The following is a 576,716-nucleotide window of genomic DNA, read 5'->3' as shown; positions in this document are numbered from 1 at the left end:
TGTTGGGCCTGAGAATTATGGTATCATGAATAAGTAACTAAATGCCCAGACCAAAGGCCTCTACACTGGCCAAATAAAATGTTTTAATGAAAATCAAAGGTTTTGCTTACTTGGCAATGTCCGGCCCTAATGCTCCGGATCTGTTCTTCATGAAGTGCAGGAACATCTCTATCAGGGCTGCCACTGATTCCAATTTGGCAACCAACAAATTCAGGGCAGAATTCCTCTGCCTGTGCAGATTAACCAGGTTGGGTCTCCATGGCTCGAGACCAGATAATGTAATACCTGCGCTATCCTGATGGAGATTTTATCAAAGTAATGGCTGGTTGTGACAATGACATCTACTCAACCTGGATAACTTGTAGTGTGATGCCAAATCTAAAACATACCTTCCTGAATGTCAATAGCCTTTTTTATGGAATATTGTGTGGATGGTCAAAAACCAGTACAAACAGTAAAAGAACAACTTTAAATTAATAATGAGGAATTAATTATTGAGGGTCTAAGTCAAAAAAAGTTATAAGTATAATGTTATAAATAGGTGCATATTTTTATATGCTATAATAAAATGTATATATGTAAAAAAAAAAAAGAAAGAAAGAAAATCCTGATCATAAACACATTAGCCTGTGGAACAATGTCTGTACCTTTTGATATGGCATACCAAGGCCTCCAGAGTCCTGTTTCTAATTTTCTATTTTCATCAATTCCTTTGTACCACCCTCCCAGCCACCAATTTAACCCGCCTCCACTTTTACACATTCTTACACCCCAATACAGTCAGTGAACCAGCCCACTGTTTGCACATGAGGTCACTTCAAGAGAATGCCTTTCACTCACAGGGTTCTTTCTCCATTCTCCATGCCCTCTTACCTCCACCCACCCATCACCTCTCATGTTGCAAGGCTTAGCTAAGAGATCACCATCTATTGGAAGTGTTTCCTGGCCCCTCAATTAGAATTGTGCAGTGCTGAGGTTTCAGGGATCATGGCGGACGGGATCCAGGACTAGATTGCATCTCCCACTCAGATGGACAGAGCAGCGTGTGGAGGCTCATATCTTGAATTTTTGCTCCAGAACAACTGCAGGAATAAATCAGAAAACCTGAGAAGGCTCACAGATCCCCTGAAGGAAGGCTATTGCTACTGCAGGACCCAGGAGACACCCCAAATACTGTGAGTACCCATACTGTGGAAGTGGGAAAGGGAGATCATCCATTGCTGAACACATACCCCCACTGGGAAAACTGAAGGCCTAGATTACAGGAGAACATTTTGACCTTACCTGGAGCTGAGTCCATTTAGAGAGCTGAGAGAAATAAAGGGGTTAGAGAAAGGAGCAGGAAAAGTCCTGGGAGCTCTCTGTGTTCCCTATCAAGCAGGTTTTGCCTGGCCTCACGGGGGTCCTTTGAGAGGGCGGCCACAGGGTCTGAGAAAAGGCCAAAGGGCAAAGGCAGTTTCCTGGTGAACTTTGTAACAATTTGAACTGACTGAGAAGTATCCTAGCCAGAACTTGCGGGAGGGCGTGAATCCAGTGTGCAGACTCCACAGGTCGGGGAAGAAGGAAAGCCATATTTGCTTTTGCAACTGGAAGGCAGGTAGCCTGGGGCAAATAGTCAGCCCTGCTCACCCACTACCTGGAAATAGATTTGATGCTGTTGGGGGTGGCATGGTGAGAGTGACTGACCCTTCGGATTGCATGGGAGCTGGGTGAGGCCTGTGACTGCCAGCTTTCCCCCACTTCCCTGACAACCTGCATGACACAGGAGAGACAGTCATAATCTTCCTAGGAACATAACTCCATTGACCTAGGAACCTCACCCCCATCTCCCACAACAGCCTCAGTAAGACCTACCCAAGGAGAGTCTGAGCTTAGCCATGCCTAGCTCTGCCCTCACCCAGTGGTCTTTCCCCACCCAGCCTGGTAACTGAAGACAAAGGGCAGATACTCTTGGGAGTTCTAGGGACCTGCCCACTGCCTGTTCCTCCCCATACTACCACAGCTGATGTTCTCTGGAAAGTGCCACCTCCAGGCAGGAGGCCAACCAACACAAAAATAGTGCATTAAACCATGAAAGCTAAGAACCCTCACAGAGTTCATTTCACCCCTCTGCCACCTCCACCAGAACAGGTGCTGGTATCCATGGCCGAGAGATGCACAGACAGTTCACATCACAGGACTCTATGCAGACAACCTCCAGTACCAGCCCGGAGCTGGACAGACTTGCTGGGTGGCTAGATCCAGTATAGAGATAGCAAGCACTACAGCTCAGCTCTCAGGAAGCCACAACCATGGGAAAATGGGGAGAGTATGACATCAAGGGAACATCCCATGGGACAAAAGAATCTGAACAACCTGCAGCCCTAGACGTTCCCTCTGACAGAGCCTACCCAAATGAAGAGGAACCAGAAATTCAACTCTGGTAATGTGACAAAACAATGTTATCTAGCACCTCCAAAAAATCACACCAGCTCACCAGCAGTGAACCCAAACCAAGAAGAAATCCTTGATTTACATGAAAAATGATTCGGGAGGTTAGGTATTAAGCTAATCACAGAGGCACAAGAGAAAGGCAAAGCCCAGTGTAAGAAAATCCAAAAAATGATACAAGAAGTGAAGGCAGAACTATTCAAGGTAATAGATAGCATAAATAAAAACAATCAAAATTTCAGGAAACAATGGCCACACTTACAGAAATGCAAAATGCCCTGGAAAGTCTCAGCAATAGAATGAAACAAATGGAAGAAAGAAATTCAGAGTTTGAAGACAAAGTCTTCAAATTAACCCAGTCCAACAAAGACAAAGAAAAAAGAATAAGAAAATATGAACAAAGCCTCCAAGAATTCTGGGATTATGTTAAATGACCAAACCTAAAAATGTTTGGTATTACTGAGAAAGAAGAGAAATCTGTAAGTTTAGAAAACACATTTGGGGGAATAATCGAGGAAAACTTCCCTGGCCTTGCTAGAGACCTAGACATCCAAATACAAGAAGCACAAAGAACACCTGGGAAATTCATCACAAAAAGATCATCGCCTCAGCACACTATCATCAGGTTATCTAAAGTTAAGAGAAAGGAAAGAATCTTAAGAGCTGTGGGACAAAAGCACCAGGTAACCTATAAAAGAAAACCTATGAGATTAACAGCAGATTTCTCAGCAGAAACCCTACAAGCTAGAAGGGATTGGGGTCCTATCTTCACCCTCCTCAAACAAAACAATTATCAACCAAGAATTTTGTATCCAGTGAAACTAAGCTTCATATATAAAGAAAAGATGCAGTCTTCTTCAGACAAACAAATACTGAGAGAATCCGCCACTACCAAGCCACCACTACAAGAACTGCTAAAAGAAGCTCTAAATCTCGAAACAAATCGTGCCAATACATTAAAATGAACCTCTTTAAAGCATAAATGTCACCAGACCTATAAAATTGTTTTTAAATACAATTTAAAAAAAGGAAAACAAAAAACCAAGGTATACAGGCAACAAATAGTAGGATGAATTGAATGGTACCTCAACTGTCAATACTAACATTGAATGTAAATGGCCTAAATGCTCCACTTATAATACACAGAATTGCAGAATGGATAAGAAATCACCAACCATCTCCTGCATTTGAGAGACTCACCTAAAACATAAGGACTCACACAAACTTAAGGTAAAGGAGTGGAAAATGTATTTCAGGTAAATGGGCACCAAAAGTGAGCAGGAGTAGCTATTTTTATATCAGACAAAACAAGCTTTAAAGCAACAGCAGTAAACAAAAAAATAAAGAGGGACATTATATAATGATAAAAGACTTGTCCAACAGGAAAATATCACAATGCTAAATATATATGCACCTAACACTGGAATTTCCAAATGTATAAAACAATTACTAATAGACCTAAGATATGAGATACACAGCAACACAATAATAGTGGGGGACTTTAATACTCCACTGACAGCACTAGACAGGTCATCAACACAGAAAGTCAACAAACAAACAATGAATTTAAACTGCGCCCAGGAACAAATGGAGTTAACAGATATATACAGAACTTTCTATCCAACAACCACAGAATATACATTCTATTCAACAGCACATGGAACTTTCTGCAAGATGGACCATATGATAGGCCACAGGATGAGCCTCAACAAATTCAAGAAAATTGACATTTTATCAAGCACTCTCTCAGACCACAGTGGAATAAAACTGGAAATCAACTCCATAAGGAACCTATAAAACCAGGCAAATACATGGAAATTAAATAACCTGCTCATGAATGATCATTGGGTCAAAAATGAAAGCAAGATGGAAATTAAAAAATTATTTGAACTGAATGGCAATAAGTGACACAACCTATCAAAACTTCTGGGATACAGCAAAGGCGGTGGTGCTAAGAGGAAAGTTCATAGCCCTAAATGCCTACATCATCAAAAAGTCTGAGAGAGCACAAACAATCTAAGGTCATATCTCAAGGAACTAGAGAAACAAGAACACACCAAACCCAAACCCAGCAGAATAAAGGAAATAACCAAGATTAGAGAAGAACTAAATGAAATTGAAACAGAAAGATACGAAAGATAAATAAAACAAAAAGCTGGTTCTTTCAAAAGATAAATACAACTGACAGACCAACATTGTGAATCAACATTGTGAAAATGAACACACTGCCAAAAGCAATCTACAAATTCAATGCAATTCTCATCAAAATACACTATCATTCTTCAAGGAATTAGAAAAAAAGAATTCTAAAATTCATATAGAGCCAAAAAAAAAAAAGCAAGACTAACCAAGAAGAACAAACCTGGAGGCATCACATTATTTGATTTCAAACTATACTGTAAGGCCATAGTCACCCAAACAGCATGGTAAAGGTATAAAAATAGGCACAGAGACCAATGGAACAGAATAGACAACCCAGAAATAAACGCAAATATCTACATCCAACTGATCTTTGACAAAGCAAACAAAAATTTAAAATGGGAAAGGACGTCCTATTCAACAAATGGTCCTGAAATAATTGGCTAGCCACACATAGAAGAATGAAACTGGATCCTCATCTCTCACATTATACAAAAATTAACTCAAGATGGATTAAGAACTTAAATCTAAGACATGAAACTGTAAAAATTCTAGAAAATAACATTGGAAAACCCCTTCTAGATATTGACTTAAGAAAGGATTTCATGACCGAGAACTCAAAAGCAAATGCCTTCAAAATGAGGATAAAGTGTTGGGACTTAATTAAACTAAGGAGTTTTTGCATGGCAAAAGGAACAGTCAGCAGAGTAAACAGGCAACCCACAGAGTGGAAACATATCTTCACAATCTCTACGTACGACAAAGGACTAATATCCAGAATCTACAATGAACTCAAACAAATCAATCAGAAAAAAAACAAACAGTTCCATCAAAAAGTGGCCTAAGGTCATGAATAGACAGTTCTCAAAAGAAGATATACAAATGGTCAACAAACATATGAAAAAATACTCAACATCACTAATGATCAGGGAAATGCAAATCAAAACCACAATGCGATACTAGCCTACACCTGGTAGAAAGGCCATAATCCAAAAATAGTAGATGTTGGTGTGGATGCAGTGAACATGAAACACTTCTACACTGCTGGTGGGAATGAACATAGACTAGGACAACCACTATAGGAAACAGTGTAGAGATTCCTTAAATAATGAGAAGTAGAATTACCATTTGATCCAGCAATCCCACTACTGGATAGATACCCAGAGGAAAAGTCATTATATGAAAAAGATACTTGCACACATGTTTATAGCAGCACTATTCATAATTACGCACATGTGGAACCAACCCATATGCTCATCAATCAACAAGTGGATAAAGAAATTGTGGTGTGTGTGTGTGTGTGCGCATTTATATGTATGTGTGTATGTGTGTGTATATATATATATATATGTATATGTGTATGATGGAATACTACTCAGTCATAAAAAGGAGTAAATTAATGGCATTCACAGTAACCTGGATGTGAGATTAGAGACTATTATTCTAAGTGAAGGAACTCAGGAGTAGAAAATCAAACATTGTATGTTCTCACTCATAAGTGGGAGCTAAGCTATGAGAATGCAAAGGTGTAAGAATGACACAATGGATTTTGGGGACTCAGGGGGAAAGGAAAGAAAGGGAGTGAGGAATGAAAAACTACAAATAGAGTGCAGTGCATACTGCTCAGGTGATTGGTACACCAAAATCTCACACATCACCACTAAAGAGCTTACTCATATAACCAAACACATAAAGTAACACTTAATCAAACAATAACATAGGTTATTGTTCTCCAATAACCTATGAAGGAGGAAAAAAAAAAAAGAATTGTGCAGTAACTTACCACACTGTACTAGACACCTTCTAAGGCAATGTCTATAAAATTGTATTGTATTATGTATTTATTAATAACTAGTTTATTTAAAATATGATAAATTTTAAAATATATATGATAAATTTTAACAACACAGAATAATATAAAGAAGCAAATAACAAGCATCTATATTCCTTTCATCCACAATTCATCACATTTGAATTTTTAATTTATTTGTTTTAATCTTTTTGGTTTTAATCTTTTTTAAAGAAAATTGCTTTTGTGTAAAAATAAATTCTGCTTATTGTAAATATTTCAAATAGTGCTGAACATCATGGAGATAAATGTTTTAAAAAATTCAAAATTCTATTACGTGGAAATGAGCCCTATCATACAAAGTATATATATCTAGATAGGATGAGGAAGCTAAGTAGGCTGACATTTTATTAAAATGGGATCATATTATACATATTATTTACGTGATTTTAACAGAAGAAAAGAAACTAAAGAACACCTGAAGGAACTACTTAACTTCCAGTAAGTTGTTCCTCAAGATGAGAATAATTTCATCTAAAAGAATTCTACATTTACAAAACAAGTTTACAGAAAGCATTAAGACACTGGACTCAGACTGGTTCTTTCACAAGTACATTTAAATTTTAAATGACTTTATCTTCCTGCTATGGAATATGAAGACCTCAATATCTTTATACTTCAATCTATTTTTCCACTCTACCTTTCTTTTTCTATTTTTTGTAGGGATGGGGTCTCACTATGTTGCCTAGGCTGGTCTCAAACTCCTGGCCTCAAGTCATCCTCTCACTACAGCCTCTCAAAGTACTGGGATCAATGTGTAAGCCACCACACTTGACCTACCTATCTATTTTTAAAATTATATTATTAATTTAATATTGTCCAAGTTTTAATATTTACTTTTCTCTTTTAACTTTTATTTTGATATAATTTCAGACCTACAAAGAAGTACCAGGAATTCCAATTTACCCTATTATCTACAGTCTTCAAATGTTACATTTTACTATACTTTTTAAAAATAATTTTATCTCTCTAGTTTTTTTCTGAAATACATGAGAGTAAGCCCTCATGCAAACATAAGCTCCCTTTACTTCTAAATTTTTCAGTGTATACATCTGAAAAGCAGAGATGCTTTCTTATGTAAGCATAGTGCAATTATCAAAATGAGAAAATTAACATTGATGCAATAGTTAAGACTTCATTCAGATTTCATCAGTTATCTCACCAATGTCTTTTTCTGTTCCAGGACAATCTAGGATCCTTCATTTAATTCAGTTGTTACGTAATTTTATTCTTCTTTAAACGTTAACAGATTCTTAGTCTTTGTCTTTCATAACCATTATCTTTTGGAAGCTCACAGGTCAGTAATTTTGTGGCCTGTCCCAGCAGTAGTTCTGTATGTTAATGGGTGCACAGAAGATTTTCCAAATTTTTGCCTCTCTATTATCTTTCTTTTGATTCAGGAATGGATAAGTTTCCCTGAGTTTTCTCATTTGTGAGATTAATACCTTGGCTGTGGTTGGGTTCGGTAGGGTGGCGTGGGGGGCAGTTACATTTTCTTTTCCTTAGACCAGTAATTCTCAATCTGTTGTATATCAACTTGTTGGTATCAACTAGGTAGCCTTCTCGACTGGATGGTTCTTGTTCCATCTAAAATTTTGCAGTCTGAGGGGAGAAGAGAATAAAGGTCAGTTGAGCTAGCTTTGTACTCTTGGTCGGAATGCTTGGACTTTATCTTCTCTCAGATTTTGTTAAATACACTATACTAGAACTCACTCCATCTACTCAGGTCAGAGAGTATCCTGTACTTTGGATTATTCCTCCAACTGGTTATGCAGCTGTGGAGCCTTCATTTTCTTAAGAAATATCCAGTCTAGCCCAGTCTCTCAATTTTACTTATTTCTTTCCAATGCTGTTTTTACGGCTTTCCAGTAAGAAGAATAAAAAGATGCAGATATCCACTTATTTGCTTTTTCCCAACTTTGGGGGCATTAGCGAAAATCCACAATATAGCATTTTGTTGGTTTACCTATATTATTTAAGGCTATATTAAGTCTTCCTGTTCCACTCCAGAATCTTCTTTTCTTTCATCAGGGCCAGTTTTCAGTTATTGCACTAGTTTATGCTAATTTCCTTATTTGGTTTCTGTTGATTATTTTTGTTGTTGTTGTTGCAGTTTACATGTTCCATATTGTGAGGTGTAGAGGAAGGGGAAAAATTCTAGGGTGGAATTTCAACCCATTTTAACCTGAAGCAGCAGTTATTCATTTATACATCTGTCTTTTTCTAATTGATTATAAACCCCGGAAAGGCAGGTTATTATTTTAGTTGACTCAGGCACTGGCAGAGTGTCTGACACATGATAAACACTCAGTAAATGCTTTTTAGAGTGATTGTTTTAGGTATAATGAGAAAACAGATGGGGGAACACCAAAAAGTTATTAATTTAATCAAAATCTAGACTCTTCACCCACGGTGTGTATTACCATATGCTTAAACGTCAGGTAAACAGTTCATAATTTCATGCATTATCCAATTATTTCTGATATCATTTCAACATTTGCTGAACTAAAATCTTGCATTTTCCTAGGATTTTTCCAAACTGTTCATTTCTCAGCCCGATGGATATAAAGTAGTGTTCAAAGGCTCACTAATTTATCAGGTATCCTTCCACTCGCTTGGTAATTATAGTCACATCCTTTTATTCTTCTCAGAAAGATCTCTTAAAATTCACACCATCACCACCTCCCTAAACAAATCAAAATACCTTCAGCATCTGAACATTGTAAGAATAGCCAATTCCTTTATTTTTGTAAAAATTTCTTCCTTGACAAGACAATAAACAAGATCCTGCTCCTAATCTGTACCACAGTGTCTCTTTATGAAGCATTAATTATTATCATAGGTTGATCCACTGTAAAGTAACAAAACTACTTGTTCTTTTTCTGTGTAGTTTTTTGGGAATTTAAAGAAGATCTTAAAGTTTCACTAATGGACGTATAAATGACATGAACCTAGAGTCACACTCACCCCTGATATGAGCACCAACACAATGCCTCTGCCATTTGTTATTCAACCTAGATTTGTTATCCCACAGCCTCAAACCATTCTGTCATTTTGGAAATGTATTTATTGACATCTTTTAAAACCTACTTTTCATTTAGCTCTGAAGTTTATGTTACATTTTCTCTCTGGCAGTTTTTAAAGACATTGCTTTCTTATATGCATTTAAAATCAATATATTAACTAAGAAGCCTTGATAAAATTAACTAAATGTATAAACATAAAGTCTCTAGAAAAGAAGAGATGAGCCAGGGGCAGTGCCCACACCTATAATCCCAGCTACTTGGGAGACTCAGACAAGGGAATGTCTAGAGTCCAGGAGTTTGAGACCAGCCTGAGCAACATAGAGAGACCTATCTCTACAAATAATAATAATAATAATATTTGTTTAGGTGGGAACAGTGGCTATTGCCTGCTGTCCCAGCTACTGAGGAGGCTCAGGCAAGAGGAGTTCTTGAGATCAGGAGTGTAAGGCTTCAGTGAGCTATGACTGTAACACTGCACTCCAGCCTGGAGAACAGAGGGAGACCCCATATCTTAAAACAAAAGAAGAGAGAGTGAAAGAGATGAATGCAAAACAACTAAAGATAAGTGTTTTATACTGTTTTTAAAATTATAAAAAGGCAATTAATCCAACTCTTGGCTGTAGAAAATGGTTTCAAGGATGACAAGACAGTAAAGTGGACGACACCCAGTAAACTTACCAGACCATAATAATTATGCACAAATAGATGGACTGCTTTAACTAATTAATTTATATTTCAAAAATATTGTTTTTATGTTACTTAAAATAGTACTATTCAACAGATGAAAATGAAGGATTGGATAAAATGAGGGTAGCATACAATAAAATACAAAAAATAGCATTTGTTGTAGTAGACAAAATAATGATCTGGCAAAGGTGTCAACATTCTAATCTCTAGAGCCTGTGAATGTGTTACTTTATATGGCAGAATAAATTTTGTTGATGTGATTAAATTAAGGATCTTGAGATGAGGAGATTATTCTGGATTATCTTAGTGTGCTCAACATAATCACAAGGGTCCAGATAGCAGGGAGGCAAGAGGCTCCAAGTGAGAAAAGTCAATGATGGAAGCAGAGGTTGGAGTAACGTAGCCATGAATCAAAGAATGCTGGTAGCCTGTAGAAGCTGGAAGAAGCAAAGAACGAATTTTCCTTAAAACCTCTGGAAAAAACTAGACCTGCCAACCAGTCCTGCCCAAGTCAGTCTGATTTCAAACTTTGATCCCTAAATCTCTAAGATAATATGTTTGTGTTGTTTTAAGTCACCAAATGTGTGGTAATTTGTTATCACAGCAATAAAAACTAATGCAGGATTTAAAATGCATTCCATAAAGGCTTTTACAGTATCTAGTAGAAAGCTCTAAAGGCTGGATTACAAAGGCAAAGGTGGAATGCTTTCTTTGTTGGATTTCTTAAAATATGTGACAAAACTAGTTCTTACTATCATTTTGTAAGGTTTGGGTAGTATCCAACATTAGAATGGTTTCATACTACTGTTTAAAGTTCTGTGTGTGGATGCACACAAATGTGAAATTCCCCATAGCCCTCTGAAGCATAAATTCATTTTGTTGGTATTTTTTAAAATAATACCTCTAATGTAATTACATCCTATTGGCTTTATAAAATAAGGCCCCATGATTGTGAAAGCAGGGATGTTATTTGAAATGTTAGTCTCTGTGATCAAGATATTTGCTACATCAAGAAAAACCACCAATTCCCAGAAGGTTTTCACACCTGAAAATTAACCCAATTTATTTTGTAAATCTGTGTTATGTAAATTAAAAAATCAATCACTTAGAAGTCTTTTAACAAAGGATTTTCCAAAAGAAATACAAATTCCCTACACAAGTCAGTTCTTTAATTGTCCCTCAATACAAATGCATACATTCATAGTCTGTTGTGAGACTAGTTACTTAACAAATGCCACACTATCGAATAAATGTTGAATTATTTGCCTGACGTGGTAGAATATTCTGCAAAATATGTTATAACAGAATTGTCTTTTATTTTTTCTTAAAGAGTATAGATTTTGTGTTTGTAGAGTTCTTTGGGCAAATGTCATGGTTAACTGTACAGACTCTGGAGTCAGACTGCTGGATTGAATCCCAGCTCTGCCACTTGTGACCTGAGGTTAATTACTTAATCTCTCTCTGCTTCATTAGGAAAATGAAGAAAATGATAACACCTAGTTTGTTTGATTGTTTTGAAGGTTAAATATGTCAAAGCATGTAAAGTATTTATTGATAGAATGAGGCCTTGTACAAACAAGCCCTCATTAAAGTCAAGAAAATAAAATAATAGTTAATCAATCTCATAAATACATATGTAGCTCCCATTATGTAGTCAGCAAATATTTATTAGGGTCTCCTAAGTTGTAGGCAGCATCATTCCTCATGAAATGAATCTCCCTCTTAAGCCTAGTTGATAGCTTATGGGGAGCTCTCGAAGACCTCTCCAGAGCTAAACATATTTTAAGTATATGAAACATTAGAGTCGTAGAGTTTAACACTAAGAGGTTCAGGGTTAATGGCTGAGAAGAGTATATCATGATCCAAACACAGCAAAGTTAATCTTAATTCTGATTGTGAGCTCACAAGCCTTAGGATCACAAAATCTTTCTTAGAGAACACATGGAGGAAATTTTTAAAAAGAGGGAAAATGGTGAAAAGCTTGATAAAAAAAAATTGAGGAGAGTATAGAAAAAGGGATAGAATTATAACATTATATTCTTAATTTTCAGTGTAGGGGTACTTGATGATTGAGTAGAATTTTAAGCAGTCACAGCAAAAGAAAAGAAAAAGCCAAAAGTCAACTTTTCAGCCCTATTCACTTGTATGGGATACAGCATATTTGACAAAAACATTATGATCAAATGCAAACATATGTTTAATTAATAACCACCCAGAGGTACCTTGACCATTGTAGTGGGTATTAATTTACAACTAAGTTTCAAGGAAAAGTCTAGAAATTTTATAATTGTTAATTTAAAAAATTAACCTAAATTTGATTAGATCACTCCCAGCTGGGTTTCAGTAGCAGTCATATTAAGGTATTTATTCCCATCGAGCCCTCCATACTTAACTCCATAGTGTTTGCTGTTAAATGCTCACAATCAAAGTCAGAACAGTCCATTGATGTCTTCTGGCTCTGCTACTCCCTTGCCGTGCTTAGGGTTCGGGAACCTCCCTGTGGGAACTGGAGGGTCAAGCGTTCTGCAACCTGTCTGAATAGGGGCAGCTATTCCTTCCTGAGATCTTCCACTTCTATTCCTACTGCAATCAGGTGGAGGAAAACTCAAGAATCAGGTGGGGACTGTGGCAGAGACTTCTGTCTCCTGATAGAAATTCTCTCCTTCTTCCTTTTAGTGATGTAGAAATTCCCATATTTATCTGACATGCAAGCACCTACTAGAGAATGTATGTCCCGGCTTCTTTAGAGTTAGATGTCACCATGTTGAGGGATGTTAGAATCTCTCTCTCTCTCTCTCTCTCTCTCTCTCTCTATATATATATATATATATATATATATAACTTTTAGGTATATAACTTTAACAAAAGGAGTTGGTTAGCTAAGCTGATTTTGTGGAGATCATTTAATAAATGTGAGTTGAAAGGCTTAAAAATCTGTCTAGATTGAATCTTTGGTTTGGGGCACTAATATGAAATTTGCTAGAAGCAAAGAGGTTCTGAAGGGATTACACTATCAAAAGAAGCACAGCCTGGCCTACCAAAACCTGTGTGTGTGTGTGTGTGTGTGTGTTTTACCTTTAAATAAGCCCTAAAGCAAATCCCTAGTCTCCAAAACCTTACCGGCAGAAAATGGTCGTTCCAAAACCCTAGAGAATCGTCGAACAAGAAGAAAAAGAGAACCTGGGTCCCTGAATGACATGGAGAGAAAATGCTTACATGTTCTGCTGGCAAATAAGAGAGAAATACATTTCAAATTGTATATGACTCACTGTATTGGTTTCTTTTTCTTTTCTTTTTTTTTTTTTTTTTGAGATGGAGTCTCACTCTGTCACCCAGGCTGGAGTGCACTAGTGCAATCTGGGCTCACTACAAGTTCCGCCCCCAAGGTTCACGCCATTCTCTGCCTCAGCCCCCCAAGTAGCTGGGACTACAGGTGCCTGCCACCATGCCTAACTAATTTTTTTTTGTATTTTTAATAGAGTCAGGGTTTCACCATGTTAGCCAGGATGATCTCAATCTCCTGACCTTGTGATCCTCCTGCCTTGGCCTCCCAAAGTGCTGGGACTACAGGCATGAGCCATCATGCCCTGCCTATTTTTTTTATTATTTTATTTTATTTTATTTTATTTTTTTGTGGAGACTGGGTCTCGTGATATTGCTGAAAGTGGTCTTGAACTCCTGGGATCAAGTGATCCTCCAGCCTTGACCTCCCAAAGTGCTGGGATTACAGGTGTGAGCCACTGCAACTGGCCATTTACCTCTTTTATTTCTGATGCTGTCATTTGTATCTTCTCCTTTTTTATTATTCTGCAGTCTTGATGAAGCTGTATCAATTTTACTGACTTTCCAATGACTGTATTTTAACTTTCTATATTTTTACTGATTTAAATTTTATTTCTATTCTTTATTATCTCCTTCCTTCTGCTAAATTGGTTTTATTTTGTTGTTGTTTGTCTTCAGTTTCTTAATGTGGAAATCTACAGTATTGATTTGAGATTTTGTTTTAGGATTAAGTACTGAATTTATAACCAGCTATAAATTTCCCCCTAAACACTGATTTGGCTGCGTCCAACAAGTTTTAATATATTGTATTTTCATTTTCACTTAGTCCAAATTTTTTTCTTATTTTTCTTGAGACTTTTTTGACCTTGAATTAATTAAAAATACAGATGATAATTATTAATCTATCTTCAAATTCACTAGCCTCACTGTTACTTCCATTCTACTGTTAAGTTTTTATTTTCGTTTATTGTATATTTTAGATCTAAATTTTTCACTGAGTTTTTCTTTATATTTTCTATTTATCTGTTGAGATTTTCTATCTATCCACTTATTTCAAGAGTACTCACAATTACTTGGTGCAGCATTCATTTTGATAATAGGTCCTTTACATTTTTTGTCAAATAATTTCAAAATCTGTTTTATGTTAGAGTTCGCATCTGTTTATAGCCTTTTTCATTGTGAGCTAAGATATTCCTGATTCTTCAAATGCTGAGTAACTTTGTACTCTATCTTAGACATTTTCAATATTTTGTTTGAGCCCTTGTGTCTTGTTTATATCTTGTTAAACAGGGGAAATGTTGACATTTTCGATTGGGTGGGCAATTAACAAGATTATGTTCAGATCTTTGATGCGTGTGCTGTGATTTTAATATCAGTTCAGGTTTGAAGTCATTGCAATGCTATTAAGAACTATCCTATGTGAATACCACTCAGTTGCCTGTCTGGGAATAACAATACTCTCTCCATGAGATCAGTTATCAAAGTCTTTGGCATGCTTTTGAGCGCAGGGGATCATAAACAAATTCGTAAAGTTACTTTCCCCAGCTCCTTCTACTCCATTATCTCTGCTGCACTTTCCAGTTCCCTGAAGTTCCCCTTTTTTGTGCTTTTTCCTCAAAGCTGGATGTTCAATTATATTTTAGCCTGAAGAAATTCTAAGCCAGGGTACAGAGGCATAAAAGACACAGGTTACCAAAAAAATTCTCAAGAAATTAATACTTTTAGTATCTGAAAGTTTTCATAGTAAGAAAACCCTTTTATTATTCACTTGAATGGCAAACGTTTCATAATGAGAATACCAGGTTATGGACATATACACAATTATATGCTAGCCTTTGTAATTTGCAGTTTTCACATATTAGGACAAATCTAAAATTTTTAAACAAGATGATTGACCTTAAATAAAATTTGGGTATATTTTACATTTGGTGCTTCTAACATTCTTTTCTCCTGTCCATTGTTCTCACCTTCTACCTCTAACGTCTATTCTGTGCTTCTCTTCTTCTCTCACCTGCAGTTAACTAATTGCTTAAAAAATCAGCAGATTACATTTTAAAATGTTATTTCTCCCAGGAATATTTGCATTTCAATAAGTTTCCCTTGTAGTTTAAATCTTCGAGACCCAAAGGAATAAGTCTTTAATGATGAAAATGGCAGGTCAAGGGGTGAAGCATTTAGTTGTATAAGCCCTTTATGCTCTCCTGTATACCTGCTCTTTTCAGGGAAATCCTTTCATTCATCTCACATGGGAATGAAATTAAAGAGACAAATAAGGAAAAACACAAATGCAAGTACAAGTTACATGCGGTGTTTCTAGATATCTTCCCTAAAAGTTATTACTCAAGCAGTTATTTTTCATATAAGTAGGTGAAAAGGTGAAGAAATTTGAATATCATTTTATTACTTCATTAACTATAACTGCAACAGTGTGAAATGTAAAGTAAATGTGAGAATTCTGGAAAAGTACTTAAAGTATAATGCAATGCATCTACATGTTTCTATCTACATTTATGATTATTTAATATAATCAATGAATTCTGTTTAATATGAATATATTATATAATTTTCCTATATACAAATTGTCAGATCAAATTTAAGGCTATTTATTGAAAAAAATACAGTACCTTGTAAAACAAGGGCCAAAATTTAATATATACATTTGCCAGTGTGCAATCCATTTTTTAAAACTCTCATATGAAGATGGCCAAATAGGAAAAGCTCCAGCCTCTAGGTCCCGGCGTGAATGACACAGAAGACGGGTGATTTCTGCATTTTCAACTGAAGTGCAGACCAACACCTCACACCTCACACGGCTGGGTACATTTCTGTGACGAAGATTCCAGAGCAAGAATCAGACAGCAACACTCGCTGTTCAGCAATATTCTATCTTCTGCAGGCTCCACTGCTGATACCCAGGCAAACGGTCTGGAGTGGACCTCAAACGAACTCCAACAGACCTGCAGCTTAGAGTCCTGACTGTTAGAAGGAAAACTAACAAACAGAAAGGACACCTACACCAAAACCCCATCAGTGTGTCACCATCATCAAAGACCAAAGGCAGATAAAACCACAAAGATGGGGAAAAAGCAGTGCAGAAAAGCTGGAAATTCAAAAATTCAGAGCACATCTCCCCCTCCAGAGGAACACAGCTGATCACCAGCAACGGAACAAAGCTGGACGGAGAATGACTTTGATGAGTTGAGAGAAGAAGTCTTCAGTCGATCAAGCTTCTCAGAGCTAAAGGAGGAACTACATACCCAGCACAAAGAAACGAAAAACCTTGTCGATCAACTGGAAGAAAGAATATCAGTGACTGAAGATCAAGTGAATGAAATGAAGTGAGAAGAGAAGTGTACAGAAAAAGGAGGAAAAAGAAATGAACAAAGCCTCCAAGAAATATGGGATTATGTGAAAAGACCAAATCTATGTCTGATTGGTGTGCCTGAAAGCAATGGGGAAAATGGAACCAAGGTGGAAAACATTCTGCAGGATATCATCCAGGAGAACTTCCCCAATCTAGTAAGGCAGGCCAACATTCAAATTCAGGAAATACAGACAACGCCACAAAGATATTCCTCGAGAAGAGCAACTGCAAGACACATAATTGTCAGATTCACCAAAGTCAAAATGAAGGAAAAAATGTTAAGGGCAGCCAGAAAGAAAGGTCGGGTTACCCATAAAGGGAAGCCCATTAGAATAACAGCAGATCTCTCGGCAGAAACTCTACAAGCCAGAAGAGAGTGGGGGTCAATATTCAACATTCTTAAAGAAAAGAATTTTCAACCCAGAATTTAATACCCAGCCAAACTAAGTTTCATATGTGAAGGAGAAATAAAATCCTTTACAGACAAGCAAATGCTTAGAGATTTTGTCACCACCAGGCCTGCCCTACAAGAGATCCTGAAGGAAGTACTAACCATGGAAATGAAAAAATGGTACCAGCCATTGCAAAAACATACCAAAATGTAAAGACCATTGATGCTAGGAAAAAACTGCATCAACTAGCAAGCAAAATAACCAGCTGATATAATGACAGGATCAAGTTCACACATAACAATATTAACCTTAAATGTAAATGGACTAAATGGTCCAATTAAAAGACACAGACTGGCAAATTGGATAAAGAGTCAAGACCCATCAGTTTGCTGTATTCAGGAGACCCATCTCACATGCACAGACACACATAGGCTCAAAATAAAGGGATGGAGTAAGATCTACCAAGCAAATGGAAAAAAAAAAAAAAAAAAGCAGGATTTGCAATCCTAGTCTCTGATAAAACAGACTTTAAACCATCAAAGATCAAAAGAGACAAAGAAGACCATTACATGATGGTAAAGGGATCAATTCATCAGAAAGAGCTAACTATCCTAAATATATATGCACCCAATACAGGAGCACCCAGATTCATAAAGCAAGTCCTTAGAGACTTACAAAGAGACTTAGACACCCATACAATAATAATGGGAGACTTTAACACTCCACTGTCAACATTAGACAGATTGACAAGACAGAAAGTTAACAAGGATATCCGGGAATTGAGCTCAACTCTGCACCAAGCAGACCTGATAGACATCTACAGAACCCTCCACCCCAAATCAACAGAATACACATTCTTCTCTGCACCACATCACACTTATTCCAAAATTGACCACATAATTGGAAGTAAAGCACTCCTCAGCAAATGTACAAGAACAGAAATTATAACAAACTGTTTCTCAGACCATGGTGCAATCAAATTAGAACTCAGGACTAAGAAAATCAAAACCGCTCAATTACATGGAAACTGAACAACCTGCTCCTGAATGACTACTGGGTACATAACGAAATGAAGGCAGAAATAAAGATGTTCTTTGAAACCAATGAGAACAAAGATACAACATACCAGAATCTCTGGGACACATTTCAAGCAGTGTGTAGAGGGAAATTTACAGCACTAAATGCCCACAAGAGAAAGCAGGAAAGATCTAAAATTGACACCCTAACATCACAATTAAAAGAACTAGAGAAGCAAGAGCAAACACATTCAAAAGCTAGCAGAAGGCAAGAAATAACTAAGATCAGAGCAGAACTGAAGGAGATAGAGACACAAAAAACTCTCCAAAAAATCAATGAATCCAGGAGCTGGTTTTTTGAAAAGATCAACAAAATTGATAGACTGCTAGCAAGACTAATAAAGAAGCAAACAGAGAAGAATCAAACAGATGCAATAAAACATGATAAAGGGGATATTACCACCTAACCCACAGAAATACAAACTATCATCAGAGAATACTATAAACACCTCTACGCAAATAAACTAGAAAACCTAGAAGAAATGGATAATTTCCTGGACACTTACACTCTCCCAAGACTAAACCAGGAAGAAGTTGAACCCCCAAATAGACCAATAGTAGGCTCTGAAATTGAGGCAATAATTAATAGCTTACCAACCAAAAAAAACTCCAGGGCCAGACGGATTCACAGCCAAATTCTACCAGAGGTACAAGGAGGAGCTGCTACCATTCCTACTGAAACTATTCCAATCAATAGAAAAAGAGGGAATCCTCCCTAACTCATTTTATGAGGCCAACATCATCCTGATACCAAAGCCTGGCAGAGACACAACAAGAAAAGAAAATTTTAGACCAATATCCCTGATGAACATCGATGCAAAAATCCTCAATAAAATACTGGCAAACTGAATCCAGCAACACATCAAAAAGCTTATCCACCATGATCAAGTGGGCTTCATCCCTGGGATGCAAGGCTGGTTCAACATACAGAAATCAACAAACGTAATCCAGCATATAAACAGAACCAAAGACAAAAACCATATGATTATCTCAATAGATGCAGAAAAGGCCTTTGACAAAATTCAACAGCCCTTCAAGCTAAAAACTCTCAATAAATTCTGTATTGATGGGATCTATCTCAAAATAGTGAGAGCTATTTATGACAAACCCACAGCCAGTATCACACTGAATGGCCAAAAACTGGAAGCATTCCCTTTGAAAACTGGCACAAGACAGGGATGCCCTCTCTCACCACTCCTATTCAACATAGTGTTGGAAGTTCTGGCTAGGGGAATCAGGCAAGAGAAAGAAATAAATGGTATTCAGTTAGGAAAAGAAGAAGTCAAATTGCCCCTGTTTTCAGATGACATGACTGTATATTTAGAAAACTCCATCATCTCAGCCCAAAATCTGCTTAAGCTGATAAGCAACTTCAGCAAAGTCTCAGGATACAAAATTAATGTGCAAAAATCCCAAGCATTCTTATACACCAGCAACAGACAAACAGAGAGCCAAATCCTGAGTGAACTCCCATTCACAACTGCTTCAAAGAGAATAAAATATCTAGGAATTCAACTTATGAGGGATGTGAAGGACCTCTTCAAGGAGAACTACAAACCACTGCTCAATGAAATAAAGGAGGACACAAACAAATAGAAGAACATGCCATGCTCATGGAAAGGAAGAATCAATATTGTGAAAATGGCATACTGCCCAAGGTAATTTATAGATTCAATGCCATCATCATTAAGCTACCAATGAGTTTCTTCACAGAATTGGAAAAAACTGCTTTAAAGTTCATATGGAACCAAAAAAGAGCCTGCATTGCCAAGGCAATCCTAAGCCAAAAGATCAAAGCTGGAGGCATCACGCTACCTGACTTCAAACTATACTACAAGGCTACAGTAACCAAAAGAGCATGGTAATTGTACCAAAACAGAGATATAGACCAATGGAACAGAACAGAGGCCCTCAGAAGTAATAACACACATCTAAGACCATCTGATCTTTGACAAACCTGAGAAAAACAAGAAATGGGGAAAGGATTACCTCTTTAATAAATGGTGCTGGGAAAATTGGCTAGCCATAAGTAGAAAACTGAAACTGGATCCTTTCCTTACTTCTTATATGAAAATTAATTCAAGATGGATTGGAGTCTTAAATGTTAGACCTAAAACCATAAAAACCCCAGAAGAAAACCTGGGTAATACCATTCAGAACATAGGCATGGGCAAGGACTTCATGTCTAAAACACCAAAAGCAATAGCAACAAAAGCCAAAATTGACAAATGGGATCTAACTAAAGTAAAGAGCCACTGCACAGCAAAAGAAACTACCATCAGAGTGAACAGGCAACCTACAGAATGGGAGAAAATTTTTGCAATCTGCTCATCTGACAAAAGGCTAATATCCAGAACCTACAAGAACCCAAACAAATTTACAAGAAAAAAACAAACAACCCCATCAAAAAGTGGGCAAAGAATATGAACAGACACTTCTCAAAAGAAGACATTCATACAGCCAACAGACACATGAAAAAATGCTTACCATCACTCACCATCAGAGAAATGCAAATCAAAACCACAATGAGATACCATCTCACACCAGTTAGAATGGCAATCATTAAAAAGTCAGGAAACAACAGGTGCTGAAATAGGAACACTTTTACACTGTTGATGGGACTGTAAACTAGTTCAACCATCGTGGAAAATAGTGTGGCGATTCCTCAAGGATCTAGAACTAGAAATATCATTTGACCCAGCCATCCCATTACTGGGTATATACCCAAAGGATTATAAATCATGCTACTATAAAGACACATGCACACGTATGTTTATTGCAGCACTATTCACAATAGCAAAGACTTGGAATTGACCCAAATGTCCATCAGTAACAGACTGGATTGAGAAAATGTGGCACATATACACCATGGAATACTATGCAGCCACAAAAAAAGATGAGCTCGTGTCCTTTGTAGGGACATGGATGCAGCTGGAAACCATCATTCTCAGCAAACTATCACAAGAACAGAAAACCAAACACCGCATGTTCTCACTCATAGGTGGGAATTGAACAGTGAGATCACTTGGTCACAGGCACGGGAACATCACACACCGGGGCTTATTGTGGGGAGGGGGTAGGGGGGAGGGATAGCATTAGGAGATATACCTAATGTAAATGACGAGTTATTGGGTGCAGCACACCAACATGGCACATGTATACCTATGTAGCAAACCTGCACGTTGTGCACATGCACCCTAGAACTTAAGCAAGTATAATAAAAAAAATAAATAAACAAATAAAACCAGGAAAGGATATTACATTATCTCTTCATGGTACCGTGGGGTGAAGAAAAAGTAAAAATAAAAAATAACACCATCTCACAAAAAAAAAAACTCTCATATTATATCACTTTAAATCCCACATAAGTATGTATATGTGTATATGTACATATTTCAATATATAGTTTGTTTTATATAAAATGTAAAGGATTATACAAATACACCGCAGCACCTCCATTAAAATTAAGATTTTTATTATAATTTCAGCATACAGAATTGACAAAGTCATAAACATTCACAAAGCAAAAATTTAGAAAAACTCAACCATACGGTGAACTTGGGGTTTTACTATATCTGAAAACTGGCATGAGCCTTCTAAGTAATTTGACCTGCACATGTATCCAACATCTCCAACATAAAATCATTAAATCATTTCTATCAATAATCCTCACTTTTGCATCATTAGATTTTGTTTTGTTGTTATCCTCATACCCGTGTTCTAATTATACTCATACAGAACTAATTTCATTGGAGTGGTAACCTTAGATGCTTGCTATCTGTTGACATAAAGGAAAAAACTGAAACAAACTTAAAAAATTAGAGAATTTATTCAGGTTGGAGTGGTATCCTTAGCTGCTTGCTACCTGTTGACCTAAAGGTAAAAACTGAAGCAAACTTAAAAAATTAGAATTTATTTGGGTAATGTTTGAGATTTACAACCAAGCAGCAAAGATTCAAGTTGTCTGATAAGCAGAAGTTACAATTATTATTATTTAGTATTTGTTTTTCTGTTTTAAAATTTTCATTGATGTTTACTAATACATTTTATTTTATTTTTTATTTTTATATATTTAGGCAGTACAAGTGCAGGTTTCCTACATGCACATACTGCATAGTGGTGAAGTCTGGGCTTTTAGTGTGCCCATCAACCAAAGAGTGAGCATTGTACCCCATAAGTAGCTTTCCAACTCTCACTCCCATCCCACCCTATCTGTAATTTCCAGTGTCTAGTACTTCACTCTGCATATGCATGCCTACCCATTGTTTAGTTCCCACTTATAAGTAAGAACATAAGGTATTTGACTTTCTCTTTCTGAGTTATTTCACTTAGGATAATGGCCTGCATTTCCTCCATGTAGCTGCAAAATACATGATTTCATTCTTTTCTATGGCTGAGTAGTATAAATAGTATAAATATGTATTACATCTTCTTCACCCAGTCCTTGATTGATAGACAACTAGGTTGATTCTGCATCTTTGCTATTGTGAATAATGCTGTGATAAATACATGAGTGCAGGTATGTTTTTGATATAATGATTTCTTTCTCTTTGAATATACACCCAGTAGTGAGATTGCTGAATTGATTATTAATTCTATTTTTCATTTATTAGAGAAATCTCCCTAGTATTTGTAAGGTTCTTGTATAGGTTCAAACCCCGAGAGTGTGCCAACAGAAAACATGAGGCAGTGTGGAGCAACATGCTGTTTTAATGAGCACCTGGGTGCAGATGGGCTGAGGCCTAAAATGATGTCAGCACCAAATGAGGACAGGGCAGGGGTTTTACGGTCTCCTGTAAACAGGAAGTGTCCCAGTCTGACGTGACTGCTAAATAGTACCCAGACAGCCTCTTTCTCAATCTTCAGGGGTACGTGTCTTCCGGCAAGAGTAGGTGTCTTCCAGCAGGCTCTCTTCCTGCTTCTGCTATCTTGCTGGCACATGCTGCTGGCACAAGTAGCCTTGCACCTTGGGACTGAGTCTGAGAAGGGAGGAGTTACTCATCCCTTCAAGCTTTCAGCCCTGGGGAGAATCTTCCATTCCTGTCTATTTGGTTATAGACAAAAGGGAAAAGGGGCGACTTTCTTAATAACTACTTCGGGCGTGACATAGAGGTGGTGTGGGCACCTTGGAAAAAGAAAATCTTAATTTTGGGGGGTATTCTTGAGAGATGGGTTGGTATTAATTGTGTCATTGTAGTAGGAGCATCGTCTGGATTGTCTGGCAGTTAACTGTAGTTTCAACAAGAGTTTTAATGACTTTTATTATTAGTGGAATAATACAGGGGAGAAATAGGAGGAACCCAATGATGAAAACTACCATCCTTACCAGGGTTTTAAATTCTCCTAAATTAAAGAACCCCCATCCTAGAAGGTTTGTTGGGTTCCACCCCTTCCAGGTTTGGACTGGTATATAGGCTACTTTTCTGATGTTTGAAGCGATTTCTAGTACTGCTTCTCCATTATTATCTATGTAAAGACAACAATTGGAGATACTAAACTTGACACAGGCCCCACCCTCTTCTGCTAATAAGCAGTCTAGTGCTAGCCTGTTTTGATAAAATTGCTGCACGCATTTGGTTTTGTTGTTGTGTGAGCATTTCCAGGGCTAAGGTGGTTTGGTTAGTGATTATCTCTAGAACAGCCTGTAATCTAATTATTCTATCTAGCATATATATAGGAAGGTGATAACCCCATGAACCATCCTCAGCCCAAGAGACAGGACTGTAATATTCAGTGATCCATTGCAGAGGCCATTTGTCCTCTTGCCATCTTTGGCTTCCTCCTACCTTTAAGGATCATTTTTCTTTGTTTAGGTTATTATATGCAGGGACTCCGAGGGTGTTGCCTGCTGTTAATGTTTTGGAGGAAGTAGTAGCCTTGGGGGTGAGCTTGACCCTGGTGCAACGGACCCAGTTGGGGAGTCCGTGGACTCTCACTGCAGTTGGTGTGCTGAGCATCACAGTGTAGGGGCCTATCCACTTTGGTTGTAGTTTTTGGTGAGGGTCGGGTTGGCAGATAAACAAGTCTGTGCCTGCAAGACAGTTACGTTGAGAGGACAAGGAGGTGTCGACAGGGAGAGGCATGGTCTCATTTGCTGCTTCACAAATGAAAGACCGTGTCTGGATTAAGGAGGGGAGGTAATTCCCGAGTGGCTCGGAGTCTGGTAAGGGTGGAGGCCCTAAGACAAAATTTCAACCATACATGATTTTAAAGGGATTATAAAAAGAGGGTGCTTTTGGTGTTGCACGGAGTCTTATGAGGGTGAAAAGGAGATGTTTTGTCCATGACTGACGGGTTTCTAGAGCCAGCCAGCTTGGTGAGTTGTGCTTTAAAGAGAGAGTTAATTTTGTCAACTTTGCCTGAAGACTGAGGCCTATAGGGTGTGTGGAAAACTCATTTTATTCCTAAGCATGTAGAGACGCCTTGGGTAATTTGGCTGATAAAGGTGGGCCCTTTATTGGACATGATGGATGCTGGGAGTCCAAAACGGGGAATTATATGCATGATGAGAGTTTGTGTGAGGATAGTTGCACCTTCTGAAGTTGCTGGGAATGCTTCTACCGACCTGAAGAAAGTACAGACAAAGACTAGAAGACAGCGGAGCCGTTTATCGGGCAGCATGGGAGTGAAATCTACTTGCCAATCTTGCACAGGTACCTGGCCCTGGGCTTGGTGGGTAGGAAAAGGCTGAAGCTGGAGGAAGCCCTGGGGTGACACTGAGTGGCAGATAGAGCAGGACTGGGTAATTTCTCGAACATGGCTGGAAAAGTGAGGACAAGTGAGAATAAGGCAGAGAAGTTACAGGAGAGGTTTGTAACTGACATAGAAAGAGTTGTGAAGGCTTTGGAGGATAGAGATTGTTTGAGAGTGAGGAAGAATGAAGCACCATTCCTTGACATAACATGGTCCCTGCCTTTGAAGGTTTTGGGCTTGGAAGTCCTCCTTTTCTTCTGAGGAGTAAAACAGAGAGAACAAGGACAGAGACAGAAACTGACCTTGCATGGGTTGTAGGGCTACTTGTTTAGCTACCTGATCTGCTAGTGCATTTCCAGCCAATATAGAATGGTCTGGGGTTTGGTGGTCCCTGCAATGAATGATGGCAACTTTCTGTGGGAGCCTGGCAGTTTGAAGGAGCTTGCTAATGAGAGAGCCATTTATGAAACAACTGTCTTTTGCAATTAGAAAACCCTGTTCTTTCAGGATGGATGAGTGTGAGTGCACTACATGGAATGCATAATGAGAATCTGAATATATGTTGATCTGTTGTCTGGCTGCTAAAGTGAGAGCTCAAGTGAGGGCAGTGAGTTCAGCTTTTTTGGAGGTGGTGCCTAGGAGAAGCAGATTGGCTCCAATAGTGTGGGGGAGTGACACTATAGCCTAGCCAGCATGTCAGTGTCCTTGATGTAGGATGGACCTGCAATCTACAAACCAAGTAAAGGAGACATCTGGAAGGCTATAAGAAGGTATGTATAAGAAGGGTTTGAACAGTGTTCACACAAAAGTGTGTAGGGTCTTGGGTGGTTGTAGCTTCAGGTAAGAGCATGGCTGGGTTTAGACAGGAGCTGGTTAGCATGGTGATGTGGGGAATTTCTATGAATAGAGCATACAGCTGGAGGAACCATGGGGCAGAGATGAGACTTAGTACACTGTGGTGAGCTAGCATGTCTTTGATGTTATGGGTTGAATAAACTGCTAAGTTGTCATGGAGAGATAGTGTTAGGCTTTCAAGGGTGAGGACAGCAGCTGCTGCCAATGCTCAGAGCCTGGCAGGCCATCCAAGAACTGTGGCTTCAACCTCTTTAGAGAAGTAGGCAATAACCTGGAGGATGGGTCCCTTACACTGGGTTAGAACACCTAGTGCCACTCCATGCTATTTGTAGGTATATAGAGAGAAAGGTTTGGTGAGGTCTGGGAGAGTGAGGAGGGGGCCTGAGATGAGAGCCTTTTGGAGTAGATAGAAAAGTTGGGTAATGGGCTGTGCAGGTTTTAAAGGCTCATGGAGAGGGCCTTTAGCAGCTTCGTATAATGGTTTGGCAAGTAGAGCGAAGGAGGGAACCCAGAGCTTAAAAAGAGAGAATTTCTTATTTAGTTTGAAGAGGCAGGAGGGACTGGAGGAGGGATATGTGGTTGGTTGTGAGCCCTTGGGTTTGTGGGGTAAGAGCTAGGCCTAGATAGGTGACTGAGGTGACTGAGGGAGTGAATATTTGTGCTTTCTTAGGGGAGACCCAATACCCCCATTCTGCCAAGAAGTTTAAAAGAGAGATAGTATGGGTGTTGCAGTCTCTTTAAGAGGGGCTACACAGGAGCAAATCATCAACATATTGAAGGAGAGTGGGCAGTTTTAGGGATAATGTACAGAGGTCATGAGCAAGGGCCTTCCCAAAAGGCTGGGAGCTGTCTCTGAAACCTTGAGGTAGTACACACCAGGTGAGCTAATGTGAAAGGTGGGTATCAGGGTTTTCCCATGTAAAGACAAGGAGGTCTTTGGAATCAGGGTGTAAAGGAATTGTGGGGGAAAAAAGCATCCTTTAGGTTTAGAATAGAATAACGGGTGGTACTGGAGGGAATTGTGGAAAGGAAAGTATATGGGTTAGGAACCACTGACATACTGGGAGTATAGTTTGGTTAATGAGCCTGAGGTCCTGAACTAAGTAAGTTCCATCTGGCTTTTTAATATGTAGAACTGGTATGTTGAAAGGGGAGTTTGTTGGGCAGAGTAGGTGACTTGCAAGGAGGCGAAAAATGATAGGCTTTAGGTCTGTGAGAGCAGCTTGGGATACTGCTTGAGATACTGCTTCTGTGATAGGAACTGGGTGGGCTCTTTAAGGTTAATGCAGATGGGGTGTGGTGTTCTGCGACTGAGCGTGTGAAAGTATCCTAAACAGTGGGGTTAACTATGGATGGGGGATAAGGAAAAGTTGCATGTTTTAAGGTGGGACGTTGGAGGAGTAGAAGAAAGTTAGATGCCCCGGAGGGGTCTGGGTTGATGCGTAGGGTACTATGGGGAACATGGAAGTGGAGAATAGTTTGGAGTTTTGAAAGGATGTCTCTGCCTAGGAGTGGAGTTGGTAATGAGGGCAGGACTAAGAAAGAGTGAGTGAAAGAAAAGGTGTGAAGGGAGCAGAAAAGTGGAGGGGTGGCTCAGGGTTTAGAGACTGGTCCATCAATTCCCACAACAGAGACTTGGGAGGATGGGATGGGTCCCGAAAAATTAGGTAAAGTAGAGTAGTTTTCCCTGGTATTAATTAAAAAATATACTGGCCTACTTGCCACCATCAGAGTTACCTTTGGCTCGGATGAAGAGATGGTAGTTGCTGGGGCATCCATTCCAGGGCACCATCAGTCTTCAGCAGCAAGTCCGATGAGATCCAAGTAGGAGGTTTTGGCGGGCCCAGGAAGGGATGGGGGCAGTCCTTGAGGGGGCCACTCACAGTTTGACTTCCAGTGGGGTTCTCCGCAGAGGGGGCATGGCCTGATGGGCTTACCTTGGTTTGGGCATTGTCTGGACCAGTGGCCTTCATTGCCACACTTGAAACAGGTGCCAGGTGGGGGTGGATTGCTAGGAGGCTTCTGTGTGGAGCTGCGGCCCCATGGGCCTGCAGGGCCCCGATGGCGAAGGCAAGCGTTTGTAACTCCGCCTGTTTTTGCCTTTTACTTTCATCATCATGATTGTTAAAGACTTTGAAGGCTAAATTAAGAATGTCTCATTGTGGGTTTTGAGGGCTGTTGTCAAGCCTCTGAAGCTTGTGCCAGATATGGGGGTTAGTTGGGAGATGAACCAAAAGTTTAAGGTAGTGGTTCCTTCTGAGCTGGCTGGTATACTTTATTATGACTTCAGTTAAATGAGAGAGAAAAAAGGCTGGGTTTTTGTCAGGACCTTGGATGATTTCTGAAAGTTTTTCATAGTTTACTGCTTTATGGGCACCGTTTTTGAGTCCTGCAAGGAGATACATAATCATGTGGTCTCAAGGTGGCATCCAGAGGCCCTGTCTTGATAATCCCAGTGGCGGTCCTGGTTGGGGACAGCCTCTGTGCCAGTAGGCTGGGCAGGAGTTTGGTGATGAATTATATCAGCATGTGCCTAAGCTAGAGTCCAGATACAATCCTGGTCTTCTGGGATGAGGGTGGAAGACAGGATAACATAGAGGCCATGCCAGGTTAGTTCATAAGACTGGGTAAGGTACTGAAACTCCCTAATATAAGAGGTAGGATCTTCTGGATGTGAACTGAATCTTTTGTTAATTTGACAGAGGTAAGTGAGGGAGAAGGAAATATGAACTCTAACAATAACTTCAGTTCCTGCTACTTCCTGAAGGGGGCATGGGCCAAAGATGGCGCATGAGAGAGTATGGGTGGGAGAGAAGGAAGAAGCCAGAAGTGGTTGCTCTTGAGGGTTTGAAGGGAGAAGAGGGGTTAACAAGCAGTGGAGGATAGATAGGGGCGTAAGGTGGTGGGATGGGTTTACAAGCCTCAGGAGAGGGTGGTGGGGGAGGAGAATGGGTACAGACAATACTAGAATTGTCCTGAGGAGAGAACAGTGTAGGAAAAGAGATGGATACTGCTGACTGGGAAGATGGTGGCTGGAAAGATGGCAACTGAGAAGATGGCAACTGGGAAGATGACTGAGAAGATGGCAGCAGAGAAGATAAAGAGGAGGCTTGGTGGGTTAAGGAAGACAGTTGAGAGGGAGATGTAGGGGCTGGGAGGGGTGGACAGCAGTCTACTAGATCCAAGGAGGAAAGAAAGGTAGGGTTGGGAGGAGAAAGGCAATCAGGGCGGTGAGAATGCAGGGAAATGATTAGAACAGGTGAGCAAGAATTGCAGAGGTTGGGCTGTGATCTGACTGCAAAAAGCCTGGACATAAGGAGTTTCTCCCCATTTCTCCTTTCATTGGCAATAATTGCTTAAATCCGTTAAAATTGTAAAGTCGAATGTTCCATTTGCGGGCCATTTGGACCCATTATCCAATTCGTATTGTGGCCAGACTGAATTGCAAAAATAGACAAAGCACTTAGGGTGGATATCTTGCCTGAAGCCTAAGGTTTGCAGGTTTGCAGGTTTTTATGAGGCAGCCTAGAAGGCTGTCCTTTGGAATGGAAGACTGGGAATTTCCCATAATGGAGGGTAAACTCAGGAGAACAGGGAAACCGAGACCGTCCTGGATGCCGGAGGGAGATGATAAAAGGAGTGATTGTCACTACTGTCTTTTTCGTTCCTGGAATGGGATTAATGGCTTAGAGGTGTTCCCCTAAGACCAGATGATTAGCAAGTGCCTGGCACATGCTGGAGCCTTCTTGAACCAACGTTGGATTTTCAGACGAGAAACCGAGAGAGGCCATGTGGATTTTTCCCTGTTAACGGGGTTCCTGGGAAACTTACCAGTAGGCGAGATCAGTGACCCATGTGCATGCACAAAAAGGCGACTGGAGGCTGAGGAGCTTCCATTGTCTGGCTGCTGTGGCCTGCTCTCCAGGATGGAGGGGTAGGTCCACAGGGCATGCAGACCTGAGCCCCTCCTGGGTTTCTGCACCAGAAGTAAGGTTGTTGTATTGGTTCAAACCCCACGAGTGCTCAGGTAGACAACACGAGGCAGTGTGGAGGAACATTTTTTTCGGGGGAGGAACAGAGTCTCGGTCTGTCTCCCAGGCTGGAGTGCAGTGGCATGATCTCAGCTCACTGCAACCTCTGCCTCCATGGTTCAGGTGATTCTCCTGCCTCAGCCTCCTGAGTAGCTGGGATTACAGGTGTGTGCCACCATGCCTGGCTATTTTTTGTATTTTTAGTAGCGATGATGTTTCACCGTGTTAGCCAGGATGGTCTCAATCTCCTGACCTCATGATCCGCCTGCCTTGGCCTCCCAAAGTGCTGAGATTACAGGTGTGAGCCAACACCCTCAGCTCAGCAACAGGTTGTTTTAATGAGCACCTGGGTGCAGATGGGCTGAGGCCTAAAATGGCGCCAGCACCAAATGAGGAGGAAGTAGGGGTTTTAGGGTGGTCTCCTGTAAACAGGAAGTGTCCCAGTCTGACGTGACTGCTACTTAGTACCCAGAAGGCCTCTTTCTCAATCTTCAGGCGTACGTGTCTTCCGGCAAGAGTAGGTGTCTTCTGGCCAGCTCACTTCCTGCTTCTGCTATCTTGCTGGCACATGCTGCTGGTACAAGTAGCCTTGCACCTTGGGACTGGGCCTAAGAATGGAGGAATTACTCATCCCTTCAAGCTTTCAGGCCCTGGGGAGAATCTTTCAGTATTCTCCATAAATGTTATACTAATTTACATTCCCATCAACACTGTATAAGCATTCCCTTTTCTGCACATCCTTACCAACATCTGTTATTTTTAGACTTTTTAGTGATAGCCATTCTGACTGGTGTAAGATGGCTCAAATTTTGGTTTTAATTTGCATTTCTCTGATGTTTATTGATGTTAAGCACTTTTCATGCGTTTGTTGGCCGATTGTATATCTCCTTCTGAAAAATGTCTGTTTATGTTCTTTGCTTGTTTTTAATGGGGTTATTTGTTCTTTTCCTGTTAAGTTGTTTGGCTTCCTTGTGAATTCTGTGTATTAGCCCTTGTTGGATGCATTAATTGCAAATACTTTTTCCCATTCTGTAGACTGTCTGTTTACTCTGTTGATTATTTCTTATGCTGTGCAGAAGGTTTTCATTTAATTAAGTCTCATTTGTCTATTTTTGTTGTTTTTACTTTTGAGAATGCAAAACTCCTCAACAAAATATTAGCAAATATAATTCAATAGAACATCAAAAAGATAACACACTATGATCAGGTGGGATTTATCCCAGGTATACAAGGATGGCTCAACGTACACAAATCAATAAACATGACACATAAAGTAAACAGAATTAAGCATAAAAACCACATGATCTTCTCAACAGATGCAGAAAAAACATTCAATAGAATTCAGCATTTCTTCATCATAAAAATCCTCAAGAAACTAGGCATAGAAGGAACATGCCTCAACATAATAAACACCATATATGACAAACCCACAGCCAACGTTATGCTTAATGGAAAAAGCTGAAAGCATTCCCCCTAAGAATTGGAACAAGACAAGGATGCCTATTTTCTCCACTCTTTTTTTTTTTTTTTTTTTGAGACGGAGTCTTGCTCTGTCGCCGGGGCTGGAGTGCAGTGGCCGGATCTCAGCTCACTGCAAGCTCCGACTCCCGGGTTCACGCCATTCTCCTGCCTCAGCCTCCCGAGTAGCTGGGACTACAGACGCCCGCCACCTCGCCCGGCTAGTTTTTTGTATTTTTTAGTAGAGACGGGGTTTCACAGTGTTCACCAGGATGGTCTCGATCTCCTGACCTCGTGATCCGCCCGTCTCGGCCTCCCAAAGTGCTGGGATTACAGGTTTTCTCCACTCTTGTACAGAGTCCTGACCAGAGAAATCAAGCAAAAGAGAAAAAGAAACATCTAAATCGGAAAAAGAAAGTCAAATTTTCTCTGTTCACTGACAATATGATCCCATATCGAGAAAACCCTAAAGACTCTACCAAAAAAACTCTCAGATTTGATAAATGAATTCAGTAAAGTTTCATGATATAAAATTAACATCAGAAATCAGTAGCATTTTTATATACCAATAATAATCTAGCTGAGGACCAAATCAAGAAGGCAATTTACAAAGCTACCAAAAAAGTAAAATGCCTAGGAATATATTTAACCAAGAAGGTGAAAGGTCTCTATAAGACCTATAAAACACTGAATAAAGAAATCATAGATGACACAAATAAAAACAAAAGAATCCAATGCTCATGATTGGAAGAATCAATATCATTAAAATGACCATATTGCCCAAAGCAATCTAAGATTCAATGCAATCGCTGTCAAATTACCAATGTCATTTCTTACAGAATTAGAAAAAGCATTTCTAAAATTCATATAGAACCAAAAAGAGCCTAAATAGCCAAAGCAGTTCTCAGCAAAAAGAACAAAGCTGGAGGCATCGCATTACCTGACTTCAAATTACATTACAAGGCTACACTAACCCAAACAAGATGATACTAATATAAAAGTAGACACATAGATGAACAGAATAGAATAGAGAACCCAGACATAAAGTCACATACCTACAACCAACTGATTTTTAACAAAGTCAATAAAAATATACACTGGAGAATTGGCACCATATTCAATAAATGGTGCTGGGAAAATTGGATAGCCACATGCAGAAGAATGAAACTGAACCCACACCTCTCACAATACATAAAAATTAACTTAAAAATTAACTTGAGATGAATTAAAGACCTAAATGTAAAACCCGAAACTATGAAAATCCTAGAAGAAAACCTGAGAAAAACTCTTTTGGACCCTGGCCTAGACAAGTGGATTTTTAAAGGAAAAGAAGAGGCAGTTCCTACATTGTTTCCTAAGAATTTACATGAAAACAACAAGCTATTGATTGGCTATACATTATTCTTTGTATCATAAATTCTGGAAATATAAAGATAATGGCTGAGGCAACTAGTCAGGAATGAAATGTTTTTAAACAATTGTCCCCAGGCATGAGTGTAGAGGGCATAACTAAAGTCCCATATTCATGTTTCTCTTGGTCTGATAAAGTTTGGATATCTCACATAACTCTCAGATTGTTCTGAGCCAGTTTTCTTTTTCATGACCCTCTGTTGGTTAAAAAATCTTCCCATAGAAGCATTGATGATCACCCTCTGCTGAGATTAGAGTAATAGATACTTTTCATCCCTCAGTTCTGGGGAGGCTCATTCCTCAGTAGTCCACAGTCACTGAATTTTTTAACAGTTATCATTTTTTAATCATCTCTAGTCTACAAAATTTCACAATTTTTGTTTTCTTGGAAGAAATAAAACAATGACAGATAAAAACCTATTCCTTTGAGAAGTCAACTAAAAACTATAATTACACTGAGGCCCTTCTTTATAGACTTGCTATGGCAGGAAATAATTCAGGATTCTGTCCAAATTGTAAGAAAATAATGAAAACTCAAAAACAATGGTCAGGGCTAGAATTTAACAACAGGTGTAGTATAGTTGTCTTCTGAAACCTACTTTTCTTCTGTCTCACATGTCCCTTTTCTACCAAAAGAGAAATCAGAGTAAGACCAATTTATTGTTGAAATAAGTTCTAGACTTATGATACTTAGTCTGATTATTTGCATGAAGTTCAACGAAAATAGTGATTGACCATATAGGCTCCTTTTAAATTGGCTTTGCTAGAACCTTTTCATAAGGAATCTCAGATTAGACTTTTTTAAACCTTTTGAAACTAATAAGCCAAGGCAACAATTCACCAGACTGTGCCTGTAATAGCTGTACAGAAGTAGAAGAGGATATTAATGCTTCTTTTGGATTTATTTACAATTCTGATTCTGGATCTCTTTATACAAGCACACTCATTCGAAGAGAAAATAATTTGATTCTGTGTCACTCTGCAACTAGAACCTAAGTCCTTAATTGGCTGAAACTGTTGCATACACTGGGGTAGAAAAATGGGCTTGTGAGCATGTAAGTCCAGTGCATAATATTGAACCCCAACAAACTCGAATGATTTAGATATTTTAACATTTATTTGGAGATAATGCTGAGCACAATGAGAGAAAGGGATATAGAGGAAAGAGCACTTTCTTAATGTTACCAGGAAGTGAAGGATCCTTGCTTCTTGTCTTCTTGAAGGAAATAATACAGTCAAGAGACCAATTAGTAAAGGAGACAAAAAGGTTTATTAAGGAAATAAAGGTACACTCCAAGAGAGGATCAGGCTCACATGGCTAGGAACAGTCCTGAGAGTTCGGTGTTGAAGTTTTTATTATGTTAGACTTTTTCTTTAAGTTCCCACTTCTGTCTTAAGTCTCTGCCTTTTTCTTGTTTCCTGCTTCTGTCTTAAGTCTCTGCCTTTGTTATCCTCTAGTTCCTGCCCAGGTTTGTTGGATTCTCCCTTGCTGTCAGTAGATGTGCATGTGTGGGGCCTAATGATCAATATGAATCGCACCTAATGGTAGTGTTGCTAATTACTGCCACCCCAGGAAGGTCATATAGTGGTCAAATCTGTACTTATTGTGCCTGTATATATTTCAGGAATTTTCCTTTTGTCCCTTGTCCCTTCTTATCAGCATGTAGCTAGCTGTATTCTGACAGCTCAATCACAGAATAATTACTGGGTGTCTTAAGGAGTGTTCTGTTCTGCATAGGTATTTCCCTTCTCTCTCAGCATGCATGTTCGGGGTGGTCTCTGGGATGCAAGACTTTCTAGAGCCTTGTCCCCTGGGAGCTCCCTTTCCTGCTCATGTCTGTCTGCCTACTCTAACAGTAATGCTTAGTTTGCCTTCTATTTCCCTGAAAAATACAACTTTGGTGAAAAAGTCTCAAACCATCATTCATTAAAGAAAATAAAAAGTTTTTGGCTAACCAGGCCCACCTTCCTTAGAGGCAGTGTATGGATTATCTATTGCTATCACGCCCACCTCTTGCAATCCCACCTTCAGCTCCAAGTGGCTCATCAAAATATTTTCATGTTTGTATTCTACCTGTACCAGACCAGGTCCACAAATATACTTTTGCTCATTTCATAATATTATAATATTTCTAGTGCTTTAAAAGTGTTCCATCCTTGCTGCACCTCTGGAAGTTGCCCAGCAACATTTGTTATAGTGCCCATTCAGACTGATACTTCTCCTGCCTTCTCTGTTGAAGTCCCTGTGTTGTATTATTTGGGGAACACAGCTTCAACCATCCCCTTCCACATACGTGTATATGAAACATACATAGTAATCCACAAAGTATCAATTTAATCTATGAAATACAGTTTTCTATATAGCATCTATTATTCAGGTCTGTGACTTAGGAGGCACAAAATAAACATGAAGACTGATTATTGCCTTTACTACACAGTCCATTATGCACTCTTCTAAAAGGTACTTATATTGGGAAAATTTAATTTTTAAAAGTAACAATGAATATGTTTTAAATCCACCATGTACTAGAATATGTTTTAAACTTCTGTGTCTTATAAGAACTGTGAGTTTTATTCCTAGCTGTACGTAGACAGAGAAGATGAGGGGCAATGAAATGGCCTACATATGTAACAAAAAACTACATAACCAACGTTTTTTGTGAGTCCATCTTTGGCATATTTACATAAGGAGAAAAAAAAAAACAAAATAAAAACATTTGAAATAGCACAAAGGCCCTTGTCTTATTAGCTTTTCAGAAGCTTGTTTTTATAGATGTCATGGTGCTCTGTTTGGAATACAGCCCCAAACCATCACATTCCATTATAATTAACTGGGCAGCATGTGACTATTCTACTGATGGGCTGATTTTGAGATGGAAATTTTGGAGGAATCCCATCAAATGCTGGAGAATGCACACACATTTGGTATAAAGGAATTATAATTAAACTTCAGTCATCCTCTCCTACAGAGAACATTGAATTCGAGTCAAAATTGGCTTCTATTATGTTTAAGTCTATCACAGGCACTGGGGGAAGATCATTAAGACACTAGAGCAACGTGAAATCTGTGGGCAAATGTTCTACTTATTATAACGTGTGGGTGAATTCAAAGCTGTCCCCAGAATGAATGCAAATACAGTCTATTGTGATTCTCACCAGTATAACCGTGCCACTAGAGTCAGGCCTCAGGTCATGTAAAAAAAACTCCACAGAGTGCCCAGCTCTCTCTCTAGAAGTGCCTACAGAAACTCAAGAAAAATAAGGAGTCATTTTGGATATGAACTTAACCTTCCTCTACTTTTCTCCCTTCCCCACACTTAGAATCAGATTCATTTATCAAAGTTTCCCCACATCCATAGAAAAAGCCACTCCCTTCCTGTCTCTTTGAAGCAAAATTGCTTGTGGAAGAGGAAGAAAGCCACCTTTCTGTTGATGGCTTAGGAAGAATGAGCCTACCTTGCTGTTACTATGATTCATTCTTGTCAAGCACCATTAGAAGAGCAAAAGGATAAGTTTGACTCTTCCCCTTTCCACAAATAACATTTTTGTGACTTTTATTTTACTCCAAGGATTATAATTGTTGCTGCTCAGAAAAATTGAAGAAGCCTCAAGCTCCCTTTGACGTGTTCCTACTGTTCCTAGTGTTTCTCCCAAAGCACAGAGTAAAGTTGTTGTCTGAAGTTCCCCTCTCTGCCTTAAGTCTCTGCCCACCAAGGAGAATAATTTTTTTTCCTCCTCCCTGTAATCTCACTATCTATGGCAGAGACAAGACAAAGAATGTAATCATACCTGACCAAACTCTTACAACATAATGTCTCACAAGCTTATTCAGATTCCAGAGAGAACTGTTTATCATTTAACCTCTGGTTTCTCTATCCTTTCCTTCTTTCTAGTAATCATTTATTGTTCCTCAAGAGAATACCTCTTCTCCCACTTCCCATAACCGGTTTTGTGAAAATCCAAGCCCCTACTCTTTCTGTAACCTCAAGATGGTATATAAGCTTCTGTATCTCCTTGGGAAGTTGAGTCTTCATTCTGAAGCCTCCTGAGTGTACACAGTAAGTACGTTTTTATGCCTTTTCTTTAATTAATCAATCTTTGGTTCATTGATTTTTCAGGGAAACTTCACAGGGCCAAAGGCCTTGGTTCCTACACATGTCTATTTTAGCATGACATATTCTGTGTACACCTATTAAACTAGCTTAGAAGTACTATAAAGAATTGATACAGTTTCCCGTATCAATGAGATAGGGCAAAGACCCCTCTTAGAGGCCTGCTGGGACCTCTCCCCAAGCATAAAATTTAAAAAATATGTATCTCAAGTCCCTTTAAAAAAAATTCTAGGCACCTAGTTAGCAAAAATAAATGAACAACTTGATAACCAAGAAGATGCAGTAACTTCAACAATAGCCTCCCAAGCAAGTCAGAATCACATGGTGTTTTGGTTGCCCCTGAAAACTAAAAGATTACATCCAAACATATGGACTTGAGTTGTTTTTCAGAAACCTGGACTCCCCAAATGACAAATGCCAAACAGTCTGGCATGGTGGCTCATGCCTGTAATCCCAGCACTTTGGGAGACTGAAGCAGGCGGATCACAAGGTCAGGAGTTCGAGATCAGCCTGACCAACATGGTGAAACCCCATGTCTACTAAAAATACAAAAAATAGCTGGGCATGGTGGCAGGTGCCTGTAATCCCAGCTACTGAGGAGGCTGAAGCAGGAGAATCACTTGAATCTGGGAGGCAGAGCTTGCAGTGAGCCGAGATCATGCCACTGCACTCCAGCCTGGGTGACAGAGTGAGACTTCATCTCAAAAAAAAAAAAAGAAGAAGAAAGAAAAACGCCAAACATTGTCGCACAGACCTCAGATAAAACTAAGAACTAGTATCTGGTCACCTTTCTTTGCCCTAAATTTCTTCCTGGGGGTCCTGGGGAGCATCTTGCCCACAGGCTAAACCTTAACATTTCTTTCTGTTGAACCCCAAGCTTTTAAACAAAGCGTTGCTTCTTTAGCCTATTGCAAATTAAAAACAAATCTCTAAACTCGCCTATAACTTGTGAGCCCCTACTTCAAGACATCCCACCTTTTTGGGCCAAGCAGATACATCTACTCTTTATGTTGATTTATGATTTTGTCTGCAACTTCTGCTTTCTTAAAATGTACTCTTGTCTTAAGAACCATTGCTTGAAAGTCACTGGGGAGTTCAGATCTTCAGCATTAGCTGCCCATCTTCCTTGCTTGGTGACCTACAATAAATGACTCACTTCCTTTTGCTGAAAATCCTGGTGTATTTGCCTTTTTTTGTGTACCAGGCACACAGATCCAAGCCTTGTTTGGTAACATCAATAATGAAACAGTAGTCTTTGTCTTTACACACATGTTTGCACACATACACACACACACACACACCCCCCTTACCCCACAAACAAAAATTAATAGTTCCTGGTTCTTTCCATCTAAAGAATCCCTAGATTTTTAAACACATGCTGCTGAATAATTTCAATTTCCCAGTCACCACTAATTTTTGTTCCTTCATTCAACAGGCAATTTTTAACATTGCATATAAAACACTGTGCAAAAAGACCATGAATAAATAATGTTCTTTTTCATAAAGGAGTATACAGTGAATAGGAGGACAAGTATTCACAGTGTGATAATGGCTATGATAAAGATATACAGAAAACAATGGGAGCACAGACAAGGGGTACCTCACCCAGCCTGGCAGAGGTGGTAGTGACAGGAAAGGGGAAGAAACTGGCATGAGTGACCCTTGAAGGACAAACAGAACAAACAGGAGTTAAACAGGTGAAAAACAGCAAAGGGTGTTAGGAGAAGGGACATGTCAGCTTTTGTAAGTAACTTCAATTTTGGGACCCCAGTTTTTTTATCTATAAAAATTGGATAATAACTATCGAGAGCACACCAACCTGTCTAAATGTGTGTGTTTGTATGTGTTTATGTGTGTGTGTGCATATGTGCACGCAAGTGTGCACCCATTTTGGTTGGTACCTTCTCTGATTCCTCAGCTAACCTCATTACATCAGTAAGAAGATAAATTAGGATAGTGTATGTGAACATACAAAGTAATCTATACAATATAATGTAATTAATTAAAATCTACCAGGATGACTTTGTTGCTTGAATCACATGTTGACTTAGAAAGATGCTGAAGGTTAAAAGTGGAAGAAGAAAGAAGAAAACTAACTTATATAGAATTGCTATTAAGCACAACATGAACAAGGTATTTGGACATACACTCCTTTTTTATAGTCCCCAAAAAACCAATAGATAGAAATATGCAATTGAAGGAGACCAGGGAACCTCACTTCTAAATATGGCACCGTAGTATGATGATTGTTTTAAATTAAAGACCCTTAAAGGTCAGAAGATGCTGGAACAGACTCTACTCTGATATTCCCCTATCTACCTTAAGACTGCACCTGCCAAAGAGAACACAATTGCCTTCTATCTCCTTCCTGAAATCTCATTATCTGTCACAGAAAAGAAGATTGAGGAATGTAACCACACCTGGACAGACTTTTTCACAAGATAATATCTAGTTCATTCAAATTCCAAAGGGAATCATTTACAAGTTAATTTTTGTCTCTTGGATCTGTTTATTCTCCCTAATAATCATTACCCCTCAAAAAAATCACCTACATTTTCCATCTCCCCCTGTAAAGAAGGGTATATCAGCAACTGGACTTCATTGGGTTATTGGATAACCATACTTCTGTGATTTTCTCCCATGCACATTCAATAAATTTTGTACACCTTTCTCATATTAAGTTGCCTTTTGTCAGTTCATTTTCAGTGAACCTTCAGTAGGCAGAAAAGATAATCTCCCTCCACCTCTACACTATCATTATTTTCCAAAGTAGAAAACTCATAAAAGTTAAATATTTTTCCCATGGTAAAACAGCTAGTAAGTGGAATACTCAGAATTTTAAGTCAGTTGTTCTAAGTTCTAACTGTTTTCATACTCCTATGTGGCAAAGAGCAAATGTTGTGGGAGTACTTCATCCTCATATCATAATCACACCTTAATTTCTTTGACTCCCTCCAAAAATTACACCTGTACTTGGTCTGTTTCCAAAACAATCAGTGATGCCAAGAACAAGATCAGAGGCCTTTGGACTTTATCAAAATCAAGGGTTAATGCTGGATCTCCTTGGAACAGTGCTTCCTTTACTTAAGAAAAACTAAGGCTAATGACCTATTCTCCTCCCCACTCCAAAGCAAGAAAAGAAACAAGGAAAAAGCCAAGTTATCGGGTTTAGAGAAGAATCATGTGAAGACTCATGCCTTAGCTCACCTTCTGCAGTCAACACTATGCACTAAGAGCTGACTGTGTGTTTAGCACTAGAGAAATGCCAGTTGGCATCAGAACTGGACCTCAAAGGATGAGTGAGATTCCAGGCTGAGAGAAAATATAACTGTCAAGGCACAGAGGCGGGAACACCCAGGTGATGCCTGGGAAGTACCAATAAGTTCAAGTTAGTTAGAAAATAGGTCATGAGAAGAATAGAGATATCAGTCTATCTCTCAAATATCTCACAATTCTGTCCCTCTCTCCACCTCTAATTCCATGGTCTTGGTTAAATATCAGTCTATCTCCCAAATATCTCACAATTCTGTCCCTTCTTTCCACCTCTACTTCTGTGATCTTTGTTAAATATCCAGACTCTTAATAACAGCTTGTCACTATTATCAGTATGAAAAGACACAGTAGCCTGAAACTATCTTACTTTTCTAAATTTTACAAAAATACATTTGACCATTTAATACTTAACTAGGACTCCCCAGGACCTTAGACAGGGCCTGAGAAGTGAGAGGCCTGATGCTTGTTTCGTTATCTTTATGTTAATCTGCATCTGGGGAGTAAAGGATGAAGTTGATAGGGAAGGAATAAGAAAATAGAAGATAAATTATATCATCAGCACATGTCAAGAGAAAAGTAACCAAAGGACAAACATCCTTCCCCAAATAACAAGAAATAAATATCATTGAATATTTATATAAAAGGCTGATTTTTTTCTAGAAATGATGATAATGCCCTAAATCAGCAAAATTAAATGTTCCACATCAGTAAAATTGCTTGCTCAAATATTAACCAAGTTATAATCAAGTTTAAAACTTATATCTTCACTCATAATAAAAGGTAAACATATGGAGTCAACCTTGGAAAGCCGGATAAACATTTATTCCTATGAAACAGAAAGAATAGCATTAACAAATTTAAGAAAAAAAAAGAGAGAAGATTTTTCATACAATAAAAGAAGATACCTGAAAATAATAGAAAATATTTGCATTAATCCAAAAGTTCTTTGCTTGCCCTTAGAATATGTTCCAATAAATTGAATTATTGAAGGAAATGTTATTACATATCAAGGGAAATGACAATATTATTTATACATAGCTTGATTTTTTATATCTAAAAAATTGTGAATTTAGTACTTACAAATAAATATGAGAGACATATTGACTAAAGCCAGCAATAAAAATAAAAAATATTATGTCACTGTCATCACATCACATTATAAATATCCTTAAAATTATCCCCTTGTGTCACTATCCACATATGAATACTTCTTATGATAGCATACAATTTTATTTACTTTTCACTATCTGGAAAAGTTATTAACATTTTAGACATGAGCTTGTCAAATTAGAAAATCTCACAGCAACCGTTTCACATTAATTGCAAAAGTCATCACTTGGCCAACATTTAAAACTAGTTGTCAAAATAAAGATAAAAACTTAATAAAGAATGATATACTGCCAATATCATGCCATGCATAAGAGTGCATAATTTTAGCTGTCTTTGATGGACCCAAGAAAAAGATTTTGAATAAAATAAAATAGTAAAATATATTGCAGAGACAATTAGCTTCATCATTAGGAGCATTTGCCGTGATGCGTATGTGGTTCTAAATGTTTGAATTCATATTAAAACTGATAAAACGAAGAGTGTTTTTCTCACTAATGCCACGACTTAGGACTAATTTATAGAAGAAACTACCTGTAAAAGGCTTTTGTTATGGTAGTTGCCATTATGTCAGCAAATCAATGCACTTGGATTGCATCCAAGACTGACTACCCAGTCTTCACCAATTTGCAAAACAAGTTTTCTTTATGAAACAAAAATGAAGAGGCAATTTCTAACTTGCAGTAAGTTGTATTCTAAAATATATTTTGCAGGTGGCTGTTTGTCAGACTCACAATGATTTCCATGGTGCCATACTCGGGGGTCAACTAGAGAAATAAATTTAACCCATAATATACCAATATTATAGAATAAATTATAAGAAGTATGTACTGTGTATAAGAAGAATTCTCTGGAAACTACAGTTATTGATTCTTCTAAAAATGCCAGGAACACAACCCGTGTTTGCTGCAGCTGGATAAGAAATTTCCCTTCCAACTCCATCTCTGCTTAATGGGCAGTTAGAACAAAGAGTTTATCAGCTTTAAGTTAATGCAGAAGTTGTGAGAGTTAGAGTTGAGGAAGAAAAGTTGAAAGGCATGATTGCTACAAACTGAGGGTGTCTGGTGTAACAGGGCCTTAGAAACACATCAGTAGCCATTTGCCACATATCCCTTTTGTTTCTTCTTGTCAACCCAAGGATATGGTAGAATGTAAGATTTCTGATAGCATTATCTTTGAATTATGATCTGGGTTTGTTCCCTCTCAAGTCTACTTAGAAACAGTTTCTTTTTTCCTATTTCACTTTTTCTAAAATAAACCAAAAAGGACTATCTGAGGTGTTTTGCTTTCTTTGAGTTTTATCTGCTTAAATCAATTTTTACTGCAACTTACAATGAGGAAACAAACAGAATTTCTTATGAGCCTCTCAAATTCTTCCTTCTCATATAGAGTCAGTTATCTTCATATTAGTAATACAGTAAGCTTGTTTGTCAGAACCAGCTATGAGAGATACAGCAACTACTTTTGATTAATGATAGTTTAATTATCAATGTTTTAATGTAATGTTTAAAAAATAACTTATAATGGATTTAAGCTTAGTTCTATAATAAATGACCTCTTTCTTGCAGTCTGATGTGTTTTTGCAAAGTGACAGAGAAAGTGCTGGAATTGTTTATATGTAAATTGGGAATTCGACAGTGCCTACAGGCCTACTTTATCAATGCAAACATGATCATATGTCTTGAGTGACAATGTATAAAAAATGTAGAGAAACACCCCTGTAGAGAAAGATGGAATCTTTGTAGACAGAAAGAACTGGAAAAAGAAAAAACCTTTTCTGAGTTTAATAGAAATGTCAGGATCTTGTTTTCCTGGGCATTTTATTAGAGGCCTTAGGGCAGAGTCTAAGGGAATGCACTAATTGGCATGTGCTCAGTCTCAGCATTGGAATGGCAATGAAGGACAGATGGGAAAGCATATCTCAGTCTTTTACCATTTCATTTTAAAGTTCTGCCTTATAGGACCCTATCTTAGATAATATCAGAAGCATAAGAGGAAGCTGGATCCATCAATCTATTTCCAAATATTAGTTAAGAAGGAGGTTAGCAAACAAAGTAGAGAAAGTGAGAAGAAAACATAAAATTGAAAGATTTTCCATTGTTTCCACTAAAATAGGAGGGATATAAAAACTACCTTTGCAAAGATTATGACAGTGAGAGAAATCAAACATGGCTGATTCCATCTTGTTCTAGCCTCACAGTCTGACCGTTTTTGCTCATTTCTGGGCATAGGCCCAGCTAAACATGGGAGGAATTCAGTTTTTAGTTTAACCTGGAAGCAAAGATAGTAATAATCCCCCCCGAAAGCTACCCCCGTTCTTGTTAAAGGGTTGAAAACTAATAAAAGGTCATGAGATTAGGATTATGGGATGGGCCTGAACTCTGCTAAAATGTAGGCATAGTTTCTACAATCCCTAACTGATAGGAGACACGTGGCCAAAGATCATAAGATTTGTGACTTCCCCAGTTTTTCCTATATATAACATGACCATTGTAGAACCTAAGATTGATATTTCAAGATGCTTTTCAAATGTTTGCATTCTGGCAATTGACTGACCCCACCTGGATTCATGACTCAATTCTTCTGTGGTCCCCACCCAAAGGTGGACTCAGCACATGAGGACTGTTTTCTACATCCATGTGATTGCATCCCCAACTAATCAGTAGTGCTCATTCCCTACTTCCCTACTCATCACACCATCCTTCAAAAACCCAAACCTCCAAGCCTTCAAAGAGACTGATGTAATAACTCTTTCTTCTGCATGGCTAATCTAGCATTAATTAATTCTTTCTTTATTGCAATACCACAGTCTCAGTAAATTGGTTTTGTTTGTACAGCAGGCAAGAACCCACCAGGTGATTACAATATAAAATTAGAGCCTACCTTTTTATTATGTCCTGTATTCAGAATTCACCTGGAGAGTCCATGGACATATAGTACAATGCATGGGTCAGCCACCTTTTTTAGTAAAGATCCAGACAGTAAATATTTTAAGCTTTACTGTTCATATGACCTCTGTTGCAACTACTTAACTCTGCTATTGTTGCAAAAAAGACAGTCTTACAATATGTAAATGAATGATTGTGACTGTGTTCCAGTAAACATTTATTTTTTCTAAATAATAGGCAGTGGACATGATTTGGCCTGAGGGCCGTACTATGTCCACTCTTGCTATAATGGAGTAAACACTAGAATTAGTTTAGCTGTTAAGTAATGTATTTTATAATCTGAGTGAGTTTGCTTAACTCTTCAAGGTCTCTTTTTCTTCAGGTTTCTCATGTGTAAAATGAGTGCTAAACTAGCTCTGTAATAATGTATGCAGATATATTACACTTATATATTTACAGAGTTTATTTGGTAAATTTATATTACATTCATCAGGGTAAATATTGCAACTGTTGTAGCAGACAAACTTTAGAATCTCAGTTGCATAACAAAATGAAAGTGTATTTCTCATTTATGTGAAGTCCAAAGCGGATGTCCCTGGTGGGTTGTTCTCCAGAGCATCTTGTTCTCAGGCTGTGATTCAGGAACCCCATATTACATTGTTTGGCTCGAGTAAAAACACATCAGTGTTATCCAACCAGCAGTCCTGAGGGAAGGGAACACTGAGGATTACATATCACAAGCTTACCTTCTCCTAGAGGTAACGTAGACATCCATTGGTCACAGGGTCTACCTGGATGCAACGTGGAGAGGCTGGGAAATAATAGTCCTTAAAGGGGCAGCCATTGTCCAGCAGCAACTCCACACTATAGAAGGGATGAAGAAATTATTTGTGGTCAGCTGGCAGTATCTGCCACAATTATAAATGCAAAATGTGAAAAAAGTCTCCAGTGTGTATGTATGTGTTCTACAAAAATATTTATTATGTGTATTTGGAGATGGTTTTCAGACATATTAAGTAAGGCCCCTGTGGAAACTGGATAAGAATAAATGAGGCTGGGTGCAGTGGCTCACGCCTGTAATCCCAAAACTTTGGGAAGCCAAGGCAGGTGGATCACCTGAGGTCGGGAGTTCGAGACCAACCTGACCAACATGGTGAAACCCCATCTCTGCTAAAAATACAAAAATTAGCCTGGCATGGTGGTGCATGCCTGTAATCCGAGCTACTTGGGAGGCTGAGGTAGGAGAATCACCTGAACCTGGGAGGCAGAGGTTGCGGTGAGCCAAGATTGCGGTGAGCCGAGATTGCGCCACTGCACTCCAGCCTGGGCAACGAGAGCAAAACTCCATTTCAAAAAATAAATAAATATGTTTAGTTTATTAATGAAGTAATGGACACATCAAAATTTTGGCCAATTGTATAATAATTCCACAATAAATCAATAGTACAGTTAAGTTTCAACTGTAAGGACTAAAGCCATACATTCCAAGTTTTGCTTATTCTTTTATAAAATCAAACGTATAATGAACTGGAATTTCCACAAGCAGCTGGTGCTTACACCTACAAATGTATAACAATAACTGTTTCCTCCCAAAGTCCAAATGCAATTCTAGTTAGGCAAAGAAAGTTACAGTTTGGAGATGAGCCAAAGCAAAAGAATTAAGCATAGTTAAGCAGACTTTCAGACATAGAAAGCAGCTGAATTTCTTCTTAGGGATTCATAATTATAAGAAGGTCATGAGAAGAAGATTTAAAACAGTATTGCTGGCTTGCCTTTGATGCTACAAATTCATCTCTCTTTGTTGCTTATGGTGCCCCTTATGCTCAGTCACTGCAAGGTTTTAAGGATTATTACAAACTAGGGGAAGTTGTTTATTCAATTGCTTACTCAAATCTTTCTGAATGCTAAACACGGCACACACTCGCATCTTAACAAATTAATTATTTAAAAGCTTATTAACTGAGTTTATAATCAGGGAAGCCAATGAGATAAATAAAACAACTCTTTGAAGAGGATTCATTTATTATATCTATATCTGTGTGTGTATATATATGTGTGTGTGTGTGTGTATATATATATGTGTATGTATATTTACTGAGTACTTCTATACCCCAAGGGTAATATTGAGAAAGTGCATGCAAATAGCCATAAGCCTTGCCCTCATAGAACTTAGAGTCTTATAGGGAAGTAGAAAATAAACAAGAGACACATATATAATCCCAACCTACTAAGCATAGGGAGGAAATAGGTGGAGAATTACTACATAAGGGGATGATCCACTTAAAAAGGATGTACAGGGACAACCTAAAAGACATTTAACTCAAGACTTAAGGAAGATAAAGAATCAGCTAAGTAAAACCTCAGAGGAAGAGAATTCCAGGGAAAAAAGAAAAACAGTAAGTGGAAAAGATCTAAAGCAGGAAAAAGCCTGGCATGTATGAAAAACAAAACGGAAGCTATTGTGACTCCACTTGTGAGCTAGAGGAGAGAGACTCAGTGGAGATAAGAAGAAGCCCAACCATGGAAGAGCTTCAAGTGGAATATTATTCTGATCTGCACAGGAAACTCAGGGAAGGTTTTAAAGCAGAGCCAAGATTTTTATCTGATTTCATAAAAGATCACTCTGACAGTTGAATGGAGAATACATTAGGGTCTGAGTCAAAGGGGAGGAAGAAAATAGAGGAGAGGCCCAGGGGCGGAAGTTAATAAAATAAAAATCAAAATTAACTTAAAGTTTGTTGTCTCAATTGAACATGGGGAAATCTTTCCTTTTTATTTCTCACTTTTTATTGATACATAATTGTATATATCTATAAAGAACATTTGATATTTTGATACATGCATAAAGGGTGTAATGATTAAATGAGGGTATTTAGGATATTCATCACCTTGAACATTTATCATTTCTTTGTATTGGGAACATTTGAAATCTCTTTTAGCTATTTGGAAATATATAATACATTATTGTAATTTATTGTAGTCTCTCTATTAGGTAGTAACTGTAGTCTCTCTATTATGCTACCAAACACTGGATCTTGCTCCTTCTATCTAACTCTATTAACTGTCCCCTCTTTATCCCCTGCTCCCCACTACCCTTTTTAGCCTCTAGCAACCATCATTCTACTCTCTATCTCCATGAGATCAAATTGTTTAGCTCCCATCTATGAGTGAGAATATGCAATATTTGTCTTTCTGTGCCTTCCTTATTCCATTTAACATAATGGCCTCCAGTTCCATCAATGTTACTGCAAATGACAAGATTTCGTTCTTTTTTTATGTCCAAATAGTACTTCATTATTATATAGATCATACTTCATTTCTCCATTCATCACTTCATGGACACTTAGGTTGATTCTATATCTTGGCTATTGTGAATAGTGTTACAACAAACACAGAGGTGCATATATCCCTCAGATATATATTTTTTCTGTCCTTTGAAACAAATACTCAATAGTGAAATTGCTAGATTGTATGACAGTTCTTTTTTTAATTTTTAAAGAAAACTATATACTGTTTTCCACAATGGCTGTAGTAATTTACATTTCCACTAACATTGTAAAAGAGATTTCTTTTCTCCGCCACGAGCATTTGTTATGTTTTGTTTTTCTGATAATAAGAAAATGAGAAAATCCTATTATTCCTGATATGAGACTATAAAATTATTTCAGTAAAAACAAATCAGTTAAGTCAGAAATCTGAGGAAAATATTTACACAAAATATAGTTTACATAACATTTTATTTGAGGGTGTTGGTCTAACTCTGAAAGAATATTTTTACATTTATATAAGCTATAAGCTTTAGATGTCTTACATCCCTATGGTACAAACACAATGCATATATATACACACACATACATACATACACACATACACATACAATTTTTTAAGTGTACAATGTATACAAAAATACCTCTGTAGAATGCTATTTCCCAAAATCTGGAAACAGGAATGATATTGGCATTAGAAAGGGCTTTAGGTAACATTGGACATGATATTTGATAACAGGATGTATTGGTCCATTCTCATATTGCTGTAAAGAAATACCTGAGATTGGGTAATTTATAAAGAAAAGAGGTTTAGGCCGGGTGCGGTGGCTCAAGCCTGTAATCCCAGCACTTTGGGAGGCCGAGACGGGTGGATCACGAGGTCAGGAGATCGAGACCATCCTGGCTAACACGGTGAAACCCCGTCTCTACTAAAAAATACAAAAAACTAGCCGGGCGTGGTGGCGGGCGCCTGTAGTCCCAGCTACTCGGGAGGCTGAGGCAGGAGAATGGCGTAAACCCGGGAGGTGGAGCTTGCAGTGAGCTGAGATCCGGCCACTGCACTCCAGCCTGGGCGACAGAGCGAGACTCTGTCTCAAAAAAAAAAAAAAAAAAAAAAAAGAGGTTTAATTGGTTCATGGTTCTGCAGGCTTTACAGAAAGCATAGCAGCATCTGCTCAATTTCTGGGGCGGCCTCAGGAAACTTTCAAGCAAGGCAGAAGGCAAAGCGGGAGTTAAACACTTTACATGACTAGCGCAGGAGGAAGAGAGATGGGGGAGGTGCTACACACTTTTAAACAGCCAGATCTCACAATCACTCACTCACTCACTCACTCACTATCTTGAAAATATCACCTAGGAGATGGTGCTAAATCATTCATGAGAAACTGCCCCCATGATTCAATCACCTCTGACCAGGTCTCCTCTCCAACACTGGGGATTGTAATTAAACATGAGATTTGGGTGGGTCCACAGATCCAAACCATGTCAAAGGACATGGTAAAAAATAACATTAATTTGATAGGGAGAACTTTCTTTTCTTTTCTTTCAAACCCAACAATGTCAAAGAGGAAGTTTCAATTTAAAGCTAAATATTATTTAACATCTGTCTAACACGAGCTAATCTTTATTTTTTAATTAGATCTCAAGCTCCCATACTTTAGCAGTAAACAATACTGATACAGTTTGGATGTGTTTCCCTGCCCTAATCTCATGTTGAAATGTAATCTGCAATGTTGAAGGTAGGGCCTGGTGGGAGGTAATTGAATCATGTGGGCAGATTTCAACAAATGGTTTAACATCATCCCCTGATGCTGTCCTCATGATAGCGAGTGAGTTATTGTGAGAGCTGGTTGTTTAAAAGTGTGTGGCAACTCCCCACTCTCTCTCTTGCTCCTCCTTTTGTCACGTGATGTGCTTGCTCCCCCTTTGCCTTCTGCCATGATTGGAAGCTTCCTGATGCCTTGCCAGAAGCAGATGTTGCTGTTTGCTGTATAGCCTGTGAAACTATGAGTCAATTTAACCTCTTTACAATTTATTCAGTCTCACATATTTTATTTTAGCAATGCAAGAATGAACTAATACAGAAAATGAGTACTGAGGATTGTGGAATCACTATAAAGATTCCTGGAAATGTGGAAGTGACTTTAGAACTGGGTAATGGGCAGAGGTTGGAAGAGTTTGGAGGTCTCAGAAGAAAACAAAGAAGATTAGGAAAGTTTGGAATTTCTTTGAGACTGGTTGAATGGTTCTGACCAAATGCTGATAGTGATATGGACAGTGAAGGCAATGCTGATGGTGTCTCAGATAGAAATGAGGAATGTATTGGGAACTAGAGCAAAGGCCACTTCTGTTATGCATTAGAAAAGAACTTGACTACATTGTGTCCATGCCCCAGGGATCTGTGGAAGTTTGAACTTGAGAGTGATGACCTAAGGTATCCGGCAGAAGAAATTTCTAAGTAGCAAAGTGTTCAAGATGGGTCTGGATGCTTCTAACATCCTACACTCATATGCAGGAGCAAATAAATTACTTAAAGGTGGAACTTATACTTAAAAGGGTTGCAGAGCATAAAGGTTCAGAAAATTTGCAACCTGGCCATGTGGCAGAGAAAAAAAAAGCTTTTTTGGGAGGGGAATTCAAGTAGACTGTGGAGCAACCACTTGCTAGAGATATTTGCATAACTAAAAAGAAGCCAAGTGCTGATAGCTAAGACAATGGGAGAGGCAGGGAAGGCTTTAAAGGCATTTTGGAGAACTTTAAGGCAGCTCCTCCCATTACAGACCCAGGGCCCTAAGAGGAAAAGATGGTTTCATGAGCCAGGCCCAGGGATCTGCTGTCCCACACAGCCTTGGGACACTTCTCCACATATCCTGGTCAATCTAGCTCTGGCCACTGCTTAAAAGGGCTCATATACAGTTTGGACAGCTGCTTCAGAGGGTACAAGCTGTAAGCCTTGGTGGTTTCCTCATGGTGTTAAGTCTGTGGGTGCACAGAGTACAGGAGTTGAGGCTTGGGAGCCTCTGCCTGGATTTCAGAGGACGTATAGAAAAGCCTGGATGTCTAGGCAGAAGCCTGCTGCAGGGTCAGAGCCCTCATGGAGAATCTCTACTAGGGCAGTGTGGACAGGAGAAATGTGGGGTTGGAAGTCCCACACAAAGTCCCCAGTGCATTACTTCCTAGTGGAGTTGTGAGAAGAGGGCCATCATCCACAAGACCCCAGAACAGTGGCTCCACCAGCAGCTTGTATTCTGTTCCTGGAAAAGCTGCAGGCACTCAATGCCAGTTCATGAGAGCAGTTGCAGGGATTGAACCCTGCAATGACACAGGAGCAGAGATGCCCATGGTCTTGGGAGCCCACCCCTTGCAACAGAGTGGCCTGGATGTGGGACATGGAGTATTTAATAAATGGTGCTGGGAAAATTGGCTAGCCATAAGTAGAAAGCAGAAACTGGATCCTTTCCTTACCCCTTATACGAAAATTAATTCAAGATGGATTAGAGACTTAAATGTTAGACCTAATACCATAAAAACCCTAGAAGAAAATCTAGGTAGTACCATTCAGGACATAGGCATGGGCAAGGACTTCATGTCTAAAACACCAAAAGCAACGGCAGCAAAAGCAAAAATTGACACATGGGATCTAATTAAACTAAAGAGCTTTTGTACAGCTAAAGAAACTACCATCAGAGTGAACAGGCAACCTACAGAATGGGAGAAAATTTTTGCAACCTACTCATCTGACAAAGGGCTAATATCCAGAATCTACAAAGAACTCAAACAAATATACAAGAGAAAAACAAACAACCCCATCAAAAAGTGGGGAAAGGATATGAACAGACATTTCTCAAAAGAAGACATCGATACAGCCAACAGACACATGAAAGAATGCTCATCATCACTCGCCATCAGAGAAATGCAAATCAAAACCACAATGAGATACCATCTCACACCAGTTAGAATGGCAATCATTAAGAAGTCAGGAAACAACAGGTGTTGGAGAGGATGTGGAGAAATAGGAACACTTTTACACTGTTGGTGGGATTGTAAACTAGTTCAACCATTATGGAAAACAGTATGGCGATTCCTCAAGGATCTAGAACTAGATGTACCATATGACCCAGCCATCCCACTACTGGGTATATACCCAAAGGATTATAAATTACTCTACTACAAAGACACATGCACACGTATGTTTATTGCGGCACTATTCACAATAGCAAAGACTTGGAATCAACCCAAATGTCCATCTGTGACAGACTGGATTAAGAAAATGTGGCACATATACACCATGGAATACTATGCAGCCATCAAAAAGGATGAGTTTGCGTCCTTTGTAGGGACATGGATGCAGCTGGAAACCATCATTCTTAGCAAACTATCACAAGAAGAGAAAACCAAACACCGCATGTTCTCACTCATAGGTGGGAACTGAACAATGAGATCACTTGGACTCGGGAAGGGGAACATCACACACTGGGGCCTATCATGGGGAGGGGGGAGGAGGGAGGGATTGCATTGGGGAGTTATACATGATATAAACGTCATGCACATGTACCCTAGAACTTAAAGTATAATAAAAAAATAAATAAATAAATTTTTTTAAAAAAAAGGAAAAAATAAATAAATAAATAAGAGGTAGAACAGGAAAAGGATACCAGGAATATAGGACAGACTGTAACATGAACTAGTCACTGAATTTAAGATGTTTAAATTTTTTTTTTTTTTTTTTTTTGAGACGGAGTCTCGCTCTGTCGCCCAGGCTGGAGTGTGGTGGCGCAATCTCGGCTCACTGCACGCTCCGCCTCCTGGGTTTACGCCATTCTCCTGCCTCAGCCTCCCGAGTAGCTGGGACTACAGGCGCCTGCCACCATGCCCGGCTAGTTTTTTTGTATTTTTTTAGTAGAGACAGGGTTTCACTGTGTTAGCCAGGATGGTCTCGATCTCCTGACCTCGTGATCCGCCCGTCTCGGCCTCCCAAAGTGCTGGGATTACAGGCGTGAGCCACCGCGCCCGGCTAAATTTTTTATTACAACTAAAATATTATTACAAATAAAAACTCTAGATTTTTTTACCAGTTTATAAGAACTAGGAAAAATATCTAAGAGACAAAAACCACCAGTAATGTATTAAGAGAAAATCATTCTCTGCTTTCAGTAACCTTAAGAACGTCAAGTAAGACTCTCCATCAGAAGCCCTCAGAGTGTTGATTTAAAAAAAAGTACCTGACCTATCTAGATGCTTTAAAAATATGTGTTAAACAAATCATTGTTTTCTCTTGAAAATCTGTCCAAATTATCCCACTTTTCAGCTAGCATTTTCCATAAAATAAAAATTTTAAGAATAATTTATGAAAATAAAAAAAAAATAACTAAAAGTGGATCTACCATTTAGTCCAACAACCCCACTCCTTGGTAGCCGCCCAGAGGAAAATAAGTCATTATACAAAAAAATATACTTGCACACACATGTTTATAGTAGAATAATTCACAAATGCAAAAATATAGAACCAGCCCAAATGCCCATCAATTGAGTAGATAAAGAAAATGGGATACACACACACACACACCCCATGGAATACTACTCAGCCATAAAAAGGAACAACATAATGGCATTCACAGCAACCTGGATGGAATTGGAAACCATTATTCTAAGTGAAGTAACTCAAGAATGGCAAACCAAATATCATATGTTCTCACTCAAAAGTGGGGGCTAAGCTATGAGGAGGCAAGGGCATAAGAATGATACAATGGACTTTGGGGACTTGGGGGAAAGGGTGGTAGGGGGGTGAGGGATAAAAGATTACACATTGGGTACAGTGTACACCACTTGGATGATGGCGGCACGAAAGTCTAAGAAATTACTAGTAAAGAACTTATTCACGTAACCAAATGCCACTCCTTCCCCCCAAACCATTGAAATACAAAAGGAAAAAGGATCAGACTGAGCTATAGCAGAGATTTTGGAATTATTAGACCAAGAATTTTTTTTATTATACTTTAAGTTATAGGGTACATGTGCACAATGTGCAGGTTTGTTACATATGTATACATGTGCCATGTTGGTGCACTGCACCCATTAACTCATCATTTACATTAGGTATATCTCCTAATGTTATCCCTCCTTCCTCCCCCTACCCCATGACAGGCCCCAGTGTGTGATGTTCCCCTTCCTGTGATCAAGTGTTCTCATGGTTCAGTTCCCACCTATGAGTGAGAACATGCAGTGTTTGTTTTTGTATTTCTAGTTCTAGATCCTTGAGGAATCGCCACACTGTTTTCCACCACGGTTGAACTAGTTTACAGTCCCACCAACCATGTAAAAGTGTTCCCATGTCTCCACATCGTCTCCAGCACCTGTTGTTTCCTGACTTTTTAATGATCATCATTCTAACTGGTGGGAAATGCTATCTCATCGTGGTTTTGATTTGTATTTCTCTGATGGCCAGTGATGATGAGCATTTCTTCATGTGTCTGTTGGCTGCATAAATGTCTTCTTTTGAGAAGTATCTGTTCATATCCTTTGCCCACTTTTTGATGGGGTTGCTTGTTTCTTTCTTGTAAATTTGTTTGTGTTCTTTATAGATTCTTGATATTAGTCCTTTGTCAGATGAGTAGATTGCAAATTTTTTTCCCATTATGTAGGTTGCCTGTTCACTCTGATGGTAGTTTCTTTTGCTGTGCAGAAGCTGTTTAGTTTAATTAGATCCCATTTGTCAATTTTGGCTTTCCTTACCAATGCTTTTGGTGTTTTAGACATGAAGTCCTTGCCCATGCGTATGTCCTGAATGGTATTACCTAGGTTTTCTTCTGGGGTTTTCATGGTGTTAGTCTAACATTTAATTAAGTCTTTAATCCACCTTGAATTAATTTTTGTATAAGGTGTAAGGAAGGGATCCAGTTTCAGCTTTCTACATATGGCTGGCCAGTTCTCCCAGCACCATTTATTAAATAGGGAATCCTTTCCCCATTTCTTGTTTTTCTCAGGTTTGTCAAAAATCAGATGGTTTTAGATGTGTGGTATTATTTCTGAGGGCTCTGTTCTGTTCCATTGGTCTATATCTCTGTTGTGGTACCAGTACCATGCTGTTTTGATTACTGTAGCCTTGTAGTATAGTTTGAAGTCAGGTAGCGTGATGCCTCCAGCTTTGATCTTTTGACTTAGGATTGTCTCGGAAATGCGGGCTCTTTTTTGGTTCCATATGAACTTTAAAGCAGTTTTTTCCAATTCTATGAAGAAAGCCATTGGTAGCTTGATGGGGATGGCATTGAATCTATAAATGACCTTGGGCAGTATGGCCATTTTCACGATATTAATTCTTCCTATCCATGAGCATGGTATGTTCTTCCATTTGTTTGTGTCCTCTTTGATTTCACTGAGCAGTGGTTTGTAGTTCTCCTTGAAGAGGTCCTTTACATCCCTCGTAAGTTGGGTTCCTAGGTATTTTATTCTCTTTGAAGCAATTGTGAATGGGAGCTCACTCAGGATTTGGCTCTCTGTTTGTCTGTTATAAGAATGTATAAGAATGCTTGGGATTTTTGCACATTGATTTTGTATCCTGAGACTTTGCTGAAGTTGCTTATCAGCTTAAGGAGATTTTGGACTGAGACAATGGTGTTTTCTAAATATACAATCATGTCATTTGCAAACAGGGACAATTTGACTTCTTCTTTTCCTAACTGAACACCCTTGATTTCTTTCTCTTGCCTGATTGCCCTAGCCAGAACTTCCAACACTATGTTGAATAGGAGTGGTGAGAGAGGGCATCCCTGTCTTGTGACAGTTTTCAAAGGGAATGCTTCCAGTTTTTGCCCATTCAGTATGATATTGGCTGCGGGTTTGTCATAAACAGCTCTTATTATTTTGAGATACGTTCCATCAATACCGAATTTATTGAGAGTTTTTGGCATGAAGGGCTGTTGAATTTTGTCAAAGGCCTTTCTGCATTTATTGAGATAATCATGTAGTTTTTATCTTTGGTTCTGTTTATATGCTGGATTATGTTTATTGATTTGCATATGTTGAACCAGGCTTGCATACCAGGGATGAAGCCCACTTGATCATGGTGGATAAGCTTTTTAATGTGCTGCTGGATTCAGTTTGCCAGTATTTTATTGAGGATTTTTGCATCAATGTTCTTCAGGGATATTGGTCTAAAATTCTCTTTTTTTGTTGTGTCTCTGCCAGGCTTTGGTATCAGGATGATGTTGGCCTCATAAAATGAGTTAGAGAGGATTCCCTCTTTTTCTATTGATTGGAATAATTTCAGAAGGAATGGTACCAGCTCCTCCTTGTACCTCTGATAGAATTCAGCTGTGAATCCATCTGATCTTTTTTTGGTTGGTAAGCTATTAATTATTGCCTCAATTTCAGAGCCTGTTATTGGTCTTTTCAGAGATTCAACTTCTTCCTGGTTTAGTCTTGGAAGGGTGTATGTGTCCAGGAATTTATCCATTTCTTCTAGATTTTCTAGTTTATTTGTGTAGAGGTGCTTATAGTATTCTCTGACGGTAGTCTGTATTTCTGTGGGATCGGTAGTGATATCCCCTTTATCATGTTTTATTGCATCTGTTTGATTCTTCTCTCTTTTCTTCTTTATTAGTCTTGCTCTCATGTATCAATTTTGTTGATTTTTTTCAAAAAACCAGCTCCTAGATTCATTGATTTTTTGAAGGTATTTTTGTGTCTCTATCTCCTTCAGTTCTGCTCTGATCTTAGTTATTTCTTGCCTTCTGATAGCTTTTGAGTGTGTTTGCTCTTGCTTTTCTAGTTCTTTTAATTGTGATGTTAGGGTGTCAATTTTAGATCTTTCTTGCTTTCTCTTGTATGCATTTGGTGCTATAAATTTCCCTCTACACACTGCTTTAAATGTGTCCCAGAGATTCTGGTATGTTGTGTCTTTGTTCTCATTGGTTTCAAAGAACATCTTTATTTCTGCCTTCATTTCGATATGTACCCAGTAGTCATTCAGGAGCAGGTTGTTCTTCTTAGCACCACATCACACTTACTCTAAAATTGACCACATAGTTTGAAGTAAAGCACTACTCAGGAAATGTAAAAGAACAGAAATGATAACAAACTGCCTCTCACACCACAGTGCAATCAAACTAGAACTCAGGATTAAGAAATTCACTCAAAACCGCTCAACTGCATGGAAACTAGACCAGGAATTTTTTTAAAAAACATAAGCAAAAATAAAAATGTATCTAAGATAGGAGTTATAACCTTTGGGAAAATGTACTATTTTTCCATACAGTCAGGTATAGCAGAATGATATAAGGAAATTAAATTTCTTCAAAACTTAAAATAAATAAATCTCCCAGTTTCAGGTAGTATCTTTATAGCAGCGTGAAAACAGAGTAACACAGGTAGTAATAGAAATATGTTGTTTCCAGATACCAAAATCTTTCTACATTTTCATCTCTATCACTCAGTTTATGTTCTCCTGTAAGAGTCAATTCTGTCTCCATCCTTGGACTGGAGCACATGACTTAGTACTAATCCAATCAGGGCATCATATTTGCTTAATTCTTATGATTGAGTGAGAATGTGACCTAAGTTAAGCCAACTAGAAATAACCTCAAGATTTTATAAAAGCTACTGTAAGAGATTTGCATTTTTTACCATTTGGCCTAAAGTTATGAAAAATGTAAGTAATGGCAGCATAGCAGCCATTTTGTGGCAAAGATGAAACAGCATGCCACAGAATTAAGTCAAAAGTAGTATAATAACAGAGATAAGTAGTACCAATAAATGGAGAGAACTTGGCCCCAGTGATATTGTGTGAACCCAATATTTCAAGCCAGATCTAAGTGTGGTTCAGTTACATTAAACAATACATTCCCTTTTGGCTTAATCAACTTTTTCTTCTCTCTTGCCTACAAAAGAATCCTACCTGGTTATGGAGGTACAATGATAGCTCTGTTGATTCTTCCTATTCAGTTTTCTAACTTAGTATAGAAAGTGTGGTATACTCTGAACTGGAATAAAAATAAGTATTTTTTTTCAAAGTAAGGATAAAAATAAAAATTATTCATTCAAAACAATCTTCATGAGAAATCTATGAAGACAAAAGATATTCTATATGATGTTTAAGATGGTTTTTCTGCAGTAGAGTTCTCCTGGAGCAAAATAAAATAATTTATTTTGTGGTAATAAATTAACATTGTGATTTTGCAAACTCTGTTTGATTCTAACAGTCATGTTCTTTCAATTGCACCACTTGGTTCATGGCCAATGAATGGTTTACACCTTGCATGTTTTATGGATAAAATCCCCAGACTAATTCAAAACAATATGTAGAAACTTTTCTGCCTTTTCCCAAATCATTAATCTATTATAGTCATAATATCCAGAGACTTATTATGACCATGTCACTGTCAACTCTCCTCCTTTCAGCTTCACTGAAAAAAAATCTCTTGCTGGTGTCCATCTTAAAAGCAAGATCCTCCAGTTCTGAAAGCTCTGTAACAGAGAGATTCACTTATTCTTCCATTCAAGAAACACTTATTCAGTGCTTATTATGTTCCAGTATTTTGCCAGGTACATAACAAAGGTGAATTTAACGAAGAAGAAAAGACATGCCTTCTGCCAGATGAAGCTAGCAGTCTAACACAGAGAAAAAAAAAGTTCTCATTTAAGAAATTTCTCAGCTAGAAAATTTAGAAAAAGACTGATTTTCATAACTGAGTAAAAGTAACTCTTAATAATTGAACAGAGGGTAGAGGAGCTGAAGGGACGCCCCATTGTTTTTAGAATACTTAAATAGCAGAGTGAACCCAATATTTCAAGTCAGATCTAAGTGTCAGATCTATTTTAAAATAAAATAGCAGAGTGGCTTAAAAAACATAATGAACTAAGTAACCTGAAAGAACTTCTAATATAAAAATCTAGATATGTTGGATTTAATATAACAACCATCCTTTAAATTTATAACTGAGCACATAATAAATCAATGTAATTCAAGTAGGAGGAAAAAATAACAAAAACAAACAAATAAAACACTAGGGGTAAGGGGATAAGGGAGTAAGGAAGATTCTAAAGGTAGCAACCAGAATGGAAGCTAAATTAGCTGATTTCACTAACCAGTAGGCTTAGGTTTAATGGACTTAACAGAGATAGGAGAAAAAAATTATTTCCTTTTACACGGATATGAATTTGAGTCACATGATCCAGATAACCTCATAACATAAAGAAATCCCATGTTGGTAAAAATTAATTCTGCCTTTAAAAATATATTTCCAAAAAGACAGAAAACATCAGAGGATTCTCACAGATAACGTCTCACCAAAAATAAACTCACCTTCAAAATTACATAACTCATGAGGAAATAGGCCATTATAAATGAGAACCCACAGAGCCAACAAATAGCTGACATAGGCCTCTAAAAATATATAATAAAATTATCAGTTTTATAATAAATAAGTATATTTAAGATGTATAAAAAATTTTAAATATTTTATTATTTTATTTTTAATATTTTAAATTATTGTTAATATATTATTTTAAATTCTTTATTATTTTAAATTATTACCATTGGTAATAGCTTACCATTAAATAATATGTGGCAGAATTGAAGGAAAACAACACAATAGAAATTTCAGAAATCAAATTACCATCCAACTTAAAAATTCAATCAATAGATTAAGCAAAAGAGTAGACATAGGTAAATAGATAAATAAGCTGGAATGTAGATCTGAAGAGTTTAACTGGAATAAAGAATACAAAATAAAGAGATGGAAAATATAAACAAAAGTGAGAGATCAGGAAAATAGAGTAAGAGCCAACGTATATCTAAGTGATGTTAAAGTAAGAGTAAATACAGAGAATGGGTAAGAGGCAAAATTAGAAGTGATAATGAGTTAGAATTTTTTCCTAGAAATGATAAGTTATGAATCACCTGTTCAGAAAACACATGATTGGAATAAGCAAAAATAAATAAAAACCTGGACATAGTATGATATACTTGAATATACCAAAGAGAAACAGCAAATCCTAGTAGTGGTAAGTGAAAGATAGATAACCTACAAAAAAAAAAAAAAGACTGGTAAGCCAAAGGCAAACTTCACAAGATGCAAGAAAAACAGAAGACCTGAATGATATCTGAAGGTATTGAGTGAAAATAACAATCAACCTAGAGTTTTATATCTGGTGGAACATCTAAAGAAAATATTTCACAATGATAGAAATTGAATAAGGGCTGAAATTACAAAAACAAAGGTGAGAAAAATGTGGCAATGGTGCATATATACAACAATAAATTGAATGAAAAAGTAATAAAAACATTACTTACTCTAAGACTTACGAAGTTAGATGGAACTAAAAGCTGACACCGGTAACATATAAGACGGGAGGAAACTAGAAATGAATTGTTCTATGTTTTTGGTGCTCTATTAGATGCCCTTAAATATGCTGATTAATTTTAGAGTTTGTTAAGTGTCATATGCATACATGTTAAAATTTTAAGGACAGTCATTAAGAATTATAAAGAAAGTATATAAATTTGAAAACCTGTAAGGTAGGAAAATGAAATGAAAACAAAATAAAACTTGAAATATCAAAAGATAGAATAGAAAAACAACTCACAGAAAGAGTAGGACAAATAGAAGACTCACAATGCATCAGGGTTGACAGTATGTACAGAAACTGCAATAAAGGATTTTTAAAATAAAATTGCCTACAAGATGTACACGCAAAATTGTAAAATTTGATGGAAGGTAGAAAGCGATTAAGATGTTGAATATCATATACAAGAAAATTACTGGAAAAGGTAAGCTGGTGTGACTTTAAAGATGTCTTACAAAATGGATTATGAGGTCAAAAGCATTTACATAAAGATATGTACTTCATAATCTTAAAAGATGCATTTCCCCAAGAATCTATTACAATTCTAAATATGTATGTACTTGATAGTATCTCTCACAACTATTAATGCAAAATTTGATCAAATTTTACAGAAGCCAAATCCACAATCATTTGTGAAAGTTCAATACACATTTTTTTTTTTTTTTGGTAACTGAGAGCTCAGCTATTTTAGGAATATATATAAAATCAATAAAGATTTGAACAAATTAACAAGTTTGCTCTATTAGTCTGTTCAGGCTGCTATAACATAACACCACAGATTAGGTAGCTTAAAAAACAGAAATTTATTTCTCAAAAAACTGCAGGCTGAGAAGTCCAAGATCAAAGTGTCAGAAAGATAAGTTTTATTCTGAGGCCTCCTCTTGACTTTTAGGCTGCTGCCACCTTGCTGTGCTCACATGACCTTTTTTTGTTTTAAAATAACATGTTTTAACAATACTCATCATTCAAAAGGAAATTAGAAAAGACTGGAACTTGAAAGAGAATGAAAATATGGGCCTTCTGTGTAATATGATATGGATATCTCTTATGAAACCTTGATTCTGCAAAACTCCCCACTGAAAATAAGAGGGTATATTGGAAGGATAGGTCTGGAGTACAACACCTAAAATCTACACAACTTTGTAACTAGAGCACTACTAAAAATAATAACAATCCCAGTGAAACAATAGCATAATTAAAAATACATGTTTACTCTTTTTTTTTTTTTTTTTTTTTTTTTTTTTTTTTGAGACGGAGTCTCGCTCTGTCACCCGGGCTGGAGTGCAGTGGCCGGATCTCAGCTCACTGCAAACTCCGCCTCCGGGGTTTACGCCATTCTCCTGCCTCAGCCTCCCGAATAGCTGGGACTACAGGCGCCCGCTACCTCGCCCGGCTAGTTTTTTTTTTGTATTTTTTAGTAGAGACGGGGTTTCACCGTGTTAGCCAGGATGGTCTCGATCTCCTGACCTCGTGATCCGCCCGTCTCGGCCTCCCAAAGTGCTGGGATTACAGGCTTTTTTTTTTTTTTTTGAGACAGAGTCTTGCTCTGTCGCCCAGGCTGGAGTGCAGTGGCGGAATCTCAGCTCACTGCAAGCTCCGCCTCCCGGGTTCACGCCATTCTCCTGCTTCAGCCTCCCGAGTAGCTGGGACTACAGGCGCCCGCCACCCCGCCCGGCTAGTTTTTTGTATTTTTTAGTAGAGACGGGGTTTCACCGTGTTAGCCAGGATAGTCTCGATCTCCTGACCTCGTGATCCACCCATCTCGGCCTCCCAAAGTGCTGGAATTACAGGCTTGAGCCACCGCGCCTGGCCTACTCTTTAATAAATTAATAATATAGTAAATATAAAACTTTATTTTCTAAAATCTCCCCTAACATAAGGTTAGGTTAGAAAGCTTAGAACGTGCTGAATTCCAGGAAGGGTGAAATGCACAAAAATAAGGGGAAAAAAAAAACACAATAGCAATTTCATGAGAAAGCACATGACTAAATTAAGCCAAAGAGAAGGCCACGGAATGAATAAATATCATTTACAGCACAGTGTTCACCCACAGCTGGCAGTATCTAGCATTATTAGTCCACATTCTATTCTAGGGCACTTTCCATTTTACTGCTATTACTTTTGGTAAGACGTAGTATTAACATGTTGGTTTTCTTAAAAAATGTATGAACCAAAACAATATAGGCATTATGTAATCATTATTCTCTTATTGACCAATCTTATATGAGCTAATTCTTGTTACAGAACACTAACAGTAGCAGAAGTCTTACCATATATAACGATTTACTACTAGACAGGAATTAATAGCCTTAAATGTTTTTATTAGAAAACACACTGAAACTTAGTTGGTATTTATATAGGCTGAATCTAATCAGGAGAAAGAAATCAGGGGAAGTTTGAAATCATTTTGATATAAAGAATTATTGATTATGATAGAAGAGTTACCATAATGATAGACAGAGAACGCTAATGGAAATTGATCAGCCGGGTGCGGTGGCTCAAGCCTGTAATCCTAACACTTTGGGAGGCCGAGACGGGCGGATCACGAGGTCAGGAGATCGAGACCATCCTGGATAACACGGTGAAACCCCGTTTCTACTAAAAAATATACAAAACACTAGCCAGGCGAGGTGGCGGGCGCCTATAGTCCCAGTTACTCGGGAGGCTGAGGCAGGAGAATGGCGTAAACCCTGGGCGACAGAGTGAGACTCCGTCTCAAAAAAAAAAAAAGAAAGAAAGAAATTGATCCAAGACCTGAGAGAGAGTGTCCAAGGAAAGATAAATTTGAAAAGATCGTTCAAACCTTGTAGAGGAAAATATGGTTGTGGTTCAGTTAGTTAAGGAAAGAGTTTGCTGGATTGCTAAACCAAAGCTGGTCCTCAGCGGCTAGACAAGCAGGAACAACTCTCTGGAGTGCAGAGAAGTTAAAGCTGTGGACAGATATCAGATAGAATTGAGGTATCACTGGGAATATGAAGAATAGTGCTGTGTTTGTATCAGGATGAAAATAAACCTTTAAGACACAAACAAGCTAGAATGACAAATAGGCACTGAGAAGTTTTAGGGAAGAGTGGGGTTTTGGGCAGTACCAAAGTGAAGAGTGAGTGAGTAGGGAGACTAGAGAGTGGAGGGAAGGAGGAAGTCACTGCAATGGTTGCTAGTGAAATCAGGAGCTAGAGAAGCCTTCCTCTACAGGAATCTAGCATTCTTCCTTTGTACGGTATGGGCTGAGTGATTCTGGGACAGCTTCTAGGAATGAAGATTGGGAAGCAATCTCATTAAATGGCCAATCCACTGGGGACCCAAGCTTGGTGCATGTGAGACTGAGGGGAGGATGCAGGGAGTAGGGATCTTGACCAAAGCTCTAGCCCATGCTGTGTAAGACTTTGGACTGTGTTGCTGCTGCGTAAGTCAATGGCTGCAAAAAGCACACAGTAGCCAAACACTGTATAAAGCTGATCCCTATTAGCACCTAGCACTGAAGATTCTGCACAGGCCAAGTAGTGGATAAAAAGGCATATTCTATAGGAGTCGATGAGCAACCCTCTCCAGAAGCAGGAAGAAAAATCTTTCTCCTTCAATGTCCCTTAAGATCTCTCAGCAGGCAAAAAAGAAATATTTATAAGGCCAACTCCTCTTCTCTTTTTTTAAAGTGTGAATTTGGAGCTGAGAGGCGATAAATCAAAGACCATCACAGTATTCATCTTGGGAAGCTAGAAAAAGATAAATAAATCCAAAGAACATTGAAAGAAGACAATAATGAAGAAAAAAGGCAAATTCAACGAAATGAAAAACACAGTAAAAGAATCAATAAACCTAAAACACTGGTTTTTGAAAAAACAACTAAAAGGAGCAAAGTTATTTTAGGATTGATCAAGAAAAATGTAATAAAAACCCATAATAAATTTAAGAACTATAAAGGAAGAATTATAGCAAAGACATACAAATAAAATAACACTATAAAATGCATTTAGGCCACAACATTTGAAAACTTAAAGCAATAAATTATTTTTTAGAAAAATATAACTTACCAAAAGTAACTTAAGAAGAAAGAGAAAATTCCTAAAACCACCTATGATCATTAAAGAGATTATTCAGTAAATAAAAATCTACTTTCCAACCCACAAAAACAGAAAGAAAAGTAACAAAAGGACAAACCCACATAGTTTTACTAGCAACTTACTCCAAATTTCAAAAAAAAAGTAAAAGAAAGAAAAAATCTCAAGTAATTGTATAAGATTAATATAAGTTTAAGTCAAAGTCAGAGAATGACAGTATAAGAAACAATTATAAGTTAATTTCACTTTGATACAGAGTAAGGCCGGACTAGAAAGGTTTGATCTAAATTCAAATGCTGCCAAGAATGATGACTGAAATCGAATTCATGGTGACCTGCATTTCAAATTTATGTTAAAGCAGTAAACAACTAAAACGCAAAAAATATAAAGACTGAGAAAGTGGATACAGCTTTGTACTTCCTGCTTAGTTCCTCAGAGAGGTGTTTGTTAAGCTTGGTTTTCAATGCAGAGAGGGCAGAATGAGAAACTCACCACATCAGAGGAGCCCAAGCCACTGGCATACTTCTATTTCTGCATTAGGAAAAAAGAGGGGTCACACTAGCATTTAAAGGTCTATCTATAATTGTATAATGCAATTATTTTCTAAAGTACAATGACACAATTTTGTGCCATTACTGCATTGTGTTTCTTTTTTTTATTATTTTTATTTTATTTTTTTTTTGAGACGGAGTCTCGCTCCGTCCACCAGGCTGGAGTGTAGTGGCGCTATCTCGGCTCACTGCAAGCTCCGCCTCCCGGGTTCACGCCTTTCTCCTGCCTCAGCCTCCCGAGTAGCTGGGACTACAGGCGCCCACCACGGCGCCCGGCTAACTTTTTTTTGTATTTTTAGTAGAGACGGGGTTTCACCGTGGTCTTGATCTCCTGACCTTGTGATCCGCCCGCCTCGGCCTCCCAAAGTGCTGGGATTACAGGCGTGACCCACCGCGCCCGGCCTGCATTGTGTCTCTTAATGCATTTTTGCACCCACAGTAGGCATGATCACAGCCTACTATAAATCGACAAAGTCTAAAGATGCATATCCACAAATTGAAATCTGCAATGTATTTAATAAGTAAATCATGACCAGATTTGATATATTGTAGGAGTGTAGGGTTGATGCAATATAAAAAGCTCTAATACTGTAAAACATTACATTAATAGAGTAAAGAAGAAAGAGCATAATTTTGGTACATGCACAAATAACCACATCTATACAATCAACTCCAATTTAAGAGTCATAAAAGATTCCTTAGCAAACTAGAAATAGGAGAGATTTTTCTTAACTCAAACATAATGAATTATGGAGGCTTTATGGTTTGGTAAATCTAACACTCATTTCCAATCCCTTTCCCAATACTTTTTTTCATTATGTAGTTGAAAAACTTATGGCTTACTTTCCCAACTTTTCTTATAGAGTACTGCTCTGGGTAGCTGGATCTCCAGCAGCCATTTGGGGAACATTAAGAAAGGCCTGGCGGGGCATGATGGCTCAAGCCTGTAATCCCAGCACTTTGGGAGGCCTAGACGGGCGGATCATGAGGTCAGGAGATCGAGACCATCCTGGTTAACACGGTGAAACCCCGTCTCTACTAAAACAATATAAAAAAAAATAAAGACTAGCCGGGCAAGGTGGCGGGCGCCTGTAGTCCCAGCTACTCAGGAGGCTGAGGCAGGAGAATGGCGTGAACCCGGGAGGCGGAGCTTGCAGTGAGCTGAGATCCGGCCACTGCACTCCAGCCTGGGTGACAGAGCAAGACTCCGTCTCAAAAAAAAAAAAAAAGAAAGGCCTATATATAGACTTATTTCACATGAGAAAAGTAAGCTTTTATGTGTCTAAGACACTAGACTCTTGTCACACTTTCCATTACCTGCAACTAAACACATTAATAAAAAACACAGATTATCTGACAAAGACATACAATGATTTCCTTAATTAATGTTGAATTTCTAGCACCATTGCCTTTAAAAATTAAGACATGGATGTCTATCATTAATGCTTTTATTTGTCATTATCTGACTTGTCTTGTCAGTCTAGGCTGACAAGAATAAGAACTAAAGTCTATGAGATTTTGAAAGGAAAAATTTGAACTGTAATTATCACAGAAAAATTGCAGTATTCATAAAATATTGAATAGATGTACAGGCAAATTATTACAATCAATAAAAGGAATTCAATAAGACTATTGGATAGAAGATAAATATTAAAAACTCAATTGTATTTTTATATGCCCACAGCTGTAAAATGAGTTTTAAAAAGTAACAGTAAGACCTCTGCTTCCAACTATGATGAAGTAACCATGTCTAAAATAACTTCTTACTGGAAACAACTAGAAAATTGAAAAAATAGATCAAACACCTGTTTTCAGATATTGCAAAGTATACAGTATTAAGCTGTGATCCCCATAAGAGAAAATAAAGGAAATGAGCCTTACAAACACTATGGCTTTCCTCCAGAAGGCACAGTCTGGACTATGGTGGAATGAGAAGGATCACAAACAGAGCATGATGGTCTCACTGATCAAAGAGAAAAATATTTGAGTTTAGGGAGTCTAAGGTAGATAGAAATTGCAAGGCAAAGTTCCAGAGATGGAGAAACAATTCCAAAAAATAGCTCAAAAAATCTGCATATGAATCCCTTGAATCTGTTGCTAAATACTAAACTGTACATGTACACAGTAAAACTGCATGAGGCTAGGCATAGAGTGACCAGGACTATATGTATAACTGCATAATTCCAAGCGGTCACACAGGGAAGGGAGCGATTTGAACTTCTGACCAACTGAATCAGATAGTTCTTGATGATCACCAGGGCAGTCCTAGAGACTCAGAGAGCCACACATGAGTACGGAAACTAAATTAGCCCTAAAAACTAGTCAATATCTACCCTATCGATGTTTAAAAATAAGCCTTGGAAAGATCACATTAATCTACAATAATTAAACTGTCTTTCAGAAAATGTCTAACAATCTTTAAAGAAAGATTACAAAATCTAAGTACTCCACAGCATAAAATCGCAATTACTAGCAACCAATAAAAAATAACCAAGAAAACCAAGAAGCAAGAAATTATGACTCACAAGCAAAACAGTAAGTTCCATAAAATCTCATCAAACTATGATTAAAAGTAATTTCATCAACCTGATAATGAACATCTGTTAAATACTGCAACTAACATATAGTTCAGGTTGAAAAATGCATATGCTTCCTTCAATCTGCAGTACAAGAAAAGGATCTCAGTTCTCTTTGCTTCGTTCAAAAGTTAATGAAAAGGTACACATCCTGAAGGGAAAAAATGAATTTGTTTTTACTTATAGTATTAATGTATGTAGTAAATTCTAATGGAACTTTTAAAAACTATGGAAAATTATAAGTGGCTTTAACAAATAATAGACAAATATCAGTTGTTCTACATTCCAGCACCAACAATTGGAACTTGACTTTTAAAATATATTATTTATAATACCATGCCAACCAGAAAATATTTAGGGTTATATTTAGCAAGACATTTGCAAGAAATTTATGAGGGAAAGGAAAACTAAATAAATTGGAAAATGTAGTGTATTTCATGAATTAGAAGTCTCAAAAATGTATTTCAATTCTCTTCCAGCTGATCTACAGATTCAAAGCGTTACCAATCAGAATCCCACCAAGTTTTTTTAATTGACAACCTGATCCTAATTTTTGAAAAATACCAATGATATAAAAAAGCCCAAACAATTTTGAAAAAGAAAAACAAAGCTGGAGAATTGTATATTATGTGCATTTAAAATTAATTGTAATGGTACAGTAATCAAGATAATGTAGAACTGGCATTTTGATTGAGATAGAATTATAGAAAAGAATAGAAAGTTCAGAAATAAATCCAAACATATATGCTCAATCAATTTTTGACAAAGGTGTCAAAATAATTTGATAGTCATTTCAACAATTGGACTAAAACAAATTGAATATCTATATGGAAAATAATGAAAATTAACCCTTATTTCATACCATACACAAAAATTAACTTGAATGATTAATAGACTTAAATATCAAATTTAACACCACACAACTTCTAGAAAATTATAAAAACTACAAATAGCATTTTTTTCTAAATGAAAACAGAATAAAATATTTGTGACTTTGGGATAGGTGAATATATCTTAGCTAGGACACAAAAATCAGAAAATGTAAGTTTCAAAAGTTTATTGGAGTTTATTAAAATTTTAAAAAGCTATGTTTAAAAAGGTGCTCAAGAATACCTAGAGATAGGTTACTGACTTGGAAAAAATATTTGTGATTTACATATCTAACAAGAGATTTTTATCCAGAATATATCAAGGGCTTGTAGATCTGAACTATAAGAGACACACAACCCAATTTTTTAAGTAAAAACAAGTTTTATAAGAATTTCATAGGACAACATACACACAGAGGCAATAAGCACATGGAAAGATGCTTTACATCACTAGAAATACAAAAATGGACATTAAAACCACATTTTGGCATCAACAAATACATATAAAAATGACTAAAATTCAAAACACTAACAACTTTACACATTGTTGAAGTTATAGAGCAAAAATCCTCATATTTTGCTGGTGGAAATGAAAAATTGTACAGCCACTTTGAAAAACAGTTCTGGAGTTTCTTAAAATGCTAAACATACATTTCACATGTCATATTACTATTCCACTACTATATATGTACCCCAAAAAGATGAAAATGCAGTTAATCTAAAGACTTGTGCATAAGTGTTTACAGCATTTTAAAAGATAATAGCCTAAACATGGAAATAACTGAAGTGTTCATGAGCGGTTGAATAGACAAATAATTTGGAAAGAACTAGAATCAAATTATTGATATATACAAAATCAGGATTAAATCTCACAAAACATTATGCTGTGTGACAGAAGTGAGACAAAAACAATGTATACCATATGACTCTGTTTGTATAAAACATTGGGGAAAAATTTGATCTATTCTTACAGAAGACATATCATTGGTTACCCGTGGGCAGAAGAGATGATTGGGTGGACTGAGAAAGAGAACAAGGGATTGTTCTTAATAATAAAAATGATTGGCCAGGTGCAGTGGCTCATGCCTGTAATCCCAGCACTTTGGGAGGCTGAGGCAGGCGGATCACAAGGTCAAGAGATCGAGACCATTCTGGCTACCGTGAAACCCCATCTCTACTGAAAATACAAAAAAGTAGCCGGGTGTGGTGGCAGGCGCCTGTGGTCCCAGCTACTCGGGAGGCTGAGGCAGGAGAATGGTGTGAACCTGGGAGGCAGAGCTTGCAGTGAGCTGAGATCAGGCCAGTGCACTCCAGCCTGGGTGACAGAGCGAGACTCCACCTCAAATAATAATAATAATAATAATAATAGTAATAATTCTTTATCTTGACTGTGGTGTTGATTATGTGAGTGATATGTTTTTCAAAACTCATCAAATTACACACGTGATAGATTCTGGTTATATTATATTAATTTATGTTATTAAAGCTGACTTCAGAGAAAATAATTACAGTTGCCACAAAAATGTAGGGTACCTAGCAATAACATTAACAAAACATATGCAAGAACTTGGTAAAAAAAAAAAAAAAATCAAAATTTGAAGTTATTTAAAAAGATCCACATAAATAGATGTATATACTATGTTCATTAATAGAAAGGTAGAATATAGTGAAGATGCAATTTCTCCTCAATTAAGCTATAAATTAAGTGCAATTTCAGTCAAACCTAACAGTTTTATTTTTTGCAACTTAAGCTTATTTCAAAATGTACATAAAAGTATTAAGGGCCAGGATACTAAAAACAAACAGAAGTCAGAATAAGTAAAAAGTAGTGTTAGAAAGAAGTTTCCTAACAGATATCTAGATTATTTTAAAGCTAAAATTAATATTGTATTTGGTCTTGGCACAAGAATAGGCCAATAAACTAGTCGAACTAAAGAAGCTCAAAGTATACTTAACCAGTATACTTAAAAACGCCAGCCACAAAGTGCCATTGCAAGACAATGAAGAATGAATGAATTACATCATTATTAGTCCTAGGGAAATTGATTAGCCATCTAGGAAAAAAAAATGGGCTCCACTTCATACCATATGCATTACACATTCCTGTTGCATCAAAGACCAAAATGTGAAAGATAAAAATTTAAAACACCTATTAGAATATCCTAATAACCTTTGAGTTAGGAAGTTTTTGTACACAAGACAAAAACTACAAGCTATAGGGAAAAATAAATTGATACATATGACAACATTAAAATTAAAGAAAAATCTGTCCATTAAGATATGTTTTTAATTGATGTTTCAGGTATTGATTCCTATGTTAAAAAAAATACTCCAAAATTTAGGAGCTAGCTTAAAAACAGCAATCATTTTATTTGCTCACAGATATGCAATGTGAGCTGGGCTCAGCTGAGCCTTTTGCTGGTATTGTCAGTGGTCATTCATGTGGCTGCAATCTTCTGCTGGGTTAATGAGGGTGCTGACATAGCTGGCCTGCTGTACCGCTTTAAGTGATTCTGGGTGTCAGCCCACTATGTGACTTCTTTACATGGTCTGTCTAGCAGTGGTTTCTTCCATAGTGGCTCAGGACTCTCAAGTACAAAAGTCAAATATGCCAGGTCTTCTTAAGACAGAACTTGGCACAAAACTTGCACAACTTCTTCTCTCTTGGATTCTACCAGGTAAAGCAACTCATAACTGATATATCATTTTAGACTCTCAAGACTGACAGAAAGTAAAAAAGTCTTACAAGAGTTGATGGTAGTGTGGAGACTGCTGGTGGAAGTGTAAATTGTTACATGAGATTTTTTTTTTTTTTTTTTGAGACGGAGTCTCGCTCTGCCGCCCAGGCTGGAGTGCAGTGGCCGGGTCTCAGCTCACTGCAAGCTCCGCCTCCTGGGTTTACGCCATTCTCCTGCCTCAGCCTCCCAAGCAGCTGGGACTACAGGCGCCCGCCATGTCGCCCGGCTAGTTTTTTGTATTTTTTAGTAGAGACGGGGTTTCACCATGTTAGCCAGGATGGTCTCGATCTCCTGACCTCGTGATCCGCCCGTCTCGGCCTCCCAAAGTGCTGGGATTACAGGCTTGAGCCACCGCGCCCGGCCTACATGAGATTTTAGAGGTCGATCAGCCAACATTTTATAAAATTTTAAAACCACATAGTTCCAAAACTAACAATTTCACTGTTATGTTGTATATGACCTAGAAAAGTCTTATGTACATACATAAGGAGACAAATACAAAAATGTTCATAGTAGCTTTGTTTGCAATAGAAAAACTAGAAAACGAAGTCTATTGATGTGAGAATGGACAAACTGTGGTAAAGTCATGCAATGGAATATTATACAGCAATGAAAATAAAGTAGAACTGCATTTATCAATATGGGAAAAATAATCAAAAACACAATGTTAGGTAAAAAAAAAGTAAGTTGCCAGGAGAGAGATACACACACACACACACACACACACACATATATAGTATGTTACTAAAATATGCAAAATGATACTATATATTATTTAGCAATACACATTTAAGTGGGAAAAGTATGAAAATACATAGGAGGTTAAACAACAAATTAAAAATAGTAGTTACTTTGAGGCATGATCTAATGCAATGAAATTATTGTACCATGCATGAAAGAGCTTCATCTGTATTTTTAATGCTTTCTTTGTTAGACTGCATAGTGATGCAGAAAAGACGTCTTTAAAAAAGTATTTGTGTAAGTGTGAAGTATATCATAATATAAATAAGCAAAATAAATAAAACACCATGAAGAAAAGTATTGAACAATATAGCCTAAGGTAATCATGTTGGCTTACTTAGAGCTTAGAAAGATAGATCTTAGAAGAATCAATAGAAAGTCTTTCTGGAATAAATGGGAGAAAGTGTAGTCACTAGTCATAAATCTTTGCCTGTATCTACTAACCAGCCAGAGGTCCTTCTCAAAGAAGACAATCATACAGCTTACTAAAGGGGTCTTTTCCTCTAGGATTATGTACCATCTTTATTAAAACAATCTCTTAAGATACTTTCTTCTATGTGTGATGAAATTAAATTAATATCCAAAGTTAGGTCTTGCCTATTCCATCTAAAACCAACCTGGTTTATAGCAACATGAATATTTATAAAATATGTTTCCCACTATCAGACAAAAAGATATGTGTGCAAAGATATCAATTACCTTCTCTCCAAAACTGTAGAACAGAAATGTTTCCAAGCTAGAATATAAAGTTATTTCTCCCCTAGAAAATACCCTGTGGAGCATGCAAGCATTCATTTTCTTCATTCCACTTTAGGGATGTTTGATACAATGAAGAATCTTCCATATAATGAGATAATGTGTTCAAAATAAATATAGAAACAGCCAGTAGAATTGTCTGTTTCTGGATCATGTTTAAGAGCATGTGTTCTTTGTGTTTAGAGACAATGTGTGATGAGAAATATGTAATTATGCTCTATGGCCAGGGCAAGGTGACTCACACCTGTAATTCCTGCACTTTGGGAAGCAAGGAAGGAGTACTGCTTGAAGCCAGAAGTTCAAGAATAGTCTGGGAAACATAGTGAGACCTCATCTCTTCCAAAAAAGAAAAAGAAAAACTAGTCCAGCATGGTGGCACACACATGTAATCCCACCTATTTGGAAAGCTGAGGAAGGAGGATTTTTGTGCCCAGGAGTTCAAGTTTACAGTGAGCCATGATTGCACCACTGAACTCCAGTATGGTCCACAGAGCAAGATCTGGTCTCAATATATATATATATATATATATATATATTATATATATATATGAAAGAAAAAACATATGATTATGCTTTAGAAAGTAAATTGTATTTTTTCATTTTTTATTTTTCATTTTTGAGATGGAGTAACGCTCTGTCACCAGGCTGCAGTGCAGAGGCTTGATCTAGGCTCACTGCAACCTCCACCTCCCAGGTTCAAGCAATTCTCCTGCCTCAGTCTCCTGAGTGGCTGGGACTACAGACTCCTGCTACCACGCCCAGCTAATTTTTGTATTTTTAGTAGAGACGGGTTTTCACCATGTCGGCCAGGGTGGTCTTGATCTCTCGACCTCATGATCCTCCTGCCTCGACCTCTGAATCCGCCTGCCTCTGCCTCCCAAAGTGTTGGGATTACAGGCGTGAGCCACTGCGACTGACCTAGAAGGTACATTTTATTTACCTTGAAGTGATGATCTAATATATAATCCCTTCCATCTATTCTCACACATACATACACATCAATATAGTTTTACCAATAAATTTGATGGTAAAGCCACACATTTAAAAAAACAAACTTGTGAGTGTGAATGCATGTATATTCGATGGAAAGAGGATAAATATGAACTGTCTTCTTTGATCAAACCTACAGAATTGTGTGTGACAGGATAATTTCAAAGTATCATTCTTCTTAAAACTACTTAGGAGATAAGCAATTCAAAAACAACCTAAACAATTAACTCCTACTCATTCTTCAAAATGGAATGCTGGTAAAACCTCCTTGGGAAGCTTTCCCCAGAACCTCCTTTCTAGCAGCTGCATTAGGCACGTCTCTCAGCGACCCCCAGGATCTCTTCCGCTATGGCACTGACCCTAGTCCTCCCTAGCAATCCTTGTTGTGTCTCTCTCCTCATTAGAAGATGAACACCTGGAGTCTGATTTTTTTCAGAGTCCTCAACCTGTCATCATGTCAGGCACCTCATATTCACTCAACAAATATTTGATAATCTAAATTTTTTTTATCAGATATTCTGGATCTGCATCCCTACAAATATCAATCTAAGGCTCTATTCTAATCCAGGCAGAAAGTTTTTCAGGCAAGCTGCGAGGGAAAAAAAAATGCTGCTTTTTCAGCAACATGCTACCACTTTATGTTTTTATTTTCCTCTGTTTCTGCAGTAGAGCATTCTGTGTCATAACCAGAGACAAGTCCTCTAATAGAAATAGCAGTTACTTTCCTACTTTCCAGAACATCGTGTTTAAAATATACTTTAAATGAAGTTCGTGAAAGATGCCAATGATATAAGCTTACTTTAATGCATATTTTAGCAACAAAGATAGTACTTCATTCAACTTGTATTAAAATTTTATCTTGGCTAATATTTAATATGTTTTCATAATATGCCTGGGTTCTTGTCACAATATGTATAGATATATGCAAGAGCTCCCCCTCTCAAAAACTGGAATAAGGGATTGAATTATGTATTGGACAAAAAGAAGTGACAGATGGTATTATAGATCACGCTGAAACACTGGTATTTATACAATAAGCATTAAATACGTTTCTCTAGATAAATGAGGTTATTTGCAGGTATGACGCACCTAACCCTGAAATAATGGTTTATTTTAGGTTTGAGTGCATCACACAGCTTATTTTAGAGGCTGCATCTGTCAGAATAAAACTGATGTGATCCAGAAATTAAAAAGATATCAAAAAAGAACTCCAAACATACCTAGAAATGTATAAAGAGAACATAAAACTGAAGGTTAGAATTCCTTGGTGGTAGAAGGAGAATAAAATTAATAATTGAGCTTCAAAAGGAACTGAGGAAAAATAAGTTAAGATCATGATGAATGTTACTTAAAAAACATCCCATGGATAAAGAACTGCAACCGAGTACACAAAGTCTAAATGACAGTTGAGAACTTACAGCAATCCATGCAATCAATATGATTTCCTTTAATTATTAGAGATCAAAATAAATATTTTGAATATGTAAAAGATGCATTCTACAAAAAAAATTCAAAATCACTTCTATTTTCAGTTTGTATTTTGAAAACTCATCCTTAAGAAAAGCTGAGGGAAATGAAAGTAATCTTTTCATTATAAATTTTATTATCCAACTTATTACTCACATCTGCTTTTAATTATTTCTTTTCATGGAGAAAGTAAATCATTTTTTCAAAAAATTGATTTTATTCAGCACCTAGCAGTGATGTCCCTCAATTTAAACCAATGACCAGTCCACTTTTTTTCTGAAATCACCAACATTTTGCTTGAAAATTTACTGTTTATGCACTTTAACAGAAAAATAGTACATTATAAAGAAATACACCACTTTGGTCACTGACATTCCACATATACAACAGTGGTCTCATAAGATTATAATTGCTTCTTGACGTCTTGATCTGCTTCTGTATAGGCCTAGGCTAATGTATGCCTCTGTGCCTTACTTAGTAACAAAAATGTTTAAACAGTAAAATACAATAGAAAATAAAAAAGTTTTAAATAGAGCTTATAGAGTAAGGAGATCAAGAAAGAAGACACTTTTGTTGTATGGTAGTACAATGTGTTTGTTTTAAGTGCTATTATGAGTCAAAAACTTGAAGATAATCTAAAAGTTTATAGAATAAGAGGGTTATAGTAAATTAAGCTTTATTTATTATTAAATAAAAATATTTTCGGCCCGGCGCGGTGGCTCAAGCCTGTAATCCCAGCACTTTGGGAGGCCTAGACGGGCGGATCACGAGGTCAGGAGATCGAGACCATCCTGGCTAACACAGTGAAACCCCGTCTCTACTAAAAAATACAAAAAAAAACTAGCCGGGCGAGGTGGCGGGCGCCTGTAGTCCCAGCTACTCGGGAGGCTGAGGCAGGAGAATGGCGTAAACCCGGGAGGCGGAGCTTGCAGTGAGCTGAGATCCGGCCACTGCACTCCAGCCTGGGCGACAGAGCCAGACTCTGTCTCAAAAAAAATAAAATAAAATAAAAATAAAAATAAAAAAATAAAAATATATATATATATTTTCTATAAATTTCGTGTCACCTAAGTGTACATGTTTATAAAGGCTATATTAGTGTACAGTTAGGTTTGAGGCCTTCACACTCACTTACCATCCACTCACTGACTCACCCAGAGCAATTTCTGGTCCTATATGCTCCATTCACAGTAAGTGCCCTATGCAGGTATACCATTTTTAATCTTTTATACCGTATTTTACTGTACATGTTCTATGTTTAAATACACAAATACTTACATTGTCTTACAACTGCCTACAGCGTTCAGTATAGTAACATGCTGTACAGGTTTAGAGTCTAGGAGCAATAGGCTGTGCCATCCAACCCAGGTATGCAGGAGACTATAACACATAGACTTGTGTAAGAAAATGTATAATATTTGCACAATAATGAAATCACCTAATGACACATTTCTCAGGATGTATCCCTATTGTTAGGTGACATACAACTATAATATTTTCTATCATATTCTCTAAGATTTCTGGATTGTAGGAACAATTTCTTCAATGTAATGCTCATTTTGGAGGCTGATCTGCAGCCTCCCCTGACACCCCTGTGCAGCTATGCCCTTGACCCTATTTCCAAGTATAGAGTGGGACATTCTGTCATTTATCAATCACTTACTGGTACATAACATTACCCACTCTTTTTTAAAAAGTAAAAGTAAAATACTAAATTGAAATCAAAGTGCTACTTGCACTTGAGAAAAATTTTGGTAACACAATATACAAGTCCCATCATTTCCTTTTAAATATTCATTTAAGCATGAATATGAAATATGTTTACATATGTATTGATAATATCTTTAGAACAAAAATGATTATATAAAAATCAACTTACATGTTGCCAAAGAACAAAAAGTCTTTCTATGTTTTCTCCCTGGTTATCATATCTAAATACAAGAATACCTCATTTTTTTTCATTCTGCTTTATTGCACTTTGCAGATACTGCATGTTTTACAAATGGAAGGTCTGTGGCAACCCTGCATTCAGCAAGTCTATTGCAGGCATTTTCTCAATACCATGTATTCACTTTGTGTTTCTTTATCCCATTTTGGTAATTCTTGCAATATTTCCAACTTTTTGAAATGATTATATCTGTTATGGTAGTATGTAATCAGTGGTCTATGATGATTGATTTCTGATGTTACTATTGTGTTTTGGAGCAGCACAAACTGCACCATTATGAGACAGCACTTAACTGATGAAAGTTGTGTGTGTTCTGATTCCTCCACTGATCATTCCCTTCCTCTCTTCCTCTTTCAGGCCTCCCTATTCCATGAGATAAAACAATATTGAAATTAGCTTCATTAATAACCCTACAATGATCTCTAAGTGTTCAAGTAAAAAAAAAAAAAAAAGAGTCACATGTCTCTCACTTTCAATCAAAAGCTAGAAATGATTAAGCTTAATGAAGAAGTCATGTTGAAAGCTGAGACAGGCCAAAAGCTAGTCCTCTTGTGCCAGTTAACTAAGTTGTGAATGCAAAGGAAAAGTTCTTAAAGGAAATTTAGTGTTAGGCCAGTGAATACACAAATTATTTAAAAAAAAAAAAAAAGGAAAACAACTTTATTGCTGATATGGAGAAAGTTTTAATGGTATGAAGAGCAGATCAAACCCGCCACAACATTCCCTTAAGCCAAAGCCTAATCCAGAGCAAGGTCCTAGCTCTCTTCAATCCTATGCAGGCTGAGGCAGACGGGGAAGCCGCAAAAGAAAAATTGGAAACTAGTAGAGGTTGGTTCATGAGGCTAAAAAAGAAACAATCTCTTTAACATAAAAGTGCAAGGTGAAGCAGCAAGTAGTGATGTAAAAGCTGCAGCAAGTTACCCAGAAGATCTAGCTAAGATCATGAATAAAGGTGGTTACACTAAATAACAGACTTTCAACATATATGAAACCGACTTCTATTGGAAAAAGATGCCATCTAGGACTTTCATAGCTAGAGAGGAGAAGTCAATGCTTGGCTTCAAAGCTTCAAAGGATAGACCAACTCTCTTGCTAGAGGCTAATGCAGCTGGTGACTTTAAGTTAAACCCAATGCTCAGTTAACTTCAAAAAAGCCTAGGGCCTTTAAGAATTATGCTGAATCTACTCTATTGGTGCTCTATAAATGGAATAAGAAAACCTGAATGACAATACGTTTGTTGACAGCATGGTTTACAGAATATGTTAAACCTACTACTAAGACCTAACTCTCAGAAAAAAATTCCTTCAAAATATTGTTGTTAATTGACAATGCCCCAGACACTTAAGAGCTCTAATGGGGATGCACAAGGTTAACATTTCCACATCTGCTCGCACAATATCCATTTTGCAGCCCATGGATCACGAACTAATTTCAACTTTCAAGTCTTACTATTTGTTGCATTTTATTATTTTTGTGTAGACAGGGTCTCACTATGTTGCCCAGGATGTTCTCTAATTCTTTGGCTTAAGTGATCCTCCTACCTTGGCCTCCAAAGTATTGGGATTACAGGCATAAGCCACTGCCCCTGGCCAAGTCTCATTATTTAAAAAGTATAATTCATAAGGCTACGGAGGTGTCATAGATAGTGATTTGTCTAATGGATCTGGAAAAAGTAAATTGAAAACCTTCTGGAAAGAATTCATCATTCTGGATGCCAATAAGAACATTTGTGATTCATGGGAGGAGGCTAAAATATCAATATGAACAAGAATTTGGAAAAAGTTGATTCAAACCCTCATGGATAATTTTCAGAAGTTCAAGACTTTCAAGGAGAAAGTAACTGCAAATCTGGTAAAAATAGCAAGAGAACTAGAATTAAAAGTGGAGCCCAAAGATGTGAATGAATTGCTGCAATCTCATGATAAAACTTGGATAAGTGAGGAGTTGTTTCTTATAGATGAGCAAAGAAAGTGGATTCTTGAAATGGAATCTACTCCTAATAAAGATGCTTTGAACATTGTTGAAATGATAGCAAAGGAATTAGAATATTCCATAAACATGGAAATTTGAAAGAAGTTCCACTGTGGGTAAAATGCTATCAAATAGCATCACATGCTACAAACTTTTCTGAAAAGAAGAGTCAATCAATACAGCAAACTTCACTGTTATTTTAAGAAATTGCCATAGCCACCCCAAGTTTAGCAACCACCACCCTGATCCATCAGCAGTCGTCAACACCATCAACATTGAGGCAAGACCCTCCACCATCAAAAAGATTAGGACCCCCTGAAGGCTCAGATGATCAGTAGCAATTTTTATCAATAAAGTATTTTAATTTAGGTATGCACATTTTTCAGAAATAGTGCTATTGCATGCTTAATAGACTACAGTATAGTGTAAATATAACTGTTATATGCACTGGGATTCCAAAAATCTTTAATTTGCTTTATTGTGATTTTGATTTATTTTGTTGGTCTGGAATAAAACCCATAATATCTCTAAAGTATCCCTACATATGATGGTAAAAGCTATTCCTGGATGCCAGGAACAACAAGTCTACAATAAAAACATGGAAAAATAATGACCATACAATTAAATCTAGTCATATTCAACTTCGAAAAGATTATTATTCAGATGTGGTAGCACATGCCTGCAGTCCCAGCTATTCGGGGGGCTGAGGTGGAGGAATCACTTGAGCCCAGGAGTTAAAGGCCAGCCTGGGAAACATAGTGAGACCCCCATGTCTAAAAAAAAAAAAAATTAATGCATTGATCAACCTTGTTTATTTTAACATGCTTGTATTCTTGCTCATGATCTCCTACATAAATAACTGAAAATCATAGCTATATGCACATAGAATTATTTTCTACTTCTAATATGTAACATTTTTCTAGTCTGAATAAAAATGAAGAAGCATTAATTCTATTGAGCAAAAATCTACATCAAAAGAATTTCTTCTCTATTGAAATCTATTATATGTTCTGTTCTAAAAAGGAAGAATAAAGCACATTATATGAAAACAGTGCATGGTTCAAAGCAGGTAAAATTCTGTTGGAAGCCTACTAGAATAATTGAAGTGGGACCAATTACACATGATATTGATGATTATAAAACAGTCAGTGATTAAATATGAAGGAGATAATAGTTCTGAAAAACTTCAATAGTAATGTAAACAGAGGCAGAGGTAAGTGGGAAGGGAAATTACAAACCACAAAACATTCACCCCTAAATTTTTAAGGGATATACACACATCTGATATTGCTGTCAGATATGATTAATTTAGATTACCTAACATTTTTAAGAAGTGGATATTTTACTTTCTGATTGCTCTTTAAATATCAGTACTGGGCCTACATCCTTATAATAGCGATTCTCAAAATGTAGCCCCTGGACCAGCAGCATCAACTTCAACTGGGAACTTGTTAGAAATGGAGAATATCTGACCTCTTCCCAGATCTACTGAGACAAAAATGCTGGTGGTGGGGCAAAGCAATCTACAAAGCAATCTGTATTTTAAAAAGTTTGCTAGATTATTTGGATGCATGTAAAACTTGAGAACTATTGATCTATGGCAGCAAAAAAGCAGGGTTGTGTTTTGTTTAAAAAAAAGTTGAGTTTTGTTCTTTTTGCTTAGTATTGTCTTGGCTATACGGGCTCTTTCTTGGTTCCATATGAAATATTTTTGTATTTATTTCTCTAAAGTATTTTATTTTATTTATTTCTCTAAAGTGTTTATTTCTCTAAAATGTTGAGGTAATGGTATAGACTTTCTTCTTTATTCTGTTAACAGGGGAACCATTGTGATATTGTGATTTATAATAGCATATTTATATTTGTTCTTAATCCCTATTTCCTGGCACACAACTTCTAAAAGACAGCATTCCCAACATGATTACTGTCTTTTTTGCATGCTAATGAGATGACTGGTGGCTAGGGGCTCCTGGATAGACTCAGGATGGGGGCTGGTTGCCAGGAGAACCAACTACCTTATTAGAAGGTTGTAACTTTCAACCCTACTCACTTGCAAGGTTGAGTTGATTACCAATGGCCAATGATGTAATCAATCATGCCTATGTAATGAAACTTCCCTAAAAACTCAGAATAGGATTTAGAGAGTTTCTGGATTGCTGAACACATGAGGTGCCTGGATGGTGGAGTGCCTAGAAAGGGTATGGAAGCTCTGTTCCTTTCCCACATGCCTTGTTTTTTGTCCTTCCTCCTCTGTCTGTTTATCTGTGTCCTTTACTAGCAAATTATTAAACTTAAGTAAAGTGTTTCCCTGAATCCAGTGAGCTGCTGTAGCAATAATCAAACCCAAAGAGTGGATTGTGAAAACACCAACTTAGAGTGGTTTATCAGAAATTTTACAGTTGATAACCAGTCAGACATGAGCAGAGCAGGAAAGGAGTCCCCCACAAACCCACACACACACCAGGAATGTCAGGCAACCATCAGATGATGGTCAGGTAATTATTAAACCGACTCTCTAAAATGAGTTGCAGTCAGAGCCAAGGAAAGGCAGTTTTCAATAGTTAGAAAACCCTGAAGCTGGTGATCAGAAGCTTCCTGATAAGATCTCAAGAGTTGGGCAAGTGGGTTCAAGCATGTTCACTAAGAGACAAAATGATGGAGTCTGTGTATGACCTTCCGGAAGCATTCGGCTGGTAAGGGAAGAATGTTTCAAGTGAGCATGTGTACAACTTCAGTAATCACACTGCATATGCTTCCCCTCCCAAGCACTGGCTAGCGACTGTGCATGTGGATGGGCCACCCCCAAGGCAAGAATGCTACACCCTGGAAATATGCCAACATATAAAATCCCAAGTTAAAAGGTGAAGCCATGCACTTGCTCTCTCAAGTCACCTGCTTGGGCCTCTTCCAAGTGTACTTTATTTCTTTTCATGCCTGCTCTAAAACTTTTTAACAAACTTTCACTCCTGCTCTAAAACTTGCCTCAGTCTCTCTTTCTGCTTTATGCTCCCCAGTCAAATTCTTTCATCTTAGGAGGCAAGAATTGAGGTTGCTGCAGACTCGTACACGTAACAGAAGCATGGGTCTCAATGTGAGGCTTGTGATTGGCATCCGAAGTGTGGCAAAGTCTTTTGAGACTGAGCTCTTAATCTGTGGGATCTGACACTATTTCCAGGCAGATAGTGTCAGAATTGAATTGAATTATAGGGCACCCAGCTGGTACCTGTTGGAGACTTGCTTGGTGTGTGGAGAAAATCTTCCACACATCTGGCCACAGAAATATGCTGTGCTGTATTGAGTAAGCACGAGAGAGTAGGAAAGAAATATTTTTTTATATCTCTCAGAATCACTTTATTATATTTACAATTAGACTATCTTCTCATACTTACTTGATAATTTGAATCATTTTCTGGTTTGGTTTGTTAATATTTTATTTAGAATCTGCCATGTATGTTATTAAGTGAATGAGCCTACAATTTTTCTTTCTTTTCTGGTTTTATTATCGAGGTTATGTATTAGGAAACTTTTCCATTATTTCTGTTCCCTAAAATAATTTGTATAAGATAGGAATCACCAGCTGGGCTGTGTGGCTCACGCCTGCAATCCCAGAACTTTGGGAGGCTGAGGCAGGCAGATTACTTGAGATCAGGAGTTTAAGACCAATCTGGCCAATATGGTGAAAAGAAAGAAAGAAAGAAGGAAGGAAGGAAGGAAAGAAAGAAAGAAAGAAAGAAAGAAAGAAAGAAAGAAAGAAAGAAAGAAAGGAAGGAAGGAAGGAAGGAAGGAAGGAAGGAAGGAAGGAAGGAAGGAAGGAAGGAAGGGAAAGAGAAAGGAAGGAAGGAAGGAGAGAGAAAGAAAAAAGAAAAAGAAAGAAAGGAAAGAAAGAAGGAAAGAGAGAGAAAGAGAGAAGAAAAAGAAAGAAAAGAAAGGAAAGAAAGGGAGAAAGAAAAAGAGAGAGAGAAAGAAAGAGAAAGAAAAGAAAGAGAAAGAGAGAGAAAGAAACAAAGAAAGAAAGAAAAGAAAAAGAAAGAAAAAGAAGAAAGGAAAGAAAGGGAGAAAGAAAAAGAAAGAAAGAGAAAGAAAAGAAAGAGAAGGAAAGAAAGAAAAAGAGAAAGAAAGAAACAAACAAACAAAGAAAAGAAAGCTCACAAATTTTTAAAAGTTATAAAAGCTTCCTATGGATAGAAATTAAGCTATGTAATTACTTGGATATATAATCTAATTTTTTATTACTGTATTCTGTATCTGTGAATTTGCCTACTCACTAAAACTTGTTTATAATCCCCAAATCAATGCTCAGTGTTTTTGCTGTATTCAAAAAAATATGCAGAGCAGTGAAAAATGTGAGTATCCCAATACACATGGTCCCATCTGAGGTCAAAGAGTAAATCTCTGCCTTCATGTTTTAGCTGTCACACTGTAAACAAGTGTCCTTTTTGTAGTCTATTTAGTGCCACATTTTTCTCATTTTTGTGCTTTTAGTTGATGATTTTGGTACTTAAAATGACCCCTAAGTGTGGTACTGAAGTTCTGTCTAGTGTTCCCAAGCATGAGAAGGCTGTGATGTGCTTTATGGAGAAAATGTATTTAGTCCAGACATGTTACAGTGTTGTTGGCTCTGAGTTCGATTCTAATTCATCACAATGTATGTTAAATAACAGTGTATTTAAACAGAAATACATGTTAAACAAGACATGCATCAATCAGGTGGTAAAAATGTGACTAGAGGCTCACCAAAACTTATCCTTTTATTTCCACTATAACAATGGTTTGTATTTGCTAATTCAATGTTTGTGGTGTCTTATTAGACCATAATTACTATAAATAATGACACTTAACTGCATGTTAAACGACGGATTCAATTTATTTAATGATTATAGGTCCAGTAGGTTTTTTTGTTTCTTTGTAAATCACTGTTCTTATTTTAAATTTATTTTGAAAATTGTTCATTTCATAAATGTTTTTGCCACTGTAGAGATTTTTTAAATTTCTACAATATCTGTGTTCATGTCCTCTCTTTGCTTCCTAAAATTGCCCAGTTTTGCTCTTTCTCTTTTTTCATTGGTAAACCTTACCAGGTTATTTGCCTATACTGTTTTAAATCTTTTGATTGGTTTTGTAAAACCTTTCAATTTTCCTTTCCTTTCACATTTTATTAACATCTCTTTTACCTCATTCCTTCTACTTATTTAACTCCTCATCATTTTTAATTTTTCAAGCTTGTAGGTTAAATATTGTGTCTCTTCATTTGTGTTTTCTAATATATAAATTTAAATATAAAAACGGTCATGTGTTTATTTTACAAATATTTTATTTCCCATGTCATTTAATTCTAATGATGGGCTTGGAACATGCTAATCTAGATACAGCACTTTGGGATACTATTTTAAGCTAAAAATTTTTGAGAAAACTGCAGAAGTAAAAGGGCCTCTCTGACCTTCTCCCACCCTTCTCCCCTGAAGCAGATCAAAAGACCTAGAAAGAATGTTCTAACCTTTCCCTGACGTAGGCCATAAGACCTTCACATGACATCTAACCAGAGGAAAGGAACATCTTTGTTTCTAAAGACAATGGAGCACAGAAAATAATCTGAACAAATAGGCATTACTAAGTTCCCTTCATTTATTGCCATCAGATCACAGTCTATTTGTTCGACCATATTTTTCCATGACTGCTCACTCTTCATCAAACTTAAGCATAAAAATACACAGATTTCTACTTCTTTGGGTCTTCATTTTCTTATGAAGCTTCCTGTATCACATAAAATTTACATTCAATAAATTTGTATGTAACTTTCTAATTAAACATACTTGTATGTATGCCTTGTTAATCTGTCTTTTGTTATATGTGCCTTCACTGTAAACCTCCTAATAAGTGACAAAAAAAAAAACCTTTCTTTCCCTACAATAATTATTTATAATTCACAGTATAATTTTTTTGGTTTAGGAATTTTTACCAAAGTGCTGAGTTTTTGTTTGCTTTATATTCCAAAAATATAGGCATTGCAATTTTCTTCTTTCTCCAATTTATAATCTTACTACATTGAGGTTATAAAACAAAGAATGAAAAATTATAATTTTGCAAATACTTATTTGGGGTTCTATTATGTGAACATCTTGATAAATGCTCTATGTTTGCTGGAAATGAGTGAACATTTTCTATGAATGCTAGGTTCTATATATTCATCAAATCCAACTTATTAATTATATTCTTTAAATTTTTATTATTCCCAATTGTTTTTGTCTGTTTTATCATTCGTTGTCAAAAAGAAGTATTTTAAAACCACTCATTAACATGTATAATTTATTCATGATCTTTCTGTTTCTGTTCATTATATATCTTTTACCCTGAGGTTAGGTTTTAAAGTACATAAGTTTTCAGGATCTTTGTGATGCATTGTTCCTGTTTATCAATAAGAAATTATCTTTTTTGTTCCTAGTGATGCTTTAAAAAAAAATCTTACCATTAATACTCCTTCCTCCTTTGGTTAGCTTTTGTCTAAAGGACATGCTACCTTCAAGTTCTAAAACGGCAATATGGAAGCAAGCTGGTTTTACTACCCTTCATAGAAAACTGAAAAGAATTATGCAGTACTAAGATTATCACCAGCAATATACCAGAACTCACATATGAAGATAAGACAGTTTCTGAGACCACAGAGAAGTGGAAAAATTTTAAGTCAACAGAAAGAGACTCAGACTTCCATATTCACAGCAATCTTCCTGTAATCCACCTGACACTAAGTGCAAAGACGATTTCCTTTCAATTCATGGTTTCTACACTGGAAAAAGTGAGATCGAGGTGGACAAGCCGCATTTTGGCTTCCTTGGCAGAAGATACATTCATGCCTCAACGCACAGGAAACACTGGTAGTGTCTAGAGGGAAGAATATCCTTGAGGATAGCCAGGGACACAGGGTGGGACTATCATTCCTAGCTCCAGAAATAGTGTGCTGTAATTCAAACAAAGATAATGCCAAAACAGAGTGTCTGTTCAGCAGCACCATATAGTAGGAGGTTTGTTACACAGGTCCCCAGGGCATGGACCCCTAGTCAGCCTACTCGCACCTCTGGGATATCTCCTTTGGAACCTCCCCAGTTTGGGATGGGTGGCACTTTCACTATTTGCTAGAACAAAATCAAGCCTGGGCTTAAGGCACCATCTAGTGCCAAAAAGTAGGCAGCCACCTAGTGGGGGAAATAAAAGAACAAAGAATATCAACAGGTAAAGTGTGAAGAATCTTTAAGCAAATATATCCTCCCAAAATCAAAACAAGTCAGACAGAGAAGACTGGAATAAATAACTAATCCTTCAATCCAAAGACACTCCCTGAAGACAGGGAGTTCTTCATTCTGAAAGTGAAAAAGTGCTAACACGCAAAGTATGTTTTTCCACAAGAAAACAACAGCAAACAAGGAACCATGGCCTCCTCAAATGGACAAAATGAGGAACTAGTGACTGACACTAACAAAGCAGTCACACGTGAACTCTCTTAGCAAGAATTCAAAACAGCAGTTTTAAAGAAACTCAGTGATCTCTAACATAACACAGAAAAGCAATTCAAAATATATCAAAAAATGAAATACATATGCTGAACTTAAGAACTCATTAGAGGCTCTCAATAGCAGAATGTATCAAACAGAAGAATCAGTGAGATAAAAGAAAGATTATTTCAAAATACTCAGCAGAGAGAAAAACAATGAAAAAAATGAAGATTGCCTAAGAGATATAGAAAATTACCTCAAAAGGCCAAATCTAAGAATTATTTGTGTTCAAGATAGAGTTGAGCAAAAGGAAAGGGTACAAAATTTGTTCAAAGAAGTAATAACCAAAAAATGTTTTAAAACTTGGGAAAGAAATAACCAAAAGATATTTCAAAACTTGGGAAAGAGTTAAATATCCAGGTACAGGAAGGTCAGAAAATAACAAAGATATTTAATCCAAATAAGACTACCCCAAGATATTTAATAGTCAAACACTCAAAGGTAAGGACAAAGAGAGGATTCTAAAAGCAGCAAGTGAAAAGAAGCAAATAACACATAAAGGAGCACCAATTTATCTGGCCACAAACACAATAAAAATCATACAGCCCATGAGGGAATAGGACAATATTTTCAAAATGCTGAAAGGAAAACAAACAAACAAAAAACCTGCCATCCAAGAATACAGTCTCCAGCAAAGCTATTCTTCAAAAAAGGAGAGATAAAATCTTTCTCAGAAAAACAAAAGCTGAGAGAATTTACAACTACCGGACTCATTTTACAATAAATGATAAAGGGAGTTCTTCATTCTGAAAGTAAAAAAGTGCTAACATGCAAAGTAAAGCATTCAAAGATATAAAACCCAGTGGCAAAATTAAGTACACAGATAAAACCAAAATACTCTAATGTTGTAATTGTGGTGTTCAATCCAGTCATAATTCTAGTATGAAGCCCAAAAAACAAATCTATCAAAAACAATCATACCTACACCCACCTGTTAAGAGATAGGCAAAATTAAAATGTGTAAATTAAAACAACATAAAGTCAAAATGAGGAAGGGATGCAGTTAAAGTTTTAAAAGTTTTCCTTTTTTTTTGTTTCCATGTTTTTCTTTGTTAGCTAAGTTGTTATCTGCTTAAGATAACTTGTTATATCTATATGATGTTTTTGGTAATCCTCATGGTAACCACAATGTAAAAACCTACAATGGATTAATTAAAAATGAAAAGCAATGAATTAAAACATACTGTCAGAGAAAAATCACTTAACCACAAAAGAATATAGTAAGAAAGGAAGTGAGAAGAAACAAACAACCCAGAAAACAAACAACAAAATGGCAGTAGTAATTCCTTACTTATCATAATGGCAATGAAAGTAAATGGACTTATTCTCCAATTAAAAGGCATAGAGTGGCTGAATGGATTAAAACAAACAAATAAGACTTAACTATGTGCTGCCTACAAGAAAGCAACGTTACTTATACAGACACACATAGACTGAAACTAAAGAGGTGGAAAAAGATATTCCATGCAAAAGGAAACCCAAAAAAGCAGGAGTAACTATACTTATATCAAATAACGAGACTACAAATCAGAACTGTAAAAATGAGACCAAGAAGGTCACTATTTAATGACAAATGAATGAATTCAGGAAGATGATGTAACAATTATAGCTGTCTATGCATACAATACCAACTATATGAAGCAAATATTAATAAACTTAAAGGGAGAGATAGGCTGTAATCCAATAATAGTAAGGAATTTCAACACCCCACTCTCCCTAATAGATAGATCATCCAGACAGATAATGAACAAAGAAACATTGGCATTGAATCACACACTAGACTTAATAGGCTGAACTGACATTTACAGAACATTTCACTCAGCTGCTGCAGAATACACATTCTGTTTATCAGCACATGGAACATTCTTCAGAATAGATCATGTTTTAATACACAAAATGAATCTCAACAGATTTTAAAAAATAGAAATCATATACAGTGTCTTTTCTGACCACAGTGAAATAAAACTAGAAATCAATAACCAGTAAAACTTCAGAAACCACAGAAACACATGGAAATTTAACAATATGATCCTGAATAACCAATGGGCAAATGAAATTAAGAAGAAAATTTTAAAATTTCTTAACATGAATGAAAATGAAAACACAACATACCAAAATCTATAGGATACATCAAAGGCAATATGAAAAGGCAAGTTTATAGCAATAAACACCTATATCAAAACAGTAAAAAGACCTGGAATAAGCAACCTACTGAAACACCTCAAGGAACTAGAAAAGCAAGAACAAACCAAACACAAAATTAGTAGAAGGATAAAATAGTAATAAATATTAGAGCAGAAATAAAATTGTAATAAAAATACAGATTAAATGAAAAGTCGGTTTTTTGAAAAGTTAAACAAAATCAATAAATCTTCAGCTAGATTAAGAAAAAAAGAGAAAAGATACAAATAAATAAAATCAGAAATGAAAATGCAGACCTAACAACTGAGAACACAGAAATATAAAGAATCATTAGAGCCTATTACCATAAACTCAAACAAATTGGAGAATTCAGAAAAAAATTGATAAATTCCTAGATGTACACAATTTCCCAAGATTGAACCATGAAGAAATACAAACATCAACAAACCAATACTGAGTAATGAGATCAAAGTTGTAATAAAAAAATATTACTATCAAAGAAAAGCCCAGAACATGGTGGCTTCACTGCTGCATTCTACCAAACATTTTGCAATTGGGCAATAAAAAGAAGAAAAGGCATCCAAATTCAAAAGAAAGACGTCAAATTAGCCTTTTTCACAGATGACATAATCTCATATTTAGAAAAACCTAAAGACTCCACCAAGAAACTCTTTGAACTGACAAATTCACTAAGTTGCAGGATGCAAAATCAACTTACAAAAATCAGTGGCATTTATATAAGCCAACAATGAAATATCTGAAAAGGATGTCATGAGAGCAATCCTATTTACAAAAGTTACAAAGAATATAAACTACCTAGGAATTGATTTAACCAAAGTAGTGACAGACTTGAGAAGGAAAATTATTATAAAACACTGGTAAGATAAATTGAAGAAGAAGGAGGCAGAACAAGATGTCCAAAAAGAAGGCACCACTGAACGTCTTCCCCAGAACACCAAGTTAACAATTATCTTCACAAAAGAGTCTTCATCTAAACCAAAAATCAGGTGAATGATAACAGTATCTGGTTTTAACTTCGTTCACTGAAAGAATGAAGGAGAGAGGAGACAGTCTTAAATTTCTGATGCCACTCTCCCCATCACCCTGCAGCAGCCATGTGGCGCAGAGTATCTGTGCACTAGAGGGAGGAAAGTGAAGTGATTGTGGAACTTCACATTGGAATTCAATGCTCCCCTGTCGCAGCAAAAATAACACTGGGTAGAACTTAATAAACACCCACAAAAGGAACAGTTAGGCCAGCCCTGGCCCGCCCAACCAGAGGGGGATCATCCATCCTAGCTCTCCGAATGTGAGTTCCAGCAAGCCTCACTATTTTGGGCTAAACTGTTCTGGCATCCTAAATAAACTAGAAAGTCAGTCTAGGCTACAAGAACTGCAACTGCTAGACAAGTTGTGATGCTGTGCTGAGTTGAGAGCCAGTGGACTTGAGGGGCACACGGCCTAGTGAGATACCACCTGGAGTGGCCAAGGGAGTGCTTGTACCAACCTTCCCCCAACCCCAGGCAGCACAGCTCATGGCTCTGAAAGAGAATCCTTCCTTCCACTGGGAGAGAAGAGAGGCAAGAGTAAAGAGAAGTTTGACTTGCAACTTGGATACCATCTCAGCCACAGTAAAATAGGAACCAGACAGTCATGAGACCGCATTTCAGGCCCTAGATCTGGATGAAATTCCTAGCACACCCTGGGCCAGAAGAGAACCCACTACCTTAAAGGAAAGGATCCAGTCCCGGTAGGAGTAGTTACCTACTGGCTAAAAAGCCCCTGGTCCTTGAATTAGCAGCAGCAGTAGCCAGGTAGGACATGCCATGGGTCGTGAACAAGAATCTGAAACATGCTATCTACATGGAAGGCATGGCCCATCATATTTCTAGATGTAGTGGCTACGAGAGACTCTTTCTGCATAAGTAAAAAGGATTTTTGTCTTCTACCTTAGGTACCAGCTCTGACAGAGTCGGGTAGAACATAAAGTGGGCTTGTGTAGTCTCTAATTTAAGGACTTGGCTCTTGGATGACATTTTTGGACCTGACCTTGGCAGAAGGGAGTCCAATTCCCCAAAGCGTAAGTCCCAGGCCTGGCAGCATTCACCACAAGCTGACTAAAACACCCATGGCCTTTGAGCGAACATCAGTGGTGGCCTGGCAGTAGCCCCCATGATCCTATGGTGGTGTGGCCATGGAGAGAAACTCCTCTGCCTGTGGAAAGAGCAAGGAGGAGTAGGAAGAACTTTGTTTTGTGGTTTGAGTGCCAGCTCATCTGCAGTAGAATACAGCACCAGGTAGATTCCAGGTCCTGGCTCCTGGCAGGCATTTCTGGGCCTTTGTACTACCCAGGAGAACTTGTCACCCTGAAGGGAAGGACACAAGACTGGCTGACTTTGTCACCTGATAATTGTAGAGCCCTAGATCCTTGAGCAAATATGAGCAGTAGTCAGACAGTGGTTACAGCAGGACTTGGTCAAGATCCAGTGTTATGCTGGCTTCAGGCCTGACCCAGCACAGTCCCAGTGGCAGTGGCCACTTGGGTGTTTGTGTCACCCTTCCCCCAGCATCAGATAGTTCAGTACAGAAAGAGAAACAGAGAGACTCCCTTTGTCCTGGAGAAAGTAAGGGAATAGAACAAGATTCTCTTTTTGGTAATCCAGATAATTCTTTATGATCTTGTTCAAGACCACAAAGGTGATACTTCTATAGGTCTGAAACAGCCATATCATTACTGGTCTTGGGGTGCTCCCTAATGCAGATATGGCTACATTGACCAAAAACTGCAATGATCACAACATCCAAGTCCCTATGAGTACCTGGAAAGACTTCCGAAGAAGGATGGGTACAAACAAGCCAAGACTGTGAAGACTACAATAAATACTTAACTCTTCAATGCCCTGACACCAGAAACCATCTGCAAGCATCAAGACCATCCAGAAAAACAAGACTTCACCAAATGGACTGAGTAAGGCACCAGGGACCAACCCAGAGAGACAGAGATATGTGACCTTTCAGACAGACAGCTCAGAATAGCTGTTTTGAGAAAACTCAGTGAAATTCAAAACAACACAGAGAATGAATTCAAAATTCTATCAGATACATTTAACAAAGAGATTGAATTAAAAATCAAGCAGAAAGTCTAGAGTTCAAAAGTGCAATCGACATACTGAAGGATGCATCAGAGTCTCTTAACAGTGGAATTGATCAAGCAGGAGAAATAATTATTGAGCTTAAAGACAGGCTATTTGAAAATGCACTGCCAGAGGAGACAAAAGAAAAAAGAATGAAAAAAAAAATTAAGCAATGTTGAGACTTGGGAACATGGTAGATAGAGGCAGGGCTGACATGCAACTTCCATTTGGATGGATGGAACAGTGTGTGGAGTCCCCGGCTGTGCACTTTTGCTCCAGGAACAAATGCAGGAGCATACCAGGAAAACTGTAAGAATTCACAGATTCTTTAAGTAACAAAGCAGCAAGCCACCGCAAATTCCATGAGACAGGCAAAAAACTGTGAGTTCCCAAGGTGTGAGGGGGGAAAGCCTGCCTGTGAACACATGTCCCCACTGGGAAACTCAAAAATCCAGATTACAAGAGAAGGATTTAACATTACCTAGAGCTGAAATGAATTTAGAACAAAATATAAAACTAGAAGCAGCAGTGGAAGGAGCCAGAAGCACAGCCATTCTCCTGCTCAAGCCCAGGGAAGCCATCCCTGACTATATCTCATGCGGGCACTGGGGAAAGGCAGCTGGTGGAATTTGGGAGGGGTTACAAGGTGAAAGAAACTTCCAACTGAACTTCGTAATAATTTTGACTGTGTAAAAACTCTTTTGAGCATAATTTGGGGGTGAATGGGAACTGCTCCAGAAAGAAGAGCAAGAGTAGTGGCAGACAGTGTGGGCAGACAGGAAGGGGCATGGCCTGAAAGCCATGTTTGCTTTCTCAGCAGGAAAATTTATAGCCTGGGGCTAGGTCTTAGTCCACACACAGGCTGCCTGGATATAAACTCGGCTCTGTTAGTGGGGCATGGCAGGAGCAAGACCAGCCTTACCAACTGCATGGGAGCTGGGTGAGGCCCATTGCTACTGGCTTTTCCCCAATTCCCTGGGGACAGAGGCAGCCATAATCCCTTCTGGAACCTCATTAGCTTAAGAACTATGCCTCCATGCCGCACAGTGGCCACAGAAAGGTCTGCCCAAGGAGTGTCTGAGTTCAGACCTACCTAACCCTGCCCCTACCCCTGATGGTATTTCTCTACCTGCCCTGGTAGCCAATCACAAAAGACATAAACTCTTGGGAGCTTTATGACCCCACCCATTGCCTGAGAAACCCAGATACTTATCCTGGCCAACTTAGCGCAGCTTATGTCCCCCTTCCACTATTAGAGCTAGTGCTCCCTTAAAAGTGCCACCTTGGCCAGGCATGGTGGCTCACGCCTGTAATACCAGCACTTTGGGAAGCCAAGGTGGGGTGGATCACAAGATCAAGAGATTGAGACCATCCTGGCCAACATGGTGAAATCCTGTCTCTACTAAAAATACAAAAATTAGCTGAGTGGTGGCATGCACCTGTAGTCCCACCTACTCGGGATGCTGAGGTTGGAGAATCACTTAAACCCAGGAGGCAGAAGTTGTAGTGAGCCGAAATGGCACCACTGCACTCCAGCCTGGCAAGAGAGAGACTCCATCTAAAAAAAAAAAAAAAAAAAAAAACAGTGCCACCTCCTGGCTGGAGGCCAACCAACTCAGGATATGATGGCAACTCATGACAGAATAACCCTGCTCCAAGGAAGGAGAAAAACAACAGCTAATTCCACTGCCTGCAACATCCTGGCTAACTGGTGGCCCTGAATCTGTCTACGTGACAGCTTCACTGCTAACATAACCAGCATTCAAGAAAGTCAGCACACTAAACATATCTACAATCAAGGACTCTCAGGGAGTTCAGTTCACTCCCCTGCCACCTCCACCAGAGCAGGTGCTAGTATCCATGGCTGGGAGACCTGAAGATGGATTGAATTACATAGCCTTTAGCAGACATTCCCCAGCACCAGCTCAGAGCCTGATAACCCTGTTAGGTGGCTAGATCCAGAAGAACAACCACCACCCTGCAATCTGGCTCACAGGAAGCCCTGTCCCTAGGAGAAAGAGTGCACCACATCAAGGGACCACCCATGGGACAAAAGAATCTGAACAGCAGCCCTTGAGTTATAGATTTTCCACTGACATAGTCTACCTAAATGAGAAGGAATCAGAAAAGTAATTCTGTTAAAATGACAAAAGAAGGTTCTATAAAGACCCCCTAAAGACCACTGTAGCTTCCCAACAATGGATCAAACTAAGAAGAAATATCTGAATTACCAGATAAATAACTCAAAAGATTGATTATTAAGCAACTCAAGGAGATACCAGAGAAAGGTGAAAACTAACTTTAAAAAAATAAAAAAGAATGAATACAGGATATGGATGAAAACTGCTCCAGAGAAATAGAGATCATAAAGAAAATAAAATCACAACTTCTGGAAATGAAAGACACCCTTGAAGAAATACAAATGCACTGGAAAGTTTCAACAATAGATTTCAAACAAGTAGACAAAAGAACTTCAGAGTTCTCAAAAACAAGGCTTTTGAGTTAACCCAATCATACAAAGGCAAAGACAAAAGAATCTTAAAAAAAAAAAAAAAAAGTCTCCCAAAAATTGGGGATTATGTTAAATGGTCAAATCTCAGAATAATTGGTGTTCTTGAGGAAGAAGAGAAATCTAAAGGTTTGGAAAACATATTTGAGGGAATAAAGAATATTTCCCTGGCCTTGCTAAAGACCTAGATATCAAAATACAGGAAGCTCAAAGAACACCTGGGAAATTCATTGCTAAAAGATCATCACCCAGGCACATAGTCATCAGGTTATCTAAAGTCAAGATGAAGGAAAAAGCTTAAGAGCTGTGAGACAAAATCACTCGATAACCTATAAAGGAAAACCTATTAGATTAACAGCAAATTTCTCAGCAGAAACCCGACAAGCCACAAGGGATTGGGGTCATATCTTTAATCTCCTCAAACAATAAATTATTAGCCAAGAATTTTGTATCCAGCTTAACTAGTCTTCATAAATGAAGGATAAATAAAGTCTTTCAGACAGACAAATTCTCAGAGAATTTGTCACTACCAAGCCAGCACTACAAGAACTGGTAAAAGGAGTTCTAAGTCTTGAAACAAAACTTGAAATACAACAAAATATAACCTTCTTAAAGCATAAATCTCACAGGGCCTATAGAACAATAATACAAAGAAAAAATAAAAAACAAGGTATTCAGGCAACAACTAGCACAGTGAATAAAATAGCATCTCACATCTCAATACTAACTTTGAATGTAAATGGCCTAAATCCTCCACTTGGATACGGAATGGCAGGGTGGATAAAAATCTACCAACCAAGTATCTGCTGTCTTCAAGAAAAAAGTGGGTCATGGGCAAAGGCTGCAGTGAAAAGCCAGCACACACCTGAACATGGATATTGAGAATGACATATATTGAGATATACTAATTAGGATATTGAAAGTGGTGGCAGAGATTGATTATTGTCCCTGAATTTCCATTATCTCCTTCTTCCTTCATGAATTAGAACTACCCTTACCACAAATGGCCATAAAGCTAGAAACTACTCACACTCTTTGACAACTAGGTCTGACCAATGGGGCGTGCTTGGAAGTGAAGTGTGCAACTTCTGAGGCACGACAAGAGAAAAAAGTTGCTTCACTTCCTCCTTTCTCCTTTCTGAAAACTGGAAATAGGCATGTGGCTAGCTTTGAGCTTACTCCAACCATATGTACACGGACATTTCCCTAGGATTATCTGAAGAACAAACAGGACAAACTCAGACTTTCATTAGAGAAGAAAAAAAGAAAACTTCTATCCTTTCTAAGCCAGTTATTTTGTATTACCGAGGCATCCATATCACTATGCTTTTCTTTTGGCAAATTCTTGGATGGGCCTGGAAGTTGGGAGAGAGGTGATGCAGAAGAAAAAGGCCTGGTATGAAAAAAATAATATGCAAAACTGGTAAATTAAATCACGTATCCAGGAATTGGACCTGAGATCCTGTACACTAGAGTTCCCAAAGAGACTGGGGCAAGCTTTCAAGAACATTAGCAGAAAAAAAAATTGTAGTGGGAACAAAACAAAGAATGAGAGAAAGGTGGGAAAGAGTAAAAACCATCAATAATATTAGAGTGCAAAGGGCTCATTTTAATCAATAATCAGTCACAAGGTATGTTGATGAGTTGGCCTGGGTTAAAAGCAGAGCAGACACCAAACATTTTTAATCTCATTATCTCCCTTATAAATGTCTTAAACTTTTAAAGAGAAATTAATTTTCATTTCTGGTGTTATTTTGATTAACTTGCTCATAGAAAAGCTAAAAGAACAATGTTGATTTTATATAATTTTTAGGAATTACTTATTAATTTAATAAATCTTAAAGAGCTGCAGTTGTTTCTTTAAAATACTGTATAAGTAGTCCTTGCTTCACACAGTCATGTGGCATCATAAAAATGATCATGCAAGCTGAAACTGTGCAAACCATCTTAACAATCAATGAGAAAAATTGCAACTGTCTGTGGCCTTTTAAAATCTTTATCAAAACATTGAAAACTCTTTTCTTATTAGTTATGAATATACAGGGAAATACAAAACAGTGAACCCAATACGTATTTAATACAGAGTAACTTAAAACATGAGAAACGTGATTTCTTTTTTTGTAAAAACTTACTGAGAATAGTGTAAAACAGTGCTTGCCTTCCTCTCATTTCATAATTCTTCATAAGAATCAATCATCCTTGTTATGCCTTGGCAAATTGTCATATTCCTTTCCAACTTTGGATCGGCTTCCAAAATTTTATGCTTTGTGCTTTCCATGTCATGACACATCTCTAAGGGTGGCTTTAATGTGAAGTTGTTTTTGCCAGTGTCAATTCTTCTGGAACATATTTATCCTTTAATCATGGCCACTTTCCCCATTATGTTGGTAAGTTCACCTCTTGCTTTGCTCCAGCTCTATATCTAGTGTTTCAAATGATGGCCTTATCAACATTTTCACATCAGCTATTTCTTCTATAACTCCGTTTACATTATCCTCACATTTCAATATTTTCACTTTTGTTTCTCTGGTGCACATTCATCTTTGTTAGCCAATTTCCTCTTTATCCATTTTTATAAAATGCCACATGATTTCATTAACTAGAGACAAATACAACAAAACACTTTGCTGTTTGTGAGTGAACCAAATAACAGTAGTGCAGTAACTATTAATCACCCAATTTTGGAAGAAGTGATGTGGTTGGTCATATATCACGTTGAACATCATCTTTTGTTTGCATTTTGATTTGTGAATTGAAGAGCTGGCAGCCAAGTTTGTACCTTATGCAATTACTTGCAGTTAATATACATTGACAACTGAAATTTTAACCATGTTTTTGAGGGACAGACACTATTTAACTAACTGGTAACTGTGATTTATGTATGTCTGAGCAACGCAAAGTGCTACCTGTATCTGTTGTTCTCATTATACAATATATGCATGCTACAAAATTTAGGGAATACAAAATGTGTATAATAAAAAGTAATTTTCCTTCTACCTCAGTCTCTTGGCTCCTCACCACTCAAATAATTCCTCCAAGTACATTTTTCTAGAAGCATCCTTCACATATGCAAACATACATATCTCTGTGTATATAATAGCATAATATATACACATAATAGCATTTTTCTTGTTCTAAACCTACCTTTGAGAGAATTCCACTTAAGTACTTATCTTATTCTTATCTTTCATATAGTTGCATATAATAAATAGTGTATATGTTATCTTAAAGAGAAAAATTATAATTTGACCAATTGCTTAATGATAAATATTTATATATTCTCCATTTTAAAATCAAAATTTAACAATAATAGGCCAGGTATGGTGGTTCATGCCAGTAATTCCAGCACCTTGAGAGGCCAAGGCAGGAGAATCTCGTGAGGCCAGACGATCAAGCCCAGACTGGGCAACATAGTGAGATCCTGACTCTACAAATAATTTTTTAAATTACCTGGGTATGGTAGTCCTAGCTACTCAGGAGGCTGAGGCAAGAGGATCCTAACCAATAGGATTAGATAGGAAGCCAAGGAATTATTTATTGGTAATAATCCACATTCAATATTCAATATTGAACATAAATACATTTGATTAATATCTTAGTCTGAAATAGATAGATAGATAGACATAGATAGATGACAGACAGATATTCAGATTAGCCCATAAATTATGGCAGTTGTCTTCCTTGCTAGTTTTCTTACACTCATATCATTGATGTTCTTTGCTCTTATTTCTCTGTAGTGAGCCTTCATGCTTGATGTTAAATCCTCCTTGACTTTCGGGAATGGGAAGTCACCACCCTTGGTCAGCTGCCTGACACCTTTCTGTGATTGCAACATTATATGAGATCTTCCTCACCTTAGACAGTTTGGCTGATACCTTCCTTTTCTTCAATGCCAGTCTCTCCCCATAAATCAATAAGCAGCAGAAATGTGTGTGACAAAAAATTATGTTTTCCCTAAAGCCCAACTGAACCAAATTTCTGTTGCATTTAATTGTCACTGTATTTTTTAAATCCAGAATCTCTTGTCTGTTTCAATCAGCTATGCCATCAAACTGCCTGTCAACCTATCTTCAGTGGGATATTTACATTATTTCTCTTGAAGATTTCTTTACATAAATATTTTCTTTCCTAATTTTGCAACACATTTTTCTCCTTACTTCTTTTTTAAATCCTGTTTCTTAAACTGAAAATCCCATTCTACTTTGGCACATTAAAAACAATTCAACAGATGTTGCACCCATTCATGTATGGTTTCTCTTTTTACACAAAAATAGAGAATTGGCAGAGGAAGTGAATCTCTGTGGATCTGCACTTGGTGCTGGTATCATCAATGCCTTCCTCAGAGTGCACCTTCCCATCTGCAAGTCTCACTGTAGGCCAGCTGTTAGGAAGATACTAAATTATTTTATTGCATGTCACTTTTATACTCATTCTTTATCTGGTGAAACTGTGCATTGGCTGTTCTATTCTTTATCAGTGTAAGTGTCTAAAAATATTGTCACTGGATTTATTGATACTGTGGAGTTTTTGTTGTTGTTGTTGTTTTGTTCGTCTTCTATATTCTGCAATGATTTCCCATCATGTCTGGGTATTTGATTTTCCTGAAAGAGAAAACAATCCCTGGAGAAAAATAATTCCTAGTTCAGAATTTTCCCACATTAAACTTTGCAAAAACTTGATAAGAGTTATGTATAATTTGGTCTATACTTAGTGTTTATGTGATTATAGTAAAGACTTTTCCAACTTAAGAGTATGTATAAAGAGCAACTAAATATCTGCATAAACAAAAATTCAACTTAACAGATGCTTCATCAGCTTGTCACTAAACATACACATGATTACATGAATTATTTTACATCACTCAACACATTTATTCAGTTTCCACTCCTTGACTAACACTTCAGTTAGGCACTTCAGGAATACAGAAGAACTGTAAGATTCCTTTTTTTCAAGTGTGTAGCTTCTTAGTCAGTGTGACATAAATGAATATACTGTAACCAACTAGAGAATAGCACTTATTTTTGGACATCTATATAAGGAGGATTTTCATTATAAGGTAGCAAAAACTGTAATTCAGTTGCCCAAAGCCTGTCATTTACCAATTTTAGGACTAATGTGTCTTCCAATATGAAAACATGAAATGTAGTGTAAAGAACAAGTCTTCTTTGTCATTTTACTACAATACTTCCACATAATTAGTACTCTGTAAACACTGAATAAATGAAAAATTAATTGAATATACTTATGATTTAGATGTCATTGTACTAATGTTCTATAAGAATTTACATAACTGTCATTCACAAAATCTGTTTTAAACATATGAATTAAAGTTTTACTTTTATCTTTGTTTTGAGTCATTCAATTAAGAACAGTAAAATAGATCCCTAATTTAAATATTTTTTAGAATTAGTTGCATCATAATAAAAAGAGTGGCCTTATCTTATACCTAACTCAGTGACTTCAACTTAATAAAATGTGTCTTAAACTAGTCCTGAAAGTTCAATAAAAGTTATTCTTAGATAGAAATACAAGGAAAGAGATTTTCTGGAGCTCTTATGAACCCTCATTATTTACATGTGTAAATGAATGAAAACTCCAATCCTTGAAGAATTTATCTATCCTAGCTAAAGCTAAGAATGTTGAGAGAAAAATGAAGGTACATTCTTTAAACTTTCAAACTATTAAATGTAATTCATTTGTATCCTTAGAAGTCATTCATTCATTTGCGGGCCTTAAGTCACTTCAGAACTTACGATACTAGTAATAATTATAAGAATGCAAAACCAAACTCTTTCTAGCAAAATACAGATAAATATTGAAAAGTGGACAAGATTTTATTTCTGTTCTGAGCAAAAGTAAGGCTAGGCATGGCTTAGACTGCAAGGGAGAACTTCTAGGTTTCAGAGCTTTATAGAAATGAACCTCAAACACAAAAAGAAGTCCTGTTTTTAATGGAAGAAATTGTGCTATGTTATTGCCATAGTTCCTGCGTGGAGCTATTGAATAGGAACACTTTTTTCCGTTCAAACAATGACTTCTAATAAAGCCTAATAAAATGTAAAGCAGAACCTGAAATGTTTTCAAGCTGTGACTGGATGATTAACTTCAGGGATGATGTTAAGAAGATTCCTAGGTGGGTCAGACATTACACTTCTGAGATGATTTCCAAGGGCCTGTGGTAATTTGGTAGACCCCTCCCTCTTTTCATTAAAGTAATATTTTTATAACTTGAAACTATTTTAATTTGGACAATATCACCTAGTTTTTCAGTGAATGAATAGTATGATCCAATCAGAAAAGTCAGATACCTTCATACTCAGAAAATATGTTCTTGGTTACAAATTGTACCCTTCATTCAGAAAACAGCCTTCAAATGTGTTCAGTTAAGATACATCCGCAAGCACCTGTCTACATTATTGAAAAGAAAACCCAAAGCACATGTTGCATCAGCAGTGCCATATTCACATATCAGACAGTTCTTTCATAATTTGGGAAATACCTATTTAAAAATAGACCCTAGGAGCGGGGAGGGATTGCATTGGGAGTTATACCTGATGTAAATGATGAGTTGATGGGTGCAGCACACCAACATGGCACAAGTGTACATAGGTAACAAACCTGCACGTTGTGCACATGTACCCTAGAACTTAAAGTATAATAATAAAAAAATAAATAAATGAAAAATAAAAGAAAAAAATTAAAAAATAAATAATAAAAACTAGACCCCAAATTTTCAGCCCTCTGAGAATTTTTATTCTAGTTAGTATTGAAAGTCAAAAAAGTTTTTAAAAACAGGTAAATAAATAACACACAGCATGTTAAAACATGGCAGTGCTGTGGGAAACAACAATAGAGCTTGTTAAGAGGGCCAATGAGTTGCGGGGAGTGAGCTGCAATTCTAAATGGGAGATCAAAATAAATTTCATTGAAAGTATGACATTTAAATAAATACTTGTAGAGGAAAGAGTAAGCCGTGCAAATGTATTGGAGGGTACGTCCCAAACAGAAGGAAGACCCAACACAAAGGACCTGAGGCAGAAGCCCACCTGGCGTGTTCAAAGACCACAAGATGGCCAGTGTTACTGGAACAAAGGGAGAAAAATAAATTATTAATCCTGAAATGTAGTGAATTCAGAGATGCAACAAGAAACCAGGCTATGTGAAGTCTTGTAAGCCACTGAACTACCCAAGGTAATTTACAGATTCAATGCCATCCCCATCAAGCTACCAATGACTTTCTTCACAGAATCGGAAAACTATTTTAAAGTTAATATAGAACCAAAAAAAAGCCTTCATTGCCAAGACAATCCTAAGCCAAAAAAACAAAGCTGGAGGCATCACGCTACCTGACTTCAAACTATACTACAAGGCTACAGTAACCAAAACAACATGGTACTGGTACCAAAACAGAGATAAGACCAATGGAACAGAACAGAGCCCTCAGAAATAATACCACACATCTAAAACCATCTGATCTTAGACAAACCTGACAAAAACAGGAAATGGGGAAAGGATTCCCTATTTAATAAATGGTGCTGGGAAAACTGGCTAGCCATATGTAGAAAGCTGAAACTGGATCCCTTCCTTACATCTTATACAAAAGTTAATTCAAGATGGATTAAAGACTTAATTAAATGTTAGACCTAAAACCATAAAAATCCTAGAAGAAAACCTAGGCCATACCATTCAGGACATAGGCATGGGCAAGGACTTCTTGTCTAAAACACCAAAAGCAATAGCAACAAAAGCCAAATTGACAAATGGGATCTAACTAAACTAAAAAGCTTCTGCACAGCAAAAGAAACTACCATCAGAGTGAACAGGCAACCTACAGAATGGGAGAAATTTTTTGCAATCTACTCATCTGACAAAGGGCTAATATCTAGAATCTACAAAGAACTCAAACAAACTTACAAGAAAAAAAAAACCCCATCAAAAAGTGAGTGAACGATATGAACAGACACTTCTCAAAAGAAGACATTTGTGCAGTCAACAGACACATAAAAAATGCTCATCATCACTGGCCATCAGAGAAATGCAAATCAAAACCACAATGAGATGCCATCTCACACCAGTTAGAATGGCGATCATTAAAAAGTCAGGAAACAACAGGTGCTGGAGAGGATGTGGAGAAATAGGAACACTTTTACACTGTTGGTGGGACTGTAAACTAATTCAACCATTGTGGAAGACAGTGTGGCGATTCCTCAAGGATCTAGAACTAGAAATACCATTTGACCCAGCCATTCCATTACTGGGTATATACCCAAAGGATTATAAACCATGCTATATAAAGACACATGCACACATATGTTTATTGTGGCACTATTCATAATAGCAAAGACTTGGAACCAACTCAAATGTCCATCAATGATAGACTGAATTAAGAAAACGCGGCACATATACACCATGGAATACCATGCAGCCGTAAAAAAAAGAATGAGTTCATGTCCTTTGTAGGGACGTGGATGAAGCTGGAAATCATAATTCTCAGCAAACTATCGCAAGGACAAAAAAACAAACACTGCATGTTCTCACTCATAGGTGGGAATTGAATAATGAGAACACTTGGTCACAGGAAGGGGAACATCACACACCGAGGCCTGTCGTGGGGTGGGGGGAAGAAGGAGGGATAGCATTAGAAGATATACCTAATGTAAATGACGAGTTGATGGGTGCAGCGCACCAACATGGCACATGTATACATATGTAACAACCCTGCAAGTTGTGCACATGTACCCTAGAACTTAAAGTATAATAAAAAATAATAAATAAATAAATAAATAATGAAAAAAAGTTCTGCCTGGGCAGTATAAAAAAATATATTTTGCTTTATTTTTATTCTGAAATTACAAAAAAAAAAAACAGAAAAGAAAAGAAAACATAGGGATGCACACGTGAGGACAGAGAGAGAAGGCAGCCATCCACGATACAGAGCAACCTCAGCAGAAACTAATCCTGCCAACACCTTGATCATGGACTTTCAGCTTCCAGAACTCTGAGGAAAAATAAAGTTTCTGTTGTTTACACCGAAAAAAAAAAAAAGTACCATTGGTTTTACTCTAAGAGTAAAATGAAGCCATTATAAGATTTTGAGAAAGGGGATGATTTGATCTAACTTACTTTTTAATAGGTCTGGCTGGCCACTGTGTGTCGAACCAGTTCATTAAAATATCAATTAGTGGACATCAGTAATAATTAAATTCAAAGGCTGATATCAAGGCCTAATTCTACTTGATCTCTTTACATCACTAATCACATTTGAACGTTGTCTGGGCACTGGAAAGACCCATGTGGCGAACTCAAACAGCATAGGCAATTGATGGGCATGCATTAAAGGAACTATTTACAAAGATATGGACAAGGTTAAATGAAACTAAGAGCCAATCATGAAATCATCCAAAGTTAGAAATAGCAGGGAGCTGTTACAACCCCTGGGTCAGAAGGGCAAGGTGAATGAATGGTTGTTGTCAAAACTTAGGAGTAATTTCTGTAGCTGTAGGAGAGAATACTACAAGAGTCATGTCTCTAAGTAGGGTGCTGGAGCAGTGAGCATCAAAGCTCTGAAGTGCAGATTTGTTCCAATGCTGTTGATATGTTACAGAATAATTTGAGTATAACCAAATTTGATGTTTTCTTATGCACAAATTCATATGTAGGAAATACTAGGTGAACTGACAAAATTGCAGAATTGAACCACACTGGGTAGGAATACATAAAACACACACATGCATTCACCTCAAATATCTCCCAGCTACCTCAGTTCATTGTGTGTGTTATGATTCACATCTGTTCACATCTGGTGTTACAAATTTTCTTCCAATTTCAGATGACATTTTTTCTACCACTTCATAGTACCTCACAATCTGGAACCTTTCTATACCCACAAGCACACTTCAAGTGCTCTTTAAGGTAAAGTACCATATCTATTGTCATATTTATGAGTATTTCTTAAACATTTAACAAGTACAAAACTGTTCTGCAGCTTTTATTAGTTTCCCATCTTTGTGCGTATGTGTGTCACTAAGTTTTTGAATGTTGTGCCCTAATACCATTTTTTCCGTAACTCTGTGGTTTTTACACACTGTGGTGATTTTTAGGAATTCATATGTCCTGGTAGAGTGAAACTAACTGTAAATACCACATCCTCAATCACATTTCTCTTTCCAGTTTCTGCTGATGCCTCTTATGTAGTGCCTAAAACCAACAGGAAGCCAGAGAAAAGAATCCCACTGTGGTACTCCATAAAGGACAACCTCCTGGACATACTGCAAGGTGGAAAAGGGTGGAGAGTGGGTTTGAAAATGCAATGTGAAAGAATGCAGCACAGAAACCTTTTTCAGTTTAAAATCTTCTCCTTTGATTGTTAGCACCTTGCTACTCAAAATGTGGTCCAAGAATCAACAGCGTTAGTATCTCCCAAGAGCATGTTAGAATAGCAGACTGTAGGGCCTTTCCACAGAACTACTGAATCAAAGTTTGCCTTGCAAAAAAAAATTCCTCAGGTGATTCATATGCACATTAAAGTTTAAGAAGCACTGTTCTCCTATCTCTTACCTCCTTGGCAACTGTCTTGCTGTGCCTTTTCCTAATGCCTCTTTCTCTTCTTCCTCTACAAAAGTTTCAAAGTTGTGATAGACCACAACTGGCCTGTAACCTGAAGAAATTTCAATGGTGGGTGAACTTTGGCTTCAGAAAGATCATTCTCATCTTGGTAGCTAGTTCCAAGGATACTACACAGAAGTAAAATAGCATCTGTTCCCAAGAAACCAGGTCAAAATCATTAGAGTAAAGCTTAACTAATTCATGCTGACTCAAACAGAAAATACTGTGTCAATTTGCACAAAAAATAAAATAAAATGCTTAAGCCAATCATAATAACAAATTGACACCTGTTAATAAATATAAATTTATTTCACCTTTATAAAATAGTGATGCCTAAGAACCTTAGTTGACTACAAATTCTACATTAGTTAAATTTAGTAAATAACTTAATCTTTATGCTTTACTTTCCATACCTGCCAACTGAAAAAACTGTAATCTTCACATTCCCTGTCCCCCATCAGCTCTTCCAGAATATTCTCCCCATTACTATTCTCAAGTCCTTATAATTGTCTTTGACTCAATTCATTTTATTGATCTCACTTTTGGAAGCCAAATAATCACTGAATCTTAACAACTCTTTTTTTTTCCCAATGCCCCATATCTTTTTCATTTTTTCCATTCTCATATAAATTTCTGGGTAATATCCTTATCACCAATTACCTTGGGATACACAAACAACCTCCTATGTCATCTTTCTAAATTTATTGTTTTCTTACATCAGTTAGTTCTACCCCATCTTCCAGGAGATCATTGTTGCCTCCAGAGTAAATTAAAATTTATGACTGTCCCCAGGCTAAAATTTACATTTCCTGATAATTTGGTCCCAAACTAGTGTTCCAAATTTATATTGGAATCTGCATGATAGCCTTAGCAGCTCCATCTCCAACCACAGATGAGGTGACAGTCTCTATAGCTGCAGTCCTTACTGAATATATAAACACACTGGAAAGAAAGAAAGAAAAGAAAGAAGAAAGAAAGAAAGAAAGGAAGGAAGGAAGGAAGGAAGGAAGGAAGGAAGGAAAAGGAAGGGAAGGGAAGGGAAGGGAAAGGAAAGGAAAGGAAAGGGAGGAAGGAAGGAAGGAAGGAAGGAAGGAAGGAAAGAGGAAAGAAAGAAGAAAGAAAGAAAGAGAAAGAGAAAGAGAAAGAAAGAAAGAAAGAGAAAGAAAAAGAAAGAAAAAGAAAAAGAAAGAAAGAAAGAAAGAAAGAAAGAAAGAAAGAAAGAAAGAAAGGAAAGAAAGAAAGAAAACTGAAGGACTTGAGAAGAATTTTTTGTAATTATTAAATCAGAAAAAAAATGAAATATGGTAGTATTCAGTACTGGTGAGACACATATCCCCCAAAGAGTGAGAAAGACTTTCTCCTTAATTAAACTTTAGTCAGGCTTCTCTAAACCATCTCTAGACTAAGACTGGATTTGCAACTTCCCAAGCCCCATCGCACCCCTGTGCTTGCCAAACCTGCATTGCCTAGTTTCAGCAAGAATCCTGCTCTCACTCAGAACCCCAAGTAAGCAGCTTTGAAGTCTTTCTCTTTACTTCTCCTGACTGGCTGATCAGGACTCCATTGGTGGGGCCATCTCCTAAACCAGTGCTCCAAAGGACAGTCCATTTAAGCTCAGTAAGGACAGATTTTGATTCTTAAGATTCTCAGTATGCCCTCTGAAGCCATATGAGAGTCCCAGGCTTAAAATTACCTGTTTGAGTAATAATATTCTGGATGGAAGTTTTCTCCCCTTCTTGTTTCTAGTGGAGATGAACTTCCAGACTCCTGGCCTGGAATTTTCTCCTGGATCTTCATGAGTCCTTTCCGTTAGAAGCTGAAATAGAGTTCCAAGCAAACAAAACTGAGTTAGAGTCCTTAGCTTCTGTTTGCAAGGTACTATTAGTTAAGAACATGGGAGCTTTTAAGTCAGACTTCTCTCCCTTCTTGAACTCCTGCTAACTATATGCTGTCCGACTATAATACTAGCTCTTTCCTTTCTTATTGGCATGATTTTATTAACGATAATTTGAAACTTTAGTGATCTCTTTTGGAAATATAAGATCTTTCCAAACTGGCATCTCTAAGACCACTTCCTTCCTGTTACGTCTGTTCCTCTTTCTTCCTTTCAGTATTTTTGACTTTCCCTTCAGTTACTTGAATCCTTTAATATGTTTCTCTTCAATCCCCCACTTCCACTATCCCTCTGTCTGTCTCTGCCAGACTTTTCCCTGTCTACATCAGCCCCTCAACTCCCTATAATCACTATAACTTTAGCCCTCTACCCTCATCAGGTGTTTCAAAAGATTCAGGAATACCCAAAAGCGACCACCTGAGGCTGAAAAGGAACAAAAAGTCTGATAGAAAACAGATTGGATATTTTATCCCCTCAGATGGGATGCAGATATATCCACACAGTTATTTAATGTCCGTGAGTCACTTATCTAAAATTCAGTACACAAATCTATAAGATTACATATCAGGGTAAAATGAAAAGTCTTAAAAGTCACCTGCACAAATATTGGTAAAAAGAGTTAGCCTTCATATTGAGTAGGTAAATTTATTTCATCTGCCAGAAACACAATTGAGATTTAAAAAAAATAAAGTGTAGATAAACCTGTGATATGTTTTGAATGCTTTATGCCCTCCAAATCTCATGTTAAAATGTGACCTCCAATGTTGGTGGTGGGCCTAATGGGAGGTGTTTGGGTCATGGGGTTGGACCCCTTATGAATGGCTTGGTGTTGTCTTCACAGTAATGAGTAAGTTTTCTATGGGTTCACACAAGAACTGGTTGTTTAAAGGAGCCTGAAACTTCCTTCTTTCTCTCTTTCTCCCTCTCTTGCCATGTGATATGCCAGCTCCCACTTCATTTTCTGCCATTATTGTAACCTTCCTGACTTCCTGAGGCCTCACCAGAAGCAGGTGCTGGTGCCATACTTGTATAGCCTACAGAACTGTGAACCAAAATAAACTTCTCTAGAAATTATCCAGTCTCAGGTATTCCTTTATAGCAATAGAAATGGACTAACACAGAAAAATGGTACTAAGGAATGGGGCATTACTATAAAAATACCTGAAAATGGGAAAGCAGCTTTGGAACTGGGTAATGGGCAGAGGTTGGAAGAGTTTGGAGGGCTCAGAAGAAGATAGGAAGATAGGGGAAAGTTTGGAACTTCCTAGAGATTTGTTAAATGTTTGTGACCAAAATACTGATGTAAATATGGACAGTGAAGGCCAGGATGACAAAGTCTCAGATGGAAATGAAGAAGTTACTGGGAAATGGACAAAAGATCCTCAGCAGAGAACTTGCCTGCACTGTGTCCATGTCCTGTGGGTCTGTGGAGGTATAAACTTAAGAGTGATGACTTAAGGTATCTGGCAACAAAAATTTCTAAGCAGCAAAGTGTTCAATATGTAGCCTGGGTGCTTCTAATAACCTATGGTCAGATACAGGAGCAAAGTAATGACTTAAAGTCAGAATTTATAAATGAAAAAGAAGTACAGCCTGGTCATGTTGTAGAGAAGGGAAGAGCATTTCCAGGAGAGAAATTGAAGCCGGCTTCTAGGCAACTACTTGCTAGAGAGATTAGTCTGACTAAATGGGAAACAAGTGCTAATAGCCAAGACGATGGGAAAAAGACCTTAAAGGCAATTCAGAGATTTTCCAGGCAGCACCTCCCATCACAGTCCCAGAAGTTTAGGAGGAAAGTATGGTTTCTGGGGCCAGACCTGTCCCATCCCCCTGCTCAGCCTCAGGACACTGCTCCCCACCTTCCAGCTGTTCCACCTATAGCCACAGCTCAAAGGGCCCCAGGTACAGGTCAGGCCACCACTTCAGAGGGTGCAAGCTATAAGCCTTGGTGACTTCCATGTGGTGCTAAGCCTTAAGGTGTACAGAATGCAGGCATGAGAAAGGCTTGGAAGCTTCACCCTAGATTTCAGAAGATATTTGGGAAAGCCCAAGTGTCCAGGCAGAAGCCTTCTGTAGAGGAAGAACCTCTACTAGGGCAGTACAAAGAGCTCCCTAATGGGACACTGCCCAAGGTATCTGTGGGAAGGTGGCCACCACCTTCCAAACCCCAGAATGGTAGACCCGCCAGCAGCTTGTGCCCTGTGCCTTGAAAAAATGCAAGCACTCAACTCCAACCCATGAGACCTGCTGTGCCTGCTGTGGGGACTGCACCCTGCAAAAAAAAAAACAAAAACAAAACAAAAACACAACCAGTGTGTTGTTTGCTGTTTTTTACCTGCTTTAGTGTTCTATTTTCTGGATTTAAGTTCTACAAAGTGGCAGAACTGTCCAAGGCCTTGGGAGCCCACGCTTTGCACCAGTATGCCCTGGAAGTGGGACATGGAGTCAAAAGAAATTATTTTGGAGCTTTAAGATTAAGTAACTGCCCTGCTGGGTTTCAGAATTGTGTAGGGTCTGTTGCCTCTTTCTTTTGGCTGATTTCTCCCTTTTGGAATGGAAATGTTTACCTAATGCCTGTATCACCATTGCATCTTGGAAGTCAACTTAGATTGTTTTTTATTTAGCTCAAAATAGCTCAGAAGTGGGAGGAACTTGCCTTGAGTCTCAGATGAGACTCTGAACTTTGGACTTTGGAGTGATGCTGGAATGATTGAAGACTTTTGGAGACTCTTGGAAAGAGATTATTATATTTTGAAATGATATGGTTTGGATGTTTTGTCCCCTTGAAATTTCATGTTGAAATGTGACCTCCAATGTTGAAGGTGGGCCTAGTGGGAGGTGTCTAGGTTATGGGGACAGATCCCTCATGAATGGTTTGATGTCATCTTCATTGTAATGAGTAAATTCTCAGTCTATGAGTTCATATGAGATCTAGTTGTTTAAGAGAGCCTGAAACTTCCTTCTCTCTCTTGTTCCCTCTCTTGCTGTGTGGTATGCTGGCTTCCCTTTTAATTTCTGCCATGGTTGTAACCTTCCTGAGGCCTCACCAGAAGCAGGTACTGGTGCCGTGTTTGTATATCCTGCAGAACTGTGAGCCAAATAAACTACTTTTCATTATAAATTACTCAGTCTCAGATATTCCTTTATAGCAATGCAAATGGACTGACACAGAAAACTGGTACCAAGAAGTTGCTACAAAGATACCTGAAAATATGGAAACAGCTTTGAAACTGGGTAACAGACAGAGGTTGGAAGAGTTTGAATTACACAATATTAAGTATTCCTTAATAGCAACACGAAATGAACTAACACAACCAGTGAGTTTGTATTGCTGTTTTTACTTGCTTTAGTGTTCTGTTTTCTGGATTTAAGGATCTCTTCTCCCCTTTCTCTTAAGTTATCTATAATTCATAACAATGTAGTAGATTATAGTTTTGTACACAGAAATGAACCACTTACTTTTTCTCCCTTTTTGACCCCTCCAATAAAAATTCTTATTTAACTTGTGCAAATAGCTATATTCTTATTTTCATGGCACCTGGTGGTCTATCAATTTTGTTGATCTTTTCAAAAAACCACCTCCTGTATTCACTGATTTTTTGAATGGTTTTTTGTGTCTCTATCTCTTTCAGTTCTGTTCTGATCTTAGTTATTTCTTGCCTTCTGCTAGCTTTTGAATGTGTTTGCCCTTGCTTCCCTGGTTCTTTAACTGTGACGTTATATTGTCAATTTTAGCTCTTTCCTGCTTTCTCTTGTGGGCATTTAGTGCTGTAAATTTCCCTCTACACGCTGCTTTAAATGTGTCCCAGAGTTTCTGGTACCTTGTGTATTTGTTCTCGTTGGTTTCAAAGAACATCTTTATTTCTGCCTTCATTTCATTATGTACCCAGTAGTCAATCAGGAGCAGGTTGTTCAGTTTCCATGTAGTTGAGCAGTTTTGAGTGACTTTCTTAATCCTGGGTTCTAGTTTGATTGCACTGTGGTCTGAGAGACAGTTTGTTATAATTTCTGTTCTTTTACATTTGCTGAGGAGTGCGTTACTTCCAACTATGTGGTCAATTTTGGAATAAGTGCGATGTGGTGCTGAGAAAAATGTACGTTTTCTTACTCAAATTTTTATTTCATTCAGAGCTTCAATAGATTATATGAGGCCCAGTCTCACCGGGGTTATTGCTACTGGGTAGAGAAATCTGCTTTATTCAATCTAAAAGTCTAAGTGTTAATATAATCCATAAATACCCTCACAGGCACACATAAATATAATGTTTAACCAAACATGTGACTTGAATTATGAATATGGATGCTCCTGTATTGGGGGCATATATATTTAGGATAGTTAGCTCTTCTTATTGAATTGATCCCTTTTCCATTATGTAATGGCCTTCTTTGTCTCATTTGATCTTTGTTCGTTTAAAGTCTGTTTTATCAGAGGCTAGGATTGCAACCCTTACTTTTTTCATTTTCCATTTGCTTGGTAGATCTTCCTCCATCCCTTTATTTTGAGCCTATGTGTGTCTCTGCACATGACATGGGTCTCCTGAATGCAGCACACTGATGAGTCTTGACTCTTTATCCAATTTGCCAGTCTGCGTATTTTAATTGGAGCATTTAGTCCATTTACATTTAAGGTTAATATTGTTGTATGAATTTGATCCTGTCATTATGATGTTAGCTGGTTATTTTGTTCGTTAGTTGATGCAGTTTCTTCCTAGCATCAATGGTCTTTACAATTTGCCACATTTTTGCAGTGGCTGGTACCAGTTGTCCCTGTCCATGTTTAGTGCTTACTTCAGTAGCTCTTGTAAGGCAGGTCTGGTGGTGACAAAATCTCTCAGCCTTTGCTTGTCTGTAAAGGATTTTATTTCTCCTTCATTTATGAAGTTTTGTTTGACTGGATATGAAATTCTGGGTTGAAAATTCTTTTCTTTAAGAATGTTGAATATTGGCCCCCACTCTCTTCTGGCTTGTAGAGTTTCTGCCAAGAAACTTCTCCAATTAATTTTAACTTTTATATTTATTAATGTGATAACATATATAATTATAAAATCAAATTGCATAAATGTTTTAAATATTTATATTTAAATAGCCCTCTACCCCAAACTTTCATTCTCATCCCCAAGATGCAACCATTTTGAAATCATTTGAACTGTTTCCACTGGTATTTACTTCATTTAAAAATAACCTAATAACCTTTCTTTCTTTCCTTTTTTAGATATTATTTATAGATTTATTATAATAAATAAGGTGTCGCTATACTAATGGGCATGTTTGAGGACTGGCAAGCTTCATTCTAAGATCATATAGAACTCAGTCATTTTATTGGTAGGCCACTATAAATAGCATTTATAATGTTTTCACTTTTTAATTGTGTTTAAGGAAAATTCTCTAATCTTTTGTGGAGGTGGGGGAAGTTGGAAGTGGAATGAAGATATATGCATGGGTGGCCACTAAAAAAATTGTTTGCCAGTTTCACTTTTTACTAAGTAGATTTTTATTGAATTCTTTGATTTTCAGTAGAGCACCAAAATCCTCATCTGGACTGATGTCAATGAATCCAGCGTCCATCCTTTTTAACCTATCCTGAGCATAAACCTCCAGCCCACTGCAAATAATGAAGAAAGTAGGTCAGCTAGTTATGTTGGTGTATTATCAGTTTTCACACTGCTGATAAAGACATACCCAAGACTGGGCAATTCACAAAAGAAAGAGGTTTAATGGACTTACAGTTCCACATGGCTGGGGAAGCCTCACAATCATGGTGGAAGGCAAGAAGGAGCAAGTCACATCTTACATGGATGGCAGCAGGCAAAAAGAGAGAGCTTGTGCAGGGAAACTCCCATTTTTAAAACCATAAGATCTTGTGAGACTCATCCACCATCATAAGAACAGCATGGGAAAGACCTGCATCCACGACTCAATTACCTCCTACCAAGTTCCTCCCACAACACATGGGGATTCAAGATGAGATGTGGTGGGGACACAGCCAAACCATATCATTCTGCCCCTAGCACCTCCCAAATCCCATGTCCTCACATTTCAAAACCAATCGTGCCATCCCAACAATCCCCCAAAGTCTTAACTCATTTCAGCATTAACTCAAAAGTTCACAGTCCAAAGTTTCATCCAAGACAAGGCAAGTCCCTTCCATCTAAAAGCCTAAAAAATCAAAAACAAGTTACTTCCTAGATACAATGTGAGTTACAGGTATTGGGTAAATACAGCCTTTCCAAATGGGAGAAATTGGCCAAAACAAAGAGGCTACAGGCCCCATTCAAATCCCAGATCCAGCAGAGTCATCAAATCTCAAAGCTCCAAAATTATCTCCTTTGACTCCATGTCTCACATCCAGGTTATGTTGATGCAAAAGGTGGGTTCCCATAGTCTTGAGCAGCTCCATCCCTGTGGCTTTGCAGGTACAGCCTCCCTCTCAGTTGCCTTCATGGGCTGGCATTGAGTGTCTGGCTTTTCCAGGTGCACAGTGCAAGTTGTTGGTGGATCTACAATTCTGGGGTCTGGAGAATGGTTGCCCTATTCTCACAGCTCCATTAGGCAGTGCCCCAGTAAGGACTCTGTGTGGGGGCTCCAACTCCACATTGCCCTTCTGCACTGCCCTAGCAGAGGTTTTCCATGAGGGCCGTGAATGCACAGCAAACTTCTGCCTGGGTATACAGGCATTTCCACACATCTTCTGAAATCTAGATGGTGGTTCCCAAACCCCATTTCTTGACTTTTGTGCACTCACAAGCTCAACGCCACATGAAAGCTGCCAAGTCTTGGCATTTGCACACTCTGAAGTCATGGCCTGAGCTCTGCGTTGGCTCCTTTCAGCCACAGATGAAGTGGCTGGGACACAGGGCACCAAGTCCCTATGCTGCACACAGTTTGGGGAACTTGGGCCCATCCCATGAAACCACTTTTTCCTCCTAGGCCTCCGGACCTGTGAAGGGAGGGGCTGCTGTGAAGACCTCTGACATGCTCTGGAGACATTTTCCCTGTTGTCTTGGGGATTAATACTTGTCTCCTCATTACTTATGCAAATAATGTCCCCTCAGAAAATGGGATTTTCTTTTCTATTGCACTGTCAGACTGCAAATTTTCCAAACATTTATGCTCTGCTTCCCTTATAAAATGGAATACCTTTAACAGGACCCAAGTCACTTGTTGAATGCTTTACTGCTTAGAAATTCACTTTTGCTCCAGTTCCCAACAAGTTCCTCATCTCCATCTGAGACCATCTCAGCCTGGATTTCATTGTCCATATCATTATCAACATTTTGGTCAAAGCCATTCAACAAGTCTGTAGGGAGTTCCAAACTTTCCCACATTTTTCTGTCTTCTGAGCCCTCCAAACTGTTCCAACATTGGCCTGTTACCCAGTTCCAAAATTGCTTCTACATTTTCAGGTATCTTTTCAGTAGCACCCCAATCCTGGTGCCAGTTTACTATATTAGTCAGTCTGATAAAGACATACCCAAGACTAGACAATTCATAAAAGAAAGAGGTTGAATGGACTTACAGTTTCCCATGGCTGGGGAGGCCTCACAATCATGGTAGAAGGCAAGGAGCAGCAGTTCACATCTTACATGAATGGTAGCAAGCAAAAAAAAAAAAAAAAAAGAGAGAGCTTGTGCAGGGAAACTCTCATTTTCAAAACCATCACATCTCATGTGACTCATCCACCATCACAAGAACAGCACGGGAAAGACCTGCCCCCACGATTCAACCATCTCCCACCAGGTCCCTCCCATAACACATGGGAATTCAAGATGAGATTTGGATGGGGACGCAGCCAAACCATATCAGCTGAGAACATATATGTTTTGGGAAAATAAAAAAAAAAAAAGGATTAATTTATCACTTTGAAATAAAATCCAAACTTCTCCTTGTCAGGGTGGTTTTCTAATGACTAAATCTATAGTAAATCTGAATCTATTATAGCTCTTATCATTTCCTCTCTCCTTTCTTCCCTCCTCCCTCTCTTTCTTTCACCCTCCCTTTCTTCCTTAGTTGCCCTCCCTATTAGGATGTAAACTTGTGGTGACCTTATAAATCACTGTATCTATAGTACCTACGAGAATATATTTGGTGCATATTTGCCACTCAACACTTTTTAAAAAAAACAGACCACTTTGCATTGAATCAATAACATTTTTTGATGCTTGTTAGTAAAAGAAAGCTCACAATTGAACTCAAACTTCTTTTACCAATGCTTTGTAGAGAATCATCATCCTTTACTTTGGAAATTAGCACATTTAATTGGTGATAGTAGGGTATTTAGAACCAAGGTTTCTAGCTACAACCCAGATTCATGATTTATTGTCATGTGAATCCCTTATCTATAACATAAGGATGATGACAATAATATCATCCTCACTTGGTTATCAGAGGATTAAGCAGCTGACATTTAAAATGCATTTCATAAATGTCAGTGTCCCACCCTATCCCCCTTGAGTAGGAAAAAATTAACTTCCACTTTCTAATCCTGTGTATGTGCAAAATATGAGTGTTCTGTCTTTTCCTTTGTTTGTCAAAGAGGGTCCTGAGTTTACCTGCTCATTCTTGGATCTTCCCAGTTCTCTAAGAACTTTTCTGCAATTACCAGGTTCATTTTTTGGATTTCACAAGGTAGAATTGGAAGAAAAGATTAAGACATGGTAAGATGATAGCTTTGCTGGTAGATTGTATAAGAAAATACTGTGGGAGTATACAGGAACAATATTCTTCAATGAGCAATGATAGTGAGTGGGGAGGATGAGGACAAACTGGCTTAAGCATAATTAAGTTGGAGGGGCATTTTGTATTTAGGGACAGGGAAGGAGAGAAATGGAGGACACAGAAAGTCATGGATGAGGGAAAGGATCGTTTAAGCTAACACTAAACATAGCTGATATTTATTAGGTGCTTACTATGAGCCAGCTCAATCAATCTTACTTATTCCTCATAACAGTTCTGTAAGTATCTTAAAGATTTAAGGTTTTGGGGAATAGGAGACAACCTGAAACTTGTATAAGCTTTCTGTAAAATATGACTCCATTTCTTATATTTTTGTAGAGAAATGAAGAAACAATGAAACCTTTGTTTAGATTAGCATCTCTGAAAGAAAAATAACTGAGATTGACCCACATGGGTCACAGCTTCAGAAGATGACACATGTAATCAATGCTGCATAGGTTTCTATTCCTTAGTATTAGCTATAAATACAACAGGCCTTCTCTTTGCTACTTAATATTGAAAATTTCTTTACTCTAACAGAGTGAAAAGTCTAATTATAAAAACCTCTGAAGACAAAAGCATCCACAAGACTGTATCATGTAAATTCTAAGAATTAAAGCTTGGTCATTCTCTGTGATGGGTACAAATATTAAAGCAAACAGAAAAAAAAGAAAGGTCGATTTTCTTCTCAGTAACTTGGAAATATAATTATTAAACCTAATGGAAAGACCCTACATTTTAAGAAGAAAAAACCCACAACATTATAATTCAAATTTTGTTTCAAATTATTAGTTTTTAAAAATCTGCCATTGGAATTAGTTTTTACTCTACTTCTTTTTTTATATATTTTCTTTGATTCTAAAGAAGACTAACTATTAATTGTAATTATTTTCCTTTGGGAGTCCTGTGTCTTGACAATAGTATGGGTAAGTGGGTTTGTAATTCTGTAAACAAACTGATTTATACTCATTTCTGAGATTCAAAAGAATATACTCTTAAAAATTTCCTTGTAAATTGTCTAGTGAGAGATTCATTTCTGCTTTGACTACCCACAGGTTGCCTTGTTTACAAGCTTTATTTTCATTCTTTTCTTTAATTGTAAGAGTAAAAAGCCCTAGGAAATTTCAGAGGACAGATAAACTTCAGCCCCATATGTTATCTTATTATGTTTGGCTTTTAAGTGTGTTTAATTTTCATTTTTATTGCAAAGGCAAACTTCTATCTCCTTTGATCTTTAAAACCATATTTCTGGATAATTTTAATTCACATAAGCATAAAAACACCTTTTTATTGCACCATTTTCAGGTTATTGAGTATCTTTCTACCAGTTGTCTTCAAAATAATACAAAAACAAAAGCACAGATTTGCATAACTATTTCAAATCAGTTTCACACGCCTTGTCGCATTTTCTTCTTCCAAAGCTTTATGAGGTGTGGAAGCTGATATTATTTTCCACGCTGTATAGATAATGAAATTGAAGTACAGAGTTTAACATACTTGTCCAAGGGCATAGATCTAATAAATGATAAACTACAACTACAATCCAGGACTTCTCTTTTCTGGTCTACAAAATAATGAATCATGTGTGGTTTTTTAAGACCTAATTTCTATTCTAAGCTTTTACTATTAGATTGGACCAAATATTTATCCCTTGTTATTATGACTAACAGTATATTTTTGTGATGAGTCAAACTATGCCTCAATTTTCTTATTTGTAAAAAGCAGATGACAGACTCTAATTCATTCAGTTGTTGTAAGAATGAAATGAGTTAATGCAAGTAATGGAGCTCTCCACGTGAACCAACCTTCATTAAAATCCTGACTCTGCCATACTATCTATGCAAGCCTGGGCGATTTCACTTTCCAGTTTATAAAATAAGAATAAACTAGCTCATATATTCTTGGTAGGATTAACTGAGATATATGCAAAGCTCCAGTACAGTTTAAGCATCAGATAAATGGTAACTACTATTGCTGCTCTTGTTTTCCTAAGTATGAGTCATTGTCAAAACCACCACTTGTTTTATTTTACTTTGCTTGTTAGTAAATTTCATGATTCAGAATTTCAGTCCATCAATCACTTCATTGATCAACATACTTTGGTCACTTTGAGTATAGCTGTCCACTAGATATAAAAGCACCTTACTTCTTTCACCCACTTTTCCCCATCTTGCTCATTGGATATGATAAGAGATTTTTCAGAGGGCTTAATAAAAATAAACCAATTCAGCCTGTAATCCCAACACTTTGGGAGGCCAAGGAGGGTGGATCACGAGGTCAGGAGATCGAGACCATCCTGGCTAACACGGTGAAACCCCATCTCCACTAAAAATACAAAAAATTAGCCGAGCGTGGTGGCGGGTGCCTGTAGCCCCAGCTGCTTAGGAGGCTGAGGCAAGAAAATGGAGTGAAACCGGGAGGTGGAGCTTGCAGTGAGCTGAGATCTTGCCACTGCACTCCAGCCGGGGCAGAGTGAAACTCCATCTGAAATAATAATAATAATATTAATAATAATAATAAATAAACCAATTTATTTGCCTTATTCATTGGATTCCCACAGCACTTAGTTTGTGCCTCTGTAATAGGATTTACTCATGTTGAGTTTCTGCTTTTACTTCTATGTTGCTTCTCAGATGAGAGGAAGCTGAGTAGCACTGTGGATCCAGCCAGCAGTGGGACAGGGTTTTGCCCAGAATTTCATGACCTTGTGCCCATGCTAGCAGCTCAGAGAACCAAGGGTCAATGACCAGAGGCAGCGTCTTACATGGCTACACAGCCTACTGTCTGAAGATGGTGACCTAACACAAATAACAAAGTGAAATGGCAAAGTTCAAGATGCTAATCTAAGTAGTTCAAGAACTGATGAATCAGGAGTTGATGAAATGTGCACTGATGAATGAGAAAATGCAAAGTTCGTGAAAGAAAAGTAAAACTGGAAAGACTCTAAGCTGGAATTCAGGCTGTATCTGATTAGATGTTTTGTGTATCTGCTGAAGGCAGTTATGAGAAATGACATAAAAGAAGAGAATATCTCCATATTCCACTCAGTCTCGTTTTCCCTCTGCCAGACATGAAATGAAAAGGCTCACAGCCATGTCAGGCCCACCTGCAGCTACCTTTTAGCCCATCACAGAAGAGTTGTCATGGAAAGTCTTTTCTTTCCAGGGTATTAACAAAATTTTTGCCATCTGGTGAAGCCTTGAGTCTCCCTTTGTGTATTAATGAGAAAAGGACACAAATTCTTCAGTCTCCACATACTCCAATGAGAAAATCCAACAACTAGGCTAAAATTCACATGGTGGATAAGTTTCCTGCTTGTGCATTCTATTGTTGTTACTGTTTTCTTTTTTTACTTTTTACTTCGAGTTACTAACTTCATTCGCAAACTCTTGTCAATGATTTCTTCTGCTACCGTGCCTACGTGGCTTACTTCTGCCAACCTGTCTAGGAAAAATTTGTTCTTTCAATGGAGGAACATTTACCAAAGATTTCCTTTTGCCTTTTCTACTAGCATGGAAATGAACTTGCACTTGTAGAATACCTAGCCAATGATCATCCAAAGCAAAAATACATGCGTAACACATAAGCATACACCACAGGAACAGATGCCATCATGCTCAAATTTAATGGCTCTCAGGAGTAATTCTTTAGCTCCCATGATATATTTCTCCCAATAAATTGCCGTGGGAATTGCCTCTTTGCAGCTCCTATTCCCAGAGGGGAAAGCCACTTATTACTCACTTAAGACCTATCTTCTCCTACTTGTTAACCTGCAAACCTGCTATAGAAGGTCTGCTGTAAACAAGATTTCAACCCTGTCTCTATTAGCTCACCCTCAGAATATATACAATGGAACCTTAACAATAGAATTCACCCTCTCTCATGGGCATTTGGTCTGCACAGTAACATATTTTCTTGCTTTGGTAGCTTTTCCTGCTTCTCCTATGTCGTATGGAACTTGAGACTGGAAGAAACTGTCAGCATAAGAATAAATAGGCTAGAGTTTTCTTGGGAAATTACAAAGGAGAAATAGATATGATGAAAGAATCTTATTTGTATTAGAACATAAAGTAGAAAGAATGGTGCTGAAAGTAACTGCAAGGTTTTATGTCAGAGAGATCAAGAACACACAGCCCACATAATATTAAGACTTTAGACTATGCTGAACATATTTGAATATTATTTTAGTCATCACAAAACTCTGAAGCCCCTAGCACTAGCTGACAAATACAGTGTTGTATGTAAGAAGATCCAGAAGTCTCACCCAATGGACATTTAAAATGAGCGATCTAGCCCACTGTAATTTTTCTAAGAGAATTTGAATTACTTTTTTTATGCATTTAATATTACATCACACAACCAAAAGAATCATGAGAGCTACAAACTTATCAGTTGATCTGTTAATTAATTTATATAAAATCTATAATCTCTGACTCTCAGTGGTACCATGAAGGAAATTTCCAGACCGTGGGCAGATAAATCATCACTGTTCATTTTCACAATTATCTTCTAATTCCCCCTGACCTTCAGCTTTCTCCTGTGTGTTTTGTGTATCTTCCATTTCTATCTCAAATGCTAAAAACGACTCACATTGTATAGTTTGAAGACTTTTATTATTTTAAAAATTAGAACATGTCCCCTTATTGTTTGACATTTTAAAGTAAAAAGCACCAGCATTTTCTTTATGTTTTTTCTTTTCTTATCCTTCTCTCTTCTTCTTTTCTCTCTTTCTCTTCCCATCTATCTTGGTCAATTCTCTGCTGCTATAACAGAATAAGTAATTTTAAAAAAAGAAACAGAAGTTTATTTAGCTCATTGTTCTGGAGGCTGGGAAGTCCAAGAACATAGCACCAGCATCTGGTAAGGGTCATCCTGTGGCAGAACAGTGGAAGGGAGAAGTGAGCAAGTGAGACAGAGAGAAATATGAGGCCAAACTTATCCTTTATCAAGAGCCCACACCCACATCAACTATCCCATAACAGCATTAATTCTAATGCAAAAATTAGGCATTTTGCTTTGGATTATCTTTGGCTATGTATGCAGCAAATGCAAGTTCATTTCCATGCTAGAGGAAAAGGCAAAAGGAAACCTTTGGCAAATGTTCTTTTAACGAAACATTGAATTGTATCTAGACAGGTTGGCAGAAGAAGTAAGCCGGGTAGGCATGGAAGCAGAAGAAATCATTGACAAGAGTTTGCAAATGAAAGTTTGTAACTCAAAGTAAAACACGAAATATAAAACAGTAATAGTAATAGGATGCACAAGATCTAATCACCTCTTAAAAGCCCCACCCCCATACCATTACATTGGCAATTAAATTTCAACATGTATTTTGGAGGACATGTTTAAACTACAGCATAATTCATCTTTACCACTCCCCCTTTTCCACTACCTACTACCCTGGCGCAAAGAGGCAATGATGTGTTCTTAACCACAAACATCCAGTGCAAGAATTCCAGCATTTCTCAGCCTTACCATCTCCAAGGCAGAAATGCTCACTTTCCTTTTGGAAACTTGTAGTAGATAGAAAGAAAAGATGAATGTTTAGCTAAAGCTACAACGACTTTCCCTGCCAAAAATAAATGTTTTATTAAATATTACCATAAAATCTATTTCCACAAATAAAGGAAAGCAACTGCTTTCATATTTAAATAATTGTCTTATTACCCAAAACTAATGCTGGGTGATGTTATTAAGTAGCTTCATCTTATTGTGTGCTTGTTCTGTGTCAAGCATTGTGGTAAGCAAAATATACTTTTTTGTTTAATTCTCACCAGAGTTCATTGAGATCAGTGTTAATAGTACCACTGTAGGTTTTAAAATGAGAAAATTGAGATTTCAGATGGCTAAAGTTGACCAAAATAAAAAAAAAAAGTAAAAATGTAAAATTAAAATTCAGATCAGATGTGTTCTAATGCTTCTAGAACTTTTAAAGAGCTTTCAGAATATATTTTCAGGCAAAGATGAGAACAAAATTATTGACTAAATGGAATAATAGATTTCTTTGCCAAACCCTAATTTACAAATGGAGCATATATCTACCCCTTTACTTCTCAAAGTATTCCATGGAGATAATAAAAACAAAGAAAGTATTAATTTGGATATTTTTTAAAGCAAATTTTGAACGTATTTCACCTATTAAATAATTACATAAGTATATCTACAACATATAGATATTTATTGTGTAATACTGCTATCATACCACAGGAAATTTGTAATGACTCTGCAAATAAAATAACCAGTTCATATTCAATATTTTGGAAGCACGAGGAAGACTCCTACTCCTAATATTTACAGGACCAGAGACCAAATGAGACTCACATACTGTAATTAAATATTTAAAATTTTACATTAAATATTTAGCCATTAAACATCTAAATATTTTAAATCTAAAATCTAGCTAAATTATTAAATAAATTATGTTTAGTCTTCTAACTCAAAAAACCTACCTTTACATAATAACAAAACTTTAAAATATGTGTACAACTATGGTTTTCATAGAACTACAAGTTTTAAAAATGTTGAAGATGACTGCATTTAATTATTACTACATGTGTAAATGTTCCCTAGTTAGCTGGTAATGTTTTGATGTATACTCAAATACAGATAAATATAAATCATAAGTTACTACATATTATTACATAGTTTTTTTAAAATTTCACTTGAAGAGAAACACTGATTTTTATCATTATAATCATGGCATAACATAGTTTTTGTTCTATTAATGGGAATTATTGAAATAATTAAAAACAATATATTTTCAAAAGTATAAAAAATTGATTATATTTTATCAAATGTTATCTGTCAAATTTTTTAATTAAAATTATTTTCATGTTTCCAGTTATTTTTATAAAACATTCTAAGTCAACTATCAAAATAGTAAAAATATATATTAAAATTAATGAATATTAAAATTCATCTTAACATCTAATATTTATACTGAATTTTTGAAAATTTAATTAAATCATTACTTTTCAATGAAACCACTACTCTCAATTCTTTCATTCAGTGCTCATCTCATTGCCAATGTGAAAAAAATGGTATTACGCTTCACCTAAATTACCTCTATATCTACATATATACAAGTTTCAAAGTAAATATGAGTGATTTCTTACTGTAAAAATTATTTAGCCATCGCATGCAACTATTGCAAATGTCACTTTATTTTATTAATACCTCCAGAACCAAGAGTTTGAACAGGAAAATAAACAAAATAAAGGACTGTCACTACTACTGAGAAACACTTCATTATACTGCAAAGCCTATGGCAGTCATAGTAACTGTAAGGAACTTCATTTGATGAATCAATTAATGTGTCTTTTTTCCCAATGAGAAAAGACATTTCTGCCTCTCTGCTATAAAGCAGTGTAAATTTCTCATGTTGATGAAGGCATAATCTTCAAACCTTCACCACATTTTGAAAATGTCTCCTATGATTTCTACAACCTAAGTCTAAAGAGATGTAGCTTCTCCTTGGGGCCCAAATAGAGTCAGCCACAATAATAGATGTTTAAGACTATAGATCATGTTGTGCCATTGCTGAATGGCAGGTCTCAGGTGTCCAAAGTATTCTTTTTTTGATCTTGTTTTTGTATATATTTTCTATATTTGTGTATGTTTGTACTATACAGAAATATCTAACTTGCTGGCCCAAGGAAGGAGGCTCTACTGTCCAGGTCTAGAATTTAGGTGTCATAGCTTATTTTCAATGTCAAAGGAACATTTGTTGAAGAAGCCAATTCCAAAAACTTGGATGTCTCTCCATGTTGTTTCAAGTTTAACCTAATCAGGACTTCCATACATGATTTACTTTTGTTTGGCAATGATATACAGTATCTCTAACCCTGTCTGTGCTTAGCTAACCTACAAGTGTAAATCAGCTGTGCAGCAGAGTGTCCACTGGGTCGCATCCAACACTGGACAATCAAACTATAATGTACTCATGATACAAAAAAAAAAAGAAAAGAAAGAAATCAGCTCATTGCTCTATCTATGCAATTTTATTTTTCATTATACCAAGACTACTCATCAATATAAAAACAATAAAAGAGATTCCAGAAATGGGAATTACCCTGAAGATTTTACAAGAAATTGGTTAAAAATAAAAATAAAATACAGCAAAGATACTCATTCTTTATTCCAAGAATGAGAGATTCTTATGTACCAAAGGAAAACAAATGTGTGTCAAATTGCTACTTAATCCTTGTCAAGGCAGAATTCAATCAGGGCAAGGTGCCTGATCAAATTGCCATGATGATCTATTGAACTTATGTCTATACATATGACAATTCCCAAAACAGAAATAAAAATAGGCTATCAATATATGTAAGAGTGCCGGGCGCGGTGGCTCAAGCCTGTAATCCCAGCACTTTGGGAGGCCGAGACGGGCGGATCACGAGGTCAGGAGATCGAGACCATCCTGGCTAATACGGTGAAACCCCGTCTCTACTAAAAAAATACAAAAAACTAGCCGGGCGACGAGGCGGGCGCCTGTAGTCCCAGCTACTCGGGAGGCTGAGGCAGGAGAATGGCGTGAACCCGGGAGGCGGAGCTTGCAGTGAGCTGAGAGCTGGCCACTGCACTCCAGCCTGGGCAGCAGAGCAAGACTCTGTCTCAAAAAAAAAAAAAAAAATATATATATATATATATGTAAGAGTATATGAATGTTGAATGGGAGAAACAAGTTACAAAACTGTCTATTCTGTTTCAGTCTAGATTATAGAAATGTAACACAGAAAGTCTTATGTAGATAAAGACTGTTAAAAGGTATTTATATATTTTAATATACAAACATGCACAACTGTGCTTCAGTATGTTTGGCTAAGTATACTAGAAACCTTATATAAACAATCTGGATTGTATTCAAGTAACAGTGAAAATAATTAAACAGATAACAGCACTGATTAAAAAGAAAATACTATAATAAGTAAATATATGAAGTTTGAAAATAAAAAGATTAGTAACATAATTACATTGTTCAATCTCTGAAAAAGTGTGGTCATGAATATGAAAGAACTCTTCATTTATAAAGTTAAAATAAGAGCAATAAATTAAATTACAAGTGTCCCCTAAGTAACAAAAATATTTCTTAGAAGTTAGAAAAGTAAGAAATAGAGTGAAAGGAGAAAGAAATCTTTTGTGGAATGAGTCAGTGACAATTAGGGCCCTATGTACACCACCACCAGTTCAGAGCACCAAAATATTTCTGCCAAATGTTTCCAAATTTGAATTTCAAGAAACCAGAAGGAGAGCATGAGTCATTGTGATGCCCTGCTCCAGTATCCTTCATGTTTGAAGTACTGTAAGACCCAGTTTGCTAAACTCAGCTTACAAAAAACATCTAGTTTCTTATAAGCATTTTCTAGTGAGAAGAGGGAGTTGTAATTGTTTGACTTCTATGTTATCAGTATCATTTGCACCTATGCAAGAGATCGCATCCATAATAGAGGCACTTCAAATTCATAATAATAATAATAAATGGAGTTTCTTTTCTAATTAAATGAGAATGTTACAAAAGACTGTCACTCCCACCTTAATGATAAAAACAACAAAAATCCAGATAAGATGCAAAAAATATAGTTCTTAAAACTATACAAAGCATTAAAGAAATAATGAGACCTAAACAAAGTGTTAATCAGGAAGTGTCAGGTCCTTCATAGAAGAGAAGGGACACAGGCCTGCTGAGGAAGAAATATGCCATTAGAGTGAGATGAGGGAAGAAAAAATATGTTAGATATCAGACACAGATTTTATGAATTGTTAACAGCCATATGTAGGTTAGCATGGTAGACTTGAATTTAGAAGAAACCCACCCACAAACCAAATCTGCACCATCTGTCAACTGTTGCTCATGAGTATTCACCAAATGTAGGGAGTAATACACCAAAACTATGGAGGGTATCAAAGAAAGAGAGCTAAGAGATAGACCCATTGAAATGTCCATGGCCTCTGTCAAGTGCAAATCTCCTTCAGAGGAGGTTGTGTTAGGCAGGTATATTAGTCCTTTTTCATGCTGCTGATAAAGACTGGGCAATTTACAAAAAAAGAGATTTAACAGACTTACAGTTCCACATGGCTTGGGAGGCCTCACAACCATGGCAGAAGATATGGAGGAGCAAGTCACATCTTACATGGATGGTGGCAGGCAAAGAGAGGGCTTGTGCAGGGAAACTCCCATTTTTAAAACCATCAGATCTTGTGACATTTATTCTCAAGCATGAGAGCACCACAGGAAAGATCTGCCCCCAGGATACAAGCATCTCCCACCAGGTCCCCACCATAACACATGGGAATTATGGGACCTACAGGATGAGATTTAGGTCGGGACACAGAGCCAAATCATATTATTCTGTCCCTGGCCTATCCCAAATCTCATGTCTTCTCATTTCAAAACCAATGATGCCTTCCCAACAGTCCCCCAAAGTCTCAACTCATTTCAGCATTAACTCAAAAGCCTACAGTCCAAAGTTTTGAATTTGGTAAAGATAGCCATTCCAAATGGGAGAAGTTGGGCAAAACGAAGGGGCTAGTCAAATCTTAAAGTCAAATCTTGACAGCCCCAGCAGGGCAGTCAAATCTTAAAGCTCCAGAATGATCTCCTTTGACTCCATGTTTCACATCCAGGTCATGCTGATGCAAGAGGTGGGTTCCCATGGCCTTGGGTAGCTCCACCCCTATGGCTTTGCAGAGTATAGCCTCCCTCCTGGCTGCTCTCACAGGCTGGCATTGAATGTCTGTGGCTTTTCCAGGTGCATGGTGCAAGCTGTCAGTGGATTTACCATTCTGGGGTCTGGAGGATGGTGGCCTTCTTCTCACAGCTCCACTAGGCAGTGCCCCAGTAGGAACTCTGTGTGGGTGCTCCAACCCCACATTGCCCTTCCACACTGCCCTGGCAGAGTTTAACCATGAGGGCCCTGCCCCTGCAGCAAACTTTTGCCTGGGCATCCAGGCATTTCCATACATCTTCTGAGATCTAGTCGGAGGTTCCCAAACCCCAATTCTTGTCTTCTGCACACTCACAGGCTCAACACCACATGGGAGCTGCCAAAATTTGGGGCTTGCACCCTCTGAAGCCACGACCCAAGCTCTACTTTGGCCCCTTTTGGCCATGGCTGGAGCAGCTGGGTCGCAGGGCACCAAGTCTCTAGTCTGCATACAGCATGGGACCCTGGGCCCTCCCCATGAAACCACTTTTTCCTCTTAGGTCTCCAGGCCTGTGATGGGAGGGGCTGCGGTGAAGACCTCTGACATGCCCTGTAAACATTTTCCCCATTGTCTTGGGGATTAACATTTGGCTCTTCATTAGTTGTGCAAATTTCTGCAGCCAGCTTGAATTCTCCTCAGAATATGAGATTTTCTTTTCTATCATACTGTCAGGCTGCAAATTTTCCAAACTTTTAAGCTTTGCTTCCCTTTTAAAACTGAATGCCTTTAACAGCACCCAAGTCACCTCTTGAATGCCATGCTTTAGGAATTTTTTCTGCCAGATACCCTAAATCATCTCTCTTACACTCAAACTTCCACAGATCTCTAGGGCAGGGGCAAAATGACACCAGCCTCTTTGCTAAAACTTAACAAGAGCTACCTTTGCTCCAGTTCCCAACAAGTTCCTTCTTTCCATCTCAGATCACCTCAGCCTGAATTTCATTGTCTATATCATTATCAGCATTTTGGTCAAAGTTATTCAACAAATCTCTAGGGAGTTCCAATCTTTCCCACATTTTCCTGTCTTCTTCTGAGCCCTCCAAATTGTTTCAGCCTCTGCCTGTTACCCAGTTCAAAAGTCACTTTTGCATTTTCAGATATCTTTTCAGCAGTCCCACTCTAGTGGTACCAATTTGCTGTATTAGTTCATTTTCATGCTGCTGATAAAGATACACCTGAGACTGGGCAATTTACAAAAATAAGAGGTTTAATGGACTTATAGGTCCACACAGCTGAGGAGGCCTCACAATCACGGCAGAAGACACATCTTACATGAATGGTGGCAGGCAAAGAGAGAGCTTGTGTGGGGAAACTCCCATTTTTAAAACCATCAGATCTCATGAAACTTATTCACTATCAAGAGAACACTACAGTAAAGACTCCCCCCATTACTCAACCATCTCCCACTGGGTCCCTCTCACAACATGTGGGAATTATGGGAACTACAAGATGAGGTTTTGGTGGGGACACAGAGCCAAACCATATCAGCAGGGAAGCAAATGCAGAGAAATACATCATCTAAGGAAGGTTAGAGGAGTTGAAGAGATCACACACAAACAGACTCTCACACACACACACACACACACACACACACACACACCATTACAATTTGGCTCTCAATTACTAAAGACAGAAGGCTAATTAGGAAAGCTAAAGTTAAATATCTTCATAGTGTTCTCTATCTTTATAGAGTATAGAGCCATAGCCCTAAAAAGACTGGGAAACAGATAACAGGTCTGAAAGAGACCTTCCAAGGTGCAGAAAGCACTAGGCATGTCTGAAAGGTAAAACAATGCTTCAGGACTCAGAAAACTGACAAACAGGCTGTAAACTAGAGACATATCCCACAGTTGCAAAAGCTGGTGGTTCAGCTTTGAAGTATAGGCAGATCTCTTGAGTATTAGTAGTGCTCTGATCCTAAGTCCTTCGGAAGGAATAGTCCTGATTCAATTCTCCAAACATTTGAACATAGCAGAAAACTAAAGTAAGTTAATGTTGAAATAAAGCACCAACCCAAATCAACTACAGTATATTGACCCAACTTTTGCTCTCATGGCCTGATTAAAACTGTACCTGCCCCTACTTAGAAGCAAATATTACTTCCTTCAGTTTCTACTATCCTTTTTTTTACAAAATGTTTCACAAAAAAAAATGAAAGATTACAAGCAAGCAAAATGCAAAATATATGAACAATGAACAAGAGAGAAAATAGTCAATAGAAGCAAATCTAGAGATAGCACAAATGTTGGAATTATCAAACAGAGAAGTTAAAATAACCACTATAAAAATGTTAAAGAATAAAGTAAAAATGGTGCATAAGAAGTAGGAGGATTGGAAATTTCAACAAACACATGATAACTGCATAAAGATCTAAATAGAAATGTTGCATACATGGGAGGCCAATGTGGGTAGATCACCTGAGGTCAGGAGTTCCAGACCAGCCTCGGCAACATGGTAAAAATCCAAAATTAGCCAGGCATGGTGGCAGGTGCCTGTAATCCCAGCTACTCAGGAGGCTGAGGCAGAAGAATCACTTGAACTCAGGAGATGGAGGTTGTGGTGAGCCAAGATCATGCCACTGCACTCTAGCATCGGCAACAAGCATGAAACTCCATCTCCAAAAAAAAAAAAGAAATGCTGCATGTAAAATTTATTGATTGGAAATTATAAATTCATTGAATGAACTTGTAGCAGACTGGAAAAAGCAGAAGACAGTATCAGTGAATGTGAGGGCTGATCAATAAAAAGAAAAGTATTCAAACAAAACAAAGAAGAAAAGAAACAAGTAATATTAGAAATTAAAAAGAAAAAAAAAATCTGACCAGAGAAAGTAAATAGGTGTAATTATTTAAAAAATTAGTGTGTGTGTAGATATAATATCTGTATAATAATTTCTGAATTTATTTAAAGCAATATAAAAATGAGCTGTACAAAACAAAATATAAATAAATAATGTTTTGTAGAGTTGTAAAATACTAGCAGAAAAAATAGAAAACAACAAGAGCACACAGAGCAGAATGAAGATAAAGGAAATTACATTGATGCAAGGTACACGAAGAAATATATTATTAATGTGTGCTAGCTTAATAATACCTAGTGTTGTATCTAGAACCACTATCTAAAATAATATGAAAAGTTATAGCTGACAATACATGCATGAGATAAAATATAATCCTAAAAATGTATGCAATACATTCAAGATATTAACAAGAAAAGAGGGAGAAAAATCAAAATGAGAAATGTAACACATCAATAATTGCATTACATACAAACAAAATAAATACTTCAAATAAAGAATGTCAGGTTAGATTTCAAAAATTCAAGATGAAACTGTATTATGTTTATAGGAAATGAGTTGAAAACAGAGACATGAGTAAACTGAAAGAGAAAAGATGTGAAAAATACCATGATAACACTAAGCATAAGAAAATTGAAGTGGCTATATTAATATAACTAGAGTTTGAGAAAAAGTATCAAGACAGGTAAATTTTATAATGGGAAAATCATCAGTTTTAACATAAAATAACAAGGATAAATATATATGCAACTAATAAGCTTTGAAATATGTGAATCAAAAATTATTAGAACTAAAGACAAAAACACAAAAATGGGTGATCATCATTGGAGATTTTGAAGATGCCTTGTCAATAACTGATTTTTTAAATACAAAAGAATGAGTGAAGATATGTATGATTTGAACAACATTAATAACCAGCTAAATCTAACTGATATTTATAGAACATCACACCCAATCACTGTAAATTATGCATTCTTTTTAAGTGCATATGGGACATTCATCTAGATCAGCATTTTTCAACTAGAGGTGATTTTGCCTCCCTGAAAACATTTGGTAATGTCTCAAGACATTTTTTGATCATCGCAACTGTAGGGGAGAAACTGAGATCTAGTAGAGACTCTGCTAACCATCCTAAAATATACAGACTAACTCCCACAACAAAGTAATATCCAGTCAAATATGTTATGCGAAGTTTGAGAAACCATGACCTACATAGACCAAGTCTCAATAAATACCCAAGAATGTAAATCAGAGCATACACTCTAGACATAATAATATTAAAATTGAAGTAACGTTATGTAGAAAATCTTCAAGTTTTTGGAAACAAACCAAAATACTTCAAATAATCCACGAGTCAAAGAAGAAATCAAAGGTAAATTTCAAAAAATATTTGAACTGAATGATAAGGAAAACAAAGTATAAAATATGTGGAATATAGGTAAAGCAGTTATTACAGAGAAGCTTATAGCTTTAAATGAAGAAAGGCAAGTAAAATCAATGTTCCAATTTTTCCACTTAGGAAACCAGAAAAACAGTAAACAAATGAAAACTAAAGTAAGTAAATGAACTAAAAATAATAAAAATAGGGACAGAAATAGATACAATATAAAACAGAAATATTAGAGAAAAATGAACAAATAAGTTAGTTCTTAGGAAAATTTCATAAATATCAACAGCAAAGAGAGGGCGTATTACTGTAGATTCTTATAGACAATAATAAAGATAATATGGGAGTATTATGAACTACTTCATGCCAATTAATGCCACAATTTAATAAATTTCCACTGTTTTCATCATGTCTAGTTTCTTTTTCACGATATATTTGATAATGACTCTTTGTGAAACATGCTAACACAATTATGATTTAGGTATCATTTTCTGTTTATTTCTTCCTCATAACTCAGAAGATAAAAGGAGAAAATATAAGAAATTAACATTTAATAAGTCTCTGAACTTTCAGTGTATGTCTGTAACAATATCTACTGCATTTACCTTAACTCATAGAGATGCTTCCCTGTTTTTCTCATGAGCTGTGATTCTTGGAACTCTACATGCATGTGAGGAATAATTATTTTTGTAGAATTTTTTCTCTAATATCCATAATTAGAGTTCAATAATATTTGCCAAGTAATGTAGTTTTTGGTTGCATCCTCAATAACTCTATCTCTGGGGAAAAAAATATTTAAAAGGTGAAGTTAAACTTTGGTATATCACACCTGTTCTTTAAGGTTAATGTTTCAAACTTTTGTTTGAAACCGATTTCACACACACAAAAAAAGACAAAGGGATGCTAAAGGGCAATTATATTGTCCTTTAATATATATTGACTTAAAGAAAATATATTATTTTTTCTCATCCATCAGTAAGTATAGGTAATCCAGTGCTAGCAGGACAACTCAATGATGTTAGGGCTTTTTCTTTCGTCTTATTTTGCAACCTCTGTATTTTGGTCCTTGGGTGCAGTGTTAAAGATGGCTTCCCACCACATCCACACTCCAGCCTCAGGGAAAATGAAAAGGAAGTAAAGGGAAAGAGGTTGGTGGGATTTCATTTTATTCTATCACTTCTGCCCACATCACATGTGAAGAACCTGGTAATGTTGTCATCCCTAGCTTCAAGAGAAGCTGCAAATGTGTCTAGCCAAAACTTGTTACTCTAGAAAGAGGTAATGGCATGGAGATGAAAGGGCTGGAAGAGCTGCTGCTTGTATCACAGCAAATCTGCACAGCGAATTAGATTAGGGTTCTGTACAAAAATGGAGAATAAAGTGAATTCTATGTAATGAATAGCAAAACGAGAAAGCTGAAATATTTTACTGAAAAGGAAAAGGCAAATTATAATATACACATTTCAAATTTACATTTCATTGACTCTAGAAATCTATTAATTAGATAATGCACTATTACCTTATAGCCACTAAGAGAAAATTTTTTCCTAATTCAACTATGGCATATGCTTTCCTATTATTTAGAATTTTTATTTTATACTCATTGCAATAACTCTTCTAGATTATTTATTTATACATTTTAGCACATATCACATTGCTCTCTTTCCTTTCGATGTATACAATAACTGTATTATTGTTGAATCATAATGTACCCTTCCTGATATTTTAAATGGCAATTAAACTCAACGAATGTAGTACTGGCAATGTGCATCATTCCATTGAATCGATGATATTACGAGCAGCTATGGTCAAGTTTTCACATGAGCAGTCAGTAACCCCAGACCATTACCACTGCTTGGCCAACAATGATTATAAGATGCATTCCAAACTCAGAGATGTTCAAATGTTAAAAACAAAAAGCACATCTTCAAATGAATGAAATGGAAGAATTATAATACACTATACGTACCCTCCCATCTTCTCTCTCCCCACCTCCATTCATTTTTGTTAGCTTGTTTCTTTCTGAGCAGCACAGAAAAGTGATCATGCCACCTTCCTTTAAAGAGTTGAAATTCACTTTTGCTTTGCAATGAATATCTACATAATTGTGAATTTATATATGCTGATCTTTGTTTCTATTTCTAGATGTCATCTATAAGCATACCAAGGAAGATGAATAATATAGTAACAAAATGGAAGGTAAATAATAATACCCATGACAGTACAAATATAATAATATGGTAATCAGCATTTGAGTATTAGAGGGGACAAGGAGAGATTACATAAGGCCACTAAATCCATCAACTTACATCGTGAAAATGCAAGTAATGTTGTCCAACATTGACACATCAATGGAATAGAGGCTTAATATATTAAATGAATTTTAAATTTAATTAAGAGAACTAAAAGCAATAGCATGACTAGAAGAGACATGGGGACAGGGAAGAGGGAGAAGAAAAAGTGTAGAAAAGATTATATTTTTAAATATTCTTTTTCATCCTTTTTTAAGACTGATTATTTTTAAGAATCACTTATTGTTCACTCATTTTATATGCAATTTTTTATTTCTTTAGAAATTCCACAGATGCTTAACTTGCACACTTTTCCAGATAATTCCAATAACTAAAGTCCTTGGTGATATCTCTCCATTACTCTCTGTGGTTGCTTGTTTCCTTTGTTGTTATTGTTTTTATTTTAATTATGTGCTCAAATATTATATCTAACTTTTTCAGAGGAAGAGCCTAAAAGCCCAAATTGGCTATACTTTTCAGGGGCATTACTGACCTTGAACCTCTCTAACCCTACATAAGAAACTCTTCTTAGCTGCTTCTTACATTGCAGTAAACCCCAGGCTTAGACTCTTGTTCCCAGGAATTAGCTGTCATTTATCCTAGGGTAAGCTTTCTGCCTACAGGCTTCAGTTTATTTTATCCCTGGAATTGTGTCTTATTTTCCATGACTCCAGTGATTCTAATAAACTAAAAAGTATACTTTAGCTTAAATTTTGTTGTATTATAGTAGGAGCATCCTTTATAGTATTCAGTCAGTTGTCCTGGTGGAGGTAGAAGAATATGCAACACTATAATAATGTATTAGTTGTCTATTGCTGTCTAACAAATTATTCCAAACCTCAATGACTTAAAACAACAAACATTTATTACCTCATAGTTTCTATGGGGGTCAAGCATCCTGGAATGTCTTAGCTGGGTGCCTCTGGCCCAGGGTCTCTCATAAGACTTCAGTCAAGGTGTTGGCTGGAAATTGGATCATTTCATGTCTGGATTTAGGGATGGTACACTTTCAAGCTCACTCACTCATTGAAGTCTTTTTTAAAACTATTGACCAGAGTCATAAATTCCCTGTCACATGGACTTCACAAAATGTGCTAGCTTCCCTGAGAATACAACAGCAATAGAGCAAGAGAGGATGAGATGAAAGCCACAATCTTTTGTAACTTGATCTCAGAGGTGACACCCCATTACTTTTACCATAGTTTATTCATTAGCAGAGAGTCTGCAAATCAGTCCTACCCTCAAGGGAAACAGCTTACAGAAGGGCTACAAGGCAGGTATTATTGGGGACCATCTTATAAGCTGTCTACCACAAGGACGAAAATAAATAATTTTTAAGGGAGTAAGTTTAGTATTTAAACAAATCACTTTCCACTATTATAGATATACTTTCTTTGAGTCCTTATTATTATTTTACTCAATTAAGCATATTTAGGAAGTATTTCTACATTATACTTTTTACCTTAACATCTAAATAAATAAATATATACTCTCACTGGCTTTGTTCATACGTTTATCTTCTAACACAGCTACTGCACTTTTCTCAGAACTGCTCTTCAGTGAATCTCATCTATCTAGTTTATCTTGTATACATTTTACATTATCTTTCCTTCATAAACGATGTGTTGATCATACTATTCCCCGGCCATAAAGCTTTCTTTGGCTCCTTATTTCTAACTTCTCCTTTATTTCCCCAAGCCATTCTACTTGACCAACCTAGGGGGTATGTGTTTCCCTAGAGAGCAATTTCTGCTTTAACAAGTCTGATTCTGGTTACTTTTTGGCCTTTACTCTGATTATTTTCATGCTTCCTTGGCTTTCCCTATGTCCAACTTCCTAAAAAATACTTTCATAATCCCTCAGAGTCTAGTTCCAGGATCGTGTCTTCTTCCTAGGCCTACTTCCTAGCTAATAGGGTAATGTTTTATTACCTGTAATTTTCATTCGACAGTTAATCACACACTATTTTGTGACAGCTCTTATATGAATGTAGCCTTCAACTCTCACTAATATTTAATATAAATGTAATGTTTCTTCAGCTACATTATTAGTACCTCAAAAGCAGAAAATGGTTTTCCAGAATATTCAGTCACTCACCATGCACCTAGCATATAGATGTCACTCAGAAAACTATCTGAAAGATTGACTTCCAGAAAACTAAAATCAGAAGTTTTACCTTTAAATCCACACCTACAGCCTTCTGAGGTCTAATTTAACTCAATCTATCAATGAATCTTTTCGTATATTCCAATGAAATAAAACCTTTTATTAAGTATTCAAATATTAGCAAAATTTATATCAAAACTAAAACACCAATGAAAATCTTCAATGAATAAATATTAATGATAACCATTGGGCAAAATATTTGAGTAGATATTTCTCAAAAGAAAACACAAATGGCAAACAGGCATATGAAAAGATGCTCACCATCACTGATCATCAGAGAAATGCAAATCAAAATTACAATCATCTCATCTGAGTTAAAACGGCTTATATCCAAAAGACAGGCAATAACACAGGCGAGGATGTGGAGAAAAGGGAACCCTCGTACACTGTTGGTGGGAATGTAAATTAGTACATCCAATATGGAAAACAGTTTCAAGGGTGCTCAAAAAATTAAAAACTGAGCTATCATGTGATCCAGCAATCTCACTGCTATATACACACACAAGAGAAAGAAAATCAGTATATCAAAAAGATACCTGCACTCCCGTATTTGTTGCAGCACTATTCCCAGTAGTGAAGATTTGGAAGCAAGCTAAACGTCCATCAACAGATGAATGAACAAAGAAAATGTGGTACATATACACAACAAAGTACTATTCATCCATAAAAAGAATGAGATCCTGTCATTTGCAGCAACATGGATGGAACTGGAGATCATTATATTAAGTGAAATAAGCCAGGCACAGAAAGACAAATATCGCATGTTCTCACTTATTTGTGAGATCTAAACATCAAAACAACTGAACTCTTGGAGACAGAGAGTAGAAGCATAGTTATCCGCATAGGAAGGCTGGGAGGGATAGTGAAGTGGTTGGGGAGAGCTGGGGATGGTTAACAGGTACAAAATAATTAGATACAAAGAATGAATAAAACCTGGTGTTTGATAGCACAACAGGGTGACTATAGTCAGTACTAATTTAATTGTACATTTTAAAATGGCTAAAAAAATATAATTGGATTGTGTGTAACACAGAGGATAAATACTTATGGGGATGGCTATCCCGTTTTCCATGGACAGATTATTATGTATTGCATGTCTGAATCAAAATGTCTTATGTACCTCATAAGTATACACACCTATTATGTACCCACAAAAATTAAAAATTTTTAAAAATGATAACTGTGTTGCAAAGTTGACATGGAATTAGAAAGAAGCTTTATGAAAATCAAATTTAATGACCAATCTTTGTGATCTTAGTTTCCGTAACTGCGAATGTCTAATTATCTAAGCGCAGACATTCCTAAAGATATGAAGGAACAAATGAGGGGGCTACTCATAAAGGATGAGGAATATAAGTAGGAAAATAACCATAAAGTATACTAAATATTTAAGAATCTTAAAAATGGAAACTATAATTTAATCCTATTTTCACTCGTGAAGCAAAGTTCAGGGTTAAAGGTTGGCAGTCAAGTTTTCTTTGCTGCACAGGAAGCCAGGGTTACAGGCAGTGGATGGTTGCATGTTACCTTGTTGGAAGATAACACAGTATAAGGCAATAGAAAAGAAAATAATAGGTTAGCCATACTTCAACTTTAAAGATTCCTTTTGAAGAGATCTTCATGTGAAATCCAGAAACCTTTCAATCTTATTTTGTTACAAATTATGCTTGAACAAGTCACAGCAGGACACCCAGGATCTCAAGTACTTTAAGAAAACAGAGGAACATCACAATGAGGAAAACTGAAGATTTCTCTTTTCAAACACAATCTAGTTTTGAAAAATGCTAAATCTTACTAGGTTACAATGTGTTAGGTGAGGTGTCCAAGGGCAGAGAATGACTCAGTGGCAAAGCTAAGAATAAAACCTGGGCTTTACACCCTAGAAAATTTTATTTAGAATAAAAACTTCAAACCTATGTGTAACTGGAAATGTTCTTATGAATTTCCAAGGGTTTCACTGTAAAGTTCCCTTATCTTCTTTTCTCTCCTCTCTTCCTCTCTTTTCAAATTTAAAATAAGCATTTGCAAAAACGTTATGCTAAGTAAAATGCCGTTAACCCCACGATATACTTAAATAAAGAGAGCTGAAAGAAGAAGAAGTAACTATAGGAAAGAAGAATTAAATGAAATTAACATTTGTATTTCATGCTACAGGAAGGGATTTCTCTTAGAGGACCTTGTAATGTAGTACAAAGTGTAGAATTTCTAAGATTAGAAAATATGAGTTCAAATCCCTGTACTGTCCTATGAGATCTGGGAAAGTGACTTTGTTTAAACTTCAAGGTCCTTATCTGTAATTTAGATTATTGTGTAGCCCAAAACAGATGTTATATCTCTAAACTTCAAAGTCTACATAATTATTAAGTCATGTCCGGCCCCCAAGACTTTACATTATTTTCTCCTAATGTATGAAAGGATAGGGGCTAGCTCTAGGCAAAACTATAGAATAGGCCGAATTAAATCTCATTACTCCTCCATTTTCCAGGTTTCTCCCTTGTCGTTATTTCTTATACGTGTTTGCCAATATCTCCTCCCTCTACAACAGATGCAAATTTCCTTTCCCCTTCTACCACCTTCTTCATTTTCCACATCCAAGCAAGATGAGGAAGTGTCTATAAATGCATATGTGTTCCCCTGTAGAGACATATAAGAATGAAAGTTTATAGAAGAACTTAATCCTCCCCTCTTCTGGTAGCATTTTGTCAATGAGCTCCAAAAGACATTCCCTCAGAATGCCCTAGAAAGTTTACTACTATGATACAGATTATGAATCATATAAAACAGAACAGAAGACACATCACAGCAGAACAGGAGATATTTTGGGAAAGTCAAAATTTTTGCAGCACCACTCACGGAATAAGACACCAACTACTAGCATATGCCCTACGTCTACTTTCTATTTTATTTTTTTAACTGCTTAAAAATAATTTCCGGTCACATGGTTATATTTGTAAAGCTCTGACTGACCTTAAAGGAGTTCAACATTAGAACCATGAAGGCATTTCTGAAACAATGTTGTCCAACATGAGCAGTAGCCATTTTTAAACATGGACCTTCAAGTGGCATTCAATAGCAATTTGAATTAAAATATAATTCAGCTAGATTTACATTTATGGGTTGAATGACTGGCAAGCTATATTTCACTTTTTTGTCCTACAAACATTCTAAATGTGTGAAAACAATGTTTTCTGCAATATGAAGGAAAAACTAAGTGGAAATGTCAAAAGTAGCCCATTATAATATGAGTGGCTTGTCCTAGTGATGCTCTCAGATTTAAGCAATGTAGATCCTCTACTTTTAAAAACTAACAGTTGATATAAATTAGTTCAACCATTGTGGAAGACACTGTGACAATTTCTCAAGGATCTAAAACAAGGAGTACCATTTGACCCAGCAATCTCATTCCTGGGTATATATCCAAAGGATTATAAATCATTCTGCTATAAAGACACATGCACACGTATGTTTATTGCAGCACTATTCACAATAGCAAAGACTTGGAACGAACCCAAATGCCCATCGACGTTAGACTGGATAAAGAAAATATGGCACATATACAGCATGAAATACTATGCAGCCATAAAAAAGAATGCATTCATCTCTTTGCAGGGACATAGATGAAGCTGGAAATCATCACTCTCAGCAAACTAACACAGGAACAGAAAACCAAACACTGCATGTTCTTACTCATAAGTGGGAGTTGAACAATGAGAGTATATGGGCACAGGGAGGGGAACATCACACACCGGGGCCTGTCAGTAGATGGGGGGCAAGGGGAGGGATAGCATTAGGAGAAATACCTAATGTAGATGACGGGTTGATGGGTGCAGCAAACCACCATGGCTCATGTATACCTATTTAACAAACCTGCATGTTCTGCACATGTATCCCAGAACTTAAAGTATAACAAAAAAATTAACAGTTGAAATATACTTTAATAGTAATTATACACCCCAACTAAGACTTCTGTACTGTTCCTGTACAAGAAATTTAATAGTAACCTGGAATATGCATAATTGTGACTTTAGTGAAACTGTTTCAGAGGTAGATTGCTATTAATGTATTTTAATATTGTCAATATGCTTGTTTTTTTATTTTTCATGTGCCATATGTAACCCTATTTTTGTCCAACTCTATATGTTCCAATAAATATTTATGCTCACAACTATAATCTGTAGATGATAAAATTCAAGTTATATATGAATTATAATTTGTTTGCTGACTTTCACTATTTATTTTGTATAAACTTTAAAACTCCATTTCCCATTTCTTGAAATATGCCCCCCTTTGTTATGAAAATGCTACAACTGTATCCTCCTAAAAGATGTTTATGTATAATAAATTCCCTTGAACATTACAGGAATTTTCATTTTCATGTAAGAGTCCACCATTTATCTACAGTCATGTAATGTTTCAAACATGATGAATTGTCATAATTTATAACTAGCTTATTCCTAGTTTTACAAATTTCTTAAGAAAGTCTTGGCAAACACCTGTCTTTGCAAACCACAATTCCTATGTGACTGTTTTAAGACATGAAGGTCCTCTTCTCCACGTGCCTCAATTCCCTCAGCCCTCAATCCTTTGTTCTCAGTTCTCCATGTCTTTTAGTCCTCTGTCCTCATTTGAGGATGTGAAGTTCCTCTTCCCTGTGTCCCCTCAAATCTGCCTGTCTGACCAGAAACACTTTGGCATTTGTCACACTGTCTGCCACACCCCAGCATTAGATAAATTTCACTGCCTGTGTTCTTATCCCCTACATCAGCGCTTCTGGGCCCTAATGGAGAAAATCACACAACTGCTTGGATTGATTTCAATTCCAGTTTATGGCTTCCACATTTACTGGGCACTCACAAATGCCTGGCAAACTTCCTGTGTTTCTCTAGGCAGCCCTCTCTCCCAGTCTCAAATTGGCAATTTCAAATGTTCTCCCTTTCCTCACACCTCCCACTCCATCTCCTAATCTGTCATTCTCAACACTAGGCCTCTCCTATTCAGAGAGAGAGAGAGAGAAAGCCTTAAACTGCACTCTTTTTCCTGAGAGGTGCTGGCCCCACCTTTGTCTGGGACCACAGCTCTGCCTTCTTCAGACGAATTGCTCTCACACTCATGCCCTTCATTTCCTGCTTCTTTAACACTCCTCTTCCACTTACTGTTTTCTTCCCACTAGCACTTACCCTATGCAAGTCTTACTGATACTAAAATGAATGTTCTTGACCTTTCCTGTACCAGTTACTTCCACTTACTCTCCTCCCACACATTTGTCAATTTCTTGCATCTCACACCATGCCCAAACTACTATAACTATCTTTATCCAGCCACCAAGATCTCCTTTTATTTAATCCAATAAAATGCCTCTTAATTCTACTCTTGATCTTTCGAGTCCACATGATACCTTTGATTTGTCTCTCTTCTTTGTTAAAATTCTCCCTCCTGGTGTCTTCTATGACAGTATGCTCTCCTGATTTTCTTCCCTCAGTGTTCCATGCTCTTTCTTGGTCTCCAACCAAGCGGCTCTGCTTATTCTTTTAAGGCAGACAGGGCAGAAGCTCCACTCAGTGTGCGTCTCTTCTTAATGTTAAACATTTTCCGTGGATGATTTAATCCACGTCCAAGACTGGCTTACCACTTATATGCTGATAACCTCCAGAATTATAGCCTAGATGTCTCTGCTGAAACTCAGACCCATATATACAACTGCTCATGAGATTTTTTAACTGAGGCATGTAATAAAGTCCTAAAATTCATATGGTGAAAGCATAACTCATCAGGTACTCATCTGGCCTGTTGCAAACCCATCTATTCTCTCATGGTTCTCTGTGAATTTCTCTGGCTTGATAAATTACATCCCAAATTCTCCCAGCTTTTCAAGATGCAAATATGTACATATGTATGTACAAATTGGGATCTATAGTATAGAGATATTATTTTTCTAACATCATTTTACATTAAACAAAAAATTGTAAAATTTTTCTTCTCAGTAAACCATGAATCTGTACATTTCTCTCTATGCCCACTACTGCTTGCCAAATTCATGTGACCATAATCACTCTCCTAGATTACTGGTACAGCTTTTAAGCTTGTCTCCCTGCCTCCAATGTGGACCTCCTTCCATACTGAGCACTTGAGCCAGAGTGATCTTTTTGTTTGTTTGTTTGTTTTGAGATGGAGTCTTGCGCTTTTGCCCAATCTGGTGTGCAGTGGCACAATCTCGGCTCACTGCAACCTCCGCCACCCAGGTTCAATCTATTCTCCTGCCTCTGCTAGGATTACAGGATCCCGCACCGACGCCTGGCTAATTTTTTGTATTTTTAGTAGAGACGGCGTTTCACAATGTTGGCCAGGCTGGTCTTGAACACCTGACCTCGTGATCCACCTGCCTCGGCCACCCAAAGTACTGAGATTATAGCCGTGAGCCACCCCACCCAGCCCAGAGTGATCATTTTAAAACACAAATCTTTGTAAGTACTCCAATATATTCCTGTCATACTCAGGAATTTCTAATCTCCTGAGCATGACATTCAATTCCATCACAGTCTGTTTCCCCTGCATCTCATCCCTTGCCACTGCTGGCTTTTTTTGCCCACTCTACCAGTCAGTTGAACTCCTTGAAATCCCCTGCAAGTTCTGTGTTCTCTTTCTTCTCAAGCCTTAGCACATGTTGATAACTATCTAGAATGCCTACTCAGCCTGCACTCTTCCTCTGTGTAATTCTCCTACTCCTACTATTCTCAGAGGCTTCTCTTTCATCTTTTTATTCTTCTGGTAACCTAATTCTCCTACTATTTCCCTAGCCTTAATTCAGAGTTTGCCACCACAGGAGACCTTTCTGCGGCATCTCCCGCCATAGGTTAGTTGCTCTCCACAGTAGTCCTTCAGTGCCCTGTGCTTTACCTCTAAATTAACATATATACTGCATCATGAGTTTGTATTAAGTTGAATTTTTTTTCCTTTCACTAGCATCATGACAAGGCTGACGTAAGTGCTAAGTAAACAGTTTTGAATGAATGAAAACGCAGTCATCCCACAAACAGGTATTTGTCATCCAAGAGTTTATACATTATGCATGGTTCATTTTCAAAGAAATGTGGAAGAGAAGGAAAAATGTGTGTCCTCAGACAAATGAGTATATTCATTCGAAATGAGAGAATTAAAATATGTGATAATCTCTCAGCATATGGGGCAGACAAGGTGTATATGGACCTTGGATGTGCATTACCCAGGCAAGTAAGTCGTACTTTTGTACCCAGGCAAGTCAAGAGTTTAGGCATCTCTTGCTTACCCTCAGTAATAAGGCCCACTGGACCCATGGGTTGACAAGGGAAATGTCAGCAGTTGCAATACACCAGTATATGGCTTACGTTATCTAGTTCATAGGCTTTATCTACCAAATGATGCATGATCATCATTTTTTCAAGCAGCTGAAGATTAAAACATACTGAGAACAGCACCCTAATTAAATCTTACACTTATTGCTTACTAAAACTTTAAAATTCTTCTATTAATTTTATTTCTCCATTTTAATACACAAACTACAAAGTAATTCAACTCAACTCCTAAGCCAGACACAATTTTAGCATTTTTCTGTCTTAAGTAAAAAGTCTCAGAGGCTTCTCGTTCATCTTTTTATTCTTCTGGTAACCTACCTTTTATATCTAAAACTCTATATAGCGTCTTCAGGTCTATTCAAGGATTCACCTGATGACTTCTTATGTCATTATTAAAATGTCACACAATTTTTTTAACCATAAAAGTGATATTGCAACCTGTGCAAAAAAAGAAAAACTAACAACACCTTTTTTATCCCATGCTGCATGGGTAGCAAATTACCCAGCCTCTGTCTTTATGAACTGATGTTCTATTTTTCACTAAGATGCCCTACTTGTTCAGCTCAACCTGTTGAGATAGAATAGGTTATCTACTGTTATTTAGGGTTGCCAGATAAAATACAGAATACTAAGTTAAATATGAATTTCAGGTAAATAATGTATAGTTTTAATATAAATTTATCTCCAATATTGCTTGGGACATACTTGTACTACCGATTATTCATTGTTTATCTAAAATTCAAATTTAAATGGTCATTCTATAATTTTATGTGTTAAATCTGGCAATCCTATCCGTGTGGGTGATTGTCAGGAAGTATCATCTCAAAAATCACTTTCTACTTTCTAACCAGCCACATCCTACCCACTCCCACCCCTGTTTCATCTTTACCTGAAAAACCCTGCTATGCAAGCTACCATTCAGAGATGCAACAAGAAAGTGCTTAGCTATCCAAGTTCAAGCTCAGCCTCCTCATTTTCTATTGAGAGAACAAAGGTTCAGACCTCAGTGGCTTGAACAAGACCACACGGTTGATGGGATAGTGAAACTGGGAAGGGTGCCACTTTTGCTATTGTTGTTGCTGCTGTTAGCTACAAGTCCAGCATTCTATCCACTACCTGAAGGTTGAAGACAGTGAAAAACAATGTCATTACTTTTTTTCAATACGCCATTGACAAAATGCAGCTAAGCTTGGTTGGGTAGGAGATGGTTATCGATCCTTCCTCAGAAAGTCTAAAAGTCATATTAACATCTACTTAATTGAATGCATGCAATATAATGTGAAGCAAATGAATGGGTAACCCAGGAATAAGGATATGGGTATGATCTGCAGCGAGAGGATGTGAAAAGGAGAGTTAGTAGCTGAAGATGTCTACATATCCATGGAAACAGAAAAGCCCCTGGAGACCCAAATGAGTTCCTCTCAGTACTCTATGGATGTCTATATCCCAGTGATAGGCTATGTGTGGCACACCTGATACTCATCAATGTAAAGACATATCCAAAAACAATCAATATAAAGTAATACACATACATCTGAACACATTACACCTATTTACGCTTGAAGACAACTGTTTTTGTGGGGTCAAAATCTGAAGTTGTTCTCCCCAGGAGCTCTCACACCACTCCTCTAGCATGGCAAAAGTAAAACATCTATCTATATGACATCTGCTATGTTTTCATAATGTTCAATATAATTTTAATACTGTAAAATCACAAGCATGAGATTCTCAGGATCACACTTGGTGATTATTAATTTTATGTGTCAACTTGACTGGGACATGGAATGCACAGGTATTTGGTTAAACATTATTCTGGGTGTGTCTGTGAAGATGTTTCTGGATAAGATTAACATTTGAACCAGTAGACTGATTAAAGTAGATTGCCCTGCCAAAGGTGGGCTGGCCTTATTCAATCTGTTGAAGGCCTGAATAGAAAAAAAAAAAAAATTCTGAGAAAGAAAGAATTTCCTCTCTGCTTGCCTGGCTTTGAGCATCAGTTTTCTACTGCCTTTAGATTGGAACTGAAATATATGCCACTGACTTTCCTGGTTCTCATGCTTTCAAACTGCAGATCTTAGCCTCCATAGCTACATAAGCCAATTTCTTAGAATAAATGTATCTATTTCTATCTGTCGATCTATTGTTCTAATCTGTACATCTAGCCTTTGGTTGGTTCTGCTTGTCTGGAGAACACTGATTAATACAACCTCCCTTGCCTTTCAGCTCCTGAAGGATTCAGTCATCAAATAAATGAATGAAGTTTATACTCTGAATGGAGCAAAGCCTCAGCGTGTATGAAGATCAGCATCTGTCTGTTGTCTGTCCTGTGAGTGAACTTAAAACAGGTGGCTTTTCTGAGACATAAAGTAAAAAATTAGCAGATAGCCATGTGCTTAGGAACAAGAAGGAATACTAGGTCTACATTGTGCTGGTGACTACAGCTGATGTGATATAAGCAGGCACATGAGAAAGGTGGTATCCATAATCTGAGGAACCTAGAGACTATGCCAACTGTAGAATCTGATTTGGAACTAAACGGCTAACCAAAAGAGGATTCAGTGCACTTATAAATATAATTGGTAAAAATTAAAGACAAGCAGAAATAGATGAGGGGCAGTGGATAGAGACATCTAAGACTGCAGCCAGAGATTTCTGCAAAGATGGATACATACGATGTGCTGGAACCAGCTCTTACCAATTTCTGAGAGCTGATTGTGTACCTCTCTTCCCAACTCCATCCACAGTGACCTCATGTTGGTAACTTGAAAGTGAAAATGACCAGAGTAGGAGTATTTATACATGGAAGTTCGCAAGGCTACATATCAGTATTATTTTTTGTTTTTGAGAGCTAGTTTACAAACACAGCCCTGTTCACTGCCTAAAATCCAGTGAAGGAAACATGACAGGGGACAGTACAGGACCAACAGGCCAGGCCTAGGATGTTTCAAAGAAGGTGTACATGTAGATACGTTCCTTGGAGCAGGAGAGGCAGACCCAGGAGTAGAATTGTAAAGAAGGATCTGACATGATTTCCCCAGACCTAGGAGCCCTACCTATCCAAATCTAATTCAGAATAGATATCCAGGAAGTTTATCTCAAATTACTTTGAGGCAGAGGAAAGGGAGGAAGTGTGACCTTTAGGTAATATTCAGAAATCAATGCTAAAACATGTCCATTTTTATTTTTATTTTGTTTGCTTTCTGAATTTTCTTTTGAAAAATTCAAATCCTGTATTTGCTGTTCCAGGAAATATTATTTCAAAAGCTTAGTCAGTATAGCCCCAAATGAGGTTGCCAGAGCTAGTGGAGGAAAAAATAAGCAAAAAGAATGTAAAGTTAAACTCAGCTCGCTTCTAGATAGAAACTAATACCTATTTGACAAACTACAGCTATACCTGAAATTTGCAAAATTGCATCCAGGTGCTCTATGGAACACTCACACACTAGTGAAGATCCCAAATGTAATAATGAAGGCTTCAGACTGCATCTTCAGGGATAGCCCCTGACTTTGTTCAATAATATCAGAATTGCCCATTAATTTGCTTTTTCTGTAACTCTAAGACAGGAGCAAACCTTGAACAATCCGTGTTTGCATGAGTAAGAAAATAATTGCTTTAGCACTTTAGCAGGAGGTAATCACCTAAGCTTATTCCAAAGAAAAGGACATTTCTTGTATTTTCTGTACCAGTTTTGCCAGTCCTGATAAAGAACTCTGATTATGAAATTGCTCTGTATGTGCAAGACAGAGCATTCAGCTCTTTGGCTTAGATAAAAAACCATTTCATTTACTATTCCAAATGTAATAGCCATTTACAGGATATGTAAAAGAATGTTTAGGGATAACATCAGAAATAAGTATGTATATATTTGTGTGTGTGTTGATTTTTCTACTTTGAGCTTATGTAAAAGCCTTCTTTGATATGTCTTTTAAAAATTCACACAAGTCACAATTCAAGAGAACACTCATTTTAAAAATATGTATAGATAAACTGTTCTAGAGAAGAAAATCATATTAGTCATCAATTAATTCAAAGCCTAAATGCTACAGATGAAGAAACAGCCGGTTTGCTCATGGAAGAGCTCAGCTCTAACCTTCTGGCTCTGAATGCAGTGTTCTTTCTAGTACTGTGATACATTTCTTCCCTGAAAAGAAATGGCAACCTAAAACCTATTGACTGAGGTGTGTAAAACACTAAACTATAGAGATATTTAAAAATTCAGGTGAAGTGGGAGCAAAGCAGGTTAACTGAAAGCCAAACACGATGATACCTGGATAATCCTGTCTCTTATTTTCAGCAACCTAAGAGAACCTCAGCTGGTAATCTCAATTAGGGTCATCTGCAGAAACCTCTATTCCTTCCCCTACATTCATGCTGAGTAACTTTGACTAAGTAATCACAGCTGGCAAATACAATACAGGGCAGTTTCTAAAATCCCTTCTTCCTATAAAATGTGCATTTCTAACCCCATGGTCACTTTTCCATTTATCCATTTGAGTATTTTACTGTTCAGTGGCTCACCAGGTAACTCTGTTACCTGTGTTAAAAATGCTAGGGAGTCTGTACTGTATTTGCCTGGCATTTGTAATGAAATGTCTTACTCTTTCTTTGGTGCATGAGAGGTATTTATACACACCAACATAGAGTGTTGTACCTGTATTTTTATAGGTACTCTCTTGCTTTAAATTTCTTGTCCTTAATATTATTTCATGCTTTCTGGGGACACTGACCCTTGATGCATTACATTAGTGTATTAATTGTTTTGATGATTAAAATCAAAGCAAGTTCAGAAGGTTTTCATTCTGACATCATTTATTCTATTTCTAGTTTATACTGACTTGTGTCTGAAAACTACTTGTGATTATAAAAATTAAATCAATACGAAGAAGTTACTGCATCTGATTATGCCAGTGTAGCTCTGCACAACTCCCAAAGATGCCATTCACACCATACTGGGTGTGGATGACTCCCCCTTGGGTATGTACAACCTGCGTGGCCATACACAGTGGTGTCATCTCCTATGGGGCTCATTTTCCTATCATTACGTATAGAGTATAAGAGCAAATTTCATGTAAAAGTTTTGCACTCTGCAGCAACTACTTACTTGCTTCCTTTTTGTCCGGTTTTGCAACTCCTCTTCTGAGTCTCAAATATATAGACTCCATACCTAACAAAACTTCAACTACTTGATCTGTGGAGACAGAGGGAAAATTGTCCACTCAAGACTATCAAAAGTAGGAATCTCTTAAGTAGGAAGAAACAATTTCAAAATCCCCATTCAATTACTTGAACACGTTATTTGCGGACTGTAAGCCTCATTTTCTTCAGTGGTAATATAATGGTAGTAGAACCTCAGTTTTTTCACTCAGTTACTGCAGTGATATAATTAAATCGAAAAGAAGTCAGCACAGTTTCTGCCATATGTGGGGGCTCGAGAGATATTAAAGGACCCTGAAGGAATTCCTGTGATAGACCTGAGATTTAGCTCAAACGTTGACTTAAGGACCTCCATTCACTCATGTTAACCCAAAGGACTCAAGCATAGCAGGCTGTCCACTGAGGTGGGTGAGCACTTGAACTTACCATTTTCCTGGGTACTTGCTACTGTGTCTAGAGACTGTGTTCTACTAAGCCACAGATGCTAAAGTCAAGAGACAAAGCCTGGAGTGCTAGCAGGGATCACAGGTAGACAACAGACTTCTGCCTTACCTAAAGGATACTATTTCCAGAGACTGATTCAAATATAAAGGTACCTTTCAAATAAAACTAATGGAGAGATTTACTGTCTCAGCAAGAATAGAAAGAAATGAGGAAAGGAAAGAAGGAAGGAAGGAAGGAAGGAAGGAAGGAAGGAAGGAAGGAAGGAAGGAAGGAAGGAAATTTTCTTGTGTATTCCTAATCATAAGCCTACGTTTAGGTAGACTTAAAAATGGAGTTCACTCTGTGTATGTGACCTGACACCCCAAGTCAAAAATTTACTTTCACCTTGTCCAGATAAATGCCATAGGAAGAAAGAATTCTAAATATGCATGTACCTAATAACATTATATGTTATGTGTATGTTTGTAGAAATATATTTAAAATGGCAGAACTACAAGAACAAATACATAATTCTATAATTCTGTTATCATAGTAGAAGATTTTAATGTATCTCTGTGATTGGTAGATTAAGCAGAATCAAAAATATTATTAATGATACAGAAGATTTGAATAACACAATTAACAAGCTTGATTTAATGGGCGTATATAGAATTCTACACTGAGTAACTGTGAAATGCACATTTTAGACATATATGAAACCTTTGCAAAAATTAACCCTGTATTATACTATAAATTGAATCTTAATAAATTTCAAAGGACTGGTATCCTGTTGACCACATTCTCTAACTCAGTGGTTCTCAAATTTGCATTCATTAAAATAACATGAAAGACTTGTGTTAAAATCCAAAGTACTCCACCCCACCCACAAAGATTCTGATATGGTAGGTCTGGAATTGAGGCCAAGAATTTGCTTTTTTAACAGGTTTTCAATTGTATTGGTTCCCTAGGACTGCCCTTAACAAAATATCACAAACTGGGTGGCTGAAAACAACAGACAGGAAACAACAGAAATATATTTTCTCACATTCTGGAGGTTAGACGTTTGAAATCAAGGTGTTGGGAATGCTCTGTCTAAAGGTTATAGGGGAGTCTGTTAAATGCCCTTCTCTTAGCTTCTGGTATTGCCAGCAGTCCTTGGCATCCCTTGGCTTTTAACACATCAGTAAGCTGGGTGTGGTGGCTAATCCCTACAATACCAGCACTTTGGGAAGTAGAAGTGGGCAGATCTCTTGAGTCCAGGAGCTCGAGACCAGCCTGGGCAACATGGCAAAACCCTGTCTCTACAAAAAATACAAAAAATAGTTGAGCATGGTTTTCTGTACCTGTAGTCCCAGCTACTCAGGAGACCGAGATGGGAGAATTGCTTGAGCTAGGATGTCAAGGCTGCAGTGAGCTGTGATTATGCCATTCCACACCAGTCTGAGCAACAGAGTGAAACTCTCAGAAAAAAAGAAAAAAAAATTCCAATTACTCCAGTCTCTGCCTCTATCATCACATGGTATCGTCCTTATGTGCCTCTGTGTCTCTTCTCTTCTTATAATTATATTAGTCATATTGAATTAGGGCCTATTCTAATCAAGTATGGCGTCATCTTAATTTGATTATACTAAAGACCAGTTTCCAAATACGGTCCATGCATTCACAGGTACCTGAGGTTAGGACTCCAGCATATATTTTGGGGGAACATAATTTAATTCACACCAGGTAATCTTGTTTCTGCTAGTTCTGGAACCAAACTTTAAAGACCACTGCATGAAACAAAATGAAATTAAGTCAGATGTCAATAGTTGAAAGCTTTTATTTTAAAAAGCCAGTATGTTAAGAACTTAAAAACATTCCTCCAAGTAAGAAATCGCAATGAAAATAAGAAAATACTTATAATTGAGTAATTGTAGTACTACATGTCTACATTCATATACGTAGCTAAACCAGTACTAAGAGGGAAATTTATAATCTTAATATTTATATTGGAAAATAAAAATAGTCAAAATAAATGGGTGAAGAATTAGAAGGAAGGAGTAGAAATAAAAGGAGAAATAAATAAAATAGCAAGGTGAGTCTTTCAAGACTAATAAAATAGAAAATAAAACAACTATCTGGCAGAATTTACAAAAGAAAAAAGAGTGAAAAAAATATTAGGAATGAAAAGACAATTGAATTACAAATATGGTAAAGATTAAAAGATAAAAATAACATAATAAAAACAGAATTTTAATGTAAGTAATGTCAAAAATACTAGAAAATAATTTAATAAAAAATAGCTCAAAAGGAAATAAAATCCTGAATATCCATTAAAGGTGGGTTTATCCTGAGAATAAAAGGCTGGGTCAAAATTAAAAAATCAACCAATATAGTACATCATATTTATAAGTAAAAGAAGAAAAATCATGTAATCGTATCAATTGGTGCAGAAAAAGCTTTAGACAAAATCTAACACCCAATCATGATAAAAACTCTCAGGAAAAAAAAAGGAATAGAGGGGAAACTTTCTCAACTTGATAAAGAGAATCTACAATAAACCTACAACTAACATCATACTTAATGGTGAAAGACTGAAACTTTCGCCTTAAAATGTAGAATAAGCCAAGAATGTCTGCTCTCATCTCTTCTATTTGACATCATACTACGGATTTTGGCAAGGAAAACAAATATAAGGTATACAGATTGGAAAAGGGGAAATGAAATTAGCTCTATGCACAGATAACATGATTGCCTATGCAGAAAATTCCAAGAATCTTCTTTTTAAAAAAGATACCTAGAACTGAGTCTAGCAAGATCACAGAATATAACATCAATATATAAAAATTAGCTACACTTCTATATAATAGCAGTGAATATGTGGAAATAAAAATTTTTTAAAGAGCAAAATTTACAAAAGCACGAAAACATGAAGTGTTTAGAAATAAATCTTATTAAATATGTACAAAGGCTGCATACTGAAAACTACAAAAATCAAAGGTCTAATTAAACGCATAAATACAAACACGTATCATCTTATTATGTTTTGTTCAATAGCATTTCGTCACAGACACTGAATTTTTTACAAATTTACAAATCCTCAAGCAAGTCTATAGGTGCCATTTTTCCAATAGCATGTGCTTGCTTCATGCCTTTGTGTTAAATTTTGGTAATTCTTGCAATATTGTAACTCTTTCATTATTATTATCTATTATCGCAATATATGTCAGCAATTTTTGTTGCTACTTTTGTCATTGTTTTAGGGTGCCACTAACTGCATCCCTATAAGACGGTGAACTTAATCGATAAATGGTTGTGTGTGTTCTGACTGCTCCATCGACCAGCCGTTACCCTATCCCTCTCCTTCTCTTCAGGCTTCCCTATTGCTTGAGACAAAACATATTGAAATTAGGCCGAATAATAACCTGACAGTGGCCTCTAAAGTGTCCCAGTGGAAAAAAAAATCCCAGATCTCTTACTTTATTTTATTTTTAAAAATTTTTTAATTTTTATGGGTGCATAGTAGGTGTATATATTTGTGTGGTGCATGACATGGTTTGATAAGGTATGCAATATGAAATAAGCACATCATGCAGAATGGGGTACCCATCCCCTCAGGCATTCATCCTGTGAGTTACAATCAATCTAATTACATTCTTTAATTATTATTGGCTATATTCACCTTATTGTGCTATTAAATAGTAGGTCTTATTCATTATTTCTGCATTTTGTAGCCATTAACCGTGCCCACATCCCCCACCAAACCTCTATGACCCTTCCCAACCTCCGGTAACCACCCTTCTACTCCCTATGTCCATGAGTTCAATTGATTTGATTTTTAGATCCCACAAATAAGTGAGAGCAATGTTTGTCTTTCTGTACCTGGCTTATTTCACTTTACATAATGACCTCCAGTTCCATTCCTGTTGTTGCAAATGACTGGATCTCATTCGTCTTTATGGCTGAATAGTACTCCATTGTGTGTATGTGCCACATTTTCTTTATCCATTCATCTGTTGATGGACACTTAGGTTGCTTCCAAATCTTAGCTATTGTCAATAGTGCTGCAACAAGCATAGGAGTGCAGATATCTCTTCAGTATATTGATTTGCTTTCTTTTGGGTGTATACCCAGCAGTGGAATTGCTGGATTATATGGTAGCTCTATTTTTAGTTTTTTGAGGAACCTCCAAACTGTTCTTCATAGAGATTGTACTAATTTACATTCCCATGAACAGTGTACAAGGGTTCCTTTTCTCAATTTGCTATTTTTTATTGCCTTGCTTTTGGATATAAGCCATATCAACTAGAGTGAGATGATATTTCATTGTAGTTTTGATTTGTATTTCTCTGATGATCAGTAATGCTAAGCACCTTTCATATGCCTGTTTTCCATTTGTATGTCTTCTTTTGATAAATGCCTATTCAAATATTTTGCCCATTTTTGACAGGATTATTTGATTTTTTTTTTTTTTTCCTGTAGAGTTGTTTGAACTCCTTATATATTCCGGTTATTAATCCTTTGTCAGATGAATAGTTTGCAAATATTTTATCCCACTCTGTGGGTTGTCTCTTCACTTTGTTGATTGTGTCCTTTACTATGCAGAAGATTTTTAATTTGATGTGATCCCATTTGTCCGTGTTAGCTTTGATTGCCTGTGTTTGTTGGGTATTGCTCAAGAAGTCTTTGCCCAGACCAATATCCTGGAGATTTTCCCCATTGTTTTCTTGTAGGAGTTTCATAGTTTGAGGTCTTCAATTTAAGTCTTTAATTCTTTTTGATTTCATTTTTGTACATGGCAAGAGATATGAGTCTAGTTTCAGTCTTTTGCATATGGATATCTAGTTTTCCCAGAACCATTTATTGAAGAGACTGTTGTCCATTCCCCATACTGTCCTCTTTTTTGGTACCTTTGTCAAAAATCAGTTCACTGTAGGTGCGTGAATTTATTTCTGGCTTCTCTACTATGTTCCATTGGTCTAAATGTCTGTTTTTATGCTAGTAGTTTTATGCAAGCTGGTTACTACAGCTTTGTAGTATAATTTAAAGCCAAGTAACGTGATTCTTCCAGTTTTGTTACTTTTGCTTAGGATAGCTTTGGCTATTCTGGGTCTTTTGTGGTTCCTTATACATTTTAGGATAGTTTTTTTGCTATTTCTGTGAAGAATGTCATTGGTATTTGGATAGGGATTGCACTGAATCTGAAGATTGCTTTGGGTACTGTGAACATTTTAACAATATTGGTTCTTCCAATTCATGAACATGGAAAGTTTTTCCTTTTTTTTTTTTTTTTGATGTTCTCTTTAATTTCCTTCATCAGTGTTTTATAACTTTCATTACAGAGATCTTTCACTTCTTTGTTTAATTCCCAGGTATTTAATTTTATGTGTGGCTATTATAAATGGAATTACTTTTTAAATTTCTTTTTCGCATTGTTCACTGTTGGTATATATATATAAATGCTACTGATTATATGTTGATTTTGTATTCTACAACTTTACTGAATTTGTTTATCAGTTCTAATCTTTATCTTGTGGAGTCTGTAGGTTTTTCTAAATATAAGATTGCATCACCTTCAAACAAGGATAATTTGACTTCTTCCTCATCCAATTTGGATGCCCTTTATATCTTTCTCTTGTCTGATTGCTCTAGCTAGGACTTCTATTCACTATGTTGAGTAACAGTGGTGACAATAGACATCCTTGTCATGTTCCAGATCTTCAGAGAAAGGCTTTCAGTATGATACTAGCTCTGGGTCTGTTGTATATGGCTTTTATTATGTCAAGGTGTTTTCCTTCTATCCCCAGTTTTTTTGAGGGGATAATGAAGGGATGTTGAGTTTTATCAAATGCATTTTCAGCATCAGTTGAAATGATCATATAGTTTTTATTCTTCATTCTGTTGATATGATGTATCACACTGATTGATTTGTGTATGTTGAGTCATCCTTGCATCCAAGGGATAAATCCCACTTGTCATAATGAATGATCTTTCTAAAGTATGGTTGAATTTGGCTTGGTAGTATTTTGTTGAGGATTTTTGCATCAATATTCATCAGAAATATTGGCCTGTAGTTTTCTCTTTTTTTTTTTTTTTTTTCATGTGTCCTTGTCTGCTTTTGGTATTAGGGTAATACTGGTTTCATAGAATGAGTTTGAAAGTAGTTCCTCCTCTATTTTTCAGAATAGTTTGAGTAGGATTTGGTATTAGTTCTTCTTTAAATGCTTGGTTGAATTAACACAGTGAGGCTGTGTTCCAGGCTTTTCTTTACTGAGATACTTTTGATTACACCTTCAATCTTGTTGTTATTGGTCTGTTCAGGTTTGGATTTCTTCCTGATTCAATCTTAGTAGTTGTATGTATCTAGGAATTTGTCTATTTCTTCTAATTTTTCAATGTTGTTGGCATATAGTTGCTCACAGTAGCCACTAATAATCCTTGGAATTTCTGCAGTATCTATTGTAATGTGTCTTTTTTCATTTCTGATTTTATTTATTGGGATCTTCTCTCTCTCTCTCTTTTTTTCTTTTTAGTTTGGCTAAAGGTTTGTCAATGTCGTTTAACTCTTTAAATAACTAACTTTTTGTTTCTTTAATCTTTTGGGGTATTTTCATTTCAGTTTCATTTATTTCTGCTCTTTATTATTTTTCTTCTGTTAATTTTGGGTTTGGTTTACTCTTGCTCTTCTAATTCTTTAAGATGCATCATTTGATTGTTTATTTGAAGTTTTTCCTTCTTTCAATTTAGGCATTTATAGCTATAAACTTCCCTCTGAGTACTGCTTTTTCTTTATTCCAAACGTTTTGCATCCATATTTATCAGAAGCATTTGGTATTTTGTTTTTCCATTATCATTTGTTTCAAGAAACTTGTAAATTTTCTTCTTAATATCTTCATTGACCCACTGGTCATTCAGGAGCATACTGTTTATTTTCTATGTGTTTGTATAGTCTCCAAGATTCATCTTGTTATTATTTTCTAGTTTTATTTCATTGTGGTCAGAGAAGATGCTTGCTATAATTTCAACTTTTTTGAATGTTTTAAGACTTGTCTTGCATCTCAACATACGGCCTATCTTTGAGAATGTTCTGTGTGCTGACAAAAAGAATGTGTATTCTGTAGCTCTTGGATGAAATGTTCTGTAAATATCTATTAGATCTATTTTGTCTAGAGTGCAGATTAAGTCTGATGTTTCTTTGCTGATGTTCTGTCTAGAAGATCTATCTGATGCTCAAAGTGGGATGTTGAAGTCCCCAGCTCTTATTGTATCACAGCCTAATTCTCTCTAATAACATTTCCTTTATATGTAGGGGTGCTCCAGTGTTGGGTATATATATTTAAAATTGTTATATCCTCTTGCTAAAATGCCCCTGTCATTATTATATGGTGACCTGCTTTGTCTTGTCTTACAGTTTTTGTCTTGAAATCTATTTAGTCTTACATAAGTGTAGTGACACCTACTCTTTTCTGATTTTCATTGGCATAGATTATCTTTTTCCACCCCATTATTTTCAACCTATGAGTGTCTTTATAGGTGAAGTGTGTTTCTTACAGGCAACAGATCAAGGGGTTTTGTTTTTTCATTCACTCAGCCTGTCTATGTCTTTTGATTTAAGAATTTAGTCTTCTTTCTTTCTTTCATTCCTGTTTTTTTCTAGTGAAGATAATTTTCTCCAATGATATAATTTAGTATCTTGCTTTTTATTTTTTGTGTATGCATTGTATGTTTCTTTGGTTTAAGGTTACCATGATGCTTGCAAATACTATCTTATAACCTATTATTTTAATCTGATAACAACTTAACAGTGTTTGCATAAACAACCAAAAAGGAACACTAATAAAAACTCTATGCCTTAACTTAATCCACTACTTTTAAGCTTTTTTAATTTATGCTTATATCTTATTGTATTGACTATGTCTTAAAAAGTTGTTATAATTATCATTTTTAATGGCTCATCATTTAGTCTTTCTACTTAGGATAAGACTAGAATATACATCAGAGTTACAATGTTATAACATTCTGTGTTTTTCTGTGTACTTACTGTTACCAGTGAGTTTTGTAAATGCCTTCAGGTGATTATTTATTGCTCATTAATGTCATTTTTTCAGACTGAAGTACTTCCTTTAGCATTTCTGAGACTTGCTGGCTTCAGGTGAGACTCTGCATATTACCAGCTATTGTGGCTACAGGACAAAACTCCTTCTGCTTGAGAAAAGCAGAGGGAAAGTAAAGGGGGCTTTGTCTTGAACCTTAGGTACCAACAGAGCCACAAGGGGTTACAACAATAAGCAGGCTCTTAGGGTCCCTGATTCTGAGACTTGATTCTTGGATGGTATTTCTGGACCTTCCCTGGGCCACAGGGGAGCTCAGTGCCCTGAATGGGGAGTCTCAGGCCAGGAAAAAATCATGATGAGCTGACTTAAGAGACTTGGGCCTGAAGGGAACATTTGCAGTAGTCTGGGAGTACTCTTTGCAGTCTGGGCTGGTTGTGGCTATGGGGCGAGGCTCCTGTGCCTTTGGGAAGGGTAGGGAAGAGCAGAAAGGGCCCAAAGGCTCTTCAGTTAGCAGATGATGAATGTTACCATGGGTCCTTTCCTTCAATGCAGTGGGTTTCCTTCTTTCCTGGGATGTGTCTAGAAACTTTGTCTGAAACCTCGGGCCTCTAAAGAGGGCCTCACAACTCTGACTGGCACCCTATCCTGCTGTGGCTTGGCTGGTATCCTGGATATAAGACACAGTCCTCCCCACTCTTCTCTTTCCTCTCCTCAAGTGAAAGATAGGGGTCTCTTTTGGATCTGTGAGCTGTGCAGCCTGAAGTTAGAGGAGGGGAGATGCTGGCACTCCCTTGGCTGCCCCAGCTGGTGTCTTAGTATGTTGTGTGCCCCCTCAGTCCACTGTTCTAAGCCTAGTTCAGCACTAGGACTCACCTAGGAGCTGTGGTTCTTATGGCATAGACTGCCTTTCAAGTTTACTTAGAGACACAGAGTGCTGTAGCCCTCAATGGTGAGGTTTGCAGTCGCTCAAGTTTGGACTACTACTGAGATCAGTGATTCCTCTCTGGCTAGGGCTAGTTTCAATGCTCCCTCCATGGGCAGACATCAGCTGAGTGTGATCTGGTTTTCCTGGTTTTCCTTTCTGCTCTAACAGGACAGCACTGAGCCCACTGTGTCACAATTGCTGTGTTCTCCCTCTCCCAGCACCCAGAAATGACCTCTCTGCACCACACAGCTGTGCGGGGTAGGAGAGGGGCAGTGTCGATGGTTCGGGACTATTTTTTAAAATCTCTTCAGTGTCTCTTTCAGCGATATGAAGTTAAAACCAGGTGCTATGAGTGCTCACCTAATTTTTGGTTTTTTTGAAGGTGTTTTTTCCGTGTTGACAGTTGTTAACTTGATGTCCTTGTAGGGTCATGATTGATGGAGCTTTCTATTTTGCCATCTTACTCCACCCTCTCTCAGATCTCTCATTTTTTTTTAATCAAAAACTATAAGTGACTTAGCTTAGTGAAAAAGGCAAGTTGAAAACTGAGATAGGCTGAAATTTAGGTAACATTGTACCAAACAGCAGACCAAGTTGTGAATGCAAAGGAACACATCAATGATAAGAAAATGAAACAGTCTGATTATTGATATGGAGAAATTTTAATGATGTAGAAGGAAGATCAAGACAGCTACAATGTTCCCTTAAGCCAAAACCTAATCCAGGGCCAAGGCCCTACTAAACCTCTTTAATTCTATGAAGCCTGAGAGAGGTGAAGAAGCTAAAGAAGAAAAGTTGGAACCTAGCAGAGGTTGGCTCATGAGATTGAAGGAAAGAAACCATCTCCATAGCATAAAAGCACAAGGTGAGGCAGCAAGTGCTGTACAAGCTGCACCCAGTTATCCAGAAGATCTAGCTAAGATCATTAATGAAGGTGGCAACATTGAACAAGAGATTTTCAATGTATACATATAGCCTTCTATTAGAAGATGTCATCTAGGACTTTTATAACCAGAGAGGAGAAGTCAATGCCTGGCTTCAAAGCTTCCAAGGACAAGCTGACTGTCCTGTTAAGGGCTAATAGAGCTGGTGACTTTAAATTGAAACCAAGTTCTCAGTTACCATTGTGAAAATTCCCTAGAAAATTTCAACCCTTAAGAATTATACTACATCCACTCTGCTTGTGTTCTAAAAATGGAAAATCTAAGCCTGAATGATAGCACATGTGTTTACAACATGTTTTGTTAAACATTTTAAGTCTACTGCTCAGAAAAATATAGTTCTTTTGAGATATTACTACTCATTGACAATGCACCTAGTCACCCAAGAGCTCTGATGGGAATGTACAAGGAGATTAATGTTGTTTTCATGCCTGCTAACACAATATCCATTCTGGATCAGGAAGTCATTTAGATTTTCCAGTCTTACTATTAAAGAAGTACATTTTATAAGGCTATAGCTGCCATAGATAGTGATTCCCCTGGTGGACCTGGACAAACTAAATTGAAAACCTTCTGGAAACAATTGACTATTCTAGGTGCCATTAGGAATATTTGCAATTCATGGGAGGAGGCCAAAATATCAACATTAACAGGGGTTTGGAAGAAATTGATTCCAACTCTCATTGATGACTTTCAGGGGTTCAGGACTTCAGTGGACAAGTTAACTGCAGATATGTTAGAAACAGACAGAGATCTAGAATTAGAAGTAGAACTTGAAGATGTGACTGAATTGCTGGAATCCCATGATAAAACTTGAATGGATATGGAGTTGCTTCTTATGGATGAGCAAAGAAAGTAGTTTCTTGAGATAGAGTCTCCTTCTAGGGAAGATGCTTTGAACATTGTTGAAAGGACAACAAAAGATTTTGAATATTCCATAAACTTATTTGATAAAGCAGCTGCAGAGTGTGAGAGGATTGACTTCAATTTTGAAATAAGTTCTACTGTGAGTAAAATACTATCAAACAGCATCACATGCTGCAGAGAAATCTTCTCTGAAAAAAAACATCAATGCAGAAAACTTCACTGTCATATTTTAAGAAATTGCCACAGTCACCTCAACCATCAGCAATCACCATCCTGATCAATCAGTAGCCATTAGCTTTGAGGCAAGACTCTAAATCAGCAATACGATTGTAATTCACTGAAATCTCAAATGATTGTCAGCATTTTTTAGCGATAATGTATTTTTAAATAAGGAATGCATTTTTTAAGACATAATTCTATTGCACACTTAATAGACTACAGTACAGTGTAAAAATAATTTTTATGTATAGGTTTTGGTTTTGGGAAACCAAAAACTTTATGTGACTCACTTTATTGCAATATTCACTTTATTGTAGTGGTCTGGAACCAAACCCACAGTATCTCTGACATATGCCTGTATGCAGTGATAATGGACTGGAAGACTCATTTGCTAAAATGTCAGTTTTTCCTAAATTGTTCTATAGATTTCAACAATTCCAATCAAAACTGTAACAAGACATTTTCGATAAAAATCAACAAGCTAATTCTAGAATTTACATGGAAAAGCAAAGAAAATAGAATATACAAAATAGTTTTGGAAAAGAAGAACAAAGTGGAAGGATATGCACTATCTGAAATTAGAACTTTATAAAGCTATAGCAACCAGGACAGTGTGATATTGAAGAAAAAGCAAACATATAGATCAATAGAACAGACTAGAGAGTACAGAAATAGACTCATGCATTGATTTTTCAACAAAGGTACAAAGGCCATTCAATGGAAAAAGGATGGTCTTTTCAACAAATGGTACAGAAACAATTGGACCTCTACTTGCAAAAATAAATTAACCTTAACTCATAACTTGCACCCCACACAAAAATTATGTCATAAATGATCATATCCTAAATGTAAAACCTAAAAACTAGGAAGCTCTTAAATGAAAACTTAGTAGAAATATCTTTGTGACTTGGGGTTAGGAAAAGATTTCTTAAACATAAAATCAAAGACACAAGTCATAAAAAAGGTAAATGAAATTTATCAGAGTTAAGACCTTCTACTCCTTGAAAGATATGGCTAAGAGAATAAAGAGACAAGCACAGACTGGAAAAACATATTTAAAACACAAATCTGATAAAGGGCTTATATTTAGAATAAAAGAAGTCACAAAACTAAGTAGCAAAACAATCCATTTATTATAAAATGAGCAAAGATTGGACCAGGCACTTCACCAAAGAAGATACAAATGGCAAATAAGCACATGAAAATATATTCAATGTCATTAGTTATTAGGGAAATGCAAACTAAAACCACAAGGAGATACCCAAAGGAAATATTATTTTTTAAATGAAAAAAAATCTGACAATACCAAGTGCTGGTGAGGATGTGAGAGTAACTGGAAATCTCATGTATTGCTGGTGGGAAAGCAAAATGGTACAGAAATTTTGGAAAATAATTTGGCTGTTTCTTTTGAAGTTAAACCCCATATGGCCCAGCAATCTGATCCCTAGGTATTTAAGTAAAGTAAAACTTAAATTTACACAAACATATGTATACAAATATTTATAGAAGCTTTATTTAATGGCCAAGTATTCCTCAACTGTGAACTGATAAACTGTGGTATATGCACACAAATAGAACATTACTCAGCAATAAACAGGACTGAACTCCTGATAAACACCACAGCAGTGTGAATCTCATATGTAATATGCTGAATGAAAGACATCTGATTCAAAAGGCTACATGCTATATAATTCCATTTATTTGACCTTTGGGAAAGATAACACTAAAGGGACAAAAAACACATCAGTAGATGCCAGGGTCTGGAAATGGTCCACAGAGTTGACTACAGAGACATTGTGTTATTTTTACGGGTGGCAGTAGTGTTTAAATCTTGATTGTGTGGCACTTACAATCAAAACTTGCAGAACTGTTTACTAGGTTAAAAAAACTTTTTAAGGAAGCAAAGGTTTGAAGGCAGGTTGGAGATACATCAGGGATAGTGGCTGAGGTGAGATAGTAGGGAGAATATGACTACTGCAGAGGGACTGAAAAGCCTGTTACCACACAGCAGAGGCTTCATGCACCTCATCTCAATCGATCCTTACACCTTACCTTGAAACGTAGTTTCCTCATTTTTTGCAGAAAGGTAGGAGAGAGTGGCAGTGGGAAAGTGTGAAGAAGACAAACTTTTTCCCTAAGAAGTGAAATTTAGTCATCATATTTAGTGTACTTTGTAAAAGATTGATTATACTACTACAATCAATGGCAGTATAGAGTAGTAAAACCATAACTGGACTATTTTTATTATGCTCAAAAACAGACAAAACTAAACTGTGGTATTAGAAACCACAAGAGTCACTATCTATGGTGAATGAAAAGGAATGGAAATTAGAAGGGGTTTCTGGGGTGCTAAGAATTGGTTTTTTTATTGGGGTGGTGGTTATTCTGATGCGTTCACATTGTGATAATTTATTGAACACACTTCAGTTTATTCATTTTTCTGGACATACGTCATATTTCAATAAAAAGTGATACATGTATGATTTGTTAAGCTATAAAGGAAAGCAAGGGATGTTTGTCAGACAAGCCACAACAGTGGCTAGGAGGAAGATGCAGTCCTTAGCAGTACATAGATTTCTTCAAATGTGTCAATAATGTGCTGCCTAAAATGCATGGAAGGTAAAGCATATTTATGTTTAAACATACATAATTATATATATAACATAACATGTTATATAATAGTATTATATAACATATAACGTTAGTATAATATAATATATATTATTATATATTTGATATATAATATACATTTATATATTCTACATAATATAACATATTTTACTCTAAAATATACATAGGTAGGAGCTTATGAGATCTCATAAACGGTTTTAGAGTAAAATGTTTAAAATTATTTTCTTTAAAAGAGAACAAATACAAAACTTTATAAAAATGTATGTATAAAGTCTATATTGTATCTGTGTAGTTTTGTGTGAAAGAAACAGAATGGTATGATTTTTTTTAAAAATCTATTCATAGTGAAGAAACTGCAAAGATATACATTAAAATGTTCTTCGTGCTTCTCTTTAGAATACAAATAATTTTTATTTTATGTACATCTTTCTGTATCTTCCAAATTATTTTAATGATCATATTGCTTTTAGAATCTGAACGGAAAATGTAAATAACCTTGTTTTTATTATTGGAAACATCAGGTGCAACTCAAGAAGAAAGACTAGGGAGGTGCCAGTGACCCGCGCCACTTGTGGGCGCCATGGGCCGCGTGGCACGGGACGTTTCAAGTCCGGGCGTCACCGCGAGCACGCAGCCTGACCAGGCCTCGCAGTGGGACGTTGGGAGCCCGGTGTTGGCAGATGCTGTGGCTAGGAGGAGTCCAGAGCCTCGACCCGTCTCCGCGGGGCTGAGCCACAACTGCTTAGGTAGGAGGAGAATCACTCAGGTCTGCCCAGTTAAAGCCTTTCTCGTTCAGTGGCTGGGTGGGAAGGAAGGGAGATGACCCTCAGTAGAAGCTGGACTAAGTTGGGAAAACAGGAGCTCCCTTCTTCCTGCCCATCTGAGGAATGAGGAATGTTGCTTATAAAAAGCACTAGTAAGTAACCAAGAAATCATCTCCTGCAGGCAGTTAGAAGACAGGTAGTTCCAAAGTGGTTCCCTGTCTGCTGCACAGGCTCACCCTATCCTTCCCTACTCTGGTGAGAAGGTAAAGACTGAGATCGCACTTGGTTTCCCAATAACAGATTTTTTGTTTTGTTTTGCTTTATTCTAACATATATTCCCTAATAAAGTGTATAATTTGAGGACATCTTCTAATCAAGTGGGATTTGATGACTCCTAATTCGGAGTTCACATTTTATCATTTGTGATATGGGTTGTCGTCTCCTTAACCCATAATATTACTGTGGATTGAAGACATTGAATGTCAAGGAGTAGGATATTAGGGAGAGAAACAATCCGAGCTCCCTGTAAGACATAGACCATGTCATCATTTCTGTATGCTAACATCACACCTGGCATAAAATGCGTGCTCTGAAATGTTTGATGTATGAATGAGCAAATGAATGACTGAATGTCTTTCACAGGGACCTTGCCATTCAAAGGTTAGTCAGCGTGAACAATTAAAAATAGGTTCAAAGTTTGTTTAAAATTTGCATTTTATATTTATTACCCATTAAATGTTAATAAGTGTCAGTAAAGGTCTCTGTTTTTGAAGCACCAGGGAAGTGTTTACCATTTTTAGTAAGCCTTAGTTTGAAATAAATGCATGAAAACTTTGTATCGTGGTTTTGTTTAACCCTTTATGATTAAATTTAATGTACTAACAGTATTATAATACAAACTACCCTAAGTTCATTAAGTTGTTCATCTTCTGAGCAGTGAAACCAGCACCTTGGAATTGATTATAACTTAAAAGAAAGCAATAAATGAGCATGAACTGTGAGACACAGAACCTTAAAATGATCTCCAGGCGTAAACCCACAGTTAATCCTTACTCCAGGAGTTTACCGTTGTTGTTTGTTTGTTTTTGAGACAGAGTCTTGTACTGTCGCCCAGGTTGGAGTGCAGTGGTACCATCTTGGCTCACTGCAGCCTCCACCTCCTGGGTTCAAGCTATTCTCCTCCCCAGCCTCCTGAGTAGCTGGGATTACTGGCATGTGCCACCACACCCAGCTAATTTTGTATTTTTAGTAAACACGGGATTTTGCCATGTTGGCCAGGCTGGTCTCAAACTCCTGACCTCCATCGATCTTCCTGCCTCAGCATCCCAAAGTGCTGGAATTACAGGCGTGAGCCACCGCACCCAGCTGTTTTTCCTAATTAAGATGCACAGTGACTGAAGCTACATTCCTCTACGTAGAATTTGGCTGCAAGTTGTTTTTTTGTTGTTGTTATTCCTTTTATGTGACACATCATTTTGAAATAAATGAATAGATACCCCAACAATTGTAGGCCATAGTAACAAAAGCAGTGCAAACACCATATGCTCAAGGGTTTTTAAATCCTTTTACATCAGAAAGCCTGGAGTATTGTCTTTCAACTAGTGTAGAATATATTGAGTCATCTTCTTGGAAAGTAACGTTCAAGTTGTAACATTTTGCACTCACGAAGAGCTTCTGAGTTTTTTTAGGGATGTTATAAAAGAAAATATTACAGCAGTCTAGCTTAAAGATAGAAAAATAAAGACTATAATTTATCATACCTCTAGCTAAATCTCAAAATATACACAATGAATGAGCATGAGCCATCTGTCTAATAGAGCATTTTTCTAATTGTCTAATTTTTAAAAAAATTGCTGAACAATAATAACAGCAATAACAAAAACGATGATAATGATAGAACAATAGTTAACATTTTTTGAGCGCTTACTATTTTCAGGCAATCTTCCTATATTACTCTTCTCAGCAATTACGTGAGGAAGATATTAACTCCATTTTATAAATAAGAAAACAGAACCCAATGGCTATGACTGATATCAGAATTCCAATTCTCTATATAATGGGGAAAATTATTGTAAAATTAATGGAAGGTAAAGATTCAGCTTTAGCTTTACATTTTAGAAAGCCTCCAGAAGTAAATGTATTTACATACTCTATGATGTAATATACATTTATGTACACCTATGTACATCTATCCTGAAATGTGCAGAATTCATGTATTTGAACCACTAATATTTCACGATTTAGGCAACTTTGAAAGGTAATTGAGTTGATTTGACACAGGATAGGTGTTAGAAAGCGTCTCTTTAACCTTTATGAGTAGAAACTGAAGCTGAAGTCACACTGTCATCTAGAATTGCATGAGAAGTGGAAAACTGATATGGTTTTAAGTAGGCCATTTAAAAGGAAATGTTTCAGGAAGACTTGTATTATAATTACTGAATAGAAATCAGCTCCTGATTTCAATTTCTTTTCATAGACAAATTAGTTATTCTGTCTTGCTGTTTAGTTTAGATTTACCTAAATAAGTTCTGCATGTGCCTTTCAAAAATAAGCTTTATTTTATGGAATCAAAGTTAAGGAAGATGAGTATCTTACAGAGGAAGGGAATTGTATATAACTCGGAGCTGATGTTTTTAAAATGTTTGAAAATACCCAGTTGAAAATATTGGCCTCACTTTTCTTCAAGGACCGTTAGCTCATTACTTATTAGGAAGATAGCTCCACGTGTTAGCTTAAAAGTTACTGGCACTCAACCTGGTCTGTATTTCTCTGCCAGAGTAACTTTCCTTAGGAAATTCCACATTGTGGGTGTTCGTCTGATTTCACATGCATGAATGCTTCAGTGCTTTCTCACCGGTTCTCAATTAAATTCCTATTAGCCAGCATAACTCAGGCAGAAGAATTCAATGCTGTCTTGAATGATCACCGAAGTTATAGCTTGAGAAGACATTGCATTATCACCCATCCACCCCCTCCCCCTGCCCGCCAACACCAAGAAAAAAAGTGTGCATTTAACTTGTTAGAAATCAGCTCAATTTTGTTAACTTGAAGATGTAAGGAGCAAAAACATGATATAAATCACTTCTCATTCCTGTTGAACAGACATTTGGAAACCTAAGTTTAAGGTGAAGAAAGAAAGAATTGCAATAGTCCTCTCTAACATACATTCCCAAACATAATACATCTGGTCTCTTCTTTAGGGAGATGTGTGTGTGTGTGTGTGTCTCTCTCTCTCTCTGTGTGTGTGTGTGTGTGTGTGTGTGTTAAGAGTCCATGGGATCCCCCTCAGAGAAGGAGATAATGGAGGAATAAACACATAGAAGGCATCTGAACCTTCTTAGGTATTGGGGCCAAGGCTTAATTAAAGGCTTTCAAAAGTTCCAGTCTCTCAGTTAATTTCCTCACCCTTTATATTTACTGATGTAGTTAACAGTGGGGAATCATGTTAAACATGAGAGTCATTACCAGATTGAAAGAAAAGACTTGAAATACATTAAAATTGACACCACTTATGCATGTAGAAAATGAGGAAGTTCTAGTGTTCATAGAAGCTTTCTCTTCTGCGGCTGCTATTTCTTTTCCTGTTTTCCTCCCAAAGATCCTGCCTTCCGTGGACCTTTCTGTGACTCTGTCTGTTGTTATAGAATTTGTCTAACATCATAGTCATCTGATTTTGTTCTTTCTTATCTTTCAGTAGCAGGTGATCATTTCTGTTCTCCACCTATCTTTCTACCACCCTAATTGGCAATATTTTTTATTCTTCCAGATCTTTCACATTCACAATATTCCTTCAAGACAATGGGATGGGGTTGGGATATAATGGGAAGGAGGTGCCATTTGAAAAGAATCCTTCAGAGCCTGATTCATCTCTTCCTCTAGGCTTGAGAGTGTGCTTCTTTCTGGGACATTCCCACCTGGTGGTGTTGCCCTAAATTGGCATGGGGCTGATTTAGATGTACAATGATGGCAGAGGCAGATTTATTTTGATAGCAGAACTCATCAGGTGAGCTCTTTAGGCCCCATTTCTACTAATGTTGAAATGTGGGAATGTAGAGAGGGATTATTTAAACTTTCTCATCAAATACAATTCAGTAGTGTTTTTAAATGGGTTCTTTGGGTACATTTTTTCCTCTCAAGTGGTCACCATTTTTCCCTCCTTCCCAAGAGAGAGGACAGGGAAAGCTTATTCATCTACTTGGTGGCTGCAAAGAGAAGGGGTCTTGAATCATTGTCTTTGCTGGTTCCCACTGGCCTCTCTTGAGACCCTTCTTCTTCCCACCTTCTCCTAGGACTGGGTGTTGACTGAGGTAAGGCTGAACCTGAGGTCATTGGTCTGGTCGTTAGGTCACCCTATTTTCCAATTAAGATAACAAACAACTGCAGGGAGTTTGGGTCATGAGAAAGCAAGCACAGAGGTTTTATTCCTCCCTGTGCCATAGCTAAATTTAAAAAATTATGACAATAATGGGTATGATAAAATAGTTCAAATTAATGAATAAAGAAGACCTAGTATCTGACAGCACAAGAGGGTGACTACAGTCAATAATAATTTAACTGTACATTTAAAAATAACTAAAAGAGGATAATTGGATTGTTTGTAACACAAAGGATAAATCCTTGAGGGGAAGGAGACCCCATTCTCCATGACATGATTTTTACACATTGCATCCCTGTGGCAAAACATCCCATGTACTCCATAAATATATACACCTACTAAGTCCCCACAAGTAATAAAAATAAAAAATTATTTTTAAAAAGATAGCATAAAAATAAAAGTAAAAAAAATAATAATTATGACAATGAAAGCGAGCAACTGCTACATGTCCAGTGCAGTTTGCCCTGGTTTTTAGAACCTTCAGAAATGTAATCAGGGAATCTCTTTCAGTCTATCTACCATACACACAGTCTGATAATTTCCAAGTCACTAAGATGAACTGCATTTCATTTGTTTTGTGTGGTTTTACCCTCCTGGAGAATTTTGAAGAAAACACCTCCTAACTATCAAATCCTTACCCTGCCTTCTTGCTCATATTCTTAGACAATGCAAAGATAGTAGGTAAGGGAGTAGGGGCCATGTGTTTAGGGAAAACTTGCCTCAGGTAAACTCAGAGTCTCTGTATGTCAAGCTGTCTTGACCTGTGATTTTCTTACTGTAAACTTTCCATCAATACATAACATACATTTGGTAAAAGGCACAAATGAAGACAGATTTAATCAAATGAACACATTGGTGTAACCAGCTCTCAGATCCAGAAATGATGGTACCAGTAAGCCCAGGAGCCGCCCCTGTTCCATTCTAGTAACCACTCACCATCTCAAGGGCGACCACAAATCTGACATCTAACACCACAAATTAGTTTTGCCTAAATTTGATCTTTATTTAAATGAATCATATAATATGTATTCCTTTGTATCTGGCTTCTTTGACTCCATGTTTTATTTGTGAGATTCTTCCATGTGGTTGCTTATAGTTGTAGTTCCTTTATTCTCACTGCTAATAATATTTTTCCGTTGTGTAAATATAACACAATATTTTTATCTTTTCTATGATTCATGGGCATTTGGAATGTTTTCAATGTTATTAGGTTATTAGGTTGTTGTGAATAGTGCTACTGTGAACATTCTAGTATGCATTTCTCCTGGGTATATAGGAAAAAAATCTGCCAGTACAGAGTATAGGAGGAAGCAGATGCTCTCAAACAGCTTTCCAAATTGGTTGTACCATCTTACATTTATATCTGCTTTGTGTAAAAGATCCACTTATGCCATATACTTGCCAATACTAGGTATTCTCTGTCTTCTTAATTTTAGCTTTCTGGTGGATTTGTTGTGGTATCAACCTGTGGTTTCACTTTGCATTCCATTGATGACTAATGGGAGTTAATAACTCTTTCATGAATTTACTGACCATTTGGAGATCATCTTTTGTGATATGTCTATTAAAATGTTTAGTCCATTTCTCTACTGGGTCTTTTTCTTCTGCCTTCTTTCATAGAAGTCCTTTATGGGGCCGGGCGTGGTGGCTCAAGCCTGTAATCCCAGCACTTTGGGAGGCCGAGGTGGGCGGATCACGAGGTCACGAGATCGAGACCATCCTGGCTAACACGGTGAAACCCCATCTCTACTAAAAATACAAAAAATTAGCCGGGGGTGGTGGTGCACGCCTGTAGTCCCAGCTACTCGGAGGCTGAGGCGGGAGAATGACGTGAACCCGGGAGGCGGAGCTTGGGAGCTTGCAGTGAGCCGAGATCGCGCCACTGCACTCCAGCCTGGGCCATACAGCGAGACTCTGTCTCAAAAAAAAAAAAAAAAAAAGAAGTCCTTTATGGATTCTGGATACAAGTCCACATCAAATATATGTACTACAGATATTTTCTTTTATTCCATGAATTGGCATTTCATTTTTAAAGATGTGTTTTGTTTTGATGAACAAAAATTGTTACATATAATGTAATCCAATTTATTATTTTTATGTTCTGTTCAAGAAATCCTTGCCTATCCAAGTCATAAAATCATCCATTTTCTTTTAAAAGCGTTAATGTTGTTTTTTTTTTAACATTTACTTTTGCAATGCATTTGGAATTGATTTTTGTGCATTATGTAAGATAGGTAGCAAAATTTATTTGCTGCATTAGATTTAGGCCAGCCTCATTTATTTAAAAAGCCATCATTCTAGTTTTTGACTTATTCTGTTTTCTGTTGCTATAGAAGAATACCTGAGACTGGGTAATTTATTTTAAAAAGAAGTTTATTTGGCTTACACTTCTGGAGGCTGAAAAGTCCAGGAAACATGGCACCAGCATCTGCTGTTTCTGGTGAGGAACTCATGCTGCATTACCACGTGGCAAAGAAGCAAAGAGGAAGCAGGCATGCAAAAGGAAGACCAAACATGAGAGGCAGACTTGCTTTACAACAGCTTTTTCTTTTTTTTCTTTTTTTTCTTTTTTTTTTTTTTTTTTTTGAGGCAGAGTCTTGCTCTGTCACCCAGGCCAGAGTGCAGCGGTCCAGTCTTAGCTCATTGCAACCTCCACCTCCCGGGTTCAAGTGATTCTCCTGCCTCAGCCTCCTGAGTAGCTGGGATCACAAGAACTTACTCCCTCACTCACTCAGCATTAATCTATTCATGACTCAGACACCTCCCACTAGACCTCACCTCCCCACACTGCTGCATCAAGGTGAAAATCAGGCTTCCAACACATGAACTTTTAGGGGACATGCTTAAGCCACAGCACCCCCATTGCATGCCAGGGTAACTCTTGTCATAAATTAAATGAACATTTGTAGGTCTGCTACTGGACTTTTTCTTCTTTTTAGGTGGTGTAATTTATCCTTGCATCAAAGCCATGCTGCCTTCCTTATTATAGCTTTAATTCTCAATATCTGGAAAAGTCTGTCAGCTTTGTTCTTCTTCAAGATTAACATGGCTATTCTTGGCCCTTTTTATGCCCATATAAAATGTGAAATTTGTTGTGGCTTGACTTACGAGTGAGCTATGGTCAATTTTGGTAAAAGTTTCAGGTGCACTTGAAAAGAATGTACATTCTGATGTTCTTTGTTGCAGGATTTGACATCTGTCTATTAAGTCAAGTTTGTGGCTTATGTTACACAGATCTCCTAGGTTCTTGAAAGTTTTCTTTCCTTTTTCCTTTCTGTATTTTTTTGTCTGAAATTCCATCAGCCATTGACAGAGGTGTGTTACAATTTCCCACTGTAATTGGAGATTTGTCAATTTCTCCTTTTATTCATCAATTTTTATATTTTATGTACTTAAAAGCCGTGTTATTCACTGAAGACAGATTTAAATTGTTCTATCTTCTCCTTGTATAGTTCCCTGTCGCATCCTTAGGGATGAGGGGACATAAACAAGTAAGTAACTTGGGAGCTCAGAGGAGATCCTGCAAGGCTAAGATTCAGATCTCTGAGGAGACAGTGTGGCCGGGGGAAGTCACTGAGATAGGGTTTGCTTGTCTCAGAACTAGGAAAGAAACATGGCTGTGGTGACGAAGAAATTTGACAAAAGAATGCACTGACTCTGCAGGCCACCACCGCACCTGTAAAGGCTGCCTAGACCCCTACAAACAGAAGCATTTGCTGCTGGCAGAAACAGAAAATTCCAAGAAGGAAATGTCCCTTCTTCCTCTTTCAGCTTTGCAGTGTTTCTCCAGTACCCTCTATTGGCAGAGCCTAACTTTCAACCAGCTGGAAAAATAAAAATGTAGTCTGCAGATTTCAGTTCCAGTATCACTATACAGAGTGATGGGTAGGTTTGGAGCTGAGGAACAATAAATTAATAACTAACATACCTTCTGTATTTCTAGTAATGCTTCTTTCCATAAAGTCCACTTTGATTATTAGTTAGCCATCCCTTATCTTGGTTGATGTTTGCATGCTATATCTTTCTTCATGGTTTCATTTTCAACTTCTCTGTGTTCTCATACTTAAGATGTATCTTTTCTAAGCACTATAGAGTTGGGGTTAGTAATTTTTTTTTTTTTTTTTTTTTTTGAGACAGAATCTCGCTCTGTCACCCAGGCTGGAGTGCACCGATGTGATCTTGGCTCACTGCAGCCTCCGCCTCCCAGCTTCAAGAGATTCTCCTACCTCAGCCTCCCGAGTAGCTGGGATTATAGGCATGCACCACTATGCTTGGCTAATTTTTGTAGTTTTAGTAGAGAGGGGATTTCGCAATATTGGCCGGGCTGGTTTCAAACTCCTGACCTCAAGTGATCCACCCACCTCAGCCTCCCAAGGTGCTGAGATTACAGGTGTGAGCAACTGCACCCGCGCAGGGTTAGTAATTTTTTCCTGGGAGATCATCTTGGTCTCCAAATTAGACTATTTAGTTCTATTAAATCTGAAGTAATTGCTGATCGATTTTGGTTTATGTCTACCACATTGCTATCTGTTTTTTATTTGGTCCCCTTTATTTCTCACCTTTTTGGGGTTAATTCAAAAATATTTTATTTTTTATGTTAATTTGTTAATTATATATTAGTTTACATTTCATATTTCCCAGATTTTACCTTAGAAATTACAACATGAATCCCTGACTTCTTTCAATCTCATACAAATAATTATTTTTAGCAAACCCCTAATAATTTTATAACATTAGAATACTTTCACTCTGTTTACCCTCTCCCATCTTTTGCATCATTGTTGTCATTCTTTTTAGTTTTGCCTAGGTTTTAAATCCTGTGGAGATATTTCTATTATTGTCTTATGCAGTCACGTAACAGCAGTCAATATTTACTTCTATGTGTATATTCTCACACATTTACTTTTACTATTACTCTTCAATTCCTCCTGGAATTCTCCTTTGCTTTTGCTTCATTCTCTGTGTTCCTTCTAGGGCTCCAACTATACTCTTTTAAGACCTTTTCACTATGTTTCACATGTCTCCAAAGGTTTTTTAAATAATATTTTTCATTATTTTACTTTTCTGCTTAAATTTAGATATATTCTATTGCTGTTTCTTGAGTTTACTAGATCTGTCTTCTGCTGTATCTGATGTGTTGTTTAATACATCTAATGAGTGCATTTCCGATAGTATATTTCTCAACTCTAGAATTTGTTATTCTTTTTATAGAGTCTAATACTCTGGTAAAGTTCTTTATCATTTCTCACTCTCTTGTCATAAATACATTAATTAGAGTTGTTTTAAAATTCCTTGCCTAGCTCTAATAGCTTGATCTGCCATGGGTAGGTTTCTAGTGTCTACTTTTTCATTTGGTTTTCTACTGTTATCTTGAGATGTTTTATTTTTGCATACTTAATGATTTTCCATTAAGTGCTGAAGAGTGTGTGTAGAAAATTATAGAAAATCCCCATGATGTATCTTCCGCCATAATGGATGTATCCTTCCGTTCAGTAGGCAGATAACATGGCACTTTATCTTAATTTAATCAGGGACTGTTTCATATTGAGGCTGAGTTGCAACTCTCAAAAAAGTCTACCTCTGGTCTACCCGGGTTCTCAAGAGTTTCAGCTGAAAGTGTGGTGTTTCTCCAAAGCCCTTTCCCCTGTGGGTCCCTGTCTTGTAAGACTGCAAAAAATTTATCTTCCTTTCAGAGGCTTTCCACTTTGCCATCCTGCCCCATGTATGCCCAGAAATTGGCATTCTTTTCTGAGTGGTAAAAGAGCTGTGTGCTTGAGGCTCCCCACATATTTGCCCAAAGCTGTACAGGTTTCAACATTACCCACCAATGACTCTCCTTCAGTGAAATGTTGAGATGCTCACACTCTTCCCCATGCCTACAATTAGCAGATGCCCCCAGAAGATGCCCCTGTCAAAGTCAGCTCACTTTGATGAGGGAGTTGTACCCTCTCCATAGCCTTCTCAGCTATATTCAAACAAATGATTTGGTCTTTTATTCTGCCTTTTTATTAGTTTTCAACAGAAATTCTGATCTACTACTCCATCCCACTCATAAGCAGAGTATAATGCGTAACTGTTTGAATGATGTATTTTGTTAGGTTCCGCTTGTTAAAATAGTAAATTTTAAAGTATGTCTTTGTTTTAAAGTTTTGCACAAACCAAAATATTTTTTTCCAAGTAGTTCTTTGGCTTTATGGTTTTCTTTGGCTGAGATCAACTGGGGAAATATTAGTGGATGATTAATATGCAATCAGTCTTCAAATATTTCTATACTCCTTAAACCTGTAAATCATCATTAAATGTAATTGAAACATGATTGAAAAAGTAAAAAATTATATTTCTAAACTATTTTGATAATTCCTCTGTCTTAATTCCGAAGTTAATTTTTCTTTCTTTCTTTTTTTTTTTTTTTTTGAGACGGAGTCTCGTTCTGTCGCCCAGGCTGGAGTGCAGTGGCCGGATCTCAGCTCACTGCAAGCTCTGCCTCCCGGGTTTATGCCATTCTCCTGCCTCAGCCTCCCGAGTAGCTGGGACTACAGGCGCCCACCACCTCGCCCAGCTAGTTTTTTGTATTTTTTAGTAGAGACGGGGTTTCACCATGTTAGCCAGGATGGTCTCGATCTCCTGACCTCGTGATCCGCCCGTCTCGGCCTCCCAAAGTGCTGGGATTACAGGCTTGAGCCACCGCGCCCGGCCCCGAAGTTAATTTTTCTCACAGACAAATGCATTTCCACAAAATAAGTATCATTACTTACCCTAGAAAAAGATTCAGAAGAAATATTCAAATAATAGTACTAAAACACCATACAAGTAAGAAATTATTATTTTTTGCCTAGGATGAGTATATAGAAATTCCAAATGATTACATTTGAAAGCACTTTATAATTATATTATCTTTAGTATAATATCAAAACAAGAATCTTGCAAAGAATTAGGTGAGCCCTACTTTTTTGGCTCAGCTGTTTATGACAGGAAGTGGCTTGACAGCATATGTAGATAAACAGATCATTTTTTACTATCTGTCTCTACTAGGTTCTGTAATAAGTGCCATCAACATTGTGCTATTTAGCCTCAGGCAAATCATATGGAAAAATCTCAACCAACAGTTTCTCAAGTGTTAAAAATGAGTGTTTATTCTGCAACTTGTAAAAGGAAGGACAGTGTAGGGGTTAAGTTAAAATGCACTGTAATCTATTATAAAATATTAAAATGACAATGGTGAAAGCTGTATTATACGAGATGTTTAGGAATTATAGATTTTTTTTTTTTTTAGACAGAGTCTCACTCTGTCACCAGACTGGAGTTCAGTGGCACAATCTCAGCTCACTGCAACCTCTGATTCTCAGGTTCAAGTGATTCTCTTGCCTCAGCCTACCAAGTAGCTGAGACTACAGGCACACACCACCACACCCAGCTAATTTTTGTATTTTTAGTAGAGATGAGGTTTCACCATGTTGGCCAGGATGGTCTTGATTTCTTAACCTCATGATCTGCCGCCTTGACCTCCCAAAGTGCTGGGATTACAGGTGTGAGCTACCGCACCTGGCCAACTATAGAATTTCTATGTTCATCTTTACCTGTCTCCATTGCACTGCAAAAGATACTTTACAGTGATATGTAGTGATCTAAGATGAAAATAAACATCCAATTCAACCTCCGCGGAAAATAATTAAGGAGCAGTCTTATCTTCACGCCTCAGGTTCTATTTGTGAGGTAATGGAAAATACTATTCGTTCATTACCCATTGTGTACCCATTCCAGTGGATCATGCATTATTTACTTGGTGTATGATAACACTGGAAGGTGTGTCAGCCATCCCTGTTTGTGATAGGTGTTCCCCAGTTGTACAGACTATTCTTCAGGACACAAAATCCTCAGGGAACAAATGTCTTGACTCAATTTTCATGTAAATATTAATTGCCAGCTTAGTATTTTTAAGAAGAAAAGTTATACAGGTGAGTGTCTCTGTATAAACAGTTTCACAATGTAAAACAAGGCACCAATAATTAAACATTATTAGTATGTTTTATGTATAAATATTATATATAAATATATATATATACAGTGAATACATAGAAGTCTGCACATGCAGTTTAGAATATATAGAGAGCACAATATTTAACACCATAAGAACTGTCCTCTGTAGAGAACTGATTGTGGGCCAGATGATGCATTAGTTCTTAACACATGTTATTTTGTTAGTCTTTCAATCATCTCTATGAGGAATTAGTTAGTATTCATGTTGTTTGGATAAGGAAACCAAGATACATAAAAGATAAGTAACTTGCTGAAAGTTTCTTCAGCAAAGAAAAGACAGAGTTAGGATTTGAACTTATATCTCTCCAAATCCAAAATTCATGTCCTGTCTTCCATGCTACTTTGGTTCCTGAGTTTGGAACATCCTCCCAAGAAAGATAGATAGCATCTCTGATCTCTTGCTCCTGAGTTCCTATGAAACACAGTCTATTTTATTTATCTTTGTAATTTCCCAGGAGTTAGCCCTGTATTTTTACCTAGCAGGAACTCAACAAGAGTTTGTTGACTAAATGGATGAGTGAATGTCTACCAATAATTCATTCTTATAAACTTATTTTTCAAGAGAGTAGCCATTTAGACTTTAAAGTGTTTCCTTAGCATCAACAGCTAATGCAGCCTCTGTCTTTCTGGCAGACTGCTTCATCCGTGCAAGCCCCGGTACCAGTGTTACCTGAGCAAAATAAAGCATATGCATGCATTGACCTGAGGCCAACATGATTCACCAGACCACCAATATCAGTATCCCCTGGAGTAAGCTAATCATGAATATGCTTATGTCATGAGAAAAGTAGCGTTACTAAAGAAAATAATTTTCTGGGAAACTTGCTCTAGTATTTAGTATTTCAAAAGAAGCAAGAAAGTAATTATAATATCTGACCCTTATTAAACATTTTTAAAATTCATTTTATGACAGTATTGTTTTTTACTAATACTTTTCAATTCAAGTGGTGGGAGTTGGAGTAGGAAAGGTAGGAGATGGAGCATATACCATAACCATTTGCATGATGTGAACCTCTGGTGTTTTCAATACCGCCCTCTTCTGCTTACTAAACATTCAAATTCCTATGCATTACCCCAGACATACTGAATCAAAATCTGTGGGGCCTGGAACCTAGAAGGTTTCAGGGAATTCTGATGCATACTAAAGTAGTATCACCCACTAAAATTCTTAAGAAAAAAAGGGATATTTAAAGTCACCACTGTATGATCCACTTTTATTCTGCCTAGTTTATGCCATGAGTTTGTGCTTCTAACTGCTGAGGACATTATGTCTTTAACAAATAAATTTTTATTTACTTTATGGATGGATATAATGGAGCCTAGAACCAGAGCCTGTAAACTAACTTCGGTCCTGCCATTGCCACTAAATAGGGATGTGCCCCCTCTCTAGCCCTCATCGTTAGAGTAAAGGTGTTAGAACATATTTGCCCTGTGATTCCCTTCCAACGCTAAAAATTTATTTTTATTTTTAAAAATATTTGTACTTTGATGATGACCAGCCGTCCATCTGAGTATTCTTATGATGTCATGAGTTAGGAAAGGAAAAATCGCCATTTTGCAGTCGTCATAGTTTAGATTGGTTCAGACAAGAATCATCAGTGGATGCTAAATTGAGGGAGGAAAGTTTGATGAGGAAGCAGGAAATTGCGTGGTCTCAAAGTGTCTTCCTACAGATTGCATGTAAGTTACATGGGGAAAAATCTGTAACTATACTCTGGAAAAACTAGATAACATCTTGACCAGGTGATCAAAATTGACATTACCAAAGAAAAGTAAGCAGACGTTGTATGCCTCCAAATGTGATACCCTGAGAAACACACACATTCATTCTGTAGTATTCTGGCTGAGGCCGCTTAACCTGAATCTAATCATGAAGAAGTATCAGAAAAATCCAAGTTGAGGTAGATTCTGTAAAATAGCTGGTTTGTACTCTTCAAAATTGACTATGTCAAGGAAGATAGAAAAAAGCTGAAGAAAGAACTATTCCAGAGTAAAAGAGGCTAAAGAGATGTGACAACTACATACAATACATTATCCCGGAGAAAAAAAAAGTCCTAACAGGACATTATTGAGACAACTGACAAAATAGACAAAGTAGGGATAGGGACTGAAGATTAGACAATAGTATCATATCAGTGTTAATATCCTGGATTTGATAACTGTATTATGTTACAGTAATGAAATATCCTCAGTCTTAGGAAATGTGCACTGAACATTTAAGGGGTAATGAGGCTTGATGTACACAACTTACTTTCAAACAGCTTCACAAAAATAATACAAATGTTTTATGTTTTATACATTTCTGCATGTGCACACGCACATACATGCATACACACACACACACACACACACACACATTAGGGAAAGAGAATTATAAATGTGACCAAGAGGTTTAAAACTGGTAAAGCACAATTTTGAGTTCTTGATATTCGTACAACTTTTCTGTAAACTTACAATTGATTTAAATAAAAATTTGTGAATTTTTTAAAAGGTGCACTTCCCACCTCTCAGTAGCTTTACCTTTAAAACATGTTTCAGAACAATTAACTAAATTGAAGGGTGGTTCAAAAGAAGAAATCTTCATAGCTACTGTCCATTAATTTTGTGGATATCTGCAAACAAAGCACTGAACTGTCCAACATGTTTCTTCATTGGGAAATTGTGACAACAATTTACCTTGTGTATTGTAGTGGGAGGCAGTGGAGTAAGGTAGAGAGAATTCTGAAAGAGCTGCAAGATGTGGTTAAAAGCACTGATTTATTATGTGACCATAAACAGGTCATTTCACCTGCCTAAGGCTCTATTTCTTCATCTGCAAAATAAAGAGACTAGAGTATTTTGAAAGATTCTTCATCTCTATACTTCTACAATACTGAGTTATAGTTTAAGAAACCAAATGTGAAAGTCTAAGAATAAAGAACTTTCTAAAAAGAATTAAAGAGTTGACCAAAGTTAAATGAAATTACTTTTTCTTTACACATCTATCTACTCTCTTATGTAGATAGAAACTTGGATCACTTTTACAGGAAGACAGAGCAGTGTTTGCAAAGAAAGAGAAGCAGATTTGAACTTTGTCTCAGGATGCTCATGAATTTGGCAAGCTGATTGCATTTATGTTTCAAGAAGAAATGTAGCCAAAGGTCTCTAAGGTACACTGAAACATTACTTCCTCTACTTCCATATTCCTGCCACAGCAAATGAGTTATTGTTTTTACAAATTGTGTTAAGTATTTCGAAGAAATACAATTGAGTCCTCATGGACCACACTTATAAGGATAGCAAGTTGTACAATTATCATTTCTCCAAAAAAGAGACTGATTTTTCTGACGGTTCTGGTTCTGAATAAGCCATGCTGTATGTCAACAAAGAATAAAAGAAATTATTTACTCCCTAACAAAGACTAAAATAAAAAAGACCAGGGTAGATACATCATAAATATTGTTGACTTAGAGTAACAAACCACAAAAATAAGACAAAAGAAAGAGTCAGGATGCTACAGTGCCTAGGGAAGCTTTCCATTTTGAAGCCAATTTGTAAAAATCTAACTTACATTTAGGTGACTGCCTAATTTTCAGCTTTTGTAAAGTGATGCAATAACAACAACAAAAAGATACTTTTTAATGTTTCATTAATTGTATGATAAGATACCATCATCAATTTTCCCAGTCAACAAATACTTACTGCGTGTTGAGCACATTCTGAGTATATAGCAGTGAACTAAGTACACACAGTGCAGTCTCTCACATTCTGGTGGGGGAATATAAATATGAATGAAATGCAGACAAGTAAATACCACTATGATGAGTGGCATGGAGAGACATAAAACACCTACACACCTTGGTAGGGCTGATTACTCTAGTTCATCAGAGAAGGCTTCTTTGCAAACAAATATTTAAGCTATGATCTGAATAACATAAAAATCACAGTGGAAAGAATATTCTGGCCAAACCAGTGCAAAGGTTCTGAGTTGGGAATGAACTTGTCAAATTAGCAGAACAGAAGGAATGCCAGGTGGCTGGAACATAGTAGACCAAGGAGGAGAGATATGTGATGAGTTTTCAAAGGAAGCAGAGGCATCAGAGACTGTATTCTATTCTAGGTGTCACAGGCAGCCATTAAACGGTCTTAGTAAGAATGAGGTGGGAGCTGATTTTCATTTAAAAGGATGACTTGAGTTGCTGTGTGAGGAGCAACTGCAATAATCTAGAGAGGAGATCATGGGCCCTGGAGGAGGGTATTGATCATACATATGGAAAGAGGCAGACCTTGGAAGGAGAGTCAACAGGACCAAATGATGGACTGTAAGATAGGGATTAAGTGACAGAGAGGAATAAAGGATAACTTGTAAAGCTCTGTCTTGGTCAATTGGGGGGATGTGGTTGGTATGGACTGGGATGGGAAGACTGAGACAGGGACAATTTTAGGGAATGAGAATTAAGAGATCTGTTTTGGTATTGTTAAGATGTATGTTTGGTATTGTTAAGATGCATTAGATTATTTAAGATGTATATTAGATAATCCAAGTGGAGATGTGACATAGACAGTGGAATACACAATTTTGATGTTTTAGGATGATATAAGGACTAGAGGTGTAACACGGGTAGTTAGGTGTGTGTGATGGTATTTGAAACCATAGAACTGGACAAAATCACCTGAGGAGAGAATGTAGCTGGAGAAAAGAAGGGGCTCCAGGTGAGCTCTTAGTGGAAGAGAAAAGTAAGAGCCAATCTAGGATACTGAGAAAGAGTGGTGAGTGAAGTAATTGGAGGATGGTGTCATACAAAGTGAGAAGAAAGTATTCCATTAAACAGAGAGTGTCAACTGTGAAGACTGCTGTTACAAGATCTGGCACATGTGAGCCTAGGGGTGACCACCGAATTTGGCAATATGAAAGTCAAGGGAGTTTTTTGTTGTTGTTTTTCTTAAAAGGGCTGCTACATCAGCACAGGCATCAACAGGATCAGTCCAATAACAGAAGAAGAGGTGGTATGGAAAGATGAAAACTGCAGCAGCAAAGTCATTGAGAGGATGGAGGGACAGGATCCAAACAAAAGGAATTAACCTTGGAAAGAGCCAAGGCATTTTCATTCAAGGAGCTGCTTGTGGAATTACCAAACCTCTTCTCTTACTAAGTGCAACTTCTCTTACATAGATCATCTCATTTGATTCTCACATGATTCTCATGTATCTGATCATTCCCAATTTCCAGAGAAGGGAAAGTTTAGGGAGGTTGTATTATTTGTCCTACAACATGCAAATAATAAATAATAAAAGAGAACTTAAACCTTTCTTGCAGTTCCAAACCAAATGCTCTTTCCACTACTTAATATCATGATAAAATCTCCCTTCTAAAGCTCCCTCTGATCCAACATGACAAATGTTCACAGTGTTTGAGATACAAAGAAGTACAGTTGCTTTGAGGCCATTTTCCTCATTTGATGGCTTAGTGATCAGCAAATGGCTTGGCAATTTTAAATCTGAATTCCTGGAATCTATTCATGTAGAAGTTTTATGCCTACATTGTTTTTTTCCTGAATCTAATGATGGCTACAATATAGCAGGGCCATAATTACATTCACAGCTACAGATCTTTAAAAATACTAAAAATCTAATACCAGCCTGGGCGTGGTGGCTCACATCTGTAATCCAAGCACTTTGGGAGGCTGAGGCGGGTGGGTTACCTGAGGTCAGGAGTTCAAGATCAGCCTGGCCAACAGGGCGAAATCCCATATCTATTAAAAAAACAAAAATTAGCTGGGCATGGTGGTTGGGGCCTGTAATCTCAGATACTTGGGAGGTTGAGGCAGGAGAATCACTTGAACCTGGAAGGCAGAGGTTGCAGTGAGCTGAGATCACGCCATTGCAGTCCAGCCTGGGTGACAATAGTGAAACTCTGTTTCAAAAAAAGAAAAAAATCTAATACCTTTCTTAACAAATTTGGTTCACATATTCAAGTTAACTTATAAATTGCTAGTTTGTTTTGTTATCATTTTAGAGGGAGTCCCACCCAGTAAAACAGCAGTAAAGTCAAATATCTTGTTATTAAGTTAAAAAAAAAAAAACTTTTAAAGTAAGGAAAGTACAAACCCCAAATAACTGGGGGTGCAATGCAGAAGACTATATTATCCTATTATCTAAAAAGCATGGAATTTGACATGCTGGGTTCAAGTCAGGTTTGGTAAACTGTCCTGGTAATGTCTTTCAAGTTGTTTAACCTCTTGGTTTCTTTATTATGAAAATATGGCTAAAAATATTTATGCAAAAGAGTAGTTGTGAGAAACAAATTCGTTAATCCAGCAAGACCACTTCATAAACTGAGAGTACCTGTTGGTTGTTATTATTATGGATATAACACTGGATGGTTTGTTTTATTTTGCAGTTCTTAAAAAAACATTGTAAGGCAAATTTCCCTCCACCTTCCAATAATAACGTACCATTTCTTGAGGGTTCTCAGATAATAGAGAAGAGCAACTACTTGCATAGGGACACTTGTCCCTCTTCTAAAAAGCTTTCCCAAATATCTTAAAACTGCATCAGTCCCATGTTCCTACAGAAGTATGTCTATTATTGCTACCATATAATGTAGAATATGGTAACTCAGCCACACATTCATTCTAACAACAAACATACATTAAGGGTCTATTATGTTCCAGGCTCTGAAGAAACTACACATCAATATAGAAAAAGGATTGTGATACATTTCTGTCTCTCTAGCAGTTCACAGTCTAATAAACAACATCTCCTCTTTTCATCCTCCACCTCCACTCCTAGCTATGAGCACTACAATGCCAAGACCCTTGTCTCAGTCATCTTTAGTGTCCCTCATATTCCCTAGCACAGCACCTTGCTCATAGTAGGTGCTCAATAAATGATTGTTGGATTGAAGTAATATTTTGTAGTGTGTTTTTTAAAACATTTAAAAGAACTGGTAGACTAACAAGGTGTTTTTTCTCATAATGTCTCACTGGTTACATTTAACAGCAAGTTAAAATTAGATTTTTTTTTTTTTAAAGAAAGAAAACCATAGCAACTGTGATGTCGAATGTTTCAGAGAGCACATTTTTAAGGATTCTCTTTTGCTGAATTGCCCATGTTTGAGCTGCCTATTTCAATCAAAAATTTAATAAATAAGCTGTGGTACTAATAGCCATGTAAACAACTGATTAAATCTATGAAGCAATAGAAACTCCCACATAGAACAGAACACTTGATGAAATACTTGAAGAAAAAAACATAAATGTGTTAAAAATCCACTGAATACATTTAAAATGGTTACCCACTGGAAATGATTGAACATTAACTTCTCTTTGTTTCTTGTACTTGTATTTATTATAAAACCTTGGAGATTGTTCCCATGTTTCATGTCAATATTTGCTAAAGATTTTTTAAAGGCATATTTCTATGAGGCAATCAATTTTACAGTGCTGTCTTCTAAATTAAAGAATGATCATTTTTACAAAATGTTATCAACAAATACTTCTTTGACATACATAATGATTGTCTAATGGTTTTCTCTGAAATTATTTTTATTGAAGTAATGGTTAAAGTGTAGCTCAGTGTCTCAGAAACACTGACTAATGTCATGTTAATCAACTTGACTACTAAAAAAAAGTGAAGAGGTTGATAGTTTAAATCTAGTTGGTACATGATTCACTTGAACTATCAAAGAAGAAAATGTACTTTACCCAAGATGAAATTTAAAACAAAACATAAATCCAGAAATATTTCTCAGAAACAACTTTTTCAAAGTTATAGTCTGTACCTTTTTTTAAAAAATCCAATTTTGTTTCTCTTAAATAAGAATGTGTAAATTAGCTGTTGATTCACAGCATTTATATTGATCAACATCTATTGAATGCCTACTCTATGCAAAGCACTGAATTAATGTCAAGAAGAGTAAAGTATATTTCTGCTTTTAGGAAGCTTATTGGAAGAAAAAATCATTCAGGAATAACTGCGACATAAAAAATAAAAAATAAGTGCTATAAATGCCATTGGTATTATTCAGAGGAGGTAAAAATGAATAACTCCTTGGTAGGTTTGGTCAGGTAGAATGAAGTGGGAATAGGAAATTGGGGAATTCTTAGTTGACAGACTGAAAATGAACGTCTTTTGGAATTAACAAGATGTTCAGCTTGACTTCAGAGTAGTTTATAGGAGGAGTGCTAAATAAGGCTGAAAACACACATTGAGTGAAGTGGTAAAAGGTCTCAAATTCCAGATTATTTAAATAGAGTTTTATAATTTTTAAAGAAGCCATAGCAGCAGTTCGTAACTCTTCTGTACATGTGTGACAATTTTTATAAACAAACAAACAACAAAAAAAACCACAGTGAAACCCCATCTCCACTAAAAATACAAAAAAATTAGCTGGGTGTGGTGGTGGGCACCTGTAGCCCCAGCTACTCGGGAGGCTGAGGCAGGAGAATGATGTGAACCTGGGAGGCGGAGCTTGCAGTGAGCCGAGATCACACCACTGCACTCCAGCCTGGGCGACAGAGTGAGACTCTGTCTCAAAAAAAAAAAAAAAAAAAAAAAAAAAAAAAAAAAAAAAAAACACAGGTTGAAATAAAGTCATCTGATTTTCAACCAGCCCTGAAAAATAATGGTTGAATTTGGCCATGCTTTTTCAGCCTGTGCATTTATGACACTTTCAGATATTCAGGTATTTATTCTGAATTTGGGAGGGAACCTGAATTAGTTTCTTATATATATATTGGGAATAATTGATCTTTCAGATGTCTGAAACATTTGCTTACATATTTATTCCGAGTGCTCTAGGTACACCTTATATACTTTTTCCCCGTTATTTTTTCTTGTATAAAAATGCACTGAAGACCAAAATGATGATTTCTATAGAGCCGTTTAAAGACTAATGCAGAAGTACTTAGAATCCTATTTCTTAAAAACAATAAAACCTTCCTTCTTGCAGAAAGAAAAAGGCTTGGGGTGAGGGACATCTGGGAAGAGAATTGGAGTGGGAGGAGTTTGGAGGAAAATAGGCAAAGGAAAGGAGCATGGGAGGGAGGGAAATGGAGAGAGGGAGGCAGAGAGAGAGAACAATTATTCTTTAGAAGAAATGGCTATAAAGATAATTTTAAGCATTTATATGTGTTATATGCATTTATATGTGAAATAAATACAGCAGAGATAGGTAATGCTGCTGTAGATGCTTTTACAACATTTTAGGTTGTAGTTGGTTAACGACAACCAACTACAGATATTCTGGTACATTTTAGCCTCTAGTGCTTGAAGTAGAGAGAGTTTCAATAGATAAGATACCTGGGGGAGGTATCATGAAAACGTTGGAACAGCTCACAAACCAATGTTTCCTGTTTATATTTTTAACAGCCTACTGTGGAAATTAAAATGAACCAGAAACCCTTAAAACCAGGTATTTTGAGGTTTAAACAAGTTTCAAGAACAGTATCTCTGCTACCAAAAGAAACTTAATGGTATAGATGCATATCTGGAGTGTTCATTCAACAGAGATCTTAACTGAAGGACTGAAGTTTATTTTTACTCAATCCAAATCATATGTAGATGTGGCACAAGAGCAAACAAAAGATAAAGAGATGGCCAAGACCGTTTTCCCCTTGCTGCTCTGAGTAGCCACATTAGCAGTCCAAAAGATGTTGGATGCCAGCAAAGTCCTTTTCTTTTTTTTTTTTTTTTTTTGAGACGGAGTTTCACTCTTGTTGTCCAAGCTGCAGTGCAATGGCACGATCTCTGCGCACTGCAACCTCCGTCTCCCGGGTTCAAGTGATTCTCCAGCCTCAGCCTCCCGAGTAGTTGGGACTACAGGTATGTGCCACCACGCCCGGCTAATTTTGTATTTTTAGTAAAGATAGGGTTTCACCATGTTGGTCAGGCTGGTTTCGAACTCTTGACCTCAGATGACCCACCCGCCTCGGCCTCCCAAAATGCTGGGATTACAAGCATGAGCCACTATGCCTGACCAGCAATGTTTCTAAGAGATGAAAAGGAAACAGGGTCTTGCCCAAAGCGAAGCTGTTGGTGGGGCCTGTGATTCACAGTCATGCTGATCTTCAATACCAAACATAACACCCGCTGGTAAAAATTTCAAACTTAGATGTTTTATCCTACAGAAACACAACTCTACTGTGTCATTATGAATCATTGGGGAAATATTCTAGGACTTAGCTTTTACAAATCAATAAACAAGATAGCTATTATTAGAATTATTGGAATTCAGTCATTCTTTTTTTGTTTTTTTTTTTTTTTTGAGGCGGAGTCTCGCTCTGTCGCCCAGACTGGAGTGCAGTGGCCGGATCTCAGCTCACTGCAAGCTCTGCCTCCCGGGTTTACGCCATTCTCCTGCCTCAGCCTCCCGAGTAGCTGGGACTACAGGCGCCCACCACCTCGCCCGGCTAGTTTTTTGTATTTTTTAGTAGAGATGGGGTTTCACCCGTGTTAGCCAGGATGGTCTCAATCTCCTAACCTTGTGATCCGCCCGTCTCGGCCTCCCAAAGTGCTAGGATTACAGGCTTGAGCCACCGCGCCAGGCAGAATTCAGTCATTCTTATGAGATAACAAAGACCATCAAGGTAAATCCTTTGATATGTCCATGTATGACCGTAAACCTTTTCTGATGACATATGTGTCCAATGGTACAGAGGGAGAAAGTACTTCAAAGGTTAGAGCCATAGGAACAGTTATGGGTCTTCCTTTACTTAAAAATCTAATGGGTCACAGTTCAGGATGCTCTTTGTTTGTTTATTTGTTTAAGTTCTGGGATACATGTGCAGAACGTGCAGGTTTGTTACATAGGTATACATGTACCATGGTGGTTTGCTGCAGCTATCAACCCATCATCTAGGTTTTAAGGCCCCCATGCATTAGGTATTTGTCCTAATGCTCTCCTTCCCCTTTCCCCGACCTCCCCACAGGCCCCGTAGGTGATGTTCCCCTCCCTGTGTTCATGTGTTCTCACTATTCAACTCCCACTTATGAGTGAGAACATGCGGTGTTTGGTTTTAAGGGTCTTCTCTGGCAAACTACTGTCTTCCAAACAAACAAATGAAAATAATCAACAACATTAGTAAGTTTTGAGAAGTGACTCATGATTTTTATCTTGAGTCGAACACTGACCTTGACGATAAAAGCACAAGTGTTAGCTTTTATCTCATTGTTATCTTATTATGTGCAGCCCTTCTTTCTCACATTTTTCTCCTATCTTTGTGGTCCAAGCTATGTCTATTAGCTATACTAAAGAACATCATGTTATAGAGGAAGTATCCCAGGCTAGGGGTTAGCGAATGGCAGTCCTACGAAGGTAATAGTAGGGTTACCTTCTACTTAGTTAGCTGAATGGGTAGATTTTGCTAATGACCAACCAATGTGACCTTGGAGAAGGAACTTAATCCCTCTATCGCTTAGTTTCTTTGCAAAATGTGGTCCCTGTCCCTATTTACTCCACAAAGTTGTTTCCAGAATAGAATGTGATAGGTAAAAAGAAAGAGTCCTAAAAGTCAGGAACCAACCATACTAAATAATTATTATATCTTAGAACACTTGATTTTTTGAAACAAATCTAGAAGCACATAACATGCAGAATCTTGGAATCAAAAGACTATTAGTTATATATTCTGAGCATTAATATTTTAGGAAAATATCTCATCTCTACATAATGTACATTGTTGATACCATTACTGCAAATATATTAATACAGTAGACTAAAGATAGACTATGGCTCACATTTGTGTAAGGCTGAAGGTCATACTCTTCTTCTTTAAAGCCTGTTGTGAACAGTAGTTGTCTATGAGCTTTTTAAACATGAGATTTTCATTAGTAATAAAAGAAACAAATTTAGGAAAGATTGTGCTCACATTTTTTGGAAGATTTTCAGAGAAAGCAGCTGGGGTTTCTTTAGACTCCCAAGTCTATTATTCAGGTGAGTAATGTATTTTATACTGAGTTCTAGACCACCTGCCTTTCTGAGGAAATTAATATTGAGATAGATTTACTTTGGCTTTTCTTGTCTCAGTGGCTATGTATAAAATTTTCCTATTCAATGAGTTTGGGTACCCCATTAATGTATTCATTCAATGTTGTTCAGCCATGGAGGATTATTTTTTAAGACAATGTCTAGATGTGTTTACAACAAATTCTTATCTTGGTGAGTTTTGAGACTGACACATATATTCCTCTATTAAAATAGTCAGTAGATGATGTAAATACAGTTTTACTTACAAGGCAACAAATACTAATAATGAATAAAATAGTGTTTAAAATGAATTTGACTATAGTCTAAACCACTGGAATTCAAAATATTGCCTTAATTACTTTCCTTTTTCTAGCGCCTGCAGGAGTTTTCGACAGGATCAATGGATGCAGGAAGCAGTAGGAGTTTGGAGAATGCAGTGAATAGGATCTATCATGATCAGCTTGTTCCAAAGATAAACACAAGCAAGAAAATGTCCACCTTAGCACACCCACCTAACATCCTGGAAATGACACAAGAGATTAAGAAAAACTGTGGAGGTAAACAGGTAGAAATCACACTTGAAAGAATAAAAATGACAAAGAGCATCAAAGAAAAACAAAGCAATGATTTAGAGAAAGCAGCCTTTAAACGGAAGGCAGAAGGTGAAGAAAAGCCAAGTAGAAAGAAAGAGGCAAAGATAACAGAACTTGACAATCAGTTAATCGCCATGCCTCTGCCTCACATCCCCTTAAAGAACATAATGGATGTGGAAATGAAGTTGGTCTACATTGATGAAGTGGGAGTTCACTATGAGTTTGTAGAGTCCTTCATGTCTACTGGGAGTCAGCCAACCTGCCGAGCTGCTGAAATAGTAGACCCTTTGAGTGTACCTAATTTCAGCTTTCTGCCTCAGATTGACAAATGGCTTCAGGTAGCCTTAAAGGATGCCAGCTCTTGCTATAGACAAAAGAAATACGCCTTGGCAGCAGGACAGTTCAGAACAGCACTTGAGGTATGGGATTAAAGAAAATATAGATTGGTGACAGGAAGCTATGAAATGGAAAGTTGCAATTACATTGAGGGGTTCTGACCATACTGTAATAAACAGAGATCATGAGGTGAGGATATTTAATTATATTGGGATTTTGCAGTTCCCCGTTTACATAAAGCAAATAAATAAGCTATGCCTGCAAATTAATATGCCTGTGTGCACCTGATATATAGAAATAACCCCAAAAGCACACCTCATACTTTTTACAAACGCTGAAGTGAATGGTGATATATTTTAAAAATGCGGTTGGTTTCTTCATTTAGATGTACACCTATAAAAGCCATAAAGTTTTAGTACAATGGTGGTGGGTAGAATATAGATTCTCTAGAAATAGGCAGTTAATGAGTATATGAATTGTCCACTTTTGATATGTAGTATCCTCATGATTAAACATAACCATCTTTACTTTTTAGCATGTGCTTATAATTTATACATGATACTTATTACAAACAAAATAACACCGTTTGACTTTACCATCAAACTTTATTTTCCTCCCCATTCTAGTGATCTTTATGAATAATTATCTTCCTATCTGTAAACAGGTAAGTCTGTGACTATCTTGGCATAAAAAAATAGCCCATGGACTAAAATAAACTTCAGAATCACTACTAAAACACAAAATAGGTAGTAGGAAAATTATACTAGCTCATGACATACTGTACCCATAGAAGGACCAAGGTGTATGCACCATTGGTCTTGTTATATTGATGAGTGCTTATGTAGTATTTTATTTTACAAAACTATCTTACAAAAAACATGTCAATGCATACTATATACGCCTGCTGGGCACTGGAGATATTTCAAAAGAAATGAATGAAGACATGGTTCCTTCCCTCTAACCATCTGGTGAGGAAGACAAACCAGTAAACATTTAAATCAAGATGCCATACAGTCCTGGCATGATGACTCACACCTGTAGTCCCAGCACTTTGGGAAGCCAAGGTGAAAGGATCACGTGAGGCCAGAAATTCCGGACCAGCCTGGGTAACATAGTGAGACCGTGTCTCCACAAAATGTAAAAATTAGCTAGGCATAGTGGCACACATCTGTACTCCTAGATATTCAGGAGGCTGAAAGGATCTCTTCGGCCCAGGAGTTCGAGAGTGCAGTGAGCTATAATTACACCACTGCACTCCAGGCTGGGCAACAGAGTAAAACTCTGTCTCAAAAAAAAAAAAAAAAGAAGAAAAGAAAAATACTGAAAAGAGTAATTGACCATGGGCAATGAGAGTGAGCAGGAGTCAAATGTGAGATGTTGTCGTGAAAGTGGTGAAATTTAAAGAGTATTCTTTTCATTGTTAGTTGCAGGTTAAAATGACTACAACTACAATGAATTATTAATAGGTGACACCAGACAAAGGGTGCCCCTAAATATTTAAAAAGGCGCTAAGTACAAAAGCAGACCTGAGTAGATATGAAGTAATTAGGTAGCACACAAATAGATGCATCTATAAATATTTCTGCTCACATAAAGGGTCATCTACACAAATAAGGGAAGTGTGATGCACTATGTAAACTTCTAAGCTACCTAATAAGTGCTGAAAAGTCCGTATTATCCACAAACCACCAAAAGAATCCTCTGTTCTTTTGAACAGTCTTTTGAGCTAAAGCTCTGCAGCCTCCATCTAAGAAAAGGATGCTAATGAAAGACTCTACGAAGAACCCCAGGCAGTTCTGCCAGAGCCATCTTCAACTGAAATTTATTTCCCGGTGCAGGGAGGGTTAAAGGTATAAATTTTATAGATAAAGAAAAATACTCATTCTGGCAAGAAAAAAGAAAGGCATCTTTTCTTAGCTACTGGTAAAGCTTCAAATTAAGTCTAGGTAAAAGCAAAAGACATCTGTGTTAAATGAAAGAAAATACCCACTTTTCCATAAAATCCAGTATTCACAATTATAAAACCTGAATCAGGTTTTGTTAATCCTAAAATATAATTGTATTGTATAATGCTTGTGTTTCTCTCTGTCTCCTTCCCCACTTCCTCTTTTTTTCTCTCTCCTGTTTTCTTTCTCTCTCCCAGGGTTTTAAGGAAAGTTTTGGATGCTGACACTAATTACTGATAATTAACAAAAATAATTATTTTGAAATCAAAACTTAGCTTAGACATCTGGCCTAGCTTTTGTCTGATTATCTGGGGAGTTAACTTTGAAATCTTAGCTAGAATGTCTCAATAAAACAAAGCTACTGGGAATGGAAAAGATTTGTAGCCTTTTTAGACTTTCTTTTTTTCCGAATTTAACTTCTAAATTTAACCTTATTAAATGTGAGTGCTCTCACATTTCATTTAAGGCATCTCTCCCTTTTCCTTAAGTCCTAAAATGGCTTTGAATAAGGTAGGATGGACAATAGAGGCCAAGGCATAATGATATTGATCACACTTGATAGATGTAGCAGCAAGTATTCGAGTGTGGATACATTAGGGTTAGGTTTGGCTGCAAAATAAGTGTCTGAAGGAAGGCAGAAGTTTATTTCTCTCATACATAAAAGTGGGTAGTCAAAGGCTGGTATGATATGATGGTCAGGATGCCAGGTTATATCTCCTTTCCTAACAAGTAGCCTTGACTTCATGATCCAAAATAACCGTTCCTGCTGGTATCATCAAATACACATTCTAGCCAGCCAAAAATGAGAAAAAGGAAAGAGAGAGGAACACAGTGTCTCCACGAGCACACCATTTTCATTTTTTTCCCATTAACCAAAATTTAGTCATGTGGCCACACATACCTGCAAGGGAGGCTGAGAAATACGGTCTTTATTCCAGATGGCGCTAACATTCAGAAGTTCTACTACTGAGAAAGAAGGAGAAAATAGGTATTGAAGGATAAGTGGCATCTCTCCCATAGAAGGCTTGCTACAAGGAAAGTGTTATGAGACTTTTTTTTTTTTTTTTTTTGAGACGGAGTCTTGCTCTGTGGCCCAGGCTGGAGTGCAGTAGCGTGATCTCAACTCACTGCAACCTCCGACTTCCACGTTCAGGCAATTCTCCTGCCTCAGCCTCCTGAGCAGCTGGGATTACAGACGCCCACCACCTTTTTTTGTATTTTTAGTAGAGACAGGGTTTCATCATGTTGACTAGGCTGGTCTTGAACTCCTGACATCAGGTGATCCACCCGCCTCGCCTCCCAAAGTTCTGGGATTGCAGGCATGAACCACTGTGCCCAGCAAAGACATTTAGAATGGTTGCCAAATATGTGGTGCGAAGTCAGCTGTAAGAGCATGTAGAGGACTGGCTGTGATTAAAGGTGAGGCCACAAAAAAGAAACAGAAAAGTAAGAACTGAGCGAAGGCCCTGGAGGCATTTAAATATTTATTAAGTGACATAATAACTTCCAATGCATCTAATAAAACCACTGGAATATTCTGTTTATGTGTTAGTTTCCTTTGTGTTCTTGACAAAGTACTAACTCCTTTTATTTTCATAACATAGTCACTAGATAGCTATATTTATGAAAACATTTTATAATGATTAAGGTCAAATGGTATGCAATGATTCAGAAGACAACAGTTTAACTTCCAAAAACAGTCAACTTTAGTCTTTTAGGATTTTGTAACATAGCAGGCATTTATGTAAACATGCTTAATGAAATAACTTATTTTTGCATGCTTTCTTTTTACTGTATAAAGGTGAATCAGTTATATGGGTAAAATTGGTCCTTAGCTCTATGACCACCTCATCAATCTTTCTCAAGTTTTATTAAAAACAGTCATCATATGCTCTTATGTTTGTATTCACACCAGAAGCTAAACCAATAAGGCCAAAAGGTGTAAGCTGAAGATAAAAATACAAAATTCATATTACTTTATATTGTCGTGCCTAGATACTATTCCCTGCAATTTTTAAAAGACAGCTATACAAATTTCCCCACTACAAAAACGGTAGGGATTCTATTTAAAAAAATATGACTGCCTCATATAGTTGTATTTGCATATTAAGTAATACATACTACTATGTAATAAATTGCTTGGCTGTCAACAAAAAGTAGGAAGAGATTAATAAATTAGGAATACAGAAAGGACAGAAGATGTAGTAATCATATTTTTTGTCACTTATTGGAACAACAATCAAAGAAATTTTTCTAACTTCCGAGCATGCAACTTAGACAATACCACCATTTCAATCTTAATCATAGGATCCTAATAATTAAGAGGCTTCCACCTTCTGAATTAGAACGAATCTATATGTATCCTTTAAGATTCACAGCTTCAAACAATCCTACTCAACCCATCAAAGAAGACAGAACAAGACCCATCCATTACCAACCAGAACTTTCAATTCCTCCAATTTCATCATGCAGCAGACCCTTGAGGTGCTAATCTTTTTTTAATATCTTGGCGCTCCAGTCACTGGTCTGTGAAGTTAAAGTAATAACTCACATTTATGGAGCTCTTTATATGTGTCAGGTACTATATTTTACATTCTGGGATTATTTACATTCATTATTCCATTTTATTCTCACAACAAGCCAGTGAGATAGTACTGGTATTATTGTGTTACTAATGAGAAAACCAAGGGTGGACAGGTTAAGTAACTTGCTCAAGGGTCAAAAACTAGAGGAGGTGGATTCAGGATCTGGTTATCTGGCTTCAGGGCTCACCAGTGTGCTTTTGCTACTCTAAATGTGAGCTGGTTGGAAATACAAAATTCCAGACCTTGCCAGACCTGCAGAATCATAATCTGTATTTTAACAAATTCCAGATGGTCCTTATGCACATCGCAGTTTGAGGAGCACTACTACACTCTGTGATATGCCTACACAGAACAGATTTGCCCTCCAATTAACGCTTTGTAGTTTGGTCCCTATATTGTATAATTTAAAATGTTGTATGTCCAACATTGATTTTATAGAAAAGAATTTCCTCTTAAGCAGGTGTTTCTATAACAATAGTTCAGAATTTTCGCATTTCAAGGATCCATAAAAAATGTTTTAAGTGCGTGTAGGGGGAGAGTGGGTTGACATTGCATTTGTGTTGTACAAGAACATTACAAAAATTACCATCTATTACCACCATTGAATCACAAAATATGGAGCAGTTTTATCCATAAAAGTTAGAAGGAAAGATAAAAAGAAACAGAAAGGTTATACTCTCAAAATGAAGGATATTTTAAAAATAGTTATATTTTAATTTTATGAAAAGCTATGTTGTATTTTTTATTTTCCCTTGGATCGGTAAAGCATTGGTCTGAGAACAAGCTTTTGGGAATCACTGTTCTAGAACACATTCTTTATGGTAAATGTTAGGTATCCAACATGATTGAACCCACACCGGGGCCTTCTTATGAGATTACTTCCAAGATAATGGAATTTGGTACAAGACAGGTCCATTTTGGAGCCCATTCAAGGGGGTTTATTTAATAAAGTAGAAAAGATATCTCATTATAGGGCGGCCTCACCTGTAATTGCTCTGCTGAGAATAACTGTTGCAACTCTCTAGAGCACAAAAATGTGGATATCTCAGAAAGCTTAATTTAAATAAATTCAAGCACAGGTATTTCTTTGGTGCAACATAATCAGAAATTTAGGGGTTCACTGAATTCTCTGAGTGCCTAAGCTGTTTCATTATAATCTGTGGATTTGCATATGAATTCAGTATGCATTTCTTAAACTCCTGTTGGGTTCCAGGCATTTTGTTGTTGTTGTTGTTGCTGTTGTTTGTTTTAAGATGGGGTCTTGCTCTGTCACCCAGGCTGGAGTGCAGTGGTGTAATCTCGGCTCACTGCAAGCTCTGCCTCCCGGGTTCAAGCGATTCTCCTGCCTCAGCCTCCTGAGTAGCTGGGATTACAGGTGCATGCCACCACACCTGGTTAATTTTTGTATTTTTAGTAGAGACAGGGTTTCACATTCCAGGCATTTTTACTCATACAATCATTGCAATAACCCTCTCTAAGATGGATATTATCATCCCATTTTACAGAAAAACTGATGCTCTAAAAAAATTAAGCAACTTATTTAAAGTGCCATGGCTAGTCTGTGGCAGGGCTGAGATGGAATTCAGGTCCCCTGATTTCACATCTGGACTTCTTTACACTACTGCTTTTCATACTGTAATGTGCATTAAAAAAAAGTATAGTAATTTTGTTAAAAATGCAGATTCAAATGCATTATGTTTGTAGCGGGACACCAGATGCCTCATTTCAAATAAGTTCCCAAATGATGTTCATAATGCTGGTCCAGGGACAACTCTGAGAAGGATTTATACCAAACCACTAGTAGGTTCTCAAGTGACTGCCATTGTCCCTCTAGTAAATTAGCAGTAAGCACTAGCTCACATACTCCTAAGCGGCTGCAGGGGTCCAGAGCTGTGATGAACAGGGCACTGAATTTGGAGTCAGATTATCTGTGTTTGACACTGTGTTGATGCTATGTGACTTTGAGCAACTTTCTTAGCCACTTAGAATGCCATTAAGTAGGAACGATAGATAATAAGGTGCTTTCACATAGAATATCAAGAATTGTTTATTGAAAAACATAATGAAATCTAAATTCATGTACAAGTTGTCGCTGTACTTCTCAAGTCCCTCATTTCCCTGTGTGATATGTGTTTAATTTACAGCTTAACATTCCAAAGGACTTTGCCCAACTATGTGTTTACCAACATTTTTTAACATCCATAGCCCAAACCCTTTGATTAATATTAACAATTTCTAGTCTTCTCTTAATTATACTTGAAATTTAACCAAAGCAAGGGACAAAGTAATGCATCGTGTTCTACTTTATTTTCCCTTGAGAAGCAGTGACCTAAACCAAACACTGTGTTGAACTATTAACTGCCTCTCGCACAAATATAAGCCTTCGTTTAAATGCACAAATTGTTATTCTAGAGATAGCCCATTGTTTCTTAGTTGTCAAGTATAAACTGACTGTGAACTCTTCATGTTCAAGATTAGACATTTCCGATTTTAACTTGATTGATGTCATCTTTTTTCCATACAGGGACAACATAACTAATACGTATTTAATGATTTAAAAAAATTGGGAAAATGTTAGCAAATATACATGGGAGGAAAATAAGAAATGAATTTCTCCTTTAACCTCAAAACTAAGATAAAATTATTATTACATACATTTGTATAATTAATGTGTTTAATTTTACCTTATAATAAACACCGATTAAAGTACAAATCTCTAGAAAATTAGAATTTGCCATTATAAGAAAAATGTATATTAATACCACTAGCCGTTACCAGCTATTTTAACCTGGCATAATGCTAGATGTTGGAAATGCAAATATAAATAACATATAGTTTCTGCCCTCAAGGATTCAAAGTGTAGAGACAAGGAATTGGGTTTTGCTTGCCTGAATTCCAATACTTCATTTACATTTTAGGGTTATGCATTTTTATTTGTAGTTCAGTATGTTAGTGTTTATATTTAAATTTTCTTTTTCTGAAATGTGACCTTAAGTGGACATTTAGAAAGATATCCAACATATTTTAATGTAATTTATTTACCTTCAATGGTTATCATCCCAACCCCGGTGGAATAAAAAACAAATTAGAAGATTTAAGATACATAGAGGAGAGTTGATTATTGGTTAAAGGAGCAAAATATTTTTCAGGCTTAGTATTACTTAAAAGGGATGAGAAATAGGAGATATATCTAAGGCAATTACTCAATTTGATGGGCCACTGTTCATTACTATCGAGGCTTTTTATCCACATGGTCCTGGCTGTGCTGCACACCCACCCTCTGACTCATCTGACTCATGCTTAGCCCCTCCCTTTCCCACACAAAAGCAGCCATTGACACAGCCACAATTCCTACTTGTATGCAGCACGCATAACATGGGAGAAGTTGTGAAGAGGGATTTGGAGAGAATCAAAAGGACAGGAAGAGTGGAAGAGGGGGCCAAATGAGAGTCGGGAGGTAGGCATTGATGATCTCGGGGAGAAGAGAGTTTTCCCATAACTTAGATGGTGGTAGAGTATGGAAGAGGGGGTTAGTAGGAGAATTTTCAATAAACAAACCTACATTATAATTTGTATCACTTTACAAATGAAAGGAGAATCACATCCCATTAAAAAAAGATTATGAACATTGTAAGTTGTTAACACAGTCAATGTGTAGCTTAACAATAGAGATACATTCTGAGAAATGTGCCATTACGCAATTTTGTCATTGTGCAAACATAATAGATTGCACTTACACTAGCCTAGATGGCATAGTCAACTACACACCTAAGCTGTATGGTAAAGCCTACTGCTTCTAGGCTACAAAGCATGTTATTGTACTGAGTGTTGCAGGCAATTGTAACACAATAGTATTTGTGTATCTAATCATAGAAAAGATATAGTGAAAATATGGTGTGAAAAATAAAAAACGGTACACCTGTATAGGGCTGCTCCATTATAATCTGATGAGACTACTGTCATATATATGGTCTGTCACTGACCAAAACATCATTATACAGCACATGACTGTATAATTACAATCACCTGGGGAGCTGTTAGATATACACAGATGCCCAAACCCACTCTCAGAGAGTCCAATACAATTATCTGGGGTCCAGGCAATAATCACTCCTGGCACACTGGTATTTTTACAATCCCAGGTTGACTATGGAGCAGCTTAACATTGAGAACCACTAGCATTAAAAATACTCATCACTTCCTTCTCTTTTAAAAAATCACAATAGGTTTTAACACACATCTAACTTTTGAAAGAGAATTAAATAAACATACAAAGCTATTTTAAAATATTACATAAAAATTTAAATTGTCAGAAAATTTACTCTGAAAATTTATACTGAAAATAATATCATATTCATTTAAAAAGCAAATTAACTTAATGACTACTTTTCTATTAATATTAAAAAATAAATTGATACTGAACTTGGACCAGTGGTTAGTTAGTATGTGTCTCTGAAACTTTAAATTCATCCCATAAGTGAAAACTTCACCAAAAAAAATGAACAATTAATCCATAGGAAGCTGAGAAAGATCTTTTTCAAGATCTTTTTCATCAGTAGGATTATTTCCATAGTTTACAGGTGGTCCTTATTTGTTTGATTCAAATGACAGTAAATGTTAATGAAATTTTTAAATATAGTTAACTCTGTTACTCCTCTGAATCAAAACCTAACCAATTGTCATGAAGTCTTACACAACCCTAAATTGTAATCAATTTGAAGACTGTTTGGGGCTAACACCCAGAAAAATTTAAGTCCGATGATTCTGACTCACGTATGGGATCATGTTGTGAAACATTTCTTTCACTATCCAACTTTCCAAATGTGTATAAGTCTACTGAAACCAAATAGACTTAAAAACAGCCATTCCCTCTCTTTCCTCTGTTATGTACTCCATTCCAGCCTTCATACACATACAACTTCATAAACAGACTCTGGAATAGTGAGTAGATGAGATCCACTTTAATGTGTTCACAAAAATGTAATGCAGTGTAAAGTTGCAATTGCTTTTTCAATTCAGATTATCTAGAAAAATATTAAAGGAAAATTTAGTTTCAATTTCTACTAAATTATGTAACTCTTCTTTTGCCTCATTTGACATTCACTAAAATAGAGAGGACTTTGTTTCTGCCTAAGAGATGATTCTGTTTCTATCAGAGAATAGGATGTAACTACTTAGGGAGTGAAAAGAAAAGAGAGAGAGAGAGAGACAGAGACAGATTTTCAATGCACTCAGTGTGGTTCCCTTGTTTTGTAGGAACTGTTATGAATACCTAGAACATTGGATTCATATATACTTGAATGCCACTACTAAAATATACTTCATATCTATAAATAAATATCTTCTAGAGTGTTTGGGTGGATGATGATGATGATAGTGATGATATTCATCTATGAATAATTGATCGTTGATTTTGCAGAACAAATTACGCCAAGAAACCAACCACAGATTATTAAGTCACTAGAATGTCACTATAAGAGTGACATTGGGGTAAGAGGATGTGATGTGACAGGGCTTTGGTTTTCAAGGAATTTGAGTTAGGTTTTAGAAAGAAGTCTTTTTTTTTTTTTTTTTTTGAGACGGAGTCTTGCTCTGTCGCCCGGGCTGGAGTGCAGTGGCCGGATCTCAGCTCACTGCAAGCTCCGCCTCCCGGGTTTTACGCCATTCTCCTGCCTAGCCTCCGGAGTAGCTGGGACTACAGGCGCCTGCCACCTCGCCCGGCTAGGTTTTTTTTTTGTATTTTTAGTAGAGACGGGGTTTCACCGTGTTAGCCAGGATGGTCTCGATCTCCTGACCTCGTGATCCGCCCGTCTCGGCCTCCCAAAGTGCTGGGATTACAGGCTTGAGCCACCGCGCCCGGCCAGAAAGAAGTCTTAGAATTAGACAATTAGAATTAGACAATTAGAAATCTATTAAGTGTTCAGTGATGGGCAATGGCTGTATAGAACAAAGGCTTAGGATGAGAAAATTCAATGAAGTCTATGATATATACACATATGAACACAAACTGTGTGGCAGGCACTTTATCTATATTAACCTATCTAATTCTCACAACCAACCAGTGGGTTGGAAACTCTTATTATCCCTATTAAAGATACACAGATTAAAATACATGAAGTACCAATGGAAAAGATAGGATTTTGGAGTGAACCTCAAAACAGAAATAGCTAAATGGAAAAGTGGGGAGGGAGAGGGGAAGGAAGATGAGTATGATGTGTGAAACATTACTAGAAAGATGGCGAACTTGATGAAAGAAGGATAAAACAGAAGGGCAGCAAAGTGATGAGCAAGCCAGAGAAAGACATTATTATAAAATAAGGGTGGATAGATAGAGATTCTGGAGGATCCAAACCAGGAAGAGGACATTGGAATTGGTGTTGAAGGCAAAAGGTCAGTTCTTGGGCAGGAAAGTTATAACAAATGGATCCACTGGGAATCAGCAAAGGACATAAAAGATATTTATTGAGTAGTTACTACTTTAGCAACATTGCGCTGGTTACTACAGGAGCTACAGGGAAACACGGGATTTCAACCCCACAATTATAGCTCTTTATTTATACTTTAATTGCATCTAAAATATTCTGCTTATAGTAGACATTTTATTTGCCATAATCCAAGTCTTGATTTTAGGGGAAAACAGCTAGAGGGGAAAAAGTATGAGAGAATATAAAGAGAAAACACGAGGGTAAAGTAGGAAGGAGTTGGGTGTTGCTAGGGTAGTAAATGCAGGGAAGAACAAATAGGGAGAAATAAAGCTGAAAAAGCTGACAGGTTGTCAGGGGCCATACATGCCTTCTGAGATTTTATACAGCAGGCAACAAAACGCCTTCAGAAAGGATCAACATGGGGAAATGATGAAGTCTAATTTTTAATTTTACTTTATCACTCCAGTGTATACATACAGAAAATATAGTATTCAGTCTCTGAGTTATTACCCATTGCTGGGTTGTAAAATCAATTTAATGGATTGCAATCAGCATTATGTTTAATTGAAATCATAGAAAGGAATGGAATAGAATAAAAATTCAATACAATAAAAAATATCAGAGTTCATTGAACATTGGAAGGTAAGTTTTACTTTGTAAAAACTTTGTTACATATCCAGATATATCTCTATCTATCTATAAATAGAAATATAAATAGAGAGGAAAAGAGAGAGAAAAAGGAAAGAAGGAAGAAAGGAAGGAAGGAAGGAAGGAAGGAAGGAAGGAAGAGAGGGAGGGACAGAGGGAGGGAGGGAGAGAAAGAAAGAGGGAGGGAGGGAGGGAGGGAGAGAGAGAGGGAGGAAAATTTGCAGAGTTAGTGAATGTAACTTTGAATATATTACATGTGAAGTCTGCTGGCACGCCCCGTTGGAGCAGCACATTTGTTGGCTAGAACCATGCAGGAAGCACAAGGGAAAGTTCATGATCAGAGACAGACATTGAGGAGTCACCAATACCTGAAGTCACCTGAACTGTAAAAGGAAAATAAGGATAAGGAAAGAATTTTGGAGAAATGTGAATAATTCAGAAAGGACTATCTCTGAGATTAAGAAATTAATTGAGAGAAAACTGTAATACGTTACTCCTCATGGGCTCAAGGTTTTGAGGAAATTGCTAATTACAGAGTTTCTAGAAGTAGCATTAAGAGTAAAGAATAACCTCTTTGGCTGTCAAGGGTCTTTGGAGAGAACAATTTTAATGGTTATCACTGCAACCCAACCAGGAAGCCTCCTTTCTCAAGAATGGGTATGAACACCCTCTAGTTTAAGAAGCCCAGGGATGAAATAGTTTTGACCTGAAAAGTTCGACTAACTATGTTAACTATGTGTTCAGGATGTTGACTAAAACTTAGCAAGCATAATTTTTAATGCAAAATTTTATGTATTGGCACAATTAGTCTTTGCACTCATTATATAGTGGAGCATATGATGTAGTTTCAATGACTCATGTTAAAAGAATAGACCACCATCTGAAATTAAAAGCTGACTTTATAGTTTGTAATCCAGGGAAAACTGGTCTTGTAGGGCACAGCCTTTCTGAACAAAGCCAACTTCCAGAAGCAAAATTAAGTTTGGAAAAAGAAGTGGACAGCACGACCTCTAGAACTGCTTGAAAAGGAAAAGTAGAAATGAGACAGTAGCCTAAGGGAAATGCAAAATGATGGGCTGATTTTCAAATTCTTTCAGAATATGACCACTGGCCATTATTATATTAAAAGGGCCCATAGAGAGAGCGAATAAGTCAGTGAAAATATGATTGAAAGGGTAAAATCTCTAAGGATGTTTAAAAGGATGAAGGTCTGGAGACAGATGGAAAGATAAGTGATATAGTTTGGATGTCCCCTCCAAATCTCATGCAGAGATGTAATCCTCAATGCTGGAGTTGGGAACCGGTGGGAGGTGTTTGGGTCATGGCTTGCTGTTGTCCTCAAGATAGTGATTTCTCAAGAGATCTGGTTATTTAAAAATTTGTGGCACCTCCCCCAACTTGCTCCTGCTCTCACCATGTGATGTGTCTGTTCCTGCTTCACTTTCCATCATGATTAAAAGCAACCTGAGACCTCACCAGAAGTAGATGCCAGCACCATATTTCCTGTAAATCCTGTAGAACTATAAGCCAACTAAATCTCTTTTCTTTATAAATTACCCAAGCTCATGTATTTCTTTATGGCAATGCAAGAATTGCCTAACATAGAAATTAGTACTGAGGAGTCGGGCACTGCTATAAAGATACTTGAAATTGTGGTAGCAACTTTGGAACTCGGTAATAAGCAGAGGTTCAAATAGTTTAGGAGGGCTCAGAAGAAGAAAGGAAGATGAGGGAAACTTTGGAACTTCTTAGAACCTGGTTAAATAATTGTAACCAAAATGTTAATAGTGATATGGACAGTGAAGGCCAGGCTGATGAAGTCTCAGATGGAAATGAGGAACTTTTTTGGGAATTGGTGCAAAGGTCACCTTTGTTATGCCTTAGCAAAGAACTTAGCTACATATCTGTGGAAGTTTAAACTTAAGAGTGTTGACCTAGGGGATCTAGCAGAAGAAATTTTTAAGCAGCAAAGCATTCAAGACTTGGCCTGGCTGCTTCTAACAGCCTGTAGTCAGATGCAGGAGCAGAGAAATAACTTAAAGTTGCACTCTATATTTAGAAGGGAAGCAGAGTATAAAAGTGAAAAATGTGCAGCTTGGCCAAGTGACAGAGAAAGAAAAAGCATTGTGAGGAAAGGAATTCAAGCAGGCTGCAGAGCAACCACTTGTTAGAAAGATTTGCATGACTAAAATGTAGCTAGGTGCCGATAGCCAAGATAATGGGGGAAAGGCCTCAAAAACTTATCAGAGATCTTTGTAGCAGCCCCTCCTATCACAGACCCTGAGGCCCTGGAGGAAATAATGGTTTCATGTTCTAGGGCCAGTGCCCCACTGCCCCGCACAGCCTCAGGACACTTTTCCCTGTATCTAGGCCATTACAGCTCCAGCTGCAGCTCAAAAGCCCTCAGGTACAGGTTGGGCTGCCACTCCAGAAGCTTGGAGCCATAAGCCTTGGTGGTTTTGATGTGGTGTTAAGCCTGTGGGTGTGTAGAGTGCAAGAGTGAAGAAAGCTTGGCAGCCTCTGCCCAGATTTCAGAGGATGTATGGAAAAGCCTGGGTGTCCAGGCAGAAGTCTGCTGCAGGGACAGAGCCCCCACAGAGATGCTCTGCTACAGCAGTGCAGAGGGGAAATGTGGGGTTGGACCCCCTACACAGAGTTCCTACTGGGTCACTGCCTAGTGGAGCTATGGAAAGGGGGCCACCACCTTCTAGACCCCAAAACAATAGCACCTCCAGCAGCTTGTGCCTGGCACATGGAAAAGCCTCATACACTCAACTGTAATCTATGAGAGCAGCCACAGGGGCTTAACCCTGCAAAGCCACAGGAAAGGAGCTTCCTAAGGCCTTGGGAGCCCACCGCTTGTATTGGGATTGCCATGATTGTGGGACATGGAGGCAAAGGAGATTATTTTAGAGCTTTAAGATTTAATTACTTCCTTCTGGGTTTCAGATATGCATGGGGCCTGTAGCCCTTTTCTTCTGGCTGATTTCTCCCTTTTATTTGGGACATGTACCCAATGTCTTTACCTCCATTGTATCTTGGGAATAAATAAATTTTTATTTTACAGGCTCATAGTTGGAAGGAACTCACTCCCAAATGAAATTTTGGACTCCTGACTTGGGACTTGGGACTTCTAACTTAATTCTGAAATGGGTTAAGACTTTGAGGGATTATTGAGAAGACATTATTATGTTTTTTTTAATGTGATAAGGACATGAGATTTGTGGGGCAGGAGTGGAATGGTGCAATCTGGCTGTCTCCTCCAAATCTCATGTTGACATGTAATCCCTAAAGTTGGAAGTGGAGCCTGGAGGGAGGTGTTTGGGTCTTGGAAATGGATCCCTCAAGGATTGGTGCTGGCCGTACAATAGTGAGTGAGTTCTCATGAGATCTCATTGTTTAAAAGTTTGTGGCACCTTCCCCCACCCCTCTCTCCCCCACCAATTGCTGTGGCTCTTGCCATGTGACATACCTGCTCCTGCTTAGCCTTCTACCATAAGTAAGAGCTCCCTGAGGCCTCACCAGAAACAGATACAAGCATCATGCTCCCTGCAAAGCCTGTAGAACCATAAGCCAGTTATACCTCTTTTCTTTATAAATTACCCACCCTCAGGTATTTCTTTAAAACAATGCAAGAATGACCTAACACAATAATATTTGAACATGTAAGCACCTGTTCCATTGAGATAGGAAGAGTTCTTTGGGTAGAAGATAAGTTGAGAAAATTCTTTTTTTTTTTTTTTTTTTTTGAGACGGAGTCTCGCTCTGTCGCCCAGGCTGGAGTGCAGTGGCGCAATCTCGGCTCACTGCAAGCTCCGCCTCCCAGGTTCACGCCATTCTCCTGCCTCAGCCTCCTGAGTAGCTGGGACTACAGGCGCCCGCCACCTCGCCCGGCTAATTTTTTGTATTTTTAGTAGAGACGGGGTTTCACCATGTTAGCCAGGATGGTCTCGATCTCCTGACCTTGTGATCCACCCGTCTCGGCCTCCCAAAGTGCTGGGATTACAGGCGTGAGCCACCGTGCCCGGCCGAGAAAATTCTTAACTTAAATGTGTTTTAAATGAATTGAAAACGGTTGAAGAATTTGAGACTTGAAACCCAAGATTAGACAGACTATAGAGAGAAATTATATAGGAGGTGAGTAGGAATAAGGGGAAGGGTTTAGGGCCTCTCTAAGGAAAGGGATCATGAATCTACCTGACAATAAACTGCAGTTATATGATTTTGTCTAATGTGTCTCTGAGAATCCAAAAGTTTTGATTGACTCAGACTTGAGGTTTTGATGAAAAGAATGAGAAGGGAGAACCATTAATTGTGATTAATCATGAGAGGGTGGTTACATGATGGACTGTGGGTCTGAGCTGGGTAGGAGAAGACAGAAGAAAGATGTCCAGTGAAGAGAATGCATAGTGGTTCAGGGACTGAAGATGAAAGGAAAGGTGTTGGAAGATATGGGAGTAAAAGAGATGAAAGGCTTGGAGGTTTGGTCCAGGAGTAGTACTCTGGGATCTAGAGTATAGGTTTTGAGAGGTTAAGCAATTTCATGAGATTGGGTTGCTAAGCTAGAGAGGAGTTGAGGAGATAAAATTGTGAAAGGCCAGGATGTTAGAAGATTCATTCACAGCCAGATATCTGAACTCACTCAGATGATGTCAGGACAAAGAGCAAAGATGACCATAATCCAGGTGTCACGTTTTAGTAAATGAGGGAAAATAATTGGAAGTCTGGTAGGTGACAGGGTTAGCGACAGTAGAATATCTAGATGACATGGTGTTCTGCAATATTGTACTAAGCGACAGGAAAGACAAAAACCTCCACGTGTCAGAGACTGTAGGGGATGTGGGTTCCTTTGAGAACTCAGCTTAAGATGAAGAAAGTAGAGAGAATATTCAACCTTTTGATTAGGGTATGGAGTAATTTGTTTACATTGCCCTGTACATGAGAGTGAGCAACAGTGAGAGGAAAGATTTCCAGCACAATTGGAATGAGGCTTTTGGAGTGTCTCATTCAAAGAGGGGGTAAAACATGCTTGGGGCAGCAAGTATTATCCCCGCCGCAATTCCAGTTGGTCAATGGTCTAGGCCAAGTGAGGTCAATCTGTAATCCACTTGCACTGAAAGTCTTCTTCAAAGCTCAGTAAGCCCTAGCCTGAAGGAAAAAAAAGAAAGGAGTCTTTCATACCCAGTAAAGTGTAAGGATAATTTTCTTCCTTTAGTTACTTGTACCTCTCTTGCATCATTTTTTCCTATGTACATACAGCACTAATAGAAAACCTGTAAGGTTTATTAGAATTATGTAAACTGCTATGAAGATAAATTGCTTTGATAATACACCTTTAAAGTTAATCAGCAAGGTTGTTTGTATATTTTGACATGTTCATTTATATTTATTGAATTTTTCTCTTGTTTTTGATATTTGAAACATTACTAAATAATTGTTTATGACTACTTCAGAGGAAACATACCAGTACATATAGTGGTAAGCACATATTTTTAGTGGAGTAGCTACCTTTATTTACCTTGCGTTTTTAAAATTAATTTTAAAAATTGATAAACAAGAATTTACTCTCTGTGTGTGTGTATGCGTGTGTGTGTGTGTGTGTGTGTGTGCTGTTTATGTGATCTGTGCTTTTAATGCACTCTATTTTGGATGTTTCCTAGAACTGGCTTTGAGATAAGGATTATAATTATTTGTTGACATGTACAGTTTTAAACACACAAATAAATATTTTAAAATACCAAGCAGAACGATGACAAGTGAAAAACTAATGAAACCAGATTCACACTTTCTGATGCCTTTATAGTGTGTCAATGTTGAAAGCTGGTAGCTTTACACCAGCTGGTTCTTTTGTTTTTATTTCGATTATATTATAACTTTAAAACTTCATTCATTAATTGACCAAAAAAATACACCCAAGTTGGTTTAAAGTAGCTCAGCCCTAATACTAGCCTCAAATTATATATGAACTGAATATCCTATTACTTATTTGGGTTATGAAAACAGCAATCAAGTATCCACTTAAGCAAAGGAAGTCAGTGAAATATCGTGCTGTAATACTTGAGGCAACAGGAGATCACTGCTGACACTAAGCGGCCTGCTCAGCATTTCTGGCTCCCATAGAGAGGTGTCCTCACAGATACTTTAAAACTGAGTGATTGTATATTTCTCTCAGCTTTAGTGGCATGAACACTGGGAGTGCATTCTAAAACAGGTCCCAGACTGCTGTTTGTGGGCTGATTAATTTAGGCACAGTTCTTCAAAGAAGCATTCAGAGAACACCAACTTCTATGTGGGGACATCCATTTAAGGAATCACACAGTTGCTGCCCACTGCCACTTGTTAATTTAGACTGTGAAAGGAGAAATATGAAAAGATGAAAATGAATCCCAAAGGCTTAGCTGAAGCTAGAGAGGGGTGTAGGTGCCTCTGATGGAATTCTGACCTCTCTATAAGTGCATTCTGATGACAGGAACTAGCACAGTGGGATTCTCGAGTAAATCATCAGCTCACCCCCACACAATATGAGTGTCACAAGGAGATGTGCTGTGCCACTTGTTGCTTTTGCTTTACCCATTTTAAATGACTCTCTCATTTTTTGAATAGGTAATATATTTACACAGTTCAAAATTCAAGGCAGAAAATAGTATAGAGTAATGGCTCCTTTCTATCCCTATTCTCCAACCACAAAATTTCCTTCCAAATGGGCAACTGTTGTTCATCATTTAAGTTAATAAATATAAACAATGTAATAGTACAGTCATCTACCTTTATCCTCAGGAGATACATTCCAAGACCCCCAGGGGATTCCTGAAACTGTGGATTGTACCAAACTCTATATATACTATGTTTTTTCTTACACATACATACCTATGATAAACTTTAATTTATAAATTATACACAACAAGAGATTAACAACAATAGCTAACAATTAGAACAATATGCTGTAATAAAAGGTATGTGAATATGGTCTCTCTCTGTCTCTCCCTCTCCATCTCTATCTCTCTCTCTCTGTCTCTCTCACTCTCTCTCAAAATATCCTGTGGTACTGTACTGATCCTTCTTGTGATGATGTGAGATAACAAAATGCTTGCATGATGAGATTGAGGTGAATGACCTAGGCATTGTGAAGTATCATTACACTACTATGGACCTTCTGATGCTATGTCACAAGGAGGATTATCTATTTCAGGTGATCCTGAGTCATCAAGCCATGACAATGTCAATGGTTGGATGTCAGAAGCAGACAGTGTTGATGATCCTTGATAGTTGAAGGTTTTGTTTTTTTGTTTGTTTGGTTGGTTGGTTTATTTTTGCCAAATCCTTTTAAAGGAACATTGTATTCTGACATTATTATCTCTTTTTAACTCATCAAAGTGTTGCTGCAGAGGTTGTCATCCTTTAGTGATCATATGGGTGACTTTAATGCTGCATTCTCTCAGAAAATAGTGTTCCATAATTTTTTCCTTTAATGTCTATGCCATTAGAAGCACCATGGCATATTTTAGTAAGTGCAAGTCACTGGTTCTACTTTAGTTTCTTCTTCTTCACAGTCTTCTCTCTGTAAATGACTCAATAAGCTCTTCTAATTCTTCATTTTATGACACTTATCAATGGCTTTCAATATGCTTTTCCACTTCTTCATGCATGTTGGCAAATCTCTCCCTATCACCTTGTCTTGCTGCATAAATGATTTTCCTAACCCCCATTTATCCCCAAGAGGCCTTTAAAATCATTCATAGCTTTACTCTGTAAGTTCTTCCAGAAGAAATTTATGATTTCTGGTTTTAACTTATTCATTGCAACTTTGGTCAATGTTATTGCACCAGCAATAGTGAATGATTTCCAGCATGACATTGTCCAGATTAGGGTCTACATCAATTGCTGATTAAGTGAGATAAAATACCAAGTGAGTGCACACGGCCTTGATGAACTGGATGATGCCCTGGTGAAGGGACTGAAAGAACGAGGTTGTATATGGAGTTAAAAATACAGCCTCAACATTTTCATTTTAGTGGCAAACAGATTCAGGATGGCTGGGTACATTGTCTATTATTAATAGGGCTTTAAATTCCAACTCTTCTTTTTCCAAGTATTTTTTTTTCACTTCTGAGATGAAGGATTGGTGGAATTATCCCATGAACAAGATGGCTGTCACCCATACTTTCTGATTATTTTGCCAGAAGAGGGGCAGATAATTTTTGTTTTAATTTTTTAATAGTGTGTGGGTTCTTCTCTCTGTTCACTGTGCCTGGCTTTGCAATATGCTCTGCAGCATTGCTACATAGTACCAACATTAATTTGTCCTTCCATGTTTTATGCCCTTGTGCTTCCTTTGCACTTTGATAAATGCAGGTTCTACTGGATATTTTCTTCAGGAAGATCCAGGTTTCACACAATTGAAGACTGGCTTTGTTGAATGGTATCGTTAGTCTTTAATAAACGTTTTCAACTCTGCTGGAAATAGAGCAACAGTTTCCTCACTGGCAGAGGTAGCTTCTCCAGTAATCTTTATAATTGTCAGTTCAAACATATTCCTGAATTTGTGTAGCCATCCCTTACTTGCAGTAAATGGCCTGGTGTCATTCATTTCAGGAAATTCCTTGCTGAAGTCTTTGTACAGACTCAATGCTTGCTGACGCAACATGTTGCCACCGGTCAGAACACATTTTCTGTTCATGCCTTCTACCCACAAATGTAATGCCTTTTTCATTTTAAGTAAGTACTTATCATGAACTATGGCCATAACTTTCGCAGTTTGAGGTGCTACAGCAAAACTAATACAAATTTCCTTTTCCTTATTCACAATTTTATGGATAGATTTGTTCTTACCATAGATCTCAGCAACCTCAGTATATGATTTTTTTTCTTTCTTCATTAAGTTGAGAACTTTCACCTCTTGACTTAAAGGAAGTACTTTATGGCTTCTCTTTGGCATACCTGAATTGCCAGCATCACTATTCCTGCACTTTGAGGCCATTAAGTAAGTAAAATAAGGGTTACGTAAACACAGGCTCTGTATGCTTGGACAGTCAATCTGATAACCAAGAAGGCTACTAAGTGACTATGTGTGGGTGGCATCTAGAATGTAGATATGCGAGACAAAAGGATGATTCACATCCCAGGAATGATAAGGCAAAATGGTATGAGATTTCATTACACAGACTAGTGTGCAATTTAAAACTTATAAATGTTTATTTCTGGAATTTTCCACTTAATATTTTTGGACTGCAGTTGACCATGGGTAACTGAAACTGCAAAACCATGGGTAAGAAGGGACTACTGTATATGATATTCTTTCCAAAACTTGATTTCTTTTTGCTTAAAAATAAGTGTTAGTGGTTATTCTATATCAATATATAATAAATTTCTTCCTTTTTATGATTGCATAATATTTCGCCATGTTAAGGATACATATTCTCTGTTAATAAACATTTGAGCTGTTCCCGGTGTTTTGCTCCTAGAAATAGTGTTGCAATAAATCACCTTGTACACATGTCATTTTGCATGAATACAGATATGTCTGCTGGATACATTACCTAAATTCAAATGAAAGAGGTTGCATATTGAAATTTCAAAAAATATTGCTAAATTACACCCCCATCAGATGTGTATTAGAAAGTCTATTTTCCTTTATTCTCACCAGTTTATCCACTTTATTCTTTCCTTTATTCTACACTGGTTAGTGTATTACTAATGTTTTTTATCCTTTCCCAAAATAATAGGTTTAGACAATCAGAGTATTTCTCTTATTATGAATTGAGTACCTTTTTCTACATTTAAGAGTCATTTGCACTTGCTTTTCTGCGTATTTCCATTTCTATGTCTATTATCTCACCCCAGTTTTCTAATGGGTTTCTAAGTGGTTTTAAGTTCAAAACAAGTTCAAAAAGTCCCTTTTGGGCAAGTAAGTTTTCCCCTATGTAATTCTGGTATTCTTTGTAGAGTAGTAGAAAATGACTTCCCCTTTTAATTTCTGTTTAGTTACAAACTTGCATTAGAACCTGATTACCATCCTATGATGGTGCCAGCGCTGACCCAAATGCCCATTTCTTACAGTGTAAGGTAACTGTCTCTAAACTAAAGCACATGCTCATATTTTCGAGAAATGGGATAGTAATTTAGCAATAACATTTATTTAAAAATATTTTTAGTCTATAAAAATCAGAAAGCTCTTAGTAGTAAGTTTCTTATATAAATAAAAGCATTATTTCTTTTATATAGGGAGATTGTAAAATCCACAAGGGGTCCTTTGGCAATTTAGGAGTTGTTTATTATTAGAGATTATAAACTTTTAGATTTTGATATTGTTTCTAATGCACCAAGTCTAATGTCATTTCTCTTAAAAATGCTTAGAGGAAAAATAAATATGATAGAAGTTAATAGCTAGATAAGGTAGGTTTCACCTAAAATATTCTCTAATAATACATTATATGAGTAGCATGTGGTAGCACAGTTCTATTAATTCCAGGTGAATGTTTTCTTGTTAAATTTTGTTGAAAGTGCTACATTTTAATTTGTCTCTGATATAAACCATTTATTTCAAATAAGAAAACAATTTGAATCCTCCTACTATGTATTTACTCTATAGCAAGAAATATAAAGACTGTCAATAATGGCTTAGTCAAATATGATACACAACTTGGAATTCTCTCTGACTGGTGGCAATGATTGATAGAAGGGATATATTTCTTCCATGATATCAGAAAACCTATGCTGAACTTGAGTATAGAATATCTCTAATAATACTATAAAAAATGGAAATTTATAGATAGCTGACATACACATAGGTAGATATTTACATTGTTTTCATTTATTCTTTACCTCTAAGAGGTAAAGAAGAAACTTGACTGTCATAGCCAACAAAAAATGAATAGTTTTTTATTATTGTCTGGAAGTCCCTTTTATTCAAATGTTTGGAGTTATAGTTTTAACTCTGGTTTGCTTTTTTGTTTTTTGCTTCTTTGTTTGTGTACTAAAGTTAGCATTCATTAAGTGTTGAGTTTATGCCAGCACTTTATTTACCATACTCCTTCAATTCCCACAACAACCCAAAGAAGTAGGTTGACCATTAGCCTCATTTTGCAAATGAGGAAACTAAGTCTCTAAGAAGCCAGATAACTTGCTAAAGATCACCCTACTAATAAGTAGCAAAGCTAGAGCTTGAACCAAACATGTCTGGTTCCAAATATGTAGTAACTATAACCACTATACAATAATGCCTGTTTAGCAGTAGAGCCCTTTACAAATAAAATTTTACATAGAACCATGACTGATATTCAAAATATTTTATAATCAACATAGCCAAATCACTGAGTAGCCATAAAAAGGACAAACACTAATGTGAACAGGTGCTTACAACCAGGTGCTGAATATAAGCTCAATAAATTTAGGAAGATAAGATGGAGCTGTTCTGAGACTGACTGGAGATGGCCAGGGCTTAGCCCTATGGCCTACCCATCACAATCTTTCAGAAGAAGCTCATTCCATCTCCATTACCCTCCCAACCTTCACTTCATGGAAACCAGGATTTTATAGTAAAAGAAAAACAAAATCCCATAACACCTTATTTGCATCAATTCATGATCTAATAGAATAGCTTACATGCTTTGCACTTGTGTTCTTCATGAATACCTGAAGATAAAGATACAGATTAATCCAAAACCCTTTAAAATATCTTTTGACTAGACCTGCCCTGATTCTAACTTTTCTAGTATTATTTCCTAGGGAAATCTCTTCTTGTACATTTTGGCAAACACCTGCTGGGAAATATATATATCTATCCTTTATGGTCATTTACTGAATCTTCACAACTATATGCTTGAAATTCACATTTGGCTCAAAATTACTTTCCTCTTTAAAGTATTATATAAACAGTATAATGTCCAACAGGGAATTTGGCTTTAAATATATGTAATTCATTTGTTTATATAGCTACCAGGCAAACTACATAGTGGGATGGTGACCTTTGGATGATGGTGATAAAATTGGACAAAATATACAGAAAAGAATGCAGAACAAACCCAGCAATTATGAAAATTCAAATATTTGTGCTTCGGTTCATCAGTGATTAAGCCAGATAGCACTTCAATTATTTTTCAGAAAGTACTTGTGGTGTGTTACTATACAAAGAAAACATAACTAAAATAAGAGTTAAAGAAATGCAAAAAAAAAAAAAAAGAAGAAGAAGAAAGAGGAATTGAATAGAGAAGGAACAGAGAGAGCAGGACAGGAAAGAGGAAAATGAAGTAAATCAGAAAGACTGCTCTGTGCTCCATAGCACTCCAAATAAGCACAAAGTGGTATTCTGTACTTACTAGGAGCTAAGATAAAAAGAGAAATGGAATTTATTTAGCTAGCTCCCATTTACTCATTTAAAAGAATACTGACCCATGAGAAGAAATAGTCTTTTTATTACTACTGAGCTCTAAAAGAATTTTGTTACAAGGGAATTGTATAAGAAGTGGCAGTATCAATACCTTTTGAGGTTATCTGTTTTGGCATATAAATATAATTTTAGAAGCATTCTATATACAAAAGTGATGGTCCAATTTCTGTCTCAAATACATAACTTCTGCAGGCTTATTTTACAAGTTCTTGGGGTGTTTGCTTGATGATTATGATTTTAATCCTTATAGTATCATCATATACATAGTAATCTTTTAGAAATTTTTATTTCTTCACTCAATGTCATTCAAAACTTTTTTATTGTGTGCCTGTTCTGTGCCAGGCACTGGGTTAAACTCTGCGGATGTAATCCAAAGCAGACATGTTCTCTCCTTTCCAGAAGACTATAGTTCAGAAATGAGAATACAAAGGAAATAAAATGTGTAAACATGCTCCAGTAAAGGAAGAACAATGTACTGTGACAGTACACAACATCTGACCGAGTCTAGAGCTGTGCTTCACACAATTTTTATTTCATTAATCAGTACCATTTTAAAAAAAATAAGGATCAACATAGCTTGTCATATTTTGTTAGCAAAGAAAGACAATTTTTTAAATAGAAATTACTATCTTCTAACAACACCATTTCATTTAAAGAACATTTTAAATTAAAAATGTAAGAAGAACATAGAATTAGGGATATACTTTCATCCAAAACACAAAGAGATAACTGTCAATCATAACTTGAAATATATATATGTATGTATGTGTGTATATATATATATTTCATGTGCATATATATAAATATATGTTTTAAGTGCATAAAAGTTACAATAAAATTTTATTTTAATTGCAATTTGTGGAAAGTGCTACAGAAAGGAAATACAGTACAATGATAGAGAATAACAGGAGGGGACTACTTCAGAAAAAGAGGACAGGAACTCTCAGAAAAGGCAGAATATTTAAGCTGAAATCCAATGGATAAGCATAAACCAGATAGGCAATGAGAAAAGAAACAAAATCTTTTTTGTCTGAAATGTTTAACACTGTCTCCTCTGTATTCATTTTCCATGATTAACTAGAAATTTCTAACAAGTTACCACAAATTTAGTGGCTAAAACAGTACAGTTTATTATCTTACAGTCCAAAATGGGTCTCACTGGGCTAAAATCAAGGTGTCTGCAGGGTTAAATTCCTTGGGTAGACTCTAGGGGACAATCTGGGTTTTGGCTTTTTCCAGCTTCTAGGGACCACTTATAATCTTTGGCTGTTGGACCCTTCCTCCATCTTCAAAGCCAGCAGCGTAGCATTTTCAATTATCTCTCTAACTTTGACACTGACTCTTCTATATCTCTATTTCACATTCAAAGAACCTTTGTGATTATATTGAGCTCACTCCAATAATCTAAGACAATCTGTTTATCTGATTAGCAACCTTAATTCTATGTGCAGCTTTAATTCTCCTTTGCCATGTTGCATAACATAGCCACAGGTTCCAGGGAGTAGGATATAGACATCTTTGAGGAGACATTATTCTGCCTACCACAGCCTCTGGCTAATGAAGAACACTTTGTGCTAAATTGCTTTCTTCTCAACTACTGGCTTGTCAAGAATTGTGAAGACTATGAGACATTACTTGACTTGCAAGCTGACAAAGTAGCTTGCCAGAGTTCATGGATGGCAGTATTTAAGAGATAAAAACTCCTGAGTTACAAAGAATATTATTGCTGATGGCACCACAAGCAGTATGAACATCAGCATATTTGCATCAATTCTGCTTATCCCCAAATCTCACAGAGCTGATCCAGAGGGGTCCTGATGAATGGTTGTACACAACAAGAATTGTGCAGGAGAGGAACTTCAAGCTTAGGTAACCCAGATCTTTCATAGTGCGCAGTAAGCATGCCTGTCCTTTTTTACAGAAGGAGACACTACCTGCCTTTTCCAAGGCTATTCTCTATATAAATATTCTTGAAAAGATAATCTAGAACAAAGGGTGGTTACTGTCTTGTTGACAAGACATGTAAAAACTGTAAAGACCCATGGAAAATTATGCTGCATCTTTATTTTATAAATAACCTGACCTATAGTTTCTCAAATGTAGGAGCTAGTTCCTTCAAAATCATTTGAAAATCAATTGGTTTTATATTAAAAGATTTGATTTCCTCTCTTCAAATACCATTTTTCCACCTTCTAGTTCAACTCAACCTTCATTTATTAATACATTTCATTCAAACATTTTTCTAGAACTTAGAAAAATGTCTTGCTACTGTTCCTTATTACTCTCTTATCATTAGACAATTCTATATGAAAATATGTTGACTTTTTGGCTTCAAAAGACAGCTTGACCTCACTTTACAATGAGGAAACAAATATTAGCAAATTCATTAATTAGGGTCCTGATACACACAGATAATTATGAAGAAAAACCAAGGGCCAACATTAACTTGATGTGAAATGTCAGTAAGAAGTGGAAAGCAGACAAAATAATTTCTACACATTAAATCTAAACCCATTGGAAGAGCAAGCAATGACTGCAGTAAGGAAAAAAAAAAAAAACCCCAGTCAAATAAATAAATGATTATATTTGACATTAGAAGTATAAACATTTATGAATTTACTAACAGGTCTATTCTCTCTTCTTACTGACATTAGTCTACTAAGTTAAAGCTACTGCTTACTTATGTTTTTTAGTTTTAAGGGCAAAGAAGGTTACAAGAAAAATATTAAGCTATCTAATGATAAAAAAGGAGCTAGGTCAGAAGAAAAAAGAAATATGCCCTATCCTCTTTGTGCAGAAGTGATGGTGGTAGGCATACATCCTTTAAGCAACTTTTTTTTTTCCCCAGAAGCTGTAATATGTAAGGTGAGTTGTCAATGTCCTCCCACCTAATAGTCCTGAAATCAACATTAAGATGTCAGATCAAGGGAAAGTTAGCAGTCTTTATTCAAAAAAGAGAGGTACTCAGAAGCAAACTAAATTGTATTTATACTCTACATGTGTAGTGATTACATACAATCTTGCCACTCTTCTGGTCCCATTCATGGCTCAGAAAAGCTGAAGTAAAGCACAATCTCTACTTTTACCATATCCTGTGTTATCATAGATCATTGGTCCTATGTTAAATTTATCCCTTTGAATATACTGGCAAAGAAGCACTTAGGAGTTGCCAAGAAGCATGACAAACTGCAGCAGCTTTTCTTGACAGGTAAAATGCTACAGCAATTTAGTGGAAGGCATTTAGGAATTGCAATCAGAAAACCTGCATTTTCAGTCTAGCTCCCCCTTAGCTGATGTCTGTGAGCTTTAAGCTTCAATTTCCTCATTTGCATAAAAAGGATAAAAATATGTTACCCTATTTCTGATCTCAGGGTGATGCAGTATTTGTGGAAGCACCAAATTCATAAATGTAAGACTTTTGCATCATTCCATTCTTGCATTGCTGTAAAGAAACACCTGAGACTGGGTAATTTATTAGAAAAGGGGTTTAATTGGCTCACAGTTCTGTAGACTGTACAGGAAGCATAACAGGCATTGGCTTCTGGGGAAGCCTCTGGAAGCTTACAATCATTGCAGAAGGTGAAGGGGGAGAAGGCACATCACATGACAAAAGCAGGATAGGGTGGGGGAGGTGCTATACACTTTTAAACAGTTTCATGACAAGCCACTCACTATCAGGAGAACAGTACCAAGAGGAATGGTGCTAAACCATCCATGAGAAATCTGATTCCATGATCCGGTCACCTATCTGAAGCCCTACTTTCAACATTGGGATTTACATTTCAGTATGAGAGTTGGGTGGGGACACATCCAAACTATATCAACATTTTTTTCTGGGATTTCATCTTCTTTGTTTCATTTTGTTTCAGAATTTTCTTTGAGGTAGTTCTTCAGCACCTGTTGAAAGCAGGCTTTTTAGTAGAAAATAGTATCCAGTTGAAAAACAAGAAGTGTGATTATAATCCACAATTTACAACCTGCGCAAGTCAGAATTTCCGAGCAGTTGTCACAATTTCAGCCAGGGCTTAGGCCCTGTCTTCCAGTAAGGGCCCATGTGCTGAGTCCAGGAGGAGCAGTGTTTCTGCAGTTTACCAGCACCTTCTGTTTCCTCCTGCCTAGTGTTCCAATCTCTTCCTTCATTCCCATTATTTCCAATTCAGTGCTTTTCTCGCTCCCCATCTCAGCAAGGTTCACCATAAGAAACCCCTTACAAGATACAGCTCCACGTCCTCGTCTTTCACATTCCTGAAACAAACCACCACCACCATGTCTTCAGGTCCCCTCAAGTCACAGGCTCCCCTTTTCAGGGCCTCCTCTGATTTGTTTTCCTGCAGAAGCTAATGGGCCCTTATCCTTATCTTCACTGACTGCTGTCACTGATAACAGGCAATCATGCACTCCATTGCAGCTGTTAACTCCTCACAATCACTGCCTCCTCCACTTCCCAGTTATTTCCTGAAGTTTCCTTTCAGGTACCAATTTCCTCAGCCATCCTCAGATAAGAACATTTCTATAGTGAAACTAAAATAAACTTACAGAAGCCATTTGATGTGGCCTTCTGCCTCTGGAGGAGAAGGAAGTGCACCAGAGAGGACACGTCTTCACATCAGTGTTTCCTCTACCTTCCATTCACAACCAGAAGAGAATTATTACTCTGAAATAAGTTCTTCCCTTAGGCCCAAACCAATTCTCTATGGATGTATTTTGAGCCATATTTTCCCTCTTTGATCTTCTCTGGAGAACTTATCTCTTATGTAGGCATGAGAAATTGGGGATCTAAGTTCAAGGGTCACCTGGTCCAACTACACGTCTGCTTTATAAAACACCATCACTGCCAGTGGGTAATACTGGCAGGGAATTCAGCTCATTCCAGGGCGGTCTGTTCATCCTTGGACAGCTTTGACCAGGAGAAATGTTTAACCTGAATTCACCAAAATCTGCCTTCCAGAATATTCTATTCTCTGTTTATAATCCCAGCCATCACAACAGCTTCAGTGTTCAGTACCATCTCATCACTTCCCCTGTCCTTGCACATGCCCCTACAACACAGTAGGCTTTTAAGAAATGTTTGTTGGGTGAGTAAATGAATGTTCATGTTCTTGCCTATAGGAAGGCACTTTGTACCTAGGACATCCATGAAATATAATCTGAGTTTTCTCCAGGCTAAGTCCTTAGTTCCTTTACTCATTTTTCATAAGGGAAGTTTCAGATTTAATACCTATACAGTTTCTTTCCTCTGATTTTTTTCCAACATGTCTAAATCCATCTGGGTAAACACCCAAAAAAATTAAACATACACAAAAAATATACATTTATATGTATACAAATGTATATAATCATAAGTGTGTATAAAATTTAGTTTAAATGCACACATATATGTTTACAAATTCCGTATAAAATAGTTTCTAAATAAAGCTACATCAAGGTATACAGAATGAGTAAATAAAAACAAATTAAAAGAAGTATCATTAACTTGTAAAACTATGCTTTGGCGGCTGGGTGCAGTGGCTAACGCCTGTAATCCCAGCACTTTGGGAGGCCGAGGTGGGCAGATCATGAGGTCAAGAGATAGAGAGCATCCTGGCCAACATGGTGAAACCCCGTCTCTACTAAAAATACAAAAATTAGCTGGGCATGGTGGTGCACACCTGTAGTACCAGCTATTCAGGAGGCTGAGGCAGGAGAATTGCTTGAACCCAGGAGACAGAGGTTGCAGTGAGCTGAGATCACACCACTGCAGTTCAGCCTGGCAACAGCGCAAGATTCCATCTCAAAAAAAAAAAAAAAAAAAAAAATGCTAATCATCAGATTCTCCGAGGTCTAATTTAAGAAAAAAATGTTAAGGGCAGCCAGAAAGAAAGGCCAAGTCACCTATAATGGGAAGGCCAACAGACTAACAGCATACCTCTCAGTGGAAACCCTAAAAGCCAGAAGAGATTGGGGGCTGATATTCAACGTTCTTTTTTTTTTTTTTTTTTTTTTTGAGATGGAGTCTCGCTCTGTCACCCAGGCTTGAGTGCAGTGGCCGGATCTCAGCTCACTGCAAGCTCTGCCTCCCGGGTTCATACTATTCTCCTGCCTCAGCCTCCAGAGTAGCTGGGACTACAGGCGCTCGCCACCTCGCCCGGCTAGTTTTTTGCATTTTTTAGTAGAGACGGGGTTTCACCGTATTAGCCAGGATGGTCTCGATCTCCTGACCTCGTGATCCGCCCGTCTCGGCCTCGCAAAGTGCTGGGATTACAGGCTTGAGCCACCGCACCCAGCTCAACATTCTTAAAGCAAATAATTTCCATCCCAGAATTTCATATCCAACCAAACTAAGCTTCATAAGGGAAGGAGAAATAAAATCGTTTTCGGACAAGCAAATGCTGAGAAATTCATCACCATCAGGCCTCCCTTGCAAGAGCTCCTCAAAGAAGCACTAAATATAGAAAGGAAAAACCAGTACCAGCCACTACAAAAACACAGTGAAGTACACAGAACAGTGACAAGATGAAGCAACTACATTAACAAGTCTGTAAAATAACCAGCTAACATCATGATGACAGGATCAAATTCACACATAGCAATATTAACCTTAAATGTAAATGGGCTAAATGCACCAATTAAAAGACCCAGAATGGCAAGCTGGATAGAGTCAAGACCCATCAGTGTGCTGTAATCAAGAGACCCATCTCACATATGAAGACACACATAGGCTCAAAATAAAGGGATGGAGGAAACTTTACCACACAAATGGAATGCAGAAAAAAAGCAGGAGTTGCAACCCTAGTTTCTGATGAAATAGACTTCAAACCAACAAAGATCAAAAAAGACAAAGACAGGCATTACATTAATGTAATGGGTTCAATTCAACAAGAAAAGCTAACTATCCTAAATATATATGCACCCACTACAGGAGCACCCAGATTCATAAATCAAGCTCTTAGAGACCTACAATGAGACTTAGAGTCCCACACAGTAATAGTGGGAGACTTTAACACCCTACTGTCAATATTAGACAGATCATCAAGACAGAAAATTAACAGTGATATTCAAGACTTGAACTCAGCTCTGGATAAAGGGGACCTGGTAGATATCTACAGAACTCTTCACCCAAAAACCAGAAAATATACATTCTTCTTGGCTCCACATGGCATTTACTCTAAAATTGATCACATTATTGGAAATAAAACACTCCTCAGCAAATGCAAAAGAGCTGAAATCTTAGCAGTCTCTTAGACCACAGCACAATCAAATTAGAACTCATGATTAAGAAAGTCACTCAAAACCATGCAACAACACGGAAATTGAACAACCTGCTCCTGAATAACTTCTTAAATGATGAAATTAAGGCAGAAATTAAGAATTTCTTTGAAACTAATGAGAACGATGAGACAGTGTACCAGAATCTCTGGGACACAGCCAAAGCAGTGTTAGGAGGGAAATTTATAGCACTAAATGCCCACATCAAAAAGCTAGAAAGATCACAAATTGACATCCTAACATCACAACTAACAGAACTAAAGAACCAAGAGCAAACAACCCCTAAAGCTAGCAGAATACAAGAAATAACCAAAATCAGAGCAGAACTGAAGGATACAGAGACATGAAAAACCTTTCAAAAAATTAATGAATCCAGGAAGTGGATTTTGAAAAAAGTAATAAAATAGATAGATCACTAGCTGCACTAATTAAGAAGAAAAGAGAGAAGAATCAAATAGACACCATAGAAAACCATAAAAGGGATATCATAACTGACCCTAAAGAAATACAAACAACCATCAGAGAGAATACTATAAACACCTCTAACCAAATAAACTGGAAATTCTAGAAGAAGAAATGGATAAATTCCTGGATACATACACCCACCCAAGATTGTACCAGGAAGAAGTTGAATCCCTGAATAAACCAATAACAAGCCCTGACATTGAGGCAGTAATAATCTACCAAGAAAAAAAAGCCCAGGAGCAGACAGATTTATAGCTGAATTCTACCAGAGGTACTAAGAGTAGCTGGTGCCATTTTTTCTGAAATTACTCCAAACAATTGAAAAGGAGTGACTCCTCCCTAACTCATTTTATGAGACCAGCATCACCCTGATACCAAAACCTGGCAGAGATACCAAAAAAAAAAAAAAAGAAAAAGAAAAAAAGAAAATGTCAAGGCCGATATCCCTAATAAACATCAATGCAAAAAATCCTCAATAAAATCCTTGCAAACTGAATCCACCAGCACATCAAAAAGCTTATTTACCATGATCAAGTTGGTGTTATCCCTGGGATGCAAGGCTGGTTCAACATATGCAAATCAATAAACATAATTCATCACATAAACAGAACCAAAGACAAAAACCACATGATTATCTCAACAGATGCAGAAAAGGTATTCAATAAAATTCAACATCTCTTTATGTTAAAAACTCTCAATAAACTAGGTGTTCAAGAAACATAACTCAAATAATAAGAGCCACTTTTGACAAACTCACATTGAGTATCATACTGAATGGGCAAAAGCTGGAAGCATTCCCCTTGAAAACCGGCACAAGACAAGGATGTCCTCTCTTAACACTCCTTTTCAACATGGTATTGGAAGTTCTGGCCAGAGCAATCAGGCAAGAGAAAAAAGATAAAGCATATTTAAATAGTAAGAGAGGAAGTCAAATTGTCTCTGTTTACAGATGACATGATTTTATAATTAGTAAACCCCATCATCTCAGTCCAAAAACTCCTTAAACTGATAAGAAACTTCAGCAAAGTCTCAGGATGCAAAATCAATGTGCAAAAATCACAGGCATTCCTATACACCAAAAATAGACAATCAGAGAGCCAAATCATGAATGCACACCCATTCACAATTGCTACAAAGAGAATAAAATACCTACAAATACAGCTAACAAGGGAAGTGAAGGACCTCTTCAAAGAGAACTACAAATCACTCCTCAAGAAAATCAGAGAGGACACAAACAAATGGAAAAACATCCTATGTTCATGGATAGGAAGAATCAATATCATGAAAATGGCCATACTGCCCAAAGTAATTTATAGATTCAATGCTATTTTCATTAAACTACCATTGACGTTCTTCACAGAATTAGGAAAAAAAACTATTTTAAAACCCATGTGGAGCCAAAAAAGAGCCCACATAGCCAAGACAATCCTAAGCAAAAAGAACAAAGTTGGAAGCATCATGCTAGCCAACTTCAAACTACACTACAAGGCTACAGTAACCAAAACAGCATGGTACTGGTACAAAAATAGACACATAGACTAATGGAACAGAATAGAGAATTCAGAAATAAGACCACATATGTACAACCATCTGATCTTCAACAAACCTAACAAAAACAAGCAATGGAGAAAGGATTCCCTATTTAATAAATGATGCTGGGAGAACAGGCTAGCCATATGCAGAAAATTGAAACTGAACCCTTTCCTTACACCTTACATAGAAATTAACTCAAGAAGGATTAAAGACTTGAATGTGAAACCCAAAACTATCAAAACCATAGTAGAAAATCTAGGCAATACCATTCAGGACATAGAGACAGGCAAAGATTTCATAACAAAAACATCAAAAGCAATTGCACTAAAAGCAAAAATTGACAAATGGGATCTAATTAAAGAGTTTCTTCACAGCAAAAGAAACTATCATCAGAGCAAACAAACAGTCTACAGAATGGGAGAAAATTTTTGCCATCTATGCATCCAACAAAGGTCTAATATCCAGAATCTACAAGAAACTTAAACAAATCTACAAGAAAAAACCAAACAACCCTATTAAAAAGTGGGCAAAGAATGTGAACAGACAGTTCTCAAAAGAAGACATTTATGAGGCCAAGAAACAAACGAAAAAAAGCTCAACATCGCTGATCATTAGAGAAATGCAAATCAAAACCACAATGAGATACTATCTCATGACAGTCAGAATGACGATTATTAAAAAGTTAAGAAAAAAGAGACGCTAGCAAGGCTGTGGAGAATTAGGAACACTTTTACACTGTTGGTGGGAATGTAAATTAGTTCAGTCATTGTAGAAGACAGTGTAGTGATTCTTTGAAGACCTAGAACCAGAAATACCATTTGACCCAGCAATTCCATTACTGGGTAGATACTCAAAGGAATATAAATCATTCTGTTATAAAGATACATGCATGCATGTGATCATTTAGATTGATTCCAAGTCTGCTATTGTGAATACTTCATTGCAGCACTATTCACAATAGCAAAGACATGGAATCATCCCAAATGCCCATCAATGATAGACTGGATGAAGAAAATGTGGTACATATATGCCATGGAATACTATGCAGCCATAAAAAGGAATGAGATCATGTCCTTTGCAGGGACATGGATGGAGCTGGAAGCCATTATTCTCAGCAAACTAATGCAGGAAAAGAAAACCAAACACCACATGTTCTCACTTATAAGTGGGAGCTGAACAATGTGAACACATAGACACAGGGAAGAGAACAACACACACTGGGGTCTTTCGGGGAGGGCAGGAGGAAGGAGAGCATCAGGAAAAATAGCTAATGCTGGACTTAATACTGTGGAGACGGGATGATCTGTGCAGCAAACCACCAGGGCACACGTTTACGTATGTGACAAACCTGCATATCCTGCACATGTACCTCAGAACTTAAAATAAAATAAAATAAATAATAGTGTTAAATATATGGTCTATCTTTTGCATCATACATTTTTCATTTAAAATTAGATTGTGCAAACCTTTCATATTATCATTCATCTTTACTATTATTATTTCATTGGCTTAATAGTACTCTATCAGCGTGATATAACTATTTCCCAATTCCTGGTGATTTAAAATGTTTCTAGTTTTTTGTCTTAGAAATGTTGTTAAGAATACTAAGATAAGTATCAATTTCTTCCTAAGTATCTTGTCAAATTTTAAAATCTTCCCTTCTATTACCATTTAAAATAATTTTTCATTTTCTATATGGATGAGTTCTGTTCATACATATGCTATTTATTTCTAATGTTATAACAGTGTGGTAAAAAAAAAAAAAAGCCTATAAAACTTTGACTTTTAGTTAAAATTATTCATTAAGCCCTAACACATAATTTTTATAAATGCTACATATGTACTTTAAAAGATACAACCCCATTTTTAAATAACTAGCATTTCTTTTATTTTATAAATTCATAAATACCTAATTGATGCCAGGCACTGTGCTGGGTACCAGTGATACAACAGTGAACAAAGCAGATCCTTGCCCATATGGGGCTTAAAGTCTAACTAGGAGTAAAGAAGTGGAAAAAAAAAAAAAAACTGGGATGACTGTGATGATTGGACAGTCCGAGGCACTAGTACCCTTAAATCCAAGCATAAAAGGACCTCTGCTCTTATCCCAGGTTTCAGAGAACGTCATTCAGGCCTACCTTGAGCTGTGTTCCTCTCTTCTAGGCAAAAAGAGAGGCACAGGGGTGAGGGGATATCTGTGGGCATCCTGCGCATGCCAATCTGGCGCCCACAATCCCCATTAGATGCACCTTCGGGGACCAGGGATACCTGAATTCCCTGCTCAAACAATTCAAACCTGCTCCCACAGGCAGAACAGGCTTACCTAGGTCCACCCTCCTAAAGATTGACTTTGCCTTTTATGTGTCCACCAATGGGTGACTATTTAGGGGAGATCGTGAGCAGTTTAAATGTTTGGTCTGGGTTGTCCAGGCACATACAGGAAAAGCCCCTTCCTGAAGTTCTAGATGGAGGCAGGAGTGGGAAGGAAAGGTGAGGGGCGACACACAGGACAAGCAGCTGGAAGCCATTTCTTCCCACAGTCATGTTCCTGCACAGAACTCCAAGGATTCTGAGAATTCTAATTTGAACCTAGTTTTCCAGGTGGTTTTGAGGATATATTTGTCAAGGTAGGAGGATAGAACATACTTTGTTTAATGGTTTGTTAGCTTGATTTGCAGTTTAAAATATTTAGACATATGGGATGTGGGCCTTCCTTTGAATTCTTACCCCAGGACTTGCAAATGTTGGGGTACGCCTGGTACAAGGTGCTATGGGGACACCTAAAAGAAAGATCTAAACTTACGTGAGGGAGTCATAGAAAGTCTCTCAAAGTAAGTCATGGTTCAGTATAATAGGTTCAGCCACAGAATATTCTACTTACGTAATCTACATTTATAGTCTAAAGATGGAAAAATCACATGCTCATCTTAATAACTGTCAAAAATGCATTTGATGAAATTCAAGAAACAGTCATGTTCAAATTAACTTAATATTCTAGAATAACCATATGATTACCATAATAAATGATATCTGCACGAAGCTAAATCCTGGCATCATACTTAATGGTGAATACTAGCAGTTCCCCTTAAATTTAGCCAAAGACAAAGATGGAAATATTTAACATGGGTCTTAAATTTCTAACCAGTTTATTTTGGCAGATGTTAATTTCTTTTTTCCTTTTCTGGTAATCTCATGAACAGTTTTATGTGAGAAGATCTGTGTTTTCATTTACTTCACCACATTTTTAAGGTTCTTTATCTTGTTCTGGTCTTTTGTCATTGTTGTTGCTGGTCTAGACTCCCTTTTTAAGACATGAGTTTCATAAAATTGCCCCCTGCTTGTTAAAACACACATTCATTTACCACAAATTCTCCTCTTTAACGATTCAATGAAAGTCTCAGTTTTGTTCATTATGATTTTGTATTTGTTTGGTCAACCATTGCCTGGAGCTGGTGCTTAGACCAGGAAGCGACTCATTCTCCCAAATGGTTCTTGTGTCTCGGTTATTAATCTGCATCAGCGGGAGGCAAGTAGCATTCCCCACACTATCCAGTCTTGAGGCATAATCCGGAACTTGGCATAAGAATAGAGTGGTGGTGGAAGTTCTGGCCTGGCTGACTATGAGGAACAAGCAGTTAATCTAATATAAACAAGTCATATGGCATTTTTAATTTGAGTACGAATACAAGTCTATTTTAAAGTTGTTTGCCTGGTCACTGCCAGGCATCTGTTAGCTACCGTGTTTTCAGATTCTCTCTCTCGTAAATTTCTAGACTAGAAATCTACAGATAAGATTTTGATATTTTGATATTAGGGTTCAAAGGATTATTATTAAACAATGCTCAGGGAGAGACAGGGCATCTTTATGAAGCAGCACTTTGGGTGTTGCTTTCCGATTCCCTTTCAAATTTTACAACAGAGCACTTGCGGGCTGGGATGCTGCGGCTTCTCACAGTATACCTTCAGAGAAAGTATCTCATTCCAAGCCTGTATATCATTCTTTTCTTCTCCAACAATTCAGGACTTGTGATAGTTTTTTGGACATCAAGCATATTTATGCAGAACTCTCCTACATTAAGTAAAAGGCAGGACTTTCAGATGTCTGCTTTTGGTGCTCCCTGCATTTTATAAGCTTTTGGTCCTCCCTGCTTTTTATAAGTTAATAAATCAGGGAATTCATTCAGAATTTGTCAAAACCTTGGCAAGATTAGAAATTGCCTAAAACTAGTTCTTCCATTAGTCATCAGATATAATTTTGGCAATGAAAGTGATCTCTGAGATCACCCTGTCCATAAAATTCCCCACAGTGTCTTCCTCATACTGCTCCACTGGGCCTCATTTTCCCATCATCCTCATCCCTCCTCTCCCCGCCATCACACCCCCAGCTCTGTCTCACAAAGAACAACCCAATAGCAGGTGAAAGGCACTAAGATGGCATCACCCAGCATTCTGGAGTTTCAACATGAAAAACCTGTCCTGGGTTTCTCCACCTCTAAGGCAAATACTCTGTTCAGCCCTGCAGTTTGCTCGTTTGCTTTCTGACTCTTTTCAGTCTTTGCCTAGTCCCTAACTACTCAACCTTCTGAGCAATTTGTCCATTCTTTTTTGATTCCTCCCTTCTGAAAGATATTTCGGTGGATTCTGATAAAAGGAACCTCAGTCTGGGCCTAAAGAATCTTTTACTTTATGGCAGTGCCAAAATACAAGGGGTGTGTTCTGTCCTCTCCTAGACTTCTGTTCTAGAAAATCATTATCACTCAACACCACACACTGAGCAATCAGGAAGAAAGAAATTAAAACCACAAATAATTCCATGATCCAGAGAAAAACATTGTTGGTACTTTAGGATATAGTGTGGTAGGGGGCATATTTATGCTAAATAATTATTTATCTAAAATTCAATTTAACTAGGCATTGCGTATTTTTATTTGCTTAATCTGGCAACTCTATTGCAACTCTTATCCCAACAGGCTGGTTTACCTTTATGTATATCCTCACTAATAATTCCACATTTCTAAAAATAAAAAAACAGTAAAAGAGTATTTCAGAAATAAGTTTGCTCAGGAAATTTATAACATTTTGCCACCCACGTACTGGGATGGAAAATTTTATCTCCTTCCTTTGTTGATTCGTAGTATGTTAAAGAAAATTAGAGTGATTTTAGTTTACAGGTTTGTGTTTTTGATTAGGAGTTAAAGCTTCAATATGTGCTAACTGGCTAACCGGTGCATACCGCTTCAGCTCATTCTGAGTACTAAGTGCTAATACAATATTTTTATTTAGAAGTAAATAAAAAATAAAGTTGCCAAAGTAAAATCTTATGGGGGAGATAAATTCACTTGAAAAAGATATAATAATAACATTACTTTTACTTCCATACTGCATTAAAAAAGTAAGAAATACAATTTGTGCAATCCTCTGCAAAGGGGAAAAATGTTACTGTAGCAATAATCATAGGATTTTTTGGAAGGAGATTGGATATTATTTCATTTGATTAATTTCTAATTTTTTCGCTTATTTTAACGGAAGATTTCATCTTGCCCATGGGTTTTCTTATTTATGTTCACCATAACATTGTCAACAATGCACTCCTTGAACCTAGAAGTGATTTCAAGTCATAATGATGACTGCATATAAGATATTTGTGACTTGTCAAACTCACAAGAAATATAGGGAATTGTACCTGAACAATTGCCCTATCTATATCAACTCACTGTCAGTCTTTGGACAGTAACATAGTTCACACAGTAACTTTATAAATTTGGGCACCTGGAGAAATTCTTTAACTAAAACATTTTCAGGGTGACTTGACAGATGACATTGACAATAAACACGTTTTTAGGAATAACATGCAGACAAAGTTTTAAAAATGGGTTTATACTGCAAACTTTTTCAAGTCCTTTTAATTAGTGTACTATGATGCATGAAAAATAATGGCATGAAGATTTCCTCCTGCTTGTCTGCAGACCTGTTTTCTTCTATTCCTCATTACTAAAGACTAGTATAGAAAGCAGTCATAAAGGCTGGGCAACAGAAAAATGTCTACATCTGCTCACTGATTGTTTTCAGAAAGTGCCATGGCATCAAGGGCTCACCAAGAGCTGAAGGAAGGTCTGCAATACTAATTAGGGAAAAAACAATTCTCATTCATCTGGCTTATTCTGATACCACTTCTTGGCAGTAAAAAGAGACTAAAACAGTGTGCAAATGTGACGGTTGGGAAGTCAAGTTAGAGTAGAAACTTGATATCATTTCTCCTTTCTGGTCTCCCATTGTTTATGGTGTTTTGAATATTATTTTAGGTATTAAAAATGATTTTGTGTGGTCAGAATCACAATATGATGTGGCAGCAACTAAAATCAAAATCAATGCATGTTGCTATTCAGTTCAGTCTTGACTATATTTAACCAATAGATACGTTTTTAGCCAAGAAATTCCCCATTCTAAAAATATGATGCTTTTAACTCTTCGTTTTTTCAATACATTTGTCCTCTTAACATTGCCATTGACCAATAAGAGTCAGATTCCTATAAAGAGATGTAGACATTTCCTGTCTAAGAACCAGTATTGCACTAACAGTACGTTAGTAGCCAGTACTTAAATACTACGGTATTTAAGAATGCAGTGGTTAAGCGCATACACCCTGGGCTCTGACTTATGTGAGTTTAAATCCAAGCTCGGTCATTTACTAAAGCATTGTGATAATGAACTTATTTAAAATTCTCAAGCCCAAGTTTTTCGTCTATAAAATGAAAATAGTATAAATAACTTTATCCTATGGTAATACAGGTAAAGGGCTTAGCACAATTCATCACATATGTAAATAATAAATAATTGCTATTGTCATTACTATAAAATATTATTATATTATAGCATGACTCACTGTAATGTGCTATAATTATCACATTTCCTCATGGATCTTCTTCTCTCACAAATGACTAGCCAAAATATTAAGGTAGAAATAGTTCTTTTCTTTTTTTTTTTTTTTTTGAGGCAGAGTCTCGCTCTGTCGACTGGGCTGGAGTGCAGTGGCCGGATCTCAGCTCACTGCAAGCTCCGCCTTCCGGGTTTACGCCATTCTCCTGCCTCAGCCTCCCGAGTAGCTGGGACTACAGGCGCCCGCCAACTCACCCGGCTAGTTTTTTGTATTTTTTAGTAGAGACGGGGTTTCACCGTGTTAGCCAGGATGGTCTCGATCTCCTGACCTCGTGATCCACCCGTCTCGGCCTCCCAAAGTGCTGGGATTACAGGCTTGAGCCACCGCGCCCGGCCCAGAAGTAGTTCTTTTCTTCATACATTTTCTCCCAGGGCTGCCTCTCAGTGGCAAATAGGCAAACAGGAAATTGGAAGTGATGTCTCCATGTTAACCTATATTTTCTAAGCAAGGTCAGTACAGAAATTCACTTCCTATATGGCTGGGTGAATCTTTCTCTTTCTTTCAGAAATGGAAAACATTTTCACAGGGCCTTTAGGAGACTCTGATATAAGGGTATTAGTTGGTGAGAGAGAAAATAAGTGTTCTCTTCTTTGTGCACTTGGACTGAGCCATGAAAGTAAGTTATCACCCATTCTCACATCCCTTGAAATCCTGATTAGTTCTCTAGCAAAAGTGTTTCTTTCTGCTATATCTCACTATCAGCTCTGGGAAGCAGCATGCCTGTTTTTACACTGAAACTTCAAAGGTGTGCTTTAAGTAAAGTTTTATCCTCCTACAGAGGAATGACTTGCATGTACTATAGAAACTTAGTTTTCTCTGCATAAATCCATAAATACTGCTTGAAATTCCCTTTCAGGAATTCAGATCCCTTTATTATTGCTTTTATACCTCTTTTCTCCTAAAGTATTTAAATTTGAAAACAATAGTTTTTTTCTAGATTCCCACCGCCTTCTACCATTTTTCAAGTGAAGAAGAAAGTCTAACTTATGAACTATATACTTGGAATCAGGAAACAAACCTTGTGAAAAAAAATTCAGAAAAAAAATGTAGAAAGATACAGAAAAGCACTGAATTTGAAATTAGAAGAATTATTTTTTATTTCTTCCTCAGGTATTTATAAGCCACATGATATTGAACAGATCATTAGATCTCTCTAAATCTAGTTTTATTACCCACAATATGGGAGTCTGGCCTCCCAAATTGCCTCTTGGAGCCTCAGTAAAGAGAAAATAATATCGTGTACATAGAGATGTTAGATCAATTCCAAAGCTCCATTCATACATTTTTAGCAGTATGGGATTAACAATTCACATGCTCTTGAGAAACTCTCTAAAGGTTCTGAGGATTTGCTGCCTGTTATAATCAGAGAGCATCCACTTCCAGGCCAAGCAGGAAGGATCAGAGTTCACTACAGCCAGAACATCCTGAACTACATAATCCTTCCTTTAACTTTAGGGTACAATGATAAAAGGGGATTTATGCAAAAACGTGCTGACATTTTTCCTGAAAGATTAGTGAATAATTTTCCTTTATCCTATTTTTAAGAGCAAACTCTTTAAAAAGTCACAATATTGACTCATATATTCCCCTCATCTACATAATATAATATGTTTTTCAAAATTTTTATTATCCCTGAGTGATGATAAAATCTCAACTGTTTAAAATTTTTTTTTAGATTTATAGCATTCAATAAAAATTTTAGGTGTGAAAGACATTTTCTACTGAGATAAAACTCAGTACCTCCCAACCTCATGGATGCTTTTTTGAAAAAAAGTCTTACTCACTATAGCACAGCCTCAAAGTGTTAATTTAAACATACATTCTTAGAGGAAAAATATACATTTGTGTGGTGATTTAAAAAAATAAAAACAGGTTTTATACTAACCAGGATTTCAGACCTGGTGTAACGGCATGGATTAAGTGAGCTCAGAACTACATTCTTCCTAGATCTAGAAGTATAATTCTCTTGGCATTCACAAACGTCAATTCTAGTATTCTTTAAATATGCACATAAACACCTCTGAAATACTTAAAAAGAAAATTTTAAAAGATAGCAAGATGTGCCTGATTTCACTAACTTAAAAGTAACATATAAATTGAAATACACCATACTAGCTCATATAAATAATATATTGTCTTGTGATAAAATGTGCTAAAGCTGCTGCTTCCTTCTGGTTTACTTTTTATTTTTTACTATTATGAGTACATGATAGTTGCACATATTTACAAGGCACATGTGACATTTGTAATGATCAAATCAGGGGATAATGATCAAATCATAGGGGTATTCATCACTTCAAACATTTGTCATTTCTTTGTGTTAGGAATATTCCAATTCTACTCGTTCAATAATTCTGAAATACACAATAAAGTATTGTTAATTATAGTCATCCTATTGTGCTACCAAACACTACATCTTATGTCTTCTATCTAAATATATTCTTTTATGCACTAACCATCCCTCTTTATCCTTCCATCCCCACTACCCACACCAGCTTCTGGTAACCATCACTCTACTGAATATCTCTATGAGTTCAATTTTTCTTTAGCTTCAACATATTAGTGAGGACCTGTGATATTTGTCTTTCCGTGCCTGTCTTATTTCACTTAACATAATGTCCTCCAGTTCCATCCCTGTTTCTGTAAGTGACAGGATTTCATTTTTTATGGCTAAGTTATATTCTATTGTGTATATGTACCACATTTTCTTTATCTATTAATCCATTGATAGAACTTAGATTGATTCCATATCTTGGCTATTGTGAATAGCACTATAATAAACATGGCGGTGTTATAATAAACATGGAAGTATATCTCTTTGATATACTGACTTCCTTGCTATTAAGTGTCTATCCAGCAGTGGGATTGCTAGGTCATATAGCAGTTTTACTTTCAGTTGTTTGAGGAACCTCCATACTATTCTTCATAGTGATTTTACTAATTTACATTCCCACCAACTGTGTATGAGGGTTTCCCTTTTTATACATCCATCCTCAGCAGAATCTGTCATTGCCTGTATTTTCAATAAAAGCCATTTTATTTTCTCATTTTATTTTTAAAAGTTTCCTCTTCTACATTTTTTATCTTTTTTATTTCTCCATGAAGGCCTATTTTTTTATATATATAATTACAACTTTTATTTTAGATTCACGGGGTGCATGTGCAGGTTTGTATATTGCATGATGCTGAGGTTTGGGATACAAATGATCTCATCATCCAAATAGCATAGGACTCAAAAGTTAATTTTTCTTTGTTTTCCTTTTCTTTTCCTTTTTTTTTTTTTTTTTTTTTTGAGATGGAGTCTTGCTCTGTCACCTGGAGTGCAGTGGTGCAATCTTGGTTCACTGCAACCTCTGCCTCCCTCATTCCAGCAATTCTCCTACCTCAGCCTCCTAGGTAGCTGGGATTACAGGCGCATGCCACTACGCCTGGCTAATTTGTGTATTTTTAGTAGAGACAGGATTTCACCATGTTTTCCAGGCTGGTCTCAAACTCTTGATCTCAGGTGATCCACCCGCCTCAGACTCCAGTTAGTTTTTCAACCCTTGTTCCTTTCCCTCCTTCCCCCATCTGTCAGTCCCCATTGTCTATTGTTGCCATCTGTATTAGCCCATTTTCACACTACTGATAGAGATATATCTGAGACTGGATAATTTATAAAGAAAAAGAGGTCTAGTGGACTCACACTTCCATGTGGCTAGGGGAGGGGGCACTCACAATCATGGTGGAAGGCAAAAGGCACACCATACTTGGTGGCAGACAAGAGAGAATGAGAGAACCAAGCAAAAGGGGTTTCCCATTATAAAACCATCAGATCTCATGAGACTTATTCACTACCACGAGAACAGTATGGAGAAAATCGCCCCCGTGATTCAATTATCTCCCACCAAGTCCCTTCCACAACATGTGGGAATTATGGGAGCTACAACTCAAGATGAGATTTGGGTGGGGACACAGCCAAACCATATCATTTCACCCCAGCCCCTCCCAAATCTCATGTCCTCACATTTGAAAACCAGTCATGCCTTCCCAACAGTCCCCCAAAGTCGTAACTCATTTCAGTATTAACTTAAAAGTTCACAGTCCAAAGTCTTATGTGAGACAAGGCAAGCCCCTTCCACCTATGAGCCTGTAAAGTCAAAAGCAAGTTACTTACTTCCCAGATACAATGGGAGTATAGGCATTGGATAAATACACCCATTCTGAGTGGAAGAAATTAGCCAAAACAAAGGGGCTAAAGGTCCCATGCAAGTCCAAAATCCAGCAGGGCAGTCAAATCTTAAAGCTCCGAAATGATCTCCTTTGACTCCATGTCTCTTATCCAGGTCACACTGATGCAAGAGGTGGATTCCCATGGTCTTAGGTAGCTCCACCCCTGTGGTTTTGCAGGGTACAGCTTCCCTCCCAGCTGCGTTCACAGGGGTGGAATTGAGTGTCTGCGGCTTTTCCAGGACCACAGTGCAAGCTGTCAGTGGATCTAGCATTCTGGTGTCTGGAGGATGGTGGCCCTCTTCTCACAGTTCCACTAGGTGGTGCCCCAGTGGGGACTCTGTGTGGGGGTTTCAATTCCATATTTCCCTTCTGCACTGCCCTAGCAGAGGTTCTCCATGAAGGCCCTGCCCTGAATCAAACTTCTGCTTGAACATCCAGGCATCTCTATACATCCTCTGAAATCTATGCAGAAGTCCCCAAACCTCAATTCTTGACTTCTGTGCAACCTGAAGGCTCAACACAATGTGGAAGCTGCCAAGGCTTGGGTTTGCACCCTCTGAAGCCACAGCCCGAGCTGCACCTTGGTACCTTTTAGCCATGGCTGGAACAGCTAAATCCCTAAGCTGCACACAGCAGGGTGTCCCTGGGTCCAGCCCATAAAACCATTTTTCCTCCTAGGCCTCCAGGCCTGTGATGGGAGAGGCTGCCATGAAGGTCTCTGACCTGCCCTGGAGACATTTTCCCCGTTGTCTTGACCATTAACATTTGGCTCCTCATTACTTATGCAAATTTCTGCAGTCAGCTTGAATTTCTCCTCAGAAAATAGACTTTTCTTTTCTAGTGCATTGTCAGGTTGCAAATTTTCAGAATTTTGATGATCTCTTTCCCTTTTAAAACTGAAGGTTTTTAACTGCACCCAAGTCATCTCTTGAATGCTTTGCTGCTTAGAAATGTCTTCCACCAGATACCCTAAATCATCTCCTTCAAATTCAAAGTTCCACAAATCTCTAGGGCAGGGGCAAAATGGCAAAATGCTGCCAGTCTCTTTGTTAAAACATAACAAGAGTGACCTTTACTCCAGTTCACAACAATTTCCTCATCTCCATCTGAGACCACATCACCCTAGATTTCATTGTCCATGACATTATCAGCAATTTGGTCAAAGCCATTCAGTAAGTCTCTAGGAAGTTTCTAACTTTCTCACATTTTCCAGTCTTCTTCTGAGTCCTCCAAACCATTCCAACCCCTGACTGTTACCCAGTACTAAAGTCACTTCCACATCTTCGGATATCTTTACAGGAGTTCCCACCCCCAGTGCCAATTTACGTATTAGTCCATTTTCATGCTGCTGATAAACACATGCCTGAGACTGGGAAATTCATAAAGAAAAAGAGGTCCAGTGGACTCACAGTTCCACATATCTGGGGAGGTCACACAATCATGGTGGGAGTCAAAAGGCATGTCTCATATGGTGGTAGACAAGAGAGAATGAGAGAACCAAGTGAAAGGGGTTCCCCTTATAAACCCATCAGATCTCATGAAACTTATTCACTACCACAAAAACAGTATGGGGAAAACTGCCCCCATCATTCAGTTATCTCACACTGGGTCTCTTCTGCAACACATGGGAATTATGGGAGCTACAATTCAAGATGAGATTTGGGTGGGGACACAGCCAAACCATATCACCATCTTTGTATTCATGAGTATCCAATGTTGAGCTCCCTCTTATTAGTGTGAGCAGGCAGTGTTTGGTTTTCTGTTCCTGCTTTAATTCACTTATGATAATGGCCTCCAACTGCATCAAGGCTGAAGACATGATTTTGTTCTTTTTTATGACTGCATTATATTCCATGACATACATGTGCCACATTTTCTTTATCCAATCCTCTGTTTATGGGCACCTAGGTTGATTCCATGTCTTTGCTATTGTGAATAGCACAAGGATGGATGTGTGAATGCATATGTCTTTTCTGTAGAATGATTCATTTTCTTTTGAATACACAACCAGTAATGGGATTGCTGGGTCAAATTGTAGTTCTGTTTTAAATTAGTTGAGAAATCTCCAAACTGCTTTCCACAATGGATGGATTAATTTACACTCCCACCAACAGGTATGTGTTCCCTTTTCTCCATGGCCTCACCAGCATCTGTTGCTTTTTGACTTTTTAAAAATTGCCATTCTCACTGGTATGAGATGGCATTTCATTATGGTTTCTATTTGCATTTCTCTTATGATTAGTGATATTGAGCATTCTTTCATGTTTTTTGGCCAGATAAGAGCCATTTTAAATGGGATGTAATGATATCTCACTGTTGTTTTAGTCGCATTTTTTTATCTGATGATTAGTGATGCTGAGCATGTTTTCTTATACCTGTTGGCCATTTGCATGTCTTCTTTTGAAATATGTTTATTCAGATCTCTTGCCCATTTTTTACTGTTTTAAACAGAATATTTGTTTTCTTCCTATCAAGTTTTTTGATCTCCTTATATATTCTGGTTTTTAATTACTTGTAAGATGGGTAGTCTGCAAATATTTTCTCCCATTCTGTGGGTTGTCCCTTCACTTTGTTGCTTTTTTTCCTTTGTTGTGCAGATATTTTTTAGCTTGATGTGATCCCATTTGCCCATTTTTCCTTTGGTTGCCTGTGTTTTTGAGGTCTTACTCAGTCTTTGTCCAGACTAATGTCCTGGAATATTTCCCCAATGTTTTCTTCTGATCGTTTAATGGTTTCAGGTCTTATATTAAAGTCTTCAATCCATTTTGAGTTAATTTTTGTGTATGGCAAGAAATAGGGGTCTAATTTCATTATTTTGCATATGGATATCCAGTTTTCTCAGCACCATTTATTGAAGAGACTGTCCTTTACCCAATGTATATTCTTGGCACTTTGTCTAAAATGAGTTAACTGTGAATGCATGGATTTATTTCTGAGTTCTCTATTGTGTTCCATTGGTCTATATGTCTGCTTTTATGTCAATATCATATTGTTTTGGTCACTATAGCTTTGTAGTATAATCTGAAGTCAGGTAATATGATGTCTCCAGCTTTGTTGTTTTTTTCTCAGGATAGCTTTGGCTATTCTGGGTCTTCTGTGGCTCCATATAAATTTTAGAATTGTTTTTTATATTTCTGTGAAGGATGTCATTGGTATTTTGACAGGAATTCCATTAAATCTGTAGATTGCTTTGGGTAGTATGAACATTTTAACCATATTGGTTGTTCCAAACCATGACCATAGAACATCTTTCCATTGTTTTGTGTCCTCTTCAATTTCTTTCATCAATGTTTTATACTTTTCATTGTAGAAATCTTTTACTTCTTTGGTTAATTCCAAGATGTTTTATTTTATGTGTAACAATTTCAAATGGGATTGCTTTCTTGGCATATAGAAATGCTTCTGACTTTTGTAAGTTGATTTTGTATCCTGCAATTTTGCTGAATTTACTTATCAGTTCTAACAGTTTTTTGGTGGCATCTTTAGATTTTTCTAAATATAAGATTATATCACATGCAACTAAGGCTAGTTTGATGTCTTCCTTTCTAATTTGGATGCCCTTTGTTCCTTTCTGTCGTTTATTTGCTCTGACTAGGGATTCTAGTACTATGTTGAATAAAAGTGGTGAAAGTGGGCATCTTTTTTTTCTTTTCTTTTTTTTTTTTTTTTTTTTTTTTGAGATAAAGAGTCTTGTTCTGTTGCCCAAGCTGGAATGCATTGACATGATCTTGGTTCACTGCAATCTTTGTCTCCTGGGTTCACGCAATTCTCATGCCTCAGCCTTCCGAGTGGCTGGGATTACAGGTGTGAGCCAGCACACCTGCCTAATTTTTGTATTTTTAGTAGAGACGGGATTTCACCATGTTGGACAGGCTGGTCTTGAACTTCTGGCCTCAAGTGATCCATCCGCCTTGGTCTCCCAAAGTGCTGGGATTACAGCTGTAAGCCACTACACCTGGCTGAAAGTGGGTATCTTTGTCATGTTTCAGGTCTTAGAGGAAAGGTGTTCAGTTTATCCCCTTTCAATATGATACTAACTGTGGATGTTATATAAATGGCTTTTATCAAGTTGAGGTATGTGCCCTCTATGCTCATTTTATTTATTTATTTATTTTTTGTCTTTTTATCATGAAGAGAATGTTGAATTTTATCAAATGCTGTTACTGGTATCTATTGAAATAATCATATAGTTTTTGTCCTTTATTAAGTTTATACGGTGTATTACATTTATTGATGTGTGTATGTTGAACCATCCTTGCATCACTGGGATAAATTCTACTTGATCATAATGAATGATCTTTGTAATGTGTTGTTGAATTTGGTTAGCAAGTATTTTGTTGAGGATTTTTGTATCTGTGCCCATCAGAGATATTGGCTTGTAGTATTCTTTTTTGGTTATCTCTTTTTCTGGTTTTGGTATCAGAGTGATATTGACCTCACAGAATAAGTTTTGAAGTATTTCGTCCTCTGCAACTTTTTAGAATAGTTCGAGTAGGAATGGTATTAGTTCTTCTTTGTATATTTGGTAGAATTCATCAGTGAAGTCATAAGGTCCTGGGCTTTTCTTTGATGAGAGACTATTAGTGCTTCTATTTCATTACTTGTTATTGGTCTATTCAGGTTTTGGATTTCTCCATGGTTCAATCTTGGCATGTTGCACGTGTCTAAAAATTCATCTGTTTCTTTTAGTTTTTCCAATTTATTGATGTATAGTTGCTCATAATAGTCTCTAATGAGCCTTTGAATTTCTGTGCTATCAGTTGTAATATCTCCTTCCTTTTTGTCTCCAATTTTATTTATTTGTCTCTTCTTTCTTTTTTTTCTTAGTCTTGCTAAAAGTTTGTTAATTTTGTTTATCTTTTAAGAAGCCACTTTTCATTTCATTATGTATTTTTGTTTTTAGTCTCAAGTTCATTTATTTCTGCTATGAACTGTATTTCTTTCTTTTATTTCTTGTTTTTTTTTTTTTCACTAATTTGGGATTTGGTTTGCTCTTACTTTTCTAGTACTTAACAATATACCATTAGGTTGTTCATTTGAAGTTTTTCTACTTTTTTGATGTAGGTATTTATTGCTATAAACTTCCCTCTTAGCACTGTTTTTGCTGTATTGTATAGGTTTTAGTATGCTGTGTTTCCATTTTCATTTGTTTTAAGAAATTTTTCAATTTTCTTTTAAATTTCTTGAAAACCCCCTGGTCATTCAGGAGCAAATTGTTTAATTTCCATGTGTTTGTATTGTTTGTCTCTGGTAATATATTTTAACTTCTTGCTTTTTATTCTTTGTGTGTCTGTTATAGGTTTTGTTTTGTGGTTACTATTATGATTGCAAATCACATCTTATAACCAATTATTTTAAACTAATAACTGATTCCAAGGAAAAGAAAAAAGCAAAGAAGCAAAAACTACAAACGTCTACACTTTAACCCTTTTCTCCCACTTTTTGACTTTTTATTGTCTCTATTCATATATTTTATACTGTCTATATCTAAATAGTAGTTGTAGTTATTATTTTTGATAGGTTTGTCTTTTAGTCTTCCTACTAAAGATATGAGTGATTTAAACATTGCAATCACAGTGTTAGAGTATTCTGTGTTTGTTTGTATACTTACTATTACTAGTGAGTTTTATACCATCAGATGATTTCTTGTTATTCATTAACATTCTTTTATTTAAAGTTGAAGAACTTTCTTCAGCACTTCTTTTAAGACCAGCCTAGTGTAGATGAAGTCCCTCAGCTTTTGTTTGTCTCCTCCATGTTTGAAGGATAATTTTGCTGGATGTAATATTCTATGTTGAAAGTTATTTTCCTTCAGTACTTTGAATGTCATACCACTCCCTCTTGGCCTGTAAGGATTCCACTGAGAAATCTGCTGCTAGGTATATCACAATTCTTTTTGTTTTTATTTGTTTCTTTTATCTTACTGCTTTTTGGATTCCTTCTTTATCCTTGAGCTTTGAGAGTTTGATTACTATATACCATAGTCTTATTTCTGTTGGATCTGCTTGTCGTTCTTTGACTTTCTTGTACCTGGACATTCATATCTTTCTATAGGTTTGGAAAGGTCTCTGTTATTATTTTTTCAAATTAATTTTTACTCCTATTTCTCTCTCCACATCATCTTCAAGGCTGGTAACTCTTAGATTTGTCCTTTTTAGGCTTTCTTTTTTTCTTTTTCTTCCCAACTTTTATTTTAGGTTCAGGGAATGTACATGCAGGTTTATTACATGGGTAAATTGCATGTCAAGGGGCTTTGGTATACAAATAACTTTGCCACCCAGGTAATCAGAATAGTGCCCAATAGGTAGTTTTTCAATCCTCACCCTCCTCCCATTCTCCATCTTCAAGTAGGCTCTAGTTTCCATTGTCCCCTTTATTATGTCCATGTGTACTCAATGTTTAGCTCCCACTTATAAGTGAAAATATGTGGTATTTGTTTTCTGTTCCTACATTAATTTGCATAGGATAATGGCCTCCAACATCATCCATGTTGCTGCAAGGATTCTTTTTTATGGTTATGTAGTATTCCATGGTGTTTGGGTATCACATTTTCTTTGTTCAGCCCACTGTTGTTGGGCATCTAGGTTGATTTCATGTCTTTTTGGAAGTTATTTTCTAGATCTTGTAGGACTGCTTCATTCATTTGTATTCTTTTTCCTTTCTCTCCTCTGATTGTATATTTTAATATAGCCTGCCTTTGAGCTCACTAAATCTTTCTTCTGCTTGATCAATTTTGGTATTGAGAAACTCTGATGCATTCATCAGTTTGTCAATTGAATTTTTCAGCTTCAGAATTTCTGTTTAATTTCTTATTATTTAAAAATCTTTGTTTCTCTAATGAAATCATGAATTCCTCTCCTGTATTATCTTAAAGTTCATTTATCTTGCTCAAGACAGCTGTTTTGAATTTTCTGTCTGAAAGTTCACATATCTCTGTCACTCTGGGAGTGGTCACTGGTGGCTTATTTAGACCATTTGATGAGGTCATGTTTTCCTGAATATTCTTGCTGCTTATGGATGTTTGTTTATGCCTGGACATTAAAGAGTTAGGTATTTTTTCTAGTCTCTGCAGTCTGGGCTTGTTTGTATCTATTCTTCTGGAGAGGGCTTTTTATGAATTCAAAAGGGATTGAGCACTGTGACCTAAGCCTGTGGTCACTGCAGCCATTTCAGCTGTAGGTAGTGCCCTAAGCCCAGGACTACTATAACTCTTGCAGAGTTAAATACCCAGCCTTAGTGGACTTGAGTAGGATAAAGAAGAATTCCTTGGCTTACTAGGAAATGTCTTTTGCTCTCTTCCCTCTCTTTCCCCCAGTGAGAAGTCTCTCCATGCTGGGCTGCCTGGAGTTGGAGGAAGGGTTAACACAGGCACTCCCAAGGCCATCATAGCTGACACTGTGCGGGGTCACATCTGAAGTCTTGCAGACAAGAACAATACTGGGGCTCACCCAAGGCCTGTGACCACTACTGCCTGGCTGCTGATGATGTTTATTCAAAGTCCAAAATCACATTAGTCAGCAGATGTTGATTTCTGCCAGGATGGATCCATGCCATGAAGCCAGCAGATCCCCTTCTGGCCCAGGGCGCATCTAGAAATGCTATCCAGCACCAAATGCCTGGAATTTGGTGCTTCCGAAATCTGGTGCTCTATTTTACTGTGGCTGAGCTGGTACCGAAATTGCAAGGCACAGTCCACTGTACTCTTCTTTCTCCTTCCCCCAAGTGGAAGGAGGCCTGCCTGGAGTTGGGGGAGTGGAGGGAGATGCAGGCACTTCCTTGACTACTACGGCCAGTGTCTCACGGCTGCACGCACCCCACGTACACTACCTCTGGGATCAGTGCAACACCATGGCTTGCCCTAGAATGGCAGTCCTTGTAGCCTGACTACCACTCAAATTCATTTCTGGCCCCAGGCCACTTTAGTCAGCTGGTAAATAAAACAGCTGGAACTCAGTCTCCTCATACTGGGGCAGGGAATTCCCCTCTGGCCCCAGGCTGATCTACTACTCCAGCAGATTTCTGTTCTACGTTGTGTTCTGTTGTGACAGGGCAGCACTGAGTTCCAATGCAAAGTCCAACACTCACTTTACTCTCCCTCCCCCAAGCACACAGATTCTTTCTCTGTGCTGCTCTGCCTGGGGTTGGTGGTGTAGGCAGTGCAAGACTTTATTTTCTGCCCTCTTTAATACTGCTTTCCATGATACTGTGTTCCAACCTGGTGGTGTGGTTGCTCACCTAATATTTTTTTGGTTCTTATGAAAGTGATTTCCTGTGTGGGTAGTTGTTAAATTTGGTGCTGTTGTTGGGGAACAATTGCAAAAGTGTTCTATTTGGCCATCTAGCTCTTCCTCCTATCTCCCTCACATTCTTTTTAGAAATACTGCTCTCAAAATTGGGATATTAACCAGATGCCAGTACCATTTGAACTAAGAAGCAAGAGAGATGGAAGTTGCCTTAAGAGAGCATTTCCCAAAATGAATTCCACAAAACTATAGGTCCTCAAGATGTTCTTTTTTAAAAAAATGTATTTGTTGAAGGAAGGGGATTCTGTTGTCAAATAAGTTTGTGGACTGTTGTATGCCATATATTTCTCTTAAATATCTACAATATACATCAGTAGGTTAAATGGTTTTAGTAGCCCTGCAATGAAGCATATCACAAGCTTATTTGATCTGAGAAACTTTGTTAATATAATAACTCCTTAACATCCTGTAGAACAGTTTCAGAACAGTTCTTTTTTTTTTCCTGAAAGAACCTGTGGTACTAGAAGAAAAGGAAGAACAGTAGTTGTAGAGGCCCAACTTGTGCCATAACTCACACTGTACACCTTCACATGAGTTTGTGGATGAGAAATTTAGAAAAGAAATTCTTGGCCGGGCGCGGTGGCTCAAGCCTGTAATCCCAGCACTTTGGGAGGCCGAGACGGGCGGATCACAAGGTCAGGAGATCGAGACCATCCTGGCGAACACAGTGAAACCCCGTCTCTACTAAAAATACAAAAAACTAGCCGGGCGAGGTGGCGGGCGCCTGTAGTCCCAGCTACTTGGGAGGCTGAGGCAGGAGAATGGCGGGAACCCGGGAGACGGAGCTTGCAGTGAGCTGAGATCCAGCCATTGCACTCTAGCCTGGGCGACAGAGCAAGACTCCGCCTCAAAAAAAAAAAAAAAAAAAAGAAAAGAAAAGAAATTCTTATAGAAATAGATGTATTTCTCTGCTTGTAATAGACTAAATTATCAATCCCAATTTTTCATCATTCCTCTTCCTGCCAAGTCATCACGTTCTATATCTACATTCTGGCAGTATTCTCAGGTCTTGACTTTGGGCTTGGCTATAACCAGGGAGATGTTAATGGACCTGAAATAGGCAAAGCCTTTAATGTGCTCACACAGTTGTCTTACCCTCCCATATTCCTGCATTTTCCATGAGAATAACATGTCTCATGAAAAGCATGCATCTGCTGTTATAAGTCCTAGTTAACTTACAATTAACTCCATCCTAGGGCTAAGCTTGGCTGAACACAACCTAGATTGCCCATCCATAGTCCAACCTATAGATATGTGGACAAGATTACATATTATTGTTGTCGATGAGTTTTTGAGTGGTTTGTTTTGCAATATTTTCATGACAATTGCTAAATAATGTACAGGGAGCTTGCGCCAAAATAATTAATACTGCTATAAATGTACATGAAAGCTGGGATTAAAATCAAGTGATGTATCATAAAGCATTGAACTTGAGGATTATTGGTTTTTTGAATTCCCTTCAATTTTGTGTGTGCGTGTGCGTGTGTGTGTGCTGGAGTTTCGCTCTGTTGCTCAGACTGGAGTGCAGTGGTGTGATCTCAACTCACTGCAACCTCTGCCTCCCAGGTTCAAGCAATTCTGCTGCCTCAGCCTCCCGAGTAGCTGAGATTACAGGTGCATGCCACCATGCCCAGCTAACTTTTTTTGTATTTTTAGTTAGACGGGGTTTCACCATGTTGGCCAGGCTGGTCTCAAACTCCTGACCTCAGGTGATCAGCCTGCCTCAGTCTCCCAAAGTGCTGGGATTACAGGCATGAGCCACCGCGCCCAGCCTTACTTCCGTCTTCTGTATGTCACCTTCCTTTTTCTATCCATAAATCTTCTTCCACCCAGTGGGTGCACTGGAGTCTCTGAGTCTACTCCAGTTTGGGAGGCTGCCCAATTCACGAATCATGCATTACTCAATTAAACTTTTTAAAATTTCATTCAGCTGAAGTTTTTCTTTTATAAGCATATAACTTTTTTTTTTTTTTTTTTTTTTTTTTTTTTTTTTTTTTTTGAGACGGAGTCTTGCTCTGCCGCCCAGGCTGGAGTGCAGTGGCCGGGTCTCAGCTCACTGCAAGCTCCGCCTCCTGGGTTTACGCCATTCTCCTGCCTCAGCCTCCCAAGCAGCTGGGACTACAGGCGCCTGCCATGTCGCCCGGCTAGTTTTTTGTATTTTTTTTTTTAGTAGAGACGGGGTTTCACCATGTTAGCCAGGATGGTCTCGATCTCTGACCTCGTGATCCGCCCGTCTCGGCCTCCCAAAGTGCTGGGATTACAGGCTTGAGCCACCGCACCCGGCCGCATATAACTTTTTAATATCTTTTTTTTTTTTTTTTTTTTTTTTTGAGACGGAGTCTCGCTCTGTCACCCGGACTGGAGTGCAGTGGCCGGATCTCAGCTCACTGCAAGCTCCGCCTCCCGGGTTCCCGCCATTCTCCTGCCTCAGCCTCCCGAGTAGCTGGGACTACAGGCGCCGCCACCTCGCCCGGCTAGTTTTTTGTATTTTTTATTTTTAGTAGAGACGGGGTTTCACAGTGTTAGCCAGGATGGTCTCGATCTCCTGACCTCGTGATCCGCCCGTCTCGGCCTCCCAAAGTGCTGGGATTACAGGCTTGAGCCACCGCGCCCGGCCTAACTTTTTAATATCTAACTTGCCTTAATTTGGTTATTCCAACACTTCTAAGCAAAATATACACTCCCAGATAGCCCAATTTTCCCCACTTACATTTAAACAAAATGACATTATTAAAAATATTTAATTAATGGAAATGCAAATTGGAAAATATCTGTAGTAAATCTGCAGTTTATTAAGGCAAAAGGCCTCATAAAAACTCAGTTATTATCCAATGTCCTAAAAATATTAATTTTTGTCTTACTACTGTTCAGCAAAAGAATAGACTAGAAACTCCCGTGCCTAGTGAGCTGTTGGTTCTGGCATGCTAGACTTTGGCTGACCAGGCTGCTCACTGCTACTAACCAAGGCCTTCATCATTGGGCCCAGACCAGGACAACTGTGATCTTGATAAGAACCATGCCCCTTTTCTCTCTGTAAAACCTCCACCATCTCTTCTTTTTCTCACTCTGACCTAACTGTATAGTCCTTCTTTCTTCCACTTTTGCATGTTCTAGCCTTCTCTGCTTCTTGAATTAGTGAACTACCTACTTCATTTATAAAATAGGTGATTGCAAAACATAAGTGATTAATGCAAGTAAAAGTGCCTTAAATGGTTGCTCCATACATGTTGACGTATCTCTTTTCCCGCATATCCTATATTCTATTATTTCCTCAATGCTAGTCTACTGATATAGATACAGATGATATGGATATAGATATTGATATAGATAGTATATAGACAAGTATAGACATGGATAAATTGGTCATAAATTAAGAAAGCAATATTAATAATAGCTGTTGGGATTCACATTTGTTCCTCTAAGACAGGGTTCCCCAAGAGTGACCTGCTAGGAACAGGGCCGCACAGCAGGAGGTGAGTAGGGACCAGTGAGCATTACTTCCTGAACTCCGCCTACTGTCAGATCAGTGGGGGCATTAGATTCTCACAGGAGCACAAACCTTATTGCGAACTGCATATGCGAGGGATCTAACTAAGTTGTGAGCTCTTTATGAGAATCTAACTAAAGCCTGATGATCTGAGGTGGAACCGTTTTGTCCCAAAACCATCCACCCTCCACCCCATCCATGGAAAACATGTCTTCCACGAAACCAGTCCCTGGTGCTAAAAACGTTGAGAATGACTGCTCTAATATTTAACTGTGGCTAACATCAATGGCCAGTTGAGAAGCAGTATTTTACACTACCTAGAGGACATAGGATCTAAATGAGACAGCAAACCTGAATTTCAATCATAGCTCTAACTGTTATGGTCTGAAAAGTTAGTCAGACTTATCTCATCAGAAAATTTGGAGTTATAATATTAAATAAGATTTAATAAGATACCATCTATATATTTAATGGGATACAATATATAAAGAGCTTAAGTCAATGCTAATTACATAGCACTCAATAAATGCTAGCTATTAGTCAAAGTACAAGATCTGAGTTTGCATGTGATAATGTATTTATTTTACAGTACAAATAGCTACCTTAAAATAAACACACTACTAACATTTTAATTTTAAAGTCATTACCTTTATGAGTTAAAATGCAGGGCAAGAAGGAAGGAGGTTTATTATTTTAATTCATCTCCCTCCTGCCATGTTTCCAATCTGCTTTTCACATTAGGTAACTGGAATTTAGGGGTATCCCTGAAACAAAAACTCTGAAGGTTAATGTGTATCATCTACATGCCTCAGAGCATAAGCAAATTACTAGCTGGTCAAATCAAGGTGAAACACAGTGGAATGAACCCACTGTGGCCACGCCTCTATTTTAAGGCTACCTGGCAAAAAAAAAAAAAAAAAAAGGCTGAAGCACAGCTATTTTAACAAACAGTAGTGGGAGTGATTAATTACTTTTTACTGTCATTCAATAGCTTGTCACCCAGGGGGTAACCTCATTTTGCATAAATTTAATAGAGATCACACCATGGCCTACCCGGCTGAAAAGCATTGTTCCTGAAACCCTGATAGTACTTTTAAGTCCACTGATGTGTGAACACAATTATTCACATCTCTTAGCCCTACATACTCTGTCTCTCCCAGGGAGACACTTTAGTAGATCTATGTGGCACCATGTGGAAAGTTACAAGTGATGAGCTTGCTGATTCATTCCTCTTTCACGTAACAAAATGATAAGAGAATGTAAAACCAATGGATGTTATTCTACAGTTTAGAGCTTCTTTCCACCCTGTTAAGGGAGCATAAAAAGATATTTATTAAAATTGAAAACTATTAATTGCAAGACCCCTGATGTCTTGAACATTTAGTTTGGTATCTGAAAAGAAATTTTAAAGATACCATTAAGGAATCTGCAAGTTAGGATGGTGGCTAATTGATGTGCATATTTCTCATCCCTCCATATACTTAACCCACAGGAAGAGATTTTTTTAAAGTACAATAACTATGAAAATCTATGAAGCACCAAGTGAGATTTCTGAAAACCAAATCCCCAAGAAAGAACAGCAGATAAAAAGTAGATTGTTACCTATACCCATTGCATGCCCAACTCAGAGACACAGGACTCTTGCAACTACAGTGCCAACAGTATCCGCTCCCTTCTGCTCAAGGAGTTATATCTGGGGCTCTCAGTGCTATTTTATCACCTAGTTAGTATCTCTCTGTATATCCACGTACAAATGTTAATCTCATTTATCATGTCCAAGGTGGAAATGGACAAGTGTGGTATACTTCATTTTGAGATATGATGTTGGTAAGAAGAGATGGTGAAAGAAAGAGTGGTGAACTCTGGTGACTGAAGTCTGGGATTCTTTTTCCCCTTCCAATTCTGGCAAAGGGAGTTCTATATGTAAAAGGTCTAACAGCACTGAAGTGAGTTGCAGGTGAACCCAGTAAAACCACCAGCTCAATCTATTAGCAATCATTTGGCTTGGATTAATCTCTTATTATACAAAGATAGACCTTTGAATAGATGCTACACAGTGAAAAAAAATGGAAACATTAAACTCAACTAGGATCCAGAAACCATATTTCCAAAAGAAAATCATTGAGAGTTGTAAAGAAAAGGTCAGGCCGGGCGCGGTGGCTCAAGCCTGTAATCCCAGCACTTTGGGAGGCCGAGACGGGCGGATCGCGAGGTCAGGAGATCGAGACCATCCTGGCTAACACGGTGAAACCCCGTCTCTACTAAAAAATACAAAAAAAAAACTAGCCGGGCGACGAGGCGGGCGCCTGTAGTCCCAGCTACTCGGGAGGCTGAGACAGGAGAATGGCGTGAACCCGGGAGGCGGAGCTTGCAGTGAGCTGAGGTCCGGCCACTGCACTCCAGCCTGGGCGACAGAGCGAGACTCCGTCTCAAAAAAAAAAAAAAAAAAAAAAAAAGAAAAGGTCTACTGAATTTCTAACAGAGGTGCCACATAGTAAGATTTAAAAAGTAATGAGTAGCATAACTTAAGACAACTAGCATGATGTAGAGAACCTTCCATTTAACAAATCAATTCTAGTATCTGCTATCAATGGGGGCAAATCACTAAATCTTTTAGCACAGATTTTTATACCTGTAAAATAAGGCAATAGTAAGTGTTTTATTGACTTCATGGAAATTCTGAGAAATTAAGTACAGTTCTGCATATGAAAATATCTTAGAAATTGTAAAAATTCTTTAGTAATGGAATCTTTAATATTGTTTATTTTTAAAGCTTATCCTCCACATTTACAATTTGATCTTATCTCATATTGGTTATGTGCTTATTGTACCTAGTTTAAAATTCATTTTGTAATTTAATTTTTTATAATTTTCATTTTTCCTCTAATTCTCTAATTTAAATTACTTTTTCAAAATACCTAAAAGAATACTCACTTTTAAAATTATTTTTTATATTTTGATTCAAGAGAACATCCTTAGGATTCAGTGTTGGACCGTCTCGCTTCTCTATCTTTGGCTTTGTTTCTTTCTTTTGGGATGGAGTTTTGCTGTTGTCGCCCTGGCTGGAGTGCAATGGTGTGATAGCTCACAACAATCTCTGCTTCCCAGGTTCCAGCAATTCTCCTGCCTCAGCCTCCTGAGTAGCTGAGATGCCCACCACCATACGTGGCTAATGCTTTTATTTTTAGTACAGACTGGGTTTCACCATGTTGGCCTGGCTGGTCTCAAACTCCTGACCTCAGGTGATCCACCCGCCTCAGCCTCCCAAAGTGCTGGGATTACAGGCATGAGCCACCGTGCCCAGCCGGCTCTGTCTTTTCTACATTAGCTTCCTTCTCAGACTGACTTTCCTCCACATAATAAAGAGTCACTCAATGCTTGGCTTCTGTGCAAGCATAATATCTGTACACTGAAAAAAAAAAAAAAAAAAAAGCTACCAAATGGGATAGAGACATTTATCCAGAGGAGTTCATTTATGTGGGATGGGAAAAGAAATGCGTAACATGTCCAAACCCCATGCTTCCATGGCTGAACTCACAGAAATTAACAACAACAAAAAAATACAGTAAAAACATAAAAAACAAATCATAAAGGAACTAAGCAGATAATCCATAAATGATTAAATATAAATGAGTAACAAATATGCAAAAAAGGTCTAATCTTACAAGTAACTGAGAAAAAGTAGGTGGTAAAGTTTTTAAAAATAATAGCCCAAACTTTCTTAACTAACTCTTGGTAAAAAAGGTGGAAAGAAAAGCTGTGAATTTTTTTCCTAAGTAAAGCAAAGAAGCACACAACGAATTTATATAAGAGAAAAAGTAAGATAAATGAGCTAAGCATTCAACTAAAGACATTAGCATACTATCACATTGGAGATGAAAAACAAAAACAAGACATTAGTAAAAGAACAAAGAAAACAAAAACAGAAGGAAAGGAAAAGAGGAAGAAAAAAAAAAAAAAGCCAAGATAAAACCCAAAACTAATGAATTAGAAAGCAGAATACAAGACTTAATCAATTAATCTAAGAGTTTGTTGTTTTTAGAGAAAGCACAATAATCAAACCTTCGGCAATTCTAGTAAAGAAATACAGTAAACAAAACTACAACGTGCTAAGAATGAGCCACAGGGGATGACACCACTAGCACATAGGCATTGGAAATGTTCTAAGAATATCATGTTCTCTACTGTAAGGACAGATTTTAAAATGTGAATAAAATCTATGATTTTCTAGAAAAATAAAAATAAACAAAATTAAGGCAAAATGTGGAAAACTTGAACAGAATGATTAAAAAGAAAAAAAAAAAGAGGTGAAGGGAGCTGGGCTTAGACTTTTTCAACTATTTTAGAATGTTTCAGAGTATTTAAAAAGATGACAATCTTTCCAGTCTTTCCAGTTTGTTTTATAAAGCTAGCATAAGACTGATAACAAAACATGATAAACTTATAATAAATAACACATTTTTAAAAATTAATTATATATTCAGTAAATGAAAATAAGTGAAAAAATTTAGAACAGCCTAATTTAAAAGGAATAAAATTTATGAACAAACAGTATACACGTGGCCAATAAACATAGGAGACTGAGCTAGTAATTGATTTTTAAGTGAGGTTCCATTTTTGTCCATCTAATTATCAAAGAACAAATATAGTGAAACATTGCTAATATTTAGTGTAGGTACTAGTATACAGAAACAAGAACTTTTACCTTGTTGCAAAAGTATAAAACTTTTCTGGAGAGCACTTTTATGATGTATATTCTAAAGTATTAGTATTTTCTAGATTCGATTGTATACTCCTGACTCAGCAACTCCAATATGTAAGCATACATTATAACAGATAGAATATAACAATTTGAAAATGATCAAACACGTGGGCAAGATGTATACACAAGGCTGTTCATTGTACATTATGTATGATACTGAGAATTTTCAGTGTCACTAGAAAAATGTATCATTAGGGAAACCATTAAATGGAGATCTAATAAAATTATGCAGCCACTTATAATAATGATATATATATTTATTAACGTGAAAATGTTCATGATATATTCAGAGAAACAAACAGATTACATAGTAGTATGGATAACAATACCATCTTTATAAATGGATGGAGATAGAAATTCATATAGAAATAATAATACTATAGATATAGATATATCCATGATCGTATCTAATGGTGGCCCCTTTTTAATAATAGAATTTTGAGTTTTTTTCTTTATAATTTCTGAATTATCTAAATTCCTAACAGGTTGCTAGAGTTTTTTTCTCTATCTGTCATGAAGAACTAGTTCTACTTTGTTGTATTTCTGTCCCAATCTGTTGTGGACCAATACTTTGTTAAATATAGGAAAAAAGAATTACTAGGAAAAATGAAGTAAAAATAAGACACAAAAATACAAATTCTATTTTTTTATTATGAGATTTAATAGATGTAATGTTTTTCTGTTGAATTGCTATAAAAGTTTCTAAACGCTTACTGTTTTTGTACTTAATGTGGATCTGTAGTTCATGGAATGGCACTATGTGGCTCTGGTGTGTGATTAAATGCACAGACTCTAGGGCCAGATGTTTGGGGAGAATCCCACATACTAACTTAACAGTATTTAAACGTTTGCATTTATTATCACTAGCATTGGCTTATAAAATGAACTATAAAGTAAATAATGAAAATAAAGTGAATGATACAACCAATAATCTTGAAACACTCTCCTGAAATACAGAGGTGAAAAAAATCAGAGATCCTAATAGATAGGAATAATAGAGGTGAAAGATGCAGCTTGAGAATTATTTTCTTAAGAAAGAAAACACTATAGGCCAGCTGCAGTGGCTCACGCCTGTAATCCCAGCACTTTGGGAGGCCAAGGCAGGTCAAGAGGTCAGGCGATCGAGATCATCCTGGCTAACACAGTGAAACCCCGTCTTTACTAAAAAATACAAAAAAAAAAAATTATCCAGGCGGTGTGGCGGCGGGCACCTATAGTCCCAGCTACTCAGGAGGTTGAGGCAGAAGAATGGCGTGAACCCGGGGAGCGGAGCTTGCAGTGATCCAAGATATTGCCACTGCACTCCAGCCTGGGCAACAGAGCTAGACTGTCTCAAGAAAAAAAAAAAAAGAAAGAAAGAAAGAAAAAGAAAACACTATAGTTGAAATGTAACTGAAGAAAGCTTTTCTAAATTAGAAAAATAAATACATGAGTACGCAAACACAGAAGTTATCTTTTTTCAGGCAAAATACATGAAAATAGAACATATGTGGACTCCCGGTAGTAGTAATTTTGAGTTATAAAAAGAAAAATAATACTACACATTTGGGAGAAAGAAAGAAACTTCAACATAAGAAGTTATTTTAAATTATGCCTGGTTTCATTTAAAAAGCATATTTTTTCTTGTCTGCATGGGAAATACCATAATGTAAATGGTGGTCTATGTATTTACAGAAAAAATGATTATGTCCCAAAAAAATACATTTCTTTTTTGTTTGTTTGTTTGTTTGAAACAGAGTCTCACTCTGTTGCCCAGGCTGGAGTGCAATGGTGTGATCTCAGCTCACTGCAACCTCCGCCTCCCGGGTTCAAGAGATTCTCCTGCCTCAGCCTCCCTAGTAGTTCGGGTTACAGGCTCCCGCCACCACTCCCAGCTAATTTTTTGTATTTTTAGTAGAGATGAAGTTTTACTATGTTGGCCAGGCTGGTCTTGAACTCCTGACCTCAGGCGATCCACCCGCCTCAGCCTCCCAAAGTGCGGAGATTACAGACGTGAGCCACTGTGCCTGGCATTTCTTACATGTCAGTGAAATACCTTCTTAGCTATTCATGAGCTTAGAAAAGTTACCATCCACATTTGCTCTTTTTGGAAAAAATTACTTGTAAATAAGTGCTAACAAACTAAAAGATCATCAAGAAAAACGAAAACAAAAATGACAAAGTCGTTATACAGAAGGACTTGCCAATTTCCTTCTATGAATATCACTAAACACAATCCTCATCTTATAGCAAATGTCCTAAAACAAGAGACATCATAATGAAGATGTGGAGGGGCTGATGTACCCTTCTCTAATGGCTTGTGAATGAAACTTCAAAACAAACCTCATTATGAGTTGTCCTTTTTTTTTTTTTTTTGAGATGGAGTTTCACTCTTGTTGCCCAGGCTGGAGTGCAATGGCACGATCTCAGCTCACTGCAACCTCCGCCTCCCGGGTTCAAGCCATTCTCCTGCCTCAGCCTCCTGAGCAGCTGGGATTAGGTGCGCGCCACCATGCCTGGCTAATTTTTGTATTTTTAGTAGAGACAGGGTTTCACCGTGTTGGTCAGGCTGGTCTTGAACTCTTGACCTTGTGATCTGCCCTCCTTGGCCTCCCAAACTGCTGGGATTACAGGCATGAGCCACCACGCCTGGTCCATTATGAGTTGTTACTCCTCATTATAGAAATCTATCTAAAACTTAACACAGTAAAACCTTACGGAAAATTCCTTCCTTTAAATATGACTTATCCTGTCATCCAAAACCCCAGTTAAACATGATTAAAATTGTCCTGAATAAAATAAAGGAAGGAATAAAATTAAATACACCTAACTTTTAACAGTATTATTTTTAATTAAATTTTACTTTAAGATAATTGTAGATTCATAGGCAGTTGTAATACAGAGAGATCTCATGTACCGTTTATGCAGTTTCTCCCAGAGGCAATATCTTGCAGAACTAGAATATTAACACCAAGGCAATCCACTAATCTTAAAATTTCTTGTTTTACTTGAACTTTCACTCATGTACATGTGTGCGTGTCTTATGTCTGTGCAATTTTATGACATGTAAATCTGCACATCCACCTACCAAATTCAAGATACATTACAGTTCCCTCACTACAGGATTCATTTTTGTTGACTTTTGTAAACACAACACTTATGCATTCTCTAGTTCCTCATTATCACTGATCTATTCTCCATTCCTATGATTGTGTCATGTAATCATATTTTATGTAACAGTTTGAGATCAGATTTTTTTACTCAGCATATTCCCTAGAGATTCATTCAAGTCATTGCATGGATCAATAGTTGGTGCCTTCTCACAGCAAAGTAGTGTGCTTCGTATGGATGTACCAGTTTGTTGAATAATTCACCCATTGAAGGATATCTAGATCACTTACAGCTTGGGACTATTATAAATGAAGTTGCTATGAACATTCTTGTACAGATTTTTGTGTGAACATAAGAATTTCTCTGGAATAAGTGCTCTGGAGTGGAACTGTTGAGTTGTATAAATGACTTAAAAACTGTTTTCTCCATATTGTTTTCTGTAGTGGCTGTACCATTTCACACTACTATCAGCAATGTAGGATGGAGCAATCCATTTGCTCAGCATTCTCAGTTTTTGATGTTGCCAGTATTGTTTTATTTTAGCCATTGTGTAGGTGTGCAGTGATACCTCATTGTAGTTTCAATTTGCATTTCTCTAATGAGAAATGATGTCAAACATATTTTTATGTGTTTATTTGCATGTGTATGAAATGGTTGTTTATGTCTTTTGTTCACTTTCAAATTAGATTATTTTGGGGATTTTTACCATTGAGTTTTTATTCCATTATAGTCAGAGAACATGCTCTGAATTATTTCACTTTTCTCATTGTGTTGAGGTTTGTTTTATAGCCCAGGATATGGTCTATATTGGTGAATTTTCTACAGGCATGTAAGAAAAATGTGTATTCTTCTAGTGAGTGGAATGTTTTACATATGTGTTTTCTTTCTTTTTTCTTTATTTCTTCTTAAAAAAAAAAGGATACATGTGCAGAAAGTGCAGGTTTTTTGCATACATGTACGTGTGCCATGGTGGTTTGCTGCACCTGTTGACATGTCCTCTAAGTTCCCTCCCCTCAAAGCCCACCCCTCAATAGACGCTGGTGTGTGTTGTTCCCCTCTCCATGTCCATGAGTTCTCAGTGTTCAGCTCCCATTTATGAGTGAGAATATGTGGCGTTTAGTTTTCTGTTCCTATGTTAGTTTGCTGAGGGTGATGGCTTCCAGCTTCATCCATGTCCCTGCAAAGGACACGGTCTCATTCCTTTTTATGGTTGCATAGTATTCCATGGTGTATATGTACCGCATTTTCTTTATCCGGTCTATCACTGACGGCTATTTGGGTTGGTTCCATGTCTTTGCTATTGCAAATTGTGCTATAATAAGCATACGTGTGCAAGTGTCTTTATAGCAGAATAATTTATATTCCTTTGGGTATATACCAGGTAATGGGGTTGCTGGGTCCTGTGTTTTTTATTCCTATGTATAATGTATATATGCATGTATGTCAGTTACATCCTGTTGGGTGATTGTGTTGTTCAGATCTATCTTCACTGGTTTTCTTTCTAATATTTCTGTCATTTGTTGAGAGGGGAATATTGAAGTCTTCAACTATAATTGTAACATGTAATATAATTATAATTAACATGCTTTTATTTTCCAACTTAAAAAAAAGCAGAGCATATGAAAAAGCAGTGTAAAAATTATGTAATATATCTTCTATTATGACACAAAAACACAAAATGTATAGAAAGAAATATGGCAAAAATTAATGGCAATTATATATATGGTGATAGGGTTATGGATAACTTTTTCCCCATCTTTAGATTTTTTTATAATTTCCAAAAACCTTACAAATTACCAGTTGATGATTATATATATCCTTATTTGTAGACATTTGATGACTCAAACAATGCCATGCTTTTCCAGATTTATAGTTATCTTCTAAATTGTCAGGGATCACTGAAAATTTTATTTCAGGATACAGTGAGGAAACACTCATCAGACAGAATTTTAATAAAGGAGAAACTATTAGCAATATTAATCTGGATAATGATGATCCTAATTAAAGAAAAATCTGTAGTTGCATTTTTAAGAATGTGGCTCACCATATATTATTTAATATTATTTCTGCAACTAATGTAGTTGATGTTATTTGTATCTGTTTTTAAACAAACCTTGAAATCCCTTTGTGCACAATTCTAAAAGTAAGCTAGATATTTATTTCTTAAAAGAACTTTGAGAAACCTTATTAAAATTTGAGCTTATGATTCCAATTTAGTACTGACATTTCCCATTATTATTATTATTATTATTATTGTTAGAGACTGAGTCTCAGTTTGTCACCCAGGCTGGAGTGCAGTGGTGCAATCTTGGCTCATTGCAAACTCTGCCTCCTGGGTTCAAGCAACTCTCCTGCCTCATCCTCCCTAGTAGCTGGGAATACAGGTGCCCGCCACCATGCCTAGCTAATTTTTTATTTTTAGTACGTATGGGGTTTCGCCATGTTGGCCAAGCTGGTCTCAATCTCCTGACCTCGGGTGATCTGCCTGCCTCAGCCTCCCAAAGTGCAGGTATTACAGGCATGAGCCACCGTGCCAGGCCTGAAATTTCATTTTTAATATCTAGGTTCTTATCAAAACAACAGCTATACTCATAAGAATTTAGACTGCATTTTTTCCCTTAAATATTGACTTTTAATTTGTCCATACTGTATTCAAAAATATTTTAGGATTTCTTTTGAAATAAAAAGTTAACTCCTAACTTAATTTTTCCTAATTAAAAGTCTTCTCAGTGATATACTATTTCAGATAATTTAAAAGTTTTTATTCCTTATCTCCATGACTTATTACACCAAAGATTTAAATTATACATTTCTAGACAAATACTCTTTGTTTTAAGGTGAATAAAGTCGCCCTTCCTAGATTTAAATAAATTCACACCACATTAAATTTCTTCACCTTCTGGAGAATTAACTGCTCAGTCTATACAAATGTCTATATGGAAATTTCAAAATTTAGTAAAATATCTGAAATGTGTTTCATGGTTCTGATGCCAGCGTTTTGTCTACATGTACCTATAACTCTACCTCTAACTTCAACACATTTTTTTAACAGTTTACCTTATTGCAAAGCTTAATTCAAAGATGTGCTACTTTGGAAGAGAATAAATAAAGCAATCTTCGATACAGTCAGTAAAATTCTCAATCTTACAATACTTGATTGGTAAAGCAAGAATTCAACGAACATACATAAAGTCTACCCAGCAGGCTGCCTATTTTCTGATTTTAACCTGAACTAAAGAATTATCCTTATCTTTCACTGTTGTCTTTCAGCTTGGTTTCATGAAGTATTCTCATTAGTGTGTTAAGATAGATGATTTTTATTTCTTTTCTTGCCTTGAATCTTATACAAGTAGAGACTTTTCACTTCTCTCAGTGTTTATAGACAAAGCCTTTACAGTTATGAAATCTGAAGGTGGCTTCCTCCTGCCTGCCATGAAAAACCTGCATGTCCTCATGGCAACTACTCACTGAATGACTTCCACATTATCCCATAAAAAGTGGTTGGGGCGCGGTGGCTCACGCCTGTAATCCCAGCACTTTGGGAGACTGAGGCGGGTGGATAACCTGAGGTCAGGAGTTCGAGACCAGACTGGCCATCATGGTGAAACCCTGTCTCTACTGAAAATACAAAATTAGCCGGGTGTGGTGGCATACCCCTGTAGTCCTAGCTACTTGGGAGGCTGAGACAGGAGAATCACTTGAACCCGGGAGGTGGAGGCTGAAGTGAGCCAAGATGGCGCCACTGCACTCCAGCCTGAGCAAGACAGAGTGAGACTCTGTCTCAAGAAAAAAAAAAAAGTGTGTCTAAAGGGAGGCTCTTCCACACCATCACATCAGAGAGAAACAAGGATAGGAAGAGGCAAAGACCACAAGACATCTTGTTTCTTTTTTAAGATTTTATGTGAAGAGGAGATTTGAGTATTTAAGATTTGAGGAAACAAAGGCTGATTTCATTTAAAGATAAAATTAATTGATCCAAGCACAGTGGCTCATGCCTGTAATCCCAGCACTTTGGAAGGCTGAGGTGAGCAGATTACTTGAGGTCAGGAGTTCGGGACCCAGCCTGGACAAAATGGTGAAATCCCGTCTGTACTAAAAATACAAAAATTGGCCAGGTGCGGTGGCTCACCCTTGTAATCCCAGAACTTTGGGAAGCCAAGGTGGGCGGATCACGAGGTCAGAAGACCGATGTCATCCTGGCTCACACGGTGAAATCCCGTCTCTACTACAAATACAAAAAATTAGCCGGGCTTGGTGGCACGTGCCTGTAATCTCAGCTACTCTGGAGGCTGAGGCAGGAGAATCGCTTGAACCTGGAAGGCGCAGGTTGCTGTGAGCAGAGGTCGCACCACTGCACGCCAGCCTGGGAGATAGAGCCAGACTCTGTCTTAAAAAAAAAAAAAAAAGGTAGATAAAATTAATTGAGAAGATCTGGAATGTTAATATAAGGTATTGATAAATAAAACTACATAATTTCTACTAATTTTGTTTTTTATTTATTTGTGTTTTTATAGTCATGTCGTAAAAAAAATCTTTCGTGGAAAACTCTGTTTAGGTATTTCTGGATCCTGTGGGATCAGATTGACAGAAGAAAGGAGATGCTATCTCAAATTGACATCTTCAAACTATCATGCTTTGTAAAATTATGTTTTAAAACCTGTTTACAGCCACACTTGACACTTCTGAGGCCAGATTCTCTAGAATAATTACTAAATCTGGGTTAAATGTTTTCTCTCTTTTATTACCAATTTTATCAGGTGACCTTTAGGAAGCATCCAAACTTAGCATTGACTGAGGCCATTTTCAGTGTATCTTCCACAAATAGTCTTTGCTAATTTTTTTCAAAATAATTGAGAGAAGTGTTTTATGTATTCTGAGAGCCTTTACAAAACATAAGGAAAAGCTGACACTTTTCCAAAAAATTATTTGTGGGTGAAATCCCTACATTTTATCATGTGTATATTATTACTACCAGAAAAGGGTTAATACCTTAAATATCTAAATATTTATTATAATTAATAATAAAAAGATTTGCTTGTCAATAGAAATAGGTAAGGAATAAGAAAGGGGAATTTATATAGAGCTAAAAATAGAAAAGATTTATGAACAAGTCCTAATCAATTCAAATTAAAATGTAAAGAGAGCAATTTTGTCTGGTATATAGTAGATGCTCAGTAAGTATTTTTTACTAAATGAAGAAAGTAACATATTCCATTCATCCAACTGACAAAAGGTTTTAAAAATAATATGAATCTCCAGGATTAATAAGATATGCAAGCAAAAGAAAACAGCATTAGGCAACTACCAATTCAGACTGTGGATATCGAACATCTAGATTCTAGATTTTTTTTTAGCCTTTAGTCTTTTTTTAGCCTTTACTAAGAAAGTAAGTGCATTTTAGAACAGAATATAGCCACATTCAAATAACAAACTGCATTTAAAAAATGACAATAGCATTAATATACATGGCAAAACCATCTCAAGACTTAACCTATAGAAGAAAATTTATTTTAAACTATGTCATTTAAGCAAGCAGGATTTAAAATACAAGAAATTTTATGCTAGAGGATATATAAATAAGTATTAACTGCAAATACTACTATCTCTGGCAAGAAAATTTCCCCCAGTGTATGCACAGATGGAGGTAGAAAAGAGCAAAGAAGGCAATATCCTGAGTAAGGTCACTGAAAATAGATAGGACTTCTTTTCCATCAGTCTTAATTCCAAAGAACAGTAGAAAACTCCGAGGGGAAAAAAAAGTGCTGATCTTTCCTTGTCACATTATTGACACTTCGTAATGTTTGGGGTTCTCCAAAAAAATTAATTATTTTATTTCTCTAGAGTTTATCTATGATGCCCAGAAACCATTGACTTCCTGGAACTTTTATTAAGAATTCATATTCTTGCCATGTTTTTCAGATACTGTGTCCTCTGCCAATAAATTCTAATAAATTTTCACTTCTTTTCTTTCAATAACATACTAGAGAATATGATTCAGACTCAAATTAATCACCGATCATGTTAATGGCTCCTAGGAGTTTACTTCCGATACCTCTTGTTATATTAAATCAAACTTGATAGTGTGCTAGATCATGGCTCAGCTGGGTTTTCATAAAAGCACTGGTATTTAATATGATTTATGCCTGGCTTTCTGTTAATATCTTTGGTTATTGTATGCTTTATTTTTAAAACAGACATTCTTAGCAACTGGCACTCCTTTAAAACCTATCATACTTTTAAAATATTTTACAGGAAGCATTTTACAGTAAAACGTGCCCTTTATTTTATATTATAGTCACTTAATAGTGAACACGAACAATTTATTTAATTTATAATCAAAATATTAATATTTTACTTGTGGTTTGGAAAAAGTATCATATATACTTTTAACATATATACAAAACATATATAAATAAAATATACACATGTTTTGTTTATTTAAAAGGTAAATTACATGAAAGATTATTAGGATGTTGAAAGTATTATATTTTTTAAAGCTTTGCAGCAAAGGAGCAGTTCTGGGAGAATCATTTGATGCATCTGCGGAAGATATAGCAAGCGTGGCGAGTTTCATTGAGACAAAGCTTGTTACCTGTTATCTACGGATGAGGAAACCAGATCTTGCCCTGAATCATGCACACAGGTAAAATCATATACTAATAAGTGCAAGTAAATGCTGTTCATGCTAGTGGAGGGTACTATCTGAGCCTGCCTGATCACCTTCCATTTTATTTCAATTTAAAGAAGAAACAAACCACATTTATTTACCGCTTGGTTTATGTCAAGTGCAGCAATCATGGAGACCACAAAAATCTCAAAACCTAATGGAAGAAATAGAGACGCAAGAAACTATTCATAATGCAGGGCAAAGCTAAGAGGCAGACAACTGCAGAAGCAAATTGCTGTGGGAAGAAAGGAGGGAGAGAACAGGTAAATAAAGGAGGTGGTATTCAAAGGTAAGAAGGATTGTCAAAACTGCAGTTGTGGAACGGTAGAAGGGAATTCTGACTGTGAAGTATGAGCCAAGACTTGAAAGTTTATGGCTTATTTGGTGACACATTAGCTGATTCAAAGGATCCTTTGGACAGCTTTCCAAAGGTATGAAATACTTTTTATCTCGGTCCTTAAAATTTTCTTTTTTATATTTCTATTCTTCTTTAGAAGTATGTATCTGTGTGTCTCTATATGACTTCCCAGAGTCCCCAGAGTTACCCAGGCCTGTCTTTTCTTCTATAAAAATGTACCTCTCCTGTATTTTATGTTTTAGGGGTCTTTCTCTCATGGGTGATAATCAGTTTTAACCTGCAGCAAAGATAAAGAGATTATATTATGCCTTTCCTTAAAATTGTGATCACTCTATCCCTCCCTGTCTGACTTTGAGCAATTTACCTAGAACTTTTGTGTTGTTCATTTTCTCATCTCACTTCCTATATTTCTTTTGGATACAAATGGCAAACTAATATCAAAATGAAAATATAACTCTTAATAACCAACTGGGGAACATGATTATCAGTTATATTAAGACTAATTTGTAAATGGGAGATTTATTAGCACAGTAAAAAGTCATTTACAAACTCACATCCACCAGGATGCAAAAGTTGTTTCTACCCAAGATTTTTCACAGCCCTAGTAGTGAACTTAAACTTGACCTCAAGAACCTACAGACAACAAAATCACTTTGAAATTCACAAGACAACCTGTTTGAAAGCCATTCTCCCTCTTAAGTAAACTACAAAACCTAGAGGCAGATTCCTTTGACATTAAAAGAAAATTTTAATCCCTATATTATCTAGAAATATTTTATGCAACCATAGTTTTCAAAAAACATCAAGATATATGGTCGGTCAAAGAATTTTGTTCTATTTCCATTTGAAAGAAGAATTACTGGAAAGGTAATGTGTATTTCAGTATGTCAAAATATTGCAACTTCTGGGCTACCTGGGTGATTTGTGGGAAAAATATTTGTGAACTATTTACAGACTAAAAAAAATTCGATCATGCAAAAGAAAAGAACATAAATAAGTAAAAATTTTAAACATAGAAATAAACATTTGAAAGCTATTTATAGACTTCAAAATATTCATAAAATCCAAAGGCATGCATAAACAATAATATATTGAGATGCACTGAAAGTAATCATACTTCACCTTCTCCATGGTTATAATCACACATAAAAAGGGCCACCTATATGGCCTACGTTTTAAAGGAAATATCTCTTGGATATCAGAATAGTTTGATGAATTTTTGAATCATATTTAATAATAAAAGGGTTCCAAATGGCATGGTCATGTCAAAATGTAATTAATTCAATGTTATTAAAAGTAAGTAACAGTCTCTGGTTAATAAGAATTCAGTAAAAAAAAAAGTAATGAGAACGAAAGATCAAAAATTCCACTGTAATCCAAATATAAGAACCACAAGATGCTGCAGTTCCTGAGAATGCAAAAATCAGCTTCAGTAGGTTCACTATTTAGAATTAGAATATTTCTGCTTTGAAACCAAGAGTGCTTTTTCAAGACCTTGAAAATTACTGAATTGAATGTATTTAACAGTGAATAGTAAAATTATCTTTCCTATTATATTAGAATTAACTTTTGTAAAATAATTTTGCCGGGCGCGGTGGCTCAAGCCTGTAATCCCAGCACTTTGGGAGGCCGAGACGGGCGGATCACGAGGTCAGGAGATCGAGACCATCCTGGCTAACACGGTGAAACCCCGTCTCTACCAAAAATACAAAAACTAGCTGGGCGAGGTGGCGGGCGCCTGTAGTCCCAGCTACTCGGGAGGCTGAGGCAGGAGAATGGCGTAAACCCAGGAGGCGGAGCTTGCAGTGAGCTGAGATCCAGCCACTGCACTCCAGTCCGGGCGACAGAGCGAGACTCTGCCTCAAAAAAAAAAAAATAATAATAATAATAATAATAATAATTTTTGCTGCTGTTCCTAAGTTGAACATTAAGTAAGAAATGTAAATCAATAAAGGTTAAACAGTCAATTCATACAATTAATAATGCACCAAATGAAATAAATCATTTTGCTGGTCTGGGCATAGTGCAGAACTGCATAAGTCAGTACATATGATTTTAATATCAAAACATCTTGAAAGATCTTAGATTTTAAAACCATCTGAAATACAATTAACAAATGTGTTTTATAAAATAAGTTAATTAGGATATTTACTCTATAAATAGCTTACAACCATTAGTTATATACTCAATGCAGAATTCTGCTTTTGTATTATTATCACATTGTGAAAGTTGATACTAATCATGAATCAAAATTAAAATATTCCTTTTTTGCATTTATTTGCATTTGCTGAAGCATTTTCTCTTTAATTTTATGGAAATGTGAGGTCTACTGCATATTTTTAGGAGATTCATTAATACAAAAATTAGCTTAAAAACTATCATGTAGTTTTGCTTCTGATAAAAATAAATGCATATTGTTTTGTCATAGAGAAGACTACAAGAACCATAACTTTATGGTTTTAAGATCAACAAAGATATGTTTTGAAATTAATCAGCTAAGCCCTGCCATTTAAACTAAAATAGTCAACCATACAAAGACTCTGAAAACAACTATTATCAAAATGGCTCTTCTTTTTATTCATAACATATCCAAAGTGGCAAATATAAGTATTAATTTTTACTTCAACCAAAAGTAATGCTTAGACTCTCCTAATACATTAACTGTCTGCTCACTTCATTAAACCACTGCCACTGTTTATCAGAAGGTGTTTTGAACATTTCTAGAGACCAATTTGCAATTACTGCTTTCTTATCAAGATTAAAAATTCTGCTATGATTCTTTTATTATATAAATATATTTTGATATATATACAATTTTGTTGCCACAAGGTGGCAGACAAGATGAAGTCTAAAGTACCAAATGTGTAAGAAAAATCACTATTTTAAAAATTATTTTATAATAGTAGTATCTACATTCATTCATTCATTTTAAAAAACTTATTAAGTATTTCCACCAAGAGCCTATTCCTGTGCTAGGCAGTGGAGAGACAGTTATAAATAGAAAATACATGATGCTTATACACCAGCAGAAGTAGCAAACAAAGTGTAAATAAATAAATATTGGCGTATATATGAGATGAAGAGTATGATAAATGCTGTGAAGGAAATCCATGTAAGTTATGTTACAGAGGCAGCATAGTATATTTAGTCAGAGCACAAAGTCTAGAATGTGACTGCCTAGGTTCAAATTATGACTCCTCCACTCACTAGACTGAATTTAGTTTTCGATAAAACTAGGTTATAATAGTACTACTTCACAAGCACTATTTCACAAGGTTTTGTGAAAAATAATTATAAACCCATGAATTTTTTATTCTAACCATGACACAGTTATTGGTACTGAGTCTGCCTTCTTGCTGTAAACAACTGTAAAACTGAACAAAATATAAGAGGCAACTGCTTTGAGGCCTTGGACAATGGTCAGAGCAGGACTGTGATCCCTGAAAGAAGAAAAATACACATGATGAGCCCTATAATCTTCTCAGCTTTTTGCTTGGTTTATTTTTCTGCCCTAGTTCAGGGACATGGATATCAAGTTAAACTGCAGTCTCACCAAACCTAAGAGGCCAAGATTAGAATAGCAAGGCTGCCAAGGAAGCTATAATTACAGGAAACATGGCCAAGAAAGAGGCAGTTGTGTGAAAGGGTGGAGAGACAGAAGTCTGCATGGGAATTTACGGTAAGTTCTTAGTCAAGATCTGTGCCATGCATGTGAGGAAAGAGATTCCATGTAGCAGAAATTGCCTGCCACAGAACTAAGCGCTAAATGGAAATACTGAGATGACCTGCAGTGCCTGGAGATGTTGATGTTGGAGTACTAGGGTAAATAGACCTCACTGAGCACCTCAGGTACTCAGTTGAGCCCCAGAAAGATCATACTGCAATAATAAGGACCATAACCTACCAAAAGGACCACAGCTTAAGATTAAATTCAAAGACAAAATAGGCCTGTCCTAACAAAAAATACAGCTAAGCTTCATAAGAACAAGAGTATCTGCCATTGCATTCTCTCACGGGGGAAAAAACAAAAACAAAAACAAAAAAACCTCAACATCTTAACATATTTTTCAGGAAATATGTCATAATCCAGATTCCCCACAAAGTCTCACCTAAAATACCCAGCATAAAGTTAAAAATTACCACACATGCAAAGAAGTAGGAAAATGAGACTTAAGAAAATAAGCAGTCCATAGAAATAGACTTCAAGATGTAGAACCAGATATAGATCTTCAAGACCCAGATGTAGAACTGGCAAACAAGGATTTCAACAAACCTACGAAAATACGTTCAAGGATCTTAAGGTAAAAATAGTTGTAATGAGTGAAGAGATGAGAATCCCAACAAAGAAACAGAAGCTATAGGAAGAACCAAATGGAGATTTAGCATAGATGAATAAAATATCTGAAATTTAAAATGCACTAATTTATTACTTTAACATCAGTTTGGAGAATGCTAAAGAAAAGACTAGTGAAGTTGAAGACAGACCAATAGAAATTACCCACTGTAAAGACAAGAGATAGACAATAAAAGATTTTTTAAAAACTAATCAATGGCTCAGTGACCTGTCCTCAGGGATAGTGACAAGAAATCTAACATACATGTAATTGAAGTCTTAGAGAAAGAGGAAAGAGGAAATAGGATGCACTATATAATAAACATAAAAGGTTATTTTTAATGCTCACTTTTCCTATGCTATTATCAAAGTAGATTTTAAGAGAAGGTGTACTACTAGAGATGAAAATAAGACTCAATTAAAATTTCAAAAATTTTAAAATCTTATAGAGCTTGTTCTCTAACCATAATGGAATTAAATTAGAAATCAGTTTAAGAGTAAGATTCCTAGAAAATCCCTCAAAATAATTGGAAATTAAACCATACCCATCTAAGTAACTCACAGATCAAAACATAAGAAACTTAAACAAAGGCATAGATTTGAATCCCTGTTTTATCACTTACTAGCTTTGACTTTCATAATTAACTTCCCTTTACCTCTGTTTTCTCTTCTTTAAATATGAGTCAACTGCTTAAAAGCATTCCTGAATCTCAAAACCTATCAGGCTTGTGTTTATTATAATCCCACCACCAAAAACAAATATAGGTAATTCTCACTGGTATTAGAAATAAGCTCTATATTTTCATAAAGGAAACTATTATTTTTTAAATACCCTTCTGCCTGTAATCCCAGCACTTTGGGAGGCTGAGGTGGGTGGATCACCTGAGGTCAGGAGTTTGAGACCAGACTGGCCAACATGATGAAACTCCATCTCTACTAAAAATGCAAAATTAGCCAGGTGTGGTGGCACATGCCTGTAGTCCCAACTGCTTGGGAGGCTGAGACAGGAGAATGGCTTGAACCCAGGAGGTGGAGACTGTAGTGAGCTGAGATGGCACCACTGCACTCTAGCCTGGGGGAGAATTCTGTCTCAAAAATAAATAAATAAATAAATAAAACACCCTTCTGAACATAACATACTCAATAAAGTAGACAATTAGAAAACTCCTATGAAAATACAACTTTTGGGATGTCATCAATCACAATTTGGGGGATAATTATGGCCAAACGTGATATTCACTTAAAGCCTTACAGATACTCATGAGTTTTAGAAAGAATTGATTCATAGTAGAAGTAATAGGAAATTTGCAAATTTCTTACAGATATCAAGAAATGAGATATTTTAAATACAATGCTCTCTTCCTTACCAGAACTAAGAGTTTAAAATTTGGCCACTAAAGGTAACACATAAATAACATTAGATAAAATAATTCTCATGACCTTGGATGAACTTAAACAAAACTATAATATAGTAAAAGAATAGGGAACATTGCTGGTGCTAAAAACCATTGCTGGTGCCAGTTTATTGATATGAACAAATGTATAGACTACTAAGTATTAGTGTTGATACTGCTTCTAGGGGATAATAATTGGGAATACAAAAGAAAAGGATGTAATCTCACCTGCATATATCTCTTAACACCTCACAATGTCTTGCTTTGGGAAAACATATGAGTGGTTGTTTTGATGATATTGCCATTCATTTCTGAAAGACATTACATTATCCATACTCATTTTCATCAACCGTTAAAAGAAAGGCTCAACCAAGAGAATGTTTATTCTTACTTATCTCCTTCTGTGATTCACAGATTACTGATTGTTTCTTCCAATTAAATGAAACAAACACAGTCTCTGTGTGTGTGCCCATGTGTGCATAAGTTTATGTTCGTATGGGCTTTCAAATGTGAAAAAAATAAAAGAAAATCTTGGCATTGCTATTTTAAAAGCATTCCTGAATCTGGTTGGTCTTTTTGCAAGTTAGGCAGTTTGCCTCCTTGAGAAGTCAGGAGAAATAAAAATGCTATATGGATCATTAGTACTTTATGTCTCTTGCTATTGTATTCCCATGAAAATAAATCCACCTATAAAAAGATGCTTTCTCTGAAGATCACATTAAACATTCCAACTCATCCTTTAACCCCTAAAAAAATATAAAAAGGATGCTAATTTTTGTGAAGGGCAAAGATTATACTTCTTTTGTTTCTACTGTAGGGAACAACTATTATGTAACACCTTTCTGCAGTGCAAAGTTGACTACATCAAGAAGTAGTTCTCAAGCAGGAACAAGAACAAGCATTCATTGAACACCCACCATGTGGCAGGTGGAAACTGGGCCCTTCATAAGCTATCTCACTTAGTTCTTCCACTAACTTCCTGAGAAGGTTTTCTTATTACCATTTCCCTGGCAAATAAACTACATCCCAGCAAACCTATGACATTACAGTCACTAATCCTCCTCCAAAAATTCTAGTTGTCATGTCATTTCATCGTGAAAATGATGAAAATCATACCACCTTTAAAATCTGGAGGACTTCCCTTGCAGGTTACAATAGCATTGAGAAATACTAGACATTGTCTTTGAAATCATAGAACACAGATTTCAGCTACCACTTCACTCACTGGGTTGTAAAGCCTTGCTTTCGTCATGTGTGATTTGTGAATAATAACAATACAACAACAATATAACAACAATTTTACAATATTGACACAACACAACTTTTAAATCACGAGACTCTACTAACATACGTCCACTTTCTTCCCCTTTCTTATACCTGAAATCCTCCCTCTTCTTTGTGATTATCATATGAATTAGTAAAATAGCCTTGCAGCATAAATACATAGACTGACTTGTATAAAAAGTAAGAAAAATGATAATGAGGATTAAAACAAATAAATTCCAGAAAATAATTAAATATAACTATATATTATCCAAATAAAAATGGCTAAGTGTCTAAGGGTCATCATTTGTTTCTCTTAATATGAACACAAGAAACAGGATCCAGATGGCTAAGACATCTAATTAGAGGTTTCTTTACTAAAGAAGAAAAGGAGGAGGAAGAAGAGAAGAACGAGGTCAGGGGTTAGAGAAGGAAGACAACCATGACTATGTATAATAAGAGAGGAAAATGTAAAGACATAGCAAAGACAGAGAAAAACAGATTAGGCCCCTCTTGAGCTTTTAATCACAGGCATGTTCTGAAGGTGGATCAGATTCCCTGAGGAGCCTTCCAAATTGCACTAGACGTGATAAAGGGATCATATTCTGTTTATTTTAAATACACTCACCACTTTTTAAATGCATATATTGATCTTTTTTTATTTTAACATAGCTTGCAATTATTAATTAAAATAGCTCTGCCTATAGCGCCCCTGTATTGCCTCTATGACACTTTCCCATGCCTACCACAGCTCTTCATCCAGACATTTCATCTTCTACCCTTATATTCAGGTTGACAGCAGTTTAGTTTATAATCATCTTGCTTGATGTTTTCTTTCTCATCTTAGTTTTCACTCTTTCTCTTCTTAAAATTTAACCTCATCTTATCCCTGAGGTCGGTGCCCACTTGGCATTTATCTTTCCCATTTACTCATGAATATGAAAATAGCTTATAAATGAGGAAACAATATATGCACTTAATGGAGTAGTATTGTTATGAAACAATGCATCTGTTGTTGGGGGACTCTTTAGAATGTGAATCTACTAGTTATTATTGATCTGTTCTTTGCTTTTGACTTCCATGCGGTCCTTAGAAAACAGATTAGGGTGTGCTAATGCACAGCTCCCATGCTGAGGACTGCCTTCTGGAAATGTTCATTTTGATACTTGAAGCTGGCAAGAAGGCTGCACAGGTACTCCTTGTGAGTGGGTTTATTCATGTTATTTTAGGATGATTCTTTTATATTTGTTTTTCACTTTCTAATATATCAGCTCTAAAATCCATTCTAATGAGTTGCACAAGTCATTTAGCCTTTCTGCAAACTCTTCCTCTGTAATTCTCACTGGGGCATTAAAAACATTCATGTATTTCAGATTTTAAAAGTTCTAAAACATGTAAGTGGGGTGTCCTGGGGTTTAAAAAAAAAAAAAAGTTCTAGATTGTCAAGGATTAACTCTATAATTACAAATAGAGAGAGAAGTTGTAAGATTCCTTGTACTATAGGGAAACAAACTTCAGAAATCAAAGGCCTGAATTTGAATCCTTGCAAAATTGCTGGCGAGTCTTGACTTTCTCAAGTCACATAATTGCCCTTAGCCTCAATTTCTGGATTTCTAAACATAAGATCATGACAATATCTTCCTCAACACTTGTGAAAGGGGTCAAATGATATTACAGATGTGAAAATGTTTTGCAAATGGAAAATTTCTGTGCAAATTTCATCCTTAATGTCACCTTTGTGACATTTCAAACACCTCAGGTGACCAGCCTGAAATTTTACGAGTCTAGAATCACGAACTTCTTTTCCTGAGCACATTTGCTCTATTTAGCACAGTGAGTGGCTGGTCTATTTAATGCTTATCAACAAGGAGAAAACTATTTTGATGGTCCCCATGGGGACATATCTGTTTTTAGCCTCCCAATTTGTTGCCTCTACATGCAAAATATTTCCAGACAAGTGGTGAAAAACTGAAATAGGTAAGGACCAACACTAAAACTGAGAAATTCTAGGGAAACATAGAGAGGTGATGAATACTAGATATCCAAAAATACTTTAAAAGATTAGCTTAGAGGAAAACTGGAAGACTATCCGCATTTCCAAATTTAACCAGCACAGTTCTAAGGAACTAAAACTCATTCCCACTGAATCTGCCTCACCCAGGCTATACTGTAAAACTGATGTTTGTGTCTTGTTCTCAAGGCAACTTCCCTCAAAGTTCTTTTTGCCCTAATAGTCTTTTCTGGGACATTTGGAGTGGAAAAGTCACTATATAGGCTATTACATACAAGGTTACAAGTAGCAAGAGATAAACCAGTCTTTATTGGAGATAAAAAAAAAGACTCAGATGCCAACCCCTACTCATTTTATAACTCTTGCCAGCCTATGCCTGATATTTAAAATTTTCTCTCTTCCTTTCCAGATACAAATCTCTTGTTGAATATGCATGACTCACTCTCATGCTAGTAGTTTACCTTTGAAGAGCAGATGACCTTACAAACAGACACCACTCTGCTATCCCTTTGACTTTTCACATTTCAATAATGTGTATTTTATGGATATGAATATTTTTTAGGATATTCCATATATATTCTACATTACTGACAACATAGCATTAGCCTTAACAGGAGTTTTGCAAATCCTGTGGCTATACTGTTATTGCTGTATTTCCTCAAACCATTCCTCACTTTCTTTTCTGTTGCTATGGCAAGAATTCCTCATATTCTTCCTCTCTTGGGCTTGTGACCTTTTCTCATTTCTTGTTGAAGTCTGAAGAGCAGCCATATGTTAAGTTATAACACCTTTAGTTTGAGAAGAAATGTCTCCTTGGTGGCACTGTCTATAACTTTGCTCACAGGTTATAGATATGACATACACCTTTCTTATGATTCTTTCTCACTGGGGAAAATGCAGACCATGTACCTTTCCTGGCTCACCTAGGCAAAATAATTTCGTAATTGGATAGAAATATTCTTATGTTATTACCAGTTACTAAACTTTTACTAGCAAATATGACCTCCCTGACACAGAAGACAGTTGAATTCAAAGCAGTGTTTGATTTTTGAATGCTTAACAATGAGAAATTAGCAGATGAAAGAAATATATACTTTACTCTACATTTAACCTTATCATTTTGCTTTGTTTTTAGACTTCTAGTTCCTATAAGCTTTCCTTGTGGAATCTGTTCAACACATACAGGCTCTGGGAAAGTAGTTCTTGGTTTTTGTGGAAAGAAAATAATGTGAAAATAACATCGAGAAGTCACATGTACGTACCCAAAAAAGGCAGAGAGGGTATTTTCATCTTAGGAAGGAGGGCAAAAGGATGGTGTAATATAATGCAAATTATCCAACAAGTATGTTCCATGTGCTTCTTCATCTTCATTCTTATAGTTACAGCCTTCATCCAAATTTTGACTATTTACTTATATAGTTATCCTCAAACTTGGAGGATTTTATCATATTTTTAAACATTATATAATTTTATATTTTAATGTTGTTATGTTTTTAAACATTATTAAAGATACCAAAGGGCTTTTGCTTATGTGAGTCTCATCTATAAATATCTGCCATATAGAAAAGACAACTTAGAAATTAAAATATATTTATTTACTCATTCACTTCAAAATGATAATCCCATTACATGTTAACGTAAATGAATATTTTGTGAAAAAAATAACTGCAATATTTTTAAACATGCATGAAAGCAGTAACATTGTCTGACATTCTGCAAGAGTGATTTCATAAAAGGAAGCTGAGTGCTCATATCTGATCCTGTATTCAATCAATTATAATATGGTTGACTTATATGAACAACATTCAATGTCACACAAGGTATGTAGCTAGACAATGAAAGATAACTTGAATAGTCTTTTCAGATAATTTTGACTATTCTTCTTTGATACTACACCAAGACTTGACAAGTGGTAGTTTCTTAATGATTAATTGCAATATGGATTCTGAAACCATGTCAATTCAACGTGGTACTCTGTAACATTAAAAGCCATTAGTTCATCTTATACTTTGATTGGATTGTTTATCCATTCATGAGCTAGTAATATCACCTATTGGTCATTTCGAAAATATGCAGATTTCCAAACGTTGACACATTTCATTATGCAAAACCAAATGTTTAAATTGCAGTTGTTAATATCGCCAACCTTATCAGAAAGTCTTAGAGCATTGGGTGACTGTCAAGCTCACAGTGACAGATGTAAGTTTTCCAAAACACTAATTTTTGCTTGAAAGCTCAAACTTTTATCACTAGCAATATATACTGTCAGTTGTGTTCCTTTAAGTGACAGGCACACATTTCATTTTTTAGAAAATGTCTGCCAAATTTCAAGTCTGATAATCATAATTTGTTCATCATTCTTCCAAGAAAAATATAGTGTTCCATAAAAACAGTGGCTAAATCAGCTCACAAATGTAAACAGTGGCACAAGGGCAGAAGTGCTTTTCCCCAAGACAGCTATTATATTTTGGTATGCAGAAGAAGTGCTTGATGCATACTTCTTATATCATCCTACCAAATGTTAAAGAGACATGTACTCAAGGATTGAAATTGATTTAAAAATATATATATAGAGAGAGAGAGGCTGAGTGCCCATAATGGTAAAGAATACACTCAGTGAATACCAGAACAGTTTGGTATCACCTGTTTGCTTCCTGCAAAGAAGCCAGTTGTTTTCCCCATCATGCTTTTGCAACATTGGTGCAAATGTCAATACAGTGAAAACGGAAAATAATTTCTTAATATTATTATGAAAATTGACTTCATGAGCCCCTGAAAATGTCAATGAACCTATAGAAAATTTGCAGGCTGCACATTGAGAACCACTCTGCTTTTTCACAGAATCATTAGCATTCTCCCAGCAATTGGATTTTTCATCAGAATAGTTGCAATAGTTGTCTTCTTTAAAAGTGTTTCCATCATGTGCTTTCTTAGTAATCCCTGAAGCATTAGTAGTTTTTTTCATAAAATTAAAAATCCTTTCACTAATGAACAGCCCTTAATAGACTCCCACCTTCCCCAATGGTCAATTTATTGCTTTAGCCAAGCTAATTTACATGGCAGTTGTTAATACGGCTTACCATCCTCTATCACCAAGTCATTTCTGAGCCTCTCTCCCAATGTGAATTTTCTACCTTCCTTCCCTTGATGAGACTATTTCAAAGGCAACTCAAAACTCACTTTCTTTGGATTTTTTTCCAGATTAGCCCTTTTTACCTTTTAAATTGTCCTATCATTGGAAATCCCCTTTCTAAACCTTTTATTTTTTCCATCTCCCTTGCAAGCATCCCACAATTTAACTGTTTCAAGTTTTAATGTGTTGTTTACTGGTTATGTATGTATTTTTATTATTTCTCTCCACTAGGTTAATACTTTTAGTTGAGGGCTAGTCAGTTAGTATCCAACGTAACATTTTCAACAAAAACGACACAATATATGCTGTTGTCGTTACATTCACAGAAATGGCAGCACTACTAAAAATAGCTGGAAAGCGTATTCTTTCCAAAGTAATGTGCTGTGACACTCTATTTGGTGCAAGTCACAACAGGTTGACACTCAGTACAGTGAGCCAAAGAGGACAGAATGTCAAAATGGGAGATTTAATCATCTTTGTCAATAAAGAAAGGAGTGTGTATTACAAAGAAAAACCATTAATATATTCATTTATAATATTAGTAATTAGTAGATTTCCCTAATTGGAATCACTTAAAGAAATGGTAATTTGATGTATAACTAAACATTGAATCCAGTATTGATATAATTCCCATATCAAAGTCCATATCCAATTCAAATTTTGACTTTAAACTTGCAAACTGTAGTATATAACCTGGTGGTTTAGCTGGCCTGGACATTATCTACATAAACACAATGTCCATTGTGGAACTCCCACTAATTCTGTTAATTTAGCAAAGGAAAATCAGAGACAATATTTAGAAGTCCTACAATGTCATAAAGCATAGGAATAACAATCAATATTTCTCTTTTGGTAAAAGGGCTACAAAGGACTTAGTAGGTAAAATATTGTTATCTGGATGTAATTTAATACTTCCACAGATCAAAAAATTATGATGTTAATATGGGTAATTTTAATACCTGATATACAAATGGTCTTGATTTTTCTGTCAAATGTCCCTCTAATTCTAAAACTCTAACATCAAAAATCCCTCTAGTTTTCAGACTCTAAAAGAAATAAGGGTATGATTTTATTATCCAGTCAAATTACATAATGGAATTCAGTATACTATATTTCAGTTCATTTTTTAAATTCCTGTATAATTTGCTATGTGAAGGCAGCATAAAAAATAATAGAATGCAGACAGACACTTACTTCCATACAATAAGGCTACTCAAAATATTAGTTTCAGTATGTATTTACCTTTCTGGCTCTTTTCCTTAAAACCTGAACAGTGACTGGAACATGGTTTACACTCAAAACTTGTTGCTGAATGAATCATAAGTAATTTCCAACAGGTAGAACAGAGGCAAGTGTATTCATTATACCTTTCAAAACTAATAATTCTAAAATACATCTCGGCCAGGCGCGGTGACTCACTCCTGTAATGCCAGCTCTCTGGGGGGCTGAGGCAGGCAGATCACTTGAGGTCAGGAGTTCAAGATCAGCCTGGCCAACATAGTGAAATCCATCTCTACTAAAAATACAAAAATTAGCCACGCGTGGTGGTGCATACCTGTAGTCCCAGCTACCTGGGAGGCTGAGGCAGGAGAATTGCTTGAACTTGGGAGGCGGAGGTTGCAGAGAACCGAGATAATGCCACTGCACTTCAGCCTGGGTGCCAGAGTGAGACTCCGCCCCCCCAAAAAATAAAATAAAATAAAATAAAATAAACCTCACCCAAGTAACACAGCGAATGGAAAAAAACATGTGAAACTCAACACGCCGCTCTTGAACCACCATCACCAATCCTCCACCCTCCCCTCCAGTATTAGACAGACAGATGTGTAGGGCCTCACATCTACATCTTTGGTTTCTGAACCTTGATAACTTTTCTACAAGAGAGCTGATAGCTGATATTTTGGTTCACAGACTCCAAAAGATAATAGGGCCAACACTGTATTATTTTTTAAGAGAAAATGTCAAGAACGAAAAATGAAAATGTCAAAAGATAGGTTGATATACTATATTACTTAAAGACTATTTTGTTGGGAGAACTGACCAAGTGATTTACTAACAGCTTTTACCAAACAGACTCGGGATTACAATGTAGATGAAAAAATAAATGGGAATTTATTTCACGTTCACTCTATCCAGGCATTTGACAGATGAAAGAAAAAATGGAAAGACACAGTCTACAAAGATGAGGATCTTTTTTCAGATTTTCAAATTATAAAAAAAAAAAAAATGGGGGGAAATTGTTTTCAAATGCCCTACTTACCTATCTCTATGCTGTTATTACATAAACTGCCTTTTGTTCCTGATCACATCTGCCTAATGTAGAAACTGTAAGATTCTGTATATTTGATGTTCAACTGGGATACAGGCACAGAAGTTGGTGGAGGGTGATCCTTGATATATTCAGGTCACAAGAGATGTAGATCTCATTCATGAACCTTAGGTATGATTAGGTTCTCTGGAAGCTCCTGAGGAAATGTTGTTTAGCCACTTTATTAACATTGATTTATTCTGTAAACATTTACTGAGTGCCTATTATGTGTCAGTTATTTACTTAGGTGCTGAATATATAAAGGTAAATGATAATGGTGAGTATTACTTACCATTATGGAGAAGTCTGCAATGGATAAAGAGTAATTAACTTAGTAAGAAAGTCAAAGAAATGTAGAAAAAATAAATGTTCTCCATTGCTCAAGAAGGCATTTCACTGCATGCTTCTAAAGATTCAGTAATCATACTTATTTTTGATGGTTATTTGATGCATGTTAACTGATAATACTCCTTTGGATGAAGAACATGGAAGACTTGAAGCCCTAGGAGACTCCCTTCTAAAGGTTCTTATTTTATGGATGATCCATTAAATGTTTTATTTGAATCCCCCACTGTAATACTATAAATTCTGTCTTCCTAAACCAGGTAATGTCATACTCAAATTTCAGAGTAAAATATACTTGAACATAGATCCTGATTTTTAGTGTGTTTTCATTACTAGCTCTATAAAGAAGATAGAGAATATAATATTTCTTTCTGACTACATACTTTTCAGTGTTGTGACAATATAGCAAATCTTTTAAGTAATTATTTCATAAATTATTTGTCATGTCAAGAAAGAGGTGTTTGTTGTTCACTTGAGATAATTCTGTAATTTAATATTTTTCACATTTAGTTGTAGAATTGATTGCAATTTTGGGGGTAAAACATGAAAGATAATATTTGAGTTGTTTTCTGTTTGACTTCTCTAAACCTCATTTTCTTCTGCTGTGCCATATACATGCTGAGATTTCAAGTAATATTTGAGAATGATTTCTTGTTGTTATTTCCCTGAAGTTAGGTTTTACTTTCATGCTTTTGCAAAAACATACTTTGCTAGTGTTTTGGCAGAGCTATATGCTTTGTTTGGCAATAATATATGGGAATTTTCTTATTTCAAAGTCCAACACCTTTATTTCTAATTTTATGCTCTAATACTTTATAAAGTAGTTCTTTTTCTCCAGTGTAAATTAAATTGGGTTATTCCGTTTTTCTATCTTGATTATCTATTGAAGATATTTAAACTACATGAACTTTTTAATTCTTTTCAATAAGCAGAGGACTATTATACTTCATTTTAGTTTTAATTTAATTCTAATGATCAATCTTTTGTAGCAAGTCAGTTGACCAAATAAGACAAAACTACTAAGATTTCACTGAATCTCTGTATAGTGACAGCACTGTTGCATAAGTTTTCTTTCCATTCTCATTTTTTACCTACCCAGAATTTAAGTTACTAGATTAAGATTTAGTACTATGCCAACAGCCTATGTTTAAAGAAGCTGTAAGAAGCAACAATATGGAACACTTGTTGATTTTTCTGTAAATCTGTTACTAAGAACACAGATTGTTACATTATAGGGCATCTTTGGATAAGCTCATCTTTCTGATTGTAGCCCAAGAAATACTTGAGATGAACAACTGCTTGTTTAATACTGGCTATGTGACCCTCTTTTCATTAGCTACCTGCAAATTTAGATGTGTAGTCCATCTCAATCAAACTTTTAGGATCTTAAGATATAATATTTGTATACTAACCTCATCCAGCCTTCATCTTAACTATCTCTACTTTTAATCTTGCTTCCACATTCAGTTATTTTTGTTGTCATTTTAACTGTGGTAAAATATACATAACATAAAATGTACGATCTTACCCAGTGTTAAGTGTACAGTTCAATTGTGTTAAGTACTTTCACATTGTGCAAGCAATCTCCAGAACTCTTCTAATCTTGCAAAACTAAAAGTCTATGCCCATTAAATAACAAATCCCTGTTCCCCTTTCCTCCTGTCCCCTGGCAATCACCATTCTACTTCCTGTCTTCATACATTTGACTACTCCAGGTACCTCATAAAAATGGAAGCATATAGTGTTTCTCTTTTTGTGTCTGACTTATTTCACAAAGTATAACGTCTGAAATTCATTCATGTTGTAGCATGTGTCTTAATTTCCTTGCTTTATAAGGCTGAAGAGTATTCCATTGTATGTTAGGTACCATATTTTGTTAATCCATTCATCCATGAATGGACGTTGGGCTGCTTCTACCTTTTGATTATTATGAATAATGCTGCTTTGAATATGGGGATACAAATGCTTCTTGGAGACTCCAATTTCAATTAATTTAGGTATATACACAGGAGTGGAATTGCTGGTTCATGTAGTAATTCTATTTTTAACTTTTTGAGGAACTTTCATACTTTGTTCCACAGTGGGTGCATTGTTTTACAATTCCACAAACAGTGCACAAGCATTCTAATTTCTCCACATCCTTGCCAACACTTTTTCTTTCTGATTTTTTATAGTGGCTCTTCTAATGGATGTGAGATGGTATCTTATGGTGGTTTTGGTTTGAACTTCCCTAACAGTTAGTGATGTAAATATCTTTTCATATGCTTATTGGCCCTTGGTATATCATCTTTGGAAAAATGTCTATTAAAGTTCTTTGTCCATTTTTAACAGGGCTACCTTTTAAATTGTTATTGACTCAGAGGAGTTTCTTATATGTTCTGGATATTAACCCTGTGTCAGATATATGATTTGCAAATATTTTCTCCCATTCTGTGGGTTGCTGCATTACACTGTTTACATTGCCCTTTGACGAATAGAAGTTTTTAATTTTGATACAGTCCGATTTGTGTATTTTTATTTGTTTCCTGTGAGTTATTTTTGCTTTCATTTAACTTCATAAGTATTTTATAAACTACCTTAATCCCTTCCTAGGACAGAAGATAGATAGATAGATAGATAGATAGATAGATAGATAGATAGATAGTAACCACTGTCTCTTCAATATTAGGCATCCTGTCAATTACCTGTGATATCTTAATTTTCCCATTGTTATGAATGTTTTTCAAATTTATTAATGGCATGAATATAACAAATAGGTCCTACACATCTGAACAAAAGCTATCCATAATTTCTGAATGTGGTGGCATGCACCTGTGGTCCCAGCTACTAAGGTTGAGGCTGCAGTAAACCATAATCACACCATTGCACTCTAGCCTTAGCAACAGAGCAAAACTCTGTATAAAAATAAAAATAAAAATCTATCCTTGTGGGGAGACAATTACCCGTGTGTATAGCATTTTTGCGTATCTTGTGACCAAGGCACTGACTGGTCTTTGCTCCAGACTATCTTTTCAAAGATGGTTGTATGGCAAACAGCCTTGGAAGAAAAGACAAGTCTTGTTACAGCCTTGCCAGATGTGGTGCTTCCCCTTAGAGCGAAAGATAGGCAAGCTTAGAGCCCATCACAAAATATTCACATTCTCTAAACTCATATTTTTCTCATGTGGTACAACCTACTGCATGTGAAGGTGTCACCTGACCTTCCTTGCATCACCATCTGGGATCTATAGTTCAGAGAACCGGAAAAAAAAAAAAGGAATAAAAAAAACCTCTGATTACTGTTATTGCTGTGAACAATAAACTGTCCTTTGTCTCTGACCCTGGAGGCTCATATCTTCTACCAGCTTCCATAAAACTGTTTCAAGCTAACTTGTTAGTTTGCAAGTAGGGAAAAAATCTCTGGCTCTTCACAGTGCTGGATAATGCATTATAAGAAATTTTTGTGAATATACTTCAAAGTCATTTAGCCTAATCTCCCACTCAGTGAGGAATTTCTTCTATATGTCCTGACAGATGGCATTCTAAATATCATTTAAATGTTTCCAGTAAAAGGAAACTCTCCTGAAAGCCTGTTGCATCACTGGTTAGTAAGTTCCCCCTTTTGTTGAACTGAGCTATTTGTAGCATTATAACTGGTTTTTGCCTGGCCTCATCTGATATTACATTGAATAATTCTTCTATATTCCATATGGAAGGAAGGACTTTGTATTTGAATATATTTACTGTGGCTCTGACTGATATTATTTTACTCTCTAAGTATATTTATTTCATTCCATATTCTTCACACACTATGTTTTCCAGATCACTCATTCTAGATACCCTCCAATATGGCAATAATCTTCACAGATGCTCAGAACTATAGATGAATTCAATGGACTATATGACTAAGGCACAATTCAGTGAAAACACCACTTATTATTTGAAAATAATGCGTTATATTGATTTAGCACAAAATTTTATGTGCAATTTTTGTAGTTCTATTATATTATCATATCATTTAGCTTCCAGTTAGTTAAAATATTCCGATTTTTTCCATGTGATCAAACTCAAGCCATGATTATCTTTATAAAATGATTGTTTATAATTTATAACATAAGATTTTTTATTTTTAAACAGTCCATATTATTTTAAATTTTGCTTCTGTCATCAGTTATATGAGTTCCTGTTTCAGTAAAATTTATGCCATTTGAAAATTTTATTGACATCCTTTCAATTTCTTAATCTTAGTTCACTAATGAAAATAAGGTCCACAAAAAGGGCTAAAGACATTTCATTAGATTCCTTATTTCATAATAACACAGGCCATACTTACATAGCATTAATCAGATATTCAATTGGTTATAATCTACGGAATGATGCCATTATCCAGCATAAATGTCATCATCTTGTCTGTAAAGTTATCATGATTTGCTGAAATTAAAACATTCCATGTTCCTGACTTTCTCTAGATCTACCACCTATTTCTATTTTAACAATGTCAGCAAGTTATTAGAAGAATAACAGGAATGTTTTCTCGGGAGGATGAAACAATCATTACTTTGCTAACAGTTAGACAACATAATGGTAACTAGACAGGCATCTTTGCCTAAATAAGAAATTGAAAAAAGAAAGAAAGAAGAAAGATGGAAAGTAAGAAATTCCTTCCCTAATTCCTAGTCTCATATAAAGCTAAAGTCTGAAGTGCCTGGGGTAGTGATAGCAGACATTCACATTCTCAGCACCCAGGCAAAAATCCATAGCTTTTGATTGAGAAGTAGAAGCAAAACATAACGTCTCTGGGGAAGAAGTCAGAAATTATCCTGCCCCCATGGCCACTGAAGGAAGGGTAAAGCATAAACCTTCTGCTGTGGGGAAGAGATAAAAAGAGATAGAAACCACTCTTGGGCCCGGGGAAGATACCAAGAGGAGTTTTGCTACCACCAGACAAGAAGCAGAAAACACTCTCTAAAATGAGACCAAGCACATGTTCAGTGCAGGGTTCGCCTGCTATGAAGAAGAGTCCCAGAATGAGGAGGAAAAGGAGAGAGAGAGAATGGGACAGAGATAAAAAAACAAGAATTTTCCAAAATTAAAGGGAAAACAATAAAATTCAAGTCCAAGAAGCTTAGAGAATTCTGAGGGAAGTAAAAACAAAACAACAGCAACAACAAAAAAAAATGGTACTGGAGGTGACAAACAGTACAACAGGCAAAGAAAATAAACAAATGTTATAGACTAGAAAGAAAGAAGTAAGTCATCTTTATTTGCAGAAGATGTAGTCATCTATGTAGAAAATCCCAAAGTATTTTTGGAAACACTTTTGGAACTAATAATTAAGCTTAGTTGTATGATGTAGCAGAATACAAGGTCAACATAAGAAATCAATTATGTTTCTATAAATTAGCAATGAACAATCAGAACTGAAATTTTAAAATCATTGCCAATTATAAGGGCAACAAAAAATGTCAAATGTTTGGAATAAATCTAATGAACTTTGTGTAAGATTTTCATGCTGAAAACTACAAAACATTGATGAGAAATTAAATAAAGCCTTAATTATGGAGAAAAGTGCTATATTTATCGAGCAGATGACTCAATATTAAGATGTCAGTAGATCCTATAGTTTTCTATAGACTTATCAAAACCCAGCAGACATTTAACCAATTAACAGGCTACATAGCATTAATCAGATATTCAATATGTGATATTCAATATTCAATATGTGATATTCAATATGTGATATTCAGATATTCAATATTCAAGATTTCTTAAATGTAAATGGAAAAGTACAGAATTTCAATGAGCCCAAACAATGTTAGGGGGAAAAAAAAGAACAAAGTTGGGAGGACTTAAACTACCTGATTTAAAGGTTTATTATAAATCTATAGTAGTCAAGACTGTAATAAAGGCATAGGATAGACAAATAAATCAACAGAACAGAATATTCCATTCAGAAATTGACTCACATATATATGGTTAATTGATTTTTGATAATCATGTCAAAGTTATTCAATAGAGAAAGAATAGTCTTGAATTAGTGGTGCCAGGAAAATTGTAGATTTATAATCAAAAATAACATGTCTTTATCTTTACTTCACACCATAAACAAATTCAACTCAAATAGTTTATAAATGTTAAAACTATCAAACTTTTTGAAGAAAATAGGAAAGAAATTCTTTGTCACCTTGGATTAAGCAAAATTTTCTTAAATAGTATATTTTAAAGGTATAAACGGTAAAAGAAAAACAGTCGATAAGTTGGACATCATCAAAAATCTGCTCTTCAAAAGAAACTATTGAGAATATTAAAAGACAAGCCACAGACTCAGAGAAAAATATTTGCAGTATATGTATCTTAAAAAGAATTTGCATCCAAAATACATAAAGAACTCTTATAACACAATAATAAGGAAACTGCCCAGTTTTTTAAAATGGCAAAAGATTAACAAGGACTTCACAAAAGAATATATACAAATGGCCAATAACCACATGAAAAGATCCTCAGCATCTTTAGTTACTAGGGGAATGCAAACTAAAGCCACAGTGAGATACCATCTACACCTATTACAGTCGCTAAAACTTTAAACACACACATTCATACATGCTGATCATACCAGTTCTGGGGAGGATGCAAAACAACTGGAACTTTCATGCATTGTTGGTGAGAATGCAGGATAGTACAACAGCTTTGGAAAGACGTTTAGGAGTTTCTTACAAAGTTGAAAATATGCTTAGACTAGGACCCAATATTCTCACTCCCTGGTATTTTACCATAAGAAATGGAAGTTTATATCAAAAGATTTATATATGAATGTTTACAGCAACAGAAACAAAAGAATGTTCATCAGTTGGTGAATGAATAAACAAATTGTGGAAAATGCTAATAGTTAAGCAGTAAAAGGAAGCAAACTATTGATACATACGATAATATGGATGAATCTCAAAACCATTATTCTAAATGAAAGAAGCCTTACATATAGGGTATATACTATATTACTCCATTTACATGATATTCTAGAGAAGGTAAAACTATAAAGTTGGAAAATAGATCAGTGGTTGCCAGAACTAGGCGTAAGGGAAGAAAACTGATTAAAAAGGAAAGTGAGAGAACTGTTTAGCACGGTTGTAAATTTCTGTATCTCTGTTGTGTTGATGGCTATGTATTTGTCAAAACAGACCAACCCATACACTTTTAAAAAGTGAATATGACTGTATATAAATTAAAACTGACTTAAATAAAAATATGTTGGAAAAAATTTAACTTTCTGAAAAGTATTATAGAACATGAATATAAACAATAAGAATATTGCCTTTGAAAACAAGCTGGGTTTAAAATGGTAATAATCACCATTAAAATTTACTTCTCAAAAGACTTCCCAAGGAATTTGAATGAAGTAAAGGTGTCTAGAAGTTTTATTTAAATCATTAAAAATTTAACGTCATCTCCAGTGATTTCAGACTAACAATACCTTAGAAATGAATATATTATTTCTTCTACATGCCATTAAAATATTTTTAACACTGAACCATTTATTAATTTTGATATATATCAGAAGAAGAAATTGTGCAAGATATTCTCTATTTACATTGTAATAAAATGGGAAATTAACAGTAAAAGTTATATGAAAAAAACCCTTTTGAAATTGAACAATGCTGTCCTAAATAATTAAGAGGAATTAAAATCTATAATTAGAGACTAGGAGAGAAAACTATAACGAGAATAAAATATACCCTTTCATTCTTCAGGATACGGTCAAAGCTAAAATTAGTTTAAAAATTCAAACCTTTAAATGCTTTCTTTAAAAAGAAAACATGAATTTTCTATATGTCAAGAAATAAGAGAAATAATAAAAATAAATTTCAGAGAGGACAAATATTGATTAATAAGTATAAAAACAGAAATGAATAAATCAAAAGACAAAAAGTAGAATTGATAGCTAAACCTAATATAAGTTTGATTGAAAAGACAAAATATAAAACCTCTAGCAACTTAATTTTAGTATACTATTTCATAAAAATCATAGTATTATTTTTTAAATGAATTTTTATATTGTTCACTTCCTATCCTGGATGTAGTTTTGTTTTATTTTATTATTCACTTTCTCAATCCTTGGCTTTAATATTCTGTATTAAATTTAATACTTTTTTTTGAATCACCAATTAACCTAATTCATCAATACAAAAGATCAAAGGAAAGTCCACAAGATCATTTTGATAGATTCAAAGAATATTTTAAAAAATTATTTACTTCTGGTAACTCTTGGAAAATAATACATAGAATGATACTTCTTTTTTTCTTAAATTGATTGATAATAATAATTATCAATGAAATATTGAAACACCCTTAGCTCACCTTACTTATCTAAATTATTTTATTGAAAAATTTAGCCTATGTAGTAAGAAAAAAAATAGTTGTAAATATTGAAAAGCAGTAACCAAACATCATTATTTGCAGATGATGTAAATAAAATTAAATTATTGCAATATTAAGTTATAAGGATACAAAATAAATATTTTTTAAAATACATGTTTAAATGCTATGCTATCAATAAGAGTTTGGAAAATATAATAGAAAAAATCCCATACCTATTGTGCATACATGTAGTGTTTCTCCAACCTTAATGTGCATACAGATCAACTAAGAATCTTGTTAAAATGTGATTCAGTAAGTTTGAGGTAGGAATCAAGATTTCACATTTTTAGTAAACTCCCAGGTCCTGATGCTGATTATACTCACAGTAATATATGTATTTATTCTATACATTTTATATAACTCTTAAGCTTTAAAATTCTACATGAGAATATATATGCAAATACATATGTGTATATATACATAGATCTGTGAATATAGATATACTGACATATATTCTCATACAGAATTTTTAAACTTAAGAATTAACAAAAAATTAGTAAAACTTCTATTTTTAAAAAAGTTAAAATACTACAAGAAAATAGTAAAACTTCTATCTTAAAACAAGGTTTAAAATATTACTGGGAGACACAAAAGAATATTTGAATAAAGAAGAGAAATGCCACATTCCTGGAGGGGAAGACAATAATATAAAAATGTCTATTCTTCCTAAATTTTAATCTAATGCCTTTAGTTTAATACCAATAAAAGTCACCACATGATGTTTTTGTAGCTAGAAGAAATAAAAATTATAAAGTTCAACAGGAAGAATACATATGCCATATTAACTAACAAATGTATTCACAAAGAGGACATTAGGCAGTTGTTTCCCTTCTGGAAATTAAAAATCTATTATCAAATAAAGATAATTAGGACATTTTCTGTCACAGAATTATTCAGGTCAAAAGCATGGGCTACAAAGCCCAGCTGTAGACCCAAGTGTACATATGAACTTAGTGTATAATAAAGATGGCATATCAGATCATGACAGAAGGATGCATTATTTATCAAGTGAACTGGGAAACCTGAGATGATTACCAAAATAGACTTATATTCCAGCCTCACCACTATACAAATTTAGGACTTAATAAAATACTCCCCCACCCCTGGCCACACACACACACACACGTACATCAAATCATGTGAACTGTAATATAAGAGATAAATTTTAAAGTATCCACAAGTAGAAATCATAAAAAGCACAAGATTTACCACAGGTAACAAATTTGTTTTAAAAATAAGCTTTCATCTATTATAATATATATTATTTTACAGGATCCCATTGTTTTAGAATGGGGTGAATCAATGGAGTAAGCAATCATTGCCCATTACTGACTCTTTTTCTTTTGACTAAAATTCAATGACATCTATCATTTAGTTAGTCTCTAACATGGTTCTTCTTTTTTACCAAAAGCCCTATCAGCATAGCTAAATCAGAGTTTTTCCTCTGTGATAAAATCAGACCAATCAGCTCTGAGATTGTTCTCTGATTACAATTGTAGTTTTGTTGTTGTTGTTGTTTTGTTTTTCACTGTAACTGCAGTGAGATTGTCCATTTTGGTCACAGGCTGCCTCCTGCAGTTTTCCAAATGGCATCAAATGACAAATGATTAAGAACTTTTCAAAAGACAGATCATTTCCCCTACAAGTTGAACATGACGTAAAATATATCTTTAAAAGGTATGTCATTTTAGAAAGCATCAATAAATTAATAAAAGTATAAAAGCTAGGCTTTACAACTGCCTCTAGCATTTCCTTGCCAAATATCTAACAGGCGCATATGATAAGCACACAGTGAATACTGCAATAATTATAAAAGTCAAAAATAATAAATTGCCAAATAAAATATTTCATCTCAAATCACCAAATATTATTTTTTAATTACACTTTCAGAGTAGAGACTGGATCTGGGTCTTCCTTGGGTTCCTCTTATGAAGCCACGAATCACGTGGTTTAGGGCACTAGCCCTCACCACTCACAAAAATCTTCTCTGCCTACATCCAAAGCAAGTGTGATGCCTTCTCCCCTCTCTCCTCTCTCTCTTTTGGTAAACTCTTTCTTCACTACCCCTCCTTCCCACCACACCTCATCCTTCTCTCCAATCTAATCTACTTTTGTCAGAAGAACTTGTCTGACAGAGCAAGATTCTTGGAGGATAGCTCAGCAAAGCGAAAGCATTGCATCATAGGCAAAGAGAGGCCAAAGACTGGAAACATCCATTCAGTAAGGATTTTGTTCCATCAAATTTGTAGATGCTAACTAAATATGCATGAGTGAATAAAGTAATAGGGGAGTACACCTCATAGGCTTGTGGAAGAAATAAATAAATAAAGTAATAGGGGAGAATTAGCTATCATGTGGAAGAAAATTGTCAGAATCAGAAAACCCAGTCCCTGGACAGCATTCTGCTTCAGCTACTCTGACTTACCTTTACAAAATTGCTTCCATAGGGACAAAATATATAAACATGATTTTCAAACATTCTTTTTCTGAAGTAATAAAAAGTATTCATGGTAAGTATTAGTATTATAGTTTTGATATTAGTATTATAGTATTGATATTGTCTTGATATTAAGTGAACTCATGTGATCGTTTTAAAATTTCCAACATTTTAATCAGAATACACCAAAGCAAACAATCTGTGTTCTGGAGGGATTAATATATTCATTTGCAAAAATCCTTGTCATAGAGTACTGTAAAACCTCATTAACTAAGACCCTTCTAATTCAGAAATCACCACAGGAAAGGCAGTGTGGTATAATACAATGCTGTGTGGCTAGACATGGAGAACCAATAAACTTAAGACAGCTCTTTAACTAGTTATGCATGATTTTAGAAAGTTCCCTTTTCCTCTACTTTCTGCTCATTTGTGTTTGCAGTGAGCTAATTTATACAATCGATCCATCTCATCATCATACAATTCTATGATTATCCATAAGCCAGATAGATTTTTTTCTACTTTATTCTTTTTATATGCAGTGTTTCTGGGAATGGAATTATTTTTGTCTGCATGTTTTTAATGTGGAATACCTGAAGAGCCCTGAGAGGTCACACGAGTTTCCTAAATTTAGGCAATTATGATTATGTACATTTTTCTGGACACAGGTTCAGACTTTTTATCTGGTTCCCGAAAGCTCTGTATGCCTCTCAAAAAAAAAAGGTTAAGAACCACTTACTTTAATAATGAACTAATTCCAAATGATTCCCATCAACTTGTAAAAACAGGCTCACAAAATGTTGCTTAATAATCATGTGTTGGTTCTGTAACATTCTGTAGCCCACATTGATAAATACAGTAGAAGCTACATTTCGAACTTTCACTAATGGCTGGGTCCCCATTTGGTGATAGGGCATGGACTGTATCCAGCTAGTTGACCCTGTTATATCAAAAACTTTAAACAACGCCTACCCATAATAGGCTCTCAATGAAGCAAGGAAGTGAAAGGTCTACCCCTTTATCTCTAGGAGAAGAAGGCAGCTAGGGTGATCATTTCACATCTAGGTTTGGATTGAGATTCCAGAACTCTGTGAGATGATGGAAGAATCAACAGGTAAGGACAGTTAGTTCATCTTATCTACAAGTCAAGTCTTGACATTTCAGTCAAGAAAAAACAGAAGTCCAAAGGGAGGAAAGGCCTTGACAAAAGAGTCAAGACCAAGACTAGATCCTTTAACCAATGATACAGGTCTTCTATTACACCCAGCTGGAAGAAGACACAGAACCAATTATGGAATTCAAATGAACATGTCACCCAAATTCCACTTCCTTTTTTTTGAGATGAAGTCTCGCTCTTGTCCCCCAGGCTAGAGTGCAGTGGCGCAATCTCGCTCACTGCAACCTCTGCCTCCCGGGTTCAAGCGATTCTCCTGCTTCAGCCTCCCAAGTAGCTGAGATTACAGGTGCCTGCCACCATGCCTGGTTAATTTTTGTATTTTTAGTAGAGATGGGGTTTCACCATGTTGGCCAAACTGGTCTTGAACTCCTTACCTTGGATGATCCGCCCACCTCGGCCTCCCAAAGTGCTGGGATTACAGGCATGAGCCACTGCGCCCAGCCTCCAGTTCCTTTTTTTTTTTTTAACTGAAATTCAGCAACTAACAACCTCGTTCTTCAGTAAAAGTAGACATACCATAAATAACCTGCTTTTTCCCTGATTTATTAAAATAAAAATTCATTTAAAAACAAATAAAATAGCACCATGTCTTATATGTAACATAAGTTGAATTCAAATTATTTGCCATTGTCATATCTGTAAAAATATCCAGTCCCATAAATAAAATTTCTTTTATAATGCAAACTTAAGTAGTTTTTCAATAATGCTTGTTTGTCTTAACTGCCAAATATGGGGGACGGAGGGGGCAGGGGGAAGGGCTCATTTCACTAGTATCTTTAAAAACACATAGTATATAAAATGGAATGCCTGTGATTTCATTCCAATGCACTTGTAGTAATTGTCTTTTAAAACCCAAATAACATCTGCATTTCTTTTACCTTTTTACAGAAGTATTGTTTTAAACCCAGCCTATTTCCGGAATCATCTTCGTCAAGCGACAGTGTTTAGATGTCTGGAGAGATATTCAGAGGCTGCTCGGTATGTTTGTTTTAACTTTTGTGAGGATTGATTTCAAGTTAAATTAATTTTATTCTCAAATTCTGGTAATAGTATAACAGAACTCTCCATTTCTCTCATGGAATATGATTTTATCCAAATTATTGTCTATCAATGTCAAACCAGCAATTATTGACTATCTTTCTCTTTAACTAAAGCTATTCCATGTTCATAGCTCTTAAAATTCAAACTTCCCAGCCATGAGGTCACTGACAATGATGGAAAAACTTGCACAAAGTAATAGAAATGAGCTTGACCTCTTGCTCTCATGTATGTTCTGGTCTAGATTGTAATAATACATTTCTATAACTATCTCTTGAGCACTGGAGAGGAAATCCAATCATGAGAAAGGATCCCAGAAACCCATTTCTGCAGAAGATGGCATCAGTTAAATAACACCAAGGTTGCTAGACATGTCCTAAAGTATTTTTTTCTTGGACCCCAGTGTATTTTTTTAAAAAGCTAGTGAAGCTTCCCCTAGTATTTGCATCCCAGAACTTAGACTGTGGCAAATAATTATAAGAGTTGTGCAACAGCCTCAATGCTACACTCAGAATTCCTTATCGCCTGTGACAACCCAGACTTTTTTCCTTCCTGGATTAGCTCACAAGACTCCTCTTCCTTTCCATGAGCTCTCTCAAATAATTTTCCTTATTTCCTAATGTAGAGGTGCCTGCTATTTCTTCCTCATCCACTTTACTACCCCAGGAATCTAGCAGGAAAATGTGGTTGGTTTCTAGATTTACTCCAAGCACAAATTCTAAGGATAAATCTGCAAGAATCGAGATGCAGTGCCTAGGTTGCTAGTGACTACTGTCTAGAACGTTTGTAAATAATAATATCTTTGACATTGGAAGCAAGAGTTTGAGTGTATAATAAAATGGCTTCATAAAATTGACACTGTGTCATGCCTGTAATCCCAGCACTTTGGGAGGCCAAGGCAGGTGGATCACCTGAGGTTGGGAGTTTGAGACCAGCCTGACCAACATGGAGAAGCCCTGTCTCTACTAAAAATACAAAAAATTAGCCTGACGTGGGATTACATGCCTGTAATCCCAGCTACTCGGGAGGCTGAGGTAGGACAATCTCTTGAACCCCGGAGGTGGAGGTTGCAGTGAGCTGAGAGTGCGCCGTTGCACTCCAGCCTGGGCAACAAGAGTGAAACTCCATCTCAAAATTGACACTGTGAGGTTTACATGAATTCCATGTTTGTAAGATGTTCCCAGGAGTTGCCTAAACTCAATTAAATAGATATGGAAAGCAGAGTTCATCTCAACTGCTCTCACTTTGCAGTCAACCAACCAATATGCCACATCTTCTTACCTGTGTGAAGGCCCACTTTGAACAGTTTTTAAAAGGTCTTTATCACTCTCTTTTTTTGTGCATTTCCCCCTCTACTATTTCTCCAATGTGTTTTATCTAAGGTATTCACATATTACTTCTTCCTACTTTTTATTTACTCCACTGAAGTGCCTCGGTGGCTCACTTTTTGCCCACACGCATTTCCTAGCTGTATGAATGAGAGAGAATCTAAGAGATGATAATAAGTGTCCTTCTGTTTCACATTCAAATAAACAGGTTTTAATAAAGGTCACTAGCTACAAATGAAGCTAATAAGTTCAGCATTAGCAGGTAACAGCCATCTGCAACATAGGCTCCATTAACGGGTGGTTTATTAATACATCTTGAAGCCAATTGAAAGATCAATGGAAGGCTAGATACAATTTCAGAACTAGATTTCAACTAGTAAAACAGTGCTAGTGGTGTGCTTATACAGACTCTAAAGATCAAATAGTTAAATATTCAGGAATTTGGAACGAGCTAATTGCTAAACTGTAGGAGAAATTAGCAATGCTGGGAGAAGCCACACTACTGAAATTGCAAATGCTACAAATCCAGGTTTGTTTTTTTTTACTTTGGGAGAGCCAGGTTACCAGCATACCATTGGCTATAACATAATTGTATCAAGCCTGTTGGAGCCAAAGTAGTGACATAAATTCTTCATGGATCCCAAAACAAACAACAAGAACTTAAAAATTTGGAATTTGTCAATATTTGCCCTATGAAATTGGCACAGAATATTCCACTGCTTTTCTCATGTATACTGAATTAGGTATATCTGCAGTGAAATAGGCATATCTGCTTAATATCATTTGATGACTGACCTGATAATGCTTCTTGAGAAAATTCCTGATAATTCTTAGTTATGCTGGGGTGGAGTTTCTATAGAGAAGCAATACAATTACTGTCAGGTACAAGTATTTTTCATCTTGGTTTCTTAACAATTATAGCCTTCAATATACAGTATAAGGTCATTCCCCCAAAGAAAGGATGTTATGAACTGTGAACATAAATATCATAGTGTATCTTAGCAGCTAGATATCTAATGTAAATCAACATATATAAAGCAATATATACAGCTTTTTATTTTATTTTATTTTTTTGAGACAGTTCTGCTGCCCAGGTAGGAGTGTAGTGGCACAATCTCAACACTCACTGTAACATCCGCCTCTCAAGTTCAAGCAATTCTCCTGCCTCAGCCTCCTGAGCAGCTGGGTCTATAGGCACACACCACCACACCCAGCTAATTTTCATATTTTCAGTAGAGATGGGGTTTCGTTTCACCGTGTTGGCCAGGCTGGTCTCACACTCCTGACCTCAGGGGATCGCTCACATCAGCCTCACAAAGCAATGGGATTGCAGACATGCGACACTGCACCTGGCCTACAGCATTTATGTTTATCAATCAATCTATCAGGCCTCTTAGAAGGCCTCTATTCAGGCCTCTTACAAGTATTTTATGTTAAAATTCATTGGTAAAGACAACACATCAAGGTTATTTCCTGTAGGATGCTAAGCAGTCATGTTTCTCACATTGAGAGGCACCTACCACATATGAAAAAAAATGCCATTATTATGTGATTTAGGAGATCCTAAAACCGTAATTCAAAAAAAATGCATCAGCCCATATCTTATCCAAGATAAGGGTATATATAACCAGTCCCTGGAAATCAGAATGTTTTAGGTTTGCTGAGCCTAACCACCTTCACCCATGAAGGGATTTCTAGTAAATAGTCCAGAGTGATTCCCAGAACAGCCTCATTTAAAAAGCCCAAACTCTCAACAAGAGAGGCTGAAGAAAATGCTACTCCCTGTGGTTGGAGGGAAGATATCAGGTTTACAATGGACAGATTATTTTATTTTACAGGTCAATATCCTTTCAGTAGCATTCTACCAGAAGAAAGTGTAAGAATACATAAATGATAGAAATTGAACAAAAATGGAGATATTTTATTACGGTTTAGGGTCCGCAGGGATGCTAGGCACTTTGCGGAGATGGCTGGCACTGCTTAAATTGATGAAATCACATTTTCAGACCACAAACTAAGTTAAGATAGCTCTAACCGCCATCCCCAAAAACAAGCCACCTTGTGAAGCCTTAGCTAAAATAGAAACTTGCAAAGCTTTTTAACATCTTTCTGTTTCAATGCATACAGAAAAATCTGTGTTGACATAGAATGAATGTCATCACTCAAATCTGCCTCTCCTCCCCCAACACTCATACTTACACACACACACACACACACACACACACACACACACACAGCCCATTTGGGACTACCTTCATGAGAAGAAAATATTCAAAGACATAAAATCAAAGAAAAGCCAAGACTGTTTTGTGAAGACAACTAATGACTTTTGACAATACAAATATTATGGTGCCTTTATCTCTTTGTGCTCAATGACTAGCACATGGTCTAAAATATGCCAAGCACCAGTTAGGGGGTTGTGAATTAAATCAGCAGGTTTTTGAGTCTGTGGTAATAAGTGGTTGATAACCATTCAGCTATATCAATAAGATATTATATAAAATTATTATTTTTTTTTTTTTTTTGAGACGGAGTCTCGCTGCGTCTCCCAGACTGGAGTGCGGTGGCGTGATCTCAGCTCACTGCACCTCCACCTCCCGGGTTCACACCATTCTCCTGCCTCAGCCTCCTGAGTAGCTGGGACTACAGGTGCCCGCCACCACGTCCGGCTAATTTTTTGTATTTTTAGTAGAGACGGGGTTTCACCGTGTTAGCCAGGATGGTCTTGATCTCCTGACCTGGTGATCCACCCGCCTCAGCCTCCCAAAGTGCTGGGATTACAGGCATGAGCCACCACGTCCAGCCATAAAATTCTTTGTAAAACCCTGATTGAAAGATAAATATGAGAAGTGTGCTCATAGTAGTGAAGATTATGGGATAGCATGATGACTTCTAAACTGAAAATACATAGGCAAAAACCATATAACATTGCACAGGGTCTTTATTTAAAACCACATTGTGTAAGAAGCAGCATACAGATGGTAAAACTAAAGAAAAGATGCAACAAAGTATTTTTAATGCATCATTGATAATGAATTTTCTGCCAGGCGCAGTGGCTTAAGCCTGTAATCCCAGCACTTTGGGAGGCCGAGGTGGGCGGATCACCTGAGGCCATGAGTTTGAGAGCAGCCTGGCCAACATGGTGAAACCCAATCTCTACTAAAAATAAAAATACGAAAATTAGCCGGGCATGCTGGCAGGCACCTGTAATCCCAGCTACTCAGGAGGCTGAAGCTGGAGAATCGCTTGAACTCAGGAGGCAAAGGTTGCAGTGAGTGGAGATCACACAATTGCACTGCAGCCTGGATGACAAGAGCAAAACTCTGTCTCAAAAAAAAAAAAAGAAAAGAGAGAAACAAATTTTCTGTGTATTTCTACATGCATGGGCTAGATAAGGGATACGAAAACAGGAATGACACATTCAAATGCTTCTAAAGCCCAGGTAGATGATGTGTGTATCAGACCAATTGAAAGATAAAGTATGTTCTATGAACTACAGTGAACTAGAGACCACTCACTAAAGTGACCAAAAAATTAATCTTTCAAACTAGATACCTATGATAGTCAAAGTGGACACTATTAAGAATTCCACCAGGGAAACAGGTATAAACCAGGACTTTCACAAGCACACCGGCCGTATCATCACCCTACCACTGGCCCTTCCAAAGAGAGTGGCCATCACTCAAGTCCAACTAATGTTGCTCTATGGAAATGTAGGTTCAACTTTGCAGATTTTTTTGAGTCTTCAAGAGATAATATTAATATAACTTCAGAGCATTCCAAGAAATTTATTTACTTTTTAAAATATTTTCAACTTTCATTTTAGATTCATGGGATACATGTACAGGTTTATTACACGGGTATATTGCATGACACTGAGGTTTGGGATACAAATGGCCCTGTTACCCAGTTAGTGAGCATAGTACCCAGTTGGTAGTTTTTCCACCCTTACTCCCCTCCCTCTCTCCCCACTTTAGCAGTACCCAATGTTTATTGTTTCCATCTTTATGTTCATAAGTACCCAAAGTTTAGCTCCTACTTATAAGTGAGAACATGCAGTATTTGGTTTTCTATTCCTATGTTAATTTACACTTAGGATAATGGCCTCCAGCAGCATCCATGTTGCTGCAAAGAACATAGTTTCATTCTTTCTATGGCTGGGTAATAGTCCATGATGTATATGTACCACATGTTCTTTATGCAGTCCACTGGTATTGAACACCAAGGTTAAGTCCATGTCTTTACTATTGTGGATAGTGCTATAATGAACATACAAGTGTATGTGTCTCTTTGGTAGAATGGTTTGTTTTCCTTTGGGTATACACTGAGAAATGGGATTGCTGAGTTGAATAGTGGCTCTGTTTTAAGTTCTTTTGAGGCAGGAAATTAAGCAAAAAAAAAATTAAAAAGAAAGAGAAATAAGCTTTCCTGTATTAGGCTGACTTGTCCCAGAGGCAGCAACAGACACAGCCCAGACCCAGGAAAAGTCTTGGTAATACTATCTAATGTGCTCTGGAGACTCTCCTGGCACTCCTTCAACATAGGGAGAAGAAAAACAAACTTTCCTTTGTTTTATGGAATGAGTTTATAGATTCCTGATCTCTGTAACTAGTGACTTCAAGTATTCTGTTTTATTTAAGCAGTAGAATGAAGCTTATGAGCCTCTGAGCAGGCCTGAGTTACAGCTACCTGAGCGCCATAGTGAAGGTTATGGGATAAGCCTGTGCCTAGGCAAACCTAGATAATGGACATCTGGGTTGCATAGCAACAGACATGTGCAATCTCAAGTTATGAACCTGTTACAATTTGATTAACTGTCTTTGTCCTGCCTCTGTATCCCTGCTTTCAGGCCACTTTAAGCTTGCTTCAAGCTAGCCCACCCCCTTTTGTGAAGTGTGTATAAAAGTCAAGTGCTGGCTTTGTTCTGGGCCCAGTCTTTGGACGTTAAGTCTGCTGGGTCTGAGTGCACTCAATAATAAAGATACCCTCCTGTATACATTCCAAGGTCTCTCTCTGGTCCTCCTGATTCCACAACACTTTGAGAACTCTCCAAACCACTTTCAACAATGGCTGAACTAATTTACATTCCCACCAAAAGTGTATAAATATTCTCTTTTCTCCACAGCCTCACTAGCATCTATTATTTTTTGACTTTTTAGTAACAACTATTCCAACTGATGTGAAATGGCATCTCATTGTGGTTGTGATTTGCATCTCTCTGATTATTAGCTATGTTGAGCTTTTCTTTAAATATTTGTTAGCCATTTGTATGTCTTCCTTTGAGAAGTGTCTGTTCATGTTCCTTACCTAATTTTTAATCGGGTTTTTTTGTTGTTTGCTTGCTTTTTGCTTAAGTTCCTTAGAGATTCTGGATATTAGACATTGTCAGATGCTTAATTGGCAAATATTTGCTCCTATTTTGTAGGTTACCTGTTTACACTGTTGATGGTTTCTTTTGCTGTGCAGAAGCTCTTTAGTTTAATTAGGCCCTACCTGTCAATTATTATATTTTGAGGACACTGCCAGAAGCTCTTTGCCAAGGCCAATGTCTAGAATTGTAGGTATATCCTAGGTTTTCCTCCAAGATTTTTGTAGTTTGAGGTTTTATATTTAAATCTTTAATCCATCTTGAGTTAACTTTTGTGTATGGTAAAAGGTAGTGGTCCAGTTTCATTCTTCTGCATATGGCTAGCCAGCTGTCCTAGCATCATTTACTGAATATGAAGTCCTTTCCCCATTCCTTATTTTTGTTAACTTTGTCAAAGATCAGATGGTGTTAGGGGTGCAGCTTTATTTCTGGATTCTCTATTCTGTTCTGTAGGTCTCTGTGTGTGTTTTTGGACCAGTACTATGCTGTTTTGGTTACTGTGGCCTCATGGTATAGTCTGAAGGTAGGTAATGTGATGCTTCCAGCTTTGTTCTTTTTGCTTAGGATTACTTTGGCTATTTGGGCTCTTTCTTGTTTTCATATGAATTTTAGAATTTTTTTCCCAATGCTTTAAAAATTGGCATTGGTAGTTTGATAGGAATAGTGTTGAATCTGTAGATTGCTTTGGGCAGTATGGCCATTTTAATGATATTTATTCTGCAAATCCATTAGCCTGGCATGCGTTTCCATTTATTTGTGTCATCTATGATTTATCTCAGTAGTGTTTTGTAGTTCTCCTTTCATCTCCTTAGTTAGCTGTGTTCCTAGGTATTTCATTTTTGTATGTGTGGCTATTGTAAAAGAGACTGCATTCTTGATTTGACTCTCAGCTTGAACATTATTGGTCTATAAAAATGCCAGGCATGGTGGCTCATGTCTGTACTCCCAGAATTTTTAGAGGCCAAAATGGAAGGATCACTCAAGGCCAGGAGTTGGAGACTCGCCTGGGCAACACAGCAAGACTCTGTTTCTAAAGAAAAAACAAACTTTTTTTTTCAATTAGCTGGGCATGGTGGCAATACACGTGTAGTACTAGCTACTCAGTAGACTGAGACAGGAAGATAGCTTAAGCCCAGGAGTTCAAGGCTGGAGTGAACTATGATCATGCCACTGCACTCCATTCTAGAGTTCAGACTCTGTCTCCAAGTGAGACTCTGTCTCTAGAAACATCAATAAATAAATAAAAAGGAAAAACAATGCTACTGATTTTTGTACACTTCCTTTGTATTCTGAAACGTTACTGAAGTCATTTATCAGTTCTAGGGGCCTTTTGGCAGCCTTCTAGCATCGAATCATATTGTCTGTGAAAAGAGATCATCTGACTTCTTTGTTTCCTATTTGTATGCTTTTTCTTTCTTTCTCTTGCCTAAGTTTGCCGGCTAGGACTTGCAATACGATGTTGAATAGGAGCGGGCATACTTGTTTCTTCCTTTTCCTAAGGAGAATGCTTCCAGTTTTTGCCCATTTAGTAGGTTGCTGGCTGGTCTACGGCCATATCACCTGAATGCACCCGACCTCATAAGTATGATGTTGGCTCTAGGTTTGTCATGTCTGGCTTTTATTATTTTGATGTATGTTTCTTCAATGCCTAGTTTGTTGAGGGTTTTTGCCATGAGGGGAATGTTGGATTTTGTTGGAAGCTTTTTCTGTGTCTATTTAGATGATCATGTGGTTTTTGTTTTTAATTCTGCTTATGTGATGAATCACATTTATTGATTTATGTATGTTGAATCAACCTTGCATCCCAGGAATGAAGCTTACTTTATCATGGTGAGTTAACTTTTTGATGTGCTGCCGGATTCAGTTTGCTAGTATTTCGCTGATTTTGTGTCTGTACTTTTCTTTTTTCGTTGTGTCTTTGCCAGATGTTGGTTTCAGGGTGATGCTGGTTTTGTAGAATAACTTAGAAGTCCCTTCTCCTTGATTTTTTTGGAATAGTTTTAGTAATATTGGTACCAGCTCTTCTTTGTATGTTTGGTAGAATTTGGGTGTGAATCCATATGGTCCAGGTATTTTTTTGGTTGGTAGGTTTTTTATTACTGATTCAACTTTGGAACTCGATATTGGTCTGTCTAGGGGAGTCTGGTTTTGAGGATTCAGGTGCTGGCTGTAATGGGGAGGGGCAGCCTTGTCTTCAGGTCACTGACTGAACTCTCAGGTGAGTGCAAGCAGAGTTGCTTAGGTGGTAGGAGCCCAACAGAGATCACAGGCCTGTGGGGTAAGATTTTCAGAAGTACTTTGGGCCACCATTGAAATGCCCAGGCCCGCGCTGGGTGGGTGCACTGGAAACCAGAAGACCCTAAGCCCCGTTTGGGAAGGGACAGGGAGTCAAGGGAAAAGCAGTCTGGCTGTCTCTCTGCAGGGCAGTTGCGGCATGCTAGAGGCAGGAAAGCACTCAGGCTTTCTGTTCCCTCTCCAGCCTGCGGGCAGCAGGGGTAAGGACCACGGCCAGCAGCAATGGCAGCGGGCCTGTCAGTTACCTCTGGGAGCCCCACCACAAAAAAATAAAAAACACACACACACAAGCCGAATCGTGCCAGAGTGGTCAGGCCGGGTGGGGCGGCTATGCTGGGAGCCCAAATCAGTGGGCTTTGTAACAGAGAGCAATGTAGGGCAGGGACTCTCAGGGAAAGCAGCCTGGCCTCCTCTCTGATGGAGTCATGTAAAAGAGCTCAGGCTCTTTGTTCCCTCCCATCCTGGCAGTAACAGAGGGGGGCACAATGGCATTGGCAATCACAGTAGGTCTGTCCCTTATGTCCCAGAGAAACTCAGAGCTGCAACCAACCAGAGTGCTCAGGTGAGGCAGGAGAATAGGGTCTGGATGCAGGGAAACCTACTGTGGACTCATGCTGAGTATCAGAGGCTACTCCCTTTTTAACCCCTCCTTTTCCTGCGTGGCAGTTGAAAAATGAAAGTACCTCTGATTGGTCCCCTGCCACAACCAATCAGACTGGTCATGCGCCTACTCATCACTTGGAGTGGTCCCCTCCCACAACGATCAGACTGGTCACGGAGCTTTATTTGCATATAGTAAACCAAAAGGAAACGTCTAGAGGGTATTTAAACCCCAGGAAATTCTGTAACTGAGGCGCTTGAAGCCGCTTATTCCAGCCGGTTCCTGCCCTGTGAAGTGTACTTTCGTTTACAATAAATCTCTGCTTTTGCTGCCTTGTTTTGTCCGTGCGTTTTGTCTAATTCTTTGTTCAAAACACCAAGAACCTGGACAACTGCCTTTGACCAGTAACACGGGCAAGTGTGCACACTGGAGGCCCAAGCCGCTGGGCCTTGCCTGGCGAGCAACAGCAGAGGTGGGGTCTGTAGTCTGCTCCTCAGCACTGCGGCTGCTGCACCTATCTTAAGGGCATGCTGAAGAGCCTAGACTCCCTTGTTGGTGGGGCTACTGTAGCTGGCTCTAGGGTGCTCAGGGATCCAAGACCCACTGGGCTTCACGTGGGCTTGAGTGGTGCCTCTGCACAGACTCCAGGCAGCTCTCTGCATCTGTCTGGAGACCCTGGGGAGTCAGAGGGGCTCTTCCATGGCCAGGACCGCAAAGGCCTGTGGTGGAATTGTGGATCCCCCAAGAGCTTTTATTCAATCACCCTTTCCCTCACGATAGGACAATCCCTCTGGCTGTGCAGCAATCCCAGGTGGGTGGCTGTCCTGCTTTGCTCCTCTCTTTTGGGTCCTGTTGTGTATTGCTTCCTTGGTGAATTCCAACATGGTCTCCTGGAGGATGCACTTGAAGAGCTTAGTGTTTTCTCTCTACTGTTTTCTCTCCAGGAGCCGCAGGCTCTAGCTGCTTCTAGTCCGCCATCTTGAACCAGAATCCTCGATTTTTAAATATCGCCAGTTATTTCCGGTTTTTTTTAAGTGCAGAATCATCTTAAGAAAGTTGAAGTGGTCTTATTTATGAAATGAATGAGTTCACTAGAATCAATTTGCAGAATTCATGAATTTTGAAGTTTGCTAAGAACTTACTTTAAGAGATAGTCTTATTGAATATATTTAATTGATATAATACATTTTCCTATGTATACGTAGTAATTTTTTATTTTAGCAAAAATTGCTTTAAAAAGTTTAGCAATTCTTTTAATTTTAGAAAATTTTCAAAAGCTAAAGTCATGGAATGATTTATTCTCATTAACGTGTTCTTGTGTGTGTAGTTATGACTCTGTTGTTCTTTAATATATTTTATTACTAATATATTTTATTACTATTTTCTTCTTATGAATACAATTAAAATTTTAATTTGGAATTTTAAAAATTTATACAGATTTATTTTTAAAATTTTAAGTCGTTTTCTGTTGCTTCTAGGCCCTTTGGCTAAGATCAAAGGAAAAAAGTCATTTCCTGGTTTTAATATTTTATTATTTTTAGAATTTTCCCCAGTTTTTGCGGAGTGATCAAATGTACCTATTTTATGGAATATATTTTAAACAATTAAGATCATTTTCTAGAATTCATATTAATCAGACAATTGTAACAGCTCTCTGCTTTATCTCCTGAAACTAAAGAAGCCAAAATAGGGAAAATCAACAGTGAGTGCGTAGCACAATCTGAGCTGCGAATCCCAGAGTGGAAGACTGAAGAACAGAGAGAAATGGAAAGCCCCAGATCTCTGGAGTCCTGGCTCCCTGCAAGTCCATCTAGTAGGACTGCTATAAATTTTCTAAAGAGTTAAAATAAACAAATTTTTGTAAATAAATGTGCTTATGAATTTGACAGATTGGTCATTCGGCAAACTTACCATCTGATAAATAACTAAGAGCCCACGGAAGGCTGAGGGCCACAGCATCGGATTTGCAACCTGGATTAAAGCTCTCTTCTAGTTGTAAATGAATCCTGGAGTTTAATCCCTCAACGGAATAAACATTCCATGTCTTTTGCTTTCGAACATTTGAAAATTCACTGAAATCAAAAATATCACTAAGTATATTTTTAGCAAATTTTGCTAAAATAAAAAATTGCTAAATGTACATAAAAAAATGTATTCATATCAGTTGAATATATTCAATAAGACTATTTCTTAAAATATGTTTTTAGCAAACTTTTACCCTAAACATTGTAAAAGCTTAAGGGTAAAGGCTGAGCTTCCTTTCACCAGTAAGAGCAATCCTTCCCATGTCAAATTTTGTGCTAAATCATTTAGGGAAACATTTTAGTCCAAAGTCAGCTGTTAAAAAAAAAAAAAAAGATGTATTTTACCACGTTCAATTCAATAGCTTTGGTGAATTCACTATTTGCAACAAATCTGGTCTGTTCTCCTTTTCATTTTGTAATACTCTTATTTAATATTATATAACATGTTTATTATGAGAAATAGATTAAATAGACCGGGCGCAGTAGCTCAAGCCTGTAATCTCAGCACTTTGGGAGGCCGAGATGGGTGGATCACAAGGTCAGGAGATCGAGACCATCCTGGCTAACCCTGTGAAACCCCGTCTCTACTAAAAAATACAAAAAAAAAAAAAAACTAGCCGGGCGAGGTGGCGGGCGCCTGTAGTCCCAGCTACTCGGGAGGCTGAGGCAGGAGAATGGCGTAAACCCAAGAAGCGGAACTTGCAGTGAGCTGAGATCTGGCCACTGCACTCCAGCCTGGGCGACAGAGGGAGACTCCGTTTCAAAAAAAAATAAAAAAGAGAAATAGATTAAATAATAATAATAGGTATTCTAAAATGTTCTTATCTTTAGCCTTTTTAAAATAATGCACTGACACTGGATTTCAAAGCTATTTTATATTACACATGCCTTTCAGGATTTAAGAAAAACAACAAATTGGTAAGATCCCACTAAGTTGTATCAGTTGCCTACTGCTACACTAAGAATTTTCTCAATCAGAGCTCATTCTCAGCTTCACCTCTCTCACTCTTGGCCTCTGACAGTGTCTTTTTGTTTACTCCTGTTTTACCATATCAGCTGCCTGCCACTCTTATCGTCCTCTGCACCTGTCCTTCTTCTTGTTTTTATACCTCTGTCCACTTCTTCAGAATTTCCCACTCCCTTCTCAGAATTTGCTCCACAGAGATTAGCATAATTCTCCCGTGTGAGCATAACCCGCCCTCTGGTTCACTAACAAGCCATTCTCAAAACATCTCATAAGCTCTTGGCCATCCTTAGTGATTGCTGTTGCTGTAACTGATCAGTGATTACAATTGCTTTTGTTTTATTTTGACACTCTGAGTTTCAGATATTTGAAAACTTCTCTCTGGATGAATGTACAGTAAAAACCTCAAAGACCATCAATTGCCTTAAAAGTAGGCATTTCCTTTAGAAATGAATGATCTGCTAGCGTAAGATGTGACACATTAAAGTATCCATTTTTGAACAAGAATTAGTATAACATTTAGGGTCTGTGCTACAAATGATTATCAAGATATCTTGTTCCATTTTTGCCAAGCAGCAGTATATTTTTTTCTTTTTTTTTTTTTTTCTTGGCTTACTGAATTTAATCCTACTGGAAATAATGTATATATAAATCACAATCTGCCAAAAGAAAAGAGTGATCCAAAAATAAATTGAGGTGTTCAGAAATCTATTAACATAAAACAGTAGCATTGCTGTAGATAAGTAGTCACTCAGGAGAAGTACTGTACCAGCAAGCAGGGAGAAACTGTGTCAGCTTTTTTGGTGTCAGGGAACTCTATGATTTTAAATGAGATTATTATGTATCTCACGAGGGAAGAGAATATTCTGACAGGTAGACTCAAGACAAGTGGTTCTGAAGAGATGATGGTAGTGTTGAGAGTTTAACTTAGTTCTTATTCACTTAGAAGTCTAAGATGCATTCATTCATCATGCAAGATTCTAAAAATACATCATGGATTTTTTTGGTTAAAATAAATTCTCATTTATGCCTACAAATAGATTAAATGAATTCTACAGGCTAATTTTTATTCTTAAACTGGCCATATGCAAGGGCTTTCTCTTTATTGGAGGCATTTCACCATTGTCAGGGCAGTTTAGTGTGTTCTAGCATTAATCTTTGTAACATACATTTATGCACTGGAAGATAGACATGATAATTCCACCATTAAGTGGCTTTTATCATAAAGCTGTAGGAATGCTAAGCACTGTAAAAATGTTGTGTCTTGGTGTATGATATCTAAAACTGACATTAAAAAAGACAGATTTAGTCATTTGCCATAGCTTAGGTCAAATATCTGACTTTAAGACTACAGCTGAAGGCCGGGCGCGGTGGCTCAAGCCTGTAATCCCAGCACTTTGGGAGGCCGAGACGGGCGGATCACGAGGTCAGGAGTTCGAGACCATCATGGCTAACACGGTGAAACCCCATCTCTACTAAAAAATACAAAAAGCTAGCCGGGCGAGGTGGCGGGCGCCTGTAGTCCCAGCTACTCGGGAGGCTGAGGCAGGAGAATGGCGTAAACCCGGGAGGCGGAGCTTGCAGTGAGCTGAGATCCGGCCACTGCACTCCAGCCCAGGCGACAGAGCGAGACTCCATCTCAAAAAAAAAAAAAAAAAAAAAAAAGACTACAGCTTATCCAATATTTCAGTAAGTAGTAGAAGTATTTTATTTGTAATTTCGAGAAAATAGATGAAGGTTAAAATATAGTGAAACTTCAAGTTGATAGTCATCTCTTCTGTTTTAAGGATTTAAAATTACAGAATTTTAAACTTATAATCTTATAACAAAAATACTAATTTTAATGTTCCAGTGACAGCAGGCAGTTAAAGAAAAACAGGTGACCTTATGAAAAGATGGCCTTTTGAACATGTTCCAAATAACAAGTAAATAATGGTAGGATACATATTTTTTCTGTAAAAACATAGAAAAACACTTTTTAAAGAGTCAGGCTGTTGATAAGGACATCTAGAAACCCATTAGTGAAAAACAAACATTGATTGACTTTGTTAATTTCTCCATCCTGCATTGATGTTAATCATGATAATTATTTTTGCCACTTTTTTCTTTCGAATGATATGCTATGAATTTGCATTATCTCTAAACATTCCTAAAATAATTTATCATGCAAAATTATTGGGTTGTGTGCACTTTCTGCAAATACTGGTCTAGAAAACTTGTGACAGAGTACAAAGAAAGATACTTTTTCTTTGCTTAGATCCAGCCTCGCATCTTAAAGAAAAGTCAGAGGTGAGGGCAACAAAAACTACAAAAGAGGGAGCACAGAGAGGCCCCAAAATGTCATGTTTTAAATGTGATTAAATAAAAATCTCTTTCGTCCCTTCTCCCTTCCAATCACATGTCCTCCTAATTCTACATTTTCTTTTTTTTTTTTTTTTTTTTGAGACGGAGTCTTGCTCTGTCACCAGGCTGGAGTGCAGTAGTGCAATCTCAGCTCACTGCAACCTTCGCCTCCTGGGTTCAAGCAATTCCCCTGCCTCAGCCTCCCAAGTAGCTGGGACTACAGGTGTGTGCCACCACGCCTGGTTGAAGTTTTTGTGTGTTTTAGTAGAGACAGGGTTTCACCATGTTGGCCAGGATGGTCTCGATCTCCAGACCTCATGATCCACCCGCCTTGGCCTCCCAAAGTGCTGGGAATACAGGCATGAGCCACTGCACCCAGCCTGATTCTACATTTTCTACAAAAATGTAATGTAAAGAACCAATTAAGCATAGAGATATTTAGCCAAAAGGAGTGGAGGTTTAAGTTGGAGAGTTCTGTGCTGTTTTCTAATACCTAAGTGTCGCCAAGTGAATTTGTTTAGTCTGCAAATGCTAAAATTATGACAAATAGATCTAAATCTCTAAGTTTTTAATCTGTAAATTAGAGATGATAATAGCATCTATGTCACGGAGGTTATTATGAGGATTAGATGAGACAATTTATATAAAGCATTTAGCACAGTATTTGGCACATCATAAACTCAGTTTTGAAAATGAGATACTGTCATTGTCTTTGTTATTGTTAACAATTACAGCTCTTTGAAGACAGATGAAGCCACCTCAAAAAACAATGAGTTTCCCAACCTTGAAACCCAAATAAGTTGAGTAATCACTTAGCTGGGGTATTACTGCATAAGACTATTTATTAAATGATAACTTATTCCAAGTCCATGTTTTTGGAAGGAAAGCCCACTGCTAACATAGAAGATGAAGGGTCAAGACTCTGGCTGGTTTAAGGAGTGGAGAGGGGCAAGCAAGAGTCTGGCTGTTGTTGTTGCTGTTGCTGTTTTTTGTATATGGTATGCCATGAATTTTAGCAGCCTGCTTCATTCTGAGTGATATTTCAATTATTCCTGAAAGGAGTTAGAGCATGGAGTCCCCCAAGATGAAAAGGTGGAACTTCAAATTACGTAGAGCAAGACTGTGTCAATCAACTGGTTCCGACTCCAACTCCCCTTCTTTACTTTCCTTCATTTCTGTCAAAGACAGTAACACTGACAAAGATTAGGTTGGAAATTCTAACAGCAAACTCTGAAATTCTTACTCTTTTTTAAAAATACTGGCTTCAGTTCATCACACTATTATGCACATAAATTAATCTTGATGCCACTAATTGTGAAGATTGCTTACAAGAGAAAAGTTCTGTTTCTGGATCAGTCTGCTAAAGAGAAATCATCTACACTAGAGAATCATAGCAAAGAGAGGCCTGTGTTCTCCTCCCAGAGTTGCAAATGACCCTATATGTGACTTTGGGCAAGTAAATTAAGCTCTTTGACTTTCAATTTCCTCATCCATAATGGAGATAATACTATATCTAGAGATAATATATACTGCACTACAAAGTAAACATAAGGATTAAATGAAATAGTGAATATAAAAGACTAAACTCACTGCCTGGAACATTGTAAGCCCTCAATTCATCATTGCTGCTGCTGCTGCTGTCATTGTTAATACAAGTTTTGAAGAATGATATTTAAAACCTTAATACATTCTCTCTGAATTAGTTCTATTGAGTGAAACACTGGTATAAACATTATGTTCCTGGACTGTCATCCCAATTTATGTCAATTTGAGCAGCCATCATCAATGACCCTTTGCTCTATGCCAAACTTTGTCAGATGCTTGGTGTGTATTATCTTTGTTTCTCATAACTCTGCAGAGAAGTTATGTTTTGCATTTGGTAGGTGAGCAAACTGAAGCCAGAGTTGAAATGACTTGTCAAAGATTACACTGCTGATAAGCAGCAAATCTGGAATTTGTGCATATGTCAAGACCCAAATTCCTGCATGAAAGGATGGCGGGGTATTGTCAGAATTATTTGTATTTTTCATTTCATCAAGTTTGAAATGGCATTGCCTCATTGTAGTTCTCATTTTCATTTTCTTGATTACTAATGAGCATATTAAGTATATTTACTGAGCATTTTTAGTACATTTATTAGACAATCGTGTTTCTTCTGTAAAGTACTCATTTGTATCTTTATTTTTGCTCACTTTTTATTGGATTGTTTGTCTTTCATCATCAAATATTAGACTTCTTTATATATTCTGAGTTCTAATAATTTTTGGTAATATGTGTTGTAGGTAATTTCTTCTGACTTAAGAAAAGATACCTTCATGGTGTCTTTTGATGAAAATAAGCTTAAAACCTTGGTTTTAGTGTATCAAATATAATCAGGTTTCTTTATGATTTGCAATGTTTGAATTTTTAAAAATCTTCAATATCAAGCTCATTAACACATCTTTCTATATCTATGAAAATTTTAAAGTTTTCCCTTTTCCTTTAAAGTTTCAACCCAATGGTAATTGATTTCTACATATGATGAGAGCTAGGAATCTGCTATCAAGTTTTCACCTCAGTGGATAACCAATTATTTTGACACCATTTTATCAAATCTTTTTGCTATTGATCTTCAATATCAGCTCTGTCCATGTCCATTTTCCTTCTATGAATATGTTTTTTGTCTGTATGCTACTCATTTATTTGTCTATTGCACCACCAAACCACACTATCCTATATAAGATAATTTTGTAACATGTCTTGTTATCTAGCAAAGCAAATCTCTCCAAGTGATTCTTTTTTCAGGAATGCCATGTTTATTCTTTGCCTTTTGTTCTTTCATATACATTGTAAAAGAACTTGAATTCCAAATCAGAATAGTGTAGGTTCTGCTTAGGAATTCCCGAGGAAGACTTTCTTGCTTTTTCTGTTGCTACACTAAGATCCAAGACCAAGACTGGCATTAGTTCCACCATTTCACTCTGCAAATGTTTCTCCTAATTCTTTCACTGAGCATGTTGTTTCTTAAGGAAAATTTCATGTGGGTAATCATTTATTCAGTCTGCATTTTATTCAAACTCCAGTCGTTGTCTCTTTTTCCCCATGTGCATATCCTAATAAAACAGTTACCAGACTTCTAAGAATTAACAGATATTTTCAGAAAAAAACACCAGCTTCAGTGTGTGTTTACCAAAAACTCTCTTAATTATATAACCCTACCCTACATTTCAAAATGTCTATTAGATGCAAGGACCAAGCATAAAAAACTCCCAATGGCCAAAGCTGAAACAATTTAAAAATCAAAGTAAATATTGATAGTATCCAATTATAACCTCTAGAATTAAATGAATGTCTTTGCATCCATACCGATATAAAAATAATTTGATAGATAAATATGTGGCAGATAAAAGCTCTTCTTTACAGAAGACTACCAACTAATAAATGTAGAAAGAATGAAAGAAAATCAATATGAGTAAATACCACAGTAATAATTATTGCAGGCAAAATTTACTAATGGTCTTCTGGCTTCCAGTTCAGTTTGTAGGGAGCTTAGAAGTCATTACTCCACACTAACAACAAGTAAAATGCTGAACAAACTGAAAAAATCAACATCTAGACTAATCTGATTTTTTTTAGATTAGTCAGAGAAGTGAGGTCACTGAGCAAACCACTGTCCCCAAAATTGGAGAGACAGACAAGTAGATACAAAGAATAATAGCTTACTGAAGGAGAAACCCTGAGTGGAAACCTCATCAGGAACCACTACCAGGTACAAAACCTGAAATGTAACTGATGAATTGCTGGAAGCTCAATGTGGACAATTCTGAGAGTTAAAAATTCATGGAGGACCAAATTCAAATGAGAGGTGACACTTAGGGTTTTACCTCTAAGAGCTATACCAGGTCCTTACAGTGAAGATCAGAATAAAAACCCCTCATACTTTTGGCAGGGGAAGGAGAAATGAAACCATTTTGCAATACACCAGAGCATTCTGTTCTTTAACAAGGCCTGCCCTCAGGAGAAACTAACCAGAGCCTAGCCTGCTGTGGTTTTATTAGAGCCTAATTTACCGAGAGAAGGGAAATATCCAGCTCCAGCTCCCTCTAGCCATCCTATTGCACCTAAGAGTGAAAACAAAAAAAAACCAAAAAGAAAAAAAAAAAAAAAAAAACTGAGAAGCATTGGTCAAGCTCACACTTCAAAGGCACAGGCTCACTAAAAGACTAAGATCTAATTATAGGACAATAGAACAATTCCCCTGCCTCCACACCTTACCACTACATTACTGGCAGTCTTTGTAGTCTTTGTACTGCAGTTCCTTTTACCCACTACATCAATAAAAACTTGCAAGGCACACTAAAAGGCTAAAAACACAGTTTGAAGAGAACAACTGAACAACCATCAGAGTCAGAATCAGATGTCATAGGAATGTTGGAATTATCAGAACAGGAATTCTAAAAGAAACTGTGATTAATATGTTAGGGCTTTAATGGGAAAAGGAGACAACATGCAGAGACAGATGAATAATATAAGTAAAGAAATGAAAATTTTAAGAAAAAAATCAAACAGAAATTCTAGAGATCAAAAACGCTGTAACAGAAATGAAGAGTGTTTCTGATGAGCTCATCAGTAAATTGACGTGGCCAAAGAAAGAATCTCTGAGCTTGAGGATATGACAATAAAAACTTCCAAGCCTAAAAAGCAGATAGACGAAAACACTGGAAAAACACACACACACACACACACACACACACACACACACACATACACACACAGAACAGAATATCCAAGAACTGTCAAAATATCCAAGAATGGACAAAAAAGATGTCACATATGTGTAAGGAGAATAACAAAAAGGAGAAAAAGAGAGAAAGGAGCAGAAGCAATATTTGAAGTGACTGAGAATTACCTTAAATTAGTGTCAGACACCAAACTACAGATTCAGGAAGCTCAGAGAACAGCAAGATAAATGCAAAACAAAAACAACACCTAAACATACCATATTTGAACTTCAGAAAATCAAAGATAAGGAAAAAATTGTGCAAGAAACCAAAGGAGAAATACACCTTAACTATAGAGGAGCAAAAATAAGAATTAAATTCAACTTCTCCGCAGAAACCATGCAAGCAAGAAGAGAGTAGAGTGAAATATTTGAAGTAATGAGAGAAAAAAAAAAACTATCTCAGTCTGTTTGGGTTACTGTAACAAAATACATTAGACTGGGTACTTTATAAACAACAGAAATTTATTTCACACAGTTCTGGAAGATGGGAAGTCCAAGATTAAGGTGCTGGCAAATTCAGTGTCTGGTGAAGACCTATTCCTCATAGATGGCTCCTTCTGTGTCCTCACATGCTGGAAAGGGCAAAACAGAAATGAACTTCCTCCCTCAAGCCCTTTTATAAAAACATTATTCCCATTCTGGAGGGTGAAGCCCTCATGACTTAATCATTTCCCAAAAGGCCCACCTCATATTAACTGTTACATTGATGACTAAGTTTCGACATGAACCCACTATTCTAGTTGCAGATTACAACACCCGTCTATCAGAAATTGACAGATCCAGGAGGCAGAAAATCAGTAACAATATAGTTAAACTCAACATCAACAGCAACATCAAAAATTGGAGCAGAAATCAAGAAAACTAAATATAAGATATGAATAGAGAAAATCAATAAAGTCAAAAACTAGTGCTTTGAGAAGATTAATAAAATTGATGTTTCTAGCCAGGCTAGTGCTTTGAAAAGATTAATAAAACTGATGTTTCTAGCCAGGGTAGGAAAAACAAAGATTCTTATTACTAATATCAGAAAAGAAATAGGGGGCCAGGCACAGTGGCTCACACCTGTAATCCCAGCACTTTTCGAGGCCTAGGTGGGCGGATCAACTGAGGTTGGAAGTTCAAGAGCAGCCTGGCCAACATGGTGAAACCCCATCTCTACTAAAAATACAAAAAGTAGCCAGGCATGCTGGTGCACGTCTGTAATCCCAGCTACTCAGGAGGCTGAGGCAGGAGAATCACTTGAACCAGGGAGGTAGAGGTTACAGTGAACCAAGATGGTGCCACTGCACTCTAGCCTTGATGACAGAGTGAGACTCTGTCTCAGAAAGAAAAAAAAAAGAAAGAAATGAAATAGGGGCTATCGCTACAGGTCACATGGACATTAAAAGTATAATCAAGTAACATTATTAACTTATCTATGCCCACAAATTTGATAACTGAAATGAAATGAATCTACTCCTGAAAGACACAATCTGCCAAAATTCACACAAGAAGAAATAGACAATCTGAATAGGCCTATATGTACTAAAGAAACAAAATAAATAATTAATTAATAACTTTCCTAAACAGAAAGCATCCTGCCAAAATGGGTTCACTGGTTAATTCTAACAAACACATAAGGAAGAAATTATACAAATTTTCCACAATTTCTTTCAGAAGATAGAAGTGGAAGAAATACTTCCAAACTCATTCTATGAGGCTGTCATCATCCTAATACCAAAACCAGACAAAGACATTACAAGAAAAAAAAAAATACTGCAGACCAGTACCTCTCATGAACAAAAATCCTTCCTAAAATATTAGCATATTGAATCCAATAATATGTAAAAAGAATCATACTCCTTTATCAAGTGGAATTTACTCCAGGTATGCAAACATAATTCAACATTTGAAAATAAATTGATGTAATTCATCATATCAACAGGCTAAAGAAGAAAAGTTGCATAATCATATCAACAGATTCAGAGAAAACATTTGACAAAACCCAACAAATATTCGTGACACAAATTCTCAGCAAACTAAGAATAGGAAGGAACTTCCCAAACTTATTTTTTTTAAAAAAAAGTCTACAGAATACCTACAGCTAACATTGCACTTAATGGTGAGAAACTTGAAACTTTCTTACTAAGCTCTGGAGCAAAATAAGACTATTACCTCTCACCGTTGCTTTTCAATAAGCAACTGCAAGTCTTAGCTAATACAATAAGACAAGAAATGGAAATAAAAGGCATAAATATTTGTAAGAAAGAAATAAAATTGTCTTTGTCTGCAGATGGCATGATTATCCATGAAGAAAATCTAAAATAATCAGTAAGAAAACTCCTGAAACTCATAAATGATTGTACCATGATTGCAGGATACACCAACGATACAGAAAATCAATCATTTTCCTGTAACCAGCATTAACCAAGAGGAATTTGAAGTTAAAAATCATTACATTAATGTTATCATGTACATTAGTGCCAAAACAAATAAAATACTTAGATGTAAATCTAACAAAAGTATGTATAAGATCTATACGAGAAAAACTACAAAACTCTGTGGAAAGAAATCAAAGAACTGAATAAATGAATGGTACTCCATGTTCATGAATAAGAAGACTCAAAACTGTCGGGATGTCAGTTATTCCAAACTTGATCCATAGATTCAACACAATTCCAATCAAAATTTCAGTTATTTCATTTATATAAACAAATTGACCCTAAAATGCATATACAGAGGTAGAAGACCCAGAATAGTCAACTCAGTATTGAAGGGGAAGAACAAAGTCAGAGAACCGACACTATCTTACTTCAAGAATTACTATAAAGCTACAGTAATCAAGATAATTTGGTATTGATGAAAGAACAAATAGATTAATACAACAGAATAGAAACTCCAGATATATGATCCACATAGTCAACTGATCCTTAATCCAAGAGAGCCAAAGCAATATAATGGAGCAACGATAGTCATCTCAACAAATGGGGCTGAAACCACTGGACATGCAGATGCAAAAATAACGAATCCAGACACAGATCTACATCCTTTACAAAAAATTATCTCAAAATTGATCATAGATCTAAATGTAAAATTCAAAACTATAAAGCTCCTAGAAGATAACATAGGACAAAATCTTGGGTATAATAATGACTTTTTAGATACAACACTGAAGGCACAATCCATGAAAGAAATAATTGATAAGCTGGAATTCATTAAAATTAAAATTTTCTGCTCTGCAAAATACACTGTCAAGAGAACAAAAAAAGAAGACAGACTAGGAGAAAATGTCAGCAAGAGGCATATATGATAAAGAACTGTTATCCAAAATATACAAAGAACTCTTAAAACTCAACAGTAAAAAAAAAAAAAATCTAATTTTAAGAAGGCCAAAGACCTTAACAGACACCTCACCAAAGGAGACATACAGATAGCAAGTACTCATAGGAAAAGATGCTGACATCATGTCATCAGGGAAATGCAAATTAAAACAATAATGAGATACCAACCACTACACACCTATTAAAATGGCCAAAATCCAAAACACTGACTACACCAGATGCTTCATTGCTGGTGGAAATGCAAAATGGTATAGCCACTGTGGAAGGCAGTTTGACAGTTTCTTATAAAATTATGGCATACTCTTATCATAGAATCTAACAATTGTTCTGCATGATATTTACACAAAGGAGATGAAAACTATATCCACCTGAAAACCTGCATACTAATATTTATAGCAACTTTGTTCATAATTGCAGACACATAAGTGCAACCAAGATGTTCTTCAGTAGGTGAATAGATGAACTTTTTGGTACATCTAGACAATAGAATACTGTTTGGCACTAAAAATGAGCTCTCAAGCCATGAAAAAAAAAAATTAACTTATCTGCCTATTACCAAGTGAGAAAAGCCAGTCTGAAAGGCTACCTATTGTACAATTTTAACTATATGACATTCTGGAAAAGGCAAAATATGTAAAAAGATCACTGGTTGCCAGGGCTTAGGAGGGAGGGAGGGATGAGTAGGTAAAGACGGAGATTTTTAAGGAGTAAAAGTATTACGTGTGGTACTACAATGAAGGATATATATCGTTGTATATTTGTCAAAGGCCATAGAATGTACAGCAACAAGAGTGAACTATAATATAAATTACAGACTTTGGGGGTGATGTAAATATAAGTCATCAATTGTAACAAATATATCACTCTAGTGAGGGATGTTGACAGTGAGGTAGGTTGTGCTGGGTTGGGGAAGAGATCAGGGAGTATCTGGGGACTCTGTACTTTCTACTCAATTTTGCTTTGAATTTAAAGTGTCTCTGAAAATATAAGGTTTATTAATTTAAAGTAAATTTTTTTAAAAAAAGTTTTTAAAACATCCACTAGTAGATGCTAAAATCAATGAGCAAAAGTTTGAAAACGTGTTTGCATAGTCTCAAAATATGTCCTCCAATTACTTATCAATCACAAAAAAATAGCTGTTAACTTTATGGTGAAGAAACCCAGCATATACTACCTTGGGCAACTGGCCATATTTGCCATTTTATAATAAGTGATTAAGTAATCAAAGTTAATAATACCATTAATAAGACATCACCATCACATACTCACTGACAGTATGCAACGAAGACACAACATCACTTTCATGGTGGTCTCGCCTAAAATGTGTAGTTTATCATGGAAAAAACATCAAACAAAACTAATTTGAAAGACATTCTACATAATAACCAGTCAGTACTCATTAAAAGTGTCAAGGCTATGAAAGATAGGGAAAAATGAGGAAATGTCAAAGATTGGAGAGACTAAGGTTATACAACTAAATTGGATACTGGAAAAGGAAAAGGACATTAATGGAAAACCTGGTGAGATTTGAAAAAGTCCATAGTTTAACATTAATGTACCCATATTAATTTCCTGGTTTTGTTAATTGTATAGTACTATGATTATGTAAGTTGTTAAAGTTAGATGAAGCTGGAGAAGCTGGGTGAAAGGGTATACGTTAACTGTACTGTTCTGTAACTTTTCTATGTATTTAAAATTCTTTCAAAGTAAAAAAAAAAAAAAAATTTGTTGTTTAAAATAGCTTATTTGTTATGTTTGTTTTCAGTCTATTATGTTGAAGAGTATCAGCTCTACTGGGTAGGGTTTCTCTGATTATCTCATCCATATTCTCAAATTTGAAAGCCAAGACTTAACATTTCAAGACATTTTTATCAGCTTTCTCTCCTAGCCTATTTTGGGATATCCTTCTTTGCCTGCTTTAATTTAAGAACATGTTCTTTTTCTATACATTATATCTCCTACAGATTCCAACTTAATTTTAGCTTCTGAAGCTTATCCTGCTATTCTTTTATACTCTCTTTCTTTAATTACCTGAATCATATTATCCAGTTCTGTTAGAACTGAAGCTAGAAGATCAGTATTAGCAATCCAGTTTTAATGTTTACAATTGTATTAGCCCCAAGAAGACATTTAGCCTTTGTGGAAAGTAAATAATGATAATAGTATTACCTAGTCTCACCTTTCTAAAAGTTGTTATAGGAATCAACTCTCTCTTTTCCTCTGGATCCTCCTACATCACACTCTTCAGATTTTTTCCCCATCCCCCTGACTTTTCTTTCCCAATCTCTTATTACTGAACTCACTGCCTAGAAACAGTATTTCCAAAGGTTCTATCCCCTTTACTTCTTTAAAGAATTGTACATTTTCTTTTCCTTGGCCATTAAGTATCCCCTTCTGACTTTAAGTAATCAATATACTAATGATTCCCATATTTATGTCTACATTCTCATAGCTTTCCCCTCAAGCTCCACCTTTATATATTCCAGCACCATCTGAATATTCAAACACCCCCATTTGGCTGTATTACAGGCATCTCAAGCAAAGTATGTTCTAAACTTAACTTTTTACTGCTCTCAAAAATTTAACTGTCAAGTTTTCTAATTGCCTAACATAAGAGATTAATTAATTAAATAGTTAAAATGCCCACAGAATGCAATGCAATCATTTTAATTAATGCTACAAATGAATATTTACTAATGTGGAATATATTAGCACCATATTGTTAATTTAGGAAAGCAAGTTAACTATATATGTAGTATGCTTTTTATTTGCAGTACAAATTTGAACACATCTCTTTCCAGACTAATTACCTTAAATGGCTCTCCATAATCTACAAAATAATTCCTGGCCAGAAAAAAATTAAAAATTATCTTGTAATTAAGACTCTGTTTGTCACTCTGGCCTCCTTTCCCATCGCGCGCGCACGTGCACACACACTCTCACACACACACACACACACACAGATTTCAGTACTGAAATACTCCCCAAGAATGGCATGTTATTTTGTGCTTCCACACATTTGCCTATGCCATCTTCTATGCCCAAAATAGCTTTTTCCTCTTTAGTCACCTCTGAAACCCTTCTCAGGACCTATCTGCCCTAGTTTCTCTGACTCTGCTTTCTCCCAGTAGAATTAACTCCTCTTTTTTTGTACTATCTGTCGCTATGCCTTGTCTATACAGCTACTGGTGCATATTCCATGAATGCCAATTGAACTTAAAATAGCATGGGTTTCTTGAGAATGTAGAACTGACTTATTCACCAAGAGTTTCTTCGACCACAGGGGGCTCCTTACCAGTAGTCACATACTCTTGGTATCTAAATCTCGAATCTAATGCTAAAGTAGGTAAGATTTCCTTAGAACAGGTGTCTGTGTCTTAAAATACAGAATAAAAGGGGAGCGCCTTATTCCAGACCTTTATAAAAAGTCAACAAAAATATTTATTGGGAATTATGTGACCTAGACTCCGTAGTGAAAAGTTTATGGCTTTTGCTCTATGTCTTACATGACTTGAATTTCCCTAAGCCTTATTAACATGTGAACACAAATTAAATCACAAGAACTGCAACAAGTCAATATTCTAGCTTATATCCCCACCAGAGTAATACAAGACTTCAGTCCCCCCAGCTGTCTTCTAGGATTACTGGTGGCCAGCTAACATGCATTTCAGACAAGAATAGAGCAGAACAGCATGGTACAAAGATTAGTACATGGTACAAAGGTTAGCATCTTAAGCAGGGGAGGTGGAAAGAGAAGAAAAGCAAAGAGGTAATGTCAGAAATATCCTTAAAAGTTTTTTGTATCATCTGCTACTATGTGCATGGTTTTGTGTATACAACCTATACACAAATATGCTCACATAAACATTTAGTATTTATTGTAATTATCAGTGTATCATGCCACAGGAAGATTATAATCAGAAGCTGTCGACAACTCAAGGATTTCTCTGCTTGGACTACTTCAGCAAAGTAATGAAGATACTATCCTGTGGGCTCTTGCTGTTCATCATCATCATTCTGTCTTTCATAGATGGCTTTATCTGTCTAACAAACTCTTCCTTAGCCCTGAATTAATTACTACTTTTTATCCTGGATGGCTCAGAGGACCACCCACTTGCCTGGAAGATGTTCGATTTATTTGCCATTGATCAGGGAAACCCTTACATCTATCTTATATTTTAAAAATGGGTTTCAAATTTGCAATGATTATTGATGATTGGACTGATTCCATTCATTGCCTGTGGGCTTAACCTTATCGAATAGAATGGCAAGCCGGCACTTGCCACTACTTAAATTTTCATTTTATCTTTTTTTTTTTACTAATATTTTAAAATCCAACAAAGCTTGGATTTTAAACCTGCATAATGTAACCTTGCTGTTCACTCCATTTTGGGATCAATCTTCAGCCTCTGGATCCCTCGCCAAGGAACTAGGGATAAGCCCCAAACACTGAATTCTCTCTCTGCTAGTATAGTCTGGATACTCTTGTAGGGATTCCAAAACATTCTTTTTCTGGGTTTGTTGTGTTTTAGGTGTAATTGCTCAAAAGATTGTCTTTGAATTGCCTCTATCAAGAGATTTCTGTAAAAGATTTTGCTTTCCTCAAATAAATTCTGTAAAATTTTGGCCATGGCTGTAAATTCCTAAATCTTCACTTATTCCCGGAGCACAGCATTGTGTCTCAGGGATGCAAGCTCCAACCCTTTGACGGGAGGAGTCCTTTCCTAAATCAGGAAGAGTGAAAATGGATCCCATTTGGGCAGGGCGTTGAGTCTTCTGATGTCCACCTTTGATCACGCCCAGGGCAGTAGTAGCTGCTCAGAAGTACCTTAACAGGGTCACCATTAACTCCCTTCTATCCAGGATCAAGTTGATTATATAAACTCAGTAAGAAGCAGAGTCATCATGCCTGCATCATGAATATTTTTTTCTAGTATTTAACACTTTCCCCCGCCCTCAATCCTCCCCACCAAGCCAACGCACACACCCTGGAGTCCTCTACCTTCCTTCAAGGGATATGCTTTTTCTCTTTCAAGTCCTCATAAAATTTGGAATTTTGTTAAGAAGCTCTTGCTGCACTGTCTGCTCCTCTGTGAACTGGTATGGTTTCTTTCTTCACTCCCAAGAAAAACTGTTTATTGCTTTCCTTAAAAGCAACTCACATGAAAAAATACTTTCCAGCTGTTATTGCTTTCCAAAATTATTTATTTATATTTTAATTTATAAATATGCTGCCATTACTTAATGCCTCTGGGTACATTTGCAAAATTAAAAACAATTTTTAAGAAGACAAATATCATGCAAGCTGTGGTTTCTAAAACAGAAGGAAAAAGAGCATCATCTGCCTGCATTACCCCCCTTCACGCAAACCTCAAAATAAACAAATGAGTATTGTACTGTGCCACAAAAGGAATGCAGAATTTTCCTAACGCCCATACCATGAACTAGTTCAAGGGTGCAAAAGCTTCTAAGGAGAGGAAAGGGGAGACTACCTTGTAAATTCAACAACTGTGGTAAAATAATTCAGTCTCTCAGTTCTCCCATGTATTCTGTCTCTAAAGCTCAAGTAATATAAATACTATAAACACATATAGTGAGCACGTGATAAATAAAAAACTGTTTGCTTTCAACACACATAGCATTCCACTTCCCAACTCCATAACTTTGCCTATGCTGTTCACCATATCTCTGTTGTTTTTTTTTTCTTCAGCTCTGTTTGTGTCCCCTTTTTACCCAAGGAACAGTGTATAGAAACTTGCCTTTCTGCTATCAGTGTTCTTGTGTGTGTTGCATAATCTGTGAGGTAGTGAAATGCATCTAAGTGTTTATTAGCCCGGTTTCTGGTTTAAATGTATAAATTAAAAGCTAGAAAATATGAGTTTGGAAAGTACAATCTAAGCACAAAAATCAAAGTTGCTATAGATTGCGTCAGATAAATTCTATAAGAAAGCCATCCAGAAAAAGGGGAAGCAGCAGAGGCCTGTGCAGCCGCGAACGACTCTGTCTGACAGCTTTGAAGAGAGCAGTGGATCTCCCAACACGGAGGTTGAGATCTGAGAACGCACAGACTGCCTGCTCAAGTGGGTCCCTGACCCCTGAGTAGCCTAACTGGGAGACATCCCCCACTAGGGGCAGTCTGACACCCCACACCTCACAGGGTGGAGTACACCCCTGAGAGGAAGCTTCCAAAGTAAGAATCAGACAGGTACACTCGCTGTTCAGCAATATTCTATCTTCTGCAACCTCTGCTGCTGATACCCAGGCAAACAGGGTCTGGAGTGGACCTCAAGCAATCTCCAACAGACCTACTGCTGAGGGTTCTGACTATTAGAAGGAAAACTATCAAACAGGAAGAACACCTATACCAAAACCCCATCAGTACGTCACCATCATCAAAGGCCAGAGGCAGATAAAACCACGAAGATGGGGAAGAAGCAGGGCAGAAAAGCTGGAAATTCAAGAAATAAGAGTGCATCTCCCCCTGCAAAGGAGTGCAGCTCATCGCCAGCAACGGATCAAAGCTGGTCAGAGAATCACTTTGACGAGATGAGAGAAGAAGGCTTCAGTCCATCAAACTTCTCAGAGCTAAAGGAGGAATTACGTACCCAGTGCAAAGAAACTAAAAATCTTGAAAAAAGAGTGGAAGAATTGATACCTAGAATAATTAATGCAGAGAAGGTCATAAAGGAAATGACAGAGATGAAAACCATGACACGAGAAATACATGACAAATCCACAAGCTTCAGTAACCGACTCGATCAACTGGAAGAAAGAGTATCAGCGATTGAGGATCAAATGAATGAAATGAAGCGAGAAGAGAAACCAAAAGAAAAAAGAAGAAAAAGAAATGAACAAAGCCTGCAAGAAGTATGGGATTATGTAAAAAGACCAAATCTACGTCTGATTGGGGTGCCTGAAAGTGAGGGGGAAAATGGAACCAAGTTGGAAAACACTCTTCAGGATATCATCCAGAAGAACTTCCCCAACCTAGTAGGGCAGGCCAACATTCAAATTCAGGAAATACAGAGAACACCACAAAGATACTCCTCGAGAAGAGCAACTCCAAGACACATAATTGCCAGATTCACCAAAGTTGAAATGAAGGAAAAAATCTTAAGGGCAGCCAGAGAGAAAGGTCAGGTTACCCACAAAGGGAAGCCCATCAGACTAACAGCAGACCTCTCGGCAGAAACTCTACAAGCCAGAAGAGAGTGGGGGCCAATATTCAATGTTCTTAAAGAAAAGAATTTTAAACCCAGAATTTCATATCCAGCCAAACTAAGTTTCATCAGTGAAGGAGAAATAAAATCCTTTACAGATAAGCAAATGCTTAGAGATTTTGTCACCACCAGGCCTGCCTTACAAGAGACCCTGAAGGAAGCCCTAAACATGGAAAGGAACAACCGGTACCAGCCATTGCAAAAACATGCCAAAATGTAAAGACCATCGAGGCTAGGAAGAAACTGCATCAACTAACGAGCAAAATAACCAGTTAATATCATAATGGCAGGATCAAGTTCACACATAACAATATTAACCTTAAATGTTAATGGACTAAATGCTCCAATTAAAAGACACAGACTGGCAAACTGGATCAAGAGTCAAGACCCATCAGTCTGCTGTATTCAGGAGACCCATCTCACATGCAGAGACATACATAGGCTCAAAATAAAGGGATGGAGGAAGATCTGCCAAGCAAATGGAGAACACAAAAAAGCAGGGGTTGCAATTCCAGTCTCTGATAAAATAGACTTTAAACCATCAAAGATCAAAAGAGACAAAGAAGGCCATTACATAATGGTAAAGGGATCAATTCAACAGGAAGAGCTAACTATCCTAAATATATATGCACCCAATACAGGAGCACCCAAATTCATAAAGCAAGTCCTTAGAGACTTACAAAGAGATTTAGACTCCCATACAATAATAATGGGAGACTTCAACACTCCACTGTCAACATTAGACAGATCCACGAGACAGAAAGTTAACAAGGATATCCAGGAATTGAACTCATCTCTGCACCAAGCGGACCTAATAGACATCTATAGAACTCTCCACCCCAAATCAACAGAATATACATTCTTCACAGCACCACATCGCACTTATTCCAAAATTGACCACATAATTGGAAGTAAAGCACTCCTTAGCAAATGTCAAAGAACAGAAATTATAACAAACTGTCTCTCAGACCACACTGCAATCAAACTAGAACTCAGGACTAAGAAACTCAATCAAAACCGCTCGACTGCATGGAAACTGAACAACCTGCTCCTGAATGACTACTGGGTACATAACGAAATGAAGGCAGAAATAAAGATGTTCTTTGAAACCAATGAGAACAAAGATACAACATACCAGAATCTCTGGGACACATTTAAAGCAGTGTGTAGAGGGAAATTTATAGCACTAAATGCCCACAAGAGAAAGCAGGAAAGATCTAAAATTGACACTCTAACATCACAATTAAAAGAACTGGAGAAGCAAGAGCAAACACATTCAAAAGCTAGCAGAAGGCAAGAAATAACTAAGATCAGAGCAGAACTGAAGGAGATAGAGATACAAAAAACCCTCCAAAAAAATCAATGAATCCAGGAGTTGGTTTTTTGAAAAAATCAACAAAATTGACAGACCGCTAGCAAGACTAATAAAGAAGAAAAGAGAGAAGAATCAAATAGATGCAATAAAAACTGATAAAGGGGATATCACCACGGACCCCACAGAAATACAAACTACCATCATAGAATACTATAAACACCTCTACGCAAATCAACTAGAAAATCTAGAAGAAATGGATAATTTCCTGGACACTTACACTCTTCCAAGACTAAACCAGGAAGAAGTTGAATCCCTGAATAGACCAATAGTAGGCTCTGAAATTGAGGCAATTATTAATAGCCTACCAACCAAAAAAAGTCCAGGACCAGATGGATTCACAGCTGAATTCTACCAGAGGTACAAGGAGGAGCTGGTACCATTCCTTCTGAAACTATTCCAATCAATAGAAAAAGAGGGAATCCTCCCTAACTCATTTTATGAGGCCAACATCATCCTGATACCAAAGCCTGGCAGAGACACAACAAAAAAAGAGAATTTTAGACCAATATCCCTGATGAACATCGATGCAAAAATCCTCAATAAAATACTGGCAAACCAGATTCAGCAGCACATCAAAAAGCTTATCCACCATGATCAAGTGGGCTTCATCCCTGGGATGCAAGGCTGGTTCAACATTTGCAAATCAATAAAAGTAATCCAGCATATAAACAGAACCAAAGACAAGAACCACATGATCATCTCAATAGATGCAGAAAAGGCTTTTGACAAAATTCAACAGCCCTTCATGCTAAAAGCGCTCAATAAATTCGGTATTGATGGAACGTACCTCAAAATAATAAGAGCTATTTATGACAAACCCACAGCCAATATCATACTGAATGGGCAAAAACTGGAAAAATTCCCTTTGAAAATTGGCACAAGACAGGGATGCCCTCTCTCACCACTCCTATTCAACATAGTCTTGGAAGTTCTGGCTAGGGCAATCAGGCAAGAGAAAGAAATCAAGGGTATCCAGTTAGGAAAAGAAGAAGTCAAATTGTCCCTGTTTGCAGATGACATGATTGTATATTTAGAAAACCCCATTGTCTCAGCCCAAAATCTCCTTAAGCTGATAAGCAACTTCAGCAAAGTCTCAGGATACAAAATTAATGTGCAAAAATCACAAACATTCTTATACACCAGTAACAGACAAACAGAGAGCCAAATCATGAATGAACTTCCATTCACAATTGCTTGAAAGAGAATAAAATACCTAGGAATCCAACTTACAAGGGATGTAAAGGACCTCTTCAAGGAGAACTACAAACCACTGCTCAGTGAAATCAAAGAGGACACAAACAAATGGAAGAACATACCATGCTCATGGATAGGAAGAATCAATATCGTGAAAATGGCCATACTGCCCAAGGTCATTTATAGATTCCATGCCATCCCCATCAAGCTACCAATGACTTTCTTCACAGAATTGGAAAAAACGGCTTTAAAGTTCATATGGAACCAAAAAAGAGCCTGCATTGCCAAGACAATCCTAAGTCATAAGAACAAAGCTGGAGGCATCATGCTACCTGACTTCAAACTATACTACAAGGCTACAGTAACCAAAACAGCATGGTACTGGTACCAAAACAGAGATATAGACCAATGGAACAGAACAGAGTCCTCAGAAATAATACCACACATCTACAGCCATCTGATCTTTGACAAACCTGAGAGAAACAAGAAATGAGGAAAGGATTCTCTATTTAATAAATGGTGCTGGGAAAATTGGCAAGCCATAAGTAGAAAGCTGAAACTGGATCCTTTCCTTACTCCTTATACGAAAATTAATTCAAGATGGATTAGAGACTTAAATGTTAGACCTAATACCATAAAAACCCTAGAAGAAAACCTAGGTAGTACCATTCAGGACATAGGCATGGGCAAGGACTTCATGTCTAACACACCAAAAGCAACGGCAGCAAAAGCCAAAATTGACAAATGGGATCTAATTAAACTAAAGAGCTTTTGCACAGCAAAAGAAACTACCATCAGAGTGAACAGGCAACCTACAGAATGAAAGAAAATTTTTGCAATCTACTCATCTGACAAAGGGCTAATATCCAGAATCTACAAAGAACTCAAACAAATTTACAAGAAAAAACAAACAACCCCATCAAAAAGTGGGCAAAGGATATGAACAGACATTTCTCAAAAGAAGACATTCACAGCCAACAGACACATGAAAAAATGCTCATCATCACTGGCCATCAGAGAGATGTAAATCAAAACCACAATGAGATACCATCTCACACCAGTTAGAATGGCAATCATTAAAAAGTCAGGAAACAACAGGTGCTGGAGAGGATGTGGAGAAATAGGAACACTTTTACACTGTTGGTGGGATTGTAAACTAGTTCAACCATTATGGAAAACAGTATGGTGATTCCTCAAGGATCTAGAACTAGATGTACCATATGACTCAGCCATCCCACTACTGGGTATATACCCAAAGGATTATAAATCATGCTGCTATAAAGACACATGCACACGCATGTTTATTGCGGCACTATTCACAATAGCAAAGACTTGGAATCAACCCAAATGTCCATCTGTGACAGACAGGATTAAGAAAATGTGGCACATATACACCATGGAATATTATGCAGCCATAAAAAAGGATGAGTTTGCGTCCTTTGTAGGGACATGGATGCAGCTGGAAACCATCATTCTTAGCAAACTATCACAAGAACAGAAAACCAAACACCACATGTTCTCACTCATAGGTGGGAACTGAACAATGACATCACTTGGACTCGGGAAGGGGAACATCACACATCGGGGCCTATCACGGGGAGGGGGGAGGGGGGAGGGTGGAGGGATTGCATTGGGAGTTATACCTGATATAAATGATGAATTGATGGGTGCTGACGAGTTGATGGGTGCAGCACACCAACATGGCACAAGTATACATATGTAACAAACCTGCACGTTATGCACATGTACCCTAGAACTTAAAGTATAATTTTAAAAAAATTTAAAAATTTTTAAAAAAGAGTGTTTTGTAAAAAAAAAAAAAAAAAAAAAAAGCCATCCAGCAGTTCAGCTGACTGAAGATAAATACATGTTATCTCTAAGAAAATATATACCTTATAGGAAGAAAAAAAGTGTGCATGTTTATGCATTTTTTTCTGTAGGCTCTTAGGGGAAAAGTTCAATATAATTTAATAAGGATTTATTGCAGCCTATTATATAATCAGCTCTTGTTAGGAAGAATGAATAAGAAAAGAAGAAAATGAGATTTCTTCCCTTGAAGAGCTTACAATCCTAGTAGAGAAAGGATATATCGTTCTCTTTGTAGAGTACTAAACAGGTATATTTAACCATGGAGGCTGGCTGTACAATGTGCAAACACGCTCTGAAACATCTCCCCTGAAAGAATAATAGGCGTTCACATAATTTGTCATTGAAACCGTGACATCTAAACCCCTTTCAGTGAAAGGGGCCTTATTACCCTAGGACAAGGATGGACTAGGACTATCTTGGGAAAACCTAGGTGTATGGTCATCCCTAGCATGGGATCAAAAGTGTGGGCATCACAGTCATGACCAGATAATGGAGATTTGTTTTCCTCTGCCGTTTATTTTCTTCTGCCCTTCTTCCACTGCTGCTCACTGATTTTTCCTTTAAATCTCTTAGTTCATACATTTTTATTGTTAGTCAAGCATGGTTTGACCGAGATTTTTGGACTAGATGATTTCATTGGTCTCTAAAACTTGACTGCCACCCTGGTCCAAACAGAAAAGCAGAATGAGATCACCTAGACCTGCTTCTTCATGAGAGACATGAGCAACGCATTTTCTCTTAGAAGCGGACTAGTTAAGACCATCACACTTTATTCACAATTGCCAAGAGCATAACACTTTATTCCAGGTACTCAGACATGAATTCTGTGATCAACACCTTTTCATATCCTTCGTGTCTCATGTGGCCCATCATCAGCCACAGTGCCCTTCATGAAGCAAGAGGTCAATAGCTTTTGGTTGAATGAATGAAGTGATACCTATGGCTAGAGACAGGAGAATATAGCTTGTGAGTACTGACCATCACTGTCCTCCCCTACCTCAGAGAAATATTTCCAAAGGAGTAAGTAAATGTACCAGTTTATATATTACAGTTTGTTTCCCCAGTGCAAATTTTGTTCTGGAGGAATATATCTCAAAATGTTTCATGTAATCAGTGAAAATGTTGGTTTAATATATAGAATCCCATTTTAACTTCAACAGCACATCTGTGCCTCCCTTCATTTAACAAAATCACTTAGCAAATGTTTATTCACTTACTGTGTCCCAATCACCATTCTAGATACTTGCTGATATAGATGGCAAGGAGCAAAACCTCAAAAATCCCTGCCCTTGTAGAGCTTATGACTATTCATTCATTTAATAATCATGTGGCATATGCCTGCACTGTGCAAGTCTTTGGTGAGTTCATAGTAAGTGAGACATGATCCTTGACCTCCAGAAAATTGCTTTCTACTGAAGATGGCTTTAAAGAATACCAATAGCGCCGGGCGCGGTGGCTCAAGCCTGTAATCCCAGCACTTTGGGAGGCCGAGACGAGCGGATCACGAGGTCAGCAGATCGAGACCATCCTGGCTAACACGGTGAAACCTCGTCTCTACTAAAAAAATACAAAAAACTAGCCAGGTGAGATGGCGGGCGCCTGTAGTCCCAGCTACTCAGGAGGCTGAGGCAGGAGAATGGCGTGAACCCGGAAAGCGGAGCTTGCAGTGAGCTGAGATCCGGCCACTGCAAAAAAAAAAAAAAAAAAAAAAAAAAAAAAAAAAAAAAAAAAAAAAAAGAATACCAATAGCTAATTTAAAAGAGAGAGTTAGAGGGCTCTAAGAGATGACATAAGCAAAGTGTTATTATGACAGAGTAGAAAACAATAATATTCAAGGGTTAAATGTAAATATAAAGGTTAAAGAAGCCTGCACCAAAGAAATGGCATTCTCATTGTGGACTCACAAACCTACACTACCTGTATTAGTTGTAAGCTTGTGTAAATTTTGCAAGCTCAAGAAAAAATTTTAATAACGAGATAATCAATACCCTTTCGAAGCAGTCTCAGTAAGCCTATTTGGGTATAAACTTTTCAACAAGTCAATGTGCATTTTATTTTCCAAACTATCAGTGTTAAGACCTGGGCAGAATACTAACTGGGAAGTTACCACTTACTGAGTACTTCGCAAGTATCAGGCACTGCTAATATGCATTACATTGAACAGGGCATTTACTCCTCCTGACAACTCTATGAGGTTGGCAACTATTATTATCCACATTGTACTATGATGAAACTGAGGGTCAGATAGGTTAAGTAACTTGATCAAAGTTACACAGCCAGGAAATGACAGGATTAAGATTCAAACAAAAGCTTCCAAGTCAGAGTTTTCAACCTGTATGCCGTATTGTCTCTCTGTTATTCTGATGAAAAATAATTTATTCAAAATTATTAAGAAGAAATAATACCTTCACCTTCCAATGAAACACAAATGTGCAAAACCACTTAATATCTCAACCTAAAGAAGTAACTGTCCTTTTATGGCAGTTTAAGTCACTGAGGGAAAGATTTGTGAGCCAGAATATTTTTTGATGCCTCTGAAATTACCTACTTATCTCTAGATGTACTGTGTACTTGAAAAAATTAGATACAGAGTGGATACGCTTGGATGGATATTTGAGAGAGGGAAAAATTGAATCCTATAATACTGTCCTGAGGGACCAGGCCTCGGTGGGTTTCACAGTGGAAGATTTTAGTACAAGCAGAGCACATTGGAAAGAAAGAAGATCCCAGAGCAGAGACATGGACTATTCAAAGGGGTCTAGAAAAGTGCTGAAAGCAAGTTTAAGCACATCATAATTCTGCCTGATGTCTGCTCTGAATATATATAATTCATAAAAATTAGCACATGTTCATATGTTATCTTACAGCTGTCCTCTATCTTGGCAGAGTGCACACCTGTAATCCCAGCACTTTGGGAAGCTGAGCTGGATGGATCACCTGGGGTCAGGAGTTCGAGACCAGCCTGGCCAACATGCAGAAAACCCCTCTCTACTAAAAATACAAAAAATTAGCTGGGCGTGGTGGTGGGTGCCTGTAATCTCAGCTACTCGGGAGGTTGAGGCAGGAGAATCACTTGAACCAGGGAGGTGGAGGTTGCAGTGAGCCAAGATCACGCCATTGCACCTAGGTGACAAGAGTGAAATTCCATCTCAAAAAAGAAAAAAAAAGTGTTATAAAGTAAAATTCAACTTCAAAATATTAAGCATCCGTTCCATCAACCTTTAATGTGCCTCCTCTTCAGAATCTCCATGAACATCTCTGAGTGGATCTCAGCCCCTCCCCATCTCTTGGAAAGTGAGTGAGGGTATTTGGGTGGCCAAAGTAACTGGTAAGCACGATTGGCATGTTGAGGGGGCGCCTAGAAACACAGCTTCCTGCAATGCACGGGACAGCCCACACAATGCACAGTGTAGCTACCTAAAGTTTACAAGAGTGACTGCAGTTGAAAAATACCGAAAAGGAAACCTGATTCTACTCAGTTTAAAAATTCAAACGTTTTAAGTCACTTTACCCTTTTATTTACTTTTATTTCATTGGCAAAACATTGCATAACTGATAAACGTGTATCATTTCAGTAAACTTTGGTTTAAACAGATATTTGTAGGCTGCCTTGACAACCTCACAACAGTGTATAAGATACTTTGGTTCTATTAGAAAATGGACTCCAAGTTTCAAAGAATCAGTTTACCATATCAGGGCCTGCCTATGCTGGCTAATCACTGTTTTCCTCACTCTCTCCCTCTTTGCCTACAGGTCTCAGGCTCTTGAGAAATAGGCAGCTGAGTTTATGACTGTGGTTGAGTTGCACTATTTGCTAAATAATCAAGATATTTTATCAGGCTGTATAATCTGTATATATTCTGAGGGATTTTTTTCCTACCCAAGCAGAGATCAGGAGATGGAGTGCAAGCCACACCCCTCGACTTGCTACAAGCCTTAAGATTGTGCTTTGATTTCTTTACTTCTAGAGAGTAACAAGACAGTTAGTTCTGGCTACTTTCTCTGTAAGCTGTTTCTCTGCTGTGAATGGGTTTATTTTCTGCTCTAAGTCCTCTTATTTCCAACTGCTTTACATTTTATATTGGCTCCAGAAACTACTGCTGTGAATAACTGAAAGCAAAGTTAAATTCAGGATTGCCTATTTTTGTACAGCCAGGCTCTCCTCTAGCTTTTGTCCCCTTTCAACATGACCTAATATGACATTTTTCAGTGTTTGCTAATTGTTCCCTTTCCTTTGATCCCACAAAACGTTAAATAAAATTTCAGGATCATGTTTAAGATGGGAGAACCCTACATTCCGGATTTCCATTCATACCAGAAGGTGAGGGTTCCCTCTGCTGGTAGGGAAATGTTCCAAGAATGGACGCTTGACTCTCCATATGGGAGAGTGACCCGGGATATGGTGGGGCAGGAGACAGGTCACTGGTAGGAAAATTCCCTGTGGGGATGCTCCAGGAGGAGCTCTTGAAAAATGAGTGCTAAGGAAGTGTCTCTAAGGCTTACCAGGTACCATCAACACTCCAGAGAATCAGAGCCACAGATTATTGATTATTTAATTTGACTGCTGGCCTGTGATTACCAGTGAGTCTCCACCAAAGAGTTACACAGTTGGCTTCAGGCCGAGCCCATTAGCGTTTTATCATTTATGGTTTCCTTGAGCATCAGATATTAATTCATTCATCTGGAAAAGGAAAGAAGTCAGTTTTAGGTTTTCCTTTCCTCACAAGATTAATAGGACTATTAATAGGAACAATAACTTCTTCAAAGCCTCTTCCTCTATGAAAGCCCACCCTAGTCTGAGACTAAATCACACAGGACCTGGAATGTACCATATTTAAGCTCAAAAATGCCTTCTCCTCACATTCCTTGTTAGTTAACTTTGTCCTTAAGAATGGTGTTATTATCTCAATTTCCTGTGTTCTTATAGTCACTGCCCTAGTTTCGACTTGTCTGCTGTCCCCCAGAATTCTTGCAGTCACCTCCCACCTCCAGTCTTCTCACTCAAATACATCCTCTAAAGCGTTATCAGGGTTCTCTCTCTCAACCACAGAACCGCTTTCTATTTAATACCATACAACAGTTCCCCATTACCCATGGGATGAAATCCAGCCTTCTTTATGCCTTTCCTCTGCCTTCCCTCCCCTGCTCAAAATGCAGCAAGATGGTACTTTTGGAGTTTCTTGCTCTTCCTCCTGCTTCAAACCTCTGCACCTGTGTTTAAGTTGTATGCTAAGCCCAGAATGCCCTTCTCGGCTTAGGCTCTCTTTGTTTCGCTAACTCCTATTCATCATTTTAAGCTGACCCAGGTCCCCCTCCCTGAATACCACCAACCCTCTCAACTGCTTTAGTACATATATTGATTTATCCACTTTACTCACTGTGATATAATTATATTTCCTTCCTCATTAGACTTTAATGATAGGAATGGCTGACCCATCTTAGTATCCTCATCTTTGTGGAACAGGGAAACTCATGAATATGCAAATACAAATCCAGTATTCATATGTTTTTAGATCTCTTCCTATATCCATATGGCCCTATCAGGACCCAACAACAAACAACAGTAATACTACTATTACTATTTGTAGCAGCAGCCAATCAATATTTACTGAGAGCTTAGCAATGTACATGGTAAGACAATCTTCTTCATTCCAGAGAGCAAATGGGGTCCAGATATTAAGGACACCACTTATAAACTCGTACCTAAAAAGCAAAATAGAGATAACCCTGGATTGTTCCCAATATAGCTAGAGAGTGTCACTGTCCCTATTAAACACAAGCCTGGCAGGTTGTGGCCAGGTAAGACCTCCTTCCCATTATTAAATCCAGACTAGCAATGGCTGAGATTTTTAAACTAGAAATTCCCATGTTACCTCCCTCCAAAAACTCAATTGTCCCTTGCATCTATAGAATAAAGTTTAAATTCATCCGCCTGAAATCCAAGGTTTATCATAATCTGTCCCCAACATAATTTTCTAGCTTTTTCCCCCTCTATTCCTCTACACAAACCCTCTGCTTCTCCTAAGATTCTGCATTAATACCTCTACTTTCAATTTCCTAGCATGTGATATGTCCCTGCTCCCCAACCAAATAAAAAAAAATGCTACCTTTTCTTCATTCCTATTTAAAAATAATGCTAGCCATTCTTCAGGTCTCAGCGCTGAAAATTCCATTACAGTAAAAAGTAATCGTTTTCCTCTTTAAAATTCTATAGCACTTATGATCTGTACTTCTTAGTTAACATAATGTACTTAACATTTGCATGGTTCTTTGTGTATATAAAATGCCTGATATTTTGGCATGTCAAATATGCTAAATATGGACGTCATATTGATAGCCCAATTGGAAGCTCATAGAGATCAGCATCGTGTCTTCATACTTTTTGCATGTTGCCATGACTCCAAATCTTGCCTATTATAATAAAACAAGAAACATTTGCTGATTTTGGGCTCCACACAGAAAAGAAATCAAAAATAAAACTTCATAAAAATATCTGAAATGAGTTCTATTTATCCATTCCTCTTCAATCAGGCATATATTTTCTGTAGATATAATAACACCTCTCTTGACACAGCCAGAAAAGGAAAAGAATTGACCATGTTATATTAATAAGTCAGAACTAAGGATAGGACTTGTCTGCTAGTGAGACAAGCATGAGTGGGGGATAAGGGAGGAGAACCAGGCGTCACCAGGCGATAGCATTACACACAGTTTAATCAGCCACAGTGAATATAGCTTTTAGAGAGTATACCAACAGTCAACAGCTTGACATGAAATTAGCATCAGGTGCCCCATATATCTAGTTGAATTCTGACTCTGCCATCTACTTTTTAGAAAATTAACTTCCTTAAACCTCAGCTTCTTCAAGTTATAGCTTGGTTTTAGGAATTAAATGAGATGTAAAAGCACTTGCTATGTACATGGTAAGCTCTCAGTAAATATCGGCTGCTGTTACAAATAGTAGTAGTAGTACTGTTGTTGTTTGTTGTTACCAGTTGAGAATCTAGGAACAGGCAATATTTGAAACTTCAGACTAGCAGGCAGGCAGTAACCCTCAAGAAAAATTCCCATCAATGACTTGATAGTCTTGCAGGAGCATGGCTAGAACTCCAATAATCATCAGAATCTGGAATTATAATCAAGGCAGGAACCTATAAACTCGATTTGGGCTGCAATAGGTAAAGACTCAGTCTCAGGAAAAATTTCCAGATATTAGAATCAGGCAATTAGGCATAGAAGAAGGCTTGTTACAAAAGTCCAGAGACCGAAAAACTTCTTCAATGACCACCAACTACGGAAACATCTGAACCCAGAGCATTACTGAAGCTGAGTCTCCCTGTGAATTATTGTTAAATGACTAGGGGCAGGCAGTAAGGGGGAAGGAAGATGGATAACTGAGGGAAAGCCCAAACACAGCAGATGTGAATTACTGATCACTTAAATAGACAAAGTGTTTATTAAAAATTTACTGAGCAACAACTATTACCAGGCGTTGTAGGAGGCACTGTAATGGTAGGCTCCGGTAGCTTACAGTCTAGATCAGCACTGTCAGATAGAACTGCCAGAGATGATGAAGATATTCTGTGTCATTGAGGATGATATCCACCAGCCACATGGGGCTACTGAACACCTGAAATGTGCTTGTGTACCCAAGAAACTAAATTTAAAATTTTAATTTTAATTCATTTAAATATAAATAACCACAGATGGCTAGTTGTTCCCATATTGGACAGCACAGGACTAGAGAAAGGAGGCAATAAGCAAGTAAACAGAGGTAATGACAAAATGTGAAGCTTATTTAGAAAAAGCCAAAGTTCTGGTTTAGGAATAGCAGGGCGGGGCCAAGGGGTGGGGTTGGGGACTTGACTGGAGAGTTATGGAAAATGTGTTGAAGAGGAAAACAGCCTGTTAAGAATTGGAGGCTACCGTAGGAGCTTGGGTTTTGAGGTAATTTTCCTTTACATTTTTTGAAAGAACATTGTGACTGGCTACTATGCGGAAAATATGTGAGCCTACATAAAAATGCTTCATGGGTGTGTGTGTGTGAGTGTGTGTGTGAGTGTGTGTGTGTGTTGGCTTGAATGAATTTACTAGTTTAGCTCTTCTCCCCATAGGAGTATCATCTTTAATATTAGTGTGTACATATATTCAAAAGAAAAACGTACTCTGCATCAATATTAATTCATCTAAAATGAGCAATATACATACATATATTCTTGAGCTTTTTTAAGTACAGGAGAAAGGAAACAACCTCCTAAACATATTGATAATACAAAAGAATTCTGTAGTTCGATCTCATACACACACCTTTAAGAAGTACCTATACAATTACATAAATGAAATAGATGCATATAAAGATAACAGATTATCCTTAGACTTGTGAGAGTTCAATTTCCAATTGTAGAAGGCAGAAAAGGAGAAACTTAAATAAATTGGAAATGCAACCACAAAACTGACTCAAGGCAAAAAAAAAAAAAAAGGACATTTTTGAGAAAACGGAAGCAAGTGGGGTTAATTAGCATAGGGAAAAGAAGATTAATAAATTATTGTGAGGATATTTAGAACTTCTATTCAGAGAATATGGCATAGTTGGGTTACATTAACACTGGAGAAAGAACTAAAGCCAGCAGACTAAAACTGCAGAAGATGCTATTTATGGCTGTGAAACTCTGTAATCAGTGAGGAAAGCAGAGCAATGTCCTTCTGTGGAGGTCTTTAAAACAGAATAGATTCTCATCAGTCTCATTTGAAAGGTTTAAGTGTGATCCTGCCTAAAGGCAAGGTGATGAAGGGAATGACTTTTCAAGGTCTCAGCCAGTCAGCCCAGTGAGACTACACAGCTGATTGTGGGCTGTGATTTTTTTTGTTTACCCATATCTTATTGTTTTACACCACCATGTGGCCACACTGAGTAGAAATGTTATAAATTTTGAATCTGAACATAGGCCTTGAGACATGTCAACAGTATTTTCTCATACTCTTAGAATTGCACAGTCTGTTTAGAAATATTCAATCTGTAAAAGCACCTAACATAAATGTGCTTGTATTCATAATCCTTTTGTGGTATTAATTACAAATAAGCAAAACTGGTACCTATTTGATTAATAATAATATGTCACATTATTTTATTGTGCATTTGCCATTCTATAGGAACAAAATTTGATTCACAATAAGCTGAGTTCATAAAATAAAAACCTTTTATTTTATATGTGTATATATTTAAAAACCAGATTCTGGCCCTTTTATACTTAATAGATGTATTAAGTAAATTAAATGTGAACATTTCCTTGCAGGAAAGCAATAACTGCTGACATATGACTGAAGGCATCATGTAAAAAATAATTTTAGATACGACACATTGGGCCAATGTGTTTCCCAATACCTTTCCTCTTCAATTTATGCCATAAATACATCTGCATCAATTAGCATTCATTAAACTCTCATATGAGCTAATTTTTGCATTGGACAAATCAGACTGACAAAGCCCATTCTGTCGCTCCACTACCATGCCACTTTCACTACAAAAGCATTCTCTTCAATATGGACTGTGAGATAGCTCTAAGGCCAGACTGCTTCTGCTAGAATCCTAGTAAGCTATGTAATTCTGTTCGTCTCAGGCTCTTTGTAAGATAGAATTCAATTTTTTGAATTTGTATAAATAAATAAGATAATGCGTAGTTGTTAATTCAACAAATACTTATTGCGTGACTACCATGACAGGCACTTTTCTAGGCACAGGGGATACAGCAGTGAATAAAACAGACAAAAATCTCTGCCCTTGGGGACCTTACATTCCAGTAAAGAGTCAGATAGCAAATATTTTTGGCTTTGTGAGAGATAGGATTTCTTTTGCAACTGCTCAACTCTGCCATTGCTGCACGAAAGCAGTCATAGACAGCGTGTAAGCAGTGCACAAATGAATGAGCATTGCTGTGTTCCATTAACATGTAATTTATAAACACAGGTAGCAGACCAGATGGGACCCACAGACCATAATCTGCTGACCCTGCAGTAAGGGAAGACAGCAATAAACACCACCAAAACTAGTACAAACGAAATAAACTTTATGTTGAATGGTGATAAGTAGCATGGAAAAAGCACAACAAGTGAAGGTATGAATAGTGTTGGAATCTGGCCAGGGTAGTTCTCACTGAGAAAATGACACCTACAAACGAAGGAGGTGAGCAAGAGAGTCATAAGAATGTATAGGGAAAGAGCATTTCAGGAGAAGCACTGTCATGTGCAAAATCCCAGAAGCAATAGTATGGCCATTCTTTGTGAGGGACAGTGGGATGGACCCTGTCTGGAGCAGAGTGAGCTAAGAAGAAGGTAGTTGAAAATGAGGTCAGAGAAGCAATGTGTGTCCAGATGATACAGGACTCAAATGCCATTATAAAGGGGTTAGTTTTTTACTACGAGAGAGATAGGAAGCTTTGCAGTTTTAAGCACAGGAGTGACCTGCTCTAGCACCCTAATTTTAATGGGATCAGTCTGACTATTGTGTTGAGAATAAACCGATGGAGAAGCAGGGAGCTGTTGCAGTAATCCAGGTGAGAGATTATGGACCAGATGATAATGCTGGAGATGATGAGAAGTGGCAAGATTCTCATGTAGGTTAAAGAGAGCCTGACCAGGATTTTATCTTGCAATGGATAGGGAATATGAGAGAGAGGAGTTGATGGTGATGCCAAGGTTTTTTGTCTGAAAAATTAGGTAGATGGTGACTACTAGAGGTTGGGGAGATGAAGTAAGGAAGATCTGTGTCTCCAGTGTGATTAAGTTAAATTTCATACCTTTTAGGTGTCTAAGTAGAGATGTCTAAAAGGCAGTTTCTACAAGATTCTGCAGATCCAGGAAGAGGTTTAGCCTCAGGATATACATATAAGACTTGTCAATGTATAGATGCTATTTAAAACCATGAAACTCATGAATTCACCAAGAAAGACAGAGAAAAGGTCCGGGCATTGCATCCTGAGACACTCCAAAGTTAGGAATCTAGGGAGATGGGAAGATAACTGCAAGGAAGGCCGAAAAGAGCAACCAGAGAGATAGGAGGAAAACCCAAAATAATGGCACAGTGGAAGCCAAGTGGGAGCGTGTACACAGAATGAGGGCATGAGCTATTGTATGACTTGCACCTGAGAATGCATAGAAAATGAAGATTGAAAATTAAACCATTACATTGGGCAATACAGAGACTATTAGTGGTACGGACAAGAGCAGTTTCAGTGACGTGGTGGGAATGACAGCCCTGCTGGAGTGAGTCGCAGAGACAACAGGAAGAGAAAAATTACAAGTAGAGAAAGCACACAGCTTTTTCAAGAGTGCAAGGTTTTCCAGTTTGCTTTCTAACAGTGAAGGGAAGAATTCAGTTGATAATTGGAATGGAGGACACGGAGCAAGAGAAGCTTTTGGGGTATTTTGTTTTGTTTTAAAAGGAAGAAACAACAGCACTTGTGTATGCTGGCAGAAAAGCTCCAGGAGAAAATGAGAAATGAAAAGAGAGAGAAGAAACTAGAAGAGTGAGAGACTTGGTGGAGCAGTTTCCATGAGTAGGTGCAATTGGGTGAGATCCAGTGCAGAAGTAGATGGGTTAGGTTTACACTCTGCTCCATAAAGTGCTTAACATGGTGCTTATCACTTCGTAAAGCCTCAAAATTAGCAGACGTTAAGCCACTGACTGTCAGTTAAAAAGTTTGCCTTCCATGATCTTACAGCTCCAGTGCAGGTACAGCATTCAGTACATTAATGAAAATAAGATGAATAGAATCATGACAATGAAATGAAAATAGTTGGAAGCAACATTGAATCACATTGACTAGCACCTAGATATTGTTCTAATGGTAGAGGGATACCTGAAGGAGAATAGAAAGAATGACGGGTTACTGTTTACATTTGATTCATGGGATGAGTCTGCTGGAACCAGGATCTCACATGGTACTTGACTCCTTATGGATGCTGAGTGGGTTGATCAATTAATTATCTTGCCTTTTATAAATTCAGCATGATGAACACCCCATGGCTCTTGCCTCACAAATGTTGCATGACACAATGTCATTTCCATGCACTTTTAATATCATTTCACTGATTTTCACCAATTCATGAGAGCTGAGCAGTAGGGCAGAGCTACAATGGAGAACCAGACAAAGGAAGGTGGGTGGTAAAAGCACAGCTGCCATTTCCACAGGGAAGAAAAAGGGGCTTGGAGCAACTACAATCTGAATTGTGTTCCAAACATGAACACAGCTCTATGAATACATGCCAGGTATTGAAAGAAATACATCATACTTATGAAATATATCTCAGCTAATATGGAGCTTTAGGGAATCATTTTTTGTTATTTAACTTTAGTATCCTTTTGCTCTTATAAAACTTATGCTTCACTGAGGTATGGCAGGTAAAGAATTTCAATGCATCTTAATTCTTCACGGTTTCAATATAAATTTGGAGTTGTGTTCCTTTAAAAAAAGACTTGAACCCCGAGGTGAAAAAGCACACTGAAGAATGTAGCAAACAACGTGACAACATATAATTATAGAAAAAGCAACTTTTGCAAAACATTAATAAAAATGCTAAAAATTCTAATTTTACAATGGTGAACACAAAACCAAATCACCAAAAGCATTAAAAAATCAAGAAAGCCTTAGAAACCCACTGGGGTGATCTACCTCCTTCTCTTTCACAATTGTCCTAACCCAAAAATGACAATAACTAACATTATAAAAAGTCTTATCAATTTATCTTTTACTTGATTCCAGCCACTGTGTCTATGATCCAGAATTATCTTTTACATTTTTCGCGTGTTTCAAATTGTGAAGCTTAGTTACTGGACTCTGCTCGGTAATATTAGTGCATGTTATATTGTCCCTTGAAGAGAAAATAGCAGATTGAAATATCTAAGGGGAACTGTGGCTGGAATGTGTGCATGCTGGCATCGGATATTGATTGACAGTTATATAAATGCCTACCATGGCTTGATCAACCTACTAATTTTCTTATGTTAGAGTTAAACTACCCCAACTTGTTTTTTGTAAATAAAATCTTTAGGAACACAGTCACACTAATTCGTTTATGTATTGTCTATAGCTGCTTCTGCAAAGCAAAGTTGAGTAGCTGTGAAACTACATGGCCCACAAAACTTAAAATAGTTACTATCGACCCTTTACAGGAAAAGTTTGCCCACCCTTGATTTAACTAATGGCTGGATACTTCTTAAGCAATGTTTGTTGAACCATATTGTAAATCCAAATGCTAATGGTAGAAGGAATCATATTGTAGACCAAATTGTCACCTAAGTGTACCCTACTCCTGTAAATATAGGGCGTGTTGTCCTTGAAAGTAAAATTTCTATATTTTCCATTGATTTCTTAAATTCAGAATTTATTAAATGAAATTCTATTAAATAACAGGCACCTCCATGTCAAGTAAACTTTCTTTTTAGGTTGTTAAGAAAGGAAAATGTTTCCATGTGCTTCTATCACAATGTAAACATCTGAAATACACTTTTGTTCCTCTACAGTCTATGATTTTTATACCTTGTTTTTGTCCCATTCATATTCACACAACATCAAAACCTCCTACCTCTCTTTACCCTATCATTAAGAGCTTTGGAAAATATAAAAAGATTCTTAAAATATTAGCTATTCTTAAATTATTGTCATTTATTTTGAAATGTCAGTGGGCAGCTTCTTTCCAATACTACATGTGTTAAATATATATATATACACACAGAGAGAGAGAGAGAGAGAGAGAGAGAGAGCTGAATAACCCTCCAGTTGGTGGTATTTGTTTCCACCGTTGATTTTTAGAGTCCTAATTTTTCTCTGTCCTGAAGAAGAATCTAAACATTTAAATTATTTAAAAAGAGTAAGTTTATAGCTGCTATGCCTTAGACAACTTATATTTAGAAAAGGAAAATTTCTAATTCAATTTACAATGATGTCAAGAAACTACACATATCTGCAGGCAAAGATAACAAAAACATTCAGGGGTACACAGTCACAGCTCTACTTAAATAAATAAACTTTTGGTACTAGTGATTAGGTACACAGGATTCTTATATGTTTAATTGGCTAACGTGACAATTTGGAATTACTTCAAGTCACATTTAATTAGATCTGGAATCTCTGGAGAAAGAAATAGAGAGACCTAGCAGAGAAATAGTCATAAAAGTAAACTGTTTATCCAAAGGGTACTAAGTAATGGATTAATATCTATTGCACAATAGTTTTTAATATCCCCTCAACTTAATAAGATTAATGCAGCAAGTGTACACACTAGACATTAAAATCAATTCAATTACACACAAATTTGTGGGGAGAGGATTCTTCCTTGAATTGGAGATTTTTTTTATTTTCTGTTTTCAGGTAACTAATAAGAGGTGAATAATATTTAACTCAGGTAAAGTCTGAGATATGCTTAAATACCAGTCTAATAGTTAGCTATATATGCTATGCTAGGTTTGAAGACCTAAAAGTTCCTAACATCTGTGTCACTCTATAAGTGCTTTGAAGCTTAATATAGGCCAACCAAAACAAAACATTATCTCATAATCTTTAAATATTCTTATACTGTACAAATTTAAAAACCACCTAGAAGACAAATAGCTTATTGCTTCTCTTTTATAGTTTTGGTTTATCTAACCCCCCAAAAAACCCTACTTTCAACATTCTAAAATTTGCTTTGTGTTTTGCTTAATATTAGTCTAGACAAATTTATACATTAAAAATCATCTTCCTCCATATTTGTATATAGTGTCTGTTATGATTTTCCTTCTGTCCTATACATTTGTGTTTTTTTTTAAAAAAAATCTGTCCTTGTTCTTAGGAGTGCCATGATTGCTGACTACATGTTCTGGCTTGGTGGAGGAAGGGAACAGAGCGTAAGCAAGCTCATCAAACTGTACTGGCAGGTAAAAATTGATGTCCCAACAGGGAGGAGAAACCCATCTCATTTTTAGGACTAAAATGAAAGATTGGTGCTTAAAAGACTGCAGGAAAAGGTAGCTCTGGGTATATCAATCAGAAGGAAGCTACCGAATAATAATGTATTTATAACGAAGTAGAATTTCTAAGAGTAATTCTAGAGGCAAAATTCAAGGTTGTTAACCCGTGGCCCATACTTCAGTTTTACAACTCATTATAAATTTTGGAGATCCCAGGAACGACTTTTCCAGGCATGCTATTATAATAATAGGATTCTTTAAAATATGAACATTGTATTTTCATAGATTCTTATTGATCTATGGCCTGTAAAAACAGATGCTAGAATATTAATTACATAATAAAGGAAAAATGCAAAGATCAGATGTATTTGTTTACTATTTACTATTTGAAACACTTAACCAATAGCAAATTGCAAATCTTGTTTCTCATTTATTATTCAAAATGACAGCAAGAAGTCATACCAAAGGTCAATCAGATGCCAAGAAGAAAGTCATAATTTCTTAGACATATAAGAAGAATTTTGGATTTATTAGTTCAATCTCATTTATAAGACATGAATCTGTTCTTGCTTTACCCTCCACCAACAAGCTGTCAATAAGTTTCTGCTGAAGTATATCCAAAATGAAGAGCTCACTTAACCCCCACAAAAATAACATCTGGTTTGCTAACTATTAAACTGTTTTCCTCATTTAAAGTGAATTTCTACTCCCTTAAAACTTCCATCCCGTTGTTTCTAGTGAGTCCACATGAACCACATGAAACCCATTTCCAATGAAGTTATTATAAATATTTGAAAATCAACTACAAAAGCCAACTTTCTCCTCCATGTCTTCTCTTCTCCAGACTGTGTGGAGCTTTTTCCTTGTATTTCAAGATGTTTTAATTTAATTGAATATGAACCTTTAGAACCAACCAGAATAAGATGTTCTAAGCCACTAACTGTAAAGTAAGAAATAATCATCAACAGCCTTTTGAAGCTTCCTGGTTTTTTCCTGTCTTTTTTTCCCCCCCACATTTTCACTACTGTGTCTTGGTCCCTAGTTTTTTGTCTCTCTATATTATATGTTATCTTTGTTAGACATTAAAGTGTCAGGTTTATCATACACAATTTCCAGTAACTCACATGGTTCTATCTGGAGATCAATTTACCTTCTATTAAAAAAAATTTAGATTAGTCCCATCATACTTCAGTTCTGTGATTATTTTAAAATAAAAAAAACAAATGTTGATCTCCAAGTAGACAAATCTTTAATCCCAAAACAACCTATTACTTCTCTGATAATTTTAAGACTTTCCTAACAGAATCTGGAACATACAAACAGCAGTAATTGCTGATGAACATGTAACTAAATAGCTGTTAAAAAATGCCAGATGGGGAAAATAAGCAAATAATATGGGCTATAGATATACAAAGAGGACTTTTTTATAAGGATTTCAGAGGCTTTTATAAAGGATTTGAGAGAGGTGGAAAAGGAGTTGTGAATATTGAGGACTGGAAAATATTCAGCAGGCCTGGCATATACTAGGTCCCCAGCGAATGCTTGACTTAATTTAATTATTCATTAAACAAATATATATGAGTACCTATCGTGTTTTCTACATTGAACTAAGAAAATAATAGATCCAGTGTTAGCATAACCTAAGACAAAGTAAGACCTTGGCAGTTTCGTAAATAAAAATTTTGTCTGACCATGTTGTGGTTCGCAAGCGTGATAATTCAGTTTTTACACTCACGTGTGAGACACACCTCCTTCAAATCTTGTTATGTCATCACATTATCCATCTGATGTGAAAAAACTTTTTCTGTTTCCTTTAGCTTTCAGAGAACATTAATATCTCTATTTTATTTACCTCAGACTAAGAAAATAGTCTCCACTTACCAATGCATGCATGTTTGTGACAGAAAATGAAATAAAATGAATATTTTACTATTACACATTAATAAAAGATAAAAAATAGTTCTCTTTGTATTCCCTTTTTCTTGATTGGATGTAACCTGGTGTAAGGGAAAAGAGCTCTTCTCTAGAAGTCAGGTCTGATTTCGTACAAGTTCTAATACTAACTAGATATTCAACTTAGGGCAAGTTAGTCTCTAAAGGAGTTTTAATTGGAAAGTGAGAATGGCCGGAATAAAGTGTTTGAGAAGGTTTATTCTTAAAGCCCATTTTCGCACTAAAATCTTATCCAAAATCTTAGGCACATCCAAACATGATGTCACTAATTTTGAGGAAAAAAGAAGCAACATAATTAGAAATCACTTCCTGCAGATAAATTCTATAAATTAACACTCTCTATCAAGCCCCAACATCAGCACAACAAACCATTCACTCACCCATTATATACTTCCTGCTGCTAACCAGCTCTCCTTGATCTTGATTCAAATGTATACATTTGAATCCCTAAACCTTGTTCTGTCCCAAATCAAAAGGGGGTATTTAATCCTTGTTAGAGAGTGCCAAGTCTATGCCATCTTTAAAGATATATATGCCCTGCTACCCAATCCACCCTAGCAATTTCACTGATGACTTCAAGAATGTCCTCAGACATCACAGACTAGAGACTGTATTTGCATGCAGTTTTGTAGGCATCCATTAAGGTTAAATAGATAGACACTATTTTCACCACCTTTGCCAGAAGTTACTATACTGTATATCTTCCTTTTCAACCACATAAAATCCATACCATTTTAGTTGGTTATTCTTCTTAACAGGAAATGGAAAATTTCAGAATGTAAAATTTTGAGAACACGTCTATATTTACTCTTATACATGGTTGACTTACAAACTCTCAGATGCAAAAGAATGGACCTTTGCTTTGGTGGACTCAAGAACCTTTCAATTGCATTAGGAACATTTTTCATATCATCAACGCAGCAAGGAAAAGAAAGGCATAAAGCACTGTACTATATGACAGCTCACACTGGGATATATCACTTTGAATAAGTGTTTGCACAAGTTATTCTATAATAGTGTCACCTCTTCAGAGCTAGAGAGGGTTGAAAATAACTTGTCATGACTGTACTTGCACGCAATGCCTCTGCAACCCGATATCCAGGCAGCTGTAATCAGCCATTCTCCTTGAGAACACCTGGAGACCTCACCACACTCCTGAACTAATTAGCAAAATAGAAAGTACCAAGTCGGGCTGAGACTAAGCTATTTTTGAAAGAGCTGCCCTATAGTGTTTATATATTGGTCCTACACTAATTTTATTACAAGAAGAACTTTATATTAAACTCTAGTCCACCTCTCCCTGCTCCTTACATCCAGGACTAGTTTTAATAACATGAAAAAAACAAGCAAGCAAGCTTACTCCATCTTCCACTCCCCTGTTCTGTCCTGCTGCATTCACTTTCAACCACATTCTGAGGCACAAAAGTTTTCATGTGTGTGTCTTTAACTCATGTAATGTGAATAACAGAGCCAACCCTGGTCTGCACTCCTCAGCGAAGTGAAGTGAGAAAAGGTAACAGCTAATTGTATCACAGAACTCCCACAAAACAAGTGCAGAGGAACCCCACTAAACAGGGGCATGCTGCCTCATCAGCTCATCACCTACCTTAATGGTTCTTTTTTCCTTTAATTTTTTTGAGTTATAGACCCCTCTGAGAATCTAATTCATTTATAAGCATCCACCTAGAACAATACTCATAAACACATACACACGAAATATGTGCTTTTTATCTCATTGGACTGGAAATTGATATCCTATACACAGTCAGAATACCAGAACAGCATTTACAGAAAATTATGGTTTTCTCACTCTTGTGAGAAGGCTTTTGTAGCTTTTCTAGATCAAGGAATTGAAATATTTCATATTGCACCAATTTCAACATTTCATTTGAATGTCAATAACAGGTAAAATCCTGATTCACAAAGTCTCTACTAGCAAATGGAGTTAGAGCTCCAATACTACACAATATCTCAGATGGGTCAGCATGAATCAAGAATTACCAAAATTTTCAACTAAAATTTATAATACGTCATTTCTTTTGTCCTCGAATAAATGAGGTCATCTTTGTTAGGCTTATATCATCAAGGCTATCTATGTCAGCAATTTGTTTCCATTTTAAGGCTGTCTGAACAAAGAGTGACCTTCATAAGAGATAAGCCACTTGCCAAGTGTCTGTAAATTTTTGTCCCCAGAAACTCTCAAGTCTTCGTCAGTCTCACCTTCAGTGTTGGAAAATCTATATTGTTATTTGACTTCAGTCACCTCATTTAGAGTAGCTGCTTGGCCAAAAAAAAAAAAAAGCTTATAGTTTTTCGGCAGGATCTCTAATAGTAACTTCAGCATTTTCAATCAAAAGATTTGTTTAATTTATGTGCCTAAGATATCAGCCATTGCAAAGCTAGTCCTGGAATTTCTCACCATCAAATTATTCTAAGAAGGAGTTTTCTTTTTTCTTAAAAAATTGTAAAAAAAAAAAAAAAAAAAAAACAACCAAACTAAATCAGATCTAAATCTCTTCTCTGGATTGTCAACAAACTTCTCTAAAAGGAAAGAACCTCATGGTGTGCTCTTGTATCTTGATAAAGATCTACTGAAAAGGCACTAATTCAAGCTCTTGGCTCCGAAGAAGCTGAAGACTTTCACAGCAGTAGAAAGACCTCTTTTGGGATTGCTGGAAGAGCTGTTGACACCAACACAGGCCCGTGTAGAAAGCGTGACATGTGGAGCATCTTTCTTCAGTGAAGCAGCAGAGGCTGAGGCAGTGCCAGCTTCACAGGTCTTCCATCTGTGCAGAGAACACCAAGACTTCCCATCCAATTCAAGCTGCACTTGGCATTGAAATGTTTCCCATCTCATAGCTATCAATGGCCTATATGGGTTCCAAAGGCAGCTTACCAAAAAGAAATATCTCTTTGGCGTGATTAGTCGTACTCTCAAAGGACAAAACCAGGAGCTGGCTGAACTGAGAGACAAAAGATTTTCCACAGCCACATGCTCAAAGATGGCCCATAGTTTGGGCCCTAATGCCTTTCTATGGACTTCAAGGTTCACAGACCACAGGCTAAGACTCTTTTACAAGTCCTTCTCTTTACATCATTTCACTATTGCAACAACCCCTTTTCTTTTTGCTATTAGATCTACCAGGAGGCATTTACTGCTTCTAACACTCAAAGCAAAATATACCACCCACAATGTTATTGTCATATAGTGCCTCCATAAACTGCACCATGGTCATTCAAGCTTGAAACCTTTGCAGTAGTGTCCAGACTCTTCTTAAGTTAGTGGATACCTTTATTATTTACTCTCAAACTATATTTGTCATTCATACTCATTCAACAAATATTTATTTAGTGACTGTATGTAAGGCACTGGGGTATATGTTGGAGATACAGGAGTGAACAAAATAGGTATCACCTGTCTTCAAGGAGCATCTATTCTAGCACAAACTATTTACCAGGAAAAGCTACAGACTATAAGGTACTTAAATTATATATCACCTCTTGTTAATCTGCTTTCAAAATGCACCGCCATCAAAATTCATTGCAAAAAGCAGCTCAATAAAGATTTGTTAAATCAATCAATCAAATTAAATCTTGGTTTGACATGAAGCTCAAACCAATAACATTTGACATGAAAATATTTTGGCATAGTTGTTTCACGATTTTTAAAACCAGTGATTATGAATCCAATGAACATTTTGCTAGGTATGTGCACATGTGTTCTAAGTTCACAATTGTAAACAACTTTTGTACTTCGGTTGAGTTTAGGATCAATAGAATTTTTGAAGAAAGTTGCAGGTTTCCAATAGATCTTTTAGGCTCATTAATTTTAGTGCTCAGAGGTATCTTCCTGGAAGTTCCAAGTTCTTAGCCTACTAACTGCTTCTTTCAAACACGACAATCAAGGTAGCAGCAAGTAAATAGATTTCTCTAAACAGACCAGAGAATGATGTACAATAAATTAATACTAAACATGTTTTGATTACATATACTAATAATGATGACTTTTTTCTCTTCTATTCTTTGTTTCTCTTCTTGATATTGCAAAATCATCCCAATATTACTCATTTACATGGTAAACATGTACGATAACCCCAAATAAATACAAAATCTTCAACATGAAATTACAGGCAAAGTAAGGTCAAGGAACTGAAAATATTTTTTATCTTTAACAAAACACCTATATTTTCTGGAGAAATGTGCTTTATCTGAAGATTTGCTTCCATGTGAAAAATTTTTCCACAGAAAGGAACAAAATAGCAATACCATCTGAATATTTCTCTTAGAGGCCTATATTTATAGTGTATTTATTTATTTGGCCCTGTCAGGCAGAGAGTGTCTAAATTATTTGCATGAGGAATGTCTGAAAGCAGCCCAGGTCCTATAGTATTTAGATTAGATATAATTTGAGAAGCACTAAAGACACTCACCCAAAAATATTTTCCCCATCAATTCCTATGTATCATACTTAAATTCTTATCATTTGGCATTGAGTCTCCAGTCATCCCCAGGTCATATGCAGAAGAAATTTTATCTAGAAGTGTTTAACTAAGTACATTGTTACCTCTGAATAGAACTGTAAAAATTAGTTTATTTGAGCTTTCTTAGTCTTCTTTGAAAGGTGAAAGAAGAATTCTATAATAATAAGATATAGGGAAAGGTAAGGTCTAATGAGAAAATTTGACAGAAATATAGGAATATAGGAAATGTAGGCCAACCAGAAGTACCTTCTGAAGGCAAAGGACATCTGTGCTTAATTCTGTCAAGGAAAGGAAGCAAAGGAAAATAGGTACCATGGAGCGGTAGAAAAAGGTTGGGCCTGAGATTCAGGAAATTTAACTTCTAGTTCCAAAGCTGACTCAATTTTTAATAAATCATTGCAATTTTTTATTAGCCAGCTACTGCTGCAATAATACTGCGTAACAAACCACTCTAAAACTCAGTGTCTTACCAAATAAACATGTTGGCTCAAATTTGACTAGTTGAGGCTAATCTCAACTGGGCTTGGCTTACCTCCAAGCTGCAGAGAGGTCCAAGTGTATTTCACATATCTTTCACTCTCCTTTGTCCAGTGATTACCTGATGTAGGTTCTTTTTATGGCAAAATGCAGGATTCCAAGAGAGAAAGCCAAACCATACAAGCACATTTTAAGCCTCTGCTCATACCATCGTTACTAACATGCTATTAGTCAAAGCAAGCCACACGTTCAAGCCCAAGAGCAAAGGGTAGATCCTTCTGCCCACTACAAAGCCAAGACAAAGGGGTGGAGTTGATGTTGCAACAGGGAGGGGAAACACTGAGACCCACAACTCAATCTACCAAAATTGCTCTAGGCCTTCGTTTCTGCTTCTGTTGGCCTTCCAATGAGGAAGTTGGCCTAGGTTAGTGGTTCTTAAACACCAGTCTAGTAACCAACTGCATCAAAGTCACTTAGAAAAACATTTAAAATATTAGATTCCTAGAGTTGAATGGGATACTAAAAACTGTATTTTTCTATTGTCCCCCTTCAACCAGGTGATTCTGATGCACAACCCCAGGCATATGTCTCAAAAGCTATTTCCAATTTTTAAGTTAGTGACCAACTTAGCCCACCATAGAGTTTATCTGGGACTGCCCAATGTGCAAAGATATGACATTGGGTGAACTGCACAGGTGATCCTGCCTACCTGACAATGTAGTTTAAATAATTTATAAGACCCAGATTCTCCCCTCCATCTTCCCACTATGCAGATTACCTCCCAGTAGATTAGGCAACTTATGTTTCCCATTGTTAACAGTTAATAACTGCTGTCCCCTTCTCCCCATGTTGTCAGTCAGATTTTCCTGTGTACTTCACATCCCTGAAGCAAACCTCTTGGCTGCTTAAGTGTCATAGACAACAATGGGCATGCAATATTCTTTAGTCTCTTGCCTACAAAGAAATTTGTCTATTAAGCTAGACAATATTAAAATTCCCAGTTTATGAATTATCATATTTTTCAATTAGAAGACAGACTAAAAAGGAAGTATCCAAATTGAGGTGAGAGGTAAAAGAGAGCTTCCTTTCCTGGGTCCTGCAAAAAGATAAATGTAGAAATAAATTTCTCATCTAATTATTCATTCCTGTTTATATATTCTTTAATGATATGTTTCCATGGTTACCAGTGTTGTTAAATGCTGCCTGTGTTTCATTTTGCTTTGATGCTATTTGAGGTAGTATGCCAGTAGGAGAGGTTCACTTTTAAATGAAAGATGTAATTGAGGCATGTATTTGATCCAAGGTTGAGTGTTCCCATGAAGGAGATAGTGACCGTGACATTATTTGCTGGTTGTATAGTTTTGTGTAGTTTTTCTATTGATGTTCTGTGAGTGCTGCAGGCATTAGAAAGGAAGGGAAGAAAGGAGGAGGGAGAGAGGGAAGAACCTGAACCATACACACATATAAATTAATGTGTATATATTTTCCTACCCGTATATATATATATATATAAAGCATATATATATAAAGCATATATATATATATATAGAGAGAGAGAGAGAGAGAGAGACAGACATTGATTTAGCTGGACTGTCAAGTAAGTGAGGTTGCTTTTTACCACCCCATTCCTCTCTTCTCCTCATGCTATCCCCACTTCAACCCAACATGTACATGCCAACAGGCAGTTTTTGTTCGAAAATGGGTTGAGTATTCAATTGCTTTGCCTCAGTGTGAATTTCAGCCACAATGCCACCTCTCTGGAGGTTTTTTGCCTTTGAAGCCTCACCTCTCACTGAGAAATAAATGGCTTTATCCCCTGCTACCAACACAATGGCAGGCATCCAGATCATACAAGAATTTGAGGGCAGTAATCCTTGCTAGTGCCTCAGAATATGCCCTGCAAGGGGCAGCATGCTTCACTTGCACATCATCCTTCTCTGTACATTGATAATTAAGGCTTGTTAGAAAATTCAGGCATCAGAGCTGATACAATCACCCCTTCTCAGGTGGCTGAGGCAGGAGAATCACTGGAGTCCAGGAGTAGTTAGAAGCTATTACAGTGGTCCCCAACCTTTTTGGTAATAGGGACCAGTTTTGTGAAAGACAATTTTTCCATAAATCAGGGTGGGGGGATGGTTTCAAGATGATTCAAGCACATTACACTTAGTGTGCACTTTATTTTCATTACTATCATTGTGATACATAATGAAATAATTATACAACTCACCATAATGTAGGATTAGTGGGAGCCCTGAGCTTGTGTTTCCCTGCAACTACACAGTCCCATCTGGGGATGATGGGAAACAGTGACAGATCATCAGGCATTATATTCTCAAAAGAAGCTCATAAACTAGATCCCTCGCCTGAGCAGTTCACAATAGGGTTCATGCTCCTATGAGAATCTAATACCACTGTTGATCTGACAGGAGGTGGAGCTCAGGCAGTAATGCCAGCAATGGGGAGCAGCTGTAAATACAGATAAAGCTTCTCACTGGCCCGCTGCTCACCTTCTGCTATGTGACCTGGTTGGGGATCTCTGAGCTATAGTAGGCTGTAACCACACCCGTGAATAGCCACTGCACTCCAGCCTGGGCAACATAATGAGACTCCATCACTATAAAAATAACAAATAAATAAACCAAAAAATTCAGACATCATAAAAAGCAAAACAATTAATCCTCAGTGACCCCTTAGTAATGTTTATTTTGTATCTTCTTCAGAAATGTCTATTTTTTCAAAATATTCCTGGTTCGGTGTTTCAGTATTATTAGTAGGTGACAGCAGAAGCCCACATCATTTAAATGCAGCTTTTTCTTTACTCTTTTTGCCTCCTAAATAGCTTTTGGGTTTCTGGTGGTTTTTATAGGAGAAAAAAAGTTACTTCCAAATTTCTTTTCATTTTCTCTCATTTGAGAAAGATATGGGCTTAGAGATGTAAAGCAATTCAGGTCTTCCTTTACTTTAACAAATTTAGGTCTAGATATTTGATTCCCAGGAGGCCTGTGGCTATTCTGCATGGTTTCCATGAGGTTACTTTATTTTCATAGAGAGTTTGCCTTCCAGTCTAAATTTACAAACATGTTGATTCCTTCTTTGTGCTTGTTTGCATCTGAAAATCAAAACTTGTTATGAGCAAAACCAAATTTAGAGGGTTTTATGGTTATCTATTCTATTTTCCATAGATTTTTATGGGTTATTGATTTACAAGCTTGCAGAGAAATTGAGGTCACTTTTTTTAGCAGTTGGAGATGTGTAATAACGATTCCATGAAATCATGAAATTTTTTAGGCTGTGTTCACCCAGGTATAAGATAATCTGCAAAGCTCAAAGCTTTTACTGTTTTTATTTATATACAGTCATTATTTTGGTGGTATTGCACACCAATTAAAATAAATTCTCCTCTTTTCTTGAATTCATATGATTGTATTTTCTTTGCTAATTTTTGAAGACTGCCTACTCTATCTGTACCTGGACTGAATCATTCTCTTTTTCATGGTAATTTTCTCTTTTCCAGATAATGAGACCTTGGCATTTCAAATATCAGCCTTTAACATGTGGCATGATTTCGTTTTTCTCAGGATTATAAAGTAACTGCTAAGCTCACCTATTTTTATTCAAGAAAGCATAGGTGCTATTATATATATAGTGCAGCCTACACCAGGAACCAACAACCTATGAGGAACAATAACTTCCAGAAAACCTCAGAAGGATTCTTTCAAGCCCGAACATAGAGGGATGGAAAATACCATCTTTAGTATGGCAAGCCTTCACTTCATTTATTATTTATTCTTCATCAGGTGGAGGTTGGCCTGCTGTACCATTCATATAAGATGCAAATCAGAGATGTAACCAGAGACTGGACAGATAACTTGGAAGTATAGTGGCAGGTCTCTTGAAGTTAGCACTTTATCTCATTTCATTTAATATTATGTAAAGTTGTGATTTTTTCTTATCACAAAGCACATAGAAATATATATATGTCTATAATATATGTGGATCTATATATTATACATGTATTTTGACAAGTCCATTGCATTTCTCACAGGCGCAATTATTTCCCCTCTGAGACTTTTTGATGTTAGGATGAAAGCATGGGAAGTCATGTATAGGAGGCCACCTGCCCCATAAAATTATCCTCCTGCAATCTATTCTTTTTAAAATATAAAGTCTTCTGGAGAGGCCACTACCTGGAAGACATTAATTGCAGACAAAAAAATAATAAAGAAAGGGTTTGGCGCAGTGACTCACGCCTGTAATCACAGCACTTTGAGAGGCCTAGGCGGGCGGATCACGAGTCAAGAGATCGAGACCATCCTGGCCAACATGGTGAAACCCCATCTCTACTAAAAATACAAAAATTAGAAAATCGCTTGAACCTAGGAGGCAGAGGTTGCAGTGAGCCGAGATCGCGCCATTGCACTCCAACCTGGTGACAGAGCAAGACTCTGTCTCAAAAAAAAAGAAATAATAAAGAAAAATAAAAGGTGTCTGATTGCCAAGCAAAGCTGAAACTTATGTGAGAAAAGAAATTACAGGGAGGCAGGAGAAGACCAGGACAAACCATGAATAATATTTCCACAGCATAGTCATCTCTCTTACTAGATTCCAGATACACTCATTTCTCTTGATCTGCACACCACCAAGGTCATGAGCGACTAGCTTCTAAGATGAACAATTCCCTTCTTAGAAGCCTCCATTACAACTTTCTTCTTCCTGCTAAAGATTCTGCTTCTGCCCTCTGAAGCTTTGTGCAAGAACCTTTCATGTATTTGGAATCCTATCTTAGTGCTGGACAGGGCTGTAAACATCATTTACAAGTCAGCACAGCATAATGGCTCAGAGGAAGAGGCCCTAAGATGTAACTGATTTGAATCCCATCTCTGTCATGAAGTAGATGTGTGAACTACACCATGTTGTAGAAGCTCTATACAGACTGAGTTTTCCTCAACTATAAAATGGAGTAACAATGCTTGCTTTCCAGCATTGTTTTAGCAAATTAACATAATAATTTATCTATAGCACTTAGCCAATGCACAGTGAAGACTCATTCAATAAATAAATGAGTTTTTCAGGTTTATCAGTAAGCCAAATAAAGTCTGCATAGAGAGAATCTGAGACCACTTTGCTACCTGATGACAGAAAGTTAGTCCTTGAACCTAAATCTTGTCTCCAGATGAAACGTCCTCAAATCTTTTTAACTTGTTCTCCAATATACACTTCTTCAAAGGTAACCCTGACCTTTCCACTCAAAGTCATCTCAAATAATAGCCCAAAAGATAAAACAAATTCTGAGTAGAAAAAGCAGTACAAGTTAAAGAACCAAGTCACCAGGTCTTTGTCTCAACCCTGCCATAAATTAGTTGTGTGTACTGGCAAGGCATACCCCACTTTAAAACCAATGGTCAAGAAATACAATAAAAAACAACATATAGTTAGGAATAGAAATGCCTACCTTCATACAACTAAATGATATATAGAGATGAAATGCACAATGACAAAAAAGGGTCCCAAGCTGTTCTGACATTTACTACTAAACACAGAGGCTAAAGCTCATTGGTAATACCTAGTTGTCCTTAGGAAATAATTGCAGGTAATGTAGCTATTTATTTCTGCAATACCTTTTGGTGATTCATTTTAAGTCATCAAGAATAAAAGCTCTGTGGCATCCTAAAGAGTCTGGAGGCTGCTGAAACCCACACTTGTAACTCTGAGTTTCTTTCAGCTGGTGTTTCTCTAATGTGCAAGCAGAAAATTATTTGGGGTCTATAGAATAGGAACATACTTAAAGTTCTATTTATAAGTTATATATGCTTTGCCATTAAATAAGCTAGACTGACCTAAGCACGTTATTTAAGCTCCCATATCAAAACGCCGTACATCTAATTTTTGTAAATGTTTCTCCTTGACACTGGCATGCTAGCTGATAACATGTCCTAAATCTAATGAGGGGCCAGTGGACAAAACAGTCTTACTTGTGGCCAGTAGGTGTGAGTGATGAATATTCCATTTTGTGTCAGAATTCTTATAAAGAGGATCTTGATCTGGTTACGGTTTGATGTGGTCTGTTTGTTTCTCTGTGCTAGAGTCAAATTCTAGCTGTCTGTGGAGACAGAAATAGATAGTGATGGAAAAAGAAGAAGGGAATCAATGCTTGATCTTATTCTTCCAAGAATCTGCAATCTAATTAAAAGAATAAAACGTTGCTCACCGTAGAAGAAAGATTGGCTTAGGGGGCTTGGGTTGTCATCTTGCTTTCATTTCTGATTTTGTAACCTCAGAGGAATCACCAGTACTCACCAAGCTTTACGTTTAGTGATTATAAAATAATATTTTAGATCCTTTCCATCTCCTCAGTTCTATCTTGAAGGATCATGGAAATAACATTTTACTATAAAAATATAAAGGATTAGAAGTTAATGCAGGGTAAATGTTAGGCATTAAGTGCAGAAGTTAGTTAATGGATGCATCACACGTAATGAAAACTCTAACCCTAACCATAGTGAATGGTAGAGAGTAGCTCAAATAATATATTTATACAATTACATGCATGTGTACATACATATATGTTCTAAAATTCTATAGCAGTAGCACACTACAAAACTAATTTACTTTAAATTTAATATTATATTTATTATGACTATTTTTAAACAGAAAGGGTTGCAAAGTAGAGAATTCAAAAAAGCTATATAAAAGTCTGTTTCCCTTGCTACAAATAACCTGTTTATACAATTTTTAGTGATTTCTAAACAATGCAAATAAAATTTAAATATTTTTATTTAAACTGCATGAAATATTTATAACTTTCACATCACTGGGCTGACAGAGGTAATGGCAAAGCTGCCAAATATTCTTTTATATTAAGAAAAAATGAAACTTAAAGTGAATGTTCTTTCATAAAATAGCTTCCATAAATCCAGGGTAATATTTCAGAATCAAAATGTTGATCATTGCAGCAGGGACAATCAATCAATTATTACATATTCTATTCTGACACTCCATTATATTAAAATCATCATACAAATGTAAATCTTGACTGTTACGTAAATGATACAGTGATTGTGTTTATAGGGTTGTCTCAAGGTAACATATTTATGAAAATCTGTTTTTATCGTCAATTCTAAATTTCAAGAAAATTGAAATCTTCCAAATTAAACCAATATGTATATTTTAAAAATTGAATTTGAAAAACGTTGCTCACAAAATTTTATTTTTCCATTTTCTAGAAAATTATTATCATCATTTAAAATTGCATTATTATTATTAATGTAATAACAAAGAGCTTTATTAGCCACTAAATACTAAAGGTACCTATCTCAATCATTTATAGCTTGCATGTATAGTACTGCTTCCTTTGAATTTAATAATGTTAACTCTGAAAATAAAACAATAAAACTGTAATATTCAATCACTAGTAATACCTACCTAGATGGATTTTATGAAGACTAAAGGAAATAGCCTATATAAAAACATTTATCACACTGCTAAATGAAAGGTTGTTGTTTCATCTCTTTAAATGCCATGTTTTTCTTTACTTTTCAAAATAATATACAAGTCTTAGTAGATAAAAAAGGATCATGAGAGAGATTCCAAGTTTTATTTATTAGTATTGGTGTGTGAGGGTAGGCTACCGTAACAACCCCAAATTTCAGAAACTTAAAAGAACAAAACAATAAATTTGATTTCTCACTCGTAGTCCAACATGGATGTTTCTGATTGGATCCACTCTAATCAGCAACTTGGGAACCGACACTGCTTCCACTGTGTAGTGCCATCTTCCTTCCCACCTGTGAGTCCTCTCTCTTTGTTTTTGTTTGTTTGTTTGTTTGCTTGTTTTTGAAACACAGTCTCACTCTGTTACCCAGGCTGAAGTGCAGTGGCCACAATCTCTGCTCCTGCAACTTCCACTTCCTGGGCTCAAGCAATTCTCCTGCCTCAGCCTCCCAAGTAGCTGGTATTACAGGCGCCCACCACGACGTCTGGCTAATTTTTATACTTTTATTTGAGACAGGGTTTCACCATGCTGGCCAGGCTGGTTTCGAACTCCTGGCCTCAAAGGATCTGCCTGCCTTGGCCTCCCAAAGTGCTGGGATTACAGGCATGAGCCACCACGCCCAGCTGAGTCCTCTTTCTTAAGGCAGCCTGACAGGAAAAGAAAATAGAGGATTATGCTAGGCAGAGTTTCGTGGGCCAGGCCTGAAGAAAGTTAATGTCTCTCCCGCCTCCATTCCATTGGTCCACATTCTGCCATGATTCACTGTAAGGGCGTCTGGAAAATGCCTATTATGTGCCTGTGAGGCAAAGTCATAATTTTCAAAAAAGAAAGTGAAATACAATATTAGAGATCCTGGGCCGGGCGCGGTGGCTCAAGCCTGTAATCCCAGCACTTTGGGAGGCCGAGGCGGGCGGATCACAAGGTCAGGAGATCAAGACCATCCTGGCTAACACGATGAAACCCCGTCTCCACTAAGAAATACAAAAAAATAGCCGGATGAGGTGGCGGGCGCCTGTAGTCCCAGCTACTCGGGAGGCTGAGGCAGGAGAATGGCATAAACCTGGGAGGCGGAGCTTGCAGTGAGCTGAGATCGTGCCACTGCACTCCAGCCTGGGTGACAGAGTGAGACTCCGCCTCAAAAAACAACAACAACAACAAAATATTAGAGACCCTAATTCTAAATTATATAGAATTTTTAAAAGTCATTTAAAAAGTCCTTAGATGGCCGGCCATGGTGGCTCACGCCTGTAATCCAGTACTTTGGGAAGCTGAGGCAGAAGGATCACCTGAGGTCAGGAGTTCAAGACCAGCCTGACTAACATGGTGAAACCCCATCTCTACTAAAAATACAAAAATTGGCCGGGCATGGTGGCAGGCACCTGTAGTCCCAGCTACTCAGGAGGCTGAGTTGGGAAAATCGTTTGAATTCCACAGTGGGAGGTTGAGGTGAGCCAAGATGGCACCACTGCACTCCAGCCTGGGTGACAGAGCAAGACTATATCTCAAAAAAAAAAAAAGGCCCTTAGAAAAGTCACTTAAACCTCTCCAAATCTCAAGAAATTGGGCTGGAAGATTCCTAATGTTCCTTCCAGATATAATCTTCTAAATAAATCAATTTACTATGATTATGGCCAACCCTAAGACTGGAAGCAATAAAGGAATAATTTGATGATAGTCTATCATAATCATCACCACATTTTCTAATTTCAAGTGAAAAGTTTCCCTCTTACTAAACCACTTTCACCAAGCACGTAGTTCAAAAGTTACAATTTGCCCAACTCCTCCAGAAGGAAGGAAGGAAGGAAGGAAGGGAAAGAAAGGGAAAGAAAGAGAGGAAGAGAGGGAAGGAGGGAGGAAGGGAAAGAAGGAAGGAAGGGAGGGAGGGAGGGAGAGGGAGGAGGGAGGGAGGGAAAGAGAAAGAAAGAGAGAAAGAGAGAAAAAGAAAGAAAAAGAGAAAGAAAGAGAGAAAGAGAAGGAAAGAAAGAAAGAAAGATAGAAAGAAAGAAGAAAGAGAGAAAGAGAAGGAAGAAAGAAAGAAGAAAGAAAGAGAAAGAAAGAGAAAGAAAGAAAGAAGAGAAAGAAAGAAGGAAGGAAGAAAGGAAGGAAGGAAGGAAGGAAGGAAGGAAAGAAAAAGAAAGAAAAGAAAGAAAGAAAGAAAGAAAGAAAGAAAGAAAGAAAGAAAGAAAGAAAGAAAGAAAGAGAAAGAAAGAAAGAAAGAAAGAAAAGAAAGAGAAAGAGAGAAAGAAAGAAGGAGAAAAAAAGAAAGAGGCTCACACCTATAATCCCAGCACTTTGGGAGGCCAAGGCGGGCGAATCACGAGGTCAGGAGATGGAGACCATCCTGGCTAACACAGTGAAACCCTGTCTCTACTAAAAAATACAAAAAATTAGCCGGGCCTGGTGGCGGGCACCTGTGGTCTCAGATACTCCGGAGGCAGAGGCAGGAGAATGGCGTGAACCTGGGAGGCGGAGCTTGCAGTGAACCGAGATCGTGCCACTGCACTCCTGCCTGGGTGACAAAGCCAGACTCTGTTTAAAAAAAAAAAAAAAAAGAAAGAAGGAAAGAAAGAGAGGATGGGAGGGGAGGGGAGGGGAGGGGAGGAAGGAAGGAAAAAAAGAACAGAAAGAAAAGAAAGTTACATAATTCTACCATCCCGAAAATGTTTGAGGTTTATAGTTTCTGCCAGCTTAATTCTGGCTAGGTTGAGTGCTCTTAAAATTTTACCAGGAAGAATCGGCCCTCTTGAGTTTAGATGAGGGAGACAAATTTTGTTTCTTTCTTTTTTGCTGGTCATGTTTCCCTCTACTTTTATTGCTTTTCTTTTCCTCTGGATGGAATATCTCTCCTTTCTCTCCAGTGGTCTCTCTTGTACAGTCATCCTGGACAAGTTGATTTCTAAGGTAGCAAGGGGTTCTTTTTACTTAGCTACAGTACAAGGAGAAATTATTATAAGTTACTGTTTGTAGAGAAAATGAGCTGCCCACATACACTCTTGGCTTTTGTAACTTGGCTTTAAAACTTGATAAATGTGAGAGTAACAATAGAGAGTTATGAACTCCCAAATGTAAACACTTAATTTCAAAGCTTATTTTTGAGTAACAGCAGAGAAAGCATAATTAACAGCAATGTACATTTAACAACAGGGCACAAGGACTGATTGTTTTCTCCATTCTCTGCACACGTGCAACATTTACTGACATCAGAGAAGTTCACAGGTCCAGAAAGAATGATTCAATTACAGAATATTTATGTTAAATTAAGAAGTATCATTTGAAATCTGCTTCCATTTTAATTATAGCTTATTTTTTACAACCAGAAATTCCTTGTCTGGTCTCTTCCTTTATTTGCAAAATCAAGGAAAATCTTTGATTATGAAAAGTAAATTAAAATCTATCTTTTATATTTTAATGTCTATGATTTTATCAAATCATTCTAGGTTTTAAGTATAATTTTTTAATTTACACATATTAGACTCTTTAAAAAGACAAGTCCAACTCTAAATTGCCAAATTATTATCATCACAAAATGAAAATTTAATCTTTGGTGTCTAAACACAAACAGTCAAAAAAAATCCTACTATTTTAATTAAATACAAAGGCTAACTTTTTTCTAGTTTATTTCACTAATTAGTTATTCAATAATGCTATTCAATACCAATAATGCTAAAATATATGTATGTTATATATGTTATATATATGTTATATTACTCTATTTACAACAGCAACGTAGGATAGGCTCACAGCCTCAAGATTGTCTGTCTCTAGAAGAATAAGAAATATTAGTACATTAAAACACAAAAGGATGTTTCAGGATCCGGTGCAAGGGTCATCTGTATTCTCATGTCTACTCTATGTTATACTATTTCTTCCTGGAGCTATGATAATTTCCTTAAGAAACATCTCCATGGAGAATACAATTTCTATTTGTAAATTACATACTCTCTCTATTTACTCACCCACTTCCTTACCCATCATCTTCAGGTTGGAGAGCAGAATCCATGGAAGAACCCATCTCTATTGGTTCTCAGTGGAGAAAGAGGGAGGCCACTCTCCAGCGCATACCCTCCTGAGTGAGAGCCCTGTTAAGGCCCAAAGGCAACGCCTTGAGCATTAAGCCAAGAGTACAGATCCTTCAACGAGCAGATCAAGCTGCCACATGAAAACCTACACTTCTGCCACTTTTTGAAAAGCTGGTGTAGGTTCTTGGGCACGAGTCTTACCATCCCCACTGTGAGATGGCTTTGCCAAGCTACCCTGCCAGCAGTCACTTAAGCTGCCAGCAGTTGGAAAAGAAATGGGGTGGAGAGAGTGTTTTCTTCTATCCTGGCCTGACTAGGATATTGCTAATGTCTTTCTGGAAGCAAACTGGAGGATTAGGTACCTCTGCTAAATTTTTTAATCCAGAAATTAAAGCAAAATACCCTTCAGCAAGATATTCAGAGACCATCAGAAAGCTGTTTATGAGTTAGAAACTGTTATGGGCTAAATTGTATGCCTCCAAAATTCATCTGTTGAAGTCCTAACCCCTAGTACCTCATAGTGAGACTACATTCCATTAGCCCACACTCAGCCACAGTTGGAGATAGAATCTTTAAACAGGTAATGACATTAAAATGAGGGCTTTAGAGTGAACCCTAATCCAACATGAGTGCATGATTATAAAAAGAGAAAATTAGAACACACACAAACATACATGCACACACACACACACATACACACACAGAGGAATGACCATATGAAGACACAGGGAAAGACAGCCATCTACAAGCCAAGTAGAGAGACCCTCAGAAGAAACCAACCCTGCTGACACCACAGTCTTGGACTTCCCATCTCCAGAACTGTGAGAAAATAGATTTCTGTTGTTTAAGCCACTCAGTCGATGGTACTTTGTTGTAGCAACCCTAGGAGACTGATACAGGAACCAACAGCTTACAAAGGCAGTAAAGTCAGCCATGACCTTAGAACTGAGGTCTAGAGCAGCTTTCGTCCTTGGCACATCACTGCACACATGCCTGTGCAACCACACGCCTGATGGTCTGTACAGGCCATCCCAGAATCAGTTCCAGCAGTGAACATAGGTAAGCACCAAACTGGAGGAATTATTCCTCCTCCTCAGTATAAAGGATCTTCATTTTTGCTGAAGGACTAATACTTGGTGCCTAAACACCTTATTTGAGTTCCTAATCCACAACTCTGAATCCCAGACCTGCTGCCTGCATTATCCCCAGTAGCCTTCCAAAGCTGGCATCCAGGTCTCCACATGCAGCAATTCCTTGTCTGGTCTCTTCCTTTATTTGCCATGCACTCCATCACTAACTCCATCTGAGGGCTGGCTCTGGGTTTGGAAGAACTGCTATCTATTTTCTGTTCCCCATTCAGTTCCTTGAACTTGAACAGGACAATGTTGAAGGCAATGTAAGTTCTAGCATTCAATTATCCAATAATTTGTTGAATTTCATTCAGAAATTTGTCCACCACTAATTTTTACATAATTTTTAAGCTAATCTCAGAGAAAGGAAGACCCTTTGCATCCAGAAAATTATTGCAAAGCTGCTCTTTTACAAGCAATGTAGATAATCATAGAGGCATTCGAAGTCACTAAGAAATGAAGTAAGCAATGAACAAGTTTATTTAGACTTCTCAGTTTGAAATCAACTCCTTGTTGCTTTCATTATCAATGGGAAACTTGTTTTCAAAATACTATGATGGTAATAATGTAAATTGTTGTTTGTTAAATGGTTTTTTCTCTGTTGAAAAGCTTATATCTATTGTTTTTCCTTATTGTTTGTTGGCACCTTATTTGTCTGGGAGAATTTCATTCCTATAAATAAAAATGGATTGTTTTGTAATATGCTTTTATGCCATATTAAAAAACTGAGGTAACCATAGACATTTCCACATTTTATTCAATGTGCAAGCCTCATTAGAAGGAAAAGTTGTAGGAAAGGAATAAATTCCTCTTAAAACTTCACATAACTTTCTTTTAGATCTGTTACAAATAGTAATGGACCTATTTAAAACAGGAAGCTCAGGATGATGGCAGGGCTTTATCAAGAATGGTACATGAGCAAAAATAATGTAAAGAAACTTAAATAGCCAAAACCACCTTAAACTGCTCTTGTGATCTGGAGGGAAGGGAAGCTTTTCTAGGAGGAAGCTGAGGAAGGATATTTTTAATTCCAAAAGGCTTTCCCAGGTATCGGAAAAAGAAAACAAAAAATACCGTCTGTCTAGTTCGTCATGCTATTTACAGAATATACTTTAGATATTTAATTTATTTTTTAAAAGAAATCTCTCCATATACAAATTGCTCACCAATGTCTGCTCAAGAGTAAGTTAATTATGTCAGACTTAAGAATTTGACTTTTAAAATCAAGTAAAAAAAATGACACCTTAGGAAATAAAATTTATATTTTTATCTTAAAACAAGCTCAGTTTAGAGGTGCCTGTTTACAAACTTTCTTCATTTAATTGGTTTTTTAAATATGAAATAGTATTTCCAGAACTAATTAAAATTTTGTTCTAATGAATATTCAAGACCAAAATATGTTATCTTTGCGGTACAGTATATAGATTTTTAAGTCATCCATAAAGGTAATTCTATTTTTTACATTCTTAAAAAGTCATATATTGTTATTGATGCCAAATGGGTTGTTTGTTTCATCTTAGGCCATGATTGAGGAGGCCATCACCAGAGCTGAATCTTTCTCAGTTATGTACACACCATTTGCGACAAAAATAAGAGCTGATAAAATAGAAAAAGTAAAAAATGTTTTCACAAAAACTCATCCTGCATATGCAGAGTATATCTACACAGGTAAGATTCCATATCTTCAAGCTATCAGCTGATATTTTCTTTCCAATAAAACAAATGCAGGGTTCTTTCTGGTTTATTAGTTTATTGCTTCTGTTTTAGGAGTACACTGTTTTAATCTGATGACTTGAAATGGAAAGTAAATTTTAAGGTTTTAAATAAGGCTAGCCTTATGGTTCAGCACAATATTTCTTGTACTTTCTTTCTATATTTTAAGAAGTAGGGGTAAAACCTAGAAAATCTAACATTTGAAAAAATGGAGGAATGACCTGTGGTAAAATGCCATCTTTCCCTTTATCCTTTATTGGTAAAGGATAATCAGATGATTATAGTATCTTCCTGCTGATGGATTATTTTTCCAGTCCCTACTATTTCTACTTTTTCCCCCATCTATCTCATACCTCAAACCTTCTCTCCTTATGCTCTTGAATCACTGGTATTCAAATGAGATCTGGAGAGCTAAGGGTCCCACAGAGGACACAACCACTGGTATGATGTTTTTTCCCTTTTTTCATCTTTGGAAATCACTTGTTCTCCCGTGTTAAGAAAATCTCTAAATGCATACACCTGATAATCGCATCCTTCTATTCAGGCGCCTTCATCCCTTCTCTCAGAACTTTGGGGCTGAGTTACTGAAGTGTAATGTTAATAATGTACTCTAGTATTGATCATGCTTAAGGCGCCAGACACTCTACATTCATTATCTCTTGTTATTCCCATAATCTATGAGATAAGGTGCTTCCCATTTAGGAACAAGAAAACAGTAACCAGAGAAGACGCATAGCTTTTCCAAAGATGCACAGCAAATTAGACAGGCCTTGGATGTGAACCCATGAACATGCCATCAAGCTACACTATTTCCATGTGACAAAAACATTAAATGTGGGTCCTACGGATTTCATATTTTTCTCCACATTCCCTCTTGCTCTTCAGAAGAAAGATGTTATATAAATCCCACTAGTGATGACTGAATAGTAAATCCCTAAGGAACAATGGTAATTTGAGGGCAGAGAAAGGGAAGAGAAGAAAGCACAATACAGGCCATAGTAACCATTTGTGCTGATTGAGCATTTCATAAGAAAGTAGGTTAAAAAAAAAGTCTTCGAACTCATATTTTTTGTTAATTGCTACAAATTATTCATTACTCTTATGGGTATTTAAAGGATTTTTTGGAGAGCATACACTAGCAGCACATAAAAGTCGTATCTATCTAGCATTATGGAAAAATGAGTCCGATTCAGTTATTTCCATTTCCACTCCCAGATCCATTGGTAATGAAGAGAAATTCATTGAGGAGATCACCAGTTTGCCAATTTCTCTTCTGGTAGAATAAATTTAGTTATATTTAACCTATTTCACAGAGCAGTCATGAAGATTAATTAATAGTTCAGAAGCACCACTGCCAAGAGTTTAAAAACAATAATAACATTAATGAGCCAGACTCATGTCTCATGTAATTCCATCAAACCTGTTATCAAGATGAATTATGATCTGTTGGCAAGATGATTCATGCTAAAGAATCTTACACTTTGGGAGAGAAGATGATTATAAGTTACTAATGATTGTTTCTATTATTTTAAAATTACTAACTGCTAGAGTATGCTAGTGCTATATGAGAATCTTGATAGAAAAGACAGCTTCTGGAGGAGGAACGTGAGGTAGAGAAAGGAGTCTAGAATTTAAGTTTCATTGGGATTGATAAAGTTCTTTGCTCTGTGGAAATTGCGCTTTGGCTTAACAATGCTACTGCATTGGTGACATTATTTACCTCTGTTGCAAATTATTAAAGGGTTTTCCCAAAGCCATTGCTGGAATAATGGTGAAACAAGTGTTACTAACCGTATGTGCACAGTCTCGGAGGTATAACTATTTTTCCCCTAGGCAATCCCCTAGGCAATGCTGTGTGAGGGCACACAGCATGGGAAGAGGAAAGGTCAGGTGTTATTTTTAGCTCTGGATGCTTCTCCCAGAAGATGCAGAGCGGTATTTAGAGCTGTATCAGTAGCCAAAGGTAATAGCTAAGAAGTAAATAACATAAAGACAGATAGGGCCTAGAAGAGTAGACACTTTGTTTTCTTGGCAGTTTCCAAAAACCAGAATCCTCTGGTATCTTTTGGCTGTATCTCCACCCATATTTCATCTTGAATTGTAATAACCCCCAAATGTCAAAGGCATGGCCAGGTGGAGATAATTGAATCATGGGGGCAGTTTCCCCCATACTATTCTCATGGTAGTAAATAAGTCTCACAAGATCTGATGGTTTTATAAATGGGAGTCCCCTGCACAAGTTCTCTTGCCTGCTGCCATGTAAGATGTGACTTTCTTCCTCCTTTGCCTTCCACCATGATTGTGAGGCCTCCCCAGCCAGTGGAACTGTGAGTCAATTAAACCTCTTTCCTTTATAAATTATCCAGTCTTGTGTATGTCTTTATTAGCAGCATGAGAACAAACTACTGCATCCTCCTATTATCAGCCTTGTAGATAGAATTTAAGAAGCTTCTATCCTGATGAAAATTTATTCAACTGTTTATTGTAACATGTATTCATGCAACTAGTATGACTAGACAGTCACACAGCAGATGTGTGCAAACATAAGAGTCTATAGGTTTTACCTACCTATTTTCTTCTTTGCTCTGCCTAGAGCCAAAATATATTCTGTCTCATCCCAGGGCACTCCATATAATCCAGTCATTTCTAAAATTAATCTATCTTTAGAACCTATCTAACCACATTCACCAGTTTCCTTCTCCTTTTCATGGGTTTTTCTTCTCCTTGTGGTCTGGTTTAGCTTTTATAGAGCTCAAGCATACCCCATGTCCAAAAGGATCAGTGAACACATGAGGGAGACATCCTCTTCTCAATCTGTAGCAGGCTGGTACAGCTGCTTATCAGATGGCTGGTGCTACTTGAGATCAGCTCTGGTGTCTTGAACAGGACCTCATGGGTTCATTTATGTGGCCCATTAAGTGACTCAAGACACCTACATGGATTCTCCATTCTGTTTATTGGTGTAGTTGCTTCTTCATATGTACACCAACCACCCTTACCATACCAGTTGGCCCAAACTAGAGCCACTCTCTGAGATTTCCTCTTACTGCTGGACTGCTGACTTGTGAACTCAGCCATTTCCTGAATCTTACTCAATAAATCCCCTCCATTCCAGAGGAGACTGGAAGTCGTCATGGCCCTCTCTTCAACTGGCTATGTTACTCTGCCATTTTTCCCTTGCTGCATGCTCCAGCAAGCCAGGACCCTTAGGACAAGAAGAGGATCTACAATGGAGATTGGGGTGGGGGTGGGGGCGGTTGTTCATCTATTTATTTATTCAGCGAACATTTATTTACATAGTACTCTAGGTGGTGCTGAGAATATACCTGCTCCTAAGAAAGGATCCGACTTTAGTAACTTACACTTCAGCATGAATATTTGACTATATTTTTCCCTTTTCCTAGAGATAATTTTCATCTAAAACCAAAGCTCTAATTGTGGAGTAGAAGGCTGACTCTAATTAAAAGAATTAGGTAGGATAAATAGAGCAGTTTGAGAATAGAAGTTGTTGCCACTTAATATGGCAAAAACTGGCTAGTTGTTTACCAAACTGTTTTTATTTATTTATTTATTTTGAGATGGAGTCTCACTCTGTCACCAGACTGGAGTGCAGTGGCGTGATCTCAGCTCACTGCAACCTCTGCCTCACAGGTTCAAGCGATTCTCCTGCCTCAGCCTCCCAAGTAGCTGGGACTACAGGTGCACGCCACCACACCCAGCTAATTTTTGCATTTTTAGTAGAGACGGGGTTTCACCATGTTGGCCAGGATAGTCTCTATCTCCTGACCTCATGATCCTCCCACCTTAGCCTCCCAAAGTGCTGGGATTACAGGCATGAGTCACCGTGCCCAGCCCAAACTTTTTCTTTTTACCTCGGTCATAAATCTAGAATCCATTTCCAGCCTCCCTTCCAGTTAGATGAAGATTTCTGACTGAGTAATGGTCAAGGGAAAACGGACAGATATAATATATGTCACATCCAGGCCTGGCCCATAAAGCCCCCCTATGTAAAAGTGTCTTTCCCCATCCACTGGCTGAGTAGAGAGAAGCATGGAAAGGGGCTGCAAAACAAAAGAAGCTAGATTCCTGAATGTCTGTGTAGATGGTCACCCTCCGGACACTCTGAACACTCACATGAACAAAAACACAGTTATCTCTCTTTAGACCACTGAGATTTGGAGTTTCTTTGTTAAATCTGGTAACTTTAACATCTTTATCTGCCCTGTATCATAACAAGTAGGCAGCTTCCTACTCCAACTACAGTGTATACAACAAGTTCTTGCTAACTCGATCAAATAAACACTCATCCACATGCAGCCTACTCCATCCTCAAAAATACTCAGCGTTTGTACATACATCTATTCTTCTAACTCACACTCCCCTCTCCACAGACAGCTACAGATGATGTTTTCATAAACATGTGTTTGTACCCACCCACAGAAAGATAATGTTTCCAGAGAGATACTGATGCTCCAAGAGATAAAATGCAATTATCAAGCTTTCACTGCAGCAAGAGAAATGGAGGCTATATGTAAGAATTTCTAAATTATGGAAGTCATCTAAATAAATAATCAACAGATGAAGGTCATACAATCTGTACCTTGAAGATTTTGGATGAAGAGTCTACCTATCAAAGTTTTGCTGGAGAAGTAATTATTATCATTAAAACTTGGAGACTAGCATATTTAATTCACCCAGTGAAGGCTGGCAAGCAAACCTCCAACTCAGAAACTCTGCCCAACTTTAGGTCACCTTAACCAAGCATAGATAGTGTTGAGTTTATTGCTCCCTGGTCACGTGACAGTGCCGTGAGCCCAGCACAAGCTGACAGAGGTGCTGGTGATAAGCAGGAAGAGTAGTCACAATGGACCTCCTCCAGGCACAATGGACCTCCTCCAGGCATTTTCTCTCCAGCCAGCCCCCAATTCACAGTCACCCATGTCAGGGATTTCCCCAGGAAAAACAGACACAAAGGGGGAAAAGCATAAAATTAACTCATTCTGAAATGTATTTAGGTTTAAATTTTAAAAAAATTTATTGAATAAGCCAATCACATTATATATTAACTTTACAGTGATTTATCAGGAGAAAATACATTCACCTTCAGTGGCAGGTATAGGATTATATTACCCATATAATTTCTATGAGACTGATGAGGGAGAGTTAAAATTCAAACCTGCCTTGTAGAATAACCAGGTTTATACATGCTCAGGAACTTACTGTGCATCCTTTGCTGTTTCAGGAATATAATAAAACCCACCAAAATCTTAAAGTCATATTATAATAGAGTTGTATTGTATTATATTTCATGGAGAAAAAAATTACTGATCTTTTTTAGCAGTATAGCTATCCATTTTTATTATTTAAGAAAAAAACCTGGCTTGATTCATACAGAGTAGTCAGGGTATATAAAACAAATAATAATTTACCAGCCCCAGAATTTTTATGTTTTCACTTATAAAGATTTGACTTGAGATTTTTATTCATATATTCCAATGAAATAATGCAATTCTGCATAGTTCTTATTCTTGCATGGTTGTATTTTAATAATAATAAAGTAATACAATCAGCATATCCTGTCTCCTCTTGATGAAAATATCAAGATTTATTTGCTAAGTAAATAAATAATCAGTAATGGATCTGTGGTTAGTAATGTTTAATAGAAAAGTTTTCTGGATCAGATATCAATTACTTTAACACTTAGGTGGATAGAGTCATATTTTGTCTTTCCAATGCAATTTGAATCCCAAGAGTAAATATGTATGTTTGGATAAATAATATATTGTTTTAAAATAGACCTTTAAAAATAACTTTACATTGAAATTTATAACCTTGTTCTTGTTCAGTCATCATTTACCAGTAAGAATAATACATTCTTATGGTCTCTAAAACATGAAGTTAACATTTCTCATTTTATTCTTTCTTCTTTAAATTATTGTAATTTTATCATGATCAAGAGTTTTCAAACTATTTTCCTCTTTGTAACTAGTTTTCTCAAATAGAAAAAGTTATAGAATTAAACAGTCTTCATCCCCAATATTTATGAAAGTGTTAAAGTCAGATTGGTTATAAGATGATAAATCATCTAGTATTTGCGCCACAGAATTCTTCTTAGAATCAGAAAATCATTCCCAAGGTAAAGAAATCCCTCACATATGGGGCTAATTTCTCTTTTCTTAAAATATTAAAATGTTGACCTTCCCAATGGGAAGTGTGGTGCTCTGGCATTGCTCCATCTAATGGAGTTCACCTCCATGTAACCACTTCTCAACCAGCAGTTCACTTGTCCTTTGCATTAGCAGGTGATAGTGCTGTTTGCCTCTGGTCTCCATCATCCACTGCACCTGAAATCCCTGAAACTATAATACCTCTTGCTTAGCATATTGTCCTAGGGGAGCTCACTGAAGAAGGCAGGCAGATTGCATTTAAAGAAACAGCAGTCAATAATCCAAAAACAAATGGAAGTAATGTAAGTTTTTCCTTCCGCCTCTCAAGAAAGCCCATGAGTTGAGGTAGGGTAAGGCAGTTGCAATGGGGTATGTGGTAGAAATTAAACAGGTATTGTAAGTATTGTATCCGTAATGCTCAGCAAAACCTTGTAAAATGCACATGCACATAAACACAAACATTCACATGGCAGCTTCCCTCAATCTCCTTTCCTACTCAAAATTCTCCAGGTATGTCCTTTAAATTTATTCCCTCATGAATTGATGAGTCTCTTCCAATGTCATTCTTGATGGTCTTACCAGTTTCTCAGGTTCTTACCCATCCCCACTATCTCAGTCTACATAAGAAAGTCCCATGACCATTTCCAAACAAGCAGAACTCATTTTAGCAGGTGAGGGAGTTCTCAATATGAGTGAGGTAAGTGCTCAACCGTTAACACTTTATTTTTCCTGAATCACTTTACTTATGCTTTCTAATATAGCCTCTCTATAACTATAGTTAATCATTAGGTGCTGCAGTCTAATAAATCATGCAGCCGAGCATTAAAATCCCTGAAGACTGAACTCTCAGTAGTATATAACAATTTTAAATTGAGAATTTAAAAAAATTTTGAAGTCAATGTTGCACAGAATTACAAATTTTTTATTTTGTAGAGTTATCTTTTATTCTTTGCATATTCAGCATCTAAATCCTATTTATTTCTCCTCGAATACTTGACTCACAATAATCTACACCTTATGAGCATTAGCATTTTCTTGATGATCTTATAGTCTACAAATAATCACTGTATTTTACAACTAAAATAAAGCCCCATCCAACCCATTTATTTATTTATTTATTTATTGCTTTTAGTAGTTTTATTTTTTAAAACATTTTATGGTATCACACACATATAAAAATCCATTTTTAAATGCAGCTTAACTAATTTATTATGGAGTAAACATCAAGTCAGAACAGAAAACATTTTACCAGCTCTCCAGATATCCTTTACTGGCCCTTTCTTAATCCCAAACAACTCCCTACCCCCTACCAAGGTAACTACTGTCCTAAAGTTTAGAGTAATTACTTTTTTACTTTACAGCATTACCACCTATCTATTCCTAAACTCTAGACTTCAATTTGCCTGCTTTGAAATGTTATAAACATGAAATCATAGAGTAGATGCTCTTTTGTATCTGACTTCTTTTGCTCAATAATTTGTTTATGAACTTCTTCCATGTTGCAAAAAGCATTAGTTTATTCATTTTCATTGCTGTGTAATATTCTGTCCTATGAATAGACAGGTCTGGTGTTGACGAAATCCCTCAGCTTGGCTAGGCATGGTGGCTCACCCCTGTAATTCCGACACTTTGGAGGCTGAGGTGGGAGAATCACTTGAACCCAGGAGTTCAAGACCAGCCTAAACAACATAGCAAGACCACCATCACTACAAAAAAATTAAAAATTAGCTGGACATGATGGTGCACATCTGTAGTCCCAGCTACTTGGGTGGCTGAGTAGGAGGGTCACTTTAGCCTGGGAGGTCAAGCCTGCAGTGAGCTGTGATCACACCACTGAACTCCAGCCTGGGTGACAGAGCAAGACCCTGTCTCAAAATAATAATAATAATAATAATAAAATTAAAAGAAAAAAGAGAAAAAGAAATCCCTCAGCTTTTGTTTGTCTGGGAAAGTCTTAATTTCTCCTTTGTGCTTGAAAGATATTTTTTACCAGATACACTATTCTAGGGTAAAATACTTTTTCCTTCAGCACTTTAAATATGTCATGCTACTTGGACCTGGCCTATTAGGTTTCACCGAGAAGTCGACTGCCAGACGTATCGAAGCTCTTTTGTATGTTATTTCTTTCTATTCTCTTGCTGCTTTTAGAATCCTTTATTTATCCATGGCCTTTGGGAATTTGATTATTAAATGCCTTGAGGTAGTCTTCTTGGGGTTAAATCTGCTTGGTGTTCTATAACCTTGTACTTGAATATTGATATTTTTCTCTAGGTTTGGAAAGTTCTGTTACCATTTTGCAGAACTTCTACCTCAATCTCTCTCTCTCCCTATTTCCTCTTTAAAGCCAATAACTCTTAGATTTGTACTTTTGAGATTATTTTCTAGATCTTGTAGGCATGATTCATTCTTTTCTCTTTTTTAAATTTTACTTTAAGTTATAGGATACATGTGCAGAACGTACAGGTTTGTTACATATGAATATATGTGCCATGGTGGTTTGCTGCCCCTATCAACCCATCATCTAGGTTTTAAGCCCCACATATATTAGGTATTTGTCCTCTCCCTCCCCATGCCCCCTACTCCCTGACAGGCCCCAGTGTGTGATGTTCCCCTCCCTGTGTCCATGTGTTCTCATTGTTCAACTCCCACTTACGTGTGAGAATATATGGTGTTTGGTTTTCTGTCCCTGTGTTAGTTTGCTAACAATGATGGTTTCCAGCTTCATCCATGTCCCTGCAAAAGACATGAACTCATCCTTTTTTATGGCTGCATAGTATTCCATTTCTAATCAGCACTTTCACCCCCACACCACTGTGTTGCTATTGTAAACAATGCAGATGGTTGTTCAGATATTTTGTGAATGCAAGCCAAACATAAGCTAATGTGGAGAGGTGTTTCTGGAAAGGTATGAACAAATCGAGTCAAACCTACATGTACTCAAGGGTGTGCATTACATAAAGGAAATCCAAGGTGGGTTCCCTGATGCCTTATTTAGTTGGTTTAATGATGTCATGTTTCCCTGGATGTTCTTGATGTTTGTAGATGTTTATCAATGATTGGGCATAAAGAGTTTATTTGAAGAGTTATTCAAGAGGTGTTTATTGTGCATTCTGGGCTTGTTTGTACCTATCCTTTCTGGGAAAGTTTTCCAAGTATTGAAAGAGAATTGAGTGTTGTGATCTAAATCTTTGGTTCCTGCAGCCATCTCTGCATTAGGAGACACCCAAAGTCCTGTAACACTGTGACTCTGGCAGACTTGTAGAGGTACCACTTTGGTGGTCTTGGGTAAAATCCAGAAGCATTCCCTGGATTACCAGGTAGAAGCTCTAATTCCTCTCTTTCCTTTCCTCTAACAAATGCAGTCTATCTCTCTGTGCTGAGCTGTGGGAGAAGCTTGGGAAGAGGTGATACAAGCACTCTTATGGCCACCACAACTGGGACTGCACTGGATAAGATGCAAAGGCAGTAAAGCACTGGGTCCCACCCCAAGATCCACCAAGTCACCACCTGGCTACTGCCTATACTCACTCAAGGCCAACGGGCTATTCAGTCCACAGGAGGTGAATCCAGCCAGGCTTGCGTCCTTCCCTTCAGGGTGGTGAGTTCCCTGCTGGCCCAACTCTAGTCCAGAAATGCTGTCCATACTCCAGGGCCTGGAGAGGGGAACCTTTGGAATCTTCTTGGTGCTATGTTCTACTGTGGCTGAGCTGGCACCCAAGCCACAAGACAAAATCCTTCCCATTTTTCTGTCTCATTTTCTCATACAGAAGGAGTCTCCCCGCCGGGGCCATTGCTACCCAGGCTCACGGCTAGTACTGCCTGGCTACTGTCAATGTTCACTGAAGGCCCAAGAGCTCTTCAGCCAGCTTGTGGTGAATGTTCCCAGGGCTGGGTCTCTCCTTTCAGGCCAGGAGGCTTCCCTCTAGCCCAGGGTGAATCCAGAAATGCTGTCCAGTAGCCAAGGCCTGAAATTGGGAACCACAGGAGCCTGCTTGACTGAGCTGGTGCCCAAGCTGCAAAACAGAGTCCCCTTTACTCTGTTCTCTCCTTTCCTCGAGGAGAAGGAGTCTCTTCCCATGGCTACCACAGCTGGGAATGTGCTGGGTCACACCTGAAGCCAGTAGAGGCCTGGGTTTTACCCCAGGTGCCCAGTGAGTACTCCCTGGGTACTTCTGATGTTTACTCAAGGCCCGAGTGCTCTTTAATCAGCAAGTGTTGAATCCTGCTAGGACTGAGTTCTTCCCTTCAAGGCAGCAGGTTACCCTCTAGCTCAGGTTGTGTCTAGCAATGTTGTCTGAGAGAATAGTGCCCTATCCTGTGGCTGGGCTGGTATCCAAGTTGCAAGACAAAGTCTTCTGTACTCACCCCTCTCCCTTCCTGAAGCAAAAGGAAGGAGTCTATCCCAGAGCTGTGAGCTGCACTTCCTGTGGTTGGGGGAGAAGTGACACAAGAACTCCCATAGCCACCCCAGCCGGTGTCTCCCAGCGTCATTTACCCCAAGTCCACTGACTCCAAGCCCAGCATAGTGCCAGAGGTACCCCAGAATTTAGGTCCTTGAAGGTACCTTTCAAGTTTATTTAGAACCCCAGAGCTTCTTTAGCCCATGGTGGTGGGGCTAGCCAGAATTCAGGTTCTGACCACTGGGATGGAGAATTCTCCCTTGGCTAGGGCTGATCTAAATGCTCTCTCCATGGATGCTGACTGGGTTCTGCCCCCATGTTGCTTTCCATTGTGATAAGGCAGCACTGAGTTCCAATACAAAGTCCCACAATTACTGTATTCTCCCTCCACCATGCACAGAGTCTCTCTCTGCGCCACTTGGCTGCTGCCAGGGAATGGGGGAGGCGTGACATCAACAATTCAAGACTATCAAGTACTGTAGTGGCTCATCTAATTTTTTGTTCCTATGAAAGTGTTTCTTGTATGGAGAGTTGTTCAATTTGGTGTTCCCATGAGGGAGACAATCACTGGAGAGTTCTGTTTGGACATCTTGCTCTGCCTCCTCCTTCTTATTAGCTCTTTGATGTTCTTAGAAAAATCTACTTTTTAGATTTCTTCTAGGAATATTAGTTGTCTTCAGAAAGAAGGTTTGTCCAATTTGTCTGTTTTGAGATTACAAGAATCAGAAGCTCCTATTTTTTTAGTTATGTAATACTTGAAATATGCTAAAAGACACAAAAATAATATAACGAACACCTACATAATTACCACCTTATTTGAAAAATAAAACATTAAAAGTATTGTATAGTTGAAGTTCCCAAGGTTTTTCAGATCCTAATCTCCTCCCTCCCCTCCAGAGGTAACCACTATCATAAATTTGTTTATTATTCCTTTTTTATTGTAGTAAAATATACACAACATAGAATGTACCATTTTAAACACTTTTAAAGTATACAGATCAGCGACATTAACTACATTCACATTATTGTGCAACTATTACCACCATCCGTCTACAAAACCTTTTCATTTTCCCAAACTGAAACTCTACCCCTTAAACAATAACTCTCCATTTTATTCTCCTCCCCGCCAATCCCCTAGCAAACACTATTCCATTTTCTGTCTCTATGAATTTGACAGCTCCAAGTGGAATCATATAGTATTTGTCCATTTGTGTCTGGCTTATTTCACTTAGTATAATGTCTTCAAAGTTCATCCATGTTGTAGCTGATGTCAGATTTTCCTTCCTTTCTAAGGTTAGATAATATTCCATTGTATATGTATATCACATTTTGTTTATCTATTTTTCCATTGAGAAAATCTTGGTGCTTCCACCTTTTGGCTACTGTGAAACATACTGCTGTGAACACGGGTATACAAGTATTTCCTTGCTTTCAATTGTTTTTGGTGTGTAAATTGCTGGATCATATGGTAAATCTATTTTTAATTTTTTGAGTGTCACGTCATTTCTTGTGGTGGCCACACCACTTCACATTCTCACCAGAAGTGCATGAGTGTTTCAATTTCCCCATGTCCCCATCAACACTCGTTATTTTCTGGTTTTTGGTAATAGCCATCCTAACAGACATGAAGTGGTATCTCGCTGCTGTTTTGATTTGCATTTCCTTAATGATTAGTGATGCTGAGCATCTTTCACGTGCTTATTGGCCATTTTTATGTCTTCTTTGAAGAAATGTCTGTTTAAGTCCTTTCCTGATTTTTTAATTGAGTTGTTTTTTGTTGCTCTTTTTGAATTGTAGTTCTTTATGTATTCTAGATACAAATTCTTTGTCAGATGTATGATTAGCAAATGTTTCCTCCCATTCTATAGGTTGCCTTTTCACTGCATTTCCGTGACTGTTAATTAGGTTGAACATCTTTGTTGTCATTATTTGTCCTGTGGTTACATTTCCTTAAAAAATAAACAGAATTTTTAAAAATTTTCAAATGTATAAAAATGGTATTTTTACCATTTCTATATTCCTACAATTTGCATGTTTGTACCCTTTGTTCATTTGGGTTTTTTGAATAGTTTTATTATTGATTTCTTGGAGTTTTTATATTTTATCTCATTAAGAAGCTTGACTTTGCTGTGGTGACTTTTGATGAAGTGAGATTTAAATTTTAATGTTATTTTATAATTTTGATTCTGTTTTTGTTTTCGCTTTTGTTTTTGAGATGGAGTTTTGCTCTGTCACCCAGGCTGGAGTGCAATGGCGCAATCTTGGCTCACTGCAACCTCTGCCTCCCAGGTTCAAGCAATTCTCATACCTCAGCCTCTCGAGTAGCTGGTATTACAGGCATGTGCCACCATGCCCGGCTATTTTTTGTATTTTTAGTAGAGACAGGATTTCACCATGTTGGCCAGGCTGGTCTCAAACTCCTGATTTCAAGTGATCTGGCTACCACAGCCTAATAGCTTGTAGTTTGGTGTCATATTTAAGAAATCCATCCCTGTTCCAGTACCTAGATATTCATTCTTTCTTTTCGGTTTGTTCATTCGTCTACTGTTATGGCTAGGAACACAACACAAGGTTGAATAAAGGAGTGATAGCAGGCATCCACATGTTGTTCCAGAGTTAAGAGTTTTAAATTTCCACCACTAACTATAAAGTTTGCTGTAGATTTTTGATAAGTATTCTTTATCAGGTTTAAAAAGTTGTCATTTATTCATATTATGCCAGATGTTTTAACATTATCGAACCTTTCTATTGTATCCTTTTTCTTACATTTAACTCCTTTCTGCTTTTATATTTATTATTTCTTTTATGTCCTGTTTTGGAAACTTATTCTTTTATTGCTTAATTTTCTTCACTGAATTCTGGGGTCAATAATTGTCAACACTCTCCCTCGTTTTTAGTAAAGACTATCAATTTCTCTCCAAGAATGATTTTTATTGTGCTCTAAAAATTTTGTAAAACATTTTCATTGTATTTCATCTCAAAATATTTTCTCACTTTCATTATGAAATCTTCTTTGAGCCATGACTTACACAGTTTTTAATGTCTGAATGTATAGAAATGTTTAGCTATCTTTGTTATTAATTTTTAACCTAATTGCATCATGTTCAAAAACATAAGTCTAAATTTTAATAATCCCTGAAATTGTTAAAGTTGGTTTATGCCCTAATATATGGTCAACTGTTATTAATATACCATTTGTGCTCAAGAAGAAGAATGTCATTTTTTAATTGTTGAATGCAGGGTCACTTGAGGTCAGAAGTTTGAGACCAGCCTGGCCAGCATGGTGAAACCCCATCTCTACTAAAAATACACACACAAAAATAGCTGGCCATAGTGATGCATGTCTGTAGTCCCAGCTGCCTGGGAGGCTGAGGCAGGAAAATGGCTTGAACCCAGAAGGTGGAGGTTGCAGTGAGCCGAGATCATGCCATTGCACTCCAGCTTGGGCAACAGAGCAAGACTGTGTCTCAAAAAATAAATAAATAAATAAATAAAGTCCCAGGCCTCCTATGCTTCTGACCAAGCAACCATAAATCAAGGGTTCTCATAATCCCCATCTCAGCTTTGACAATTTGTTAGACCAACTCACAAAACTCAGGACTTACCATTTAGCAACATAGTAGCAACAAAATACCATAATAGCAACAAAAACAGTCAATGAAGTAATAGCAAGCAAGGGATACAACTTAGAAACAGCCAAATGAGAGAGAAGCATGTATAGAGAAATGCATGACAGAGGAGGGAGGGTGCACAGAGCTTTCATACCTTCTCTGGGAATATTACCCTCCTAGAATGTGTTCACCAACCCAGAAGTTCTCCAAGCCCTGCTGTTCAGAAGTTTTTATTGAGATTTCATCATGTAGGCATGATTGATCAAATAATTGACTATTAGTGATTAACTCAGTCTTTAGTCTCTCTTTCCTCCCTGGAGGTTGGTTGGTTTTTCTAGTGACCAGCCCCGTCCTGAAGCTATTATAGGCCTTCCAAATGCTGCCTCATTAGAACAAAAGACACTCCAATCATCCTTATCATTCAGGTAATTCTAAAGGTCTTAGGAGCTTTGCAGAAACTAGGAAGAAAGACCAAGCATCTTTCTACGATACCACACTACCTCCCACTCATTGAAAATTGTATCTTTGAGTGTTTTTCCACTCTTGTGTGTAAGGTATAAGCCATTATTCAGTGGGGCTTGATCTGTGAGAATCCTGTGCAGTCTACAGTAATTTTGCATCCTTCCCCAGAGGATTTTCTTTTGCTTTTTCTATATCATAGAATCAGAGCAGTTTGTTCCTAGACATGAGAGTTCCTAAACTACCCAGGTAGCATAAACTCAAACCTTAACCCACATGCTTATAGTTAAAATTCCCAGAGGAAAAAAATTTCTAGTCTAGGCCCCAAACAATTCAAACAAATTTATTCTCCTTTTGTCAATCGTTAAAATTTTTATCTGTCATTTTACTCATATCCCCATCTCACCCTAATTTAATAATGTACCGTGCTGTATTATAATTGACTATTTACTTGTATACCATAGGCACCAAATAGTAAACAACACCATGCCCTCTATTATCTTACCTTTTCATTCTAATGTCTGACATATATTTATAGATTCTTGCAAGAAGAGCCTAAAAATATTTGTCAAGTAAATTAGATAATCAAATTATCAAAATTATATATCTTGCTAAGCTTATTTCTAATTTTTTTTTTTTGCTATTATGGATCAAACCATTGTTTTCAATATACTGCATATTTTATTATATCTACATATTTTGGGTTTTTTTATCTTACATGGTTTCTTGTTTGCGTGTTTGTTTGAGATGGGGTCTCAAACAATGGCTATTTTTGAGTGGCTATTCGCAGGTATGCTCATAGCACATTACATCATTGAACTCCTGGCCTCAAGCAATCCTCACACCTCAGCCTTCTAAGTAGGTAGGACTATAAACATGTACCACCATGTCAAGATTTAAATCTTACATGTTTACTTTTATATATTTTCTTTTTTGACACCTTAGTGAACTCTTGTCTATACTAATTGATTTTCAGTTTATCCTCTTGGATTTTCTACAACCATCTATTATTAAGTAATAATACAGTGATCTCTTTACTTCCAATATTTATATCTCTCATTTTGATTTCAGGTCTTATTACTTTGTCCTAAAGTTCCAAAGCTGTAGATAATAATAATAGTGGTCAAAAACAGTTATTTTGTTACTGAGGGTAACAGGAATAAAACAGATTAAAAGTTGTTTCATCACAACCAAACTAACTACTAATAGTGAAGAGTGCATAGCAATATCTAATATCTATATATCAAGGTGTCTGTTCTTTTAGATTTCCAAATATAAAGCAGCATCTCATTTCAAGTTCTAAATCAAAGCCTTGCTTTCAAAATTGGTACATATGTTAACTGCAGGAAACTTCTGATAAGATTATTTGCTTATGAATCATGATAATTCATGAGTAATAATTTTGTAGATGATAATTCTTTGTTTTTAAGTTATCATTAATAATACAGCTTATTACATGAAAAGTTGTACTTATAAACCAATTTCAACAAAAAGCAAAAAAGAAAGTCTCTGTTCTCAGGAAAGGAAATCGCTGTGCTTTTCTGTGATTATAGAAGTTTTTTAATTAAGAACATTGTGAATGACATATTTGATCCTCTTTTAGCAAATATACAGGACTTCATAAAATGCATTTTGTGTATTAATCTTACTTATGGTTTCATCATCTATTTTTAATTTTTCTTTTGATCTATTTTCTTCAAATACACTACTTTACACTTTTTCTTATCTCATATGAATTTATGTAAGGCAAGTCATTACACTTCCAGAACAAAGGGAAATATAAACAAACAAACAAGTGAATAGGTTACCAGTCCGGATAGAAAGGAAAATTAAGGCTTTGAGATCACATGACTTTTATTGTACAATTTTTAAATTAACTACCAAAGAATCATTTTCTGTGAGATGTAGAATTTAACCCAAAGTGGGAAAATAGTAATTATAATTTAAGTCAAGAAAGATTATGTTAAACATTTATTATTTTTATTATACTTATAAATATAAGTTTAGTTACCAGTGATAATATTATAACATTTATTATTTTTATTGTACTTATAAATTACCAGTGATAATATTATAATAATGTTGTAATAATGGCATCACCAGGATGTATTCAATATTGCTATATTTGTGCTAGCCATAAAAAGTAATAATTCCAAATCCCCCAACTGTTATTTTTCTTAAATAAGAAAAACTTTCTTCCTAGAAATTCGACATGACAGTTTCATCTCTGTCTTACATCTCAGCTATAGTAAGGATCCTATATTATTTGTAAGATATATTGAACTACTAGCTAAACTCCTGTATGAGAAATCTTTTGTTTCAAGTGGTAGGAATCACAGCTCAAACTGACTTACTGAAGTCAGTTTTAAAGGGGTAGAACACATTGGAACACATTGACTTACATAACATGAAGATCCACAGGTGGGGCTGCTTTTAAGCACAGCTTGATCCAACCAATAGCTCACTTACTGTCTCTCAGCACTCCGTTTCCACAGTCAACTTGAGAATTTATTCTCAAATTCTACCCGGTGTTCCACTAATTCTACCATGCCCTCAAGTGCTAGGTTCTTGAAAAAAATAACAACATTCTCAAATGTCATTACAGATCTCAAATCTCCCTGTACCAAGGAACAGGAGTGCCCCTTCCACACAATTCCAGAAGCCCACTCTTTTGCATTGGCCCAAACTGCATAATATGCTTATGATTGAACCAATCACTGGGAGCGAGGGAAATGGCATGGATTTATTGACTTGGTCAGTTGGGTTTCCCTTTTAGAGTAGGAGGTGATTGAGAGAATTAACCAAGGAATAATAAGGGGAGGAGGAGAGAAATGCATGCAGATAGCCAATTAACCAGTGATCATTCCAACTCTCAGACAGTACAACAAGACATCAGTTTATTGCAATTATAGCAACATTGTATTATTTCAGTGATAGTGAGTCTAATAAATATTGAGGAGGAATAGCCATAACTTTAATGTTTGTATTGTCTCTAGTCTACTTTGATAAAAGTAGGATCAAGGAACTTCAGTGTAATAAAGCCCAAAATAAAGATCCAGTACAGTTCATTAAACATAACTTTGGAATCAGTAAGAATTTCAAATGAAAGAGAAACGAACTGTGTGTAAAATTCCTGCGGGATTATGTGTCTTTCTAAGTTTCTATGTGTGTTGCAAGAGAAAACTTAAATATACAAAAATTGATCTTGGAGAAGTAGACCAGCAACCTGAAGTGAAAATTAGGAATCATGGGAATGAAAACCAGTTTTTTTCTATTTCTGTCTATAACTCTGAAATTACAATGAAGGTCAAAGGGAAATATAATTTATTGCACAATTTATTATCTATATAGTATACATATGACTTTCTCAGATATCAAATACAAAACTCAAAATATACTATCTGTTTCTAAAAGTAGAAACCATTTTATTATTTATGGGGGGCAATAATAATAACTTTGCTTCAAAGTTGCTACCTTTTGCTATTTTCTTACTGATGTAAATTTGTGGATAACTTCCAAGATAGAAGTATTAGCACTAAAAAGAGTACAAAATTGGCCGGGCGCGGTGGCTCAAGCCTGTAATCCCAGCACTTTGGGAGGCCGAGACGGGCGGATCACGAGGTCAGGAGATCGAGACCATCCTGGCTAACACGGTGAAACCCCGTCTCTACTAAAAATACAAAAAACTAGCCGGGCGAGGTGGCGGGCGCCTGTAGTCCCAGCTACTCCGGAGGCTGAGGCAGGAGAATGGCGTAAAAACCGGGAGGCGGAGCTTGCAGTGAGCTGAGATCCGGCCACTGCACTCCAGCCCGGGCGAAAGAGCAAGACTCCGTCCCAAAAAAAAAAAAAAAAAAAAGAGTACAAAATAAAACTCAGAACATGATTGAGAAAGAAGTAATGACAAAGTGTTGGCATTAGGAAGATACTATAGAAACAAAAATCTGAAACTGATCAGTAAAAAGGAGTCATATAAAACTGACATGGTCCTATCTCACATTAAACAATTGGGGCCTTCAAAAATGAGATTTTGCTTTAACCTAAATGTCAGAACATTTTTTTATGGACAAAGGGCAGGGAAATTACACAGACACCAGAAAATAGAGGAAAAAATGAAACTTCTAGAAAAGTAACGCTAGAACCCAACAAATCTGCATCTTTCTAAAAGAGTTTTTAAATGTCTATGATTTTTATTTTTAAGAAACTGCTTTGCAATGTTCCTTCACGATCTGTTGGCTGTGGTTAGGATGAAGTGTCCAAGAGAAAATACAGACAACAATGGTGTCTATGCTTAGTGCTTTACTTCCATTGAGCTTAAAATGTATTTTATGGATCTTTAACTACATAACAAATACAGCTATCCCTCACATATATAGATGAATCTGTTCATCTACAGTCTATATTTTACATTTTTGCAGGTGTTTTTCTGGTGCTGCCAATGGTTGCATTAAGCCAAACTCTCCCCATTAATCCAATCTTTTGTGACTGAGTTCGTATTTCCCAGAGAAAAAGCTGCAGCAAGCCAACTATGAAACTAATTTTTCCATCCAAGCAAAGCTGCTCTGTTCATTTCAGCATCTACTCTACTGAGTCACCCAGTACAAATTATTTCACTTCACTCACCCTTCATAAGGTGAACAGAACCCATTTGGGGTTTAGGCAAAATGAAGAACAAAGACAATGTGATTTTTTTTTCTAAGTTTAGTAACAGAAAATAAATCATATCTCAGAAGCTCTAGATATTTTATTAATTTTGATTTTTTGCAGTTCTATTCCTATTTGGACCATTAAAAATTCAAGATTTGGGAATGTGTGTTTTCAGTTCAAATGTGTGTTTAAATTCAAATGTTGATTGAGCATCTGCTAGGTGCTTGAGGCGTGAAGATAATTTAAAGATGTGGCCAGGCACCATGGCTCACACCTGTAATCACAGCGATTTGGGAGGCCAAGGCAGGAGGATCGCTTGAGGCCAGGAGCTCAAGACCAGTTTGAACGACATAGCGAGACCCCATCTCTACTAAAAATTAAACAAAAATATATTAACTGGGCATGGGGGCATATACCTTTAATCCCAGCTTCTCTGGAGGCTGACGTAGGAAGACTGCCTGAGCCCAGAAGTTCAAGGTTACAGTGAGCTATGATTGCATCACTACACTCCAGCATAAGTGACAGAGTAAGATCCTGTCTGCAAAAATAAAAACCAGAAATTAAAACAAAGAAGATGGAATCTTCAAGGGGATTAGGATTTGTCAGGTTGTTAAGACATGCCCCCATGAAACAGGAGATTCACTCTGGAGTGACTATAAATAAATGTTCTTTAAGAGTTTGAGGCCAAGCGCGGTGGCTCACGCCTGTAATCCCAGCACTTTGGGAGGCCCAGGCGGACCGATCACCTGAGGTCAGGGGTTCGAGACCAGTCTGGCCAATATGGAGAAACCCCATTTCTATAAAAATAAGAAAAATTAGCTGGGTGTGGTGGCAGGCACCTGTAATCCCAGCAACTCAGGAGGCTGAGGCAGGAGAATCGCTTGAACCCAGGAGGTGAAGGTTGCAGTAAGCCGAGATTGCGCCATTGCACTCCAGCCTGGGCAACAAGAGTGAAGCTCCATCTCAAAAAAAAAAAAAAGTTTGAATGGAAGATTGGAAAATACTGTAATATTCAGGAAACCCTTTATGAGTTAGATGGGACTTAGACATATCTGGAAGGACAGTGACAGATAGAATAAAGTAAAAATGAGGAGACTAGATGTTTCTGAGTGTAAAATCACAAGCAAAGTTCAGAGGCCAGATAGGCACAGGCAGTGAAATCAGCAGAGCTGGTTATAAAGGTTGATATTAGAGAAAATGTAAGAATAATGGATAGATTGTGAAGCAGATGCACACTGCTGAGAGCCTTGAATGCCAGGAAAGGAAAAGTCCCCAGAGTTCCTGAGGGAGGATGTGACAGTGAAAAAGGCAGGTGATGTATCAAAAATACTCATCGAGTGGTGACGTAGCGATGTATTGGCATGAAACAACACTAGTAGCAGTGAGACTGGTGGGGAAACTCTTCAGTAATACAGATATTATGTGATGAGAAATTTGACTAAGATAATAGCAATGATAATGCAAAGAAACAGGCTGATATGGGATGTATTGCAATGTGCAGGTTTAATTAGTTTTTGAGAGACTCACTAAATGGGGAATAAGAGGAAAGAAAAGTCAACAATGGCTTCAAATTTTTAAGCCAGAATAATCAGGTGAGTAATGGCTATCCTCATAATAGGCTGGTGAAAGAAAAAGGAAAAGAGAAGTTGTAGAGATTATGAAAATCACTTTGGAAGAACATATTTGCTCTATTTTAACTAACTTTTGGAGTTATGAGCAAATAGCAATGTCCCAGTAGGTATTTGGAAATGCCATGTTGGAATTTGGTGGAAATTTCCAGCTGCGACTGTAGCTTTGATGTCCCATTTTTTGGTTAAAAATAGTAGCCAAAGATACAAGACTAGCGATATTCCCAAGGGTGTATGTATGAAGAGAATACCAGTGAGCTGGGAATAGCTGTGAGGAGCACTGAATGAGAAGGCAGGAGGAGAAAGGGGAACGTGTGTCTGTGTGTGTGTGTGAGTGTGTCTGAGAGAAAAAGAGAGAGGGAGAGACTACTGCTGAACTCCAGGAAGATGATTTTTAAGGAGGGGACAATAATACCAAAATGTCAAGAAGCCAGAATAGCTTGAGGACTTGCAAGGTGGTCAATTTCAGCCTTCCGTAGTACAATAAGATGTTTCTGAAGAAGGGAAACTGTTTACCTCTTTCAGTGAAAGTTTGACATCTTTCGTCTGGGGGAAAAGAAACTGAAGGATTATATTTCTGTGAGAAATTTAATCTGCATAATCTATCTTTGATATTATATTTTAAAGCATCCACTTTGCTGATGGTAAAAATTTGGAGCTGTTCACACATGCAAACTGATTTTTTAAATAATAAATTCAGTCATAGTCATATAAATTTCATCTCCAATTGGGATAAATTGTAAAGGAATGCATTAAAAGATCTGTTTCTTCCAAGTTTCTTTCGACATGAAGGAGCAAAGAAGACATTTTTTAATCAATTCTACTTTCCTACAGAAGGGTAATATAATCTGGTTAACTTTTATATCCATCAGAGGCACAGAGCTTTTTGGACATAGGTAGAGGTTTATGAGCACAAAATTTAGAACAATTAGCACTCAAATTAATGTTACATGAGATTCAACATCTGGTAAGTGTGTTGTCATTTGGGGTCATAGACCACCTGTTAGGCTAAATGTTCATACAACAGCAATTTACCCTGCATACAAATGGTAAAAGAATGATACTTGAAAAACATTTTTTTCTAAATTTAACCTTATGTATATAGGAGCCTCTTACATTTTAAAACTTCAACTGTAAGTTAATAGTGGGTCAAATACTCACAGGATGAAGCATATAGGATCAGAAGGAACAGAGAATATTTACATTTTTGCAAGCATGTTTTATAATAAATTAGCCAGAGTATAGTACTAACATTAGTTTCTATTCCATCCAATCACTGCCAATATTAGTACTGGTCTCCTCTTTATCAAATATTTAAGGACAAGAAGAGGTAAACCACTCAAAGTCTTTAGGCTATCTATCTACATAAGAGAGTCCTCAAACATCAGGCTGGTTTTGGCAATAATGCGGCACCAGAAAATGCCAAATCTCGAGGTTACTCAGCTGCCTTTTCATACAATCCAGTTATTGGAAACTTCAGTAAAACTAGTAAGCTGTCCCCTTGCTAATAGTTCAACAAAATAGTATTCGCTTGCAAACAGAGGCGTGTCTGTGATGATCAGCTGCAGATTTCAAAAGCAAAGAAACTTCCTGCACTTTTGAAATTGAAAAGCAGAAATCACATTTTTACCTTGTTTATAAAAATGAGCCATCCTTTTAAAAAGAGCCATTTTGTAACACAACCACCAACTAAAGAAGCATCTAAGGCTGGGTACAGTGGCTCACGCCTGTAATCCCAACACTCTGGGAGGCTGAGGTGGGTGGATCACCTGAGGTCGGGAGTTCAAGACCAGCTTGACCAACTTGGAGAAACCCCATTTCAAAACCAATATACACCCCACCACACCAATACAAAATTAGCTGGGTGTGGTGGCGGGTGCCTGTAATCCCAGCTACTCGGGAGGCTGAGGCAGGAGAATTGCTTGAACCCGGGAGGCAGAGTTTGCAGTGAGCCGAGATAGTACCACTGCACTCCAGCCTGGGTAGACAGAGCAAGACTCCATCTCATTAAAAAAAAAAAAAAAAAAAAAAGAAGCATCATCTAATACTTGCAATCTGTATGTTAAGATGCCTAAAAGTCACTCCGTTAATTTGGGAACTCTTGAGCATTTGCTATACTTTTCTAGATAGCGTTTACTGGCCTTCCCATGGATGTTTCCCATGGATTTTTATAACCATGACCATGTTTCCATGGATTTTTATAACCATGACCCCAGACTATCACAAGGATAGTTTTGAGTGGTAAGCCTTTGTACTTTGGCATCCAGCTGCCTGATTTTCAATTCTGGTCCTTATGCTCAGTGTGTGATCTTGGGCAACTTTGTAACCTCTGGAAGCTCCAGCTTTATCACCTGTAAGGTGGGCCTGATAATATGCCCTGCTCCCCACTCCATGATTGAAAAAGATAACCCTGATAATGTGTGTGGCACAGAAGAAGCACCAGATGAATATTGGCCCTCATTAACAGTAAGGGATGACCTTGATCCTAAGTCACCAAAGAAAAACTAACGCTTGCTTGGGTTCATTAATATGTTTTTGCTCTGTGTTTGTGTTTAAAAGGCACTGTGTGATATTTTAATTATTTCAATAATCAGCATATATTTTAACTCTCAATTTGACAGACACACACTGTTTACTTAACCAAACTGTGACAAATAACTTACTGAAGTGTTTTCCAAACTGTGTTTTGAAAAACGGAGGTTCTGTGGAGAAGCTTGAGGTGGCGTCTGTGAGTAGGGTATAGAACAGAGTACAGTAGTGAGGGTGAGTGATCAGTGTGCCAGGATTCAAACAGAATGTCTCTACTTTTTGTTGGCTTTTAATATTGGGCTTGTCAGAAAATTTCAGTTTGGACAAAAGGTTCTGCGGCTTAAAAAGGGGGATGGTGTTAAAAAACACACTCGTGGTGTACTATCGTATTTTTAAAAGAAGTATTACAGACAAATAGTGAAGGCTATATTTAAACCATTACCATTTGAGTTCTGAGTCTACATTAAAATTTTACCTTTAAACCATCATTCCATGATATTTGGGATTTTGCCTTTTCCCCTTTCTGGTAGTGTTGAACAAAGAGGACTTATTAAACCTCTCTGTTCACCATCCTTCATTTGAAAAATCTATTTTAATAAACCAAAGCCTTGTTACTCAAAATGGAAATGAATTAAGTGAATCTTGCCTCCAGGCCCCCAAGAGGTTAGCCTTTGTACTTTGGCTTTCAATTCTGGTCCCTCTGTTTGCTAAATTCATGATCTTGGGCATGTTTGTAACCTCTTGAAGCACCAGTCTTATCATCCCTACCCCAAAAGTAACCTAGTGCAAAGCAATCTCGAAGAAGGGTGCAGTGGCTGTGCCTGTAGTGTCTGGAGTCAGACTACCTGGTTGTGAATCCGGCTTTGCCCACTTTGGAGCTGTGCTCTTGGGCAAGTTACTTCCCGTCTGCGTCCCTCAACCTCTTATTCATAAAGTGAGGACAACAGCACCAACCTTGTGAAGTTATTATGTGGAATTCAAAGAACAGTGCACACAAAACTCTTAGAACAGGGGCAGACAGAAAATAAGTACTCAGTAAACATTAGCTCTTACGGTCATTAAGAATTGAGTCTGTTTTAGAACCATTTTCATGACACGAATTATTTCCAAGTCTAATTACAATAGTCAGTGCATTTATCATTTTAAGTTTCCTCCTATGGCTGTATGAAGGATGGTAACTAAATTAATTAGCTTTATATTTTAATTCTCACTTGTGATTTTTCTCTTTCCTTTTTTTTTTTTATAACTAACATGATTTCCTTACATCTTAAGCTAGGAAGAGAAAAATCACATCCTCAGCCAAGCGCAGTGGCTCACGCCTGTAATCCCAGCACTTTGGGAGACTGAGGCAGGTAGATCACCTGAGGTCAGGAGTTTGAGACTAGCCTGGCCAACATGGTGGAACCCCATCTCTACTAAAAATACAAAAATTAGCTGGGCGTGGTGGCGGGCGCCTGTAATCCCAGCTACTCAGGAGGCTGAAGCAGGAGAATCGCTTGAACCTGGGAGGTGGAGGTTGCAGTGAGCCAAAATCATGCCATTACACTCCAGCCTGGGAGACAAGAGCAAGACTCTGTCTAAAAAAAAAGAAAAATCAAAGTCTCTTGTAAATAGTCACAGCTAAAAAATAATAAGCATGCAAGCTGGTCCTGAATGTCTGTTATTCTGAAGATGAGGAAAGATGACCATGTGATCTAGCCATATTTTATTGTTATGCTTTGTGTATGCTTAGATTACTAAGAAAAGTATAATGAAATATGATTTTGACATGTTATCTATTCGACCTTTTGATACATATAATTTTACTTCATACCTTTCATGTTTATAGTTATCATTTTTTCCATGTACAATTCCTGAAATCTGGGGGGAAAACCCTAAGCATATTAAAACCATAAAAAAACCTATTAGTTCTTTTTCTGTCATATTTCAGATCTTCAGACACTCCACATGTTGCCTCAGACAGTTGACTGGTCATCTTTTCCTCCCCAACAATATCTCTTGACTCTTGGGTTCAAAAACAAAGAAGATGGAAAATTTTTGGAAAAAATATCAAGCAGGAAGCTGCCGATATTCACAGGTAAATCATCTGAACCTACAAGGTCTAGCATGTAGTAGGACCTGTGATGAGTTTTGGGCCCGAAAAAATGTTTGAGTTAAAATTAAGTCCTCCTAATCTTCTCTGTGGGTTAGTTAACAATACCTGGAATTCTGGTTCCAGGAAATCTTTCCCCCAAGAACACACACAGTCCTGGAATGCCCACCCCCCTGACTCTAATCATCTAATCATCTTACCCCGCCCACCTCTATCATCAATGACTAATCATACAGCACTTAAAGAATACTACTTTTCATCATTATCAATTAGCAGAGGTAGAAGAAAATTATGCAATGAAACTGCTATATGAAATCAAAAATATAGCCAATGACAATCTTAAATTACTTGTATTATCTGTTGTTGTATTAATGTCGGTTCTCCTTTTTTCTTATGTAATTAGCCAAGAGTTTAGATCTCCTGGAGAGTATTACAGTTAAATGGTGTTCAGTAATCCAAGTTGAAACTTTCAAAAATCAAGAAAATACTCACATGGAGTTGAAATCTCAAACATATGGGCTGAATTCATGACCAGGTTAAATTTATTCATGCAGCTCTAACCACATAATTAAGAATGTGTGTTTTGTCTGGCACTGTATCCTCTGAGGCTTATCTGAACTTCGAGCTACATTCAAAGTCAATGGATCTGCACACTTGAATAGTACCTAGGAGGAACAAGACAAGAATCAGACACATTTATGACGCATTTTTTCACAACTCAGGAAAAACAGACTCTGAAGAGATCGGTGAATCATTATAGGCTGTCTCTTAGATCTCTCAATCAAGAAACACAACAAAAGAGATAAATGATAGTTTCTAAAGGGCAGCGTCTCCTCTGCCTTTCTCCCCATAGATCTTTCTTTGTTATACATATGGTCTAGGGATGGGACTAGTTTCTATACTAAAGATTTCGTATCTATTAATATTGAGATATCCGTTTATAGCTTGCTAAAGAAAACATTTTGAAATGGAAGTCTGGAGAAAATAGTATAAAAGTTTATTGTTACAATTTTTAGAGCATAAAACACCTTTCGGTCTGACCAGAGAAGATACAGTGAGACAAATGGAGACAATGGGGAAGCGAATCTTGCCAATATTGGATTTTATTAGAAGCACTCAATTGAATGTAGGTATATGAGTCTTTTATATTTGCCCAAGGTACAAATAGTAGAGAATTCTAAAAGTATATAAGGCTTACATGGCAAACAGTGCAAGTGTTAGGGGATTTTGGAAACGTTCATAGTAACTCTCATTTGCAAAAACAAGCAAATTTTAGCTAATGATTTTATTTCTTTTCTTCTAAAACATACTATAATGCTATACTTTGCAATTTCAAGCACTTATTAGAGTAGTGTCTCTTTAAAGGACCTTTTCTTTATGCCTTCCTGATATCTAATTCAACATTGCAGTGAATTTGTCATTTCAAATCAATAAGAAAATTTTAGCAAGCACCATGTTTTCTCTATTTCACTTATTGAGCTATTGCATATAACCATCTCATTACCTACACAAGAATTCAGAGCTTTTCAAGATAGTGCCTTCGTACCACACTGATGAATTGGATGCTTCTCTAAACATTGGCAATTGATCTTTATATAGCCATAAGGTAAATTATCTAATCTCTTTCTATGATCCAGGAAAAATATGCCTTTTCTACTTTTCAGTCTTAAAGAGTCCAAAATAAGACCTGAATTACACTGCTATTTTACAAAATTTAAGCCATTGTACTTAAAGTATATAAAGAGAGCTTCTCATTAACAGGCTATAAAGGCTGCAGATTTCTCCTCTTTTAATATTTTTCAAAAGGCTTGTAAGTTGGAAATTTTAAAGAATTTCCTTCCTGTTCCCTCTTTTGTGTTACATCATTGATTTGATGTTCTTACCTTATAAGGGGAACCAAGGGGGTCATCACAAACAGCTACTTAACATCTGTTCAGCAGTTTATCTGCTCAATAACATTATTCAGCATTTTGGAAAAGCTATAAAACACCTAATCTATTTGCATGATTTGCAATTCCATGCATTACAAATACAAAAGCACGTTTTTACTGATGTTCCTACCACAAAGCTACCCCTTCTCCAAAACCATGTTTCAATTGTCTCCCCTGTATTTCTGTTAATAAGAAATCTATCTATCTCTAAGCAGTTCAGGCTGCCATAACAAAACACTATCCTAAAACCCACATCATTACCCTCATCATCAGGCCCGTGCAAGCAGGGAAAGCTTTGCTAACCGGAACCATCACCGTGTAGCATTATTTCATCTCACTCATGCATGGCTAGCCTAGCAGAGCCAGTGTGTCGGGTGCTATGAATGTGATCTGCCTGTGGCCTAGCCCTTTGCTTTTTAGTTTTTAGTTTTTTGGGTTTTGGTTTGTTTGTTTGTTTGTTTGAGACAGTCTTGCTCTGTCAAATGGGTTGGAGTACAGTGGTGCAGTCTTGGCTCATTGCAACCTCCACCTCCAGGGTGGAGGTTGATTCAAATTCAAATGCTTCTCCTGCCTCAGACTCCCGAGTAGCTGGGATTACAGTGTGCGCCACCATGCCTGGCTAATCTTTTGTATTTTTAGTAGAGACAGCATTTCGCCATGTTGGCCAGGCTGGTCTTGAACTCCTGGCCTCAAGTGATCCACCTGCCTTGGCCTCAAAAAGTGCTGGGATTACAGCCATAAGCCACCATGCCTGGCCAGGCCTGGTTCTTTGAAGCAATGCCTGCCTTACTGATTTGTTTTTCTAAGACCACCAGAGTGGGCACAAAAGAACCAGCCAGCAGGCAAGGGTAGGAGCAAAACTGCAAATTTATTTTGGTCACCTAGCTTCAGGGAAGTAGGTGGGTAGGGAGAGGTCTGTCGACCTCCAGCAAAGGAGGCCAAGAGAGTCGCCCGGTGAGCTCTCAGAGGGAGTTCCTGCAGTCCCGACAAGAGTGGGGAGGCTGGGAAGTCCGTGCGGGGCGCTGGCCGGGAGGGGCTTTTCTGGGAGTGGGAGGGCAATAGGCGGGGCACCGGCGTGTGGGGAGGGGGGGGGCCTTCCGCAGGTGCGACCAGGTAAATCTTGGTCTCTTCAGATTGACCTCACCTGGCGTATGCCCGGTTGGTCTGCACCTTCCTGGGCGCCGGCTGCATTTTCGCGCGAGTGGGAAAAGTTGGTGATGAAGAACCCGGAAGTGCGCCATCTTGCCTCCGTTGGTCCAAACACTTACCTTCTCACTTGTCAGAAAACTGACCACATCATCTGTTGCCGGCTCAGATCTCACTGTGTGAACATAGGCCGGGCCTAACTAGGCATTATGCACTTTTGCAATGTTCTTAACTCATTTTCTTATCACCTTTTAAAGAGTATCCTGGCCATTTGGAAATTTGTTTAGACAAGTATCTTTTATGTGCCTATAAAGGAGACTTTAAAACCATAATTAATGAGATTCTTAACATCTAATTAATAACACAGTCTTCTCATATTGAGTCTCAGTACCACTTTGCTGACTATGAACAATTTCATGAACTTTCCTATGTTCAGTTTTAAGGGAAATAACAGTTTTCAGAAGATTGTTTCAAAAAGTTTTAATGAAATTGAAGTAGACAAGCCTGAAAGTGCCTAGGGATCACAAATATATCTAAATACCAGGTATTAGGTTTCTTATTATTTGCCCAGCAACAGCTTCATAAAGGAGGATTGATAAAATTGCCTGCAAAGGTAATCTAGCTTAATGAAGCAAATAATGAATTGGTGACTAGATATTATTCCTACATGGTACCATTAACTGTAACCCAAGCAGCCCTCAGTAGTGTTTTTAAGACCCTTCAAGGTGTTATTTCTTTCTTGTCAGATATCAAATGACATTCACTTGAATATTTAGGCATTGAATTGTCATTGTTGGTTACTCTAGTTTGTAATACATGTAGACAAAGACTTCTGCCCAAGGCCATGCTCTGGCCATGTAACCCTAGGGCAAGTCACTTAACCTCTGAACTACTTTTTTCTCATTTATAAAATAGGCTGATAACTGCCAGGCCCACTTCACAGAGTTGTTGTGAACCATAAGTACATAATCCATGTTCTTGAAGCACTTTGTAAAGTATTAAGAATTTTAGCTTTAATTATTTGTATTGGTTTTGTTTGCTTTGACAAAGAAACTGTTTTACAGATCTTTTTTTCTTTATACAAGCTGTGTAGTTTGAAGTTACCTATTTTTCTTCTAATATGAAGATTCCACTCGTGTTCTGTGAATTTTGATTTTTTTTTCCTCAGCTTAGTTTGCTTTGATCAGTGATTTGCTCAGATCCCTTCACTCAGGCAGGATTTGAGATGCCATTTCCAGCCATGAACTGGACTCAGGACTGCAGTCTTGTTGACATGCTCATGTGACAAGCAGCCTCACAGGTCATGTCATGCTCATGTGACAAGCAGCCTCACATGTCTTGGTAGAATACAGCCAATACCCAAGACACTTCCATTAGAAGACAGTGAGTGACCAGTGTCTTGGGCAATAAATTTATCTTAAAGAATTTTAGATTTGTCAGTCATTCTTAACACTGGTGACTAAGGCTTTAGTTTACATTTCTGTTGTCTGTTTCAAACAGACAACTCTTTACCCTAGTAGAATGCCACATTTCCATCAAGGCCTAATGGCTAGGAAAAAATGCCTGTAATCCCAGCACTTAGGGAGGCAGAAGTGGAAGGACAGCTTGAGGCCAGAAATTCAAGACCTGCCTGGACAACATAGTGAGACTCTATTCTCCCCACAATGGGAAAAAAAAAAAAGGAACTAATGGCTAGGAAATATACTTTGCCTCATACCATATATGTTCAGAGATGTTTAATTCATTTGGACAATGTATTTTAATGAAAATGGGCTTGGAATATGAAAATACAATGCATTAAAACTTCAGCATTCATAACAGCAGGAGACCCAAAAGATGATACTAGTTCTTGACATAATACCATGACCAGAATCAGTTACACAATGTTTAAGTATTATCACATTTATACTGTCACATAAATAATGATAAATATGTAGCTTTCTAAACAATACTTAGACAATGCCAAGAATTCTCATGATCTATTCCCTAAACATATTGAATATTTAGTCACCTTGTAAATATTAGGTTTATAATGCCTGCCTAATATCTAATTAGAAAAAAGTTAACTTGGCAATAATACACTAAATTATAATATCATAGGGAACACTTTTAGCTGCTCTAATTTTCAGTTTTTCTCCATTAAACTAAAAGATACATGTATTTATTCTCCACAAATTACATATAAAGAGATAGTTTAGCAACTTACTCTCAACCAAAGCATTTTAAATATAAAGTGAGTAAAATTTTCTTCTAAAGCTAACAAAATACTCTTGCTTCCAAACTCTTGAAATATTTGATAGTCAAGAAGTTTTCTTTACTCAAACATATCTTTTTTAAAGTACAGAGCAGTCCTGGTCATTAACCAGGTGCTGACTGCATGCAGAAATTACCACTTTGGAACTATGGTTTAGGAGAAGCACATGCATAGTGCTCTACAACTTAAAAAGTATTTTTCCTGCACATTCTTTAATTTGACCCTCACAATTTGGTGACATTGTGTCACCTTCATTTTACCAATGAGGAAACTATGGCTCAGAGTGGTGATATATTCAAGTTCACACAGCTAGGGCTCAAAATCAGAGCTTCAGAATATTGTGCCAATATTCTTTTATTAAATCAGATTATATCTCTTTGATTTAAAAGTATGATCCTTGCCAGAGGCAAAACATGCATACACACAACATAGGAATGATTCCATAGCTGGATTCAATTTTTAAAAAACGAACATATAGGCCAGGTGCAGTGGCTCACGCCTGTAATCCCAGCACTTTGGGAGGCCAAGGTGGGTGTATCACATGAGGCCAGGAGTTCGAGACCATCCTGACCAACATGGCAAAACTCCGTCTCTATTAAAAACACACACACAAACACACACAAAAATAGTCAGATGTGGTGGTGCACGCCTGTAGTCCCAGCTATTCAGGAGGCTGAAGCAAGAGAATTGCTTGAACCTGGGAGGCGGAGTCTGCAGTGGGCTGAGATCACACCACTGCACTCCAGCCTGTGCAACACAGCAAGACTCTGCCTCAAAAAAAAAAAAGAAAGAATAAAAAAATTAAAATGAACATATAATGTACAAATTAGACTCCAAAAATTAATTGTAAAAAGCTTCCTAGAGAACATGAATTTTCAACTCTTGCTATGAGGTAGTGGATACAGTTAGTAAAGACCTTTCCTGGTCTCAGGGAGGTTTCTATGTGTCAGACAATGATTCTCTTTACACTTCTGACCCTAGTTTCCTTATCTTTATAGATTAGTCTACTAGGTACACAATACATGGCCAAACAAGGATGATTCCAGCATTTTAAGAGTTATAATTTGCAATATGATACAACCTTCCTGGTGACTTCTAATCCCACTGAACATCAACCTCATTCAGCCAGCAGCCCTGCTGCTATCGTATTTTTCATTCTCTAGATTTTTGTCCTAATTATTTCACATGCTACTGGATGGCACTATACCTTTCCATTCATTAACTTTATTGGCTGCTGTCAGTTTCAGACCTTATGTACTGTGCTTCCTGGGCTAAATGTTAAAGAGTTAAAATAATCAAATCTTTTGCCATGCATGAAGCTGCCTTCACAGGATGACTTGCCAAAAAATGACCTAACTAACCATGTTTTTAATACCTCATTAATTTTACTTTTAATTTCTTCCAAGTGAAGCATAAAAAATGTTTACATATGCACATTTGAAATGAACAATAATGTTTCCTACCCCTTTTTTGCAATCAGTGTTTCGATATCTTATGCCAAACGGAAATACATTACAAATACTAGGACTCTGCTTTTCAGCAGTATTATATAGTGCCACTTATTTGCCAAATATTTATTTGTAACTGCTATTAAGCCTTCACTCGCACTCGCTATTACCTAGCCCTCATTGTACCTGTGTGAGGTTTTAGCTTCAATCGTGGCCACTTTATTACACGCTCTCCAGCAGCTCAGGAGCCCTTTGATCATTCCTGAAGTCTCACTGGGAGGGCTACCTGCCTTTAGATTTAGTCTTTGTTAGCATTAGATGTTTAAGTTAATTTCTATTTTTTATTATGTTCTTTATTTCCTTAAAGCAACAGCATTAAAGCATTTCTGCCACACTAGATAGCAATTTTATTTCTTTTTCACTTTGTCTTTCAAAAACCCCTATTTTTGGATAGGTAAAATATTAATCTACAGTTTCCTGATAACCAAAACTGCATTTGGCTTCAGGAGGAGGGGTGACTATTAGCAGTCAACTGTGTTCTTTCCCTGTTTTCTTATTCAAATAGAGCACTTCCTGTTTTGTTATACATCCAACAATCAGGCTAAAACTGTTGCCTTCCAACTATGTTTATTTTCCTGATGTTTTGGGAAATTACACTGATAGATTATGTTCCTGAGCAGCCTGCAGTTGTTTCTGCTCTTTAGAGTTGAATCACTACACCACTTTCCTACAACTAGCACCATTGTTTATTTTAAAGAAGGACAAAGAAAGCAATTTTTCTTCAGAATGAAAACCGTTTCTCCTCCAACTTGCTTTCCTCTATTTGACAGAATGCCATTGTTTAGCTACATGTTTAAACTGAATGGGTAGGCTAGGTTTTTCATCAATTCAGGAAGGAACCCCAAATCTACCACTTGCAATCATCAATCTTATAGGTTTATGGATTTTCAGATAAATGATTAATCAGAAAGAACAAATTACTGTGAGTAAGAAAACATTCATTGAACAGCATGTATAGGTGTTAGGGACAAATAAAGCGGATACAGCACGATGGTGCCCAGTCTTTATTTATTTCCAAGATTCTAGAAAAATGTCAGCTTCCAAAGGCTGCTGTCAATCAGAATATGAGTATGGCCTTTCAAAAAGAAGTGCTTTCTAATTTTAAGTTGAACTTCGGTAATATTAGTTTCTAGCAGTTTTTCTCCTTAGAGGAGATCCTCTTAAGAAAGTGAAATTATATGTCTGTGTTCTCTGATTGCTGGAAGAAATTATGTTTCCTAAGTATGCGCAAACCAAAATAGTCTTTACTCAGATACTAAACTTTAAGGTGGTGGTTTGTCTCAAACTTCTGTTTGAGATATTTGAGTATCTGGGGAGGCACCTAGCTGAAATTCGTATTTCTAGGGCCACATAACAAGAGATCATGATTGGGTGAAGCCCAGCACTCAGTTTGCTAACTGCCAAAGTCCACAAGCAAGCATAGTGATTCTGGTGTAAGCAGTCCAGGGGGCCCCTGCTATAAAGGGGCACTTGGACGCTTCTCTTCTGAGGACCAGGACGTACAATGCAATCGCCAAACTAAGTCCTCTTTTGAATTCCCATTTCTCATCACCCTCCAAATGCAGCAGAATCTCAAGGCTTTTATGTTAACCCTTATATACCCCCATGTCAAAAGTACTTTTTCTTAAAGATAAACTTAAGAATTTCATGACTTTGTCTCTCCTATCAAGCATTACAATTTGTATTAAACGTTTTTAAAGATGGTAACATCTCCTCTTTTGTGCATGGCAGTAACACGCACCTTGGTGGGCCACTTTTTTCTAAATGTGCCTCATCTTAAGAAAGCCCAAAATGCCAATAGATGCATGGGAGTTGGCAGTCCTTACAAAGGTACACAGTAGTCTGTGTCAAGATGGAACATGTTAGTTGTTGAAATGGTCCTAGCAGACAGAGGGAAGCTAGTCAACAAGAAGAAGAGACTGTGCAAGGCTATCCAATAAGAACTGGAGATAAAAGCAGCGCTAGAGTTTTCATGTAAGCTATTGGGATAAAGAGAATTCAACTTATACAACATTTGTCAAGATTCGACCTGCATTAAAAAATTTTCTTTCAGATAAACAAGATAGTAGGCAACTCTTAGCTCTTATGATGCTTTGGTGATGTAGATAAAGTCGCCCCTTCTAGGCAGACACAGCTCTGTGGGATCACTCCTGGGTGAGTGAAGTGCAGATTCAAATTCAGTCCCCTCTTTTCCCCTCAGCCTAACTCCTAATGCAAGACAATCAGCAAATCAGTCTCAACACATCTCCAAAGGACTCCCTTTTATGTATATTTACCTACTAGAAAAAGGGGTATAAGACAATACTGTAAAATGATAGAAGGAAACATATATTTGTACTAGATTCCATTGTTTCAAAAGATGTAAACACATTATCACAAGTCCTGACTTCCATCCCTGGGGAGAGGTCTATTTCTGTAGTTTTGTTCTAAAACATTTCTTTTACTTTGAGACTAGGGGAGTTTTCCTGCATCCTCAGGTGTGATGGAGAAGTTGCAATATGCCGGCCTCCTCAGCCAGCTGCAGAGAGTAAAGGAGCAGTCCCAGGTGATTAATCAAGCAATGGCAGAGCTAGCAACCATTCCCTACCTACGGGACATCAGTCAACAGGAGGCAGAATTGGTAAGTATTTTTCTTTGTTTAAGGGTTTCATAGGCCCAGCACCAACAGAAAAGTGATACGGTCTGGGAAAAAAAAAAAACTGTGGTAATAAATGTAGTCTGAGGGCAAACTCCCCAACCCTCCTGAAGCGTTCTCATGACAAAACTGAAAAGTGTAGGAAGGTGTGTGTCTGGTTTTTATTTGCTCACATTAACTAGCTCCCATTATTACAGCAAAAACGTTGTGATGTGTAGAAACATAGAAAGGGGCTGGTTATTTACATTGTGTGTCAGGCTTCTGGTTTTTGTTAAAATGAGATTAATAAGCTCCAAGATATATTGATACATGATTCTCTTTTATGAAAAAGTGAGAGGACAAAAGAGTAATTATTGTATAGAAAAATGACCCTAAAAAATCATCTTTAGAGTTTTCTCAATCACTTCTAGGGTTAAAATAGGTATTGGCAGCACCAACACTAGTACCTTTAGATAAATCAACAAAAGTTGTTTATTTGAGAGGAAAATGTAGCTAGTCAACATAGATGGTTTTTTTTTTTTAACTGAATTGACGAGTTAATTTAGAAAACCAGACACTTTAGCCACACACAGACCTAGGCAAAAGCTAGTTGAAGGGATTCTCACAGAAATAATCTTCAGACAGATGTGCATATTATAACCATAATTAATATCAGAAATGGTAGCACCTCATTTGAAAAACAGTTTACTGAACAGTGTGTTGCCCATTCAAGGAAAGGTAAAATTTACTCTATATGGAGCTCCTAGTGTGTTGTAGGGAAAGGCCCTTTACTGTGAAGCTTTAATTGAGAGTAGCTGAAACTAATTATAGCCCCGAATTGAATTCACATAGTAATGATAAGAACAGCCCAAACTGATTACCTGTAATTTTCAGATAACTAAAGAAACCCTCCCCCCTTGAGCTTTTTAAGATTTAATCAAGAAATGAGCTGCCAACATTTATAATGTTCATCTAAACCAGCTAAAAGCATGTTAAATAAATACTGATATTCAGAGTAAGCATACAAAGTTGTATGACTAGCCAAATAATAAAACTATGCATACTAAAGATGAAAACTATGAAATAAGTCTATGAATCAAGGAATTACCAAGTCAAAACTGGCAATGATACTTTCTAAACCTTTACGTTTGCGTACAAAAGAATACTTTCTAAAAGGCTAAGTGTTTATCCTGCCATTCATAAAGCACTCAGAAGTATAGTAAGTATAGAGCTTTCAAAGTGCATATTATGGCCAATTTTACATGATTAATGCTTCTCAGAGATAAGAGGAAGCAAAGAAAATGTTAATTTAAGAAGCCGGCAAAATGTTGATCCTGTCTTCCTGAAAAGCACATTCAAGATTTAAATGAAAAATACAGGGGAATTCTCTGCACTTAAGTCTTCTTAATCACACATCTATGACTTTTTTGTTTTTTGTTTGGTTTTGTTTTTGTTTTTTTACTGGAAATACTTAGTTTTCAAAATATACACAAAGGAGCCTCAAAGTAGCATTATTGACATTCCTTTCTAAAGTGTAATTTTTCTCTATTTGAAACCTTAGAAAATGAAATTTCATTGGATATTCTTGTACTTATATGCCCAGCAGAAAAAAATTGAAATATATATGGATGTATATCTGTATGCCAAATACTCAAAAATTATGTAGCTTATAAGGTTTCATGACCCTCAATAATAGATTTTACTTTGTAACTTACAAAGAGAATTAATCCTAGTAATACCCTGTATGCTGCTATCTAAACAGTGACTGTTTAATAGAAGATTTTTGAATGACTCAATTCTTTCTCTTCCTGCTTACACTCTGCAATATCTAAACCAAAGAAAGATTATTTAAGGGTCCATACTGTTTGATGCCATAGTGAACTGAACTGGTATTTTTTGAGAACTCTTTTTAACCTTTGAATATCACACGGCTTGATATAACTTCATTTCATTTTTGTGGTCACCTATAGACCATGTGTACAGGATAGTTTCACATTAGAGTACAGTAGGTGCCTGTCTGGGACAAAGGTTAGAATGTTTAAAACCTTTGAATGGGACCTAAAAATTTTAAAACCTTGGCTATTTTAAAATGTTAACGAAGAAAAGAATAGTAAAAGAAGTTAAATGAGCCAGATTCTTTAAGAGGCAATAAAACGGCACAACTGTAGTATTGTCTTCTGGTGAGCTTTTGCATGATGCCTAGAATTATGATACATTAGCCTCAGGAGAAAACGCTAAAACGCATTCATGTACTACACGCCATTTCCTGAGAGAATTAACTACTGCCTTCATTCTTTACAACCCAAATCTGTTTTTCACAAAACATCAACACTTACTACATTAAAACCTATATGTTTTCTACAAATTTTCAAGAAGAATCTTTTCATTGTTTCAGTATTTTATATCTGCAATAATATTCAGCAATGATAAGCAAAGATGAGGTGGCAATATTCATTGTAGGAAAGATGAGTAATAAAATCATCAGCGTACAAATGATTTTTTAATTAGGTTTTAATCTGTGTATTTAGAGAAGTTACTTCTGTGTGAATTCCTGTGTGATAATTTTTATCTTGGTGCCACAGCTGCAGTCACTAATGGCAGATGCTATGGACACCCTTGAAGGAAGAAGAAACGTTAATGAACGTGTGTGGAATACAATCCAAAAGGTAAAACTTTGAGCTGAAGGAAAAAGATCTATTATTCTCAAGGAAAATGTCCATCTTGGGTCAAATCTGTTTGGAGGATAAAAAGAAATCCAAGTTCTTTGGGCTGTTTTTTATTTTTCTTTTTAAAAATAAATGCAGCTCTCTCCATGGAAGTGTGACCAAAATCAAATATGGATTTATTTAATCTGCTTCTTTTCCAAAAGACTGTGTTCATATGCTTTCATGATTTTTCTTCAGTATCATGCTCATTTTCATATTCTATTTTCATTATCTGCACCTTCGTTCTCGGTTTTGTAATTCTTTAAAGTCCTTTCATCAGTGTTTTAGTCCACTCCCCAACTATATTTCCACTTTTTTCACTTGAGGAATAATGACTACATTTCAGGGAACTACAAAGAAACTAGCACATTGATGTTTGCTGTAAAGGAGTAACATACTGGTTGTTAGAAACAGAGGAACATCCCATCATTGGCTACTGGGGTTTAAATTCAGGAAGTGCCGAGATGCACCTGGACCCAAGTACTCAGAAGACTTGTGTGACACAACAGGACCCTCTGAAAATGTAAAAGTTAGTAATCTTGGGTCTCCAGTCAAGCTCAAAGTAGTAAGTTCTGATTGATCAACTCCCCATTCATCTTCCTCCCATCATTGTAAGAACCCACCAGGGGAGACTGGCATTGAAAGAGACCAAATGAAATCTACAGGCAGGCAGCCCGGGCGGCGCCTTGAGCCTAGTTAGAAGTTGACCCTACAGGCAGACAGCCCGGGCGGCGCCTTGAGCCTAGTTAAAAGTTGACGCCGGACCTAACCGATAATGTTATCTATAGATTTCAGATGTTGTATAGACAAGCAATATGAAAGTCCCTGTCTTGTTCTTTTTCTGTTCTAATTACTAGTGCTTGCCATATATCTCTCAACTTCCTGAGCCCAGTATAAACATATCCCACCATATGTCTCCCCTCCATATATCCCTCAACTTCCTGGGCTCATCCCACCATATGTCTCCCTACCATATATCTTTCAATTCAAAGACTACCATATATCTCAACTTTAGAAGGACACCACCTGGAAAATCCCCGATAAGAACACAGCCGTTTGTGAGAGCGCGGGAACCAATAAAAAAACCGCTAAATGTATAAACTTAAAATGTTAACCAATTGTAATGCTGTAACCTAGAGAATTCCCTCGTTCCTCTGCAACTTTACAAGTCCTGTTTACATTAGGCTATAAAAGGCAAGCGCACGCATTGTTCAGGGCCCTCCTGTATGTTGTGGAACGGAGGGACCAAGTTCGAACTTGCATTAAAGATCCTTGCCGCTTGGCTTTGACTCTGGACTCTGGTGGTCTTTTTCGGGGAACAAACGGTCTGGGCATAACAGCATCAGGAGATGTGAAACAAAAGAACCTTCAGTTTAAAAGCCAACTCCAAGGGATTCTGGAGCATCTGAGGAAACACGTGTCTTTTGTAATGAACTCAGAGACCCTGTGATATACAGCTGACCCTTGAACAATGTGGTGGTTAGGAGCACAAAAATCTACATTTGGCTTTTGGCTCCCTAAAAACTTAACTACCAATAGCCTACTATTGACTGAAAGCCTTATGATAACATGAAGAGTTGATTCACACATATTGTATTGTATATATGTATTATATACTGTATTACAATAATGTAAGCTAGAAAAAAGAAAATATTATTAAGACAATCATAATGAAGAGAAAATATATTTACTATTCATTCAGTGGAAGTCGAGGTCTTCACCCTTGTTATCTTCACGTTGAATTGACTGAGGAGGTGATTGGTCTTGCTGTCTCAGGAGTGGCAAAGGCAGAAGAAAATATCCCTATAAATGGACCTACACATTTCAAACCCATGTTGCTCAAGAGTCCACTGTATGGACAAAAAAACAGAAATTGACTGTCAGCAAATATGTGTTGAATACATATCTACCATGCCGGAAAAAAAAGTTAGATATTGGGAATATTGTGCTCGGCAAGACAGGCACAGCCTTTGCCTGTATGGTCCTTATGATCTACAAAGCTACTTATGGGCTAACTGAATATTATGGAATAAAGGGGATGTTCAATGATCTATGGAAATAAATGGCAGAATAGCCTTGTCTAGGAGGTCAGAAACACTGTCTCTAAGAAAATGATATTTACACACTGTTTAAAGAATGTGTAGTGGTTTTCCAGGTAAAAGGGGATATTTCTAAACAGAGGGATCACTTTATACCAAAAATGGTTTTTTTTTTTAAAAAAGCATGGCACATTCAAAACTAACCAAAAAGTAAATAAGATATTTCAAAATGAAGTGCAGAGGCAGGAGAAATTACAGAAGGACTTCTAAATGAAGTTTGGATAGTTTTAGAGTATATTTAACTAGAAAATGTTTTTAGGACATCTTTAGGGCTGTGGTGGGGAGAAGAGATTGAGGGGCTGCAGAAATGCGGGGACGTCAGTGATAAAGTAGGGATCGTCATCCCGGTGAGACATGCTGGCGTCTTGGTTTAGGGTTGTGGACACAGAGAAGAAAAGAAGCAGATGGACCTAAGAAATATTCAGGAAGCCACATCTATAGGCCTTGTTCAACTGATGGGATCTGGGAGTTGAGAGAATAGAAATGGTTAAGAATGATGCCTAGATACTTGCTTGAGCAATTGAGCAGGGAATAGGGAAAAGTTTGCTGGTGCCATTTACTAAAGAAGAAGATACTGTCATAGGAGCAGCTTTTGGCCAAGAATATAAATGCCTTTAGAGTTCAGTTGGGAGAAAGAAACCATGCCAGATATATGAATGGAAATTTAATATAAAGAATGGTTAACTAACTTATGAAGTTGTTAATTAGGTAACTGAAGAAGCAAAGGAGAACAGTAAGTTGTCACAAAGAAAACCATTAAAGAAAGCAACTACCATGTCTTAGGGCTGGGGAATCAAAGAGAAGTTGGAATGGCTAAAACTTAGAAACTTAGAGCAAGGACCCTGCTATGCCAAAACCCAGACCCCCAACTAGAAGGTGCTGCTCAGCAGGTAATGGTGTCCCTGAGGTTGGAGTCCTGAAGGGCTGGGACCCAAACCTCCAAGGAGGAACCACTAACCCACCGGTGCTGTGGGAAGTGATGGGGAGGTGGGTAGTAATGGATGTAGTTTGCAACTTTTGTAAAAACTAAATTTGGCTGCTACTGCAGAAAAGAAAGTATGTTTCTGATTGAAGGTTTGCTGACAAGACACTCCCAGGAACCCTAAAGCAGACAGAAGTAAACAAGAAGCAAAGAAGAAGCAAGTCCTTTCTTTCTCCTCTAATGCCCTCTGATGCTAGAATCTAACAGTTGGCAAAAAAAAAAAAAGAAATGGAATTGCAGAGTCCCAGCCATATTTATCACAGGGCTGAGTATAGAAGAGCAGATTTGGAGTTGCAAGGCTGTAGGTTAACAACTGGCACAAAAGTGCGCCTATGTTCACATAGGGTGCTGGCAAGACATCCAACAGGAAATACAAAAGCCTTGAGTTCTGGATAAAAGACTGAATAAAGATAGATATTTCTTAGTCATTGGCAAATTGTCATTAGCTGAAATCATGGCTTAGAAAGAGTATAATAGAGTAAGGAGACAAGAGGGCCTTGAGAAGCACATTTCAAACTTAGGAGGAGAAGCCCATGACAGAGACTAAGAAGGACTGGCAAGAGGAATTAGAGATAGAGTAGCCAAACGTGGTCCTGATGAGACTCAAGTAATATAATCACATGTCTCTCTTGGCTCTAGAAATAGTTGTTTAGAACAGGGGTCAACAAACTACAGTCTGCAGGTCAAATCTAGCATATTACCTATTTTTGTCAATAAAGTTGATTTCACACAGCCATGCCATTTTATTTACATGTTATCTAAGTCAACTTGACTGAGTTAAGTAGTTGCCACAAAAACTATAATAACTCACAAACCCTAAAATATTTACTATCTAGCACCATCAAAAACATTTGCTGGCCGGGCACGGTGGTTCATGCCTTTACGTAACCCCAGCACTTTTGGAGGCTGAGGCAGGAGAATCACGAGGTCAGGAGTTCGAGACCAGCCTGACCAACATGGTGAAACCCCATCTCTACTAAAAATACAAGTTAGCCAGGTGTGGTGGTGGGTGCCTGCAATCCCAGCTACTCAGGAGGCTGAGGCAGCAGAATCGCTTGAACCCAGGGGATGGAGGTTGCAGTGAGCCGAGATTGTACCACTGCACTCCAGCCTGGGTGACCGAGTGGGACTCCATCTCAAAAAAAAAAAAGTATTTGCTGTACTCTGGTGTAGAGCGTTACCTCTCCCCAAAAAATTGCATTTGTACAGTAAATATTTGTATTTACAACTCCAAATGGTAATAGAACAATAATCCAATTATCACCTTCTAGGGACCAGCTGAAAAGATACAATAAGGATTGACATGACATCTGTCTATATCATGTAAACAACAACTAATTTCACCTCACTTGAAAGATCTTTGATACCCATGTTCAGAGGAGCACGTCCTATGATGGATTTGCCACTATTTTGCCACTATTGCAGTTGTTATCTATTGCTGTGTTACAAACCAAACCACTCCAAATGTAGCAGTTTAAAACAACAATTCAAGACCAGACTCCTGTAGGTAGCTCTTACTCAATGCCTCTCATTCAGTTTAGTCAAATGGCTTCCATGTATGGGGCTGGAGTCATCTGAAGGCTAAGATGGACTGAACTCCAAGATGGTTCGCTCACATGGCTTACAGTTGACAATAATCCGCTGAGGTAGTTGACTGGAGTACCTAACTATGGCCTCTCTGTGAATTAGGCTTTAAACAGCGTGGCAAAATAGTGGCAAATCCATCACAGAATGTGCTCCTATGAACTGGGTTTCAAGAAGGGGAGTATTTTAAGAGAAAGGAAGTAGAAACCATCAGTCCTCTTAAAGGGTAAGCCTAGAACTTGCACAGCAAATCCCATCACATTCTACTCATTAAAGCAGTCACAGGCCAGCTTATGTTCCAAGGGTTGGAAGAATCAATCCACCTCCTCTCAATGAAGGAGTAATATGTGCATTCAATGAGAGAATAAAATGATGGCACCATCTCGGAAACAATGTACAGTAGCAGGACTGTGACTGTGTGTCCCAGGCTAGAAATCATACATTCAAGCAAGCAGGAGGATAGTAAAGTCAAGACCTCCAAGGCTGAAACACAGTACAGCCACTCTACCCAACCACTGGGTATCTAGAAAGGCTCACTGGTGAGCAGCCAATCTTTCCAAATTAAAAGCCCTGATAATGATCATCACTTTCTAAATGAGAGGTCTTGAGGAAGATGTGAATGGGAAGCAACAAGGTGCCAAATTTTTCCCAAGGGCTTTTAATTGGTTAATGTGATTCTACAAAAGATGATCGTATCACTTTCAGACAATTCCGGTAGCAAGTAAGTAATTTCCTTTTACTGCTACAGAGTTAATTTGCGTGCACAGAAAAAATAATAATAAAAAAAAAAAACTAATTGTACAAGCTACACTGTGTTCTGAGCCCAGTAGAAGTTGATATCAGCATCACCACCTCTGAGATCTGTTATCTGTAATAGAAACAGCTGTTGTACCTAATGAAAACACTTGAAATTTTCATCTGAAGCAGCAGAATTATAGCAGAACCTCCTAGTTCCACATAGTTAAAGGGTCTGTCAGAATCCCCATTACCTAACACAATTTTCAGGGCTCTACTTTGTTATAGGTCTATAAAAAGCCGATCAAGATGAAATCTGATTCATGAAAGCTGACCTCCTGTCTACATTCTGTTTTCTTTGAAGTTTCTCTAAGAGCCCAGAAAGAGAGCGAATGAAACAAATGTATTTTCTCCTGATTCACCAGAATGGAAATATATTCTTTACAGAGTTTTAGGAAAGTGGTTGTTGTTTTGGTTTGGCTTTGCAGAGTATTTCCTAACAATTAACTCAAGAAAGATGGATGCCTATAGGTTTAGCTATGCAAACATAAAATTACCAGGTTATGATTTAAAAAAAAAAGGTAGGCCGGGCGCGGTGGCTCAAGCCTGTAATCCCAGCACTTTGGGAGGCCGAGACGGGCGGATCACGAGGTCAGGAGATCGAGACCATCCTGGCTAACAGGGTGAAACCCCGTCTCTACTAAAAAATGCAAAAAACTAGCCGGGCGAGGTGGTGGACGCCTGTAGTCCCAGCTACTCGGGAGGCTGAGGCAGGAGAATGGCGGGAACCCGGGAGGTGGAGCTTGCAGTGAGCTTAGTTCCGGCCACTGCACTCCAGCCTGGGCGACAGAGCAAGACTCTGCCTCAAAAAAATAAATAAATAAATAAAAAATAAAAAATAAAAAAAAAAGGTAAATTTTTATGTGTTGGAAAGTCCCCTGCCACCACATATTTAATTAAGGATAGAACATTTGCTTAGTTTTGTTATATAACTAAAACACCTGAGGAAACATATTCTTTTGAACATCCCACAAATCCTATTGACACATTGCTCATTTATGTATTCATCATTCATTTACTGGTACCTCCTCTATGTCAGTCGTCATTCTAGACATTGGAGAAACAGCTGTGAACAAGTGTGCCCTCATAATGTTTGCACTGTACTGAAGTAGGCAAACACTACCTAAAGAAATACAGGATATGTTATAAAGTAGTGAATGCCCCCTCGGAGAGAAAGCACAATAGGAAAATGGAAAGTGCCCGAGGAGAGAGCATATCATGCAAATATCAGGTGAAAAACATCCCAAGTAAAGAAAACAGCACATGTGAAACCTGAGATTGGGCCGGGTACAGTGGCTCATGCCTGTAATACCAACACTTTGGGAGGCTGAGGCGGCGGCTCACCTAAGGTCAGGAGTTCCAGACCAGCCTGGCTAACATGGTGGAACCCCGTTTCTACTAAAAATACAAAAAAATTAGCCAGGCATGGTGGCACGCACCTGCAATCCCAGCTACTCAGGAGGCTGAGGCAGAATAATCGCTTGAACCCAGGAGGCGGAGGTTGCAGTGAGTCAAGATCACGCCATTGTACTCCAGCTTAGGTGACAGAGCGAGACTCTATCTCAAAAAAACAAAACAAAACAAAAAACACCAAACCTGAGATTGGAGTGTGCCAACATGCACAAGGAACAGCAAACAGCGTAGGGTAACAAGCTGAATGACTGAGAGTAGGAAGAGATGAAGTGAGAGGGGACATAATGCTTTGCAAAGAAGCACTCTAATCTGTTAAGTTGGAAATAGATTGAAGAAGGCAAGAATGGAAGCAAGGAAATGAGTTAGTCGGTTATTGCAGTGAGAGCAATAATGGTGGCTTAACCCTTGAACCCAGTGGTAGGAGTGGAGGTAAGAAGTCATCTATTCAGAAGGGCAAAGGCTGATTTAGAGGGAGACTAGTAAAAGAAAACACAAACAAAATAAAACAAGAAAACCCTGAACTAGCATTTTGGAGACTGGGTCAGTCACAAATTAAATCAGAAGCCACTTCCTTTCTCTGGTCCTCGGTGTTCTCATGTGTAAAATAAGGATATTGGGCTGGATGATTCTAAGTCCCCTTGCAGCTCTGATTGAACAGGTCTTTTGAAAATCAGATCATCAAATAAAAGGATAGAAGTTAATATTTTCTGAGCTCTTAGTAGGGACCCAAACTCTCCTATTTACCTTACATATACCAAACTCATAATCCTCACGAGAGGTAAAAAGTATAATGTATTAAAAAGAGAAGTTTAGCAGTTTGCCTAAAGTCATACAGCCAGTAAATGGAGCTAGCAAACGATCTGACCCCGGGGGCCTAAACTCTTTCTTGATAAAAGTCCAGGTTTTGTGCTGCCTGAAAAGGCCTGAGTGACCAGCATTGTTGTCTGTGTAGTTGAACATTCAGGTGTGAGGCCGAGTGGGCAATTAAGGAGACCTCCAACCAAAGTGGAATTTAGCTATAAACCAACCCAGTTTGTCTTCAGTTCTCAAAATAAAGTTCTTTCAATCTGAGCTAAAGAGTCACTGAGGAATTTGTGCTTAGTCCACCTCTGTAACTCACTTGTATAGGATCCTCCATCTTTGTTCCTTAGTTTTCCATCTATATCCAGAAAGAATACAGAACCTAAATCTGGAAGTCCTTAACCATTAATTCAGCTCGCATTGATGGGACAGCGGGCAAGTCATAGCCTTCTGAGAAGCATGATGTGTCCTTACCAACACCACTTTTAGATCCCATGATTTTCTGTTACCATTGAATCCCAAGGTCCCTTGGAGTTTTAAGAACTAGGCTTAAAGTAAATAGAAAAAGGGATCTTAAAAAAAAAAAGTACCAACTGTTAAGTTGGAACACTTCTATTTCTTCTTGTCATAGAATCAAACAGCTAAGCAACACTCTGTCTGCAACTAAGAAGAAAAAGTTATTTGCTCTTCATTTATAAAGCCTAAACCTGGCACTGAGAAGATCAGCATTTAACATGGTATGACATAAAGTATTGTCTTGTGCTATGGCTCTGGATCACTGATTGAAAACTAAATGAGGAAAATAAAACTTTGTTACGTTAAAAGTAATGAGAAAAGTGCTCCAGCATATACTTTCGGACCTGTGAGTTTTCCTGAGGAGAAATGCCACTTTAAAATTTCATCTAATATAATATAGTACCTCCTAAGCTTCAATGAATCCAACAAATAGAGTATAGGTAGATCTCTTTAAACCATCCATATGAATTTATTCAAAATTATTTTACTGCTTGTGTTCCTTTTAACCTCAAAATCTTAACTTATGAATCATACTCATTGTGATCATACAGAAATGGTATTCATTGATATACTAATTTGGTCTTTTCAGATGAAAATGTGATGGAGTTACATGTCACTCAGCAACTCTGTTCTGTTCAAGACTGTTGAAGTAGGCAAAGCAAAGAGGAGAGAACACAAATTTGGGAAATGGGGCGGGGCAGTTGGTTGAGAAGGTAGAGGGAAGAGCAAATTGGAGCGTGTTATTTACTTTCCACATCAGCATTTAAACCCAAATCCTTCCAGAAACTCTTCTGAGAGAGATTGTACACATGGCACTATCATTCATCGGCCAGTCATTTGGGCTGACACGTGGCTAGGTTAGTACTTCTGAGAGTACTGCTGTCTTTTCAAAGATTCAGCAGCCATACCATTCATTTGCAAAGCACTTTTTCCAGCAGTCAGCCTTTTCCTGTGTGTCTTGTTCTTTAAGGAGTCTCTGCAGATTTATTGCAATTTGATTGTGAATCTTCTTGCTTTTGGTTATGGGCTTCCTTATTAGCATATCCCCAAATTCCTTTACAGTGTGTGTGCTCCAAGCACTGCTAAGCAGTTCTGTCCAAGGCGTAGTGCGGATCACGCAGGGAAAGAAACCTAAGTGCTTTTACTGCTGATCACGCTGGGGAGGAGAGGAAAGGTTCCGAGGACAAGCAGGGAGGGAGACAAGGCCCAAGGGGCTGAAAGAGGCCAGGTTCCTGGGACAAACGAATCTGTGTCAACGGCATCCAGGCCAGCAACTGCAGTGGAAGAGCCTTAACTAAAGTCCTGGCAGAGCCTCGTGATTGTGGTCAGAAGCTAAATCCTGGGGCAATCGGACCTGGGAAGGGAGGACTTCATTTTCAGATGTTTACAGAGCAAAGCCCAAGCCTCACCTGCAGAATGGAGAAAGCCGAAAGCGTTGGTCTGGCCGTCTTCCCCACCACAGTGCGATGCTCCAAATCTAGATGGTGAACTTCAATTATCATTTAAACCAACATCTTTCTCCTCTGACTTCAAGGGAAAAGTATAAGGTTAATAGGTAAAACATTTTCAGCAGCTGCTCAGCAGCTGCATTTTCTAATCACCCACTTCCCACCTGTGCTTGCCCTTGCCTCCAAAACTGGAAACACCTCTTTTAAGTGCTTTGTTGGCTGAAAATACTGTCTTCTAAAACTTTGATGATTTGGCAGGAAGCCTCTGCGGCAGAAGTATTTCTATGCAGGTGTCAAATCGTGGCATAGCCCTCATCTAGGGAGCATGTATCCAGGAGCTTGGCCACTTTTAAACAAGAATTTATCAAGGGGCAGACAAAGCTAATCTGCCACCATTCACATGTACCTAATAAAATACTATGTTACCACACAAATTATCAAACTATGTTAGTTTGTCTGAAGCTTGCTTTTTAATAACTATCACAATTGGAACAAGCTATAGAAAAATGTATTTCAGATAATTAATTAATAATGATGATGACAGATATTATCAGTTTTTATTCCTGATGTCTTAGTGTGTGCCAAGCATTTCAATACATTATCACATTTAATGATTGCAACAACCCTATAAGAGAGACATCTCTCTTGAAAGATGAGGAAAAATAGCTGTGTAGAATTAAAAAAACAAGTCCAACTTTGTAGTGACAGGGTTTAGTTTTGAATCAGATTTGTTTGGGTCAAAGGCTTGTTCTTAATTGTTAGCTCGCACACTTATATTAAACCAAACAAAGCTGCCACAAGTCAATGGCACAAAGAACATTGCCTGACCTAAGTTCAGATTCTGTAAGACAGCCAATGAGACAACCTTTGAGTCTGCTTTTTGGCAGGGAATCCTTTGTCCATCACTAGGTCACATCTTGCTGCCCATCTGGCGACTTGCCCACACTGCTTTGTGGTAGCTGCCTAACCCACTGCACTTCCCTGAATCATGATGCTCTTCCTGTCCTCCCTTACCATCCTTCCCTTTGTAGACATATCATGTTAAGGTTTGCTTTGATAGCTCACTATTTTCCCTCTTTCTGCAACTTCAGAACTTCAAGGAAACAGCTTAAAAGTCTGGACATTTCTGCGGTCTACTTACTGTTGCCCTGAGGGTCACTCTCTGGTGAATAATCTGAATTATCATCCGCAAATGCATTAGGCTTTCAGTGAAAACACAATTTTATAAGCATACATTGCCATAACCCCTCCAAGTTTTACCATCACAACACAGGGGGCCTTGAGGCTGGAAGTGGACCAACACAAAGTCTACCACCTCCACTGCCTGAGCACTTTCTCTGCCTGATCCACTTATGAGCTAATTTATGGAAGTGACTAAAACAGAAATTGGAAATGCTCGTATTAGTCCAAACCTATTAGAGGAGTTTTATCTTTGCAAAAGTTTTTCAAAATACATCTTTCAAAATTTCAGTGTAATAGTCTGGTGAGAGGAGTGGAAACATATATCTCAATTGTATTTTGAACTGAAGAGTAAGTTTGTAGTTCCTTCTATACATTGCTTCCTTTAAATTACTAAAAGTGTCTTCTTTGCTTGGCAGCCCAGCATTTTATTGCCTGTCTTTTATACATTAAGTTTTGCAATCCTTTATAATTCTGGAGAATAACAGAATAACAGCTTATACCACTTGGTAGCTAAATGAACCATAGGACATCTTCCATTCTGTATTGAAAGTGGGATTAATATGGAGTTCAGAGCAATTGACTTGTAGCTCATTCAGTCATTTATAGTGTACTCATTATACCTTTCATCTTTGAGAGAAGGGCAAAAATAAAAGTGCCTTTACATGCAGCTCTAAAGGAAGATATGGATCATTTATCCTTCTGATTATGATTTTCTTAAAATGATACCTGTGGAGAAGGGGACAAGACTGGAATCTAAAACACACACAAATTCCAAGCAAAATATACCCATGTATCTCAGCATCATCAAAACTGAATTAAACTAATGTGTACTCTACCAAAATGACTTTCTGCTGGAGAATAGACTCTGGAGAGGAACATGAGAGGACTAGTGAGGAGTGTGGACATATGTTGGAGAGATCCTAACTTAGATGTAGAATAAAGTAAGACCTATCTCTTATTACAAGAAATTTGAAAGGCTTTTAACTTCCAAAGACCTCTTATGGAAAGAAGGCCCCTTCAGTTTTACAATAGGTGATTCACTTTATCACATTGATAAAGTTATCTAGAAGCAACTGGTCAAACTGATTTGAGAAATGAAAGCACATCTTCCTAAGGCACAGGGGTCAAAATCATTTTTTAAAAACCTGTGATAGAGTACTTCTACTTTGAAGAATATGAAGCAGGTGTGCTTTCCCCCATTCACCCCATTACATACAATTAAAATTCCTAGGTATGGCTGGGCGTGGTGGCTCATGCCTGTAATCCCAGCACTTTGGGAGGCCAAGGTGGGCAGATCACCTGAGGTCAGGAGTTTGAGGCCAGCCTGGCCAACATAGAGTGAAACCCCATCTCTACTAAAAAAAATACAAAAATTAGCTGGGTGTGGTGGCGCATGCCTGTAGTCCCAGCTACTTGGGAAGCTGAGGCAGGAGAATCACTTGAACCCAGGAGGCGGAGGTTCCAGTGAGCCGAGATCATGCCACAGAACTCCAGTCTGGGCAACAGACCAAGACTCCGTCTCTTATAAACAAAAAAACAAGGTATCCCAATCTTCCTATTCTAATAGGGTAGTGTCAGAGAAGAACAAATAGGGAGTCTAGACTTTTATCCCCAGTAGGAAGTAAATCTCTCCTTTTCCTTCCCCATTCTTGCTGGTATGGTGTTGGATGAGACCTGGTAGAAAGTCAGGATTTTTAGCACGCAGCAATGGTAGTGAGTCTTCTCCCACAATGTCGTGTCAGTGAAAGCCATGTGGGGAACAGTGATAAAACATTCCTACCCTCCAAGCCACGAAGGTATCAGTGGAAACCTAGTGAGGAGCTTGAACTCCCATCCCCAACCAGAAGTAATGAGAAGCCTCTCCATCAGGTGTTACGGAGGGTGAATTGGGAACCTGAACTTCTGTTTCCACGTGGAAGTAACGAGGCAGATCCCTCGTAACAAAATACCCAAAATGTCCAGACTTAAAAGATCACTCATCATACCAAGAACTGGAAAGATCTCGAACTGAATGAAGAAAGATAATCAATGACTGCCAAAACAGAGATGTCAAATATATTAGAATTATTGACATTTTAGGCCAGGTGTAATGGTTCATGCCTGTAATCTCAACACTTTGGTAGGCCAAGGCAGGCAGATCACTTGAGACCAGGAGTTTGAGACCAGCCTGGCCATCATGGCAAAACTCCATCTTTACCAAAAATACAAAAATTAACAAGATATGGTGGCACATGCCTGTAATCCCAGCTACTCAGGAGACCGAGGCAGGAGAATCGCTTGAACCCGGGAGGTGGAGGTTGCAATGAGGCGAGATCATGTGATTGCACTCCAGCCTGGGCAATAGAGCGAGGCTCTGTCTCAAAAAAAGAAGAATTATCTGACATTTTAAAGCAGGCATTATAAAAATGCTTTAATGAGCAATTACGAACACATTTAAGTGAGAAAAATAGTCACAGCAAATAAACAGAAAGTATCAGCAAAGAAAGAGAAAGTATAAAGAAAAACTAGAAATTTTAGAACTGAAGAAAAAATAACTGAAACAAAAAATGTATTGGATGGACTCAACAGCAGAATGAAAGGGACAGAGGAAACAATCAGTGAAAGAACGATAGAACAATAAAAATTACCCAATCTTAGGCCAGGCACGGTGGCTTATGCCTGAATCCCAGCACTTTGGGAGGATGAGGAGAGCAGATCATGAGGTCAGGAGTTCCAGTCCAGCCTGGCCAACATAGCGAAACCCCATCTCTACTAAAAACGCAAAAAATTAGCTGGGCATGGTGGCATGTGCCTGTAATCCCAGCTACTCAGGAGGCTGAAGGAGAATTGATTGAATCCAGGAGGCAGAGGTTGCAGTGAGCCGAGATCACACCATTGCACCCAAGCCCGGGTGACAGTGTGAGACTCCACCTCAAAAAAAAATTGCCTATTCTTAACAACAAAGAAAAAATAAACTAAAAAAAGCCTCTGGGGTCTGTAAGACTGTAACAACCGATCTAACATCCATGACATCAGAGTTTCAGAGGAAAAGTAAGAGTAGGCAGGATGAAGAAAGTTCTCAAAGAAATAATGGCTGAAAACTTCCCAAATTTGGCAAAAGACAAAACTATAAATTTAAGAAGTTCAGTGGATATCAACTAGGATAAGCCCAAAGAAATTCATACCAGGATATATCATAGTCAAACTTCTGAAGACTATTAGCAAAAGTATCTTAAAAGCAGCGAGAGGGAAATGATGCCTTATCCATACGAAAAAACAAATGACAATGACTTTCTCATAAGAAACTATGGAAGCCAGTGGGAAGTGGCATAATATTTTTCAAGCACTAAAAGAAAAGAATTACCAATCCAATGCAAACATCTTTCAGGAATAAGGAAGAAATTAAGACATTCTCAGATGAAGGAAAACTGAGAGAATTCATCATCAGAAAACCTACTCCAAAAGAAGAGTTAAATAAAGCTTTCTGAATAGAAAGGAATCAAAAGAATCACCTAAAAATATCAAAAAGGCTGAAAGAATGCAGTAAGTAAAAATATGACTAAAAATTATACACTTTTCTTCTCCTCTTCATCATGTTTGGTGGGGGAAACAAAAATAATAACATTGCTTAATGTAGTTCTCAATTTATATAAAGGATTTAAGATAATTATAAATGGGAGAGGGTGAAGAGACAAAGAAAGAAATGATTCTATACTTCAAATTTAAAATGAACACACATACATATTTTACATACACACATATAATGTAATATCTAGAGCAAATACTTAAAAAGCTATACAAAATATATATCAAAAACTCTGGTTAAGTCAAAATGGAATTCTAAAAACTGTTTAAGTAACCTCAGAAAGGTAGGGGGATAAAACAGAAGCAACAACCAAAAAAAATAAAAATAAAATGGCAGACTAAGGTCTAACATACCAATAATTACACTAAATTTGAGTGGCCTAAATACACTTATTGAAAGACAGAGACTGGCAAAATATTCAGAATATGACCCAAATATTCTGTCTACAAACTCACTTCAAATGTGATGACATAGAAAGTTTAAGGTTTAAAAGATATGAAAAGAAATACCATGTAAACTTTAACAAAAGGAAAGCAGTAGTGGTTATATTAATATCAGACAAAGGAGACTTCAAGCAAAGGAAGTTACCAGAGACAGGGAGGGATATGATATTCTATAACAATGAAAGTATCAATCCACCAAAAAGACAAAGCAATTCTAAGTGTGTATGCACAAACAACAGGGTCTGCAAAATATATGAAGCAAAAACCGATGGGACTAAAAAAAAAAATAGACATGTCCACAATTATAGTTGGAGATTTCAACTGCCCTTTCTCAACAACTGATAGAACAACTAAACAGAAAATCAACAAGAATATACAATAACCCAGTAACACCATCAAGCAACAGAATCTAATCAACATTTATGTGCCCATGGAACATGCACCAAAATAAATGCTATTCTGGATCATAACAAACTTAAACAAATTTCTAAAAACTGAAATCATAAAGAATGTGTTCTACAACTGCAATGGATGCAAACTAGAAGTTCAGTGGATATCAACTAGGATGAGCCCAAAGAAATTCATACCAGGATGTATCATAGTCAAACTTCTGAAGACTATTAGCAAAAGTCTTCAAATTAGACCAGAAAATTAGAAAAATCTCCAAATACTTGGATAGTTAATGGATCAAAAATGAAGTCTCAAGGGAAATATAAGAATATATTGAACTGAATAAAAATGAAAATATATCAAAATTTGTGGGATACAGGTAAAAGAGCAATGAGAGAAAAATTCATAGCACTAAATGCATATATTATAAAAGAAGAAACTATCTCAAATCAATAACTCAAGTCCGAGTTCAAAAACCTAGAAAAAGAAGGGCAAAATAAACACAAAGCAAGCAGAAGGAAGAAAACAATAAGGATTAAACTAGCAATCAATGGAAATGAAAACAGAAAAATAGAGAAAACCAATGCCACAAAGAAGTGGTTATTTGAATGGGTTAGTAAAATTAAAAAAAAAAAAAATCTAGCAAGACTAATGAATAAAAAAGGGAGAAGACACAAATCACCAATACCAGGAATGAAATGGAACGTCACTACAGATGCTGCAGACAGTAAAAGGATAAGAGAATCTTTAGAACAATTCTACATATATAAATTTGACAACTTTGATGACATATACCAATTACTGAAAAAACATGCTACCACCACTCACCCAATATAAAATAGTTTCATTAACCCTCTATTCATAATTATAAACTCCCCAGAAATCTCCAAGCCTATATTGTTTCACTGGATGATTCTGCCACACATTTAAAGAATTAACACCAATTCTGCACAGTTTCTTTCAGAGAATACAAGAGTAGCAAAGCCTTCCCAATTCATATTATAAAACTAGTATTATCCTAATACCAAATCAGACAAAAATAGTACCAAAAAAATTTACAAACCAATATCTCTCTTGAATATAGAGGCAAAAAGCTTAATATTATTAACAAATAGAAATTAGCAATATGTTTAAAATTACATACCATAACTAAGTGGGATTTATCCCATAGATGCAAGGATGTTTGAATATTTCAAAATCAGTACAATCTACCATATAAACAGATTACACAAGAAAAATTACAAGGTTATATAAATTGATGCAGAAAAAACATTGGACAAAATTCACACGCATTTATGATTTAAAAAATACTCAGAAAACTAGGGATAAAGGGGAACCTCCTTAAATTGTTAAAGAGCATCTCCAAAAATTCTACAGTTAACATTACACTTTATAGTGAAAGAATAAAATCTTTCCCTCTAAAATCAGGAAGAGGTAAAGGATATTAGCTTTCACTGCTCTTATTCAACATAGTGCTGGAAATTCTAGCCATGGCATTAAGGCACAAAAAGGAAATAAAAAGCATGTAAAATGGAAAGAAAGAAAGAAATCTGCCCTTCCCTATTTGCAGATAACATAATTGTCTACGTAAAAATCCCCCCCAAAAAATGAGTTCAGCAACGTTGCAAGATACAAAACAAATGTACAAAACTCAGTTGTATTTTTATATAATAGCAGTGATCAGGGACACTAAAATTTAAGACAATATTATTTACAATTACTCAAACAAATGAAATACTTTGGTGTGAATCTAGCAAACATCTACAGGACTTGTATGCCTAAAATTACAAAACAGTGATGAAAGAAATCAAAGCTCTAAATAAATGGAGAGATATACCATGTTTATGGATTGAAAGATCTGACATAATATAGACATTGAACTCTCAAATTTGATATACAAGACTTTTTATATAGCTTCAGTAATCAAGAATTTGTGTACTGGCAGATTAACACAAAGCTCAATGGAACAGAATAGAGAACCCAGAAATAAACCCATATATCCTCTGCTGATTTTTTTTTATAAAGGAGTAAAAGCAATTCAGTGGAAGAAAAATAGCATTTTCAACAAATGATGCTGGAACATTTACACATCTGTAGACCAAAAATAAACGAAAACCAAAACACAGCCTTGACCTAATCCTTATACTTCATACAAAAATTAACTCAAATTAGGTCATAGGCTTAAATGCAAAATATAAAACTATAAAACTTATACAAAATAGGAAAAAATATATGGGATTTTGGTCTATGCAAACTTCTTAGACTTGACACCAAAAGCACAATCCATAGAAGTTTAATTTATAAATTAGACTTCATCAAAATTAAAAACTTTATCTGTGGAAGGACTCTGTTAAAAAAAAAAAAAAAGGAAAAAAAGCTCAGCATGAGAGAAAATACTTGCAAACCCCACATCCAACAAAAGACTAATCTATATACAGATTCTATAAAGAGCTCTCAAAATTCAGGAGTAAAAAAATCAGTCCAATTTGAAAATGACAAAAGATATGAACAGACATTCACCAGAGTGAATGACAAGTGAGCATGTTAAAACATGTTCAACATCACTAGCCATTAAGGAAATGCAAATTAAAACCACAATGAGATGTCACTACACACCTATTAAAATGTCTAAAATGAGCCGGGCGCGGTGGCTCAAGCCTGTAATCCCAGCACTTTGGGAGGCCGAGACGGGTGGATCACGAGGTCAGGAGATCAAGACCATCCTGGTCTACACGGTGAAACCCCGTCTCTACTAAAAAATACAAAAAACTAGCCGGGCGAGGTGGCAGGCGCCTGTGGTCCCAGCTACTTGGGAGGCTGAGGCAGGAGAATGGCGTGAACCCGGGAGGCGGAGCTTGCAGTGAGCTGAGATCCGGCCACAGCACTCCAGCCTGGGTGACAGAGTGAGACTCCATCTCAAAAATAAGTAAATAAATAAATAAAACTAAATATAATCTAGGGATAACATCACTATTATAAAGCCTAAGATCAGTGTTTGAGATATTTGGCAGATGCTGCACCTGATCAGCTGGCACCACCCGGACAGATAAACTGGCTCATCTGACCTTGTGGCCTCCACCCAGAACTGACTCAGTACAAGACAGCTTCAACTCCCTTTGATTTCATTTCCAATCCAACCAATCAGCACTACTGAAAAAAAAAAAAATTAAATATGCAACTCCCATATAACCTAGAAATTGCCCTCCTGGGCTTTTATCCCAGAAAAATAAAGACATGTTCAAACAAAGACCTGTATACAAATGTTTATAACTTATTTTACAATAGCCCAAGTTATTGTAACTTATTTTACAATAACCCCAAACTGGAAATAATCTAACTATGCTTTAAAGCATGAATGGTTAAACAAACTGGTTAATTCATACCATGGAATATTAGTCAGTGATAAAAAGAAATAAACTATTGATACAACAATCTGAATAAATCTCCAGAGAAGTGTAGAGTTATATACTATATAATTCCATTTAGATAACCTTCTTGCAATAACAAAATTATATAAATGAAGAACCTATGGCTAGGCACGGTGGCTCACTTCTAATCCCAGCACTTTGGGAGGCTGATGCAGGCAGATCACTTGAGGCCAGGAGTTCGAGACCAGCCTGAGCAACATGGCAAAACCCTGTCTCTACCAAAAATACAAAAACTAGCCTACTGTGGTGGCACATGCCTGTAATCCCAGCTACTCATGATGCTGAGGCAAGAGAATCACTTGAACCCAAGAGGCAGAGGTTACTGTGAGCCGAGACTATGCTGATTGGGTGACAGAGCGAGACTGTCTCAAAAAAAAAAAAAGAACTTGTATTGTGGTTGCCAGGGCTTAAGAAGAAGTTAGGGACCAGGAGGAAAACAGATGGCTATAAAAAGGCAACATGAGAGATCTTTGTGGTAATAGAACTGTTCCGTGTCTTGACTGTATCAATGTCAATATCCTGGCTGTAGTATTCTATAGTTTTGCAAGATATTACCACTGACAGACACTGGGTAAAAATTATGCTGGGTGTTACTGAGTTACTTTTTACTGATGTGTATGAATCCTCAATTATCTCAAAACAAAAGTTTAATTTAATAATATATATTCAAACCTTCAGATAAATCTTACCAAAATGAGTTTTTTAAAAACTATGATACATGGTAGCCTGTTCAGGCTGCTATAATAAAATGCCATAGACTGGGTAGCTTATGGACAACAGAAATTTATTTTTCATCATTCTAGAGGCTGGAAAATCAAGGCAGTGGCAGGCTCACTGTCCACTGAAGGCCCCTTTTCTGGTTCATAGGTGGTGCCTTCTAGCTGTGTCTTCACATGGTGGACAGGGCAAACAAGTTCCCTTGGGCCTCTTTTCATAAGGGTACTAATGCCATTCACGAGAGCTCCATTCTTGTGACCTAATCACCTCCCAAAGATCTTACATTCTAATACTATCACTTTGGGAGTTAGAATTTCAACATATGAATTTGGGGGCACAGAGCCATTCAGACCATAACACATAGTTTCCTGGACTATGTGATAGCAAAATTTCATAAGCGTTTCTAACTCTACATTAAACACACTGAAAAGACTTATCATTATGGGTATTTTCAAGAGTTGGTGATATAGTTTGGCATTTTTTTTGTATGTTTTATAAAATCTCAGGGGTAGGTACCCCAGATTTTTATGTTACACTCTTATGACAAAAAACTAAATAATATACCAAATTCACTAAATGAAAAAGGAAAAACTTAGGGACTTGTCTGTCTGTTTGAATACCAGCCCAAAGCTAAAGGAAACTGCTGTATTATGAATAGTAGAAACAACTCCGTTTCAGAAACTAAGTTTATTTTAGAAATTAATTTCAAGCCTATTTGAAAACAACTGTAATTCTAATAAGAATTAAAATTCAAACCATTTTGGATGATAAATATTTAAAAGCTTTTGGTCTGGAAATAAAACTGGAACAGAGCAAAGAAACTAACGTTATCAAATCCACTGTGGTGGGGTGAAATGTCTGTTTTGCCGAGAGGATTTTGGTCCAAACTGCTAATCACTGAAACACATTCCCATTCTGTAACTACCACTGTAGTCATATAAGCCTGATATTTATTCCTGATGAATTTTGTTCCTATTTCCTCAACTTTCTTCTTTAAAAAAATCTTTTAAAGCTTTAATTAAAATAATTATTTGAGCACTCAATTCCTAAGGCATGAACATGTGCAAGCAAACCCGTATAAACACACCTAATCCTCTCTCCTTGATTCAGACTACATGAAATTTAATAGGAAGCCTAAATTCAAGCCCAGCATCTTCCTTCTCAGTATAATTTACTTGTTCATTCATGTTTGAGATCAACTTCTTCTCACAGCCATTACTGGCAAGAGAGAAGCCTGGTTCCCAAGGTATACACTATACCTGTGCCAGTGGGCATCAACCAAGGAGGGAACATCAGTGGGAAATGAGAGTTTCGGAAAGGATCAAAGTCATGTTTGGGGGAAAATTATAATTTAATTGCTCTTCCCTTCACTTTATAGCTTAGTAATTATATGCTAGGACTGCCATAGCAAAGTACCAAAAACTGAGGGGCTTAAATAACAGAAATGTATTGTTTCACAATTCTGGAGCCTAAGAATCTGAAATCAGTGTCTTCAAGGTTGGGTCCTCCAAGGGCTGTGAAGAAGGAACTGTTTCATGCCTCTTCCCTAGTTTCTGGTGATTTGCTGGCATTCTTTATCATACCTTGGCTTGTGGGGGCATCACCCCAATCTCTGCCTTCCTCTTCACATGGTATTCTTCCTGTGTGTGCATCTGTCTCCAAATGTCCCTGTTTTATAATGACACCAGTCATTCTGGATTAGGGCCTGCCCTAAAGACCTCATTTTAACTTGATTAGCTATGTAAATACCTCCAGATAAGGCCACATTCGAAAGTACTGGGTACTTTAACACATAAATTGAGAGGGGAACATGATTCAGCTCATAATAGTAGTGTTTAAATGTGAATTAAAAGGCGTTGAGAAACTGGCTGATGACAATTTCCTTACTCTTTGACATGGGTTATGACCGACAGTCATATGATGGGTCAGAACCTGCCCTCCGACAGAGATAGTTCGTTCCCCTCCATCATCATCAGACAGCCTAAAATTCTCTGCAAGCTCATTTGGTCTACTGTCCATATCACTGTAATGTCAAGTCAGCATTGGCACATATATACACACACGAAAATGTTACCTGCCCATTTTGCAAAGGGAAAGTTAGACCCAGAATGACCAAGTAGCCTATCTGATACAGTTAAGCAAGTAGATTCTGTACCAAAGAGAGTCTAATAAAGCCTCTGCTTCAAAAACTGTGTACTTTCCTGTGTACTTTCTTGTGTACTTACATATTTCTTTGTATTTTATTTTCCCAAGGGCTTTACAGAAATTTCTATCATTTGCAATCTGTTCTTCTAGTTATATGAATCTATTTTCTCTTTAACCAGCATTTTTCTTTCCTTGACATAAAAAAAAAAAATGAAAAGAAAGAACCAGCTTTTCTAAAAAACATGTTGCAGCTCTCCTACACGTCAGTAAGTATAGAAGCTAAAATTGACTTACTTTTCTGCATATTGTGTCATTCATCTAATGATGTAATCTAAGAGAATAACCTCTGATTTGAAAATGTGAGTACTCATTTTTAGGATTGGACTACTTGGATCTGATATGGTTGTAAGTCACGGAATTTTGTGTCTTTGGAAATTATCCAGGCCAATCCTCTTTTAATACCAACTGTTGGTGAAAACTGATGTGTCTTTGGAAATTATCCAGGCCAATCCTCTTTTAATACCAACTGTTGGTGAAAACTGAAGTTCAGAAAGGCCAAGTAATTTCCCTGGGGTCACAGAGCAGGGTTAGAAGCCAACCCAAGAGCAGAATTCAACATTCCTGATGACTCCTCTCCAGTGCCCTTTCTACTCCTGGCTGTTTCAAGTATACAGGCAACACCTTGTGATAACCTTGCTTGTCTTGACAGTCTCAAAGCTAAACAATGGTAAAAGAATGGTGGCATGAGAAAGTCATGTTTATTTAATTTATAGAGGAAAAGAAGGCCTTCTGATATCCTTCATTCCAGACATCACTTAAATATGGAAAAAACACATGGTTTTCTGAATCTCTTCAACTCTTTTATTAGAGAATAGGATTACTGAGGGTCTACAATATCCTAGGTTTTGGAAATAGTGGACAACATGGACCTGGTCCCTGCCTTATGGAGCTGAAAGTCCAGATGAGAAGACAGATATTATATAAATCATTATAAACAATTAAGTTTAAAAATTATGATATCTAAAAAGATGAAAAAATATTACTGAGACAACCAACTTGGCCTCGGTTCTAAAGGAAGACTTCCCTGAGGCATTGATGTTTGACATGAAATCCAGAGGATGTGTAAGTGTTCTAATGGACATGTTCCATTAGGAAGATGGAGGGGACATAGAACAGTGCATGGCTGTGCTCAGATAATTGAGAGATGTCCCCCATAGCTAAAGCAGATGGATTGATGTTAGTGCCAGAGATGCAAGTGAAACCTGATAACCCAGGTATACAGGTGTATAGGCCATGGTAAGAGTTTAGAAATCCATTTAATGTAATTTGAGCAAGGGAAAGATGTGAGATCAGATTTATCTGTTTAAAAGTTCATTCTGGCATCTTTATGAGATGGATTAAAAGCACAGGAGGGAGACAGGCCAGGTAGGAGATGAACATACAGGCCAGATACAGCACGCACATAATATGTGGTCTGGACCTGCCCAGTTAATTCAGCAGAATTCTTTTTTTCCAGTGACACATCTTGTGTTTCTTCTTTGTCTTTTTAAAATAAAATGCAAACCTGTTACTAAATACTACTCTTAATGAATACAATTGTTTTTAAAAGACAGCAGATACCTAATGGATATTTAAAAACAATTATTTCACTGTCTTATTGAAGGAAGCTTTTTTACTGCATTAGAATTGTAATTTTAAATTATATTTGGGCTAATTGCAAATATTCTCATTGTAAAGAGCTTTGATTTAAATGATATATTGTCAGTACAAATAATGTGAATGAATCATCAACTCAACTACTGAAGTAATGGTAAGCTGCCATCCATTATATTTGCACTGATTGTGCTCCATGTTAATTTTTAAATGTCTTACTTTGGTGAAAATCAGATATTGTGTATGTATGTATGTGTGTGTGTGTGTGTATATGGAATACATAGAATAATGCATTGACTTCATGGAGGAATCCAAGAATATTCTGTCAAATGATTTTGATGTGTCCTGCAGTGATCAGACATCTTAAAAAACAATGTGCTTTTTAAAAAATGTACCTGAAATAGTTTTTACAAGAGTTTCAAAAAGAATAGTTTTTCATATAAATAATTTATTTTGTTTTCTTAAAAAAAAACAGTGGACAGTTTATATCACTAGTATGATATAAGATCTAAGCATAACATATGGATGAGTGCTACTATTTATTATTCTCTTTTTGACAATCTGAATCATCCTTTGGATATTACTCTGAATGATAAATCAAGCAATTTAAAAGTGGAACTCAAAATTGGAAAATTGAAGTTGTAAGTGCTTTTATCTTAAGTAGATGATATGTTCATGTACCTTGAATAGTAAGTGCTCTAGCTTTGAGTTAACTTTATGACAATGAGCTCTTCAGTGAGTAATGTTAGGCTAATACAATATGCAGGTCCTAGAAGTCAGGGTTAAGTATGAATTATATATCTACTGACTTTCATGAGAACTCAATTCAGCATATGTGTAAACTTTTATTCTATAGTTTTTTTCTGACAAACAGTATGATACATTCTATCAACTGCCATTGAATAATTGTAAGTTTTCTTTGAAGAAAGACTAATTCTTTTTCAAGAATTGTTGTGTATATCATTATTTTATCTTATTCCCTGGAGTGTGGCATTTTTTAAAAGAATGCATTCTTTCAGAATTTTGTTTTGATTGAAAGGAGAAATGATTCTTGCCAAGACTATACAAATATTCATTTTTCTCCCATGTTGGTTAGGGGCATCTAAATGCTAGAATCTCTGGCTCTGAGGGAGGTAAGTTTGTTTGTTTTCACTCTTATTGTTGGCAAAGGAGATGGAGAAAAGGCTTGCCATGGATTAATCTTTTACCATCCACTTTCTTTTGAAATCCCTAGTTTTACTGACCATTAAAAACTGCATGGTGACAGTAATCCCCATTTCCATTCCAATACCTTGGACCAAGTGATAAAGCAAACTCCTGTGCTTCTGCTTTGCATTAAGTTAGTAAAACAGGGGGACCTGTAATGAAAACAGAAGGAGGCTTTTGTGTTTAATCATTTCTGTTTCTGCCAGTTCTGTTCCAACATGGATTTGTATGTGCCATTTATTTTAAATACCTCACCATTTTTTATAAGTATACAAAACTCAGGATACCAACAAAAAATCTTGTTGCATCTGTTTATTTCTTCTAGGTTGGACAAATTGAAGATTTTCTATACCAATTAGAGGACAGTTTCTTAAAAACTAAGAAACTGAGAATGGCTCGAAGGCAAAAAACAAAAATGAAGCGACTTCAAATTGTTCAGCAAAGCTAGTCATTAGGGAGCAGGCACTACCACTAAGACATCCCAGAAGAAGAGGCAAGGGCACCCATCCCAATGCCCACCTAGCACTGTGACAGCTGGATAACAAAAACTTGTCACCAAAAGAAAGAGGTGGTATTCCCCTCAGTTCATCTTTACCGAAGACACTCTATGTTTCATTAATCTCAACTGACAGAAATAAATATTCTCAGCAGGTTTGACTTGACTTTTGTTCAGATTTTTCTTGTTTAAAGAGCTTATAAAATAACCATTGATACCTCTTTCACTGCCTTGATCTTTCAAAATGGATGAAGGTATACCAGGTCTACCCAATAATGTTTATAGTATACATCTATAATCATGTGCATTCATTAAGAATTATTCACGGGCCACCTACAGATATAGAAAACAATATAAATGCAAAATTGAACTTATAAAACTTATAATGTACTTTCCCAACTCTTATAAAGATAGTCATACATGGTATGGCTGACATCAGTTAAGTTGTCTCATTAAGTTGTTGTTTTCCTCTAGATCCTTTATATTGTATTTTCTCTGCCCCTTAAGCTATGCAACACAAATCTGACAAGGTAGTCAAGTTTGCACATGTTTGACAAAGTAGTGAGTTGACAGCCATCACTGAAGACCTCAACTGATGCCAACAAAAAGATGTGAGAATAAAATAAGGAGGAAGAGCCCAGATCCTGAGTAAAATAGGAAAACATAATTTGTTTAATAGTGAAAAATAAATAGAATTTTGGAATACATTGATAAAAGCTCAAAAAATAAAATGAAACCAATCAAAATTTCCGAGCAGAAGTAATAGACTAAATGATTTATGACAGTTTATCCAATCTTAACCTAATAACATACAAAAATTTATAATATTAAAGCTAGAGGCATCATACTACTGGATTTCAAAATAGATTACAAAGCTATAGTAATCAAAACAGCATGGTACTAGCACAAAAACAGCACATTGACCAGTGAAATAGGATACAGAGCCCTAAAATAAAACAGCACATTGACCAATGAAATAAGATACAGAGCTCTAAAATAAACCCACACATTTACAAAGGTGCCAAGAATACACAATGAGGAAAGAATGATCTCTTCAGTGAAAGGCATTGGTAAAATTGGATATCCACATGCAGAAAAGTAAAAATGGACCATTGTTCCACTCCTTATACAAGAATCAACTCAAAACAGGTTAAAGACTTAAATGTAAGATCTGCAATTGTAAAACTACTAGTAGGGAATATAGAAGGGAAGCTCCATAACATTGGTCTGGGCTGCGATTTCTTAAGAGCCCAAAAGCACACATAATGAAAGCAAAAATAAACAACTGGGTTTGCATCAAACTAAAGAGCTTTTGCACAGCAAAGGAAATGATTAACAGAATGAAGAGACAACCCACAGACTGGGATGAAATATTTGCAAATCACTTATTGGATAAAGGGCTAATATCTAAAATATACAAGGAACTCAAACTACTCAGTAAAAATAAAACAACCATATAAAAAATGGCAAAAGACCTGAAAAGACATTTCTCAAATGAAAATATAAGTGGACAACAGATATATAAAATGCTCAACATCTCTAATCATCAGAGAAATGTAAATTAAAACCACAGTGAGATATCACCTAACATATGTTAGACTTGCTATTTATAAAAAGATTAAAGATATTAAGTGTTGTTGAGGATTTGAAGAAAAAAAACCCCTTGCAGATGCTTGGTGGTATTGTAAATTAGTACAACCATTTTGGAAAACAATATGGGGATTCCTCAATAAGGTAAAAGAATTATCAGAGGACAAAACAGTTCAAGGTGGCTGACTAAATGCATCTGGCACTTGCTTCTTCCACAAAGAAGAACCAAACAGCAAGTAGATAATTCTACTTCAAATAGATTATATAAGAGAGAACACTGGAATTCATCTGACAAGGGAAAGGAAACACTGAAAGCAAGGAAGGAAAGGGAAGCAGGTCAGCCTGCTCAGCTCGTATTGGCTGGGAGCCTGGAGAAGTTTTCTAATGCAGGTTAAGGGTAAGTGAGAGACCCCTAGTGGTCCATATTCCCACTGCAGACTCCTGCAGTCCTAGCCATTGGAAAGCCCCTTGACCCTTGCAGACCCTGAGTAACATAAAGAATGGCCTGAAGACTGTACTCCAGAGAGGGAGCCCACAAAGAGCCCCATGAACACCCAGGTCCTAAGTAGCTCCAGCAGGATGCCAGTTTGAGAACCCCGTGCCCACTACACAGCATCTTGCCCTGGGGCCCAGACACCCCTACACCGCCACATTCCTGGACCCCATTGACATTCCCCACGTATAGCTGCCACTAATGGAGCCAAGACAGAAACCACTGGCAGCAACTCACCCTCCCAAGCAGAGGAGTGGCTGCACATTTTCACACACCCCTGGAACAGAAAGGATGCTCACAGAAGTAGAGAGTTGAATAGTAGTTACAAGAAACTTGGGGGAGACAGGAAAAGGGAAGACATTGGTCAAAGAGGACAAAATGATGGTTAGAAAGGAGGAGTAAGTCCTGGTAATCTATTCCACAGGATGGTGACTACAAGTTAACGATAATGTGTATTTCAAAATAGCTAAAAGAGGATTTTAAATGTTCTCACCATAATGAAGTGATAAATATTTGCAGTGAGGGGTATGTTAATTAGCCTGATTGGATCATTCCACAATATACACATATAATGAAATATCACATTATATACAATTATTAGTTGTCAATTGAAAATAAAACTTTTTAGAAAATTATGTTAAAAGAAAAAAGTAAGATGTAGAACTATTAATATATGCCACATAATTATAACTACATTATAATTTGAATTAAATATATATTTGTTATTAAATATATACCTATAAAAGACTGGAAAGAAATAAGATATTAAGAATGGCTATCTCTAGTAGGAGCAATTATGAGTAATTTCGTTATCTTTTCCTTAATGTTATGTAATATGTTCCTTGATAATAAAGTCGTTTAAAAAATTATTATTATTTATCACTTTGCAGAGAAAGAACTAATTCACATCACCTTTTCTTCCTAGTTTATATAAAAATATTATTTTTTCTTTGTAAGAAAAAATTATTTTTTCAGAATATATATATATATATATTCTGATACTGGCATCATAAATAATGGTGATTACACAGACAGAAGCCAAAGGAAGCATTTCACTTAAAGAATTCTTTAAGGCGTAAAAATTTTTATGACTGCCTCCACCAAGCATCCCTGGTGCGGGAAGTCCAGAAGGTCACTAAGTAACTATTACTAAAGAACCAATTATGGTACTTTATCTATGTTTACAAATAACAAATATGGTAATATGTGGGTTGTCCCTTATCTGTCTCACTTGTGTTCCCTATAAGTTTCTCCTCTGATTATTTTATTTAGTTCTTTCCCTGTACTCACAGTATATCATCTCATGAAATATGAGATGATCACAGACCAACGTCCCTTAAATCAAAAGGTATTGAAGGTTGAGACCACTGGCAGAGCAAAGCTGTGATTTACGGTGGCTTGATTCATTGAGATGGTATGATGGAGTCTAAGTTCAATCAGATATTTCACAAGTGGCCTGATCCACTCAGCAGTTTCCTGGGCTCATGGACATGGATACAAAGGACTATTGTACAATCTTGACAAGCAGCAGATTGTCAAGATGGAGTGTAATGACACTTGGAGGCAGGCAGCTATTTATGACAAACCATCAAAGGAAAGGTAAGTCAGAAAAGAGACCCAAAGAGCATCCCAAAAGTTATAATGTGAGCATACTCTGTTTGTATCTTAATGAAAAAAGCCAGAGACACTCAGACCGCAGGAGGTAATCAAAGCCAAAATTATTCTCCATGCATGTGATATAATAAACAGTAAGGGAATTTGAAAATTGTATATTGAATATATGCTTTTATTGTGATCTGCCAATCCAAGGCAATGTGCAGAATTAATATGCATTAGTAATCAAGACTTTAGTTTCCTTTTAAGATAAATGTTTGAAAAAGTAGCAAGGCAAATATTTAGTAAGAAACGAGAAGACCAAATCCCTGATGTTAGCAGGAAGTCAGCCCTTTCTCTAAAACTCATACAACAGGTTTACAGATAAAATTGTTGTCTCAGGTCTGCTTCCATAAAGCCGGAAGGGAAAGCTGGTGTAGTACAGCTGTTAAATAGAACGATACCTCTCACGGGTACCACTCAAGTTAGCTCATGATGATAGTAATCATCACATGAAAAGCAAAATGGGCTTAGATTTTGAAGACCTGTGTTCAAATCCTAGCTCTGTGTAAAAAGGGATCATTCTTTTCCTACCTAATAAGGTTTTAGTAAGGAATAAATGACATAATGAATTATGAAATAATTTTTAAACACTGAAGCAATAATACCTTACCTGTATTGACAACTGACTATAAACCAAACATTGTTCAGCTTAGTCCTTATCCCAATGCTGAGACAAGAAATGTTATCTTCTTTTTACCTAATAATAACGTCAAGCCCAAGGGGTGGAGTGACTTTCTTACAGCTTGAAAGTAGCAAAGCTTGAATTTGAACCAGGCAGTTTTAGTCCAGAATAGGGAATTGATATACTGCTTTTCTGTGTTTTATTTTCATATTACTGTTCTTAGGACCTTGTGGGTCCTAAGTAAAATTAGAAATATACATGCCTGAGATTGCCCAAAAATGACCGTGGGAACTCATTCTGTCCAATTTGGTAGGCACTACTCATGTGGGACAACTGAGGCCTTGAAATTGGCTAGTGCAAATAACTAAATTTTTAAATTTAAACTTAACTTTAACAAGTTAAAATCAGTTAAAAACTGATACTCAATTCAGTTATTGGAAAATGTTGAAGTATATTTGGGACAACTTGGGTATGAATATTGACTTTTTAACTAGACATTTGATGAAATCTAAATACACATCAAGTATTTTGGATGAAAATTTAGCATTCAATTTGAGATGTGCTGTAAGTGTAAAATACACACTTAATTTCAAAGACTTGGTATTAAAAAAGGATGTAAAACACCTCAATAACAATTTTTATATTGATTACATAAAACAATAATTTTCAGATATAGTGATTCAAATAAAATATATTATTAAAATTAATGTTACCTGTTTTTTGTTAATTTTTTAATGTAGTTATTACAATATTAAAAATTACATAGGTGGCTCAAATCACATTTCTGTTGAACAGCACTGGCCTGGACAATAAGTCAGATGGAATTGAGAGCTCTCCCCTTCTTCTGGCAGGATGAGCTGAACTGGATCTCAGCCTTCAGACCTCGACTGTAAGTTTCTGTGGACCCAAGGTCCCCAGGAGCAGGGCAATTGGCTTTTCCAGAAAACTGGCCATGAAAATCCTATAGTCTGTTACTATTTGTATTAGTCTGTTCTTTCACTGCTAATAAAGAACAGCCCAAGACCAGGTAATTTATAAAGGAAGGAGGTTTAATTTATTCACAATTCCACATGGCTGGAGAGGCCTCAGGAAACTTACAATAATGATGAGAGGTGAAGGGGAAGCAAACGTGTCCTTCTTCACATGGAGGCAGGAGAGAAAAGTGCAGAGCAAAGGGGGCAAGCCTCTTATAAAACCATCATATCTCATGATAACTCATTCACTATCATGAGAACAGCATGAGGGTACCATCCCCATGATTCAATTACCTTCCACCAGGTCCCGCCCCCAACACATGGGGATTACAATTCAGGTTACAATTCAAGATGAGATTTGGGTGGGGACACAGAGCCAGACAACATCAGTATCTATCCCCTTTAATACTTTTCCTTAAGATAAGAGATCAACAAGGAAGCAGGTTCTGCTCCCAAAATGTGCACCCACAGTGTGTCCAACACAATGCCCTACAGCCAGCACATCATGCTGTGGACATGATAAATATTACATCTGACTGAACCTTGCATTGTTTCTCCAATAAAGCCTTTCTTTATAAAGCAGAACTATAGGATCTGCCTTGGCTGAAGACAGATGGTGATTGCTCAAGGATCCACCTTGCACAACAGTGCCTCCTGGGAATACTTGAGCAGAATAATCCCAGGAAAAGCCTGAAATTTTCTACTAGTACAAAGGTAGATACTCAAAGAGCATTGAGATTTGTGATCTTATTGTTAACATAACACATGGTTACTTAACACAGGAGAAGCCAAGGATGTACTGGGAACATCTGTAACCAGTGTTAGTCCCTTGAGTCACATTATCCCATAAAAACATAAGTGGTAGCAAAGTGAAGTTCCTGAACTAACACGCACAATGCATTTAACTAAGAACAAATTAGAAACACAATACTATTTATATACTCCAGAGACAGAGATTCCCTTCCACTAGCATAGAAAGAGCTGTCTATTGATGAGAAAATTGACCTCCATATAATGCTAATTAAACGAAAGCGTCCAAATATATGCCAGGACATAGAATGGACATTAGGACAGTAATGTGAAGTAATACAGAAAGCATTGGCTTTCTCATTGTGCAATCCAGATCTCAGTCACCAAATCCATGAAATGATGAGAATAGTCCTCATATGGATCTTGAGAGCCCCCATATATTTTAATGGCCTAGTGTGTGACACATAGTGGAGACTCTAAATATTAGTGTCCTCCCTCTGAGATAGAAAGTAGAGTAAAAAAACAGTCCCTGGTCTAAAGGAGTTAACAGTATAGCAGAAGGGGCAATCCTGAAATATTTCTGACAGTGCTGCCCAACTGAGTCTATGCGGCAGGGAAGAAGGGGCTGCTAGTTCTGTGTGGGTGTGTGAATGCAGGACAACCAGAAAATGGATGTTCAGAGGACAGAGGGGCAGGAATGTGACACCAAAGATGTACGAAATTGAACTAATATGAAGTGGTCCCAAAACAGAAAGTAGAAATGACTTACTGGAAAATAAAATTGGTTTCAGGCTATTTTCTTGTCATTTGCCTTTCTCATAAATGTTTAACACAGAAAAATCAATTATTTGAGGTATTTAATGAGCTGTGGTCCAAATAATAACAATTTAAAACTAAATATATGCATGCTCTACCAGAACTCTAGATCTTTTTAAGATAGATGTATGTCTTCTCCCTTATACTTTGCAATAAGGCAGTCTTTTTTTTCTATTCTAGCACAAAATGTCAAATTTTTCCACCTTGCCTGCTTCATTCCCACTGTCATTGCCTTAGTTCAGACTTTTTCGCATCTCCTACAAGTTGTCACTGTGGATGGGCCTTGCCTCAATCAGTTTGCTGCTGTAACAAATTATCATAAACTGGGTGGCATAAACAACATTTATTACTCCTAGTTATGGAGTCTAGGAAGTTCAAGATCAAGGTGCTAGCAGATCTGATGTCTGGTGAGGACCCTCTTCCTGGCTTATAGATGGATGCTTTCCTGCTGTATTCTCACCTGGTAGAGAATAGAAAAGGGAAGCAAGCTCACTGTGTCTCTATTTATGAAAACAATAATCCCATCATTAAGTCTCTACCCTTATGACCTAATTACCTCCCAAAGGCTGCATCTCCTAATATCATCCCATTGAAGGTTAGGCTTTCAACACATGAATTTGGGGGGTCACAATGATGCACCCCATAACAGGTACCATTTTCCCTGATTTCTCCTCACTCCAATCCCCCCTCCACACCATGATCAGAACAATCTTTATGAATTTCACAATCTGAATCTGCATGGGTGTATGAATGTCACACACTTTCACACCAGAAGCAGCTCCCTATTTCCACAAGAGATTCAAGACTACTTCAAAGGCACTAGGATTTCAAGAACCAGCTCTACCTAACTTGCTGCCCTATCTTTTGGGTAACCCCACCCTGGAGCACCCCATATTTCAGGACGATGGGTACCTGTATTAGTCCGCTTTCTCGCTGCTGATAAAGACGTACCTGAGACTAGGCAATTTACAAAAGAAAGAGATTTATTGGACTTATAGTGCCACATGGCTGAGGAGGCCTCACAATCATGTCAGAAGACATGGAGGAGCAAGTCACATCTTACATGGATGGCAGCAGGCAAAGAGAGGGCTTGTGCAGAGAAACTCCCTTTTTTTTTTTTTTTTTTCTGAGACGGAGTCATGCTCTGCCGCCCAGGCTGGAGTGCAGTGGCCGGATCTCAGCTCACTGCAAGCTCCGCCTCCCGGGTTTTACGCCATTCTCCTGCCTCAGCCTCCCGAGTAGCTGGGACTACAGGCGCCCGCCTTGACGCCCGGCTAGTTTTTTGTATTTTTTAGTAGAGACGGGGTTTCACCGTATTAGCCAGGATGGTCTTGATCTCCTGACCTCGTGATCCACCCGTCTCGGCCTCCCAAAGTGCTGGGATTACAGGCTTGAGCCACCGCGCCCGGCCGAAACTCTCATTTTTAAACCATCAGATCTCATGAGACCCATTCACTATCACGAGAACAGCACAAGAAAGACCTGGCCTCATGCTTCAATTACCTCCCACCAGGTCCCTCCCACAACACATGGGAATTCAAGATGAGATTTAGATGGAGACACTTCAAAACCATATCATTCCACCCCTGACCCCTCCCACATCTCAGGTCCTCACATTTCAAAAGTAATCATCCCTTCCCAACAATACCCCAAAGTCTTAACTCATTTCAGCATTAACAACTCAGAAATACACAGTCCAAAGTCATCTCATCTGAGACAAGGCAAGTCCTTTCCACCTATAAGCCTGTAAAATAAAAAGCAAGTTAGTCACTTCCTAGATACAATGGAGATACAGGTATTGGGTACAGCCATTCCAAATGGGAGAAATTGGCCAAAACAAAGGGGCTACAGGCCCCATGCAAATCCAAAATCCAGAAATACAGTGAAATCTTAAAGCTCCAAAATGATCTCCTTTGACTCCATGTCTCATATCCAGGTCACGCTGATGCAAGAGGTGGGTTTCCATTGTCTTGGGCAGCTCCATCACAGTGACTTTGCAGGGTGCAGCCTCCTTCCTGGCTGCTTTCACAGGCTGGTGTTGAGTGTCTGTGGCTTTTCCAGGCACACAGTGCAAGTTGTTGATGGATCTACCATTCTGGGGTCTGGAGGATGGTGGCCTTCTTCTTACAGCTGCACTAGGCAGTGCTCCAGTAGGGATTGTGTGTGGGGACTCTGACCCCACATTTCCCTTCCCCACTGCCTTAGCAGAGGTTCTTCATGAGAGCCCTGCCCCTGCATCAAATCTGTCTGGACATCCAGGTGTTTCCAAACACCTTCTGAAATCTAGGAAGAGGTTCCCGAATCTCAATTATTGACTCTTGTGCACCTGCAGGCTCAACACCATATGGAAGCTGCCAAGGCTTGGGGCTTGCACCCTCTGAAGCCATGTCCCAAGCTGTACCTTGGCCCCTTTTAGTCATGTCTGCAGCAGCTGGAATGCAGGACACCAAGTTGCTAGACTGCACATAGCATGGGGACCCTGGGCTCAGCCCATGAAACCATTTTTTCTTGCTAGGCCTCCAGGCCTGTGATGGGAGGGGCTGCTGTGAAGACCTCTGACATATCCCAGAGACATTTTCCCTGTCTTGGGGATTAACATTTGGATCCCTGTTACTTATGCAAATTTCTGCAGCTAGCTTGAATTTCTCCTCAGAAAATGAGATTTTTCTCTTCTATTGCATTTTCAGGCTGCTAATTTTCCAAACTTTTATGCTCTGTTTCCCTTTTGAAACTGAATATCTTTAACAGCACCCTAGTCACCTCTTGAATGCTTTGCTGCTTAGAAATTTCTTCTATCAGATGCCCTAAATTCTCTCTCTAAAGTTCAAAGTTGCACAGATCTCTAAGGCAAGGGCAAAATGCCACCAGTCTCTTTGCTAAAACACACAAGACTCACCTTTGCTCCAGTTCCCAGCAAGTTCCTCACGTCCATCTGAGACCACCTGAGTGTGGACCTTATTGTTCATATCACTACCAGCATTTTTTGTCAAAGCCATTCAACAAGTCTCTAGGAAGTTCCAAACTTTTCCACATTTTCCCATCTTCTTCTGAGCCCTCTAAACTGTTTCACCCTCATTTTCCCATCTTCTTCTGAGCCCTCTAAACTGTTTCACCCTCTGCCTGTTACCAAGTTCCAAAATCACTTCCACATTTTCAGGTATCTATCTTTTCAGCAGCACCCCACTCTACTGGTACCAATTTACTGTATTAGTCTGTTTTCTCACTGCTGGTAAAGACATACTCAAGACTGGGCAATTTACAAAAGAAAGAGATTTATTGGGCTTACAGTTCCACATGGCTAGTGAGACCTCATAATCGTGGCAGAAGGCGAGGAGGAGCAAGTCACATCTTACGTGGATGGCGGCAGGCAAAGAGAGGGCTTGTGCAAAGAAATTCCTGTTTTTAAAACCATCAGATCTCATTAGACCCATTCACTATCACAAAAACAGCATGGGAAAGACCTGCCCCCATGATTCAACTACCTTCCACCACGTCTCTCCCACAACACGTGGGAATTCAAGATGAGATTTGGATGGGGACACAGCCGAACCATATTAGTACTACACCCTGATGATCTCCTCTACACCCTTTCCTTTCTTCCCTACTCAGTCTTCAAATTCTCAACTCAAAATGTCCTCATTCTTTAAAATCTTTACCCAGTCACTTCCCTTCTCCAACACCCAGGCAGACTTAATCATACTTTTCTCAGTCTTCACATAACACTTTCTTCATACTACCAGCATAACTCTGGTCATGTCATATCATATAAGAATGAATTGTGTGTACATTATTTTTCTCCATTACAGTGTGAACTTTTAGAGGGCAAGGATTTTTTTTCTTTTTATCCCCAAAGCTCCTCCAGTTTCTAAAATAGAGTGAATTCTCCGTGAATATTTATAGGAAAGAAGGGGAAGATGAAAGAGAAGGAAAGAGTAGGGGGAATGTTTAGCAATTGGGTTTAAAATCTAAAACAACTGGTTCTTAGCCTAGTTCCTAGAAATGCTGTTGGTGCACTGTGTTCCAGGGCAACCCACATTGTTTTTCTGAATATCACTCACCCCACCTGCAAAATAGAAATAATAATATCATATCTTACTCCTTGGGGCTAAGAGAATAAATGAATTGAAAGAATGGCTTTAAAATACCAATTTTCAATTGAGTCTGTGGTCATTCTATTTCTTAAAAAATGTACTATTGAGAAAAGAAAACTCGGAAATTTTCTCTAAATATTTATTGAAAAAAATTATCTTTTGTTGAATAATGAGAGGAGATAAAACATGCCACAGTTCCAACTCTTCTACCTTTATTAATGAAGCCACATCAAAATGCAATAAAAAGGGTATAAGAGGCTCCTAAGAATCATTCACATTTTATAAGTCATTTTCCTTCCATAAAATGAGCATTTCTATTAAAATGATATTACATAAAAATGGAATTTAATGTGTGGAGATTCTTTAAAATCATGAGACCACCTGATAAAAGGTAGGCTTAATTCTGCTTTTCCCTCCATAGAAATTAGAAATGAAGGAAATTAGACATGAATGAAATTAGAAAATGCAAAACCAAAATGGCCACAGAATAAATTGTGCTACCCAAATTTGGAAGTGTCAGGCATCCAACTCAAAGACAGACAATAGTTAAAAGCGTTAGGCTCTGCATCAGCTTTGACCATAGGAAACGGGAAATTGTTCACGAATAGAAGGTCCATATGGGTTATGCAGGAAGGCATAGCCACAAGTGAAGGAGCAGTGTGTGACTAGGAAACAGGGATTCTGCCATCCCAGCGCAGCTGAAAACAGGAAGAACTTGCCAACAAGCTAGATGCCATGAGAAAGAGTCTTCATAGGCAAAAAGTACAGCAAAGTTGAAAGGATGGTTATTCCAGAGAGAAATGGACTCTTCAAAGAACAGCGAAAGGTTATATTTGGCAAAATTGTGTCAGTGTCAAGCTTTGATGTCATTTTCTTTTTCTTTTTGAGATGTAGTATTGCTCTGTCACCAGGCTGGAGTGCAGTGGCACCGTCTCAGCTCACTGCAACCTCCGCCACCTGGGTTCAAACGATTCTCCTGCCTCAGCCTCCCAAGTAGCTGGGATTACAGGCATGTGCCACCATAACCAGCTGATTTTTCTATTTTTAGTAGAGATGGAGTTTCACCATGTTGTCCAGGAGAGTCCCGATTTCCTGACCTCGTGATCCACCCACCTTGGCCTCCCAAAGTGCTGGAGTAAGCCACTGCGCCCAGCCTGATGTCACTTTCAAAACGTGACTATGATGATGAATAGAAAGGATTGCAATAAGCGTTAAACTTCATTCATTATATATATTTTGGAACATAGATATTCATCTTGATAATTACTGAAGAATTTCAATATAAAAAGAAAAAATGAAAAATATATGTGAGAACACATGACCCAACAAACAAGAATCTTCCAGGGTATAAGCCAAGTACTTTAGAGCATGCATCACATGTGTTGTTCCCTCAGAAGTAGGCAAAAAAAATTTCTCTTACACCCAAAGGCTCCCAAGTTTACTAGATGAAAAACTAGACCTCTCAAGGGACCATGAGGTTAAGAGTCACTGTTAAGAGTCTTTTACAAACAGGAAACATCTAGCTCTAGCTCAAAGCACTCAATGTTTCAAGAAATCTATAAGGCTACAAATCACTGTTACTACTATGTCCCACTTGCCTTTTTCACCTCACTGCCAGATAGCAATACTGACAACATCTTACATTTGAAAAGCTGGCCCCAGTTCCCAAAGCACTTCACATGCATTAGCTCCTTTGATCTTCGGCACAGCCCTGCGCAGTAAGCAGGGCAGTTATTTTCCTAATGAAAAAACAAAAGCTCAGAGAAAGCAGGTCATACTCCCAGAAAGAGGCGCATTGAAGATAAAAATCCAAGTCTTCTGGGTCCAAACCTGCTGTAGGTCTCATTTCCATTATAAGTTACATAATGATCATGAGAATAGCTCAAGTCTTCCAGAAAGAGCAAAACCCTTTACAAGTGCTCCTAAATTTTTCCAGAGCCCCTTAGAGAAGGAGATGCTGTGTCTTAACATCTGGAGTGGAAGGGACCAGGAAGGACTGAATTTCTCATGTGAAAGGCATTGGCAGCAGGCTCAGGCTGCAGATGGACAGAGGGAGAGACCAGGGTGCAATGCTCCAAGCGGGAATTAAACATCAAAATCAGAAAGAGAACAGCTGTAGCCCCTTCACATTATAGTTTTAAAATTCCAAGCGTGTGAAGAACCATAAAAATCACAAGTAGGCCCTGGATCATAACAGATGAATAAGGTACTTATAATCTTTAAACTGCAAGGGGAATGGCTTACATTTGTACCATTTCCTATTTTGATTACAATCATTGTCCTGAGAGCAGATTCATGTTGTGCCTTTTCTGATTCTTTTTGCAATCCATCACATGGAGGCAACGGAATGGTAATGTTGCTGTACATTCTTTGAAGACAATAAAAGCCTGTGTAACTTCCAATCTTTCCATTTGTTTTGCTTTTGTTTTCTGGTTTTGCTTTTTTATCATAATTTGATTGATCAGTCATTTTCTTTTGTGGTCTGTTAGCCACCTCATTAACCTGGAAGGGTGAGATGGTCTGGACAATTAGCATCCAGAATATTAAAAAGGTTAAAACCAAAAAGGCTTTTGCTGAATGCTTTTCATAAACAAGCACAGGTTTTAAATGCTGATATCTTGTTCCATGTTCCCGGCCTATAATCATAAGAAACAACACAAAGCAAGGCTCTTCCTGAATGGTTTTTAAATGACATTTTTCTGGCCATACATACTTTTTATACCAGTAATCCAGGGGAAATTTCTACCTCTCCCTTTCCTACAACACCCTACTACAATAGAATGCTCTTTATTCCTTAGTAAGAAATTTTTTCAGCTCTTTTTCCTCTGTATATTAAAGGAACTTCTATCGAATTGATAAGGACCGCTATAACAAATGAAAATCTTGATTTTTCTAGAAATTTCCTGTTCATGAAATGCAGTGTGAAGGTATCAAAGCTCATATGCAAAGAAACAAATGCAAATATCTTGGATCCAATGCCTCTGGACTCTAGTCTGGCTATTAACTGTTAGTGCCTACAGTGGGGCCACAGCAGTGTGCACTTACCTGTATTATTGTGCTATATATGTAACCATCTGGAAAACTATAGCTGCACCAGGGAAAGAGAAATGAAAAAAGAAGACATGGATTATGTTACATTTTTAAAGTGTTATTCAAATCCCACAAGTGGGTAACTGTAAGGATAACATAAAAATCCAGTGATTTCAAAATTAAAAAGGAGAACTTTTTCTTCTCTTTGTTGATTTCTTTTTCCTCTTGGTCCAGCGGTACTGCTTATCCTTTTATACCATAGAAAATATATCAAGCATAAGAAATTGGTATGATGCTGACAACTGACCTGATTGAAGAACTGCACTCCTATACCCATCACTTATGTTATCCTCTATCTGCTCCTGGGTGGCTTTATACACAGGTGACATTTGGGACCTATGAGGTGTTTGCTCTTTGACGCTGCAAAACGGAGTAAATCCTATCATATGCAGCATTAGAACATTTCTATGTAGTGTTTTATGATGGATGTGGTAGCCTCAGGAATTCCAGTTGGATAAACAGCCTCTTGTTAGTTATTTTAATTGTGGTCATTATACAAACGTAAATGAAATGGGCACTCTGCTCTTCATCATTTGCATGTAGATTTGGCAAGCAACACACTTGGAAAAAAAAATCACCCAGTTCTTTTATAATCATTACTATTCTCAGACAGTAAATTAACTCTTTCATTTATTCATTCATTTATTCCACAAATATTTACTGAACATATACTATACACGAGGCAGTGTGAAAAGGTAACAAGCGTGGGATATGCAAAAATGACAAGAAGAGAGTTCTTGCTCTCAAAAAGCATATAGTCTAGTGGGAAGAGAAACAAACAATTACATTACAGAACTATTTGTGTGTTGTTCTAAAATTCAAAATCAAATAAAAATCTATGCCAAGAGACCCAAGCAGGCACGTTTAACATAGAAGACGCTATTTGAGTTGGATTTTAAAGGATGAGTAAGACATTTCCAAATGGAGAAAGCTCAAAGGAATCCCTGATCAAGAAAAGAGAAAAAGAGATGTATACAGAAGGAATGCAATTTTATTTCTGGCCTAAGCAAAATATAATTAAGTGAAGGATATCTACTTTTCATCACTTCCCCATTCCCTCTCTACATCACACAACACAGGCAAAACTCCAGTACAAATAATTTGGAACTTTGCTTCTGTTCCTCTTTAGTGGTATGAACAAATGTAAGATTTCATTACTAATAACCACAAAACCGTAACTAACATGCTCTTTTCACACTGTCATCACCCTTGATCTCACAGGTCTTAGGAAGTAATCAAACCAAACGTGTTGAGTATTGCCAAGTAACTAAGACTTACCCAGGTGAGTAAGAAATGTTTAAGCCAGGCTGGGCACACTGGGAGGGCGAGACGGGTGTATCACCTGAGGCCAGGTGTTTGAGATCAGCCTGGCCAATGTGGTGAAACTGTCTCTACTAAAAATACTAAAATTAGCTGGGCGTGGTGGCAAGCATCTGTAGTTGCAGCTACTCGGGAGGCTGAGGCAGGAGAATTGCTTGAATCCGGGAAGCGGAGGTTGCAGTGAGCCGAGATCGTGCCACTACACTCCAGCCTGGGCAACAGAGCTAGACTCTGTCTCAAAAAAACAGTAATAATAAAATAAATAATAAAGAAAGAAAGATTTCAGCCAGGGCATGAGACATTTTCAAAGGGGTCAGCCAAAATTTCAGGCCACAGGGTCCTCAGCTGTAGTATTGCAGGAACTGACTGAGTAAATGGCTCCTGCCTTCCTATACCTTATGAACATCTCCAACGTGGTTATGCCATGGGCCATAGAACAGGGCCACTTCTCAAGGGGTTGGTTACTGCCACGGTAATGAAGCTATGTGGGGATCACATTTTCTAAGAACAAAATAAGAACACACGATCTGGTAAGACGACCTAATACGTGAATGCAAAAACATCTTGCCTAACTTTCAAGATGGAAGGGTATAGCTACCATTTCCCCAGGCTGGATCTGCTCTCTAAACAAGTCGCTATGGTTTGAATATGCTCTCTAAAACTTATGTTAACATTTATTACCGTTGTGATGGTGTGTACGGAATTGGTGGGTTCTTGGTCTCATTGACTTCAAGAATGAAGCCGCGGATTCTCGCAGTGAGTGTTATAGTTCTTAAAGATGGTCTGTCCAGAGTTAGTTCCTTCAGACGTTCAGATGTGTCTGAGGCTTCTTCCTTCTGGCAGGTTCATGGTCTCGCTGTCAGGAGGGAAGCTGCGGATCTTCGTGGTGAGTATCACAGCTCTTAAAGGCAATGCGTCTGGAGTCCTTCCTTCTTCCCAGTGGGTTCGTGGTCTTGCTGGCTTCCGGAGTGAAGCTGCAGACCTTCGCGGTTTAAGTGTTAACAGCTCATAAGGCTGTGTGGACCCAAACAGTGAGCAGCAGCAAGATTTATTACAAAGAGCTAAAGAACAGATTCCACACTGAGGAAGGAGACCATAGCAAGTTGCGCTGGCTGGCTCTGGCAGCCTGCTTTTAGTCCCTTATCTGGCCCCACCCACATCCTGTTGATGGGTCCATTTTACAGAAAACTGATTGGTCTATTTTACAGAGAGCTGATTGGCCCGTTTTGACAGAGTGTTGATTGGTGTATTTACAAATCCTTAGCTAGACACAGAGTGCTGATTGGTGCATTTACAATCCCTTAACTAGACGCAGAATGCTAGACAGAAAAGTCTAAGTCCCCACTAGGTTAGCTAGATACAGAGTACTAATTGGTGTATTTACAAACCATGAACTAGACACAGAGTGCTGATTGGTGAGTTTACAATCCCTTAGCTAGACATAAAAGTTTCCCAAGTCCCCACCAGACTCAGGAACCCAGCTGGCATCAGCTAGTGGATCCCGCACCTGGGCTGCAGGCGGCGCTGCCTGCCAGTCCTGCACCATGCACCCATACTCCTCAGCCCCTGGGCGGTTGAGGGGACTGAGCGCTGCGGAGCAGGGGGCAGCGCTTATCGGGGAGGCTCTGGCGGCACAGGAGCCCACCGCAGTTTGGGAGGGGTTCGGATATGATGGGCTGCAGGTCCCAAGCCCTGCCCCGCTGGGAGGCAGCTGGCTGGCACTGCCGGGGGACCCGGTGCACCCACCGAAGCTGCTGGCCTGGGTCCTAAGCTCCTCACTGCACTGAGCCTACGGCCCGGCAGGCCAGTCCGAGTGAGGGGCCCGCCAAGCCTGCACCCCCGCCTGCCAGAACTCGTGCTGGCCTATGAGCGCCCTGCGCAGCGCCGGTTCCCGCCGGTGCTTTTCCCTCCACAACTCTCAGCAAGCAGAGGGAGGCGGCTACAGACCCGGCCAGCCCAGAGAGGGGCTTTGGCAGTGCAGTGGTGGGCGGAAGGGCTCCTCAAGCGCCACCAGCCTGGATGCCCAGGCTGAGGAGGTACTGAGAGTGAAGGCTGCTAGCGCATTGTCACCTCTCAATGGTATTAAGAGGTGAGACATTTAAGAGGTGATTAGGCCATGAGGCCCCATGAACCTATTACTGCTTTTCTCTTGGGAAGGAATAAGTTATCTTGGGAGTTTGGCCTCCTCCTTCCCTCTGTCTGGTGTACTCACTTCTGCCTTCTGCCATGGGATAAGGCCTTTGCCAGATGCCAGCACCGTGTTCTGGGACTTGCCAACCTTAAGAGTCAGAAGCCAAATAAAACTCCGTTTATTATAAATTGTTCTGTCTATAGTATTCTGTTATAGCAGCAGAAAGCAAAGACACATCAGTGCTAATGAAAATATAATGAATCATCACAAAGGTGAACCACATATATAATTTTTAATTTTTATGGCAGCATTTAAAAAGTTAAAAAAGGTAAAATTAATTTTGATAATATATTTTATTTAGTCTAATTTATCCAAAATATTATAATTGTTAATGTAAGTATAATTTTAAAGTATTAATGAGACGTTAATGAGGCTTTAACATTGAGTACGTGTTTTTTCATTTACAGTACATCTCAATTTGGACTAGCCACATTGCAAATGCCCAAGAGTCATGTATATCTAGCCACTGTGGTATTGGACAGCACAGCTCTATGCAAAAGCAACTATCTGTGTTCCCCCCTTCCCTGAACCACTCTGCATTGGTAGTCATCTCCAAATAACCAAAGCGTTAGCCAGTGTTAATCAAGACTCCGGCTCAAGACATATGATAAATCCCCTTTGTTCTGTCATTTATTCACTTCACAAACATTGGTTCAGCAATTATTATCATGTACCAAGTAATGTGCTTCCTATGGTAACAGGAAATAAAGCTGGATCTCTGCTTTCACAGTGTAGTTGAGGAGAAACAAGTCAGACTATAATAATAATACGATGCCTTGGATTATTTGACAGTGTGTGCACAGGGGCCTCAGAAGCCCAGAGAAAAATCAGGGAATGAACAGAGAACGGAGGGAAGCTGGAAAATCACTCACTGCAGGACAAGTGAAAGTCCTCAGAGAGTTTAAGGTAGAAGTTCTACAAACCATGGCTGTCTTGCAAAATAATGGCCTATCTCAGGGGTAGGCAAATTATGACTGTGAGCCAAATTCAGCCCATTGCGAGTTTTTGTAAATAAAGTTTTATTGTAACACAGTCATACCCATTGACTTATATGTTGTCCATCCATAGCTGTTTTCCCACATTAACAGGTTTAGCAATTACAATAAAAACCCAAGGGCCTGCATAGCCTAAAATATTCAGTCTGGCCCTTCATGGAAAAAGTTTGCTGAGACTGTGAGATTTTCATTATAGGAAATATTCAAGTAGAGGCTGGATCTATCCAGGGTATGGAAGGAATATGTTCTTTAAAAGGGAGAATGGTAACCTTTAAATTCCTTCACTCTGGGCAGGTCTGTGATTATGGGCCTGTTATTCTGTGACAAAAACAAGTCATACTCCCTCATTTATCTTTGACTGACAGCTCTATTATGGGCAGCACTGCAAGTTGTAGAAAAGGAAGTCATTCCCTATACGACCATGGTTTAGGTAATGCACCTGACTTCTTAAATATAGTTTACTGCCGCTCTAAATAATCAAGAAAATAAATTTGTGACTTCCAGCATCACCAAGCCACTATCGCAGGAAATGCTGCAGTTAATTCGAAGGAAGTCCAGGGGACAGCAACCCGACCTGCCACTGACTGCATTTCCCAGCAGACTAAAAACCAGGCTTTCCCTCTTGACCGCAGATATTAATCACGGGGGCAGCCCTTCAACCTTTGTTGTTCTTTACGAGGCTGGGTGGTCACCGCAGAGAAGGAAGCCACCTCTGAGATTACCTCTTCAGCAGTCACTATAGCACGTTTCTGATATCACTAGTAGTATGTTGTTCGGCAAATAATGGAGGCACAGAAGCAAATCACAAAGACTCCATTTTAAAATGTCTACAAGAGCTACCTCCAACGGCACTTATGTTCATTCCATCCCCTCTTTAAGTTCTCCTCACTGAATATGTCAAGTCTCAGATGATGTTCAAAGGTGAAGGTAGCTGAAAAGACCCCAAAGCATTTGGGGTAGAAAATTACTTATAGCCACTGTTTACTTCCCTCCAGCAGTCACCTTGGAAATACTTATGGGTTTAAAGTAAATCCTCCTTCTTTCCCTCCTGTCCTCATGAAGGGATTCTCTTCCTCCTTGCTGACCATGGCTGCTGTGCCAATGAGCTGCACTCTTGCTCTCTGACTTTTGCTGACTCTTGTTATCAGTCTGAAGCGGTGGCTGGAGAGAGCCCTCTCCAGCACTGGGTAATATAAAGGGAGGATCATGTAAGTTATAGCTATCTAGGGCCAGCTGGTGAGAATACTTGGCATTTGTTCTCCCCCACTGTCAGCCCCCAGGCTGAGGGATACCTGCAGCAATAAAAAACAATGGAAGATTTGCTCCCATGAAGCCTTATTGAAATGACTGTAGGTTGGGAGGGGAAACGTTCCGTCAGTGGGATTCAGAGCGATGTTCCCTCTTCTAAACTCCCATGGTACGAATGAGCTGAATCAGTCCATGGCATTTCTCAAATCCTGCTCTACTCTGTTGTCTGAATGTATGTGTTTCATTCACTCAAATAGTGTCTTAAAAATTCCTTAAAGGCAATATAATCCCACATGTTCTTTTGTGTACTTCCAGTAGCTCCTAATACAGGATCTACACCCTGAATTCATTTGAAAACTATTTTTTGATGTACTACTTTTGAGGCCTGTAAGTAGTTTGAATACATTTTAAGAATTTTATAGGTTTTAAGAGTAACCAGAACACAGAAGAAGGAGCAGAATTTTTAATCCTTTCTCACTGTGACAGGCAGAATAATAGCCTCCCAAAGATGTCCAAGTTCTCATCTCCAAAACCCATAAATGTGTTATGTCACATGGTAAGGGAGAATTAATTTTGCAGTTGAATTAAGATTGCTAATCAACTGATATTAAAATAGGAAGAGTATCTGAGTGGCTTCAATGTAATCACAAGGGTCCTTAAAAATAGAGGCAAGAAGCAGAAGAAAGAGTTAGTGTCATAGTGATTCTATGTGAGAAAGCTCTACAGCCATTGCTGGATCTGAAAATGAAATGGGTCCATAAGTCAAGCAACACAAGCAGGCTCCAGGAACTAGAAAAGGCAAAAAAAAAAAAAAAAAAAAAAAGACAGATTGTGCCCTGGAGCCTCCAGAAAGGAATGCAGCCCTGCCAACTTCTTGCTTTTAGCCCAGGTCTGACCTCCAGAACTGTAGGAGGCCATGATTATGTTATCTTAAGACACTAAATTCACAGAAATTTGTTACAGAAGCAGTAAAAATCCAAGGCATTCAACTAAGACTTAGGCAAAAAGAAGGAAGTTTAATATTTGAAGCATTTTCTTCCAATAGATTCTGCCTTCAAAAGAACCTTAAATCCTGTATGACCAGATGGTTTCTATGTAATAAGGACTAAGGAGTCAAGTGACTACAGAGCAAAATCTTCGGCCTCCAAGGCCCTTGTATGTTTCAGCCAATGCATATTATGGAAGGCAGAACTAGCCTTGTTCTTGTATGGGATGAACAGTTGCTTCTGCAGTATGATTTCATGGGGAAGGATAAGGGTTTCCTCATCTACTTCCCTAGAAAATTCCTTCCCACTTCTCTTCTGGGCTCTGAGACCTAAGAAAGCAATATCACAGCCAATTGAATAGGTTACCATCCCTGCTTCCTGTAAGAAAATCTTTTATTTGTGGATATCAAAGATCTAGTTTTCACAATGCTATAGTGCCTGGATGACAAAATGTCTGTTGAAAAGTGATGTCTCCAAACCTGATAAGCAGTGAATGTTAATTGAGATAGGTTAACAGCCCATGATACTGGCTGGAAATGCAAGGGAACACATGGAGACACAGATGTTTGCCAAGCCAGAGAGGAGAATAGAAAGAATTGGACTCCAAAGACCATTTTTGCTATACTACAATTTTGCTTCCTGTCAACACTTAAAGGGGCAGGCTTCCCAATTCAGTCTGTGTCAAGTTGATTAGCCTGAAAGGGCTGCAGAAGCTGCCTCCATTCCATGTTCCCAGTGAAATAGGAGCCTCCAGGGTTCTTGAAATTGCTCAGTACCAAGGTACAAGTCTAAAGCATTTATGGGAGTTGGCCTGTAGCCCACTTCTTATGAATACACATAAACACACCTTTTATTGCTCAATAATGTTTTCCCTTTTGCAACTTTTTATGAACCACTAAAAAAAACTGGGGCTTGTATTTTAATTTTTTCAGAAAAAAACACAGAAATACCAAATCTTCCCAATGGGAACTTCTCTTGCGTGCTGCCTCAACCAAAAATTATTTGTCAAGGGAGTGGTCAAAGCTTCAGCATTGACAACTCAAGATATTAATTTGGTCCAAATCCAACTGATTTGCTTTCCAGACTGAGTTGCTTCATTCCTCTTTATGAGCCCAAACTTCCTTCTCTGGGGTGATTAAGGTGCAATGCAGCAGAATTCATCAGCTCTATATGCCTGTGGGATGTGCTCCCCACCAGCTCTGTTGCAAATCAGCATTCTCTCCCATTGGCTCCCATCCAGAAGAACAAAATGCCCTTTCATCTGTGCATATCTCTTCATTTCCACTTTTACACCATGAGTCCAAACCTTCATGACCACTTACCTGGACCAATACAATAGCTTCCTAACTGGTCTCCCTATCTCTAATATCCATATTCTCCAATTTATGACCACATTGCTGCCAGAGTAATCTTAAAGGAGAGATGCAATCATATCATCCAGTTCAGATGTTTTCATAGTTCTCCCTTTTTCACCAAATGAAGTTCAATCTCCTTAACCTGTCATTTGACTTCAGACAACCTGGCCCCCAGTTATCTTTCCAGATGTGTCGCTCACTACTCTCCTTCATGCATTCTGCACTGCTGACAATATGGAAGGTTTGGCATTTTGCAGTGTAGCCCACATGTGGATTTACTTTGGGCACTTAATACTCGTTTGCTGCAAGCCACAAAAACTGATTTTGGCTACCTTAGGAAAAAGGGGATATACTGGAAGGATGTGTAGAAATTCACAGAAACTGAAGTGTTAGGCTTAGAAAGCTCGGTTTGGGGCTCAGGGACAGGGTCTCAGAGTAACGAAAACTATTGGACAGTCTTTTCAGGGCACAACCAGAGTGAACAAATGAGGTCCACATTTTTGCTTTTTTTTTTCTCTTTCCACTCTGCTCAGATTACAGAGAGAATCCAATTGACCTAGCTTTAGCTAGAGGTAATCAGAGCATCTCTGTAGATAATTTTGTGGACTTTACCCAATAAATGGAGAGAATTTCCCCAAGAGTAAATCAGAGTGTTGGGTATAAAAAAAACAAATAATAGAGGCTGGGCAGCCAAACACAGCAAATATCTATGACACATTATCCCTATCTGGAATGCTTGGTTTCTAAATGCCAAAACTATCGTCTTCCTTCAAGACCCAGTGCAGACACCATTTTGAACCCTGAACTTGTCTCTCATGTTGTCAATTCTAGTTCAGAGCATGTTCCTTGCTTTCAGTTCTCTTTACTTTCTGCCTTGTTTTAGAGTTTTTATGTTTTATTCTCTTTTTCACATTGCAATGAGAAAATCTTTGTAATGAAAGTCAGCTCCCCTCACTGTGCTTCAGTTTCTGAGTCTATAAAAAGAATATAATAACTATTCCACAGGATCATTGTGAGTAGGATTAATATCTGTACATAATGAAATTAGTTCAGTGCCTGACATGTAGTAAGCTCTCCATATATGTTAGCTGTTGTTATTATCATTTTTACTTAGTTGTCACCATAATTATTATTAATACATAACTCTTTGAGACCAGGAACTGTGATTTATTCATCTTTAGAGACCCCAGTCAAATATTTTGTACACAAAAACTATTCGTTACTCCTCATGAATGAATGACTCAAACAATAAAGCAATCAATCAGTGAAGGAAGAAAAAATTTGGAAGCTGAAATTGAAACTAGGATTTGACTTAGCCTGCCCTTTCTATTTTTTCCAGACAATAAGGAGGCCTCAACTATAAGAGCAAGGATCATAATAGATATTCCAATAAATAGACAAGAAGAAGGCTTCACATTGAACATTCATTCCATGGTTCTAAGGCAATTGGAAATAAAGCTCCAGTTCTGTTTGTTCTTTTGCAGCAATAGTCTATACCTGCAGGATACTATAAAATTGGAAATGAAAGGAAAGACGTGATGGAGGGAGGGGGGAGAGAGAACATTAATAGGCATTAATAGGAACTTTAGGGTGGCCCAGGGTGATAGGAAACACATACACGTACCAGCCCGAGTCCTAGTTCTCTAACTCTGCCAGTGGCCCCCTCAAAAGACATCCTTGTTTGCTGCCACTACATACAATAGTCATGGATGCTTTTCAGGTGTTACTCGGTTACCATGATGGGTCTGTCATCCATTAATTTATCTAAACCTTCTTGAAATCCATTTAAATGTTCAGTCTCTGCTACTTTCCACTTGCATCTTAAAGCTTTGCTTCAGACTCATCTTGGTGGCCAAGGATAGATGAGGAAAAAGCAAGCCCTTCCAACCGAGAGGTAGAGAAAGTTACATTTAACCTTAGCCATGCCACTCCCTCAACACTCTTGGGCCAGGAATTTGCCCTCCTTCCTTCACTTTGATCCATTTAAAATTGACATAATAATCTCAGATGAGTGCATTAAAGGTTAATTAGATTTTAACATTTTCATGCCACTCAGAATATGATGAAGATTATATAAATGTTGCATCTCATTATAGATCCTGGATAAGAATCCTTTTTTAATTTGACTAAATTTATATTTCTACCTGTTCGTCCCTGCCCTCCATACCAGCATACTTTTACACACCCTGGATAATCCCTGTAGGGCCCCAGCATATGTAGGTTATGCCCTGCTCTATTCTAGAGGATGACACTCACATCCTATCTATCACAGATCTGCCCATTCCTTATTAAAATTTGCAGACAAAGCAGTCAAGTGTCCTGAAGAAGCAGCACCTTTTCCTGCTTCACTGGATTTGAGACATCAGTATGTATTCACCCACTTTATCCTTGGGCCTTTAAACAAACTGCCATTTATAAACTAGGTCCGAAAGAGTGAAATGGTATTTTAAACATAATGCACATGTAGTAGTTACCTCCTGCAGCCAACTTCCCACTCAGTACATAGGCCTTTGATTGGAGCTGTTCCTCATGGAGTGGATTTGGGGGCCCAACACTTTCTCTTCCAACCCTGTTTCTGGGTCCAGAAGATATGCTCTTAGGCAGGTCTAAAAATTAATCAAGCTTGGATGTCTTCTCTCCAGATCCTCCATTTCTGGCATAGAAATTTGTCTCAGCCTGAGTGAGAGGATGCCAGGCAAATCCACAGCACTAAATGTGGCTCCAATTAACAGTATCTTTTATTCTCTCCTCAAAGGGAGGCTGGCCCCTGGATCTGGCTCCTCACAGGCACTGAACAGTATGTGCCTAACCCTCAGAGTGGAGCAGAAAAACACCTCTTGTTTTGTTTCTAGATATACTATTTTGAGTGGATTTAAGGAAAAAAAAAAAAACGCTTTTTTAAATTATTATTCTTTTTCTCGCTTCCCATTGCTTTTACTTCAGGTACCTGCACACAAACATATAATCTCATCACACACACACACACACACACACACATATCACCTATGTAAAACAAGATTTAACCATTTAACAGGAATGGCTGTGCATGTAACAGCCTTGGGAGTCAGAATTCTCAGGATGAAGTAAATAATCATGCATCAAGTATTTATTGAGCTCTTACTTAAAACTCAGCTTCTTGACACTACAGGGAAGGCAAAATCCTTGCCCCGGGATAGGAATGGAAAGATGGCAAGGGACTTACTTTACTTAATCTCATTTTTTAAAATCTGTACAATGAAGAAAATAATGCTTACCTGCACAGACCATTAGCTAATTGAAAGAATACACATAAAATCTCCTAAGTAGCTAATAAATGTTCAGTAAATATTTATGGAAGGCCCACTATGCTAATTAAAAAGATAAGCATTATTCCTGCTTTCATGGAGCTTTTACTCTTATTAGACCTTTTTTTCCCCTCAAGAGGTTCTAGAGCAAAGGAGCAACCAGTGGTGGGCTAGAGGCAGCTTGTCCTGGCTTGCAGGAGCCAATTATTAAATATTCAAAACTGGGCTGGGGATGGTGGCTCACACCTGTAATCCCAGCACTTTGGGAGGCCAAGGCAAGCAGATCACTGGAGGCCAGGAGTTTGGGACCAGGCAAGTCACCATAGCAGGACTCTATATCTCCAAAAACAAAATAAAATAAAATAAAAATAACCGGGCATGGTGGCATGTGCCTATAGTCCTAGCTCCTAGCTACTACTCCAGAGGCTGAGCCTGGAGGATCCCTTGAGCCCAGGAGTTCCAGGCTACAGTGAGACACAATCGTGCCACTATAATCCAGTCTGGAAAACAGAGTGAGACCCTGTCTCAAGTAAATAAATACCTATTTAGAACTAGCTGCTAAACTATTGGTAACTTGAAATGTTGACTGGTTGTTAAACTATGGGTAACTTAAAATGTGGGAGTATTTATATCATATAAATCAACAAACAGTACAAATCAAGCGTCTTGCTGTTGTTGCTGTTGTTTCAGAAAGCCAGTTTTCCACACACCTTTGGGAGTATTCATATGAAAGAATGAGGAATATAGCAAGGTGGTTAAAAAGAGGGTCCAGACATGGTAGCTCGTTCCTGTAATCCCAACACTCTGGGAGACCAAGGCAGGAGGATTGCTTGAGCCCGGAAGTCTGAGACCAGCTTGGGCAACAAAGTAAGACTCCTTCTTTACAACATTTTTTTAAATTAGCCGGGCACAGTGGCACATGCCTGTAGTCCCAGCTACTCAAGAGGCTGAGATGAGAGGACTGCTTGAGACCAAGAGGTTGAGACTGCAGTAAGCTATGATCACACCACTGCATTCTAGCCTGGGTGACAGGGAAAGACCCTGTCTCAAAATATTTAAGTAAATAAGAATCTAGAATTGGACAGACAAGAATTAGTATTCTAGCTCTACAATCTATAAGTTGTGAGACTTTGAGCAAGTCATCTAGCTCCTCTGAACCTAATTATCCTCATTCATAAAGTGGGATAATAATGTAACTTAACTCATATTAGTGTGTTCAAGCTGCCATAACAAAATACCATAGACTGGATGTTTACGGTTTTCTCACATTTCTGGAGGCTAGAAGTCCAAGACCAAGGTGCCAGTATAGTCGTTTCTGATGAGGGCTCTCTTCCTGACTTGCAAATGACAGCCTTCTTATTGCATCCTTACGTGGCTTTTCCTTGGTGTGTGCACACGAAGAAAGAAATCCATCCCTTTGTTGTCTCTTTTTATAAGGACACTAATCCCATCAGATCAGGGTCCCATGCTTATGACCTGATTTGACTTTACTTATTTCCACAAAATCTCCATTTCCAAATATAGTCACATTGGGGGTTAGGCTTCACCATATAAATTTGGTGGACACAAACATTCAATCCATAACTCTACCTCCTAGGTTTATTCAGAAGGTAAAATGAGATGCAGTATGTAAATACAGTGCTTCAGAAGTACTCAATAAATATTGACTATGATTACTATTACATGTTAAATATGTGTATTAGTCTGTTCTCTAATTGCCATAAAGAAATACCTGAGATTGGGTAATTTATAAAGAAAAGAGGCTTAATTGGCTTACAATTCTACAGGCTATACAGGAAGCATGATGCTGGCATCTGCTTGGCTTTTGGGGAGGCCTCAGGAAACTTGCAATCATGGCAGAAGGGAAAGGGAGAGCGAGCACTTCACATGGTGGAAGCAGGAGGAAGGGGGGGCGGAAGGTGCCACACACTTTTAAACAACTATGCGAGCTCTTATGAGAGCTCACTCACTATATCGTACCAAGGGGGAATGGTGCTAAACCATTCATGAGAACTCCACCCCATGATCCCATCACCTCCCACCAGGCTCCACCTCCAACATTAGGGATTACAATTCAACAAGAGATTTGGGCGGGGACAAAAATCCAAACCATAACAATACATGAGTCTGGCTTTGTGGGGTGGTGGGAAGGGATATTAGAGAAGGCAAGCCTACAGTCAAACAATCAGGCTGTTGGAAAACCACAGACTATTAAAGTCTAGACAACAACAGATCTCATTAAATAAAAAATTAATAAGATACAGAAATTACCAGGTAGGAAGTCAAGAAGAAGAAGAAATGGTCAGAAATAGCTCTAGGGAGTCTGGGTAACCAGAAATTAGAAATTGAGGAAAAAAGATGCTGTAAGATGAGAAGCAGATTTAGAAAAAAGATGAGAGTCACTGAAACAATTGAGAATTTAGTATAATGGCCAAAAATATCTATTATCCAGATATTTCAGTTTATGGCAATATGTATTTATTGATCAGCTATTTATTGAGTTTCTACTATGTGCAAGGCATTGTAAGGGATACAAAAATGATCAGAATGTGGACCCTGGGCTTGATATGCATATGGCCTATTAAGGGAGAGAACATGAAAAGAAAATTGTCATGCAAGCTTGAAAGAGATTCAAATTAGGTGCAATGGAGTTTCAAAAGAAAGGGAGTTGGTTCCATGCTGGGGAAAGATTAGTATTTCATGAAAGCAGAGGTATGGGGCATAAAAGATAGACTGGATTTGAATAAACAGTAAGATAAGGATTAGGGTGGAAAAAGGCATCCTCAAAGAGACTTCCCTCTGGCATGAACAAACACACTGAGGTGAGAAAATACATTCAGGGGGCAGTTCATTCAGTCAAAGCATAGAAGGCCAACTGGGGAGTAGTAAGAAATCAAATTAGAATGCCATCAAAGATCAACAAAAAAGGTTCTCAAAATCTAGGTTACAGAATTTAAACTTTAGTAGATAGTGGTATGTCACTACTACGTTGTTCAAGTAAATATAAACATCTTTCACCCATCCATAATTGATATACTTAGATCCTTACGTTCCACAATTCTCTAAATAATCTTTCATCAGCTGTGCTGACTTTTAAGGTGCCTGATTTCCTGGTATTCATCCTCTTGTAAGTCCTTGGCAACCAAACTGCTCAAGATGATCCCACATTTCCCAACTTTTGGAAAACTAAACATCTCTAGCCTTTAGCTACCTTAGCTTTTCAAACCTCAGAGCTTCCTCAAAAAGATGAAGTAGAAAAGTCTAGCTGCTCTCACTTGTGCAGGGTAGTGCATGAATGAGTTGTCTTAGTTAGCCAGGGCTGCCATAACGAAGTATCATGGCTGGATGGCTCAAACAACTGAAATTTATTTTCTCTCAACTTTGGAGCCTGAAAATGTGAGATCAAGGTGTCAGCAGCATTGGTTTCTGCTGAGGCCTCTGTCCTTGGCTTGTAGATGGCTGCCTTCTCCCTCCTTGTGTTCTCACATGGTCTTCCCTACGTGTGTTCCTGCTCCTGGTGTCTCTTCCTCTTCTTCTTCTTTTTTTTTTTTTTTAGATGGAATCTCACTCTCTTACCCAGGATGTTGTCCAGTGGTGTGATCTCAGCTCACTGCAACATCTGCCTCATAGGTTCAAGTAATCTCCCTGCCTCAGTAGCTGATATCACAGGCACCTGCCATCATGCCTGGCTAAGTTTTGTATTTTTCAGTAGAGATGGGGTTTCGCCTTATTGGCCAGGCTGGTCTTGAACTCCTGACCTCAGGTGATCCACCCGCCTTGGCCTCCCAAAGTGCTGGGATTACAGGTGTGAGCCACCGCGCGTGGCCTCTCTTCCTGTTCTTAAAAGGACCAAGTCATATTGGATTAAGGCCCACCCATATGACCTCATTTAATTACCTCTTTAAAGACCCTAGCTCCAAATACAGTCACATTCTGAAGTACTGAGTGCTAGGACTTTAACATATGAATTGAAGGGGATGGTGTAGTGGGGGAATAGTTCAGCCCATAACATTATTAACCAAAAGAAAGGGAAGTTAAGGTTTTTGACATGTCAAGAATTTTGGGATGATGTCTTCTGAGCTTTACTCTCAACTTTCTTCTCACTGAAAGTGTCTGGGAAGAGAGTCAGAAGAAGAGTGGAGGCCGATGTGTCTGCACTCCAGGCCGCACACATGCACACCTAGTGGTTTTCTCAAAGCATCTAGGCCTCTTGCTACCTTCAAATATGTGCAGGTACTTGCAAGAGACCTAGGTGCTTTTGAGAAAGACACTACGAGATTGTGCACTTCTGAAGAACAATTCCAGAATTGTATTCATGTCCATATCCCTCATACCCCTAGTGCTTAGCCTCTGGCCTAACAAAAAACAGGCACCCGGTCATTGGTAGCTGAAGTGAGTGAGGGAAGGGAGGAGAGAAAGGAGACAGGAAGTGTCAGCATGATGATGGGGCCAGGGCTTTGGCAATGAGACCTGCCAGGCTTCCTTTACTTGGGTGCTGCCAGCCTCCACGTTTAGATTTTGAGCTTAAAAACAAAGACAATAATCTAGAATCATCTTTATATTCTTCCAGACAAAATGCCTAACATAGAATCGAGCACACACTAAACATTCAATGTATGTACATTAAATTGAATTTCCTCAGTGAAGTGAATCTTTCTTTCACTTTTAGGGAGGATGTGTAGATGAGTCGTACTTTTAAAAATCCACAGATTTTTGTAGATGAGTCATTCCTAAATACAAGACTATAATGGGTTTATTATTATTATTATCACTATTATTATCATTACTACTATTACTACCTCTTGTGTACCAGAATACTTAAAGATCCCATGGGTAAAGGAGACCAGATTCTTTTAAAGACTCAAAACTAAAACAACTTGCCTTCACCTTCTCTCCGCCACACTACCAAGAATTAATTACCTACTTTGGGAGAATGAACAGAAGCATTACTCCATCTAGAATGGGAAAAACAGGCCCTCGGGACTCAAAGGGCTTCAAAGCTGAGCCTACTAAGCTGCATCAATTTAAGGAGGATTTAAATGCTTTACCCCACTTTCTCTCTGTCAGTAGTGAGCCACAGTTAGATGAGAAGGTGGTCTGGCAATGACAGGAAGCATCTTGCATGAGGTTAGTTGGCATAATCTGTTCTAGATACACAAACTCTGAAGATGGAGGTCATATCTCAGTTGTTAGCACACTTTTGAATTATTATTAAAAACAGGGATTATAGATTAAATTTTTAAAAGTCTTTCATTTAAAAACAGATGAATTTATCTTAATTTCTAGGAAAATTAGAAATGCTCAAATGCTGCTGCTGGTAGAATTAACTTCTCCTATTAATATATTACAGGGTTGATGCTGTGTGATTTGTGCATTATAAACCCCAAAATCCTCAAGCCCTCTGAATAGTAACAACCCGAGCAAACTGAGCCTGAGAGAGCTCCTTTGTCCATGTCCCTCATCATGTTCCACTTCCCCTCTTCTTCTCTGCACCGAGCCCTCTCTAAGGCAGTCACCCATGTAAAGAATGCAGAAGCCCAGCAAAGGCAATGTGTTCTTTCCCTTTGTAACAATGGAATCTTAAACTGTTACCCAAATCTAGCAGCACACCAGTTTTAAAGATCTTCAGCACACTTCGTAAGTGGTAATCAGGACATAGGAATTCACTGATTAATTCAACAAAGTTTTCTTGAGCATCTACATTATGCCAAGGATTGTGCTTTCAGAGGTACTGATCAGAGTCCATCACCACAAGTCTGTGGCCACCCCACTGTGACTCAGACCTCACATACACAAATGGCCAGTGTAGTCCCATCAAACATAGGTTTGTAAAGTCTTCCCAAAGACACAGTGACAAGACTGAAACAAGATGTTCTTCATAGTGCCTATAGTACACTTTGAAATAGGGTTTTTAAAATCAATCTTGTTACTATATTGTGAAAAGCTTATTTATAGTAGACTGTATTTTGGTGTTAAAAGAAATAATTGATCATATATATACACACACACACATTTTTTAATACAGCACAGTTTTTAATCCTATTTTGACATTTCTCGATTTGTATATATACTGGGTGCTTCAGTATCTGGAAATGATCCAAGCCTCTCTAAGAATATAAAATAAAAAAGATAACATGAAACCATGGTGATGATACTTAAATAATTTCAAAATAACAATCACTATACTTTTCTTTTAAATCTCCACTAGAGGTTTCTTATTGACTCTTTTTATAGTGGTCTGATGGCATTTCACTGTGGTTTGAAATTGTATTCTGCTTCACTTTATATCCCTCCTGCATCAGTTTCACTCCATTCTTTCTTGAGCGATTGGCGTAAATGGAGAAGTTACTTACTGTCATTTATACTGGCTATTTCTTATCTTTTTGCAGTGTATGTGGACAGAGTACTTTGCTCATCATGGGTGCTGAAAAAATGCCATTCAGATTTAACCAATTAAGTCAAACTAATAACTATTAAAAAAAAAAAAAACCTACTGGCTATAGAACAAACGACTTCTTCCAAAACATTTGATGTATATTATTTCACAACATTTTGTTTTCTCTGATTACACAGCTATGGAAACTGAGTCTCAAAAAGGCTAAGTAAATCATCTCCAAGGTCACACAGCTAATGAATTACAGGGTTGGAACTTATGCCCAAGCCAATCTGATCTCAAAAGTTATGCTTTTCGCTCTAGCCTAGGCAATATCTCACCTTTGCTTTGGGGGCAGGATTTGGCTGCCTTTAATTGCCAAGAGACTCCACATGTACTTTCTAATGAAAACAATTCTTAAACTATGAGCAACTCTACAGGAAATTTGAAAAAATAAAGAGCGAATTTGGAGAGGTCAGAGCTCTGAAATTTTTTCCATCATATTTCCTGAAAGTAATTGTTCAGGAAGATAAGGTGGTACTTTCCAGTAAAGCTGTGACAGTCCCATAAATGCTGACTCACTTGTAATGGAATGTCATTCCTGGAACCATGTCCCATATAAAGTGGCCTGTCAGAGTTCTAGTAGAGATAAAAGGGCCTCACTGGTCATGGCGCCTCTCCCCGCCACTGCAGCCAGCATGTTCACAAGACACCTTCTGTCTGCTTGATGCTTACATGATAAGCCTGTGTTAAAGAAGCCAACACTTCTCAAGTTGCATTCAAAGATATATAGCTATCAGGGTATTTGTTTCATTTAAAATGAACAAGGTTTAGAATTAATAACTTATTTTAATGTCTCCTTAATACTTTAGCATTTCATTTTTGGACCACTTTGCCCTGCTTAATTTCCTTGAAACTCACTTCCATAGACTTCTGTCTCACTAACATATAGAACAGAAAGCAGAACTCTGGCCAGCTCTTCTCTCCAAAGCCACCTGTCCAATAGCTTTTGCTATCCTTCCTGGGACAAGCTTTTGAAAGATTCATTTCCACTCTATTACTTAGTGTCTCCTTGATCCTCAGCCTTCACTCACTACAAGAAAATGGTCCCATTAATGCACCTCCAAAGAGTCATATTAAATGGATGTTTTAATTCCTTTTTCTAGTTGGTCTTTGCAATATTTGATACCAATCACCATTCTCTCATCTTTCATATAAAAGATGAAACTTTAATATTTCTTGACTTCCTCGGTACCATTCTCATTTTCCTCCTATTTATTTGGCCAATCCTTCCTGTTTTCAATTCGTATATCATTTGTATCATTCATCCTTTTTCCTCCTGCATCTTAAATGTTAATTGTCCAATGGATCCTGCTTCTGCACTTTTAACTCTACATTTTCCCTGGGTAACCTCATTCTCAAGACTTCAAAGGCCCCCATTATTTGGTGTCTGCCAAATACTGAAATCATCATGAAGGCAAGGATCACACTAATATTGGTCTGGAGTATAGTAAATGACTAATACATGTTTATTAAACACATTAGATATCGATTTCCAGCCCGGGTCTCCTTCCTGAATCCCAGACAGCAGATATGTACATCCGTACATGTGTGTCTATATATTATATAATCTACCTGTTGGATTACTCCACTTGGTGTCCTGCAGACATCTCACATAACTTATTCAACAGTAGCTGATTTTTCACTGGCACTGAACAGTTATATTCTGGTAAATGGAACTGTGAAAATCAGAACCTTGAAAGCTGTCGTTATGTCTTTCTTTTCACCTACATACCCTTCTTCCATGTCCAGTTATTCATCAAATCCATTTCTTTTTCTCTTGTAAACCTTTCCAATCTATCCTCTCTACTCCATCCACTCACACTGCCACAACTTTAGTTCAGAGCTTCTTCATTAGGCTACCACCAGAGCCTCCTAACTGGTCTATCTTCGCTCTCTCCAGCTCCTTAACACCCCAGCGTATCCTCTGCACTGTTGTCAGAATGCTTTTTTTCTGAAAACAAATTCAATTGCATACAATTATGTATCCAGTATTATAAGCTCCATGAATTCTCCTTTTTCTGCCCTTGTAAGCACTGCAACATGCACTTTTCATGAAAGATTCACTCAGTGCAAATGCAATTGTAGCCTTGTAGCAGGATTCACACAACCTTCTAATGGAAACCACAGACCTGGGTCAGGAGCACCCTAGATTCTTGTAACCTGTTCATGCTAAGGCAGTACTGCTTGTGCCCTATTTCTAACCAATGTACTTATCTTGAATATTACTTATTTCACTAATTTAAAATTATTACTAGAATCCCTCAGGCTGGTTAATAAACCCTCTAGTGCTAATTGTGATGGCTGAGAGTTAAACATTTAAAGTAGCTACCTGAGTAGAGTCTTTCAAATGCTAACTAATCTCCCCTAGAGTATGTATTTCTGATTAGGGTTCTTCAAATATTAGCAAGGTGCCCCTGGAGGTAAGTTAAACTTACCAAACACACACATATGTATCATACTTTCTATGCTGAATGATTTTGAACTAAATTACAGAAAACACAATGCCTTATTTTATGGGTCCCCACATGCATGCCTGATCTGCCTACTGGGTAATTAAGCACTGAAGAATAGATATGCAACAAATGTTTTGTTAATGAAAAAATAAATGATTTTACGAATTCTTTAGTTATAAGGACAAAGCCTCTTGATGAGGAATCAGAATTCATGTCATCGATACAAGCTTCAAACTTCCATTTCTCTGGCAGTAGCTAATATTAATCTGAACCTTATAAAACTGCCCTCATTACGGTTCAAAAAGACACAAATATTGACAGATTTTTGTAGTTCAGTCTTCAAATGATGCTTCCAAGCCACCTTCAAACACACAAAGAGAAATTTGGTTAAAGCACTTGTAAGAATGAAGTTCTATCTAAATGCTTCATAATGAGGCCCCACGAGGAGAAGCAGATACCTACCTCTCAGTGTTGCCAGCGCCCTCAACCTTATTAATATTCTTAATCACTCAACAGGGGGTGGAGTTGCTGTGAAGTTGTCACAGATCAATTAAATCTTGGGAGCTTCTGAAGTGACATTCAGATTCATGGAAAGGTGAAAGAAAATCAATTTTTACTTTTCAGCTTCCAGGTGCCCACAGATTTCCTGGTGTGAATAGTGAACTCTCATTTCCAACACAAAGGCAAAGATGGCCTCTCCTTTCAGGGCCACAGGCTGATTGCTGAGGTGATGCAGGGAAGAATGGGAACCCCAGGGATCTTGCCTTGCCATTACTGACACTGACACAAAAAGAACTATTTATTTCAGGAGTTAGAAACAGGAAGGGACAGAATTCCTATTTCACCAATCCTTGAAGTAAAATTACCTGAGAATTTAGCCTTCAAACAAGGGGGAGAACATCAGCCTTCATTATCCAGCCAACACGTGAAGGGAAGAAATGCTTTTTGAGGAAGAATGTCATATCAGAGGGAGAAGAGGAAGGAAAGATGAGTCAAAGTTGGGCAAAGTGAATTCCACCATTTAGCTGGCAATCGCCCCTGAACTGCCAAACTAGGCTAGTGTAATTCCTGAATGGCTGAGTCAAAGCAAAAGAGCAGGTAATTAGACAATAAGCACTAGAGCATTGAGAAGGTTCACATTTCCAGGGTTTGCACTGAGAGCAAACTGGATATATGCGTTATGCTTTTAATATATTCTGCATCCTAATTAGCAATCAGGGCTGATTTGTCAGTCATCCTACCTATAATGCATAAAGCACTGGAACACAGAAAAAAAATCAAGTTCAGAAAATCAATTATGCTTGTATTTACATTCCCTCAAGACAGAAGCGTTAAAAAACTGCTGAAATATTATCTGTCTTTTTACAAAGGAGCAGAAAGGAAGGGTGAGATTGCAATTCAATATAATGAATAAATCACAGGCTGTTTGGGGAAAGGTACAATAGCTGAATTTTTATGAGATTGGTGATAGAAAATGAATCTCAGATGGTCAGCAACTGTGGAAATATTTTACCATTTTTAAAGAGCATAGGAACAAGTACATGCTCAAAAAATTCTCAAAAAATTTAGAATCATCATTTACATATAGAGAGCTAACAGAAGGTATTTTAAAATTCAACCTTTTTATTGGATGGTGGTTGCTAGAATGAGAATTTTCCTCATGAGTGTAACACTACACTCAGATGAGAGGCAGTGTATGACTTCCTTCTAGCCTTCTCAAGATGGTAGACTAAACTCATTCTGTGTCTCCACTTTTTCAGCTCATGTTCAGTCTTCAACCAAAGCACCTGCATTCCATTATCACCAGTCCACCGAACCCAGTTCTGCCAAGGCCACCAATGACCTCTTAATTTCCAATTCATTCTGTGAGATGGAAGAATGAGACTAAGAAAATAAAAGTGCAATTCCTTGAGTATTTCCCAATACTCATCTTAACAAATCTCCCTGTGGCTGTTGACACTTCTCCTCTCTTCTGGAAACCCTCTCATTCTTGGTTTCTGAGGTTTTCACTCTTCATTATCCCTCTGCCTCTCTGGTCATTCCATTTGTATCTCTTTTGTGGAATTTTCTTTATCTGCCTGTATCTTAAATATTGGTACACCTCACTCAGCCTGCACATTTTCTTTGAGTGATGGAGAAAGAATTGTTTGAACCTGGAAGATGGAGGTTTCAGTGAGTCAAGATCCCATCACTATACTCCGGCCAGGCCAACAAGAGCAAAAGTCCATCTCAAAAAAAATTAAATTAAAAAAAAAAAAGTGAGGCCGGGCGTGGTGGCTCATGCCTGTAATCCCTGCACTTTGGGAGGCCAAGGGCAGGCGGATCACTAGGTCAGGACTCGAGACCAGGCTGGCAAACACAGTGAAACCCCGTCTCTATTAAAAATATCTCTGGCGTTAATTGCCACTGGCAGGCTAAAGATACCTAAATCTTTACCTCTTGTTCAGATCTGGTACTTGAGCCTCAGGCTCAACATCCAACTTCCAGACAGACGTCTCCACCTAAATATTCGTCAACATTTTATACTCAATATGTCCATAATGGAAGTGATTAATCCCTCCCTGACTTCCAACCCTGCTCTTCCTCTTGCTTTCCCTGTTGCTGTTTGCTGCTTGCCATAGGAAGTCTCTGAGAGAGTCCCCAGTGAATCCCTTGTGCAATCCGCCCCCGCTACTGCCTGCCACTCTTGAGTGTGAGCTAGACCTAGTTCCTTGCTTCTAACAAATACAGACCTTATTCCAATTCCATCAATTTCTGCTCCAGGATTGAATCAAGGATCCCACACTGCTTCCTCATTCTCTTCCACATAATCTGTGGCAGTCCCTCATGTTTTTCTTGTCTTTAATGTTCTTGACAGAGTACTGGTCAGTTATGTTTTAGAATGTTCCTCAGTATGAATTTGTCTCATGTTTTCAACATTATTCCTTTTGGGAAAAATATTACCTAAGTAATGTTTTCTCTTTCTCAGTATATATCAGAGGGTAAATTAATCATGCCTTGACTCTAGTGGTGTTAGCCTTGATCATTGGTTAATGTGGTATCTGCAAGGATTTTTCTCTCTAAACTTCTTATTACTCTCCTTGAAATTAATGAAGATAGTTTGAGATTGTGGTAGTATTTTCAAACTTTTGCTCAACGATTTTAGCATCCCTCTTATTTAGTGGATCTTACTGCTGTGTTTACGTAGTAATAACTTTGTACGTCCTTCATATCTTCTACATTTGTTCATTGGAATTTTTCTGTAGGGAAGAGCTGTCCCTTCTCCCTATAAATTTATTTATTTGGATTATTTATAAGTGTAGAATTCAGGATATTTATTTTATTCTATTGGTTATCATCCAATATTATCATTATATATTTGATTGCTCAAATTGTTACATGTTTGGCCATCAGGAGCTCCTATGTCCTTAGGACATGCCCTCGTTCTTTTTTTGAGCGCTTTCTTGTTTTCTGGTACCACAAGATGTTCCAGTCTCATCTTTTATTTTCTCTTTCCCAATTCTAGAATCAACCACTTTTTCAAGGAGCTCTGCTTTCTTTTTTTTTTTTTTTTACTTGGAAATAGTATTTATAAACTAAGATTCTGCCAGTAGGTATGCTCATGGCTACTGGGTTATCATTACTCTCAGGCCCTCTCAGTGGACAAAGGTAAGAAATATGTATATGAATACTAACCCACACATACACACATCTATACTTATTTCTAAATCTATTTGTGTGTGTGTATATATATGTGTGTGTGTGTATATATGTAAAATCACGAGTGCATATTGATACCTCTGATTCCAATCCAACATCATGACATTCATTCCGTGCTTCCCCTTTATTTAACTGTAACTTCTTTCCCCAACAGTGAGAAACCTGGCTCTCATTATCTACAATACATTCACTTATTTAATAATGTACATTAAAGGTAGTTAGACAGTTACTAATCTTTACATATGAGAAGCAAATTTCCAGATAACAATATTTATATACAGTTCTTTTTCTCTTTAGTCTCACAGTATCCAGTCAACATATTATTTTCACACATTCACTTCAGTGTGATTATGAATTCATTTGTCACACATTAGGTTCATTTGTTATTGATTACGTTCCATTTTGGGTTTATCCCACTTCCTGGTTGATTGTAAGTATTTATTAGGGAAAAAGTATGTATGTGAAACATTACTATGGATCTAAGAGTCAAAACTATATTAAAAATATATTCAGAAACATGTTTCTTCCTCTTCCTCTCTGCTAATCTATCCATATTCACTTCTTCCCATATTTTTCCCACCAACTTCTGTAGGTAACCAGTCTCTAGTCTCTGATTTATCTTTCCTGAATTTCTTTTGCACACATGTACAGATACATATGTATTGTCTTATGTCTTTACATCTAGTTCTTTCTCATATGAAAGGTAACATGCTATATATACCCTTTTGTGCTTTTCCTTCTCACGAAACAGTATGTCCTGGAAATCATTCCATATCAGCTCATGGAGATCTTCCTCATTCTGTTTTACAGGAGCATAGTCCTTCATTGTGTAGGTGTGCTAGAATTTCTTCAACCACTCTTCCAAAGTGTTGAAATTTAAGTTGCTTCCAGTATTTCTCAGTTACAAACAATGTTACAATAAATAACTTTGGTATATATATTTTTGTATTTGGGGAAGTATATAGTCATGGTGGATCCTCACAGTGGGATTTCTGGGTCAAAAAACAAGTGCATATGTAGTTTTGTTAGGTATGAACAACTTGCCTTTTATGAGTGGTACTGGGGCACATTCTTACCAGCAATTTGTGAGCTAGTATTTGTGCCCTAACAGCATCACTAGCTGAATGTGTTGACATGCTATTTAATTTTTCCCAGTCTGATAGTGAGAAATTGTACCTCAGTATTTATCTCTAATTATAAGTGAATGTAAATAAGTTTTTCATGTATTTGAGGGCTATATATTTGTGTGTCTGTTCATATTTTTTTCTAATAGGTCTAGGTCCTTCTCTCCATTTCTCAATCTCTGTATGTATGTCATTAATATTTTCTCCTAGTTTGTCAGCTGTTTTGGTTTTGTTTAGGATGTGTGTTTTTTAGTATTGAAAGGTTTTTAAAATTTTTTATGTAGTCAGATTTCTCAATCTTTAATTTTATTGACCTTGGACTTTGAGTAATGGTCAGAGGGGCTTTCCCTACACTTTCTACAAGGCAAAAAAGGAATTTACCCATGTTTTCTTCGCATTCTTAAATGCTTTCTTTATTCACATTTAAATCCTTAACCCTTCTTGAGTTATTCTTGTGTATGGTATGATATATGGATTTAATTTTTATCTCCTTTCAAATGGCCACCCATTTATCCAGCACCATTTATTTAAAAGCCCAGGCTGGATGGCACCTAATAAACTAATTTTTAAATCTACAACAATAAGAAAAGGAAAGGAAATCATGCCTTAGAGTACATGCCGGGGAGGGATACTTTATAATGATTTTTAAAAGCCAATTTATCAAGAATACGTAACAATCTTATATGGGTATCAACTGCAGTGCATTTCTTGACTTCTTTTCTAATCTAACAAAAGTGCTATGGCTCTCATTTAACACAAGAGTTGGGCTGGAAAACTCATTTCTTTATTTGCTCTTCTGGAATTGTTTTCCATTTCAACCCACAGAGTCAGAGGCATATCACAGAGCTTCCAGCCACATCTACAGTAACATCTTGACATCCATGACATACTTTAGGTCCTTAGAAAACAGCTGGATATAGTATTCATTTAATTCTTCCAGCTGTTAGTTTTTCTCCTTTGCCTTTGGCTTTTTAAAATTTTACCAATTCATTTCCATTCTCCAAGAAAAACTTCAGACACCAAAAACATCAATTTGTTTTAAAGGGAGTGGTTCTGGGATAGGACTTTGTATTCTGAAAGACTGAAAACACAAAGCAAAGCAGCTCCTGGCTACGTTATATAAGTGATTCAATTCCAAGTTTGTCCTGTGTACTTCTCTGCCTCCCACCCTGCAAAACATTGAGAGATGAATCATTTAATTTCATAAACACTTGGTGTTAATTACTGGATGATGAATTTTGCTGTAAGTAGGATCAGTTTGACATTTAGGAAAGGCTGCACAATCCAACTTTTAAGGTATGCATGAGGTAGGTAGATTAAGTAGCTAGGATTCGTACCAAAAGATTTATCCATACCTCTGAGCTGCTGAAATCAGTGAGTCAGCCAGAGTCTTCACTTCGTGTTTATGAAATGTCTTTCCTCCAGGGAGTTCTCCTCACATTCATTATCTCATTAATCATCCAACTATTTCCCTTGGAGAAAGAAAAGTGGGGAAACATACGTTCTATTAGCTCTTTTATTCCCAGGAGGAAACATAGAGGCTTAGAGAGAACAAATAACTTCCTCATCTGTAAAATGAGTCCTCTGGCCGACTCCATGTCTTTTGCCCTAGGTGCTTGGTAAGGATGAAAGATTTGAGAAAAGCTTTACTTCTTAGGAAAAAATAATTACATTTGGCTAGTCAGGCAAATTATTAGAGGTTGTACCACTATAACTTGAGTGAGAATTTTAATACAAATGAAAATATGTGGTACAAGAACCTATTGCTCTTTTGTGGCTCCTGATGTTTATTTTTCTGGTATATCATGGTTATGATCCCAAATAATGAGGCTACTGCAGTTTAGTCACCATTTGAAGGTATTGACATGCTTATTATACACATGAAGGAATGGAATTAATTAACATTTTGGGGATACCAGCTTTTCACACAAAATTTTATTTAGTCTTGAGAACAACCAAAAAAAGAAAGCATTATTATCCTTACCTTAGAAGTAAAGATACAGAAGAAACTTACCAGGGATATCCCAGCCAGTAAATAGCAGAGCTGGGATTTGAATCCAGATCTTTTGATTTTTAAGTATATGTTTTCTCTAATATATAAAGCATTCATCAGAAATGACGTGTTTCATCTTAATTCGAGTAGATTCCAACATTTTAAATGATATAATTCACAAAATGGGCATGCGTCTGTATTTGTTGTTTTAAAAATATTGTGCTTCTAGATAAGACAGGAGCATAATCTTCGCAACCACAAGCAGTGACTCTGCCTGGCAACTATAAAAGCACCTTAACCGCATGATCTGAATTTAGTAAACCTGGGTATACATCAGGCTACTTGCTGTTTGATCATGTTAAATCTCTGTCTTAGTTTGTTTGGGCTGCTATAACAAAATATCTTAGACTGGGTAATTTAAACAGAAATCTATTTCTCACAGTTCTACAGACTGCAAAGTTCAAAATCATGGCAATGGCGGCTGCTCTCTGCTTCCAAGGTGGTGCCCCATTACTGGATCCTCCTGCGTCCTCCTGCATCCACCTGATGGTGCCCTGTTGCTGCATAAGAGGATGCTGTGCCCTCACATGGTGGAAGGGATGGAAGGGACAAGAAAGAGAGAGAGGCAGCTCCTTTGCACCTTTTATAAGAGTGCAAATCCCATCACTCCACCTTCATAATTTAATAACTTCCTAAAGGCCCCACCTCTTAAGACTATTACATTGGTGATTAAGTTTCAACATATGAATTTTGGGGACACATTCAGATCATAGCATTCTCTAAACTTAGTTTGTATTTCTCTAATTTGTGGATAATAACAGTTACCTCAAAGGTTGTTGTGAGGATTAAATGAAATAAAGTTTATAGAGTTTTTAGCATAATTAGTGGCACATAGCTGTAAATTAATAAATACTATTACTGTTAATAAACAAATAAATTATACCCTTGGTTATTTTAAGCAAAGAACATACAAGAGTAATTCACAACATAAATGCAAATGGACAATTAATGTCCAAAAAACTATGTTCAATCACAAGAGCAATAAAACATATCAGGAATAAAGCAGGTCAACATTTTTCACTCAAAATATTGGTAAGATAAAATAAAAAATAATATACAGTACTCATAGGGAGTGAGGAGCTGGCACTCTTGTAGACTGCTAGTAAAGATTGCAAATCTATAAAACCTTTTTAGATGGCAACTTGGCAATATATATTGAAAGTTTTAGAATGCCCACATATTCTTTGATTGAGGAATTTCACCCAGAGGAATTTATCCTGAGGAATATCAAGTACACTATAATAAATGTACAAAGGATTTCATGACAAAAATTGTATGCATATTAGAAGTTGGAAACAATCTTAATGTTCATGAATGAGGAATTAATTAAATATATTATGGTACATAAATACTGTTAAATGTTTGGGGTTACAAAAAGAGAGACTTATTCAATTTGTCTCCAGTAAGTCAATACCTATTGGAACTATAAATGGCACAAAAAGAAGTTGAGAATCTTATCTACAGGATCATGCTTCATGGAACCAAAAACAATTCCCAGAAGAAGCGCAAGTGCAACCATCCATGAAGACCTCCCAAAGGCTACAATGAAATTCAGAGAATTTGAGAGTTATTCAGAACCCAGCAGCTTAGAAAACCAGAGTATCTGTTCTCCTATCATCACTCTGAATTTGTTCATCCTGACTGCATCATGACTCAGCTCTACCTAATTACTCCTACTCTACCTACTAACCAACTATATCCTCCCCTGTGCTGCAAGATTTAGCTTCTAATAATCATAATTTTCTCTTACTCATAGCATCTACTGCTTTATTTTCCTCCTGCCAACCTTTTCCATGGGGGTATTCTATCTTCTGCTTCCATTATCACTGACTAAATCCTTGTATAATATAAATTCTCAAAGGAATATGATCTTTTTGTATTAATTGCTGATATGGTTTGGCTCTGCATTCCCACCCAAATCTCATCTCATTGTAATCCCCACATGTCAGGGGAGGGGCCTGGTGGGAGGTGATTGAATCATGGGGGTGGACTTCCGTCTTGCTGTTCTTGTGATAGTGAGTGAGTTCTCACGAGATATGGTTGTTTGAAAGTGTGTGGCACTTCCCCTTGGCTCGTGCTCTCTCTCTCTTGCTCCACTATGGTAAGATGTGCTTGCTTCCCCTTCGCCCTTCTCACATTATAGTAAGTTTCTGAGGCCTCTCAGACATGCTTCCCATTAAGCCTGAGAAACTGAGTCAATTAAACCTCTTTTCTTCATAAATTACCCAGTCTTAGGCAGTTCTTTATAGGAGTGTGAAAACAGACTAAGACAACTGCCATCATCACTGACTGGGCAAGATTTTGTGACAGTGGTCTCATAGGTCATAGGTCACTGGAACATTCACACATTGACTGCCCTTGGAAAGGTTAAAAGTTGAAAACAAGCCACATGGGGAACATAAGCGTGATTTGCTCGGCTTGCACTTTGTTGGCCCACACAGGAGATCAGATAATTTCTTTTTCTTTCTTTTTTTTTTTTTTTGAGACAGTCTCGCTCTGTCACCAGGGGAGTGCAGTGTTTCAATCTTGGTTCACTGCAACTTCCGCCTCCCGGTTTCAAGTGATTCTCCCAGGTTCAAGCGATTCTCCTGCCTCAGCCTCCTGAGTAGCTGGGGCTACAGGCCTGTGCCACCATGCCCAGCTAAATTTTGTATTTTTACAAACAAATACAAAAATTTTACACGGGGTTTCAACATGTTGTCCAGGATGGTCTCGATCTCTTTACCTCGTGATCTGCCCACCTCGGCCTCCCAAAGTGCTGGGATTACAGGCGTGAACCACTGCACCTGGCCCTCAGAGAATTTCATTTTTAAAAAATCAGAATGTTTAGGTTTTCTTGAAAATCTCAAGATCTACCAACACTTACTCTTTATTCCTGGATGACACAACTATTGGCAAAAGCTAAGTATTGGCCAGCCCCTTAAGACAGGGCACGTTCTAATTCTTTGCAGTCTGCAGCAAACTCCCTGTTGTCTCTTACATCTACCAACTAACTTCAATTATGTTAGGTGCTGGCCTGTATTGACCCTTGAGTTTGCAAACCCTGAGTTAAGGACCCTCCTCTGCTTCAATCATTTGGGACCAGAATGGTAACGTCAGGTGATGAGAAGTGGCTCTCTATTTATAAGAAACAATATGGTCTTACTTCCTCTGCAGAAAGCCATGGACATAAAACCTCAGAAAGGAGCTGTGGGTACTGCAAGCATTCTGACGCTTGGCCTACCAATTACATAAACAGGACAAATGCATATATTTTTATAAATAGCAATATATATCATATTTACTTACAAATAGATATAGTCACAATATATTGTGGAAAAAAGTTCAAATCAATAAAATTATATCTCACTTTGTTAAAAAATAAATAAGTAAATTTGAATACAGGCATTGCTTCTTATTGGAATCTAATCCTTTCCTGGTTTAATAGTTGGATAATACATAAGGAGACAGTGGCAGAATGAACTATAGGTATATTCTATTATTTGAAATGGGAAAAAGCATACTCCATTTTAAGCCCATCCAAGAACCCCCAAAATATTCCAAAGTTTAAACCCTCTTATGCACCTACATAGTAACAATTCCAAGAATTTTTGCATAAATATACTGTACAAAATATCAACTACATAATTATTTCATACTTAATGGGCTTTTTAGTGGGTATGTTTTTATGTAATATGCAACAATACAACAGAATATCTAATAGAAATTAGTTTTCCTTATGTACTACAGCAGGCATAATTTTTAATATAAAATAAAAACTGCTGTGTGTTTTAAAGTTATGTCATAAATACAAATAGCATTTAGCTAAATAAAATAAGCAAACATGGAAATTTTACCAAATGATTACTAACCAAATAAAGAGAGGCTTAGAGAGAGGGAGATGGAGGTTGCAGGCAGGCAGATGTTGATATTGCTCAGTGGGTATGAAGCAGAATAGGAATGAGCTGGCAGAGAGTGATGAAACAGCAAATGCCTGTGGTTCACCTATTTTCAAGTCCAAGGATCTTATGGATGCTCATCTTTTTTTGGCACTTGAAACACTAGAGGTGGATGACTATGAACCATTACCTGTAATGGCAGATAAAGTTATGGACCAAAACAAAACAAACTTTGCAAGAGGAATTATTTTATCTGCATAATTTCATGTTTCCTAAAGACCCAGCAATGAGCATTTATTGCTCCTCTTCTTTCCCTTCCTGGGCCCTAGAATGAGCAACTAGTTGAACAAGTTTCATGGTCATACGTTAAGTTCTTTGTACCATCCACTTCACTAAATCTAGCCTTCTTCAGAAGATTTAGGATTTTTGCTTTGCGTTAATCACTTCCCTGAAACCTTGGAAGTCAGCAACATATTGCAGTACTAGTTTCTCCCATAGACCATTCATTGTTTGTTATGATACATGCCAAACCCAGTTGATAAATGTGAAGACCTTCTGAATGTCAAAACTCTTCTATAAATTCTGTGCTGAGGCAGTGTTGCCTGCATCATCACACCATATATCAGCATGTAAGTGCCACATACTGCATCACCATCTGCAAACAATATGCCTTGAAGGCTGCAGTGACTCGGGTCCAGAGGCTACAATAATGGCATCATCCTGGAAGGCAAAAAGCCCATTGCGATATTATCTCCATAATTGTCAATACTAGAAGGACATCTGGGAGCTTAGTCTATTATCAAAAGAGCCTTCTTCGCAAGTTTTCCATCCATGTGTATTCTGATGAATAGAGACAGTTAGCTCCTCATGTAATCACTGAAGGCTGTCTTGGTCATCCTACCTTTACGAGTTGAGTATTACATAGCAGGCAATTCACTCTCTCTTAGCCCCTAAAAGGCACTGGGGCTTTTGAAGTGATACACAAGCAGAGGTTTTAGCTTAACTTCACATTCACTTAAAAGTAGTGTTAGACTACTTTGGATGCTTTATGTTCTGGCATTTTTGTCTCCTTTTCTGAAGTGAACATACAAGATGGCATACGTTTCCAAAGTAGATCAATTTCATCAACGTTAAAAATTTGATGTGCAGTTCAATCACCTTTGTCAATAGTGTTCAGCAATTCATGGGTTCATACTTCTTCACAGGCTTTTCAGCATTCTTAGAAGACATTTTCATATAATAATGTGGGGATCTGATGCGATAATGCACTACATGTTGAAACTGCAAGCACAAGAGTCAATGTTATCAAAAGAAGACCTGAGAATCTACTGCAGCAACTCTATTTTCTCCCCAGAATTTGGGCACAAATCAAACAGTCTTACTGCTGTGACAGTGCAGATTTGTTACAACAAGTTTTCCTTTCAGATAGTGATTTTAAGAAAAAAATTTTATAAGCCCTTAAAACAAATATTTGGATAGTCAGATTCAGATGGCAAGGGATGTCCATTACAGTATAAGGAGAATATAAAAGGATATAAATCAAGGTTAATAATAACCATCCCTGAAAGTTGGGACAGAATCATTTTAATAATTTTTCTTTTGGTTCCTCAATGTTTCTAGTCTATCTAAAATGAATAGCTATCAGTTTTATAGTTTAAATGGAGAATATAGATACATTGCTAGATTGAACTGCCATCTAGCTAGACTAACACAGTATTTCATGCCTACATTGTTTTGGGCCTCAAAGAGAAAAGCTCTTCAGCAATATTTCCTATACACTTATACTACAAGATTTCAGTAAAGATCTAATAGGATATTACATGGGATTCTTTTTCCATCATTTAAGAAGGCAAAGGAGGTGTCAGAAAACTAACTTTTTAATCTTTAGCTCAACACCACATCAAGGATATAAGAGGCCCTTATAGAAGAGGCCTTTGTAGAAGAGGCCAAGAAAGAAAATTAGGAGAATGTGCGCTCACATTTTCCCTCCTTCTTCCACTGAGGAGGAAGAAAGATGTTTCCCTTTTACCTCAAGCTTAAAGAAAAAGGCTTTCAGGAGAACATTTAGAGAGCTTGATAAGGGTTTCCTGGAATGTGTAGGGCACTGGTGTCTGGTGTCTGACATACCCTGGGAGGATTTATCCCCTGAGATAGGAGAACCCAGAAAGAGGCAAGACTGGAGAAGGCTCTCCCTACACTTGCACCAATAGAGAGGCATGGTTCTAGCAGTCAAGTAAGGTATTTCCTATCCCTGACTTCTTCTGTCTTCTCCAAGTCAGGGGAATCTGAGACATGGTGGTGGAAGGTAAGGGTGTAGCAAGGAAGGAGAGAAAGAAAATGGTAAGACCTGGAAAGAAGTAAGATGCCTTCTTTACCACCACAGGCTTCCAACTCAGCCAGGAGAAGGAGAAAGGTTTCACTTCACATGAAGTACGGTCTTGATGATCTCAGTGGACTGAACAGAATGATGGCTACAAGGAGACTATTCCAGTGACTGAAAGTAAATGGAAACAGTGGTTTTTGTTTTGTTTTGTTTTTTGTTTTTTGTTTAATAAGAAAACTGGGGTTGGTTGCAGTGGCTCAAGCCTGTAATCCCAGCACTTTGGGAGGCCAAGGCAGGCGGATCACCTGAAGTCATGAGTTTGAGACCAGCCTGGCCAATATAGCAAAACCCCATCTCTATAAAAAATAATAATAATAAAATTAGCTGGGCATGGTGGCAGGTGCATGTAATCCCAGCTACTCGGGAGACAGAGGCAGGAGAGTTGCTTGAACCCAGGAGGCAGAGGTTGCGTTGAGCTGAGATCGTGCCATTGCATTCCAGCCTGGACAAAAAGAGCGAAACTTTGCCTTGAAACAAAAACAAAACAAAACAAAACAAAACAAAAAAAGTAAGAAAACTGGGAGATTAAATTTCACAAAAAGAGTGGGGAAAATCTAACAGCATTAAATGGTTAGTGATTATGGTGTGGGAAGTGGAAGAATAAAGTTGCTTATAATCCTACCTTATGGAGTTCTGCTTGTTCATATTACTAAAACTCCTATATGCATCATATTGCTATCTTCACTGTAAAGAAGTTATGAAGTACATCATTCTCTACATTTCACATATGTGCTTTACTAGAACCCACAGGAAGTAATTCACCCAAGTCTTTTTCCAGCAATAGTTCTCCATAGCAAACTGCTTTTACGCTTTGCGCAATGTGAATTAATAAACTTGATCTGCTGGCTGTGGAAATGGTTTTGGTCAGCTGTTAGATGCTCAGAATAAAATGTGTGGTACATTCCTAACAAATGCACCGGACACTCTGAAGTAACTTTGGGTCCCAATCTCAATCCTAGCTTCATCCTACCATTCCTACGCTTTTTCTCATTGTTCTTATTTATCTTTTTGTGTAGTATGTATTTATGTAAGCCATCTCAAATTCTTTCTGTACTATGGCAGGGCAATAAATACATTTATCACAAATGCCTATAGACATAGCTTAAAATAATTTGCACTAAAATTAATCTTGAACATAATTTAACTTTGTTCTGGTAATTATTAAGATGCTTTGGGATCTTGCTCTGCCTTAAAGACATCAATATGAGCATCCATTTTTCTTGTGCTATAAGTGTTATTAAGCTGATAGAGGACTCCAATTAACAATGGTGGACCTGATAACAAAGGTTTCTTTGTGTTATTAGCCTGGGGTGGGTGGGAGGTGACTAATAAGGTTCCAAAATCATTTCCTTTAATGTGTAGGTATTTCTAAGTAAATATTCATCTATGTTTAAGCCATTTAATTCTAAAGAAGCAAGTGCTGTTTATACCTGACAATGCTATTTGTACACATTTAAGATTATATACATACATATATATATATACACACACACACACATACATACATACATACATATACATATCACTTTGACTATTTAGGATGTGGACCAAATAGGGTTTCTAATTCAAACTGCAGTTTAAGCACAAATGATTACCCAATAATTCCAAGAAAATTGTGAAGAAATAAAACAGTAGAAGTGGACAAAAGGGGATACATCAGTAGGCAAGAGGTTTGAACACATTTCTAAGAGATGGGAAGAAGATGGAAGCCTACCAAACGACGAAACCAGATGAGAAGGCAAGGACCCAGAATTCAGGAAGGAAGGAAGGAAGGGAAGGAGGGAGGGAGGGAGGAAGGAAGGAAAGAAGGAAGGAAGGAAGGAAGGAAGGAAGGAAAGAAGGGAGGGAGGGAGGGAGGGAGAAAGCTGTCAACACTGATTGCAGAAAAGCTCCAAGTTCAGGGTCAGAGGTAGAGAGGAGGGCAAAGGGAGCTGAAAAGAAGGGATTAATTAAAATTCTACTACACAGCACTCCAGGAGGGGGAGGGGGAGGGTTGTCAAAACAGGTGAAGGGAGGAAGGTATAATAAATAGCAGGGTAAAGAACTGTACATGAAAGTCATGCCCAAAAACCATGGAAACTAAAATGTGATGTGATTTTGAGCAATTGAAGGGAGAATTAATAAAAAATAAATATTAAATAGAACTGGATGCAACGATCTTTTGGCTTTGACTGGTACCAAAATTGAAACATCGAATTTATAATCCTAAGGCATTAATTGTCTCTATAATGAACAATATTCACTTAGTTGTAATAATGTAAATATCGTATATTAATTTTCAGCTTTTGAATGAACCTACAAACCAAACCTGGGAAACTTAAAAATGTTACATAGCAGAATGTAATTGTTATCAGGAGACACAGAGTGAAAGGGGAAAGGTGAAGTGGAGGCAAGGCTGGGGGCTCTAATGGCCTTCTCTATGGGTAGCAGCAAAGGATAATCATGACTGCACAGATAATAGAGCCATCCCAGTTCCACCGCCTAACTAATAACCTTGAATAAATTTCATAACTACTCTGTGCCTCATTTTCCATGTCTGAAAATGAGGATAACAATTTGTATTTCAGAAGTCTGATATGAGGAGAAAATGAATTTATTGTATGTAAAGTGTTTAGAACTGTACCTGGTGTACAGTAAGCACTCAAATGTTCAATATTATCTAACACCATTAATATTTATGAGATGCAGCCTCACTTAGTAAATCTAAAAAATAACAACAATTGTTGTATATTGGGAGGTGGGAGGGGAGGAAGGGAGGGGAGATATAGCTTAAATAGACTAAACACTTTTCAGCTTCTCAGAAGTTCGGCTAATAAGTGACATCTAAAGCTGACAGCTGAAGAAATAGCAGTGTTTTGTATTTCAAGTTAGAAACTCTTAAACCAGAAATAATTACAAGCATTTATTATTTTTTTCTAATTAAATAATTACATAATCATTCTTTTTAAAATAAAGTTATCATACATTTGGCAATCCTATGAATGCCAAAACCCCCAAAGCCAAACAAATCAAGCTGAATCTATTCTTTCATGAGAGAATTCAGTCTGCCAGCTTTAGTTGGAAGTGAAAAGTAATCTCTGAGCCTAGAATATTTTCCCAAGTCTTTGCTGCACCTTCCAGGGTGATAGCAATGCCACACCTCTTGGCAGTGATACTCCAACCTGGGGAAAGTATAATATTAGTGCCATATGTCAGTTTCAAGCTGCACTAAAATTCTACTGGCCCTCGACCCAATTTCATATGGCTCGTGTGTCTGCTTTCCCGGCTACAGCTTATGTGGGCAACTTGTGTGGAAGGCTAAGACACTCTCTCTAAGAGATGGCTACACAGGTTATCAGTTTTCACACTTGTTGAAGGCAGGTATCAGTGAAGGATTATTCCCACCTGAAGGAATAAGACAGCTCTTTGGACTCTTCTGGTCTCTCAGAGCTGACACCTTTTTCATCTCTTTGCCCAAAACTCCTCCATACAATGATAATAATCTGTATTCTTCCTAAGGCACATCTTATAGGAAGATGTTAGATTAACACCTTCCGGAGGGACTAAAACCACAATGATGTTTAAGCATACATTGAAGGTGGTTATTCTTCATTTTAGTGATAAACTTGGTTCACTTTTTCCTGTCTACAGCTTTGCAATAGATAGTGAAACAATGTCAACAGTTATTGATCACCTACTATTTGTCAGGTTCCGTATTAGGAGTTGACAATCTAGTCTAACAGATAAATCAGACAAAAATGTAATGGAATGTAATAAATTCTATGATGATCATAAACACAGGGTGCTCTTGGAACACACAGGAGGGAACCAACTCAGCCTGGGAAGAAGAGTAGAGCATCAAGTAAGGCTTGCAAATAAGGAGAAAATAGGCAAGCAAAAAAGGAGAGGAAAGTCACTCTAGGTAGAGGGTACAGCACAGATAAAGAGCTGGGAAGGGTTTGTATGGACAAGTCCTACTTTCAGGGAGGTAGAAAAGGGCCAGATAATAAAGGGAGGGCTTCTATGATGTGCTAAGGAGAGTATATTTTTCTGAAGGTCTCTAAAAGGGACATCAAAACACTTCAAACAGAAAAATAATAAAATCACTTTAAGAAGATTATTCTGGCTATAAAAAGTGGCTAGCAGAAGGAGGACAGGAAGATCAATTGGAAGGTAAATCAGACATGTATTATGGGCCGCTTTAAACCCTCTCAGCCCCACCTCTTCCTACTGGAGCCACTGCTGGAAGGTGTGCCACCACTTCTCACTCCTGTCCCAGGAATTTCTGAGGCTTTGGAGTATCAGTAACACTGGGCATTAATGCAAGTACAATCTGGAATTGCCAGGGACTTACTATTATTGGACCGCTCTTGAACAACCGGGCTGGAAGCTGAGTGATCAATGCTTCTCCCTTTCACACACCAGATGAAAAGTTCCCACAGGACTCAGCAACACTGGGTTGTGGTAGTGGCCAACCCGATACAGCAAAACCATGTTGGCATTCCTTCTGTCTCTGTTTCTTCACTTCAACTCCTCAGGATAAACAATCTCCAAATAAACCTAACACAAGTCTTTGTTCCAGATTCTGCTTTTGTGGAACCCAGTTTAAGAATGAAGGTTACCAGATAAATGCAGGAGAAAGTCATGTGTACATGAAATAAGGTGTGGTAATGAAAATGGAGATAAGGAAATGGATTATTCATTCACAAAATCTTTTACGATGTGGAATCAACACCTTGGCTATGAGGAATAAGGAAGAAAGATAAGCCCAGGCCTAGGAGAATTCTCAGGTATCTGACTCAGGTGATAGAGCAGATGGGGATACCATTTATAGAAAGCCATACAGAAACAAAATAGCCGGGCATGGTGGTTCACGCCTGTAATCCTAGCACTTTGGGAGGCCAAGTCAGGAGGGTTTACTTGAACCCAGGAGTTCAAGACCAACCTGGGCAACAGAGTGAGACCCTGTCTCCATAAAAATAATAATAATACTTTTTTTAAAGGAGAGTGGTATTGAAGAAATGAAGGAAGAGTGTTCATCTCTTGGATTTGTAGTTCTTTCTATATCCTAGATACAAGTTTTTTATAGGGTATGTGGGTCTTTGAATCCACATTTTAAACCAGGGGGATGATATCCTGTGGCAGTTTTACACACATATATATACATGGCGTAAATGTGTAATATGCAAAGAAATGAAGAGGAAAGATGGACATTTGGGGAACATCTGCATGAAAGGGGTGAGCAAAAGATTTTGTGAAATACACTGAGTTGTGGCTCAATATGCAGGAAAAAAGTGGTGACACAGTGGATTAGACAGGGTTCTCTAGACAGATGACCAATAGGATGAATGGAGGGAGGGATGGATGAATACCTAGAGAGAGAGGAGAGAGAGGGAAAGAGAGAGAGAGAGAGAGAGAGAGAGACTTAGGGGAATTGGCAGTCTGCAAACTGGAGACCCCGGAATTTCCGTAGTGTGACTCAGTTCAGTCCAAGTTCTATAGCTTTAGAACCATGGAAGCTGATGGTGTAATTCTCAGTCCAAAATCAAAGGTCTGAAACCCAGGAGGTGGTGACAAGGAAGAAGGGGGTACTGGTGTATGTCTCACAGTCCAAAGGCTCAAGCTCTGATGACCGAGGGTGGAAGAGTGTGTACCAGCTCTGAGAGAGAGAGACTAAATAATCTCTTTGTTCTATCAGGGCTCTTAGCCTACACACATTGAGGGTGGATCTCCTTTACTCAGTCCACTGACTCAAATGCCAGTGGCCCCTGGAAACACCCTCTCACACAGCTAATAGCAATGCTTTGCTGCTTCTTTAGATATTCCTTAATTCAGTCAAGTTGACACCTAAAATTAGCCATCACACAGAGGACCCAAAGGAAAAAAGAGGACAGAAGGGGTGGTTCACTCCTGTGATCCCAGCACACTGGGAGGCCAAGGCAAGTGGATCACTTGAGCCCAGAAGTTGGAGACCAGCCTGGGCAACACGGCAAAACCCTGTGTCTACAAAAAAAATACAAAATATATCCGGATGTGGTGACATGCTCCTTTAATTCCCACTACTGCTGAGGCTGAGGTGGGAGAATCGCTTGAACCCAGGAAGTTGAGGCTGCAGTAAGCCAAGGTCGCGTCACTGCACTTTAGCCTGGGCGAGACAGCGAGACTCTGTTTCAAGAAAAAAGGAGAAACGTGTTTTAAAAAAGGAGGGGATGGTTTACAAGACAGAACCAGAGGGTCCAATAGACGAGAACTGAAAAGTGTTTATTAGATTTGACAACAGGAAGTCATTGGTAACTCTGGAAAACTCGTTTTCATGGAGAAGTAAATACAGAAGTCAAATAGCAGTGGATTACGGCATAATTGGGGGACCAATAAAGATAGGCAGAAGCAACAACATAAGATTCTCTGCTCCTCCCACTGGAGATGGATGGATGGATGGATGGATGGATGGATGGATAGATAGATAGACAGACAGATAGATAACCTGTTCATCATTTTAAAAATCAGACAACAGAGGAAAGAAGAAAGATTTTTAAAAATCACCCTTGGTGCCATTCATTGATAACAACTGCTACAATTTTGGTCTATCTCCCTTTAGACTTTCTCTTATTTATATGCATTACTTTTAGCAAAAATGTCACTGTATTCTACATACCACTTTATAATCTGCTTTCTTTGTGTAACAATACGTAATGAACATCTTTCCAGGTCTATAAATCTTTATTTACAATATCATTTGTAATGGCTGTGTAGATGCCATGGCATGAATGTATCACAACTTAAATAACCAATTCCCTGTTAAAGGACGTAAAACATTTTTGTATTGACGACTCTGCAATACAACTACACACATTTGCCTATTTGCACAGGGATCAGTTTCTAGGAGATTGACTGGATTAAAGGATATGTTTGTTTTGTTGAAAGATTCTGATAAAATGATGCACCAGAATGTTTATAGCCCAAGCATTCTGTAAAAGCATACCTTTGACAATGCTGCATCATTCTTCTTGATATCTGCCTATGTGATTTTTAAAATAGCATCTTACTTTTTTGTATTTGCTTGTTTACTCGTAATGTTGAAGGTCCTCATATATTTATTGGTAGCTCTTGATGAATTGCCTGCTAATGACTTGTCCATTCATCATATTTATATATTGATACAACATCTTTATGTATTAAATATGGCATTTGACCTTGACTGTTAGAGATGTTACCGATATTTTCTAGCTCTTCATTTGCCTTTTGATTTTGTTTGGGGCACTTTACAGCACTTTTGTTTTGTTAGTTTTTTCATTATGAAAAATAGGTATGTTCAAAAAAAACTAAATCTTATTTTTTTTTCCATCCAATTTTAAGCCCTGGGGCTAATCAGTATCAACTGAAATATATTTTGGTATTTTCAAAAATACATGAAAGTTATCTATTTTGTATATTCAGAGATATCTTTTTTCACTTATGGCCTTTGATGCCATGCTTAGAAAAGCTCCCCAAAACTATATAAATATTTGCCTTTGTTTCTTTCTAATATTTTTAGTGTTTACATTAAAATTTTTAATCTATCTAGAATTTATCCTGGTATTTGATGACACATATGGATCTAAGTTACTTTTCCCCAGAGGGTTGGCTAATTGAGCCTCATTTATCAATACTATAGCTTTCTTTCCAAAATGATTTGAAGTAAACCTTTGTCATAAATTGAATTTTTATATATTATTAAGTCTCTTTCTAAGCTTTCTATTCTATTCCATTAATTTGTTTGTTTTGGTGCCAGTACCATAATGTTCTAAGTATTTCCACTTTGAATTTTTAACAATAAGAACACTAATTAATATTTACGGGCCGGGCGCGGTGGCTCATGCCTGTAATCCCAGCACTTTGGGAGGCCAAGGCGGGCAGATCACCTGAGGTCGGGAGTTCGATACCAGCCTGACCAATATGGAGAAACCCCGTCTCTACTAAAAATACAAAATTAGCCGGGCATGGTGGCACATGCCTGTAATCCCAGTTGCTAGGGAGGCTGAGGCAGGAAAATCGTCTGAACCTGGGAAGCGGAGGTTGCAGTGAGCCGAGATCTCGCCATTGAACTCCAGCCTGGGCAACAAGAGCGAAACTCCGTCTCAAAAAAAAAAAAAAAAATTTACAATAAGAATAATAATTACATTATTACTACATACCAGTGTGCGATGTACCATATTAAATACTCTAAATAGATCGTCTCTTTCACTTCTCATAGTGTCCAACGATAGAAGGAACTATTAGTATCATCTCTAGGTCGTTTTTTTAAAAAGTATAATAATGATAAATAATTTATTAACCACTAGCTGGGTATCAGGCACTGTTCTAAGTGGAATTTTCACAGTCCACCTATGAAGGAGGCACTATTATTACCTCCAGTTTGTAGACAAAACTGATATAAAAAGAGGTGAAGCAACTTTTCCAAAGTCACCCAGTTATCAACGGATGAAGCTGGAATTCAATCCCGGGCAGCCTTATTTCAACCCAACCTACGCTACTCTACTAAAAAATTTTAAATGATAATAAAAGTAAATTTTGTTATCATTTTTAACATTTAAAAGTAAATTTTATAAGACTTCATTACACATTATTTCACTGGAATTTTGTTGGTTCTTTCCTCGTAAATAATTTTATAAGATCCCTTGGCTGTGTGCAGTGGCTCATGTCTGTAACCCCAGCACTCTGGGAGGCCGAGAAGGGCGGATTGCTTGAGTACAGGAGTTCAAGACCACTCTGGGCAACTGGAGTGAGACTCTCTCAAATTCAAAAAAAAAAAAAGAGAGATTTTTGGGGGCGGGCTGGGCAGACATTCTATCGCCCAGGCTGGAGTGCAGTGGTACAATCTCAGCTCACTACAGCCTCGACCTCCCTGACTCAGGCAATTCTTCTGCCTCAGCCTCCTGAATAGCTGGGACTACAGGTGCGCCACCACACCCGACTAATTTTTGTATTTTTGTAGAGATAGGGTATCTCCATGTTGCCCAGGCTGGTCTTGAACTTGTGAGCTCACATGATATCCCCACCTTGACCTCCAAAGTCCCGGGATTACAGGTGTGAGCCACGGCACCAAGCCAAGAATTTTCAATATATATGCCCTTTGCCATATGACTTGAAAAATTTTTATGGTCTTTTGAGTATATGGAATTTTTCACCATATAAAAACAAGCTATTTTTTATGAAGTTAAGCATGTCTATCTTGACGTTTTTTGCTTCTGGGTTTTTCTAACACATCAAGGTTACAAAATATTTTCCTAAATTTCCTTCTATATTTTACACTTTTATATTTTAAAACTGAATTTATTTTCAAAATGATATGAACTGTAGATATAATTTTGTTTTTTTCCAGATGGATAGCCCATTATGCCAGCATATTTATAAATAAACTATCCTTAGCCATCAAATTAAAATGCACTCCTACCATTTACTAGTTTCTCATAACACTCTGATCTTTCTTCTGAATATTTTTATATCATTTACTAATCTAGTTGTCCATTACCATTGCAGTACTAAGTGGATTTAACTATGGTAGCTTTCAGGTGTTGATACCTGAGAAGGCAAGTCTTCCCTCATTAATTTAGAAAAGAATTTTGACCGGCCTCAGCTATTTTCCCCTATTAACCTTAGAATCATTTCAACTAATTAAAAAAAAAAAAAAGTGGAGAAGTCAAAAAATAAGACTATAAGTGGAATGCAGTGAATTTATATATTAATTTGGGGAAAATTGTTTTAAACATTAGGTATTCCCATCTAGGATAAATAATTCTCTACAATCATTAAAGATTGATTCTTGACCTTTAACGAAGGTTTCCACAGTGCTTGTATCCTTTCATTAAATTTATCCCAATGGACAAGTCATATACTTTAGAACTATTATAAAAAATGTTTTTTTAATTTTTAAATGTTTAAGTTGTTTTCATCAAATGCTAACTGGATATTTCTATGTTGAAGAAAAGCTTTTGATTTTTGTATATTTATTGTGTAACCAGTCAAATATTAATTCTATGAGATTTTTAGGAAGTCTCTGAAATGTATAGCCACATTATCTGCAAAGAATAACATTATTGCTTATTCTTTTTAAAAAATATATATTATTTAATTTCCTTGCATTATTGGACTTAGCTAAAATTTAAAAAACCAAATAGTTGTGGTGATGGAGGGTAAATTTAACGTTTTCTTAATCTAATGCAATGGTGTTGATATTTTATTATGTACTATGCTATCTGTTCATTGATATAAAAAGTCTTTATCATGTTTAGGTGATTTTCTTCTATTGCTATTTTATTTGGGTGATATTCTTTCTTTTAAGAAGTTCGAGTTTGAGATTTTTCAAAAGTACTTGGGCATGCATTTCCTTGCCCTTCCTCGTATTCCTTCTGTGGGGTGTTGAGGTAGGAGTGAGAGTTCTGCAGCCATTTCAGATGCTGAGAGGGAAATGGTCTGTTAAGAATGGCAAAGCAGCCCTGGACCACCCACCTCTGTAATTTGAGAAAGAAATATGCCGGGCACGGGCGTGGTGGCTTACATCTGTAATCCCAGCACTTTGGGAGGCCCAGGCTGGTGGATCACGAGATCAGGAGTTCCAGACCAGCCTGGCCAAAATGGTGAAACCCCGTCTCTACTAAAAATACAAACAAACAAACAAACAAACAAACAAAAAATTAGCCGGGCCTGGTGGCAGCCATCTGTAATCCCAGCTACTCGAGAGGCTGAGGCAAGGAATTGCTTGAAACTAGGAGTCGGAGATTGCAATGAGCCGAAATGGCGCCACTGCACTCCAGCCTAGGCGACAGAGTGAGACTCCATCTGAAAAAAATAAGAAAAGAAATAAACTTTTATTGTATTTTTTAAAAATTCTACTTTGAAATATATAATACACACAACTTAAAATATAAAGTGCACGTTATGAGAATAACAAAATAAATAGCCACTTAGTACTGTAATGGTAATAGACAACTAGATTAGTAAACAATATAAAACATCCAGAAGAGAGATCAGAATGTTATGAGAAACTAATAAATGGTAAGAGTGCATTTTAATTTGAGGGCATGTACACGTGTACACGCCATCTTGTTTAGGAACTTAAACACTTCCAGTACCTTAGACATCCCCTCTGTGCTCTTCCCTGACCGCATTTCTCTGCCAACACGCATTCCCCCAAGATGTTACTATTATCCGGAATAGCATACTTATTTTTAGAGTGTTAGAGCAATCTATCCCTAAATAACTCTGTTTTGCTTGTTTTAAATTTTATGTAGATAAAATAATGCTATGGATATTTTTCTGATTTGCTTTCTCACTCAGTATGTTCTTAAAATTATGTTATTGCATGTAGATAAAAAGTATTTATTTTCATGGCTCTATGTCAATCAGTTGCCCTATTGATAGACATTTGGGTTGTTTCAATTTGGGAATATTATAGCAATGCTGCTGTGGACATTTTTGTGCACATATTTGCCTGTGAACGTGTGTTTCCCTAGGTAAGAATGGATATAAATTTGGTCATGTACAACTTCTCTATATAATAACAAACTGATTTCTGTTCAATAAATCAATTTACTTATCAATATATCACTTTATTTATCCTTACACCAAATAACATGCTGTTTATAAGCCTTAATTGGGAAAGCAAATTATTTATTTTATTTTATTTTATTTTTTTATTTTATTATTATTTACTTTAAGTTCTAGGGTACATGTGCATAACATGCAGGTTTGTTACATATGTATACTTGTGCCATGTTGGTGTGCTGCACCCATCAACTCGTCAGCACCCATCAACTCGTCATTTACATCAGGTATAACACCCAATGCAATCCCTCCCCCTTCCCCCCTCCCCATGATATGCCCTGGTGTGTGATGTTCCCCTTCCCGAGTCCAAGTGATCTCATTGTTCAGTTCCCACCTATGAGTGAGAACATGCGGTGTTTGGTTTTCTGTTCTTGTGATAGTTTGCTAAGAATGATGGTTTCCAGCTGCATCCATGTCCCTACAAAGGACACGAATTCATCCTTTTTCGTGGCTGCATAGTATTCCATGGTGTATATGTGCCACATTTTCTTAATCCAGTCTGTCACTGATGGATATTTGGGTTGATTCCAAGTCTTTGCTATTGCGAACAGTGCCGCAATAAACATACGTGTGCATGTGTCTTTATAGCAGCATGATTTATAATCCTTTGGGTATATACCTAGTAATGGGATGGCTGGGTCATATGGTACGTCTAGTTCGAGATCCTTGAGGAATCACCATACTGTTTTCCATAATGATTGAACTAGTTTACAATCCCACCAACAGTGTAAAAGTGTTCCTATTTCTCCACATCCTCTCCAGCACCTGTTGTTTCCTGACTTTTTAATGATTGCCATTCTAACTGGTGTGAGATGGTATCTCATTGTGGTTTTTGATTTGCATTTCTCTGATGGCCAGTGAAGGTGAGCATATTTTCATGTGTCTGTTGGCTGTATGAATGTCTTCTTTTGAGAAATGTCTGTTCATATCCTTTGCCCACTTTTTGATGGGGTTGTTTGTTTTTTCTTGTAAATTTGTTTGAGTTCTTTGTAGGTTCTGGATATTAGCCCTTTGTCTGATGAGTAGATTGCAAAATTTTCTCCCACTCTGTGGGGTTGCCTGTTCACTCTGATGGTAGTTTCTTTTGCTGTGCAGAAGCTCTTTAGTTTAACTAGATCCCATTTGTCAATTTGGCTTTTGTTGCTGTTGCTTTTGGTGTGTTAGACATGAAGTCCTTGCCCATGCCTATGTCCTGAATGGTATTACCTAGATTTTCTTCTAGGGTTTTATGGTATTAGGTCTAACATTTAAGTCTCTAATCCATCTTGAATTAATTTCGTATAAGGAGTAAGGAAAGGATCCAGTTTCAGCTTCTACTTATGGCTAGCCAATTTTCCCAGCACCATTTATTAAATAGGGAATCCTTTCCCCATTTCTTGTTTTTCTCAGGTTTGTCAAAGATCAGATGGCTGTAGATGTGTGGTATTATTTCTGAGAGCTCTGTTCTGTTCCATTGGTCTATATCTCTGTTTTGGTACCAGTACCATGCTGTTTTGGTTACTGTAGCCTTGTAGTATAGTTTGAAGTCAGGTAGCGTGATGCCTCCAGCCTCCAGCTTTGTTCTTTTGACTTAGGATTGTCTTGGAAATGTGGGCTCTTTTTTGGTTCCATATGAACTTTAAAGCAGTTTTTTCCAATTCTGTGAAGAAAGTCATTGGTAGCTTGATGGGGATGGCATGGAATCTATAAATGACCTTGGGCAGTATGGCCATTTTCACGATATTGATTCTTCCTATCCATGAGCATGGTATGTTCTTCCATTTGTTTGTGTCCTCTTTTATTTCACTGAGCAGTGATTTGTAGTTCTCCTTGAAGAGGTCCTTTATATCCCTTGTAAGTTGGATTCCTAGGTATTTTATTCTCTTTGAAGCTATTGTGAATGGAAGTTCATTCCTGATTTGGCTCTCTGTTGTCTGTTACTGGTGTATAAGAATGCTTGTGATTTTGCACATTAATTTTGTATCCTGAGACTTTGCTGAAGTTGCTTATCAGCTTAAGGAGATTTGGGGCTGAGACGATGGGGTTTTCTAAACATACAATCATGTCATCTGCAAACAGGGACAATTTGACTTCTTCTTTTCCTAATGGATACCCTTGATTTCTTTCTCTTGCCTGATTGCCCTAACCAGAACTTCCAAGACTATGTTGAATAGGAGTGGTGAGAGAGGGCATCCCTGTCGTGTGCCAGTTTTCAAAGGGAATATTTCCAGTTTTTGCCCATTCAGTATGATATTGGCTGTGGGTTTGTCATAAATAGCTCTTATTATTTTGAAATATGTTCCATCAATACCGAGTTTATTGAGCGTTTTTAGCATGAAGGGCTATTGAATTTTGTCAAAGGCCTTTTCTGCATCTATTGAGATAATCATGTGGTTTTTGTCTTTGGTTCTGTATATGCTGGATTACGTTATTGGTTTGCGAATGTTGAACCAGCTTGCATCCCAGGGATGAAGCCCACTTGATCATGGTGGATAAGCTTTTTGATGTGCTGCTGGATCCGGTTTGCCAGTATTTTATTGAGGATTTTTGCATCAATGTTCATCAGGGATATTGGTCTAAAATTTCTTTTTTTGTTGTGTCTCTGCCAGGCTTTGGTATCAGGATGATGTTGGCTTCATAAAATGAGTTAGGGAGGATTCCCTTTTTCTATTGATTGGAATAGTTTCAGAAGGAATGGTACCAGCTCCTTCTTGTACCTCTGGTAGATTCAGCTGTGAATCCATCTAGTCCTGGACTTTTTTGGTTGGTAGGCTATTAATTGCCTCAATTTCAGAGCCTGCTATTGGTCTATTCAGGGATTCAGCTTCTTCTGGTTAGTCTTGGGAGGGTGTAAGTGTCCAGGAAATTATCCATTTCTTCTAGATTTTCTAGTTGATTTGCGTAGAGGTGTTTATAGTATTCTCTGATGGTAGTTTGTATATCTGTGGGGTCGGTGGTGATATCCCCTTTATCAGTTTTTATTGTGTCTATTTGATTCTTCTCTCTTTTCTTCTTTATTAGTCTTGCTAGCAGTCTATCAATTTTGTTGATCTTTTCAAAAAACAACTCCTGGATTCATTGATTTTTTGGAGGGATTTTTGTATCTCTATCTCCTTCAGTTCTGCTGATCTTAGTTATTTCTTGCCTTCTGCTAGCTTTTGAATGTGTTTGCTCTTGCTTCACTAGTTCTTTTAATTGTGATGTTAGAGTGTCAATTTTAGATCTTTCCAGCTTTCTCTTGTGGGCATTTAGTGCTATAAATTTCCCTCTACACACTGCTTTAAATGTGTCCAGAGATTCTGGTATGTTGTGTCTTTTCTCATTGGTTTCAAAGAACATCTTTATTTCTGCCTTCATTTCGTTATGTACCCAGTAGTCATTCAGGAGCAGGTTATTCAGTTTCCATGTAGTTGAGCAGTTTTGACTGAGTTTCTTAATCCCGAGTTCTAGTTTGATTGCACTGTGGTCTGAGAGACAGTTTGTTATAATTTCTGTTCTTGTACATTTGCTGAGGAGTGCTTTACTTCCAACTATGTGGTCAATTTTGGAATAAGTGTGATGTGGTGCTGAGAAGAATGTATATTCTGATGATTTGGGGTGGAGAGTTCTGTAGATGTCTATTAGGTCTGCTTGCTGCAGAGATGAGTTCAATTCCTGGATATCCTTGTTAACTTTCTCTCTCATTGATCTGTCTCATGTTGACAGTGGGGTGTTGAAGTCTCCCATTATTATTGTATGGGAGTCTAAGTCTCTTTGTAAGTCTCTAAGGACTTGGGGAAAGCAAATTATTTCACCTGTTCTTTGTGAATATGTTAACTACCCTTGGCTTTTTGCTCTATGTGGTGAATTTTAAAATCAGCTAGTTTCATAAATTAAAATTTTTATTGAAGATATATAATCGATTTGGGAGATTTCCTATCTAAGAATCCTCCATTTACCTCGATCTCATTTAATGTGTTCTAAGAAGGTTTTAATTTTCTCCATAAAAGTCTTGCAAATTTTCCTTTAGAATTATTTCTAGCATTTCATATTTTTCATTGCTATTGTCTATTGTAATGGTTGCCTTTTTTTTTTTTGTTACAGCTTCTGATTTTTTCTGGGGTATAGAAATAGAATTTTTACTTATTAACTTGTTTCTAGAAACTTATTAAACTTATGAATGGCATCACTAGACTTACTAGATGCTGTGACACCCCGGAAACGCTACCCAGAAGAGCAGAAGGCCTACTTTTCCACTCTGCCTGCCCGAGGATTGGCTCTGTGTGGCTTGGCTCAGCCCTCAGAGAAGCCTCACTCTCCATACTCTGACTTTCCCTTCACCACACTCACCCTCAAGAAGCCTCAAAAGCCCAGCAGAGCCCACGACCTCTCCACCTGCATCCCCTGTCCCTTGATACCTTTCTTCCCTGTGGGACCCCAATTTATGGCGGTACTTGATAGGCCTTTGGCAAAGCAAGAGGTTTTATTTTGGGTACAAGATGACTATTTTTGATAACATAGTAGAGATCTTCCATGAAGATAACAAGGCTCAAAGGAGTTAGGTTTGGCCAAGACAAAAGCCCAGGAAGATCTAGAATTCTCATCTGCCTTCGAATATGGGACTCTTACGTGTGTTACTATTTCTATGCAGTGCCCCAAGATGCTAATCGTTATACGGCCTCAAGGGCAAACATCCCCTAAAGAATATTTACCTCATAGGGTTCTTGTGGAGCTTGAATTAACACAAGTAAAACATTTGGGAAAAAACAAAGCTTGATTATAACATAGTGTGTTAGTCCATTCTAATATTGATATAAATTTCTGACTTTCCAGTTTCAGGCTTTTTTTTTTTTTGAGTCCCACTCTGTTGCCCAGGTTGGAGTGCAGCGGCACGATCTTGCCTCACTTCAATCTCTGCCTCCCAGGTTCAAGTGATTATCATGCCTCAGCCTCCTGAGTAGCTGGAATTACAGGCCTGCATCACCATGCCTGGCTAATTTTTGTGTTTTTGTATTTTTAGTAGAGATGGGGTTTCACTATGTTGGCCAGGCTGGTCTCGAAATCCTGACCTCAGGTCATCTACCCACCTTGGCCTCCCAAAATGCTGAGATTACAGGCGTGAGCCATCACACCTGGCCAGTTTCAGGCCTTTATATATAGTACCAACAATGAACATTCTTATACATGGATCCTAGTATTCATATTTCTAAATGTATCTGGCATGAATATCAAGGATTAGAATTGTTGGGTTTCAAAGTATGCATATCTTAAATTTATTGATTAATGTCCAAGTGTTTTATACATAACTTAGTTATACAATTTACACTCCTACCAACAGCGTCTTCTTGTCTTGTAAAGAAGAAATTTCTCTTTGCTTTCCATTGTGCTAAGCCACAATGGTGCATGTGCAATGGAATCTGATTTGCAATCCTGCATTATGGATTAGATTGAACATTTTTAAATAAGTTTTTTAGCCTTTTGGATTTCCTCACTTTTGTTGTTGCTGTTGTTGTTGTTGTTGACAGATTTGCACTCTGTGGCCCAGGGGCACTATCTTGGCTCACTGCGAACTTCACCTCATGGGTTCAAGCAGTTCTCCTGCCTCAGCCTCTTGAGTAGCTGGGACTACAGGCACGTGCCACCACCTCTGGCTAATTTTTGTATTTGTGGTAGAGATGGGGTTTCACCATGTTGGCTAGGCTGGTCTTGAACTCCTGGCCTCAAGTGATCCACCTGCCTCAGCCTCCCAAAGTGCTGGGATTACAAGTGTCAGCTGCCCAAATCCTTGGACAGGCAGAGTGAGGATTCCCTCACTTACGAAGTACTTGTTTTTCTATAGGAATGTCTGATTTTTTTTTTTTTTTAGATTTTTATATAGTCTGGATATGAGTCCTTTTGTCAGTTACATGTATTGTGAACATCTACTCTGTGACTTTGTCTTTTAATGATGTCTTTTCATGACTGGAAAGTCACATACATCTTAATTTTAATGTAGACATCAATCATTCCTTCTATAATTAACTTTTGGAAAAATGTGTAAGTAATCTTTTCTAACCCCAGACAGATTAAGGTACTCTCCTATATTATCTAGTAAAATCTTCATAGTTTTACCTTTCATATTTAGGTCTATAATTCCCTTTTAATTCAAATCTGCATAAAATGTGAAGAACAGATTTTATTTATTTTTTAAAATAAAGATACCAATTTTTGGCTGAGTGCTGAGACCAAGGGCTAAAGCTGGGAGACTGAAAAAATGCAGACCACTGGGGCACTGTTCATTTCTCCAGCTCAGATCCACTGTTGCACCAGGGGTCTAATCAGGCCTGTGTCTGCCTCCTTCTTGAATAGCCCAGAGAATTCATTTAAACAGCCTTCCTACAGCAGCTCCCAACTCCAGGTGGCCAGACAGGAGTTCCAGACCAGTGCTGTCTCCTGGGACATTGACACAGCAACCAAGTTTATCGGTGCTGAGGCAGTTGGTGTGGCTGGTTCAGGGGCTGGCATTGGAATTGTGTTTGGCAGTTTGATCATTGGCTATGCCAGGAATCTGTCTCTCAGGCAGTAGCTCTTCTCCTATGCCATTCTGGGTTTTACCCTGTCTGAGGCCATGGGGGGACTCTTCTGTTTGATGGTCACCTTCCTCATCCTCTTCACCATGTGAAGCTCCATGGGGACCACCTGTCCATCCCTGCTGCTACGACTCCATGCCATTCCTGATGCTGGGGTCTGCTAAGCTTTTACCATTAAACACAATGTTTCTTTTTATTTTTTTTATTTTTTTTATTTTTTTTTTTTTTTGAGACGGAGTCTCGCAGTCGCCCAGGCTGGAGTGCAGTGGCCGGATCTCAGCTCACTGCAAGCTCCGCCTCCCGGGTTTACGCCATTCTCCTGCCTCAGCCTCCCGAGTAGCTGGGACTACAGGCGCCCGCCAACTCGCCCGGCTAGTTTTTTCTATTTTTTAGTAGAGACGGGGTTTCGCCGTGTTAGCCAGGATGGTCTCGATCTCCTGACCTCGCGATCCACCCGTCTCGGCCTCCCAAAGTGCTGGGATTACAGGCTTGAGCCACCGCGCCCGGCCCACAATGTTTCTTAAAAAAAAAAAAAAAAAAAAGATACCAGTTTTTCTCAGCACCATTTATTGCATAGGCTATTTTTCACCCACTATTTTACAATGATAATGATGTCGGTTTGGGGGTTTCAAGTATGATCTACTAATTCATTTGTGTTCAATACACCAAGACTTCCACCACTGCACTGTTTTGATTACTACAGCTCTATAATAAATCTTGTATCTGATAAAACAGATCCTTTCACTTCTGTAACCGTACTCATTATTCTCAACCCTTTGTATTTCCATATACATTGTAGAAACAATTAGTCATGTTTTATGCACACACACAGACCCACACACAGCCTGTTGGTATTTTTATTTGCCTTATTTGAATCTGTTCAGTTTGGGGAAAACTGGTATTTTTCAACACTGAGGCATCCAATCCTACAATCATATCAATGAAGGTCTTCTTTAATTATTGTAAATAAAGTTCCACAGTCATCTCTGTAGAGATTTTGTATATCCTTTATTAGACTTATTCTTAAGTATTTCAATGGTTTTAATGCTATTGTAACAAGTATCTTTTAGGAAAAAGAATTTTTACTTCTTTGTGGCTGGTATCTATTTGTATATTGATTTTGTTTCAGAATTACTGTAAGTTTTCTCCAGATTATTTATAATTTTCTATCCAAGCAATCATATCATCTCCGAATAATAAGAGTATTGGTTTTCTTCCTTTCTAATTCTCATGCCGTATCTTTTTCTTGCAATACTGCACTGCTTGAGACTGCAGTAAAATGTTGATTGAAGGTGGTAGAACAAGTACTCTTTTCTCCTTCCTGATCTCAAAGGAGATGTTGCCATTTTTTATCATTAGATATGATGTGTGTTATAGTATTTTTGTAGATAATCTTTATTAGAATAAGGATATCCCTTTCTATTCCTAGTTTGCAAAGAGGTTTTATTATAATGGATGTTGAATTTATCATATTTTTTTCTGCAACCATTGAGATAATGTAATTTTTTCCTTTATTAAGTATGAAAATATACTGATGAATTATCTAAAGTTAAATAAACTTGCATTCCTAGCATAAGCCCAACTTGGTCATGATATATATTTCTTATTAAATAAGATTTTGTTAATATTTTATTTTGAAATTTTGCATGTATTTTCACAAATAAGATTAGCCTTTCTTAAAATATCTGAAGTTATCCAGAATTCAAAAAATGAGTTGGGAAGTATTCCCTTTCACTAGGCTCTGTAAGAATTTGTAAGATTAATTATTTATTAAATATTTGATAGAATTCACCAGTGAAGCCATCTAGGCCTGATGGTTTCTTTTCAGAAATGATTCTTTTTTTTTTTTCAGACAGAGTCTCGCTCTGTCACACAGGCTGGAGCACAGTGGCACAGTCTTGGCTCACTGCAACCTCGGCTTCCAGGTTCAAGTGATTCTCATGCCTCAGCGTCTCGAGTAGCTGGAATTACAGGTGCTGCCACCATGCCCAGCTAATTTTTTTATTTTTAGTAGAGATGGGGTTTTACCATGATGGCCAGCCAGGCTGGTCTTGAACTCCTGACCTCAAGTGATCCACCCACCTTGGCCTCCCAAAGTTCTGGGATTACAGGCATAAGCCCCTGCAGCTGGCCTTAGGAATGATTTTAAATGTGGATAATATTTCTAGGGTATTTACAGGAACATTTAAGTTTTCTATTTCTATTTCATTAAGTTGTGTTTTTCTAGAAATTTGTTTGCATTGTACTACTCTGTTGCAGTAATGAGTCCCCATTTGTGCGCATCTTCCAGCATCCACACCTCTGGATGGTAGTACCTTCCCACATTAACTTTAGTTGCAGCTATGCAATTTGTTTTGGCCAATGAGAGACAACAGGAAAAATAACATAAGCAGAGATTTTAAAACTATTTGCTTTTTTGAACCCTAGAAGTGCTACCATGTGAACAATCCTGCACTGGACTACCGATGATGACACATGCCTCCACCACTCTAACCAAATGCCAGGAAGCCTGTGATACCCTGAGTAATGATTCTCCAAATACGTTGACATCCAAGCCCAGGCACTTATGAATACGTTAGATGGTGAAAGGAACTTTGTAGATGTGATTGTTATGGATCTTGTGATGGGGAAATTATGCTGGATTATCCAGGTGGGCCTGATGTAGTCACCAGTGTCCTTATAGTAAGAGGGAGGCAGTAAAAGATTTGTCTGCAGAGGAGGTGAGGTATGACAGAAGTAGAGATTGGAATGATACAGTCACAAACCAAGGAATACCAGCAGCCTCCAAAAGTTGGAACAGGCAAGGAACAAATTCTCCCCTAGGACCTCCAGAAGGAACAAGCCCTCTTGATAGTTTGACTTTCGTGAGTCAGACTCATGATTTTGGACTTCTTATCTCCAAACTACAAGAGAATAAATTTGTGTTTAAGCCTCTACACTCAGTAATTTGTTACAGCAGTAATAAGAAACTAAATAGGTTTTGGTATCAAATGTGGAGTGTTGCTGTAACAAATACTTAAAAATGTGGGGGTGACTTTTGAATTGGTCAGCGGGAAGAGGCTAAAAGAATTACGAAAAGCAAAATGGAAAAGCCAGTATGTATTCCAATATTGCAAGTATATGAGGTAATGCATGTTAACTACCTTCATTTAGCCATTCCACGATGTATACACATTTCAAAACATCATTTTGTAAACTGTAAATATATACAATTTTTATTTGTCAATTAAAAAAATAAGCAAAAACTAAAATATCCTGAGGGAAAGCCTAGATTGCCTTGAATAAACTGTTACTAGAAATACAAATGTTATCCCAGCACTTTGGGAGGCCGAGACGGGTGGATCACGAGGTCAGGAGATCGAGACCATCCTGGCTAACACGGTGAAACCCCGTCTCTACTAAAAATACAAAAACTAGCTGGGCGAGGTGGCGGGCGCCTGTAGTCCCAGCTACTCGGGAGGCTGAGGCAGGAGAATGGCGTAAACCCGGAGGCGGAGCTTGCAGTGAGCTGAGATCTGGCCACTGCACTCCAGTCCGGGAGACAGAGCGAGACTCCGCCTCAAAAAAAAAAAAAAAAAAAAAAAGAAATACAAATGTTAACAACTCTGCTAGTGAGCACTCAGAAGAAAGTGAGGATACTGTAGAGAGGGCCCACATGATGTCAGAATACCTGCATTATCAAAAACAGACTGCCGGCAGGAATACGTTAAATGTGTGCTGGGGAGAAATGAGGAATTGGAAACTAAAGGAAGCCTAAAACAATCAGGATTCAGTCAGAGGACCCTATTCAAGCCTCCTGAAATCTTTGTGAAGAGATCAGGCATGTGACTCAGCTTTGTCATCAGAAGCCAGGAATAGAGATGGGATTATCCAGAAAAGACATGTGAAAGGTCTCTTGTCTAATGGAGCAAATTGTGTGCCAGTTTACAAGGATTCTGCGAATGTTATACTAGCAGAAACACTCGCAGCTTAGACCAAATGAAAAGAGAAGACAAAAAAAAAAAAAAACAGTGTTAGACTCCAAAAATTCTATAAGCAAGAAACGGACTGATAAAATCACTTAACTGCAAACTTGTGCTATGCTTCATGAAAATGTAATGATGATTCACAGTGCATCCTTAGGTACCTAACAAAAACTTATCTAAGGATATTCCTTGTCTTATCAAATTATGCAAAGTCACTTCGCACAATACATATTCTGAGGTCATTAATATGATCTCTTCCTAGCCTCTGCTTAGGCAGGATCCTAACACATTTATAAGCACAATTTTTGACCAACTGAAGTAGTCCCTTTATGTTGATCATGTAACTGTCTACATCTTCCTGGCAAAACTCTTACTATATATACTCATTATATTCCTATAATTTTTATGTGTACATTTATAAATTACTAAGTTCACCAAGAATAACAGAATCAAAAAAGCCATAATGGGACTTTTAAAATGTCAACCATAATATGCTTACAAGGAACTCTTAAAAAAGTGGAAAGACAAAATATCAAGCATTCAGTGGTCAGCTTTGATTGATGACTAGGCCTCAAAACAAAACACCAATCCCAAAATAGCCTCTTTCAAAGTAAGTCAAAATAGTTTATTCAAACTCAAACGTGCTGAAACTTTTTACGTTTTAACGTTTTATTGTTACCTATAGTCACCCTATTGTGCTGCTGAACAATAGATCTTTTTCCTTCTATCTAACTGTATCTTTGTACCCATTGACCAACCCCTCTTTATACCTTCTTCCCCACTACCCTTCCTAGCCTCTGGTAACCATCATTTTACTCTATCTCCATGAGTTCAACTTTTAATTTTTAGCTCCCACATATGAGTGAGAACATGCAATATTAGCCTTTTTGTCCCTAGCTTATTTGACTTATCATGTCCTCCAGTTCCATCCATGTGGTTGCAAATGAGTTTTATTCTTTTTTACGGCTGAATAGTACTCCATTGTGTATATGTATCACATTTTCTTTATCCATTTATCTGTTGATGGACACTTAGGTTGATTCCGTATCTTGGCTATTGTGAATAGTGCTACCGTAAACATGGGAGTGCAGACATCTCTTTGATATACTAATTTTCTTTCTTTTAAATATATATCCAGCAATGGGATTGCTGGATCATATGGTAGTTCCATTTTTAGCTTTTTTGAGGAACCTTTATACTGTTCTCCATAGTGGTTGTACATACATTCCCACCAACAATGTACAAGGGTTACCCTTTATGTTCTCAAAGAAGCATCCCTTAGTGCTCGTTCTTTTTATTTTTTTATTTTTATTTTTATTTTTATTTATTTATTTATTTTTTGAAACGGAGTTTCGCTCTGTCGCCCAGGCTGGAGTGCAGTGGCCGGATCTCAGCTCACTGCAAGCTCCGCCTCCCGGGTTTATGCCATTCTCCTGCCTCAGCCTCCCGAGTAGCTGGGACTACAGGCGCCCGCCACCTCGCCCGGCTAGTTTTCTGTATTTTTTAGTAGAGACGGGGTTTCACCGCCAGAATGGTCTCGATCTCCTGACCTTGTGATCCGCCCGTCTCGGCCTCCCAAAGTGCTGGGATTACAGGCTTGAGCCACCGCGCCCGGCCAGTGCTCGTTCTTTTTATAAAAGCTATTTTTACTGCGGTGAGATGATATCTCATTGTAGTTTCGATTTACATTTGATTAGTGATATTGAGCATTTATTCATATACGTGTTGGCCATTTGTATGTCTTCTTTTTAAAAATATCTATTCAAATCTTTCACCTATTTTAAAATTGGATTCTTTTTCCTATTGAATTACTTAAGCTCATTATATATACTGGTTATTAATTCCTTGGCAGATGGGTAGTTTGCAGATATTTTTCCATTTTGTGACTGGCTCATTTTGTTGATTGTTTCCTTTGCTGTAAAGATGTCTTTTAGCTTGATGTGATCCCATTTGTCCATTTTTGGTGGAGGGTCTCGCCTCAATGTTGATGGCTGCTGACTGATCAGGTTGATGGTTTCCTCCAGGTTCGGTGGCAGTGGCAATTTCTTAAAATAGGGCAACAATGAAGTTGGCCACAGTAATTGACTTCCTCTCATGAAAGATTTCTCTGTAGCATGCAGTGCTGTTGATAGCATTTTACCCCTAGAAGAACTTTCAAAGTTGGGGTCAGTCCTCCCACTTCCTGCCTCTGCATTAGCAACTAAGTTTCTGTAATATTCTAAATCCTTTGTCATTTCAACAATGTTCAGTGTCTTCACCAGGAGTAGATTCCATCTCAAGAAACCACTCAAGAGTCTCATGAGTGGGCTCAAAATAGTCAACCATGCTATAAAAAGATGTGCTGTCATTCGGGCTTTGTTATTCCATTTATAGAACACAAGCAAAGTCTATGTAGCATAATCTTAATGGCCCTAGGATTTTCAGAATGGTCAATGAACACAGCTTCAAGTTACCAGCTGTATTAGCTCCTAACAAAAGAGTCAGCCTGTCTTTGAAGCACTGAAGACAGGCATTGACTTTTGTCTAGCTATGGAAGTCTTAGATTGACTGGGCGAGGTGACTCACACCTGTAATCCCAGCACTTTGGGAGGCCGTGGGCAGATAACCTGAGGTCAGGAGTTTGAGACCAGCCTGGCTAATATAGTGAAACCCCATCTCTACTAAAAATACAAAAAATTAGCAGGGCGTAGTGGGGCGTGTCTGTAATCCCAGTTACTTGGGAGGCCGAGGCAGGGGAATTGCTTGAACCCAGGAGGCAGATGTTGCAGTGAGCCGAGATCACACCATTGCACTCCAGCTTGGGCAAGGAGCAAAACTCCATCTCAAAAAAAAAAAAAAAGTCTTACATGGCGTTTTCTTCCAACAGAAGGCTGTTTCGTCTACATTGAAAATGTTATTAAGCATAGCCACCTTCTTCAGTTATCTTAGCCAGCTCTTCTAGATAACTTGCTGCAGCTTCCCTATCAGCATTTGCTGCTTCACATTGCACTTTTATGTTTTGGAGACCATTTCTTTTCTCATGAACCAACCTCTGCTAGCTTCAAGCTTCTGCAACTTCCTTATCTCTCTCAGCCTTCATAGGATTGAAAGAGAGTTAAGGACTTACTCTGGATTAGGCTTTGGCTTAAAGGACTGTTGTGGCTAGTTTGATCTTCTCTCTAGACCATTCAAACTTTCTTCGTATCAGCAATAAATCTGTTTCTCTTTATTATTCACATGTTCAATGGAATAGCACTTGTAATTTCCTTAACTCTTTTTGCATTCACAACTTGGCTAACTATAGCACAAAGGGCCTTGTTTCAGTCTATCTCTGCTTTCAACATGCCTCCTTCACTAAGTTTAGTAATTCCTAGCTTTTGACTTTTTAGAGGCCATTGTAGGATTAATTATTAATTAGCCTATTTTCAGTACTATGCCTCAGGAATTAGGGAGATCCAAGCAGAGGGAGAGATTGGGGAACAGTTGTTCAGTGGAGCAGTCAGAACACACACAATTACTGATAAAGTTTTCAGTCTTAGATGGGTGCAGTTTGTGGTGCCCTGGAACAATTGCAATAATAACATCAAAGATGACTGACCACAGATCACCAAAACAGGTATAATAATGAAAAGTATAAAATATTGCAAGAAATAAAAAAATGTGACACAGACACGAGGTGAACACATGCTTTTGGAAACACTGTACTAATAGACTTGCTCAATGCAGCATTGCTACAAATCTCCAGTCTGTCAAAAGCACAGTATCTGCTAAGTGCAATAAAACAAAATATGCCCATGTCTACCAAAATTATATATTGATCTTTTGACCTAGTAATCCCACATGTACTTTTTTTTTTTTGCAAAACATGCTGACAGAAATACAAATGACCTATTCATAAAACTTGCAGCATCATTGTGGTAGTAGAACACTAGAAACATCAATAGGGGATTGGGTGAATAAAATAGAGTCCACTCACAGTGGAGTACTCTGCAACTGTAAAAAGAAATGAAGGACTTATATACAGATAGAGTGATTTCCAGAATATATTTTGAAGTGATAAAAGCAAGATTGTAGAACAGTAATTATACGCCAATTTTTCTGTAAGAAGGGGAGAGAAAAGTGTATTGCATATTGATATAGTTTGGATCTGGGTCCCCGCCCAAATCTCATGTTGAAATGTCAACCCCAATGCTGGAGGTAGGGCCTGGTGGGAGGTAATTGGATCATGGTGGCAGTTTCTCATGAATGATTTAGCACCATCCCCCTGGCGCTGTTCTCCTAAGAGTTCTCATGAGATCTGGTTGTTTACTACAAGTGTGTAGCACCTTCCCCATCTCTCTCCCTCCTTCCTGCTTCTGGCCATGTGAAGTGCTGGCTTCCCCTTCACCTTCTGCCATGACTGTAAGTTTCCTGAGGCTTCCCCAGAAGCCAAGCAGATCCCACCATGCTTCCTGTGCAGCCATACAGAACTGGAAGCCAATTAAATATCTTTTAGGAAAGACTAATACACATGTGGTACCATCAGATTTCAAGGTGAACTTACTACAATATCTAAAGATGCTTCAACTAATTTAGTTAAGCCTGCAATTGCTTTTGAACAAGGGTAAGTCTTTGCTGCTAGATAGTTCTTTGAGAATAACCTTAAGGCAAAGGTAACTTTTTTGGAAGGTTCAAGAGAAGCAGCAGAAGGAACATAAAGAATGTGAGTAAGTGGTGAAGATGAAGCTGTGGAGACAGAGTGAGACTGTCTCAAAAAAAAAAAAAAGTTTTAAAAAGAAAAAAATATATATCACGTGGACCCATCAATATACAAATATACATAATACAAATATTATGTATCCATAATAATTAGAAATAAAAAATATTTTAAAGGTCCTCCACCAGAAAATATTATGACTCACTGAAGGCTCTGATGATCTTTAGCTTTTTTTTTTTTTTGGTAAGCAATAATGCATTTTTAAATTAAGGTATGAACATGAACATTTCTTTTTAGACATAATGCTATTACACTTAATAGTCTATGTATAGTGTAAACATAACTTTTATATGCAATGGGAAACCGAAAATTCATGTGACTCACTTTATTGAGATAGCTGCTTTATTGTGGTGGTCTGCAACCAAATTTGCAGTATCTCTGAGGTGTGCCTGTACTAAATTTCCCTGCACGGAGGTTGCAATCATTTTTATATTCACAATAGACACATGTAAGAGTACATTTACCCACAGCCCCACCAGCAGAAATACTGTCAAATATTTAGATTTCTAATGATTAAAAATGGTATGTAGTGTAATTTTAATGAACTTTCTCTTTTAAGGCTGGTAAGTCTTACATGTTGAATGGTAACTTTTCATTTTCTGCAAACCATCTATCTTCTGGTAATTTTTCTATTGGGTTTTTAGAGACTGGAGTTTTCCTTACACTCTAAATGTAAATCCTTTATTCTGAGTTACATTTTTCTGTGATTCGTTTTTAACTTTGTTTATAATGACTTCTTTTGTATTAAGTTCCATAAAAAAAATCCACTAAGCTTTCAGTTGAATTTAAGTGTATTGGTTAAACTGATGAAAATTCACATCCTTTTTACATCTTTCTTTTCATAAACAAGTTAGCACTCTCCATTTATTTTTCTCCTATACTGACTATAACGTTCTCAGTGAGAATTTTTTAATTGACTTTGCTCAATACTTGATGGGCATGCTTGATTTTAAAGTTTCATGTTTTTCTAGTTTTAGAAAACTCTCAACTCTTCAAATATTGCTTTCTACCCCCTTCTATTATTTTAATTTTTCTCTCCAGATATCCTATTATAGGTTGTTGGATATTCATGTTCCATTTTTTACATCTCTTAAAACACTTCTTAGTACTTTTTGATGGTTTGTGAGGGTAATTTTCTGAAATTTATCTATTAGTTCACTAGTTTTCTCTTCAGCCAGGTCTCTCTCTTTACTTCTAGAAGTTCAACTTGATTCTTTTACCAATCAAGCTTGTTTATTTTAAAAAGTCATGTCTATTATTCAGTATGAGTTCTTTCTTATAAATATATTTTTTGATTGATCTATTATTTCCAGTTCCTGGAGAACACATTCTATTTACTTCATCTCTTTACTCTCCTCATGCCTTTTTATTTCCTCTTTTGCTTTTAACTAAGATCTTACCTTCAGCTAGGCTGAGTCAGGGATCAATGTTCCAGCATTTTAAGGCTTATATATTGGTCTCAAATCCTTTCAACTGGTCTTTGGTATCAGTCTACACTTAGCATTATGGCTTTGATTCTTAATTTCTCATATCTGAGGATTTCCAGATTTTTTTTTAACCTCAGTTATATATGAAAATTATTTCTTGGTTATATTTCATAAAGAAATGCTTGATGTTTCTGTTAGAAGAACATGCACTCTAAATGTAGTAGCTTACTCAGACATGGTACCAAAAGTCCTTAGAATTCTTATTAAGAACAGTGGCTAAGATTCTGTAAACAATCTTTTGGAACCTACTGATAAACCATGTCTTTCTTCTTTGTCAGTGGAAGTCATATTGGTAAATTTTCCAATATTGAACTAACCTTGCATTCTTAAAAAAAACACTATTGGATGACCTAAATGCCTTAAGGAAATTAAAAATGCTCTTAATAATTAAGAAAACCTAAATTATGATTTTCTCAATAGAGAAGTTATTATATTTAATATCCATGCATGATACAGAATCCTAATTTTACATGATACATGCAAACTGTCTTCATCTGATAACAAGGATTGTCTAAAAACCTAAGGCAGGCAGATAACAGTAAAAACCAGAAACATTCCCTTTCAAATTAAAATTAACTACCTGCTATATTTTGCCAGTGTATAGTCAATACTTTTCTAGCTTTATGCCTTATGTCATTTCTTGTCTCTGGAAACTCCACCCTTTTGGGGGAAAATAACAGTTCCACCTCCAATAAAATAACAATTGTGTATTTTCTGCCAGAAAAATGCATATATTCACATAAACACAAAATTTTGCATAAAACATCATAGGATTCACTACCTACATTTCGCAAAGTAGATTCCAGATTAAAAATTCCTAATGTACAGATCACCTCTTAAAACAAAATGCTCAAAAATATTAATGGAGGAAGGAATAAATAAATAAGCAAGCAAATACACAAAAGAACATGTTGATGCAAGCATTCATATTTGCCTATGAAAATTTCCCTGAAGAAACTAAGACATGAGACATAAAATACACTTGGGTTTTAGGTATTTATTTACAAAGTTCTTACTAATACAATTGCTTTTAAAATATAGCAAAGAGTCATTTACTATTCTCAGAAGTGGCACATACACGGCATAGAAAATCTATAGTCAGTTAACTATTAAAACAGATACTTGAAAATTAAGTGGCAAACATTTGTAGTACTCCCTAAAGAAATAGGAAATAAAAATGCATTTATTCATATGAACTTGCTTATTCTGAATGACTGACTATAAAAAAGGCTATTGTGAAAGATATCACACTTTGAAATAGCAAATGAATTTTCAATTTTACATTTAATTATAAGACCATAATAAAAAGTTGAACATACACATATCTATGTATTTCACAGAAGATTAGTAAAACTGACGGCAACTTCGGAATTATTTCATAAAGGGTACAAACGGTCTTTACCACAATTTTCCCATGGTCTTATCCTTCAAAATAAAATTCCACACACTATCAAACTAAATCAAGATTTGCTAGTGGCTAAAATCACCATAAATATACAGTACTCTCTCTGAAACAGCTACAAACATCTTGTTTTTGGAAAATATACAATGTTTCTCAATCTTTCTGTCCTTATCTCAATTTGCAAAAATATTTTGAAACAATCTCCTTTAAATGTTATTCTTGTTAATAAGGGCAAATCTTTTAAAATCCACATGCTAGATCTTGAAAACACTTGAGAAGAAAATAAACTGCGAAAGGAGTGGTTAAATACTTCAAACTGCACATGTGAAACAGACCCACTATCTAATCAGAATTCTATGCAAGTTTTTATCCAGTATTATGACGTCATTTAATCTCTGAACAAATTGAGCTGCACAAATATCTATTTCCATAAATTCATTCACAGATACTATACAAATAGATTCACAGCAGTATTTGGCACCCACCCATAAAATGTATTTACTCTATCAGGGTTGCAAAGTTACTAATATCAGCTGATAGCAACTTAAATTATTGGCCTTTGAATGACAGATTCAAACAAAAAGATAAATTACATCAAAATAACTATCATTTTTTACATGAATTAACTTGAAAATGTAACAGGTAAACCTTACTCTTTCAAGAAGAAAAATCAAATAGCATACTTTAGTGTTACTTATCTTCCTTCCAGCTTTCACCAAGTGCTAATTACAAGTACCATTTAAGTCAGTTTCTTATTTGAGGATGAGGTGTTTATACATTTCTATAATTTAAGATTTTGGTAACGCTTCATATCAAATGAGTTGTAGATCTACTTAACGTATGACTTCTCCTTTCAAAGAAGGAAGGAAGGCTGACAAGGGAGGGAGAAGGGATACCCTGTGAAGACAAAACAAATTATTTCATATTTTAAATCTTCCTTTAAAAAAAATTGTAAAATACAGTTTGGTATCATGCCTATTATTTTTACATTTTACAAATTACCATAACAATTAAGTACAAGACATCTGACAATTCTAAACTCTTTAAAGTTAGGGGAATGGAAAAGGGAGAAAAAAGAAAACTATTATAGCATTCTGAAAACAAAGCCAAATAGCTAGACTAGTTAACTAGATATTAACTCAACTGAACAGATACTGGCCTATTGCTAGTAGTGATACCTAACTTTGTTTTATGAAATATTAATGATTCAGTGTTTCAGGTTATAAAAGAAAAAATTATAAATTGGCAAACAAAGTTTCTACTTAGTTCATAAAGCAGAATTAAGAAGAATGAAATCATTTCATGGGAAATAATTTTCTAAAATTAAGTCATACACTCTCAAAGAGTGTAATATACGTACAACTCAGATGTACATATGTGAGTGTGAGAGTGTGTATGTATATATATAATTTTGTTCCACTGTAATCCCAGCTACTCAGGAGGCTGATGTGGGAGGATTGCTTAAGGCCAAGAGTTTGAGACCAGCCTGGACAACTTAGCAAGACCCCTATCTCTAAAAAATATTTTTAAACAATTTTTAAAATTTTGTTCTATATAAAAATTGAGTGAAACAGCAATCCTTCTGGATAATAGTGATTATTAAATTGCTAAGTTTTAGATCCCTGAGAAGTCTTAAAAATTTTAAAATAAAACAACTCTAACAAATAACATGCGAAGACTCAAGAATAACTGTAAATGAAAATAAATTTTAAGGCTACTGTTTTTTTTTTTTTTTTGAGACGGAGTCTCGCTCTGTCGCCCGGGCTGGAGTGCAATGGCCGGATCTCAGCTCACTGCAAGCTCCGCCTCCTGGGTTTACACCATTCTCCTGCCTCAGCCTCCCGAGTAGCTGGGACTACAGGCGCCCGCCACCTGGCCCGGCTAGTTTTTTGTATTCTTTAGTAGAGACAGGGTTTCACCGTGTTAGCCAGGATGGTCTCGATCTCCTGACCTTGTGATTCGCCCGTCTCGGCCTCCCAAAGTGCTGGGATTACAGGCTTGAGCCACCGCGCCCGGCCAAGGCTACTGTTCTATTTTAACATATATAAATGGCTAACTGTAAGAGCTAGTAAGGTAGTTGGCTGTAAGTTCTCATAAACAAGGTTGTAAAATAAAGCATTTAAAAAGCTGGGCTGATGAAGCATAACCATTCAAGTATCAACAAAATGATGATATAAATGTATAATATAAAAGTTGACACTTTCCTCACGTGGAACTTTTATGATTTGGTATATTAAAAGCATAATTTTCTGTAAATGCTATAAATCTAACATTAAGAATCAGATTTGGAATATAAATCCACTACTCATGACAATTATTACTATTCTTTAAAATGATAATTTTCCATTTCTAATGGAACTTATTTTTTCTGGACTTAATAAACTCTATTAAACCTAAATTGTTATTAATTCAAAGCAGTGATAACACTGTGAATTCCAAAGTTCCCACCCACCCAATAAGTGATTCCTTGGAGAAAAAATATGTTCCTTTTTTTTTTTTCTTTTTCTCTGCAGATACAAATTTTAAATAGCTAATAAGCTCACATTAAACTTCATGAGGCTTGTTTCCATTAGTGGTTGGCAAATCTCCTAATTCTTCACAAGTGTCAAAGACGAGTTGGAAATAACTTTTTTGAAATTTGAAAAATCAGTGTTTCCTTCTAGTATCTCTGAAAAACTAGCTCGGAAAGCAGAATGACGTACAGATCGAAACCAGGAGTACTGAGAGCGCCCACCAGTAGAGTTTAGGCGCTGAACATAAACATGCTTAGTAAATCCAATTACATTGCTTGTGGAAACAGAATGGGTAATCTGTTAGAACAGAAACAAGCAATTGAGAAGACGACATTAATGTCTTGAAGGTATTTTAGCTGCTTCTTACGTATATTGTCTATTAAAAGTGACATAACCATAAATAACAAATTAATTTTCTAAAATTTTCTATAAAATTCATTTACTTTCATTTGAAAGATGAAAATGTTTACAATAGTTGCTACAGGTGGCTTTGAGAAAGCTATAATCTAATTTTCACAAATTAATGCTTATCTGCATTTGTCAATTTTAATCGACCAAACTACTTTGCATATATTCATTTTATCAACTAAATACAGCTTCTCTCCCATTGGTTAAGGTTCATGTTGATTGAAAACCTGTATAAATACACTAATAGATTTAGCCATAACTCTTTGATGTGTTAACTAAAGACTTTAACCAACGTTAAAATATATATTACTAAGTATTATTTATGTGCCTTACCTGCAAAAATTTTATATAATAAAAAGAACACAAGAGCACTCACAATGTGCCAGGTACTGTTCTAAGCACTTTACATATAATAACTCACTTGATCCTTATAACTACTTATGACTTACTTTACAGACAATGAAATTGAAACAGACCTTTAATAACTTGCCAAAACACATATAGCTGGTAAATAGCAGAACAAGGATTTGAACACTAGGGTTCCAGAATCCAGGCTCTTAACCACCACCCAAACTGCCTCTCAGTATATAACATCATATACATATGTGTGATTATATAATATATACACATATTATTTAGTCCTACACTGAAATTATGGAATAAGTAAGCACTATTAACATCTTTTCTCTCATCTGCAAAAATGCAGATGAGAGAATAAGAAACCTGGTACAGGACACACAGCTAAGAAGTGACAGTCACTTGCTTTTCTTAACTTCAGTAGGTTAATAATTGTATTAAGAACAGATATTTCACTCAAATACTTAGTAATAGTATTAAATATCTAATAATTTAATCATTCTGAAACTGTTGGAAATTTGGATTGTTCAGGAAAAATTTTAAATATACATACATATATATATATAATATACATGAATTTAGAACCCATATCATCCTCTGAAATTCAGTTTCAGAGATTATATTCTACTCATCATAAAAATAGTAAAAGGAATAAAACTCGGTCTCTGCTACCTTACTGGAACCGATCTGTATAAACGGAATCATAGCTATTTACATTAGTAAAGTGACAGGCCAGATTGAAACGTGTTTCTTTTCTTAGAGATTTTAGAACACATTTCAATACCAATAAAATTTCCTATCAAATAAACTACACATTAAGTATGTCTCTAGTTCATTCGTAGTAGGGTTTTCTCAGTTGCCTTTACCCAATAAAGAGTTTAGAAGTTTGGATGTACATATTTAAAAAATGACGTACGACTATGTTAGGATGCCAAGGTTTAAAGCACTAGGGGAGACCTCCTGCCTCCTAGCATCATGCTTTCCATGCTGATTCTTCAGTGCTAGTGTACAGAGCTGTGCTGTCCTTCCAGGAGCCACTAGCCACATGTGGCTACGAAACCCCTGAAACATAGCCAGTCTGAAATGCAGCCAGCTTTGTAAGTATAAGGTACATCCCACATTTTTAATACTTAGTACATAAGAAAGAATGAAAATATCTCACTGGTAATTCTTACATTGATTCGCATTCAAATGATAATATTTTGGCATACTGGGTTAAAATACACTATTAAAATTTTTAAGCATGGAAGAAATATTTCCAATTTTTAAAAGTTAACAAATCACATACCAGCTTCATAAATAAGTCATTCACCCCATTAAATCAAAATAACTTACTGCTAATGATGATGTGCTAGAAAGACGACTCATTACATGCTTATCATTGCTGGAAGGACTTCTTCCCTCCACTGAGCCGTGGGATGTCATAAGAGCCCTTCGAAGAGCTCTTTTTGGAGTTTTGGAGAAAGAGAATGCTCTTGTAACCTAGAGTTTAAGAGTTACAATTACTTAAATCAAGACAAATTTAATACAGTTGATAAGAATACTGAAACATAAAAAAGCCAAATATATAGCAAAAGTTTTTCCACTGTAGTATGTGGCAAGATTAGAATCTCTTTGGCACAAAGCAGTGAGGAAATGTGTATACTATTTCAACTTTCATTTAGAGAGCACTGAAGTCCAATGGAAGGAGCAGAAAAGAAATCTAGCCTGGGAGAGAAGAAACCTAAGTTCTTGTCTGATTCAGCTAGTCCAGTTGTGATATTTCTAATCCAAAAATCACCTGAACCTCCATTTCTTTATTGAAAGAGTGAAGGAATTCATTTGAATAATAATCTAACATGTTTTTCTTTTATACATCATACATGTTAAATGATAGGAGATACAAAAATTACTAAAATACAAAGCCTCCCTATAAAGGGAAAGAAAACAAAACTTGTAAATCTAGCAGTAGAGATTATGGCTGTAAATCTCTCTTAGAACACTAAAATTCTAGTTCTACTTTTAAAAAGCCTATTATCAACATACTTATGTAATCCTCAACAACTCTGATAAGGTAAGTAAGTTATCTTCATCACGAGAAGAGTAAATATACTTCTAGAGTCAGGAATAGATCCCAGATCCCCTGACTGTCGTCTGCCCTTTGCTGAAAATAACTGTGGCAATATATTTAAGATGAGGGCACACATATTTAAATCTAAAACACCAACAGTACATTTCTACTGCAGGATAGTTCACAGAAGCATCATTATTACAAAATGGGAGGGATAACAAGTTATAGTTACTGTGGCAAAGAAGTCACTGAAGTAAAACTATTGTTTCTGTGGGTCATTTCCTAGAATCGAAGAACAGCTTTGTTCTATAAACTATCTTTATATTGATGTTTGCAGCAATATTATTTGAATATAGTCTGGAAAATATATATTAGAGATATGCTAAATAATAATTTCACTAAAACTCACCTTTTTTGAAGTCTTTTTTATTGCTCTTGATGCTCTACTCAATGTACTGTCCATATCTTTTGTATTTACTTCAAAGGATTCTGGATCAGCAGTATAAATAAGATTCTCCTATTGAAAATTAATACCTTTTGTTATCTTGAAAACACACAACTGTTTCTAAAAATCAAACTTTAAGCATATTTATGTATGGAGTATTTGTAAATGAAGCTACTCAAGATTTTTCATGTGCTTGATATAACTTCTACCCCGAAATGTACTAATTTAAGGATAGTGAAAAATAAGCATTTGGTAAATGAGTAATTCCCTGTAAGGGTCATGGATACCAAAGCAATTGGAAATAGACCTCAAAATAAAATCTAACAACTCTTAAACAAGTTAGAAATTTAGCAGACTTAAACTTAATGCTTAAGTATAAAGTCGGCTACAAAACCAAGACCACAAACACTGTTCCTGACATAAACTCAAATTAAGATTTAGACTTTCTCCTACTTTACCCTTTCGTCCTCAATCAGCATTTGTAAGGATTCTAAATTAGAGGTTCTAAACCTGTGACCAAGAGCCTGTAGGGTGACAATGAACAGAAACTGGGCGCAAAATTTTTTGTGTACATGTGCAAAGGGCATCTTTCTGAAGAGTGGGTTCACAGCTTGTATCACATTCCCAAAGGAATCAAAGACCCCATATAACTACTGTGTACTTCTATGAGGTCAGCCACTGCTGATACGCTGGGGAGGACGGGATGGGGTGGGAGCTGCAGTGAGGTTGGTCAATAGGCACAAAGTTACAGTTAGAAAGAAGAAATAAGTTCTGGTGTTCTATTGCACAATGGTGACTATAGTTAACAATACAGTATTGTATTGTATATTTCAAAATAACCAGAACAGCGGATTTTGAAGGTTCACGCCATAAAGAAATGAGTAAATTAGGTGATGGATACGCTAAATACCCTGATTTGATCAACACACAATGTATACCTGTATCAAAGCATCACATTATACCCCATAAATATGTACAATTATTATGTGTCAATTAAAAATAAATTTTTAAAAAGACCTCATATAGGCCAAGAGCCACTGAACCACTTAAACAGGACAATTAATCTTTAAGTAATTAAAAATATTACTTGCTCAAATTATGGCTGGATTTTCAGAAGAAAGCAAGTTAGACAAAATGATTTTGCATAGTCCTATAACCAATTTGCACTTTAAATTTATAAATCCAGACTATGAATAGGCAAATTGCCTTGTTACCCTGTCACTATAAAGACTATTTTCCAGCACTATCATTCTGTGGTGACAGAGAAAAAATAACCTTGTGAAAGTTGTTTTTTCTGAAAATTTTTTTCCATTTGCAAAATGTAGAACATATCTAGAATCTAACCCATAGTAATCATAAGGCTAAAACAAAATAATGCATGGAAGTACTTTGAATGAAATGTTAAGCCTCTTTACCAAGTGTTAAATATTATACTCTACAATTATAATGCTTGATTCAGCTCTCCACCACTGATACACAGACAGCTTTTGTTATTCTAAAGCTTCTCTAATTTTGTCATTTGAACAACCACATCCCCTCTGCCTGCTACAGAACCTCTCTTTCCACTTGATCGATTTGCTAAATAACTCTAGGTTGCTTATCTTGTACAAATCAGGTAACAGTACTTGTAAATGTCAATATCTTTTCAATTTATGTTACTTTTTGAGTTAAGAAAAATTTAGAAAACATGAATTACCCATAACTCTCTTAATCAATTACCATCTACACTTTGGTATATTTCTTAGAGATATTTTTCTACATGTATAAAATGTTTCTTCATAACAAAACTGGAATATTATTGTTTTGTACCTTATGTTTTTCAATTAGCTGTAATTTTTTTGTCTCAAAGGATTTACTCTTAATGAAGACCTGACAAATCTCCTCTGATTATATCACAATTAATTTAATCATTCCACTATTTTTGAGCATTTAGAGTGCAGTAATGGGGAATTACTGTGTAATGGGTCCACAGTTCCAGTTTAGGAAGATGAAAAAGCTCGAAAAACAGATGGTGGTGATATTGCACAACAGTTTGAATATACTTAATGCCAATAAACTATACGCTTAAAAATGGTTAAAACCGGTAAATTTTATGTTATGTATATTCTACCACGATAAAAAAAGAAATACATGAAACTATATGTCTTTGTATATGAAAATATTAAACCACATGTTGGTAATTTTCTAAACTAGAACACTAGAGGTAGAAAAGCAGAATATGAAAAGTTCCTGATGGAAAAAGGGTATACTTCTTCAACCTATACTCTCATTGTCAGAACAGGAAAGAATCTATCTTGCCTCACTAGCTCTCAATGGTCTCCTTCGGTTTTTTTTTTACAATTTGGTTTGTAAAAACAATGAATATAATGCTATCTTTATCCATATTGCTTTAAGTTTAAAGCAATTAGTTGCGTATATATTTTTTGCATGTTTTACAGATATTTTATATCAAATTTTATTGGAAAAGAGGCCTTCATTTCCTACACTTTCTAACTGGCTACTGCCAGCATAAAGGAAAACTCTTGATACATATGTATTTACATTTTATTTGGCTGCTTTACTAAGCTCTGTTACAAATTCTAATAGTGTTCAGTTGGTTCTTGACAATTATCTAGGTAATCATTTGTAAAACAACTGAATATTTGATACCTTACGTCAATCTAGAAGAAACAAAGCACTGAGGAATGTGACTTAAGCTCTGCCACACATATCTGAAAGGTTTTACACTACTAGGATTTCCTATATCTCATGGTAGAGGGATGACATTTCCTATACTACTGTATATATGGATAAGCTCAATTGTATCCTTACTTTTATGAATTTAATTCTGCTTTGACTGCATTCCATTTTTATTTCAATTTTATCTCATGCAATCAACAGATATATACTGAAAACCTACTATTTGATAGAATTTTTTATGTCCATAAGATACAGAGGCAAATTCAGAAAAAGAATGTTTTGACATTTAAATACATTTTCCTTAAAGAAATAAGTGATATGGTAATTACCCTGATTCGGTCATTATACGATGTACACATGCAACAAAACATAACACTGTACCCCAATATATGTATAATTATGTAATTATAAATAAAATCAATTAAAAATCAAAATAAGCACAGTTTTCTGTTAATGTTTTATTTTTAAACTATAAAGTAACTTATCAATGCTTCTTTCAATTGGTAAACTTATGACTTTTTTTTTTAACTGAAAGCTGAAAGATCTAGTAAAATTAGCTGGAAAATAATTTAAAACAGTGATAATTTATTAACTGACTGGTTACAAAATAACACACATACCAAAGAGTCACCTATTCACAAAACAGCTTAGAAACAGGTAAAATATCCATTTATGACTGCATTCTAAAGAGAAAATTACTTAGGAATCAATCTAATAAATACATTTTTGGCCAGGCGTGGTGGCTCACACACCTGTAATCCCAGCACTTTGATAGGCCCCCAGGTGGGCAGATCACTTGAAGCCAGGAATTCAAGACCAGCCTGGCTGGCCAACATGGTGAAATGCTGTCTCCACTAAAAATACAAAAATTAGCCAGGCACGGTCGTGCACATCTGCAATCCCAGCTACTCAAGAGGCTGAGGCATGAGAATCACTTGAACCTGGAGGCAGAGGTTGCGGTGAGCCAAGACTGCACCACCGCACTCCAGCTTTGGTAACAGAGACTCTATCTTTAAAAAAAAAAGAAAGAAAAAGAAAAAGAAAAAGAAATTCATTTCTGAAGAATGTATATATGTCTCTGCTTATATTTCTGGAAAGTATCAAAAGTCATACCCCTGGAAAGACAGATTAGCCAGACAGGGGTATGAGACATACTTTACTGCAGTATACTATTGCATATTTGACTTTTTTTCTTATATGCAAATATTATCTTTCAATTTAATAGATGGTAAAAATCATAGCATGACTATTAAACTAAACATTGGTAACTTACTCTTTGAATGCTTAGATGCAAAATGTATCCATTTTCATATGTAATGCAACTAAACTCCAAGTGTGTTTAATTTTGCTGAAATGCTCTTTATAATGAAGTTCCCTGAAATTTAAATCCTTAGCAAATGCTAATAAAGGAGCTTCTCATTTTTTTCCATTGTTATCTTAACTATGACTAAGTATTAATAACCACCGATGAACTAAAAATGAAACCAGTGGCTTCATATTTTCTCTCAATGAACTAACAAACTGCTTCTGACTTAGGGGAGTGGAAGATAGATACAAGATTTTTTACCTTTCTAGAAGATTCTGGATTCAGAATGACTGAAAGGGTGAACATATTGCTAGTTCACTAGTGGCTTAGAATATAATATATTATTTTTGCTAAGATATAAATATGAAGTACTTCCTTTAGTGCTTTCCGCACAGAGGAAGGTAGATAGGGTAAATCACAGGCAAAAGTACAAAGTCGGGGAAACTTATCTTCAGTAGTCCTAGGTTTATTTGTTATTCATTCTTTCTCAATAATTATCATTCTGTCTTTAAAAACAAAAAACGAAGAGAAAAAACTTTATGCTTTTTAGTCTATTTCTAATTCTAAAATATAATACATACTAGGACAAGTACGAAAAAATAAAATAAAATAAAAGTGAAATTGATAGATTAGCCAAAACTCATTTTTATTTTTATTTACTTTTAAGCTCTGCTGGACTTGAGAACACACATTTTTAATAAATACTTACTATAATTCCAAAAACATTTTATGACTTATTCAAAGTATGTTAAGCATTAAAGAAGCTTTGGAAGGGCAGGAGTTTTTCAATCAACTCCAAATTCACATGAACCTGAAGACAGACCTGCTGAGTTCAATATTAAAAAGTAGTAGTCAGTCTCTCCCACTGAGATATATAATATTAATTTCAGGAGAAACTGAGCCTCAGCTACAGATTTTGAAATCCTATTCTCGGGTGTTAATTCACAGGAAATTTTCTAGCATTTCACACTTTAAGCCAATTAACCTGTCTACTTGTGAGTTATCAGATACTTCTCTCCTTTGCCTAAGCTCTCCTCTTACCCTCGTCTTCAAACCCCCAGATCCTACCTACTATCACATGTCCCCTCCCTTTAGCCTGTGCCTCAGTGTTTTCCTCAAACTCTGTAATCATGCCTATAGCTTAGAGCTTCTGATTTGGCCAAATTAAAGTGGTACCAATAACAGACACTTATACTAACAACTTTACTAGGTATGCCTAATAAATGGAAGAATAATTATAGCTTTAAATACAAATCATATTAACTTCATTATAAATATTATTGGCATACAAGCACAAACTTTTAATATATGTCCACTCGTTGGTCTATTTCTCATGCAGTTAGAAATTCTACTTACAAGTTTAAAAACTTAGAATGAAGATTGCAACTCTTAAGTAGCCAATGGTGATTTACTTGACCAAGATGTAGGATAAGTTTTGCAAATTTCAAATAAATATAAAGTTAGCAGCAAAAGTACTAAATTGTAGCACATGGCATTTAATTATCAAGTTACTTTTAAACTAACCAAACTTTGGGAAAGGGTATCATTGCTTAAATTTATTTATTAATAAAAGTATACTTCTGACATTAGAGGTTAGAAATTGTAATGGCCTCCACAAAGCTACCAGCTTATCTTAGGCAATATATGAATGTTAGAGTACGGACCATGCAATTAAAGGTTACATGTTGGCAAAAGACCAAAAATACATACATAAGGATTCTGAGACATAAGATCTTCAATAGATTTAAACTTTAATCTTTAGATTCTGAAATGACAAAATATGGGACATGACGTCCATGGGGAGAAAAACTATTAAGATGGTTTGACCAAGAATCAGTCAGTCATGCTCTTGGCCTTAGATTCAAACTTAATGGTATCAGACTAAGTTTTCTTTCACCCTGATAAATTTAACTCTTACATCATTAATGAGTGAACATGACAAATGAAATAGTATAGAATAAAATAACTGTGCTTATTTTACTCTTTTAATTAAGAAAGCTCAAACTACTTAGGGTACCAAAAATATATATATACAGGGTACCAAAAACAAAAACTACTAATTCAAAGAATCAGAGACTTTTTTATCTTTTTACATCTTGTGTGTGTGTGTGTGCGTGTGTGTGTATTTACATCTTGTGTGTATACGTATATATAGGTACACATATAGGTATAACGTGGTTTATAAAGTAAGTATTCATTGATGAAAACCTCCTTCCAAAGTGTTTAGAACAATTATCAGAATTTTTGTTTGTGTGTGTGTGTTTTTTTAGATTTCTATGGACCAAGAATATGTTCTCATAAATAAAAAATTGTTATATATATAAATATTTAAATAAATAATATACATAAAATTATAAACATATATATCATATATAATATAAATTTAAAATATATATGTATACACACACATATATATACGTACACACACACATACACATCTTCACATGGAAAATTCTCAGGCTTTATAAAAATTTACTATATGTAGAATTTTAAACGCAGGAAAGGGCTCAACTGAAGTCACCGAGTATCTGAATTTACAAATGTATTTCTTAAGAACAAAATTTCAATAGACTGAAAGAATTTTGTGGTGCAAGGATAAGTCAGAACATAGTTAAACATCTGCTGCCATCTTGTGGCTAATTTTACTTACGAATTTCTTCCATAATAAAGAAAGAAAATTTATTTATTTATATTTCAGTTCTAGTATTATTAGCTATCATGTGGCTAGTAATTCAACAGATATAAGAAAAAATTTCTGTTAATGTTACATTTCAGTATTAGGGTTATAAGTCTGGAAATGACTCTATAAGCTATCTAGTCTGACATTCTGTAAGAGCAGGAGTAATTTCTGCAATAAGGAATTACTACAGGTAAAGAAAACCATTTTATATACGGATACCTAGAAAAAATGGATGGATACCTACAAAACAAATCTTATAATGAGCAGTTTTGAAAGATTTATAACAAAAGTGGTCTCCATCATTTTTCTAGCTAGCATTCTATTGTATGTGCTAGCATTGTATTTCCCCCTCTGAATCTTTTGTGCAACGATTTTTTATTTATAAGAACATATTCTTGGTGCATAGAAATCTAAAAAAACACACACACACAAAGTCTAATAATTGTTCTAAACACTTTGGAAGGAGGTTTTCATCAATGAATACTTACTTTATAAACCACATTATACCTTAATGTCTTCCAAGGTTTCACACTTAACTGTGATTACATGTTTCATTCCCACAGAAACACCCAATGCAATCTCAGTTACAGTACTATTGTACTGAAAAGGGTCATCTATTGTATCAGCACATTCCTTTCAATCTATGTCATTTGTGCAAAGAGTAAGAGGTCTATATCTGTCTATCACATGTCTCTCTCATATATAAAGAAGAAGCCAAATTATCTTTTAGGGACCTAGATTTCATCCAGGGATACCTGATTTCAGGCAAGTCATTTAACTTCAATATTTTGATTCTCTCATCTATTTTCAATCTGTATAGTATAATGATAATTACATATTTATGATAGCATTTGATTTTAAGAGGTTCACGTGAGAAAAACAGATTGGCAATATGTTATTAGCTATCTATTGCTTTCAATAAGATTTTTTTTTGGCCAGACACGGTGGCTCACGCCTGTAATCCCAGCACTTTGGGAGGCCAAGGTGGGCAGACTGCCTGAGCTCAGGAGTTCAAGACCAGCCTGGGCAACACAGTGAAACCCCATCTCTACTAAAATACAAAAAATTAGCAGGGCGTGGAGGCATGCACCTGTAGTCCCAGCTACTCAGAAGGCTAAGGCAGGAGAATCACTTGAATCCAGGAGGCAGAGGGTGCAGTGAGCCGAGATCATGCCACTACACACTCCAGCCTAAGCAAGAGTGAGACTGTCTCCAAAAAACAAACAAACAAAAATCAAAATAGTCTTTAATTTTTAGCCATGTCTAAGAGTACCAATGAAAAATCACAGGGTACATTACAAGAAGTCCCAAAATCTTCACTGAATCAGAGCCACAGGAGCTGTGACACTATGAAGGCCTACCTTATGTAAGTCAAAAACTCAAACAATGTTTTCTGTACCTACACTACATAAAATATTTTCTTTTTTTTTTGGAGACGGAGTCTCGTTCTGTCGCCCAGGCTGGAGTGCAGTGGCCGGATCTCAGCTCACTGCAAGCTCCGCCTCCCGGGTTTATGCCATTCTCCTGCCTCAGTCTCCCGAGTAGCTGGGACTACAGGCGCCCGCCACCTCGCCCGGCTAGTTTTTTGTATTTTTTAGTAGAGACAGGGTTTCACCGTGTTAGCCAGGATGGTCTCGATCTCCTGACCTCGTGATCCGCCCGTCTCGGCCTCCCAAAGTGCTGGGATTACAGGCTTGAGCCACCGTGCCCGGCCTATAAAATATTTTCTAAAACAACTTATTAAATCAGTGTTTTTAATATACACAAAACTAAAACTCTCCATTCATAATAAATAAGTCATTAAAAATGTACATGTTTAGTCTGAGTGCACTGTCATGAAATTGAAACTTTCATTATAATACTGTTTTAAGAACTTACAGCATCTGCTTTACAAATGGTGTTGGCTACATGTCGACACAGCATCTTTAGCCAGTTTTCTTTTGGAAGTTCATCTGATGTCATCTGGAAACTGAGTAGCACATTTGCCTGCTCTGTTGGTGGCCTCACAAGCAAGGCAAAAGCATTATGGCAATCTAGGGTTCCAGAATAACCATAAACATTAAGTGTCACTCCTTGGAAAATGACAGAGATATGCAAGTTTAGTTCCCTCAGAGCAATGAAATTCCAATGAAATGAACTATCTCTTCTCCACTTTCCTCGTCCTCTCTATTTTTAATAAGACAAAGAACATCACCATATTAAGTTGAAGTACTAAAAAGACAATATAGTATACCATGTAAGGAAGTAATGATAATGATAAGTTAATGACATTAATTAAACAGTATTTTCCACATCATTTAATATTTTCTATAAAAATATTAAAAGTGTTACAAAAGGTGCACGACCAAGATGCTAAAATACAACCTATTTTAAACAAAGTCTGCCATAATTAAAATCCAAAAGTGAAGATTTATAGAGTCAGCCTTCCACATCTGTGGGTCTGCATCTGTGGATTCAATCAACTGCTGACCGAAAATAGTGGAAAAAATAGTAGAAAATAGACTGTATCTATATTAAACATGTACAGACTTTTTATTCTTGTCATCATTCCCTAAAGAATATAGTATAACAACTGTTTACTCAGCATTTACATTGTGTAGGTACTATAAATAACCTAGAAATGACTTACAGTACATGGGAAGATGTGTATAGGTTACATGCAAACACTATGCAATTTTACATCCAGGACTTGAGCATCCCAGATTTTGGTAACCAAGGTAGGTACAGGAACTATCCCCCATGGATACCAAGGGACAACTATATTATGTAATCTTTAATAAATCCAGAATTTGTCAACTAAGTGAAAAGAGCAGTAAGTTGCTGTTCAAGTTTTCTTTAAGAATCATTTCTTGGCTGGGCGCAGTGGTTCATGCCTGTAATCCCAGCACTTTGCCAGGCCGAAGTGGGCGGATCACTTGAGGTCAGGAGTTTAAGACCAGCCTGGCCAACATGGTGAAACCCCGTCTCTACTAAAATTACAAAAAAATTAGCCAGGCATGACGACACACGCCTGTAATCCCAGCTACTCAGGAGGCTGAGGCAGGAGAATCCTGGCAGGGGCTGCAGTGAACCAAGTTCACGCCACTGCACACCAGCTTGGGTGACAGAGTAAGACTTCATCTCAAAAAACAAACAAAAAACCCCCACAAAAAAACAAAGAAAGAATCATTTCTTACAAAGGAAACAAAAAAAAAGAATAATTTCTCATGAAATGAAACCTTTCATTATTAGAGGAATCAGTAATGGAAAGAGCTAAACATTGTAAAACCATATGCCTAACATCCAAAATATGGCCATGCACATACACCACTGGGTGTCAATTAAATAGATGACACTGTTGTAGGTAGTTATAAATTTTCAGCAATTTCAGGCCTTCACAGAACCTGCTCTGTAACACTACCAAAGTTTAGAGCAAACCATTCCTTAATACACATATGACTCCCTATCAAGTGTACCAGTTACTCTGGGTTTATTTATTGCACTCACATCTATTCCTGATTCGTACCTTAAACCTAGCCCTAAAAATGCAGCTGTTGGCAACAGTGAAAGTGTTAAGATAGGGGGTACAGGTAATAGATTGGTTATTCTGTATTCTGAAGGAAACAAAAAAATAAATTTTGGTGTGGGAACAGGCTAGGCTAGGGTGCTATTTTAATACATAGCCATTTAAAAGTTCTTTGACCTTTAACAGATGAGAGTATCCTATAAGTTGAGATAGTACTTTCATTTGAGAAAATAAAATGTCAGTTCTGTTCCTAGAGATGGATTTGGGATAGAGGTGCAAGAACAATTACTTTAGCAGTCTGACCAACTATATTGAGAGATAATTTACCAATTAAAAAAAGCCAAAATGGAATAAATCAAACTTACAATCAATATAAACTACTTTTATATAACCAAGAATGTATCCGACCAGCATACCTTCTGTCTCTCTTATGTCCAATACCTTCTTAATCTGAGAAAGGGGCATTAGGTGAATATGCTTAAGAGAAGCTGGGGGTCGGGTTTGGCCATGAGGACTCCTAAAAGTGCCAATAACCTTGTGCCGTTTTCTTGCTATCTGATTATAGAAAATAAAAAAGTATCAGTCAATAAAATGAAGAAAAATAAGGACCAAATACTTAAAAACTAAAATAGCACTAATCACATAAATCTATTATAACTCATTTAGTGATTATTCATCACAAAGTTGTTATAAGCAGAGTTACTATGTAACAAAAGTCAGACATGTAATTGTACAGCAGAAATGCTCATGTTTATATAAGGAGTTCAAACGTCAGGAAAACAGGCCAAGGGCTATTTTGCAAAAGGTCCCAGAGGTATGAAAAAACTACAAGCATGATGAGAAGAGATAGAATCAAGGAATGACAGAATCTTAAATAAAAGTCCTAGAATTCAGGAGAAGAGGAATAGTTGGCTAAGCAAAACAATTAAGTGATTTTAAGCTTAATTTTTAAAAAGGAAAAACAATTAAGTGTTAATTTGATGACAAATGCTAGTACATCAGAGTTAAAAAAAAAAAACCCTTAAAATACAGATAAAACATTTAAAAGTTAAATATATCCTTAAATCCAAAATTAGTTGCAGTATAACATAATCTGTCATTAAGAAAAAATAGATGTTATCCATTTTGAATGTTTCTAACACTTATTAAATACAATGATGGTTACAGGTTTTTATCAGGTTAAGAATGTACCATGATTTCCATTCCCAATTCACTAAGAGTTTTATTTTTCCTAAACAAACAAGCTAAAGAACAATAGTTTATTTAAGATTATGTTTCTATTTTATTTTTATTTATTATGAACTCTGAAGTCCAAATTTAATGTTATAAATAAAGCAGTTTTTGTTGAAGTGATTCTAAGACAGGGAGGCTACAACAGATAGAACAAAAAAAATCAACAGATTCAAGAAGGTAGGGAAAATGAGAAGCCAGGGACTTGAGAGCTACAGAAGATGACCAATACCAGAAAGTAAAGTGAATGGCAAGTTAATGAACCAATTACAGAAGACTTCAAGGAATTTGGAGGGGATATAAGATCAAAAATTTAAAGTAAGTCATAGCTCTCAGGAAGAAGGGATGAAAACCAGAATGGATCAGCAAAGAAATAAAGATAACCTAACCTATTAGATGAATAGAGCAAGCTGACTTAGGAACTCCAACAGGAAAAACCTATAAAAGCTTTAAAAGAAGCAAACAACGTATAGAGAAACTATATACAGTAAAACCCCATGATGATGCAAATCCAGATAAAATATAATTGAAAATTGACTCCACCGAGCATCTGTTCTCAACCAGGGCAGGCTAAAGTCCTTTTTATGAGGGAAACAGGTATTTGAGAATTATCTGCCTCATGATTATTTTGACTTTCTCACTTCAGGAGATAGTCAATTGTGTATAGTAGTTTGACTGTCTTTACTTTTGTGCTTTTTGTAACATAATTGACCAAAAAAAAGTATTTTTCATTTAGCCTCATAACGACAAAACTCTGCATTTAACATAAGTGAATTTTTGGTGAGATTTTATTGTACTTGTAACTGTTCTGCACATGAACTGTTCTTTAAGATTCCCTTGTATTTTATAGTATAAATAATAATGTACGTGATATATAAGAAGGCAACACTTTGATAGAAGTAGGAAAGGACAAAAGGAAAGCATATAAGACTTTAAAGAAAAAGGAGGCAGGTGCAATAACTCATGCCTGTAATCCCAACGGTAATCTCAACACTTTGGGAGGCTGAGGTGGGTAAATTGTTTGAGTCCGGGATTTCGAGACCAGCCTAGGCAACATGGCAAAACCAGTCTCTACGAAAACTAATTAGACTGGTGTGGTGGTGGTGTCTATAGTCCCAGCTACTTGGGATGTTGGAATAAGAAAATCACCAGAGCCCAGGAAGTCAAGGCTGCAGTCAGCTGTGATCTTGCCACTGCACTCCAAGCTGGGCAATGACAGTAAGACTCTGTCTAAAAAAAAAAGAGAGAGAAAAAAAAAAAAAAGAAAGAAAAGAAAGGAGAGGAGAGGAGAGAAAAGAAAAAGGAAACTCTTTAATCATTTTGAGGAAGGTAACAGAAAGTTTCCAGTGACAGAAAAGTCAGGAGTCTTCTTATTAATGTCTGTTTAATCAAAATGAACATTTTTCTCTTCTGAGATGAAGGGAAACCACACTTCTTTTTATCCCTCACTACTGTTGTTTAAAAATATGTATTAGAGGGATGAACAAGTTAAAACACACACACATAATTCAATTTCCTTGCAGGGGTAATACAAAAAGAAAATCTAACTTGAATAAGTCAGAATTTTAGAATTAGATTCATTATACCCCATCTGATCCCCTCATTCACTCTAAAACCTGCTGATTTAAGAAGAATCGAGGAATCATAAAGAATTCATAATAGTAAATTATCAAGCTATCTCTCTCTTCAACAAAATACAATCGCATCATTATTGAAAAAAAAATTAGTTAAATTTCAAAAAACTCAGAATTATTTTATAAATCTTGAATAAGTAAACATAGAAACAAGAAGTTATCAGATTTCTTGACCTAAGCATTTATTTGCATGGAAATAAGTTTTCATTTTAACTTAGATTTGAAGTAATGAAAGTTTATACTTCTTAATATTAGACCTTCTTCTAAAGGCATTTTATTAACAGTATTAAATCATCAATTGTCCTCGATTTTTAAAAAAATGATTATTTGAGTTTACTTTAAAATTCTACATTATACTTCAATTAAAGCTTGGTTTTAAATATTCAGGGAAGTTACAAAAATCGGCAGTGTTATTATACTATATGAAGTATATCTTTACCTCTAGGCAATCACTGAAGAGGAAGAGAGTCACTTGTTCTCCTCTGTCACAGGGGTGCTCACCTAGAGAAATTGTTTCAACCCGTTGTATTAAGCTTCGGTGAGAAGATAAAAGATTAGCCTGTATAGGTTGAAAACATTAATAAAAGAGATCACTTGGTATCAAGTAATTTTTAAGAAGTTGTAATTTAAAAGAAAGTAGTGCCAAGATATTATTTATATTGAAACCACAGAAACCTCATTAACAAGAAGGAAAAAATAAAGTAATTATTGCTAAGAATACTTACTGGACATCCATCTACTTCATAAACAACATCAAAAATTTGCTTTTGAGCTTCTGTTTTTCTTTTATCCTCATTAATATGCCTGAAAAAGTGATTTTTAAAACTGTTAAAATAGAACATGAAAACTGCAACAAACACAACTTATGTCACAAGTTGTGTTTGATGTGAATGTCTTAATTTTGATAAGTGAATCAGTTAAAATATTCCTTAAAAGTATCCCATTACATTAAAAAAGTTTCCATGCCTATGGAGCCCAGGATGAGGAAAACAAACAAACAAACAACTTCCAGCCAGGTGCGGTGGCTTGCGCCCATAATCCCAGCCCTTTGGGAGGCCAAGAGGAGTGGATCACTGAGGTCAGGAGTTCGAGACCAGCCTGACCAACATGGTGAAACTCTGTCTCTACTAAAAAATATAAAAATTAGCTGGGTATGGTGGCAGGCACCTATAATCCCAGCTACTCAGCGGCTGAGGCAGGACAATCACTTGAACCCAGGAGGCGGAGGTAGCAGTGAGTCAAGATCGTACCATTCCACTCCAGCCTAGGCAACAAGAGTGAAACTCCATCTCAAAAAAAAAACAAAAACCAAAAAACTTCCATAGACTCCTTCAGAAAAGTATGTTTTACTATTATTCCTTTCTATATTCTTTACTATACAGCCTATGCACTTTATAAAACACATTAAACCTGTACAAAATTAAGACTAATAAAATTTTGAAGTTCTCAGTATAAGTTCAAATAAGGTTTTATGGAACTCTTTCCACGTCATAGGCTAATCATTTCACTGAAACAAAAACTAAGGCTACTGCTCCAGACAAGATAGAATAACAGGGAATGAACTTACTTTTCTGCCTGAAACAACTAAAAAAATCAGTCAAAATATAAAGAAACAAGGGTTCTCAAGACACTTAACATCCATTTCTGTGAAACAGAAACAAGACAAGCCCTACAACTGTCCTGGCTTATAGCCTAGAGAAAGCAAAGAAAGCACAGATAGTGCCTAGCTATATCCCTAAGAGAAAGAAACAAATGTGGGTGTCCAGTGTGATCAGATGCCTAGTTTGAAGGGCAAATTACTGGAAAACTGCTGCACAGAGAGAACTCCCTCTGTTTTCGGAAGGCTTCCTTGTGTACACAGTTCTCAACATGATCACTGCATGTGTGTAAGAAAACTATCCGAGGTTAGGGAAGACATGTTAAAAAATTAGAGGTAACAGTGCTCAGTGCTTATATGGCATGGAACGGTGACATCAATCAGAGTGGAAAACTTCAAGATTAATGTGACATCAGGGTAGAGTACTAAGAAAGGTCTTTCCTCAATAGTGGGGAAAATTAACCCTAGACTAAATACTGTTCTGATTCTGCCCAACAAAGTTTAAGAGCAAGACATGAAAATCAAACTGTTTGCAAGCTACTTAACTACATGCCAGAAGAAATTAAAAAACATTTTTAAGAATATAAAAATATCTAGCTCTCAGAAAAGTAAAACTGATAATGTCTAGAACCCAATAAAATAATACCAGGTATGCACAAACAGGAAAATAAGACTAATGAGAAAAAAAAACACCTGAAACAGAGATGAGTGAATTAGTAAACAATTTAAAGTCATTATACTCATGTCATAAATTCAAAAAACTGCAAGGAGGATTGAACATTTTAAGCAAAAACATGAAAGATATTTTCAAAAGATCTTATTTATTGACCAAATAAAAGTATCATTTTTCATTAGCCTCGTAACAACAAAATTCTGCATTTAACACAAGTGAATTTTTGGTGAGATTTGATTGTATCTGTAACTGTTCTGCACATGAACTGTTCTTCAAGATTTTCTTGCAATTCATATGTACGTGATATATAAGGCGGCAACACTTTGGCAGAAGTAGGAAAGTACAAAAGGAAAGCATGTAAGACTTAAAAGAAAAAGGAAGCAGTGGTCATCATTTCTGATGACCCAAATCAGTCATATAGAGATGGAAGCTACAATGTTTTAGATGAAAAATACACTGGATTAGAATAACAGCAAATTCAACACTACAAAAGAAAAGCTTAGTAAAACTGAAGATAGCAATAATGTTAAAGTCAAAAATAAAATATAAATTTCTAATTTTACTTTTTATCGGGGAAGCAAGAATTATACTTCAGGGCATACATACTGACCAGGTGGTCTTCAAATAATCAAGTCTGTTCTAATAATAAAGAGAAGCTTGGGAGGTTTATTAAAAAGAGAAATGTGATTATGTATTGTTTTTAAAGAAAGTTCACTGACACTAGTAAAGTTTTGGGGAACTGGCAAGCTGAGTGTTGAATGATAGTAGTGCGTAAAACTAGTCACAGAGTCATGGCAGGTTGCTTCAGCAACTATTAGGTAAAACTGAGAGCAGGATTATAGCAGGCCATTTTAAGCCGCTGGGCTTGTGGAAAATTTAATTATTAGAACAGCTGCCATGCGCCCCGAGTGTTTTTCCCCTCTGTCCCTCAACTCTGATTTAGTTGGGTATAACAAGAATGATCCAATTTTGTATAATCAACGCTCACATTTCCCCCTTTGATCAAGATGGTTCTCTGAAAGCAAAGCTAATCAATCATCTTGAAGTTAGGCTTAATTGTCCCTCAGGGCCTGGACAAACCTGTGCCGGTTGTCTCTATCCCACATTGTGGGGAAGATATAGAGGGTCTATGTCAGGGAGCTGGGCCACATTTGAGTATCAAAAAGGACAGAAGGGAAAATTTTCTCAGGGCAGGTTTGCCTGAAGTCCAGCACTGAGCTCCATCTTGTTAGTTCCATAGGTATTAGCAGCCATCTCAAAGTGTTAAGCTAACATTAACCTGTTGGGAGAGTTGGCTTTACAAAGATTAGACAAGTAATAAAAACAAGGCTTAAAAATCATAACAAAAAATAATTAATATAATAAATTTAGTTTGTACAATCATTTTGAAACAGAACACAAGCCTGATGGCAACTAACTAAACAAATCAAAAGACCGTTGTGGGTACTGGATAAGACTAATTGTTGCCATTGAGTAGTATTTTAGAACTGGGTTGAATTAAAGCAAAGAATGCCAATTCTACAGAAGGGACCACCAGTACATTTTGAACAAACAGTTGTGTTATAGATATTGCTAAAGTTACTTAGTGGAATAAAAGGATTTCTTAGGGCAGGTTTTGTCAAGTTACTTATAGCAGTTACTGATTGTGAAATTTAATTACAGTATTATTTTGTCAAGCCAAAAAGACAGGCATCAAGAGGGGTAGGAGTGTCATCATATGGAGTCTTGCCCCATTGTCTTGGGAAAGGCTGTCTACAACATTAAAAAAATGTCAACTTCTTGTCCTGGTTTGCAGTTTGAATGTCTCTGATTAAAGCATAAGATATTTTGGTGAACTTTTTATGTGGCCCATACATCAGGCACAAGACTTGTTTCTTAAAATTTATCTAGTTTCCATTGATAGGGCTTTAGAAACAGTACAGTTCCCATTTTTAGCAATATTATGGAAGACAGTTGGATTGGAGAAACCCGGAAGAATTTAGGATCTAGTCTATAGGTAGATAACAAGAACTCAAAAACAACCAACAGAGCGACAATCTAAAAGGTATATTACAGCTTTTTATTAGAAATATAACTTTTTTTCTACAGTGATCACATATAAATCTCAGATTTTTAAAACCTCTTGAGGCTAGGAAACCAAACCAAGGCAGACTTTATATTTTACTTACAGTCTTAAGGTTCCTGGGTCTGCCAAGAAGTGACAGTTTTTAATTTACTCACTGTAAGGCTAGGAACCTTTGAAGGCAGGCATTTTATGCATATTGTCAAATATGACATTTCAGTCAAAGCCTTGGTAATATAACCTATGTTTTCAATTGTTTCCTAGTATAAAGAGAGAGCAGATTTCTATTAGACTTAGGTAAATAACTATATTGCTAAAAGAATGCTCAAAAAGTTTTCAAGGCTGGGCACGGTGGCTCAAGCCTGTAATCCCAGCACTTTGGGAGGCCGAGACGGGCGGATCACGAGGTCAGGAGATCGAGACCATCCTGGCTAACCCAGTGAAACCCCGTCTCTACTAAAAAATACAAAAAACTAGCCGGGCGACGTGGCGGGCGCCTGTAGTCCCAGCTACTCGGGAGGCTGAGGCAGGAGAATGGCGTAAACCCGGGAGACAGAGCTTGCAGTGAGCTGAGATCCGGCCACTGCACTCCAGCCTGGGCGACAGAGCGAGACTCCGTCTCAAAAAAAAAAAAAAAAAGTTTTCAAATTGTGGAGGAATCAAATAGAAAAAATGTTCTATCTATATTTATAAAAGCATACTTTATCAAACTGTTGTAAATTATAGATAGCTTGAGAGAGATTTTCTTAAGTCTGGAAAACAAAACATTTGCATAAAGAACCAAAATCATTAAAACATTATCTTCATCAGTTATTCAATCTTATGTAATTCATTTTTGTTCTGCTTGATCTCATTTCATGAATTCAACAATTTTTTAAATTAGAGTTTTGGAAATTTTTATCAAGTCCATTGATCTTAAAGTTATCAGAAACTTGACTTAAGGGCACTTGTTAGATAGAATCATTTTCATGATTATCAGTGTTTTTAGAGAAGAATTCAAAACCGTAACTAGATGATGAAAACTTAGAATAGCCATAGTCTAAGAAGCTGATGAAAGTTTGCAACTGACAACAAAATTTAGTTATCTCTATTAAACATGGCATTAAGATAACCAAAATTATAATGACTTCTATAATTTATACAATTTGTGAAACATATCAACAAATACCCACAAATGCAACTAAAAGATCTAGTATCACTTATCATTTGTCAATGTCTTTTACACAGTTTATCAAATAAGCCTAATAATTTAATATCTCTCAAGATGAGAAAAATCTTTTGAGGCTTTCCAGGGGTTCCACCTCAAAAATCTCAGTTAAGTTTAGGTAAAAAGGACTAAAACTAGAATTTGATTTTGGGGAAGTCTGTCGAAGATGCTGAAAGTTTCAAGACATTTGATCAAAACAGGATCACAGGTTACTTGTGAAATAATAGTCATTTATGTAACCAGAGTGATAATCAAAAGGCTTTAAAAGGAATACAGAGCTACACCGATTTAAAAACAAAAAACAAAAAACCTTAACCTTTTAAAATCTCAGTTGTTTCTTTTGTATATTACGCATATGGATTTTATTTTAAGTAATCAAAAATCTAATAAAGGTAACACAGGACATTTTCTTTTTTTTTCTTTTTGAGACGGAGTCTCGCTCTGTTGCCCGGGCGGGAGTGCAGTGGCCGGATCTCAGCTCACTGCAAGCTCCGCCTCCCGGGTTTATGCCATTCTCCTGCCTCAGCCTCCCGAGTAGCTGGGACTACAGGCGCCCGCCACGTCGCCCGGCTAGTTTTTTGTATTTTTTAGTAGAGACGGGGTTTCACCATGTTAGCCAGGATGGTCTCGATCTCCTGACCTCGTGATCCACCCGTCTCGGCCTCCCAAAGTGCTGGGATTACAGGCTTGAGCCACCGCGCCCGGCCGACATTTTCTTGATAAAACCTAAAATCTGTTTCTTAGGCCAGTTATCAAAAAGGCAAAGAAAAACTTTCTGCAGTATGATTGTTCTTTCTTGGGGGAAGCTCATAACTTTGGGAGGCCGAGACGGGCGGATCACGAGGTCAGGAGATCGAGACCATCCTGGCTAACACGGTGAAACCCTGTCTCTACTAAAAAAATACAAAAAAATTAGCCGGGCGAGGTGACGGACGCCTGTAGTCCCAGCTACTCGGGAGGCTGAGGCAGGAGAATGGCATGAACCTGGGAGGTGGAGCTTGCAGTGAGCTGAGATCCGGCCACAGCACTCCAGCCTGGGCGGCAGAGCGAGACTCCATCTCAAAAAAAAAAAAAAGATAACCTGGAAGTTGAGCCAGATGAAAAGAGCACTTGAATTTAATTAGACAAAGGAACAATGTTACACAATAACTGTTAACAATTCAGACACATCACGAAAAGCCACAAGTAAAGGATCAAGGCCTTCAAGATGAACATTTTAGTGTCAGGATATAACAGCAGAGTTACAAACACAGAAAACAGTTATAAAAGCTTATAGAAAAAAGCTGAAGCAAAGAGTTATCAACCTATGCCTTCTCAAAAGGTGAAAAAGCAAAAGGTAGCAATGTATGACCTGAAAATCATGTGCTATGAGACACAGCAGAAGTTGAACCTACAGCTGGGCATGGTGGCTCATGTTTGTAATCCCAGCACTTTGGGAGACCTAGGTGGGTGGATTGCTTGAACCCTGGAGTTTGAGACCAGCTTAGGCAAAATGGCAAAAGCACATCTCTAAAAATAAATACAAAAAATTAGCCAGGCACGGTGGTGCACACCTGTAGTTCCACCTACTTGGGAGGCTGAGGTAGGAGAATCGCTTCAGCCTGGGAAGTGGAGGTTGCAGTGAGTCAAGATTGTGCCACTGCACTCCAGCCTGTGACAGTGAGACCCTGTCACTCAAACACACACACACAAGTTGAACCTGATACTTGAATCTGAGAAATTTCAAAAGGAAAATGCTACCTTAAGAAATAAGGCTGGGTGTGATGGCTCATGACTCCAATTCCAGCACGGTGGCAGGCCGAGGTGAGAGGATCACCTAATAAAGCGAAACCCCGTATCTACTAAAAATACAAACATTAGCAGGGCATGGTGGTGTGCGCATGTAATCCCAGCTACTCAGGAGGCTGAGGCAGGAGAATCCCTGGAACCCGGGAGGCAGAGGTTTCAGTGAGCTGAGATCACACCAATGCACTATAGCCTGGGTGACTGGGTGAGACTACCTCCAATAAATAAATGAATTAATTAATTAAAATAATCATTTTAAATAAAGAAGACAGCATTTTTAACCTGAAATGGGGAAATTAAATAGATACCAGGAAGAAATGTAGGACAAAACAGAAAATGCCCGCAGTTTAGAAGATGGCTGATAAACAGATTCTGGAATTAAAAATTAAAACCTATTGCAATTTTATTAAAAGCTGATCAATACTTCAAGTAAAACTCATTGTTTTAAACATAGAGATTCAGACTTTGGTCCTAAATCAATCAGTGCACTCCTGACACCAATGTTTAATTTTTAGAAAAAACTTACAAAGAAATCCTTTCCAACCCTGTCAACCTGATCACACATAAATCTTCCTTTATAAAGCCCAGCCTTCATAAACCCTCTGTGACTTGTTTAGATCCTTTATCATTTTCTCAAACACCTAGTCTTAGTCCTATAATTTTTCGTTTTTGATATTGGAACAACCATTTTGCCTTAGAACAAAAATTTATCACAGACATTTTAAAATTATTATTTAACTAAAAATATATCTTTATATCCATAACTATCTTTGTATCTCTCTCTCTCTCTCTCTCTCCCTCTCTCCCTCCCCTACACTGGTTTTTCCTCCAATTTTAATTTTCTTCTTAAATTTATATTTTGAAACAAACTTTAAATAACCTGTGAATTTGACAAAATCATTATTTTTTAATTAAAAAAACGCATTGTCCTCATAATGTTATGTGTATTAATAGATCTAAGGATATTTAGTGTTTTTATAAAATTTAAGAATCCAAGAACCAGCCGATTTATATTCAGCAATTTGTTTTTGTTTTTCTCTTATTTGGATATGACTCAGGCATTTAATGAGCTCTCTATTACTTAATTTAATGTAACATAACTTAAAGATTTCAAATTACTTGCAAAGTTTAGTTATAAATGTTTATCCCATTTACAGTTACATAAATTTTTTAGCAATTATGCCTAGATTCATTATGAAAATTGAGGTATTAGAGCTAGTCATTATTTTAAGTTACTTTTTACTAATCAGAATTATAACCTGTTAATATCAGATATTTACCTAGGTAAGAACCTAAAGTGAAATACATGGGTATGTTGTAAAGAACTCAGAAGATACAGCTGTTTTTATTAAATCAATAATATTAATTTAATCTCACATATCAAAGAATTACATGAAGATCATTTCATTTTAGGCTGGACTTAAAGCTCCATGACTTTAAAACAGTTAGCAGCAACAAACATAAAACTGTCTAACTACTAATTCCAAGCAAAAATGTATTTTGACAATTTTGAAAGATTTTTTTTTTTTTTTTTTTTAATAGCATCTCACTTTGTCACCCAGGCTGGAGTGCAGTGGTGCAATCGTGGCTCACTGCAACCTCCACCTCCTGGTTCAAGCAATTCTCCTGCCTCAGCCTTTGAGTAGCTGGGACTACAGGCACACACCACACCACCATGGCTGGCTAATTTTTGTATTACAATAGCATCAAAAAGAATAAAATACTTAAGAATAAGTTTAACAAGAAACCCACAAAGCTTATCCTCTGAAAACCACAAAATACAGTTGAAAGAAATTAAAAGTAAATAAATGGAAATATTCATAAATCAGAAGATTTAATATTGCTAACATAGGCCAAGTGCGGTGGCTCATGCCTGTAATCGAAGAACTTTGAGAGGCCAAGGTGGGTGGATCACCCGAGGTCAGGAGTTTGAGACCAGCCTGGCCAACAAGATAAAACCCCATCTCTACTAAAAACACAAAAAATTAGCCAGGCGTGATGGTGCACACCTGTAGTCCCAGCTACTCGGGAGGCTGATGCTGGGGAATCCCTTGAACCCAGGAGGTGGAGATTGCAGTGAGCCGAGACCGTGCCACTGTACTCCAACCTGGGTGACAGCGAGACTCCGTTTCAAAAAATAATAATATTGCTAAGATAATACTCCTCAAATTGATGTACAAATTCAATAAAATTCCTATACACATTCCCCACAGTTTTTTTGTTGTTGTTGTTTTTCGGAAACTGACAAGATGCTCCTAAAAGCTACATGCCAAATTTATGGAACTCAGAATAGCGAAACCAATTCTGAAAAAGAACAAAGTTGGAAGACACATACTTCCCAATTTCAAAACTTAAAGTACAGTAATCAAGGCAGTGTGATACTGGAATAAGCACAGACATACAGATCAATGAAACCGAACTGAGAGTAAAGAAATAAACCCTTACATTTATGGTCAGCTGACTTTCAGCAATGGTACAAAAACAATTCAGTGGAGAAAGGATACTCTTTGCAACAAACACTGCTAGAATAGATTTCCATATTTTAAAAAATGAACTTCAATCTATACCATGCGCCATGTACAAAAATTAACTCAAAATGGATCATAGACCTAAATGAGTTTTACCTAAAGACTAATCCCACAAACATTCTTAAAGAAAATAAGAAAAAAATCCTTGTGACCTTGGGTTAGGCAAATATTTCTTAGATAAAACTATAAAAGCACAATCCACTGAAATAAAATTTGCTAAATTAGACTTAAAAATCTAGAACTCTTATTTTTTCAAGAAATTGTAAAAAGAAAAAAGCAAGCCAGAAACTAGGAGAAAATATTTGCAAATCATGTATCTTTTTTTTTTTTTTAAAGCCTTTTAACTCAAATATATAAAGAACTCTCAAAATTCAATTACAAAAAAAAAACCACAATTTTTTTTCAAGGAGACAAAAGATTTGAACAGGCATATCACCAAAGAAAGTAATACGACAGCAAACAATCACAAGAAAAGACATTTAACATCATTTGTCATGAAAATGCAAATCAAAACCACCAGGAAAGACAACCAAACATCTATTAGAATGTCACAAATTAAAATGACTGGCCAGGCCAGGTGTGGTGGCTCACACCTGTAATCCCAGCACTTTGGAAGGCTGAGGAGGGTGGACAGATTGAGGTCAGGAGTTCGAGACCAGACTGGCCAACATGGTGAAACTCCATCTCTACTAAAAATACTAAGCTGAACATGGTGGCGGGTGCCTGTAATCCCAACTACTCGGGAGGCTGTGGCAGGAGAACTGCTTGAACCTGGGAGGGGGAGGTTGCAGTGAGCAGAGATTGTACCACTGCACTCCAGCCTCGGCAAAAGAGTAAGACTCCATCTCAAAAAGTAAGAATAAAAAAGTAAAAAATAGGCCGGGAGCAGTGGCTCATGCCTGTAATCCCATCACAGGCCGAGGCAGGCAGATTATGAGGTCAGGAGATCGAGACCATCTTGGCTAACATGGTGAAACCCCGTCTCTACTAAAAATACAAAAATGAGCTGGGAGTGGTGGCATGTGCCTGTAATCCCAGCTACTTGGAGGCTGAGTCAGGAGAATCACTTGAACCAGGGAGTTGGAGGTTGCAGTGAGCCGAGATTGCGCCACTGCACTGTAGCCTGGCGACAGAGACTCCGTCTCAAAAATAAATAAATAAAAAATGAAATCACTGACCATACCAATTGTTGGTAAGGACGTGGAAACTCTGGAACACCACACACTGTTGGTGGGAATGCAAAATAATACAACCATCTTGCCAACAGGTCAGCAGTTTCTTAGAAATGCATACATCTTGCTGGGTGCAGTAGTTCCACCTGTAATTCCTGCACTTTGGGAGGCCAAGGCAGGCAGAGTGCTTGACTCCAGGAGTTTGAGACCAGCCTGGACAACACAGTGAAACCCTGTCTCCACAAAAAATAGAAAAAAGTAGCCAGGTATGGTACCACTGCACCTGTAGTCCCAGCTACTCAAAAGGCTGAGGTGGGATGATCACTTGAGCCTGGGAGGTGGAGGTTGTAGTGAGCCAACATTACACCACCTCATTCAAGCCTGGGTCACAGAATGAGATACCACCCCCTCCACAAAAAAAGGAAAAACCTACTATCTGACCTGCCATTCCTATTCCTAGGAATTTATTCAAGAGAAATGAAGGCACATGTCTATACAAACTTGTTGACAAATGTTCACAGCAGCTTTACTTGAAATAGCCAAGTACTGGAAACAACACGAAAATGGATGAACTGTGATATAGTCATACAATGGAAAATAAAAGTAAATTAACTATTGAAATAAGCAACAATAAGGACTAATCTCAAAGTAATTATGCTGAGTAAAAAAAAAAAAAGGCCAGACAAAATATTCCATGTATATCAAATCATAGAAAGTGCATATAGGCATACCACACTTTATTGTGCTTTACTTTATTGTGCTTCACATACAGTGTTTTTTCTTTGTTGTTGCTGTTGTTGTTGTTTCACAGATTGAACATTTGTAAGCAACCCTGTGTCAAGTAGGTCTATCATGTCATTTTTCTAACAGTACGTGCTTACTTCATGTCTCTATCACATTTTGCTACTTCTCTCAATATTTCAAACTTTCTCATTATTATTTTATCTGTTACAGTGAGCTGTGATCAGTGATCTTTGATGTTACTATTGTAATTGTTTTGGGACACCACAAACAATGCCCATGAGACATCAAACCTAACTGATAAATGTGTGTGTGTTCTGAGTGCTCCACCAACTAGCCATTCCCCCCACCTCTCTCTCCTCTTGCTTCTCCATTCCCTGAGATACAACAGTATTGAAAGTAATAATCAACCCTACAATGTCCTCTAACTATTTAAGTGAAAGGAGGAGTCACACATTTCTCACTTCAAATCAAAAGCTAGAAATGGTTGAGTTTAGTAAGAGAGGCAAGATGAAAACAGAGATAGTCCTAAAGCTAAGCCTCTTGCACCAAACAGCCAAACTGTGAATGCAAAAGAAAAGTTCTTGAAGAAAAATGAAAAATGTTACTCCAGTGACATGAATAATAAGTAAAACAACCTTATTACTGATATGGAGAATGTCTGAGTGGTCCAGACAGAAGACCAGACCAGCCTTAACAATCCAGAACAAGCCCCTATCTAATTCAGAACAAGTTTTTAACTCTCTTAAATTCTGCAAAAGCTGTGGGAGGTAAGAAAGTTGCAGAAGAAAGGTTTGAAGTTAGCAGAGTTGGTTCATGGAAGTTTAAGAAGCTCTTTCTGTAACATAAAAGTACAAGGTGAAGCAGCAAGTGCTAATGGAGAAGCTACAGCAAGTTATCCAGAAAATCTAGCTAAGATAATTGAAGAAGGTGGCTATACTAAACAACAGATTTTCAGTGTAGACAAAACAGCCTTCCAGTAGAAGGTGCTTTCTAGGACTTTCACAGCTAGAGAGAAGTCAATGCCTGGATTCAGAGCTTCACAGGACAGGCTGACTCTTTTGTTAGGGGCTAATGCAGCTGGTGACTGACTATGTTGAAGCCAATGATCATTGACCATTCTGAAAATACTAGGGCCCTATGAATTATGCTAAATTGACTGTCTGTGCTCTATAAATGAAACAACAAAGCATGGATGACAGCACATCACCATGGTTTACTAAATTGTCTTTTCTTTCTTTTTGAGACAAGAGTCTTGTTCTGCCATCCAGGCTGGAGTGCAGTGGCACAATCGGTTCACTGCAACATCCAGCTACTGGATTCAAGCAATTCTCGTACGTCAGCCACTGAGTAGCTGGGATTACAGGCGTGCATCATCACACCCAGCTAATTTTTGTACTTTTAGTACAGACAGCGTTTTGCCATGTTGGTCAGGCTGGTCTAAAACTCCTGGCCTCAAATGATCTGCCCACCTTGGCCTCCTAAAGTGCTAGGATTACTGGCATGAGCCACTGCATCCTGCCCTACTAAATCTTTTAAGCCCAATCTTGAGACCTACTGCTCAGAAAAATATTCCTTTCAAAAGATTACTGCTTATTGACAATATACCTAGTCATCCAAGAGCTCTGATGGAGATGTACAAGGAGATTTTGTTTTCATGCCTGTCAGCTCAACATCCAATTCTGCAGCCCATGAATCAAGGAATAATTTCAATTTTCAAGTCTTAAGAAACACATTTCATAAGGCTATAGCTGCCACAGATAGAACAGATCCATCAGAAGAGTCACAAGAATCACTAAGTCAATTGAAAACCTACTGGATGATATCCAAACGAGCAAAGAATATTTTTCCAAGTAGAAGTGAGCACTGGGACATTTTAGTGCCAGGCTGCAGTGGACAGCCACAACAAAACCTCTCTTCTATTTTCTTTTCATAAGTAAAACACTAGACTTTAGATTCAGCTGAGATGTGGTGTGTTACAAAGCAGGCCTTTCCTACAGGGGTTACAGAGGCCGGCATTTCTTCCCTTGGTAGGAATGGTATGAGCTGTGTTGTGGGGCAGGCCACTGGTTTGCATGCTGTATCATTAGAGGGCATAAGCCAATTGATCTTTTGCAGTTTCTATTAAACTTGAACTGAGAAAAAAAAAGAAAGAAAAAGAAAACCTACTGGAAAGCATTCGCCATCTGGGTTGCCATTTAAGACCTTACGTCGGGCAGGTAAAACTGAGCGTGAGAGACAGGAGGCATGGGTAGAGACCTCAAGGGAAGTAACTGTCAAGGTTCAGAGAGCCTGCAGTGGTCAGCAGCAGAGAGGTGAGGGAGACAAAACCAAAAGCCAGAGCTCAGCCAAGAAGGAGGTACAAATAAAAACGAAGGAAAAAAAAAAGAACATTTGTCAATAGTGAGAGGCCAACATATCAACATTAATAGTTTGGAAGAAGTTGATTCTAATCCTTACGGATGACTTTGAGGGGTTCAAGATTTCAGTTGCAGAAGGAATTGCAGATGTGGCAGAAATAGCAAGTGGACTACAATTAGAAGTAGAGGCTAAAGATGGGACTGAATTGCTGCAATCTCATAAACAAACCTGAACAGATAAAAGAGCTGCTTCTTACATATAAGCAAAGAAAGTGGTTTCTTGAGATGGAATCTACTCCTGGTGAAGATCCTGTGAACATTGTTTAAATGACAAGAAAGGATTTAGAATACTACTTAGTTGATAACATGGTGTCAAAACCTAAGAGAACTGACTCCAACTTTGCAGTTTAATATGGGTTAAATTCTGTGCAACAGCACTGCATGCTACAGAGAAATCGTTCACGAAAGGAAAAGTCAATTGATATGGCCAACTTCACTGCTGTCTTATTTTAAGAAAGTGCCGGCCAGCGGGCGCGGTGGCTCAAGCCTGTAATCCCAGCACTTTGGGAGGCCGAAACGGGTGGATCACAAGGTTAGGAGATCGAGACCATCCTGGCTAAGCTGGTGAAACCTCGTCTCTACTAAAAAATACAAAAAACTAGCCGGGTGAGGTGGCAGGCGCCTGTAGTCCCAGCTACTCAGGAGGCTGAGGCAGGAGAATGGCGTAAACCCAGGAGGCGGAGCTTGCAGTAAGCTGAGATCTGGCCACTGCACTCCAGCCTGGGCGACAGAGTGAGACTCCGTCTCAAAAAAACAAACAAACAAACAAACAAAAAAAGAAAGTGCCGGCCAGGTGTGGTGGATCATGCCTGTAATCCCAATACTTTGGGAGGTTGAGGTGAGCAGATAGTTTGAATTCAGGAGTCTGTGACCAGCCTGGGATACATGGCAAAACCCCATCTCTACAAAAAAACATAAAAATTAGCTGGGTGTGGTGGTGCACACCTATAATCCCGGCTACTCAAGAGGCTGAGGTGGGAGGAGGTGGAGGCTGCAGTGAGTTGAGACTGTGCCACTGCATTCCAGCCTGGGCGACCAGAGTGAGACCCTGTCTCAAAAACAAAAACAAAAACAAAAAAGAGAGAGAGAGAGAAACAATTACCATAGCCATCCCAGCCTTCAGCAACCACCACCCTGGTAAGCAGTCATCAACATCAAGGCAAGATCCCCCACTAGCAAAAAGACTATAACTTCCTGAAGGCTCAGATAATTGTTAGCATTTTCTTTTTTCTTTTTTTTTTTGAGATAGAGTCTTGCTCTATCATCCAGGCTAGAGTGCAATGGCGCAATCTCAGCTCACTGCAACCACCACCTCCTGGGTTCAAGCGATTCTCCTGCCTCAGCCTCCCAAGTAGCTGGGATTACAGACACCCACCACCGCGCCTGGCTAATTTTTGTATTTTCAGAAGAGACAAGATTTCACCATCTTGGCCAGGCTGGTCTCGAACTCCTGACCTCATGATCCACCTGCCTCAGCCTCCCAAAGTGTTGGGATTACAGGCGTGAGCCACCGCGCCCTGCCTGTTGGCATTTTTAACAATAATTTTTCATTAAGGTATGTACATTAATTTTTAAACATAATGCTACTGCACAATTCATAGGCTATAGTATAGTGTAAACATAACTTCTATATGCCCTGAGAAATGAAAAAATTTACACAACTTGCTTTACTGGGATATTTCCTTTATTGTCACGGTCTGCAACCTAACCCGCAGTATCTGGGGCATTCCTAAATTCGTGATAGACGGTTGCCTTGGGAAGGGTAAAACAGGATGGGCCAGAAAAAGAGATTACCAAGGCACATGAGTAAATGTTGGGGGTGATGGAAATGTTCCTCATCTTGATTATAGTGACGGTTTCATGGGAACATATGTGTGCTGAAATTAATCAAAATATATTTTAAATATGCGTATGGCTTTTTAAGAAAAAAGCCATATTTGAAGTAACTAAAAACATATATCTATAACAAATTAATACTGAAAATCTAAGCATGTATAACTGATGTTGCTAGAATTCAATTTTAGGAGGTTTTTTTAGTTTGCTTAAATGGCAAGGACTAGTGAATTGGTGCTGTGTCATTAGTTCCTGCATCTGACAGGTTACGGTGGTTTTAATCAACCATAATAAGCATTAAATCTCTAGGCTAAATGTTCAAGAATCTTGAGAATTTAGATCTGGTAAATTTCTATAAGGCTTCTAAATCAGCATCACAATTCGACATTAAAATATTAGCTCCTATAATGTAACATTTATTGAAAATCTATGAGAAAAGCACTTAGGGTAAGGATATACTAAAAATAGAAGTTCTCAAGAAACTTAAATAATGTCTTACTGATTCAGCCCATTATCCCTCCAGCAGCCAGCTTGACACTATTCTAAAGAAGGCAACAGGTCAAATGACTAATCATTTGCTACTTTTCCTTACTTATTTTATAATCTTTGCTTACCAAAATATATTATACACAAATAACAAATAAATAGCATAGCCACTTGTAGAGTATTCTACACTCCAAACAGATAAATTGAGCAGGTAACAACATCTCAGTTTCTTTTATAAAAATATGAAAACAATGACTGCCTACTTCATGTTGAAAAGATCAAGGTAAATAATGTGTGTCAGAGTATTTTAAACCATAAGGTGTTGAAAAATTACAGAAAATTGTCATCATAATAGTCTCAATACCGTTATCCTGGTCCCAGGGGAAAAAAAATCAAAAGCATGATGGCTGGCTGGTGAACGTACAAAATACATAAGCAAAAAAAGAAAACAAAACAAAAAAAGTATATACACTTGGCCCTCCATATCTGCAGATGCTGATTGTAGGGGACTTGAGCACCTGCAGATTTTGGTATCTGAGGGAGTCTCGGGATACCTGTTTACATACCCTTTCAGCAACAACAAAAGCTGGTAATAACTAATTTGAGCATTATTGTCTCAAATAAGAGAATGAGAGACAGGTCTCCGCTGAATCCCCTCTCTAGAGCTAGTGAAGTTTCTCCTTAAGAGCCCTTCTGGAAGCCTTTTAAGAAACTCTCATATAGAAGCACCCTGGAATCTCAGAAATTAACTAAATCTATTAAATACACTGATATGTAAACTCCACTTAAAGTACCTTCTCTGAGGCGAAACAGAAACAGCCAATGGCAAGAGAGTTTTCCACTCTGCTCCTAACATTTCTGTTCAGTCCTGTTTCCAAGTTAGACCTACAGTAAGCAGCCTAAGTTTATGATCAAACTCCCCAGATCAATTTCATTGAATTTATACTTTTAATACATTTCCAACCAATCCTGCCAACTCAATTCCACAGAACTCTAGGTAGAAAACAAAAAGTTTAAAAATTAATGTGAAAAAGTATTATAAACCTTTTAATTTCACTGTGGTCACATTCTCAAGTTACATTTGGGCAATCCACATTAATATGAAGACAGAAACAAGCTATGACTAGAGTTCTATGAAGAAAATGTCTATTAGAGAATTTGTAACATTTTCAAGTTTCTAAACTATTATTCTCTGTGCACAATAGTTTAATACCTTCAGAAATAAATGTTTTGATTAATGAATGTATTCTTAAAACACTTCATTTTAATGTGTAACTATACTATTAGAAAAATAATTTAGACATTTCATTGACATTTTCCTATTTATGATTCAAGTATTCTATCAATTCCATTCGAAATCTAAGGCACGATCAAAAATTGAAAATAATGCACTTACATCATTACTTCCTTTAGTGATCCAATAGCTTTTTCTAAAGTGCTTTTGTCTGGATTTTCATCAGCTGTATGCTTCTTAAGATCTGTAATAACACAATGTTTTTCCATGCATAAAAAATTCAGTGATTTCTCATCTAAGACTAAACTGCTGTCCATCTTGATATAGCTAATTTTTAAAGATAATATTCAATCTTTACTTTAAAAAAGTTTTAAGCACTGTTCCCTAAAAAGCTCTCTTATTACACATCTGTTAAGGTTTCCATTTTTACTGACTAAATTTTCAGAATATGTAATCCTGATTTTCTTACACTGCTGTTCCAATCCCTCAAGTAATACTTGGGGATTCCTAAAGTCCTCAAACTTTCTCCATAGTGTTAAATGAAAACACATGATCCTCAATAAGCTCAAAAATCAAAATGTATTTTGTGTTTCATACTGGGGCCCATGGCTACATCACAGAGAGCATCTGCTATCTTTAAGCACAGATTTTGTTACCTTAGAGATTTATACTTAACACATTGACTCTTCTAATCCAGGTTGTTTATTTGTGTTCCCTGTGCCATCCTTGGCATATTCTTATCAAATCTAGGTTTAACCTAGTACCACTGTCCACCTAATCTCTCACGTGGAATAATAGTAATAAAGCCTAGAAATCATTTTATTTATAACATTTATGAATTTCTACAAGTACTTAAACAATAATGAAGATATGCAAATTAGAAGAAAACCACAATGTTTTGGAAACCTGAAGTTTGTTCATATATTCTCCTTACAATTTGTAAATCAGAATAGTTTTAAATAGTGGACAAATCTTTTTATAAGCCAGTAATTCTCAACTATATAACTCTAAAAAACAAAAAAAAGGTCAAATTTTTAGTTAGTACTATAATTCACATACTAACCAAGATTTTTACAGAAAATAACAGATTAAACAGTCACAAAATTTGCCTCCTTGTCTGCTGTAAATATTAGTGTAGATTTAGCTTAGGAATTAAATATTTTATTATAGACTTTTTCCTGTTTATAATTTAGTTATCCTCCTTTTTTTTTTAAATTATTTTTAGAGACTGGGTCCCTGTATGTTGCCCAGGCTGGTCTCCAACTCCCGGGTTTACCCTCAGTCTTCCAAAGTGCTGGAATTACAGGCTATAATTTTGTTTTCATACGTAAGAATAAAATAAAAACGGATACTGTCTTTAGCTAGCTAAATATAACAGAATATATATACACATTTTTTACCACAGGCAAAATTTATGCATAAAAATTATCTGCTGTAAAATTCCCTTCTACTGATATCTATAGTTCAGTTCTAGAATAAACAGGTATGTTTCAAGAGTACTCTGAACAATCTAAGGTCAAAAAAAGTAAGCATAAAGCCAAATATATAGAACTTTACTAAAATTCAAAAACGGGCTACAAAAACTTGGGACATACAAATTATCTTCTCCTCGTGATTTTGTGGGCAAATTTTGTATGTACTTGGATGTAAAATGATTCTGAACTAGTGACACACCATGAAATATTAAGAAAACTTTTAAATGAAAAGACAAAATATATACTACTAATCAACAAATAAAATATTTCAGGCCAAGCTGAATTTTAGTAGCACCAGTGACTATTTTTTAAGATAATCCATAAAGTAAAACATATATAAACTTTAATGCTGAAATCTAAGAAACTCTAAAAATGAGAAGAAATTCAACTTTTTTGGAAAAAACAATTCTTTTAAAACATCTGACGTAGTTTGAAACAGATCAGACAAGTACCATTTAAAAGTAATGCAACACTGGGTAACCTCTGTACTGGTCGGATAAGAAGTTCAACAAGGCTCTGCCGTCCACATTCTGGTTTTGCTTGGTTTATCTGAAAAAAATTTATTCAACAATTTCAAAAAAGGTTTTCTGCAAAGATTATATGCCCTACTTTTACTGGATTACACCTTATCATTAGTGTCCCTGATACAAACTAATAGAGAAGAGGTGGAATTTCTCTGTGGTAGACTACTTGGCTGAATAATTTTCCAGGGCCTGAAATGGCCTCTTGGCCAGCCAGTGGTTAACATCTTACATAAAAAGTGAGTTCTTCTACACACTCCTATATATCCCACCTTAAATTTCTCTTAAGTCTACATCATTCACAAGAAAAGCACATTTAATAATATTAATTATGCTAATACCATTAAATAAACAAAGTAAGGAACTGATAAGAAAAAAATCATTAAAAGCAAAACGAATCTCACTGGAAAATCATTAGGTGTTTTGAAAACTAAAATACATAAAACTTTTTTAAAAACTTTTTGTAGGGATGAGAGTCTCACTTTGTTGCTCAGGATGATCTCAAACTCCTGCCTCAAACAATCCTCCCTCATCAGTCTCTCAAAGTACTAAGATTACAGGCTGACATTGGCCAGTGCACCTGGCCACAACTTAAAAAAAAAAAAAAAAAAAAAAGACCACATATAACATTCTTATTCATTCAACCACCTCCTGGTACCTAACACTGAATATAACAAACCTTCCAAAGCTAAACATCATGGTCACCCACAAGTACAACTAAAACTAACAGATATTAATAGATACATTTTACTAAAGTTAAAATTTACTTCATTGTTTCATAATTTTGGTGAATTACTTCAGAAATAATTCTCAAATTTTTATTTGAAAGAAATATACATTACCTTGAGAAAAGCATGAAATCTTGGTTTCTGTTTTTCACATTTAATAATTGTTTCCTTGCTCATTTCAAAGAAGTTTACAAAGGGAGGGTAGGTTTTTACCAAATCTTTTGACTAGAAAGAAAAGGGAAGAAAACATTATTTGTTATGCATTTGCCACCCCCTTAGAGACAATGTAACTTAAAGTCAAATAATTAATAGTCATAATCTGAAATATCGGATACAAAGTTTAAAGTAAGTTTTTTCTCAAATTAAATATAGAAATTTATTTCATAAATTTCTCAGTAAAGAATTGCTAAACAAAATACATCAATTGGTATACACAGTCTAAAACATGAAAACACCCAGAAAAAAACAAAAGATATGTTAAAGCTTATTGTATTGATACAAACATGACAAAGAAAACGTCTATGAGTTTAAAAAATATTAATTAAATTACAGCTGATCTATGTAGATTCCAAAAGCATGGTATTTATTCAAAAATCCAAACCACCATTAAAAGATCAGTTATATTACTCAAAAATGCAAGCAAGAAAAGGAAAAGTGTTGGCTGATTGAGAAAATTAAAAAGTATCAAAAAAAATGAGAAAATAATTTGTAAATTTTTAATTATCAACCAAACTGAAAAAACATCTAAGAGATTATTTTGTAAGGAAAGAAGTTAGAGGCCTCAAAAAATAAAAGTATAAATGCCAGTACTCAAGGCACTGAAACTTACAAATCCTATTTAAAGAGATTCAAAGAAACGTATAAATTCTATTTATAGAATCTTGTCGAAATGAATTTATAAAACTTAAGTTGTGTGGTTCTTATCCTAGTAAGAGGCAGTTCATTAGAAGCCTTTAAATAGAAACAGACATGACAGCAAAAAGTGTTATCAACTAAGAAGGGAGAAAAATAAAAACTTCTTTGTACATCTGGTAGAATTCAGCAATACTCACAGTAGCAAAGACATGGAGTCAACCTAAGCGCCCATCAATGATACACTTGATAAAGAAAATGTGGTACATATACACTATGGAATGCTATGCAGCCATTTAAAAAAAAAAAAAAATGCAAGATCATGTCCTTTGCAGGAACACAGATGGAGCTGGAGGGCATCATCCTTAGCAAGCTAACACAGGAACAGAAAACCAAACACCACACATTCTCACTTATAAGTGGGAGCTAAATGATAAGAAGACATAGACACATAGAGGGGAACAACACATACCTGGGGCCTTTTGGAAGGTGGAGGGTAGGAGGAAGGAGAGGAACAGGAAAAATAACGAATAGGTACTAGGCTTAACACCTGGGTGACAAAACAATCTGTACAATTAACCCCCATGACACAGTTTTACCTATGTAGTAAACCTGTACATGTACTCCTGAACTTAAAATGAAAATTAAATAATATATAAAATGAAAATACAATCTGTGGCCATTTATGAAGGGCAAATAACTTGATACATACTAAAACAATTATAGTACAGCATGATAATTGGCATTCTTCTAATAATCTTGAGCTATTAAGATGTTAAATTGCATATAGAAGGCATGTTTCAGAAGACAAAGAACATTTCCAATATATTTTATAAACACAATCATGTCAAAGTTTTAAAACCTCTCACATTTAAATAGGTAAATTACATTCCTTGCCAGTCCTTGATGAGATCATATTTTAATCTGAACACTTAAAAAGGAAATACAATACTTACATATTTCAGAAAAATGTCACCAATGCTTTTGCTCTCATCCCAATTAACGATAAGGTCTTCGAGATCATCCTGAAATAGCACGAGTTGAAATATTTAAAATTAAACCTGACAGCTCCTTATACAACTTTTAATATTTCCGAGATACTCGTTGGAAAGAAGCACTTTACAAAGTGTCTTAATTTAATGTGTAAAATAATGAACATCCCATTTTTTCTCTTCAGCAAGGAATTAACTTTTACTACAAAAACAAGTCCTTTGAAAAATAATTTTTAAAATATAAAGTCAATAAGCCTAACTTTCCAATGTGATGTGATAACTCAGTATTTTTTTCTTATTAACTATAAAGCTGATTGGTGTTATTAATTATAGAAAACTACTTTCAATCCTGCTGCTGAAGCATCTTATTTAACATCAGTCATTAAAAACTGTAATCTCTAACAGGGGGTCAGCAAATTTAAAAGTGTGAATAAATGAGTGTGGCTGTGTTCCAATAAAATTTTTTTTAACCAAAACATGCAATGGGCTGGATTTGGCCCATGAAGCATAGTTTGTTAATTCTTCATGGTCTTTCTAAAATATTACTTCTTTGTAAAAACTCAGAACATTTAAAAGCTTTATAATAAACAAACAAATCAGATGATAAAATGAGATGCCAAGAAATGATATGCCCTAATTGAAATTCTAAGTGATTTGAAAGTAGACATCAATCGACAAGCTCTTACACTAAAGACTCTCTAAAGTTTCATCAAAGGCTGCTGGGACACCCTTTCAGTGGGATCCCTGAGATTAAAATTATTTTTGTAATACTGCTAAAGCATTATTTGACTTTTTCACTCATTCTCTCACAAGTATACAGTTGTTTTCTAGAAGCTACATGATATGTGATATTGCAACAGACTGAATGTAGAAACAGATATGAAAACCAGTCTTCTATTAAGCCAGACAGTAAAAAAACTACAATACCACCACTCCCCTTACTAATTATTTTTGTTTGGAAATTATTTTTCTTAAAGAATGGTACTTGTGTTGTCACGTAGTTATTATTTTAAGTGAATTAATACAAAATTAGATATCCCACATGCAAAAAGATGAACTTAAACCCTCACCTCAAGCAAATCAACTTTTGAAGAAAACAATCTTCAAAATCTTGAGTTAGGAAAAAAATTTTTAGGTATGACACTGATATCACAGTCCATAAAAGAAAAAATGAATACACTGAACCTCATCAAAATTTAAAACTTTTGTATTTCAAGAAAACTTGTATCCAGAATTTATAGAGAAGTCTTACAACTCAAGAAGACAATCCAATCAAAAATCAGGCTATAGACAGTAGCCATTTCACAAAAAATAATATACAAATGGCTAATAACCATGTGAAAAGACACTTATCATTAATCATTAGGGAAATACAGTTAAAGCCACAAGAGATGTCTCCTCACCAACTAGGATGGTTATAAGGTAAGAAAAAAAAGATAAGTGTTTTTCAAGAATGTGGAGAAGTTGCAATTCTCATTCATTACTGGTGAAAATAACAATTGATGGGTCTGAGCTTCTCAAGAGGCTGACGTGGGAGGATCACTTGAGACCCAGAGTTTGAGGCTGGCCTGGGCAATTAGGCACGAACACATCTCTAAATTGATTAATTAATTAACTTTAAAATGATGGGAAAACCCTGGCATTTTCTCAAAATTTTTAAATATAAAACTACCATATAGCTCATCAATCCTACTCCTAGGTACCTACTCAAGAGAAATGAAAACATGTCTACACAGACTTGCACACCACACTCTCACAGGAGCATTATTCATAATAGCCAAAAATGGAAACAATCTAAATGTCTATCAACTGGTGAACAGACTTTTAAAAATTAGTATAGTCATATAGTGGAATATTATTTGACCAGAAAAAAAGAACTTCTAACATGCTACATTTAGATGAACAAAAAAAAAATGCTAAGAGGAAACCATATATAAAAGACCACATACTATATAAACATATTTACAACACTATAGAGTGTATCAAATAGTATATCTATATGCTATGTGTATATACATAGTATCAATGTATATTTATATTAAAGATATAAAATGTCCAGAAAACACAAAATCATAGATACAGAAAGTACATTAGTGGTTGCCTATGGCTGGTGTAGAAATAAAGATTAATTGTAAGTAGACATCTTATTTGGGGTGGGTAGTGAAAATATCCTAGAGTGGATTTATGGTGACAGTTGTACGACTTGGTTAAGTTATTAAAATAACTGAATTGTATCATATATTTAATTTTTTTTTTTTTTGAGACAGGGTCTTACTCTTTTGCTCAGGTTGGAGTGCAGTGGCACAATCACAGCTGACTGTAGCCTCAACCTCCCAAGCTCAAGCAACCCTCCCACCTAACCTGCCGAAGTAGCTGGGACTACAGGCATGCGCCACCACAGTCAGCTAACTTCTTTATTTTTTGCAAAAATGGGTTCTCACCATGTTGACCAAGCTGGTCTCAAATTCCTAGATTCAAGTGGTATTCCTACCTCAGCCTTCCAAAGTGCTGGGATTACAGGCAGGAGCCACCAGGCCGGGCCTGAATTGTGTATTTTAAATAGGTGAATTTAAAAACATGTAAGATGTACCTCAATAAAGCTGTTAAAAAATAATACATCTTAAATAATATTTTAAAATTTTGAATACAGCAAATACCAATATATAAAATCCACATAAGTAAAACTTCCTCAATTTTTAAGAATGAAAAGGGATTCTAAAGACAAATAATTTAAGAATCACTGTCCTGTATTAGTAGATTCAGTAAAGTTCAAAAAGGAGAAAAACTACTTTCAATAGCATAAAAGTAAACTCAAAGCAAGAATATTTTAACAGCCCACACACATCAAGAACTGGGAAGACTGAACTGTTCATAACTGCACTTGAAAGAAAAAAAAAAAGGAAGAAATATTATAAATAAGTCTAATCTTGGGGCAATACAATGCAGTGAATTCTGGCACTGACTACTGAGGTTTAAATACTGGCTCTTGGGCTTGTTACTTCTGTGCCCTTGGACAAGTTATGTAAGCTATATGTTCCTCAATTTTCTATTCTGAAAAATGAGGAAAGTAATTATTCCTACATCATACAGGATTTTATGAGCATAACTATGTGTTAGGGATTCCTCTATTAATGCATAAACCTGTAAAATACTTACATAAGAACATTGCTCTAAGAAAGCAAAATCATCTTGAGGCACTGTGAAATATAGTCTGCTCAGTTTCTGGTTAACTTTTAATTCCTAATGCTTGTTGACTAAAGATTGCTGTCTTAGGTCGGGTGCCGCAGCTCACGCCTGTAATCCAGCACTTTGGGAGCCCAAGGCGGAAGGATCATAAGGTCAGGAGTTTGAGACCAGCCTGGCCAGCATGATGAAACCCCGTTTCTACTAAAAATACAAAAAATTAGCCAGGCATGGTGGCACGTGCCTGTAGTCTCAGCTACTCAGGAGGCTGAGGCAGAAGAATTGCTTGAACCCAGCAGGTGGAGGTTGCAGTGAGCTGAGATTGTGCAATTGCACTCCAGCCGGGGCAACCGAGCAAGACTCCATCTCAAAAAAAAAAAAAAAGATTGCTATTAGCTCAGGAACTACGTAATAAAGGAACTAAGGCTTAGAGAGATTAAGTAACTTTCCTCAAATCACACAGCTGTGAACCAGTATTCAAACTCAGGATTGTCTGACTCAGATTCCAAGTTATTCCACAGTCATCCCCATTAGAAAGGGGGACTCAGTTTGGCAGGCGAGTCCCCAATAGCTTTATTCATAACACCACTATTTCTTACAACATTTCTGGGGAAAATGCCCGATACAATTTAGGACAGAGACTGAGATGTATCTTCTCCTCCTTGTCTATAATACATCAGAAATTCTCATAGGCGTCTCTTAACTTTTCCTCCAAAAGAAAGGACAATTCTGCAGTTCTAAGACAAAGCAGATTCCAAAGCCTGGGCAAGAATATTAGAAAAGTGGGGAAGTCATAAACAGATGGGGCTTAAGAAAGCTAAGCTACTTACTTCTTTTCTTCCTTGTTAAGATTTATTCTGCACTGTTAAGTAGGTAGTAACAGTGCAGAATTAATCTTAACCAGGGTTTCTCTTTTGCTGAGCTCACTGCACAGTAAGCCAACATACATGGGTTCCTAAAACAAGTACACAATTCTTTGAGGCTTACACTAAAATAAGAAAAGATATACATATTAAAACAACAACAACAACAAAAAGAACTCCTATCAATCCCTCTCTCTTTTGTTTCATCATAGTTGTGTAAAAGTAGAAATTTGGTTTATTTTTTGTTTTGTTTTGAGACAGGGTCTCACTCTGTTGCTCAGGCTGGAATGCTGTGGCATGATCTTGACTCACTGCAACCTCTGCCTCCTGGGTTCAAGTGATCCTACCACCTCAGCCTCCCGAAGAGGTGGAACTACAGGCATGCGCCACCACACCCAGCTAATTTTTGCATTTTTTGTAGCGATGGGGTTTTGCCTTGTTGCCCAGGCTGGTCTCACACTCCTGGGCTCAGGCAATCCACTCGCCTCGGCCTCCCGAAGTGCTGGAATTACAGACATGAGCCACTGTGCCCAGCTAAGAGTAGAAAATTATACATCAAGGATTAATAATGTTTAATCCTGAAAAAGAAAAATTCATACTGAGGAAAAGAGAGACGTAGATAACAACCTCAAAAATTTTCACCTTACTCAAAACATCAGCTCACAAGATCTTGAAAGCAAATTAAGAATGAGGCTACTAAAGATGTTTACATAATACCTAGATAAGAAAAAACACTGAGTGCTAGTCCTGATTTTGAAATTTAAAGGTAACATGACCATCATTCAGTAAACATTTACTGACAGTAATCTAAATGCTAGACAGTGGGTGTAAACACAATGGGTAAAAAAGTTTTAACACTACACAAAACTTCTGAATATTAGTTTACCCAACTTCATAAGTCAGTTATTATTATCCCATTTTATAAACAGGAAAACTGAAGCACTTAAAGTCACCTGACTTCAAACTCAATCAAATCTGCTTTGTTCAGGCCAAGCACAGTGGTGTAATCCAAGCACTTTGAGAGGCAGAGGCAGATCACCTGAGGTCAGGAGTTTGAGACCTGCCTGGCCAACGTGGTGAAACCCCACCTCCACTAAAAATACAAAAATCAGCCAGGTGTGGTGGTGCACACCTGTAATCCCAGCTACTGGGGAGGCTAAGGCAGAAGAATCATTTGAACCCGGGAGATGGAGATTGCAGTGAGACAAGACTGCACCACTGCACTCCAGCCTGAGCAACAGCAAGACTTCATCTCAAAAAGAAAAAAAAAAAAAAAAGCTGTTTTTTCCACTACATATTCTTAACCACTATATGATATTATAAAATACAGACACCAATGTTTTCAGGAATGCTGTATTGAGATGATATGAAAAACCGTACAAATTTAAGACACATTTACATGGTGTCGTTTACATACTAAAAGAATGTACCTCAGCATGATTTTAAAGAAGCAAAATAGCATTAGTAGTTAGGAGAACAGACTTTGAAGTTATACAAATAAAGGTTCAAGTCTTGTGTCCAGCATTTATTAGATGACTGCCTCTGGAAAATTATTCTCTGTGTGTACTGGTTTCACATCTCTAAAATGTGTACAATAATACCAAGTTTTTGCTCAATAGATGTGGTAACGCTCAATAGATGGTTGGCTTCATTTAAAACAGGAAAAAAAACTGCTATGTATTAAAAGGACAAAGAAAATAAACCAAAATTTTAGGCATATTTGGATAATGGAATTATGGGTATTTCTCTCCCTTTTTCCTTTTCTCTTGAGTTTTACAAATGTTTGACAGCACATACTGGTTTCACAGTAGAAAAGAACATAAGCTTTAAAATGGTTAAATATTTGACAAACCTGAAATCAGCTAAAAAACCAAAAAGTTGCAGTAAGCTCAGATCAGGCCACTGCACTCCAGCCTAGGTGACAAAAAAAAAAAAAGAAAAAAAAGAAAAAACTGAAAAACTAATAGTTGAAGTACCATCTTACAGAAGAAGCTTAAAGAATTGTTACACATAAGAAAACAAAAGGGTGATAAATTTTCAAAACTTCACTGAATCAAAGAATATGATTTTCTAAATTAAGATTATGACTCTGCAAACATAAAATAACACATTTTGTCACAGAAGGGTGTCCAGACTAGCTAAATAACTGACACAAATTCAAAGTGATACACAAATTTAGTGGCAAAACACCAAGACGAAAACCTACTTGACAGGCCAGTCACAGTGGTTCATGCCTGTAATCCCAGGACTTTGGGAGGTCAAGGCAGGTGGATCACTTGAGGTCAGGAGTTAAAGACCAGCCTGGTCAGCATGGCAGAATCCCAGATCCACTAAATATACAAAAATTAGCCAGGTGTGGTGGTGCATGCCTGTAGTCCCAGCTACTTGGGAGGCTGAGGCAGGAGAACCCGGGAGGCAGAGGTTGCAGTGAGCTGAGATCGCACCACTGCACTCCAGCCTGGGTGACAGTGTGAGACTCCATCTCAAAAACAAAACAAAACAAAAAAAACAAAAAAACCCCCACAAAACCTACTTGACCTTCCATTCTGCTTTTGTGCCACTCAGTAAGTCTTTTAAAACAAAAAATATTCCAAAAGTACTTTCCTCTTCAAAAATTCAGAATCCTAACTGGAATAGGATTAACTAGCCTGAAACTCTCTAGCTTTCTAAGCTTTTTAAATAGACTCCTTCAGAGTTCTCTTCAAATCTAGAAATTAACTGAAATATGATCAGCAATACTGATAAAACACAAAATACAAGCAACTGGTAAATGTCATTTTTAATAATTTATAGATCTGCTATTTTTTGTTTATAATGTATACTAAAAAACAATCATATATTTGAAAACATCCTGTAATTCGGATCTTTTATAGGAATGTGGCATAAACATTAATGTGAGTTATTCTGAAAAGAAAACTGATTAACTTTGCTCAAGTACTACATAGATAAAGTAAGAGGAAATAAAACTAAACTACTTACTTAAAAAGTAGTTTAAGAGTTCAGCTAAATCTGTCCAGGAATTATTTTACTGTAAGAGACTGACACCTGGAAATCACAGGCCCTTCACCAAAGGAAAATAATTAATAAGAGGACAGCATTGTCTCACATACTTTTGGCATTTACCTACCTATAAATGGAGAAGGGACTTAAATGAACTCTTAGTCCATTAGAAGTTTAGAGTTTTCAAAACAAGCCAAAGCAAAACAAAAATATACATCCCAAGAGCAAAAGCAATAGGAACATAAGAAAAATAGTACTGGGAGTAACATGTCTCTACAGAATAGATTTCATAAAGCCTTAATTCCTTGTTTGTAGGATTACCTGAAAATAAAAAAACAGCAAACAAAGGCTGGGTGCAATGGCTCAAGGCTGTAATCCTAGCACTTTGAGAGGCTAAGGCAGGAGGATCAGTTGAGTTCCGGAGTTTGAGACCAGCCTGGGCAACATAGCAAGACCCTGCCCTATCTCTACAAAAAACTTTTTTAAAAAAATTAGCCAGGCATGGCACCATGTAACTGTAATCCCAGTTACTTCAGGGGAGGCTGAGGTGAGAGAATCACTTGAGCCCAGGAGGTCAAGGTTGCAGTAAGTCATGATTACGCCACTGCACACTAGCCTGGGTGAGAGTATTCTCCATCTCAAAAAAAAAAAAAGGCAGGGCACGGTGGCTCACACCTATGATCCCCTCACTTTGGGAGGCCGAGGCGCATGGATCACTTGAGGTCAGGAGTTCAAAATCAGCCTGGGCAGCATGACAAAACACATCTCTACAAAAAAAATACAAAAATTAGCTGGGATGGTGGCACATGCCTGTGCCCAGCTACTCAGGACTTTTAGGCAGTGGGAGAATTGCTTGTGCCTGGGTGGCAGAGGTTACTGTGAGCCAAGATCACGTCAATGCACTGAAACCTGGGTGACAAGAGTTGAGACTATCTCAAAAACAAACAAGCAAACAACAAACATTATGAGGTGCTGGAACAGAGAAAAATGACTCAAAGTTTTAGGTACAAAACTTATTTAGCTGACCAGAAGTACCTCAAAGATCATAATAAATATGTACAATCTGAAAAAAATTACTACTAATCTAACATATACAAATTTACCTTTATCTTAGTGTGTACATCAAAGATATCTGGGATGCTACCAAAAATAGTCTTAATCTCCTCTGGTGCAAGGATACGTCCACCACGTTGTCCTTCCTCTTCCAATGGTACTTGAAATAGCTAAAGTAGAAAAAAGACTAGTTTAAGTAGATTGTGGGAAAAAGGAAAGACCTAAAATATAGACAGTGATAGAGGAGACATAAGATGTTAATAGAGAAGGAAGTAATAATAAAAAATATTCTCCCTAAATTTGAGACATTTTCCCCATATTTTCTATTCTATTTTATTCTATGTACTCTATTTATATACCTGTGTATATGTATATACATATGCTATTGTCATGAAATGTCATTAGAAGCAAATAAAAGTTCACACAGTTCTGCAATCAATCATTAAAATCGTTAGTATGATACAAGACTAATTTCTACTTTTGTATTTAAGTTACTAAGGATGAAAGCAACAAGCAATCTGTTGCCTCCAGACATACTTAATATATGTGCTAAATGTTTTAAAATTTTTAGAAGCTTGGCTTGGGGGAAAGACTGGATTTGAAGCTAGAAGATCTGTTTGTATCTACGTTGCTGCTCATATCAATCTAAAAAACAAAAGAAGAAAACTAAGAACTAATAAATGAGTTTGGCAAGGCCGTAAGATACAAGGTCAGAACACGCATATGTGTGCACAGACACAAATCAATTTTACTTCTATATACCAGTAACTTACAAATGGAAAATTTAAAAAGTAGTATCACAATAAAAAATCAAAATACTTAAGTATAAACATAATAAAATACGTTCATGATGCTAAACACTACAGTATACTGATGAAAGAAATCAAAGACAACCTAAATAAATGTAGACATATGGTCATGGATTGAAAGAATGAACACAGTAAGAATGTCAATTCTCCCTCAAACTGATGTATAAATTTAATGCCAATCAAAGTTCCAGGACTTTTTGCAGATGCAGAAAACCTGATTCTAAAAATTTATACAGAAAGGCAAAGAAGCTTCTTACTGCAAAGCTGTGGTGTTCTAGATTGTATGGTATTTGTGAAGGGAGAAACATAGATAGATTAATAAAACAGGGAATTCAACAACAAACTCATGCAAATATGGCCAAGTAATTTTAGGCAAAGGTACAAAAGCAATTCAATGCAGGAAGATGGTATTACAATACCATCTGCCATAAGCAAAAAATGAATCACAGCCTAAATATAAAACTTTATACAAAAATTAACTCAAAATGGGTCACAGACATAAACAAAAAACCTAAAACTATAAAACTTTTAGAAGAAAGCAGAGGAGAAAATCTTCATGACTTAAACTTAGGTAAGGAGTTCTCATACATGATATCACAATCTATGAATAAAAAAACTGTTAAATTAGACTTGAATAAAAATTTACTTTTCTTCAGCAAAAGACACTTGAGAGAATTAAAAAAATAGGCTATGAACAATGGAAAAGTATTTGCGAGTCATGTTTGACAAAGGACTAGTATCCACAATATATAAAGAATTCTCGGCCGGGCACGGTGGCTCACGCTTGTAATCCCAGCACTTTCAGAGGCCGAGGTGGACAGATCATGAGGTCGGGAGATTGAGATCATCCTGGCTAACACAGTGAAACCCTATCTCTACTAAAAATACAAAAACAAAATTAGCCAGGCGTGGTGGTGGGCGCTTGCAGTCCCAGCTACTTGGGAGGCTGAGGCAGGAGAATGGCGTGAACTTGGAAGGCAGAGGTTGCAGTGAGCCGAGATCACACCACTGCACTCCAGCCTGGGCAACAGAGCACGACTCCGTCTCACAGAAAAAGGAAAAAAAGAATTCTCCCAGCCTGGCCAATACGGTGAAACCCTATCTCTACCAAAAGATACAAAAATGAGCCAGGTATGGTGGCACATGCCTGTAGTCCCAAGCGCTCAGGAGGCTGAGATGGGAGAATCACTTGAACCCAGGAGGCGGAGATTGCAGTGAGCCAAACCAAGATTGCACCACTGCACTCCAGCCTGGGCAACAGAATGAGACCCTATTTCAAAAATTCTAAAAAAAAATTCTCAAAACTCAGAAGGAAACAACCAATTTAAAAGTGGGCAAAAAACATGAACAGTTATTTCAACAAAAAAGATATATAGATGTCAAATGAAGACAATACGTTCAACATCATTAGTCATTGTGAAAACGAAAACTGAAACCACAATGACTCTATCTTTCCAATATTTCTCAGATCTATCCTCTTATCTTCACTGATACTATCCTAAAAAGTTCAGATCTTCAAAATCTCTCACGACTGCTGAAATAGCCTCCAAATTGGTATCATTGATTCCCCAATTTCCCCTCTTCAATTCCTCCTTCAAAGTGAACCAAGTTATCTTTCTGAAATGCAAGTCAGGTATTATTGATCTCTCATCTCATAAAAAAAATTATTCTATGGCTTACAGATAAGATAGCACACCGCTCAAAGGCCTGCTCTAGATTAGTATAGGCCATCTCATCTCAACTCTCACGGTATCCATATGCCTACTCCACCCTTGCTATCGATAATACATTGAATGATCACTTGTACTGTTTACTCAGTCTCAGAGACTTCTCATCTATATCCTCTACTTCTACCAATCATATTCATACTTTAAAATTCACTTCATTGTGAATATTCTCATTGTTTTGATTTTATAATAGTAAGGACAAGCTAAACATTCACTATATTAAGACCATGCATGTGTCTTGGACCTACCTCTTTCCCTAGGTCTGTTTTTATAAATGCTGGTGATAAACTAGCTCTGACTTATATGATCATTTTGTATGACCATCTGAGGGCTGTGATTCTAGGTTATCTTTGGTCAGCCTTAAGGAAAACGACAGCAGAGCTAATCTAATAACTTTTACAAACAATCAGTGCTAATTTGCAAACTTCTGTCAAAAAAAGGCATTACCAAAGGAGGGAAATTTCGTATGTACCAGTTGCTATTAAATAAACTGTAAAATTACCGTATTTTTATTTTCTAGAAAAAAAGTTCACTTTAATCATTACCTTCTGTATGAAGCTTTTTCTGATGCACAACACACAGAAAATTCTAGCCCAACACCTTCCCTAAACTAAACGAGCAGTAAAACTCTCACTTTACAAATCTAATACCTTAACTCATTCATTATGCTAATACGTTCCATTTGGTAAGTATAATTGTGTATGTTTTATCTCCTCTTCTAGTAAAAAGTTCTTTAAAACAACAAAAAAATATATTTAACACTTAGCATAGTACTTTATATTAATTAGGCATCCAAGTAGTATGTGGAATAAGCCTCCGGATATTCATTTAATTTTGAGGATAAGTTATAATTAAGTTATTCCAAATCCTATCCCCCCAAAAAGGAAAATATCAGTCCTAAAACAAAGTTCTTTAAGGAGAGTATTATCATGGGCTGGGCACAGTGGCTCATGACTATAACCACAACACTTTGGGAGGCTGAGGCAGGAGGATCACCTGAGCACAGGAGTTTGAGACCAGCCTGGGCAACACAGAAAGACCCCGTCGGTACCAAAAAAAAAATTTTAAGAGAGAATACTATCATGAATTTAGGCCACAATCTTTTAAATAAAACCTTTGATGAGTTTATACTAAGCAAAGTGGTATGAAACCTTCTCCAGTCTAATAATTTCATGAGCTTTTTTGAAAGGAGTTTTAGTGAATTTGATATGCAAATGAGAATTCTGAAACTTCAATGCATTTTACCATGGCCTGAAAGGATTTACATTTCTAAGCAATAAATGCTACTAAAGTACATGAATAGTATATGCCAAAGGGATTTTTTGCTACTCAACCATATTTTGAATCACTATAAAAACTTCAACAAGAAATTCATCTATCTAGCGTGATTTCCCTTGAGAAAGAAGAGCAAAGGTGACTTAAAACAAATCTAACACAGCAAAGAACCTCATAAAACCTTGACTGCTGCTAAACAAATAATTAACTGTGAAAAACAACCTCTCTATGACCATCAAGTAAGAAGTCTTTCCATTTCTTATCCATGCATTTTATCAATGGTACAAGCAACTTAAAGGCTATTAAATTGGACCTTAATGAGTTATTTTGTGAATTCAAATAAAGGTCAATTAAAAACTAAACCCAAATCAGAAACTCCCTATTGTTTTCTATTGAAAGATAAGCTTGGTCTTTTCAACTTCATTTTCTTAACAGTATGTCAACCTATCTCTTTTATTACCTAAAACAGACTTCTTCCTTCTTTCTACAGATACCAACATATTGACCTTTTATTGTCTTTCAGAATCTTAAATTTCAGTTTATTCCTTAATATCTTCTATAATCTCATCCTACAAGGATTCATTAGAGCTGTTTTTCTTCAGAAATAACTTTATAGTACATTTTACTATTGATAAGCAATGAGTTAACATCTATTTATAACTAACCACTGCATATTTCATGTGTCACATGAAATGATTACTGAAAAAAACTACTTATATCAACACTGTTATACTTCACTGCTATTGTATAGGCAATGTTTTTCACATATATACAGTACTCAAAGCAATGACTCTTAGAACACATACTTTCAGAAAAAGTTATCTACCATTTCCAAATATAAATGTAGTACCTTGACAAGGAACCTGCAAAATTCTGAATTAAACCTGATAGATACCCTCTGAGATCACCTACTGAGTTCTGTTCGCTTTAGTTATTAAAAATAATTAATAAAAATAATAAAAATATTTCTGAATAAATAAAAGGTAATACTACAGTTATGACATTTTCCTAACAGCAGCTTTTGTCACACATTTCCATTTTTAATATCCATGTTCAAATTGTATGTTTATATAATTTTCTTGTAAGAAATAATATCACCTAGATTTTTTTTTTACTTAGGAACACTGGAACAGAAATCATTTTCCAATCAAACTCATACTTACCTGAATAATTGTTGCCAATATATTAACATAATTACTTTCAGTTTGATAAAGCTCTTTTGCGACTTGCCACCTTGCTGACTGCTTTGAAGGAACTGGAGTGGAGTTTTTAGAAGACTTAGTACAAGACTTTGGGGTGTCTGAAATGTTAAAAGGTGGAAAGATTTAATGGAAGCCAAATAAAAATACCAAACATTATGTACACTTAACAAGATAAAAAGGAGAGAAAACCTACTGCTATAAATGTACCACCATACAGATTTCCATTAAAGAAATTTTTTCTCATAGGCTAAGGCCAGAAAAAAAAAAAAAGTCAAAAATATCACTGACTCCAATTGGTAGGCATTCCACTAAATGGCCTGTACTCTTCAAAAATGTCAAGGTTATTAAAAACAAAGAAAGACTAAGGAACTGTTCCAGGTTAGAGAAGACTAAAGAGAGACAACCTAACAAATGTGTATCCTGGATTGTATTCTAGATCAAAAAGAAAAAAATTTTTTCCTTTTGCTAAAAAGGACATTAAGACTTTTTAGGATAACTGATGAAAAGTCTACAAAATAGTTCACAGTATTAAGGTTAATTTCCTTACTATAATAATGTAATAAGTAATACAGTTATTTAAGAAATATGTCTCTATTATAGGAAACAGACATTTAAGTACTCAGAGCTAAAGGCATATCATGTCTGCAGCTTACTCTCAAACAGTATATATATTAAAAATACACATGCATGTGTGTATTGTATTTGTGTTTAGAAAAAGAGAGATTTTGACTGAATGAATGCTAAAGCAAACATGGCAGAATATGTCCCTTTGGGAAATCTGGGTAAAAGGTATATGAATCTTTGTACAGCTAAAATAATAAAATAGAAAGGAAGAGGTAAAGCTACTTACATGTAAAAAGGAGGAAAAAGTTGTTGTGATTACACCATTACAATAACGAAAACTTGTCATATACATATGTCAAAAAGAAGCCCCTTACAAAAAACTCAATATTAACTGAAAATTCTTTGTTAGTTCAAACTATCTTAACATAATATAAAACAACCAGTACAGAGTGGAAAGAGGACGCAACAGTGTGTTTCACATACATTTCATGAAAGAAAAAAATTTGCGGCCAGACATGGTGGCTCACACCTGTAATCCCAACACTTTGGGAGGCTGAGGACTACAGATCACTTGAGGTCAGGAGTTCGAGGCCAGCCTGGCCAAAACCTCATCTCTACTAAAAATACAAAAATTAGCTGGGCGTGGTGGCACATGCCTATAATCCCAGCTACTCAGGAGGCTGAGGCAGGAGAATCACTTGAACCCAGGAGGTGGAGGTCGCAGTGAGCCAAGATCATGCCACTGCACTCCCACGCCACTGCACTCCCGCGCCACTGCACTCCAGCCTGGTGACAGAGCGAGACTCCATCTCAAAAAAAGAATATAGAGATATATATCTTTTTAATGTATAAAAGTTTAAAAAACATTTTCTTACTGTTAATATGGTTAGAATACTTTAACATTATATATAGAATCACCTAATAGCAAGTTTTTCAATAGGAAAAGGAATGTATGACATAAAATAGAAATGGGTGACAAAGAACCATAATATATATTTCTAGCATATCAATTTTATTCAATGATAAACAATTTTAAATGCTTTTATATGAAAACAATTATGTACTATGGAGTTGAGTGCTTTTTTTTGGAGATGGAGTCTCACTCTGTCCCCTAGGCTGGAGTGCAGTGGCACCATCTCGACTCACTGCAACCTCCACCTCCTGGGTTCAAGTGATTCTCCTGCCTCAGCCTCCTGAGCAGCTGGGATTACAGGCACACGTCACCACACCCTGCTGATTTTTGTATTTTTAGTAGAGATAGGGTTTCACCATGTTGGTCAGGCTGGTCTCGAGCTCCTGAACTCGTGATCCACCCTCCTCGACTTCCCAAAGTGCTGGGATTACAGGCATGAGCCACCGTGCCCAGTCCGAGTGCTTTTTAAAGAAAACAGAATTCAAAAAAATTTCCCACTTGCCAAACATTATTTTAGGCTACACTCACCAGACCCAGAAGCCTCTGCCATTACACAATACACTTCAGTGGGAAAAAACTGAGATGCACTGATCTAATTTAATTATTTTGTGTCTAGGCAATGACCTAAAACTGGGGAATCTATTTTATAGAGCCCCTAATATATGAGTATACTTGTCATATCTGTTTACTTCAGTGGTTTATTTTCTTGCCTAAAATGCATATTCAAGTTTCAGTCCTTTATGATCTCCTCTTACCATCCCATGCTCTTGTCCATTATGATTATAAAACTAGTACATTCTCAGATCTAATCATGTTCTCCCTCTCAAGCTGGTTCAACTTTTCCAAATGCCTACTAGACAGTTCTGCCTTAATGTAACTTGGATTTCTCTAAAACTGCACTACCTTCCTCTAAAATATAAACTTCCTATCTATTCAATGCCGAGGCAACATTTCTTTCATTTAAATTACTAATTTAATGTAATTAAACTGCATTGGGAGTTATACCTGATGTAAATGACGAGTTGATGGGTGCTGACGAGTTGATGGGTGCAGCGCACCAACATGGCATAAGTATACATATGTAACAAACCTGCACATTATGCACATGTACCCTAGAACTTAAAGTATAATAATTTTTTTTTTAAAAAGTGATAAAAAAATTACTAATTTGCCTTCATCTCTTTTTATTTCCTATTACTTCATTCTACCAATATTTCTCCTGTGCTTTTTTTTTTTTTTTTTTGAGACGGAATCTCGCTCTGTCGCCCAAGCTGGAGTGCAGTGGCCAGATCTCAGCTCACTGCGAGCTCCGCCTCCCGGGTTCCCGCCATTCTCCTGCCTCAGCCTCCCGAGTAGCTGGGACTACAGGCGCCCGCCACCTCGCCCGGCTAGTTTTTTGTATTTTTTAGTAGAGATGGGGTTTCACCGTGTTAGCCAGGATGGTCTCGATCTCCTGACCTTGTGATCCGCCCGTCTCGGCCTCCCAAAGTGCTGGGATTACAGGCTTGAGCCACCGCGCCCAGCCTCTCCTGTGCTTCTTATTTTTCTTTCCAACCACCACATACTCTGGTTCAGCACCTTATTATTTCATGACCGAAGCCACTGTAACAGATTACATCATGGTCTGTCTCCAAACTGCCGTCTTTCTAATCATTCTTCAGAACAACTCTCTATGAATTATCTATTCAATCAATTTCTCTGCTGCTCAAGGAGTTTCTAAAATTCCTTGTTGATGACCATATACAGCTCAGCTATTACAGTCTTATTTGAAAGTGATCTAATACTAGGCCTCAAATTAACATTTTTTTTTTTTTTTTTTTTTTTTTTTTTTTGAGACGGAGTCTCGCTTTGTCGCCCAGGCTGGAGTGCAGTGGCCGGATCTCAGCTCACTGCAAGCTCCACCTCCCGGGTTCCCGCCATTCTCCTGCCTCAGCCTCCCGAGTAGCTGGGACTACAGGCGCCCGCCACCTCGCCCGGCTAGTTTTTTGTATTTTTTAGTAGAGAAGGGGTTTCACCGTGTTCGCCAGGATGGTCTCGATCTCCTGACCTCGTGATCCGCCCGTCTCGGCCTCCCAAAGTGCTGGGATTACAGGCTTGAGCCACCGCGCCCGGCAACATTTTTAATTTAACTATTACTCCTCCACATTCCAAGCAAACTATCCATTATTCTATCCATTATTCCCTAAAAACTCAATTTGTATGCTATTATCTGTATATTTGCTCCTCTTTATATTCTCAAACTCATTTCAATTTTCTGGGCCAACCTTAAATTCACTTTCAGTTCTTTCCTTAAGTATTTAATGAATACCCACTTTATACTAGGATCTGAGAATAAAACACAGAATCAGACAGACAAGGTTCATGTTCTCTTAAAGATTACTTATTTGATGCAAATCAAATAATAAAGAAGTAAACAAGTACTATAATTTCTATTGTAATAACTACTACTAAAAACAACAACCAGGTCACAGGGTTGGCAGAAAGGAGTGGGCGAATTTAACTTTACAGACAATCCCCTCAGATTTCCTTGAGGTAGACAGAGTAACTAACAAAGTCCTGAGGTACAGATGTACTACAAATATTTGAAGAATAACAAAGATGGTATGACTGACGCTTAGAGAGTACAGGCATTATTAGAGAGAGCATAGTACCACATGAGATTAGGTAGATGAGGGCAAGATTACATAGGGACTTAAAAGCTACAGTAATGCAAAGCCATTAAGTGATTTTAAAGCAGAGGAGTGGCATCATCTAATTTATATATTTTTAAAGACTTTTCTAAGTGCTGCATATGCAACGGCACAAATTAAAAGGGAGAGATTATTTAGGAGACCACTGCAATCATCTAAGAGAGATCCTTTTTACAGAAAAGACTGATGAAGAAGAGCAAAGGAACAGAGGAATTAAGAGTGAAAGAATCAAGAGTTCTAATTTGGTTATGTTAGGTTTAAGATATCTATTAGACATGGACAAGGAAGTACAAAGTAGGTAGCTTGACAGGGAAGAGGACAAATTTGGGAGTTATCAGCATACAAATTTTTTTCAAAACCATGTAATTTACTAAGATAATTTAGGGAGAGTACAATAGAGAAGAAACAATGACTCAGGAGGATCATACAACATTTAGAATTGAAAAAAAAGAAGTTAGGCCAGGGAGAACGAGAAATGAGAAAGCAGTATCACAGAAGCAAAGCAAAAAAAAAAAAAAATATGTGTACATAAAGGAGTAGCTATTCATGTGTTGAATGCATAAAAACTGTCTCTCCAACAAGGACTGCAGATCAGCTAGAATGGGTTGAAAGGACAATGAGAATCAAGGAAATGAGACAATAGATCAAGGTATACTCATGTGAAAGTGAACAGAAAAATGGGACAATAAATGAAAAGTGTCATGAGGTCCAGAGATTGTTTCTTAAATCTAGAAAACACATTTGTTTACAGACTAAAAATCAAAACGAGAGGGAAATACTGATAACCAAGGAAGAATTATAGGAGCCTTTCTGTATCAGTTCAGCACAAAGTGAACTCACCCTCCTCTGACTTCATTCTACCTATTTTCTCCATAATTTATGTGACCTCCCCTGTGATTTTGTTTGCTTTTTGAACAGCACTATCACTCTCTAGTTATATGACCCTGGACAAATTACTCAACTTCTCTGTATCTCAGTTTAGTCATCTGTAAAACAGGAATAATAAAATCTATTATAAACACACAAAATATATAAAGCATTTAGCATGTAGTAAGCAGTCATTAAACTGCAACATTATTAAGCTTAACTATTCATGTGTCTTTTCTCTACAGCTAGAACAAAGGTAATTAAAGGCAAAGACTTCCATATTCACTATATCAGGGATTTATCTACATTCTAACAATTATTCCATTCCACTAAACTTTAAAGACAAGTTTTTAAAAATGTGAATTACCTCCATAGTTAATGCTAGACTCTGGTGTGTTGGAGATATCTAGGAGTGACCCTATAGAAAGGGAATGCTCAGCTGATGGGCGCTTACGGGGAGGAAACGGTGACACGTCTGTCTCTCTTGAAAGCTGAGCAAGTGTTTCTTTTAAACGACGTCTTTTGCGATTGCTGTTAGGGGTATTTAGAGAAAGCATTGACACTGATTTCTTGAGCTCAGGAGTATTTGCCTGTAATCAAAAGCACAAAAGCTCAATTTACTTCCATGGTTCTTTACTGAGACAGGAACAAGAGAAAAATATATTTACAAGTCTGACAAAATCTGGATTTGCACAATAATTTTATAACCCTACACTCTACCAGGCAATTCAGAAGTTTCATAAAACATAATAGTCAAGAGACCACTGTAATTGTCTAACCGTGAGCACCTCGTTTTTCTTCATAGCCACTATCACCATTACATTTTCATCTGTAAACTTGTTTACTGTCTGCTCCTTCATTAGCCCATAAACTTCACGAAGGCAGGGATCATTCACAGTCTGTTCACTGTATCCCTAGCACAGTGCCTGGACACAATGCTTCCTAATATGTGCTGAGTAACTCTTGATTTTTAAGAGTTCTCTCCCTAAATCTAAAGCACACTTTTTAAACTTTAAGAACTATACATTTTGAAGTCTGAAGAGAACACAATATGGTACTATATAGATTTTACAGAAACAACTCATCTTCAATATTCCATTCAAAGTTATTAAATCCTAAAGTAAATATTCCCATAAAGCCTACTTTCATAACTTTATGTCATTTTGGTGACTGATACCACTCTTCACCAAGATCCACCCTAAAGACTAGATTTTCCTTGACTATATTCTACTATCAAACTCATCTTTTTAATGACATCTCTCCCCTTATCCTTCTTCAGTGGCTCCCAATACTTATAGGATAATATCCAAGCTCATTAATGTATTAAAAACTTTTTGATTCTATCTATCCATTATCTGTTGGCCTTCCTTCCCACAGTGTATTTTAAATCCATATTAAACTACTTGTTATTTTAATGTACTCTCAAAGCTTTCATACCCTCTCCCAATTGGGGTTCTAACGAATGTCCTTACCTAATTGTCCTACTAAGTTGGGTCAACATTTATTTGACCGTTTTAATCCCTCCTGAGTCTCTCAGAGTGAGGCTACCTAAAATATATCACTCAATTGCGGCACACATCATTCCCCATCGTAACTATGTACAAATCTATCTTTCCATTAAAAGTCTAAGTTTCTGAAGATAGCGATGTTCTTGTTCATAATGTTATCACCAAGAATTAGCACAGAACAACATATATTGGGTTAAAATAATACACATTACATTGAATAGTTCCACTTAAATCTACACAGACTAAGATAACTTGATATCCCAATTGTTTTAATCATTCTGAAATTCCTAAACATGCTCTCCAAATCTTCTGGACAGAAAAGTGTTCTTTTCAAACAATCAAGCTCACAGAATAACTAAGGGGTTAAAAGCATACCTTTTCATATAAATACATAGTTTCTCCAGCTCGGGCATCCATCTGAATGCTTCCCCAGAACCACTAGGTGAGAGAAAAAACATTTTAATAAACAGTTTACATTTATTTTATCAGAGAAACTATTAACAGTGTTTTTAAAAACCAACCACATTCTAGAATTACTTGCCTCTTGCTTGACAACATAAAGTTTCTTTGAAGGTTCAAAGGGAAGATCTTTTACTATATTCTCTTCAACTACAAGGTGAGTGCATCTTTCATCTCCAAGCGGTAAATATTTACCTCCTAAAGAGGAATGCACATAAGCATAGATAAGCCGAGCTACTTATTTCCAAACTCAAAATTTTTAAGAGGTATATTGACCAGGAAGTGATTAAGCAGGCCTAGGGACTAAAATATATATAACTTTCACATTATGCTAAATTTTACCTTGCATTTCAGTCATTTCTTCCATATTGGTTTTCTCTTCATCTGAAAATCCCAGGAAACTTAAAATACAATCTTGAAATGGAGGAACTTTAAATTCATTTCTAAAGTCATCAACTGCTGCACAGAAATCCCTAAAAACAAAACGCACTCTTCTAAAACCAGTTTAATTTAAATTCAAGTGTTAGGTATATCAATTTACAACCTATAGCAATTTTTAAGGTCTTAGCATAATCTATCTGTTGGAACGATTTAACATTTGGTCCTGAAATGTTCACAAAAACTTCAGTTTAAAAAAATTGGTGTGTCCTCAGTCATCCCAAAAGTAACTTCTGACAAAATGTGATCACAGATAAGCTTTACAACAGACTCAATTTTTTTCTCTATTATTTGAAGATTTATATGTACTGTGTTCCAAGGTTTTCATGAAATCTAAGTAATGATAACTTTCATGAAATCTTAAGTAATGATGAAGTGCCACAGCAAGAAATCATGAGCTTGGAAAACTAAGCAAAACAAGGCAATAAATTTTAAGCACCAATTAAAATGTAACCAGACAACATAAAATTTTTAAAATATGTAACAAAATCCAAATACCCAGATTTATTTAGCTATTACCTAATAATTTCAGAATGTTTATAATAGTCAAAATTACTTCACAAGGTAAAATCCAAAGATATCAAAGATACCCTTCAATTTTCAATTTTTTATAACTTTGTTCTTCCTAGATTTTATTCTCCAAGCTACTCAGACTGAATTCATTTTTTCTGTCTATGAAATAACTTTTTTCAGCACAAGGATTTATCTTTAAACCAGAATGTTTAATTTACATAATGAACTACTGAATTTCTGAACACTTACTGTTCATTCCGCCTTTCCCAAGCTTTATAAATCCATTCTGGCTTCATAATTGGAGTACCTAGACTCACAGCAACCTAAAAATATAAACATTACAATGAATTTTCTCCTTAAATAACTGCATTCAAGGAACTTCTAAACAGTTAACATACTTAATTTTTTGCAGTTTTAGATCACTATCTGCTTTGTAACAAAATAATTTAAAAATTAACAAACTGTTTTCCAATCATACAAGTTAGGGTAAAATAACTTTAAAACAAGTTCCATGGTGTCCAAATTGTTTCCTTATTTTATTTTAAATAAATATATCTCTGAAGTTCATCTTCATTAAATTTCTATTTCTCCATTCTTCACGTTTAATTCCTTGAAAGTATGACCCTCAAGATGGCACTACAGAAGAAGACATCTAAGTCACTAAAACCTTATACACGAGTTGAAATATTTAGGGTAAACTGAAGAGTACACTAAAATTATCATTTGCTACACAAATACACTAAGGGAGACTAAGAAAAATCATAAAACTTGCGAAGACATTCAACTACCATCTTAAACTAAGATTCCAATCCTAATAAGAGTATTTTCTCATTTTATAATATTAACAAGTTAAATCTTAGAACCACTTTATAAGAGCAGAGCTCTGTTCTTATAAAGGGCACTTAGGTGGCCAGGCACAGTGGCTCACGCCTATAATCCCAGCACTTTGGGAGGCCAAGGTGGGCGGATCACCTGAGGTCGGGAGTTTGAGACCACCCTGGCCAATATGGTGAAACCCTGTCTCTACGAAAACTACAAAAATTAGCCGGGCGTGGTGGTGTGCACTTGTAGTCCCAGCTACTTGGGAGGCTGAGGCAGGAGAATGGCGTGAACCCGGGAGGCAGAGCTTGCAGTGAGCTGAGATGGCGCCACTGCACTCCAGCCTGGGCAGCAGAGTGAGACTCCGTCTCAAAAAAAAAAAAAAAAAAAAAAAAAAAAAGGCACTTAGACAAGAGTGAATTACCTACTCTCACAATTCCTACAATGTTATTCATCTACCAACCCCCATGATCCTAGTCATCTTTCAACACCTCACTCAAGTTCCATTGCCTACTTAAAACTTAACCACTCTTGGCGGGCATAGTGGTTCACATATGTATTTGGGAGGCCAAAGCAGGAGGATCACTTAAGCCCAGGAATTCAAAAGCAGCCTGGGTAACAGAGCAAGATCCCATCTCTATTAAAAAAAAAAAGAAAACCTTAACCACTCTTATGATTTAAAATATTTTACTAAATATACTCATAGCAAAAATTGAGATTGTTCTTTAATTGTGGAAGAAATAGGTAAAAGACTGCCATTATTAAACCCATCCCAAAATAATACTGTACTGAAATACACAAAAATACCCAAGTTTACATACCCTGAATTTTTCTCCTTGTGTACAATTTGCCACCAAATGTGTAACTTTTGAATTAAAGTCTTTTCGAATGACTCCACCCATGTGATGGACCAATGTCACCAATCGGACCTCAAAAGAAATATTAAGTAACATTGACTTTCTGGTTAATTTGAACAAAATTTTAAACTATGTTTACCACTCATTTAGCATTGACTAAATACTTTCTATTTATAAAATACAGGATTTTTATAAAGCTATTAAATTTTATGTCAAAATAAGTATAAAAAAAGATTAGTTTGCCTATTAACACAGGCAAAATTATACAGGTGGTATTAGTAAAGATTTCACACAAAAGTAAGTTAAACCACCTTTCCTATGGCCTAATACATTGCTTTTTAATACCATACTGTGTAAATATGTTTTTTTTTTTTTAAATACCAAGTTTTATCACATCAAGACTCTTCCCATAAAATTAGAGTAATACCCATCAGTTCCAACAACAAAGCATTGTGAACCAAAGAACTTTCTATGAATTCTCTAGGGCAATAGAATACTTTAAGGCTGAACTTGTATAATAAGAAATTGCAATGTATAAACAAAAACTTTAAACAACGTAGCCAATATGGTAACAAGAGAGTAAAACAGAATTGCTATGAAATCTTTCTATTAATTCATATCAAGCCAGCCTAGACAAAACACTGGTCTCTTTATAAGGCTCTTCAGGATCTGTTTCTTCACAAAATTTAAAATCTGGTATAGCAGTAATTTTATCCTTCAATATTTTAAAAATAAAACCATAATACTAAAAAGGAAAAAAAAAACGCCAATTTTATTTAATTTTGCTATAAAAAATATGCTTTGAATTTGTTTCATAATACTTACCAGTTCTTCTTTTTTCCTAAATCCAGTAAAGCATAATACTAGATTCATCATACTTGTACAATACAATGGGCGACATGAAAATGGCAAAGGCTGAAAGATACAACAATTTTAAATGTGAGCTTTCTCTTTAGTAGAAAATACAACACAACTTTCTCAAGCTAAATATATTTCCCCTCTTGCCATTCAACTTTCCCAATCCAAAGATTTACTGGCATTTTTCAATATGAAACAAAAAAACTGCAAAAAGACAGATTGCAAGTTTCCCAATAAAACCATTTCCCCTGATTCCTTAATCATATGCAATATACATAATCTAAACACACTTTACTCTCAGAAAATTAAACAAATATTAAATGCACTCTGACAGACATGAAGCAAAGTCTATAAGCAAAGTTTTCCGATTCCATATACTACTATAAATGATTCTAATTAATGTTATTAAAACAGGTCAGAGGCATTTTATAATAAACACTGAGTAAATATAACACATACACTTAAACCAAATATAATTTTAATCTTTAAGCTAATAAATGGTGATATTCAGTAAATAATTTACTCAACGGTTGTGGGGGTGTGTGTGTGTATAAAAGACAGAGAATGGTTTAAAAACAATAGAAGAATAAATTTTATTTTCATCACTATATATGAATATTTTTCAAAATTTGGTCTTTTAAAGTTTATTTGGGTTTTGAAACCAACCACTCCAAATCAAAATGTTAGAGAATTAAAGGTTAACATGTGCTTATTATTACTAACATGTATAACAATAGAAATACAAAGACCTAAGCAATTTTAAGTAAATAAGGCAAGCTTAAGAATGCCAAGACAGCAATAAAACCAAACAGGGACTAACTCTCATACGACTCATATTGAAATGCTGTTTAAAAACAAAAAGCAGGTGGGCGCAGTGGCTCACACCTGTAATCACAACACTTTGGGAGGCAAAGGCAGGTAGATCACATGAGGTCAGAAGTTTGAGAACAGTCTGGCCAACATAGTGAAATCCTGTCTCTACTAAAAATAGAAAAGACTTAGCCAGGTATGGTGGCGTGCACCTGCAGTCTCAGCTACTTGGGAGGCCGAGGCAGGAGAATAGCTTGAAACTGGGAAAGCGGAGCTTGCAGTAAGCAGAGATCATTTATTTATTTATTAAATAAATAAATACAAAAATCTAAAATAATTTTCGAATTTTAAGTTATACAGTAACTGATAAAAATGGAACTGTGGCATCTGTTCTGTGTTGAGAAAAATAAAACTTTACATATATGTATGAATTTCTGGAACCCAAGTTTAAGCAAGCAATCTTCTCTAAGACATTGTGATATAAAGATTGTGTATAGGCCGGGCGTGGTGGCTCACACCTGTAATCCCAGCACTTTGGGAGGCCAAGGCGAGTGGATCAAGAGGTCTTGATCTCCTGGTAACACGGTGAAACCCCGTCTCTACTAAAAGTACAAAAAATTAGCAGGGCATGGTGGCGGGCGCCTGTAGTCCCAGCTACTCAGGAGGCCGAGGTAGGAGAACGGTATGAACCCAGGAGGCCGAGCTTGCAGTGAGCCAAGATCACACCACTGCACTCCAGCCTGGGTGATAGAGCGAGACTCCGTCTCAAAAATAAAAAAAAAAGACTGTGAAGACTGTGTATATGTCTGTGTATATGCATTACGTACAGTTATCATTATTTAACTTTGAAAGGCTTTAGCTTTTCACTACTAAGTTTAAAATGGAGGAATTAAAGGACCACATTAGAGTAGCTACTATTATTCCTATTCTAAATATTTTACTCTCAACAATCAATGAGATTTTCCAAACAAATGTTTTGCTAATTAAAATTCATTAATAAAAATTTAAACTTGAAAAGTCATAATAAATGTATATGCTTACCTCTCCTTTTTGTGAACAATTTAACACAATTGGTGGTCCAATAACTCTACAATCAGCCTTGTAGAGGTCATTAAAGACAGAATCCTGAAAGTCCGTGACTACGAATACATTTTCAAATTCTGGAGAATCCAAACCTTCAAATTCTTCCACTGACTCCATCTTTACAAAGCCCACTTTAATGTCCTTTTAATCATATAGTTAGCAGAAATAAAAATTATTTATATATCGAATAATCCATCTGTCTCTCTAAATAAGGCTTAATCAATTCAATATCAACTTTAACATGTTTATATTTGTAGAAAGTAAATTTCAATCACACAATAATCGGCATTACACTTAATGAACAACCATATTTCTTTACGTACTTACATTTTTACATATACATATCTCCATTCAAATTAAGTTCTTAAATTTTAAAGATCAATATTATAAAGGCATAATTCTGACATTTTACTTATTAGTCATAAATCGAGTATGCTAAGTTCCATAAAATTAGAATGCTAAAGTTTTTAAGTACATGCATTTTGATATCAAGATGCATCAGAAAGATATCCACTACTGACCAAGAAAATGATACCATACATAAAGTTCTTACTGTACAAATTAACTATCTTCAGAAAAATAGGAAAATATTACTATAGCACTTAATACTTACAGAAAGGAAAATTAGCATAGTCATTTTAGTAGACATGTGAGAAATAAGAGAAAGATGTGCAATATGTAGCAGTTGCAGCATGGCAAATGTAGGATATAAAAAGGCAAGTTACTTACAGTAAACACTTTATACATCCACGAAAAATAATGAAGATACTAAAGTATCTATATAACTCTTGTAACTCTTGTGTTAAATTAAAAATAAAAACGAAAAAAATTTTTAAAAACTCAAAATGGGTCAGTAAAGTATTTGAATTTTATTTGCAAGGCTAGTGTGATGTGCTAAATTATGTACCCCCAAAATTCATGTTGAAGCCCTAACCTAGAATGAAGAATGAAGTCCTTAGAATGTGACTATATTTGGAGATAAGGACTTTAAAGAGGTAATTAAGGTTAAATGAGATCATATGGGTGGGCCCTAATCCAATCTGGTGTCCCAATAAGAGGAAACGCCAGGGATGCAAGGACACATACAAGGTCCATGTGAGGACAGCAAAAGGAGACTGCAAGTCAAAGCGAGAGGCTTCAAGAGAAACTAAACCTGCACACACCTTAATCTTGGACTTCCAGCCTCCAGAACTGTGAGAAAAGAAATTTCTACTGTTTAAGCAATTAACTATGTGGTATTTTGTTATGGCAGCCCTAGCAAACTAAAACACCTGGATTCCAGAATGAGATTATTTCATATGCTGAAGCAAATTCCCTGACTATAAATTACCGTGATTTATAATTTTGGAAATACAGCAAGAATTTAGACTAAATATAAAATTAATGAGAAAAAAGAAGCTAAGGAGTTTAAAAGAAAATTATCAGAGCTTTGTAGATTTTGTGTCATTTAAAGTTAATAATGAAATCCTTATAAAGTAATTTGGTATTATTTAAAATATATGCTACAGTTTTGGGTATCAGAACACCCAAATTTTTAAAGTATAAAACAGTTTCTATTTCTTAAGCTTCAGATTGCACAAAATACACCTTGTGCCTAATTCCAATCACCAGAAAGTAGACTAATACAATCAAGGGAAGTGCAGCATGCCACATGCAATGAGTTGCTTTGACCTACCATATTAATAACACTTTTTATTAATTTTCCATCCGATTTTCCAGGACAACTTTCTTTTATCTTTATAACAGGGACTTCCATTATTTTAATAGTCTGTGGAAAAGACACTTAAGTATGAGGTTAAGAAAGCTATGAAACTATTCACACACTGATGGAAGAAAAATTGCATTATAAAAAAAAAAAAAACTAAACTAAACTAAAACCTAAAACTCCATACCTTTAAGGCTTTTATAAGTTCTTCTTGTTTTCCAGCTTCTTGAACCAATATCACTCTTGTTTCAATCTGAGGCATCTCTTCTGTTAAAATTTAAAATGTTTCAATATGTTTATCATTAATTAACATCACAATCAGTAGCTCCTTATCGCTCTTTGGCTATATCTGGTATTTACTACATCTTTGAGGGAATCAAAACTTTCTCTAAATTTAATAGGACTCAACTCCCAACTTATTACAAAAATATTTGGCTATATATCACTTTAGAGAGAGAGAAACCATATTGTAGCAGGGTATACAAATATCATTCCTCCTAGCCAGAGAATGCGCTATCTTACATAGTCATCCTCCTCAACAGTGCATACAATTTTAGGAAAGACCCATTTATAAAGTGGTAAAGGAAAAAGTAGCTCTTCACCTAACTAATCATGACTGTGTAACTTCTAGCTAACAATGTTGTAGCTAGACCGCCCTCACATACAGAAAACGGAATATCCAAATTAAGATGCCTCCCTTTTCAAAGCTGCAAAGCATACAAATAATCTAAATAATACTCAGAAAAACGACATAGTTTAAAGGAATTCTGTCAACAAATATTCACTTAATACCTGTGCTCTAGCATTACAGTTGGTATTAAAATTAAATCACAAGAAAGTCACTAGTAAGTTTGGAATTAAAATAGAAATTGATTGTTTTAAAGCAGGTAACAGGTTTACCTTCTACATATGAAGTAGATTCAATAAGTAAGTTTTCCTTGGAAATCTCAGTAACTTTAGAATCAAAAATGGAAGAGTCTGCCAAGCTAGTCCTCCCAGTAGTGGATGTTAATACACTATTTTCAGCCATGATTTGTATTCTTCTAAATCAGCTGAAAAAATAAAATTTGAATAAAAATACATAAACATGGTCATTGGGCAAAAATAAGTATTAGAGGCTCTTCTGTACCTAGAATTTATAAAAAGTATTATTACCCATTTTTTTAATGAACCAAAGAAAGTCACTGAACTTCTCTGAGCCTCTTTTTCTGTAAAATAAACATACTAATACCTGACTCACAGGAATATAATAAAAATAACAATGTATCAAAAGCACATAGAACATTACTAGACATACAACACTCAACTGTAATCATAAATATTATTCTACCTCCCTTCTCCACACCTTTGCCCTCAACCAATTTCTCTTCCTATATTCACTTGTAACACCACCATAACACACCTCCCACAAAAATCCTAGCCAAAAATCTGAGATCTATCCTTATTCTTTCCTCTCCCACATTTCCCTCCCCAAAATTCCTATCAATCCTACCTCAACTATTTCTGGGATCTGGCCCCCCTTCTCTATGCGCTCAATGCCACAATGGTCACTTGGTCTAATAAAACAGGTCCACACAACTTTACCATCAGTTTCTTTAGAAATCACTCTCCACATGGTTTTCAGGAATATGCACCTAAATACAAATGTGACCATATCACTTCCCCGCTTAACAACTTCTGTGAGTCCTCCTTATATGTCCAAGTCCAAATTCACCACCAAGTTCACAATTTGGTCCCAGCCTAACTATTCACCCTCACCCTCTGTAACTCCCCCAGTCCCTATACAATCTATGCAACAGCAACAATGAATTTTTCAGCTATTTTTCATGCACAAATCATAATTTACATCACATCTATTTGCATTTAGTGCTCGACTCTCCACCTAGCTTGTCTTCTAACCCCCAATCCATCACTCTTGACTCATACTCTGTGGATGTCTCTAAACCACTCCTGTATAATTGGGCTGCTCCCTTGTCAGTATTTTCATAATTCTTTAAAAACACCTCTACCCTAAAAGGTTTGACAAAACAATTATGCATTGATGAGTGCCAAATATAACTCTGGACTATGAAAGAAAATCCTTTTTTAAGTTTTCCAGTACTTAAAAAGAGTTTAAAAGCTAGACAGGGAATAAAAGGTTTAACAGGTTTTCATCAGGGTGGGTTTGGTGGTTCACATCTGAAATCCCAGCACTTTTGGAGGCCAAGGCAGGAGGATCACTTGAGGCCAGAATTTCAACACCAGACTGGGCAATATAGCAAGACCCCATCTCTACAAAAAATTTAAAAATTAGCCAGGTGTGGTGGCAGATGCCTATAGTAGCTACTCAAGAGGCTGAGGCAGGGGAACCACTTGAACCCAGGAGTTTGAGGTTGTAGTGAGCTGTGATCCCACCACTGCACTCCAGCCTAGGTGATAGAGCAAGACCCTGTCTCTCTAAAAAAAAATTTTTTAGAGATTTTTATCAATTTTCAATAAGTCAACTTTACTGAGAGAAAATTTCTAAAATATTAGGCAAATATACAGAGGACCCACCTTTAACTAGAGCTACTTGTCAGACTTTCCCCTTTCCTACTTCTTCAGATTAATAAAATATACAAATGCCTTCCTCCAGAGTCTTAGCAAAGTAACAGTTTAAACTGTATGCTGTGAAGAAACAGTAAGGTATCACAACATCATTTTTGGATGCTGAAAATAAGGAATGTAATGACCTGCACACTAATAACAGCACAGCTGTTAGCGTGTCATGTGCCACTTCAAAATCAGGCAACTCAGCTTCCTGTCTCAGCCCTGCACATAGCCTCAGTTTCCACATTGGTGGAACACACGTAGTACAACTCAAATCTAGTTAATATGAAAACTGATTAGATGTCTTAAAGTGAACAACAAACAACTATTCTCATGTAATATTCACAATATGGATATTTCTTATTGCTTTACTATACATCCATGTCAATTATTATTCTAAGGCTCTCCAAAAGAGCGGTCCAATAGTTGTAACAATCTTAATTTAGAATCAATGATAAATTCTATCCAGCCCTATTATTTTAAGTCTTCTACACTCAACCATTTCCAATGAAAATGCATTAATGTGGCTTTCATTCGAAGTCCCCTTAAAAGAATGTTTAAAAAAAAAGTCAGGAGATGAGCTAACCTGCTTTAAGGACTGGAGGAGGGAAATCAAAAATACCATTTGAAAGGCCGGGAGCGGTGGCTCACGCTTGTAATCCCAGCACTTTTGGAGGCCAAGGTGGGCGGATCACAAGTTCGAGACCAGCCTGGCCAACATAGTGAAACGCCGTCTCTACTAAAAATACAAAAATTAGCTGGGCATGGTGGCAGGCGCCTGTAATCCCAGCTACTCAAAAGGCTGAGGCAGGAGAATCGCTTGAACCCGCGAGGCGGAGGTTGCAGTGAGGCGAGATCCTGCCACTGCACTCCAGCCTAGGTGACAAGAGGTAGACTCTGTCTAAAAAAAAAAAAAAAAAATTGAAAATATTTACGTTTTTCTCCTATGCGTCCCTCTTTAAGAGGGAGCACAACAAATGATCAAAAGCAGATGATTAATAAAAGGCAGGGAGCATAGCAGATGATCAAAAGCAGATGATTAATAATTAAAATTGTCCCTGATGATACTGTATATGATCAATTTATTGCCAAAACAGCTTCAAAATTTATAGAGAAAAAGAGATGCATGGTAACTTGATGACTAACATCCAACAGTCTGATTAGAAATTGAAATATATTAATCACTTTTTTTAAGTTACTGTATTCCAGAAGCCTTTAAAATAAGCACAATAGGATCAGTGTTCATAAACTTACACGACTTCTCACCCAAGAACAGACCCAAAGAGCTTCTAACTAAACACACTATAACACATGCCCCCTTTTATCCCAGAGATAAAATCTGCCATGTAAACAAACATTCAAGTTTCCTTTTACTTAAATACTTTTTAGGCAATCATCTTCCAAGGTGAAGGACTAAAATGCAATCCTGGGTATAATGGTGGTGTTATTAACAATAACATTACCATTAACAACTGACATTTTACTTAACGCTTAATACGTGGCAGACATTGTCCTAAACCTTTTAATCTCTGCAGTAATCCTAAGAGGCAGGTACTATTACTATTTTCAATGTATAGATGAAGAAACCTAGGAACAGAGAGGTTAAGTAACTTCCCCTAAGTCAAACTATTAGTAAGGGGTAAAAGAAGTATTCAAGGCCGGGCTGAATCCAGAGGCTGCGCCTTTAACCACTAAGCCAGACACATCTGTGCCGGGTGGCTGGGGAGGACGAGGGGCGGATGGCCTGGATTTATCTTGCAAAAACGAAAAACTAAACTTCCCGCAAAGAAGCCAGGATGAATCCTAGAATAAAACCACTGCACACTCTGAGATAAGCCCCCAAAGGCTGCAAGTGCCGGTCCCCAGAGCCACAGGGCTGCGCGGCTTGCCAAAATCCCTTTCCCAATTCCTTCCCTTCACCCACACTCTTCCGTCCAAAAGAGCCAACAGGCGAGGGCGAAGATGCCCAGCAATACTGGGGGCTTCGGGCTCCCACTCCGCGTCAGGGCCCAGCTGCTGGGGGTGGGGTGCGGCGAGGGAGTTCCCGGAGCCGGGAAGCCAGAGCTGGGGCGCTCCGGAATTCGCGGTCACTAGGGGCGGGGACGTCGACCGCAGGCAAAAGAGCCCTTGGCTCTGGAGCCGCTCGCCCACTTGCACCTCCCTCACTCACACAGAGTCCTTACCACCCTCAAAAAAGCCCTAGGACTTCCACCTCTTCATACGCGGACTCCTCTCACAGATACCGCCATTCCTTGCCGGCGGCCGCCACAACCGATTCAAAAAGTAAGCTGCTCTCTCTAAGAGCCATGCCGATTGGCGTGTGATGTCAACCTCTTTCCCATAGGCAGGAGTCTCCAGAGGGGCGGAGATTGGTCGAAGCTCTTCACCTCCCGGCAGGCGCCGCTTGATTGGTTGTGCGTGTGTTTCAAATAAGCCAAACGGCTCGGCGTCGGGACGTCAGGAGTTTGCAGGGAAGTGCCCGGATGTGGCCAGGAGGTGGCGGTGGTGGCTCCTGAGCTCTTATAGGAGTAGCAGGTGTTTCTGTGACTACCGCGTATTTACTCGGTAAACATCCTATTTCCTGAGGAAAGTTTGGGTGGATTCTCCTCGGCCCCACCCAGCTTTTTTTTTTTTTTTTTAAACGATACCAAATCTTCTAAACTTAAATCAGTGCCGCCAGAGATAAATGTTTCCCTGCTGGTTGCTGTGAGCTGTAGGATTTTCCTATCGGGATGCTTTCTGCTTTACGACTGTATTTAAATTTGAGTTAAGGGATTTTGACTTTGATAGTTGTATTGGCGTGTGGCAGGGCCAAGGACCGGTCCTAGAACTCGGGCTCCACAGGTGGACTTCAAATCAGCAGCCTCTTATTTAAATCCTATTATTTAAAGCTCTGCGCTCCCATCTAGGGAATATCGCGGGTTAGAATCAATTCTTAGAAATTAGAAAAATTCTCGGATTTTTTAAAAGATAAGCTTGCATTTGATAAAAATATGCCACTAGATTCTAGAATTTTTGGAGCCAAACTGCCTCCTCGTTGCACCCCTCCGCCCACTAAGAACTTGTACTTTCCCCTAAAGTCTAGTCAAGAATTTATCAAGTTTTTCCTGTGATTAGTGTTGCTCTTATGAAAAAATAATTTATTTCTTTATTCTCTAGATATGATACCATATAACACAATCTCTTAAGAAAAATACACCCCCACCAGGTGGGTTTTGCATAGTTCCCACCTGAAGGCTAATATAAATAAAAGAAGAAAGGGGAATCAGATGCCAGAACCTAAATACCAATAAGAAGAGGCAAACGTGTACTTTGGGATGGAACACTTGTGAGCATCTCAAGCAGGTCGTGGGGACTTACAATTTTTTCTGATTTTGTCAGGCAATCTTAGAATGCCGGAAAAGTTTGTAATGCTGTCCACAAAATGAATGAAGCAATCTGGTAATTATCGGTTTCCCTGCTTGTCAGTATTTAAGTCTGATCTTCATTAAAATGCTGTGATAACTGTTAGGGCAGAAGAAAAGAAAAACAGGGATTGAAATTTCCATTTGGAATGTGCTTGCATATTTGGAAGTTGGGTGTGCCCAGCATTCCAAAAATGTTCATCACTGAAAACACATTAAGCTACTGTGGGAAGCAGCCCTGCTTCCTTTGTGCACCGCTTTCTGCTCAACAGACTTTCCAAGGCTAATGATTTACTGTGTATGGTATCATTGCCATGAATTTTCAACTCCCTTAACAAAAGCTATACTTGATTTCTTTTAAGGGATGTGTGGCAGTTAGATTAACAAATAAAATCTTTTTCACTATCTTAGGTCTTCATTTACTCAGCAAATATTTACTAACTTTAAGACAGCCATTGTGCTTGTTGGGGTTATAAAAATGAATACGGCATAGAAAACTGCCTCTCTGGACCACACAATCTGGTGAGGGAAATTAGCAGATAAACAGATAATTACAGTATAAGGGAGAGAAGAAAGAGAATCAACATACTGATAGTTTACTATGCACTTTATACCTTATTTAATCCTTAAAACAACGCACAAGCAGGTATCATAGTCTCATGATACCATGAAACTGTAGGAAAGGTTTAAGTAACTTACCCAGTCTCCTAATAAATATTTTAGCCTGCATTAGAACCCAGAAATAATAGATGAGTGTAAATAAAGTCTAGTATAGATCTGTCTGCAGGCTCAAAGAAAGCAATGTGGAGAGGAGTATTTCAGAAAATTGTGTGCATAGGTGATCATATGCCACTTAATTGCACCTAGCAGAGGGCAGGTGTCTGGTAAAGTAAAACATGATCCCTAATCATCAGGTCTTTTCAAAAAGCTAGTACTGCAAAGGCAAATGTTGCACATTGCTCTCTAATACAGACAGGAATCTCACATGTAGGTACCAAATAAATATTTCTAGAGTGAATGAGCTAGATCCAAGTTCATTCATGATATTTGAGAGACTGGATGTCCTGATTAACCTATTCATAGGTTATTCATTTAATAACTATTAAGCACCCATTAGGCATTATGCTAGCACTGAGAATATAGCTGTGACAAGACAAACATGGACCTTGTTCTCATGACACTTCTAGCAGATAGCTGTATTTGTGGTGAAAATTTATTGTATGCATAGGTTTTCACAGAATTCAAATACCTACAAAACAATGATGCAAGTAACTTAGTCTTACTGAGTCAGAAACTGTTTTAAGTGCTATAGTGTTTCAAGATCAGCATTATGAAAAATGTTTAAATACTATATAAGGCATAGGCAATTGAACTGAATGGCATATTAACCTTGAACTTTTTTAAAAAATTAAATGCTTAATATTAGCTTGTTTACTTGCACTTTAGGCTATCATAAAAGCTCAGTATATATAGGAGACAGTAAACAGTTTGGTGTGCCTGGATCAAAATACACATGAAGAGGAGAGTGAAAGACAACTGGCATATGCTAGGTTAGGCTGGGTGTGGGGCTCATGCCTATAATTCCAGCACTTTGGGAGACTAAGGTGGGAGGATGCCTTGAAGCTGGGAGTTCAAGACCAGCCTAGGCAAACAAGTGAGGACCCCGCCCCCGCCCCGCCCCCAGTCTCTACAATAAAAGTAAAAATTAAAAAATTACCCGACTTTGGTAGCATGTGCCTGTGGTCCCAGTCCCCAGGAGGCTGAGGGGGGAGGATTGTTTGAGCCCAGAAGTTCAAGGCTGTAGCGAGTTATGAGCTGGTCACTGCACTCCAGCCTGGGCGATAGAGCAAGACCCACCGGCCCCGCCCCCATCTCTTAAAAAAAAAAAAAATGCTGGCCAGGTGCGGTGGCTCATGCCTGTAATCCCAGCACTTTGGGAGGCCGAGGCAGGCAGATCACGAGGTCAGGAGATCGATACCATCCTGGCTAACACGGTGAAATCCCATCTCTACTAAAAATACAAAAAAAATTAGCCAGGCATGGTGGCGGGCGCCTGTAGTCCCAGCTCTTCGGGAGGCTGAGGCTGGAGAATGGCGTCAGGAGGCGGAACTTGCAGTGAGCCGAGATCGCGCCACTGCACTCCAGCCTGGGCAACACAGCCAGACTCCGTCTCAAAAAATAAAAATAGAAAATAAAAAGTAAAATAAATGCCATGTTAAAAGGAGCTTGGGAAGGGCTCCACTGCCATGACAGAATTTGAACTTTATGCTGAAAGCATTGAAGATCAATTAAAAACCTTGAAGCAAGAAAATTATATGGTCTTTTTTGTTTTGTTTTGTTTTGTTTTGTTTTGTTTTTTGAGACGGAGTCTTGCTCCATCGCCCAGGCTGGAGTGCAGTGGCCAGATCTCAACTCACTGCAAGCTTTGCCTCCCGGGTTCACGCTATTCTCCTGCCTCAGCCTCCCGAGTACATGGGACTACAGGCGCCTGCCACCTCGCCCGGCTAGTTTTTTGTATTTTTTTAGTAGAGAGGGTTTCACCGTGTTAGCCAGGATGGTCTCGATCTCCTGACCTCGTGATCCGCCCGTCTCGGCCTCCCAAAGCGCTGGGATTACAGGCTCGAGCCACGGCGCCCTGCCAGTCTGTGCTATTTTTTTAAAGGTAGCAATCTGGACTGGACGCAGTGGCTCACGCCTGTAATCCCAGCACTTTGAGAGCCCAAGACGGGCGGATCACCTGAGGTCAGGAGTTTGAGACCACCCTGGCCAATATGGTAAAACTTTGTCTCTAAGAAAACTACAAAAATTAGCTGGGCGTGGTGGTGCGCACCTGTAGTCCCAGCTACTCCAGAGACTGAGGCAGGAGAATCGCTTGAACCCAGGAGGCAGGGGTTGCAGTGAGCCAAGATCAAGCCACTGCACTCCGGCCTGGGCAACAGAGCGAGACTCTGTCTCGAAGAAAAAGAAAAAAAAGTAGCAATCCAGCAACACAACACAACCTCACTTGAAATAGAAGAATGAAAGGGAAGAAAGACCAGTGAGAATACAGTTGAGTTCAAACTCATAGGAAATGATAGTCTGAACTAAGATAGAAAAGATGAATTGGAGAGATAAAGAAGGAAAAATTACTGGGACTTTGATTAAATATAGAGGATGACAGTGGAATCAAAATATGTAAAAATTACTACATCCATATACATTTCTGATAAATAGCAGTATCATTAAATAAATAGAACAATTTCCAAATTCAGAAAACTAGTTCTCTGTCTTTCTTCTTTTGATGAACCAGCCAGTTAGATTCACAGTTCCTTGAATTTTTGAATTCCAAAACCTCAATTCAGCACTTATTTTGAAGGACAATATCCTAAATGTTTTACACTCAGAATTGCTTTAGCTCTGAAATGTTAACTTCAAACACTCCATTCTGATTACAACATTTTCTTCCCATCTCTTAATCCCTTTCACACATGAATCAAGGATGTTTAGCCTTCAGTTCGCTCTAATGATAGCATCCCTTTCTAAGCCATGGTCATTAAGTCAACTGCTGAAAGACCACCATTTTCACTGTCTTACTTCTCTTCCTGCCTCTCTGATCTTTCCTTCTCAGTTTCCTTTGCTTAGGTATTATTTTTCCCCAAACCATTATTCTCAGGCAACCCCCTTTCCCTAGGTGAACTCATTCATTCCCAGGGATTTAAGTTATATGCATATGGTTCCAAGTCTCTCTTTCTTGCCAGACCTTGTTGAAAACCACTCTATAAAGCCAGTTGTTTACCAATTTTTTCTGCTCCTGTGACCCACAATCCTATCAAACTCTGTATGTGCTAAAGTGAATTCTTCATTTTCCCCAGCTCTCCATCTTTTCTCTCTTCTGCTTCTTGTATTTCTCTCTTGTTTAGTAGAATTTCCATTCACTCTGACTCCCAAGTTGTATCTCTCAAAGTCATTTTCCTGTTCCCTTCCCCCTCTGGGTCTCCCTGCACCACCACCCCTAACATCATTCTCCCAATTTGACCTGAAAAACATTTTTAGAATCTGAATCTTCCCCTTTCAGTCCACTGCCCGAGTTTAGGCCTTCATTATCTCTCATCCAAACTATGGCAAGGACAGCCTTCTAGTTGGTCTTTTGGGAACTAATCACTCTCTCTACTTCCAGTCATCATTCACAGAATTATCTTCTTTCAGAAAACTAAATATGACGATGTATCCCCCTGCTTAAAAACAAAACTAAACCAAAAGACATAGTTTCTTCACTGCTCACAGGATAAAGTCCAGTATAGGATGGACTTCCCAACAGGACTGTAACCTAATTTTCTAAAACCCTCACCCCTACCACATATGGACCCTGTGTTCAGCCATACTGAACTTTTCTTGAGTCCACAAACATTCCTGGTGATTTCATAAATCCCTACCTTTGAATATTCTTTTCCACCTGCCCTGCCTCCCTTTGTCTGCAAGAAAATTCCTATTCATTCAGGACCCCACTCAAGCATCACCTCAATGAAGCCTTCTTTGACTATCCGATGGAGAGTAAACTGCTTCTTCTGTTTTGTAAGAGCTTAATACTGTTTATACCTCAGTATGGCTTCTGTCACCTTATATTGTAAATATTGGTTAACATGGCTGTCTTCTCTGTTAAAATATGAGCTACTCAAGAATAGGGAAAAGAACCATATCGTTTTCATCTTTGTACCCTGGCACTTGTGCTCTCAGAAAATATTTATGGAGGCTGGGCACAGTGGCTCACTCCTGTAATCCCAGTACTTTGGGGGCTGAAGTGGGCGGATCACTTAACCTCAGGAGTTTGAGACCAGCCTGCGGCAACATGGAGAAACCCCATCACTACCAAAACTGCAAAAAATTAGCTGGGCATAGGGGTGCACTCCTGTGGTCCCAGCTGCTCAGAGTGGGGGACTGGGGTGGGAAGATCTCTTGAGCCCAGGAAGCTGAGGTTGCAGTCAGCTGAGATCACACCACTACAGTCTAGCCCGGGCAGCAGAGCAAGACCCCATCTCAAAAAAAAATTTGCAAAAAAAGGGAAAGCGGGAAGATAACCGGATTTTTTAGTACTTTGATTTCTGTCTATATCTTATTTCATGTCAGAGGCTGGCTGGGGTTTCTGCATCTTTTTTTTTTCTATCAGTAAATTAGCAGCCATGAATACTCCTTCTCTACTTGTTACTGTTGCTTTATCAGTTGTTCATGATGTCAAAATAGGTCAGTAAGTTCATGTTGACTTATTACTGCCTATTTCTACTTATTAACTTGGTTACAGTTTTGTGTATAAATTGGAAGAAATTATCTGCATACTAAATATTAGAATGTGCTTTCTAACCCTATGTGTTTCTCTCTCTCTTTTTTTTTTTTTTGAGGTGAGTTGGAGTTGGCTTTGTCACTCAAGCTTGAGGGTAGGCACCGTTATAGCTCACTGCAGTCTCAAACTCTTGGGAGTTCCTGGACTTCAGCAATCCTCCCACCTCAGCCTCCTGAGTAGCTGGGACTATAGGTGTGTGCCACCACACCCATCTAATTTTTTTTTTTTTTTTTTAATTTCAAGAGATGTTGTGTCACTGTTTAGCCCACATTGGTCTCGAACTTCTGGGCTCAAGCAGTCCTCCCACCTCAGCCTCCTGAGTCACTGGAGTTACAAGGCATGAGTCATCATACCTGGCTAACCCTATGTTTCCTAAAAATATGTGGTAACTGGCCGGGCGCGGTGGCTAACGCCTGTAATCCCAGCACTTTGGGAGGCCGAGGCGGGCAGATCACGTGGTCAGGAGATCGAGACCATCCTGACTAACAATGTGAAACCCCGTCTCTACTAAAAATACAAAAAATTAGCCAGGCATGGTGGCGGGCGCCTGTAGTCCTAGCTACTCGGGAGGCTGAGGCAGGAGAATGGCGTGAAACCGGGAGGCGGAGCTTGCAGTGAGCCAAGATCACGCCACTGTACTCTAGCCTGGGCAACAGAGTGAGACTCCGTCTCACACACAAAAAAAGAAAATGTGGTAACTGTTTCCCCATGATTACAGGGTATCTTAGCCCATTTCATTTCTATAAAGGGATAACTAGCTGGCCACAGTGGCATGTGCCTGTAATCTCAGCTACTCAGGAGGCTGAAGTGGGAGGATCACTTGAGCCCAGGAGTTCAAGGCTGCTGTGAGCCA

General features: G+C 37.2%; 2 protein-coding genes, 2 non-coding genes and 1 pseudogene across 9 annotated transcripts; 4 read left to right on the top strand and 1 right to left on the bottom strand.

The window, feature by feature from the left end:
• The first annotated feature begins 161,369 nt into the window (after positions 1 to 161,369).
• On the top strand, positions 161,370 to 419,269 carry SPATA16 (spermatogenesis associated 16). Of its 2 annotated transcripts, XM_033211731.1 has the most exons (12): positions 161,370 to 161,499; positions 183,281 to 183,323; positions 186,250 to 186,888; positions 257,326 to 257,471; positions 285,531 to 285,620; positions 335,170 to 335,254; positions 356,360 to 356,507; positions 381,921 to 382,067; positions 383,099 to 383,208; positions 391,377 to 391,541; positions 394,118 to 394,201; positions 418,933 to 419,269. In XM_033211731.1, the coding sequence occupies exons 3-12, from the start codon at positions 186,277 to 186,279 to the stop codon at positions 419,053 to 419,055; spliced, it is 1,710 nt and encodes a 569-aa protein (XP_033067622.1). In that variant the 5' UTR covers positions 161,370 to 161,499; positions 183,281 to 183,323; positions 186,250 to 186,276; the 3' UTR covers positions 419,056 to 419,269. The 2 variants fall into 2 exon arrangements, with proteins under 2 accessions (XP_033067622.1, XP_033067621.1); XM_033211730.1 differs by lacking the exon at positions 183,281 to 183,323.
• Positions 336,977 to 337,077, top strand: LOC117084744. Its single transcript, XR_004437645.1, has one exon. It is a non-coding gene; the product is annotated as a small nucleolar RNA U13 (small nucleolar RNA).
• Positions 419,270 to 484,326: 65,057 nt separating the features above from the next.
• LOC117083743 lies at positions 484,327 to 484,771 on the top strand (annotated as a pseudogene).
• Positions 484,772 to 495,843: 11,072 nt separating this feature from the next.
• Positions 495,844 to 569,515, bottom strand: ECT2 (epithelial cell transforming 2). Of its 5 annotated transcripts, none has more exons than XM_033211724.1 (26): positions 569,329 to 569,515; positions 565,478 to 565,629; positions 564,765 to 564,844; positions 564,548 to 564,640; positions 562,831 to 563,013; positions 560,947 to 561,036; positions 560,086 to 560,193; positions 558,695 to 558,768; positions 557,837 to 557,967; positions 557,577 to 557,692; positions 557,411 to 557,473; positions 555,895 to 556,117; positions 550,455 to 550,591; positions 545,531 to 545,650; positions 537,346 to 537,414; positions 535,652 to 535,762; positions 534,741 to 534,837; positions 532,976 to 533,057; positions 515,801 to 515,879; positions 515,515 to 515,634; positions 512,628 to 512,766; positions 510,585 to 510,739; positions 502,006 to 502,113; positions 500,882 to 501,028; positions 498,812 to 499,078; positions 495,844 to 497,165 (listed from the first exon to the last, which is right to left on the bottom strand). In XM_033211724.1, the coding sequence occupies exons 2-25, from the start codon at positions 565,605 to 565,607 to the stop codon at positions 498,857 to 498,859; spliced, it is 2,877 nt and encodes a 958-aa protein (XP_033067615.1). In that variant the 5' UTR covers positions 565,608 to 565,629; positions 569,329 to 569,515; the 3' UTR covers positions 495,844 to 497,165; positions 498,812 to 498,856. The 5 variants fall into 5 exon arrangements, with proteins under 5 accessions (XP_033067615.1, XP_033067616.1, XP_033067618.1 ...); XM_033211725.1 differs by having other exon boundaries at positions 569,358 to 569,514; XM_033211727.1 differs by lacking the exon at positions 564,548 to 564,640 and having other exon boundaries at positions 569,329 to 569,514.
• On the top strand, positions 548,175 to 548,305 carry LOC117084682. The gene has a single exon (XR_004437588.1). It is a non-coding gene; the product is annotated as a small nucleolar RNA SNORA72 (small nucleolar RNA).
• Positions 569,516 to 576,716: the final 7,201 nt, after the last annotated feature.

Source organism: Trachypithecus francoisi, unplaced genomic scaffold (assembly GCF_009764315.1).
Source record: "Trachypithecus francoisi isolate TF-2019V2 unplaced genomic scaffold, Tfra_2.0 Lachesis_group0, whole genome shotgun sequence".
Classification (NCBI taxonomy): domain Eukaryota; kingdom Metazoa; phylum Chordata; class Mammalia; order Primates; family Cercopithecidae; genus Trachypithecus; species Trachypithecus francoisi.
Note: the sequence above shows the minus strand (reverse complement) of the source record. Positions and strands in the feature narration are given on the sequence as shown.

Coding starts and splice junctions, on each gene's coding strand:
- SPATA16 (XM_033211730.1), top strand. CDS start 186,277: ATGGATGCAGGAAGCAGTAGGAGTTTGGAGAATGCAGTGAATAGGATC. Junction 356,508..381,920: donor TGCAGAGTATATCTACACAG/GTAAGATTCCAT, acceptor GTCATATTTCAG/ATCTTCAGACACTCCACATG. Junction 383,209..391,376: donor TTAGAAGCACTCAATTGAAT/GTAGGTATATGA, acceptor CTTTGAGACTAG/GGGAGTTTTCCTGCATCCTC.
- ECT2 (XM_033211724.1), bottom strand. CDS start 565,607: ATGGCTGAAAATAGTGTATTAACATCCACTACTGGGAGGACTAGCTTG. Junction 558,769..560,085: donor CACAAGGAGAAAAATTCAGG/GTATGTAAACTT, acceptor TTATATTTTTAG/GTTGCTGTGAGTCTAGGTAC. Junction 535,763..537,345: donor GTGACATTTTTCTGAAATAT/GTAAGTATTGTA, acceptor TTTTCTTTCTAG/TCAAAAGATTTGGTAAAAAC.